This window comes from Ranitomeya variabilis, chromosome 5, assembly GCF_051348905.1.
Source record: "Ranitomeya variabilis isolate aRanVar5 chromosome 5, aRanVar5.hap1, whole genome shotgun sequence".
Classification (NCBI taxonomy): domain Eukaryota; kingdom Metazoa; phylum Chordata; class Amphibia; order Anura; family Dendrobatidae; genus Ranitomeya; species Ranitomeya variabilis.
In genome coordinates, this window is record NC_135236.1 from 90836172 (window position 1) to 91408704 (window position 572533).

General features: G+C 46.4%; 3 protein-coding genes and 1 long non-coding RNA gene across 13 annotated transcripts; 2 read left to right on the forward strand and 2 right to left on the reverse strand.

Moving 5' to 3' along the window:
* The first annotated feature begins 457 nt into the window (after positions 1–457).
* GPAT2 (glycerol-3-phosphate acyltransferase 2, mitochondrial) lies at positions 458–130227 on the forward strand. 6 transcript variants are annotated; one of them, XM_077262933.1, is made up of 22 exons: positions 458–602; positions 9032–9108; positions 11827–11940; positions 12017–12090; positions 13641–13751; positions 14114–14254; positions 15095–15194; positions 33828–33967; positions 55707–55788; positions 61821–62033; positions 62105–62212; positions 63863–63948; positions 66922–67022; positions 79924–79994; positions 92910–93171; positions 93630–93763; positions 94068–94145; positions 101790–101918; positions 102817–102943; positions 110029–110100; positions 126443–126498; positions 129971–130227. In XM_077262933.1, the coding sequence occupies exons 2-22, from the start codon at positions 9064–9066 to the stop codon at positions 130088–130090; spliced, it is 2364 nt and encodes a 787-aa protein (XP_077119048.1). In that variant the 5' UTR covers positions 458–602; positions 9032–9063; the 3' UTR covers positions 130091–130227. The 6 variants fall into 6 exon arrangements, with proteins under 6 accessions (XP_077119048.1, XP_077119053.1, XP_077119050.1 ...); XM_077262935.1 differs by lacking the exon at positions 458–602 and adding an exon at positions 603–687 and having other exon boundaries at positions 129971–130108; XM_077262934.1 differs by lacking the exon at positions 458–602 and adding an exon at positions 716–830 and having other exon boundaries at positions 129971–130108.
* Positions 129460–164187, reverse strand: LOC143775096 (oxaloacetate tautomerase fahd2, mitochondrial-like). 4 transcript variants are annotated; one of them, XM_077262941.1, is made up of 8 exons: positions 163956–164187; positions 157315–157566; positions 149253–149469; positions 140877–140936; positions 139537–139699; positions 133349–133457; positions 132356–132443; positions 129460–130487 (listed from the first exon to the last, which is right to left on the reverse strand). In XM_077262941.1, exons 2-8 carry the CDS (start codon positions 157560–157562, stop codon positions 130425–130427), a joined length of 948 nt encoding a protein of 315 aa, XP_077119056.1. In that variant the 5' UTR covers positions 157563–157566; positions 163956–164187; the 3' UTR covers positions 129460–130424. The 4 variants fall into 4 exon arrangements, with proteins under 4 accessions (XP_077119056.1, XP_077119054.1, XP_077119057.1 ...); XM_077262939.1 differs by having other exon boundaries at positions 163901–164037; XM_077262942.1 differs by having other exon boundaries at positions 163590–163985.
* Positions 164188–171023: 6836 nt separating this feature from the next.
* On the forward strand, positions 171024–188097 carry LOC143773371 (uncharacterized). Its single transcript, XR_013215156.1, has 3 exons — positions 171024–171094; positions 187265–187402; positions 187809–188097. It is a non-coding gene; the product is annotated as an uncharacterized LOC143773371 (long non-coding RNA).
* A 32796-nt stretch (positions 188098–220893) lies between these two features.
* KCNIP3 (potassium voltage-gated channel interacting protein 3) lies at positions 220894–459339 on the reverse strand. 2 transcript variants are annotated; one of them, XM_077262947.1, is made up of 9 exons: positions 459234–459339; positions 401066–401231; positions 255632–255756; positions 253140–253209; positions 241467–241537; positions 241028–241135; positions 225626–225730; positions 224961–225023; positions 220894–223242 (listed from the first exon to the last, which is right to left on the reverse strand). In XM_077262947.1, exons 1-9 carry the CDS (start codon positions 459237–459239, stop codon positions 223195–223197), a joined length of 762 nt encoding a protein of 253 aa, XP_077119062.1. In that variant the 5' UTR covers positions 459240–459339; the 3' UTR covers positions 220894–223194. The 2 variants fall into 2 exon arrangements, with proteins under 2 accessions (XP_077119062.1, XP_077119061.1); XM_077262946.1 differs by having other exon boundaries at positions 241467–241552.
* Between the last annotated feature and the right edge of the window lie 113194 nt (positions 459340–572533).

Below are 572533 nucleotides of genomic sequence, written 5' to 3' on the forward strand. Positions count from 1 at the left end.
TATGGTTTTGGGCTCTCATCCCCCAGGAGTCATGGATTGCCAAGGCAGCTGCACGCCCCTGAAGGCCTAACGTCGGCCATGTTGGTACTTCTGGCTGGGCTTTGTGGGAGACCACACGTTACACTGTATACTGCAGTACTACGGTATAGCAGCACACCAAGCAACTAAAAAAGGAAAAAAGGGGGGGTTAAAAATATCAAATCCAAATGTTTTATTATATCACCACACCAAAATATAAAAGTGCAAAGAAAAGAAAAACTTGCCTGGACCGGAAGGGGTTAAACAGCAGAATTTAGTAACCAGACATAATGCACGGTGTGGGCTCCCAAAAACTGAAACGAAGTAGTAGTAGTGCAAGCGCAGCAAACATAAGACCGTGAAGCGCTACAAAACTACACGTCCCAGCATGCCTTGCACTCACAGTCGGTTACTTGGCTCTGGGAGTTGTAGTTCTGCCACAGGCCGCAGTCATATACTGACCGACACACAGGACCCTGTGGAAGGCTAGGGGTGACGTCATCAGGCTCCTCCTGGGAGCGGCGCGGTGATCACTGCGCATGCGTCGTTCTAAGTCAGTGTGTCCCCTGGGTGAGCTGCGCGCGGTGAGTGTGGCCGGCGCCATAATTGTCGCACAGATGGTGACAGACTTGGTCGGTTTTGGGCTTGTTCAGACTTTGGCTGGTGCGGGTATGCAGGGAGCTCTGGTGCACACAGGACGGTTTATGTGTCACGGTTTGGCTCTCTCCCACGTGTCCCACTCACCTGTGTTATTTCCTCAGGCCATGAGGGCGCGCCGTGCAGAGCAGTTGTTGCGCAGGCCACCAGGACAGGCAAGGATTGGATCTGGCTCCTGCTGGTTGGGTCCTAGTTAACCCCTTAGTGCCCAGGCCGGTAATGGCCTTAAAGGGATTGTCGGTGACCCCAAAAGCACCATTTTAAATGTTATATTCCCGCAGTGTAAAATAAAACCTCATATTCTCCCTCCTCTTCGGCGCCAGCCGTCCCATGATGTTGGTATGCCACGTGAGCGCTGCAGCCAATTAGTGGTCGCTAATAGGCCGCAGTGCTCACATTTCTCCTTGACAAGCAAATAAAGTGCGAGGACTGCAACCGCTGATTGTCTGCAGCACTCACGTGGCGGTGCAGGAGGTAAGGAGCTACGATCTTTATTTTACACTGGAGAATATAGTCCCGGACTCCTCAAGATCAGCGATCATTCTCTCCCTGACTGGAGCGAGGTCTCTGCGGTACAGAACGCCGTCCATCAGGTGTCAGGAATGAGATGTGCTGTGGCTCCGCACCATCCCTGTCCCGCACCGTCCCTGTCCCGCACCGTCCTTGTCCCCGCACCGTCCTTGTCCCCGCACCGTCCTTGTCCCCGCACCGTCCTTGTCCCCGCACCGTCCTTGTCCCCGCGCCGTCTCTGTCCCCGCGCCGTCTCTGTCCCCGCGCCGTCCTTGTCCCCGCGCCGTCTCTGTCCCCGCGCCGTCCCTGTCCCGCGCCGTCTCTGTCCCCGCACCGTCTCTGTCCCCGCACCGTGCCTGTCCCGCGCTGTCCTTGTCCCCGCGCCGTCCTTGTCCCCGCACCGTCTCTGTCCCCGCACCGTCTCTGTCCATTTTGGTGGATCTAGGGCAAAAGTCGCTACAATTTTTCTCAACTCTGAGTTGCGCAAAAATGTTCAAAGACCGAAATTGCTTTGCTGAACCATGGCCGTAGTATTTAAGAAGGGATTCTCTAAGGATATGTGTCCACGGTCAGTTAACGCTGCGTGTTTGACGCTGCATGGGGCCGCAGCGTCAAACACGCAGCGTCCAGATGTTCCAGCATAGTGGAGGGGATTTTTTGAAATCCTGTCTCCACTATGCGTGGAAACACGCACGCGGCGGCCCTGCAACTCCGGACATGCTGCGCGTCTTTTCAGATCGCAGCATGTCCATGTTCCTTGCGGCGCCGCTAGGAATATCACAGGGCCCTATGCGAGGAGTGCGATGATCCCGGATGTGTACAGTTAACACATCCGGTATCATCGCGTCCCAGAAGGGGGCGGGGCTTAGCGCCGAGCGGCTTAGCTGCTCCGACGATGCCGCCGGCCATCCTGAACGTGGACACGCACCCTAAAAGTGGACAACCCTTTTAATCCTTTAGCAACATTCAATTTTGATCTCAAAGGGAATCTGTTGGGTAAAGCTGCTAACTTGCAGGTGTAGGGATAATCTGCAGGTTAGTAGCATTAGGAAGTTGCCTGACCGCTCAACTGAAAGTGCAGCACGTGGGAGAAATGAACTTTACCCCTCCCTGGAGCCACCGGCTTTCAGTCATAAAGGAGCAGTTGCAGTGATCGGTAACAGCACAGAGCGGCTGCTCTCAGCACACCCCAGCACTTTCACTGACAGCCAGCGCAGCAATACATCAGTGCTGTCAGTCACAGTGCCGGGGTGTGCTGCTGACATCCGCTCAGTACAGCAGTACATAAATGCAGAGGCGGCTGTCAGTCACAGTGTCAGGGTGTGCTGCTGACAGTCGTTCAGTACAGCAGTACATAAATGCAGAGCCGGCTGTCAGTCACAGTGCTGGGGTGTGCTGCTGACATCCGCACAGTACAGCAATACATAAATGCTGAGCCGGCTGTCAGTCACAGTGCCAGGGAGTGCTGCTGACAGCCGCTCAGTGCAGCAATACATAAATGCAGAGGTGGCTGTCAGTCACAGTGCCGGAGTGTGCTGCTGACATCCGCTCAGTACAGCAGTACATAAATGCAGTGGCGGCTGTCAGTCACAGTGTCAGGGTGTGCTGCTGACAGTCGTTCAGTACAGCAGTACATAAATGCAGAGCCGGCTGTCAGTCACAGTGCTGGGGTGTGCTGCTGACATCCGCACAGTACAGCAATACATAAATGCTGAGCCGGCTGTCAGTCACAGTGCCAGGGTGTGCTGCTGACATCCGCTCAGTACAGCAATACATAAATCCAGAGCCGGCTGTCCATCACAGTGCTGGGGTGTGCTGCTGACATCCGCTCAGTACAGCAGTACATAAATGCAGAGTCGGCTGTCAGTCACAGTGCCGGGGTGTGCTGCTGACATCCGCTCAGTACAGCAGTACATAAATGCAGAGCCGGCTGTCAGTCACAGTGCCGGGGTGTGCTGCTGACATCCGCTCAGTACAGCAATACATAAATCCAGAGCCGGCTGTCCATCACAGTGCTGGGGTGTGCTGCTGACATCCGCTCAGTACAGCAGTACATAAATGCAGAGCCGGCTGTTAATCACAGTGCCGGTGTGTGCTGCTGACATCCGCTCAGTACAGCAATACATAAATGCAGAGCCGGCTGTCAGTCACAGTGTCGGGGTGTGCTGCTGACATCCGCTCAGTACAGCGATACATAAATCCAGAGCCTGCTGTCCATCACAGTGTCGGGGTGTGCTGCTGACAGCCGCTCAGTACAGCAGTACATAAATGCAGAGCCGGCTGTCAGTCACAGTGCCGGAGTGTGCTGCTGACAGCCGCTCAGTACAGCAGTACATAAATGCAGAGCCGGCTGTCAGTCATAGTGTCGGGGTGTGCTGCTGACAGCCGCTCAGTACAGCAGTACATAAATGCAGAGCCGGCTGTCAGTCACAGTGCCGGAGTGTGCTGCTGACAGCCGCTCAGTGCAGCAGTACATAATTGCAGAGCCGGCTGTCGGTCACAGTGTCGGGGTGTGCTGCTGACAGCCGCTCAGTACAGCAGTACATAAATGCAGAGCCGGCTCAGTGTGGACTCGCAGTATACTGAGCAGTGACTGTAGCTGCGCTGGCACGCCTGTACGACGGAAGGCAGCAGCTGCACAGAGGAATATGGTTAATTTTCTGCTGGGTGCTGCACTTTCAGTACTGAGGTTGGTCACCTTCCTAGAACTTATTAGGCGTCATTAATTCGTCCGTGTTGCACATGTGTTCTGTCCATGTTTTTTACAGATACAAGATTTGTATATTCTAATCTATGGTGCTGTTCACATGTCCTTTTTTCTGGCAGCACTGATGACAAGGGCCAATACAAGTGTATGGGTCTGTTAAAAACATGTACAGGACATGGATGGTGTCAGTATGCAATCTGTGTGCTGTGCATGTTTAACATTGCAAAGTATAGGAGAGACTGTCGTTTATTTTTTCATCCATTCATGGTAAAAACGGATACACTGATGACACACTGATGGAATAAACGGATACACAGACCGTACACTGATGACACACTGATGGTATAAATGGATACACGGCCCATACAGTAATGATACACTGATGGTAAAAATGGACATACGGACAGTACACGGATGACACACTGATGGTAAAAATGGACATATGGACAGTACACGGATGACACACTGATGGTAAAAAGGGATACATGGACCGTACACTGATGGTGAACATGGATCGTACACTTATGGTAAAAAAAGGACACCCGGACCGTAAACTGATGGTAAAAATGGCCACACGGATGCACGACACTGGTAACACCGGTAATGCCATATTGCATTTGAAGAGCCCCCGACATGCCAAATCAACGGAAACCATACCCCTCGAGGAATTAATTTTGGGGTGTAGTGAGCATCTTGAACCCAGAGCTTAATTATGGAACTTTATAAGCCTTTGAGGTGAAAATGAATATTTTTTTTCCACTAATTCTTCTTTAGCCCCAAAATTTACATTTTCATAAGGGTTTATAGCGGAAAATGGACCCAGAAATGTGTAATGCATTTTCTCCTTAGTATGCAAATCCCCAGTATGTAGTCAGAACCTACTGTTAGGGCTCACTGCAAAGCTCAGGTGCAAATTTTGCTGGTATAGTTTATGGGCACCATGGCACTTTGTCAAAGCTCCTGAGGTATCAGAACCTCCCCAAAAGTAACCATATTTTAAAAAAAAAAACTATAACCCCCAATGAATTAATCTCTATGTACAGTGAAGCATGCTGACACCATTAGCGTGTCACAGAATTTTATACCATTGGGCCTAAAACAATGACATTTTCACCTGTTAAAGAAGCCCTCTTCCCATCAAAGTTTTTCATCTTAATATATTGCAGTCATCATATTATACAGCACTGTGTACTTACAATTGCTCATTTTGCCTTTCTACTCACAAAATTCTTATATTTTCTCTGCTCTATGCAGAAACAGGAAGTCTCTTGTCCCTGCAATTATCATTCCCCTTTTGAACTCCTGGCCACAGCTGCTTCGCTTTCCTCCCTGCCAGCGACTTTTGCAGTGACTCATGACTCATACAGGGAAAATTGACCTCCTGTTTCTACATAGAGTTAAAAAGGATTCAGCTAGTCCGTTTTCAATCACGTGTTATCATTGACCTATCTGGGTAGAAAGGCAAAATGAGCAATAGTAAGTACGCAGTGCTGTTTAATATGATGACTGCAATATATTAAGAGGATCAAAACTTTGATGGGAGGAGATGGAGGAGGGCTTCTTTAATTTAAATTTAATTTAAAGTTTCACAATTTCTTTCCAATGTGCCAGTGCCCCGTGTGTGGAAGTAAACTACTGTTTGGGCACATGGCAGGGAAGGAGCGCTGTTTAATGTTTGGAGAGGCGATTTTCCTGGAATGGTTTTGATACACCTTTTTGAAATTACACCCCTCATGGATGTAGTGACTATAGGTGTTGTCCAGAAATGAGCACACAGTTATAGGTTGGAAAATCCCTTGGGTCCATCAAGTTTGACCTTTCTCCACCACTTCTACACTCTATCGCTAGGTTATGCATATGATACAATCGTGGTTGGAGAGTGAAAATTGCAAATCTTTTCTATAGTGGCCAGTACATTGTGGCCAGCTTGTGATTCTGGAAACACGCACCCCATAAATTACGGTAAGTTGGGTGTCCTAGCTTCGGAAGGTTGGGGGATTTGGATTTGGGAGTACAGATTTCCCTACATTTTTTTTTTTTTTTGTGGAAGGAGGAGCCATGTCGCGTTTTCCAGCTTTTGTGACACCAGAAATGTGGAAACCTACTATATTTCTCTTTATTGATGAGGGATCTGATCAGAGACTTGTTTTTTTGTGGGTTGAGTTAAAGTTTATATTTCTAGCATTTGAGGTACGAAATATTCTGAATAATTTTTAGGCCTCATTCAGATGTCTGTTTTTCTCGTACGACGGCTAAACCTATTTTTCACGGATTGTACCGGTCATAGTCTGTGGGGTCATCCACATGTCCGTGATTTTTCACAGACCAAGCTGTCTGCGGAAAATTGTAGAGACTTGTTTGATTTTGATCTGAGGGTCAAATCAAACTTGGCAATGCAAGTACGGTGACATCGGTGTGCAGTCTGATTTTCACGGACTGTCAGAAAGGGGTAGAAGTAGAAACTTTTTTTATTCTTCGCCTACGAGAAAAAAAACCTGATGGCACTGAGATCTTACATTAAGCATCCTATTATTAGAATGCAATCCGCAATTTTTGTGCACATGTTGCGTTTTTTTCCGGGAAAAAAAAAAAACGCATCGCGGAAAAAAATGCAGCATGTTCATTAATTTTGCAGAAAACCTCCGGATTTGCCACTATATAATATAATAGTGGAAAGCTCCAGAAAAATCTGCATAAAAAAAGTGATAAAAACGCGAGCGGATTTATTGCAGAAAATGTCCGGTTTTGTTCAGGAAAATTCTGCAAAGAATCCTGACGTGTGCACATAGCCTAACATTGTTTTTGCTGTTTTTTTTTTTTATGATGTTCACTTTAGAGGCTAAATAATGTCACAGTCTTATAAGTCGTCGATACCAAATATTGTGCTTTTTTTGGTTTACGTTTTGTTTTTGCATACCAAATGTGTTTTAATTGTCAACATATTTTCTGAAATTTCATTCTTTATTTTTTCTATTCTTACAATTTATTTTTACGTTCTTTTGACCTATCCTCACTAAGGGACTTGAACATTTTATAGAATGATCACTGGCCAAATACTTGTACATTGCAGGGTATTAGACCTGTCAGTGTCACATTGACAGGAGGCTTGTTAGGCTATGTGCACACGGTGCAGATTGGCCACTGCGGATTCGCAGCAGTTTTCCATCAGGTTTACAGTACCATGTAAACCTATGGAAAACCAAATCCGCTGTGCACATGCTGCAGAAAATACCGCGCAGCATGTCAATTCTTTGTGCGAATTCCGCAGCGTTTTCCTCAATAGGATTCCACAGGTCTAAAACCGCAGGTGAAATGCCCACAAAAAACGCAGGAAATCTGCGGTAAATCTGCAGGTAAAACGCTGCGCGTTTTCAAAAACGGTGCAGAAAAATCTGCACACTAATCCGCAATGTGTGCACATAGCCTTAGACTCTTATTGCAGGATCTAATAGGCCACCATACCTGGCAGACCCACTGGTCAATCTTTGCCCAACCATTGGTACCATCGGTAGGGGTGAGAGAGGGAGAGGTAAAGCAGCAAGACCTTAGCTATAACTATGAAGTAATAATGCGACAACACCTTCCTGATCATGACGTACATGATCTCTGTCTCCTGCCATTGTGGCCACTGCTAGCTACATCTTGAAAGTGTGAACAACTTCAAAGAGGAGCCAGAGATTAGCATGAGCTGCACCAACAGTGAGTGCATGCCCGCAGGGCTCCTCCAGTGTCCGTGTGCAGGCCCGCAGGGCTCCTCCAGTGTCCATGTGCACGCCCGCAGGGCTCCTCCAGTGCGTGTGCACGCCCGCAGGGCTCCTCCAGCGTCCGTGTGCAGGCCCGCAGGGCTCCTCCAGCGTCCGTGTGCAGGCCCGCAGGCCTCCAGTGTCCGTGTGCAGGCCTGCAGGCCTCCTCCAGTGTCCGTGTGCACGCCCGCAGGGCTCCTCCAGTGTCCGTGTGCACGCCCGCAGGGCTCCTCCAGCGTCCGTGTGCACGCCCGCAGGGCTCCTCCAGCGTCCGTGTGCACGCCCGCAGGGCTCCTCCAGCGTCCGTGTGCACGCCCGCAGGGCTCCTCCAGCGTCCGTGTGCAGGCCCGCAGGGCTCCTCCAGCGTCCGTGTGCAGGCCCGCAGGCCTCCAGTGTCCGTGTGCAGGCCCGCAGGCCTCCTCCAGTGTCCGTGTGCACGCCTGCAGGGCTCCTCCAGTGTCCGTGTGCAGGCCTGCAGCTCTGTCTATATCAGGGACGGTGAAAGATATGCAAATCGAAGGGTGTAACGTTGCACCAGGATATTGACCACACCAAGGGTGCACTGAAGTGCTCTCATTGGTATATGAATTAAAAGTGAATTTAAATTGTATGTTACTGGTATGAATGATTTTTATAGGAACTAAATCCGATAAATAAATGTTGGCAGAGAATCTGTCTCCAGTTTTTTCTATGTTCTCAGAGCAGCATGATGTAGGGGCAGAGACCCTGATTCCAGTGGTGGATCACTTTCTTTCCTGCTTGGTGCAGTTTGGATAGAATGCTGAGCTGTGTATGACCTCACCCACATTCCTGATTGGCAACTCCCTGTGTACATTGTCAGAAGCTGACAATTGCATGGCGGCGGAGCTACACAGATTAGCCTGACTGAGCTGCACATGAGACCTAGTCCTCTAGTGATAATCTCCTGCTCATAAAACACTGATTGCATTGAAACTACAACACAGAGCCTAATAAGTGACACATTGTTGGAATCAGGCTGCCTCTACATCAGAATGAATAGTAAAAAACTGCTGACAGATTCCCTTTAGGTAACTGATTTTTGCAGTTTACGGGTGACACTCTCTGTAAATTCTGCTTATTTCATTATTTATTGCAAACAGCAGAACGTTTGTAAATTCTGTTAATGATCCTAATTAGTAATGGAGGGTTGAGTAACTTTAATTGCACCAGTATATTGTGGATCTGCATTTCTCAAAGTGAGCTAACAATTGGAAAACAAAATATTTTTAATGAAGATTTTTTATTTTTCTTTCTGCCATTACCTAAATTATAAAGTTTAAACCCGTATCTACCCTAAAATACTGACATTATTTAATTGGATTTACATGATAGATCTTAGATCTTCTGCATTTGTGTTTTGTAATTTTTCTCATAGGATTACAGACTTGAAAAAGTTGTAGTTGTAAGATGAGTTCGGAAGCATCGACACATCCTGCTAACGGGAAGACCACGGTGAGTGTTTTGTTAAAAATCTGCACTTTAGACATTGGTACAGAAATGTCAATTTACTGTGAAGCCCATCTGATGGCACAGATGATGCTGGTGGAGATCAGGATCTGGCATGACCCTTTGTTAGCCGCTAGTGGAGTCTGGCAATGGCAATGTTGGATGGAGCAAACACTCCTGTGTATGGGAGAGATGGCTGCAGGCTGAATAGTTTGCTATCCTTCAGCTGACAGCTATCGAGAGTGTATGGGTGGGACTAAAAGAGGACCTGTCATTGCCCCTGATTGATGGGTCACTTTACAAGTATTGATTTAAGTACTACATTTAAAATGCCTCCTTTATCCACAGCCTTGTCAGAAATAACCTGATTTGCATCCGATTTCTAGCGGTTATTCTCTTCTGTCTGCGGACCCAGGCTGGCAGATATTTTATTCAGCACCTTGCTGTGTTGGCAATGATGTAGCCTGTCGGATAATGTCATTTTAGGAGATCCCCCTCCCCTACCAATAAACACCTTTCACATTTGCTCCCACGATGGAGTTGTGAGCTATAGGAAAACATTGTTATTTTGTCACAAGTAACTTAAAGGGGTTGTCCTTTCAAAATCGATAAGTCTGCAGTCACTCTGTATGAAAGCAGACTTATGAACCTCCCCGGCGCACGCACTGTGCACTGCGAGGATTTTCCGGTATGCCTCATTCCTCAGTACCCTCCCTTAACTTCCCTGCGAGTGGCAGTTGTGTATCGCCCTCCGGACTCCTCCTGCCGTCAGTTTCTGGATCATTTTGCCACCTGGCTTCCAAAGTTTCTATACTGTGACATCCCCACTCTCATCATGGGGGACTTTAACATCCCCATTGGTGATCCCCTTTCCTTATCTTCTGCTCACCTTTTATCGCTAATTTCCTCCTTCGGCCTTTCACAGCTTACTAATTCTCCTACACATGAAGACGGGAATACTCTGGACCTGATCTTCTCCCGACTCTGCCCAGTGTATGACGTTACTAACTCCCCTCTTTCGCTCTCTGACCACAACCTACTTTCATTCTCTGTAAACTGAAACCCTGCTCAGGACATCCCCGCTGTATACACTTATAGAAATATACATGCCATTAATACCCAGAAACTTATGAAGAATTTGCAGTTATCATTGGCCCCAATCTCCCCACTTTCCTCTCCTCACTCGGCACTGAAACGTTATAATGAAACACTGCAAAGTGCCCTGGAGGAGGCTGTACCACCTACATTTAGAACACCTTGACACAGGTGGAGACAACCCTGGCACGCTCTGCAAACACGTTTTCTCCAGCGGTGCTCTAGGAGTGCCGAACATCTGTGAAAAAAATCCAGTATGGCCAAAGATTTCATCCATTATAAGTTTATGCTTAAAACATACAACTCTGCCCTTAACCTTTCCAAATGCCCTACTATCCTAAACATCTCTGACACTTTTCACTCTCCCCAATCTAACAGGAAAATGAAAAAATTTGAATCCCCCAAGTGCACAGTGCGTGCACTGGGGGGATTCATGAGTCTGCTGTGATACAGGGGGACTGCAGACTTTTCGCTTTGGACTGGACAACCTCTTTAATGGGGTTTTCCAGGCAGACTATATTTATGACCTATCTGAAGAGCTTGGCGCTCCGTTCTCTGGTCTCAGGTACTACAGCTCAGCTCCTATTGAAGTGAGTAAGAGCTGAGCTGCAGTACCCAGGAACAATAACTGCACAGTGTACAAAGCAAGCAGATTGGTGGGGTGTCATGCATTGGATCACCACCAATCTGTTATTGATGCCCTGTCCTAAAGGTACCGTTACACTAAACGACTTACCAACGATCACAACCAGCGATACGACCTGGCCGTGATCTTTGGTAAGTCGTTGTGTGGTCGCTGGGGAGCTGTCACACAGACAGCTCTCTCCAGCGACCAACGATCAGGGGAACGACTTCGGCATCGTTGAAACTGTCTTCAACGATGCCGAAGTCCCCCTGCAGCACTCGGGTAACCAGGGTAAACATTGGGTTACTAAGTGCAGGGCTGTGCTTAGTAACCCGATATTTACCCTGGTTACCATTGTAAAAGTGAAAAAAAAAAAAACACTACATACTCACATTCTGATGTCTGTCACGTCCCCCGGCGTCCACAGGGTTATGCGCTGCTGCTCAGAGCTTCCTGCACTGAATGTGTCAGGCCGGCAGTAAAGCAGAGCACAGCGGTGACGTCACCGCTGTGCTCTGCTTTACGGCCGGCGCTGACACAGTCCGTGCAGGAAGCTCTCGGCAGCAGCGCGTAGCCCTGTGGACGCCGGGGGACGTGACAGACATCAGAATGTGAGTATGTACTGTTTTTTTTTTTTTTAACTTTTACAATGGTAACCAGGGTAAATATCGGGTTACTAAGCGCGGCCCTGCTCTTAGTAACCCGATATTTACCCTGGTTACAAGTGAACACATCGCTGGATCGGCGTCACACACACCGATCCAGCGATGACAGCGGGTGATCAGCGACGAAATAAAGTTCTGGACTTCTAACTCCGACCAGCGATATCACAGCGGGATCCAGATCGCTGCTGCGTGTCAAACACAACGAGATCGCTATCCAGGACGCTGCAACGTCACGGATCGTCGTCGTTCTCGCTGCAAAGTCGCTTAGTGTGAAGGTACCTTAAGGATAAACCATCAAGCCTGGAAATACCTTTATCCTTCTTTCCAATTCCTTTTTAGAGTCGAATCTGTCCCTTTGGATTTGGGCAGAAGATAGAAACAATACGCCTTTTCCAAGGCCAGTATCGGCCATTTGTAGGGCAGCCATGTCAGTCCTGTAGTCCAAAAAGTATGGTAAGTGCTCAATCAGACTTCTGAACTTTTATATATTTTAAACAATTTACAACGTTGGCTTTACTTTTCCCCACAGGAGACCTTCTTCTATAAGAGACACACACAGATGGGATTTCATAATGCCATCAGTATAACGGAGGAGGACAGCCGGTGCAGTATATACTAATACTTAAGTTTGTGGAGAAGCTTAGATATGTCATATGCATGAAGAATTGTTTATGGCTTTCCAGGTGTTGGCATCGATGGCCTATCCTAAGCATAGGTCTTATGTATAGGAATATTGGGGACTATCAGAACAGTAAAGGACCGCAGTATTCGCTGGTGGACCCCAATCTCTTCTTCGTAGTTCCTACCACATTGCTGTGGTTTTATGAGGACACTCAAGCCCTTTATTCTAAACTCATACAATTCCTTAAAGGGATTGTCCATTACACAGACAACCCCTTGTCAATCACTTTTTTCCCCTTGTCAGTCACTCCGGCGCCGTTGCTCTCCCGAGGCTCACGTGACATTGACTGCAGGCCTTGCATGACATAAGAATCAGCGGCCGCTTCACTTTACCCACCTTCAAACAAATCAGACATCCAGAGAAAGTGAGAGGACAGCCGCAGCTCAGTTCCTCCAGATGTTGGTTGTGGCCAAACGAGGGGAGAGTTCAGTGGCTGCAGGGATGGCGTGACACAACAATGTCACATGAGCCCCTGGAGAGCCAGTGCCGATGCCGCTGGCACCAGTGGGGAGTATACATGGTATTATTTTACTAGGGGAAAACTTAGGAATTGAGAAGAGGTTATCTGAGTTGTGGACAACATCTTTAAGGATTTATGGGACTTGGCCAGGATTAGAAACTAAGGGCCCGATTCATGATGGAGTTTACATCAGATGTTTTTCCTAAAACACCTTAAAATATTGCAAAATTTTGTATCTTTTGACATCTTTTACATCATTTTCTGCCAGCTCTTCCAAAGTGGGTGAAGGTAGGACAGGGGGGTGTTGGAGCGTTGACAAAATTGTCCAAAGTTGTGGCGTAACATACGTCAGAAATATTACTCCAGTCCCCAACTATCTGGCAGAGAAGCGCACCGATTGTTGGATGTTCCTGTTCATTAAGTGGTGTGCGCCTCTTAATGAATGGGTGCCTCTTACTCCAGCACACTTATCATTAGACTGGTGAGCACAACCCCTGTCTTACTGAATCTGGCGCAGATAATTTGCGTTTTTTCCTAGGAGCAGCACTGTGTCTGTCCATGGCTGTTTGTGGTATTGCTCTTTAGTCCCACACACTCGTAATGCAATGAGCCGCAATATTAGACACAGCCCATGAATAGATATGCTGTGGTGTCCAGAGGTGGGGAAAAGGTTCTTTTTTTCTACTTTTCCTATCCTGGCCAACCTTTCTGGATGTGTTCCCACCCATAAATTGTGTCCTCCCGGCTGTATTGTACTCCTGGCATATTAGTACTGTAGAGTTTCAGAGTTACAGGAGCTGAGCCCCTATTTCTTCATTTTAATGTAGCTGGAAGATCTGCGGAGCCATAATTTTAGCATGTGCATATGGCGGGCCTTCTGTCATTCAGTGACCGGCAGGAGGATCCATTGCTATGCAGATAAATATAATTTAGGCGCTCTGTTAGGACACTTCTAACAATCACCTGCATCAAGTACTGCTATTTTTTCTTTAATCCTTTGGTAATGTGTAGGTATCGTGGCTGGTTAGTCAGAAGATTATGCCATGTTGTCTTTATATGGGAGAGGCCAGCAGATCAAAAAATCTCTTCAGAATGGTCAGAGAAGATTTGGAAACATCCCAGGTAGTCTCATTATAATTTCTTTGCCTTTTGAATGTTATTTCTGAACAAGGAAGGCTACTTTGAAGAACCTAGAATATAAGACATAATTTCATAATTTCAGTTGTTTTTTGTTAAGTATATAATTCCACATGTGCTAATTCATAGTTTTGATGCCTTCAGTGTGAATGTACAATTTTCATAGTCATGAAAATACAGAAAAATCTTTAAATGAGAAGGTGTGTCCAAACTTTTGGTCTGTACTGTATGCCAGGAGCTCCAAACATAGGGCTTAACGTGACGCCAGAGCCTTATATTTCTGTGAATCTTACCCCAATACGCTAACTGGTACATGTGCAATTCCCCATATGTCTCTCTCATCATAGGATCCAATCTGTCCTACAGAAAGAAGAAGCAAGTAATAATAAATCTACAGATTCAGCCAGTGCTCCAAGTAGTGAAGGTCACAAGGAGGTGCTACAGATTTTGGGGCATATTCAAAAGTCTCTTTCATCCAGTCTCATAAGGTAATGGAGAGATCAATAATATGTTTACTGATATATTTCATCCTTATCGGCAGACAAGCAGTTGTGGTTCATTAGTGTCCTAACCTCTACAAGTACATTTCACTCTCTGCCTAATGGCCCCCAAACCCAAACTATAACCCGAGGATCAGGTGTCATTTATACGGGATGCTGCCTTCTTTATCCTCATTGTATCTTCTAATGATTTTAGAGAGCAAAAATGCAGCTCTTTAACATTCCTCCAGGTCAGGAAGCCACATGATTTGTAAAAATTCTGAGTCTCCAGAATGTTATTTTATGGGCTGGCAGGCCTTGCTAATAATTTTATATATGTTTCTTATTTCAGCGTCACCATATCTTCATGTTTAAAATGGGGTTGATACAAAATGGTTTGTCAAATCTGGTGCCGAAGAAAATAATTGATCTGCACACACCTGACCTCAGCACAGTCTTTATAGTGTTTTCTAATAGCTCTGTATTTAATTGAAACAGCTTTTTCAAGGCAGAACTTACAAACCAAATCTGGACCCCGCATATCTAAGCCCCCCTGTGGCTGGCAGATGTGGAGCAGGTTGCTTTGTAAAAGTAACTTATGACATAACGGTCATTGGTCGTGTTCGTTGTACTCCCTCCCGGCACCCGATCGCTGACTGTATGGATTTTTTTCTCTGTTGCTGATCATATCATATCAATGGTCTGTCAACTTATGTCTTTATTGCATTAACACTTTGGCCTTTCAGTTTACGTAGTTTGATGGAAATATTTGCTCAGCTTTACTGTTAAAAGAACAAATGCTATAGAAATTGTTGTCCACTGTAACACATATCCATAATTTTCCCCTAGAATAACACGTTGGACACTCATCAAATTACTTAATCGATTATACATGAATCTTCAGCTCCAACGTGGACAAGTGGCCACTCTTGATGAAGTATCTACTGCGGTGAGACACCCATAGTCTACATGCAGCTTTTATAGGTCCAGTTAATGAGAGTTTTGCAGTAGATTTAGAGAATAACCTGGTAAAGAGGAAACATTGCAATTGATCTTTCACTTTAGGATGGCAAACGTTGTACTGTAAGGTAACACTTTTATTTTCCACTAATACAGAGGCTCATGTCGACATACTGCAGGCTAGGGGAAAAGGTTCTTGATTCTCCTATAGATTCCCTTTACCCGGTTTTAAGTTGTGCTACAAAATTCCCAACACTTTAATTGTTTCTTCAAAATTATTCATGCAGCAGTCCCCAATGGGGAAGAATTACTGTTAAGTAAAGATACAACTCCTCTAAGGCCAAAGGCCCCCATACACAGTAGAAAAAAGTGTCATGCACATTATGGGGAGACTAAGTGCAAAACAAGGGGAAGAGGAGGAGGAGGTCCAAACGCTAGGGAAAGGGGGAGTGGATACTCTTAGGCAGATCTAATAGCACCCTGCCTCCCCTATCATTCCTATATTGGTTCCACACCAATCGCCAAGCAGGAACCTAAGCCCTGTATATCCCTAGAGCTAGGCCCTGAATAGGGATGGGGGGGATGAGCACTGGTCAGTCCCCATTGAATACTAAAGATAAGAGAGCCAAACAAGGGGGAAGCAACTTTATCTTGAGGAGACTCAGTGAGGTAACACCAAACATCCTCCAACAGCACCAGAGAGGAAGTAAGCCGACTGCCATAGCTCCAAGCCTTCACAAGGGGAAAATGTGAATATCACCGGCGGCTCCCTGAAGCAGGCTGGGAGTCTATAAACACCCAGGTCCAGGTGTATCAATTAGAGCTGAAGGGAGGTTGTCACTGGGTCCAAAAGTCAGAAGGATTAAGAAGGCGTCTGCATTGCCAAACGCAGAGATTTTCTGACGACAGATGCAGAGCGACTGTCTGTAGCATCTGGCACACCCGTGACATATAATTTGTATTGGGCCATTCATACTCTGCCCTTTTGCCCTGACACATGATATGGAGGGGTGAGGTCCTGCTGTTGGAAATTCAGCAGCTGATCCTATAGTTCTCTCTGGAGATAAACTGAAGCCATAGGTGTCTGACAGTGGCCCTCTCACCGAGAACTCGGGCATGCTTGGCTGAGCTGGGCTATCCTGTATATGGGGGGTCGGGAGAGATAGCTGTGAGCTGTCTAACGTGTATGGCTGGCTTTACTCTCGGCTCCTGTAAAAGTTTTTCAGGCTCTTAGAAACTGTATGTTAACTTGATTGTTGGAGCACATGGATTTCCCAGGTATTATTATTATTATTATTTCTTTTTGGCGCACCATTTTATTGTGTTTTGCTTATATACTGCCATCATATTGTGCAGCGCTTTACAGGCATTATCTTTGCAGTCCCCATCTAGATTTTTGCTTTTGGAGTGTGGGAGGAAACTTGAGAATATATAAGAAACCCACGCAAACACAGGGAGAACATACAAACTCATTGCAGATGTTGTCCTAGGTGGGATTTGAACCCAGGACCCCAGTGCTAACCACTGAGCCACTATGCTGCCCAATGATTCCATGGTGCTGTACATGAGAAGGGGTTACATAGAAAAAAAAAGCTAACAGTGACAGACCGGTACAGAGGGGAGAGGCCTTGCCCTTGTGGGCTTACAGTCTATAGGTATCATTGATCTTTGTGAAGGAGTTTACCTCGGGTTATTGGGTTTTCTAGTCCATTTCATTGGGGGGCACAGATGATGACCTTGGGTATATAGTGGTAGCTTCTCCTATCAGCTACTCCCATTTTGCAGACACAGAGTTAAACCTGTTTTAGCTTGGTGTACTTAGCAGGGACATTTTTTTTTTCTATTTTCCTTTTAGGCTGGTAATACTGGGTTGACCAGATTTCTCTGATACCCTATTTGGGGGGTTGTATAGTGAGAGCTGACCCCACTGTTATCTGCGCTACCTGTTTTGAAGGAAAGGAGGCACAGTGGAGCACCACAGTCCCTGTGCCTTGCCAACAATCGGTTCACCCAAACGTCCAGCCAACTATTCTGCTCCTCAGGAGATGAAACATGGATGAGGTGACCCTGCAGGGAGTATACTTGGTATAGGTGCTTCTATTCCTTAGTTAGCTGTTGGGTGACCACTATCTCTCCAGGCTTCTCCATACACAGAAATGTCTGCATGTGTTTTCAGTGGAGCCGGTAGGGTAAACCACTGTTGGACTCCTGGCACTGGCTTATCCAATGGGAGAACAAAAATTGGGCATTTCAATGCTTGAGAAGCCATTTTAAATGATCAGCTTAGACTGTCCGGGAGTCTTATACCTGTAAGGAAAGTTTGATCATGTTTTATAGGAGCACAGTAGGGCAGCCGGTATATGAATATCCAGCAGCCAGTTGGCATATACCAGTTGTGCCGCTAAGAATGAGTTCCTCATGTCGGGAGCCACTAATCCATCTGAATCCCGTGAACCCAGCAATGGTGAGAACTTGACTCTCTGGGACCGACCCTGCTAATAGAAAGTACGTAGAATCTTAGTCTCTGAAGAAAGTAAGTAGAAGGGAGAAAGGGCCAGCATGAAACCAATACAGATATGGGAGTAGATCTATCATCTTAAAAATATTTATCATTCCCAATATAGAAAGTGGAAGGGGGTCCCTGTTTTAAGTTTCTCATTGACCTCAGTTAGAGGATCTATGTTCACCTGCTGATATTGTTCTAAGCCAGGGGAAATCTGTACACCTAAATAGTTGAGTTGGGGAGACGCAGACTAATCCACTAGGAAAGTTCTAGAGAAGTGGACTACGGCTGAGCGACTGAAAAGCACCGAACCTCTGTATCAAGTCCAATGGAGATGACCGGGAGGGGCCAGCATCTGCCAAATAAACGTAATAAATGTCTACAGACTAAGACACTTTTTCTACTATAACCTTTGTGGTAATTCACATGATTGATTTGGATTGACGAATGGCAGCAGCCGGAGGCTCTTTTTTTTTTTTTTTTTTTCAAATGGATTTTGATATGTCCATATTTATTAGGACCCTAGCTATTGGGGCATGTATAAAATTTTAAAGCGGTTATCCACCTTTGGAGATATTTTTTTTCTTGCTTAAATTCATTAAATTGGGGCTAAAAAAATCATTTTTCCAATTTGGTTACATTAAAAATTTTGCCCCATTTGCCTCCTATAGTCACTTAATTACACTGTCTGTTGCTGGTTGCAGAATGGGTTAACAGATTGGGCCACATCTTCATTTTATCACATGTGTTGGGGACATGATTCCGTGGCACTTACTATTATATCAGTATGACAGGTTCTCCTCCTCTAGTTACTGCAGCTTCCTCACAGACTGCACAGATCTCCACTCCATACTATGGCTGGACGCAAAAGAGTATACAGACAGGACGTTTTCCGGCACATGACAGCTGTTCTGATCAGCTGACATGTGCTGCTAACAACTGCGGGAGGAATCGCGATCCACCTGCGGCTGTTAATCTGTTAAATGCCACTGTCAAATGCTGACAGCGGCATTTAGCATGCATTTCCGGCAATCACACTGGAAATCCGCCCATCGGTGACACCCGTCACATGATCGCGGGCCACCAATGGGTTGGCATGACAACCAGAGGTCTCTTGGAGACCTCTATGGTTGTCACTGCCGATTGCTATGAGCCCCACCCGGTGGTCAGCGCTCATAGCAAGTGAGGTATTCTGCTACCTGCAGGCGATCTGATCATCGCCTGCATGTAGCAGAACAGATCGGGTTATGGCAGCTTCTAGTCTCCCATGGAGGCTATTGAAGCATGCCAAAAGTGAAAAAAAAATATTTTTAAAAATATAAAAGTATATACAGTACAGACCAAAAGTTTGGACACACCTTCTCATTTAAAGATTTTTCTGTATTTTCATGACTTTAAAAATTGTACATTCACACTGAAGGCATCAAAACTATGAATTAACCATGTGGAATTATATACTTAACAAAAAAGTGTGAAACAACTGAAATTATGTCTTATATTCTAGGTTCTTCAAAGTAGCCACCTTTTGCTTTGATGACTGCTTTGCACACTCTTGGCATTCTCTTGATGAGCTTCAAGAGGTTGTCACCGGGAATGGTTTTCACTTCACAGGTGTGCCCTGTCAGGTTTAATAAGTGGGATTTCTTGCCGTATAAATGGGGTTGGGACCATCAGTTGTGTTGTGCAGAAGTCTGGTGGATGCACAGCTGATAGTCCTACTGAATAGACTGTTAGCTGCTTTTTTCTTGCCATAATACAAATTCTAAATAAAGAAAAATGAGTGGCCATCATTACTTTAAGAAATGAAAGTCAGTCAGTCAGAAAAATTGGGAAAACTTTGAAAGTGTCCCTAAGTGCAGTGGCAAAAACCATCAAGCGCTACAAAGAAACTGGCTCACATGAGGCCCGCCGCAGGAAAGGAAGACCAAGAGTCACCTCTGCTTCTGAGGATAAGTTTATCCGAGTCACCAGCCTCAGAAATTGCAGGTTAACAGCAGCTCAGATTAGAGACCAGGTCAATGCCACACAGAGTTCTAGAAGCAGACACATCTCTACAACAACTGTTAAGAGGAGACTTTGTGCAGCAGGCCTTCATGGTAAAATAGCTGCTAGGAAACCACTGCTAAGGACAGGCAACAAGCAGAGGAGACTTGTTTGGGCTAAAGAACACAAGGAATGGACATTAGACCAGTGGAAATCTGTGCTTTGGTCTAATGAGTCCAAATTTGAGATCTTTGGTTCCAACCACCGTGTCTTTGTGCGACGCAGAAAAGGTGAACGGATGTACTCTACATGCCTGGTTCCCACCGTGAAGCATGGAGGAGGAGGTGTGATGGTGTGGGGGTGCTTTGCTGGTGACACTGTTGGGGATTTATTCAAAATTGAAGGCATACTGAACCAGCATGGCTACCACAGCATCTTGCAGCGGCATGCTATTCCATCCGGTTTGCGCTTAGTTGGACCATCATTTATTTTTCTCCTACGCCTCATTGGGGGACACAGGACCATGGGTGTTATGCTGCTTGCCACTAGGAGGACACTAAGTAAACACAAAGAGTTAACTCCTCCTCTGCAGTATACACCCCTTGACTGGCTAACTCCTATAAATATCCCTAATGTACTGCCATGAAGGGAACATATGATGCACCGAAAAAATCAACCCTCACATCAAAGCCATAAAGTAAAAAAATACAATCTTTATTAAATGCAATACAATATATATACATATTAAAATCAGATAATGGCGGGTGAAATACCCAAGACACAGGACAAAAGGTGGGTAACCCAGAGCAACAGTTCCATAAATAGCATTGTTAGTAAAGGCAGAATAAGCCAGCAAAGTGCCTATGTGCAATTACTCATGTATAGCACACATAACAAAGGTAAATAGTAGCATAAATAGCATTACTAATGAAGGCAAGATAAGCCGAAAAAGTGCCAGTGTGCAATTAATCACATATAGAGCAAATAATGGTGTATATATTTACCAGCTGGAGAGCTCCTGGGGACCCACCACACCCGACGCGCGTTTCGCACCAAAATGCTTCGTCTGGGGGTCACATAGGCACTTTGCTGGCTTATTCTGCCTTTACTAACAATGCTATTTATGGAACTGTTGCTCTGGGTTACCCACCTTTTGTCCTGTGTCTTGGGTATTTCACCCGCCATTATCTGATTTTAATATGTATATATATTGTATTCCCTTGACTGGCTAGTAACGATTCAGTTCTTGCTTAGTGTCTGTAGGAGGCACTTGGGTTTGTTCAGACCCCACCATTTATTATTTTATTTTTATTTTCTGTAAATTTTTATTTTTTATCTAATGGAGTGAAGGGGGCGACGGACTCTTTTCCAGGGTCCGCTCTCCCCCAAACCATCAACAGGCGAGCACGGCGAGTATACCTCCCCGTTTCTCTCCTGCGACGTATGGGGCACGCCTAACCTAACCCGGGGCGACGGTTCCTACTCGGTCCCAATCTCCCCCATTATAGGAGGGCGAGCACATAGAGTATAAAGGCCCCGTCTCACTAAGCGATTTACCAACGATCACGACCAGCGATATGACCTGGCCGTGATCGTTGGTAAGTCGCTGTGTGGTCGCTGGGGAGCTGTCACACAGACAGCTCTCCCCAGCGACCAACGATCAGGGGAACGACTTCGGCATCGTTGAAACTGTCTTCAACGATGCCGAAGTCCCCCTGCAGCACCCGGGTAACCAGGGTAAACATCGGGTTACTAAGCGCAGGGCCGCGCTTAGTAACCCGATGTTTACCCTGGTTACCAAAAAAAACAAACAGTACATACTCGCCTTTCGGTGTCCAGGTCCCTCGCCGTCTGCTTCCTGCTCTGACTGAGCCGCCGTACTGTGAGAGCAGAGCGCAGCGGTGACGTCACTGCTGTGCTCTCACTTCTCACTGTACGGCCGGGAGTCAGTGAGAGCAGGAAGCAGACGGCAAGGGACACCGAAAGGCGAGTATGTACTGTTTGTTTTTTTTGGTAACCAGGGTAAACATCGGGTTACTAAGCGCGGCCCTGCGCTTAGTAACCCGATGTTTACCCTGGTTACCAGTGAAGACATCGCTGGATCGGTGTCACACACACCGATTCAGCGATGTCAGCGGGGCCTCAACGACCAAAAAAAGGTCCAGGCCATTCCGACACGACCAGCGATCTCGCAGCAGGGGCCTAATCGCTGGTACGTGTCACACATAGCGAGATCGCTATGGAGGTCGCTGTTGCGTCACAAAACTTGTGACTCAGCAGCGATCTCGCTAGCGATCTCGCTATGTGAGACGGGGCCTTTAACTCTCATGTGCATCTCCCGGGCTCCACCGCACTCAAGCCCTCACCTCGGCGTCTTGTAGTCCCCACGGTAGCCGTAAGTCTCTTGCGGCAGGCACATCCGCACGGTGGCACAGCCATAAGTCCCCTGAGGCAGGCACATACGATGCTCTCATCCCCCGGCGCAGGGAGGACAGATTGAGCTGGAAGCCGCACTGAGGCTCTGTGAGTATTCCCCTCCTCACGCTGCGGCGTTGGAGGATGCGGTCCGGGTCCCTGGGGAGAGGTGCCGCTGTTGCCGCAGCGGCGATCGTTCGGCGCTACACCGCGCCCGCAGGCGCATGCCGCCAGCAGCCTGAGTAAATTTAGTCCCCGGCTTTTCAGCCGGCCTAGGCCGCGTTGTGTAATTCCCGCCCACCGCTGAAGCTCCGCCCACCGCTCAGGCGCTTCTCGTTCTGAACGAGAACAGCCCTGCAGATCTCGGCCGCCATATTGGGTCTCCCTCTCCTGCGTGGAACGCTGCAGAAAACGCTTTCTCTTCCTCCCTGGGGACACCGACACAGGACCGTGGGTAAGCTGCCCCTTCCTATAGGGAAATTCTTAACCCCTTCTCTGCAAAATCCCAGGCTAGTGCAGTATTTTGGAGGCAGACATACAGCTATGTCTCAGTCTAAGGAGGCAAAAAGGGGCAACAAAAAGCACACTGTCTTTTTTACCGTATGTGCCACTTGCAATTCCTCTTTGCCGCGGGCCCACAGTACTCCCTTGTGCCAGAACTGTGACCCGGCCTGTGCGCAGCCACCTTCTGCCGCTATCTCCAATGTCGCCACCGACCCCGCCGAGCCTAACCCTCCTGTGTGGGCCGCGTCCCTGTCACGTTCAATGGAATCCTTAGTCAAGGCATTGGACTCTTTCCGAGGGTCCTCCTTGAGCCAGAACTCACCTCCGTCGGCTGCGACGGACTCTGGTGACGGTGCGGGGCCGTCCGACCACAGGGGGCGTACCGTTCTACGGGACTCCCGGGGTTCCAGAAAAAGGACCCTTCCCTCATCTCCCATACATGCCCAAGCTTCAGCTTCTGCGAGCTCATCTTCTCGCTCTCCCTCCCCTGAGGGTCGCAGCGTACGGGACTTATTATATGAGTCGGAGGAATCTTTAACCCAAGACTCCTCTATTGGTCAGGAGACACTTGACTCCCTTATTGAGGCAGTCAACAAAACGTTAATGGTGGACGACGAATCTGCTTCCTCTTAGGAACACGTATCTTTTAAAAAGACTAAACGCGTCCAAAAGATACTTGCTAATCACCCTGAGTTTCAGGACATTATCCAAAAACACAGGGAGCACCCTGAGAAGCGCTTCACGGCTCAGAAAGCCACGGAAGCTAAATATCCTTTCTCTAAGGATCTGGTCAAGGAGTTGCTTTTCTCACCTTCTGTGAATCCGGCCGTATCGCGACTCGCATCCAAAACGGTCTTATCCCTATCAGACGGTTCATCAGTCAAAAATCCCTCTGACCGTCAAATTGATTATTTGGCTCGCTCAGTCTTTGAAGTCTCAGGAGCAGCTCTTCTTCCATCCTTTGCAGCTACCTGGGTAGCTAAGGCTATGGTGGCCTGGGCAGAGGTGTTAACCTCTTCCGTCCACGGCAGTACTCTTCCCCCAGAGGCGGCCAGACTAGCTAGCCAGATAGCTCAGGCCGGAGATTTCGTGGTTAACGCTTCCATAGATGCGGCGAATTGCGCTTCGCAAGCAGCGGCAAACGCAATTTCCATCAGGAGGGCCTTATGGCTCCGCGATTGGCGAGCAGATTCTGCTTCTAAGAAGTCGCTGACTTCTCTACCTTACCAAGCGGGTCGTTTATTCGGGGAGAAACTAGACCAAATCATTTCTGGCGCTACCGGAGGGAAGAGTAAATTTCTTCCCCAGCAAAAACCGGCCCGGCCTTTTCGGAATCAACAGCAGTTTCGATTCCGGTCCTTTCGTAACAACTCCAGTTGGTCCTCCTCTTCCCCTGGTTCGGGACGACGGGACAACAGAACTTCCCAGGTCTCATACAGACCAAACCATTCCTGGAAACCCAGCCCGAGACCGTCTGCCCCTAAGCCGTCCGCATCCCTTAAACCTTCCACACAATGACTCGTTGGCGTGTCCGACGGACACCGACAGAGTAGGCGGACGCCTTCTTTCGTTCCGTCAAAATTTGCTCTCGGTCGTTCACGACCAGTGGGTCAGAGAGCTTGTGTCCTTCGAATACAAAATCGAGTTTTCTTCCATCCCCCCCCTCCGCGTTTCTTCCAGTCATCCCCCCAAATCAAAGGCATCACATCTCTTTCAGGCCATACAGGCGCTTCAAAGGGACAGGGTCATCGCTCCGGTCCCTCGAGACCAAAGGTTCAAGGGGTTTTACTCCAACCTTTTTGTGGTCCCAAAGAAGGACGGGACTCTACGGCCCATACTGGACCTCAAACTGCTGAACAAGTTCGTACGGGTCCGACACTTCAGGATGGACTCGCTCCGTTCTGTTGTCGCGTCCCTGGAAAAAGGAGAGTTCCTTGCATCCATAGACATCAAGGATGCTTATCTACACATTCCAATTTTTCCTCATCAGCAGTTCCTGCGCTTCGCAGTCCAAGAAAAACACTTCCAGTTTGTGGCCTTGCCCTTCGGACTTGCCACCGCCCCCAGAGTCTTCACAAAGGTCATGGCGGCTGTCATGGCCATTCTTCATGCTCGGGGAGTGGTAGTCCTACCCTATCTAGATGACCTATTAATCAAAGGTCCGTCCCAGTCCGCCTGCGAGGAGTCTGTCAGCATCACCGTGGATTCTCTTTCTCGCCTGGGTTGGAAGATCAACTTCGAGAAATCATCCCCAGTGCCGGCTCAGCAAATCTGCTTCCTCGGCATGATTCTGGACTCTTCCCGCGGGTTGGTCATTCTCCCTCCAGAGAAGGTTTTATCCTTACAACAGAGAGCGCGCAAGCTCTCCCGCCCAGTCCCTCACTCCATTCGCTTCACGATGCGCATCCTGGGAAAAATGGTTGCGGCAATGGAAGCTGTTCCATTTGCGCAGTTCCATCTCCACCCTTTGCAACAGGCGCTCCTGTTAGCCTGGGACAGGAGCCCGAATTCCCTCGACCGTTGTTTTCGCCTGCCCCCGCCAGTCAGGCAGACCCTCAGGTGGTGGACGCTACAGTCCTCCCTGAACCAAGGGAAGTCCTTTCTTCCTGTGCGTTGGTTAGTGGTGACCACCGATGCCAGCCTCTTGGGCTGGGGCGCAGTTTTCAATCACCACACGGCACAGGGTCGTTGGTCCACAAGGGAGTCGTGTCTCCCAATCAATATCTTGGAAATTCGAGCGATCACTCTTGCCTTACGCAACTTTCACCACCTTCTCGCAGGCCATCCCATCAGAATACAATCCGACAACGCCACGGCCGTGGCGTACATCAACCGACAAGGGGGAACCCGCAGCAGAGCAGCCATGCTCGAAGTCTCCCACATCCTGCGCTGGGCCGAGACCAATCACTCGCTCATCTCGGCAATCCACATACCGGGCGTGGAGAATTGGGAAGCGGACTTCCTCAGTCGCCAAGGTCTTGCCTCGGGCGAGTGGTCCCTCCATCCGGAAGTCTTCCAGCAGATTTGCCTTCGCTGGGGGACGCCGGATGTGGATCTCATGGCCTCGAAGTTCAACAACCAGGTTCCCCAGTTCATTGCTCGTTCCCGCGATCCTTGCGCCGTCGGGGCAGATGCCCTGGTCCTGTCGTGGCATCGGTTCCAGCTGCCATACATATTTCCGCCTCTTCCTCTGCTTCCGAGAGTCATCAAGAAGATCAGAGCAGAGGGGAGACCGGCGATTCTCGTCGCGCCCGACTGGCCGCGCCGAGCATGGTACGCGGAACTCGGCCAAATGGTCACCGACACCCCCTGGCGCCTTCCAGATCGCACGGACCTTCTCTCACAGGGCCCGTTTTACCACCAGAACTCCGGGGCCCTGTCTTTGACGGCGTGGCCGTTGAATCCTGGATTTTAGCCCAAGCCGGATTCTCTCCAGTGGTTTCTTCTACCATGATTCGCGCTAGGAAACCCGTATCCATGCGCATTTATCATCGCACCTGGCGCATCTTCTTTTCATGGTGCCATACCCATGGACGTTCTCCCTTGGTCTTTTCCATTCCGTCCATTCTGGAGTTTCTCCAATCCGGTCTAGACTCAGGCCTTGCCATAAGCTCGCTCAAGGGGCAGGTGTCCGCGTTGTCCGTCCTTTTCCAACGGAAGATCGCTTCCAAACTGTCCGTTAAGACGTTCATCCAAGGAGTCTCCCGAGTGGTTCCTCCCTATAGAATGCCTTTGGCGTCATGGGATCTTAACTTGGTTCTCGGAGTTCTTCAGGAGGCCCCTTTCGAACCATTGCAGGACATTTCTCTCACCCTCCTTTCTTGGAAGGTGATCTTTCTCGTGGCGATTACGTCAATCAGGAGGGTTTCTGAGTTGGCGGCTCTCTCTTGCCGACCCCCCCTTCTTGATTTTTCACTCAGACAAGGTAGTTCTGAGAACCTCTCCTTCCTTCCTACCGAAGGTCGTCTGCTCCTTTCATCTAAATGAGGACATTGTCTTGCCGTCATTCTGTCCGGCACCAACCCATCGTATTGAGAAGGCTCTCCATACTCTGGATATGGTTAGAGCCCTTCGGCGGTACATCTCTCGCACGGCTCCCTTCCGTCGGTCGGATGTCCTGTTCGTGCTTCCGGAAGGACACAGGAAAGGTCTACCTGCCTCGAAGGCCACTCTAGCCAAATGGATTCGATCCACCATTCAGGAATCTTATCGCGTCAGGAACACTCCTGTCCCAGCAGGGATTACGGCGCATTCGACTCGGTCGGTTGGCGCTTCTTGGGCCATTCGGCACCAGGCGTCTGCACAACAGCTTTTTAAAGCTGCGACTTGGTCCAGTCTGCATACCTTCACGAAGCACTATCACATCCATACCCAGGCTTCGGCAGACGCTGCCCTCGGCAGGCGTATTCTGCAGACAGCGGTACCTCAGTAAGCCAGTGGTACATGGGGTTTTTAGCAGTGCAATTGCTCCCCACCCAGGGACTGCTTTAGGACGTCCCATGGTCCTGTGTCCCCCAATGAGGCGTAGGAGAAAAGGACATTTTTGTGTACTCACCGTAAAATCTTTTTGTCCGAGCCAATCATTGGGGGACACAGCACCCACCCTGTTAGCCTATTGGCTAGTTGTTGTTGGTATTTTGTTCCTTAGTTTTGGACATAGTTTGCATGTCTTGGTTTTACTCCTACTGCTTTACTACCGAACTGAGTCGTTACTGGCCAGTCAAGGGGTGTATACTGCAGAGGAGGAGTTAACTCTTTGTGTTTACTTAGTGTCCTCCTAGTGGCAAGCAGCATAACACCCATGGTCCTGTGTCCCCCAATGATTGGCTCGGAGAAAAAGATTTTACGGTGAGTACACAAAAATCTCCTTTTCAACAGGACAATAACCCCAAACACACATCCAGGCTGTGTGAGGGCTATTTGGCCAAGAAGGAGAGAGAGTGATGGGGTGCTACGCCAGATGACCTGGCCTCCACAGTCACCAGACCTGAACCCAATCGAGATGGTTTGGGGTGAGCTGGACCGCAGAGTGAAGGCAAAAGGGCCAATAAGTGCTAAGCATCTCTGGGAACTCCTTCAAGATTGTTGGAAGACCATTCCCGGTGACTACCTCTTGAAGCTCATCAAGAGAATGCCAAGAGTGTGCAAAGCAGTCATCAAAGCAAAAGGTGGCTACTTTGAAGAACCTAGAATATAAGACATAATTTCAGTTGTTTCACACTTTTTTGTTAAGTATGCAAATTGTCTCTTCAGAGAGGAAGAGGACCAGAACTCCAGTGCCACCTATTGGAAGTAGCAATCCTAACAGTCAATGTCGACCCTTTAACGAGCCTTGTCACATGACTTAGGATAATAGCCAAGCCAGAATCTCAATTTGCAGACACTGTGTTTCGGGGTACTGCCCCTCGTCAGTGCAAAGTGGAGATCTGGTTTGGCTGATTGAGAGGCGTCTGACCGGGATCCAAGAAGTATCGTTTTTCCTTGTGGAGAGTGACATGATAAGCATGTCGAGGTGAGGAGACTTAAAGCCACAATGCTCCTCTGGGAAATATGCAAATTGTCTCTTCAGAGAGGAAGAGGACCAGAACTCCACTGCCACCTATTGGAAGTAGCTCAACGTAGATGAACGCTCTGTGCAGGAGTGAATGGTAACCAGCAGCCCCCACAGTTTACAGATCAGTCACCATGACAACCAGAATAGTGGGGGGACAGAACAACTGCCATCACTGGGGCCGGTCTGCGGCTACACTGGAAATCACCCCTGCTCTACACAATGGTCTGTCCCAGCACTTTATCCTCCCCCATGGTCTTTACCTCCTCCACAGCCAGGACCTCTGCGACCAGAGCCGCCTGTCAGGTTCAAAGGGAACCTGTCAGCTGTTTTGGCCACTATAAGATGCGGCCACCGCCTTTCAGGGCTTATCTACAGCATTTTATAATGCTGTTAATAAGCCCCCGATCAGACCTGCAAGATAAGAGAAATAAGTTTTATTATACTCATCTGGGGGCAGTCTGGTCTGATGGGTTTCACAGGTCAGGGTCCGGCGCCTCCCATCTTCTTGCGATGCCGCCCTCCTGCTTGCTTCATCTTATAGCTGCCAAAATAGCTGACAGGTTCCCTTGAAACTGCGCTTGTGACCATCCTGCGCTGCCACTTACGTCATCACCAAAGCGGCCGTCTGAGCGCTGCGCCGCCATGTCTGTTGTGGGCAGCTGCATCACGTGACAAGATAGGTTAGTGGATTCCTGGGGCAGCTGGGAGGGGTCAACTGTCACAGCACCAGCTGAAAAGTTAATGACGTGTTTACTACCCACCAGTGTGAGGGGAATCCTGAGGTCAGCACTCAGGGGGTTAACGAGGTGTGACGTCAGCTGATCTCTGTTATAAGAGTGAGGGGGAAATGAGAGGCGTGAGGGGGAAATGAGAGGCATGAGGGGGGAAATGAGAGTTGTGAGGGGAAAATGAGAGGAATAAGGGAAAATGAGGTGAGAGGGGAAATGAGAGGAGTGTGGGGGGAAATGAGAGGAGTGTGGGGGAAAAATAGTGGAGTGATCGCAAAATGACAGGTGTGAGGTCAAAATGAGAGTCGTGATGGGAAAATGAGAGAAGTGAGGCCCTGCAGTATGAGGCTGTGTATAGAGAAGAGTAAGGCGCTGCAGATGGAGGCTGTGAATCTGTAGTATTGAATATATGATGTGAAATTTTTTTATGTGCAATGTAATCATTTTAATTTGTTATATCTAACCACAGTTAGTTGCTATGCCCGGGCAACAACGGGCTCTTCAGTTAGTTCAAAATAAAACAATTAAAAAAAAAATCAAACATACACATATTTGGTATCACCATGTTCAGGATCACCCAATCTATCAATAAAAAGGATTAACCTGATCGCTAAATGGCATAGCGAGAAAAAAAGTAAAAACGCCAGAATTACGTTTTTTTTTCGTCGCTGTACATTGCATTAAAATGCAATAACGGGGAATCAAAAGAACGTATCTGCACCAAATTGGTATTAAAAATGGCAGCTCGGCACACAAGAAATAAGCCCTCAATTGGCCCGAAATCACAAAAAAGGAGACGCTACAGGTATCGGAAAATGGCGCAATTTATTTATTTTTTTTAACAAAGTTTGGAATTTTTTTACCACTTAGATAATAAAGAACCTAGACATGTTTGGTGTCTATGAACTCGTAATGACCTGGAGAATCAAAATGGCAGGTCAGGTTTAGCATTTAGTGAACCTAGCAAAAAAGCCAAACAAAAAACAACTGTGGGATTGCACTTTTTTTTTCAATTTCACCGCACTTTGTATTTTTTTCCCGTTGTCCAGGACACGATATGTTAAAACCAATGGTGTCGTTCAAAAGTACAACTCGTCCCGCAAAAAACAAGCCCTCACATGGCCATATTGACGGAAAAGTAAAAAAGTTATGGCTCTGGGAATAAGGGGAGCAAAAAAACACAAAACCAAAAATACCTCCGGTCATGAAGGGGTTAAACATTATTTTACCTTATAGAAAGAATCAGCTGTGATCCTGTGCTGTAATGTCTGTACTCTCTTTTGCATCCTCCCCTGCCCAGGAGCTGTGGTATGATCAGACCATGTTCCTGCACGGTCAGGCACAGCCATAACACAGTACACAGCAGGGGCACATTTATAAGATTATCTCAGCACGGGAACATATTTTTAAACACATCAAATTGTGAAGTTCATTTTTATTCCAAGATCTGTTGATTAAAATATACTTTAGTTTGTGGCACAACCCGTTTTTAGATCCCTTAGCACTGACATGAGACACACTGGTTATTCCATGGAACTATTTCATGTTTCAACATATTTTTCCTCATCTCTATCTCCTTCATCCTGTTTATAAAAAGTTAATTGTGAAAAGTTTCCAGTGATCTCTTCATATTAGCTCTATTGAGCCTGGTAAACCAACACGGTCAGTATACTGATCAGCCCTCCCCGACAGTCGGTCTGCTGGCCGACCCTCCCCGACAGTCGGTCTGCTGGAAGGCTCTCTCCGACGGTCGGTCTGCTGGCTGGCCCTCCCCGACTGTCGGTCTGTTCGCCAGTCCTCCCCGACGGTCGGTCTGCCGGGCCGGCCCTCCCCGACGGTCGGTCTGCTGGCTGGCCCTCCCCGACTGTCGGTCTGCTGGCCGGCCCTCCCCGACTGTCGGTCTGCTGGCCGGCCCTCCCCGACTGTCGGTCTGCCGGGCCGGCCCTCCCCGACGGTCGGTCTGCTGGCCGGCCCTCCCCGACTGTCGGTCTGCTGGCCGGCCCTCCCCGACTGTCGGTCTGCTGGCCGGCCCTCCCCGACTGTCGGTCTGCTGGCCGGCCCTCCCCGACACTCGGTCTGCTGGCCGGCCCTCCCCGACTGTCGGTCTGTTCGCCAGCCCTCGCCGACGGTCGGTCTACTTGCTGGCACTCATGTTTCTCTCAGACAGTAGTTTTTTTCTATTCTTCATTTAATGATGTAATTGTTTAGCCCCTTTACTGACAGTACATTGTCTCAGTAGGTCATCCAGACTATGCTTAAAGGGATTGTGTTATCAGAAAATGCTCTATTGTTTAATCCTTTTTCTGTTGCATGTAGTTTAGTTGTTTGTTTTTGTTAATTGATAATGGATTTTTTCATCCCACAATCTTTATTCAAATAATAATTGTAATCTTGCAATTTTGATACTGCCCGCTCAGGCAATTTAGACTCCTACTTCCTGTCCTTTCAGGAAGAGTTTACAGCAGTTTCCTTATCACCGCAGGCAGGATTACAATGACAGGTACCACCTTGGTACACAGCTGAAAACACAGAATCCACCAATTACAGTAGGCAAAGTCACCACTGACCCTGATCCCCGCCCCTTCATAATGACCTTTACACCCTCAATAAATGCGTCAATACAAAGTATAAGGTCATAGTCTATTGCTGCTAATATACATGTGCATTTCCTAAAACAGGAAGTTGGAGTGTAAAAAAATCCATATGGCCGGTCTAAAAAATGGTAACATTTCTCATTTTTATTTTTCATACATATTGTAATATGGGAAAAAAAACTTTGCTGAAATGTAAAAAAAAAAATACATTTAGCACACAAACGTGATTTAGACAATAGGTCATCTTCTGATAACACCTTCTCTTTAAAGGGAACCTGTCACCATGAAATTGCAGTCTGATTCATGGGCAGCAGGTTATAGAGCAGGGTGAGCTGAATAGATTGAGATAAGGTTTTCAGGAAAATATTGAGTATAACTAGTGGTTTTATCATAGAAACCTCTGCTCCTTCTGGGGTTTTGAGTCCAGTGGGCGGTCCTATCAGTGACTGACAGCTGTCTCTGTGTCAGTGTGTATACTGGGATAGCTGTCAGATAAGAGGGAACCGACCAGTATGTTTAGGGCCAATAAACCACTAACATGTCGTTATGCAGCTGAGGTTTAGCGTTTCACATCTGCTTATGTCAGAACTGTCTGTTTCTCTGATGGGTAATAAAACGAGCTATGCCTAGCCCATCAGCATTGGACGCATTCACAGCTGTGCACGTAGTAAGGAAAGGTGTACTGTCCTCTGCTTTATCAATTCAAGGCACATGGACCCGCTGCTATTGAGCACAACTTCCAGAGTCGTCTTGGATCATTTATAAATCTTTGTAGACATGGGCATGTAAGGAACGCTAACCCTCGGCTATATTACCGCCTTTCAATGGTTATTCCAGGCTACACAGGTTATCACCTATCCACAGAGTTCCCCAACTCCAGTCCTCGAGCCACCAAAAGCTCGTATTCAGGATTCCCTAGGGCATGTTTCCACGGTCAGTAACCGGCAGCGCTTTGGACGCAGCACATGTCCGCTTTGTCCAAAGCGCTCATGGCTTTTGAATGCAGGAGATTCCGCATGTGTTCATTGAACCGTGCGGAATCACCGCACCCAATACATTGTACGGGTGACATTTATCTTGCGGAGACTGAGCGTCTCTGGAAGATAAATAGACATGCTGCGGTGTGGAAAGACGTGCCGCATGTCCGTCTCCACAGGTAAGCAGGAGGTGTCCGTGCACGCATAGTGGAGATGGGATTTCTTGAAAACCCATCCACTGTGCTGTAACATCTGGCCGCTGCGGGTTGGACGCTGCAGATGTACGCAGAGTCCAACCCACAGCGCTTACTGACTGTGGCAACATATCCTTAGTATTACACCGTTGATAATTCCTTCACCCGTACTAAAACAAGAGGGGATTATAGGGAGAGAAATGGGAAGCGCAGACTTCTGAGTGTAGTAGTTAGTTTCCAAAGGTGTGTACTCAGTGTGAATCCACTCACCTTTTTGGTGTCTTGATATACTGTGTATAGATCCAATCCATGGATCACTCCATTCCTCTTTCCGCTCAGTTTGCTGCAAAGATCTGGGAACTGATGAGCGCACTGAACAGTGCTTTCATAGGCGATAACTCTTTGTGAATGTTTTTCCCAGCAATATGCGCTCCTGAAGGATGATGATGGAACTCGATATTCTGATTCAAGGATGATTTTTATTTCAAACTAAAAATTGTGACATTATACCTGAGGAAGACTCCAAGAAGTCGAAACCGGTTGTATTTTAGTTTGAAATAAAAATCATCCTTGAATCAGAATATCGAGTTCCATCATCATCCTTCACCCGTACTAAGGAATTCCTGAGAATCTGATCTGTTGGTGGCTCTGGAGGACCGGAGTTGGGGAACACTGGCCTAGATAAATGGTAGTTGTGGGACTGCTGGCACTCCTTTACCACAGTGAATGAGCATGAGGGTCTAATGGTCGCACCTAGTACTACATTTTGCACCACTGCAGATCAGCATGAGGGTCTAATGGTCGCACCTAGTACTACATTTTGCACTACTGCAGATGAGCATGAGCGTGTAATGGTCACACCTAGTACTACATTTTGCACCACTGCAGATGAGCTTGAGGGTCTAATGGTCGCACCTAGTACTACATTTTGTACTACTGCAGATGAGCATGAGGGTCTAATGGTCGCACCTAGTACTACATTTTGTACTACTGCAGATGAGCATGAGGGTCTAATGGTCGCACCTAGTACTACATTTTGTACTACTGCAGATGAGCATGAGGGTCTAATGGTCGCACCTAGTACTACATTTTGCAGGGCCAACAATCAGTCATCTCAGAACTTTGCCTTTTCAGAGTCCTATAAATTTATTTCCTTTTTCTTTCTTCTAGTGCTCAAAAACACCGCTGGTCTTTCTCTCCACTCATCCATCATGGCTGGATTTATTTCTTATACCTTTCATCCTGTTTTCCCAAAATCTTCGAGTCCCTCGTGTCGTCTGGGACAAGACAGACTGTTCACCAGTAATCAGGTACAGATGCGATGCTCTGCGGCCCTTCACGCTTGTATAATCTAAGACCATGTTGGGAATTTGCTGTTTCCCTAATAAAATTCTTTGATTTCATCTCTTGATTCAGATTTCACCCACCTAAGCAAATCGTTAGCTTAGGTGTGAGTTGTAACAAGTGCTACTTTACAGTCCACTCTTCAGCCACGTTTTCTGTTGTATGTACAGTCGTCGCCCTGTGCTTCCACAAGATGGGCGTTGGTCAGAGTTTTGTTGTAAAACTCATTATTTATGGCTCGTTAAGGAAACTGTGAACTATGCTCGATACAGGTCAAATATTTTGATTGATCAGGTCCTCCTGTACTCTGTAGGTAAGGTTTGTGCTTGGGCTGTAATGTACAGTATGTACACTAGTAATAGAGAAAATTGTGTGCAGCTCGTCCTGACAGCTGCTGGCAAAAATGTGCCTCTAAAAACAAGCACTGCTTCTCTGGTCACAATTCAGATGTAGCATCTCTAAGCATGACTGACGAGGCAAGCGCCACAGCCGTTGTGCGAGTGTTGTATAGCGCCCTCCATACTATGCGGATTGCATATGAATGCTTGGAAAGTTTATGGTGTGCTGAGTGTAGGTTATAGGGACACTGTCAGCACAGAATGACTGTCCAAACCAAGCACAGGTGCTCAGTGCATCATGGCGTAGCTAAATATTTAACTACACCTTCCCGCACCTGCTTGTTTTCTCTGAGTCTGCACCCCTCAACTTTTTTGATTGACAGCTCTGGTTTCAACCAACCAGTAAAGGTGTGGAGATAGATGGAAAGCAAGCAGGTGGGGAGGTGTAAGTAAAAGATGGCCACGCCATGATGCACAGAGCGCCTGTGCTTGGTTTGAGCAGTCATTTTGTGCTAACAGTGTTTTTAAAGAATGCTCAATCTGTGACATGCGACGACTGTTCTTTTTCTTTGAACAGAAAAAAAAAATTGGGCTTTTTACCTTTGCCTCTATTGCTTGGTGAGCTAACACAGTATGCAGAAATAATCAACAGTGTACAACCTAAAAAAGAAACTTGGAAAAGAAAAGAATGTAAGTTGTCATTTTGGTCATACTATATCCTTGCAGTTCTTCAACCCCCATTTCTTGCCCCAGGAAGAGTTTACACATCTCATATATCCCTGATCTCAATAATGCATCTCCTAAGAACCAGGCATTTTTTTTTTCATTCTTGCTCTTTCACTTTTTGCTTACCTTTTTCCAAAAGCTATCAGTTTTTTAAATTAATTTTTTCCGTCCACCTAGCCTAATGAGGGTTTGTTGTAGTTTTGAATGAGACCATTAATTTTTCCCATACAATGTACTGAGTAACATGAAAATAAAAACGAGTGGGATGAATTGGCGAAAAAAAAATCCAATTCTGCCATTGTTTTTTTATTAGGGGGGGTATTACTTGTACCATATTCATTGTTCGGTAAAAATGATATGGTAACAGGACTCCCAGGCCAGTACTATTGTGGCGATATCAAATTTGCATAGATTTGTTTTTATTTAAGTGGAGAAAAAAAAAATCATACATTTTTTAAGAACAAATCAAATAAATCTTGCTCTGCATCAGCATTCTCCGAGGCCTATAATGTTTTTGTTTTTAAGTCGGTGGAGATGTGAGGGCTTGTTTTTTTACGTCCTGTGCTGACGGTTTTATTGATGCCAATTTGGAGTACTTCCTATTCACGCAGCGGCAATGATGTAATTTAAGCACCGCTCTCTGAGATTGACAGTGGCATGTAAAAAATGGTTAACAGCGGTGATGGTAGCTGAGCTCGACCACTTTTATTAGACCCAGATGCCGGCTGTGCAGTTAATCCACCGTCCACCACAGTATCCTGGAAATCTCGTGCTATCCACATCTGCTGCCAATCAGTGGCCTCCTCATCGTCGCTGAGGCCAGTGATTGCCTGCAGCCGTCACGTGTATACAGCACATGAGCACTGCAGTAATGTAAACCAGAGCCGGCGGGGAGCAGCGGGATGGGAATTGGGCCTACGTTCACATTTGCGTTGTGCGCTGCTGCGTCGGCGATGCAACGCACAACGCAAACAAAAACGCAACCAAACGCACGCTAAAACGCTGCGTTTTGCGACGCATGCGTCTTTTTTGGCCGAAAGTTGGACGCAAAAAAAATGCAACTTGCGTTCTCTGCGCCCAACGCTTGCGGCCAAAAAAACGCATGCGTCGCAAAACGCAGCACAACGCATGTCCATGCGCCCCCATGTTAAAGGGAACCTGTCACCCCGTTTTTTCGGTATGAGATAAAAATACTGTTAAATAGGGCCTGAGCTGAGCATTACAATAGTGTATTTTGTGTACCCCGATTCCCCACCTATGTTGCCGAAATACGTTACCAAAGTAGTCGTTTTCGCCTGTCAATCAGGCTGGTTTGGTCAAAAGGGCGTGGTGTCTTCCCCCAGATTTTGCGTAGTTTTCCGTTGGTGGCGTAGTGGTGTGCGCATGCCCAAGGTCCCGAATCCTCTGCCAGGGGATTTAAAAGAGCGCGCTGTTCGTTATTTCATTGGTGATCGGTGGGCGCGGCCATCTTCCTTTGGCCGCACGTGCGCAGAAGCGGCGCTCTGCTGGCCACGGCTTCAGGAAAATGGCCGCCGCGATATCCATCTGCGCACGCGCGGCATCCCGCGGCCATTTTCCTGAAGCCGCGGCCAGCAGAGCGCCGCTTCTGCGCACGCGTGGCCAAAGGAAGATGGCCGCGCCCACCGATCACCAATGAAATAACGAACAGCGCGCTCTTTTAAATCCCCTGGCAGAGGATTCGGGACCTTGGGCATGCGCACACCACTACGCCACCAACGGAAAACTACGCAAAATCTGGGGGAAGACAACACGCCCTTTTGACCAGACCAGCCTGATTGACAGGCGAAAACGGAGACTTTGCAAAGGTATTTCGGCAACTTAGGTGGGTAATAAACGCATAACAAACACACTAATGTAACGCCCACCTCTGCCCCTATTTAACGCTATTTTTATCCCATCTTCCAAAAACGTGGTGACAGGTTCCCTTTAAATATAGGGGCGCATGACGCATGCGGCGACGCTGCGGCGCCGAACGCTAATGTGAACGTAGACTTACGGGGTATCATCAGGTAAGTAATGGTTAGTTTGTTATATTAAGGCTGGCATATTCTGCTTTTAGAGACATTTTCTTTAATCGTAGAAAAGTGACAATTTAGGGTTAAAAATATTGGGTTAACATTACTGTAGTTTAATCTATGTTGTTCCTCCAATGTCTTATGTAAAGTTTATGTATTTAAATCGGATTTTAGTTCTTTGAGTTTGTATTTTCTTTTTTTAATCTGAGTTTAATAATAGTTTATTATTTGTATATTCAATGTAAAATCAATCAGCATAGAATTACGTTAAATGGAAGCCAAAAAAGTATTCTTCATTGACCACGTACCTTTTTGTAATGCCCTCGCACCTCACAGGAAGCATATTTAGAGCAATCAGCCAGTGGCAGGCCTGGGATCCTGCCATTATTGTCAAATGTCAATAGTTCCAAGTGTAGGTTTTGTTCGCATTACTATTGATCCCTGCCCATAAAAGCTGCCTCTGCTATGCGTAGTGTACAGTAGAATAAAGCTGAGTTAAGCTGGCATAGTCAGTGACTTTATAGTCTTTGTGTGTCTTGCTCCCATTTTGCGAAATATTAGTTCAGATGTAGTTCTCAGGCACCATCGATCCCTAGGAGGAAAGAGTTTCCATGGTCCCATGGGAGTAATTCATGGACTGTCAAGGTCTTCATGATGATAGACTACTGCTTTTAATAATCATTTTTCAACAGTAAGGTTAAAAATATATATTTCTTTGTAATTGTTTGGTATTGAAGAATAAGTATAATCTCCTCCGATTGCTCAAAGGAAAAGGTAGAAGTGTACAGCTTATCCTCCGTGCGCGACCTTATTGGCATACGGACCTATACACTTTCTATTGAGCTCATAACCCGTTTTGCTTTCAGTTATGCGTTTATTTTGATTTATGTTTTAGGGGCTCAACTGGGGAGGTGGGTTCTTTGAGCGGTAGGTCAGGATGAGCAGCACGGAATAGATCTATTAGAGGTCACCTGGTGAGGTGGTTTCTCTAAGCCATAGGTCAGGCTGAGCAGCACGGAATATATCTATTAGAGGTCACCTGGTGAGGTGGGTTCTCTAAGCCATAGGTCAGGATCAGCAGCACGGAATATATCTATTAGAGGTCACCTGGTGAGGTGGGTTCTCTAAGCCATGGTCAGGATCAGTATCACGGAATATATCTATTAGAGGTCACCTGGTGAGGTGGGTTCTCTAAGCCATGGTCAGGATCAGTATCACGGAATATATCTATTAGAGGTCACCTGGTGAGGTGGGTTCTCTAAGCCATAGGTCAGGATCAGCAGCACGGAATATATCTATTAGAGGTCACCTGATGAGGTGGGTTCTCTAAGCCATGGTCAGGATCAGTATCACGGAATATATCTATTAGAGGTCACCTGGTGAGGTGGGTTCTCTAAGCCATAGGTCAGGATCAGCAGCACGGAATATATCTATTAGAGGTCACCTGATGAGGTGGGTTCTCTAAGCCATGGTCAGTCAGGCTGAGCAGCACGGAATATATCTATTAGAGGTCACCTGGTGAGGTGGGTTCTCTAAGCCATAGGTCAGGATCAGTATCACGGAATATATCTATTAGAGGTCACCTGGTGAGGTGGGTTCTCTAAGCCATAGGTCAGGATCAGTATCACGGAATATATCTATTAGAGGTCACCTGGTGAGGTGGGTTCTCTAAGCCATAGGTCAGGATCAGCAGCACGGAATATATCTATTAGAGGTCACCTGGTGAGGTGGGTTCTCTAAGCCATAGGTCAGGATCAGTATCACGGAATATACAGGTCCTTCTCAAAAAATTAGCATATAGTGTTAAATTTCATTATTTACCATAATGTAATGATTACAATTAAACTTTCATATATTATAGATTCATTATCCACCAACTGAAATTTGTCAGGTCTTTTATTGTTTTAATACTGATGATTTTGGCATACAACTCCTGATAACCCAAAAAACCTGTCTCAATAAATTAGCATATTTCACCTGTCCAATCAAATAAAAGTGTTTTTTACTAACAAACAAAAAAACCATCAAATAATAATGTTCAGTTATGCACTCAATACTTGGTCGGGAATCCTTTGGCAGAAATGACTGCTTCAATGCGGCGTGGCATGGAGGCAATCAGCCTGTGACACTGCTGAGATGTTATGGAGGCCCAGGATGCTTCAATAGCGGCCTTAAGCTCATCCAGAGTGTTGGGTCTTGCGTCTCTCAACTTTCTCTTCACAATATCCCACAGATTCTCTATGGGGTTCAGGTCAGGAGAGTTGGCAGGCCAATTGAGCACAGTAATACCATGGTCAGTAAACCATTTACCAGTGGTTTTGGCACTGTGAGCAGGTGCCAGGTCGTGCTGAAAAATGAAATCTTCATCTCCATAAAGCATTTCAGCCGATGGAAGCATGAAGTGCTCCAAAATCTCCTGATAGCTAGCTGCATTGACCCTGCCCTTGATGAAACACAGTGGACCAACACCAGCAGCTGACATGGCACCCCACACCATCACTGACTGTGGGTACTTGACACTGGACTTCAGGCATTTTGGCATTTCCTTCTCCCCAGTCTTCCTCCAGACTCTGGCACCTTGATTTCCGAATGATATGCAAAATTTGCTTTCATCAGAAAAAAGTACTTGGGACCACTTAGCAACAGTCCAGTGCTGCTTCTCTGTAGCCCAGGTCAGGCGCTTCTGCCGCTGTTTATGGTTCAAAAGTGGCTTTACCTGGGGAATGCGGCACCTGTAGCCCATTTCCTGCACACGCCTGTGCACGGTGGCTCTGGATGTTTCCACACCAGACTCAGTCCACTGCTTCCTCAGGTTCCCCAAGGTCTGGAATCGGTCCTTCTCCACAATCTTCCTCAGGGTCCGGTCACCTCTTCTCGTTGTACAGCGTTTTCTGCCACATTGTTTCCTTCCAACAGACTTACCATTGAGGTCCCTTGATACAGCACTCTGGGAACAGCCTATTTGTTGAGAAATTTCTTTCTGGGTCTTACCCTCTTGCTTGAGGGTGTCAATGATGGCCTTCTTGACATCTGTCAGGTCGCTAGTCTTACCCATGATGGGGGTTTTGAGTAATGAACCAGGCAGGGGGTTTTTAAAAGCCTCAGGTATCTTTTGCATGTGTTTAGAGTTAATTAGTTGATTCAGAAGATTAGGGTAATAGGTCATTTAGAGAACCTTTTCTTGATATGCTAATTTATTGAGACAGGTTTTTTGGGTTATCAGGAGTTGTATGCCAAAATCATCAGTATTAAAACAATAAAAGACCTGACAAATTTCAGTTGGTGGATAATGAATCTATAATATATGAAAGTTTAATTGTAATCATTACATTATGGTAAATAATGAAATTTAACACTATATGCTAATTTTTTGAGAAGGACCTGTATCTATTAGAGGTCACCTGATGAGGTGGGTTCTCTAAGCCATAGGTCAGGATCAGTATCATGGAATATATCTATTAGAGGTAACCTGGTGAGGTGGGTTCTCTAAGCCATAGGTCAGGATCAGTATCACGGAATATATCTATTAGAGGTCACCTGGTGAGGTGGGTTCTCTAAGCCATAGGTCAGGATCAGTATCACGGAATATATCTATTAGAGGTCACCTGGTGAGGTGGGTTCTCTAAGCCATGGTCAGGATCAGCAGCACGGAATATATCTATTAGAGGTCACCTGGTGAGGTGGGTTCTCTAAGCCATAGGTCAGGATCAGTATCACGGAATATATCTATTAGAGGTCACCTGGTGAGGTGGGTTCTCTAAGCCATGGTCAGGATCAGCAGCACAGAATTATCCACGTGGTTGGGTATGATGAATATAAATACTTTATTCAATCATGCAACAATTAAAAACAGACATCACATAATTTTACAAGCAAACATCAACACAAACAGGGTATAAATATTAGAATTGAATAAGAAAACAAAATGACAAAATACGTCATAGAATTTTGTAAACTTGACATAAGAATGATATTGGGCGAAGCGCGCATCGGGGCAGGACGCTCATACCTGTGAGTGTCAGTAATTTGCTGCAAATTGTTTTTGTGCATTTGGCAGTATTTATGTACTTATCAAAAGAATTACTATAAGGGTACCGTCACACAGTGGCATTTTCATCGCTACGACGGCACGATTCGTGACGTTGTAGCGATATCGTTACGATCTCGCAGTGTCTGACACGCAGCAGCGATCAGGGATCCTGCTGAGAATCGTACGTCGTAGCAGATCGTTTGGAACTTTCTTTCGTCGCTGGATCTCCCGCTGTCATCGCTGGATCGTTGTGTGTGACAGCGATCCAGCGATGCGTTCGCTGGTAACCAGGGTAAACATCGGGTTACTAAGCGCAGGGCCGCGCTTAGTAACCCGATGTTTACCGTGGTTACCAGCGTAAAAGTAAAAAAAAACAAACCGTACATACTCACCATCTGATGTCCGTCAGGTCCCTTGCCGTCTGCTTCCCGCTCTGACTGTCTGCCGGCCGGAAAGTGAGAGCAGATCACAGCGGTGACGTCACCGCTGCGCTCTGCTCTCACTGTACGGCGGCACTCAGTCAGAGCGGGAAGCAGACGGCAAGGGACCTGACGGACATCAGATGGTGAGTATGTACGGTTTGTTTTTTTTTACTTTTACGCTGGTAACCACGGTAAACATCGGGTTACTAAGCGCGGCCCTGCGCTTAGTAACCCGATGTTTACCCTGGTTACCAGCGAACCTCGGCATCGTTGGTCGCTGGAGAGCGGTCTGTGTGACAGCTCCCCAGCGATCACACAACGACTTACCAACGATCACGGCCAGGTCGTATCGCAGGTCGTGATCGTTGGTAAATCGTTATGTGAGACGGTACCCTAAGTATAATAAAGTAAATAAATAAATTCTGCCAGATGCACAAAAATAATTTAGAGCAGATTTCTGACCCTCACACTGTGTGTCCTGCCCCAATGCGAGTTTTCCCGTCCGTTTATTATTCTTATGGTAAGTTTATAGAATTCTATTATATATTTAGTCACCTACACGTTTTAATTTGAATGCAATTCTTCCATTTTTAACCCATTTGTGTTGCCTTCTGTTTGTAAAATTGAATCTTTACCACAAAGTTGGTCAATTTGTTTGGTCGACTGTATGTCCAGGGATCCGGGGTAATGTTTTGGTTTTTCCAAAAAACACTGGAGGCATAGGTCTACCTGACTGTCGCCGATATTATCTAGCATCTACCCATTTGCGGATTCTCAATTTACTACATTCTTCTAGATCAAAGCTCTTGGGTCCACATGGCACATGATGTTTGCTCCATATCGGCTTTAACCTTGCCTTGGACCTTGCCCTGTATAACGCGGTACAATATTTCTGTATCGTATAGCATCAGGCAACCTCTCAAAACAAGGCGTACTGCAAGCGTAAGAGGCATTCTGTTTGACTCCTGTGGACCATTGATGCAAATAACTGATAATCCGAGGTTCAAACCAGGAGCCTCCTCAAATCTTTTTTCTCCTTCGCCTCATTGGGGGACACAGACCATGGGGTGTATGCTGCTGCTGCCACTAGGAGGCTGACACTAAGTAATACAAAGAAAGTTCTCTCCTCCCCTGCAGTATACCCCCTCCTGCTGGCTCCCAGCTAACCAGTTCTTGCTTAGTGTCCGTAGGAGGCACACGGACGGGTCTGCTATTCAGACCCAAAGAACTCTTTTTACTTTTACCTTTTTACCTTTTACAACGGACGAAGGGGGCGACGGATTCTTTCATGTTCCGATCTCCCCCGAACCAACAACAGGCGAGCACGGGAGTTTCACCTCTCCGTATCTTCTCCTGCGACGTGGGAAGCCACTGCCTGAGCTGATTCTAGGGGCGACGGGCCCTTTCATGGGACCGATCTCCCCCCTCCCTTATCAGACGAGCACTGGAGTGTCTCCTCCAGTATCCTCTTCTGCAGCCAGGCCTATTGCCGGACATCAGCCCTGCCCACCAGGTTTTACCCTCGGCTGTACAGAGGCGCTCTCCAGCGTGGCGTCCGAGCAGCCCCCACTGCACCACCACTATTATAGGCGGATGGTACAAGGAGGCGGACGGTTCCTCTCCTCCTCCCTGCTAAGGGGACGATGGATTGAGGACTCTTATTATTCCTGCACCGTCCAAACAGCAGCAACAGCACAGGATCTTTTTTCTACCTTCTGTCCTGCTGAACAAAGCTGCATACTGGGGTAAGTGCCGGGACTCGAGTGGTCGGAGGGCTCTGCGCATCCGGCGGCTTTTTCCCTCGTTCGGCGCCGGCTGGCTTCAAAATTTAGCCCCCGGCTTAAGGGTTTGTGTAGGCCTCAACCCGGAACTCTTCAGGCTCCGCCCCCCTATTCAGGCGCCTCTCATTCAGGACGAGAGATCTATCCTCGGCGGCCATCTTTATCCTCCTGCCATCTCCGGACACGAGCTCATCCGGAAGTGGCTGCTGCATCGCACCGCCGGTACTCAGCGCTGAAGACAGCGCTATTCCAGACGGGCGACTCAGAATCTCGGTAAGGAGAAAACTCCCTCTGCACCCCTCCCCCGCACGCACCTCGGCAGCATAAAGGGACTAGCGTTTCCTGTTTTTAATACTTAAGACCTGCAATCTCTGGTTGTCCAGCAGCCTCTGGTCTTAAAGGCACAGGTCTTAAGGGTACATGACCGCAGTCCCTGGTCTTAAAGACACATGCCCCTTATAGGTACATGTCCAGCTTTCCCTGGCTTTTTTAATAAACACATGACCAGCATTCCCTAGTCTTAAAGGTTCCCTTTTAAAAAAAAAAAAAAAAAAAAAGAGCACATTACCAGCATTCTCTGCTCTTTAAGTCATGACCAGCCAGGAGCCGGTCACCTTCCACAGAGTACTTAATTCAAATCAGGAGCCCTCCGCCGCCGCCGATCCCGGCTCTTCCCAGAGTACCTAGTTCCTCTCAAGGGGCTTCACCTCTGGCGTAATCCTTGAAAAATGCCCCGGTCTTAAAGGCACATGACCAGCATACCCAGGTCTTACGCACATGGCCAGTATTCCTGGTCTTAAAGGCACGTGAACAGTATTCCCTGGTCTTAAAGGCGCATGACCAGCATACCCTGGTCTTACACACACGGCCAGTATGCCCTGGTCTTACAGGCGCATTACCAGTATTCCTTGGTCTTAAGGGCACATGACCAGTATTACCTGGTCTTAAAGGCACATGACCAGTATGCCCTGGTCTTAAAGGCACGTGACCAGTATGCCCTGGTCTTAAAGGCACGTGACCAGTATGCCCTGGTCTTACGCACATGACCAGTATGACCTGGTTTTAAAGGCACATGACCAGTATGACCTGGTTTTAACCCCTTCATGACCCAGCCTATTTTGGCCTTAATGACCTTGCCGTTTTTTGCAATTCTGACCAGTGTCCCTTTATGAGGTAATAACTCGGGAACGCTTCAACGGATCCTAGCGATTCTGAGATTGTTTTTTCGTGACATATTGGGCTTCATGTTAGTGGTAAATTTAGGTCGATAATTTCTGCGTTTATTTGTGAAAAAAATGGAAATTTGGCGAAAATTTTGAAAATTTTGCAATTTTCACATTTTGAATTTTTATTCTGTTAAACCAGAGAGTTATGTGACACAAAATAGTTAATAAATAACATTTCCCACATGTCTACTTTACATCAGCACAATTTTGGAAACAACATTTTTTTTTGCTAGGAAGTTATAAGGGTTAAAATTTGACCAGTGATTTCTCATTTTTACAACAAAATTTACAAAACCATTTTTTTTAGGGACCACCTCACATTTGAAGTCAATTTGAGGGTTCTATATGGCTGAAAATACCCAAAAGTGACACCATTCTAAAAACTGCACCCCTCAAGGTGCTCAAAACCACATTCAAGAAGTTTATTAACCCTTCAGGTGTTTCACAGCAGCAGAAGCAACATGGAAGGAAAAAATGAACATTTAACTTTTTAGTCACAAAAATGGTCTTTTAGCAACAATTTTTTTATTTTCCCAAGGGTAAAAGGAGAAACTGGACCACGAAAGTTGTTGTCCAATTTGTTCTGAGTACGCTGATACCTCATATGTGGGGGTAAACCACTGTTTGGGCGCACGGCAGAACTCGGAAGGGAAGGAGCGCCATTTGACTTTTTGAATGAAAAATTGGCTCCAATCTTTAGCGGACACCATGTCGCGTTTGGAGAGCCCCCGTGTGCCTAAACATTGGAGCTCCCCCACAAGTGACCCCATTTTGGAAACTAGACGCCCCAAGGAACTTATCTAGATGCATAGTGAGCACTTTAAACCCCCAGGTGCTTCACAAATTGATCCGTAAAAATAAAAAAGTACTTTTTTTTTCACAAAAAAATTATTTTAGCCTCAATTTTTTAATTTTCACATGGGCAACAGGATAAAATGGATCCTAAAATTTGTTCGGCAATTTCTCCTGAGTACACTGATACCTCACATGTGGGGGTAAACCACTGTTTGGGCACATGGTAAGGCTCGGAAGGGAAGGAGCGCCATTTGACTTTTTGAATGAAAAATTATCTCCATCGTTAGCGGACACCATGTCGCGTTTGGAGAGCCCCTGTGTGCCTAAACATTGGAGCTCCCCCACAAGTGACCCCATTTTGGAAACTAGACCCCCCAAGGAACTTTTCTAGATGCATAGTGAGCACTTTAAACCAACAAGTGCTTCACAGAAGTTTATAACGCAGAGCCGTGAAAATAAAAAATAATTTTTCTTTCCTCAAAAATGATTTTTAGCCCAGAATTTTTTATTTTCCCAAGGGTAACAGGAGAAATTGGACCCCAAATGTTGTTTTCCAGTTTGTCCTGAGTACGATGATACCCCATATGTGGGGGTAAACCACTGTTTGGGTGCACGGCAGGGCTTGGAAGGGAAGGCACGCCATTTGGCTTTTTGAATGGAAAATTAGCTCCAATCATTAGCGGACACCATGTCGCGTTTGGAGAGCCCCTGTGTGCCTAAACATTGGAGCTTCCCCATAAGTGACCCCATTTTGGAAACTAGACCTCCCAAGGAACTAATCTAGATGTGTGGTGAGCACTTTGAACCCCCAAGTGCTTCACAGAAGTTTATAACGCAGAGCCGTGAAAATAATAAATACGTTTTCTTTCCTCAAAAATAATTTTTTAGCCCGCAATTGTTTATTTTCCCAAGGGTTACAGGAGAAATTGGACCCCAAAAGTTGTTGATCAGTTTCTCCTGAGTATGCTGGTACCCCATATGTGGGGGTAAAGCACTGTTTGGGCACACGTCGGGCCCGGCTCAGAAGGGAGAGAGCACCATTTTACTTTTTCAACGCAAGATTGGCTGGAATCAATGGTGGCGCCGTGTCGCGTTTGGAGACCCCCTGATGAGCCTAAAAAGTGGAAACCCCTCAATTCTAACTCCAACACTAACCCCAACACACCCCTAACTCTAATCCCAACCCTAACCACAACCCTAACCCCAACACACCCCTAACCCTAGTTTTACCCCTAATTCCAACCCTAAGGCTATGTGCTCACGTTGCGGATTTGTGTGGATTTTTCCGCAGTTTTTGAAAAATCTGCAGGTAAAACGCACTGCGCTTTAGCTGCGGATTTACCGCGGATTTCCAGTGTTTTTTGTGTGGATTTCACTTGCGGATTCCTATTATGGAGCAGGTGTAAAACGCTGCGGAATTGCACAAAGAATTGACATGCTGCGGAAAATACAACGCAGCGGATTTGGTTTTCCATAGGTTTACGTGGTACTGTAAACGTGATGGAAAACTGATACGAATCCGCAGCGACCAATCCGCTGTGGATCCGCAGCCAAATCCGCACTGTGTGCACATAGCCTAATTCTAACCCTAATTCCAACCCTAACCCTAATTCTAACCCTAATTCTAACCCTAGCCCTAAGTGCAACCCTAAGTGCAACCCTAAGTGCAACCCTAGCCCTAAGTGCAACCCTAAGTGCAACCCTAGCCCTAAGTGCAACCCTAAGTGCAACCCTAAGTGCAACCCTAGCCCTAAGTGCAACCCTAAGTGCAACCCTAGCCCTAAGTGCAACCCTAAGTGCAACCCTAAGTGCAACCCTAGCCCTAAGTGCAACCCTAAGTGCAACCCTACCCCTAACCCTAACCGTACCCCTAACCCTAACCCTAATGGAAAAACAATAAAAATAATTATATTTTCTATATTTTATTATGGGGGTGATAAAGGGGGTGATTTATTTACTATTTTTTTTATTTTGATCGCTGTGATAGAACTTATCACAGCGACCAAAATGTGCAGGAACTAATCTGCCGGCTGGCAGATTCGGCGGGCGCACTGCGCATGCACCCGCCATTTTCCAAGATGGCGGCGCCCATGAAGCAGACGGCCGGACACCGGGAGGGACATCGGAGCTAGGTAAGTATGGGGGGGTGGGACCGGAACACGGGGGGGGGGGGGGGGGGGGATCGGAGGACCTGGGGAGCGGACAGGAGGACCGGGGGGGCCGACAGGAGGGAGGAGGGGAGCGGAACGGAGATCGGGGCAAAAAGGACGACTGGGGAGGCGATCGGTGGGGTGGGGGCAGATCGGGGTCTCCAGCCATGGCAGATGCTATTGCAGCATCGGCCATGGCTGGATTGTAATATTTCACCGTTTTCATAGGTGAAATATTACAAATCGCTCTGATTGGCTGTTGAAAGTGAAACTGCCAATCAGAGCGATCGTAGCCACGGGGGGGTGAAGCCACCCCTCCGGGCTGAAGTACCACTCCCCCTGTCTCTGCAGATCGGGTAAAATGGGAGTTAACCCCTTCACCCGATCTGCAGGGACGCGATCATTCTGTGACACAGCATATGCGTCACAGGTTGGATTGGCACCGACTTTCATGACGCATACGCTGTGTCACAGGTCGGGAAGGGGTTAAGGGCACATGACCAGTATGCCCTGGTCTTAAAGGCACATGACCAGTATGCCCTGGTCTTAAAAGCACATGGCCAGTATGCCCTGGTCTTAAAGGCACATGACCAGTATGCCCCGGTCTTAAAGGCACATGACCAGTATGCCCCGGTCTTAAAGGCACATGACCAGTATGCCCCGGTCTTAAAGGCACATGACCAGTATGCCCCGGTCTTAAAGGCACATGACCAGTATGCCCCGGTCTTAAAGGCACATGACCAGTTTGTCCTGGTCTTAAAGGTACATGACAAGTAAAAGGCACATGACCAGTATGCCCTCCTCATAAAGGCACAAGACCAGTATTCCCTAGTCTTAAAGGCGCATGACCAGTATTTACTGATCTTAAGGGCACATCATGAATCCGAAGCTGGTCACCCTAACTGAGCTCTGGAGCCTTCCGCCACTCATCCCCTAACCGCAACCCATGGTTTTCTCGGACCAAGAGATTGAATCCCTCTGTGAACCCTCTGTGGCTCGGAGTGCTCGCAGGACCGATATACAGGGTCCCTCTCCTACATGGGAGCCGTCGGCTAGCAGGGGCCGCAAGGGTTCTAGAAAAACGTACAGGCATCTAGAAAAGGGAAGTTTTCATTTCCTGATCTCTCCCCTATGATTGGTTGAGAACAACGCTGAATATGGATCGCATATTGCCTTGGATTGCCAGAGCTTCAGAAAAGGAGAAACTCTCCTATTTATACCATCAACATTGACGAGCGATTCACTGGACAGAAGCCTCTAAGTAGGTTGCCATACCTGGTCTGATTTTTATGGGCGACGGGTCCTTTTTAAGGGCACCGATTCCCCCCACATCTTCAACAGACGAACACATGCAGCGTCGCCTCCATGTATCCTCTTCTGCATCCAGGCCTAATGCCAGACAACCTGCTCTGTCCACCCAGGGACCTCAACTCTGGGGATGTACAGAGGCACACATTTTTGGCGTCCGAGCACCCCCCTTTGTATCACCACTATTTAGCGGATGATGCAAGAAAGCGGACGATTCCTCTCCACGTCCCTGTTAAGAGGATGGTGGATCGAGGGTTCCTAATTTTCTACTCTGCACGACGATGGCAAGAGACCTGCTGGTTGCAGCCCCGCATTCTGCCACTTGGCAGACTAACCGGGTAGAATTTCTTATGGTATACCAACCAGTATCCCTGCCCGATGTATCATCAATTAAAATACCACAGACGGTCGGATAGCAAATCTGGTTCGTTCCGTCTTGTGGTTTCGGGTTCAGTGCTCTACCCTTCTTTAGCCGCCACATGATGTTGCTTGACCAATAGTCTCCTGGTCAGAGACCTTATCTACTTCGATTCAAATCAAATCTTCTGAGCGGGAGACTAAAGGCCCCGTCTCACATAGCGAGATCGCTAGCGAGATCGCTGCTGAGTCACAAGTTTTGTGACGCAACAGCGACCTCAGTAGCGATCTTGCTATGTGTGACACGTACCAGCGATCAGGCCCCTGCTGCGAGATCGCTGGTCGTGTCAGAATGGCCTGGACCTTTTTTTGGTCGTTGAGGTCCCGCTGACATCGCTGAATCGGTGTGTGTGACACCGATCCAGCGATGTCTTCACTGGTAACCAGGGTAAACATCGGGTTACTAAGCGCAGGGCCGCGCTTAGTAACCCGATGTTTACCCTGGTTACCAGCGTAAATGTAAAAAAAAACAAACAGTACATACTCACCATCTGATGTCCGTCAGGTCCCTTGGCGTCTGCTTCCTGCTCTGACTGCCGCCGTAAAGTGAGAGCGCAGCAGTGACGTCACCGCTGCGCTCTGCTCTCACTGTACGGCGGCTCAGTCAGAGCAGGAAGCAGACGCCAAGGGACCTGACGGGCAACAGATGGTGAGTATGTACTGTTTTTTTTTTTTTACATTTACGCTGGTAACCAGGGTAAACATCGGGTTACTAAGCGCAGCCCTACGCTTAGTAACCCGATGTTTACCCTGGTTACCCGGGTGCTGCAGGGGGACTTCGGCATCGTTGAAGACAGTTTCAACGATGCCGAAGTCGTTCCCCTGATCGTTGGTCGCTGGAGAGAGCTGTCTGTGTGACAGCTCCCCAGCGACGCTGCAGCGATCAGCATCGTTGTCTGTATCGCTGCAGCGTCGCTGTGTGAGACGGGGCCTTAACAAGGGATCGTATCTTTTCTACAGACCCAACCAGCAGTGGAAGCGTTGTCCAGGACAGTCTAGATCTAAGGGATCTTGGTTTCAAGAAGGAGGGAATGAAAAGTAAGACCATTCCTGGACCTCAAACTTCTAACAACCTTTGACAAGGTCCTCCTTTTTCAGATGGAGTTCCTCCGCTCAGCCATTACTTCAACAAAAAAAAAAAAAAAAGTGGAGTTTTCTAGCATCCATCGACATTCGGGATTCTTACCCTCACATGCCTATTTTTTCCCCTCTACAATAATCTCTTCGCCTTTCCATTCGCAAACAGCATTTTCAAGTCACGACCTTGCCCTTCAGCCTAGCTACCGCACCAGAGTGGTCGCATGGATCATAGCGGTTGTCATGTGCTTCTTGCACCCTAGAAGCATGGTCGTCCTGCCCTACTTGGTCGACTTTTTAGCCGCTCTTCAAGGACTACGCTAAGTAGTCTATATCACTTGCAATACCCTCTCACTTGGGCTAGCAGCTAAACTTAGACAAGCTTTTTCCTCATTCCCAGCCCAGCAGATCCTCTTTGACGATGATCCTGCACAAGAAGGGTGGTAATTCCCTCTCGAGTCAAGGTCGTGGCTCTTCAACAGGGAGCTTGTGCACTTGATCACTCATTCCCTCGGTTCATTCAATTCGCTAGGAGGGTTCTGAGGAAAGAAAAAAAAAAAAAAGACAATGGAAGAAGTTTTCTTTCGCTCCGCTCGTTTTCAGCAAGTCAATCAGGCTTTCAAAAGGTAGTCTCTAAGCTCCTTCCTCATCCAGAGCCTTCTTCTGGTCCAATGGTTATTAGGGAATACCAATGCCAGTCTTCTTCTCCCGATCATTTCTCTGGGGATCAGCTAATCCTACAGCAGGTCCACTGCCTTCAGGCGGGTCAACCATCCGTCTTCAATTGGATAATGCCACAGCTGTGCCATACGTCAATTATCTAGCAGGTACCCACAGTCAAGCGCCATGGCCGAGGTACCTCGCACTCTCTGATGGGCCGAGATCTATCATTCGGTGATCTCAACAGTACATATCCCTGGAGTAGAACACTGGGCGGCTGATCTATTCAGCCGTCAGGGTTTCTCCTCAAGTAAGTGGGAACTTCACTCGGAAGTCTTCCTTCAGATCTGCCGTCACTGGAGTACTCCAGATGTAGGTCGGATGGCGTCCAAGCTGAACGCCAATGTACTCCAGTTCATGGTTTGGCCTCGAGATGCAAGACCATCGCAGTGCATGCTCTGTTCTTCCATGGTACCAATTTCCGTAACCCCTCTTCCTCTACGTCTGAGATCTTTTTGGAAGCAGAAAGGGCCCCAGTGATCCCGGGAGACCCGCACTGACCATGTCAGGTTTTCTCGCTTGCGGTGCTAGTATTTTTCCGTCTTATTTTTTCAAAACTGAAAATATGGACTTTCTCGCAGGGAGCCTTCACCTGTAGTTCTTTCCTACCGCGTACCGTTAGATCTGTGGGACCTTAATGGTCCTTGGGATCTTACAGTAGACTCCTTTTTCGATCCAGAAAGACTTTACTATCAGGGAAGGTCACTCCCCTTTTTTTCTCTGCGTTCTTGTCATCCTGATGAGTCTTCAGAGCTTGCCGCTCTGTTTCTTTCAGTCTTTTTTCCTTATTACCATCAAAGCAAGGTTGCCCTCAAGCCATCCCCTTCCCTCGTTGCCAAGGTGGTTTTGTATTCCCACTGTTGCAGGGGCATCGTCCTCTCATCTCTTTCGGCTCCAGTCCACACAACGGAATGGCTTCTCCATAATCTGGAAGAAGCGAGTGCTTCGAGTGGGTACGTATCGAGGACGGCATCCTTCCGAAGGTTGGACACTTTGCTTGGGCTTCTCGATGGTAAGTAGGCTTCCTGACGGTCACAGGAAGGGTTTAGCCGTTTCATCGGCCATGTTAGCCTGGTGGATTCTTTTCACCATCCAGGAGTCCTTCCGTGCTAGATGTCAGCCTATCTCCCTGTCTGAGGGCTCTAGGCACCAGGCGTCGGCAAGCACGACCGCAAGCTTGCGAATTCCTCCAGTCCACATGCATTCTTGAAGCACTATAATACACACACTTCCACAGATGTGAGTCTGGGCAGGCGGACTTTGCAGGCCGCGGTGGCGTACTTGTAAGTAGCGGTTACACGGCCTGATCTGATGTTGTCCCCACCCAGGGACTGCTTTGGGACGTCCCATGGTCTGTGTCCCCCCAATGAGGCGAAGGAGAAATAAGGATTTTTGTGTACTCACCGTAAAATCCTTTTCTCCGAGCCATTCATTGGGGGACACAGCTCCCTCCCTATTATTAGTTGTACTTGTTTTTATCATTTGATATGTTATACTCTCATATATAATGTGACATGCTATACGCTTATATGTTGTTATTGATATCCTACTGCTTTTGCACCGAACTGGTTAGCTTGGAGCAGTGTATACTGCAGGGGAGGAGCTAACTTTCTTTGTATTACTTAGTGTCAGCCTCCTGGTGGCAGCAGCATACACCCCATGGTCTGTGTCCCCCAATGAATGGCTCGGAGAAAAGGATTTTACGGTGAGTACACAAAAATCCTTATTTTATTTTTTTAAAACATCTCAAAGAAAACTCCTTTTTGGGGTGGCCCAAGAGGGCGTGCTGTTAACACTCTGCTATTTTAGAGGGTCGTGCCCTAAAGATCCGCCATAATTATGAATATACTCAACTTCTGCACTTTTATCCTCCCTTGATAAACGGATGGAATTTGCACGATCTCTGTCTCCTTTTGAAAGGATGTGTTAAGCCCCCTCAGGTCCTCTGCATACCATCTCGGATATCTATAAATTATAATTTATATTGATAAGCTCTGATCTTGAGTCACTTCCATCTTCTGTAGGGCCTAGGAGACAACTTCAGAGGACATTTTCAAGAGAACAATGGAACAAATGTTTTCACTTGTCTCACAAATCTATAATAACCACTAAATCTCAGGAAACAAGCTATAAAATTGTTTCACTATGGTACCGAGTACCCCCTGCACAAATGGTTTCCGGAGATCTCTAATCTGTGTTGGCGTTGCGGAGCACACAAGGTTACGATGTCTCACATTGTGGTTATGTCTAGGTTTGGAGGCCTTTTGGAAGGAGGGAGCCACTCAGGAGATGACGGATAACAATCCCAATTGTCCTGAAGTTGCCTTGTTATATATGTTCCGTATGTCTAAATTAGATTCTAAAAAATCACTTTTAAGACACCTTCTGCAAGCAGCAAAGACAGTGATTCCTCGCCACCGGAAGTCAACGGACAATTCATCGTGTGGAAAGCATGACGGCTCAAACTCAAGCTGAAACTGCTACCAAATGGTTCCACTGGGAATCCTTTTGTCTTTCCCAACCTACCAAAATATTCTTCATTTAGGTAACTTAACCGAGTCTAAGGGTACCGTCACACAGTGCCATTTTGATCGCTACGACGGTACGATTCGTGACGTTCTAGCGATATCGTTACGATATCGCAGTGTCTGACACGCAGCAGCGATCAGGGACCCTGCTGAGAATCGTACGTCGTAGCAGATCGTTTGGAACTTTCTTTCGTCGCTTGATCACCCGCTGACATCGCTGGATCGTTGTGTGTGACACCGATCCAGCGATGTGTTCGCTTGTAACCAGGGTAAACATCGGGTAACTAAGCGCAGGGCCGCTCTTAGTAACCCGATGTTTACCGTGGTTACCAGCGTAAACGTAAAAAAAAAACAAACAGTACATACTCACATTCCGGTGTCTGTCCTCCGGCGTCTCAGCTTCTCTGCACTGTGAGCGCCTGCCGGCCGGAAAGCGAGCACAGCGGTGACGCGGTGACGTCACCGCTGTGCTTTCCGGCTATGGTGCTTACACAGTGGAGAGAAGCAGAACGCCGGGGGACAGACACCGGAATGTAAGTATGTACTGTTTGTTTTTTTTACGTTTACGCTGGTAACCACGGTAAACATCGGGTTACTAAGCGCGGCCCTGCGCTTAGTAACCCGATGTTTACCCTGGTTACCCGGGGACTTCGGCATCGCTCCAGCGCCGTGATTGCAAAGTGTGACCGCAGTCTACGACGCTGGAGCGATAATCATACGACGCTGCGACGTCACGGATCGTGCCGTCGTAGCGATAAAAATGGCATTGTGTGACGGTACCCTAAGTTCACCTCCATACCCCTGATAATCCATCCTGTTTGACTTAACTACTTAAGGGTCATTAGACTCATTACCCCTCCACAGTGGTATATATGCGTTTGTTGTCTAGTCTGGTTCTCAAGGTCTCTCTCAACCCTATAGTTCCTAGTTTCTTTCTTCCCTCCTGCTCTGTCTGTCACACTTCTAACCTATGATAGCAAATTACAAGCAAAATGTTCTGTGTTTCAGTTCTTTTGAGATCTACCTCAATCAATTACTTATCAGATATTATACAACTTACTGATTTCTATTTTATTATATCATAACCTCTTTAATCATAAAATCAGTAAAAAATTTGAATTGGAAAAATTGTATCTGCCCTGTTTTTTTTGTCATTGATATATGATTGAAGAAAGTCTTTATATTGATCACAGACTGCTGTGTACCTTTTTGTGAGTATATGCAGCTTATTTCCGTAGATACATGGCGTTGTGTGTACAATTGAGCTGTAAAATAAAAAAAAGTATTCGGGAATCCAAAGTGAAAATGATATCTCCCAGTGCATTCATCTGCATTTGATCCCTTACCATCCAGGAGCAACAGCCCAGCGAAGAAGTCTACGCGAAACACGCGTAGGGGCTGGCACTCCCTTGGTACGCTGCGATCATGACGGGTGAGAATCGATCTTTGACTAGCCAATTTACTTGTTGCACGTAAAGGTGCATAGACATGTTTACTTTGTGGTCTACTTGCTCAAAGAACCTGTATTCTCTGGTCGGATATATGCTGTTAGCGGTTTTCATGGAACTCTCTTTTACCCGTGTCCTTCAGTCTTTTTGATAGCTGGTCTAATCACCAGTAATCACCATGTTGTAATTATGACTAATAAATAGCTTCTGTTTATCTGATATCATTGTTTGACTCCAATTGTTCTAATTTGATATATGCAATTCACGTCTGGTGTCTGATGAAGGTCCAATTATAAGGGCAGAAACGTTACAGTTTTAGTTTGAATTGCCTCATGATAAAGCCTCAAAAACCTTTTTTGATTTTGGAGGGCCAAGTACTATATTTTTTATTACTGGATGTGGAATCCTTTTTGATCACTCCCACCTGAAAGGTCTGCCATATATCTTTTCCATTAACTTTATATCCATACACAGCTGAGCATTGTGTGTTTCTATATAAATAATTTGGTTTGGTAAAGTAATCTACACAAGGATAGATGGGACCTTGATGCTTCGTACAGAGGTACCAGTCCTTGTTTGTCCAGCTCCTGAGGATCTTTATCTGAGGCTTGGACAGTATTGTACCTAGCTGTACTGAAGCCAAAAGACTGTCTTTCTTCTAGATTTCTTCCATCTCTCACCTAATGATTTCATGGGCTCTTAGGTGGTTCCTGCAAAAACTGGGAGTTGTCTTTATTCCACCAAATGGATCAAGGAAATCCCTCAGCGAAGCTGTTGTTTCTGTGGTGAGCGATGAAGCCTTACAGAAAGTTTTTTATTTGACGCTCTTTGTCTGATGTCTGCCCTATTTATTTAATTTTCTATGATGTTTTCAGTTTTTAAATGGGCCTTTTCTCCTACGTATCATTGGGGGACACAGGACGAATGGTGTTATGCTGCTGCCACCAGGAGGACACTAAGTTAAACACACACAAAAGATTAACTCCTCCCCTGCAGTATACACCCACGGCTGGACAATCCGGAGCCAGTTCTTACTTAGTGTCTCAGGAGGCACTTGGGTCCTCAGGACCCCACCAATTTTTCTTTTTGATTTAACGGAGAGAAGGGAGCGACAGGCAAATTTTCAGCCCTGATCTCTCCCGCACCAACAACGGGCAAGTACACGGAGCGTTCCTCCTGTATCCTTTCCCGCGACGATGGATGCCAGCCCTGGCTCACCTTTCAGTGTGGCGACGGTTCCCTAGCGTTCCGATCTCCCTCCCTCCTTTTCAGGCGACCATGGGGACTAATCATCCACCTAAGTCTCCTGGAGCCAGGGCACAGCCGGACAGATTGACAGGGCGTCCGTGCAGCCGTCCACTGCATCACCACTGTATATAGCGGTTGACACATGGCGGCAGTAGCTCTCCACCCTCTCCCTATCAAGGTGAAGGTGGATGGAGCATCGGTCCCATCGCACAAGGTAAGTGCGGGGACCGACGAGCTGGCAGCAGGGGGGGCCCCCTTACTCTCTTCCAATGCGGCTCTGCAGCCGCGGGGCAGCGTGCGGCTCTGCAGCCGCGGGGCAGCGTGCGGCTCTGCAGCCGCGGGGCAGCGTGCGGCTCTGCAGCCGCGGGACAGCGTGAGGCTCTGCAACCGCGGGGCAGCGTGCGGCTCTGCAGCCGCGGGGCAGCGTTATTCCTCTGTGGGGGCTCGGCGGCGCCCAGGCCCGGGCCGGACTAGCGCCCGCCTACAAGCACGCCGCCGCCCGCCCACGACACGCCCCCTCCCTGGGCGCTTCCCGCTCCCGAGAAGCGCCCTTCTCACATCTCGGCGGCCATCTTGGATCAGGAAGTGCGCTGACGGCTCTGCAGCACCGCAGCGCACAGGAGGATCTCCCTGCCAGCCACCGCAGAACTTAGGTGAGACGCACCCAATAGGATTGTCTCCCCCCCTGCCAGTACGCTCATTTAATCAGAAACATGTCACAGTCTAGGCATAAACAGACTGGAAAGACCCACTCTGTTATTTTTGCTGTGTGCACCTCCTGCAAGATATCTCTGCCCCGAGGTCACACTACCCCGCTGTGCTCCGCCTGCGAAACGCCTGCGGCACAGGATACTCCGGCCTCTGACCCGGAATGTTCCGAGCCTAGTACCCCCGCATGGGCGTCCTCCCTCGCTCGCTCTGTGGCATCTTTGGAAAGGACGATACAGTCCCTCCGTGACCCGTCCCTTACTCAGGGAACTTCCACGGAGGTTGTAACGCGGTCTAAGAACCCTTCCCGGTCTAGAGGTCGTACTGTTTCTAGAAGCCCTCACTCATCCAAGAAAAGGTCCAGAGTAATGTCTCCGGTCCGTGATCAGCCCTCAAACTCAGAGAGCGATGTCTCTCGTCACTCTTCCCCGACTCATAGCAGGGAATCCCTCCTGGATGACGCATCCGACGCGTCCTGTTCTCCAGAGTATCGTCACGATCAAGAGACTCTAGATTCTCTTATAGATTCTGTTAGTCAGACGCTTCAGTTAGAGGATGAAATCCCGTCCAAGGCGGCTCATCCCGTGTCATTTGGGCGAGCCACAAAGGCTCATAAATTTTTTCCTACGCACCCTCAGTTCAAGGATATTGTAGATCAACATAGAGTCCGTCCGGATAAACGTTTCTCAGGTCAGAAGGCTATGCAATCAAAGTATCCGTTCGCTCAGGACCTAACTAAGGAGTGGTCTCAGTCACCCTCCGTGGACCCGCCAGTGTCGCGGCTAGCCACCAAGGCGGTTCTATCCTCCTCCGAGGGTGCGTCCATCAAGCATCCCACTGATAGACAAATTGACCAGATGGCTCGCTCGGCTTTTGAAGCCTCCTCGGCTTCTCTCTTTCCCTCTTTTGCCATCACGTGGGTCGCAAAAGCCATGTCCCATTGGGCAGAGTCTTTATCCTCTACGGCACTACGGGCCGACTTACCCCCAGAAATTTCACACCTGGCCACTCAGATCGCCAGAGCGGGGGACTTTGTAGTTTCCGCGTCCTTAGACGCGGCCAACTGTGCCTCACAGGCAGCGGCCAATGCTGTCACGATCCGCAGATCCCTTTGGCTCAGGGACTGGAAAGCGGACTCGGGATCCAAGAAATCCCTCACGTCTCTTCCATACCAGGGCGAACGTCTATTTGGGGATAAACTAGACAAAATAATCGCAGACTCCACAGGAGGAAAGAGCAAATTTCTTCCCCAGCAACGTACTTTTCGCCCCTTTCGCAATCAACAGGGCCGAGGCCGATATTTCCGTTTCGGCTCCAATTGGTCCAATCCCTCCTCCGCGCCACCTGGCGTCGGGAGAGGTCAGCGCAAGGACAGAGCCTCCCAGCCGTCTTACAAGCCTTCTCCCACTTGGAGAGGCAGACCCAGACAACAGGGATCCCGAGGGCCCAGACCTGGCAGGTCCCCACCTCAATGACTTTTGGCAAACACCGAAGGACACCGACAAAGTAGGCGGCCGCCTACTTTTCTTTCGGGACGCGTGGCTCTCGGTAGTTTCCGACCGATGGGTCCGCGACCTAGTGTCCTACGGTTACAGGATAGAGTTTGTCTCTCTTCCCCCGCCTCGTTTCTTCCAGTCCCCCCCTCCCAGGGCAAGGGTCGGTCAGTATTTCCAGGCTATAAGGTCGCTATGGGAAGATGGGGTCATCATCCCGGTACCTCAGAACGAGTGGTACCAAGGTTTTTATTCCAACCTTTTCATCGTACCAAAAAAGGACGGCTCAGTACGTCCAATACTAGACCTCAAACTTCTCAACAGGTACGTACGCGTACATCATTTCCGTATGGAGTCCCTCCGCTCGGTGATTGCCTCTCTGGAAGAGGGCGAGTTTCTTGCATCTCTAGATGTGCAGGACGCTTATCTGCACATCCCCATCCTACCGTCTCATCAGCGGTTCCTCCGCTTCGCGGTCCAGGGACACCATTTTCAGTTTGTCGCCCTACCCTTCGGGCTTGCCACTGCCCCTCGGGTATTCACCAAGGTCATGGCAGCTGCCGTGGCCATTCTCCATGCTCGAGGTATAGTGGTGTTGCCCTACTTGGACGACATTCTCATAAAGGGTCCCTCTTTTCGGTCCTGCTCAGAAGCAGTAGACGTCACGATAAATACCTTTTTGCGCCTGGGTTGGAAGATCAATTTCAAAAAATCTTCTCCAGTCCCGGCTCAAACCATATCCTACCTGGGGATGATCCTAGATTCCTCTCGGGGTCTAGTACTTCTACCTCCGGAAAAGGTATCCACTCTGCAGAGAGAAGTCCGAAAGCTTACCCAACCTCTCCCTCACTCCCTACGTTTCTCCATGAGGGTTCTCGGCAGGATGGTGGCGGCAATGGAGGCAGTGCCCTTTGCGGTATTTCACCTCCGTCCCCTACAGCACGCCCTTCTAGCAGTATGGGACAGGAATCCTGCCTCGCTAGACCGCCGTCTCCTGCTCTCTCGCTCAATCAGGCAGTCCCTCAGGTGGTGGACCAAGAGGTCCTCCCTGACTCGGGGGAAGTCCTTTCTTCCGGTGCACTGGTTGGTCGTCACAACGGACGCCAGTCTCTTCGGCTGGGGCGCTGTGTTCCGATGCCACTCGACTCAGGGTCGCTGGTCCCCGCAGGAATCCCAGCTGCCCATCAACATCCTAGAGATTCGGGCAATCCGACTGGCACTCCGCCAGTTTCAGCCGTTTCTTTCCGGCCGCGCGGTCAGAGTCCAGTCCGACAACGCCACTGCGGTAGCCTACATCAACCGGCAAGGGGGCACTCGCAGCAAGGCGGCCATGGTCGAGGTATCGCTCATTCTCCGCTGGGCCGAGACCAACCACTCCATACTATCAGCAGTTTACATCCCGGGCGTGGAAAACTGGGAAGCGGACTTTCTAAGTCGCCACAGCCTCGATCCCGGAGAGTGGTCTCTCCATCCCGCAGTCTTTCACCAGATATGCTCTCGTTGGGGGACTCCGGACGTGGACCTGATGGCATCTCGCCTCAATTGCCAGGTTCCCGTCTTCATGGCCAGGTCTCACGACCCCTCAGCCTTCGGAGCCGACGCTCTAGTCCTCTCATGGCAGGGTTTCAGACTCCCATACATTTTTCCCCCAATTCCTCTTCTGGCAAAGGTAATCAGGAAGATCAGGGCAGAACGGATTCCAGTAATTCTCATCGCCCCGGACTGGCCGCGCAGGACGTGGTACGCCGAGATGGTGCAACTGGTCTCAGACGTACCCTGGAGGCTGCCAAGTCGCGCAGACCTTCTGTCTCAAGGGCCCATTTACCACCCGAACTCAGAGGCCCTATCTTTAACGGCGTGGCCGTTGAGTCCTGGGTACTGAGGCAGAAGGGTTTGCCCCAGACGGTTATATCTACCATGCTCCGCGCACGCAAGCCTTCCTCCATGCGCATCTACCACCGCGCCTGGAAGGCTTACTTCGCCTGGTGCAGAGATCGGGGTCGGTCTCCCCTCCAATTTTCTATTCCTCACATTTTGGAATTCCTCCAATCAGGCGTAGACTTGGGCCTTGCTCTCAGCTCTCTTAAGGGCCAAATTTCTGCTCTCTCGGTTCTTTTCCAGAGAAGGATTGCAAACAAATTGCAAGTCAAGACTTTCATCCAGGGAGTTTCTCATATGGTTCCACCTTACAAGATGCCCTTGGAACCATGGGATCTGAATCTGGTCCTCTGTGCTCTTCAAGAGCCACCCTTTGAACCCTTGCAAGAAGTGTCCTTGCGGTTCTTATCGTGGAAGATTGCCTTTCTCGTGGCTGTCACGTCTATTAGACGTGTCTCTGAGCTAGCAGCCCTGTCTTGCCAACCTCCTTTCCTCGTGTTCCACCAGGACAAGGTAGTTCTACGGACATGTCCGACTTTTCTTCCGAAGGTCGTCTCCTCATTCCATCTTAATGAGGAGATTGTTCTTCCCTCACTGTGCCCTGCTCCTTCTCACCGCACGGAAAGGGCGCTCCACACTCTGGACCTAGTGAGGGGTCTCAGACGTTATGTCTCCAGAACTGCGTCTCTCCGTAGGTCAGACGCCTTGTTCGTTCTTCCGGAAGGGCCACGGAAGGGTCTACCCGCTTCCAAGGCCTCCATTGCCAAGTGGATTCGTTCCGCCATCCAAGAGTCCTACCGTGTCAAGGGTCACGCCGCACCTCCGGGGATCAAGGCTCATTCTACCCGGTCAGTCGGCGCGTCCTGGGCCATCCGGCATCAGGCATCGGCAGCACAGGTCTGTAAGGCTGCCACATGGTCCAGCCTACATACGTTCACGAAGCACTACCATGTGCACTCTCAGGCCTCGGCAGACGCGTCCGTCGGTAGGCGAATCCTACAGGCGGCAGTGTCTCATCTGTAGCTCGAAGGCACGCACAGCATTTATAACTTCTTGTTGCCCACCCAGGGACTGCTTTGGGACGTCCCATTCGTCCTGTGTCCCCCAATGATACGTAGGAGAAAAGGAGATTTTTGTGTACTCACCGTAAAATCTCTTTCTCCGAGTCAATCATTGGGGGACACAGCACCCTCCCTGTTAGCCTAGTTTGGCTTGGTTATTCTTTTCAGTCTGTGTTTTTGACTATAACATGTTTTCTGTTTTTAACTGGTTTACTCCTACTGCTTTGTTACCGAACTGGCTCCGGATTGTCCAGCCGTGGGTGTATACTGCAGGGGAGGAGTTAATCTTTTGTGTGTGTTTAACTTAGTGTCCTCCTGGTGGCAGCAGCATAACACCATTCGTCCTGTGTCCCCCAATGATTGACTCGGAGAAAGAGATTTTACGGTGAGTACACAAAAATCTCCTTTTTTTTCACTCTATACCAACAGTATATTGAGACACTGCTCGCAGAAGGACAACATCTGCTGGTGTTTTTGGAGTCCACCTCCTCTCCGACTTGTCACAAAGTGTCCCCTGCTGCTCATGAGTGGATCCGGCACATGATGTCCGCCGTGCAATCCGGAGCAGTTAAAGACATCCTTATTGCACCTGTTGGTATTTCCTATGATGTTACTCCAGAATCTGTCGGCACCGGTAGAGAGGTTAGTCTACAGCCACACGTGAGATGTTCCTATTGCCTCCATCGTTGTAACATCTGGCTTTGTCCTGTCAGCTGGCATCTCTTCTGGGATTGTGGTGGTTCGTCACGTCTTCCTTTTGTCCCTGGTCCCGCTCTCTGGGTTGTGCACGTGTGGACTTTGCTCAGCCGTTTTCAGTACAGGTTGGTTTCCTGCATAGTCATTATTCAGATTGTACACCGTGATCTGTATCCAGTGACACTTCGCCATGGAAGTCTTGAATTATGAACGATTTCTGAGAATGGAGAGAACATGCACTGTACGCGTGTGAATTGTCAGGAATCTCACTTCTTCTGTGTGTTTACAGCCCTGTTGCATTCACTGTTAAGTCATTTTCATTGTAGCCTAAAAGAGGGGTCTGACAGGAAGATAAATTTTGGAAGTGGCATGGATGTTTTACAACAATAGTCGCCCACTGTAACCCCTTTGGGTCCAGTTCAGGCTTACAGTCTTGTCGCTGACCATGAGTGAGCTTGCCACCCTTTATTGTTTTAAAAACATCCATGTTGTTTTCAAAAAAAAATTTTTTCACATATCGCAAAACCAATTTAATGGCTAGGACATGCCAATTGTCTCTTTTACCCCCTGTACTCACGGTTCCCACATATACATATGAATGTCAGGCAAGTCTGCTGCTGAAATCCACTGGTTCAGATGACACTTGTCACCTTTTTCTGGCCAAGTTAGCTGCTCTGGCGTTGATGGTCACCCTAAACTTCCATCTCTAGATGCTAGATTGCTCTAAAGCTGTTTTTTTTTCCCCAGAAAATACATTATTATATTTTTTAATATAATTAAGACTTTGATTATGAAGGATGTTTTTTGATTAATTGATTTTTCAAGTCAAAAAGATTTTATTCTCTGTTTGTTATTTTGAGGGCTTTTGGAGACGACCATAACAGTCTGAGTGCGATCCGACAAAACATGGATCGCACCCGGACCACTGTTGTGCTAGGAGGCTGCTGCATGCCCTAGTTTGATCCTATACTCATATCGCACTTCGACATACAAGTCTATTGGTGAATAGAAAACATGTCACTGCCCTCGGATGACATCTGAGTGCAGTCCGATTTCCGCGCACTGACGCAATGGAGAAGATGGATACATTTTATTCTCCATCTTGTCCTCACGGTGAATCGGATCACACTATGCTGATACTCGGATCAAACTCTGATCAGCGTTAGATCAGTGTCATTTCGTAGAATCTGCGACCGTCTGCAACTGCCCTACTAGTGTTACATGAGGCAGAATTACTTGGTCGATACAAACACATATCTAATCATCATCTCTGTTGAAGTCATTGTCTGAGTGATGGACTGATCCCGGCATAAACTTTTTCAAGCTGTTTCTACAACTTCAGAATAATATGGACATCAGAACGTGCCAGCACAGAACGATGCTGGCAGCAGTGTGGCCAGCCATTGCCATTGTGACTTTGTGGTCTGCTGTACCCCCCGCAATGCTGTTTTTGTGGTCTACTGCACTCCCAGCAATGCTGTTTTTGTGGTCTATTGTACACCCAGCAATGCCGTTTTTGTGGTCTACTGTACCCCCAGCAATGCTGTTTTTGTAGTCTGCTGTACCCCCAGCAATGCTGTTTTTGTGGTCTATTGTACCCCCAGCAATGCCGTTTTTGTGGTCTACTGTACCCCCAGCAAGGCTGTTTTTGTAGTCTGCTGTACCCCCAGCAATGCTGTTTTTGTGGTCTACTGTACCCCAGCAATGCTGTTTTTGATGATACGGCAAATGCACTATAACAATGGTCTAGATCATGGAATGCATTTCTGTTTCAGGAATACATAAACAACTACACTTGGAAATACTCATCATCTGTCCCTTGTTTGCGGGAGGCTCTCCTGCCTCGAGTTCTGGGTACAAGGTAATAAAAGTAATATTTCTGTACTGTACTTTGGAAGCTGGAAATATAAGAACGTCCTTAGCTGTACTGGTTAGTGGTTACAGGGGTATTGCTGTCTTAAAGCACCACTGCAGCGTTTTTTGTATTGCACCACTGCAGTGGTGCTTTCAATGTAAATCCCCTGTCTGATACTCGCTTCGCCTTCATCGTTTTCCAGCGTCACTCCCGTCGGTCTCTGGCAAAATGTGACCTGCTGACACGCTACAGTGTTTCAAGGGAGCTCCAAAGGTCACTTTTCAATACATCTCTAGAAGAGCCTCGTTCTGACCTCATAGACTTGCAGTGAGCTCTTGTGACGTAACTTGTGACTTCTGGCCAGTCAGAAGTTATGGGCACAAGATGGCACTGCGGGACCGGAGCAGCGTCTGTAAAACTGCCGGAACGTGAATATAAGAATGGGAGCAGAGGGCTTACATTTAAAGCGCCAATCCAGTGCTGAAAAAAAAAAAAACCGTTTGAGCGGTGCTTTAATAAAGTGCTTGGCATATGACTAGGATACGCTGTTGCTTTATGAAGTTTATGCTAGATTAGCATTTCTTTCTTTTTAGGTTAGATTCACACATTGCGTTTTTGATGCAGATTTTCCCCTTGCAGACATTCTGTAGCGTAATGCCGTCCCAGCTAAGTAACTGAGATATCATTAAATCTAATTTACATTTTGTTGAAAATGTATGAACGGAAATTGACGTGCTCTGCAGACTCATAGACTTGCAGCATGACCATTCTTTCTCCAGAGTTTATCTCAGATTTCACCCTCTACAGTGGAAAGGATGAAATCTGGATGAAAAATTCTGCTGTAGCATATTTGCTGCGGACAAATCTGCACCCGATATATAACGTGTGAACTTAGCCTTACTGTCCTCCTGGCACATCTTTGTCAGAGCCGCTGTTAGTTTTGTTGCGTGGACTCGCATTACAATGAGGAGCCGTAACGTGGGTTGCAAGCATGTGTATTTTGCATCGGGAAGGGGACTGCTGTGCAGGGAAGACTAAACCAGCGCTGTGGCCCCTTCATTTTCTCAGCATTGGTAGGGGGGCTGGAGTTCAGATCCCACAAATCAAAAAGTGATGGGATATCCTGGCGACATGCCATTATTTAGTAAGATGGGAATGATGATTGATGGGAATGATTAATATGTATTTAGGCAATGCGTAAACATACCAACCATATGTTGCCTAAATACATATCAATCGCCGAAGTATGTCTGTGTTTGGAGCACATCGATTTTTTTTTTGATTTTTTTATTTTTCATCAACATCCTTCTAATTGTAGGAAATGTGGTGAATGAATGCAATAAGATCACTAGTAAGATAAAAAGACATCATTTTTTTCTCTTGTCAGAGGGAGAACACTTAGTTCTAACTCCTCTATAAGTATTTATATTTCCTCACTTGGGATTACACTTCAGAGATACTGTCTAAAATAATGAAGAATATTATATCTTGGGTAAATAGCAACAGAGGAATTGTGTGGGTGTTGGTCTTTAGTTCTTAAATCATTTACAGCTCTTAAAGCAAAATCTTGTATTAACCCCAAGTCTTCCAGTATCCGTTCAGCAGAACATCGTGGATAACAATAACTGGATGTATCCACTGCTCACATTTTGGCTGGTCCTGCTGTCAGGGCAGCATGTCAACCTGTCATGGATTTAGGGGGAATAGACAATAGGTTATGCTTTTTATACATTCGAGTACTGACATAAAGTATGGTGAGGGGAGCCAAAGTCACCCATAAGAGGTTGTTTCTTTTAATCTTTTCCACCACTATTTCTTTGGTTAGTAATGGAAATACAGTATCAATGTATCTCATCTGTGTCATTGAGTGACACAGATGTAGACCTTATGTATATTGGCTACTATTAGAGCCCAGCATGAAAAGTGTTACCTCTTACCACCCAGACTATAATTTATATAAAGGTCAACTTGGCATTACCAGAAATGTGTCTCTGGGGGCATATGCTTCTTCCCCTGCATGGTGTTGAACAGTCATAAACAGGCAGCAACAAACGGGGAAAAAACTAACACACCCTTCTCTCCTCACTGATTTCTGCAGCTACTGTGTAGAGATATAACTGAGCTGAGTTGTGTTTCATTACCAACACTGCCATATCTCCTCTCACGGCAGTCAGTGTGGGGGAGGTTCAGTCCCTATCATCTCTACTTAGCTGCAGAGTTATGTATCATTGGACAAAGACTCACAAGGTACTGTTGTTTATTAATAAGTAGTTAATCTCCTCCCCCCCCAGGGCAGGATTAACAGATACACTGCTCATTACTGCTATATACTGTCCTCCATGCTGCTGCTGGTTCTAAACATGTTCTACATACACAGGAGAGAAGGAATCCCTTATATCGGTGTGTACTGTGAATGGGAGACATTATAGCTTATAGTCTCCACCAGCTCTGAGACAACACAAATTTAGAGCCTACGGAAGAAAAACCTGGAGACAAATGCAGGCTATAAGAGCCATGATTCCCTACAGCAAAAACTAGCATTTTTATTTTGGTTTTGCTGGTAAGAACTTGTGATCACTAGGGCTTACATTAGTAAGACTGCAGCAGTTAGCTGCTCGCTTGTGGTCCCAGTATCTCTCCAAATCAAAAATACTGCCCACCTCTATCATGGTAGGATAGATAAACTAGTAATGTTAAAGTGTTAGTCTCCAGCTACCCGTATCCATGGTCTGCAGCAGCATAGGAAGCAAAGACTGTTGAAACTGCTGCTAGACCACTGCAGCCTGTGATTGGCTGCAGCAGTCAGGTTGCAGCGATGCGGCGGCTGGCTGAATGGTGATGTCATTTCTGTATGTGTAGTTGTTGATAGGACATGGCTGTGGATGCACAGTTTATTGTGTTTCTTCTGCTCTGCTAATAAGTGGATGACGGGCTACTAATGGCGTCCCACTCATCTTTATGTCTTTGTTTCATGTACAGGAAAAGCATGCTTGATGAGACAGCGCTGGACCTGGATCTGGGACCCGCTGAGGAACCTACACAAGCCTTAGTGGATGGATTCCTGCTGCACTCACTGAGAGGTAGTGTGATTTTATTAGTCAGCCTACATGATACAGATGATACAAGTGATATACGATGGGCTGCATAGACACTGACCTCTCGGCCTATACGAGTACATGCCGCGTGTACAGGATCACAGCCCTGGGGGTGTACTGTGATTGGATAAGTGGTTACTTGGCTTAGATCCACTGGCCTAGGCCACCTCTGTGTAATGGAGTCCACTGATGAAAGTCCTGTCTCACTAACCTTTCTGCCTTACCATTAATTTCACCTACAAATAATTGTTGGATACTTTTAGGCTTAAAATGCCCCTGACCACATGTAACATCAAATGATACATTGATCCAAAGAAGCAAAATGGGGGCACCACGGTCAGTGGGACTCAAACCTAGGCCCAAGGACCATTGTAAAGCATATAGAAAAAGAAAAAAGTAGGCCTAACAAAGCGGGAGTCACCACCATATAAATAACAGGATAACAACTTTATTTCACACATATGCAAGAGACAGAACATTTAAAAACATTAAAAACAAAGGGATGTGACATATCCCTATATGAACAAAAAGGCCCATAATACGGCCACAGCACCGCACCACCCTCAAAAGGGTATTATTTACACATGCCCAAGATAATAAATAGCCTGTATAGAAAATAGTTTGATGGCTTGAAATAATGGCTGAAAATAACCGGCTCCCCCAATGCTCACCAACATCAAATTGCAGAGGTAAGGTACATGCCTAATGATGACATGCAATCTGGAAAGAGACAAAAATGCACATAATCCTAAGCTTTATATGTAACCAGACTTGGACAGCATACAATAAGCTGACATGGATGAAATACCCACCAGAGAATAAAGGACCATGACCTGGAGCACGAGGGTAAATAGAGCAGCCAAAAGATTCCACAGAATACTTACACGGGCATGTGCACCCTAAAGGAGGTTAAGTGCGGGCAGCAGACAGCCAAAAGATTCCACAGAATACTTACACGGGCATGTGCACCCTAAAGGAGGTTAAGTGCGGGCAGCAGACACCCAGTGTCTGCTGCCCGCACTTAACCTCCTTTAGGGTGCACATGCCCGTGTAAGTATTCTGTGGAATCTTTTGGCTGCTCTATTTACCCTCGTGCTCCAGGTCATGGTCCTTTATTCTCTGGTGGGTATTTCATCCATGTCAGCTTATTGTATGCTGTCCAAGTCTGGTTACATATAAAGCTTAGGATTATGTGCATTTTTGTCTCTTTCCAGATTGCATGTCATCATTAGGCATGTACCTTACCTCTGCAATTTGATGTTGGTGAGCATTGGGGGAGCCGGTTATTTTCAGCCATTATTTCAAGCCATCAAACTATTTTCTATACAGGCTATTTATTATCTTGGGCATGTGTAAATAATACCCTTTTGAGGGTGGTGCGGTGCTGTGGCCGTATTATGGGCCTTTTTGTTCATATAGGGATATGTCACATCCCTTTGTTTTTAATGTTTTTAAATGTTCTGTCTCTTGCATATGTGTGAAATAAAGTTGTTATCCTGTTATTTATATGGTGGTGACTCCCGCTTTGTTAGGCCTACTTTTTTCTTTTTCTATATGCTCATCAAATGATACATTGCTTACACCTAAACGAGGAGGTATTCAAGGAGTGAATCGGAGCTTTTACCTAATATATGCAGAGTATATATATATCCCTTATTGGATCATCCTTACCGTGTAACTTATATAGGGCTGATACCATGGTGTTGTCCCTTATCAGTCCACATAGTCACCTCCACAATTGGATCCAAGTGTGCACATGGTATGGCGGTCATTGCTCCAGGGGACGTGTTTAACCGCACAGCAAAAATCTGGAGATAAACCTCCACAAAGCCTTTATTTCATCCCTTCACTTGTACTTCTGGTGACTACTGAAAGGGGCTGGTGGGATCAGGGATAAGTCTTCTGGTTACTGGCCGACTGGGAAGAGGCGAATCGTGTCAGCAAGATTCCTGCTCCTTCTGTCAAGGCTAAGAGTATTCTACCCCTTCCTGCAGAAACCTCCATGGCAGTAGGACCATTTATGGTTCCACTAGTGATAGAAGTCCAGGGATCTCCCTCCCTCCATATTTTAACTATGCTATAGTCTATTATTGAGAATAGACCAGCTATACTGACATACTATTTACAAATTGTGGGGTCCGGGGTCATGTAGCAAAAAAACTGCCCTTCATATGGTGCCTGAATACTCTGATGACCTGAAAAATGCCCTCCAATGATACTGCTGGTAATGGCACCACCACAGTCATCTACAATTCTCCACGGACTGTCGCACACCTGCTTGCTACTCTTGTGTTACTGGTCTCCTCGGTGTTGTGTCCAGGGATGGGCTCTCCTGCTGCTGTAAGCACAAATCAAATAAATATTCTCCCTACAGACATTTAATAAAAGTCCAATAGATGCACATCTCACCTTTAGGACCTGCACACACGTCCAACCAATCATGGTGGTAACAGGTCGCCCTATCCATAGGGACCATGAATGGAGCCGGCTCTCACTTGTTTGTCAGCGGCCAGAGGTTGTACCGGCATCTGTGAGGCCATTTTGGGATATCTGATATCTTGTACATATGCCAAGACTGTCTGTGATGGTAAGGCAGGGTGAAGATGATCCGGAGTAGCAGCGCTTTGGAAGCAGTTCATGTTTGCTGCATCCAAAGCGCTGCCATCTATTGAACGTAGGTGAATCCGCATGTTAGCACTGGACCGTGCGGATTCACAGTGTTCAATACATTGTATGGGTGAATTGTATGGGCAAAATATCTCTTTCAGAGACTAGCGTTTCCGCAAGAGAAATTGACATGCTGCAGTCTGGAAAAACGTGCCGCATGTCTGTCTCTGCGGGTGATCGTGGGCATCTGTGAACATAGTGGGCATGGGATTTCTTGAAATCCCATCCACTATGCTGTAACATCTGGCCGCTGTGGGTTGGACACTGCACAAGTGCACAGTATCCAACCTGCAGCGATTACTGATCGTCTGCATATACCGTTAGACAGAGAGCAAAAGACTGACCGTCTCTTCCAAAAAAGACAAACGTGAACAGGTGCAAGCTAAGAATCCACTCTATATGTAACTAACAAATTAAAGCCGCACTCTGAAACGCTATAATATGTAAACATGGAATATAGGAAATTGGAACTGTATTACTGCTGGAGAAAGGAAGTTTATTATTTTCAATAGTACTAATCTAATTGCAATTTCCTATAGTCAATGTTTACACACTATAGCGTTTCAAAGTGCGGCTTTAATTTATTTGCGATGGTGAGACAGACGGTTGTCACTTTTTTTCTCTTACAAAGCAGCTTGAAAATAACAGCAATCATAGAGCAACATACTGACCATGAAAAAGCTTTAGTGGTCGTTATTTTCCTTCTAACTTCACCACATTAGTCATGTTAAAATGCATAAAAGTCCATGAAAGTCTCCAGTAGTTATTTACTACTGTATAATAGAAAGACCCTGGTGATTGTGAGAGTATTCAGCTGTAATGTTCAGTGATGCCAGCGTGAGGTAGGAGCAAGGCCTGCGACACGTCTGAGTCATTGAGAGCTCCTCCGCATGTTGTTACCTCGCTGTGCAGGAAGTACACGGAAGGCAATGAAATATTGCTGTCTGCCCCAGGTACTGTCTGTTAACACAGAAAATGCAGCACTGTCCTAAGCTTTACCTCCTCAACTATGAACCCATCATTGTGTACTGATGGCACATGACCTCATATTGAACACGTGACCTCCTACGACACACACGACCTCATACTACGCACACGACCTCATACTACGCCCACGACCTCATACTGCGCACATGACCTCATACTGCGCACATGACCTCATACTGCGCACATGACCTCATACTACGCACATGACCTCATACTGCGCCCATGACCTCATACTGCGCCCATGACCTCATACTGCGCACATAACCTCATACTACGCACATAACCTCATACTGCGCCCGTGACCTCATACTGCACCCGTGACCTCATACTGCGCCCGTGACCTCATACTGCGCCCGTGACCTCATACTGCGCCCGTGACCTCATACTGCGCCCGTGACCACATACTGCGCCCGTGACCACATACTGCGCCCGTGACCTCATACCGCGCCCGTGACCTCATACCGCGCCCGTGACCTCATACCGCGCCCGTGACCTCATACCGCGCCCGTGACCTCATACCGCGCCCGTGACCTCATACCGCGCCCGTGACCTCATACCGCGCCCGTGACCTCATACCGCGCCCGTGACCTCATACCGCGCCCGTGACCTCATACCGCGCCCGTGACCTCATACCGCGCCCGTGACCTCATACCGCGCCCGTGACCTCATACCGCGCCCGTGACCTCATACCGCGCACGTGACCTCATACCGCGCACGTGACCTCATACCGCCCTCATACCGCGCCCGTGACCTCATACTGCGCCCGTGACCTCATACCGCGCCCGTGACCTCATACCGCGCCCGTGACCTCATACCGCGCACGTGACCTCATACCGCGCACGTGACCTCATACCGCGCACGTGACCTCATACCGCGCACGTGACCTCATACCGCGCACGTGACCTCATACCGCGCACGTGACCTCATACCGCGCACGTGACCTCATACCGCGCACGTGACCTCATAGCAGGCACGTGACCTCATACTACGCACATGACCTCATACTACGCTCATGACCTCATACTACACACATGACCTCATACTTGTCCCATGACCTCATACTACGCACATGACCTCATACTACGCACATGACCTCATACTAGGCACATGACCTCATACTAGGCACATGACCTCATACTAGGCACATGACCTCATACTAGGCACATGACCTCATACTAGGCACATGACCTCATACTAGGCACATGACCTCATACTAGGCACATGACCTCATACTAGGCACATGACCTCATACTAGGCACATGACCTCATACTAGGCACATGACCTCATACTAGGCACATGACCTCATACTAGGCACATGACCTCATACTAGGCACATGACCTCATACTAGGCACATGACCTCATACTACGCACATGACCTCATACTAGGCACATGACCTCATACTACGCACATGACCTCATACTAGGCACATGCTTACTAATGTGATCCCAACACATAACTCCCCTCATAGTCTGAATGAAGTTTACCCCAAACCTATGATGACATCCTCTACATGTTGCCAGATCCTCCACATGACGGATGCCACTAGTGCCTATTGAACTCCATTGACTTACATCAGTTTGCTGGGAAAAATAGTGGTGCAGTTAGATGTGTATGATGGCATGGGGACAACCTGCGCCCCATTGTGTTTATGGGAGTAGCCTTACACTTTTATATTGAAGACACAGATATTTTGGTACCGATCTTCTTCCCAACCATGGTGTTTTGTCCTCCTGTCTTCTGTTCTGTTTTTAATAACTAGCTCAGCTAATATTAATGTTAAGGGGAATAGCGTGAAATGCCAGCAGTGGGCGTCACGTAGGACTCATCAGGGTACAGGGGCTTTTTTGGCAGAGCGAATAGAATAACCCATTGCTCTTTCTCAACCATCGCTGGAGAAGAAGACATTTTCCAATGTTACAAAGCACAAGACACTATAAAGAAACAAGTATTGGGATAGCTACACATTACACCCACAGGAGTTTGTGACACCCCACTCTAAGTCCAGAGGTATTCATATGGAGTTGGTCTTGTATCTACTTCCACTCTTTTAGGGAATCTACTAGGTTTTGGAGGTGTTTGTGGGGATTTTTGCCTGTTCATCCAAAAGAGCATTTGTGAGGTCAGACTTTGATGTTGGAGAAAGTATGGAGGAATGAAGTATTAAGATTTCTCTTCACTGGAACCAAGGGGCCAAGGCCAAGCCTTGAAAAACAACCCCATGATATCTCTCCTCCACCATGCTTTACAGCTGGCATGATGCATTTAGTTTGGTAACGTTCTCCTGGCGTTCACCAACCCCAGACTCGTCCACCAGATGCCAGATGGAGAAGTGTGGTGCGTCAGTGCACAAAAAACATTTCATTGCTCCTGAGTTCTGCGGCGGCTTTACACCACTCCATCCAATTTTGGGTTTTGTGCTAGGTGATATAAGGCTGGCTTGCATCTGGACACCCAGGGGAGATATGAATAGTGATGGGCGAACGTGCTCGGGTAAGGGGTTATCCAAGCATGGTCGAGTGTCTTCGGCGTGCTGGTCATAATTTCAGGTGATCACCAGTCAGCGTCTTGTAATGTTGAGTCCGTGCGTTGTTGTTCTCATGGACTCGGCACTTTGCTCTCAGTTACCACTCAGGTTGATTTTGGGGTCTTCACAACTCTTGTATTACAGTCATGGCCAAAAGTATTCACACCCCTGCAATTCTGTCAGAAAATTCTCAGTTTCTTCCTGAAAATGATTGCAAACACAAATTCTTTGGTATTATTATCTTCATTTAATTTGTCTTAAATGAAAAAACACAAAAGAGAATGAAGCAAAACATTGATCATTTCACACAAAACTCCAAAAATGGGCCAGACAAAAGTATTGGCACCCTCAGCCTAATACTTGGTTGCACAACCTTTAGCCAAAATACCTGCGACCAACCGCTTCCGGTAACCATCAATGAGTTTCTTACAATGCTCTGCTGGAATTTTAGACCATTCTTCTTTGGCAAACTGCTCCAGGTCCCTGATATTTGAAGGGTGCCTTCTCCAAACTGCTATTTTTAGATCTCTCCACAGGTGTTCTATGGGATTCAGGTCTGGACTCATTGTTGGCCACCTTAGAAGTCCCCAGTGCTTTCTCTCAAACCATTTTCTAGTGTTTTTTGAAGTGTGTTTGGGTCATTGTCCTGCTGGAAGACCCATGACCTCTGAGGGAGAAACAACTTTCTTTATCGCCTCTCATTGGGGGACACAGGAACCATGGGTGTATGCTGCTGCCACTAGGAGGCTGACACTATGCAAATAAAAAAGTTAGCTCCTCCTCTGCAGTGTACACCCCACCGACTGGCATTATACTCTTCAGTTTAGCTTAGTGTCAGTAGGAGGTGGACACGGGTCTTTCATTAGACCCTTATCTACCTCAATGTGCGTCGTTTCTTTTCAGATTTCCGGAGGGATACAGGGTGAACAGTCACACCTGTACTCCCACAATTCGGACTATGAGTACGGCGTGTACTGCCACCCCGTATCCTCATAGATCCTTCTGCAGGACCAAGAGCCTAGCACACCAGCGTGTTTAGAAGTCCGGTCCTGCATCCGTCCCCCACCCACTCGCCCACCAGAGCCTGTCGGTTGGAGGAGACGAGGACGTCCATCATGGCTCCGTGGACGTCTCATTTCCCCTCAGGTTAGTAACGGCGTGGGATGTTTAGGTGAGTATTTCCTCTCCAACCCCCCGGGATCTTCCTCGCAGTGTGGGGAAGTAGAAGTACCTTAATGCGGTGTTTCTTAGGGATCACACCTTAGCTGCACCCTTCATCGGGCTCTCCCTGCAGCCGCACGGCTCGGCGGCCACAATGTCCCCTCTTACAGCGTGACAGCCTGGCAGGGGACGTCTGGCTTTCCACTGCCGCGCCGCTCTACGGCCTCACCGCTCGGTTGAATACCTGGTCTCCGCCTCCCTGGATACCGCGTCTTGTGCGGCTCAGGCTTCCAGCAATGCTGTTGCCATCCGCCGGACCGTTTGGCTCAAGGCCTGGCAGGCGGACTTATCTCAAAGCCGGGGTTATCGTTCCCGTACCAGAAAAAGAACGTTTCACGGGTTTCTACTCGAACCTTTTTGTGGTACCGAAAAAGGACGGCAAGGTTCGTCCCATTCTGGACCTCAAATTGCTGAACAGGAGAGTTCATCTGAGACGCTTCAGGATGGAATCTCTTCGTTCAGTAATTGCTTCCATGGAGGCCCAGGAGTTTCTGTGCTCAATCGACATCCAGGACGCCTACCTACATGTCCCGATTTTTCCTGGACATCACCGTTTCCTGCGCTTTGCAGTGCTCCGGGAACATTTTCAGTTCGTTGCCCTGCCGTTCGGCCTAGCAACCGCGCCAAGGGTGTTCACAAAGATCATGGCAGCACTGATGGCCATCTTGAGGGTCAGAGGCCTGGTCCTTTTTCCTTACCTCGACGACATCCTCATCAAGGCTCCGTCCTTTGCTCAGGCCCACGAAAGCCTGTCTATTCTTATCGACACCTTAGTCCGTTTCGGGTGGCTGGTCAACCGGAAGAAGTCCTGCCTTATCCCTTCTCAGCGCATCATCTTTCTGGGCATGCTCTTCGACACTCGCCAGTCCAGAGTCTTTCTTCCCAAAGACAAGAAATCCACTCTTTGTCGGGACATACGCTTGCTCCAGGGTCGTCGGCCTCTCTCTCTCCGTTCGGCCATGAGGGCTCTGGGGAGGATGGTAGCAACATTGGAAGCGATTCCCTTCGCCCAATTTCACTCGCGGCCCCTCCAGCAAGCCATTCTGTCTCAATGGGACAGGTCTGTCTTCTCCCTGGATCGGCCAATCCGTCTCTCTTCTCGGGTCAAACAGTCTCTCAACTGGTGGCTGACGTCTCCTCTTGTCTCCCAGGGCAGGTCCTTCCTTCCAGTTCACTGGCAGGTGGTGACGACGGACGCCAGCCTGCTCGGCTGGGGTGCGGTGTTTCGCCACCTGACGGTCCAGGGCCGTTGGTCGTCGCAGGAGTCGTCTCTGCCAATCAATGTCCTCGAAATTCGGGCCATTTTTCTGTCCCTCCGCCACTGGGAAACTATTCTCAGGGGCCTGCCAGTCCGGGTCCAGACGGACAACGCCACGGCCGTGGCATATGTCAACCATCAGGGGGGGACCCGGAGCTCCCTAGCCCTTGCCGAGGTCTCCAGGATCCTCCTTTGGGCAGAGGCTACAGTTCCAGTGATATCGGCGGTGCATATCCCCGGCGTGGACAACTGGGCCGCCGACTTCCTCAGCCGCGAGGGCCTCGCGGCAGGGGAATGGTCCTTGCATCCGGAGGTCTTCCATCAGATTTGTCTTCGATGGGGGACTCCGGACGTGGACCTCACGGCGTCTCGAATGAACAGGAAGGTTCCGCAGTTCGTCTCCAGGTCTCGCGATCCTCTCGCAGTGGGCGTCGATGCTCTGGCCATCCCTTGGTCACAGTTCGGGCTGCCTTACCTGTTTCCACCCCTTCCACTTCTTCCCAAACTGTTGAAGAAGATCAAAGCGGAAGGAGTGCCGGTCATCCTGATCGCCCCGGATTGGCCCAGGAGAGCTTGGTTCGCAGAGCTCGTCAACCTCCTCGCGGACGCCCCCTGGCGCCTTCCAGACAGGCCCGATCTGCTGTCTCAGGGTCCGATCTGCCACCCGAATTCTCGGTCGCTCAGTTTAACGGCGTGGCTGTTGAGACCGCGGTTCTAAGAGCGTCCGGCCTTTCAGACCGGGTGATTCATACCATGATTCAGGCTCGGAAGCCTTCGTCTTCCAGGATCTACTACCGTACCTGGAAGGCTTACTTCCGTTGGTGCGAGTCCAACCGCGTTCCATCCATGACCTTTTCCCTGCCTTCTCTTTTGGCCTTCCTTCAGGCAGGACTGGATTCGGGCCTGGCTCTTAGCTCCCTGAAGGGCCAGGTTTCTGCGCTTTCCATCCTCTTTCAGAAGACTTTAGCTTCTCGGCCACAGGTTAAGACCTTCCTTCAAGGAGTGGCCCACACTGTCCCGCCGTACAGGGCCCCTGTGGATGCATGGGATTTGAACCTGGTACTGGACGTCCTGAGGTTTTCTCCCTTTGAGCCCCTTCGGGAGATTCCTCTATCAGTTTTATCTTGGAAGGTGTCCTTTCTTGTGGCCATCACGTCTATTCGCCGCGTTTCCGAGTTGGCGGCTCTGTCTTGCCGACCTCCGTTTTTGGTCATTCACCAGGATAAGGTGGTCTTCCGACCTCCACCTTCTTTTCTTCCTAAGGTGGTTTCAACCTTCCACCTCAACGAGGACATCATTTTACCTTCCTTTTGTCCAGCTCCGACTCATCCTCTGGAGCGCTCTCTGAACAAGCTGGACCTTGTCAGGGCTGTGAGGATCTACCTGGATAGAACCTCCACTTTTCGAAAGACTGATTCCTTTTTCGTCATTCCTGATGGCACGCGCAGAGGCCAACCGGCTTCTAAGGCGACTATTGCTCGCTGGATCAGAATGGCAATTTTGGAGGCTTACCGGGTCAAGAACAGAGTGCCCCCTCCTGGGATTAAGGCTCACTCTACCCGGGCAGTCGGCGCCTCCTGGGCGGTGCGCCACAGGGCTTCCGCCCTACAGCTTTGCAAAGCGGCAACTTGGTCTTCCATCCACACGTTCGCCAAATTTTACAAGGTCCATACCTACGCTTCGGCGGATGCCAGCCTAGGCAGAAGGATCTTGCAGGCGGCAGTGGTGAGTCCTCTGACCTGATGGAAGTCTTTTTTCCCGCCCTTGGGACTGCTTTGGGACGTCCCATGGTTCCTGTGTCCCCCAATGAGAGGCGATAAAGAAAACAGGATTTTTGGTTGCTTACCGTAAAATCTGTTTCTTGGAGCCTCCATTGGGGGACACAGCTCCCTCCCAATGTTTCTGTTATATGTTTTTATGACTGTTCTTAGGTTTACAATTCTCAAGTTTGTGGTTATGGTTTTTCAACCTTGTTACTTATCTCCTACTGCTTTCTCACTAACTGAAGAGTATAATGCCAGTCGGTGGGGTGTACACTGCAGAGGAGGAGCTAACTTTTTTATTTGCATAGTGTCAGCCTCCTAGTGGCAGCAGCATACACCCATGGTTCCTGTGTCCCCCAATGGAGGCTCCAAGAAACAGATTTTACGGTAAGCAACCAAAAATCCTGTTTTATCACACTGGGCCCTACATTATGCTGCAAAATTTGTTGGTAGTCTTCAGACTTCATAATGCCATGCACACGGTCAAGCAGTCCAGTGCCAGAGGCAGCAAAGCAACCCCAAAACATCAGGGAACCTCCGCCATGTTTGAATGTAGGGACCGTGTTCTTTTCTTTGAATGCCTCTTTGTTTCTCCTGTAAACTCAATGTTGATGCCTTTGCCCAAAAAGCTCTACTTTTGTCTCATCTGACCAGAGAACATTCTTCCAAAACGTTTTAGGCTTTTTCAGGTAAGTTTTGGCAAACTCCAGCCTGGATTTTTTATGTCTCGGGGTAAGATTGAGTTTACAGGAGAAAAAAAGAGGCATTCAAAGAAAAGAACACGGTCCCTACAGTCAAACATGGCGGAGGTTCCCTGATGTTTTGGGGTTGCTTTGCTGCCTCTGGCACTGGACTGCTTGACCGTGTGCATGGCATTATGAAGTCTGAAGACTACCAACAAATTTTGCAGCATAATGTAGGGCCCAGTGTGGGAAAGCAGGGTCTCCCTCAGAGGTCATGGGTCTTCCAGCAAGACAATGACCCAAAACACTCTCTCAAACCATTTTCTAGTGTTTTTTGAAGTAAGCACTGGAGACTTCTAAGGTGGCCAGCAATGAGTCCAGACCTGAATCCCATAGAACACCTGTGGAGAGATCTAAAAATAGCAATTTGGAGAAGGCACCCTTCAAATATTAGGGACCTGGAGCAGTTTGCCAAAGAAGAATGGTCTAAAATTCCAAGTATTAGGCTGAGGGTGTCAATAATTTTGTCTGGCCCATTTTTGGAGTTTTGTGTGAAATGATCAATGTTTTGCTTTTTGCTTCATTTTCTTTTGTGTTTTTTCATTTAAGACAAATTAAATGAAGATAATAATACCAAAGAATTTGTGTTTGCAATCATTTTCAGGAAGAAACTGAGAATTTTCTGACAGAATTGCAGGGGTGTGAATACTTTTGGCCATGACTGTATGTGCTGATAGGAGATAGATGATGGAGTGATGGCGTTAAGCTCCTTTAATTTCAGAGCTGCAGCCTCTCGCCCCCCATCATTCGCTCCTCCCTACATCATGTCGTAGGCGAGCTGCAGATGGGTTTATTCTCATTTCTTTCCTCTTCATTAATGTAAATTGCTCTATCTCCCTCAATCCTTTTGTCTTGGAGCCTTTTGAACACTTTGATATGTTGGTGATTTGCGCGTACAGCTGAAGTGATCCTTTATCAGATGACAGCGGCTCAGAACAATAAAGAGGGGGCTGCAGCAATATCGCAAAGAATGGCGCGGTTCTCCAGCAAATAGGTGACCTTGTACCAATGATACAACCTATGCCGCTTATTAAAACAGAGGATCGTGTCTGGGCTTTTGTGACATACTAGTAAACCCATAGTAATGATCTAAAGATCTTTATGAAGCCACATCCGTGGATGTGTCCCTTCTGCTTTCGTTCATCACCTTAGGTCGGGGAGTAGTTTTTGTTATGCCTGTTCCGTTTGTCTACTATTTTACCATGGCACAGCATAAACCTTCATCAATCACACAACTGATGTCCCAAAGCCCCCCAAACCGTCCTCATATCTTCATTCAACTCTTAATAAACTTTCACAACAACCGACCTCCTGTAGCCAGGAATAACTTAACCCTTTTAATGAATCCTTGGTACTTTTTCACCCCGTGTTATCCAGGAGAACTTCTGCACTAAAGTCTTATTAGGAGATCTTGATGTCTCTGGATCCGGTCCTAGCGAGGCCTCACACATGAATGTGTCATAGTCCTATGGGCCGTACTGGCGGAAAGGAAGGCTGCAATCTCGTGGCGTCTGTAGGAAGCTATAGGAGACTTTATTGGATCTTCCTTGTTTTTCCTTACACCGGTGTTAATATCTCTCCCTCATAGTAGGAGAGTGACAGGCTGTTATTGTGTATGCGGCTCGCTGAATAATCACTGTTTACATCTGTGATCACAACTATGAAACAATGGAAGCCTGTGCCGCACGCGCCATTTAACCCTCCACTTTCTGTCTTCCAGCTGCCGTGTCTTGTACAGCCATCATGTCTTCGCACATCATTTCAGCGCTTCTGCTCCATAAATACAGAGCTGTGAGTAGTCCCGTAGGAGTTGTGAGTTGTGGGTCCCATGGGAATTTTGGACAGGACTCGTGCCAGCAGTTAGAAGACTTATAATTATTAACTGGATTTATGTAATTGTTCTATAAAAAAAAAAAAGCAATTATAGAACACAACTGTTGTACAAAGCTGTAAGTGTCAGCTTTTTTGGGGGGGTTTATCGACTTTAGCAAAATGGTTCACGCTGCCTTGGTACAGCAACTGATCTGATCCTCCGTGGCAGTGAGACCAGGGCAGTCTTCACGTCTGCTGTCTGCCTCCTCGGCCTGGCCTCCTGGGTGCCTGCCTCCTCGGTCCCTGCCTCCTCGGCCTGGGTGCCTGCCTCCTCGGCCTGGCCTTCTGGGTGCCTGCCTCCTCGGCCTGGCCTTCTGGGTGCCTGCCTCCTCGGCCTGGCCTCCTGGGTGCCTGCCTCCTCGGCCTGGCCTCCTTGGGTGCCTGCCTCCTCAGCCTGGCCTCCTTGGGTGCCTGCCTCCTCTGCCTGGCCTTCTGGGTGCCTGCCTCCTCGGCCTGGCCTCCTGGGTGCCTGCCTCCTCGGCCTGGCCTCCTGGGTGCCTGCCTCCTCGGCTTGACATCTCGGGCTCCTCTGACCTTTACCAGGCACTGTTATGTCATGACATCTCGTGAGGCCTAGTACAAGAAGCGCCAAGGATGCCAGGCTAAGGATGCAGACAGCAGAAGTCAGCAATGGTTCAGCTCCCAAGGAGGACCAGAGTAGATGCCGGACAAGGGCACAAATCTTTTTGCTCTGTTTTTTTTTGTTTTGTTTCTGAAGTACCCTGAGAAAAGTTTTTAAAGTGATGGACAATTCCGTAAAGCCTTCAAACTAGCAGTAACAGGCAGGGCTGTGGAGTCGGAGCCCATTTTGGTGGAGTCGGTGTCATGGAAATTGAGGAGGCGGAGGTTTGGCTTACAGACTACACAGATCTGGTAACAGAATGTAATCAGATGTCAGCCTTGGAGGATGAATGTAAAGAATAAAAGACACATATTAAAGTGGTCGTCCACTACTCATACAATCCTTCTCCATCACTAGGTTACGTCCAAGTAAAATAATAACACCTGTGCTCACCTCCGGTGACAGCATTGTTCCAGTGGTTTCGTCACAAACTCTCCTGACGCTCACATGACAATATTACATCACGTGATCCCTGCGGCCAATCCGCGACCACCTCACAGCCCCCTCCTTCAGACAAATCAGACATCCACAGGAAGTGAGAGAGCACATGCAGCCCACTTCCTCCAGATGTCTTATTTGTCTGTTCGCATCTCGGCTTCAGGAAAATGGCCGCCGCGATCTCCATCTGCGCACGCGCAGCATGCCGCAGCCATTTTCCTGAAGCCCCGAGAAGCAGAGCACTCCATCTGCGCACGCGTGGCCTCAGGAAGATGGCCGCCCCCACTGATAAACCTCTGAATAACACAGATCACGCACTTTTTTTGCCATTGCGCAGTGCATTCGCCTGTTGCACATGCGCAAAACACTACGCCAACGCCGGGAAGATAAGCAAGAGGTGGGGGAGAAACAACCATTTCACCACTCCCTTTTGACCAGACCAGCGTGATTGACAGGCGAAAACGGCGACTTTTGTAAGGTATTTCAACAGCATAGGTGGGGAATCAGGGGACAAAAAATACACTATTGTAAAGCACAGCTCAGGCCCTATTTAACGGTATTTTTATCTCATACTGAAAAAACGGGGTGACAGGTTCCCTTTAAAACTCTATTTCTCCAGAACTAGACAGCAGCTATGAGGCATACAGATAAGACTATTTTTACCATTCTATTACCTGTATGCCCGTAGTAATAGCTTGAAAGTGCCAGTGGGTAACACATTTCCTTTTAGGCTATGTGCACACAGTGCGTTTTTGAATCATTTTTGCTGCATTTTTTCCTTGCGGAAATGGGCCAAAAACGCTATGGAATCCTTATTCAAGCTAATTCAATGACAATGCTGAAGTGTTGTGCACATCATCAGTAAACTTGCTTAAGTATTTGCAGTGAGTCTTTTTCTGAAGCATGTCCATTCTTTTTGCATTTCTGCAGCATTTCTGCACCCATTGACTTCAATTGAGTCAGTCAAATCCGCAGCAAAATACAGGTATAAAAATGTTTGCAGATTTGCTGTGGATTTGCTGAGTTTTTTTGCATTTTACTGGCTTTCTATGGTGTTTCCCACGCTGTCATCTGTGTGACAGCGTGGGAAACATCGGCGCGGTAGTTCTTATCGGCGGTAACTCTACCTCTCATAAGACCATCGGTTAGAGCGCTGCGGGATTATGCTGTCAGATGTCAGCGTGACATCGCAGCTGTGACTGTCACCCGCGGTAACGTTACGGCCGGTACTGTCGTTCAGAGCGTTGCAGGATTATGCTGTCAGATGTCAGTGTGATCTTGCAGCTGTAACGCTACCGCAGACTGTCGGTCAGAGTGCTGCGGGGTCATGCTGTCAGATGTCAACGTGACCCTGCAAGCGTGGGCTGATGAGACTACTGCTCTCATCGGGCTATGTCTGCTGTCACTGATAACAGTGATAGCAGGTGCTATTGATGGGAGACGTAGTCTCATCTGCCGGCACCAGTGCTCACAGTAAAAAAAAAAAAAAAAAAAAGTAAAATTACATACATATTCAAATAAAAGTAACAAAAAATTATACTCACCTAACACCAAACCCCAGGTGCCCTTGTCTCCTAGAAATAATGTAAAATAATAAACCAACATATACTCACCTGTCCGCCGAAGTCCACGTAATCCAGAGTGTCCCACGGCAATCTCACGTGTAGAACAGTCACATCGGGAGATGTGACTGCTCTACCTGGCTGCCGGCGATACACTGACAGGAGGTAATTGCTCCCGCAGTGTATCACTGAGGTGCCGTGAAAGAGTTCACCGGAGTTCGTCAGCTCCGATGCTCTTACTTACGGCACTGCTGCATGAGAACTTTCCCACACAGCAGTGGTGCCATAAGGGAGATCACCGGAGCTGATGAACTCCGGTGAACTCTCTCACGGCAGCTCAGTGATACACTGGGGGAGCAATTACCTCCTGTCAGTGTGTCACTGTCTGTCTTTGAGCGCAGTCACATCACGGAAGTGACTGCTCTCAAAGTGATCAGGATCGTCTTGGGACATTATGGATTATTATCTTCTCGGTGGACAGGTGAGGAATATTGTGGTTTATTATTTCTCCTACACCTCATTGGGGGACACAGGACCATGGTGTTATGCTGCTTGCCACTAGGAGGACACTAAGTAAACACAAAGAGTTAACTCCTCCTCTGCAGTATACACCCCTTGACTGGCCAGTAACGACTCAGTTCTTGCTTAGTGTCTGTAGGAGGCACTTGGGTATGTTTTCAGACCCCACCGTTTTTTTGTTTTATTTTTATTTTCTGTAAATTTTTATTTTTTAATTAACGGAGTGAAGGGGGCGACGGATTCCTCTCTAGGGTCCACTCTCTCCTGAACCATCAACAGGCGAGCACGGCGAGTATACCTCCCCGTACCTCTCCTGCGACGACTGGGGCACGCCTAAGCTACACCAGGGCGACGGTTCCTATACGGTTCCGATCTCCCCCCTGCAAGAGGGCGAGCACATAGAGTATATCTCTTATGTGCATCTCCCGGGCTCATTCAAATTAAGCCCTCACCTCGGCGTCACGTAGACCCCACAGTAGCCGTAAGTCCCCTGCAGCAGGCACAGCCGTAAGTCCCCTGCGGCAGGCACATCTGAAGACGCAAACACTCTCCATCCCCCGGCATAGGGAGGATCGATTGAGCTGCAGGCACCCTCCTTGGTGAGTACTACCCTTCCTCACACTGCCTGCGTGGGAAGGGGCGGTCCGGGTTCCTGGGGAGAGATACCGTTGGATAGATGCCAGTGGCGGTCATCTGGCGCGGCGTCGCGGCCGCCGGCGCGTTCCGCCGGCCGGCTCCATAAATTTAGTCCTCGGCTTCCACTGCCGGACTAGGCCGCAACTTAAAATTCCCGCCCACCGTTGCAGCCCCGCCCACTACTCAGGCGCTTCTCTGAACGAGAAGTGCCCTGCAAATCTCGGGCGCCATCTTGGGACTCTACTTCTGCAGGGAAAATTCAGCCGAAAATGCTGCCTTCCCTCTCTGCCTCCTTGGGGACACCAGCACAGGACCGTGGGTAAGCTGCTCCACTCCATAGGGAAAAGCTTAACCCCCTTCTCTACTCCCATAGCCCTGCTATCACAGTTTAATTGGAGTATAGACATACACTATGTCTCAATCTAAGGCAAAAAGGGGCAATAAAAAGCACACTGTGTTTTTTACTTCATGTGCCACTTGCAATTCTGCGTTGCCACGTGCCCACAATACCCCTTTGTGCCAGAACTGTGACCTGGCCTGTGCGCAGCTGCCTTCTTCCGCCACCTCCAATGTCTCCACCGACCCCGCCGAGCCTAACCCTCCTGAGTGGGCCGCGTCCTTGTCATGTTCAATGAAGTCCTTGGTCAAGGCATTGGACTCTTTCCGAGGGTCCTCCTTAAGCCAGAACTCACCACAGGGGGTGTACCGTACTACCGTACGTAAAGATATTTGCTAATCACCCTGAGTTTCAGGACATTATCCGAAAATAGAGGGAACACCTGGAGAAGCGTTTTACGGCTCAAAAAGCCACGGAAGCTAAATATCCTTTCTCCAAGGATCTGGTGAAGGAGTTGCTTCTCTCTCCTGTGGATCCTGCCGTATCGCGACTCGCATCCAAAACAGTCTTATCCCTGTCCGATGGTTCAACAGTCAAGAATCCTTCTGACCATCAAATTGACTACCTGGCTCGCTCAGTCTTTGAGGCCTCAGGAGCAGCTCTCCTTCCATCTTTTGCCGCTACCTGGGTGGCTAAGGCAATGGTGGCCTGGGCAGAGGTGTTAACCTCTACCGTCCATGATAGTAATCTTCCCCCAGAGGTGGCCAGACTAGCTAACCAGTTAGCTCAGGCCGGAGTAGTTAACGCTTCCATAGATGCGGCTAATTGCGCAGCGCAACTAGACCAAATCATTTCTGATGCTACCGGAGGGAAAAGTAAATTTCTTCCCCAGCAAAAACCTGCCCGGCCTTTTCGGAATCAACAGCAGTTTTGATTCCGGTTCTTTCCTAACAACTCCAGTTGGTCCTCCTCTTCCCCTGGTTCGTGACGGCGTGAAAACAGAAATTGCCAGGTCTCATACAGACCAAACCGTTCCTGGAAACCCAGGCCGAGACCTTCTGCCCCTAAGCCATCCGCATCCCTTAAACCTTCTACACAATGACTCGTCGACGTGTCCGGCGGACACCGACAAAGTAGGCGGACGCCTTCTTTCGCTCCGTTAAAATTGGCTCTCGGTCATTGACGACGAGTGGGTCAGAGAGCTCATGTCTTCTGGATACAAAATCGAGTTTTCTTCCATCCCCGCTCCGCGCTTCTTCCAGTCCTCCCAAATCAAGGGTGTCACATCTTCAGGCCATACAGGCGCTTCAAAGGGACGGTGTCATCGCTCCGGTCCCTCGAGACCAAAGGTTCAAGGGGTTTTACTCCAACCTTTTCGTTGTCCCAAAGAAGGACGGGACTCTATGGCCCATACTGGACCTCAAACTGCTGAACAAGTTTGTACGGGTCCGACACTTCAGGATGGACTCGCTCCGTTCCGTTGTCGCGTCCCTGGAAAAAGGAGAGTTCCTTGCATCCATAGACATCAAGGATGCTTATCTACATATTCCAATTTTTCCCTCTCATCATCAGTTCCTGCGCTTCGCAGTCCAAGAAGAACACTTCCAGTTTGTGGCCTTGCCCTTCGGACTCGCCACCGCCCCCAGAGTCTTCATGAAGGTCATGGCGGCCGTCATGGCCATTCTTCACCCTCGGGGAGTGGTAGTTCTGCCCTATCTGGATGACCTATTAATCAAGGGTCCGTCCCATTCTGCCTGCGAGGAGTCTGTAAGTATCACTGTGGTTTCTCTTTCTCGCCTGGGTTGGAAAATCAACTTCGAGAAATCATCTCCAGTGCCGACTCAGCAAATCTGCTTCCTGGGCATGATTTTGGACTCTTCCTGCGGGTTAGTCATTCTCCCTCCAGAGAAGGTCTGGTCCTTACAACAGGGAGCGCGCAAGCTCTCCCGCCCAGTCCCTCACTCCATTCGCTTCGCAATGCGCATCCTTGGGATAATTGTTGCGGCGATGGAAGCCGTTCCGTTTGCGCAGTTCCATCTCCGTCCCCTGCAACAGGCACTCCTGTTAGCCTAGGACAGGAGCCCGTTTTCCCTCGACCGTCGTTTCCGCCTGCCCCCCACAGGTCAGGCAGACCCTCAGGTGGTGGATGCTGCAGTCCTCCCTGAACCAAGGGAAGTCCTTTCTCCCAGTGCGCTGGTTAGTGGTGACCACCGATGCCAGCCTTTTGGGCTGGGGCGCAGTTTTCAATCACCACACGGCACAAGGTCGTTGGTCCACAAGAGAGTCGCGTCTTCCAATCAATATCTTGGAGATTCGAGCGATCACTCTTGCCTTATGCAACTTTCAACACCTTCTCGCAGGCCATCCCATCAGAATCCAATCTGACAACGCCACAGCCGTGGCGTATATCAACCGGCAAGGGGGAACCCGCAGCAGGGCAGCCATGCTCGAAGTCTCCCACATCCTGAACTGGGCCGAGACCAATCACTCGCTCATCTCGGCGATCCACATACCGGGTGTGGAGAACTGTGAAGCGGACTTCATCAGTCGCCAAGGTCTTGCCTCGGGCGAGTGGTCCCTCCATCCGGAAGTCTTCCAGCAGATTTGTCTTCGCTGGGGGACGCCGGATGTGGATCTCATGGCCTCGAGGCTCAACAACCAGGTTCCCCAGTTCATTGCTCGATCCCGCGATCCTTGCGCCATCGGGGCAGATGCTCTGGTCCTGTCGTGGCATCTGTGCCAGCTGTCATACATATTTCTGCCTCTTCCTCTGCTCCCGAGAGTCATCAAGAAGATCAGGGCAGAGGGGAGACCGGTGATTCTTGTCGCGCCGGACTGGCCACGTCGAGCATGGTACGCGGAATTCGTCCAAATGGTCGCCGACGTCCCCTGGCGGCTTCCAGATCGCACGGATCTTCTCTCACAGGGCCCGATTTGCCACCAGTACTCCAGGGCCCTGTCTTTGACAGCGCGGCCGTTGAATCCTGGATTTTAGCCCAAGCCGGATTCTCTCCAGGGGTTTCTTCTACCATGATTCGCGCTAGGAAACCCGTATCCATGCGCATTTATCATCGCACCTGGCAAATTTTCTTTTCGTGGTGCAATGCCCATGGACGTTCTCCTCTGTTTTTTCCATTCTGTCCATTCTGGAGTTTCTCCAATCAGGCTTAGTCAGGCCTTGCCCTAAGCTCGCTCAAGGGACATGTGTCCGTATTGTCTGTTCTATTCCAACGAAAGATCGCTTCCAGACTGCCGGTTAAGACGTTCATCGAAGGAGTCTCCCGGGTGGTCCCTCCCTATAGAATGCCTTTGGCTGCATGGGATCTTAACTTGGTTCTCAGAGTTCTTCAGGATGCCCCTTTCGAACCATTGCAGGACATTTCTCTCACCCTCTTTTCTTGGAAGGTGGTCTTTCTTGTGGCGATTACGTCAATCAGGAGAGTTTGAGTTGGCGGCTCTCTCTTGCCGACCCCCTTTCCTGATTTTTCACCCAGACAAGGTAGTATTGAGAATCTCTCCCTCTTTCCTACCTAAAGTCGTCTCCTCCTTTCATCTAAATGAGGACATTGTGTTGCTGTCATTCTGTCCGGCACCAATCGATCGTATCGAGATAGCTCTCCATACTCTCGATGTGGTTAGAGCTCTTCGGCGGTACATATCTCGCACGGCTCCCTTCCTTAAGTCGGATGTCCTGTTCGTGCTTCCGGAGGGACATAGGAAAGGTCTACCCGCCTCAAAGGCCACTCTAGCCAAGTGGATTGGCTCCACTATTCAGGAATCCTATCACGTCAGGAACACCCCTGTCCCAGCAGGGATTAAGGCGCATTCGACTCGGTCGGTCAGTGCTTCTTGGGCCATTCGGCACCAGGCTTCCACACAACAGCTTTGTAAAGCTGCAACTTAGTGCTTCGTGAAGGTATGCAGACTGGACCATCACGTTTATACCCAGGCTTTGGCAGACGCTGCCCTTGGCAGGCGCATTCTGCAGACAGCGGTACCTCAGTAAGCCAGTGGTACATGGGGTTTTAGCAGTGCAATTGCTCCCCACCCAGGGACTGCTTTGGGACGTACCATGGTCCTGTGTCCCCCAATGAGGTGTAGGAGAAAAGGAGATTTTTGTGTACTCACCGTAAAATCTTTTTCTCCAAGCCAATCATTGGGGGACACAGCACCCACCCTGTTAGCCTATGGCTGATTGTTGTTGTGGTTTGTTCCTCAGTTTTTTTACATAGTTTACTTGTCTTGGTCTTCTTATACTCCTACTGCTTTACTACCGAACTGAGTTGTTACTGGCCAGTCAAGGGGTGTATACAGCAGAGGAGGAGTTAACTCTTTGTGTTTACTTAGTGTCCTCCTAGTGGCAAGCAGCATAGCATCATGGTCCTGTGTCCCCCAATGATTGGCTCTGAGAAAAAGATTTTACGGTGAGTAACCAAAAATCTCCTTTTTATTTTTGTTGCAGGAGACGTTGGCGTCAGTGGATTAGGCATTTGGGGAGTATGGTTTAATTAAGATTATTAAAGGAGTCTGTCATTATTTCAAATAAAGGACTGTATTCTGGGTCTGTGTTTTTATACAATATCACTCTGGGGTTACTAATGATAGGTGTCTTATAGATGCTTCTCCATTACTAATCTGTGGGCTTGATGTCACCTGACAATACAAAGGTAACATCAACCCCACTTGCCACCGCTACAGGGCAAATGGGAAGTGCGAGGATAAGTACCAGATTTGGCGCATCTTATAGATGCGCCTTTTCTGGTGCGGCTGAGAGCTGATGTTTTTTGTCTGGGATGGGCCAATATCCATGACCCCTTCCTAGTCTATTAATATCAGACCGCAGCTGTCTGCCCAGCCTTTGCTGGTTAGATTTTATTTAGGAACCCTATGTCAATTTTTTTCAGGAGTCCCCCTGTAAGCTAGCCAGTAAAGTCTTAAGCAAACTGCTGAGACCTGATATTAATAGCCTGGGAACCTTTATGGCTATTGGCTCCTTCCCAGAATATTAACAGCCATCAGCCTTCCCTCCGCTGGTTACTAAAATGATGCAGGAGCCCACGCAATTTCTTTTCTCATTTTTTTACTTTAAAATTAACAGTTGCTGCCTGGTTACAGCCTATGTACGTTCATTCTGTTAACCCTTTCGCGACATGCGCCGTACATGTACTGCGCATGTCGGGTCCCCTGCTTTGATGTGCGCTCCGGCGGTGAGCGCACATCAAAGTCGCGACATGTCAGCTGTTTTGTACAGCTGACATGTGCGCGCAATAGCGGCGGGTGAAATCGCTATTCACCCGCCGCTATTAACCTGTTAAATGCCGCTGTCAAATGCAGACAGCGGCATTTAACTACCGCATCCGGCCGGGCGGCCGGAAATGACGTCATTGCCGACCCCCGTCACATGATCAGGGGTCGGCGATGCATCAGGAAGGTAACCATAGAGGTCCTTGAGACCTCTATGGTTACTGATGCCGGCCTGCTGTGAGCGCCCCCCTGTGGTCGGCGCTCACAGCACACCTGCATTTCTGCTGCATAGCAGCGATCTGATGATCGCTGTTATGTAGCAGAGCCGATCGGGCTGTGCCTGCTTCTAGCCTCCCATGGAGGCTATTGAAGCATGGCAAAAGTGAAAAAAAAAAGTTTTTAAAAATGTGAAAAAAATATTAAAAATATAAAAGTTTAAATCACCCCCCTTTCGCCCCATCCTAAATAAAACAATAAAAAAACAAACAAACCTACACATATTTGGTATCGCCGCGTTCAGAATCGCCCGATCTATCAATTAAAAAAAAGCATTAACCTGATTGCTAAACAGCGTAGCGAGAAAAAAATCTGAAACGCCAGAATTACGTTTTTTTGGTCGCCGCGACATTGCGTTAAAATGCAATAACGGGCGATCAAAAGAACGTATCTGCGCCGAAATGGTATCATTAAAAACGCCAGCTCGGCACGCAAAAAATAAGCCCTCACCCGACCCCAGATCACGAAAATTGGAGACGCTACGGGTATCGGAAAATGGCACTTTTTTTTTTTTTTTTTTTTTTAAGCAATGTTTGGAATTTTTTTTCACCACTTGGATAAAAAATAACCTAGACATATTAGGTGTCTATGAACTCGTAATGACCTAGAGAATCATAATGGCAGGTTAGTTTTAGCATTTAGTGAACCTAGCAAAAAAGCCAAACAAAAAACAAGTGTGGGATTGCACTTTTTTTGCAATTTCACCGCACTTGGAATTTTTTCCCCGTTTTCTAGTACATGACATGGTAAAACCAATGATGTCGTTTAAAAGTACAACTTGTCCCGCAAAAAATAAGCCCTCACATGGCCATATTGACGGAAAAATAAAAAAGTTATGGCTCTGGGAAGGAGGGGAGCGAAAAACGAAAACACAAAAACGAAAAAGGGCCGCGACTTGAAGGGGTTAACGCTCCTAGTTAGGCTGGTGACTGTGTGTGTTTGTGTTTACTTATTGCTTTAGTAATGAGGGTGTCTGGCTGACACATTTTGATTACTAAGCCTAGAGATAGGTGTCAATGACACCAAGCCCTAATCCCATTATCCTGATGCTACTGCATCAGCATGAAAAAGGTGGTGGTGAACCAAAAAATTACATCCCAAAACTTTTTTTAAAAATATTTAGCTAAAAAAAATCATTCATTGCCGTACAAAAACGCACCAAAAGTGTGTTTTTCCCACAGTGTTTTTTCTTGCCAAGAGATGCAGAAACCTTGCAGAAATGTCTGCAAGCAAATACTCAATGTGCGCACATAGTCTAAGGGAAAAAAGCCCAAATCTACAGCGCCTTTTGTGAAAAAGTGATTGCCCCACATCCTTAAAACATAAATTTAACTGTGGTTTATCACATCTTTGGGAAGCTGAGTTCAAATTCCCTATTCACACCCAGGCCTGTTTACTGCCACACCTGTTCTCAATCAGGAAATCACTTAAATAGGACCTTCCTGACAAAGTGAAGTAGACTGAAAGATCCTCAAAAGCTATACATCATTCCACGATCCAAAAAAAAATCTGGAACAAGTGAGAAACAAAGTCATTGAGATCTATCAGTCTAAAAAAGGTTATAAAGCCATTAAAAAACTTTGAGGCTCCAGCGAACAACAGTGAGAGCCATTATCCACAAATAGCGAAAACATGTAACAGTGGCGAACCTTCCCAGGAGTGGCTCGCCAACCAAAATTACCCGAAGAGCGCAGCAACGACTCATCCAATAGGTCACAAAAGACCCCACAACAACATCCAAAGAGCTGCAGGCCTCACTTGGCTCAGTTAAGGTCAAGGTTCATGACTCCACCATAAGAGACTGGGCAAAAATGGTCTGCATGGCAGAGTTGCAAGAAAAAAAACACTGCTGAGCAACAAGAACATAAAGGCTCATCTCATTTTTGCCAGAAAACATCTTGATCATCCCCAAGACTTCTGGGAGAATTCTCTTTTGACTGCCGGGACAAAAGCTGGTCTTTTTGGAAGATGTATGTCCCATTACATCTAGCGTAGAAGTAACACAGCATTTCAAAAATGGAACATCTTACCAACAGATAAATATGGTGGTGGTAGTGTGATGGTCTGGGACTGTTTTGCTGCTTCAGGATCTAGAAGACTTGTTGTGGTAAATGGAACAATGAATTCTGCTGCGTATTAATAAATCCTGAAGGATTTATAGATAATGTCCTTCCATCTGTTCTTGACCTCAAACTGAAGTCCACTTGGCTTATGCAGCAGGACAATGATCCAAAACACATCTGAATGACTAGGCCACTCCAAAGTCTTAATTTTGCTTTTCTTAAGCCAAAGTCCTGACCTTAATCCATTTGAGATATTGTGGCATGACCTTAAAGAGGCAGCTCATGCTCAGAAACCGTCCAATGTGGCTGAATTACAACAATTCTGCAAAGATGAGTGGCCCAAAATTCCTCCAGAGCGTTTTAAAGACTCGTTGCCAGTTATTACAAATTCTTGATTGCAGTTGTTGCCGCTAAGGATGGCCCAACCGGTTATTAGGTTCAGATTAGGCTCTGTATACTGTAGGGGTTGTACTCGGGTGTGACGGGAGGAAAACAGGAGGCATGTTCCTTTAAAAGTTCATGTGAGTTTATTGCTTCATAAACCCAGAAGCAAAAACAACGTAAACAGCCTTTAGATCAGGCAAAACAAAGTACAAATGTCCATAGCAGGGCTGTGCTGCGCCAAGCCTGTGGGCACACAGGCTGGAGTAATGTTCAGTACTCAGGCTCGGTCTGGAGCCGCACACAGAAGGCCATCTCCCTTCCAACACACAGACCCCGTGCCAAACAACAGCCTCCATTATATAGGCTGTAACCACACCCAGAAGTGAGGTATATGGGTAGCCAGACCCGCCCATCTCTCCTAGCTACCCGCAACCCGGACCCGCCCATCTCTCCTAGCTACCCGGACCCGCCCATCTCTCCTAGCTACCCGCTACCCAGACCCACCCATGTCTCCTATCTACCTGCAACCCAGATGCCACAAATGAACCTCTTAGTGCTTTCATGCTCTTCGTTACATCACAGAGACAAGCCATCTGTGACACATGCCTCCCATCGACTGCGACCATTGACACTCTACAATACTTACTATATGTTTATACAGTCGTCGACAGGATATGTATAACAACTTCTCATTTGATTGAACTCCTCATATATGAGTTGATTATGTGCATTTTAACCACTCTTTAATTCCAGGGTGTCTTCCTGACAAGACTTCTATCTGAACTCCCCGCGATAACAGAAGATATCCTTCTTCATGGGTTTGATGTTGGATTTTCTGGTCAGAGATGGGATATTCTCCGTCACAGCCTTTCCATCCTCCGTCGCTCTGTTTCCTTGTATTCCACTCCTTCAGATGATGTATATGTGCTTTGCAGAGAGTCACCGGGTAGTATAAGAGAGCTAACCCTACAGAGCTCTTCCCTACTGCCAGTCTTCTTGCATGAAGCTATAGGAGGTACATATATATGTCTGACATTTCATTCCCAATAAAACATGCCTGGAGCATCAGTTCTGGAACTTTGCATTGTGCCTTACCTCTGATATTCCTCCTGGAAGTGTATGACTGACTTCCAATGCTGGTATCCAGTGTGAAGGGACTTGCACCATTGATTAGGGCAGTGGTGTCCAGTTGTTAAAAATGCAGTGTGTGAATGTAGCCTAGCTATTCAGTCATGCCTTCTGCATTATGGAGACGCTCTATGCAGCAACATAACGTACCCCATAACCTAAATAGAAGAAATACTACATACTGTAGATAAGATATTGATGATCCATCCCTAGGATAGATCATCAGATCAGTGGGGGTCCGACTGCCAGCAACCCCTTTAAGAATCCAGCTGAACGTTCTGTGTGCTGATCCTTTTTGCACCTGACACCACCTATTTCTACTGATTGTTTTCCTATGTCTTGCAGCTTGTGCCATCCACGCGCTTCTGACTCAGCTTCCCAGCCTGTGTTTGGTGGAGATTCTATTTACCCAGGATGAGATGATTGAAATGATGCTGTGCCTCTGCTCCTTGCTGCCCAAAAATATTTTACTACAGCCGGTACTACACATACTGTAGTATAGTATGCAACACGCAAATGCACAATTCTGCATAAGAGCTGTACACGCCAAACGATTCTTAACTTCCTGCTATCCATTCATTAGACCAATAAGAAAACATTACTTAGAGCTGCATGTAGCCTTTATATTCAGGGCTGCCGCTACATCTGTGTATTCTTCACATTCCTCTCCCGTACCATATACATTGCACTGATTACATTGCATTTTTTTTTTTTATATTTTTTTGTTTAGTAATACATTTTATATTATACATTAATTTTATCATTGTTGTCGTTGTTTATCAGCCATGTCAGAACGTGAATCTTCTGTGCCAAGATATCCTGGACAAGCTGGTTCACTGCGGTCTTCTCTCTATGTATGAGGTGGGTTTATGAGAAGGGAGGCTGATTTACAAATCCTGTGACCAGGTGAAGTGCGCTCAGAGCGCCGCCTTCTCCACGGAGGAGGGGACACGACGACACAGCTGTTGACACTCATAGACATAGCCCACACTATATATAATCCAATGGGTGAGTGGTTAAGCTCCCGGCTTACAGAATAGAAAGCTTGAGTTCAAGCCCAGTGAAAGTAAGCCTCCTGACAAAATTGCAGAGGAGGCAAAACGCGCGTCGAGGTGTGGTTACAGACCATATAGCCCTTCCATCATGGCCACAGGTAATTGATTGTAAGATCTACTGACATGATTTTATTTTGACTGCATGTGCTAGCTTAGTGTGATCACTGTCATCATAGATATCTGTGCACATAGAGCTGTCACTGTGAGCCAGTCTATCCACCTATGAACACTTGCATCCGCAATAACATTAGACATTTATTGTTGATATAGACTATATATTTTCTATTATGACTTTATGCTAATATTCAGAATCATGGGGCTATCTGAGTATTTTTTCAGGATATTATGGTCTGATTTTCTAGTATTTCTGTCACTGTTTGTTTGTTCCATGTGTGACAGGGAATATAGTGCCCCTGTCGTTTCTTTCACTGTATTTTAACCTTTATCAGTATATTTAATAAAATTGGTACATTTTATCATTATTGATCGTATTGCTTTTTCTATATCGCTATGGGTATATGTTTTACAGTTCCTGTCTGACTTTTACACCTTTCAAACTTCAAGGAAATTTGTCAGCAATATCAACCCTCCTAAGCCATCTCTATGGGTATGTAGGTCATATGAAGCTGAATTAAATGATGCCTTGATATCTGCGATTTGATGTCTTATTCCAGAGAAATCTACATTTTTCTTATATGCAAATGAGCTGTTCCAGGCTATGGGCCAGACACTATTCTGCCTCCAGAGTTTATTTTGGGCCAGACACTAATCTGCCTCCAGAGTTTATTTTTAATAAAAGGAGGCTTTACCAGTGTGATATGTGATGACTGCTCTCCTGATCTTTGATTATACCTGACACATCTGCAGGTTTCTCTCAGCTTCCATCTCACAGGCAGACAGGGTTACAATATTCTAGCAATACAGCAGAGCTGTGAGAGCTGCAGCTGCTAACCTGATTGTAAGGAGACAAAGTTCTGCTCTACTGTTCTGTGTTAGTTACACGTCTCACGCTGGGAACTCATAAGGAAAACATTGATTTCTCCTTCGCCTCATTGGGGGACACGTGGGTGTATGCTGCTGCCACCAGGAGGCTGACACTAAGTAATACAAAGAAAGTTAGCTCCTCCCCTGCAGTATACGCCCTCCTGCTGGCTCTCAGCTAACCAGTTCTTGCTTAGTGTCCGTAGGAGGCACATGGACTGGTCTGCTATTCAGACCCAAAGAACTCTTTTTACTTTTACAACGGACGAAGAGGGCGACGGATTCTTTCATGTTCCGCTCTCCCCCGAACCAACAACAGGCGAGCACAGGAGTTTCACCTCTCCGTTTCCTCTCCTGCGACGTGGGAAGCCACTGCCTGAGCTGATTTTAGGGGCGACGGGCCCCTTCAAGGGCACCGATCTCCCCCCTCCCTTATCAGACAAGCACTGGAGTGGCACCTCCAGTATCCTCTTCTGCAGCCAGGCCCATTGCCGGACATTCAGCCCTGCCCACCGGGTTTTACCCTCGGCTGTTCAGAGGCACTTTCCAGCGTGGCGTCCGAGCAGCCCCCACTGCACCACCACTATTAAGAGCGGATGGTTCCTCTCCTCCTCCCTGCTAAAGGGATCATGGATTGAGGACTTTTCATATCCCTGCACCGTCCAAACAGCAGCAACAGCACAGGATCTTTTTTCTACCTTCTGACCTGCTGAACAAAGCTGCATACTGGGGTAAGTGCCGGGACTCGAGCGGTTGGAGGGCTCTGCGCATCCGGCGGCTTTTTCCCTCGTTCGGCGCCGGCTGGCTTCAAAATTTAGCCCCCGGCTTCGGTTTTGTGTAGGCCACAACCCGGAACTCTGCCCATGCTAGGCCGCACTTCAGGCTCCGCCCCCCTATTCAGGCGCCTTTCATTCAGGACGAGAGGTCTACTCTCGGCGGCCATCTTCATCCTCCTGCCATTTCCGGACACGAGCTCATCCGGAAGTGGCTGCTGCACGCACCGGCGGTACTCAGCGCTGAGGACAGCGCTATTCCAGATGGGGGACTCAGAATCTCGGTAAGGAGAATCCTCCCTCCGCACCCCCCCCCCCGCACGCACCCCGGCAGCATAAAGGGACTAGCGCTCCCTGTTTTTAATACTTAAGACCTGCAATCCCTGGTTGTCCAGCAGACTCTGGTCTTAAAGGCACAGGCCTTAAGGGTACATGACCGCATTCCCTGGTCTTAAAGACACATGCCCCTTATAGGTACATGTCCAGCTTTCCCTGGCTTTAACACATGACCAGCATTCCCTGGTCTTAAAGGTTCCCTAGTTTTAAAAAGGGGCACATTACCAGCATTCTCTGCTCTTCAAGTCATGACCAGCCAGGAGCCGGTCACCTTCCACAGAGTACTTAGTTCAAATGAGCTCAGGAGCCGCCGCCGATCCCGGCTCTTCCCAGAGTACCTAGTTCCCCTCAAGGGGCTTCACCTCTGGCGTAATCCTTGAAAAATGCCCCGGTCTTAAAGGCACATGACCAGCATGCCCTGGTCTTAAAGGCATATGACCAGCACGCCCTGGTCTTAAACGCACATGGCCAGTATTCCTGGTCTTAAAGGCGCATGACCAGTATTCCTGGTCTTAAAGGCACGTGACCAGTATTCCCTGGTCTTAAAGGCGCATGACCAGTATTCCTTGGTCTTAAGGGCGCATGACCAGTATTACCTGGTCTTAAAGGCACATGACCAGTATGCCCTGGTCGTAAAAGCACATGACCAGTATGCCCTGGTCTTAAACGCACATGACCAGTATGCCCTGGTCTTAAAGGCACATGACCAGTATGCCCCGGTCTTAAAGGCACATGACCAGTATGCCCTGGTCTTAAAGGCACATGACCAGTATGTCCTGGTCTTAAAGGCACATGACCAGTAGGCCCTGGTTCTTAAAGGCACATGACCAGTATGCCCTCCTAAAGGCACAAGACCAGTATTCCCTAGTCTTAAAGGCGCATGACCAGTATTTACTGGTCTTAAGGGCACATCATCAATCCAAAGCTGGTCATCCTAACTGAGCTCTGGAGCCTTCCGCCGCTCATCCCCTAACCACAACCCATGGTTTCTCTGACCAAGAGATTGAATCCATCTGTGAACCCTCTGTGGCTCGGAGTGCTCGCAGGACCGATATATATGGTCCCTCTCCTACATGGGAGCCGTCGGCTAGCAGGGGCCGCAAGTGTTCTAGAAAAACGTACAGGCGTCTAGAAAACGGAAGTTTTCATTTCCTGATCTCTCCCCTATGAATTGTTGAGAGCAACGCTGAATATGGATCGCATATTGCCTTGGATTGCCAGTGCTTCAGCAAAAGAGGGACTCTCCTATTTATACCATCAACAAATTGACGAGCGATTCACTGGATAGAAGCCTCTAAGTAGGTTGCCATACCTGGTCTGTTTTTTTATGGGCGACGGATCCTTTAAAGGGCACCGATTTCCCCCCCCCCCCCACATCTTCAGCAGGCGAACACATGCAGCGTCGCCTCCATGTATCCTCTTCTGCATCCAGGCCTAACGCCAGACAACCTGCCCTGTCCACCCGGGGACCTCAACTCTGAGGATGTACAGAGGCACATATTTTTGGCGTCCGAGCACCCCCCTTTGTATCACCACTATTTAGCGGATGATGCAAGAAAGCGGACGATTCCTCTCCACGTCCCTGTTAAGAGGATGGTGGATCGAGGGTTCCTAATTTTCTACTCTGCACAACGATGGCAAGAGACCTGCTGGAAGCAGCCCCGCATTCTGCCACTTGGCAGACTAACCGGGTAGAATTTCTTGTGGTATACCTACCAGTATCCCTGCCCGATGTATCATCAATTAAAATACCACAGACGGTCGGATAGCAAATCTGGTTCGTTCCGTCTTGTGGTTTCGGGTTCAGCGCTCTACCCTTCTTTAGCCGCCACATGGTTGCTTGTCCAATAGTCTCCTAGTCAGAGACCTTAACTACTTCGATTCAAATCAAATCTTCTGAGCGGGAGAATAACAAGGGATCGTATCTCTTCTACAGACCCATCCAGCAGTGGAAGCGTTGTCCAGGACAGTCTAGATCTAAGGAATCTTGGTTTCAAAAAGGAGGGAATGAAAAGTAAGATCATTCCTGGACCTCAAACTTCTAACAACCTTTCACAAGGTCCTCCTTTTCCAGATGGAGTTCCTCCGCTCAGCCATTACTTCAACAGAAAAAAGTGGAGTTTTCTGGCATCCATCGACATTCGGGGTTCTTACCCTCACATGCCTATTTTTTCCCCTCTACAATAATCTCTTCGCCTTTCCATTCGCGAACAGCATTTTCAAGTCACGACCTTGCCCTCCGGCCTGGCTACCACACCAGAGTGGTCGCAAGGGTCATAGCGGTTGTCATGTGCTTCTTGCACCCTAGAAGCATGGTCATCCTGCCCTTCTGGGTCGACTTTCTAGCCGCTCTTCAAGGACTACGCTGAGTCGTCTATATCACTTGCAATACTCTCTCACTTGGGCTAGCAGCTAAACTTAGACAAGTTTTTTCCTCATTCCCAGCCCAGCAGATCCTCTTTGAGGATGATCCTGCACAAGAAGGATGATAATTCTCTCTCGAGTCAAGGTCGTGGCCCTTCAACATGGAGCTTGTGCACTTGATCACTCATTCCCTCGATTCATTCAATTCGCTAGGAGGGTTCTGAGGAAAAAGTCGACAATGGAAGAAGTTTCTTTCGCTCCGCTCGTTTTCAGCAAGTGAATCAGACTTTCAAAGGTAGTCTCTAAGCTCCTTCCTCATCCAGAGCCTTCTCCTGGTCCAATGGTTATTAGGGAATACCAATGCCAGTCTTCTTCTCCCGATCATTTCTCTGGGGATCCAAACGGTACGGCTAATCCTACAGCAGGTCCACTGCCTTCAGGCGGGTCAACCATCCGTCTTCAATTGGATAATGCCACGGCTGTGCCATACGTCAATCATCTAGCAGGTACCCACAGTCAAGCGCCATGACCGAGGTACCTCGCACTCTCTGATGGGCCAAGATCTATCATTTGGTGATCTCAACAGTACATATCCCTGGAGCAGAACACTGGGCGGCTGACATATTCAGCCATCAGGGTTTCTCCTCAAGTGAGTGGGAACTTCACTCGGAAGTCTTCCTTCAGATCTGCCTTCACTGGAGTACTCCAGATGTAGGTCGGATGGCGTCCAAGCTGAACGCCAATGTACTCCAGTTCATGGTTTGGCCTCAAGATCCAAGACCATCTCAGTGCATGCTCTGTTCTTCCATGGTACCAATTTCCATAACCCCTCTTCCACTACGTCTGAGATCTTTTTGGAAGCAGAAAGGGCCCCAGTGATCCCGGGAGACCCTCTCTGACCATGTCAGGTTTTTCTCACTTGCGGTGCTAGTATTTTTCCGTCTTATTTCGACAAAACTGGAAATATGGTCTTTCTCGCAGGGAGCCTTCACCTGTAGTTCTTCCCTACCGCGTACCGTTACATCTGTGGGACCTTAATGGTCCTGGGGATCTTACAGTAGACTCCTTTTTTCTATCCAGAAAGACTTTACTATCAGGGAAGGTCACTCCCCCTTTTTTCTCTGCGTTCTTGTCATCCTGATGAGTCTTCAGAGCTCGCCGCTCTTTCAGTCTTTTTTCCTTATTACCATCAAAGCAAGGTTGCCCTCAAGCCATCCCCTTCCCTCGTTGCCAAGGTGGTTTTGTATTCCCACTGTTGCAGGGGCATCGTCCTCTCATCTCTTTCGGCTTCAGTCCACAAAACAGAAGGGGTTCTCCATAATCTGGAAGAAGTGAGTGCTCCGAGCGGGTACGTATCGAGGACGGCGTCCTTCCGAAGGTTGGACACTTTACTTGGGCTTCTCGATGGTAGGTAGGCTTCCTGACGGTCACAGGAAGGGTTTAGCCATTTCATCGGCCATGTTAACCTGGTGGATTCTTTTCACCATCCAGGAGTCCTTCCGTGCTAGATGTCAGCCTATCTCCCTGTCTGAGGGCTCTAGGCACAAGACGTCGGCAAGCACGACCGCAAGCTTACGAATTCCTCCAGTCCGCATGCATTCTTGAAGCACTATAATTCACACATTCCCATAGATGTGAGTCTGGGCAGGCGGACTTTGCAGGCAGCGGTGGCGCACTTGTCAGTAGCGGTTACACGACCTGATCTGATGTTGTCCCCACCCAGGGACTGCTTTGGGACGTCCCATGGTCTGTGTCCCCCAATGAGGCGAAGGAGAAATAGGGATTTTTGTGTACTCACCGTAAAATCCTTTTCTCCGAGCCATTCATTGGGGGACACAGCTCCCTCCCTATTATTAGTTTGTACTTGTTTTTATCATTTGATATGTTATACTCTCCTTTATAATGTGATATGCTATATGCTTATATGTTATAATTGATCTCCTACTGCTTTTGCACCGAACTGGTTAGCTGGGAGCCAGCAGGAGGGTGTATACTGCAGGGGAGGAGCTAACTTTCTTTGTATTACTTAGTGTCAGCCTCCTGGTGGCAGCAGCATACACCCATGGTCTGTGTCCCCCAATGAATGGCTCGGAGAAAAGGATTTTACGGTGAGTACACAAAAATCCCTATTTCTCTGGAATGAGACATCTGATCACAGATATCAAGGTATCATTTTATTCAGCTTCCTATGACCTACATGACCTACATAACCATATAGACAGCTTAGGAGGGTGGATCCTACTGACAGATTCCCTTTGAGCTGACCATTAGTGATGAGCGAATATACTCGCTACTCAAGATTTCCCGAGCACGCTCGGGGGTCCTCTGAGTATTTTTTAGTGCTCGGAGATTTAGTTTTTCTTGCCGCAACTGAATGATTTACATCTGTTAGCCAGCATAAGTACATGTGGGGGTTGCCTGGTTGCTAGGGAATCCCCACATGTAATCAAGCTGGCTAATAGATGTAAATCATTCAGCTATTAGCCAGCTTGATTACATGTGGGGATTCCCTAGCAACCAGGCAACCCCCACATGTACTTATGCTGGCTAACAGATGTAAATCATTCAGTTGCGGCAAGAAAAACTAAATCTCCGAGCACTAAAAAATACTCGGAGGACACCCGAGCGTGCTGGAGAAATATCGAGTAACGAGTACATTCCCTCATCACTACTGGCCATGCATGAGATGGAGATCTACAGACCTCCCAATATACATTGGCTCAGCAGTCATGTGTTTTCAACATGGAGAGAAGTGTCTGGCGGCCGCTTATCTCCACTGAAAATAAAACAATCAGGCTTTGAAATTCCACCTCTTTCCCTCCCCGACATCGCAATTCAGGCCATGCCGTCTTTCTGATGGATCACACCCCCTTGTCAAGCATGTCAAAAGATCTAATCTAAAACGCATAACTAAATAATAAATCCGGTGTAGATGATGCTGGAATTCTGGTGCATGTAGCTCAGTAAATCAGCGGAGTTTCTTTTATTTTTCTCAGGATCCCAGTGCTCCTTCAGCCTGTGACACTGGGAGACGGCGTTTCGTTGACAAACTAACGTGGAAAGACGACGACTTGTCAGATAGCGACAGTGACTGCATCGGAGAAACCGTGAAACGTCACTATAAGGTTACGGATCCTTATGGAGTGTTGGATCTGGTCTTTATGTCTGATGTTTTTTAGTGGGGAAAAAATGTCTGCTTTTTATTACCTTTTTATTTTAGTCAAAATATGGCCAACATTCAGTATTGAATCATTTCACATTATACCTTTATAGCGATGAGCGTATTAAAGGGAATCGGTCAGTAGATTTTTGCTATGTAGTCTTGGATCAGGCTGAGACCCTAATTCCAGTGTGTGACTTACTAAGCTTTGTGCCGCTGTTTAAAAAAAATCATTGTGTTATATCAGCAGGAGATTATCGCTACAGGACTAGGTGTCATGTGCCTCTCAGTCATCTGCTTTGTGTAACCCCGACCACATTACCGATTGGCAGCTTTCTGTCAATATACAGTGTAGACAGGAAGCTGCCAATCAGTGATGTGGGCGGTTTGTACAGGGGTCACCATTCTGAGATCAGCAGAGAAAACAGGGATTATATCAAAATGACATCAAGCAGCCCCAGAAGTGACACATCACTGGAATCGGGCTCTGCCTCTACATGATGCTGCTCTCAGATTACATAGCAAAAACCTGCTGGCCAATTCTATTTAAACGGCTGTATGTTATACTCCAGTTCACCTGCAGAGGCCACTGCAGGGAATATGGGCAGGCAAAGGCAAAATCAACTGATCGTCCCATGTGGCACCGAGAGGCTTATCAGTATTAGTCCAGCACAGTCCTGGTAACAGTTCATCCATGCCACCTCAGTGCCAGCGCTCCAGAGAAGACCAGAGATGACGAGCAAGAAAGGCATGTTATATTAGGTGTCTAACAAGGCTAATAAAGTAATTACAAATTTGAACTAAAAAAACCCCCCAAAAAAATAGGAAAAAGATCAGGCTAACTTGTGTTTTTCTTGCAATAGTTGGGACGATCTAGTCATCATGCGGACTACTTTGTCTTCCTGTGTCACCTCCTGAATCCAGTGCTGAAGACCTATGAGAGCGTGGCATTATTCCTGCAGGCGCATGGCAGCGGCATGTGTGAGCACGGTATGAAGGCATAGGAGTCTAAAAAGAACTTGTATCACAGATAAATGGCCACCAAAGTGCTCATCTCTGTCCTGTGGCTGCTATATTATCTGGTGCTAGCTCCGATCCCTATTTTACCACCTGGGTGCCCACGGGGGATATTAGGTTGCTCATGGCGCCCCCTTGTGATGCAATCGTGGATTGCTATTGGATTCACCATGACAATTGTGGTCAACTAAAAGCTCGCCCCTGTTTTCCACCATCTTCGTTCTCTTGTGAATCCCAGGGGCTGAGCTTCATAAGACTTAATTGACAATATGCTGTGATGCAAAAGTATTACAATACAGTGTACATGTGGTTTCTGGTTCAAGTGCCATTGGGAGACTAAAATATTAAAAAAATAAAGTTTCAAACATGTTTTAAAACTTTATTAAAAAGTTTTATTAAAGACCGCCCTTTTTCAATTAAGAAAAATAAAATAATGATAATTAAAAAAAAACAAAAACATTTTGGATATCGCTCTGTCTGCAAAATTGCAATCTATTAAAATATGAAACTGCATAGGAAAATAAATGAATATGGCCAAATTTGTGTTTTTCGGTCACCTTTCATCAGCAAAAAAAAAAAAAAGGGAAGAACAAGTGAACAACATTAACCCCTTCCTGACATCAGACGTACTATCCCGTCGAGGTGGGGTGGGCCCGTATGACCACCGACGGGATAGTACGTCATCACCGATCAGCGGCGCTCACGGGGGGAGCGCGGCCGGGTGTCAGCTGCATATCGCAGCTGACATCCGGCACTATGTGCCAGGAGCGGTCATGGACCGCCCCCGGCACATTAACCCCCGGCACACCGCGATCAAACATGATCGCAGTGTACCGGCGGTATAGGGAAGCATCGCGCAGGGAGGGGGCTCCCTGCGGGCTTCCCTGAGACCCCCGGAGCAACGCGATGTGATCGCGTTGCTGCGAGGGTCTCCTACCTCCTTCCTGGCTGCAGGTCCCGGATCCAAGATGGCCGCGGCATCCGGGTCCTGCAGGGAAGGAGGTGGCTTACCGAGTGTCTGCTCAGAGCAGACACTTGGTAAGCCTGCAGCCCTGCACAGCAGATCGTCGATCTGGCAGAGTGCTGTGCACACTGCCAGATCAATGATCTGTGATGTCCCCCCCCTGGGACAAAGTAAAAAAGTAAAAAAAAAATTTTTCCACATGTGTAAAAAAAAATTAAAAAAAATTCCTAAATAAATAATAATAAAAAAATATATATTATTCCCATAAATACATTTCTTTATCTAAATAAAAAAAACAAAACAATAAAAGTACACATATTTAGTATCGCCGCGTCCGTAACGACCCGACCTATAAAACTGCCCCACTAGTTAACCCCTTCAGTAAACACCGTAAGAAAAAAAAAAAAAAAACGAGGCAAAAAACAACGCTTTATTACCATACCGCCGAACAAAAAGTGGAATAACACGCGATCAAAAAGACTGATATAAATATCCATGGTACCGCTGAAAACGTCATCTTGTCCCGCAAAAAACAAGCCGCCATACAGCATCATCAGCAAAAAAATAAAAAAGTTATAGTCCTGAGAATAAAGCGATACCAAAATAATTATTTTTTCTATATTTTAGTTTTTATCGTATAAAAGCGCCAAAACATAAAAAAATGATATAAATGAGATATCGCTGTAATCGTACTGACCCGACGAATAAAACTGCTTTATCAATTTTACCAAACGCGGAACGGTATAAACGCCTCTCCCAAAAGAAATTCATGAATAGCAGGTTTTTGGTCATTCTGCCTCACAAAAATCGGAATAAAAAGCGATCAAAAACGGTCACGTGTCCGAAAATGTTACCAATAAAAACGTCAACTCGTCCCGCAAAAAACAAGACCTCACATGACTGTGGAGCAAAATGTGGAAAAATTATAGGTCTCAAAATGTGGAGACGCAAAAACTTTTTTGCTATAAAAAGCGTCGCTGGTTTCACACTTGCGTTTTTGTCTGCAGCGTTTTTTGCACAAAAAAACGCATGCGTTTTTTCCCTATATTTAACATTGAAAACGCATGCGGTTTTTTTGTACGCGTTTGGTCGCGTTTTCAAACGCATGCGTTTTTTTTCTGCATGCGTTCATTTTCAGAAATACAACCTGCAGTATTTTCTTGCGTTTTTAAGCACATGCGTTTGTTTGCGTTAAAAACGCATGCATTTTTATCGAAAAAAACCAGAAAACACACTGAAAAGCCACCCACCACCATCAAGGTGATAAAGGGATCCAAACCCTAACCCTAACTCTACCCCTAACCTCACCCCTAACCGTTTAATGAACATTTTCTGACAGTCATAGTGCCACGTATTTCAGTGCCACGTATTTCAGTGCCACGTATTTCAGTGCCACGTATTTCAGTGCCACGTATTTCAGTGCCACGTATCACGTATTTCAGTGCCACGTGTTTCAGTGCCACGTATTTCAGTGCCACGTATCACGTATTTCAGTGCCACATATTTTAGTACCACGTATTTCAGTGCCACGTATTTCAGTGCCACGTATTTCAGTGCCACGTATTTCAGTGCCACGTATCACGTATTTCAGTGCCACGTGTTTCAGTGCCACGTATTTAAGTGCCACGTATCACATATTTCAGTGCCACGTATTTCAGTGCCACGTATTTCAGTGCCACGTATTTCAGTGCCACGTATTTCAGTGCCACGTATTTCAGTGCCACGTATTTCAGTGCCACGTATCACATATTTCAGTGCCACGTATTTCAGTGCCACGTATTTCAGTGCCACGTATTTCAGTGCCACGTTTTTCAGTGCCACGTTTTTCAGTGCCACGTATTTCAGTGCCACGTATCACGTATTTCAGTGCCACGTGTTTCAGTGCCACGTATTTCAGTGCCACGTATTTCAGTCACGTTTAGGGTTAGGGTTAGGGCTAGGGTTAGGGCTAGGGTTGGAGGTAAAGTTAGGGTTGGGGCTAAAGTTAGGGTTGGGGCTAAAGTTAGGGTTGGGGCTAAAGTTAGGGTTAGGGTTTGGATTACATTTACGTTTGGATTAGGGTTGGGATTAGAATTATGGGTTGTGTCAGGGCTAGGGGTGTGGTTAGGGTTACCGTTGGGATTAGGGTTAGGGGTGTGTTTGGGTTAGGGTTTCAGGTAGAATTGGGGAGTTTCCACTGTCCAGGCACATCAGGGGCTCTCCAAGCGCGACATGGCGTCCAATCTCAATTCCAGCCAATTCTGCGTTGAAAAAGTAAAACAGTGCTCCTTCCCTTCCGAGCTCTCCCGTGCGCCCAAAAAGGGGTTTACCCCAACATATGTGTTATCAGCGTACTCGGGACAAATTGAACAACAACTTCTGGGGTCCAAGTTCTCTTGTTATCCTTAGGAAAATAAAAATTTGGGGGGCTAAAAATCATTTTTGTGGGAAAAAAAAGATGTTTTATTTTCACGGCTCTGCGTTATAAACTGTAGTGAAACACTTGGGGGTTCAAAGTTCTCACAACACATCTAGATAAGCTCCTTGGGAGGTCTAGTTTCCAATATGGGGTCACTTGTGGGGGGTTTGTACTGTTTGGGTACATCAGGGGCTCTGCAAATGCAACGTGACACCTGCAGACCAATCCATTTAAGGCTGCATTCCAAATGGCGCTCCTTCCCTTCCGAGCTCTGTCATGCACCCAAACAGTGGTTCCCCCCCACATATGGGGTATCAGCGTACTCAGGACAAATTGGACAACAACTTTTGGGGTCTAATTTATCCTGTTACCCTTGTGAAAATACAAAACTGGGGGCTAAAAAATCATTTTTGTGAAAAAAAAAAAAAGAATTTTTATTTTCACGGCTTTGCGCTATAAACTTTAGTGAAACACTTGGGGGTTCAAAGTTCTCAAAACACATTTAGATAAGTTCCTTGGGAGGTCTAGTTTCCAATATGGGGTAACTTGTGGGGGGTTTGTACTGTTTGGGTACATCAGGGGCTCTGCAAATGCAACGTGACGGCTGCTGACCAATCCATTTAAGTCTGCATTCCAAATGGCGCTCCTTCCCTTCCGAGCTCTGTCATGCGCCCAAACAGTGGTTCCCCCCCACATATGGGGTATCAGCGTACTCAGGACAAATTGGAAAACAAATTTTGGGGTCCAATTTATTCTGTTACCCTTGTAAAAATACAAAGCTGGGTGCTAAAAAATCATTTTTGAGAAAAAAAATAAAAATTATTTTCACGGCTCTGCGTTATAATCTGTAGTGAAACACTTGGGGGTTCAAAGCTCTCAAAACACATCTAGATAAGTTCCTTAGGGGGTCTACTTTCCAAAATGGTGTCACTTGTAGGGAGTTTCAATGTTTAGGCACATCAGGGGCTCTCCAAACGCAACATGGCGTCCCATCTCAATTCCAGTCAATTTTGCATTGAAAAGTCAAATGGCGCTCCTTCCCTTCCAAGCTCTGCCATGCGCCCAAACAATGGTTTACACCCACATATGGGGTATCAGCGTACTCAGGACAAATTGCACAACATTTTTTGGGGTCCAATTTCTTCTCTTACCCTTGGGAAAATAAAAAATTGGGGGCGAAAAGATCATTTTTGTGAAAAAATATGATTTTTTATTTTTACGGCTCTGCATTATAAACTTCTGTGAAGCACTTGGTGGGTCAAAGTGCTCACCACACATCAAGATAAGTTCCTTAGGGGGTCTACTTTCCAAAATGGTGTCACTTGTAGGGGGTTTCAGTGTTTAGGCACATCAGGGGCTCTCCAAACGCAACATGGCGTCCCATCTCAATTCCAGTCAATTTTGCATTGAAAAGTCAAATGGCGCTCCTTTCCTTCGGAGCTCTGCCATGTGCCCAAACAGTGGTTTACCCCCGCATATGGGGTATCAGCGTACTCAGGACAAATTGTACAACAACTTTGGGGGTCCATTTTCTCCTGTTACCCTTGGTAAAATAAAACAAATTGGAGCTGAAATAAATTTTGTGTGAAAAAAAGTTAAATGTTCATTTTTATTTAAACATTCCAAAAATTCCTGTGAAACACCTGAAGGGTTAATAAACTTCTTGAATGTGGTTTTGAGCACCTTGAGGGGTGCAGTTTTTAGAATGGTGTCACACTTGAGTATTTTCTATCATATAGACCCCTCAAAATGACTTCAAATGAGATGTGGTCCCTAAAAAAAAATGGTGTTGTAAAAATGAGAAATTGCTGGTCAACTTTTAACCCTTATAACTCCGTCACAAAAAAAAAATTTGGTTCCAAAATTGTACTGATGTAAAGTAGACATGTGGGAAATGTTACTTATTAAGTATTTTGCGTGACATATGTCTGTGATTTAAAGGCATAAAAATTCAAAGTTGGAAAATTGCAAAATTTTCAAAATTTTCGCCAAATTTCCATTTTTTTCACAAATAAACGCAAGTTATATCGAATAAGTTTTACCACTAACATGAAGTACAATATGTCACGAGAAAACAATGTCAGAATCGCCAAGATCCGTTGAAGCGTTCCAGAGTTATAGCCTCATAAAGGGACAGTGGTCAGAATTGTAAAAATTGGCCCGGTCATTAACGTGCAAACCACCCTTGGGGGTGAAGGGGTTAAATAGCCTAAAATGGTGCAATTAAAAACTGCAGCTGGCAAGAGTCACACCCTCACACGACTCCATCGAGAGAACTGTTGAAAAGAAGGTGCGAGTGTCAGGAAATGGTGACACGAGCCAAAGTTTTAAAAAGTGACCCCCAGGATAATGTTACCAGGTGACTTTTGCCGCAAATGTCATTATTTAGTATATTATTTGGTAAGGGAAATGGCACAATTCAAAACTACAGCTACAAAAAACAAGATCTTAAAACGCTATCTGGACGGTAAAATAAAGTTATGATTTAAAGGGAAAAAAATGAAAATAGGCTCAGATTGAAAGGGGTAAAAGAGCTTTAATGCACATAAAGTAGTGGCATATCGCTAGATCTGGTGGCAGTCCGACCTCTAGGCCCCTCACTGATCTGAGAATGTGGGGGTGCAGCAATGGTTAAATATTGTGGTCCTTCACAGCTTTTTTCTGCACAGTTACCTCATTAGAAAGGCGCTATTCTGTCCAGTGGGGGCAGGGGAAGACTAGAGGATTAGTACTGCACCCCTTCATTGTCAGGTCCCAGGGGTCGTACCCCCACTCATCACATTGCGAGTAGCATCCGATGAGTCTCTCATGTGAGAGAATGGGATACTATATACAAATGACCGTGAGGTCAAACTCTGCTGCGAGCGGGATCCAAGTGTCATTTATCCGCGATCCCTTTCTCTCGCATGCGAGAATCGGATCACACGGAGAAGATGGAGACTTTAATTTCTCCCTGTCGGCGTATGTCAGGCGGCACTGGGATGACATCCGAGTGCAAGCCAATGTTTTGCACGAGCCATAGACTTGTAAGTGTGCGCGTGGTCCGATGTACGCTGCCAGCTGCAGCATGCAGACTCTGCACACGAGTATAAATGCTAGTCGGCACTGCCCCATAGTGTAACACTGCAGCGAGTGCCATCCGATGAAACTTGTCCCAGTTATACGCTGGCTACATGCAAGTGTGATACCAAATCCTAATAATATGACATCATGTTACAAGATGGGGATAGTCATTTAACCCTGGGGTCCATGGTCACTTATAGTGTTGAAAAAGGCATTAAATGGCTTCTGTAAGTTGTATATGTGTTTTGCTGATGTTGGCTTAACGTCAAACGTGACAAGTTTTAGCTCTTAGTTTATTCTCCCTGCAACCTGAATGTTCTGCCTTTTTTTTTCTTCCTAAATCTACATTATGGTTCCAAAGATATGGCCTTTATGGTCTTTTCCAATGGGGCGTGGCTCTGCAAAATTCCACTATGAGCCACACCCCCTCGGAAAGACCATAAATATGATCACTAAAGCCCATTTCTTAGCAATGTCGCCCTATAGGAATCGTTACACATATTGTAATACTTGTTACTTTGGCATTGTTGAGGATTTTCATGGCGGTACGTAGCTATACTATTGCTGCAGCTCTGTAGGGGGCAGGTTCCATCGTTACATGGGTAAGAGAACTTACGGATGCTTTACTCACAGAGCTGGAGACGGACTATGTCACCCGGGTGCACCAGAACCTGCTGCAGGCGGCTACCGAGGACCACTCAAATGGTGAGTTCACATTTGCTAATTTATAAAATATTTGCAGATCTGCACTTCTGATTGCTATATCCTTTAGCTCTAGAAATCCACAAGCGTCTTCATAAATGCCGTAGTCCCATTTTTAGCACATGGAAGGGGATAATGACAAATTTAAAGGGGCGCTGGTCTCTGCAGGTAAATGCTGTGTAAAACATGTGCAGGTGTCTTAACTGGATGAAAATGATGTCACCTGCTGCCAATCATCGGAGCGGTGCTGGGGCGGGGAGCAGTCAGCACTCACTACTCAAGGATCAGGCCCAAATCTGCAGATTAACACTATGGCTGCACATAAATACATTTTTTTCTTTTTCAGGAGCTGACGGGTTCTCGTTAAAGTGTGTTTCTATCTCCCTCCTCCCCCTGTACCCTATAGTGGCACCTTTGCTAATAATAATATCAGCAGGTACCCATCATCTAAAGATCCAGCAATGCATCTCTGCTGCCGATTAGGGGAATGTTTACCAGCTGAAGCGGTGACGGTCTGTTAACAGCGCTGCAGCCGATCACTGACTTGATGCAATCAGTAGGAACGATGAGCACCGGCTGATTTTTGTATTTTTTAAATATGCTATGGCGTGCTGAAAGCTGAAGTTGGAAAACTTATTTAATACATTCAACCTACCCCATACCTGCTGGGGAATATGGCTATTTCCTTATGTGTAGTAGGTGGCTATGCTCTCTATAGGAAGGCATGGGGCTGACCGAGTCTGCAGCGTTTCTTGTAAGCATGGAGCTGTGCCGTTCCTGAGTAACATGCAACACTTGGTGTAATGTGCCGTCTTCAGGTGGAGTTAAAGGAACCCTTCAGGTTAACTTTATTACTGAAGCTATGGCTGTATGGTGATCTGAAGTGCCTGCATTGAGCATTCAAGCTTCAAAGCCACATGCAAATTGGCCTGGAGGTGCATTGGGGGCCTGCAATATACCCTGCTGTCTTAAGGTTCAAAGCCATTCCTTCTGCCCGATGTCTATAAGGGGCAATGTCCACCAGATGGACCAAATACCAGCCCCAGTGCGCCTTCAGCCACAGGTACGCAGGGATTTGGCATTCTTCAGGGAAAGTTCTTTATGCCTTAAAGTGGCAAGTCATTTCAACAGATACCTACCTCGCAGAAAGGGAAGTGGATTTTGGCTTTCACACGGCGCACAACACTACTAGAAAGAGATATGTGTCATGACAGATCAACCTTCTGTAGCTAAAGGGCATTTTCCCTCTACTTCAAGGTTATTTGGTCAGGTGTCCCTAAGGCTGCCGTCACACGATCAGTATTTGGTCAGTATTTTACATCAGTATTTGTAAGCCAAAACCAGGAGTGGGTGATAATTGCAGAAGTGGTGCATATGTTTCTATTATACTTTTCCTCTAATTGTTCCACTCCTGGTTTTGGCTTACAAATACTGAGGTAAAATACTGACCAAATACTGCTGGTGTGTCGGCAGCCTAAGTCTGCATGCCGGAGTAGACAATTTGGCTGTGGACTTTCTCAGTCAAGTGAGACTCTAACCAGGTGAATAGTTTCTTCATCTACATAAAAGAAAAAGTAGTGCAGCACAACCAATAATAGTTTCTTCAGCTAGTAGACTTCTCCAGATCTGTCAGAGAAGGCCACTCCAGACAAGTACCTTTTGTGGTCCATCTAAATCAGAGGGTTCCAGTTTACATGGACAGATCGAGACCCATTTGTTCTCACAGTGGCCAACTTCGTCACTCCATAGGAAGGGTTCCACCTTCTTAACCCTCTTTTGCCTTTCCTAAGCTACATTCTGGCCTCATATGGTCAGATATGTTGATTTGATCAACTTTTTCAGACATACCTTGGCCTCTTCATCGATGGCCAAGGTCGGCTTTGCATTGTACTTTAGCTTCAGCTGCATGTAATTGTGCTTTAGTTGAAGCCGCCTTCCAAGATCACGGGGTCTTTTTGAATGTCATCCCGAATGACCTCAAAGCGTGGAAATATCGTTGCAAGGGGAAGGTCAATTTTCTCTGGGGTGAGCATTGTAGTATCTATTTATTGTTATGTTTCAGTCCTCGGAATCTGTCTTCTCTCCTGCCAAATTTTGAGCAGGGTCTGGGTCTAGCTTACTTTAAAAGGTCAAATCTCAGTCCTTTCAATTGTCTCACTGCATACTCCAGCATTTCATTCTCCGGTAAAGAACCCTGGAATCGTAAACGAGTTGTCCGCAGGCATTGTGTAACTGCAGACTGATGAATTGTGTGGGTGGGCGTCTTCTGACTGCATGTATGTGATTTCCTTACTCTCGGTCACATGAAAACTAGACTCGCCCGGCTTCTATCAATCGAAGAGAGATAGGAAAAGCATATAAAAGAATGTAGATTGCATACATGTGGTTGAGCGACTGCTACCTGGCACACGGCATAGAGGGGGGAGTCATGACATTTTCTATTAATAAATGTATCGCCTAATATTGAGCAGAATTAGGTATTCACCAATATACAGTATGAGCACACACACAGCCCCCTATATACAGTTAGGTCCAGAAATATTTGAATAGTGACAGGTTTTGGCATTTTAGCTGTTTAAGCCCATATTTATTATATAACTGTATCTTGAATATGTTTTGGTAAAGTGCAGACCCTCAGGTTTATTTGAGGGTGTTCGCATCTATTAACTAGTTAAATCCTGCTGTCAAACTCTTTGACAGCAGCATTTAACAAGCGCTTCCGGCTATCCGGCCGGAAATGCGTGTGGCCCCCATCACGTAATCGGAAGTCATCTGCATGTTGGCATGACAACCAGAGGTCTCCTTGAGACCTCTATGGTTGTTGATGCCGGATTGCTGTGAGCGCCACCCTGTGGTCGGCGCTCACAGCAATCCTGTAATTCTGCTACATAGAGGCAATCTGTTGCAGAGCTAGTCAAGTTGTGCCAGCTTCTAGCCTCCCATGGAGGCTATTGAAGCATGGCAAAAGTAAAACAAAAAGGTTTTTAACCCTCCGTCAGGGGCAATATGTTTCATAACGAGTTTAGGGGCTAGAAAATTGGCTATATTTTCCTTTTTAAAAAATTTCAATGCTCTAAAAGTGATCAGTTACCTTAATAGGAATGTAATAAATGAGAATACATATAATCAGGTGGAAAAAAAATGTTTAATAACCAGAAAAGTAATATGTTTCTATGTCTTGAGCATCCTCCTCACTCTCTCCATCTTGATCTGTATCAGACACATCTGGACATTCTTCCACATCATCTTATGAATCAATGTCACTTTCTTCCCATAAATCCTCTTACTGTAAGGGGTCTGTCTCATCATCAAGCAGTATATTTTGCACTTGCTCAACATGAAGGGCATTTGACAAGTCAAATATTCTCCTCGCCATTTCAGAAGAAAAGCTGAAGCAAGAGAGAGAATGTGTTAGGGCGCAATGTGCCTGAGAAGCACACTCTTATTTCTAACAAAACCTTCTATGACAAATCCACAAATTTAGCACTAGCTATTCATAAAACAAGCTAAAAAAACAATTGGGATGAATAAAATTAGCAAATTCTAACCGTCAAAGGTGTGACGCATTCAGGAGCAATGAGCCGGAGAAGCCAAAACACTGATATCTGATCTCCTGCAGTTCTGCAGCACAAGAGGCTTCTCAGGTTTCACACAGCTTTTAGGGTATGTGCACACGTTGCGGATTTCTTGCAGAAATTTCCTGAAGAAAACCGGAAATTTTCTGCAAGAAATCCGCATTTTTTTTTTTGCGGTTTTTTTCCGTTTTTTTTGCGTTTTTTTAGCATTCTGCAAGCGTAATTAGCTTGCAGAATGCTAAAGTTTTCCAAGCGATCTGTAGCATCGCTTGGAAAACTGACTGACAAGTTGGTCACACTTGTCAAACATAGCGTTTGACAAGTGTGACCAACTTGTTACTATAGATGCTGCTTTTGCAGCATCTATAGTAAAAGATAGAACGTTTAAAAATAATAAAAAAAATAAAAAAAAATGCTTATACTCACCCGCAGACATCAGATCTCCTCACCGGCGTCCATTCCTATAGCTGATGTGTGCGCGCAGGGCCTTCCATGACGTCACGGTCACGTGAGCGGTCTCGGCCAATCACAGGACAGTGACGTCATTCGGCAAGGTCCTTCACCGCACACCAGCTACAGGAACCGAAGCCAGCGTGCAGCACAGAGGCGGGAACACTTCGGGGGCCATCAGAGGGTGAGTATAGGACTATTTTTTATTTTAATTCTTATTTTTTTACCAATTATATGGTGCCCAGTGCGTGGAGGAGAGTCTCCTCTCCTCCACCCTGGGTACCAACCGCACATAATCTGCTTACTTCCCGCATCGTGGGCACAGCCCCGTGCGGGAAGTAAGCAGATCAATGGACCCCTAGGTGTGCGGAATCCCCTGCAATTCCGCATTTTAATGAACATGTTGCTTTTTTTTCCGCGATGCGATTTTTTCGCGGAAAAAAAGGCTACATTTGCACAAAAAATGCGGAATACACTGAAAATAATGGGAGGCATATGTTAGCGTTTTTTTCGCGTTTTTATCACGTTTTTATAGCGAAAAAAACGCGAAAAATACTGAACGTGTGCACATGGCCTTAAAGTTAGGAAGGTACTGGGAGGATGGTGTTTCCCAGACAAACCACTGAAAATAGAGAAATGAAACTAAGTGAGCTGCGCCTGTCAAATCAGTTGCCCCTGACGGAGGGTTAAAAATATGGAAAAAATAAAAAAATATATAAAAGTTTAAATCACCTACCTTTCGCCCCATTCAAAATAAAACTATAAAAATAAAATCAAACCTACACATATTTGGTATCGCTGCATTCAGAATCTCCCGATTTTTTGGTCCCTGCGACATTGCATTAAAATGCAATAATGGGAGATCATAAGAACGTATCTGCATCAAAATGGTATCATTAAAAACATCAGCTCGGCACACAAAAAATAAGCCCTCACTCAACCCGAGATCCCGAAAAATAGAGACGCTACGGGCAAATTTTTTTTTTTTTTGCAAAGTTTGGAATTTTTTTTCAAAACATAGATTAAAAAAAACCTAGACATGTTTGGCGTCTATGAACTCGTAATGACCTGGAGAAGCATAATGGCAGGTCAGTTTTAGTATTTAGTGAACCTAGCAAAAAAGCCAAACAAAAAACAAGTCTGGGATTACACTTTTTACTCTGTCGCCTCATTGGGGGACACAGGACCATGGGTGTTATGCTGCTGTCCACTAGGAGGCGACACTATGCATAATCTGAAAAAGATTAACTGTGGCTCCTCCTGTTTAGTATACACCCCTGGACGGCATCAGCCTTCTCCAGTTTTTGCTTAGTGTCGCATAGTAGGCACACCTAAAAGATTTTTACTCCGTTTTTTCCGACGGGATTACAGATGAAGTAAAGAGGGTCTCCTGTGAGACTCCCAGCATGGCTCCTTCCTCGGCCCCCTATTATGGGGTGCCCAGTTGAAGGAGAGATGGCTATTCCCCATGTTGCTCCTTCCCCAGTCCCTCGGGTGCTGGTTCGAAGTCGAGACCCCCCTCCTTCCCTAATTCCTTTTGGTTTCTGGGTTGAGGTCGAGGTGAGGATAAAGGCCCCTGAAGGTGACAACAGCACCCTCCCTAATCCCCCTCTGGGGGCATTAGGTTGAGACGCCTCAGGTAGGGCCTGTGGCATTAGGTTGAGACGCCTCAGGTAGGGCCTGTACAGGCAGCATTCAACAGCTCCCAGCAATGGGCCAGCACACTGCGCCTGTATCCAGGGACCCCAGCCCAGCTGCGGGCTCCTGTCGGGGCCGGGGGGAGTGCAGGCAGGCATGGCACAGACAGACACAGGGCTCCCTGCACCCCTGTCTCTGCGGCAGCACCAGCTCTATACTGCCTCAGGGAGACCCCAAACGGGCTCCCCCTTCCGCTCATAGCCCCACCGCCATCCTGCCTTTAAATCCGGGGGGGTCCGGTTCAGATCCGACCCCCTCCCGGACTTTTGCGCCGGCCTGGAGCCCTTCTGGGCCTCAGGCATCTAATTTAGGCCCCGGCTTCGGCCTAGCTGAAGCCACCGCCTCCTCTCCGCCCCCGGATGACAAATATGACACTCTACAGTGTCATAAAGGGGGTGGATCGAGACAGAAAGGGCGCGTTTTTACACAGCCTTGCCGCCTTTTTCCAGCTCTCCGCCCCCTTCCTCTCCTTCTCAGCAGCCATTTTTCTGCTGCAGATTAACCCTGCATCTCCCGGTCACCAGGACCAGGCTGCCAGTCTCCGGGGGGCACAGGACTGTGGATCTTCGGCGCTGGACCTAGGGGCACACTGGTGGCGTCAGATCACAGCTGGGTTGTTTTACTCGGCTGTGAATCCATATTACCTATAAGGCTCCCCCTGTAAGGTCCTCTGCCGGCAGCCCTTCTGCACTCTGTGCACTATGCCGGGCTCAAGGTCCAAGAGAACCAGGCAGAACTGCTATTATGCATTCTGCACAGCCTGCGGGACCGCTCTCCCCAGTGGCAGCACGTACCCGCATTGCCAGAACTGTATACAAACTAATGTGTCAGAGCCCCAAGAAGCCCCTGCCAATGCTTCGGTGTCTAATACCACGCCGGAATGGGCTACTCAGATATCGCAATCTATGACGCAGTCTATAGATAACCTAACCTCCACATTGCTTCAGGCTCTGCAGGGTCATGCCTCGGCTATGACCATTACCCAGCAAAGGGAGAGTTTGACTCAGGAACAAGATGACCCTGGCACATCCACGTCTAGGTCAGGACGCAAGCGGACCCATAGATCAAGTCCATCTTCGTCATCCCATAGCACACGGTCATCCCCCTCTAGGGGGAGAGACCGTAGCTCCAGGTCATCTAGACCGTCCCATTCCAGGGACAGACAATGCAGATCTCCGCAATCCCCGACCAGAGAAGGCCTCCTCCCCGGCTCACCCAGCAGGGGACGCCTCAGTGATACACAGGATTTGGAAGGCATCTGCGACTCTGACTCAGACAGGGAAACGGAGGGGTCCCTGATCCCAATCCCTCCTAGCAATACAGCGCTAGTTGAGGACATAATCTCTTCCATCCATCGGGTGCTGGACATTACTGATCCGCCACCAGAGGCCCCAGAACATAAGATTTCTTTTGAAGGACCTCTGAAGCCGCCTAAGGTTTTCTCTAACCACCCAGAGTTTAAGGCGATCCTTAAAAAGCAGCTCTCACAGCCTGAGAAAAAATTCGCTAATCGCAAATATCTGGAGGCGAGGTACCCCTTCCCACAGAAGGACACCAAGGAATGGACAGATCCAACCTTAAGTGGACCCCCAGTCTCTAGGCTAGCAGCACAGACCCTCCTTTCACTGCCAGATAGCTCAACCCTCAGGGACGCAGCAGACCGGCAGGTAGAACGCATGGCTCGTTCAATTTTCGAGGCAGCAGGGGCATCCCTGGCTCCCGCGTTCACCTCAGTTTGGGCTGCCAAGGCCATTCTGGCCTGGGCAAAGAATTTACAAGCTCTCCAAGCATCCGCTCCTGAGCTGTCGGACCAAGCGGTTCAAATAGCAGTTGTAGCAGACTACATGCTTCATGCAGCTCTGGATTCAGCAAGGGGAGTAGCGGGGATAGCATCAAACGCCATCACAATTCGGCGTATCCTCTGGCTGCGGGAATGGAAAGCGGACGCAGCCTCAAAGAAGTCCCTCACGCAGCTCCCCTACCTCAGTGGGAGACTTTTCGGTGAACAGTTGGACACTATGATATCCTATGATAACGCTACCGGGGGTAAGAGTACTTCTCTTCCCCAACTCAGACCTAAACGCACTTACAAGAAGCGTAACCAAACTCTATTCCGATCCTTTCAGAATTCCTCGGGCTGGTCCGTCTCGCGTCCAGCACAAAATCGTAACCGTTCCCCACGCAGGGACAACTCACGTTCGACGCAAAGGTCGGACAAGACCTGGCAGTCAAAAGCAGGCCAGCCTAAGCCCAGAGGAGAAAAATCTCAGACTTTCTCCTCATCATGACTCACGGACTCCAGAAGACACCACACCAGTAGGCGGCCAACTTTTGCTCGTTCATCAAGTCTGGCTGCCTATTACAGAAGACAGGTGGGTCAGGGAACTAGTGTCTTCCGGATACAAAATAGACTTCACCTCCAACCCACCGGACCGATTCTTCCTCTCTGTCCCCCCAAAACCGCCAGCCAAGGCTCGTGCCTACCACCGAGCAGTCTCCTCGCTTTTTCTAGCAGGAGTCATAGTACCGGTCCCCACGACCAACCGCTTCCGAGGGTTCTACTCCAATCTGTTCGTAGTTCCCAAGAAAGGAGGCAGCATACGGCCCATACTAGACCTAAAACAGCTCAACAAATATGTACGGGTCAGTCACTTCCGCATGGAGTCCCTTCGGTCCATCATTGCGTCCATGGAGAAGGGAGAATATCTCGCCTCCATAGACATACAAGACGCATACCTGCATATACCCATTGCACCTGCCCATCAGAGGTTTCTCAGGTTCGCAATAGGCCAGGACCACTATCAATTCGTGGCTCTCCCTTTCGGACTCGCCACGGCTCCCAGAGTGTTCACCAAAGTCATGGCAGCCACCATGGACGTCCTGCACTCCAGAGGCATAGTAGTCGTTCCATACCTGGACGATCTACTCATCAAGGCTCCCACCTTCAAGGACTGCGAGCTCAGCGTCTCAATCACAACCGATACTCTCAGTCGCATGGGCTGGTTAATCAACCTACAAAAGTCATCACCAACCCTGAGTCAGTCCCTGACCTTCCTGGGAATGCTATTCAACACCTCCAGGGGTCTAGTGCTCCTTCCCAAGGACAAGGCACTGGCTCTCCGCCTAGGAGTTCGCACCCTCCTCCGCAAACCCCCTCGATCTCTCCGGTTTGCCATGAAAGTCCTCGGCAAGATGGGGGCAGCAATAGAAGCGGTCCCATTTGCCCAGTTTCACCTCAGGCCTCTCCAACTAGCCATTCTGAAGTCCTGGGACAGGAATCCCTTTTCTCTCGACAGGGAGTTCCGGCTAACGTCATCAACCAGGAGGTCCCTGCACTGATGGCTCAAACCAACCTCGCTAGCAAAGGGGAAATCCCTTCTCACAGGTCAATGGAAGGTTCTGACCACCGACGCGAGCCTGACGGGTTGGGGTGCGGTGCACCTACACCACAGGGCAGTTGGTCCCCAGTGGAAGCAACCATGCCCATCAACATCCTGGAAATTCGTGCCATTCTCCTGGCATTGATGGCCTTCCATCATTTACTGGCAGCCTCTCACATCAGAATACAGTCGGACAATGCCACGGCCGTGGCATATGTGAATCACCAAGGGGGGACCCGCAGTACCCAGGCGATGCGAGAAGTGTCACACATCCTCCGCTGGGCGGAGGACACAGGGTCGGTTCTTTCGGCGGTCCACATTCTGGGTGTGGACAACTGGGAAGCAGACTTCCTCAGCCGACAAGGAATAGACTCGGGAGAGTGGTCTCTCCATCCCGAAATTTTTCAACAGATCTGTCTCCGCTGGGGGACCCCGGATGTGGACCTAATGGCATCCCACTTCAATGCCAAGGTCTCCAACTTCATGGTCAGAACACACGATCCGTGGTTGCTCGGAGCAGACGCTCTGGTTCAGGACTGGACTCAGTTCCAACTTCTGTATATTTTTCCACCTCTCCCCCTGATATCCAGAGTGGTGAGGAAGATCAAACAAGAGGGAGTTCCAACCTTCCTAATTGCACCAGACTGGCCCAGACGTACATGGTACGCCGACATCGTACAACTTACAGCAGACGCCCCTTGGCGTCTCCCCGACCGCCCGGATCTTCTATCACAAGGCCCGTTCTACCACCAGAACTCAGGGGCTCTCAATTTGACGGCGTGGCCCTTGAGACCTGGGTTCTAACCCAGGCAGGGCTCTCGCCGGACGTCATTGGAACCATGATCAGGGCACGGAAGCAAGCCTCTGCCAAGATTTATTACCGTACCTGGAAAGCTTTCTTTACCTGGCGCGAATCTCGTGGCCAGATCCCACTCCCTTATTCCCTACCCAAAGTACTTCGTATTCTCCAATCCGGTCTGGAAGCCAGGCTGTCGTTGGGCTCGCTTAAGAGCCAGGTGTCAGCCCTCTCAGTGCTTTTTCAAAGGCGCATTGCTACCAAGCCGCAAGTAAGGACTTTCCTTCAGGGGGTTTCCCAATTGGTTCCCCCCTACAGATGACCACTAGAAATGTGGGACCTCAACCTGGTCCTGACAGCATTGCAGGAACCACCCTTCGAACCCCTTAGGAGGTCCCGCTCTGCCTTCTCTCCCAGAAGGTGGTTTTCCCGGTGGCAATCACCTCGCTACGCAGGGTGTCTGAACTGACAGCTCTCTCCTGCAGACGGCCCTTCCTGGCTTTTCACCAGGACAAGGTATCTCTTTCGTACGGTACCATCCTTCCTTCCGAAGGTTGTGTCCAACTTCCACCTCAATGAGGAAATTTCACTACCATCCCTTTGTCCGGTTCCGGTACATAGAGTGGAGAATGCTCTGCATACGCTTGACCTCGTCAGGGCATTGCGTATATACGTGTCTAGGACTGCGTCCTTCCGGAAGGCGGCCACAAGGGTCTCCCAGCTTCCAAATCTACCCTTGCCAGGTGGATCAAATCCACCATACAAGAGGCCTACCGCCTTAAGAATTCTCCTCTTCCACCCGGTATTACGGCACACTCTACACGGGCGGTAGGGGCCTCCTGGGCCATTCGGCACCAGGCTTCGGCACAACAAGTGTGTAAGGCGGCCACTTGGACTAGCCTACACACGTTTACTAAACACTACAGGGTTCATACCCAGTCCTCAGCGGACGCGAGCCTGGGTAGATGTGTCCTGCAGGCGGCGGTGCCCTAAGTATAGGGGCCTGTCTGCACAATATTCGTCCATTGCTTCCCACCCAGGGACTGCTTTAGGATGTCCCATGGTCCTGTGTCCCCCAATGAGGCGACAGTAAAGGAGATTTTTGTGTACTCACCGTAAAATCTTTCTCTTAGCCTCTAATTGGGGGACACAGCTCCCACCCTGTTGCCCTTTTTCGGGCTGTTGTTACTGTTGAGTTCTCATATTGTTCTTTGAGCTCGTACATAGTGGCCTTCTTATAGGCATGTCTATGTTATTCATGTTACGTTCCTCCTACTGCTTTTGCACAAAACTGGAGAAGGCTGACGCCGTCCAGGGGTGTATACTGCAGAGGAGGAGCCACGGTTAATCTTTTTCAGATTATGCATAGTGTCGCCTCCTAGTGGACAGCATCATAACACCCATGGTGCTGTGTCCCCCAATTAGAGGCTAAGAGAAAGAGATTTTACGGTGAGTACACAAAAATCTCCTTTTTGCAATTTCACCGCACTTGGATTTTTTTCCCCGTTTTCTAGTACACGACATGGTAAAACCAATGGTGTCGTTCAAAAGTACAACTCATCCTGCAAAAAATAAACCCTCACATGGCCATATTGACGGTAAAATAAAAAAAGTTATGGCTCTGGGAAGGAGGGGGGTGAAAACGCTAAACCAAAAAAAGCTCCAGGGGTTAATAGGTTGCATGGACTATGCCCTAGTTAATTCATCATTAATTAAGCAGTAAAAAGGTCTGGAGCTAATTCCAGGTGTGACATTTGCGTTTTTGGTGTAAACCCACAACATATGTTCAATGGAGCTCTCAACAGAAGAGAAACAGCCCATCATAAGGCTGAAAAAGAAGAAATCCATCAGAGATAGCAGAGATGTTATTTGTGGCCAAATCATCAGTTAGGTACATTTTGCAAGAAAAATAGCACACTAGTGAGCTTAGGCATTTAAAAAGGCCTGGACATCCATGGAAATAGTGATGGATGATCACAGAATCCTTTCTATGGTGATGAAAAACCCCTTCACTACATCAACCCAAATGAAAACCCCTCCCCAGTAAGTTGGTGTTTGAGTATCTAAGGGTACCGTCACACAGTACCATTTTAATCGCTACGACGGCACGATCCGTGACGTCGCAGCGATCGTATGATTATCGCTCCAGCGTCGTAGACTGCGGTCACACGTTGCAATCACGGCGCTGGAGCGATGCCGAAGTCCCCGGTAACCAGGGTAAACATCGGGTAACTAAGCACAGGGCCGCGCTTAGTAACCCGATGTTTACCCTGGTTACCAGCGTAAACGTAAAAAAAAAAAACAGTACATACTTACATTCCGGTGTCTGTCCCCGGCGTTCTGCTTCTCTCCACTGTGTAAGCGCCATAGCCGGAAAGCACAGCGGTGACGTCAGACGTCACCGCTGTGCTCGCTTTCCGGCTGGCAGACGCTCACACAGTGGAGAGAAGCTGAGACGCCGGGGACAGACACCGGAATGTAAGTATGTACTGTTTGTTTTTTTTACGTTTACGCTGGTAACCACGGTAAACATCGGGTTACTAAGCGCGGCCCTGCGCTTAGTTACCCGATGTTTACCCTGGTTACAAGCGAACACATCGCTGGATCGCTGTCACACACAACGATCCAGCGATGTCAGCGGGTGATCAAGCGACGAAAGAAAGTTCCATACGATCTGCTACGACGTACGATTCTCAGCAGGATCCCTGATCGCTGCTGCGTGTCAGACACTGCGATATCGTAACGATATCGCTAGAACGTCACGAATCGTACCGTCGTAGCGATCAAAATGGTACTGTGTGACGGTACCCTTAGTCTACCATAAAGAGAAGACTTCATGAGAGCAAATACAGAGCGTTCACCACAAGGTGCAAACCATTAATCAGCCTTAAAAATAGGCCGGATTAGACTTTGCAAAAAAACATCTAAAGGAGTCAGCCCAGTTCTGGAAAAGTATTCTTTGGGCAGAAGAATCTAAGATCAAACTGTATCAGAATGATGGGAAGAAGAAAGTATGGAGAAGGCTTGGAACGGCTCATGGAATGAAGCACAGCACCTCCTCTAACACATGGAGGCAGTGTGATGGCAGGCATGGCTTCCAGTGGCACTTGGGCACTAGTATTTATTGATGATGTGATTAGAGACCGAAGCAGCCGAATGATTTCTGAGCTGTACAGGGCGATACACTCTGCTCAGATTCATCCAAACGCCAATTCCCCACCTATGCTGCCAAAATATGTTACCAAAGTAGTCGTTTTCGCCTGTCAATCAGGCTGGTCTGGTCAAAAGGGCGTGGTGTCTTCCCCCAGATCTTGCTTAGTTTTCCGTTGGTGGCGTAGTGGTTTGCGCATGCCCAAGGTCCCGAATCCACTGCACAGGGGAGTGAAAACAGCGCGATGTGTGCTATTTCATTGGTGATCGGTGGGGGCGGCCATCTTCCTTTGGCCGCGCGTGCGCAGAAGCGGCGCTCTGCTGGCCGCGGCTTCAGGAAAATGGCCGCGGGATGCCGCGCGTGCGCAGATGGAGATCGCGGCGGCCATTTTCCTGAAGCCGAGATGCGAATTCTGCTTCAGGAAAATAGCCGCCGCGATCTCCATCTGCGCACGCGCGGCATCCCGCGGCCATTTTCCTGAAGCCGCGGGCAGCAGAGCGCTCCATCTGCGCACGCGCGGCCAAAGGAAGATGGCCGCCCCCACCGATCAACAGGGAAATAACGCACATCGCGCTCTTTTCACTCCCCTGTGCAGTGGATTCGGGACCTTGGGCATGCGCAAACCACTACGCCACCAACGGAAAACTAAGCAAGATCTGGGGGAAGACACCACGCCCTTTTGACCAGACCAGCCTGATTGACAGGCAAAAACGACTACTTTGGTAACGTATTTTGGCAGCATAGGTGGGGAATCGGGGTCCACAAAATACACTGTTGTAATGCACAGCTCAGGCCCTATTTAACAGTATTTTTATCTCATACGGAAAAAACGAGGTGACAGGTGCCCTTTAAGGCAGAAAGACCCACAAACAAGCAACAACTAGTCTGTTATAGTTGAGGTCTGGCAAAGCGTCACAAAGAAGGGAAGCCAGCGTTTAGTGACGTTATCTCAGTTGTTACATGTTAAATCCAAAACAATGGCATGCAGTACCCAAATCACAAAATTTCAGGCACTGTCCAAATATTTCTGGACCTAACTATATACAGTGTGAGTCCCCACACAGCCCCCTACATACAGTATGTACCCCAACATAGCCCCTCTATCTACAGTATACGCCCCCATTTAACCCCTACATAAAGTATGATCCTCCACATAGCCCCTCTATCTACAGTATTAGCCCCCATTTAACCCCTACATAAAGTATGATCCTCCACATGGCCCCTCTATCTACAGTATTAGCCCCCATTTTAACCCCAACATACAGTATGATCCCCATATAGCCCCTCTATCTACAGTATAAGCCCCCAGTTAACACTGGCAGTGGAGGGCATAGTGTGGCCGGTGGGCCACTGTTTTCTAGTCTTCGGCTGTCTTGGTCCGGACTAGAACAGGCAGAGGGCCTGATGTGGCCCATGGGCCGCACTTTGCCCAGGTATGTGCTATGTTCATCAATGAGTCCAACAAGAAAAGGATCTTACAGTAAGTAGAAAAATGCTATTTTTTTTGCGTCATATTATAGAAAACTATTGTCGGACTAGACACACAGAGAAATAGCTGAATTTATTCTGAGATATCTGAATAGCTCACTATGAAGTCACAGCACAACTGCTTGGCTACAACCGCACCCGCGGCGGCCGTCATGCAGCTAGCCTCCGCAGATGACACTGAGAAGCAACACTAGAAAATCAGGCACGGAGTCGGCCTTGTTTTTCCAGTAATGGTTCAGTACACATGAATGGCTGCTTTACCTAACCAAAAGTGCAAAAGTCACTAAGTGTTTACAGCACAGAGTAATCTTAGTAATCGTGCGCTGTTGACCTAGTGCTGATGATTGTACTTGTACAGGAACTGTATGTTCAGAGCAAACATAAGAGTCCATGTATGTGTCTTTCTTCTTTGTTACTGAACAACCAGTTTGATAAGAAATTAATGAAATTTGCTTAACCAGATTTTTGGTTAGTGGAGGTCCTGCTGTTTTCATCAAAGTATTCTGAAAATGAAATGCCCTAAGATTGTTCTTTATTTGCATGCATAAAGTAATTATACCTGGATGCGCTTTGTCAAAAATTTCAATATTTAAAGAGGACTCATCACCCGAGTGACCAGTTTACACTTCATTTTATTCCTGTTGCTCCCGAGCATTAATTTTTTTTTTTAAGCCACCATACAGTTCCAGAGATATTGGCCTTTTTATGGTATTTATCAAGGAGGCGGGGCTCACAGGGTAATTATGCAGAGCAGCCTAAAGACACGCCCCAGAGGTTCCTGTGAGCCACACCCCCTTGTAAAGACCATAAAAAGTAGCCCTAAATAAACAGGCACGGTGGCTCAGTGGTTAGCACATCAGCCTTGCAGAGCTGGAGTCCTGGGTTCAAATCCCATCAGGGACAACATCTGCAAGGAGTTTGTATGTTCTCCCCGTGTTTGTGTGGGTTTCCTCCAGGTTCTCCGGTTTCCTCCCACATTCTAAAGACATACTGATAGGGAATTTAGATTGAGTCCCATCGGGGACAGCGATGATAATAATGTGTGCAAACTGTAAAGCGCTGCGGAATATGTTAGCGCTATATAAAAATAAAGATTATTATCATTTAACAGGCTGATATCTCTGGAACCGCACAGGGATTTTTATAAAACTGAAAATGATTACTCAGAGGAGCAGCGAGAAGAAATAAGGGTAAACTGGCCACTTCTGATCTATTCATCATTAATAATCTAGTAAGCAAAAGAGCTGCGTTCAGATGCGGCACCTGGGCGAGTCACACTTTGGGCATGTGGTGCTTACTGAAAGATGACTTCGGGGGAAACAAGTGTGTATTGTGTAACATGCGGCACCTCCGGACTGTTCATTTACACTTCTGTGAACTCTTTAAACTTCGTTTATCAAAAGTGTCTAAAAAGAAAATTTGGCTTGGATGCTCATAGCAACCAATCACAGTGCAGCTTTCATTTCATTAACTACTGTGGTACCAATCACGCTGTGCTGTGATTGGTTGTCATGGGTAACAGTTTTCGTTTTAGACCCTTTGTGATAAATCTGCCCCTTTTGTTTTCAGCTTTTGCAGATTTTGGAGAAAAACTCAAAAGCACAATAAGTGCTGCGTTATCTGGTAGGTGATGCGTTTGTCACCTTGTCTCAGTGTGAACTGGGCCCTAGCGCTCTACTGCTCACGTAGTCGCCTGCACTGACAATATCACACTGATGAGGAGGAGCGCGGGTCCCCAGAGCACAGATTAGGTGCCTTGATAAGTAGCAGTAAATGCTGGGTACTTAGCGCTGTCTGTTCCCTCTAGAGTGTGCGGAGCGTTCCCTGGTCGCCTGCGCTGTCAGAACATTCATCGATCTCGGAGTAAGTATCCACATCGGCTCTTGTTTATCGCCTCCTCCTCCGCTTAGACTAGTTCTACCATCTGCAGTAATTGATCACAATGTTATTGTCGGGGCTCGGTTCTCCATCAGTGCAGCCGCAGCTCCTGGCGTACACAGCACAGTGGGACCTGCGAGGGTTACTGCCGTTAGTTATCTAGGTCTCCTGCCACCTCTGCAATCATGAAGGCTACAGACATTTGCTTCTATATAACTATGTCCCTGAAGCCTTGGAATTGTGTAGGAAGGAGAACGGAGGGTCGGGATGGGAGGTTTCTCTTAGGCTGGGGTCACACATGCGAGTTTTACGGACGTAAGAGCGCAGAAACTACGTCCGTAAAACTCGCATTACATACGGCACAATTATTCTCAATGGGGCTGCTCCTATTAGCCGTATATTACGGTTCAGTATTATACGGCTTTCTACGGCCGTACAAAATCGCAGCATGCTGCGTTTGTCAGCGTACTGCGCAAATAATACGCCAATGAAAGTCTATGGGGGCGCGAAAAATACGGATTCCACACGGACCTGCAGTGTGACTTGCGAGAAATACGCAGCGCTGTTAGTGAAAAGTCGGTAATTCAATTGCCGGCTTTTCATTTCTCCTGCACAAACCCGACAGGATATGAGACATGGTTTTCATACAGTAAACCATCTCATATCCCCTTTTTTGTTGCATATTCCACACTACTAATGTTAGTAGTGTGTATGTGCAAAATTTCAGCGCTGTAGCTGCTGAAATAAAGGGTTAAATGGCGGAAAAAATTGGCGTGGGCTCCCGCGCAATTTTCTCCGCCAGAGCGGTAAAGCCAGTGACTGAGGGCAGATATTAATAGCCAGGAGAGGGTCCATGGTTATTGGCCCCCCCGTGGCTAAAAACATCTGCCCCCAGCCACCCCAGAAAAGGCACATCTGGAAGATGCGCCTATTCTGGCACTTGGCCACTCTCTTCCCACTCCCTGTAGCGGTGGGATATGGGGTAATGAAGGGTTAATGCCACCTTGCTATTGGAAGGTGACATTAAGCCAGATTAATAATGGAGAGGCGTCAATTATGACACCTATCCATTATTAATCCAATTGTAGGAAAGGGTTAAAAAACACACACACATGATTACAAAGTAGTTTAATGAAATAAACACAGCGGTTGTTGTAATAATTTATTGTTCTCCCATTCCATTTCCAGGACCTCGCTTGGCAACATAATAAACGCACAAGATACATACCTTCTGCTGTCAGATCTCGTCCCACGAAGTAATCCATCTGAAGGGGTTAACTAATATTACAGGCAGGAGCCCTGCAAATGCAGCTGTGCTCCGTGCTTGTAATCCCCAGCGAATGAATGAAATGTAGGTCATTGACCTACATTTCCTTCAGTCGCGGTGATGCGCCCCTGCTGGATGTTCTCATGAACTGCAGCCTGGGAACTTTTTCCCACGCTCCAGGTCATATGAGGACATCCACCAGGGGGCGCATCACCGCGACTGAAGGAAATGTAGGTCAATGACCTACATTTCATTCATTCCCCGGGGATTACAAGCACGGAGCACAGCTGCATTTGCAGGGCTCCTGCCTGTAATATTAGTTAACCCCTTCAGATGGATTACTTCGTGGGACGAGATCTGACAGCAGAAGGTATGTATCTTGTGCGTTTATTATGTTGCCAAGCGAGGTCCTGGAAATGGAATGGGAGAACAATAAATTATTACAACAACCGCTGTGTTTATTTCATTAAACTACTTTGTAATCATGTGTGTGTGTGTTTTTTAACCCTTTCCTACAATTGGATTAATAATGGATAGGTGTCATAATTGACGCCTCTCCATTATTAATCTGGCTTAATGTCACCTTCCAATAGCAAGGTGGCATTAACCCTTCATTACCCCATATCCCACCGCTACAGGGAGTGGGAAGAGAGTGGCCAAGTGCCAGAATAGGCGCATCTTCCAGATGTGCCTTTTCTGGGGTGGCTGGGGGCAGATGTTTTTAGCCACGGGGGGGCCAATAACCATGGACCCTCTCCTGGCTATTATTATCTGCCCTCAGTCACTGGCTTTACCGCTCTGGCGGAGAAAATTGCGCGGGAGCCCACGCCAATTTTTTCCGCCATTTAACCCTTTATTTCAGCAGCTACAGCGCTGAAATTTTGCACATACACACTACTAACATTAGTAATGTGGAATATGCAAAAAAAAAGGGGATATGAGATGGTTTACTGTATGTAAACCATGTCTCATATCCTGTCGGGTTTGTGCAGGAGAAATGAAAAGCCGGCAATTGAATTAGCGGCTGTTCACAGATATCGCGCTGAATGAAATCTAAATACAGAATATATATATATGTGTCTCAATGACATATATATATATATATACTGTATATATGTTTTCCCTAACATTTGAGCACATAAATCCATTAGATGTCGGTTTTGCAAGCCTGCGCGAAAATCTCGCAGTACGGATGCCATACGGATTACATACGGAGGATGCCATGCGCAAAATACGCTGAAACACCCTGACTACGGATCAATATTTTGGGGACATTTCTCCGTATTACGGCCGTAGTACGGACGTATAATACGTGGCGTATTTTCTTACGCCATGTGTGACCCCAGCCTTACATTGGGAGGTTGGCACCAATCTGCTATAATACAGCCACCACTGAACGTCACCACCGTGCAGAATTCTCCCCCGCAGACAGCACCTAGAGGGCTGAGAAAGCGGGGCTGTGGTATATGGCTGCACCGCTGGAACCAACTGGGCGCTCTCCAGCAGCTTTACCTCTGCTGGGGCACTGAAGACGGGCAGAACAGGACAGCTTCACAACAGTGCTTCAGCCTGCAGGGGCTAAAGCAAAGAGCTTGACAAGAAAACCAGCCTAATCACCTCTAGAAGTGGCCGGTAACCTAAGATACAAGCAGTAATATATACAATTAAGAATCCCTTCATCCTTGGGAATTGATATTATTTTTAATAAGAAGTAAATTGCAATAGTTTTTTGTTAAACACACAATTTTCAATCTTACAAGATAAGAATAACCGTTTAATAATATTGTGTGGAAAACCCTTGTATAATGTGAAAACTGGATATGACCCCTTTAATGACTCCCCCAAATAATTCCCTGCTCCCTCCTGGTGGCATCAAGTTCCATTTTTGGCACCAAATGTGCAACCTTTAATGTGAATAAGCCTGTGTGCATTTGGGCCAGTAATGGGAGCCCAGACCGGCATAGTCCAGATCTTAAAGGCGTTGTTCATTGCAGACCACTCCGCCTATTCCTGCAGATTGGCTCCTAGCACTGCCCCCCATCCCACACCCCATTGTAGGATCAGGACCATTTCTCCTAAAAGTAGGATGGTGAATTGGCCCTGGTGCCCAAGAGATTTATTTTGCTGCCTTAGAGCCCGACCATTTCTCTGTTAGTAATTCGCCATCTTAGTTGATGTGTTGATTTCCAGGTATTTGAGTGTTCGTCGAGCCCTCACGGATCCATTCTCCACCTCTCCGAGACCTTTCTTGTAGAAGAAAACTGCAAGAAGCTGACGTCATTCATCCAGCAGTTTATATACAGATGCTGAGAAGCAAAGCCCGATCCTGCGAGACCATGACTGACATTTCATCTGCATCACCATGAAGCAAAAGCCACCGCAGAAATCAGTCTTGGAAGGCACATTTCCTTTTCTTTTAGTAAAACATTGTTTCAGTGTGAACGTTACATTGTATTTAGGTTGATTAGTTTCTTGCTTGAATTATTTGTGCTTGATTTAAAAACTACAAATTGGAGCAGCCGCTTTGCTCTGAGTTCTGAGTCGCAGCAGGAATGTGTTTCGTTGCTGTACATGTGATTTGCCCATTATTAAACCTGAGTGCTGAGCACGGCGGCATCCATCCTCTGTTGTAAAGTACAGATCTTCACACCACAGGGTTACTAATCGCTCCCAGCTCATCAATTTCACATTCAACCACGTCTCCTGCCTGGAAAATAAAGTCAAAGCAACCGAGTGTTAAAAAGACACCGTTATGACAGTGCAGGAATAGGGACGATGGCCAGATCATACACAGATGTGAGCTATATCCTGAAATGGACGGCACAAGATGTTCAACAAGCGTGAAAAACACATATGTCAGAGGAATAGGCTCCATGAGAAAACCATGTCTATCTGCAGGTGGACACAATGCTAGGACCCATATATCCTTTATCGGATACTGAGGTTGTATGTGTCATGTAAGTGAATAACACACTAACTAGAAATGCATTGGTGGAAATCCACTGGTTTCTCCTTCAAGGATAAAGTTGTCAGACTTAAAGGGAATCTGTCAACAGGTTTTTGCTATATAATCTAAGAGCAGTGTAATATTTAGCAAGAGAGCCTGATTCCAGGGATGTGTCACTTACTGCGCTGCTTGGTGTAGTCTTCATAGGATACCTGTTTTGTCTAATGTAGATGTAGCAGATCTAAGTGTTCTGCTCTGTGTAACCCCGCCCACATCGCTGACTTGCAGCTTCCTGTATACACTGTGCATTGTCAGCAAGCAGCCAATCAGTGGTGGGGGCGGAGTTACACAGATTAGCCTGACTGCTGGTCCCCTGAGCTGTAGTCCTCTAGTGATAATCTCCTGCTGATAAAACTGTTTGCATTGAAACTACAAAACTGCCTAATAAGTGACATCCCTGGAATCAGAGTCTCATGCCCAGATTAACCTGAAGAGTATGAAATAATAAATGAAGCATATTCTCCAGGTTGAACCCCAGTCACACCAGAGCTGCCTGTACTGCAGCAACAGGGTTTCAACATGGGAACTATGCCTCATTTGTTATTTTATGCTATTCACTGGCTTCAGAGGAATCCCATACAGCGACATTAGTGGTTATCACTTGAAAGAAATGGCCATCATAAAGAATAAAATAGAAGTAATGGCTGGATTAAATCTAGATTAAAAGGGGTTTTTATGAGATTACAGATTTGTCATTCCTCACAGCGAGGATTCTCCGGAAATGAGTGGTCATGTGACTGCAAGTATACAATTTGCATACTTCCGGCCACATTCCAACTAGACATATCTGGCCTTGTTAAGTACACTTGCATTAAGGCTAGGTTCACATTAGCTTATTTGTGTGCAGCGCATCATCTGCATGTGCAAACGCATGTCAAAACGCATGTTTACGCATGATGCAAAAAAAACCAAAACGCTGCGTGTGCATGCTGTTTTTGCCTGCGTTTGCGTTTTTTATGCGCATGCGTTTCATATTTCCAGGAGGGCGTGTCTTAATCAGTTCCTGGACATGCGCCGTCTGAAGTACGCAAGCGCATCGAACAAATGTGTACGCAAGGACATGGCACATGTCAGGGGTTCAAAACAGCTGACATGTGCTGGAAAAGATGTGGGCTCAGGGAGGGAGTCCAACATTGGCGTACTATTATGCCCGATGTCGGAAAGGGGTTAAAGTGAACCTGTCTGCACATTTGATTTATGGCGATAGTGGTATGTCTGTATACGTGCTTGTCGCTCAATTAACCTTTTTGTATAAATCCAGTTCGCCAGTCATGAAATCTACCCTGGAAGATGTATGCAAATTAGGCTGCAAGTGCATCGGGGGCGTGTCTTTGGAAGAAGTGCACTGCATAGACACACCCCCAGTGCACTTCCAGCCTGATTTCCATACGGCCACTAGATTCCCCATGACTTATGCATCAGCTCATGACATAAAAGTTATAACTTTGATTCAGGTACTAGCGTTATTCAGCCATGTGCTGATTGGCATCATCATCATCAATGTTACATGAAACCCATCTTCATATACCGAAAACAAAACGGTGTATTAGCAGTTCTGTATCTCTCACCTTAAGGAATACTGGCGGCTTCCTGAATACACCAACTCCAGGGGGCGTCCCAGTGAGAAATACGTCTCCCGGATTTAATGTGACAAACCTGAGAATGATACAAAGCAGAGTCCGAACATTCAGTGAATGCTGTGCAGCGCATTAATAGTATCACTCTTCATTAATGTGTGCAGTACGGCTAGAGTCACACGTGTATGTGGTGTAATGTGGACGTACAGTACATAGAAGTGGATGAGTTCCACCTTAGCCTCATCCGTGTGCTGCTATTTTTTGTGTGCAGGAATTGGCTTTTGTTGCACTTTTTAAATTCAGAGCGAGTCAACTTCTGTTGCAGAAATTCCCTGAAATCCGCAGGTTGAACTTCTGTCTGGGTATTGTTTTGTTGCCTTTTTATGGAGGGCTGTTTCCGCACATATTCAAACATAACAAAGTGCAAAAAATATCTGCAGATTTTAATTGTAAAACGCTGTGGAGTTCAGTTTACAAAGTCACCAAATATACAACATGTGGACCAGCGCTCGTGATTAATACGACTACTGTATACTTGAGAAATAGGCATTCACACATTTATGTAAAACCACGATAGACCTGTTTAATGTGTGTGCTGCCATAAGCTAGAGACCAAATATTATGTGCCCGTCCATAGTGCAGATCTGCCTGATGCCTTCTGAACAATGGGCATGTTGGTTGTGCCGTTTTCTCAGCTGTTTTTAGAAATGTGCCCTTGTGTTGGCACTTCTCTCTGCTTCTGCGTCATCTGTATACAACATGTCCTTGCCGTATAACAAAGGAGCAATATTGAAAAAAAGCAACTCTCAGCGTGCTATGATTCATCCATCATGAGCAGAGACATGCAGAATGCCACGTCCGGCCGGGCATCCGCTAGGCTTCTCATGGCTCAATGTACAGACACAGGGCAGAGGTGAAGAGGCAGTAACTTAAAGCACAGAGAGTTTTCTACATTTGGCCAATGGTTTATGAGTAAATCCTCACTTGGAGACCCAGGCAATCAGAGCTTCCGTCTTGAAAACCATCTGCTTTGTGTTACTATTCTGGACGAGGTTCCCATTCACACGGCAGCGGATTCCAAGGCCATGAGGGTCTGGGAAGGAGAAGAACGAGGTTAATCCTACTGTAATATTTTTAAAGGGACTTGCAAACCTGACAACCCTCTATACACAAAGATGACTATATGATTATTATGCATCCAGAGCAAATATATAACCTATAAAAATGACAACTAATTCTTGCAAACTGTATCAAACTTTAGTAAGTAAAATAAAAAAACAATAAGACAAATGGAAATGACTACACATAAAAAGGCCAAGGTAAAAGGATACATATAATATCACAAGTTGCATACAAGTGAGAATTCATATACAGTTGTGTGTTAATTCTTTTGCATATTTAGGACACCAAAATGTGTCAAATCACCAAACAAATATTAGACAAAACATAACACAAGTAAACACAACATGCAGTTTTTACATGTTAATTGTTATTAAGGGAAAAAGAAATCAAAACCTACATGGCCCTGTGTGAAAAAGTGATTGCCCCCTCTTAAAACATAAATTAACTGTGGTTTATCACATCTTTGGGAAACTGAGTTCACATTCCCTAGCCACGCCGAGGTCTGATTACTGTCACACTTGTTCTCAATCAAGAAAACACTTAAATAGGACCTGCCTAACAAAGTGAAGTATACCAAAAAGTCCTCAAAAGCTACACACCATGCTGCGATACAAAGAAATGATGGAACAAATGAGAAACAGTTAGGGTATGTTTCCACGTTCAGTTTTGCTTCAGGCTTTGGTCAGGATTTTATGCAGGTAAAATCCTGACCAAAACTGCACCTGAGGTCACTGGCAGGTCACCTGCGGTGTACCTGTGTGTTTTGCTCATAGTAGCAACATGCTGCGTTTCGAAAAAACGCACCACGCATGCGTTTTCGCTGCAAAAACGCATGCGTTTTTTAACGCATAGTGGAGTCTGGATTTCATGAAATCCCATCCACTATGCTGTAACATCTGGACGCTGCGTTTTTGACGCTGCGGAAAAACGCAGCGTTTCCTGAACGTGGAAACATACCCTAAGGGTATGTTTCCACGTTCAGGATGGCCGGCGGTATCGCCGCAGCGGCGCAGCCGCTCGCCGCTAAGCCCCGCCCCCTTTCTGGGACGCAATCATGCCGGCTGTGTTAACTCTTCACATCCGGGATGATCGCTCTCTCCCATAGCGCCCTGTGATATGCCTTGCGGGGACGCTGCGTCCCCGCAAGGTGTACGGACATGCTGCGATCTGAAAAGACGCGCAGCATGTCCGTAGTCGCAGGGCCGCCGCGTGCGTGTTTCCACGCATAGTGGAGACGGGATTTCATAAAATCCCCTCCACTATGCTGGAACATCTGGACGCTGCTTGTTTGACGCTGCAGCTCTGCGCAGCGTCAAACAAGCAGCGTTTCCTGACCGTGGAAACATACCCTAATTGAGATATCAGTCTGGAAAAGGTTATAAGGACATTTCTAAGGCTTTGTGACTCCAGTGAACCACAAATGGCGAAAACATGAACACTGGTGAACCTTCCCAGGAGTGGCCAAATGACCAAAATTGCCCCAAGAAAGCAGCAAGGACTCATCCAAGAGGTCACAAAACACCCCACAACAACATCCAAAGAACTGCAGCATGGTGGCTCAGTGGTTAGCACTGCAGCCTTGCAGTGCTGGAGTCCTGGGTTCAAATCCCACCAAGGACAGCATCTGCAAGGAGTTTGTATGTTCTCCCTGTGTTTGCGTGGGTTTCCTCCGGGTTCTCTGGTTTCCTCCCACACTCCAAAGATATACTGATAGGGAATTTAGATTGTGAGTCCCATCGGGGACAGCGATGATAATAATGTGTGCAAACTGTAAAGCGCTGCGGAATATGTTAGCGCTATATAAAAATAAAGATTATTATCATTTAACAGGCTGATATCTCTGGAACCGTACAGGGATTTTTATAAAACTGAAAATGATTACTCAGAGGAGCAGCGAGAAGAAATAAGGGTAAACTGGTCACTTCCGATCTATTCATCATTAATAATCCAGTATCCAGACAAAAGTTGAACTTTTTGGAAGTTGTATGTCCCATTACATCTAGCGTAGAAGTAGCACGGAATTTCAGAAAAGGAACAACATACCACCAGTAAAATATGGTGGTGGTAGTGTGATGGTCTAGGTCTGTTTTACAGCTTTAGGACCTGGAAGACTTGTGGTAAATGGAACCATGAATTCTGCTGCCTACCAAAAAATCCTGAAGGAGAATGTCCGGCCACATGTTCTTTTTCCCCTTAATAAAAACCTTCATTTAAAAACTGCATTTTGTGCTTACTTGTGTTATCTTTGTCCAATATTTACATTTGTTTGAGGATCTGAAACATTTAAATGTGAAAAACATACAAAAGAACTGCACAACTGCACATATAGATCATAATGCCACTGAAGTTACATGACACTGTGTGTATGTATATATGTATACATTAACATATATATGAACAGTATGAGCCAAATGGAAATATTATATGGTGTGAAAAGCACATGTAAAAGTGAAGTAGCAAACTGTGAGACTATAATATGCAGTGAGTGGAATAAAGGCACCTCCGAAGAATGTTAGCCATGTGCAAAATTGCAAAAAGTGACTTATGCCTTATAATAAAATAAGAAAAAATCCATAGCCAGATCTCATAGTAAAGTAAATGTAAAACAGATAACTGGGCCTGTGAGCAAAAATGCTGGAAAATGACATGTGCCCTGAAATTAAATGTATATATTGGTCATATTAGACCAGGGGTCTCAAACTCGGCTGGGTATATGAGCACATAAAAAAAAATGAATTTGGGGCCTGTATTTATGTATTTTTTTTTTAGGACAAAGTGACCTTTTTAGTGATAATTTTTTCTGTACACCTTTTTGATCACTTTTTTTTTAAACATTTTTTGCAGTGTTTTAGATTTTACAATGCATTCATGGTATGGGTTATGGTAGTTTTATAGCTTGGGTCATTATGGAGGTAGCGATAACAAATGTGTACTTTTTGTTTACTTGTTTAGCTTATATATAAAACAGTATTTTTAATGGCAAAATATTTATTTTCATGCTTTGACTTTTTTTTTTTTTTTACAATTTTGTTTTTCCCAATTGGCCACATAGAATAATATTATCTTACGATTAGCCCCATACACAGTTGTAGGTAGAAGTTTCCATATACTATATAAAGACACATCTGCATGTTTTTCTCAATATCTGACATGAAATCAGAATAAACATTTCCCGTCACATAATCTTCATTTCTCATGAAAATGAACAATGGGTCTTTGAAATGGACAATGACCCGAAGCATACTGCCAAAATGGTAACAACGTGGCTTATGGATAGTCAATGTTTTGGTGCGGCCATCACAAAGCCCTGATCTGAATCCTATTGTAAATTCAAGGCGACCTACAAACCTGGATCAGTTACACCAGTTTTGTCAGGAGGAATGGGCCCAAATTCTGACCAACTATTGTGAGAAGCTTGAAGGATATCCCAAACGTTTCACCCAAGTCATTCAGTTTAAGGGCAATGGTACCAAATACTAATGAAATGTATGTAAACTTTTGACTTCTCAGTAAGTAATAAAAACGCCTTAAAACATTCTCTCTCTCTCATTATTCTGGCATTTGGCAAATATTAATAATTACGGTAATCCTAACTGACCTAAAACGGGAAAGGTTTATTCTGATTTCATGTAAGATATTGAGATATTGAGAAAAACATGCAGATGTGTCTTTTTTATATAGTGTACGTACACTTCTGTTTTCAACTGTAGTAATTCTAGCAAAAATCTTAGTAATGTCCCCCACCCTGGTCTGCATTTTGTAATAATGCCTCATCTTGGTGTAATGTCTCCATACTGGTCCTCTTCTTGTGGTAATGTCCCCATACTGTTGCCCATCTTGTAGTTATGTGCCCATCCTGGTCCCATTCTTGTACTAATGTCCCACGCCCATTCCCTTATTGTACTAATGCCTCATCCTGGTTCCCTTCTTGTAGCAATGCAAAATCCTCTTCCCTATCTTGTATCAATGTTCCCATCCAGGAGTAATGTCACCATCAAGTTCTCAATCCAGGAGTAATATCCCCATCCAGGAGTAATGTCACCATCAAGTTCTCAATCCAGCAGTAATGTCCCCATCCAGGAGTAATGTCACCATCAAGTTCTCAATCCAGGAGTAATATCCCCATCCAGGAGTAATGTCACCATCAAGTTCTCAATCCAGGAGTAATATCCCCATCCAGGAGTAATGTCACCATCAAGTTCTCAATCCAGGAGTAATATCCCCATCCAGGAGTAATATCACCATCAAGTTCTCAATCCAGGAGTAATATCCCCATCCAGGAGTAATATCACCATCAAGTTCTCAATCCAGCAGTAATGTCCCCATCCAGGAGTAATGTCACCATCAAGTTCTCAATCCAGGAGTAATATCCCCATCCAGGAGTAATATCACCATCAAGTTCTCAATCCAGGAGTAATATCCCCATCCAGGAGTAATATCACCATCAAGTTCTCAATCCAGGAGTAATATCCCCATCCAGGAGTAATATCACCATCAAGTTCTCAATCCAGGAGTAATATCCCCATCCAGGAGTAATATCACCATCAAGTTCTCAATCCAGCAGTAATGTCCCCATCCAGGAGTTCTCAATCCAGGAGTAATATCCCCATCCAGGAGTAATGTCACCATCAAGTTCTCAATCCAGGAGTAATGTCCCCATCCAGGAGTAATGTCACCATCAAGTTCTCAATCCAGGAGTAATATCCCCATCCAGGAGTAATGTCACCATCAAGTTCTCAATCCAGCAGTAATGTCCCCATCCAGGAGTAATGTCACCATCAAGTTCTCAATCCAGGAGTAATATCCCCATCCAGGAGTAATGTCACCATCAAGTTCTCAATCCAGGAGTAATATCCCCATCCAGGAGTAATATCACCATCAAGTTCTCAATCCAGGAGTAATATCCCCATCCAGGAGTAATATCACCATCAAGTTCTCAATCCAGGAGTAATATCCCCATCCAGGAGTAATATCACCATCAAGTTCTCAATCCAGCAGTAATGTCCCCATCCAGGAGTAATGTCACCATCAAGTTCTCAATCCAGGAGTAATATCCCCATCCAGGAGTAATGTCACCATCAAGTTCTCAATCCAGGAGTAATGTCCCCATCCAGGAGTAATGTCACCATCAAGTTCTCAATCCAGGAGTAATATCCCCATCCAGGAGTAATGTCACCATCAAGTTCTCAATCCAGGAGTAATGTCACCATCAAGTTCTCAATCCAGCAGTAACGTCCCCATCCAGGACCTATGTCCCCATCCAGTTCTTCATCCAGGAGAAATGTCCCCATCCAGTAGTAATAGCCTCTATTGTGCACTGAAAAGAAAAATTATAGACATTTTCACCTGTCCTCTGTTCCCTCTGCATCTTTTCTGCACATGCAGCCCCACAGGCACTGCAGACCCTTGACTAATGTGGTTCCGTCCAGTGGGCCACAGACGGCAGCCTTTTATTTCAACTGAATGTGCGTCCTTGGTATTGCTGTGCACAGAACTTGTCTCTGTGCAGTAATACATGGTAATTGAGTGTACGTCCAGGAACGCTCATTCAGTTGAAATAAAGCGCTGTCATTGACGGCCCCCTGTACCGGGCTGCATGAAACAGACTCGGGGGCTACGTGTTTTTGAGACCCCCTGTATTAGATTATAGCATTACTATAAGGCATGAAGTTTAATGTACAGATCTAGAATATTTCCACATATTTGTATACATGGTAAGTAAATGGACATGTACCAAATCCTTAGAGCCAGGACGCAACGCCGTCTCGCCAATGGCTTTGAAGAGGTAATGTTATAGTCTGATATGACCAATATATACCGGACATTTAATTTAACCTTATTTCTGCAAAATTGGAAGGTGTATATAAAAACACTCCAATGGCGGCAATGGAGCATATTTACGCAAAAATTGTGACCTTTCAATTACCTTTCAATTGTGACCTTAAACATTTTGAAAAAACTCTTGTGTGAACATAGTGTAGGCACAATCCCAAGTTGTCATTAAAATGGGATGAAGAATATATATTCAGGAATCATTGTGACTTAAGTACCTGAAATAGCGTCTTTAGTAACAAGTGCTGGGCCCAATGGACAGAAAGTGTCAAAGGTTTTACCCAGCAACCACTGCTTTCCATTCTTTTCCATCTGCCAGTCACGAGCGCTCACGTCATGAGCCACAGTATATCCGGCCACGTGCTCCATGGCGTCCTGCTCCTGTGTACACAATGGACATGTGTCTGTAAGAGCAGAGGCCTGGTGCCCTCATGGTCTCTGCAGCAGATGCCTCAGATTGTGTAACAAGTCCTAAATCCTCCTGACAGAGGAGGGAACCAAAGACTAGTAAGTTTGTATTCCTAAACCCGGCCATGTTTTTGTCATTTGAAGTTGCCTTTTAATATGACTTGGAGAAATGGAGAGCAAGGATGAGGTCTCATCGCCGCACCATTACAGACACAACATCAAGCTCAGCTTGTTATTTAAATGTCCATTTTTCATGCTTTGCCTCAGTTTTTGGTTTATAGATTTGTGTTTCTTCAGATACTTTTATACCATGCTCCTTGAAGAGACCTAAGAAGTCCCGAAAGCTTGCTTTGTAACATTTTATTTTTTATTTACCCATTAAAAAGGTATCATAACTGCAAGACTATTATTTTGTTTTCCCACTGAGAGCAATCTTTTTTTTTTAGCTGGCTAACACAAGAAAAACCACAAAAAGAGGACTAGGAATCCTCCAAAAATTCAATAATATTTGCACTTCATTTTTCAGGGTGCAGCCAGGCGCATTAATTTTGGCCTTGTAAATTAGGGGTCCTGTCCTCATGGGATGCATCTGGATAGCGCTGGGCAGCCTGCCTGATCCAATAGTATGGGTGTCATTAATAGGCTGTAAACCAGACACTGTGCGTTACCAGCGCCCTATACAAGCCACTTTTGTCACTTATACTAAGCAATCCCCCCCATGAACTGGTAGGCTGTGAGTGGCTGTCTCATCAGCATTTTGCACCTGTATTGCTGCCATCTTTATCGCATGGGCTTGCTGCATCCTGGGAGTGCATTAGTTCAGACACCTGGACAGGTAAGCACTGCAGATCCTTTATACAGTATTAACTAACACAGTACCAAACCTTTTTTTCTTTCAACTAAGTTAGGTAAAGGAGTCGCTTCTTCAAAGACAGAGTGGAGGGAGTGCCACCTCATAGGGTTAAATGGTTTTCCATACTGACATCACTGAGAAGCTGCAGCTGCACCTCCCTCCTCCTCTTCAGTGTTTTATACTGGTGACTGAAGACATCGTGTTTCAAAACTTCAGTTTGAACAGACTTCATTTTTATATAACTCTGCTTGAAGTTCACAGCTGAAAAAAGAATTGTGCCTTTCTTTTCAGTTTTACCTTGATATTTTTTCCCTTTTTTCCTATGACGAAAGCAAGTTCAGCTTCCCAGTCCACTTCCTGCAAACAAGACTGAGAACATTACTGCTAGATAACATACAAAACTGCTAAGCAATGCAATAGTGCCATCTAGTGGAGAAAACAGGGACAACTTGTATATGTGATGGCCCCTATTAAACTATTTTATGTTATCACTATACTGGATGTAACAAATAACTATGTATGTTCCAGTCGGTGATGTTGCCACTAAACTCTCGGACATACTCACAGGTAGCAAAAATTTCTGCAACAAATCTGCCGCATGTGAATACCCTATTTTTCATGTTCAACTGGACCCACGATGCAATATTGCCTGCAAAGTGGAATATAATTTCTTTTATCTTTTAATTTTGCCTCTGTTGCGGAGATATCAGAAAAGTATTTGACACATAATGCATTAACACCCACTTGGACTTAACTTTTTTTTTTTTTTCAGGCAGACTTCACTGGGGGTATATACTTCTTCTCCCTGTATGATGTGGACCAATCATAAGCAGGCAGCAACATACTTGAAAAAACCGCCCCCATCACAGCTTGGAGCGGATTTCTCACCGTGTGAATGGACTGCTACAGCTCTGAGCTGTGCATGAGTCAGTGTGGGGGAGGATCAGTGCTGCTGAGTTTAGTGGAGTCATATTACAAACCCTTCTATCAGTTCTCCTAATTACAGAGTATCAGTAATCACACTTATGTCCATGGTGCTCAAGCTACTTGTGATCAGGGCTTTTGTTACATCCCCCAGAGGAGTAACCTGCCCATTCTGGACTACCCCTGTGTGAGATGTAATGAGATCCTGCTGCGATCTCACTGCTGAGTGACTATAAGGGTACCGTCACACAGTGGCATTTTCATCGCTACGACGGCACGATTCGTGACGTTCTAGCGATATAGTTACGATCTCGCAGTGTCCGACACGCAGCAGCGATCAGGGACCCTGCTGAGAATCGTACGTCGTAGCAGATCGTTTGAAACTTTCTTTCGTCGCTGGATCTCCCGCTGACATCGCTGGATCATTGTGTGTGACACCGATCCAGCGATGCGTTCGCTGGTAACCAGGGTAAACATCGGGTTACTAAGCGCAGGGCCGCGCTTAGTAACCCGATGTTTACCGTGGTTACCAGCGTAAAAGGAAAAAAAAAAAAAACGTACATACTCACCATCTGATGTCCGTCAGGTCCCTTGCCGTCTGCTTCCCGCTCTGACTGACTGCCGGCCGGAAAGTGAGAGCAGATTACAGCGGTGACGTCACCGCTGCGCTCTGCTCTCACTGTACGGTTGCACTCAGTCAGAGCGGGAAGCAGACGGCAAGGGACCTGACGGACATCAGATGGTGAGTATGTACGGTTTTTTTTTTTTTCCTTTTACGCTGGTAACCACGGTAAACATCGGGTTACTAAGCGTGGCCCTGCGCTTAGTAACCCGATGTTTACCCTGGTTACCAGCGAACCTCGGCATCGTTGGTCGCTGGAGAGCGGTCTGTGTGACAGCTCCCCAGCGACCACACGACTTACCAACGATCACGGCCAGGTCGTATCGCTGGTCGTGATCGTTGGTAAATCGTATAGTGAGACGGTACCCTAAGTTGAGCAACAAGGCGCAGTCAGACGGCCGTATAACATGGACGACAATTGCATCGCAATGATTGGACCGAGCTCTGCTGACTCGAGCGTGACAGCTCCATAGAAATAAATGCTCAAGTCAGGAGAGCCACAGGCGAGTCCACGCGAGTAATATGGCCGTCTGACTGCGCCCTAGGTGTGATGCTGACATCTCTAAAGAGGCAGTATGGGGAGAAGTGCAGTATAGCGGAGGCGATAGTGCTAGGAGAGCTGATAGAAGCATTCGTAATGTGACACATGGGGATGGGGGACATATATACCAGGTTCGGGGATATACAGTGGGGAAAATAAGTATCTACACTGCCGATTTTGCAAGTTTTCCCACCTATAAAGAATGGAGAGGTCTGTAATTTTTATAGGTACAGAATCTAAAAATAAAAAAACAAACTCACATTGTATGATTTTTACATAATTTGCATTTTATTGCATGAAATAAGTATCTGATACCATAGAAACACCTAACTTAATATTTGGTACAGAAACCTTTGTTTGCAATTATAGAGGTCGGACGTTTCCTGTAGTTCTTGACCAAATTTGCACACACTATTGCAGAAGGGATTTTGGCCCACTCCTCCATACAGATTTTCTCCACATCTTTCAGGTTTTGGGACTCTGGCTGGGCAACATGGAGTTTCAGCTCCCTCCAAAGATTTTCTACTGGGTTCAGGTCTAGAGACTGGTTAGGCCACTCCAAGACCTTGAAATGCTTCTTACGGAGCTACTTCTTAGTTGCCCTGGCTGTGTGTTTCAGGTCATTATCATGCTGGAAGACCCAGCCACGACCCATCTTTAACCCCTTCATGACCCAGCCTATTTTGGCCTTAATGACCTTGCCGTTTTTTGCAATTCTGACCAGTGTCCCTTTATGAGGTAATAACTCAGGAACGCTTCAACGGATCCTAGCGATTCTGAGATTGTTTTTTCGTGACATATTGGGCTTCATGTTAGTGGTAAATTTAGGTCGATAATTTCTGAGTTTATTTGTGAAAAAAACGGAAATTTGGCAAAAATTTTGAAAATTTCGCAATTTTCACATTTTGAATTTTTATTCTGTTAAACCAGAGAGTTATGTGACACAAAATAGTTAATAAATAACATTTCCCACATGTCTACTTTACATCAGCACAATTTTGGAAACAAATTTTTTTTTTGCTAGGAAGTTATAAGGGTTAAAATTTGACCAGTGATTTCTCATTTTTACAACAAAATTTACAAAACCATTTTTTTTAGGGACCACCTCACATTTGAAGTCAATTTGAGGGTTCTATATGGCTGAAAATACCCAAAAGTGACACCATTCTAAAAACTGCACCCCTCAAGGTGCTCAAAACCACATTCAAGAAGTTTATTAACCCTTCAGGTGTTTCACAGCAGCAGAAGCAACATGGAAGTAAAAAATGAACATTTAACTTTTTAGTCACAAAAATGATCTTTTAGCAACAATTTTTTATTTTCCCAAGGGTAAAAGGAGAAACTGGACCACGGATGTTGTTGTCCAATTTGTCCTGAGTACGCTGATACCTCATATGTGGGGGTAAACCACTGTTTGGGCGCACGGCAGGGCTCGGAAGGGAAGGAGCGCCATTTGACTTTTTCAATGAAAAATTGGCTCCACTCTTTAGCGGACACCATGTCGCGTTTGGAAAGCCCCTGTGTGCCTAAACATTGGAGCGCCTCCACAAGTGACCCCATTTTGGAAACTAGACCCCCCAAGGAACTTATCTAGAGGCATAGTGAGCACTTTAAACCCTCAGGTGCTTCACAAATTGATCCGCAAAAATGAAAAAGTACTTTTTTTTCACACAAAATTTCTTTTAGCCTCAATTCTTTCATTTTCACATGGGCAACAGGATAAAATGGATCCTAAAATTTGTTGGGCAATTTCTCCTGAGTACGCCGATACCTCATATGTGGGGGTAAACCACTGTTTGGGTGCACGGCAAGGCTCGGAAGGGGAGGCGTGCCATTTGACTTTTTGAATGGAAAATTAGCTCCAATCGTTAGCGGACACCATGTCGCGTTTGGAGAGCTCCTGTGTGCCTAAACATTGGAGCTCCCCTACAAGTGACCCCATTTTGGAATCTAGACCTCCCAAGGAACTAATCTAGATGTGTGGTGAGCACTTTGAACCCCCAAGTGCTTCACAGAAGTTTATAACGCAGAGCCGTGAAAATAATAAATGTGTTTCCTTTCCTCAAAAATATTTTTTTAGCCCAGAATTTTTTATTTTTGCAAGGGTAACAGGAGAAATTTGACCCCAAAAGTTGTTGTCCAGTTTCTCCTGAGTACGCTGATACCCCATATGTGGGGGTAAACACCTGTTTGGGCACATGCCGGGGCTCGGAAGGGAAGTAGTGACGTTTTGGAATGCAGACTTTGATGGAATGGTCTGCGGGCATCATGCTACGTTTGCAGAGCCCCTGATATGCCTAAACAGTAGAAACCCCCCAAAAGTGACCCCATTTTGGAAACTAGACCCCCCAAGGAACTTATCTAGATGTGTGGTGAGCACGTTCAACCCCCAAGAGCTTCACAGAAGTTTACAACGCAGAGCCGTGAAAATAAAAAATCATTTTTCTTTCCTCAAAAAAGATGTTTTAGCAAGCAATTTTTTATTTTCACAAGGGTAACAGGAGAAATTGGACCACAATATTTGTTGCCCAGTTTGTTGTGAGTACGCTGATACCCCATATGTGGGGGTAAACTACTGTTTGGGCGCACGTCAGGGCTCGGAAGGGAAGTAGTGACATTTGAAATGCAGACTTTGATGGAATGATCTGCGGGCATCACGTTGCATTTGCAGAGCCCCTGATGTGCCTAAATAGAAGAAACACCCCACAAGTGACCCCATTTTGGAAACTAGACCCCCGAAGGAACTTATCTAGATGTGTGGTGAGCACTTTCAACCCCCAAGTGCTTCACAGAAGTTAATAACGCAGAGCCGTGAAAATAAAAAATAATTGTTCTTTCCTCAAAAATTATGTTTTAGCAAGTAATTTTTTATTTTTGCAAGGGTAACAGGAGAAATTGGACCCCAACAGTTGTTGCCCAGTTTGTCCTGAGTACGCTGGTACCTCAAATGTGGGGGTACACCACTTTTTGGGCGCACGTCGGGGCTTAGAAGGGAGGGAGCACCATTTGACTTTTTGAACGCAAGATTGGCTGGAATCAATGGTGGCGCCATGTTGCGTTTGGAGACCCCTGATGTGCCTAAACAGTGGAAACCCCTCAATTCTAACTTGAACACTAACCCCAACACACCCCTAATCCTAATCCCAACTGTAGCCATAACCCTAATCACAACCCTAACCCCAACACACCCGTAACCCTAATTCCAACCCTAACCCTAATCCCAACCCTAACCACAACTGTAACCCCAACACACCCCTAACCCTATCCGTAACCCTAACCACAAGCCTAATCTTAACCCTATTTCCAACCCTAGCCCTAATTCCAACCCTAACTCTAATTCCAACCCTAACCCTAAGGCTATGTGCCCACGTTGCGGATTCGTGTGAGATTTTTCCGCGAGATTTTTGAAAAATCTGCAGGTAAAAGGCACTGCGTTTTACCTGCGGATTTACAGCGGATTTCCAGTGTTTTTTTGTGCGGATTTCACCTGCGGATACCTATTGAGGAACAGGTGTAAAACGCTGCGGAATCCGCACAAAGAATTGACATGCTGCGGAAAATACAACGCAGTGTTTCTGCACGGAATTTTCCGCACCATGGGCACAGCGGATTTGGTTTTCCATAGGTGTACATGGTACTGTAAACCTGATGGAAAACTGCTACGAATTCGCAGCGTCCAATCCGCTGCAGATCCGCTGCGGATCCGCGGCCGATCCGCTGCGGATCCGCGGCCGATCCGCTGCGGATCCGCGGCCGATCCGCTGCGGATCCGCGGCCGATCCGCTGCGGATCCGCGGCCAAATCCGCACTGTGTGCACATGCCATAACCCTAACCCTACCCCTAACCCTAACCCTACCCCTAGTTCTAGTTCTAACCCTAGTTCTAACCCTAACCCTAGTGGAAAAAAATATATATATATATTTTCTTTATTTTATTATTGTCCCTACCTATGGGGGTGATAAAGGGGGGGGGGTTTATTTATTATTTCTTTATTTTGATCGCTGTGATAGAACCTACCACAGCGATCAAAATGTACTTTGCCGGCCGGCAGATGCGGCGGGCGCACTGTGCATGCGCCCGCCATTTTGGAAGATGGCGGCGCACAGGGAGAAGACGGACCGACTTCGGGAGGCTCGGTAAGTATGAGGGGGTGGTGGGGGGGTGGATCGGAGCACGGGGGGGGGGGGGGGGACCGGGGGAGCGGACAGGAGCACGGGGGAGCGGACAGGAGCACGGGGGAGCGGACAGGGGGACGGAGGGGGGTACCGGAGAGAACGGAGGACTGGGGAGGAGATCGGGGGCGGTGGGGGGGGGGCAGAACATGATTTCCAGCCATGGCAGATGCTTTTGCAGCATCGGCCATGGCTGGATTGCAATATTTCACCATTTTCATAGGTGAAATATTGCAAATTGCTCTGATTGGCTGTTGCACTTTCAACCTGGGCTGAAGTACAACTCCCCCTCTCCCTGCAGATCGGGTAAAATAGGAGTTAACCCTTTCACCCGATCTGCAGGGATGCGATCATTCCATGACGCCACATAGGCGTCATGGGTCGGATTGGCACCGACTTTCATGACGCCTACGTGGCGTCAAAGGTCGGGAAGGGGTTAATGCTCTTACTGAGGGAAGGACGTTGTTAGCCAAAATCTCATGACACATGACCCCAGACATCCTCTCTTCAACATGCTGCAGTTGTCCTGTCCCTTTTGCAGAAAATCACCCTCACAGTATGAAGTTTCCCCCACCATGCTTCACGATTGGGACGGTGTTCTTGGGTTTGCACTCATCCTTTTTCTTCCTATACGGCAAGTGGAGTTGATACCATAGAATTCTATTTTGGTCTCATCTGACCACATGACCTGCTCCCATTTCTCCTCTGGATCATGTAGATGGTGCTTGGCGAACTTCAAACGGGGCTGGACATGTGCTAGCATCAGCAGGGGGACCTTGCGTGCCTGCAGGATTTTAATCCATGACAGCGTAGTGTGTTACTAATGGTAATGTTTGAGACTGTGGTCCCAGCTCTCTTCAGGTCACTGACCAGGTCCTCCCATGAAATTCTGGGTTGATTCCTGACCTTTCTCAGAATCATCCATACACCACGAGTCGAGATCTTGCATGGAGCCCCAGACCAATGAATATTGACAGTCATCTTCTGTTTCTTTCATTTTCTAATAACTGTGCCAACAGTTGTTCCCTTCTCAGCAAGCTGCTTGCCTATTGTCCCAGCATTGTGCGGGTCTACAATTGTGTCTCTGGTGTCCTTAGACAGCTCTTTAGTCTCGGCCATGGTGGAGAGGTTGGAGTGTGATTAATTGTGTGGACAGGTGTCATTTATACAGGTAATGAGGACAGAGTAGGAGGGCTTCTTAAAGAAAAACTTACAGGCCTGTGAGAGCCAGAATTCTTGCTGGCTGGTAGTTGATCAAATACTTATTTCATGTAATAAAATGCAACTTAATTATTTAAAAATCATACAATGTGATTTTCTGGTTTTTATTTTTAGAGTCTGTCTCTCACAGTTGAAGTGTACCTACGGTAAAAATTACAGATCTCTCCATTCTTTCTATGTAGGAAAAGTTGCAAAATGGGAAGTGTATCAAATACTTATTTTCCCCAATTTATATACCAGGATGGGAAACATATACACCAGGATAAGGGACATACACCAGGATGGAGGTTATATATACTAGGATGTGTACTGGATGGGGAACATGTATACCAGGAAGGAGCCCAAAATGGGGGGCATTACTACATAATGGGGGAGGGGGTGCAAATCTTATGTCCTTATGATTTAGAATGCTACAAGATCCCTTACATCTGACCAGCATTCAGGAAATGGAAATAAGCTTATACAACTTCATAAATCTGCCACTGACACCTAAGAAATGTATACCACCCGCATTTTACATACTGTTATGTTAGAAAGTGTGCTGCTCTGAACCTTCCTGTACAGTGCACTCTAATACCTAAAGCACTATATGCCATGAGAGTGCCCTCCCATTACACCGACTGTTTGCCAAAAGCACGGTGTGAGCCTTGTATGAGAGTTTTTACATGGAATACAAATAGCCTCCTAGGAATGTATTAAAAGTAGAAAAATACAGCTCCAAATTTTTCAGGTTTGCAGTCAGCAAAATGTTACTTTAAGACTCTGTTCATATTGCATCATGAACCTGCAGCAGATAGGAATTTGTGACCCAAGTGAATACAGCCTAAAATGAATTACCTGATGTACAGGAGAAGCAGAGCAGCACATTCCTTGAATCTGTTGGCACAGAAGGACTGTTCAAACCAAGCACAGATGCTTAATACACCCTTGGTGAGGACAAACAGTTCAGTGCACCTTCCCACCTCATCTGGATTCTGTAAAGCTAGAGCTGTCCAACAAGTAGGTGGGACGGTGCACTGGACTGTTTGGCAGAGCCAAGGGTGCAGCAGGCATCTGTGCTTGGGTCCAACAGTGATTTTGTACTGACAAACTCCCTTTAAGGCTCTGTACACACTAGATGTAAATCATCTTTAGTAAACTCTCATGGCGACATGTGTATTGCTGCTCCCCCTCTAAAAATCACCACACGCACCTGACTTTCCGCAGGAAGGACAATAGAGTCATATGGACCAACGATGGAGCTGGGGAACTTGTTGAAGATGATGGGTTCTTTTGGAACAGGGACATTTTGCTCTAGGCAGTGGTCAACATAGTTCATCCCAATACAAATAACCTTCTCAGGGTTGGTGATGGGAGCCAAGATTGAGAGCTGAGAGCGACTCAGGGTGTTCTGATGAGAAGCCAGGGCCCTAAAAAGGAAGAAATGTCACCAAGATGAAGCTGGTGTCTGATGCCCTCTATTAGAGGCAGCTACCTTATAATTCTCCTATTAACAGCTAAAAGCTTATTAAATGGTCAGACATTGACCTACGAGGGCAGGAACTACCCATCCTGCTTTCTCCTGGAGATCTCATTTGCATATAATTTCCCCAGGGCACATTGCCTGGCATGTAAATTTCCCTACCACAGGTCTCTATATGACAAAAGTCTTCCCAGACTAGTAAGAAAATAAGTAATTGCCAACAAAACAGACCCTGTAATGTCTAATATACACTGATTATGGTTGGGGCAGATGTCTTAAAAAAAGGGACTTGAGAAAATATTTTTTTTTTATATATAGAATAGTTATATTTTTCCTTTATTTGACCCATTACTCACTACCGTGGTATTGCTATGGAGGAGGCAGGAGTCCTCAGAGGGTCTGCACTGTACGGTTACAGGGCTATGATTGTAAGGGGACTATCACTGTGTCCATATGATCTGCAGCGGGACCCTGGCTCTAATGCACAGTGGGCTTCTGTGATAACTGTTAGGATCCGAAGCAACAGAAGACTGAAGGAGTACCAAGATAAGAAGAGACGACTGGAAGAGCACTGAACTAACAGAAGAGAAGACAGAAGGAGTACCGAGGTAACAGAAAAGAAGACAGAAGGAGCACCGAGGTAACAGAAAAGAAGACAGAAGGAGCACCGAGGTAACAGAAAAGAAGACAGAAGGAGCACCGAGGTAACAGAAAAGAAGACAGAAGGAGCACCGAGGTAACAGAAAAGAAGACAGAAGGAGCACCGAGGTAACAGAAGAGAAAACAGCTGGAGCACCAAGGTAACAGAAGAGAAAACAGCTGGAGCACCAAGGTAACAAGAGACGACCGAAAGAGCACTGAACTAGTTGCCTGGTTGCTAGGCAACCCCCCACATGTAATCAAGCTGGCTAATAGCTGTAAATCATTCAGCTGAGGCGATGAAAACTAAATCTCCGAGCACTAAAAAATACTCAGAGATCACCCGAGCGTGCTCGGGAAAACCCGAGTAACAAATACACTCGCTCGTCACTAGTAGTGACTTCTCATCCATGGAGGGGGTTCAGTCACAATTTTGAAGAACTGGCATGAATAAACAATCGGATGTAAACATCTTCCAAGAGAAACTTCTCCCAACCATCCAGGAGAAATAGGGATTTTTGTGTGTACTCACCGTAAAATCCTTTTCTCCGAGCCACTCATTGGGGGACACAGGACCATGGGTTATGCTGCTGTCACTAGGAGGCTGACACTAAGCTGAGACAAAAAAAGGTTAGCTCCTCCCCTGCAGTATACACCCTCGTACTGGCTTCCAGACACCCAGTTCAGTGCAAAAGCAGTAGGATAGAAACAATATAACCAGTAACATTAGAATATAACATGTCAAACAAACAGTCAAGATCAAAAAACAAGATCACGAGCCGAAAAAGGCTACCAGGGTGGGTGCTGTGTCCCCCAATGAGTGGCTCGGAGAAAAGGATTTTACGGTGAGTACACACAAAAATCCCTATTTCTCCTTCGCCTCATTGGGGGACACAGGACCATGGGACGTCCCAAAGCAGTCCCTGGGAGGGAAACAATACAACCAAATACCTCCATGTACCAACTGACTACAGGTGCGCAACGGCCGCTTGCAGGATACGCCTGCCAAGGGCCGCGTCCGCAGAGGAGTGGATGTGGACATTGTAATGCTTTGTGAAGGTATGCAGGCTAGACCACGTTGCGGCCTTGCAAACCTGCTCTGCTGTTGCCTGGTGCCGGATGGCCCAGGAAGCACCCATCGACCGAGTGGAATGAGCTCTAATCCCCGCCGGGATAGGACTGCCTCTGACTCGATAGGATTCCTGGATAGCAGATCGAATCCATCTGGCTATCGTGGATTTAGACGCAGCCAAACCCTTTCTGTGACCCTCCGGGAGCACGAAAAGGGCGTCCGATTTTCTGAAGTGAGCCGTTCTGGAGATGTACCTCCTGAGGGCCCTAACCACGTCCAGAGTATGGAGAGCCTTCTCGACTCTATGTTTGGGCTGTGGGCAAAAGGAGGGAAGAATGATGTCCTCATTGAGGTGAAAAGAAGAGACCACCTTTGGAAGAAACGCCGGAGAAGGACGAAGGACTACCTTGTCCTGATGAAAGGCAAGGAAAGGAGCCCGGCAGGATAAAGCGGCGAGCTCTGAAACCCTTCTGATGGACGTCACCGCTACCAGGAAGGCAACCTTCCAAGAGAGGACCGAGAGCGGAACGTCTTGCAGGGGTTCGAACGGAGGTTCCTGAAGGACCCCTAGGACCAAGTTGAGATCCCAGGTCTCCAGCGGCATCCTGTAGGGAGGAACCACATGGGAGACTCCCTGGATGAAAGTCTTGACCTGAAGGTTGGTGGCGATCCTACGCTGGAAAAGCACGGATAACGCTGAGATCTGACCTTTGAGGGAACTCAGGGCCAAACCGGAGTCCAGACCAGCCTGAAGGAAATTCAAGATGCAAGGGATAGAGAAAACGAGAGGAGGGAGACCCCGGAGCCTACACCATGAGAAGAAGGATTTCCAGACGCGGTGGTAGATGGAGGCGGAAGACGCCTTGCGAGCACTTAACATGGTGGGGATGACCTGCTGAGAGAAACCGGCACGAGTTAGAACCCAGGTTTCAACAGCCACGCCGTTAAACGTAGGGCCCCTGAGCTCTGATGGTAAATCGGTCCTTGGCGAAGGAGGTCTGGGCGGTCTGGCAACCGCAAGGGAACGTCGGCTACGAGCTGAACGAGCTCCGCGTACCAAGCGCGACGAGGCCAATCTGGGGCGACCAGAATGACTGGAACTCCCTCCATCTTGATCTTTCGGATCACCTTCGGCAGTAAGGGAAGGGGAGGGAACACGTATGGGAGCTGAAAATGATGCCACGGAGAAATCAGCGCGTCCACTCCTATGGCCTGGGGATCCCGAGATCGAGCAATGAAGTTGTGGACCTTGGCGTTCAATCTGGACGCCATCAGATCCACGTCCGGGGTCCCCCAGCGAAGACAGATCTGGTGAAAAACCTCTGGGTGGAGTTCCCACTCCCCCGAGGCAAGGCCCTGGCGGCTCAGGAAGTCCGCCGCCCAATTCTCGACTCCCGGAATGTACACCGCAGAGATAATGGAATGGTTGGTTTCGGCCCAACGAAGGATGAGGGAGACTTCCTGCATCGCGGCCCTGCTGCGGGTACCCCCCTGGTGGTTGATGTAAGCCACCGCCGTGACGTTGTCGGATTGGACTCGTACAGGATGACCTGCGAGCAGGGTGTGAAAGCGACTCAGAGCAAGTCTGATAGCACGAATCTCCAGGATGTTGATGGGAAGTTTGGATTCCCGAACTGTCCAGAGGCCCTGGGCTGAGTGGTGGAGGAACACCGCCCCCCAGCCAAGAAGACTGGCGTCGGTAGTCACCACCAACCAGCGGATCGGGAGGAAGGACTTCCCCCGGAGGAGAGATGGGCCCAGGGTCCACCATACGAGAGATTGTCTGACCCGCGGGGACAGGGGACAAGGGCGGTCGAGAGAAGAGATGCTCCTGTCCCAGTTGTCCAGCAAAGCCTGTTGCAAGGGACGGAGATGGAGTTGAGCAAAAGGAACTGCTTCGATTGCTGCAACCATCTTTCCCAGGATCTTCATGGCGAACCGAATGGTTCGCGGGCGAGGATGACAGAGCGTTTGGGCTCCTTGCTGAAGTGCTTGGGCCTTGGACCGAGGAAGCAAGACCAGCCCCCTCGAAGTGTCCAGGATCATTCCCAGAAAGGAGATCCGACGGGCAGGAACGGGAGAGGACTTGTCCCAGTTGATCAACCAACCTAGGCGCGAAAGAGAATCCAGGGTAATGTGGACGCTTGACTCGCAGGCCTGAAAAGACGGGCCCTTTATGAGGAGATCGTCTAAGTAAGGTAACACGACGACTCCTCGAGAATGAAGGATGGCCATGACAGCCGCCATGACCTTGGTAAATACCCTGGGCGCCGTGGCGAGACCGAAGGGTAAGGCCGTGAACTGGAAGTGATCTTCCAGAATGGCAAAGCGGAGGAACCTCTGATGAGACGGGAAAATCGGGATGTGAAGATAGGCATCCTTGATGTCTATCGAGGCCAGAAATTCCCCTCTTTCCATCGAAGAGATGACCGATCTGAGCGATTCCATCCTGAAGTGCCGGACTCTTACGCACTTGTTCAGGAGCTTCAGATCCAGAATGGGCCGCACTTTTCCGTCTTTCTTTGGCACGACGAAGAGGTTTGAGTAGAAACCTTTGAACCTCTCGTGTTCCGGGACCGGGACAATTACCCCGCTCTGGCGGAGGGTGTGAATGGCGCAAAGAAGGGCGCGAGACTGAGTAGCCGAACTGGGAAGACGAGAGGGGAAAAACCGAGTTGGAGGAGGAGAGGAGAACTCTATCTTGTAGCCGGACGATACCAGATCCCTGACCCATTCGTCGTGCACGACGGAGAGCCAGGCTTGCTGAAAAAAGAGTAGGCGTCCGCCTATTCTGATGGTATCGACTGGCACCGTTCCCGAGTCATTGAGACGGGAATCTGGGAGGTCTGGAACCTCGGGTTCTGGGCTGCCTTGGTTTCCCGCGCCAGGAAGGATTCGGCCTGAAGGAGGGACGAGAGTCTCTGTCATTGCGAGAGGAACGGTCTGATCTGGAAAGCCCGGAGGGATTGGACCAGGCTGGGCTGGTACGAAAAGGCCGAAAACGAAAGAAAGGCTGGCGCTGGAAAACCGCCTTGGGCCTCTGTTGGGGAAGGAACTTGCTCTTTCCCCCTGTGGCGTCGGAAATAAGCTGGTCAAGCTTTTCGCCGAAAAGACGCCCGCTTTGAAAAGGGAGGGAGATCAGAGATTTCTTAGAGGAGGAGTCTGCGCGCCACTCCCTGAGCCAAAGAGCCCTTCTGATAGCAATGGCGTTGGAAGCCGCCGATGCTGCGCAATTCGCCGCGTCGAGGGAAGCGAACATCACGTAATCGCTAGCCATGGCTAACTGCTTGGCTAGGTCTGCCATCTCAGACGGGAGGTCCTGTTCATTAATGGATTTCGCTAGAGCATCCGCCCAGGAAACCATAGCCTTGGTCACCCAAGCCGCGGCGAAGGAGGGGGCCAGGGAAGAGCCAGAGGCTTCATACACTGAACGAGCTAGAGAGTCTAGCTGGCGTTCAGTGGGACTCTTAATTGAAGCGCCCTCCGGAACTGAAAGAAGCGTTTTAGAAGCTAGGCGTGAGACCGGCGGATCTACTAAAGGGGGATCCGTCCAGTCCTTCACGAGATCCGCTGAAAAGGGATACTTAGATGCCAGGTCCTTCTTACCCGTGAAACGCTTATCTGGATGCTCCCTGTGACGCCTGACTATATCCAGAAAAGCTGGATGAGAGGCAAAAGATTTGTGGGAACGTTTGGATCTGGTAAAAGAGACCGCGTGTTCCGGAGCGGAATTAGCGTCATCATCCACCTTAAGAGTGTGATTGACAGCTACAATGAGGGAGTCAACCGTAGCCCTGAACTCCGGAGCCTCCGGGTCCAATGATACCTCGGACTCATGTTCAGAGTCGTGAACGCTGTGAGCCCCCAAAGAGGGTGAGCGAGAGGTGGAGCTGGCAGAGTCTGAGCGGCGAGGAGAGCGCTCAGGAGAGGTAGTGCCGATCCGTTTTCTGGATGACCGAGCCTCTTTAAGTGGAGAGCGGCCCCTGCTGGCCGACGATTCCCCTGCTATGAAGGGATCTCTTAACGCCTGAAGCGGATTACCCTGAACCCCGGGAGGATTTTGAATGGATTTGATGGCGTTGGCTAAAAAATCCACGGACTGTGTGAGTGAAGCGACCCACGGGGGGGGACTAGGTACGCCAGAGTCGGTGGCGGTGGAGGGCTCCTGGGCACATGGGGCATCGCAGGCTGAGCAGAGGGGAGAACTTTGAGGCTTAGGAAGTGGGGCCTGGCAGGTGGTACATGCAGAAAAAAAGGTCGTATGTACTTTAGGTAGTTTTTTAGACCTTGACTGCGACATGATTCTAATGCAGAAAGAGGCCACAGGGACTATAAACTGGACTGGGAAGCAGAGGGAGACGCTGCAGGGGAGAAACTGACGATGTCTCCTTACCCCGGTCCTGTGTCCCGCTGTCCTGGGAAGCTGAGAAGCCTGAGAGGAAACTGGCTGCACGTGGGCGCAGTGACACCGAGGTGCGTCCGAGCAGGAGCTGCGGCATGTGGAGTGAAGATGGCCGCCGAGATCAGGAAGGAGATCTCGACGGCTGTGAGAAGCGCCAGGAACCAGGGGCGGCGCCGCCGATGATGTGCAGGAGTGGGCGGAGCCTATCGGCAGCGACCAGCGGCTGGGCCGAAGCCGGGGGCTAAATTTGCGGCCTGGGCCCGGCGCGCGGCCGCAAAGTGCCGACGTTACAGCGCTACAGCCCCTAATGTGCCCTGATTAAGGAGGAGCCCTCCGGACCGCCGGCGACCCCCCCCATCCCCCACGAGACACTTACCCGAGGAGGTGAGAGGAGCCTAATGATGGCTGGGACGGTGCAGGGGATGGGAAGCCTCCATCCACCAGCCCCAGAGGGGAGTGGAGAGGAACCGTCCACCACCTGAGTCACACAGAGCATTGGTGATGCAGTGTGGTCTGCACGGACGCCACGGGAATAGGGGGCCACTGTACAGCCGAGGGTAAAACCTGGTGGACAGGGCAAATGTCCAGCAATAAAAAGGCCTGGCTGCAGAGGAGGATACTGGAGGAAAACACCAGTGCTCCTCTGTACAACATGGGGAGATCGGCGTCCCTTTTAGGGAAAAAACCGTCGCCCAAAAATGGTCAGCTCAGGCAGTGGCTCCCACGTTGCAGGAGAGGATACGGAGAGGTGAAACTCCCGTGCTCGCCTGTTGTTGGTTCGGGGGAGATCGGACCACTAAAGAATCCGTCGCCCCCTTCGTCCGGAATGGATTAAAAAGAAAAAATCCGTGAAAATAAAAATCAGTGTGCCTCCTACGGACACTAAGCTTGAACTGGGTGTCTGGAAGCCAGTACGAGGGTGTATACTGCAGGGGAGGAGCTAACCTTTTTTTGTCTCAGCTTAGTGTCAGCCTCCTAGTGACAGCAGCATAACCCATGGTCCTGTGTCCCCCAATGAGGCGAAGGAGAAATTTGGGTATAATCAATGTTTTCACCAACATGATGGAGGCCATATCACAGAGCAAAAGTGACACTACATGGCCCAGTAGAGAAAACATTGACAATTTGGTTCATGGCCAATCCCATTTAGAACCTATGGTCAATCCTCAAAAAGAGGGTGGATAAACAAAAACATAACAAATTGTGATAAATTCCAAGCACTCATTAGACAAGAATGGGGGTCACCAGTCAGGATTTGACCCAGAGACTGAAATCCAGCTGTCAGAGCGAAGGACAGAAGTCTGGAAAAATGAGAGTCAACGCTATAAATATTAAGTCTTTGTATAAACTTAATGCAATTGTCAATAAAAGTGTAAAAACTTATGACATGTTGATAATTGTACTTCAGTAATTATAGAAACATCCAACTAAGATCCAAAATGCTGAAGCAGGAAACATTTTAAAAGCCAAAATACGAGTCAGTCTCTAAACCTTGGGCCACGACGGTTTACCGTATAGTGCCGCCCGACACCCTACATACATGCCCACTGACCGAGAGAATGGCATTTCTTTTCATTTTGGCTGAGAACTTGGCTACAATTTTAGAGTAAAACTCATACACAACTACTTTGTATATGACGAGTCAGTAAGGGAGTGCCCAGTAGAGATTTGGTGTGTACCTCTTAGCTATCTGCAATGTTACATCTCCCCCTTCCAGAAATTCTCTCATCCCACATGGAAGTGATGAATCAAAGGCATTTAGGTCAATGACTCTGTCTCCATCCAGTTCTAATCCGATCCTCCGGCCGGTAGAAGTTGGGCTCTGAAACTGTATAAGCCTCATCCTTAGTGGAGGGAAGTAGGAGATGCCTCTACGGACAGAGTTACGCTGGACTGCTCGCAGGAGACCGTGGACAGACCACAACATCAACCTATCAAGAGAGAGAAGGTTGGTAACATTAGCAAATGACAGTAGAAACATTGGTTTATATAAGGATACGGGGGTCTGTCAGCTGTCCATTGTCAGAAAAACATTCACTTTTGTATTTTTGAGGACACATGCTTTGGGGACATTTATTTCAATTTTTACACAAAATGAATGTATTTTAGGCTGAAAATATATTTTGCACTGGAGTTTCAGTAAAAAAAAAAAAAAGTGTTCCATTTGCATTTTACAGGCTTTGTTACAAAACGTATGACATTTTCAATGAAAACCTATTGCAAAAATAGTTTTTAGACCAGAAAAGGAGTCCAAAACTCTATTAACGTGACACCAGAGCTGATGGGGTGCAGGGCTCGAGTAACATAACAACCTCACGTGAGTCCCGGGAACACCGCTGAAACGGCGCCAGTATGGGGGGTGAGTATAGTATGTTTTATTTTCACAGGGGCAAACATTCAGATAGAGAAGGGGTTGTACTAGTAGTGGACAAACCCTTTAAAATCTGGTTTCATTAGCCACTCATCCAAATGTAAATGAACCATATACGGTACTTGTTGCTAAAACCAGTAAGGTATGGGAGCTGCGTCGACTGGCCCGTACGGGAGGTGCGCTGACTGGCCGGTACGGGAGGTGCGCCGACTGGCCGGTACGGGAGGTGGGCCGACTGGCCGGTACGGGAGGTGTGCCGACTGGCAGGTACGATGAGGTGCCTTGACTGGCCGGTACGATGAGGTGCGCCGACTGGCAGGTACGATGAGGTGCGCCGACTGGCCGGTACGATGAGGTGCGCCGACTGGCCGGTACGATGAGGTGCGCCGACTGGCCGGTACGATGAGGTGCGCCGACTGGCCGGTACGATGAGGTGCGCCGACTGGCCGGTACGGGAGGTGCGCCGACTGGCCGGTACGGGAGGTGTGCCGACTGGCAGGTACGATGAGGTGCGCCGACTGGCCGTTACGATGAGGTGCGCCGACTGGCCGTTACGATGAGGTGCGCCGACTGGCCGGTACGATGAGGTGCGTTGACTGGCCGGTAAGATGAGGTGCGCCGACTGGCCGTTACGATGAGGTGCGCCGACTGGCCGGTACGATGAGGTGCGCCGACTGGCCGGTACGATGAGGTGCGCCGACTGGCCGGTACGATGAGGTGCGCCGACTGGCCGGTACGATGAGGTGCGCCGACTGGCCGGTACGATGAGGTGCGTTGACTGGCCGGTACGATGAGGTGCGCTGATTGGCACTTTGACAATGTAAACTAGAAGATTTAATAAAGGGACAAGTGTTTTACTACATGTGGCTAGTTATCTGGATGAAAGGAAACCACCAGCTGGTGATTGACATTGTTCTGTGATGCTCTGCTGGGAGGAATGGTGAGATCTGTCCTATTCATAGTATAGATGCAACTTTTCTCATCTGCAAACATCACATACAATCATAACAGGAACACAGGCAGAAATGAACAGATTTTCACACATGCTGACCTAAAATGTGTTATTAAGGCTAGGTGCATGCATAAGCTGGGAAAAACTCTGGGAGTGTATTTTGTTTCCACAAGCCTCCATTAACAATCACATATACCCATGTGGCATCTATAGAACATTTAACTATATAGGAAGTGCTGCAGACGGTTATTCCCTATACAGAGGGTCACGTGTGATATACATTTCTTGCAATGGGTCCCTATGGGGTACAGATGCACGGCATCCACCCAGTCTGTGGCGGCCATCAGTGCATAAGTTATGAGCATGTATGCCTGACAGTAGAGAGTAGTAAAGAGCACCTGTCAGCAGGGCACAAATAGACAGATTTTGCCCTTATTTTATACCCACTGCTCCTCTGAGTTTTCTTTTTTTTTTTTTTAATCCACCATGGTGTTCTAGATATATGGGCCTTTTCATTTATTACTTATGTCTATGGTCTTTACTAAGGGGGTGCGACTCACAGGATTCCTTGGGGGAGTATCTTTAGGTGTCTCTGCAATACAATCCAGTGAGCAACGCCCTTTTGGAAAAACCCACAAAAATCACAAAATAAAAAGGGCCGTATTTATGGATCCGTAGGTCAGATTAAAAAAATAACAACAAGTGAAATACTCCGGGGAGCAGCAGCAATAAAATAAGAGCAAATACTGGTCACTTCTGATCTGATGACAGGCCCTATTTAAGTCTTATTCACATGCCATTCGTTTGTGTGCTGTAGTTCCTATTGTATCTGTTCCACGTGTCGGAGAGTTCATTCATTGTGTTGCAGCCAGTGTAAGGGTAGGTGCCCACGATCAGTAGACACTGCATACTTGGGCAGGGTCCAGATGTTACAGCATAGGGGATGGGATTTCAAGAAATCCCATGTCCACTATGCGTCCAGAGACACTTGCAAATCACCCGGGGAGAAGGACATGCGGCGCGTCTCTCCAGACCGCAGCATGTCAATTTCTGTTGCAGAGACGCGAGTCTCCGCAGCGAAATTTCACCCATAGAATGTATTGAATCCGCACGGTTCAGTGATCACATACGGATTCACCTGCGTTCAATAGACGGCAGCGCTTTGGAGTAAGCGAACATGTGCTGCCTCCAAAGCGCTGTTAGTTCTGGATCGTGGGCACATACAAGTCATAAATAACAGTCACACACGTCTATTATGTGCCACGTTAGTGATGTTACCATAGATGTATGAAGCTGGAATTATTTGCGACAGCCTTACATGTAGAATAATTCAGGGGATTTAATAGCTAAAAACATGCTGAAGCTAATGGTCAGAAAAGAAAAATTCGGTCCCTGGCAGCTTGTAAAGTAGGTTTTTCTCTAAAACACTGCAGCATTTCATAGTCAAACGTATCTGGGGGAGATCATAAATGCTGCCCATGGACTATCTGCCAGGTTCACTTTGAGCCCAAACACGCCCTGGCAGGAAGCCGGTCGGACTATTGTTTCCCTCTCCAATATTAGGTGCAGCACGTAGGAGAAGTGAAGGGTTCCATTTATCCTCCTCTTACCTAATCCAATCTGAATATTGCGCCCCACCAGCTCCTGCACCGGCTGTGTGAATGTGGCCCTATGTACAGTCCCCGCTGGTTCCTAGCTTGGCTACGGTCCGTCCAGGTCTGCAGTGAGGTGCATTATTCCCAACGTTCCCGCTGACACATTACACATCAGCAAATTCTTGTACAAACCTTGTAGTTACTTATTAACATTAAGAAGCCACTTTTCTACTCATAACCATTGAGTTTTTAAGACTTTCTTTTTTTTTAGGCAAGCCATCAATCTTAGGGTATGTGTCCACGTTCAGGAAACGCTTTGTTTTTGACGCAGCGCTGAGCCGCAGCGTCAAAAACACAGCGTCCAGATGTTACAGCATAGTGGATGGGGATTTAATGAAATCCCGTCTCCACTGTGCATTAAAAAACGCATGCGTTTTTCCCGCAAAAACGCACATGCGTTGCGTTATTTCAGAACGCAGCATGTTGCTACAATGAGCAAAACACGCAGGAACACCACAGGTGACCTGCCAGTGACCTCAGGTGCATTTTTGGTCAGGATTTTACCTGCATAAAATCCTGACCAAAGCCTGAAGCAAACCTGAACGTGGACACATACCCTAAGGGTATGTGTCCACGTTCAGGATTGCATCAGGATTTGGTCAGGATTTTCCATCAGTATTTGTAAGCCAAAACCAGGAGTGGAACAATTAGAGGAAAAGTATAATAGAAACATATGCACCACTTCTGCATTTATCACCCACTCCTGGTTTTGGCTTACAAATACTGATGGAAAATCCTGACCAAATCCTGATGCAATCCTGAACGTGGACACATACCCTAAGATCACTGTGGGTCTAACTCCCATCACCCCCCACAATCAGCTGATTAAAGGGGCCACAGAGGCCACGAGCACCAAAGCCAGAGCGCCGTCCATTTTGTAGCGGCTATGGTTGGTATTGCAGCTAATATTGTAAAGTAACTTGGCACACACGTGATCAATTGCTTGTGAGATTTAATAAAGAGCGTACATACAGACGTTTCGGTCAAAGACCTTCTTCAATGTACTAAAAAATGATAAAGTGGATACAATAAATAAAGTATATACAATAAATAAGTGGCGATCAGATACAGAGAACAAGATGGTAGTGACAACTGCTAGCACTATGCTCCCATTCAAGTCTATGGCTGCACAAACAAAAGAATCAGATGCCATATGGGTCGTCCGTACTGCGTCCACGTTTTGCAGATACATTGTGATTCTTAACACACAGACCTGGATTTGATCATGGACATTTTAAACCATTGATGTAGGAATAAAAAAAAAGAAAATAAGGGGGCATCCACAAAAGTCCGGTCTATTAAAATATAAACTGAATTAAAAGGAGTTGTCTAGGCTGGAAGATCAGGTCTGCAGTCACCATGTGAACATTACCAGCCATATTCTATCTGTATACGCGCGGTCACATATCGACTAGACATGCCTGGCCTCGCTCAGTACAAGTGTATTCAGCAAAGCTGGACAAGTCTAGTCGGAACGTGTGCAAATCGCATATACAGCGGTCATATACACAGCGGCGGAGAAGGCAGTGTGAAGACTTAGGGTATGTGTCCACGGTCAGGAAACGCTGCGTGTTTGACGCTGCGTGGGGCCGCAGCGTCAAACACGCAGCGTCCAGATGTTCCAGCATAGTGGAGGGGATTTTTTGAAATCCTGTCTCCACTATGCGTGGAAACACGCATGCGGCGGCCCTGCGACTCCGGACATGCTGCGCGTCTTTTCAGATCGCAGCATGTCCGTGTTCCTTGCGGCGACGCTGCGTCGCCGCAAGGAATAACACAGGGCCCTATGGCGAGGGGTGCGATGATCCCGGATGTGTACAATGAACACATCCGGCATCATCGTGTCACAGAAGGTGACGGCTTTGTCGCTCCGACGATACCGCTGGCCATCCTGAACGTGGACACATACCCTTAGGGTATGTGTCCACGTTCAGGATTTGGTCAGGATTTTATGCAGGTAAAATCCTGACCAAATCTGCACCTGAGGTCACTGGCAGGTCACCTGCGTTGCCCTTGAGTTTTTTCTGCAATGTAAGGACATGCTGCGTTCTTAAAAGACGCGCCGCATGTGAGTTTTCTCGGGTGTGCCGCATGCGTCTTTTACTGCATAGTGGAGACAGGATTTCATGAAATCCCCTCCACTATGCTGTAACATCTGGACGCAGTGTTTCCTGAACGTGGACACATACCCTAAGGGTATGTTTCCACGGTCAGGATGGCCGGCGGTATCGCCGCAGCGGCTAAGCCCCGCCCCCTTTCTGGTGGATACCGTGACACCACAGGACACAGGCTTTGTCCCTACCCTAAGTGGAAACCCTCGTTCCATAGTTACATCCATGCTACTAGGCTTCCATAGCCGTCCTCCTTACCACACATCCCTCTGTACGTTACTGATGAAGGCCCCGTGTAGGGACCGAAACGTCTAATCACGCATTGGGATCAATAAATTCTATAGTTTCTCACCGATAAGTTGAGTGCTGGGTTTTGTTGAATTGATTTCTACGGTTTGGGAACCTACCCATGCACCTTCTAGTTGCTGTGCACACGCTTTTCTGTTACCCGCCCCCTTTCTGGGGCGCGATGATGTCGGATGTGTTAACTCTTCACATCCGGGATCATCGCTCTCTCCCATAGGGCCCTGTGATATGCCTTGCGGGGACGCTGCGTCCCCGCAAGGTGTACGGACATGCTGCGATCTGAAAAGACGCGCAGCATGTCCGGAGTCGCAGGGAAGACTGATGCGGGTTTCCACGCATAGTGGAGACGGGATTTCATAAAATCCCCTCCACTATGCTGGAACATCTGGACGCTGCTTGTTTGACGCTGCAGCTCTGCGCAGCGTCAAACAAGCAGCATTTCCTGACCGTGGAAACATACCCTAACAAGTCTGCAGTCACATCGAGAAATCAGTAACAAGGAGAAAAGAAAAAAAAGGGGGATCAAAACATCAGCAGTGTGCTTTTTCTGTCACCTCACCTTCGTAAAAAAAAAAAACACACACAAGATCTCTCGGCAACAAATCATTGTTATTTTACAGAGCGCTGAACTTTTTGTTTCCAGAAAGGGGGGGGGTGTGAGAGCTAAAGTACAAAAATGAAAAATCGCCTGGGGGTCAGTGTCAGCCATTCATGTGTTCTACAGGTGAATGATGGAAGCCGCCCAGCAGCTCCGCTCCATAGTCCCCGCATCCCGCGCACAGGCCCAGACAGGAGAAGACCCCAAACATCTGCACCAACATATGCTGGGGTCGCCATAGCTGTCCCGCCGCATCTCTCCACAGCGCCCACCGGGACACACACAGCAGCCCCCCGGAGCCACACGTCATCTATAGCGGACAGAAACCTGTTTCCAAGTCGACAGCCTGAGCCGTGTGCCGGTGTTTCCGGTGCAGACCAGCAGCGCTCGATCTCGTGACACTTGTCCTAGAGCTTCATCTCCCGGCGTGCACTGCGCGCTTTCAACCTAAGCTTTAGCTAAGGAAAAAGACATGGCAGCCTCGTTATGTGTCAGTATCTGGGGAGGACGGGTGACTGAGAGCGGCTCGTTCCAATCCTCACAGAGACGTGACCTCTGTGCGGTATAGCGGCTCTGTACCAGTACAGCCGTGATATACTCCATTATGCCTTATGGGGCACTGTGTCTGTAGCGCCACCTGCAGGCGTCACTGGCTGTCGGTGGCGGAGCTTTGGTTGCTCATGGGAAACACACTGGCGCTGGTGGGAGGCACTGTGACGCGTGGAGTCACTGTGGCTGTGGAGGCACTGCGTCTGGCGTGGAGGCACTGGTGTGGAGGCACTGGTGTGGAGGCACTGTGGCTGTGGAGGCACTGTGGCTGGTGTGGAAGCACTGCGGCTGGTGTGGAGGCTCTGTGGCTGGTGTGGAGGCTCTGTGGCTGGTGCTGGTGTGGAGGCACTGTGGCTGGTGCTGGTGGGAGGCACTGCGGCTGGCGTGGAGGCACTGCGGCTGGTGTGGAGGCTCTGTGGCTGGTGCTGGTGTGGAGGCACTGCAGCTGGCGTGGAAGCACTGTGGCTGGCGCTGGTGTGGAGGCACTGGCTGGCGTTGAGGCAGTGCGGCTGGTGTGGAGGCACTGGTGCTGGTGTGGAGGCACTGTGGCTGGTGTGGAGGCACTGTGGCTGGTGTGGAGGCACTGTGGCTGGTGTGGAGGCACTGTGGCTGGTGTGGAGGCACTGTGGCTGGTGTGGAAGCACTGCGGCTGGTGTGGAGGCACTGGTGCTGGTGTGGAGGCACTGTGGCTGGTGCTGGTGGGAGGCACTGCGGCTGGCGTGGAGGCACTGCGGCTGGCGTGGAAGCACTGCGGCTGGTGTGGAGGCTCTGTGGCTGGTGTGGAGGCACTGTGGCTGGCGCTGGTGTGGAGGCACTGCGGCTGGTGTGGAGGCTCTGGCTGGCGCTGGTGTGGAGGCACTGGCTGGCGTTGAGGCAGTGCGGCTGGTGTGGAGGCACTGTGGCTGGTGCTGGTGTGGAGGCACTGTGGCTGGTGCTGGTGTGGAGGCACTGTGGCTGGTGTGGAAGCACTGCAGCTGACGTGGAAGCACTATGGTGCTGGTGTGGAGGCACTGTGGCTGGCGCTGGTGTGGAGGCACTACGGCTGGTGTGGAGGCTCTGTGGCTGGTGTGGAGGCACTGTGGCTGGCGCTGGTGTGGAGGCTCTGTGGCTGGTGTGGAGGCACTGTGGCTGGCGCTGGTGTGGAGGCACTGTGGCTGGCGCTGGTGTGGAGGCACTGTGGCTGGCGCTGGTGTGGAGGCACTGTGGCTGGCGCTGGTGTGCAGGCACTGTGGCTGGCGCTGGTGTGGAGGCAGTGTGGCTGGCGCTGGTGTGGAGGCAGTGTGGCTGGCGCTGGTGTGGAGGCAGTGTGGCTGGCGCTGGTGTGGAGGCACTGTGGCTGGCAATCTTACAAGTGGCTTATTGATTTGAGATCTGAATTCACAGGATCCCAACTGGCAAACAAAACTGACAGAGCTTGGATGGATTGTTCCTCTAAACGGCCTCCATATTGGCAGTGGGTGAACATCAGTATACCTAATTTGGACGTGTCCGTGCACAATGAGTCATCCACAGTAACTTAGGTATCCATAGTTACTACCACTAGCAGCTAACTGCCTGGGCGTAACCATGGATACCTAAGAAGAGGAGCTCTTCCTGGTGGCAAGTTAAGGCATAAGCCTTTTTTGCAACACTGAGGCATCTGTGTGAGGCAACATTGCAAATATGGATCAAATTGAGCGCACTGCTGAACGTAGAGAAGCGAATCGCATACTGATGCGTAACCTGCGTCTTAAACAGAAGACGAACAAAATTGTAGAAGAACTGCTGATTCAGCCTGACAGAGGGGCCAGAGCAAGAGAAGCGAATGAAGTAACTGAATCACGTAGAGCATCTAATGCTGCACGACAACGAGCAACATGCAATGCACAAAGTGATACACATATTTAACAAAAAAGAGAACAAGATAGAATACATGTCCAAAATGCAAGAGCCATTCAACAAAGGCAAGTTACATTTGGTGCTAGAGGACTTCTCAATCAAATTGATGAGACACGTATTGAAGAGCACTATGCTGGAGAACTGACATTTCGATGTCAGTTCTGCCAATCTTAAAATTTCAAAGACGAAATGGCGCAGGACAAAACATTCCCTTCCTTCTGCAAGAGAGGGTGCAGCCAATTTCGTCCCATTCGTATGGATGATCAATTAGTCAAGTTGATGAAAAGAGCATCAGCACTCCAATAACCTTATGGCTAATATAAGGCAATACAACAGCTCGCTTGCTTTGGCATCAATGGCAGCACAAGTCGCGCCACCTCCTGGGCATGGTCCATACTGTTTTCGAATTCATGGACAAATTTACCACAGAACTGCCCCATTGCATCCCGCTGTGGGTAGTACTCCCAAGTTTACCCAGATATATATCTTGGACAGTGAAGAAGCATTAAGTACAAGAAGTCAAGCAAATAAAAAGTGCCTCCCAGCACTGCTATCATCTCTTGGAGAGAAAATGAAAGCAATTGACCCACTCGCAAGAGCCTTCACAATGATGAGGGAATTTGAAATAGAGGAAGAGAGGATTGCTGAATTAGAAAATTGTGATCTACTCGAAATAAGAATGTCAATTATAAATGACTACAATGATGACCAGAGGCGCTGCAATGCACCAAGGTGCAATGAAGTAGCTATAATTTATCAAAATGCAGTGGGTGAACCCCCATTTAACCCCTTAGTGACAGAGCCAATTTTGTACTTAATGACAGAGCCACTTTTTACAATTCTGACCACTGTCACTTTATGAGGTTATAACTCTGAAATGCTTTAACGGATCCCTCTGATTCTGAGAATGTTTTTTCGTGACATATTGTTCTTCATGTTAGTGGTAACATTTCTTCGATATTACAAGAAGAAAAAGAAGACATGCACAAAAGCAGGGATCAACATATCAAGTCACGAATTTTTATTAATGTCAATTAACCACACACTACAAAAATTAAAACCATTTAAAAACACACAGTGATATGAGCATATTGCACCCAAAAAGATTCTTTTGGAGAGAGATACAAAAACATGGGTCCGGTTCACCACCTAGGACCTCCCAAACGAATTCCCCCAATCATTATGAGATGCTTATCAAATAGACATTACCACGAGCAGTCCATCTAGGAGAAAAGTGTAACACCTTAATCCCAGACACCAGATGATTGGTACCCAATGTAAATATAGTTAGAGATGAGCAGTGGCGTAACTACAAAGTTATGGGCCCCGGTGCGAACTTCCAAATGGGGCCCCCCCCCCTACCCCCCCACCTTCCCCCGCCCCCGCAACCCCCCCACCTTCCCCCGCCCCGCTTCCCCTAGATACGCCTCGGACTGTTGCAGGAATCTCCTGCACTGCAACATGGTGTTGGGTGCCAGCACAGCCCGCACAGTGGTATATCCAGCACAGCCCGCACAGTGGTATATCCAGCACAGCCCGCACAGTGGTATATCCAGCACAGCCCGCACAGTGGTATATCCAGCACAGCCCGCACAGTGGTATATCCAGCACAGACCGCACAGTGGTATATCCAGCACAGACCGCACAGTGGTATATCCAGCACAGCCCTCACAGTGGTATATCCAGCACAGCCCGCACAGGGGTATATACAGCACAGCCCGCACAGGGGTATATACAGCACAGCCCGCACAGGGGTATATACAGCACAGCCAGCACAGGGGGTATATAGAGCACAGCCCTCACAGTGGTATATCCAGCACAGACCGCACAGTGGTATATCCAGCACAGACCGCACAGTGGTATATCCAGCACAGACCGCACAGTGGTATATCCAGCACAGCCCTCACAGTGGTATATCCAGCACAGACCGCACAGTGGTATATCCAGCACAGACCGCACAGTGGTATATCCAGCACAGACCGCACAGTGGTATATCCAGCACAGACCGCACAGTGGTATATCCAGCACAGACCGCACAGTGGTATATCCAGCACAGACCGCACAGTGGTATATCCAGCACACACCGCACAGTGGTATATCCAGCACAGACCGCACAGTGGTATATCCAGCACAGCCCTCACAGTGGTATATCCAGCACAGACCGCACAGTGGTATATCCAGCACAGACCGCACAGTGGTATATCCAGCACAGCCCGCACAGTGGTATATCCAGCACAGACCGCACAGTGGTATATACAGCACAGCCCGCACAGTGTTATATACAGCAGAGCCCGCACAGTGGTATATAGAGCACAGCCCGCACAGTGTTATCTACAGCAGAGCCCGCACAGTGGTATATACAGCAGAGCCCGCACAGTGGTATATACAGCAGAGCCCGCACAGTGGTATATACAGCAGAGCCCGCACAGTGGTATATACAGCAGAGCCCGCACAGGGATATATACAGCAGAGCCCGCACAGGGATATATACAGCACAGCCCGCACAGGGATATATACAGCACAGCCCCCACAGGGGTATATAGAGCACAGCCCGCATCTCATCCCCCCCCCCCCCCCCCCCGATAATGGCCCCACAGTCCGGTTAAAAAGAAAAAAAAAAAAAAACTCTCCTCACCTTTCCTTTTGCCCGCGCTGCTCCTGGCGGCTGCAGTCTGCCCAGGACACTGCAGGTGCGCGATGATATGACGTCATCGCGCACCCGCAGTGTACTGTCAGAGGCAGAGCGGGGAATGATGGGAGAGGAAGCGTCAGGTGACGCTCTCTCCTCCCATCATTGCATTGAACTATACCGGTGTCATAGACGCCGGTATAGTTAAATGCGGCGGCGGCGGCGGCACTGGGGGGGTTCCAGGGGAGGAACAGTGCAGCGGCCCACTACTGGCATCGGCTCTTCTGGCATTTGCCAGAAGTGCCCGATGGCCAGCCTGGCCCTGCTCAGACCTGCCGGCCCGGGGCCCCTGACCTGCGGGGCCCGGTCGCAATGGCGACCGCTGCGACCGCGGTAGTTACGCCCCTGGAGATGAGTATACCAAGGGGAAGCCTATAACAACCCAGGTATCTTAGATACAACACCAATAAAAGATCAATGCCTTAGTAATACACATATCTAATAAACATAAGTAAGCTTAACAGGCAGATTAATCATTTTCCTCAACATTCATTCAGAGTACCTAATGGACATGCTCACGAAATACACTCGCAAGTGTTTGTTGGGAGAAACAGGATCAAGAGCTGGCACCCATGCAACCCACCCAACGCGTATCGTCACCTCAGTGACTTCATCAGGGGAAAATGGCATGGTTAAATTGACCACTATCACATTATGTATACACTCACAGATTCCAAGATTTATCACAGCTGGTCAGCAGACCACGCCAAGCATCATGGCATCCTCCGTGCCCAGTCACCGGAAGTGTCTATTGCGCATGGGCATAATTCACCATGGAGATGGAGTGGCGTATATTATACTGCGCACGCGTGAAAAACATCACATTGCACAATGAGATCTCCCTGAGGGGGAGCTCGTTAGAAGCTAAACACAACCCAGCAATAGCGCATGCGCCATTGATCAATGCTCATCACATTACACAACAAGATCTCCTTGAATGGGAGATCGTGTGTTGTTAGAAAGTTAGCGCATGCGCAACCGCTGGGTTGTGCTATCAGTCAGCGCTCCTCAGCTCATAGAGCTTTTTCTGCCACAGCAAAGGAAATTATATACAAAACCCTGATATAATTGGACAAGTAGATGGAGAAGCGGGATGTAGAATCCATAAGCCACCACTGATTTTACCGATTTCACATTCAATGAGTTTTTGCTATGTTTTAACCCATTTTATTATTACCCCCAACAGTTATCACATAAAGCATATTATAAATGTTGACATAAAATTAAAAAGTTACAAATTTACACTGATTTGAGTTAACATGCTGGGGGTCGACTAAGACCACCTTTTTATATTGGGTACCAATCAATTACTAAAGGTAATAATATACCATTAGTTTACATGTCTTTTCTCTTTGGACACAAATAAATATACCCCCATCATTTGTCAAACCCTATACCAATTCCATAGCCACAAGAGTATATAATCCCTCCAAGTTAATCACAAACATTGGAAGCCCATATAATATATAGTTTTGCCTCCGATATAGTGTATAGTTTTGCCTCCATATAAATATGTAGTTCTATTGATTATCAAAATATACCCAACCATACAGAGGTTAACTGCCTCGTACATTATTAATGCCCTCATATAGCCATTGAACACAGTGTTCAAAAGGAGGTATGTATCTCCAAATGGTCAAACATGACCACTTCTTCATATTGGGTACCAATCAACTTTCCTATTGGTGTGTATAATCTAATCAAAAACCACAAATTCAAGAGTACACAATCCAGACCCCATAAAAAAAGGGGGGATCCCATATTGAGGGTTAAGTGTCCTAAATACACCAAAAATATAAATTGCTGATGACATAATGGAAAATTACAATGGTTATGTCTCAAGTCTAGTCCAAGATGGAGAGGAGGGATAACTTCCAAAAGGGAGGTGATGTTAAAGTTGCTTGTAGTAACCTGTGAACAGAAGTTCTTCATTCAAACCCACAGGTGCAAGACTCCGTAACTCATATATCCATTTGGATTCGCACCTCAATAATTGATTCGTGATATTGCCACCCCTAATGTTAACGTTGATGCCTTCGAGTCCCATAATTCTTAAGCCCTTAGTGCTACTTCTATGCATCTCCAAAAAGTGTGCCACTTAAGTTATTGTCTTTCCTTTCTCCTGATCTTGCTTCGATGTTGAGATGTTGGAAATATGTTGTTGACTTCTCCTTAACTCTTGAGTTGTTTGGCCCACATATAATTTTGAACAGTCACATAAAATCGCATAAACAAGATTCCTTGACCTGCAATTAAAGTAAGATTTTGATTTTATCAGAAAAAGTACTGTGGCAATGGAGACCCCGTCCCGTTCGATCATAAATTGGCAAACATTGCAGCCCCCACAGGGGTAAGTACCAAGGATCTTGTTACCAGCCTTAAGTTTCATTTTTGGACGTTGATAATGGCTGTGGCAGAGTTGGTCCTTCAAATTACATTCTCTCCTAGCCACTATTTTAGGGGTTGATGAAATATGTAAAGAAAGTCTTGGTTCACACAATAGAAAATTCCAATTTTTTTGTCAAGATTTTATAAATGTCTGACCACTGATTGTTATAGGTAGTAATAAGGGACAGAGGACGATTTTGTTCACGAACCTGTTTTCTGAGAAGGCTCGGTCTGTCCATCTGTTTAGCCTCTTGGAATGCCCTTGATACTGTCTTCCGTGGGTATTGTCTGTTGACAAAATGAGTGGTTAAATCTTTAGCCATTGTCTGGAAATCCTCTGAACTGCAATTTCAGCGTAGTCTAAAGAACTGACTTTTCGGTATCCCGTTTCTTAGATGTGCTGGATGATAACTGGAATAGTGTAGCAGATTGTTGCTGTAGATTTGCGGTACAAACATGAAGAAACGTGGTTCTCTTTAATAGATATCTTGATATCCAAGAAGTCAACAGATGTCTCAGAGATAGTGGAGGTAAGACTGATATTGAAGGAATGCCGATTAAGCTCCTCAATGAAGTTCCCGCATTCTTCCAGGGATCCTGTCCACAAAAAGAGAATGTCGTCTATATAACGTTGCCAGGTGAGAACCTTCATAGAAAACAAATCATGTTTGTATACCACAGTCTCCTCCCACCATCCTAAAAAGAAATTTGCATATGAGGGCGCACACCGCGCCCACATAGCAGTCCCAGAGATCTGCCTGTAAAATTTCCAGTCAAAGATAAAATAATTTTTGTCAAGGATGAAGTGGAGGAGTTCCAACAAAAGGAAATTATGCTCACCATCCTCTTGTTGCTTTTCCAAAAAATGTGAGACCGCCTGGATTCCCTGGTCATGTGCAATACTGGTATAAAGTGCTTCTACATCGAGGCTGACCAGGATCGTGTCCTCCGGGATAAATAGATCTCCAAGATGCGTCATCAGGTGTACTGAGTCTCTCACCTAGGAAGCTAGAGAAAAAGCTATTGGTTGAAGAAAATGATCTAAATACAAACATGGACGTTCCATGATACCCCCTATACCTGACACTATCGGACAACCAGGAGGCTCCATAAGTGACATGCACTTTTGGCAAAATATAGAAAGTTGGAACTACAGGATGAGTGAAAAGAAAGTCTGCTTCCTTCTTATTCAAGATGCCCTCATATAGTGCTCTTTTTTATCAGGAAGTCCAGTTTGTCTTTAAAGGGAAGGTGCCACCAGTTTTCTTGTAGTTTGTTTTTTTGTGAAATTAAGCTTAAAATAGTAAATAAAATGTATTAATGCAATGTTTGCACTGCTTGCAAACATTTCTATATGAAAAATATTATATATTTTCTTACAAATATATATATTGACCACTAGGGGGAGCATTTTCCGTTTTAGACCTCAAGCAGCTATAGTGAGACTTACCAGCTTTATTGTTAGCTGGAAAATCTGGGCAGTAACTGCTGACATCACCATTTCCCTCCCCTTTTGGGTGGTCTAATATCCCTGGGGCAGAATGAAGAGCAGCATCACAGGGCAGAGCCATTTTGTGTGTGACTGCCCTGTGATCTGCTATCACCAGCAGTTACTGCATCAGAAGCACAGTTAGTTTATGTGGTGTGTATGGAGCAGCATTGTCTGTGCAGAGCTGTCTGTGACTCATCCCTCAGTAAGATAAGAAGGAGCTCCAGGTCTGCAGTGAATGGCTGGCATTGTGGAGGGAGAGGAGAGATACATTATATGGCTGAGAGGTGTCAGGTGTCACCTCTCTCTGCAGGCTGTGAATGCAGCTTAATGGAGTGAATGGAGCTCCTGTGATAGAGAGTAAGTGGAGCTGGGCAGAGAGCACTGGGCTATAATACAATGGCTGCTAGTCACACCTACAGCAGTGAGTTGCACAGCCCACAGAGGCGTGCCCAGCTCTCTGCTAATGCAGCTACAATGTTATAGATAGGGTCCTCGCCGGTCTATTATCTCCTATGTCCATGGGGTGCTGTAAAATGACACTGTTAGTGTTGTGAACTGCTGTGAAACCAAGATGTCAGCCCCCAGTTCCTTCTTTAAACACATATAACACACGAAATCTGTTTCACATGCATTTAAAACTTGGTTATAGCAGCATGTTATGCTACATTACAGTGATTTATTAATAATCTACAAACGCGGTACCTTACCTTTAAGCTTGCGATTATTTATGAAAAAAACAAATATGGCGAACATTTTTAAAATTTAGCAATTTTCAAACTTTGAATTTTTATGCCCTTAAATCAGATATTTCACACAAAATAGTTAATAAACAACGTTTCCCACATGTCTACTTTACATCAGCACAATTTTGGAAACAACATTTTTTTTGTTAGGAAGTTATAAGGGTTTAAAAGTTGACCAGCGATTTCTCATTTTTACAACAAAATTTACAAAACCATTGTTTTTAGGGACCATCTCACATTTAAAGTCACTTTGAGGGGTGTACATGACAGAAAATACCCAAACTTGACACCATTCTAAAAACTGCACCCCTCAAGGTGCTCAAAACCACATTCAAGAAGTTTATTAACCCTTTACGTGCTTCACAGTAACTGAAACAATGTGGAAGGAAAAAATGAACATTTAACTTTTTTTTGCAAACATTTTACTTCAGAGCCAATTTTGTTTTATTTTCACAAGTGTAAAAACAGAAAATGAACCACAAAATTTGTTGTGCAATTTCTCCTGAACACGCCAATACCCCATATGTGGGGGTAAACCACTGTTTGTCGCGTTTGGGAGCCCGTGTGTGCCTAAACATTGGAGCTCCCCCACAAGTGACCTTATTTCAGAAACTAGACCCCCCAAGGAACTTATCTAGATGCATAGTGAGCACTTTGAACCCCCAGGTGCTTCACAAACTGATCCATAAAAATGAAAAAGTAAAGTACTTTTTTTTTTTTGACAAAGATTTTATTTTAGCTAAATTTTTTTTCATTTTCACATGGGCATCAGGATAAAATGGATGGTAAAATGTGTTGGGCGATTCTCCTGAGTACACCGATACCTCATATGTGGGGGTAAACCACTGGGCGAACGGCAAGGCTCGGAAGAGAAGGAGCGCCATTTGACGCAGAATTGGCTGGAATTGAGATCGGACGCCATGTCGCGTTTGGAGAGCCCCTGATGTGCCTAAACAGTGGAAACCCCTCACAAGTAACACCATTTTGGAAGCTAGACCGTTTAAGGAACCTTTCTAGATGTGTGGTGAGCACTTTAAACCCCCAGGTGCGTCACAGAAGTTTATAACGTAGAGCCGTGAAAATAAAAAAAATCAAATTTCTTCTACAAAAATGATCTTTTTGCCCCCAAATTTTTATTTTCACAAGGGTAACAGGAGAAATTAGACCACGGAAATTGTTATGCAATTTGCCCTGAGTATGCCGATATCCCATATGTGGGGGTAAACGGTTAATTACCAGCAATCGCAACTCAGAGGGCAGTAAAAACCGACCCGTATCATGTTCTCTGGGGTCTCGGTAACCCCCGCAACCGAGACCCCAGAGAAAATTTGACTCTGGGGGGCAATATACACTTTTTCCACAGCGCCGTTAATTAAGTTTAAGTACCCTTATCTGCCGCTGTTAAAAGGCGTATTGGCAATCGTTAATAGGGACATCAGCGTTCACTTCAAAAGTGAAAACCAAACTGTTCAAATCAGCTTTCTTCACAGAAAGTGTGATGCAATCACATCCACTTCTATTCCCATATGGGGACAGTGGATGGACAATAAATTTGACAACTCCAATTGCCCTAAGTGTGCAACATCAAGGAATTGGTGACATTCATCTTCCATCCATACCAGTGGATCAAGATCAACAAGAAAAAAATCACCCTGTTGCAGTACTATGCATACAGGCTTGCCATTCGTGATGAGTTCAATCCCCTTTTAAATGCTGGGAAGTTGACGCAACAATTTATCGTTGACAGTTACAGCAAAATTTAATCCGACAGGATCGAATATATAAAACAAAATCAAAAGGCATTACGCGTCAACAGTTATGCCAGCTTTATGGATCACATCCATAATGCTGCATTACACCAAGGGCTAAAAGTTGGGACACCAGTAATTTTACCGTCCACTTTCAATGGAAGCTAATCAATGTTGAGATATGTTCTTCAATAAAGAAAAGTGTTAAATATCTTTTCAAATATGTATACAAAGGACATGAATGTGCCAATATCAAGTTTGATACATTAAACTGGAATGAACCAGCCATGTACCTAGATTCTCGGCATATAAGCGCCCCTGAGGGAATGTGGAGAATCAGAAAAAATAAAATGCATGATGCTTCACATACCATTAAAAGGCTTGCTGTTCACCTTGAAAACATGCAGCAAGTGTTTTTTGAAGATGGTAATGTGGATATGGTTATTTCAGACTCAAAAGCCTCTACTCTGCAGGCTGATTTTGAGCTAAACAGAGTTGACGCTACCACCCATCAGTATTTGTACAGTTAAATCCCTGAACACTATATGTCTGGGATACAAAAGCTGTAACAGAAGGATGGAAGAAATGACGGGCTCAATTTGGGAAAACAATTGCCCAAATGTATACAGTCTCTTTAACAGATGGTGAGCTATGTTACCTAAGACTCCTTTTACTTCACGTAAGAGGAGTAAAGTCTTATACTGACTTAAGGACTGTCAATGGAGTCGTACATGACATGTATAAAAATGCGTGCATTGATCTTCCTCTTTTGGAAGACGATTCCCAATGGGAAGACGGCACGGATGCAATCGCTTTCCAAATGCCCTACCAACTTCGTGAATTATTTGCTATAATTTGTGTATATGGGGAACCAGATAAACCATTGGCATTATGGCAAAAATATAAAACCAAATTTATGGAGGATTACACCAGGCAGTATACTCCAGAAATTGCTAAGCAACTGGCTCTTCGTGATATTAATGAAGTGCTCTTGAGCAATAAAAAGTCCTGTGCTGACTACGGATTGCCAACTCCAGTAAATGTTCCAGATGAAATCCTGGACCAACTGAATTATGCTGTAATAAAGCAGGAAGCTGAGCAATTGAAAGCTATGCTTAATGAAGCTCAGAAATCAGCTTTCGATGCAATTATGCAAGCAGTCAATGCTGCATCACACCCAGACGACACTAGCTCACACTTTTTTTTCTGGACTTCTCAGGAGGCAGTGGGAAGACATTTTTGTACAACTGCTTTCACAAGACACTACAAGCAGAAAAGTCTCCACTGGATTGGTGACTACATTACTACAAAACGGTAGCACCTACCATTCCATGTCTGGCCTTGGAATTACAACAAATGAGACCACAGTTTCAAAAATTAAGCCAACCTCACTTCAAGCAAAGGAGCTTAGGGAGTCATCTATCGTTATTTAGGACGAAGTAACAATGACTTCCTGTTTTAGTATGAACGCTGTGGATAATTTGTTCCAAGACATATGTGGGAAAAAAAGATGATTTGGTGGAAAAGTTTTCATAAACGGTGGTGACTTTGGTCAAACCCTACCAATAGTGGAAGGTGGAAAAAGAGCCCAAATTGTACAGTCCACCATTAAATACTCAAAATCCTGGAATCAGTTTTCACGGTTATAGTTACAACAGAATATGAGAACGTCTCAGGACGAAGTTGAGTACAACTCACGGTTACTGAAACTTGGCAATGGAGAGTTGTCAAATGTATATGATCTACCAAAAGACAAAATTGAAATCCCGAATTCTTTTATTGAAGAGGGTGATTTAATTACAGCTATTTTTGGCGACTCAATTGAGATTACCGATGCAACGGTAGAAGCAATTGCCAATAAAGCAATTCTTACGCCATTGAATGATGACGTTCACACCTTGAATGACAAAATTCTTAGTCAAGTTCAAGGTGAACACTCAACATATCGCTCCGTTGACAATTGCGGAAGAGGAGGGTGTGATTCTCACAGATTACCCTGTAGAGTTTCTTAACTCTTTGAATCCCACTGGGATGCCTCCTCATGAACTAAAGCTGAAACCAGGAGCTGTAATTATGCTCCTGCGTAAGGAAATGAAATGAAATGAAAATGTCGCAATTAACGTCGTGCAACGGGTCCGTTAGCACACCCATTGACAGCAATGTTATTTCTGCCTGAAGCGCATCGCTAGCACGTGCCTTTTTCGGCTCGCGCTAGCGATGTGCTGTTCTTTTGTGGCGCGATCTGCGAGAGCGGGGACGTTAACGCGACCCCTACAAATACATTGTGTTATCTCAATTTGCTAGCGCTAAACGGATTGCCCTAATGCAATGTGAACCTAGCCTAATCTTAACAGAAAGCATGGCCTTTATAATGGCACAAGGCTTTATGTGAAAAGCTTAAAAGCAAATGTTATTCATGCCGTTGCTTTAAATGGAAAAGCAAAGGGTCAGACAGTTCTTATTCCAAGAATTGACCTGATTACCAAAGATAAGTGCAGCGCCCCAGAGTCCTGGTCGTTGCAGTACTGATGCTCCGCCGCTATGGGGAGCTATGGTACGTCTGATGGCACTGAAGGAGTTCTGACCAGGTATCGCAGTCACCAATACACTTCACAGTCTGGCCTCCAGGGGGAGCTAAGGGTGCTATGTATTAGGCCACTCCTCACAATCTGGTAAAACTGGGGGTTAGGCAGAAAGTTAGGGAGAAGCTGACTGGGTTGGAACCAGGCAACACCTTGTGGCAGAGGGTGTTGTAGGGGGAAGATTCAGAGGGGTCCCTGTCAGGGGTGGGATCCTGACAGAGGCCTAGCACACAGAGAGAAAGTTACGGGACCGCGCCTGCACGAGATAGCGGCGGTGCCCCAAGAAAGGACAAGAAGCGAGGTTCATTGTGCTGAGTGAGAAATGAGATCAACGCAACAAGGAGAATACCAGTAGGAGTCGTGCTGTAAGACGAGGCAACATCCTATTGAGGCGCATAACCGGTGGCCGGAACGCCGAGGAAGTATAGAGCTCCAGGCCAAACTTCAAACATACGGCAGGACAGTCAGTTATAGGCGGGCTGTCTCACCCAATTGACCCAGGAAGACACAGGGGGGGTAACAACAGGTGTGGGGAGACGCTAGAGTCCCGGAAGAGCTCCGAGCCTCCCCGTCATACGGGTGCATCCTAACCATAAGATCTGGGGGACGTGGAAGAACATCAGAATCGAGTTGTGAGGGAACACGAGAAACACACAACAGTTGTGGGGACTATCCCGTAAGCACAGCAGGGGAGGACCACAACACACAAGCGCTAGAAGGTAGGCACAGATTTCCACCTGCAAAGGGAACTCTGGAGGTGCCATCGGACCGGCCGGACTTGCGCAGCCTGGTTAACCGTATTCCGGACTGAGGATCCTGAAGCCTTCAGTAAAGAGGTAAAGAGACTGCAACCTGGTGTCCTCGTTATTTTCTGCGACCGGCACTGCACCGCACCATCACAGTATCATCACCATTCCCTCCACCTTTATTGTACGCCCCTCAGCAGGGTCACGGACCGGGTCTAGCCACCGTGACAACCCCAGAGCAGAGACTTAGAGGCCCGGTACCGGGTACCCCTCGGCCCTGCGGCAGTGGGGGGCGCTGCAAACTTGGCGTCACGAACAGGATCTACTTAAGCCTGAAGAATCGGGTCATGTGTGCCTTGGAACTGTGATTTATTATACTTGGACTGTGACTTATTGCAAAGACCGTGTATTGACACTTGCCGCCAAAAGTTCCCGCCAAGATCCGCCGCCATTGCAGTACCACAGGGAGCGCAGAGGAAGAAGAGGGGCGTGCCATGGGAGGAGACCACCAAAGCGGCGCCAAAAGTAGCGACCGTCCCCTCTGACTTCTGCTGCGAGATGACGACCTGCCCAGCAGCCGAGGAGAACCGCCCCCTGATTTGCAACGGCGGGAACGAGCCAAAGAAGGAGCTCGACCTAGGAGAAATGGCGGAGCCAGTTGCATGCGTTGCCGCCGAATGCCAGGCAGCGACGATGAGCAGCAAGTGCCTGTGCGACGGCGAAGTGATCCCGGCTTGCCCTCACCCACTAGAGGCGGACTCGCGTCCACCGCCGGTGAAGGATCTGAACTCCTTGAAGCCACCGACGGAGGAGCCATGGAGGGCGGAGCCACATCAAGAGGCCATCTCGGAGGAGCCGCGGTCCGGGCTGCAGCCGATTCCAGTGTCCTTGTCAGCGGAACGGATCGACACCGGTGGAATCACATCAGGCGCAGGTATGGAAAGCGCCCCTGCTCCCCCGACCGATCCGGCTCCCCTGACCGATCCCGCTCCCGTGACCGCTCCTCACCCCAGCAATAACTGTTTCCTCTCGGTGGAGCGGGTGATCCTTACCCCCGACACGATGGGGAAGCTGGTACCTCCACTACCGACCACGATGGGGGAACCCATAGATGTGAGCCCAGAAGGGGTGATCCTCCAGTGGGACACCCCCTGGACCGGGCCAGAAGGAGCTCGGGAGGAAGGCTTCACCCTTGCTGTGCTCACCTGGGAACAATATAAACAATGTCTGATCCTACATTGGAAAAACCGAAAAGAGACCGGACAGACTGATCCACTAACCGTACGGCGCCCAAAGCCTGCGCACGGCAGACAGGATGCGGTAAAGCGGGGAACTGTGTTGGCCTTTCACCCAAAGCGGGGTTGGGGCTCCATACAGGAACCGGGACTACCGACTGACATCTTTGTTACCAGTTATAACGTGAAGACTCCCTGCCGCAATCAATATGGAGACCCACTATTGCAATGGGGGGACCAGGTGACCTACACCCGCCACCGGAGTGCGCAAGGAGGGTGCGCTCGGAACATCCAGCGATGTGGGCCTGAGGGGGTGTCACCTGTTGTCCCGACCCTGACTGATCCGGACCTGACAGATCTTGTTACTATTGCTACTGTACGCCTTGTTGCGGCTACCGAGCTTGCAGCCAGGGTTAGCCTTCGAATCCAGACACCGGGTGACCTGACTGCACCCGAGAGACCAACCCTTGAAACTGATACCACCTCAGCCGCAGGAAGGAGACCGCCCCCTGCGCAGCCAGAAACTGAGTAAGCAAGAATGCTTCATAATGTAAATAGTTGACTGTTTGTCCTTCTGATGTTTTGCTGCTTTGGACCCGACTAGGGTTATTCTTAAAGGGATCCCTTTGTTTACCCGGGATCCCTATTGCTTTCTATTTTTTTTTGTTTTCTACCTGTTTGCACAAGTTATCAAGAACTGCTGAATCATGAACAATGCATGATTACAAACTTTTTGTACATAGTTTGCACCTTTTTAAAGGTGCCCTCTACTGGTTTTATAACAGAAAGGACTCTTTGCGAAGAAACTGTTCCTGGAAGCAGTACCGGAGTCCTTGCTGCGAACAGACTTGCAGCTTGACAAGTTGCACTACTTCTTAGAGACTAAAGGTACCTTCACACGAAACGACTTTGTAACGATAACGATAGCGATCCGTGACGTTGCAGCGTCCTGGCTAGCGATATCGTTTAGTTTGACACGCAGCAGCGATCAGGATCCTGCTGTGATGTCGCTGGTCGCTGAATAAAGTTCAGAACTTTATTTGGTCGTCCGATCGCCGTGTATCGTTGTGTTTGACACCAAAAGCAACGATACCAGCGATATTTTACACTGGTAACCAGGGTAAACATCGGGTTACTAAGCGCAGGGCCGCGCTTAGTAACCCGATGTTTACCCTGGTTACCAGCGTAAAATGTAAAAAAAAAAAACCGTACATACTTACATGCGTCCCCCGGCGTCCGCTTCCCACACTGACTAAGCGCCGCAAAGTGAAAGCACAGCACAGCGGTGACGTCACCGCTGTGCCCTGCTACTGCCGGCGCTCAGTCAGTGCAGGAAGCGGACGCCGGGGGACGCATGTAAGTATGTACTGTTTGTTTTTTTTACATTTTACGCTGGTAACCAGGGTAAACATCGGGTTACTAAGCTCGGCCCTGCGCTTAGCAACCCGATGTTTACCCTGGTTACCCGGGGACCCCAGCATCGTTGGTCGCTGGAGAGCTGTCTGTGTGACAGCTCTCCAGCGACCAAACAGCGACGCTGCAGCGATCGGCATCGTTGTCGCTATCGCTGCAGCGTCGTTTCGTGTGAAGGTACCTTTAGTCCCTTCTTAAAGGGGATGTTCATCAAAAGCACTTAAAGAATGATGATGTTTTGAAAGAAAGTACTAATAATGCTGATATGTAAAAGTTATATGTAGCTAACTAGTTGATTGTGAGAAATGTTTAATGATGTTGATAGAAGAATGAGGACAGAAAGTGAACCCGTACGGGGTTAGTCAGTGAGTCCTCCTAGGAGCCATACAGAGATGGCTCAGTAATCCTGAACCGAAAGATGGATGATAAGTTCTATACCGTGTATAGTAGTGGAAAGGCAGTAGGCCCGGGCAGAAAGGGGCGGTCCTGTAACAGAAAGGAGAGGCAGTAGGCCTGGAGCAGATAGGACAGGCGGTCCTGCAGATGTAAAGAAGGAGAATGCAGAAAAGTTGATTAGCCTTATAATGTTTTATAAGAGGGTCTTTAGTGGATTCAGCGAGTACGTCCTTAAAGGCAATGTTAAATTATCGTTCAAAAATTTTGCACTTAGTAGAATACCCGGTTGGGTAAGAAAAGTTATTTATAGTATGTTATTTAAAGTATTTAACCAAGTTTGTAACGTTCAAGTGTCCCATAAAGGGAAGCTCTGTTAAAAAGTTTACTTGTACTTGCATTTTCAAAATTGTATGTCTTTTTGCTGACATGTATTGTTGTTTTCTTCCCAGTCCAGGAGTACTGGATTTAACCGGGGGGAGTGCAGCGCCCCAGAGTCCTGGTCGTTGCAGTACTGATGCTCCGCCGCTATGGGGAGCTATGGTACGTCTGATGGCACTGAAGGAGTTCTGACCAGGTATCACAGTCACCAATACACTTCACAGTCTGGCCTCCAGGGGGAGCTAAGGGTGCTATGTATTAGGCCACTCCTCACAATCTGGTAAAACTGGGGGTTAGGCAGAAAGTTAGGGAGAAGCTGACTGGGTTGGAACCAGGCAACACCTTGTGGCAGAGGGTGTTGTAGGGGGAAGATTCAGAGGGGTCCCTGTCAGGGGTGGGATCCTGACAGAGGCCTAGCACACAGAGAGAAAGTTACGGGACCGCGCCTGCACGAGATAGCGGCGGTGCCCCAAGAAAGGACAAGAAGCGAGGTTCATTGTGCTGAGTGAGAAATGAGATCAACGCAACAAGGAGAATACCAGTAGGAGTCGTGCTGTAAGACGAGGCAACATCCTATTGAGGCGCATAACCGGTGGCTGGAACGCCGAGGAAGTATAGAGCTCCAGGCCAAACTTCAAACCTACGGCAGGACAGTCAGTTATAGGCGGGCTGTCTCACCCAATTGACCCAGGAAGACACAGGGGGGTAACAACAGGAGTGGGGCGACGCTAGAGTCCCGGAAGAGCCCTGAGCCTCCCCGTCATACGGGTGCATCCTAACCATAAGATCTGGGGGACGTGGAAGAACATCAGAATCGAGTTGTGAGGGAACACGAGAAACACACAACAGTTGTGGGGACTATCCCGTAAGCACAGCAGGGGAGGACCACAACACACAAGCGCTAGAAGGTAGGCACAGATTTCCACCTGCAAAGGGAACTCTGGAGGTGCCATCGGACCGGCCGGACTTGCGCAGCCTGGTTAACCGTATTCCGGACTGAGGATCCTGAAGCCTTCAGTAAAGAGGTAGAGACTGCAACCTGGTGTCCTCGTTATTTTCTGCGACCGGCACTGCACCGCACCATCACAGTATCATCACCATTCCCTCCACCTTTATTGTACGCCCCTCAGCAGGGTCACGGACCGGGTCTAGCCACCGTGACAACCCCAGAGAAGAGACTTAGAGGCCCGGTACCGGGTACCCTTCGGCCCTGCGGCAGTGGGGGGCTCTACATAAAAACTTGCCAGTCCAGATGCGACGTCGTCAGTTTCCTGTTATGTTGACTTTTGCAATGACCATCAATAAATCTCAGGGACAGTCCTTGAATATTATAGGAATTTATTTGCCTCTCCCAGTGTTTTCACACAGGCAGTTATGTGGCTTTCTCCAGGGGAAGGAAAAGCCAACAAATAAGGGTCAAAATATTTGAGACACAGAAGCAAGGTAAACTTATTCCTAACATTGACAAATGGTTTACTGTCAACGGACCAAACATTGGGCATGGGCAGGGCCTTGGAGACAGATCCCAAGTGCACTCAACCATGTGAAATAGCTAGTGCTATTCCTCAATCGGATAGCTCTACCTGTTCAATTCCTTTAGGAATAGGGCTATGGGATAGCTCTACCCGTTCACTTTCTTCATGGATAGCGCTATCGGATAGCTCTATCCGAACAGTATTAACTACAGAGCTTTTTCATACACAAGGTAGGAGTAGCAAGAGAGGTACACCAGGTATTTATGTTTGCTATTAGTCTGCACATACGCCAGTCTGGTGCATGGGTACACCCCATTGCGAGGTCAGTCTGCTGCGTGGTTACACCCCATTGCGTGGTTCGTAATCACAGCGCATGCCCGAAGGGCCCGCAATCACTCGTTTCCTTCTATTGTAAATCTTGAATCTTACAAGGACCTTAAGCATAAAAAGGACCTATAAAAACAGGAGAAACGAGCAAAGGTCTAAGGTAGAAAAGCCCACATGCCTGGTGCCAGGGCCATAAAGGGCCTAATAGACTCTCTCTGCTACATGAAAAGACACCAGTATTACTCATACATGATATTGTGTCTGCGCTCAGGAACTTCATGTTCTACCTTTGTATGTTATATACCTTTCTATGCCATTCAGTAATCCAGAATATTTTGTAATCTAAGGCATATCGGATTTTATCACTTATAGGCAGCACGGTGGCTCAGTGGTTAGCACTGTTTCTTGCCTGCATTGGGGTCCTGGGTTCAAATCCCACCATGGACAACATCTGTGTTCGCGTGGGTTTCCTCCCATACTCTAAACACTGATAGTGAATTTTGATTGTGAGCACCAGTGGGGACAGCAATGACGATGCGGAATATGATGGTGCTATATAAGAAATGCATAATATATAATAGTATCACTTCCATAAGCCTTGTACAGTCATGGCCAAAAGTGTTCGAACAATTGAAATTTTTTTTCCAGAAAATAAAGTATTACTGCCAGAAAATTATTCCAATGACGCATGTTTTGTTGTTCACATGTTTATTTTTTGTGTGTGTATTGGAACAACACAAAAAAAATACTGAACTAAAAAAAGCAAATTGGACATAATTTCACACACAACCTCAAAAAAGAGCCTGACAAAATTGTTGGCACTTTTCCAAAATTGTGGCTAAATAACTTTGTTTCAAGCATGTGATGCTCGTTCAACCTCACCTATGGCAAGTAACAGGTGTGGGCAATATGAAAAATGCACCAGAAACCAGATAAAAAAGGGGAGAAGTTTACTTAATCCATGCATTGTTTGTCCCGCAATAACATAACCAAAAAGAAAGTTGGTCAAAAGTAAATTGCACTTGCCATCATAACAGGGATCCCAAAAAGAAAACGGAACTAAGGAGCCAACTAGTGCATATGGTAAAAAAAAACAACAAATTTTATTGAAAAAAATAATTTAATACACAGTGGAAAATAATGAGGAGAAGAGTCATGGAGTGTCACATGGCTAGGAACACATGGGGTCTACAGGCAACAGGTATATATATGTGCATATGACAATGATAGAATAATAATATGGTGGTACATTATCGGTGCTCAAATCACAAGAAAACAATCTTAAATTAAGTAAAGACACTGTAGCTCAGTCACCCATCAGTTCACTCTATACAAAACACTGTTAAACCCCTGAATAGATAGAGATTAAATCAATCATGTCATACAAGCAGTCCATAGGCCGCAAAGGTAAAATGCACAGTTAACAGCCGATAGATAAATGAAGGCAAAGTGCCTGAGTGTATTACCTGACAATGAGGTGTGGCAACCCCAACGTGCGTTTTGCGTTGGCTTCTTTGGGGGTTATGATAACGGGTTTATTAAGTGTTTTGTACAGAGTGAACTGATGGGTGACTGAGCTACAGTGCCTTTACTTTATTTAAGATTGTTTTCTTGTGATTGGAGCACTGATAATTTTTCATTTTTTCACATCCTTATAATCCAGCTTGGGTGATTTGTGGTCACCAGTACTACAGCATTACTTGCCCCATTACATATAACAGATGAACTAGGTTCTATCTGTTTGAGACCATGGTCTTTTTTCAATACATACACATCAGTCACCTTATTCTGCGACTGTCCTTTTTGATGAGAGTAAACTTTTATATTAAATCCATACTTGGCATTGATTTAAATATTCTTGTACCTTCTAACCCCTACTCATTCAATGGACAGGTGGCTTCTCTTTCTCTCTATAGCTTGTGTGCAACATTGAGGCTGAGCTACCGATAGCTCGTGAAGTCTCCTCACCCATGACATTATATGTCATTGATCGGGCACTCTGTGCTATGGCACTTTTAGCACTGATGCATCTTGCTAGGGGTGGCGCTGATATCTTACTTTGCTCTGTACGACAGCTCTACTGCACTGTGCCTCCGTGCACTAGTTCGCTCCTTCCGTTTTCATTTGGGGATCCCCGTGTTCCACACTAAGTTTGGAGGACAGAAAGGGAAGAGAACTGTCTGAGGACTTGAGAAGCAAAATTGTTGAACAATATCAACAATCTCAAGGTTACAAGTCAATCTCCAGAGATCTTGATGTTCCCTTGTCCACAGTGCACTACATAATCAAGAAGTTTAGAAGCCATGGCACTGTAGCTAATCTCCCTGGATGTGGACGGCAGTGAAAAATTGATGAAATATGGCAACGCAGGATAATTTGGATGGTGGATAATCAGCCCCAATCAAGTTCCAAAGAAATTCAAGCTATCCTGCAGACTCAGGGTGCTTCAGTGTCAAGCAAATTCTCGATGTTTGAATGAAATGAAACGCTATGGCAGAAGACCCAGGACGACTCCACTGCTGACACAGAGACATAAAAAAGCTAGACTGCAGTTTACTAAAACGCACGTGAGTAAGCCAAACTCCTTCTGGGAAAGCGTCTTGTGGACAGATGAGACCAAGATGGATCTTTTTGGTAAACCATATAACTGTTTACCAAAAAAAAAGAAAATGAGGCCTACATAGAAAAGAACACAGTTCCTACAGTCAAATATGATGGGGGGTTCAAAGATGTTTTCGGGTTATTTTTCTGCCTCTGGCACAAGAGGCCTTGACTGTGTGCAAGGGATCATGAAATCTAAATATTACCAAAGGATTTTGGGTCGCAATGTAGAGCCCAGTGTCAGAAAGCTGGATTTGTGTCCTAGGTTATGGGTCTTCCAGCAGGACAATGACCCACAAACATACTTCAAGAAGCACCTAGAAATGGTTGGAAGTAAAGCGCTGGAGAATTCTGAAGTGGCCAGCTATGAGTCTGGATCTAAATCCCATTGGATTTTATGATCACCTGTGGAGATCATAAAATTGCTGTTGGGAAAAAGCGCCTTCAAATATGAGCGACCTGGAGCAGTTTGCAAAAGAAGAGTGGTCTAGAATTCCAATTTAGAAGTGTAAGAAGCTTGTTGATGGTTATATGAAGTGATTGATTGCAGTTATTTATTACAAAGAGTGTGCAACCAAATATTAAGTTGATGATGTCAACAATTTTGTCTTGCCTTTTTGTGGGAAATGAAGTCAAAATTGCTTTTTTTCCGTTTTTTTTTTTTTGTATTATTCCAATACACACTAATGAAATAAACGTGTACAACAAAACATGTTTAATTGCAAAAATTTTTGGGGGAGAAATACTTCATTTTCTGGAACAATTTCAAGGGTGTCAACACTTTCATCCATGACTGTAAGTTGGACATCGTATAAGAAGACTATATGGATTGTTGCTGATGTGAGTATAATATAAGAGGGAGTATTTGGGTTGCAGTCACAGTACATAATGACAAGGTGATTCCTCCAATATTGTTTATTTCCATAATCCTGGTTCAAAGCCATGAAGAAACCCTAAAAATAACCCTAAAATTTCAATGTGATTTTTATTTTACAGGTCAACTCCTCAAACACCAGATTTCTGCTATAGGATGAGCAGGTCCTGATCATACACATCCCACAAATTCCATTATTTTTGACCGTTAATGATTTTTGCTGCACGTTCAAACCATTTACATTACCTGATTGTGAAAAGGTAAAATGTGTTGTATAGGATGATCCCTAATTATAGTAATAAAGGCATCCACCTCTCATGACTTTGAGATAGTTATTGTAAGCTGATCGCTATGTTTGGATTGAATCGATTTTATTAGTAGTTCTCTAAGGTAAAATGTATCTTAAAAAAGTGGGACCTTGTGCTGCTGTTATTCTCGCACTGGCAGATCAAACACTTACTAAAAAAAATGTAATGAACTTGTGCAAAGAGGCAAAAAGATGGCTGAAATCAGGCAATCATGCTATATGTATGAAGTCTGCCATAGTTTGCGTAATGTTTGCGAATTATTTGGGGTTGAAAAAGGTCAAATGTGACTATTTCAGATTACTTTTATACTATGAGTATGGGTATTATGAGGGATCCTTCCTCTTTCTGTCTTCACCAGAGACCCCTGCAAGAAAGTTTGGATTCAACATGTCAGATCCAGAGATTGTGGGCTCAGAATAGTCAACAACTAGTAGCAAGACACCTCAGCAATGAATCACAGAAGATTTGTCAAACATAAGCTGTAGGTCAGAACAAGGTGGTCAGCAAGATGATAATCAAACCTAGGAACATAGATGCCAACAGAACCGAGCGTGCAAGCAGAAGTCAAGCCAGAAAGGTGTACAAAGCGGAAATCGAGAATTTGGTAAAATGCTGGGTCAGTGCAAAGGAAGGCAGAAATCCACTAGCTGAAGGCTTCATAAGAGCTTCTGATCTTCATCCAAGGGTCAGGAAGGCTCATTTAAATAGACCATCAGCATCTTTTTCAACCAGATTATTATTTTTTTCAATAAATGGGTGAAAGAGGGAAATTGTTGGGGAGTGATTTTTTTTACAAATGACTTTTCTGTGTGCGTCTATTTCTTTTGACTATGGGGTTAGTAATGGGAGTGTCTGACAGTCACCTACCCCCACAAACCCATTTGCCTGATTGCCAACACACCAGGGCAATCGGGAAGAGATGAGGCTAAGCACCGCAATTGGCTCATCTAATGCGTGTCATTTCTTGGGTGGCTGAAGGCTGCTTATATTAGACTGGGAAGGGGCAAATATCCATAGACCTTCCCAGCCTATTAATATCAGCACAAGGCTGTCTGCTTAGCTTTTGCTGGTTATTATAAATAGGAGGGACCACACATAATTTTTTTAAGGGTCCCCCTTTTTTAATAACCAGGAAAGCTAATTAGACAACTGTGAGCTGATATTAATAGGCTGGGAAGCTCCATTGTTATCGAGTCATTCCAAGTATGATAATATAGGCACACAGCGGTCTGCTTTCCCTTAGCTGGTTGTTAACCCCTTCACCCCCAAGGGTGGTTTGCACGTTAATGACCAGGCCAATTTTTACAATTCTGACCACTGTCCCTTTATGAGGTTATAACTCTGGAACGCTTCAACGGATCTTGGCGATTCTGACATTGTTTTCTCGTGACATATTGTACTTCATGATAGTGGTAAAATTTCTTTGATATAACTTGCATTTATTTGTGAAAAAAACGGATATTTGGCGAAAATTTTGAAAATTTCGCAAATTTCCAACTTTGAATTTTTATGCCCTTAAATCACAGACATATGTCACGCAAAATACTTAATAAGTAACATTTCCCACATGTCTACTTTACATCAGCACAATTTTGGAACCAAATTTTTTTTTGTTAGGGAGTTATAAGGGTTAAAAGTTGACCAGAAATTTCTCATTTTTACAACACCATTTTTTTTTAGGGACCACATCTCATTTGAAGTCATTTTGAGGGGTCTATATGACAGAAAATACCCAAGTGTGACACCATTCTAAAAATTGCACCCCTCAAGGTGCTCAAAACCACATTCAAGAAATTTATTAACCCTTCAGGTGTTTCACAGGAATTTTTGGAATGTTTAAATAAAAATGAACATTTAACTTTTTTCACACAAAATTTATTTCAGCTACAATTTGTTTTATTTTACCAAGGGTAACAGGAGAAAATGGACCCCAAAAGTTGTTGTACAATTTGTCCTGAGTACGCTGATACCCCATATGTGGGGGTAAACCACTGTTTGGGCGCATGGCAGAGCTCGGAAGGAAAGGAGCGCCATTTGACTTTTCAATGCAAAATTGACTGGAATTGACATGGGACGCCATGTTGCGTTTGGAGAGCCCCTGATGTGCCTAAACATTGAAACCCCCCACAAGTGACACCATTTTGGAAAGTAGACCCCCTAAGGAACTTATCTAGATGTGTGGTGAGCACTTTGACCCAACAAGTGCTTCACAGAAGTTTATAATGCAGAGCCGTAAAAATAAAAAATCATATTTTTTCACAAAAATGATCTTTTCGCCCCCATTTTTTAATTTTCCCAAGGGTAAGAGAAGAAATTAGACCACAAAAGTTGTTGTGCAATTTGTCCTGAGTACGACGATACCCCATATGTGGGTGTAAACCATTGTTTGGGCGCAGGGCAGAGCTCGGAAGGGAAGGAGCGCCATTTGACTTTTCAATGCAAAATTGACTGGAATTGAGATGGGACGCCATGTTGCGTTTGGAGAGCCCCTGATGTGCCTAAACATTAAAAACCCCCACAAGTGACACCATTTTGGAAAGTAGACCCCCTAAGGAACTTAACTAGATGTGTTGTGAGAACTTTGAACCCCCAAGTGTTTCACTACAGTTTATAACGCAGAGCCGTGAAAATAAAAATTCCTCTTTTTTTTCACAGAAATGATTTTTTAGCCCCCAGCTTTGTATTTTTACAAGGGTAACATAATAAATTGGACCCCAAAAGTTGTTGTCCAATTTGTCCTGAGTACGCTGATACCCCATATGTGGGGGGGAACCACTGTTTGGGCGCATGACAGAGCTCGGAATGGAAGGAGCGCCGTTTGGAATGCAGACTTAGATGGAATGGTCTGCAGGCGTCACGTTGCATTTGCAGAGCCCCTGATGTACCTAAACAGTAGAAACCCCCCACAAGTGACCCCATATTGGAAATTAGACCCCCCAAGGAACTTATCTAGATGTGTTGTGAAAACTTTGAAGCCCCAAGTGTTTCACTACAGTTTACAACGCAGAGCCGTGAAAATAAAAAATCCTTTTTTTTCCCACAAAACTTATTTTTTAGCCCCCAGTTTTGTATTTTCCCAAGGGTAACAGGAGAAATTGGACCCCAAAAGATGTTGTCCAATTTGTCCTGAGTACGCTGATACCCCATATGTTGGGGTAAACCCCTGTTTGGGCACACGGGAGAGCTCTGAAGGGAAGTAGCACTGTTTTACTTTTTCAACGCAGAATTGTCTGGAATTGAGATCGGATGCCCTGTCCCATTTGGAGAGCCCCTGTTGTGCCTAAACAGTGGAAACCCCCCAATTATAACTGAAACCCTAATCCAAACACACCCCTTACCCTAATCCCAACGGTAACCCTAACCACACCCCTAACCCTGACACACCCCGAACCCTAATCCCAACCCTATTCCCAACCGTAAATGTAATCCAACCCCTAACCCTAACTTTAGCCCCAACCCTAACTGTAGCCTTAACCCTAGCCCCAACCCTAGCCCTAACCCTAACCCTAGCCCTAACCCTAGCAATAACCCTAGCCCTAACCCTAGCCCTACATTTTTTTTATTTTTCCCTAACTAAGGGGGTGATGAAGGGGGGTTTGATTTACTTTTATAGCGGGTTATTTAGTGGATTTTTATGATTGGCAGCCGTCACACACTGAAAGACGCTTTTTATTGCAAAAAATATTTTTTGCGTTACCACATTTTGAGAGCTATAATTTTTCCATATTTGAGTCCACAGAGTCATGTGAGGTCTTGTTTTTTGCGGGACAAGTTGACGTTTTTATTGGTAACATTTTCGGGCACATGACATTTTTTGATCGCTTTTTATTCCGATTTTTGTGAGGCAGAATGATCAAAAACCAGCTATTCATGAATTTCTTTTGGGGGAGGCGTTTATACCGTTCCCCCTTTGGTAAAATTGATAAAGCAATTTTATTCTTCGGGTCAGTACGATTACAGCGATACCTCATTTATATCATTTTTTTATGTTTTGGCGCTTTTATACGATAAAAGCTATTTTATAGAAAAAATAATTATTTTGGTATCGCTTTATTCTCAGGACTATAACTTTTTTATTTTTTTGCTGATGATGCTGTATGGCGGCTCGTTTTTTGCGGGACAAGATGACGTTTTCAGCGGTACCATGGTTATTTATATCTGTCTTTTTGATCGCGTGTTATTCCACTTTTTGTTCGGCGGTATGGTAATAAAGCGTTGTTTTTTGCCTCGTTTTTTTTTTTTTTCTTACGGTGTTTACTGAAGGGGTTAGCTAGTGGGGCAGTTTTATAGGTTGGGTCGTTACGGACGCGGCGATACTAAATATGTGTACTTTTATTGTTTTTTTTTTTTATTTAGATAAAGAAATGTATTTATGGGAATAATATATATATATTTTTTCTTTATTTAGGAATTTATTTTTTATTTATTTTTTTACACATGTGGAAAAAATTTTTTTTTACTTTGTCCCAGGGGGGGACATTACAGATCGGTGATCTGACAGTGTGCACAGCACTCTGTCAGATCACCGATCTCACTTAGAGTGCAGCAGGCTTACCAGCGCCTGCTCTGAGCAGGCACTCGGTAAGCCACCTCCCTCCCTGCAGGACCCGGATGCCGTGGCCATCTTGGATCCGGGACCTGCGGCGAGGAGGGAGGTAGGAGACCCTCGGAGCAACGCGATCACATCGCGTTGCTGCGGGGGTCTCAGGGAAGCACGCAGGGAGCCCCCTCCCTGCGCGATGCTTCCCTATACCGCCGGTACACCGCATGTTTGATCGCGGTGTGCTGGGGGTTAATGTGCCGGGGGCGGTCCGTGATCGCTCCTGGCACATAGTGCTGGATGTCAGCTGCGATATGCAGCTGACACCTGGCCGCGATCGGCCGCGCTCCCCCCGTGAGCGCGGCCGATCGCGTATGACGTACGTCAGATGTCAGAAAGGGGTTAAAAATAGGGGGACCTCGTCATTTTTTTTAATATAAATAATGTATTTTTTTAATAGGTTAAAAAAAGCTAAACAGCCTTTAGTGCCACATGAAAGGGTGCTAGTTTATTTTATGTAGGGGGCTTTACATTTTTGAAAAGGAAAATTGGAACCAGCTCACCACATCCTGCGTTATGTAGTCCAGTATGCACGGAATGACGTTCTGACCAAAACGTGAAGCACAGAGACAAGTAAAAAAAATTCCAGCTTCTGGCAGCAATCCATAAAATCAAGGCCTTGAGGAAGAACGCTGTTTGCGTTCGAAACGCGTCACCATGTTGTTTCCTGTTCCCCGCAGTGTGACATGACATTTTTGGAATTTTAAAGTGTCTTCAATAAAGGATTTTCATATTTTTATTGATTCTTCCAGAATCTAAAATTCTTTTTCTACTTGGCTTTACATTTCTACATAACATCTATCTATCTCTTTATTCTGATGGTTCTGGCTGTGAATTTACTGTACTTGGCTGATGCTTGCCGTGATTTTTTTTTTCTAAGTTCGATCTGAGCTGAGAAAAAACTCGCAAATGAGCACTGATTCATTATTTACATTGGTCAGAGTTCAATCTGATGCTTCCTTCCATTGCACTTCTTCGTATTATATGCCAGTGTGAGCAAGCCCTAATGCAAACACTGTCTTAGTAACTTTAACCCCTTAACAACCGCCGATACGCCTTTTAACGGCGGCCGCTAAGGGTACTTAAACCACAGCGCCGTTAATTAACGGCGCTGTGGAAAAAGTGAATAGCACCCCCCAGAGTCGGATTTTCTCTGGGGTCTCGGTTGCCGAGGGTAGCCGAGACCCCAGAGAACATGATTCGGGGGGGTTTTACCGACCCCCGAGTTGCGATCGCCGGTAATTAACCGTTTACCGGCTGTCGCAACAAAAAAAAAAAAAACGCGATTTGCCTTTTAATTTCTCTGTCCTCCGATGTGATCGCACATCGGAGGACAGAGAAATGTGGTCCCCAATGGCCCCCAATAGCCCCCCGATACTTACCTACCTCCCCTGGTGCTCCTCGTGGCTCCCGATGGGCGCCGCCATCTTTTTTCCGGGAAAAAATGGCGGGCGCACGCGCAGTACGCCCGCCGCCCGGCACCCGTTAGATCTTTGGGGTCTCGGCTGCCGGGGGTAGCCGAGACCCCAAAGAACATGATCGGGGTCGGTTTGCACCGACCCCTGCTTTGCGATCGCCGGTAATTAACAGTTTACCGGCGACCGCAAAAAAAAAAAAAAAGCGATCAGTTATTTCTCTGTCCTCTGATGTGATCGCACATCAGAGGACAGAGAAATAGGGGGATTCGGGGACCCTAACATACTCACCTGGTGTCCCTGGGTCCTCCTGTGTCTCCTCTTGCTGGACGGCTTCTTCGTCGGGAAAGAAAATGGCGGGCGCATGCGCAGTGCGCCCGCCATCTGCTGCCATCTGCCGGCCGGCAGGAGAAGACGAGTTGGGGCTAAAATTAGGGTTAGGGTTAGGGTTAGGGTTAGAGTTAGGGTTAGAGTTAGGGTTAGGGTTAGGGTTAGAGTTAGGGTTAGGGTTAGAGTTAGGGTTAGGGTTAGAGTTAGGGTTAGGGTTAGGGTTAGAGTTAGGGTTAGGGTTGGGGCTAAATTTAGGGTTAGGGTTAGGGCTAGGGTTAGGGTTAGGCTACTTTCACACTAGCGTTTTTTGGCTTCCGTCGCAATGCGTCGTTGGAGAAAAAACGCATCCTGCAAAAGTGCTTGCAGGATGCGTCTTTCTCCATTGGCTTGCATTAGCGACGCATTGCGACGGATTGCCACATGTCGCATCCGTCGTGCGACGGATGCGTCGTGCTTTGGCGGACCATCGACACAAAAAAAAATACATGTAACTTTTTTGTGCGACGTGTCCGCCATTTCCGACCGCGCATGCGTGGCCGGAACTCCGCCCCCGCCTCCCCGCACCTCACAATGGGGCAGCGGATGCGTTGAAAAAACAGCATCCGCTGCACCCGTTGTGCGGCGCTTAGAACGCTAGCGTCGGTACGTCGGCCCGACACACTGCGATGGGCCGAGTACGACGCTAGTGTGAAAGTAGCCTTAGGCTTCTTTCACACTTGCGTCGGTACGGGGCGGTCGCAATGCGTCGGCCCGACGTACCGACGCACGTTGTGAAAATTGTGCACAACGTGGGCAGCGGATGCAGTTTTTCAACGCATCCGCTGCCCAGTCTATGTCCTGGGGAGGAGGGGGCAGAGTTACGGCCACGCATGCGCGGAAATGGCGGATGCGACGTACAAAAAAAAGGTTACATTGAACTTTTTTTGTGACGACGGGGGCTAAAGTTATGGTTAGGGTTGGGGCTAAAGTTAGGGTTGGGGCTAAAGTTAGGGTTAGAGTTGGGATTAGGGTTTGGATTAGGGTTGGGATTAGTGTTACGTTTGGGATTAGGGTTGGGATTAGGGTTAGGGTTGGGATTAGGGTTAGGGGTGTGTTGGATTTAGGGTTTTGATTAGGGTTATGGTTAGGGTTGAGATTAGGGCTGTTTTGGGGTTAGGGTTGTGATTATCGTTAGGGTTGTCATTAGGATTATGGATCGGGTTGAGATTAGGGTTAGGGGTGTGTTGGAGTTAGGGTTGGAGTTATAATTTGGGGGTTTCCACTGTTTAGGTACATCAGGGGGTCTCCAAACACGACAGCCAATTTTGCGCTAAAAAAGTCAAATGGTACTCCCTCCCTTCTGAGCTCTGCCGTGCGCCCAAACAGTGGTTTACCCCCACATATGGGGCATCAGCGTACTCGGGATAAATTGGACAACAACTTTTGGGGTCCAATTTCTCCTGTTACCCTTGTGAAAATAAAAACTTGGGGGCCAAAAATCTTTTTTGTTGGAAAAAAAAATATTTTTTTATTTTCACTACTCTGCATTATAAACTTCTGTGAAGCACTTGAGCTTTCAAAGTTCTCACCACATATCTAGATAAGTTCCTTAGGGGGTCTAGTTTCCAAAATTTGGTCACTTGTGGGGGTTTCTACTGTTTAGGTACATCAGGGGCTCTGCAAACGCAACATAACACCCACAGACAATTCTATCAAAGTCTGAATTCCAAAATGGCCCTCCTTCTCTTCCGAGCTCTGCCGTGTGCCAAAACAGTGGTTTACCCCCACATATGGGGTACCAGAATACTCAGGACAAATTGGAGAACAAATATTGGCATCCAATTTCTCTTGTTACCTTTGTGAAAATAAAAATTTGGAGGCTAAAAAAATCTTTTTTGTGGGAAAAAAAATATTTTTTATTTTCACTACTCTGCATTATAAACTTCTGTGAAGCACTTGGGCATTCAAAGTTCTCACCACATATCTAGATAAGTTCCTTGGGGGGTCTATTTTCCAAAATGGGGTCAGTTGTTGGGGGTTTCTACTGTTTAGGTACATTAGGGGTCTGCAAACGCAACATAACGCCCGCACACAATTCTATCAAAGTCTGCATTCCAAAATGCCGCTCCTTCCCTTCCGAGCTCTGCCGTGCGCCCAAACAGTGGTTTACCCCCACATATTGGGTACCAGCATACTCAGGACAAATTGGACAACAACTTTTGGGGTCCAATTTCTCTTGTTACCCTTGTGAAAATAAAAACTTGGGGGCTAAAAAATCTTTATTGTTAAAAAATATATATTTTTTATTTTCACGACTCTGCATTATAAACTTCTGTGATGCACTTGGGCATTCAAAGTTCTCACTACACATCTAGATAAGTTCCATGGGGGGTCTAGTTTCCAAAATGGGGTCACTTTTGGGGGGTTTCTACTGTTTAGGCACATCAGGGGCTCTCCAAACGCGACATGGCGTCCGATCTCAATTCCAGTCAATTTTGCATTGAAAAGTCAAATGGCGCTCCTTTGCTTCCGAGCTCAGCCATGCGCCCAAACAGTGGTTTACCCCCACATATGGGGTGTCGGCGTACTCAAGACAAATTGTACAACAACTTCTGGGGTCCATTTTGTCCTGTTACCCTTGGTAAAATTTGGAGGCAAAAAGATCATTTTTGTAGAAAAAATGCGATTTTTTTATTTTCACGGCTCTACGTTATAAACTTCTGTGAAGCACCTGGGGGTTTAAAGTGCTCACCACACATCTAGATAAGTTCCTTAAGGGGTCTAGTTTCCAAAATGGTGTCATATGTGGGGGGTCTCTACTGTTTAGGCACATCAGCGGCTCTCCAAACGTGACATGGCGTCCGATCTCAATTCCAGCCAATTCTACATTGAAAAAGTAAAACGACACTCCTTCTCTTCCAAGCTCTGCGGTGCGCCCAAACAGTGGTTTACCCCCATATATGGGGTATCGACGTACTCAGGAGAAATTGCACAACAACTTTTGTGGTCTAATTTCTCCTGTTACCCTTGTGAAAATAAGAATTTGTGGGCGAAAAAATCATTTTTGTGAAAACAAATGCGATTTTTTATTTTCACGGCTCTACGTTATAAACTTCTGTGAAGCACTTGGGGGTTCAATGTGCTCACCACACATCTAGATAAGTTCCTTGGGGGGTCTAGTTTCCAAAATGGTGTCACTTGTGGGGGGTTTCCACTGTTTAGGCACATTAGGGGCTCTCCAAACGCGACATGGCGTCCGATCTCAATTCCAGCCAATTCTGCATTGAAACAGTCAAACGGTGCTCCTTCACTTCCAAGCTCTGCGGTGCGCCCAAACAGTGGTTTACCTCCACATATGGGGTATCGGCGTACTCAGGAAAAATTGCACAACAAAATTTGTGGTTAAATTTCTGTTTTTACACTTGTGAAAATTAAAAAAAATGGTTCTGAAGTAAAATGTTTGCAAAAAAAAGTTAAATGTTCATTTTTTTCTTCCACATTGTTTTAGTTCCTGTGAAGTACGTAAAGGGTTAATAAACTTCTTGAATGTGGTTTTGAGCAGCTTGAGGGGTGCAGTTTTTAGAATGGTGTCACACTTGGTTATTTTCTATCATATAGACCCCTCAAAATCACTTCAAAGGTGATGTGGTCCCTAAAAAAAACATGGTGTTGTAAAAATGAGAAATTGCTGGTCAACTTTTAACCCTTATAACTCCCTAACAAAAAAAAAAATTGTTTCCAAAATTGTGCTGATTTAAAGTAGACATGTGAGAAATGTTATTTATTAACTATTTTTTGTGACATATCTCTCTGATTTAAGGGCATAAAAATACAAAGTTTGAAAATTGCAAAATTTTAAAAATTTTCGCCATATTTCCATTTTTTTCATAAATAATTGCAAGTAATATCGAAGAAATGTTACCACTAACTTGAAGTACAACATGTCACAAAAAAACAATCTCAGAATCAGCGGGATCCGATAAAGCGTTCCAGAGTTATAACCTCTTAAAGTGACAGTGGTCAGAATTGTAAAAATTGGCTCGGTCATTAAGTACCAAATTGGCTCTGTCACTAAGGGGTTAAAGTGAACTCACCATAGAAACAGATGGTAACCCAATTTTAACCAACAGCCCATTTAATAACATTGACTGACTTTTGATGTATTTTAAAAAAAAAAATGTGCAAAGCTTATACCAAGTCATGTGTGATCAGTAGTGTTGAGCGATACCTTCCGATATCGGAAAGTATCGGTATCGGAAAGTATCGGCCGATACCGTCAAAGTATCGGATCTAATCCGATACCGATACCCGATCCCAATGCAAGTCAATGGGACGAAAATATCGGAATTAAAATAAACCCTTTCTTTCCTTGTAGGTTAATTCTACATGAAGGAAAACAACTAAGAATAATGTAGGATGTATTGGGGGAGGTGGCGGAGACATTAAAGGCACAGAGGTTTAGCCCAATCAAATAGAATAGCAGGATTTTTATTTTTTTTTATGACGTTCGGCGTTAGAAAGATTTTGACTATGTTATTTTTTTTTTTGTCAGATATTGATGTTTCACTACTTCCACGCCCTTCACCTTCTTTTTAACTTCTCCCACACTTTCTTCTTCATTATCCTCATCATCAGCTTCTTTGACATCAACTTCTTCACCTTATTCATCTTCTTCTTCATCTTCTACCTATTATTTTTTTTGTTACATTGTTCATATTCTTTTTATTTTACTATTATCTTCTTCATATTCAACTTCTTCATCATATTCTTATTTGTGACAGGCATTCCCGTAGTTGTTATCTATAAAAGTTTGAAGATTACACCTTCCGTTCTGCCTGTCACAAAACAGTTACATTTGTCCGCGTTCAGTTTGGCCTGCAGCATCAGGCTTTATCCAGGGGCACCACGAGGAGGAACGGACTCACCCCCATACACTGCTTAGTCTTCTTCTGCTTATAATTTAGATAATATCTTTTGCTCTGATATTTAATCTTATGCTTAATGCTCTTCTGCTCTTTGTTCTGCAGCCTCTTGTTCTTCTGCTTCTCGGTCTTCCAGGTCGTCGTCGTCTCCAGGGTCGTCGTCTCCGGGGTCGTCGTCATCGGGGTGGTCTTCAGGGTCATCGTCTCCAGGGTCGTCGTCATCTCAGTGGTTGTCGTCTCTGGTGTCGTCGTCATCTTAGGGGTGGTCTTCCGGGTCATCGTCTTTAGGGTCTTGAACTTGGAAATGTAGCAGAAGGTACAAGTAGGCTGAGAAAATGCCGAGAAACAGCTGATGGAACTGGAACTCGGATGGCTACCCGAAGGTCCAAGAGCCAATGGAACTACCGAGGACCAGCTGACGTTACTGGAACCCGGTTACTAAGCAGGAAGTACCCGTGCTGAAAGCACTACCAAGGACCACCTGACGTTGGTGAAACTCAGATACCCAGAGGGAGGCACCTAAGCCAAAGGCTCTGCCCGGAACCAGCTGACGGTACTGGAACCAGGATGGGGAGCAGAAGGTACAAGAGCAAAAGACACTGCCGAGAACCAGCTGACGGTACTGGAACCCGGATGGGTAGCCGAAGGTCCAAGAGCCAATGGAACTACTGAGGACCAGCTGACGTTACTGGATCCCGGTTACTAAGCAGGAGGTATCCGTGCTAAAAGCACTACCAAGGACCACCTGACGTTGGTGGAACTCAGATACCCAGAGGGAGGCACCTAAGCCAAAGGCTCTGCCCGGAACCAGCTGACGGTACTGGAACCAGGATGGGGAGCAGAAGGTACAAGAGCAAAAGACACTGCCGAGAACCAGCTGACGGTACTGGAACCCGGATGGGTAGCCGAAGGTCAAAGAGCCAATGGAACTACCGAGGACCAGCTGACGTTACTGGAACCCGGTTACTAAGCAGGAGGTACCCGTGCCTGAAAGCACTACCAAGGACCACCTGACGTTGGTGGAACTCGGATACCCAGAAGGAGGCACCTAAGCCAAAGGCTCTGCCCGGAACCAGCTGACGGTGCTGGAACCAGGATGGGGACCTATTCAAGCTTGTCTTCCTAGAGCCCCAACTAGCGGTGTTGGAGCAAAGGGTCAGCAGGGGGAGCAGAGTGTAGGCCGAAGCCTGCACTGGAGGCATTTGTAGGTCTGTTGTGTCTGCATGGCATTTGCAGGACACGTTGCCGGCTACACAGCAGGGGAACAGCTGGCGGTGCTGAACCCCACTGACACATTGGCTGGTGTTTTTCTCTGTGCAGCTAGCAGTACCAACTGGCGGTGTTAGAGCCCAGGATCTGCAGGGGGAGCAGAGTGTAGGCCGAAGCCTAATTGAACCAATTTTAAAGGTAACCTTTAACCCCCCCTCAGGGGTTACAAACTAGAAGAGCCACGCCTTATGCAGCAGTAGTGCTGCACAAGTCAAAGGTTGCTCTTTTAATTTTTCTCCTTGCACACGCTGAATGAAACACGTATAACATTTAGCCCTTTATACAGTCAAACTGTGTTGGAGGCGAGAGTTCCCTTCGTAATGAGACGCAGCACAGATGTCAAAAATCCCACCTTGGTGCTGGGCGCGGCTTCCTGAGCGTTGTTATTTGCTGTACAGGAGTCTGCGCTGTCGTGTTATCCCTTGGCCTTGCGCTGTTAGCGCTGCCCATCTTCTGACATAATTTAATGTCGGCCGTTGCGGTTCGCGATGACCATGAATCCCAGCCCCGCAGTGTCTTTACATAGTTAAAACACTGCGGGGCTGGGATTCATGGCCTGGCGCAGTACATAGGTTCGCCTCTCGCTCGTGTCCTTACACCTGCTACAGACTGTGCGGCGTCAGCTGATTCCTTATCGCATGCCACGGCCATGAAGCCGCACAGTCTGAAGAAGGCGGAAGGAGATGAGGGACAGGCGAACATATGCACTGCTCATGCCCATCAATCACACCCTCGCAGTCAAAATAAATAAGACACCGAGGGGCATTGTGTGGGTCAGGGCGGCCGCAGAGGCACAGCCAGCCAAATAATGATGCCAGAAGACGGGCAGCGCTACCAAGGGGGTTGCAGCGTGTCATTACAAAGGAAAGTCACACCTCCGGGACGGTTAAATGGTCACAGAGGACACATTTTTGACGTGTTCAGTTCCACATGTGCAAGGAGAATAAGTTTATGAGCCACCTTGCACACATGCAGCATTACCGCTGTACAAGGTGGCTGTAAAACATACAAACGCCTGGGGGAGGGGGGACAGGTTCCCTTCAATTTCAGTTCTTGTGTCTGCGTGGCTGTTGCAGGACACGTTGCCGGCAGGGGAACAGCTGGCGGTGCTGAACCCCACTGACACATTGGCTGGTGTTTTTCTCTGTGCAGCTAGCAGTACCGGGCGCCAACTGGCTGTGTTAGAGTCCAGGGTCAGCAGGAGGAGGAGAGGGAGCAGAGTGTAGGCCGAAGCCTGCACTGGCGGCAGCTTTGTGTCTGCGTGGCTGTTGCAGGACACGTTGCCGGCTACACAGCAGGGGAACAGCTGGCGGTGCTGAACCCCACTGACACATTGGCTGGTGTTTTTCTCTGTGCAGCTAGCATTACCGGGCACCAACTGGCGGTGTTAGAGCCCAGGGTCAGCAGGAGGAGAGGGAGCAGAGTGTAGGCCGAAGCCTGCACTGGCGGCAGCTTTGTGTCTGCGTGGCTGTTGCAGGACACGTTGCCGGCTACACAGCAGGGGAACAGCTGGCGGTGCTGAACCCCACTGACACATTGGCGAGGTGTTTTTCTCTGTGCAGCCAGCACTTCGGGGCACCAACTGGCGGTGTTAGAGCCCAGGATCTGCAGGGGGAGCAGAGTGTAGGCCGAAGCCTAATTGAACCAATTTTAAAGGTAACCTTTAACCCCCCCTCAGGTGTTACACACTAGAAGAGCCACGCCTTATGCAGCAGTAGTGCTGCAGAAGTGAAAGGTTGCTCTTTTAATTTTGTTCCTTGCACATGCTGAATGAAACACGTACAACATTTTGGCCCTTATACAGTCAATCTGTCTTGGAGGCAGGAGTTCCCTTCGTAATGAGACGCAGCACAGCTGGCAAAAATACCACCTTGGTGCTTGGCGCGGCCTCCTGAGCATCGCATTTTGATGTACAGGAGTCTGCGTTGTTGCGTTATCCCTTGGCCATGCGCTGCCCGTCTTCTGACATCATTTCATGTCGGCTGGTGCGGTTCGCGATGCCCATGAATCCCAGCCCCGCAGTGTCTTTACAGTGTTTCACACTGCGGGGCTGGGATTCATGGCCTGGCGCAGTACATATGTTCGCCTCTCGCTCGGGTCCTTACACCTGCTTCAGACTGTGCGGCGCCAGCTGATCCCTTATGGCATGCCACGGCCATGAGGCCGCACAGTGTGAAGAAGGCGGAAGGAGATAAGTGCCAGGCGAAGATATGCACTGCTCATGCCCGTCAATCACACCCTCGCAGTTAAAATAAATAAGTGTTGTGAAATTGGATTTTGGGCTCCCCCGGTGGCCACTGGTGGAATTGAACTTGTGTGCATCATCCCCTCTGTTCACCTGTTCCCATCAGGATGTGGGAGTCGCTATTTAACCTTGCTCCTCTGTCACTTCCATGCCGGTCAACATTGTAATCAGAAGCCTTTCTGTGCATGTTCCTGCTACCAGACAACTTCCAGCTAAGTCGGACTTTTGTCCTTGTTTGTTTTTTGCATTTTGTTCCAGTTCACAGCTGCAGTTTCGTTTCTGTGTCTGGAAAGCTCTTGTGATCTGAAATTGCCACTCTGATGTTATGAGTTAATACTAGAGTCTTAAAGTAATTTCAGGATGGTGTATTGATAGGGTTTTCAGCTGACCATGAAAGTACCCTTTCTGTCTTCCTGCTATCTAGTAAGCGGACCTCGATTTTGCTAAACCTATTTTCATACTACGTTTGTCATTTTCATCTTAAATCACCGCCAATATATGTGGGGGCCTCTGTCTGCCTTTCGGGGAAATTCCTCTAGAGGTGAGCCAGGACTATATTTTCCTCTGCCAGGATTAGTTAGTCCTCCGGCCGGCGCTGGGCGTCTAGGGATAAAACGCAGGCTACGCTACCCGGCTACTGTTAGTTGTGCGGCAGGTTTAGTTCATGGTCAGTTTAAGTTTCCATCCTTCCAAGAGCTAGTTCCTATGTATGCTGGGCTATGTTCTCTTGCCATTGAGAACCATAACAGTTTGACCGGCCCACAAAGGGTTAAATTAATTGGCAGAGAAAGGAGAGAAAAAAGAAGTCTGCTGAAAAATTTTTTTTTTTTTTTTTTTTCCCTTCAGTTCTGAGTGTGCTTTCAATTGAATCACTTGCAAGTCTGCCTATATTGCAGCCTTCCTCTCTCTCTCTCCTTCTAATCCTGGAATGGCTCTGTGTTCACCTGTTTAAAATGGATATTCAGAGTTTAGCTGCAGGTTTGAATAATCTCACCACGAAAATTCAAAATTTACAAGATTTTGTTGTTCATGTTCCTATATCTGAACCTAGAATTCCTTTGCCTGAATTTTTCTCGGGGAATAGATCTTGCTTTCAAAATTTCAAAAATAATTGCAAGTTGTTTTTGTCCCTGAAATCTCGCTCTGCTGGAGATCCTGCTCAGCAGGTCAGGATTGTGATTTCCTTGCTCCGGGGCGACCCTCAAGATTGGGCTTTTGCATTGGCTCCAGGGGATCCTGCGTTGCTCAATGTGGATGCGTTTTTTCTGGCCTTGGGGTTGCTTTATGAGGAACCTCATTTAGAGCTTCAGGCGGAAAAAGCCTTGATGTCCCTATCTCAGGGGCAAGATGAAGTTGAAATATACTGCCAAAAATTCCGTAAATGGTCTGTGCTTACTCAGTGGAATGAGTGCGCCCTGGCGGCGAATTTCAGAGAGGGTCTCTCTGATGCCGTTAAGGATGTTATGGTGGGGTTCCCTGTGCCTGCGGGTCTGAATGAGTCCATGACAATGGCTATCCAGATCGATAGACGTCTGCGGGAGCGCAAACCTGTGCACCATTTGGCGGTGTCTACTGAGAAGACGCCAGAGAATATGCAATGTGATAGAATTCTGTCCAGAAGCGAACGGCAGAATTTTAGACGAAAAAATGGGTTGTGCTTTTATTGTGGTGATTCAACTCATGTTATATCAGCATGCTCTAAGCGTACTAAGAAGCTTGATAAGTCAGTTTCAATTGGCACTTTTCAGTCTAAGTTTATTCTATCTGTGACCCTGATTTGTTCTTTATCATCTATTACCGCGGATGCCTATGTCGACTCTGGCGCCGCTTTGAGTCTTATGGATTGGTCCTTTGCCAAACGCTGTGGGTATGATTTAGAGCCTCTTGAAACTCCTATACCTCTGAAGGGGATTGACTCCACCCCATTGGCTAGTAATAAACCACAATACTGGACACAAGTAACTATGCGAATTAATCCGGATCATCAGGAGATTATTCGCTTTCTTGTGCTGTATAATCTACATGATGTGTTGGTGCTTGGATTGCCATGGCTGCAATCTCATAACCCAGTCCTCGACTGGAACGCTATGTCTGTGTTAAGCTGGGGATGTAAGGGGATGCATGGGGACGTACCTTTGGTTTCCATTTCGTCATCTATTCCCTCTGAGATTCCTGAATTCTTGTCTGACTATCGTGACGTTTTTGAAGAACCTAAGCTTGGTTCATTACCTCCGCACCGGGAGTGCGATTGTGCCATAGATTTGATTCCGGGTAGTAAATACCCTAAGGGTCGTTTATTTAATCTGTCTGTGCCTGAACATGCTGCTATGCGAGAATATATAAAGGAGTCCTTGGAAAAGGGACATATTCGTCCTTCGTCATCTCCCTTAGGAGCCGGTTTTTTCTTTGTGTCTAAGAAAGATGGCTCTTTGAGGCCGTGTATTGATTATCGGCTTTTGAATAAAATCACGGTTAAATATCAATATCCGTTGCCACTGCTGACTGATTTGTTTGCTCGCATAAAGGGGGCCAAGTGGTTCTCTAAGATAGATCTCCGTGGGGCGTATAATTTGGTGCGAATTAAGCAGGGGGATGAGTGGAAAACCGCATTTAATACGCCCGAGGGCCACTTTGAGTATTTGGTGATGCCTTTTGGCCTTTCAAATGCCCCTTCAGTCTTTCAGTCCTTTATGCATGACATTTTCCGTGATTATTTGGATAAATTTATGATCGTGTATCTGGATGATATTCTGATTTTTTCGGATGACTGGGACTCTCATGTCCAGCAGGTCAGGAGGGTTTTTCAGGTTTTGCGGTCTAATTCCTTGTGTGTGAAGGGTTCTAAGTGCGTTTTTGGGGTTCAAAAGATTTCCTTCTTGGGATACATTTTTTCCCCCTCTTCCATCGAGATGGATCCTGTCAAGGTTCGGGCTATTTGTGATTGGACGCAACCCTCTTCTCTTAAGAGTCTTCAGAAATTTTTGGGCTTTGCTAACTTTTATCGTCGATTTATTGCTGGTTTTTCTGATGTTGTTAAACCATTGACTGATTTGACTAAGAAGGGTGCTGATGTTGCTGATTGGTCCCCTGCTGCTGTGGAGGCCTTTCGGGAGCTTAAGTGCCGCTTTTCTTCCGCCCCTGTGTTGCGTCAGCCTGATGTTGCTCTTCCTTTTCAGGTTGAGGTCGACGCTTCTGAAATCGGAGCTGGGGCGGTTTTGTCGCAAAGAAGTTCCGACTGCTCCGTGATGAAACCTTGTGCTTTTTTTTCTCGTAAATTTTCGCCCGCCGAGCGGAATTATGATATTGGGAATCGGGAGCTTTTGGCCATGAAGTGGGCTTTTGAGGAGTGGCGTCATTGGCTTGAGGGGGCTAGACATCAGGTGGTGGTATTGACCGACCACAAAAATTTAATTTATCTTGAGTCCGCCAGACGCCTGAATCCTAGACAGGCGCGCTGGTCGTTGTTTTTCTCTCGGTTTAATTTTGTGGTGTCATACCTACCGGGTTCTAAGAATGTTAAGGCGGATGCCCTTTCTAGGAGTTTTGAGCCTGACTCCCCTGGTAATTCTGAACCTACAGGTATCCTTAAGGATGGAGTGATATTGTCTGCCGTTTCTCCAGACCTGCGGCGGGCCTTGCAGGATTTTCAGGCGGATAGACCTGATCGTTGCCCACCTGGTAGACTGTTTGTTCCTGATGATTGGACCAGTAAAGTCATTTCTGAGGTTCATTCTTCTGCGTTGGCAGGTCATCCTGGAATCTTTGGTACCAGGGATTTGGTGGCAAGGTCCTTCTGGTGGCCTTCCCTGTCACGAGATGTACGAGGCTTTGTGCAGTCTTGTGACGTTTGTGCTCGGGCCAAGCCTTGTTGTTCTCGGGCTAGTGGATTGTTGTTGCCCTTGCCTATCCCGAAGAGGCCTTGGACGCACATCTCGATGGATTTTATTTCGGATCTTCCTGTTTCTCAGAAGATGTCTGTCATCTGGGTGGTGTGTGACCGTTTCTCTAAGATGGTCCATTTGGTTCCCCTGCCTAAGTTGCCTTCTTCTTCCGAGTTGGTTCCTCTGTTTTTTCAAAATGTGGTTCGTTTGCATGGTATTCCGGAGAATATCGTTTCTGACAGAGGAACCCAATTCGTGTCTAGATTTTGGCGGGCATTCTGTGCTAGGATGGGCATAGATTTGTCTTTCTCGTCTGCTTTCCATCCTCAGACTAATGGCCAGACCGAGCGGACGAATCAGACTTTGGAGACATATTTGAGGTGTTTTGTGTCTGCAGATCAGGATGATTGGGTTGCTTTTTTGCCTTTAGCGGAGTTTGCCCTCAATAATCGGGCCAGCTCTGCCACCTTGGTGTCTCCTTTTTTCTGTAATTCGGGGTTTCATCCTCGATTTTCCTCCAGTCAGGTGGAATCTTCGGATTGTCCTGGAGTGGATGCTGTGGTGGAGAGGTTGCATCAGATTTGGGGGCAGGTGGTGGACAATTTGAAGTTGTCCCAGGAGAAGACTCAGCTTTTTGCCAACCGCCGGCGTCGGGTTGGTCCTCGGCTTTGTGTCGGGGACTTGGTGTGGTTGTCTTCTCGTTTTGTCCCTATGAGGGTTTCTTCTCCTAAGTTTAAGCCTCGGTTCATCGGCCCGTACAAGATATTGGAGATTCTTAACCCTGTGTCCTTCCGTTTGGACCTCCCTGCATCTTTTTCTATTCATAATGTTTTTCATCGGTCATTGTTGCGCAGGTATGAGGTACCGGTTGTGCCTTCCGTTGAGCCTCCTGCTCCGGTGTTGGTTGAGGGCGAGTTGGAGTACGTTGTGGAAAAAATCTTGGACTCCCGTGTTTCCAGACGGAAACTCCAGTATCTGGTCAAATGGAAGGGATACGGTCAGGAGGATAATTCTTGGGTGACTGCCTCTGATGTTCATGCCTCCGATCTGGTCCGTGCCTTTCATAGGGCTCATCCTGATCGCCCTGGTGGTTCTGGTGAGGGTTCGGTGCCCCCTCCTTGAGGGGGGGGTACTGTTGTGAAATTGGATTTTGGGCTCCCCCGGTGGCCACTGGTGGAATTGAACTTGTGTGCATCATCCCCTCTGTTCACCTGTTCCCATCAGGATGTGGGAGTCGCTATTTAACCTTGCTCCTCTGTCACTTCCATGCCGGTCAACATTGTAATCAGAAGCCTTTCTGTGCATGTTCCTGCTACCAGACAACTTCCAGCTAAGTCGGACTTTTGTCCTTGTTTGTTTTTTGCATTTTGTTCCAGTTCACAGCTGCAGTTTTGTTTCTGTGTCTGGAAAGCTCTTGTGATCTGAAATTGCCACTCTGATGTTATGAGTTAATACTAGAGTCTTAAAGTAATTTCAGGATGGTGTATTGATAGGGTTTTCAGCTGACCATGAAAGTACCCTTTCTGTCTTCCTGCTATCTAGTAAGCGGACCTCGATTTTGCTAAACCTATTTTCATACTACGTTTGTCATTTTCATCTTAAATCACCGCCAATATATGTGGGGGCCTCTGTCTGCCTTTCGGGGAAATTTCTCTAGAGGTGAGCCAGGACTATATTTTCCTCTGCCAGGATTAGTTAGTCCTCCGGCCGGCGCTGGGCGTCTAGGGATAAAACGCAGGCTACGCTACCCGGCTACTGTTAGTTGTGCGGCAGGTTTAGTTCATGGTCAGTTTAAGTTTCCATCCTTCCAAGAGCTAGTTCCTATGTATGCTGGGCTATGTTCTCTTGCCATTGAGAACCATAACAAATAAGACACCGAGGGGCGTTGTGTCGGGCAGGGCGGCCGCAGAGGCGCAGCCAGCCAAACAATGATGTCAGAAAAAGGGCTGTGCTACCAAGGGGGTCGTTGCGTGTCATTACAAAGGAAAATCACACCTCAGGGACGTTTTAATGGTCTCAGGGGACACATTGTAGACGTGTTCTGTTCCACGGGTGCAAGGAGAATAAGTGTATGAGCCACCTTGCACACATGCAGCATTACTGCTGTACAAGGTGGCTGTAAAACATACAAACACCTGGGGGTGGGGCGACAGGATCCCTTCAATTTCAGTTCTTGTGTCTGCGTGGCTTTTGCAGGACACGATGCCGGCTACACAGCAGGGGAACAGCTGGCGGTGCTGAACCCTACTGACACATTGGCTGGTGTATTTCTCTGTGCAGCTAGCAGTACCGGGCACCAACTGGCGTTGTTAGAGCCCAGGGTCAGCAGGAGGAGAGGGAGCAGAGTGTAGGCCGAAGCCTGCACTGGCGGCAGCTTTGGGTCTGTTGTGTCTGCGTGGCTGTTGCAGGACACGTTGCGGGCTACACAGCAGGGGAACAGCTGGCGGTGCTGAACCCCACTGACACATTGGCGAGGTGTTTTTCTCTGTGCAGCCAGCACTTCCGGATAGCAACTAGCGGTGTTGGAGCCCGGGCTCTGCAGGTGGAGCAGAGTGTAGGCCGCAGCCTGCACTGGAGCAAGTTGAAAGGGAACCTTTAACCCCCCCCCAGGCGTTTGTAGCTGAAAGAGCCATCTTGTACAGCACTAATGCTGGAAAAGGTAAACTTAGCTCTTTTAATTATGGTCCTTGCACATGCTGAACCTAACACTTTTGAAATGTGTCCCCTCACATGGTTAAACCGTCCGGTCGGTGGAACTTTCCTTTGTCATGTGACGCAGCACAGCCGTCATTCTTACCCCCTTGGCGCCGTGCGCCTCCTCCTCAGCGTTGTTTGAATCTGTCCCGGAGTCTGCCCTGTTATGTTATCCCTTGGCCAGGCACACTTAGCGCTGCCCGTCTTCTGACATCATTTGGTGTCAGGATGGCTGCGCCTGTGCGGCCGCGCTGGACGAGATCCCGCCTCGCTGTGTCATCTAATGTAATCACTCTGCGGACCTGTGATCCATGGGCATGAGCAGTGCATATCCTCGCCTCTCACTCTTCAGACTGTGCGGCGTCACGGCCGTGGCATGCTATTAGGGATCAGCTGACAGCGCACAGTCTGAAGAAGGCGTAGGGAGATGAGTGAGAGGCGGAGGTTCAGATATGCACTGCTAATGTCCATGGATCACAGGTCCGCTGTGGGATTAAATCAGAAGACACTACGAGGCGGGATCACGTCCAGCGCGGCCGCACAGGCGCAGCCATCCTGACACCAAATGATGTCAGAAGACGGGCAGCGCTAAGTGTGCCTGGCCAAGGGATAACATAACAGCGCAGACTCCGGGACAGATTCAAACAACGCTGAGGAGGAGGCGCCCGGCGCCAAGGGGGTAAGAATGACGGCTGTGCTGCGTCACATGACAAAGGAAAGTTCCACCGACCGGACGGTTTAACCGTGTGAGGGGACACATTTTAAAAGTGTTAGGTTCAGCATGTGCAAGGAGCACCACGAAAAGAGGCACTTTTTCCCTTTGCATCATTACTGCTGCACAAGGGGTCTCCTTCAGTAACAAACGCCTGGGGGGGGGGACAGGTTCCCTTAAATTTAACTTGTTGTGCCTGCATGGCGGTCGCAGGACACGTTGCCGTATACACAGCAGGGGAGCAGCAGGCATTACTGAACCCCACTAACACATTGGCAAGGTGTTTGGCTCTGTGCAGACAGCACTTCTGGACGGCAACTAGCGGTGTTGGAGCCCAGGGACAGGAGGAGGAGGAGGTGGAGGAGATAGGAGGGATTGCCACACACACAGCTGGGGAACAGCTGACGTTACTGAACCCCAATAACAGAGGAGGGACTGTTGGGACTGTGCGGGCAGCATTTCTGGACGGCAACTAGCGGTGTTGGAGCCCAGGGACAGGAGGAGGAGGAGGTGGAGGAGATAGGAGGGATTGCCACACACACAGCTGGGGAACAGCTGACGTTACTGAACCCCAAAAACAGAGGAGGGACTGTTGGGACTGTGCGGGCAGCACTTCTGGACGGCAACTAGCGGTGTTGGAGCCCAGGGACAGGAGGAGGAGGAGGTGGAGGAGATAGGAGGGATTGCCACACACAACTGGGGAACAGCTGACGTTACTGAACCCCAATAACAGAGGAGGGACTGTTGGGACTGTGCGGGCAGCACTTCTGGATGGCAACTAGCGGTGTTGGAGCCCAGGGACAGGAGGAGGAGGAGGTGGAGGAGATAGGAGGGATTGCCACACACACAGCTGGGGAACAGCTGATGTTACTGAACCCCAATAACAGAGGAGGGACTGTTGGGACTGTGTGGGCAGCACTTCTGGACGGCAACTAGCGGTGTTGGAGCCCAGGGACAGGAGGAGGTGGAGGTGGAGGAGATAGGAGGGATTGCCACACACACAGCTTGGGAACAGCTGACGTTACTGAACCCCAATAACAGAGGAGGGACTGTTGGGACTGTGCGGGCAGCACTTCTGGACGGCAACTAGCGGTGTTGGAGCCCAGGGACAGGAGGAGGAGGAGGTGGAGGAGATAGGAGGGATTGCCACACACACAGCTGGGGAACAGCTGACGTTACTGAACCCCAATAACAGAGGAGCGACTGTTGACTGTGCGTACAGCACTACCAGGCAACAACTAGCGGTGTTGGAGCCCAGGGACAGCAGGAGAAGCAGAGGAACACAATGTAGGCCGAAGCCTGATTGGAGAAAGTCGAAAGGGAACCTTTAACCCCCCCCCCCCCAAGGCGTTTGTAGCTGAAAGATCCAGCTTGTGCAGCACAAAAGATGCAAAAGGAAAAGGTGGCTCTTTTCATTATGCTCCTTGCAAACACAGAACTAAACACTTATAAAATGTGTCCCCTGAAACCGTGAGACCGTCCCGGAGGTCGGACTTTCCTTCGTAATATGACGCAGCACAGCCGTCATTCTTACCCCCCCCGGCGCCGTGCCCCGGCTCCTCAGCGTTGTTTGATTCCGTCCCGGAGCCTGCGCTGTTATGTTATCCCTTGGCCAGGCACACTTAGCGCTGCCCATCTTCTGACATCATTTGGTGTCAGGCTGGCTGCGCCTGTGCGGCCGCGCTGGCCGAGAGCCCGCCTAGCAGTGTCGTCTAATGTAATCCCACCGCGGGCCTGGGATCCGTGGCCATGCGCAGTGCATATCCTCGCCTCTCACTCCCCTCCCTATGGCTTCTTCAGACTGTGCGGCGTCACGGCCGTGGCATGCTATTAGGGATCAGCTGACGGCGCACAGTCTGAAGAAGGCGTAGGGAGATGAGTGAGAGGCGGAGGTTCAGATATGCACTGCGCATGTCCATGGATCTCAGGCCCCCAGTGGGATTAAATCAGAAGACAATGCGAGGCGGGCTCTCGGCCAGCGCGGCCGCACAGGCGCAGCCAGCCTGACACCAAATGATGTCAGAAGATGGGCAGCGCTAAGTGTGCCTGGCCAAGGGATAACATAACAGCGCAGGCTCCGGGACGGAATCAAACAACGCTGAGGAGCCGGGGCACGGTGCCAAGGGGGTAGGAATGACAGCTGTGCTGCGTCATATTACAAAGGAAAGTCCCACCACCGGGACGGTGTTACGGTATCAGTGGACACATTTTATAAGTGTTAAGTTCTGCGTGTGCAAGGAGCTAAACAAAAATAGCTACCTTTTCCTTGTGCAGCATTACTGCTGCACAAGGTGGCTCTTTCAGTAACAAACGCCTTGGGGGGGGGGGGACAGGTTCCCTTACATTTCAGTTGTTGTGTCAGCGTGGCGGTCGCAGGACACATTGCCGGCTACACAGCTGGGGATCAGCTGACGTTACTGAAACCCAATAACACTGGGTCGTATGTTTTGACTGTGCAGACAGCACTTCAGAGCCTCAACTGGCGGTGTTGGAGCCCAGGAATTTAAGTTCAGGTGGTAGAAAGATGAACACAACAGGAGACCTGGATAACGTAGACAGTCACCTAATTATTTAATCAGGAAGAGGAGTGGCAAATTCCTGCGAGATCCAGGCCTTGTTCATTTTCAGGAAAGTAAGCCGGTCAACGTTATCGGAGGATAGTCGCATGCGACGGTCAGTTAGTACACCACCTGCAGCAATAAAGACGCGTTCCGATAATACACTAGCCGCAGGGCAAGCCAGCACCTCCAATGCATACTGGCTTAGCTCTGGCCATGTATCCAGCTTTGAGACCCAAAACTTGAAAGGTGAAGAGTAGTGTTGAGCAATACCGTCCGATACTTGAAAGTATCGGTATCGGAAAGTATCGGCCGATACCGGCAAAGTATCGGATCTAATCCGATACCGATACCCGATACCAATACAAGTCAATGGGACTCAAGTATCGGACGGTATCCTGTATGGTTCCCAGGGTCTGAAGGAGAGGAAACTCTCCTTCAGGCCCTGGGATCCATATTAATGTGTAAAATAAAGAATTAAAATAAAAAATATTGCTATACTCACCTCTCCGACGCAGCCTGGACCTCACCGAGGGAACCGGCAGCGTTGTTTGCTTAAAATGCGCGCTTTTACTTCCTTCCGTGACGTCACGGCTTGTGATTGGTCGCGTGCCGCCCATGTGGCCGCGACGCGACCAATCACAGCAAGCCGTGACGTAATTTTCAGGTCCTCAATGCCTAATTCTAGGCATTCATGATTTTAAAATTACGTTCTGGCTTGTGATTGGTCGCGTCGCGGTCACATGGGCGACGCGACCAATCACAAGCCGTGACGTCACGGGAGGCAGGAGACGCGCGCATTTTTAAAATTACGTCACGGCTTGTGATTGGTTGCGTGCCGCCCATGTGACCGCGACGCGACCAATCACAGCTAGCCGTGACATAATTTCAGGTCCTGAATGCAGAAATAGGCATCAGGACCTGAAATTACGTCACGGCTTGCTGTGATTGGTCGCGTCGCGGTCACATGGGCGGCACGCAACCAATCACAAGCCGTGACGTAATTTTAAAAATGCGCGCGTCTCCTGCCTCCCGTGACGTCACGGCTTGTGATTGGTCGCGTCGCCCATGTGACCGCGACGCGACCAATCACAAGCCGGAACGTAATTTTAAAATCATGAATGCCTAGAATTAGGCATTGAGGACCTGAAAATTACGTCACGGCTTGCTGTGATTGGTCGCGTCGCGGTCACATGGGCGGCACGCGACCAATCACAAGCCGTGACGTCACGGAAGGAAGTAAACGCGCGCATTTTAAGCAAACAACGCTGCCGGTTCCCTCGGTGAGGTCCAGGCTGCGTCGGAGAGGTGAGTATAGCAATATTTTTTATTTTAATTCTTTATTTTACACATTAATGTTGTTTCGATACCGATACCCGATACCACAAAAGTATCGGATCTCGGTATCGGAATTCCGATACCCGCAAGTATCGGCCGATACCCGATACTTGCGGTATCGGAATGCTCAACACCAGTGAAGAGCCGTCTGGGAGTACAGCAAGAGGGCAAGACATGTAGTCTGTCACCATCTGACGGAACCGTTGCCTCCTGCTGACTGGAGCCGTCTGTGATGGTGTAGACTTTTGTGGCGGGCACAGAAAACTGTGCCACAGTTGGGCCATACTGGTCTTGCCTTGGGCAGAGGCACTGCTTCTGCTCCCTCTTTGTGCAGAGCCTCCACCACTGCCTGGATGCACTGAGCTGCTTTGTAATGCACTAGCAGCACTTCTCTCAGTTGGAATGGAGAAGATGATGGAATTCACCAGTGTGTCTTGGTACTCCCGCATTTTTCGCTCCCGGTTCAACGGTGTGATGAGGCTTTCTACGTTGTCCCGGTAGCGAGGATCGAGGAGGGTGAACACCCAATAATCAGACATGTTGAGAATGTGGGCGATGCGACGGTCGTTTCTCAGGCACTGCAGCATGTAATCCACCATGTGCTGCAGACTGCCAACTGCCCAAGAAACGCTGTCCCCTGCTGGAGGCGTGATCTCTGCCCGCTCGTCATCACCCCACCCTCGCTGTACACACTGACTACTGGACAATTGTGTAACTCCCTCCTCTGGACGGATGTCTTCCTCCTCCATTGACTCCTCCTCATCCTCCTCACAAACTGTCCCCTGCCTACGGGTTTGTGAGGAACCACGTGGCGCTGACTGTCCAGAAGATGATGGAAATGGTGAATCCTCATCCTCCACCTCTTCCACAACATCATCCCTTAGCGCTTGCAGTGATTTTTCAAGCAGGCAGATAAGGGGGACAGTCATGCTGACTAGTGCATCATCTGCACTCGCCATCCGCGTGGAATAATCGTAGGGATGCAAAACCTGGCAGACGTCATTCATAGTGGCCCACTCTGTGGTTGTGAAGTCTGAACGGCGCTGAGTGCGACTTCTTTGCGCCTGAAGCAGCTGGTACTCCATTACAGCTTGCTGCTGCTCACACAACCGCTCCAACATATGTAACGTGGAATTCCACCTGGTAGGTAGGTCACATATGATGCGATGTTCCGGCAGGCGGTGTCAGCGCTGCAGAGCCGCAATGCGCGCTTTTGCCGTGCTGGAACGCCGCAAGTGAGCACACTCTAGGCGGACCTTGTGCAGCAGTGCATCAAGATCCGGATAGTCCCTCAAAAAACTCTGCACGACCAAATTGAGCACATGTGCCAGACATGGGATGTGAGTGAGGTTGCCGAGGCCCAGAGCTGCCACCAGATTTCGGCCATTATCACACACTACCATGCCTGGCTGGAGATTCGCTGGCACAAACCACACATCGCTCTCCTGCTTGATGGCATTCCAGAGCTCCTGCGCTGTGTGGCTTCGATTCTCCAAAGAAATTAATTTCAAGACGGCCTGTTGACGTTTGGCCACGGCTGTGCTCATGTCGGTCGTAACAGGTAAACGTTCATCACGGGTCCATGTGGAGGTGGATTGTGACGGCTCCTGCAGCGATGATTCTGAGGAACTGGTGTAAGAGGAGGAGTCAATGCGTACAGAATGGATTCCTGCAATCCTTGGAGTGGGCAGGACACGTCCTGCGCCACTCGCACGATCTGTACCCGGCTCAACGACATTAACCCAATGGGCAGTGAGGGAAAGGTATCGCCCCTGTCCATGTTGACTGGTCCACGCATCGGTGGTGAGGTGGACCTTGCTACTGACGGCGTTCAGTAGCGCGTGTTTTATGTGTCCCTCCACATGCTTGTGCAGGGCAGGGACGGCTTGCCTGCTGAAGTAAAAGCGGCTGGGCACATTGTACTGTGGGACTGCCAATGACATCAAGTCACGGAAGCTGTCAGTCTCCACCAGCCTGAATGACAGCATTTCCAGTGACAGAAGTTTGGCAATGCCTGCAGTCAGAGCCTGTGCTCGTGGGTGGTTTGACGAGAAAGGCCGCCTTTTCTCCCATGCCTGTACTACCGATGGCTGTAGACTGGGCTGGGAGTGTGTGGATGACTGGGAAAGTGGTGCTGCGGGTGGAATTACAGCGGGTCTCTGGACAACAGGGCCAGAGGTTCTTCCACGGCGATCCTGGGAGGAAGCCGAACCAGCTGCGTGTGAGCTGGAGGAAGAGGCAACACGAGCTGAAGAGGTGGTAGCTGCCGCTGTTGGTTGGCCTAGCTCTTCAGTGTGTCTTTCTAACTCCGCCGCGTGCCTGGTGCGCACATGTTTCCACATGTTGGAGGTATTGAGGTTGCTGACATTTTGACCTCTTTTGACTTTGTGATGACACACCTTGCATTTGACATAGCAAATGTCATCTGAAACTGTGTCAAAAAAGGACCAGGCACTGCAAGTCTTGGGAGCGCCCTTTTTGGCTTTTGGAAGAGACATGCTCCTAACGGGTGCCAAAGCGGAGGCTGCAGGATCCGCAGTCTTCCCCCTCCCTCTCCCTCTTTGGGCCGTACGGGGAATCTCTTCCTCAGAGCTGCTCCCACCACCTTCCTGTCCCTCACGCCAAGATGTGTCAAGGACCTCATCATCTACACTACCCTCTGCCCCCAACTGCTCCTCCTGGGTAGTCTCAGCAGCAGAGCACGCACCAGAAAGTGGCACCTGAGTGTCATCAGCGGATGCGTCCTGCGATGTGGTGACCGGAGCCACTGGCCCACCCGCCTCTTCAGAGGAAGAGAGAAAAAGCTGTTGGGCATCACTGCACCCTTCCTCTTCTTCCATTTCTCCAATGCTGCTTGGCTGGCCCCCTGTTTCCAAGCCAAGAGATTCAGAGAACAGAAGTAGAGACGGCTCCTGTCCTGGGCTCTCTGTCTGCCTGGGCAATTTGGCAGGTGGTGAAGAGACAGATGGCTGCTCTCCAGAGCTCTGTGTCTGAGAGGATGTGGCACTAATTGAAGTTGATGCATTAGCTGCCATCCATCCGACAACGGCTTCAATTTGTTCTTCACGCAGCAGCGGTGTACGGCGCTCTGCGACAAAGCTGCGCATGAAGGACTGTTCCCTGGTGAAAGTGGGTGCTGATGAGTCACCGGTGCCCGCAGCAGGCACAGAATCCCCACGTCCTCTCCCTGCTCCGCGCCCACGCCCACGTGCCTTACTCACTGCCTTCTTCATCTTGGTTGACTGATAAAGATAAGCAGAAAAGTACTAACGGCTTTGTGTGCTTATTCCTGAACAACTAACAGGTATAAGAAACACTAATTTTCTAAAGTGTGGACTAGACTTTAATATGAGCTAATGTGGCCTACACAAATGTAAAGTGGTGTCACTGGTGTGTTTGGTGAACTTTATTATTTATTTATTTTTTGGGGGCTGAACTGACAACAGAGAGAGCTGCAGTCACACGGAGACCGTGCAGACAGCCGTAAACGGCGCTGCAAGGCCCAAAAACCCTCCTCTACGTTATCCTATGTAGTGTTTTTCCACAAGTTAGCTGGAGACGGGTGGAAAGACACTAATAGGAATTTTTTTAAAAAATGTGCAGCAGCCTGCACTACTTAAAACAAAAGGAAAATTGATTTTACGGTATGACGCAGTGAAGAACCCTGAGCTGGAGACAACCAGGCTATGGCTGCTCACAGACTACAGGGCGAGCTGCAGTCACACGGAGACCGTGCAGACAGCCGTAAACGGCGCTGCAAGGCCCAAAAACCCTCCTCTACGTTATCCTATGTAGTGTTTTTCCACAAGTTAGCTGGAGACGGGTGGAAAGACAGTAATAGGAATTTTTTGAAAAAATGTGCAGCAGCCTGCACTACTTAAAACAAAAGGAAAATTGATTTTACGGTATGACGCAGTGAAGAACCCTGAGCTGGAGACAACCAGGCTATGGCTGCTCACAGACTACAGGGCGAGCTGCAGTCACACGGAGACCGTGCAGACAGCCGTAAACGGCGCTGCAAGGCCCAAAAACCCTCCTCTACGTTATCCTATGTAGTGTTTTTCCACAAGTTAGATGGAGACGGGTGGAAAGACACTAATAGGAATTTTTTTAAAAAAATGAGCAGCAGACTACACTACTTGAAAAAAAAAAAAAAGAACAGTATGAGGCAATGAACCACCCTCCCTGAACTGAATACAACCAGCTATGGATGGCCTATGTGGCTGCACTCAGACTAGAGAGTGGGCTGCACTCACACACACACACACACACACACAGACCTTGCAGATCGCTGTGAAAACAGCGCTACAAGGCAAAAGCAAGGTGAATAGTAGGTGAACACAGCGGTTGCTAAATTAGCCTTTGGAAAGCACAAAGAAGCAAATCGCTATCTCTAAACTGGCCCTCAGTCAGCAAACAGCGTCCTGTCACTAACTGAATTCACAGCAGAGTGAGCGCAAAATGGCGCCAGCGACTTTTAAACTGCATCATGACATCATTTCAGCAGCCAATCACAGCCTTGCCAGTAGTTTCAGGCCCTCCATGCTGAACAGGATGTGCCCACACTTGGAATCATTCTCATTGGCTGATTTCGTACAAATTTGTGCAGTTTGAATCCTGGGAACTTCCGATTCCGGTATCCGATACGCGGCAAGTATCGGATCTCGGTATCGGAATTCCAATACCGCTAAGTATCGGCCGATACCCGATACTTGCGGTATCGGAATGCTCAACACTAGTGATCAGGCAGACCTATCTGTGCAGATTCAAACTGATGGTTTCACTCTCAGATGTAACATTATCCTGCTGTGATTCAGGTGAGTCATGTAACATATACAAGTGCTTCTCACTAAATTAGCATATTATCAAAAACTTAATTTATTTCAGTTCTTCAATACAAAAAGTGAAACTCTTATTATATAGAGTCATTACAAACAGAGTGATCTATTTCAAGGGTTTATTTCTGTTAATGTTGATGATTATGGCTTACAGCCAATGAAAACCCAAATGTCATTATCTCAGTAAATTGGAATACTTTATAACACCAGCTTAAAAAATTATTCTAAGATCTGAAATGTTGGCCTACTGAAATATATGTTCAGTAAATGCACTCAATACTTGATCGAGGTTCCTTCTGCATTAATTACTGCATCAATGCGGCGTGGCATGGAGGCGATCAGCCTGTGGCACTGCTGAGGGGTTATGGAAGCCCAGGTTGCTTTGATAGCAGCCTTCAGCTCATCTGCATTGTTGTCTCTGGTGTCTCTCATCTTCCTCTTAACAATACCCCATAGATTCTCTATGAGGTTAAGGTCAGGCAAGTTTGCTGCCAATCAAGCACAGTGATATTGTTGTTTTTACACCAGGTACTGGTACTTTTGTCAGTGTGGACAGGTGCCAAGTCCTGCTGGAGAATGAAATTTCAATCTCCAAAAAAGCTTGTCTGCAGAGGGAAGCATGAAGTGCTGTATAATTTCCTGGTAGACAGCTGCGCTGATTTTGGTCTTGATAAAACACAAAGGACCTACAGCATCAGATGACATGGCTCCCCAAACATCACTGATTGTGGAAACTTCACACTGTACCTCAAGCAGCTTGGATTGTGGTTTCTCCACTCTTCCTCCAGAGTCTGGGACCTTGATTTCCAAATGAAAAGCAAAATTTACTTTAATCTGAAAATAACACCTTGGACCACTGAGCAACAGTCCAGTTCTTTTTCCCCTTGGCCCAGGTAAGACGCTTCTGGCGTTGTCTATTGGTCATGAGTGGCTTGACACAAGAAATATGACACTTGTAGCCCATGTCCTGGATACATCTGTGTGTGGTGGCTCATGAAGCAATGACTCCAGCAGCAGTCCACTCCTTGTGAATCTCCCCCAAATTTTGGAATGACCTTTTCTTAACAATCCTTTCGAGGCTGTGGTTATCCTGGTTGCTTGTACACCTTTTTCTACCCCACTTCTTCCTTCCACTCAACTTTCCATTAATATGCTTGGATACAGCACTCTGTGAACAGCCAGCTTCCTTAGCAATAACCTTTTGTTGCTTACCCTCCTTGTGGAGTGTGTCAATGACTGCCTTCTGGACATCTGTCAAGTCACCAGTCTTCCCCATGATTGTGGATCTACTGAAACAGACTAAGAGACCTTTTTAAAGGCTTAGGAAGCCTTTGCAGGTGTTTTTTGTTAATTATTCTAATTTACTGAGATAATGACTTTGACTTTTGGGTTTTCATTCGCTGTAAGTCATAATCATCAACATTAACAGAAATAAACACTTGAATTAGATCACTCTGTCACAACTCTATATGAGTTTCACTTTTTGTATTGAAGAACTTAAATAAATTAACTTTTTGATGATATTCTAATTTCGTGAGACACACTTGTATTCCGATTCTACCTCACTACTATGCACCTTATTAGTAAAAAGGCAGATTGTGGCCAACGTTTGGTAATACTGTTTGTGGTTGTGTTTCTGCTACTGATAGCGGCTTTCATATTCTTATCCGTGGACAGGGATCATTGCCACATTTTCCTTTACCATACATTTTGTGCTATGCTATAGTTAACTTTTATATGCCCTGTATGAATGCCCTGAAAAAAAAAAATAGGATTTTTCCAAAACATGATAGTGTTCTGCCTGGCTTCCTCCAGCCCACTGAACTGTTGAGCCAGTGATGTCACATACCGGATCCAGGAAGATGTGTGCGGTTTCTAGGAACGCCACTGGTCAGGGCTTCCTGGTTCTACACCATAGCGCATGCTTGTGTTAGACGTGATCTCTGTGAACCGTCCCATTTTCTCAATCACCTACCTGCATACAATGAATATCAGCATCTGATACCCCTCACAGTTGGAGCCAGGATTTACCTTCATCCATAGGTAAGCCCAGATCTCAACTCTCCATGCATCAGTTCCATTTTGGGCATTTGTATGTGCGTTTTACCACTTATTCATGCTACATAGTATATTTTACAGTTAGCTTGTTTTCAACTTTTTGCTCTGTAAAATCTATTGTGCTGTTTTGCTTCAGCTTTCTAGTGCATTAAAAACTAAGAAACAAAAAGGTGTAATTGTACATAAATACAGCAGGACATGACGAATACACTGTATGACTGATCAATCACACTGAGTCTGGCACTGCTGCTACTACTCTTATCTCCAGTACTGCAGTTGTACGAGACTTTACTGTCTGGAGTATTTGTCCAGTGTTTTAGGGCTTTCTCTTCCTGACAAACTCTTAATATCCTAAAATCATCCTCCGATGTCTGCTACGTTCATTGCTTAGTACTTTATACAGACTATGATAGGCAGTCCTAATTAGCTATGTGGTAGCTGAAAAGCATTAATAGGAAGCTAACGAGGTTGCACCTGAGGTCATGTGAGCCTTGTGTGTCTGGTGCATATCTTCCGCAATGTGTAAAAAGGTGCTGGGCTTTTTTTTTTGTTAAATCACATGAATCAAATTACACATTTGACACATAAGCAAACTGAAACCAAGTGCAATTTTTCCATTTATTTTATTAAAATAATCAGTGATTAGCCACTAGGTGCTGCCATACACAGACACATTGTGTAGTAGTGAGGTGAGTGCATATAAGAGAGAAGACTCCCCTTTTAACATGCATTCATTCTTATACATGCCTCTGTGGTCTAGTGCAAATTTTCAGTAATTCCAGGGGAAAGGAAGATTCCTGGAGCCTGCCAGGGGAGCAGATGCCATGAACGCAAGGGTGTGAAATCATATGGTTCTCATTTCCGGGGCGATGAGAAGATTCTTACACACTACACAAATTCTTAGGAAGAGCGATAAAATAGGAATAACGGAAGAGGACGGATATAGAATAACCATGGCGTCAGTGTAAGTAAACAACGCAAAGGAATAGTTATATGTGGACTCACATTTGGTAGAACCAATTTTAGGAATGGGAGTGCACAAAGGATGAAGCTTCTGCCCCACAGCTCTGTTAGAGGCTTATCTTGTGGGAGAAATGAAGGATCAACAGTTGAAGGTTATCTCATATATTTGATCTTAATGGTGGCTAAACCATTGGTCCTAAATAGCATGGCTATAGGAGCAATGAATCTTTAGAGGTGGTCACACGGTGAGGTGGGAATGTATAGAGGGGATCCATTCCAGATTGGGGTTCGTCCTGTATACGGTGGGGAAAATAAGTATTTGATGCACTGCCAATTTTGCAAGTTTTCCCACCTACAAAGAATGGAGAGGTCCGTAATTTTTATCGTAAGTACACTTCAACTGTGAGAATCTAAAACTTAAAATCATATACAGTCCATGTGAGTGTAGTACATATATTATGCATGTATAAAAACCCAAATGTGATATTTAAAGAGCTATTTCCTGCAATTATCCCTTATCCATAGGAATGAGAATAACTTACTAAAAACCGGTCTGATCGCCTGAATTAAGTGAGCATGCGATCCCATAAATGGGGGCTTAGGGGCCAAGAGAACGGGGCTCCACAGTGCCCTATCAGGAATGGAGCCTTCCATTCATTGTCTATTGGAGTACTTATCTTTCTTTGGCAATCCAATAGTCAATGTATAGAACGGCGGGTTAGCATGCTCTATTCATGACGGGGCTCTCCAGACCCCCATTCTCAGGATCTGAATCTCAGTAGTTATACCCCAGCAAATCAGCAATGGATAAGGGTTAACTTGCAAACTTGGGAATAATCCTTTATGGGGCACAGTTTTATTTAGAAGCAAATATAGAAGTAATTCTTTCTATAGAGCAAAAGGGAAAAAGATATTTAACGAGAGAAAAAAAGAGCAAATGTAAAGGCCTTTAGTAACGAATATGTAGACGCATGTGATATCTGAAGCAGGCTCCATCGTACCTTCCACTCTCTCAGGATGCCCCATGCCTTTATCAAGAATTGTGCTTTCTTTCGAGAGGTGGATGACGGTAACCCTCAGCTTATTATTCATTGATGCTACATTTCAGGTCATGTGTATACACCAAGAGGTACAAATAAAACTTCAATTCAAGAAAAGTAAGGTTACAGCGTAAGGAAAGTGGCTGCATGTTCTTTACTAGACCTCCGAATTTCAGCTCCCTAAAGAAGGTGTTATAGAGGTTGTCAGAAGGCTCGGTTAGGATTCCCGCTTGGGATCTAGTAGAGAACATGTACTTTAAATATATGTTCATTTTCCTCAATCAAAAAAAAAAAGATGAAAAAAGGAAATGGAAGGCTTAAGCATAAAACCGTGATATCTCTACCTGGTCTAAACCCTTCTAGAGCCGGTAGGATACAGCGCCTTCCACCGGCAGAGGAAGAGGCCATCATATTTCTATCGGCCAACATAGCGTCAAGGGGATGGGGGAATTTGGCAGATTTTCAGGAAGCACATAACGCAGATCTCTGCGTACAATCAATTGTTTTGTTCTTAAAACCATCAAATATATCTCTTTACATTTTTGTGACAGGGAAGGGGGCGAGTTCATATGTTTCCACATCTGACACAGGCAAGAGCGGCTTTCTGTAAAAATCCCTGATTTAAGAATCCTGGCTCTTGCAGAAATAAATGTGCTTTTTTTCCTAGAATAATATAAAACAGTCCTTAGAAAGGTGAGCTTGTTATGGTGATGAGTAGGAAGGGATCAGTGCAAACAGGCAGGCAGTAAGAAGGATTGTCTGTTCCCTGGGAGAGAGATTACACCATCCATGGACTGTTGGTGACGCAAGGACGAAGAGTGGTGGGTGTGATCCAGTCTTGGGCATACTCCGTCGGATTTGTCCTTTCGAGTGCTGGCATGGGTGGAATGCAATGTCTTCTTCTAGATAACATTTTCAAAGAGTTGCATGGATCTCATAATGTTTTCATCCTGAAGAAAGAAGAAGAAACTTCATGATATTTCCCTTTAAAATAAGAAAAAACATATCTGGAGTTGTCCAACTTATTCTCTTTGATTTATGGCGGGTTTTCAGCTGGGTGGAGAAGAAGACATTCTGGTCCTGCTCTATGGCCAGGAATTTGGGGCCCCTTGTTCTTGTCAATAGTGGAGGTCAAACCCACACTTGTTTACTACCCTTCATTAGCCTATGCTCATCACCGTAGGTTGGAACATAGCAGATAAGATTGGGTATTCTGGTTACAAGCAAGCTAAGTAGCAGTACTCAATGTCATGGAGCAGCTGTGAAAGCAAAGAAGATATTAGGTTGTATAAAAAGAGACATTACCTGTAATCATCTCAATGTAATATTGCCCTCCTGCATTATAAAGCCACATTTTGTAGATGGGATTCTGTTTTGGTTTCCATATAGTTAAAGGGGTTGTCCAGGACTTTTTTTTTTACTATGGGCTATATAATGAAGAAGTTAACAGAGGCAACTACCTGCCTGTCCTACCAAGCACTGGCTAAGAGTGGTCACCGATCGCTCCTGCTGGTGATTCATCTGCTCCTCCTCCACAAAGCAGATCTCTTTCTTCTGGGCTGCTCTGTTGATGGGGCATGACTGCAGGTGTCATGCTGATTGACAGTCAAATCCTCGCAGTTAGTCACCGTTTTATCAGTAGGAGATTATCACCAGAGGACTAGTAAACCTGCTGTCATGGAGTCCTCCATATTCATGAATTCTGTATAACCCCGTCCAACCACTGATTAGCAGCTTTCTGCCTATACACAGTGTATACAGAAAGCTGCCAATCAGTGGTGTGGGTGGGATTATAAAGAGCTCAGCATTCAGAGAACTGCTAGATTAGCAGCAGATAAAACATGGATTCTATTAAGATGAATCAAGCAGCCCAGTAAGTGACACATCGCTGGAATCAGAGTGTCTGCCTCTACTATATGCTGCTCTCAAATGGGGGTAACAACATCTGGTGACGCATTCCCTTTAAGATGAAGAAATGATCACAGAGGCTTTGATTTTCAGGACTTCCTATCAAATTCCTTTGGGGAACACACAGGCTACAGATCTACATGCCAACATGAGCGGTGTGACATGAACATTACAATGTTGTATTATGGCATTTCTTCTAATTGGAACCATTGCAGAAATCCAAACCTGTTAATTTTAGAGTCACAAGTCACATCCAATTTTGTAAGTCACGTGTGACTGCAAATCTCATGCAACATACAAATATCCATGCCTTACTCTGAAATGAGGGTCGTTTCGAACCTGGGATTGACTTGACTACGAGAACCAGTCATGGGGCAGGTCCTTGCTGGCTTCTCCCCGCCCCGGCTTAGTGTGACGGACAGATCTCTACCACTTGTGTCTATAACACGTCCCCTGTGACTAGTCCTCATTGTCACCTCGCTTTTGATTCCTTTTTAGAGCATGTCTTCTCTGCAATGACGCCTTACTTAAGAGTAAAACCTAGATATTTGTTATTCATGAGCCCCTCGTCTCTGATTTATTTTGTCAATGAGTCAGCCAGCATGAATCCTCTGACCATGTTCTCTTTAATAACCTATGTTCACACTTGTCGGATTTGCGTTAAGATAATCTGCAGCTTTTCTATGTGAAATCCTTATCAACAATGAGTACACTATGGATTATAAAATCTGCTTTCTTTCTTTCTTTATAATCAAGTTACCTTTTGACAAGTCTCCAAAAATTCATCAATGGTTACTACTCCATCATGATTTCGGTCCATCTTCTGTAAAACAGATGAAACTATATTACCTCTAGCATGAAGTGTCCAGTAGGAATAGCATTTACTAATGTAATGAGAATTCTAAGGGGTATTAGAATAAACTATTTTATTTAGTGAGATGGCATGGAAATAATAAAGATGTACTTACTTTTTCTATCTGTTGTCATTCTACTGCTCTAGAGGTTTTTATCTTACATAGTGCAGAGCTTGTTTCAAGGAGCTGAGCCACCAGAGCTTGACCAAGTATGCAATGTAGTTACATTCCAGGAGAGGAGTTAACTCTTAACATTCCAATTATCTCTCCCCAGACCATTCATTTCTATACAGTTGGCTGCTTAGCTCCCTCCCCTTCACTCTTAGGTTCTGAGCTGTTATCAGACCTGTAAAATTACTGGTCCCAAACCTCCGCTATTGACAGCTTTCGGAACAGTTCTCCTAATCATGACTCTCACTTTCCTGAGCCGTGTGCTTGTTCAAATATTCTGTTATCTCTATAAGTATAATCAGAACTGTCATTCAAGAAGGAGTGCCCATCCCACCACACCAACCCAAGCACCCAGTAATTAAGGAAGCTGCAGAACTTGAGGCTTCTTCTTTAATATTACCTGGAAGAACCTCTCCACGTGCTCGATGGGGGCATCATCTCTTAGCATGGGGTATGTGTAACGTCCCATCATGTCGTAGATGGATTTCATTATTGCCAGCATCTCCTAAACATAGAGTTAATAGTTTACCTTAAAACATCCACACACTTATTTAAAGGGAATGCACTTTTAGAAAATGACCTATTGTTTATATCAAGTTCTTATATTAAATGCATTTTTAAACATTTTTGATGGTTTTTATTTTTTTATATCACTATATTAAAAAAAAAAAATCACACATTGGCACAAGGCCAAAAATTAGATTCCTACTTCCTGTTGTGCATATGGACATTATCAGCAATAGACTGAATCAAACCCTACTGAATTGTATTGAAGGACATTTCACCACATTTTTAATGTTGAACTGGAAACACAATGTCATAGTAGCTGCAGCACGAAATAAAACTTTTTTTTTTATTTTGCCTCTCCGTTGTGAGTTAATGAGTTCATTTTTGCTAATTCCAGGTGGGTGTTATCAGAGAGTTTTCACTGAGGTGTAGTACTTCTTTCCCTTCTATGATGATGCCCAATCACACGCAGGCAGTAACACTCAGTGAAAAAAAGATCAACAGCTTGGAAAAGGTTTCTTAGTGTATGGGATGTATAATGGCGGCCTGATCTCCTGGTATAACCGGCTGCATGATTAGAAAGTGCTAGGAGTGGAGCACAGGTGACTCATACCTGTCAGCTAAGGTCCTGGCAGTCAGTGCGGGGGAGGAGCAGCACAGCTGAGTCTAGCTGTGCTATATTACAAACCCTTCTATCAGCTCTCCTTTTGTAATAGCACTGTTATCTCAGTTGTACTCCTCCACTGGAGACCACACTGCCTGTACAGAGATGAGAACTCAAATGTGTCAGTAATCACACAGGTGCTTCTCAAAAAATTGGAATACATTCAAAAAGTTAATTTATTTCAGTTCTTCAATAAAAAAAGTGAAACTCTTATATAGAGTCATTACAAGCAGTGATCTATTTCAAATGTTTATTTCTGTTAATGTTGATGATTATGGCTTACAGCCAATGAAAGCCCAGAAGTCATCATCTCAGTAAATTAGAATAATTAACAAAAAAAAACACCTGCAAAGGCTTCCTAAGCTTTAAAAAGGTCCCTTAGGCTGTTTCAGTAGGCTCCACAATCATGGGGAAGACTGCTGACTTGACAGAAAGAAGTCAATGACACACTCCACAAGGAGGGTAAGCCACAAAAGGTCATTGCTAAAGAAGCTGGCTCTTCACAGAGTGCTGTATCCAAGCATAACAATGGAAAGTTGAGTGGAAGGAACAAGTGTGGTAGAAAAGGTGCACAAGCAGCCTTGAAAGGACTGGACTGTTGCTCAATGGTCCAATGTGTTGTTTTCAGGTTAAAGTAAATGTTGCATTTAATTTGGAAATCAAGGTCCCAGAGTCTGGAGGAAGAGTGGAGAGGCCACAATCCAAGCTGCTTGAGGCCTAGTGTGAGGTTTCCACAATCAGTGATGGTTTCGGGAGCCATGTCATCTGCTGGTGTAGGTCCACTGTGTTTTATCAAGACCAAAGTCAGCGCAGCCGTCTACCAGGAAATTTTAGAGCACTTCATGCTTCCCTCTGCAGACAAGCTTTTTGGAGATGGAAATTTCATTCTCCAGCAGGACTTGGCACCTGTCCACACTGCCAAAATACCAATACCTGGTTTAAAAACAACAGTATCACTGTGCTTGATTGGCCAGCAAACTCGCCTGACCTTAACCCCGTAGAGAATCTATGGGGTATTGTCAAGAGGAAGATGAGAGACACCAGACCCAACAATGCAGACGAGCTGAAGGCTGCTATTAAAGCAACCTGGGCTTCCATGACACCTCAGCAGTGCCACATACTGATCGCCTCCGTGCCACGCCACATTGATGCAGTAATTGATGCAAAAGGAGCCAGACCAAGTATTGAGTGCATTTACTGAATATACATTTCAGTAGGCCAACACTTCGGACTTTAAAATCATTTTTCAAGCTGGTGTTATAAAGTATTCTAATTTACTGAGATAATGACTTTTGGGTTTTAATTGGCAGTAAGCCATAATCATCAACATTAACAGAAATAAACACTTGAAATAGATCACTCTGTTTGTTATGACTCTATATAATATATGAGTTTCACTGAAATAAATGAACTTTTTGATGATATTCTAATTTTGTGAAAAGTACATGTATACCTGTTTTACTGACAGCAAATTGTAATTGTTGTGAAGTTAGAGCACTGCAGGCTATTATTACAGCTCACACAGGCCCAAATCAAGATTGTGTGAGACATGTAATGACAGCCTACTCTGATCTCTTTGCAGAGGGAATACAAGTTGCCCTGAAAATTCAGGCATAAGCATAATTATGGCACCTATGAGCCGCCTGTTTCAGACAGGCAGTAAGAAGGGAGGGGCAGTACAGCAGAGGTGAAAGTTCTATGAGATGAGTAGAGCTAACAGAAGGGTTGTCATTTGGACATAAAGAGAACCTGTCATGTAAAATAATACTACTAACCTGCAAATATGGGGTTAATCTGCAGGTTAATAGCATTCTGACACCATGTGGTGCCGGGACTGAGAGCCCCACTGCCGGGTGTAAATTAACTTTATCTCCCCCGGCTGTATTCAGCTTCCAAGTATAGGAAAAATCAGCCGCACTCAATTGGTTGAAAGTTCAGCAAACTGTGTAGTTTCTTTATTAACATATACAATAAACATCACCAGGTGCTTTTTTAGGAGGTAAATGGGTGGCGGACTATTCAATTCGGGTAACGTTTCGACCCCAGCGGGTCTTTATCAAAACCTCACTTGTGCCAAAGAGGTAGAGGAGAGGAGAAAGAGCCGAGTTCCCATAGGGCAGCTCTGGTGGAGTTGTGTGGAAGCGCGTCCGCCTGGTGGGTGATGTAGATCACCCACCAGGCGGACGCGCTTCCACACAACTCCACCAGAGCTGCCCTATGGGAACTCGGCTCTTTCTCCTCTCCTCTACCTCTTTGGCACAAGTGAGGTTTTGATAAAGACCCGCTGGGGTCGAAACGTTACCCGAATTGAATAGTCCGCCACCCATTTACCTCCTAAAAAAGCACCTGGTGATGTTTATTGTATATGTTAATAAAGTAACTACACAGTTTGCTGAACTTTCAACCAATTGAGTGCGGCTGATTTTTCCTATACTTGGACTATTTTTGTTCATGCCTGCACCAACCCAGTGACAGTGTGCACATCTTTTTCCTGGATTTGTATTCAGCTTCCAGTCATAGGGGTGCGCCGACACGGTTTCAGTCACCACTCTATGTATAGAAAGCGGTGACTGTAACCTTGCCCACGGCTCTGACTGACAGCCAAATCTAATGCTGAGTCTGCTGTCAGTCAGTGCCGGGGGCACGGTTACCGCCGCCACTCTTTATACACTGAGTGGTGACTGAAACTGTGCCAGCACCTTACCTATGACTGTAAGCCGTACTCTGCTGGAGAAAAGGTTTACTTCCTCTCAGCAGCATGGCTTTCAGTGCCATTGTAATGTGGCATGGGGTGGTAGCTGTGGGTGAGGCACTTGTCTCCAGCACCCCAGTAGGTTACATGAAAGTGGAGGTCCTGGCTGGGTGTTTGGAGTTGTGCTGTGAGGGCATGACACCCATGCAGGGCGCATGTAACCGTTTTCGCTGATTTGCCAGGACCAGATGTTTCACACTTCAGTGAGAGAGGCCACCATTCAAAAAATAAACTCTTTACTGAACGTCAACTTGATAAGGGTTATATACGAGGGATAAGTGGGTACAGAATCTTATGGATGTTTCGTTTACAACTTGATGCATTTTTCACACAGTATCCTTCCTCTGTTGTACACTCCAGGGTTCTTTCTGACCACTGTTTTGCCCTACTTCACCACAACCCAGCTTTAACACTACAGTCCTGATCAACAAGTGTCCTTTACTTGTTCTACTGTTCTTCATCCTCTTTCCACTTGCAATTGGAACTCCGGCTCGGGACCCTTCACTGGTCCCAGTAGCTCAGTCCTGTTTAAGCCCATTACCTTCCAGCGGTTTCATGCATATGTGTCCTCTTCTAGGACCCGGTGCTTATGCTCAGGATCTCGCTGTCCTTCCTTTTCGGTCTCCTCTCATTTAGGGTCACCCTTGAATGAGACACTGTTCACTTTGGACCTTTCAGTCCTCTCACTATGCACTCCAGACCCTATCTGTCTTAATAATAGGAAACAGCAACTTTCCCTTCCACTAGCCCCTTCCACTGTGGGCTGCTTACAACTCCTAACCCTTAACTATCTCGTTAGTGAACTACACACATTACCGACATCATTAAAGGGAATCTGTCATCACTTTTTGGGGATATCATACAAAAATATTCAATTTAGTGTCACCTATGCATTATACCACTACTTTTGATACCCCTCGACTCCCCACCTATGATCCATAAATACCATTTAGATTCCTCCTGCGGTGTATGTAAATCTGCTCGGTCCAGTCCGATGGGCGGGGCTTATTGTCCGGTGTCCCCTGGCTTGCTCTACGCATTTCTTTTGGGTAATTACCCCGCTTGCGCATTTCAAATGTCCTCTCGCGTGTGCACAGTATGCTTTGCCCAACTGTGGGCAAAGCATAAAATCAGTATTGTGCATGCTCTGGCGTACGCCATTACGTTCTATGGCCCGGTGTAATGTGCAGGGCTTTTGACAGGTTTCCGGCGTGAGGGAACACACAATTTGCATTGCAATACTTCCGGGCCACAGAACGTAATGGCGTATGCCAGCGCATGCACAATACTGATTTTATGCTTTGCACACAGTTGGGCAAAGAATACTGCGCGCCCGCGAGAGGCCATTTGAATGCATTCGTTCGGTAAATCTAAATTCACAGAAAATAATACATACAGCAAGCCGAGGGGGTGGTGGAAACGGACAATAAGCCCCGCCTATCGGACCGGAACAAGCAGATTTACATACACCGCGGGAGGAATATAAACGGTATTTATGGATCATAGGTGGGGAGTCAAGGGGTATCAAAAGTACTGGTATAATACATAGGTGTCACTAAATTGAATGATATTTTTACATGATATCCCAAAAAAGTAGTGACAGGTTCCCTTTAACATATACAACACATTACACTATTCACATCACAATATCATATTATAATACGATTCACATTACATATTAACAATTGTCACACAACAAAGTATTTACAAAAGACGCAGGACACAATTAAATGACATTATAAGAACCCTTTTCAACAATAAAACTTGTTTCTTCAAGGCGGAAATATCAGCAGCATGTTCATACCCCTACACCGGCGCCACATGGTGTCAGAATGCTATTAACCTACAGATTAACCCCATGTTTGCAAGCTGATAGCATTATTTTACATGATGGGTTCCTGTTAACAAAAAAATAACTCATTAGATGGCAAATACTTTGAAATGCTAATATCTCGCAATTTAAAAAAAAAAATGTATTCTTCAACTCTGCAGCCACTACTAGGGTTGAGCGAAACGGATCGGACATTTTCAAAAATCGCTGACTTTCGGCAAAGTCGGGTTTCGTGAAACCCGACCCGATCCCAGTGTGGCATTGGCCATGCTGTCGGCGATCTTCGTGCCAAAGTCGCGTTTCGTATGACGCGTTCAGCGCCATTTCTCAGCCAATGAAGGTGGACGCAGAGTGTGGGCAGCGTGATGACATAGTCTCGGTCCCCACCATCTTAGAGAAGGGCATTACAGTGATTGGCTTGCTTTCTGCGGCGTCACAGGGGCTATAAAGGGGCGTGCACGCCGACCGCCATCTTACTGCTGCCGATCTGAGCATAGGGAGAGGTTGCTGCAGCTTCGTCAGAAGCAGGGATAGCGTTAGGGAGGGAAGATTAACCCCCAAACCGCTTGTGCTGTAGCGATTTCCACTGTCCAACACCACCTTTTCTTTGCAGGGACAGTGGAGGCTAGATTTCTCTTCATCAGCTCTGTAGCTTATAAGGCTGCCTGATAGCTGCATTGCTGTTTGTACGCCGCTGTGCAAACCAACTGCTTTTTTAAAAGAAAAAGTCCTGTTGCTCCTTTCTGCACAGTTCTATTGTTTATTTGTCCACACTTTTGTGTGCAGCAGTCCTTTTTATTGCTGGCTGCCATACTTGTCCTGAGATCATTGTAGGGAGATTGCTATTGTAGTACAGTCCCTTTATATATATATATATATATATATATATATATATATATATATATATATATATCTTCCAGCCACTTTCTGCCACTTATACTGTGTAGTGTAATACAGTGGGCCTGAATTTTGCAGCAGTCTCCCACACATAAAAAGGGAGATTTATATTGCCACTAAGTGCATCTGCGTCCGTTCTGTTTGGCGTATATCTGTCAGCCACTTTCTGCCACGTACACTGTGTAGTGTAATACAGTGGGCCTGATTTTTGCAGCAGTCTCCCACACATATAGAAAGGGAGATTTAAATTCACTACAAGTTTACATACACCTTCTACCTTGTTTTACAGTACCATATAACGGTTGTTAGTTTGGTTACATTTTCCCAAGAATGAGGTCGTGCCCGTGGGCGGTCATTGCCAGCTGGTAATGATGGTGGTGGTGGTGCTGGTGGAGCATCTGGTGGTAGTGGGAAAAGCAAAATAGCACCTAAGTCTTGAGGTGTTGAGCCAGCGTCATCGTCTGGCTACACAAGGCCTCGAACGCTCCCTTTTCTGGGAGTAGGAAAACCGCTTTTAAACCTGGAGCAGCAGGAAAAAGTTTTGGCTTTCCTTGCTGACTCTGCCTCTAGCTCTTTCGCCTCCTCTTCGGAAAGTTCCAAATATAAAAGCAGCGAGTCATCAGTGGATGCTCCCGGTCAGGAACAAGTCGCTTCCTTGTGTCCTTCACCCAGAACAACAGTGAAGGATGCGTCAGGCGACACAACAGGTTACTCCATGGAGCTCTTTACACATACTGTGCCTGGGTTAGAAAGGGAAATTGTTAACAGGCCATTACAAGATGAATCGGACATGGAGTGCACAGATGCACAGCCACAGCTAGATTATTATGCTGTTCCATTGACTCAAATCACAACATTGCCCTCGCAGTGTACTGAGCCAGAACCTGACCCTGATGAGACTACGGTGCCCCGTCCCGAACGCTATAGCACCTTACACGGTGACACAGAGGAAGGTGCACAGGACATTGAAGAGGAGGTGATAGATGATACTGTTGTTGACCCCGATTGGCAGCCATTGGGGGAACAGGGTGCCGCTGGCAGTAGCTCTGAAGCGGAGGAGTATGAGCCACAGCAGGCATCAACATCGCAACAGCTTTCATCTGGCAGGCCCGTATCTGGCCAAAACCGTGTGTCAAAACCAAAAACAGTTTTAGGACAGCGTGGCCATCCGGTGAAAGTAGCACAGCGTGCAATGCCTGAAAAGGTATTCGATAGTAGGAAGAGTGCAGTCTGGCAATTTTTTAACCAAGATCCGAATGATCAGTCAAAAGTTATCTGTAAGAAATGCTCAAGGACCTTTAGCAGAGGGCAGAATGTCAAAAATTTAAATACAACGTGCATGCGTAGACATTTAACCAGCATGCACTTGCAAGCCTGGACTAACTACCGAACGTCCCGTAACGTCGGTGCACCCGCTCTGCTTGAAGCTAGTCAGCAACGCTACATTGCTTCCCTCACTGTAAGCCCACCATTTAGGACACCACCTGCAGCAAATGTGGAGGTATCATCGCAAGGCCAAAGCAGTCAGGGAATCACCAGGTTGTTGGTAGGAAACACTGTATGTAGGCCAACAGCAAGAATACCCTCACCAACCCTCTCTCAATCTGCCATGTCCACCACTACCCCCGCTAGTTCCACCATATGCAGCTCTCCAGTCCAGCTCACCCTACAAGAGACTCTCGTTAGGAAAAGGAAGTACTCATCCTCTCATCCGCGTACACAGGGTTTGAACGCCCACATTGCTAGACTAATCTCGTTAGAGATGATGCCCTACCGGTTGGTTGAAAGCGAAGCTTTCAAAGCCCTGATGGCCTACGCAGTACCACGCTATGACTTACCCAGTCGATACTTCTTTGCGAGAAAACCCATCCCAGCCCTCCACCAGCATGTCAAAGACTGCATTGTCCATGCACTCAGGCAATCAGTCAGTAGAAAGGTGCACCTCACAACAGATGCATGGACCAGTAGGCATGGCAAGGGGCGTTACGTGTCCATCACGGCACACTGGGTTAATGTGGTGGATGCAGGGTCCACAGGGGACAGCCATAGTGGGACAGTTCTGCCTAGCCCACGGTCTAGGAAACAGTTGGCTGTAGGCATTCGCCACCCCTCCTCCTCCTCCAGCAGAAGTGAAAGCTCGTCCACAGAGCGCAGTCACACGACCACTCCATCCGCAGCTGCCAGTGTTGCACATGAGGTGTCCCATTATGGAACAGCTAGTGGTAAGCGTCAGCAGGCTGTGTTGGAAATGAAGTGTTTGGGCGACAACAGACACACTGCGGAAGTTCTGGCCGAGTTCTTGCAGCAAGAAACTCATTCATGGCTGGGCAGTGTACATCTTGAGGCAGGCAAGGTAGTCAGTGATAACGGAAGGAATTTTATGGCTGCCATAGCCCTTTCAGAACTGAAACACATACCTTGCCTGGCTCACACCTTGAACCTGGTGGTGCAGTGCTTCCTGAAAAGTTATCCGGGGTTACCAGCCCTGCTCCTGAAGGTGCAAAGACTGCTCGCACATCCGCCGGTCGCCCGTACACTCCAGCCATATGCAAAACCATCAGCGATCGTTGAAGCTTCCCCAGCACCGCCTAATAATCGACGTTGCAACAAGGTGGAACTCCACACTGCACATGCTTCAGAGGCTGTGCGAACAGAGGCGTGCTGTAATGAATTTGTGGGAGGATACACATACACGGGCAGGCAGTTGGATGGCAGACATGGAGTTGTCAGGTGTGCAGTGGTCAAAGCTACAAGACCTCTGTCAAGTCCTTCAGTGTTTTGAGGAATGCACACAGGTGGTAAGTGCAGATGACGCCATCCTAAGCATGAGCATCCCACTAATGCGTCTGCTGATGCAAAGTTTGACGCACATTAAGGAGCAGGCGTCTGCAGCCGAGGAGGAGGGAAGCCTTGATGACAGTCAGCCATTGTCTGCTCAGGGAACTCTCCTGGACGAGGTGGCAGACGAAGAGGAGGAGGATGATGGGGATGAATATTTATGGGAGGAGGAAGCTTCTCAGGGGGCAATAGAAACTGGTGGTGTTGCAAGGTCAGGTACAGGGTTTTTGCGGGAGACAAGTGATGTTGATTTGCCAGAAAGTGCTCCTCAACCCATTTGACACCTGGAACATTGGCCCACATGGCTGATTATGCCTTGCGTATCCTAAAAAGGGACCCCCGCATTATCAAAATGATGACCGATGACGATTACTGGTTGGCCTGCCTCCTGGATCCACGCTATAAAGGGAAATTGCAAAATATCATGCCACATGAGAACCTTGAGCAAATATTGGCTACCAAACAAGCAACTCTTGTAGACCGTTTGGTTCAGGCATTCCCAGCACACAGCGGCGGTGATGGTTCTCACACGAGCTGCGGGGGGCAACATGGCAGAGGTGTTAGAGGTGCACAAATCAAAAGTGGCGTTGGACAGAGGGGTTTTATGACCAGGTTGTGGAGTGATTTCGCAATGACCGCAGACACGACAGGTACAACAGTATCAATTCAAAGTGACAGGAGACAACATTTGTCCAGTATGGTTACGAACTATTTTTCCTCTCTTATCAATGTTCTCCCTCACACGTCATTCCCCTTTGATTACTGGGCATCTAAAATAGACACCTGGCCTGAATTGGCAGAATATGCATTACAGGAGCTCGCTTGCCCAGCTGCTAGTGTGCTATCAGAAAGAGTATTCAGTGCTGCTGGTTCAATATTGACTAGTGTTGAGCATTCCGATACTGCAAGTATCGGGTATCGGCCGATATTTGCTGTATCGGAATTTCCGATACCGAGATCCGATACTTTTGTGGTATCGGGTATCGGGTATCGCAACAACATTAATGTAAAAGAGAGAATTAAAATAAAAAATATTGCTATACTCACCTCTCCGACGCAGCCTGGACCTCAGCGAGGGAACCGGCAGCGTTGTTTGTTTAAATTTCGCGCTTTTACTTGGTTACGTGAAGTCCCGGCTTGTGATTGGTCAGGGCGGCCATGTTGCCGGGACGCGGACCAATCACAGCAAGCCGTGACGAAATTACGTCACGGCTTGCTGTGATTGGTTCGCGTCCCGGCAACATGGCCGCCATTAACCAATCACAAGCCGTGACGTCACGGGAGGCTGGACATGCGCGTATTTTAAAAAGCGCGCGTGTCCAGCCTCCCGTGACGTCACGGCTTGTGATTGGTTAATGGCGGCCATGTTGCCGGGACGCGGACCAATCACAGCAAGCCGTGACGTAATTTCGTCACGGCTTGCTGTGATTGGTCCGCGTCCCGGCAACATGGCCGCCCTGACCAATCACAAGCCGGGACTTCACGTAACCAAGTAAAAGCGCGAATTTTAAACAAACAACGCTGCCGGTTCCCTCGCTGAGGTCCAGGCTGCGTCGGACAGGTGAGTATAGCAATATTTTTTATTTTAATTCTTTATTTTACACATTTATATGGATCCCAGGGTCTGAAGGAGAGTTTCCTCTCCTTCAGACCCTGGGAACCATCAGGAATACCGTCCGATACTTGAGTCCCATTGACTTGTATTGGTATCGGGTATCGGTATCGGATTGGATCCGATACTTTGCCGGTATCGGCCGATACTTTCCGATACCGATACTTTCAAGTATCGGACGGTATCGCTCAACACTAATATTGACCGAAAAAAGGACTCGTCTGGCTACCCAAAATGTTGATGATCTAACCTTCATTAAAATGAACCAATCATGGATTTCAAATTATTTTGCCCCACCTTCCCCTGCTGACACGTAGCTTTCCTGTAAAAAGGTCTTGCTTTTGGCCTCCTCTTACTGACTGCTCCAATTCCTCCATTTGCAGCTGCTGAATGTCCACCATAGGCCATTTTTACACCTCCCTAAATGGGCTGACTCTGCCCATGGGGCCATGGTCACCACTTGGCGCAAGCACCCTTGAGAGTGCCGTTTGCCTGGACAGGTGGGTGTGCCCACTTTTGGCCGACGGCACTGGCACAGGGTCCCTCATAGTACAGTGAAGTGGCGGTGGTGGTGCACACCCAACGTCAGACACACCGTCGTAATATGAGGGGCCCTGGGCCAGTACCGCCGCCCACAAGAGACTGTCCCCCCCCCCAGCTCAAACAGTGCTCTACCACTTGCAAAACTTACCTCTCACTGCTCCACAACTGTTTAGTCTGTGCTGTTAAATCCTTCAATGGCACTGCCAATACAAATTTGTTGAAATGATAGATGATAGTAAAAATATACAGGGGCCCTGCCGCCATTTAGACCTGTGAATACTGTGCGCGAACTACCACTGTCTGCTACTCAGCAGAGGAACCCACCCCTGTACCTAGCTTTGCCACCTGTTTATTTAGGAACATTTTTTTTGCAGACATTTAGCCCACTTAACTATTTTGCCCAACTTACTGTGTCAGCCACTTCTTTCAGTTGTCCTCCACCGAACAAAGCAGTGCCGCCAGTTTACTCCTGTTACCAGTTTAGAACTGCATTGAGCCTACTTTTTTATTTTAGGCCTACTAAGTCTCTCTGCGCCACTCCTTGCAATCGTCCTCCGCTGACCAAACCAATGCTGCCTGTGTACCCCTGTATCCTATTTTAAACTGCATAGAGCCTACTTTTTTATTTTAGGCCTAGTAAGTCTGCGCCACTCCTTGCAATCGTCCTCCGCTGACCAAACCAATGCTGCCTGTGTACCCCTGTAACCTATTTTAAACTGCATTGAGCCTACTTTTTTATTTTAGGCCTACTAATTCTGTCTGCGCCACTCCTTGCAATCGTCCTCCGCTCACCAAACCAATGCTGCCTGTGTACCCCTGTAACCAATTTTAAACTGCATAGAGCCTACTTTTTTATTTTAGGTCTAGTCAGTCTGCGCCACTCCTTGCAATCATCCTCCGCTGACCAAACCAATGCTGCCTGTGTTCCCCTGTAACCTATTTTAAACTGCTTTGAGCCTACTTTTTTATTTTAGGCCTAGTAAGTCTGCGCCACTCCTTGCAATCGTCCTCCGCTGACCAAACCAATGCTGCCTGTGTATCCCTGTAACCTATTTTAAACTGCATAGAGCCTACTTTTCTATTTTAGGCCTAGTAAGTCTGCGCCACTCCTTGCAGTCGTCCTCCGCTGACCAAACCAATGCTGCCTGTATACCCCTGTAACCTATTTTAAACTGCATTGAGCCTACTTTTTTATTTTAGGCCTACTACCTGTGTCTGTCTGCGCCACTCAATACAGCTGTCCTCCACTGAACAAAGCTGAGCTTCAATCTACAGGCTTTCGGCCTATATTTTGAATATGAAATTGCATTTGGCCTACTAGTTTGGTTGGCCCCTACTAACGGTGTCTGCCACTCCTTGCTTTTCTCCTCCACTGAACAAAGCTGAGCTTCAATTTTCAGGCTTTCAGCCTATATCAGATATTTAACTGCATTTGGCATACTTGTTTGGTTGGGCCTACTAACGGTGTCTGCCGCTGCTTGTTGTTCTCCTCCACTGAACAAAGCTGAGCTTCAATTTTCAGGCTTTCAGCCTATATCAGATATTTAACTGCATTTGGCCTACTTGTTTGGTTGGGCCTACTAACGGTGTCTGCCGCTGCTTGTTGTTCTCCACTGAACAAAGCAGTGCCGCCTGTTTACTCCTGTTACCAATTTTGAACTGCATTTGGCCCACTTTATTATTTGGCCCTACTAACTGTGCCTGCCACTCATTACAGTTGTCTTCCACTGAACAAAGCAATGCCGCCTGTTTAGTCCTGTTACCACATTTGAACTGCATTTAGCCTACTTTATTATTTGGGCCTACTAACTGTGTTTCCTTCTCATCCTGCTCATTGCCCAGCCACTGCTAGATGAGTGTGCTGGTACATTGACCCAGACCACTACATTCCCCTTTCACTCTACACAGCCAGAATCTGACCCTGCTGAAAGTCAGGGTCCCCTTCCCGCATACTATACCACCTTACACTGGGACAAAGAGGAAGGTGCAGATGAAAGTGCAGGTTCCTTCATCAGGTGGGGGGGGCATACTCGTTGGCGATGTCACTGGCACAGGGCCCGTCATAGTACGCAAAAGTGTCTCTGCCGGTGGGAGGCGCCCCCGCCATCCAACACACCGCCGTACTTTGAGGGGCCCTGTGCCAGTGCCAATGCGAATGAGTGTGCCCCCCCTGCTTGCTCAGGATCACAGCACTTGCAAAGTTGAAATACTTACCTCTCCCTGCTCCACCGCCATGACGTAGTCCGCGTTTCCTGGGCCCACGGAAAACTTGAGCCAGCCCTACCCCCCCACAACTTTAGCCAAATGACCCCCAATTTTCAATGCCTAACTATTATTATAAGGCAAATTAAGATTGACAAGCTTAAGTAACAAGAATTGATGTTTTTGGCATTAAAATGGGCACTGTAGGTGTTTTCCTGTCCTCCACGCACTGCCGACTTTGCTTCCCCATTGACTTGCATTGGGTTTCGTGTTTCAGTCGGATCCCCGACTTTTCGCAATAATCGCCCGATTTCACCCGACCCGACTTTTGACAAAGTCGGGTTTTGCGAATCCCGACTCGATCCTAAAAAAGTAAAAGTCGCTCAACTCTAGCCACTACTACATCATGTGTCCACTTTAGCATGAAAAAATGGAGAAAGGTTTTCTTTATAGAGCGTGACTATATCAGTGCAACGGTCAATATAAAGGGAAGGGAAGCATGGGGAGCCTGTGATATCACTTATTGTGAATGGTGGATCCTGTCTTATTTACTGTATATAGAGCTTTTAACAGTCATCAACATGTTAGGCTGCAGGTTGAACTTGGTGGACTTATGTCTACCTTGAACCTAAGAAAATATTAAACTATGAATTTTAATGATGTCTGTTAGAAAATTGCAACATTATATATATATATATATATATATATATATATATATATATATATATATATATATATATATATATATATATATACAGTAATAGGGAAATAATAATGAATGGATTCCTGAGCCAGATTTATGTTATGTTGATGTATAGCGGATGTGCTGCGAAACAACAAATCTGCAAATAATCTGCTACAGCAAATCTTCACAAAATTATCTTCATTTTGGTGGAATTTTCAGAATGTAAAATTTAAGAAAAATAAAGAAAAAAAAAGCAAAACACAGCACTTTGCTTAACTCCCTTAGGGCTTCTGTGGTTCTCCTGCCTTTTTATAAACAACCCTGCCTCTCCAGGAAAAATCCACTATAAATCCACTTCCAATTTACATCAGAAATTGATATTTTGCAGATGTCAAAATCAGAATCATCAATCAGAAAAGCGTGGATGGTATTTTCTTTGCTATGAATTAATTTACTGCACACTTCCCCTAAAAAATCCAGATCATCTGTAAGCGAACCCTTAAAGTCTAGTCCTAGTAGATAGGCATCTCCAGGAGATCGCGTATCCAGCCTAGAAACCCATATAATCAAACATAAGAAAAAAGGAGCAAAAAAGGCCAATCATATAAAAAGGTATAAATTTATTAATAACAAAATTACCAAATTGCAATCAGCATATCACAATAACAGACTAGAATCAGGTAATAAGGCTAAACAATGTCCTGACTCTAACACTCTAAAGAAGCGAAACGCGCGTCGGTGGCGGTGAGGCACATGTCCTGGCTTTGTACGTTATGAGTAAGCATGTATAGCAGTATGGGGATTCGGTTTCCAACGATATAGCGCACATTTATGATAATCGTTGGTTGTTACTGATCCTTACTCCCCTCAATTCCCTCTATTTGGGTGGTTTTTCTGGCACTTGAGCACTTTACCCATATATAAAATGACAGCTGTTAGAGTCAGGACATTGTTTAGCCTTATTACCTGATCCTAGTCTGTTATTGTGATATGCTGATTGCAATTTGGTAATTTTGTTAATAATAAATTTATACCTTTTTATATGATTGGACTTTTTTGCTCCCTTTTTCTTATGTTTGATATCATGTTCAGGAGTGTCCTATAAGGTGTACCTTGGAGACAGCCACAAAGGGCCTGGGTCTCTTTGGCACCTTTATACTAATGTTGCCCTGTATGGTTTACGTTTTCTAGAAACCCATATAATCAAGACCAATTTGTGAAGGATGGGTCGTTTTTTCAAATTTGCATTACCCATAAGGACTCCATCTTACCTCCTTGGTAATGTATCCATCTTTATTTATATCGTACAGGTTAAAAGCCCATTTTAATTTTTCATGGACACTTCCCCGTAGTAGAATAGACAGTCCGACCACAAAATCCTGTGAAGTAGAGGGGGGAATGTAGGACGTTACAAATTCTCTGCCTGGCGAAAGCTCCATAATCATTCTGTACAGAGCTGTGCACAGGGTGACGTATAGCTTTGTCTTATAATACAAGAAGCACATCACATAATATGATAAAGAGTCCCAATATTTCTAAAAAAAAATTGACATTTTATTAAGGTGTCAGAAGCATTGAGCTCCAGGATTCGGGACTGAGTCCGCCACTGATCACAAATTGCTGATCGAAACAGTATAATCTAATAGATCCTGGAGACCTCTTCAATATTTTTTCAAATCTTTTAGGTTTTTTTTTATGCAAGTGTCTTACCTCAAACCGGATGGCGCCACTTCTGTCCAAGTCAAAGGCGTTGAATAGAAAGTGAGCATACATCGTGGCGTCTGCAAAGATCGGAGCTAAAATCATTGTTACAGAATTAATCATTCCTATTACCATGGGAAAAGATTCACATGTCTAAAGATGTTTTTATCCCCTTAAGGACCGATCCTATTTTCATGTTAAAGGGATGGTCTGAAATCAAAGTTGTATTTCATCCCAAATTTCTATTTAATTCAATAATCTAATCACTTTTATTACATAACTCAATTAAATATTCCCTACCGTTCCCTCTCTACTCTGTCTTCTCGCTTTTCTTCTTTTTTTTTTACTTCCATTTCGGTGATGTTTCAATTCTCAGTGCATGCTGGGATACTCAAACAGCATTTCATTGGGGGGCCGGGGCTGTGGTCACTGGTGTAGCTGCTTTCCCTACCCTAAAACAAAGCGTCATCAGTGACGTCCATTTTCTTTTTTTCAGCACCACCATTTCAGGATACATGCTGTATAAATGATTAACTGTTAATCAGTGGCTCAGGGGCCCCATTACAAAAGCTCCAACGGGGCCCCCAATTTTGCACGTTTTTAATTGTTTTGGTCTTTTTATGTATGTCAAAGGGAATTTTTGGGCCCCCTAGGCTCTAGGGCATGGGTGCGATTGCTTCCCCTGCACCTATTGAAGTTACGCCCCTGCTGTTAACAACTCTTTCTGAAGACGAAAGGAAGAAAACATTTTCATCTTTGTTTTTTTTTAAACTTATTAAGTTTTGCTCTGTTACAAGCTGTTTTTTAATACGATCTTAGAGATGATATGTTGTTTTATCAGTCTGTATTCTGTTAGTTAACCCCTTAGTGACAGAGCCAATTTGGTACTTAATGACCGAGCCAATTTTTACAATTCTGACCACTGTCACTTTATGAGGTTATAACTCTGGAACGCTTTAACGGATCTCACTGATTCTGAGAAAGTTTTTTCGTGACATATTGTACTTCATGTTAGTGGTAACATTTCTGCGATATTACTTGCAATTATTTGTGAAAAAAAAACAGAAATATGGCGAAAATTTTTAAAATTTTGCAATTTTCGAACTTTAAATGTTTATGCCCTTAAATCACAAAGATATGTCACACAAAATAGTTAATAAATTACATTTCCCACATGTGTATTTTACATCAGCACAATTTTGGAAGCAACATTTTTTTTGTTAGGAAGTTATAAGGGTTAAAAGTTGGCCAGCGATTTCTCATTTTTACAACAAAATTTACAAAACCATTTTGTTTAGGGACCACCTCACATTTAAAGTCACTTTGAGGGGAGTACATGACAGAAAATACCCAAACTTGACACCATTCTAAAAACTGCACCCCTCAAGGTGCTCAAAACCACATTCAAGAAGTTTATTAACCCTTTACGTGCTTCACAGGAACTTAAACAATGTGGAAGGAAAAAAATGAACATTTAACTTTTTTTGCAAACATTTTACTTCAGAACCAATCTTTTTTATTTTCACAAGTGTAAAAAGAGAAAATGAACAACAAAATTTGTTGTGCAATTTCTCCTGAATACGCCGATACCCCATATGTGGGGGTAAACCACTGTTTGGGTGCACGGCAGGGCTTGGAAGAGAAGGAGTTCCGTTTGACTTTTTCAATGCAGAATTGGCTGGAATTGAGATTGGACGCCATGTCGCGTTTGGAGAGCCCCTGATGTGCCTAAACAGTGGAAACCCCCATAAGTGACTCCATTTCGGAAACTAGACCCATTAAGGAACTTATCTAGATGTGTGGTGAGCACTTTAAACCCCCATGTACTTCACAGAAGTTTATAATGCAGAGTCGTGAAAATAAAAAATATTTTTTTTCCACAAAAATGATTGTTTTAGCCCCCAATTTTTTATTTTTCCAAGGGTAACAGGAGAAATTGGACCCCAAATGTTGTTGTTCAATTTGTTCTGAGTATGCTGATACCCCATGTGTGTGGGGGACCACTGTTTGGGCACACATCGGGGCTCAGAAGGGAAGTAGTGACGTTTTAAAATGCAGACTTTGATGGAATGGTCTGCTGGCGTCATGTTACATTTTCAGAGCCCCTGATGTACCTAACCAGTAGAAACCCCCCACAAGTGACCCCATTTTGAAAACTAGACCCCCAAGGAACTTATCTAAATATGTGGTGAGCATTTTGAATGCCCAAGTGCTTCACAGAAGTTTGTCCCAGAGCTGTGAAAATAAAAAATCATTTTTTTTTCCACAAAAATGATTTTTTAGCCCCCAATTTTTTTATTTTTGCAAGGGTAACAGGAGAAACTGGACCCCAAAAGTTGTTGTTTTATTAGTCCTGAGTACGCTGATACCACTGTTTGGGTGCATGGCAGAGCTCAGAAGGGAGGGAGCACCATTTGACTTTTTGAGAGCAAAATTGGCTGTCGCGTTTAGAGACCCCCGATGTACCTAAACAGTGGAAACCCCAAATTCTAACTCCAACCCTAACCCCAACAAATCCCTAACCCTAATCCCAACCTGATCCATAATCCTAATCACAACCCTAACCATAACCCTAATCACAACCATAACCCCAAAACACCCCAACCCTAATCCCAACCCTAGCCATAACCCTAATCAAAACCCTAAACCCAACATACCCCTAATCCTAATCTCAACTCTAACCTCAAACCTAACCCTAATCCCAACCCTAAACCCAATACACCCCTAACCCTAATCCCAACCCTAATCTTAACCCTAATCCCAAACCTAACCCTAATCCCAAACGTAACCCTAATGCCAACCCTAACCCTAATCCCAGCCCTAACCCTAATCCAAATCTAACCCTATCTTTAGCCTCAACCCTAGCCCTAACTTTAGCCCCAACCCTAACTTTAGCTCCAACCCTAACCTTAACTTTAGCCCAACCCTAACCTTAACTTTAGCCCCAACCCTAACCCTAACTTTAGCCCCAACCCTAATCCTAGCCCCAACCCTAACCCTAGCCCCAACCCTAACCCTAATTGAAAAATGGAAATACATACATTTGTTATTATTTTATTATTTTTTCCTAACTATCTAATATTTACTATTTTTTTTATTTTGATCACTGTGATAGGATCTATCACAGAAGAGGAATCTTCCTCTGCCTTCCAGCAGATCACGGCGGGCGCACTGCGCATGCGCCCGCCATTTTCTTACCGGAGGAAGAAGCCGGCAACCAGGAGAGGAAGCAGGAGGACCCAGGGACACCGGTAAGTATGACAGGGTCCCCGATCCCCCTATTTCTCTCTCCTCTGATGTGCGATCACATCAGAGGACAGAGAATGACACACTGCATTTTTTTTTTGCGGTCGCCAGTAAACGGTTAATTACCGGCTATCGTAAAACAGGGGTCGGAAAAAACTGACCCCGATCACGTTCTTTGGGGTCTCGGCTACCCCCGGCAGCCGAGACCCCAAAGATCTGCCAGGTACCAGCCGGTGGACGCACTGCGCATGCGCCCGCCATTTTTTTGCCAGGAGATGGCGGCGCCCATGGGGAACCACGACGAGCACTGGGGGAGACGAGTGAGTATCGGGGGGCGATCGGGGATCTCATTTCTCTGTCCTCTGATGTGCGATCACGATCAATTAAATGGCAAATCGCATTTGTTTTTTTTTGCGGCCGCCGGTAAACGGTTAATTTACCAGCGATCACAACCCGGGGGTCGGTAAAAACCAACTTGAATCATGTTCTCTGGGGTTTCAGCTGCCACCGGCAACCGAGACCCCAGAGAAAATCAGACTCTGGGGGGTGGTATACACTTTTTCCACAGCGGCGTTAATTAACGGTGCTGTAATTTAAGTACCCTTGACTACCACCGTTAAAAGGCGTATCGGCGGTCGTTAAAGGGTTAATTTTGTGGGAATCAATATACAGAAAAACAACTTTTATAATATTTGCTGTTTTTTTCTTCTTTTTTTTTTCTCCAGCATCACTACACAGGATAAATAACATGCCAGTTTTATAGCATTTTTTAAAATGTTAAAAAGGTGATTTTTTTGTGTGCGTTTTCTACTTTTATTTTGATTTTTCAACATCTTTGTATGGTGTCGAAATTGTGGTTTGTGAATATGTAGAAGAAAGACAAAGGTGATCAATATCCTTATGTCTCAGTTCACATGAGCGTATAAAATTAAAACAAATGGTTGTATTTTCATTTTTATACAACAGCAATTTATAAGACCAAATACAGTTTCCTATGTTAACAAATTACAATCTATCCTCAAAAATCCGATGCTCTTTGGATGATCTGTATGGGATCCAATATTTTTCACATACCCATAGACCTGAAAAGGTGAGTCTCATCTGAAATATGGAAGGGCGTAATACATGCTGCTAATTTTTTTTTCACACGGACATTTGAACAGCCGCTTTGAAAAACATCGGTTGACATGCGGTCATATGGCTGGCATAGCACAATCACTTTTGTAAAGGTAATCTGTCAACAGGTTTTTGCTATTTAATCTAAGAGTAGCATAATGTAGGGTATGAGAGCCTAAGGCCGGGGTCAGACTAGCGTATGGCATCCAATATCCGAGTGATATGTGTTGTCTCACTCGCACCCATAGGCTTATATGGTGCGAGTGAGCCGAGACTTGGTCAAGTGTTGATGACAATCATGGCATGCTGCGATTTCACTCGCGCATTGAAAACGGCCAAGAAAAAAAACGCTGATGTCATCTGCCCCACAGATGAATACTGGTCTGAGTGCTTTGCGATGTTTTATCGCATAGCACTCGTCTGTATTCATCGCTAGTGTGACCCCGGCCTTATTCCGAGGATGTGTCACTTATTAGGTGGTGTGCTGTAGTTTCAATACAATCAGTGCTTTATTAGCAGGAGATCATCACTGCAGGACTAGGTCTTGCGTGCAGGGCAGTCCAGCTGATCTGTGTAACCCCACCCCCACCAATGAATAAAAGCATGCTGACACTGCTGTAAAACAAACCTACTACTCATCTCTCATATCCTCCCTGTCTCACGACCCTAAACAGGTATTAAACACTTTCAATTCTCTCCTCCATCTCCCAGCACCTCTTCCCTCTCATCTCAACTGAAGACTTTGCCTCATTCTTCAAGCAGATGATTTACAACATCAGATGAAACTTCAGCCTATAGTCCGCACAGCCCTTCATCATAACTACTCTTATTCCTAAGCCAGCTTCTCTGCCAGTACAGAAAATAAGCTTTCCTCTCTACTCTCCAGATCACATCTCACCACCTGTGCACCTGATCCCACATCATCCCTCACCACAGTCTTCATCCCAACTCTAACCTATTTCTTCAACCTATCACTAACAAGTGGTGTCTTCCCCTCATGTTTTAAAAATGCCTCAATCACACCTATCCTCAAAAAGCCCTCCCTTGACCCATCCTCTCAGTTTAGCTATCACCCAATATCACTTCTCCCCTATGCTTCAAAACTACTGGAACAGCATGTCCATCATGAACTGTCCTCTCACTTCTCCTCCTGCTCCTTCTTTGACCAGTTGCAATCTGGTTTCTGACTGCATCATTCAACCGAAACTGCCCTAACAAAAGTCACAAGTGGTCCTATGCGCCGTTTGGACACATTTTTAATTTTAACTCTAAGCCTTTGACAACAGGAGGTAGTTGTCCACCAAACTAGGCAGCTAAGACCAGGTTCAAGGTGTCGAGCACCAGTGGTTTTGATACTAAAGTCACCAATGACCTACTAACCCACCAAAGCCAATTGACATTACTCTGTGCTCCTCCTCCTGGACCTGTCCTCTGCCATTGACACTGGGGACCATTCCCTATTACTACAGATTCTTTCATCTGGTGGCATCACAGACTTGACTCTATCTTAGATCTCTAAATACATAACAGACCAAACATTCAGTTTCTCCCACTCACACACCAACTCTTCATCTTGCCCCCTGTTTGTCAGTGTTCCCCAAGGTTCAGTTCTAGAAACCCTGCTCCTCTCCATCTACACTTTTAGCCTGGGACAGCTAAAAGAGTCCCATGGCTTTCAATATCATCTCTACACTGATGACACACAGATTTACCTCTCTGCACCCAATAACACCTCCTCACTAACCAGAATCCCACAATGTCTGTCTGCTATTTTATCCTTTCTCTCTGGTCGAGTTCTAAAACTTAACATGGACAAAACAGAATTCAGCATTTTTACTCCATCTCACTCCCCCCCCCCCCCCAACAGACCTATCCATCAAAGTCAATTGCTGCTCATTCTCCCCAGTTCCACAAGCTCACTGCCTCGGGTAACCTTTCACTTTGTGCTCTCCTTCAAACCACATATCCAAGTCCTTTCCACATCCTGCTGGCTCCAACTCAAAGATATCTCTCAGATCTGCACATTTCTTAATCAAGAATCTGCAAAAACACTAGTCCATGCCCTCATCATCTCCTGCCTTTACTGCTGCAACCTCCTTCTCTGTGGCCTCCCCTCTATCACTCTCGCACCCCTGCAATCTCTTAAACTTTGCTGCTTGACTAATCCACCTGTCCCCTCGCTATTCCCCAGCCTCTTCTCTCTGTCAATCGCTTCACAGGCTCCCCATTGCCCAATTGCCCAGAGACTTCAGTTCAAAACCCTAATTATGGCATATAAAGCCATCCACATACATCTGTGACCTAGTCTCCTGGTACTTACCTGCACGCAACCTCCGATCCTCACAAGATCTCCTTCTCTACTCCCCTCTTATCTCCTCTCCCCACAATCGCATACAAGCTATCTCCCGCGTATTACCCCTACTCTGGAACTCTCTACCCCAACACATCAGACTCTCACCTACCATGGAAACCTTCAAAAGGAACCTGAAGAGCCACCTCTTCCAGCAAGCCTACAGTAACCCTTGTTTCACCAAACCACTGCACAAGCAGCTCTACCCTCCTCTACTGTATCCTCACCCATCCCTTGTAGACTGTGAGCCATCGCGGGCAGGGTCCTCTCTACTGCTGACAGATTCCCCTTAGCTTTAGGTCCTTCCGTGTCACACTAGTGCCCTTGTGCCTCAGAGAAGTCGACCAAACACATGCAGGCTATTTTACAATTTACCAGTCTTAGGTCATTGTTATACATGAAAGTGTTCTTCATCTTCTAATTCTCCGACAGGAAAACATTCAGAGAAAACATAATTAGTTTCATAGAGGTCAGGAGCTAAATCCCACAAGTACATTAAATGAATCTTTTACTAAAATACCGTTCTTTCTAGATGCATTGGTCCACAATGTCCTGCTTCACGCATCTCGCTTTATTGATCTGTTCTTGAAATTACAAAGTAAAGAGCTTTTTTTTTTCTTGCTTTTTTTTTTACAAAGCCAAGTAATATTCCTTGTTCTTTTTAATTTTCCAAAGAAAGGTTAGAAGTCAGAAGTTAATGTAAAAGGCTTCTTTTGTTACGTACGGTGATGACATACAAGAACTTACGCATTTTAGCTTTTTTTTTTTTTTGCAAACATGTTAAGCCATTTTGCTTTGTAAGGTTTTAACTATAGACTATATACATTAATTAAAATTCTGAATCTGGAATTCAAAGCACCTGAGAGACTTGTGACAGGGACGTCATTATTAAAGGAGCATCAAAAAGAAAAACCCTACGTAATAAATGGTCTCTGGGTCGCCCAGATAAAGTGCAAATTAAATAAAGGCGCACCTGGTTACTGGTACCTCTAAAGGAAAACAAAAAAAGGGTTTATGTAATCCATGCCTCAAAGCAAAGAAAATGTGAAATTTGTGTTGTAGAAATGCATGGATCTGCAAATGCTTTTCTAAGCATCTAGGTGCATCAAACACTGTTAGGGATCATTCACACAATCGTATTTTCGGTCCGAGTGCTATCTATGAAAAAAAACAAATGACACCCTGTTATTCAATGGGGCAGAGCAGATGAGCGATTTCTTTCACTGATCTAATCTGCATGTAAAAAAAACTCTAAGCAAGCACTAGTTTCTTCTGTAAATTGGATGAGACTCCCCCAATCAAGTCTATAGAAGCATAAAAAAAATCAGATGCCATGCGGAGCCACAGTATAGATTTTTATGGATAGTCCACATGATTAATAGCTGCTGTAAAAAAAACGGACTACACTCCCACACTCCCCCGGTCTAGCGCTGAGTCTCCACTGCCGTTCTCGGTGTCTGCTATTGTCTACAGAGCTGACGTCACATCGGTAGCACTGCAGCCAATAACAAAGCTCAACGGCTAAGCCCAAAATGCTCAGAGACGCTGAGCTCACTCATTGGGTGCAGCACTGTGAGCACTGAGGAGAATAACAGACACTGGGTTCAGCTTCTGAGACTCAGCGCTGGGCACAGAGATGGTGAATAAAACAGAGGTTTTTTTTTAATTTACTTTAAGAGCACAATCCTAAAAGAGGTGAGAAAAAACCCAAGAATAACAGCAGAAGACTTAGTGAAGACTCTGCAAAGTGCAAAAAAACTGTTCATGTGTCCATTATTAGAATGGTATTCATAAAAGAACATCCTAAAGGATCCACTAGGGTACAAAAAGTAAGTTTAACTGAGGACAACTGGACAAATCAGAATGCTTCTGGGAAAATGAAATAAAAGTGGAACTTTATAACACAAACGCCCAGCTCTGTGGTTAGAGGAAAGAACATTGTACACCACCACCAAAACCAGATCCCAACTGTGAAGCATGGTGGAGGATACAACATACTTTGCTGCTCATTTGTAATCATTGAAGAATAAGTTAAAACGTGTATTAGAAGGTTTTACAGAAGAATGTAAGAACAGCCACCCATAACCTCAAGATGGACAGATGTTGGGTGATACATCATGACAGTAACCCAGTGCATAGAAATAAATCAACAGAAGAATGGTTTAAAAACACGATTTGTGTTTTGGAATGGCCAAGTCAGAGTCTTGACTTTAACCTTATGGAGATTTGTCTGCTGTTGATGAACTGAAAGACATTTTGCAGGGAAGAGTTGCTTGTATATCTGTTTAATTAGATTGTGTTTTCCATCAGATTGACCTTGACATCAATCTGTATACAATTTATTTAGTAGTCAATGTAGAAAGAAAATAAATTATAAGGGTTTGCTAACGTATCTTCTTGCAACTGAGTATGCTAAAAAGTGGTTTTATGTAAATAAAGTATAAATAAAAATGTCTCTACCTTTCTATCACACTACATGTTTCAATTTCTCACCCTTCCCAAATGGTTAGTGTCAGTAAACTGTCAGTGAAGAAAAACACTAATGTCTACATTCACAGACTGCAATTGTGTACATGCATAGTCCTGCGAAGGGAAGGACAAGAAGAATCCAGCTTCCAGGATCATCCAACAACATCCAAAACTGCAATGATCAAAGATTCTGTCTGAAACCCGTTTGCCCTCCTTCTCTGCGGTGTTTTAGCTGGGACAGTTTTTATATATATTTTTTCTACAATAAAGTTTTGGATGTTATCGGATGATCCTGGAAGCTGGACTCTGCTTGTCCATCCCTTCTTATGACCTCTCGTTGAACTACAAGCTCCTGTGCCTCTGGAGACTCTAGTGGATGAGCTGACTTTCTTCCGTTGTATAATTTACATAGCCCAGCGTTACATCGGGAATAGGTTCGGTTTTCTGTTCTACCTTAAAGGGAACCTGTCACCACGTTTTTGGAAGATGGGATAAAAATAGCGTTAAATAGGGGCAGAGGTGGGCGTTACATTAGTGTGTGTGTTATGTGTTTATTACCCACCTAAGTTGCCGAAATAACTTTGCAAAGTCTCCGTTTTCGCCTGTCAATCAGGCTGGTCAGGTCACATGGGCGTGGTGTCTTCACCCAGATTTGGCGTAGTTTTCCGTTGGTGGCGTAGTGGTGTGCGCATGCCCAAAGTCCGGAATCCTCTTCCAGGGGATTTAAAATAGCGCGGTGTTCGTTATTGCATTGGTGATCGGTGGGCGCGGCCATCTTCCTTTGGCCGCGCGTGCGCAGAAGCGGCGCTCTGCTGGCCGCGGCTTCAGGAAAATGGCCGCGGGATGCCGCGCGTGCGCAGATGGATATCGCGGCGGCCATTTTCCTGAAGCCACGGCCAGCAGAGCGCCGCTTCTGCGCACGCGTGGCCAAAGGAAGATGGCCGCGCCCACCGATCACCAATGCAATAACGAACACCGCGCTATTTTAAATCCCCTGGAAGAGGATTCCGGACTTTGGGCATGCGCACACCACTACGCCACCAACGGAAAACTACGCCAAATCTGGGGGAAGACAACGCCCATGCGACCTGACCAGCCTGATTGACAGGCGAAAACGGAGACTTTGCAAAGTTATTTCGGCAACTTAGGTGGGTAATAAACGCATAACACACACACTAATGTAACGCCCACCTCTGCCCCTATTTAACGCTATTTTTATCCCATCTTCCAAAAACGTGGTGACAGGTTCCCTTTAAAGTAAGTTCACATGGCTGCAGAATTTATCAGACCAGTCACGTCCGCAAATTGCAAATGTGACCGATTCCATGCTTTTACGTGGGCAGGAGTAGAGTTGAGCAAATTTTTCAAAATTCTGTTCCGATTACGATATTTTTTTGCATTATTCGACGAACACAGCTGAACGTCATTTGAGTCAATGGGAGCAGAAATTACTGAATATGTTCAGAACTGATCATCAAACGTAAATTCGGCACAATTAGGGTACCAATATGGCAAATTCAGATTCGGCGACCGATTCCGAACATATTCGCTCAAATCTAGACAGGAGCTCCATGCGGTTATGTGGACAGGAGCTGCCTGCTATTAATATGCACTAGTAGGGTTCATAAATCTGACCAGGCTAGAGCATGCTGACATTTTTTTCACACGGACTTCAGGTGTTAGCACATACACCAATGGCAAAAATTAAGAGACCACTGCGAAATGTTCAGTTTGTCTAATTTTTCTCTTTATAAGTATATTTTTGAGTAAAATGTAAATTGTTCATTTATTCTATAAACTTCTGACAACATGTCTCCGAATTTCCAATCAATAATTTTTGTATTTTTTTCTGACAAAGAAAAACGGTCAAAATTAAAAAAATAAACAAACAGTGCTTTCAGACCTCAAATAACGCAAAGAAAACAAGTTCATAATCATTTAGAAACAACAATACTAATGTTTTAACTCAGGAAGAGTTCAGAAATCAATATTTTGTGGAATAACCATGATTTATAATCACAGCTTTCATGTGTCTTGGCATGCTTTCCACCGGTCTTTCACACTGCTTCTGGCGCAAAAATGTAAGCAGTTCTTCTTTGTTTGATGGCTTGTGACTATCCATCATCCTCATGATTACATTACAGAGGTTTTCGATGGGGTTCAGGTTTGGAGATTGGGCTGCCCATGACAGGGTTTTGATGTGGTGGTCTTTTAATTTTTGCCAGAGCTGTAGGACATAACATCAGTCTTAATGCTGTCCGGTGGAACTTGTTTTGTTTTTTTACATGGACAGCACTCCGATTGAAAATACATTCTTGTGAACGTACCCTTAGAAATAGAAAAACAGAATTTAAGCTGTGGTTGATCCGGCACCTGAAGGCACCTAATGTTCCTGCTTATGCTGTAATTAAAGTAGTTCACTGTATCTCCCACAGCTTGTAGCACCAGTGTTACATTGCTTTGTCTATGGGTTGGAAGGAAGAGATAGAGAATAAACTCACCTCCTTGAGGGAAGAACTGTGAGTAGATAAGCTTGAAGGTTTCCTCATCCACCAATCCGCTAGGACACTCCTGAAAAGAAGATAGACATGGATGATGTTCATTACTAGACCTGCACAATGGTTGGGTTATGCCTTCAACAAAAATATACTGCCCCGAATTCCAAACCAGATGTTGCCACCAAATAGTAGAATGGACCAAAGTTTTGCTCTGCTTGAAAATAACATCAGCGATTGCCGGTGAATCGCCGCCTCTCCGCTGAGTCAGTCTTTGTCGACATGGTGGCATTGGAGAAGCCCCATCTACGGCACGTGACCACAGTAAAGAGCCGATGCTGGAGCTGATTCAGTTATTTTAAAGCATCATGTCTTTGAGCAATTTTACTGTGAAATCCGACAACCTGTAAACTGACTTCATTGGACAGTTTCTAGGATCAATTTCACAAAATGTCACGAGTAGGAAAAACTTTGCTACTAGATTGACCAATGATAAACCAGTCCGAATCACCAAGTCCCTCTAAATAGTTAGGGGTCAAAGGTGACCACAAAAAAAAAAGGTAGTATAGAGAAAATTACTTGACAATTTTTATTATTGCAAAATATTACACACAAAAAATATATGATAAAAATGTTGCCTCTAATGCGAGGGACGCATCAGGCTAGGGACCCTGTTAAACATCTATGGCTGAGATAATCATGATCAATTTAGACAATAAAGTGCATTATAAAGAAATAGAGGTATAAGCATTGATTGCAAATACTCATGAATAACCATCTCAAAAAAGAAAAATAATGAGTTTATTAATTATAAAGTGCGTGTGCAGATGAGGGTATATTCAATGAATATAGGCAAACAATTTACTAATAAATAATCTTGATGTATAGTTTAGGAGCTAAATACTTATTACCCCTTGTGAAGTATGGCACCCTATTTAGCATAAGATGAACTTTATCAGGGAGTGAAAGGTGCTCAGACTAGTGATGAGTGAATATACTCGTTGCTCGGGTTTTCCCGAGCACGCTCGGGTGGTCTCCGAGTATTTTTTAGTGTTCGGAGATTTAGTTTTCATCTTGGCAGCTGAATGATTTACAGCTACTAGCCAGGCTGAGTACATGTGGGAGTTGCCTGGTTGCTAGGGAACCTCCACATGTAATCAAGCTATCTAGTAGCTGTAAATCATTCAGCTGCGGCGATGAAAACTAAATCTCCGAGCACTTATACTCAGAGGTCACCTGAGCGTGCTCTGGAAAACCTGAGCAAAGAGTATATTCGCTCATCACTAGTCTGAGCACCTTTCACTCCCTGATAAAGTTCATCTTATGCCAAATCACTAGCTCAGGCCAAAGCTAACTGCAGTCTGTGATAAGCATGGGCAAGTGCCCTTGATATGTAACTTACTCAGGTGAAATGCAGGGTTTGTGCGATGTCCCTCAACCCCGACGCGTGTTTCGCCCACACTTCTTCAGGAGGTGTATGTTTTTATCATTTTTTTGTATGCAATATTTTTTAACAATAAAGATTGTCAAGTAATTTTCTCTATACTACCGTTTTTTTGTGCTTTCTCTGATCACCTTTGACCCCTTCCCTATTTGGAGGGACTTGGTGATTTGGACTGGTTCATTGTGTATTTATAGCACAACTTTACATGGATCGTATTCCTTATTGATTTAATTAGATTGACAAATGAACTGACAATAACTGAGTTTTATGACACTTAAAAAAAAAAACTTTTGAGAAATTATCTCTAAAAATGATGTCCTTACAGTTGACACCTCTAAGTCGAGGTTAGCAAACACTTCTAAATTAAGACTATCCCCACCAGGGAACATTTTACGTTCTACTGCCATTGATACAAAACTCATCCATGTCCTTCCTGCTCTGGAGAGAGTGTACACCAACTAGTATAATTGGAGACAAATTTAAAAAAAAAGTATATACAAATTAGCGCTCCTGCAGAAAGAAGAAAACCAGATATAATGTACATCGAGGTTTAAGAATAGGCAAGAACTTCAGAACAGCTGTCCACAGATGGGTAGCTTCAAAGTAAAAGGCAGTTTTCTTCCTACTGATGGAGAGCCAGTTTACATATTGTTTCCCCATGGAACATTGCCTGTATTCTCTGTACACCAGGTGGATCTTCAATATGAGAACAGTACACTCAGAGCTCCGTCAACTGCATCTCATCCAGGGAACCGTCATGTGTAAACTCACCCTTAGACCATGTTCACATAAGCATTTTTTCAACATTTTTTTTCTGCATTTTTCTGCAAATTAAAAGCTGCACTTATTAAGCACCCATAAATGCAGGTTTTAATTTGCAGAAAAATACAGAAAAAAATGCTTCAAAAACGTTCATGTGAACATGGTCTTACGGTGAGTTTACACCTGCTGGTTGGCTGAAAAGCTATGGGATTTCAGAAATCTCATGCACACGCTTGTTTTTTTTTCCTGACAGACAACATGTGAAAGACATCATTACGGACGACATGCTCACATTTTTAAATCCTCTGTATAAAGACTGTAGCTCCTTCTTTGTGAATTTGGTGACAGCCTGAAGCTGCTCCAGTCCCTCTGGCTGGTGTCGCACTGTCGATAGCTCCAACTCACTGTCACTGCTATCTGCAAAACAGGATCACAGTGTCACACCCTAAACAGAGTACCTGCCATATTGAAGGGGCAGTCCACTACTAGGAAAACCCCTTCTGAATTCCCTATTTTTATCCCCAGTAAAATATTACAATCCCATATTCATCTCCGGTGCTGGCGTCGTTTCAGCTGTAGCTGACCAATCAGCACTGGCTTTATTATCCTCTCCTAAGGATGCAGTTGACATCCGAAGGAAATGAGAGAACAGCAGAAGATCTCACTTCCTCTGCATTTCTTGATTTGTCGAAAGAAGGGAAGAGTGAAGCCAATTCTGATTGGCCACAAGGATCGCATGACATAACAATGTCACGCAAGCCCTGGGATAGCCAGTGCCAACACAGCTGGAATGGCGCAGGCACCGGAGGTCATAAATGATTGCCGATTAACGTGAACCTGTCAGTTGCCAGTCATGCTGCCCAATCGGTGAAAAAAATCTGACAATGATAACTTTTTTTAGATAATTGACAAGACTGCTTGCATTCCCCCCCCCCCCCCAGAAGGTAATATTACAATTTTTTTCATACAATTAATTGTTTTCACTTTGAAGAGCATAAATATAAGTCATGAGGAAAAAACGATGGTCCCTCATCATCGAGCGGCAATAAACTGAAATTGTTGTATACAGTACAGTATATAGCAATTCATAAACGTATGGAAAATCATAACAGAAGTCCAACAATATGATTTTATTGAAAAAGACCAAAATTGTTTTTGCCCTTGAGGGGGCACTACTGTCACCATAAACATCAACTCACCAAAAAGGACTAAAAATAAAAAAAGCATCACAAAAAAAAGGCATCATTACTTACCAATACCAGATCCCAATGTTAATTCTCTACAGGATGTAGAAGGTCTCTATGATTTAGGCGGAGGCAGCACAAGTGCAAAATACTGATGAAACAACCAATCACACTGACCATTCATGGTGGGGTGGCTGCTTAGCATTATGAAGGCATAAATGGAAGAGATAAATGTGTCTGGCTTACAGCATATCCGTCACTTCCATACTATTAGATCAGGCAAGCTGCATCATAGACATACAGTAGCTCCTAACCATCTCAAGTCAAGCAGGTTGGTCCCACCAAATTGGAGATAATGTCCTGCTGTCCCAGGAGGTCAAGACAATGCCCCGACTTCTACTTTGTGTCTTCAAAGACTCCTGGCCTTGTAGGCTTACTGCCTGCGGTACTATCACCGAATAGTGCTCAAATCATATAACACATAACCTTTAATGAATCTCAATGTAAAAATCTCAATAAAAAATACACAATTTTTTCAGTCAACACCCCAAAAAAATGATATGGGTCTGCTATTTGGCACAAAAGGGAAGGAATATTTCACCCTAGTAGGTTACTATAATAACCCTTCCTACAAGCGGAGGTTGGCACCCTAGACCTGCGCATTGGCGCCCCCGCTCGCCGTTGACTCTCCCTCCCTTTCCCTAAACAACCCTATCCAGATAGGGTGCACAGAAAAAAAATCATAGTACCATATGCAGTAGAGTTAGTACCCAACTTGTGATATACCATATGGTACGTGCAATATATCAGAGAGGGAGAGGAGATTGGCCAATGGCAAAACACCAAAGTCAAATAGAGTTTAGAAAAATAGGCAGATATTATACAGTTAGGTCCATATATATTTGGACAGAGACAACCTTTTTCTAATTTTGGTTATAGACATTACCACAATGAATTTTAAACAAAACAATTCAGATGCAGTTGAAGTTCAGACTTTCAGCTTTCATTTGAGGGTATCCACATTAAAATTGGATGAAGGGTTTAGGAGCTTCCGCTCCTTAACATGTGCCACCCTGTTTTTAAAGGGACCAAAAGTAATTGGACAATTGACTCCAAGGCTATTTCATGGACAGGTGTGGGCAATCCCTTCATTATGTCATTCTGAATTAAGCAGATAAAAGGCCTGGAGGTGATTTGAGGTGTGGTGCTTGCATTTGGAAGGTTTTGCTGTGAAGTAAACATGCGGTCAAAGGAGCTCTCCATGCAGGTGAAACAAGTCATCCTTAAGCTGCGAAAACAGAAAAAAACCATCTGAAAAATTGCTACAATATTAGGAGTGGCAAAATCTACAGTTTGGTACATCCTGAGAAAGAAAGAAAGCACTGGTGATCTCATCAATGCAAAAAGACCTGGGGCCCACGGAAGACAACAGTGGTGGATGATTGCAGAATAATCTCCATGGTGAAGAGAAACCCCTTCACAACAGCCAACCAAGTGACCAACACTCTCCAGGAGGTCGGCGTATCAATATCCAAATCTACCATAAAGAGAAGACTGCATGAAAGTAAATACAGAGGGTTCACTGCACGGTGCAAGCCACTCATAAGCATCAATAATAAAAAGGCTAAACTGGACTTTGCTAAAAAACATCTAAAAAAGCCAGCACAGTTCTGGAAGAACATTCTTTGGACAGATGAAACCAAGATCAACCTCTACCAGAATGATGGAAAGAGAAAAGTATGGCGAAGGCGTGGTACAGGTCATGATCCAAAGTATACCACATCATCTGTAAAACACTGCAGAGGCAATGTGATGGCTTGGGCATGCATGGCTGCCAGTGGCACTGGGTCACTAGTGTTTATTGATGATGTGACACAGGACAGAAGCAGCCGAATGAATTCTGAAGTATTCAGAGCCATACTGTGTGCTCAGATCCAGCCAAATGCAGCCAAACTGATTGGTCGTCGTTTCATACTACAGATGGACAATGATCCAAAACATAAAGCCAAAGCAACTCATGAGTTTATTAAAGCAAAGAAGTGGAATATTCTAGAATGGCCAAGTCAGTCACCTGATCTCAACCCAATTGAGCATGCATTTCACTTGTTATAGACTAAACTTCAGACAGAAAGGCCCATAAACAAACAGCAACTGAAAACCACCGCAGTGAAGGCCTGGCAGAGCATCAAAAAGGAGGAAACACAGCCTCTGGTGATGTCCATGAGTTCAAGACTACAGGCAGTCATTGCCAACAAAGGATTTTCAACCAAGTACTAGAAATGAACATTTTATTTACAATTATTTAATCTGTCCAATTACTTTTGGTCCCTTTAAAAACAGGGTGGCACATATTAAGGAGCTGAAACTCCTAAACCCTTCATCCAATTTTAATGTGGATACCCTCAAATGAAAGCTGAAAGTCTGAACTTCAACTGCATCTGAATTGTTTTGTTTAAAATTTATTGTGGTAATGTCTAGAACCAAAATTAGAATAATGTTGTCTCTGTCCAAATATATATGGACCTAACTGTAGTTGTAATATATCTTCCCTTTAAAAATTTGTGCTGGAAACAGTGTCCTAGAGACTGCATCATAGATCATCAGCATGCAGACACTTTTCCGATAATATCCATTATTGCACTATAGTCAGATTTCATATACCATATTTTTTGGCATATAAGACGCACTTTTTCCCCCCCAAAAAAGGGGGGAAAATGGGGGGTGCGTCTTATATTCGCAATGCAGGCTTACCGTGGACCGTGGCGGCAGAGGTGCGGCGGCAGAGGTGTGGAGATGAGGAGGCGCAGTGAGCGGGGTCCCTTTCCCCGGTGAGGTGATGCAGCAGCCCCGGTAATGCAGCAGGGCCGGGTGAATCCTGTTATCGGTGCGCGCGGCCATCTTCCTGAGGCCGCGCGTTCGCAGATGGAGCTCTGCTGCCCGGGGCTTCAGGAAAATGGCCGCGGGATGCCGCGCATGCGCAGATGGGGATCGCAGCGGCCATTTTCCTGAAGCCCCGGGCAGCAGAGCTCCATCTGCAAACGCGCGGCCTCAGGAAGATGGCCGCGCGCACCGATAACAACAGGATTCACCCGGCCCTGCTGCATTACCGGGGCTGCTGCATCACCTCACCGGGGAAAGGGACCCCGCTCACTGCGCCTCCTCATCTCCACACCTCTGCCACCACGGTAACAACAGGATTCACCCGGCTCTGCTGCATTACCGGGGCTGCTGCATCACCTCACCAGGGAAAGGGACCCCGCTCACTGCGCCTCCTCGTCTCCACACCTCTGCCACCGCGGTAACAACAGGATTCACCCGGCTCTGCTGCATTACCGGGCTGCTGCATCACCTCACCGGGGAAAGGGACCCCTCTAACGCCATACCTCTCACTGTGCCTCCTCATCCCAACACCTCTGCCGGTAACCACTGCTGCCACCCTCCCATGGACACCAGGCCGTGGCGTCGCCCACCTAAGCAGGAAGGGACCCTGCTCAGGTGCACGCCGTACCGCCTCACCCCACCTCTGCCGACACCATGCCTCCTGTGACCCTGCTCTGCCACCACCAGCCCACAGGTAAGATATTGTAAATTTGGACAATAAGACGGACCCCCATCTTATAAAAAATCTTTTTTTCTGCAATTTTCACCCCAAATTTGGGGCGCGTCTTATGGTCCGGTGCGTCTTATAGTCCGCGAAATACGGTAGGTGTCAAAATAGATAATATCCCAACATATGCATCATAGGCAATCATTGTGTCATATCTCAGTGGATATTACATTTATATTGCTCATTGCCCATGGAAAAGGAACATATATCAAAAACAAGTTCCCATAACACATATAGTAAGGGAAAACAAAATCCCAAGGTGCTATTAATTGCACTCCTCAGAGGGATGAGATAGTCAATTTAGACCCTCTGTTCATTATAGTCATTCAGAAAGGTTTTATACCCCATATAGACCAACACCAACAAATGGCCAGTATGCATAGTTCTCGACGCGTTTCCCCAAGGGTTGGTTCTTCAGGAGAAAATACTGGTATAGATATCCCATAAAAAGGGGGACTTATCTTGTCTATAGATCAGGGCGACAACTTGGTAATAATGCCATACTCGCGTGTCAGGAGCCGATATCCGCCATCTTACTGCCTGTGGTATTAAGAAGAGGATGCTGAAGTAATTATTCAGTTCCTCCTCTGACTCGAAGGCTGGCGCCTTTCTGTGCTTTGTACATACATGCATACATACACACACACATACATTTAGTAAACTAATTAATTCTTCACATTCTAAAAATGTGGAATTGAGGAAGAGGAGGATTTTCTCTGCTTCAATATGTAAGAAGTAGTCTTCTTCTTTACAGGCACATGGTACTAGTACATAGAGGTACTGTGGGTACGGAAAGTATTCAGACCCCAATACATTTTTCACTCTTTGTTTCCTTGCAGCCATTTGGTAAATTCAAGAAAGTTCATTTTTTTCACATTAATGTACACTCTGCACCCCATCTTGACTAAAAAAAAACCAAACAAACAGAAATGTAGATGCAGCGCCCCAGAGTCCTGGTCGTTGCAGTACTGTGGCTCCGCCGCTAAGGGGGGCTATGGTACGTCTGATGGCACTGAAGGAGTTCATCTGACCAGGTATCACAGACACCAATACATTTCACAGTCTGGCCTCCAGGGGGAGCTAAGGGCATTATTCATTAGGCCACTCCTCACAGTCTGGTAAAACTGGGGGTTAGGCAGGAAGTTAGAGAGAACGCTGACTGGGTTGGGACCAGGCAACACCTTGTGGCAGAGGGTGTTGTAGGGGAAGATTCGGTAGGGTCCCTGTCAGGGGTGGGATCCTGACAGAGGCCTGGCAATCAGAGAGAAAGCTACGGGACCGCGCCTGCACTTCATAGCGGCGGTGCCCTAAGAAAGGACAAGAAGCAAGATTTATTGTGCTGAGTGAGAAACGAGATCAATGCAACAGGGAGAAATACCAGTAGGAGTCGTGCTGTTAGACCGAGGCAACATCCTACTGAGGCGTAAATAACCGGTGGCCGGAACGCCGAGGAAGTACAGAGCTCTAGGCATTACTTCAAACCAACGGCAGGACAGAGAGCTATAGGCTGGCTGTCTCACCTACATCACCTACGCAGACATAGGGGGCAGCCTTTGGAGAGGGGCGACTCTAGGGTCCCGGAAGAGCTCCGAGCCTTCCCGCCATACGGGTGCATCCTACCATAAGATCTGGTGGACGAGAATAATAAGAACATCAGAATTGAGTTGTTGTGAGGGAACACGAGGAACAGACACAACAGTTGTGGGGACTATCCCGTAAGCACAGCAGGGGAGGACCACAACACACAAGCGCTAGAAGGAAGGCACAGATTTCCACCTGCAACGGGAACTCTGGAGGTGCCATCGGACCGGCCGGACTTGCACAGCCCGGTTAACCGTACTCCGGACTGAGGACCCAGAAGCCTTCAGTAAAGAGGTAAAGAGACTGCAACATTGTGTCCTCGTTATTAACTGCGACCGGCACTACACCGCACCACTACCACCATCCACATCTATTACTGTACGCCCCTCAGCAGGGTCACGGACCTGGTCTAGCCACCGTGACAACCCCAGAGCAGAGACTCAGAGGCCCGGTACCGGGTACCCCTGCGGCAGTGGGGGCGCTACAACTTGGCGTCACGAACAGGATCTACTTAAGCCTGAAGAATCAGGTCATGTGTGCCTTGGAACTGTGATTTATTGTACTTGGACTATGATTTATTGCAAAGACTGTGCCGCGCCACTTGCCGCCAAAATCCGCCATTACAGCACTGAGGAGAGTGCAGGAGAAGAAGAGAGGCGTGGAGTGGGCGTAGACAAGCTGGAGAGCGCGAACGACCATGGCCGCCCAGTCTAAATATTTCTGTGTCCTGAGGACGTGTCCGTCAGCAGCCGAGGTCCGCCTCCTCATTCTCTTTGGAGGATGGAGACCATGGAGACGGGGCCGCCCACGAAAGAGACCGCGGGAAGAGGACACCAGAGAGGAAGCAAAAATGGCGACGCCGGAAGCACCGCGTGCGAATGACCCAACTCAGCACGAGGTTGCACAACCCGACACAGCCCCGGACATGCCATCGTTGCGGGAACTGACCCTTGCGGAGCTACCGATAGGCCGACCCCCATGGCCGATGTCCGAGGAGTGTGTGGCTGCAGCCGAAGCCTGGCAGGTAGCCTACCGCCTGGAAGCCGATGCCCGTGTGATCGCTCGGCTGGGCCAACCTACGGAGGTCCGCCTGTCTCCGGTGTCCCCCGCTTCTTTTATCCCGGCCGCGGCGGAGTGTGAGCTGCAGGCACAGGGCCTGAGGATCCTGCCGGAGCCGGAGCACCTGCAGCGCCTGATGACAGCGTGGCGGAACAGGCCCCAACCGGCAGCCCAGGTCGATCTGAGGAGCGTTGAGGAGGTTCCACCGTCACACTGGGGTGTAGTAATATCCTTTAACTCCCGGAAAGGAAGGGGAGTTATCCAGGAGATCGGGGAGCCACTGCAGGTCCGTGTGGATCGGGAAGAAGTGGAGCCCTGCAGGGGAAGGTACGATTCCGATCTGGAGCCTGGCAATGCAGTGACCTACACCCGGTGGAGGAGGGAAGCTGGCGAAGCTGGCTGGATAGCTCGAGGCGTCCAGCGGTGCGTCGCCCTCCAGGCTGCTGCCAGAACGCCGGAGGACGAGCCTTCTGCAGGGAAGGTGCCGGAGCCCGTCCCCGCAGAACCTCAGGAGGTCTGGGTCCACCGCGTGCCTCTGGGTCGCGCTCGCCCACAAGCAAGGAGGGCATCCCGCAGAGGGGTCCTGTCGCTGCTGGAACCAGGACCGGCCCTTGCTACACCAAGGCGACCCGTTGGCCGGGTGAGGCCTGGAAGAAGACCACCCCCTGCACAGCCACCATCAGAGTAAGAAAAAATGCTTTAATGATTGTAAATAGTTCATTGTTTTTCTCTGCTATTTTGCTGCTAAAACCCGTACGGGGTTAGTTAGTGAGTCCTCCTAGGAGCCATATAGAGATGGCTCAGTGATCTTAAACTGAAAGAAAAATGATATGTTCTATACTGTGTATAGTAGTGGAAGGACAGTAGGCCCGGGCGGAAAGGGGCGGTCCTGTAACAGAAAGGAGAGGCAGTAGGTCTGGAGCGGTTAGGACAGGCGGTCCTGCAGACTTAAAGTAGGAGAATGTAAAAATGTTCCGTAACCTTATAATGTGATTATAAGAAGGTCTTTAGTGGATTCAGCAGGTACGTCCTTAAAGGCAAAGTTGGAATAGTGTTCAAAATTTTGCACTTAGTAGAATACCCGGTTGGGTAAGAAAAGTTATTTATAGTAAAGTTATTTAAAAGTATTTAACCATGTTTGTAACGTTCAAGTGTCCTCACCTCCCATAAAGGGAAGCTCTGTTAAAAAAAAAAAAAAAAAAAGTTGACTTGTACTTGCATTTTCAAAATTGTATGTCTTTTTGCTGACATGTATTGTTGTTTTCTTCCCAGTCCAGGAGTACTGGATTTAACTGGGGGGGAGTGCAGCGCCCCAGAGTCCTGGTCGTTGCAGTACTGTGGCTCCTCCGCTAAGGGGGGCTATGGTACGTCTGATGGCACTGAAGGAGTTCATCTGACCAGGTATCACAGACACCAATACATTTCACAGTCTGGCCTTCAGGGGGAGCTAAGGGTATTATTTATTAGGCCACTCCTCACAGTCTGGTAAAACTGGGGGTTAGGCAGGAAGTTAGAGAGAACGCTGACTGGGTTGGAACCAGGCAACACCTTGTGGCAGAGGGTGTTGTAGGGGAAGATTCGGTAGGGTCCCTGTCAGGGGTGGGATCCTGACAGAGGCCTGGCAATCAGAGAGAAAGCTACGGGACCGCGCCTGCACTTCATAGCGGCGGTGCCCTAAGAAAGGACAAGAAGCGAGATTTATTGTGCTGAGTGAGAAACGAGATCAACGCAACAGGGAGAAATACCAGTAGGAGTCGTGCTGTTAGACCGAGGCAACATCCTACTGAGGCGTAAATAACCGGTGGCCGGAACGCCGAGGAAGTACAGAGCTCTAGGCATTACTTCAAACCAACGGCAGGACAGAGAGCTATAGGCTGGCTGTCTCACCTACATCACCTACGCAGACATAGGGGGCAACCTTTGGAGAGGGGCGACTCTAGGGTCCCGGAAGAGCTCCGAGCCTTCCTGTCATACGGGTGCGTCCTACTATAAGATCTGGGGGACGAGAATAATAAGAACATCAGAATTGAGTTGTTGTGAGGGAACACGAGGAACAGACACAACAGTTGTGGGGACTATCCCGTAAGCACAGCAGGGGAGGACCACAACACACAAGCACTAGAAGGAAGGCACAGATTTTCACCTGCAACGGGAACTCTGGAGGCGCCATCGGACCGGCTGGACTTGCGCAGCCCGGTTAACCGTACTCCGGACTGAGGACCCAGAAGCCTTCAGTAAAGAGGTAAAGAGACTGCAACCTTGTGTCCTCGTTAGGGTTGAGCGAAACGGGTCGGCAATTTTCAGAAGTCGCCGACTTTTGGCAAAGTCGGGTTTCATGAAACCCGACCCGACCCCTGTGTGGGGTCGGCCATGAAGTCGGCGATCTTCTGAATCTGGAATCGGAATTCCGATACCGATTCCCGATATGTTTAAGATATCGGGAATTGGTATCGGAATTCAGATTTAAGTGTAAAATAAAGAATTAAAATAAAAAATATCGCTATACTTACCCTCTGATGCGCCCTGGTACTAACCGGGAACCTTCCTTCCTTAGAATCAGCCTTCCAAGACCTGCGGTGACGTCGCGGTGACGTCGCGGCTTGTGATTGGTCGCGCGGCCCCCATGTGACCGCTCGCGCGACCAATCACAAGCCGCGACGTCACCGTGATGTCACCGAAGGCCCTGGAAGGGCTGATTCTTAGGAAGGAAGGCTGTCGGAAAGAAGCAGGGCATGTCCGAGGGTGAGTATATACCTAATAGGAATATACTCACCCTCGGCTTCGTTCCGGCAGCCTTCCTTCCTAAGAATCAGCCCTTCCAGGACCCTCGGTGACGTCACGGTGACGTCGCGGCTTGTGATTGGTCGCGCGAGCGGTCACATGGGGGCCGCGCGACCAATCACAAGCCGCGACGTCACCGCGACGTCACCGCAGGTCTTGGAAGGCTGATTCTAAGGAAGGAAGGTTCCCGGTTAGTACCAGGGCCCGTCAGATGGTAAGTATAGCGATATTTTTTATTTTAATTCTTTATTTTACACTTAAATATGGATCCCAGGGCCTGAAGGAGAGTTTCCGCTCCTTCAGACCCTGGGAACCATTGGAAACCCAATGCACTGCATTGGGTTTCGAGTTTCGGCCGACCCCGACTTTTTTATAGGATCGGCCGATTTCACTCGACCCGACTTTTGAAAAAGTCGGGTTTTGTGAAACCCAACCCGATCCTATAAAAGTAAAGGTCGCTCAACCCTAGTCCTCGTTATTAACTGCGACCGGCACTACATCGCACCACTACCACCATCCACATCTATTACTGTACGCCCCTCAGCAGGGTCACGGACCGGGTCTAGCCCCGTGACAACCCCAGAGCAGAGACTCAGAGGCCCGGTACCGGGTACCCCTCGGCCCTGAGAAGTGGGGGCGCTACATAGAAATGTTTGCAAATTTAATAAAAAAAGAAAAACTGAAATATCACATAAGTATTCAGACCCTGTGCTCAGACACTCATATTTAAGTCACATGCTGTCCATTTCCTTGTGATCCTCCTTGAGATGTTTCTACTCCTTCATTGGAATCCAGCTGGGTTTAATTATAGGTGATGATATGTATGATATAGGTTATGATAGGACTTGATTTGGAAAGGCACACACCTGTCTATATAAGACCTCACAGCTCACAGTGCATGTCAGACCAAACGAGAATCATGAGGTCAAAGGAACTGGCCAAGGAGCTCAGAGACAGAATTGTAGCAAGGCACAGATCTGGCCAAGGTTACAACAGAATTTCTGCAGTACTCAAGGATCTTAAGAGCACAGTGGCCTCCATAATCCTTAAATGGAAGAAGTTTGGGTCCACCAGAAGTCTTCCTAGACCTGGCCATCCAGCCAAACTGAGCAATCATGGGAGAAGAGCCTTGGTGAGAAAGGTAAAGAAGGACCCCAAGATCACTATGGCTGAGTTCCACAGATGCAGTAGGGAGACGGTAGAAAGTTCCACAAAGTCAACTATCACTGCAGCCCTCCACCAGTCGGGTCTTTATGGCAGAGTGGGTCGATGGAAGCCTCTCCTCAGCGCAAGGAAAAGGCTGCATAGAGTTTGCAAAAAAAAAACACATGAAAGACTCCCAGACTATGAGAAATAAGATTCTCTGGTTGGATGAGACAAGATAGACCTTTTTGGTGATAATTCTAAGCGGTATGTGTGGTTAAAACCAGGCACTGCTCATCACCTGCCCAATACAAATGAAAAATGGTGGTGGCAGCATCATGCTATGGGGGTGTTTTTCAGCTGCAGGGACAGGACAAGACCTGAAAATGGCTGTCCACAAATGTTCACCATCCAACCTCATGGAACTGCAGAGGATCTGAAAGGAAGAATGGCAGAGGATCCCCAAATCCAGGTGTGAAATACTTGTTGCATCATTCCCAAGAAGACTCATGGCTGTACTAGCTCAAAAGGTGCTTCTACTCGATACTGAGCAAAGGGTGTGAATACTTATGACCATGGTATATTTTAGTCTTTCTTTTTTAATAAATTTGCAAAAATTTCTACATTTCTGTTTTTTTCAGTCAAGATGGGATGCAGAGTGTACATTAATGAGAAAAAAAAGATTTTTTGAATTTACCAAATGGCTGCAATGAAACAAAGAGTGAAAACTTTAAAGGGGTCTGAATATTTTCTTTACCCACTGTTCATCTCTATATAGCAGTACATAACTGTATATTTGGGGTAAATTAAAAGTCAGGGATGTTTTTTTCTTAAGAACATTTATAGTAATGACATTTCTTAATGCACTTTAAAAATAAATAAATATCACAAATCAGCAAAAAAAATGGACCTATTTGGCATCCTTAGGATTGTAACAACCAATACAACACAGTCAACGGGTTATTTACAGTGATCGGTAAATGGAGTAAAAAAAAACTAATGAATATTTAAGAAAATTCTAACAAATAAGATTTTCATCCATCTTTGGTCTTTGTCCATTTTTTACCATCAGTGTAAGATCCATTCTCTTAAGAGCAGATTATGGGTTGGAAATGTATTGGCCAAGTGCTATCTTTTTTAGCTTTGTTCTGTATATGTTTTTAATAAAGATATAATAAATTGGATGTTACCCATGAATACCCTCTCCTTGTACAGTAATTAGTAAACTCCAGTTTAAGGGTTCAATTTTAAGGCTACGCAGGAAGGGTTCCACTGGTATCACGGATATCCGTCTCACATGTTGTAGGCGTAGCTAATACTCATGTTCACCCCAAAACAAGCCATGTTGGATATGGTTCTTGGTTTAAATCCGCCATGCGGTTCCAAAGATATGGTCTTTTTTATTTACTGCCAATTCTTATGGTAGTTAATAAGGAGGCGTGGCTCACAGAGTACTTATGCAGAGCAGCCTTAGACACCGCCCACAAGGATCCTGTGAGCCATGCCCCCTTGATGAGAACCAAACAAAGCAGCCAAGTAGCCATAAATAAAAAGGCCCGTATATCTGTAACCGTATGGCGAACTGTAAAAAAAAGGGATTACTCAAGCTACAGTAATCTAATCTAAAATAATATAAAATTGGCAACTCTCAAGATAACAAAGAATTTGTGAAGGTGTTCAGCAGAACAAGGATTGGTACTGATCCGATAATGCAGTTTTTTATGTCTTTACCTCTCAATGTTCTATTTTTGCTGGTTATTGACTTATAAAAGCCCTCTGTATAGGGCGCCCTACGATGCATAAAATTACCCACATACCAACGCTGACTCATCTTGACGGCCCTATAATCTTTCCATTTCAGGGTATCCAATTTATTACCAACATAACACATGTTTATCTCAGCTTCATTTAGTTTCTTTGTTTCCATCACATCTGTGTGTAGTTTGGTCCTGGAAGACTTGTCTATAGACTGATATGATGTTATACACTGCTCAAAAAGATAAAGGGAACACTTAAACAACAGAATATAACTCCAAGTAAATCAAACTTCTGTGAAATCAAACTGTCCACTTAGGAAGCAGCACTGACAATCAATTTCACATGCTGTGCAAATGGAATAGACAACAGATGGAAATTATTGGCAATTATCAAGACACACCCAATAAAGGAGTGGTTCTGCAGGTGGGGACCACAGACCACATCTCAGTACCAATGCTTTCTGGCTGATGTTTTGGTCACTTTTGAATGTTGGTTGTGCTTTCACACTCATGGTAGCATGATACGGACTCTACAACCCACACAAGTGGCTCAGGTAGTGCAGCTCATCCAGGATGGCACATCAATGCGAGCTGTGGCAAGAAGGTTTGCTGTGTCTGTTAGCGTAGTGTCCAGAGGCTGGAGGCGCTACCAGGAGACAGGCCAGTACACCAGGAGAAATGGAGGGAGCCGTAGGAAGGCACCAACCTAGCAGCAGGACCGCTACCTCAGCCTTTGTGCAAGGAGGAACAGGAGGAGCACTGCCAGAGCCCTGCAAAATGACCACCAGCAGCCAACAAATGTGCATGTGTCTGCACAAACGGTTAGAAACCGACTCCATGAGGATGGTCTGAGTGCCCGATGTCCACAGATGGGGGTTGTGCACACAGCCCAACACCGTGCAGGACGCTTGGCATTTGCCACAAAACACCAGGATTGGCAAATTCGCCACTGGCACCCTGTACTCTTCACAGATGAAAGCAGGTTCACACTGAGCACATGTGACAGACGTGAAAAAGTCTGGAGATGCCGAGAAGAGCGATCTGCTGCCTGCAACATCCTTCAGCATGACCAGTTTGGCAGTGGGTCAGTAATTGTGTGGGGTGGCATTTCTTTGGAGGGCCGCACAGCCCTCCATGTGCTCACCAGATGTAACCTGACTGACATTAGGTACAGAGATGAGATCCTGAGACCCCTTGTGAGACCATATGCTGGTGCGGTTGGCCCTGGGTTCCTCCTAATGCAGGACAATACCAGACCTCATGTGGCTGGAGTGTGTCAGCAGTTCCTGCAAGATGAAGGCATTGAAGCTATAGACTGGCCCGCCTGTTTCCCCAGACCTGAATCCGCCGCCTCATCAGGAACATGCCCAGGCATTGTAGGGAGGTCTTACAGGCATGTGGAGGCCACACACTACTGAGCATCATTTCCTTGTCTTGAGGCATTTCCACTGAAGTTGGATCAGCCTGTAATTTGATTTTCCACTTTGATTTTGAGCATCATTCCAAATTCAGTGGTATAGAAGATGTTCATCACAGCCTAAGAGGGGAGGTGCACAGTCATAGGTTCCCAAACCTTGATATATAGAATACAGACAACTAGCACACTCCAATAGATTGTGATGCAAAAAAGGGGGGGTTATTTACATACAGTAGTCACAAACGTTTCGGTCTGTACTGGACCTTCATCAGTGTGCTAAGTATAGTGGTACGCTTGGTAGGACCCCGGTGGTAGTTACTTATATTGCATCCATGTAAAGCGAACTTAACTTGGAAATGTATATGTCAGTACTGGGCAAAAGAGCAATCGACTTGCTGGAGGGAAGGAAGTCTAGACGTTACGCGGTGTCCACCGCTGGTAAAGTCTTTACTAGCTGTGGACACCGCGTAACGTCTAGACTGATGAAGGTCCAGTACAGACCGAAACGTTTGTGACTACTGTATGTAAATAAACCCCCCACTTTTTTGCATCACAATCTATTGGAGTGTGCTAGTTGTCTATATTCTTCATTCCAAATTCAGACCTCCATGGGATATTATGATTTACATTGATCATTTTTATGTTTTCTTCTCAACGCATTCCACTATGTAATGAATAAAAATTTGCAACTGGAATATTTAATTCAGTGATATCTAGAATGTGGGATTTTAGTGTTCCCTTTATTTTTTTGAGCCGTGTATATACACAGGATTTAAAGTAAACCTCAACTTTAACTTTAGGCAAAATATACCAATATAAAGGCCTATCATCATGTCTAGTTAGTAGCAGAAAGAAAACAGGGCACGCTGGGTGCTGGATCCTGCACCCCCAGTGCGGTGAACTAAGCAACGGTGATGAGAGCAATTTTACCATTAGGTGCCAAATGAAGTACCCGGATATCAGCGCTGGGGTACCCAAGTGTGAAGGGATCTCTGGAGCTGCGCTCCCTTTACAAGTGTTAGATGCCAGCTGTGTAACACACCCTGCTTCTGTCTGGCTGGAGCTGAGCTCTGGTTGCTGCTATTAACCATTTATATGCCATTGGCAACCTTTGACAGAAGTCCTAAAGTGGAGCAGTTGTCAGTGCACATGCATCAACTCCCATAGGCCCCCACAAAATGAATGACGAGCACCACTGGTGTCCCCTGATCGCTTAATGAAGGCCCCCTTCCCTGTCATCATGGTACTCCTCTGAAGCTCAGCCTGCAGTAGTCTGCATTTTACACTGTATACTGGGTGGTGTTGCAGTTTACAGTATAAGCGATTGGACGACTGGAGGATCAAGCCCTTAAAAAGACTACAAAATAAAAGAAAAAATTGAATTTTTTTTAAGAATATATAAAAATAATAAAAAAAATTAATATTTGAAACACTTCTTTTCCCCCATTAAAAGTAAATAAACTAAAAAAATAAAGACATCAGGTATTATTGTATGCATAAAAATCAGGTCTATGAAAATCAAAAATTAATTACCCCACATGATAGACACCGTAAGGACAAAATAAAAAAAAATGACAGAATTGTGGTTTTACTGTTACTCCTCTTCACTACAAATTCTGCAATCAAAATATCATATGTACCTGAAATTGGAATCAACAAAATCAGCCACACAAAAATTAAAATTGGTCCTGGAAAGCAGTAAAATAAACTAAACATCTTTCAGTCACAAAATTCTTCATTTTTTTCAACACTGAAATGAAAAAAAAAAGTATGCTAGTTTGGTTTCGCTGGGTCCAAGAAAAACGGTCGGATTATTCTGATCAGACTCTAATCAGAGTTTAATCAGAAGTTAATCAGAGTGGTACCAATTTTTCTCTGATGTGGAGAGAGAAAAAATACAGTTTTCTACTTTCTCTATTCTGTCAAGTCTGTGAAAATCGGGCCACACTCAGATGTCATCAAAATGGGACATACCAATGATTTATTTCTGATAGACACTCAGTCCAATGGACAAATTCAGACATGCACACGGCCCCAAAGAATAATACAAGGGCTATCTGTGAAAACCACTTGTACGAGAAAATCGGTCATATGCAAGAGACCTAATAATACTGACCTTCAAAAATCAGAATAATTTTTATTATACAATGGATACTATAAAAACTGGGCCGCCATCAGGGCATTACTGCCCTTACTGGTGTTTGCGGCCCGGCGAGCAAAGGGGGCCCGCAGTGGGCCCCTTCTTCTGTGCTCAACGGGCCCCAGCAGCAGGATGTTGGCAGCTCAGTAACTGATTGTGTGTCCACAGGCGCGTTTAGTTAAAATCTTTTGATGTGCGGTAGATTCCTCCAGCACGGCAACAGTTAACAGCCACCAGCCAATCACAGGCCGGCAGCTGATGTCAGCGCGCACATCGGCGGTGTATGACGTCACTGTCATATGCCGGAATGAAGGTCCGTGCCTCAGATGAATGAAATCGACACCGCTGAACCTCGGGCAGGTAAGGAGAATTTTATTTTTTTAAAGCCACAGTATGGGGGTGACTTATACTACCATGGGGGGTGCATTATACTCCTATGGGGGTGTATTGTACTACTATGAGGGTGCATTATACTAGTATGGGGTGCATTATACTACCACGGGGGACAATCACACTATTATGGGGGAGGATTATACTACTATGGGGTGCATTATACTGTACTACTATGGTGGTGTATTATACTGCTATGGGGGTGCGTTATACTGCTATGAGGGTGTATTGTTATGGGGTGCATTATACTGTTATGGGCGCATTATACTACTATCGGAGTGCATTATACTGCTATGCGGGTGCATTATACTACTGTGGGGGTGCATTATACTGCTATATATGACTATTGGGATGCAATATACTACTGTGGGGGTGCATTATATTGTTATGGGGGCGCATTATACTACTATGGGGGTGCATTATACTGTTATGTGGATGCATTATAATACTATGGGGGTGCATTATACAGCTATATATGGCTACGGGGGTGCATTATACTGCCTTGGGGGGGTACATTATACTAATATGGAAGTGCATTACACTACTTTATATGACTATGGGGGTGCATTATACTACTATGGGAGTGCATTATACTGCTATGGGGTACATTATACTACTACGGGGTGCATTATACTGCTATATATGGCTATTGGGATGCATTATACTATTGTGGGGGTGCATTATACTGTTATGGGGGAGCATTATACTGGTGTAATAGCAAGGTAGAGCAGTAATTAAATAAAAAATAACTTTTAAATCAATCCATTAAAAAAGCCCTCAGGCTCAAAAAACAAAAATAATATCAAACAACATAACCCACAATGTGCAAATACTGCAAAGACTCTCCAACGAGCGCTACAAAACTCTAGAATGGTGAACAACCATACACCTTTCCTCATGGAAGCTCAAACCATGAATAACAATACCTTTAGGTATTTTTTCTACTTTCCACAGCCTGCATTCACCATGAGCTTTACAAGCAGGCCAGAAAAGGAACCGATAACAATTACTGCTTAAAAACAGGAACGATCTCACCCGAGATATGCGTTCTTTACTTCACAGCATGTAGTGGAATGCCGATGCCCGTGTATATGAGGAGGCCCTCTGCGTGTCCATTCACAGCCTCATTCCTCCGGGTTTCATCCCGACAGCAGTCATATCCTCCCTTATTATAAATTCTCCCGACGCGTTTCCTGTGGCCCGATCATCAGGGGAGAGGCCACTTCATAAAATAAGGTGTGTGCCGTCCATCCAGCGACACTCAGGAGGGAGAATTTATAATAAGGGAGGATATGACTGCTGTCGGGATGAAACCCAGAGGAATGAGGAAAGTAGAAAAAATACCTAAAGGTATTGTTATTCATGGTTTGAGCTTCCATGAGGAAAGGTGTATGGTTGTTCACCATTCTAGAGTTTTGTAGCGCTCGTTGGAGCGTCTTTGCAGTATTTGCACATTGTGGGTTATGTTGTTTGATATTATGTTTGTTTTTTGAGCCTGAGGGCTTTTTTAATGGATTGAATTAAAAGTTATTTTTTATTTAACTACTAGATTGTGGTCCGATTCTAATGCATCGGGTATTCTAGAATATGCATGTCCCTGTAGTATATGGACAATTATGATTCCAGAATTCGCGGCAGACTGTGCCCGTCGCTGATTGGTCGAGGCAACCTTTATGACATCATCGTCGCCATGGCAACCATTATGACATCTACGTCGATACTGTGCCCGTCGCTGATTGGTCGAGGCGAATTCGCGGCAGACTGTGCCCGTCGCTGATTGGTCAAGGCAACCTTTATGACATCATCGTCGCCATGCTGTGCCCGTTGCTGATTGGTCGAGGCCGATTCTAATGCATCGGGTATTCTAGAATATGCATGTCCCCGTAGTGTATGGACAATGATGATTCCAAAATTCGCGGCAGACTGTGCCCGTCGCTGATTGGTCGAGGCAACCTTTATGACATCATCGTCGCCATGGCAACCGTTATGACATCTAGGTCAATACTGTGCCCGTCGCTGATTGGTCGAGGCCTGGCGGCCTCGACCAATCAGAGATGCGGGATTTCCATTATGACATCATCGTCGCCATGCTGTGCCCGTCGCTGATTGGTCGAGGCCTGGCGACCTCGACCAATCAGAGACGCGGGATTTCCAGGACAGACAGACAGACAGACGGAAAAACCCTTAGACAATTATATATATAGACTGCTCTACCTTGCTATTACACTTGTAAAACTGATTGGTGGTACTAGATTATTGGGAGCATTATACTGCTATAGGGTTGCATTATACTGCTATGGGGCTGCATTATACTACTGTGGGGGAGCATTATACCTCTATATATAGCTACTAGACTGTGGCCCGATTCTAACGCATCGGGTATTCTAGAATATGCATGTCCCCGTAGTATATGGACAATGATGATTCCAGAATTCGCGGCAGACTGTGCCCGTCGCTGATTGGTCGAGGCAACCTTTATGACATCATCGTCGCCATGGCAACCATTATGACACCTACGTCGATACTGTGCCCGTCGCTGATTGGTCGAGGCCTGGCGGCCTCGACCAATCAGAGACGCGGGTTTTCCATTATGACATCATCGTCGCCATGCTGTGCCCGTCTCTGATTGGTTGAGGCCTGGCGGCCTCGACCAGAGACGCGGGATTTCCAGGACAGACAGACAGACAGACAGACAGAAAGACAGACAGACAGACAGACGGAAAAACCCTTAGACAATTATATATATAGATGGGGTGCATTATACTGCCTTGGGGGTGCATTATACTGCTATGGGGTGCATTATAATGCCAAAGGGTTGCATTATACTGCTATAGGCTGCATTATACTGCTTTTGGGGTGCATTATACTGCTATGGGGGTGCAATATATTATATATAAGATTATGGGGTGCATTATACTACTATGCTGCTGCATTATACTGCTATGGGGTGCATTATACTACTATAGGGCTACATTATACTATACATGACTATGGGATGTATTATATTTTTATGGATGACTATGGGGGCAATATGGAGAGACATGGGGGCAGTATGGAGAGACATGAGACAGAATGGTAGGACACGTGGGATCCAGAATGGGAGGACATGTGGGGTCCAAAATGTGAGATATTATTACTGTAGGAGCTAATTAAAGGATTTTTTTTAGGATACTGTTTTCAGTGTTGGGGAGTAGTGGTCCTGTTACTGTGCAGGGCGACAAGGTTGCTTTTTTCTCTATCTGATGTAGTGTAGAGCAGAGGTGTCAAACTGCATTCCTCGAGGGCCGCCAACAGGTCATGTTTTCAGGATTTCCTTAGCATTCCACAAGGTGCTGGAATCATTCTGTGCAGGTGATTAAATTATCACCTGTGCAATACACGGAAATCCTGAAAACATGACCTGTTGGCGGCCCTCGAGGAATGCAGTTTGACACCTCTGGTGTAGAGGTTGGGGAAAAATTAGGGAATGTGCTCTAGATAACTGTGTTGTTTTCTGCAGAGAGGAGTCCTTGCTGGAAGAAGTGATAGTGGTTAGTTTTTTGCTACATGTCAGTGACTCTGTCTAATGTGTTTTTAAGCCTGCACGTCCAGTCAGAGAACAAAGTAATGCAGATTACCTCATTAGAGTCATTGGCCATGTCGGGTTATGTCTGAATAACATTTTTCAGGCCTTCGGTCAGAAGGCTCAATGGTGCCACTGATGTGTGACCTAAACGCAGTGTGAACTGTGTTGTTATTTAGTTATCTTTCTGGTGTTGTCCAGTCATAGCTGAGAATATCTGACTATATAGGGGCACACGTTTTTGACAAAGTGAGCAGTAACACTCACCTATCCATATATTAATGAATATGAATGATAAGACTAAAACTTTTTCTCCACTCATGGTTAGTGGTTGGGTGAAGCCATTTATTGTCAAACTACTGAGGTTTCTCTTTTAAAATCATAATGACAACCTAAAACCTCCAAATGACCATGATCAAAAGTTCACATACCCTGGTGATTTTGGCCTGATAACATGCACAGAAGTTGACACAAATGGGTTTGAATGGCTACTAAAGGTAACATCCTCATCTGTGACCTGTTTGCTTGTAATCATTGTGTGTGCATAAAAGCTGAGTGAGTTTCTGGGATCAATACAGACTCTTGCATCTTCATCTTTCAGCCACTGACGTTTCTGGATTGTGAGCCATGGGGAAAGCAAAAGAATTGTCAATGAATCTACAGAAAAAGGTAGTTGAACTGTATAAAACAGGAAAGGGATACAAAAAGATATCAAGGAATTGATAATGCCAGTCAGCAGTGTTCAGACTGTGATTAACAAGCGGAAAATCAGGGGCACTCTAAAAACAAAACCACGGTCAGGTAGACCAACAAAAATGTGGTCCAGAAATGTCAGGAAAATTGTTCAGGATGCAAAGAAAAACCCACAAACAACATCAGCTGAAATACAGGACTCTGAAAACTAGTGGTGTTGCAGTTTCAAGATGCACAATAAGGAGGCACTTGAAGAAAAATGGGCTGCATGGTTGAGTCGCCAGAAGAAAGTAATTACTGCGCAAATGCCACAAAGTATATTGCCTACAATACGCAAAACAGCACAAAGACAATCCTCAAAACGTGTGGAACAAGGTAATTTGGAGTGATGAGACCAAAATTGAACTTTTTGGCGATAACCATAAACATTACATTTGGAGAGAGGTCAACAAGGCCTATGATGAAAGGAACACCACTCCTACTGTAAAGCACGGAGGTGGATCGCTGATGTTTTGGGGATGTGCGCCGCCCTGCCAGGGCCGTGGGGTACTTGATACTGGGTCCGGCGTTTCACAGGGGGATATCACGGTGGTGACCCGGTTCGTGGCCCTGGGCACCCATTGTAAAAGGGGGAAAGTCTTTAAAGGGAATAAAGTTTATGTTCGTGATGCCACGTGTGGTATTCAGTCAGCAGGGACCGACGCTGCTTTAAGGGGTCCTCTGGGATGATGTTATGGCAGCTAGATGTATAACTTCCCACAGGTGAAGTATATCCCCAGGGCTCCCGGTGTGTAGATGGAAGATGGTGAATGGCGCAGTAAAGAATGAGGACGCAGGTTTGCAGTCTCTTTACCTTGTTAACTGAAGACTTCAGGCAGCCACAGTCCAGGGCACCAGATCACATGACAGGCAGAGTCCGACCAGCTTGGAAGCGAATCCAGAATCCCCTTTACCAAGTGGAGTTAAAAGCCTTCCTCTAGCGCGGTGGTGTTGGAGTCCCTTACTGCCTACGGCTTCAGATAAGGTCCTCACAGATGTTCTCTCTCTGTCCCCGTATAGGATAGGACATAACATGTATAACTGGTGACTTGAGCCTGTTTATAGGGACTAGCATGCCCCGGGCTCTATGGGTGTCATCGTGCCTTTAGGTGTGTGTGGAGACAGATGACTTGCAATTCAGCTGTCCTGCCGGTTTCTGCTGTAAGTCTTAGAGTCCTTACAACCTCGGTGGTCCAGGCTACCGGTTATCTGCTCTTCAGAGGGAGGCAGCCTGATCTTAGCTGGTCTCATCTGATGTTACTCTCCTGTGCTTCATTCTCCTGCACACTCACTGAACAATGTTCGGCTTTCTGTATGTCTCTTCCTCATGGGGCTGCAGTACTTCAGACTACACGCCCCTTCAAACCTACTGACACTCTATGTCGGTGTGCTCTCTTCTGTGTCTCTCACTTTCTGAACTGAAACTGAATTCTATTTCCCTCCAGAACAGAATGTCTTTCTAGGGGAGTTCACCTTAAACAGATTTAGAGCTCCCCCTTCTGGCCTGGAGTGTGAACATGTTGTATGCATTGTGGTTACCTGATAAAAGATCTCCTTCATTGCTTTCAAAAGTAACATCACTCTCCCCGTGAGGAAAGCAATGTCACTGTGACAACCAGGACCCTGGGGAGTCACAGATGTGTGAGCTGCAAAGGCACAGGAAACTTGGTCAAAGTTGAAGGAAAGATTAATGCAGCACGTTATCAGCAAATACTGGTGGCAAATTTGCACTCATCAGCCCGGAAGCTACGCATGGGATGTACTTGGGCGATCCAACATGACAATGATCCAAAACACATGGCCAAGTCGACCTGTTATTGGCTGCAGCAGAACAAAGTGAAGGTTCTGGAGCGGCCATCTCAGTCTCCTGACCTCAATATCATTAAGCCACTCTGGGGAGATCTCAAGAGCGCAGTTGATGCTAGACAGCCCAGGAATTTACAGGAACTGGAGTCTTTTTGCCAAGGAGAGTGGGCAGCTTTACCATCTGAGAAAATAAAGGACCTCATCCACAACTACCACAAAAGACTTCAAGCTGTCATTGAAGTTAGAGATACACGGTATTAAGAAATGGGGTATGTGAACTTTTGATCAGGGTCATTTGAATGCTTTGGGTTGTCATTATGATGTAAAAAGAGAAAACACAAGATTTGGTGTTATCATTCATAGTCTCTGCCGAGAAAACAAAAATTCTGCTGGGGTATGCTGGGGTATGTAAACTTTTGAGCACAAGTGTACAGGTCCTTCTCAAAAAATTAGCATATAGTGTTAAATTTCATTATTTACCATAATGTAATGATTACAATTAAACTTTCATATATTATAGATTCATTATCCACCAACTGAAATTTGTCAGGTCTTTTATTGTTTTAATACTGATGATTTTGGCCTACAACTCCTGATAACCCAAAAAACCTGTCTCAATAAATTAGCATATTTCACCCGTCCAATCAAATAAAAGTGTTTTTTAATAACAAACAAAAAAACCATCAAATAATAATGTTCAGTTATGCACTCAATACTTGGTCGGGAATCCTTTGGCAGAAATGACTGCTTCAATGCGGCGTGGCATGGAGGCAATCAGCCTGTGACACTGCTGAGATGTTATGGAGGCCCAGGATGCTTCAATAGCGGCCTTAAGCTCATCCAGAGTGTTGGGTCTTGCGTCTCTCAACTTTCTCTTCACAATATCCCACAGATTCTCTATGGGGTTCAGGTCAGGAGAGTTGGCAGGCCAATTGAGCACAGTAATACCATGGTCAGTAAACCATTTACCAGTGGTTTTGGCACTGTGAGCAGGTGCCAGGTCGTGCTGAAAAATGAAATCTTCATCTCCATAAAGCATTTCAGCCGATGGAAGTATGAAGTGCTCCAAAATCTCCTGATAGCTAGCTGCATTGACCCTGCCCTTGATGAAACACAGTGGACCAACACCAGCAGCTGACATGGCACCCCACACCATCACTGACTGTGGGTACTTGACACTGGACTTCAGGCATTTTGGCATTTCCTTCTCCCCAGTCTTCCTCCAGACTCTGGCACCTTGATTTCCGAATGACATGCAAAATTTGCTTTCATCAGAAAAAAGTACCAGGTCAGGCGCTTCTGCCGCTGTTTATGGTTCAAAAGTGGCTTTACCTGGGGAATGCGGCACCTGTAGCCCATTTCCTGCACACGCCTGTGCACGGTGGCTCTGGATGTTTCCACACCAGACTCAGTCCACTGCTTCCTCAGGTTCCCCAAGGTCTGGAATCGGTCCTTCTCCACAATCTTCCTCAGGGTCCGGTCACCTCTTCTCGTTGTACAGCGTTTTCTGCCACATTGTTTCCTTCCAACAGACTTACCATTGAGGTGCCTTGATACAGCACTCTGGGAACAGCCTATTTGTTGAGAAATTTCTTTCTGGGTCTTACCCTCTTGCTTGAGGGTGTCAATGATGGCCTTCTTGACATCTGTCAGGTCGCTAGTCTTACCCATGATGGGGGTTTTGAGTAATGAACCAGGCAGGGAGTTTTTAAAAGCCTCAGGTATCTTTTGCATGTGTTTAGAGTTAATTAGTTGATTCAGAAGATTAGAGTAATAGGTTGTTTAGAGAACCTTTTCTTGATATGCTAATTTATTGAGACAGGTTTTTTGGGTTATCAGGAGTTGCAGGCCAAAATCATCAGTATTAAAACAATAAAAGACCTGACAAATTTCAGTTGGTGGATAATGAATCTATAATATATGAAAGTTTAATTGTAATCATTACATTATGGTAAATAATTAAATTTAACACTATATGCTAATTTTTTGAGAAGGACCTGTATATATTACAATGCCAAGTTTAGCTTCAGCATAATGAATGAATAAATATCAGTCTCACATTCAGTTCTGTGACACTTTTGTGGTAGTTCAATACAAAAATGATTTTGCTTTCATCAAACCATTCTGCTGGATATAACATCTTACTGGAATAATGAAGCAGGATTCGTGGGTTTAATATCCAACGACCAATATCTTCTATTATGTGACTGCAGCCGGCGACATAAATTATGTAACTAATACATCTCTAATAGCTGCACGTGCACTCCATTATTCCCCTTTATAGAAATGTGCACAGATCAGGACATATCCAAAAATTATTTCATCACTTTCATAGAAATCATGGAGCTCCATAGCAGAAATTCTAATTGCCCGCCCTAAAAAAAAAAAATATTCGGAGGGTTCACAGAAGAGTATATGTCACAACTTTGCAACCTTTCCAAAGTAATTTTCCTCCTACTGAAGTCCTAGATTCACTGTAGGATATCTGCACAGCGAATTTCTCCACAGTACAGCACTATCCATCCAAACAGTATTATCACCCCCACACAGCCCTCAACACAATATGACCCCACACAAACCTTCACACTGTATGACTGCTTGGGTACAGTATAATCAACCCCACAAAGCCCTCGATAAAGTATAAAGGCTTCAACATAGCCCTTCACATCTTATAATAGCCCCACATAAACCTCTATAAAGTATAAAGGTTTCCATATAGCTCTCCAGATATAATAATGACCCCCACATAGCCTTCTAAATATTATAATGGCCCCCATATAGCCCTCCATATATTATAATGGACCTTGCAAAGCTCTCCATATAGTATGATGCACCACATAGTTCCCATACAGTATACTGCACTCCCCATAGTCCTCCATACAGTATTCTACCTCTCCATATTCATCCATACAGTATATTGCACTCTCCATAGTCCTCCATACAGTCTACTGCACTCCCCATAGTCCTCCATACAGTATACTACCTCCCTATATTCATCCATACAGTATATTCCACTCTCCATAGTCCTCCATACAGTCTACTGCACTCCCCATAGTCCTCCATACAGTATATTGTATTCCACATACTCCTCCATACAGTATTCTATGCTCCCCATAGTCCTCCATACAGTATACTGCACTCCCCTTAGTCTTCCATACAGTATATTGCACTCCACATAGTCCTGCATACAGTATATTGCACTCCACATAGTCCTCCATACAGTATTCTATGCTCCCCATAGTACTCCATACAGTATACTGCCTCCCCATAGTCCTCCATACAGTATACTGTACTCCCCAAAGTCATAAATAGTCATAAAAACAGTATACTGCACTTCCGATAGTCCACATCTCAGAAAAGTGGGTGACATGTAGTGACATTATCATGCGGAGGAACAATAATGGAGGAGGAAGCATTAGCTGACACACCCTTTTTCAACATTCCTTTCCATGATTCTGATACAGTTGAAGGTGTGATAAGCGGTGGAGGGGCTCAGTGTCGGTGCTGGCACTGGGGCCCCCTGATTCACGAGCCCCATAGCGGCCATGTGGCCTGCTGCCATTGGCAGTATGCCATTGGTGCTATACATGATAAGGGATTATATATAAGATACAATATAAATTACAGGACCCTGCCCTTGCGGGCTTACAATCTGCAGTATAATGGGGAAGGAGACAGTAGGTGGAGGGTCGCAGCAGCTCTGGTGCTGGTGAGGTGGCAGTGGTGTCATTGCAGGCTATAAGCTTTCTTGAAGAGATGCTCTTTAGGATCCATCTGAAAGCTCCAAATGTGTGGATAATCAGACGTGTTGGTGCACAGAATTCAAGAGGATTGGAGATACTCAGAAGTTTTGGAGGTGATTGGGTCAAGAATATAAGTGTGGAGGAGAGAGGGAGGTCTTGCGAGAACAGAAGATTATGTGTTGGAAGATATCGGGAAATTTATTTGGAGATATACAGAGGAAACAGATTATGGACAGCTTTGTCAGTTTGAACTGGATACATTGTGTATGTTTTTGACCGATCTCAGACACCAAGCACATCACATCTTTCTCGATCCACTATAACATCTCACTCACAGTCCAGCAGTTTGTCGTGTTCACCCTACTCTGCCCTCTCTCAGCACAGCAGCCAGCCCTCGGTCCTACAGTTGGGGTCATTAGTGATGAGCGAGTGTTCTCGTTACTCTAGATTTCTGAGATCTAAGGGGTAAGGTTTCTCCTTGTGGAGAGTGACATACCAGTTCTGGCTTGTCAAGGTAAGGAGGCTTATTCACCGTGCAATGCTCCTCTGGGAAATGTAATATGTAAATTGCCTCTTCAGAGAAAAAGAGGACTTAAACTCTATAGCACCACCTATTGGAGGTAGCGCAAATTGAGATACTGATTTGGCTCTTATCCTAAGTCATCGTGCAAGACTCTTTAAAGGGTTGATTGTGACTTGTAGGATCGCTACTTCCAATAGGTGGCGCTATAGAGTTGAAGTCCTCTTTTTCTCTGAAGAGGCAATTTGCATATCTAGATTTCTAAGCATACTCGGGTGTTCTCTGAGTATTTTGGGCGTGCTCGGAGATTATGCTTGAGTCACCGCAGCTGCATGATTTGCAGCTGCTAGACAGCCTGAATACATGTGGGGATTGACTGTTTGTTAGGGAATCCCCACATGTGTTCAGGCTGTCTGGCATCCACAAATCATGCAGCTGTGGTGACTCAAACATAATCTCCGAGCATGCCCAAAATACTAGGAGAACACCCGATCATGCTTGGAAATCTCGAGTAATGAGAACACCCGCTCATCACTAGTGGTCATGTAAAAAATTGTTTCCTCCTACACATGCCAAAGCTAAGAGCTTGAACTTCACCATCTCCAATCTGTTGGCCACAGAAATGCTGCTTTTCAGCCTGCTGTATAGAGACAGTTTCTGATGGCCCAAGTACCAGTTGACCAGTCACCATTTGTTCTCTAAGAAAGATATGCCTGCGCTATACCAGCTTGTCACAGACAACATTACCCCTTCCTTGAAAACATCTGTCTGTCTGGGGGCATTTCACCACTGACACCTGGACGAGCAAGCATGGCCTGGTGTGTTACATCTTGGTGACTGGGCACTGGGTGACTCTGGTGGCTGTCGGGGCAGGCAGGGAAGGGTCTGCTCCACAAGTCTTGTAATCCCCAAGGCTTGCAGGGCGCTTGTGGATGGAGAACCAAACCATTACACACCAGAGAATGTAGAACTAAACTACTAGACAACAGGGGTTGGAGAACTAAACTACTAAACAAGTAGGATTGGAAAACAAAACCACTACATACCAAGGCATAGTGAACTAAACCACTAGACACCAAGGTGTCACTAGACACCAAGGCATGGAATCCCCAAGGCTTGCAGGAAAAACCTCCGTATCTAATACTTCTTCCACTGCTTCTGCCTCCTTCACCTCCTCTAGGGCCTCCACCTGTGCCCACAAACTCTCCCTTAATGAGACACACGTTTCAACAGTGCCTTGCATGGCTCACATCCTCAACCTGGTGGTACAGCAATTTCTCGGTCACTATCCTGGCCTGGATGCATTGCTGCAGAAAGCACAGTCGCTGTGAGCTCACTTTCACTGTGAGCACCCCACGGGTCATTGACTTACATCACTACAGAGGTCTTTCGGCCTACCGATTAATCAGTTAATATGCGATGTGCCGACAAGGTGCAATTTCACTCTGCACACGTTGCAGCGACTGTGGCAGCAGGGACGAGCCCTGATGCATTATGTTATTTTGTATAGCCTGAGCCAATGCAGTACAGGCGTGGTGCAAATCACATTTGTGAAGTGGGCACAGATGAAGGACTTCGGCACCCTTCTGCATAGTTTTTAAATGGCTACTAAGATGGTTAGCGTTAACGATGCTGTCATTAGCATTGCTATTCCGGTCATCTACATGCTGAAGCACACTTTGAATAGTCTGCGGGAAGAGGAGGTGGTCCCAGAGGAAGAGGAGGAAGCAGAGGAAGATGCAGAAGGGATAACAACATCTCTACGTTCAGGACAAGTAGGTGCCATAGGAGGGTGGATTACAGAGATCGAGGGGAGCTCATTGTACCAGACAAATTGTTAGTGAAGGTGCAGGAGCCGAGGAACAAGAGGAGGAGGACGAGGAGGCAGAGGAAATGGGTGCAACAGTCAGGAGATGAAGAGGATAATGATCCCCTCTCTGTTGTCCGTGGTTGGCAGGAGAAGGCGGAGGAAGCAAGCTTGAGTGTTACCCCGCCACCAACACACCATGGACTTGGACCTCATGGAAGAGCTCGACACATGAGCGCCTTCTTGCTGCACTATATTCAACATGATGCCCATATTATTAGGATTAAAAATAGTGCTAACTACTGGTTTGCCACTCTGTTAGATCCATGGCACAAGAGTACATTTTGCCAGATGCTTCCCCCCTTCAAAAGGGAAGCGCGCATGCTGGAGTATTGAAACACGGCTATAGACAATGTTAAGAGTGGTTTTCCCCAAGACAGCAGTGAGGCAGACCGTGTGCATTGCAGTTATAGACGTACATCCTGGGGAATGTTGATTCGTCAATGCAAAAACATTAGCAGAAGAAGCAGTGTAAGTGGCAGAAGCAATTTCTGTGAGTCACTTCATACATTTTTTAGACCAGCCTGTACACCAGCAGAACAGAGAACAAGTCTGACACATAGTGAACGACTGGAGATGATGGTGCAGGAGCATCTCAAGCTCAATATCAATGCTATCAGGGGGGTTTGGACCCTTTTGCATTTTAGTCTTCAAAAATGAAAGTGTGGCCTGAGCTTGCCTGTCACGCCTTGGAGGTTTTTGTCAGGCCAGACAGCAATTGTTCTCTCGGAACATGTCTTCAACGCTGCTGGTGGTGTCCTGACAGATATGCGCATCTGGCTGTACCCTGAAAGTGTAGACCACCTAACTTTCATCAAGATGAACATGTCATGGATCTCCAATGACTTTTGTACCCCAATTGCAGATTGGGCAGACTAGGTGATGATGTAGTTTTTAGTGTGCTGCATTGATCTCTCATTATTGCAGTCTGTGACTTCTTTGTCATGGCTTCTGTAACTGCTGTTGCTACTGCTGCTCATGTTACTAACATTTTTTTTGAAATGTGGAGACTCCACGTTGTGTTTCCATCTGGTGGATTGCCTGTAGTGGAAGGGGTGTCAGAGCCCCATTATACTATTTCTACTATGGGGAAATTGATGCCACTTTAGTGGTGTGTGCCCCTAATTTTTTTAAATGATTGGACTTCAAGTTGGGTCTCCTTCATGTGTGGTGCCTGTAGCAGCAGGGCTCGCAGACCAGCAGGTCTGCACATACTTTCAGTCAACTACCTGTGTTACTATCCCGAAGAGGGATCAGCCATCTTCAGGAAAAAGCTGCAAGTCAGACAGCGAGAAAGATATTGGAGATCAAGATTACATTTTCACAGATGCGGTTGAGGAGAGAAGGCCATCCTTTCCTAACCAGTGTTAAGGAGAGAATGTATGGCATATGAAGATATACTGAAATCAAACTTATATGGACGCTTTGCTTAATATTACATTCATGTCACTTTAAGGTTTTCTGATCCACTGTTATAAGACTTAATTCTGTTTATTATTCCATCCCAGGATGTGCCAAGATATGCCAATGTCTAGATGGACTTTGTAATTCCCCTAGTGTTATCAAGAGAAAATGTGCAGCGCCCCAGAGTCCTGGTGGTTGCAGTAATGTCGCTCTGCCACTAAGGGGAGTGATGTTACGTCTGATTGCACTAAAGGAGTTCACCTGACCAGGTATCACAGTCACACATTACACTTCACACTCCAGCCACCAGGGGGAGCAAAGGGTTCTATGTATTAGGCCACTCCTCACACTCTGGTAAAACTGGGGGTTGGATAGGAAGTTAGGAAGAAGCTGACTGGGTTTTGCCCAGGCAACATCCTGTGAGAGAGGGAGTTACTGGGAGGATTCAGGGGGGTCTCTGTCAGGGGTGAGATCCTGACAGTGGCCTAGCGAAAAGGACAGATCGTTACGGAGCCGCGCCTGCACTTCATTGCGGCGGCATCTTAAGAAAGGACACGAAGCGAAGTATATTGTGGAGAAGTGAGAAACGAGATCACAGCACAAAGGCGATAGAACCAGTAGGAGTCGTGCCCCTGAGATCGTGGCAACATCCTACTGAGGTGCGTGGCCAGTGGCCGGAACGCCGAGGAAGTATTGGGCTCCATGCATTACTTCAAACCAACGGCAGGGCAGTTAACTATAGGTTGGCTGCCTCACCTTTTACACCTAATGAAGACAACGGAAGCAATTGTGGGAGAGGGGCGTCTTTAGGGTCCCTATAAAATAACTCCAGGCCTACCTCGTCATACGGGTGCGTCCTATCCATATCATCTGGGGGACGGAGAGAGAAAGAACAGAAGCATACATGACAGTTGGGAGGACTATCCCGTGGTGCTCAGCAGGGAAGTACTACAACACCCAGGCGCTAGTAGGTAGGCACTGATTTCCACTTGCAAAGGGAACTCTGGATGTGCCTTCGGACCGGCAGGTCTCAGCCAGCCCGGTTAGCAGTGCTCTGGATTGCGGATCCCGAAGCCTTCAGTAAAGAGGTAAAGAGACTGCAACCCTGTCTCCTCGTTATTAATCGCGCCTTGCACCACACACCATCACCTTTAATTGGACTCCCCTTAGCAGGGTCACGGACCGGGTCTAGCTACCATGACAACCCCAGGACTGAGACAGAGAGGCCCAGTACCGAGTACCCCGCGGCCCTGCGTCTGGGGGCACTCCAAACTCACCTGTACGTAGGGAGATCAATTCCCAATAAACTGAAGATCAGTAGAATACGTGCATAGACAGATGCCAACCTGACCTAGAACAGGTCATTAGGGTGATAACGGTACAGAATAATCAACAAACAATATAATCAATCAAAATGACTTGTGATAATTATTAAGTTGGAAAGACCTATGATGTAATGTACCGAGACAGCCCGATTTCTCTTATAAAAAGAGCGGTCCGACCAATAAAGAGCAGGAATCTTTTGAGAGACAATTGCTTGCATTTGTGTCCTGATTTCTCCGGCCGTAAAACCTCATATCCAATTTGGCAGCAGACAATTAAGACGGGTCGCACCCTAGTGTGACAGAACTAACATTTGGCGTCCGAAACGTGGGGCTAGGATGAAAGTTCGAACCTGACCAGCCGCAAAGAAGACCCCCAATCTTGGACCGGACCACTTGAGGGTGGAGAAGTGCACCTCCTACTAGGTAAGAAAATCATTCATCTTACCTATAACCCTCCAGTGTTTCCGTGCTGACATAAAGGTCAGTCGGCTGTCAGACTCGGACATAGTGACTGTTCTGACAAGTCCTAGCACCAAAAACCCACCCTGGTCACGATTTCCTTAATTGTCTGCCTTATCTGCTTTGCTGTTTTGTTTGTTTGCATATGTGGTACTAACTCAGCCAGCCTGAAAAAGATGGGGAGACGTACTGAGCAATTTCACTGTCACTCTGGTTCCGGTCCTGCTCTCGGCTTGACCGATGGTCGCAGAAGTCTGAACTGTGTCTCTCCCAGTGAACTAGTGGGAGTGGGAGTAGCGGCTTAATTACTCTGAGTGATTTTACAACCTTTTAATGGTTGGTGACTTCTTGCGGATGCCCACCGGAGATCACCTGGCTATGGTGATGATGTTTTGGCTGCAGCACAAGTTCATCGGTTTTATTCTATAAGGGTGGAGGGGTAATTACAATTAAAGACGTCAATGATCTTATCAGAGACCTTCGTCTTTCCAAATCCAATGTTGAGCTTCTGACATCCAGGCTCAAGCAGTGGAACTTGTTGAATGAAAGCGTGCAAGTCACAGATCAAAGAAATTTTCACCAAACATTTTCCAACTTCTTCAGTCGAGAAGATGGGTTGTGCTTCTGCAACAATGTGGCCGGTCTCTTTGAGGATATAGGTATCACCTGTAACCTGAGTGAATGGCGCCTATTCATAGACAGCTCATCCCAGAGCCTCAAAGCCATGCTGCTTCACAATGGATCAGCCGTGACACTAAGGTGCACTATCACAGAAAGGACTGGCCACAGTGGATCGAGTTCTCTGTGGGGAAGAGCAATATCAAGTGGGAGCCACTGATAGAACCTCTGAAGGTGCTGATGGAGCGCCCCCACACCGCCGCAGGGCCGAGGGGTACCCGGAGCCGGGCCTCTGAGTCTCAGTTCTGGGGTTGTCACGGTGGCTAGACCCGGTCCGTGGCCCTGTCTGTCAGTGGGGGACGTCCGGTGCAATAAGGGGTGTTGTAACGGTGCAGTTGTGGGGTGCAGGTCGCGGTAAATAATGAGGACACCAGGTTGCAGTCTCTTTACCTCTTTACTGAAGATCTCTGGGTCCTCAATCCAGAATACGGCTCACCAGGCTGCGCAAGTCCGGCCGGTCCAATGACACTTCCAGAGTTCTCTTCACAGGAGGAAATCTGTGCCTTCCCCTAGCGCTATGTGTTGTAGTCCTTCCCTGCTGTGCTTACGGAAAGTACCCCACAACTGTTGTGTCTGTTTCTGATGTTCCCTCACAACTCGACTAGATGATGTTCTGCTAATCCTCCGTCCCTCCCTGAGGTTCGGGTAGGAACGGCACCCGTTTGACGGGTAGGCCTGGAGTTCTTCCGGGACCCTAGAGACGCCCCTCTCCCACAATTGCCTCCCAAGACTTCATAGGTGATTTGAGTTAGACAGCCCGCCTGAGACTGACTGTCCTGCCGCTGTTTGGAGTATTGCTTGAAGCTGAATGTTATTCTACTCCCTCGGCGTTCCGGCCACCGGTAGTGCGCCTCAGTAGGATGTTGCTTCGGTCTTACAGCACGACTCCTACTGGTATTTCTCCTTTGCGTGATCCCGTTTCTCACTCAGCACAATCTATCTCTCTTCTAATCCTTTCTTGGGCACCGCCGCTACCCGGAGCAGGCACGGTCCCGTTACGTTCGTTCTCGTTGCCAAGCCTCTGTCAGGATCCCACCCCTGACAGAGACCCTACTGTATCTTCCCCTACAACACCCTCTGCCACAAGGTGTTGCCTGGTTCCAACCCAGTCAGCTTTCTGATCTAACTTCCTGCCTGACCCCCAGTTTACCCACTATGGTGGGGAGTGGCCTAATGAATAGCACCCTTAGCTCCCCCCGGAGGCCCGGCTGTGAAATGTATTGGTGTCTGTGATACCTGATCAGATGAACTCCTTCAGTGCCATCGGACGCACCATAGCTCCCCATAGTGGCGGAGCCACAGTACTGCAACGACCAGGACTCTGGGGCGCTGCACTCCCCCCTGGTTAAACACAGTACTCCGGGACTGAGAAGAAAACAACAATACAAGTTTAGCAAAAAGACATACAATTTTTGTTGAGTGCAAATAACAATACGTATACTTGAACAAGCTTCCCTTTATGGGAGGTGAGAATACTTGAACGTTACAAAACATGGTTAAACATTAAACATTATAAATTACAGGCTATAAATAACTCCTGTTACCCAACCGGGTATTCTACTAAGTGCAAAAATTGCTGAACAATACTTTAACATTGCCTTTAAGGACATACACTCTGTATCCACCAAAGACCTTCCTATAATCACATTATAAGGTAAATTAACTTTTTTCATTCTCCTTCTTTGAATCTGCAGGACCGCCTGTCCTATCGGCACCAGACCTACTGCCTCTCCTTTCTGTTACAGGACCGCCCCGTTCAGCCAGGGCCTACTGCCTTTTCAACTTCTATACACAGTATAGATCATAACATTACTTTCAGTTTTAGAAGCACTGAGCCGTCTACGTATGGCTCCTAGGAGGACTCACTACCCAACCCCTACGGGTTCACTTTCTGTCTTCTGTAACACATTATTAACTCTTTCTTTACAATAACTAACTTACTATGGAGGACTCAGGGTTTACCTTCTATCCCTAGTTTCTTATCAACATTCTCAACTATCCCCTTATAACATCAATCTTCATTACTATTTTCTTTCTGGAAACATCATCTGCATTTCTCTACATTTAACCAATCAAATACATATAACTTTTACATGTAAGAATTATCATCACTTTCGCTCATCAAGACATTATTGCTATCCATCAATCTTAAAGCAATACGATTCTTCAAATATACACGTGGATGTCCCCTTTAAGAAGGGACCAAATCTTCAGGAGGTAGCATTTGTTCTCTAGCTACCAGTCCATACTCAGCAAAGGCTCCGGTGCGGTATCTTCGCAAAGAGTCTCTTTCTAAGTAAAACCAGTAGGAAACACCCTTAAGAAGGTGTGAACTATGTACAAGAAGTTTGTATCATGCACTGTTCATGATTGCGGCAGTTTTTTAAGACTTGTGCAAAAACTTAGAAAAAATAAACAAAACAACAAGGATCCCGGGTCAACAAAGGGATCCATAAGGAATTAACCCTGAACGGGTTTAGCAGCAAAAACAGGGAAACAAACAGTTAACTATTTACATGTTCAGGTTTCCGAGGTTTAGTTGGACGGCTTCCAGGGCTGCGCCTGGCACTTAACTCTTCTTGGCCTGGGAAAAGTGAAGTCCAGGGTTACACCCAGTGCTGGACAAACGCCGTTAATCCGTCTTTCATGTACGGTGAAATCATGCGCAGCGATGGAGGTCTGCGCAGCTTGAGTATGGGCATTTGCTGCAGCAGAGGTAGCGGCTGCTGCAAGGTTAGTCACTGGAATGGAGTCAGCAATTGTGGCACTAGCAGTCACTGGAGTGGTGTCAGTTGTCAGGGCAGGGTCGTCCTTCATACCTGCTTCAGACGTGGTCCCTCCGGTGCCGGTCTGCTCCGTTTCCGCTGGGGTCTGGAACGCTGGTTGCGGGGCCTTGTGCTGCGACGTTGTCATCTCTGCTCGCAGCATCTCGCTTTTTGGCAGGGCCTTGCTTTCCAGCTTCGGAGCGCTGGGACTTCTTTCCTGCTCCGGACCAGATGAGGCTGCCGACAGATGTCTGGTGAGGCTCCTGATGATGGCCTTCTTCCACCCGGCCTCAGTGCTCAGCTGCGTCCGCCGGGGTTGGTCGCTGAGCTCGTCCACTCCGGCCTGCAGGAATTCAGCATCAGCGGTGGAGGCCTGGTTGCGGTGCCCCTCCGGGTGGCTGGGGGAGTCCTCTGCTCCGACCCCACGCTCCGGCTCCGGGCGGCTCGCCATGGCGTCCTCCATGTCGCTCACTTCTTCTTCCTGGTCCTTTTCCCGCTCTCTCCTTCGTGGGCGGTTTCGTTTTCTTTGTCTCTGCCCACCATTGAGGATCAGGAGGCGGACCTCGGCTGCTGACGGACACGTCCTCAAGGGGCAGAAATACTTAGACTGGGCGGCCATTGTCTTTCGCGCTCTTCAGCTTGTTTACGCCCACTTCCATGCCCTTCTTCTTCTCCTGCGCTCTCCTTAGTGCTATAATGGCGGCGGTTTTGGCGGGAACTTCTGGCGGCAAGTGGCAACACACAGTCCTTGTAATAAAGCACAGTCCAAGCACAACAAATCACAGTTCCAAGGCACACATGACCTGATTCTTCAGGCTTTAAGTAGATCCTGTTCGTGACGCCAAGTTGGAGCGCCCCCACACCGCCGCAGGGCCGAGGGGTACCCGGAGCCGGGCCTCTGAGTCTCAGTTCTGGGGTTGTCACGGTGGCTAGACCCGGTCCGTGGCCCTGCCTGTCAGTGGGGGACGTCCGGTGCAATAAGGGGTGTTGTAACGGTGCAGTTGTGGGGTGCAGGTCGCGGTAAATAATGAGGACACCAGGTTGCAGTCTCTTTACCTCTTTACTGAAGATCTCTGGGTCCTCAATCCAGAATACGGCTCACCAGGCTGCGCAAGTCCGGCCGGTCCAATGACACTTCCAGAGTTCTCTTCACAGGAGGAAATCTGTGCCTTCCCCTAGCGCTATGTGTTGTAGTCCTTCCCTGCTGTGCTTACGGAAAGTACCCCACAACTGTTGTGTCTGTTTCTGATGTTCCCTCACAACTCGACTAGATGATGTTCTGCTAATCCTCCGTCCCTCCCTGAGGTTCGGGTAGGAACGGCACCCGTTTGACGGGTAGGCCTGGAGTTCTTCCGGGACCCTAGAGACGCCCCTCTCCCACAATTGCCTCCCAAGACTTCATAGGTGATTTGAGTTAGACAGCCCGCCTGAGACTGACTGTCCTGCCGCTGTTTGGAGTATTGCTTGAAGCTGAATGTTATTCTACTCCCTCGGCGTTCCGGCCACCGGTAGTGCGCCTCAGTAGGATGTTGCTTCGGTCTTACAGCACGACTCCTACTGGTATTTCTCCTTTGCGTGATCCCGTTTCTCACTCAGCACAATCTATCTCTCTTCTAATCCTTTCTTGGGCACCGCCGCTACCCGGAGCAGGCACGGTCCCGTTACGTTCGTTCTCGTTGCCAAGCCTCTGTCAGGATCCCACCCCTGACAGAGACCCTACTGTATCTTCCCCTACAACACCCTCTGCCACAAGGTGTTGCCTGGTTCCAACCCAGTCAGCTTTCTGATCTAACTTCCTGCCTGACCCCCAGTTTACCCACTATGGTGGGGAGTGGCCTAATGAATAGCACCCTTAGCTCCCCCCGGAGGCCCGGCTGTGAAATGTATTGGTGTCTGTGATACCTGATCAGATGAACTCCTTCAGTGCCATCGGACGCACCATAGCTCCCCATAGTGGCGGAGCCACAGTACTGCAACGACCAGGACTCTGGGGCGCTGCACTCCCCCCTGGTTAAACACAGTACTCCGGGACTGAGAAGAAAACAACAATACAAGTTTAGCAAAAAGACATACAATTTTTGTTGAGTGCAAATAACAATACGTATACTTGAACAAGCTTCCCTTTATGGGAGGTGAGAATACTTGAACGTTACAAAACATGGTTAAACATTAAACATTATAAATTACAGGCTATAAATAACTCCTGTTACCCAACCGGGTATTCTACTAAGTGCAAAAATTGCTGAACAATACTTTAACATTGCCTTTAAGGACATACACTCTGTATCCACCAAAGACCTTCCTATAATCACATTATAAGGTAAATTAACTTTTTTCATTCTCCTTCTTTGAATCTGCAGGACCGCCTGTCCTATCGGCACCAGACCTACTGCCTCTCCTTTCTGTTACAGGACCGCCCCGTTCAGCCAGGGCCTACTGCCTTTTCAACTTCTATACACAGTATAGATCATAACATTACTTTCAGTTTTAGAAGCACTGAGCCGTCTACGTATGGCTCCTAGGAGGACTCACTACCCAACCCCTACGGGTTCACTTTCTGTCTTCTGTAACACATTATTAACTCTTTCTTTACAATAACTAACTTACTATGGAGGACTCAGGGTTTACCTTCTATCCCTAGTTTCTTATCAACATTCTCAACTATCCCCTTATAACATCAATCTTCATTACTATTTTCTTTCTGGAAACATCATCTGCATTTCTCTACATTTAACCAATCAAATACATATAACTTTTACATGTAAGAATTATCATCACTTTCGCTCATCAAGACATTATTGCTATCCATCAATCTTAAAGCAATACGATTCTTCAAATATACACGTGGATGTCCCCTTTAAGAAGGGACCAAATCTTCAGGAGGTAGCATTTGTTCTCTAGCTACCAGTCCATACTCAGCAAAGGCTCCGGTGCGGTATCTTCGCAAAGAGTCTCTTTCTAAGTAAAACCAGTAGGAAACACCCTTAAGAAGGTGTGAACTATGTACAAGAAGTTTGTATCATGCACTGTTCATGATTGCGGCAGTTTTTTAAGACTTGTGCAAAAACTTAGAAAAAATAAACAAAACAACAAGGATCCCGGGTCAACAAAGGGATCCATAAGGAATTAACCCTGAACGGGTTTAGCAGCAAAAACAGGGAAACAAACAGTTAACTATTTACATGTTCAGGTTTCCGAGGTTTAGTTGGACGGCTTCCAGGGCTGCGCCTGGCACTTAACCCTTCTTGGCCTGGGAAAAGTGAAGTCCAGGGTTACACCCAGTGCTGGACAAACGCCGTTAATCCGTCTTTCATGTACGGTGAAATCATGCGCAGCGATGGAGGTCTGCGCAGCTTGAGTATGGGCATTTGCTGCAGCAGAGGTAGCGGCTGCTGCAAGGTTAGTCACTGGAATGGAGTCAGCAATTGTGGCACTAGCAGTCACTGGAGTGGTGTCAGTTGTCAGGGCAGGGTCGTCCTTCATACCTGCTTCAGACGTGGTCCCTCCGGTGCCGGTCTGCTCCGTTTCCGCTGGGGTCTGGAACGCTGGTTGCGGGGCCTTGTGCTGCGACGTTGTCATCTCTGCTCGCAGCATCTCGCTTTTCGGCAGGGCCTTGCTTTCCAGCTTCGGAGAGCTGGGACTTCTTTCCTGCTCCGGACCAGATGAGGCTGCCGACAGATGTCTGGTGAGGCTCCTGATGATGGCCTTCTTCCACCCGGCCTCAGTGCTCAGCTGCGTCCGCCGGGGTCGGTCGCTGAGCTCGTCCACTCCGGCCTGCAGGAATTCAGCATCAGCGGTGGAGGCCTGGTTGCGGTGCCCCTCCGGGTGGCTGGGGGAGTCCTCTGCTCCGACCCCACGCTCCGGCTCCGGGCGGCTCGCCATGGCGTCCTCCATGTCGCTCACTTCTTCTTCCTGGTCCTTTTCCCGCTCTCTCCTTCGTGGGCGGTTTCGTTTTCTTTGTCTCTGCCCACCATTGAGGATCAGGAGGCGGACCTCGGCTGCTGACGGACACGTCCTCAAGGGGCAGAAATACTTAGACTGGGCGGCCATTGTCTTTCGCGCTCTTCAGCTTGTTTACGCCCACTTCCATGCCCTTCTTCTTCTCCTGCGCTCTCCTTAGTGCTATAATGGCGGCGGTTTTGGAGGGAACTTCTGGCGGCAAGTGGCAACACACAGTCCTTGTAATAAAGCACAGTCCAAGCACAACAAATCACAGTTCCAAGGCACACATGACCTGATTCTTCAGGCTTTAAGTAGATCCTGTTCGTGACGTCAAGTTGGAGCGCCCCCACACCGCCGCAGGGCCGAGGGGTACCCGGAGCCGGGCCTCTGAGTCTCAGTTCTGGGGTTGTCACGGTGGCTAGACCCGGTCCGTGGCCCTGCCTGTCAGTGGGGGACGTCCGGTGCAATAAGGGGTGTTGTAACGGTGCAGTTGTGGGGTGCAGGTCGCGGTAAATAATGAGGACACCAGGTTGCAGTCTCTTTACCTCTTTACTGAAGATCTCTGGGTCCTCAATCCAGAATACGGCTCACCAGGCTGCGCAAGTCCGGCCGGTCCAATGACACTTCCAGAGTTCTCTTCACAGGAGGAAATCTGTGCCTTCCCCTAGCGCTATGTGTTGTAGTCCTTCCCTGCTGTGCTTACGGAAAGTACCCCACAACTGTTGTGTCTGTTTCTGATGTTCCCTCACAACTCGACTAGATGATGTTCTGCTAATCCTCCGTCCCTCCCTGAGGTTCGGGTAGGAACGGCACCCGTTTGACGGGTAGGCCTGGAGTTCTTCCGGGACCCTAGAGACGCCCCTCTCCCACAATTGCCTCCCAAGACTTCATAGGTGATTTGAGTTAGACAGCCCGCCTGAGACTGACTGTCCTGCCGCTGTTTGGAGTATTGCTTGAAGCTGAATGTTATTCTACTCCCTCGGCGTTCCGGCCACCGGTAGTGCGCCTCAGTAGGATGTTGCTTCGGTCTTACAGCACGACTCCTACTGGTATTTCTCCTTTGCGTGATCCCGTTTCTCACTCAGCACAATCTATCTCTCTTCTAATCCTTTCTTGGGCACCGCCGCTACCCGGAGCAGGCACGGTCCCGTTACGTTCGTTCTCGTTGCCAAGCCTCTGTCAGGATCCCACCCCTGACAGAGACCCTACTGTATCTTCCCCTACAACACCCTCTGCCACAAGGTGTTGCCTGGTTCCAACCCAGTCAGCTTTCTGATCTAACTTCCTGCCTGACCCCCAGTTTACCCACTATGGTGGGGAGTGGCCTAATGAATAGCACCCTTAGCTCCCCCCGGAGGCCCGGCTGTGAAATGTATTGGTGTCTGTGATACCTGATCAGATGAACTCCTTCAGTGCCATCGGACGCACCATAGCTCCCCATAGTGGCGGAGCCACAGTACTGCAACGACCAGGACTCTGGGGCGCTGCACTCCCCCCTGGTTAAACACAGTACTCCGGGACTGAGAAGAAAACAACAATACAAGTTTAGCAAAAAGACATACAATTTTTGTTGAGTGCAAATAACAATACGTATACTTGAACAAGCTTCCCTTTATGGGAGGTGAGAATACTTGAACGTTACAAAACATGGTTAAACATTAAACATTATAAATTACAGGCTATAAATAACTCCTGTTACCCAACCGGGTATTCTACTAAGTGCAAAAATTGCTGAACAATACTTTAACATTGCCTTTAAGGACATACACTCTGTATCCACCAAAGACCTTCCTATAATCACATTATAAGGTAAATTAACTTTTTTCATTCTCCTTCTTTGAATCTGCAGGACCGCCTGTCCTATCGGCACCAGACCTACTGCCTCTCCTTTCTGTTACAGGACCGCCCCGTTCAGCCAGGGCCTACTGCCTTTTCAACTTCTATACACAGTATAGATCATAACATTACTTTCAGTTTTAGAAGCACTGAGCCGTCTACGTATGGCTCCTAGGAGGACTCACTACCCAACCCCTACGGGTTCACTTTCTGTCTTCTGTAACACATTATTAACTCTTTCTTTACAATAACTAACTTACTATGGAGGACTCAGGGTTTACCTTCTATCCCTAGTTTCTTATCAACATTCTCAACTATCCCCTTATAACATCAATCTTCATTACTATTTTCTTTCTGGAAACATCATCTGCATTTCTCTACATTTAACCAATCAAATACATATAACTTTTACATGTAAGAATTATCATCACTTTCGCTCATCAAGACATTATTGCTATCCATCAATCTTAAAGCAATACGATTCTTCAAATATACACGTGGATGTCCCCTTTAAGAAGGGACCAAATCTTCAGGAGGTAGCATTTGTTCTCTAGCTACCAGTCCATACTCAGCAAAGGCTCCGGTGCGGTATCTTCGCAAAGAGTCTCTTTCTAAGTAAAACCAGTAGGAAACACCCTTAAGAAGGTGTGAACTATGTACAAGAAGTTTGTATCATGCACTGTTCATGATTGCGGCAGTTTTTTAAGACTTGTGCAAAAACTTAGAAAAAATAAACAAAACAACAAGGATCCCGGGTCAACAAAGGGATCCATAAGGAATTAACCCTGAACGGGTTTAGCAGCAAAAACAGGGAAACAAACAGTTAACTATTTACATGTTCAGGTTTCCGAGGTTTAGTTGGACGGCTTCCAGGGCTGCGCCTGGCACTTAACCCTTCTTGGCCTGGGAAAAGTGAAGTCCAGGGTTACACCCAGTGCTGGACAAACGCCGTTAATCCGTCTTTCATGTACGGTGAAATCATGCGCAGCGATGGAGGTCTGCGCAGCTTGAGTATGGGCATTTGCTGCAGCAGAGGTAGCGGCTGCTGCAAGGTTAGTCACTGGAATGGAGTCAGCAATTGTGGCACTAGCAGTCACTGGAGTGGTGTCAGTTGTCAGGGCAGGGTCGTCCTTCATACCTGCTTCAGACGTGGTCCCTCCGGTGCCGGTCTGCTCCGTTTCCGCTGGGGTCTGGAACGCTGGTTGCGGGGCCTTGTGCTGCGACGTTGTCATCTCTGCTCGCAGCATCTCGCTTTTCGGCAGGGCCTTGCTTTCCAACTTCGGAGAGCTGGGACTTCTTTCCTGCTCCGGACCAGATGAGGCTGCCGACAGATGTCTGGTGAGGCTCCTGATGATGGCCTTCTTCCACCCGGCCTCAGTGCTCAGCTGCGTCCGCCGGGGTCGGTCGCTGAGCTCGTCCACTCCGGCCTGCAGGAATTCAGCATCAGCGGTGGAGGCCTGGTTGCGGTGCCCCTCCGGGTGGCTGGGGGAGTCCTCTGCTCCGACCCCACGCTCCGGCTCCGGGCGGCTCGCCATGGCGTCCTCCATGTCGCTCACTTCTTCTTCCTGGTCCTTTTCCCGCTCTCTCCTTCGTGGGCGGTTTCGTTTTCTTTGTCTCTGCCCACCATTGAGGATCAGGAGGCGGACCTCGGCTGCTGACGGACACGTCCTCAAGGGGCAGAAATACTTAGACTGGGCGGCCATTGTCTTTCGCGCTCTTCAGCTTGTTTACGCCCACTTCCATGCCCTTCTTCTTCTCCTGCGCTCTCCTTAGTGCTATAATGGCGGCGGTTTTGGAGGGAACTTCTGGCGGCAAGTGGCAACACACAGTCCTTGTAATAAAGCACAGTCCAAGCACAACAAATCACAGTTCCAAGGCACACATGACCTGATTCTTCAGGCTTTAAGTAGATCCTGTTCGTGACGTCAAGTTGGAGCGCCCCCACACCGCCGCAGGGCCGAGGGGTACCCGGAGCCGGGCCTCTGAGTCTCAGTTCTGGGGTTGTCACGGTGGCTAGACCCGGTCCGTGGCCCTGCCTGTCAGTGGGGGACGTCCGGTGCAATAAGGGGTGTTGTAACGGTGCAGTTGTGGGGTGCAGGTCGCGGTAAATAATGAGGACACCAGGTTGCAGTCTCTTTACCTCTTTACTGAAGATCTCTGGGTCCTCAATCCAGAATACGGCTCACCAGGCTGCGCAAGTCCGGCCGGTCCAATGACACTTCCAGAGTTCTCTTCACAGGAGGAAATCTGTGCCTTCCCCTAGCGCTATGTGTTGTAGTCCTTCCCTGCTGTGCTTACGGAAAGTACCCCACAACTGTTGTGTCTGTTTCTGATGTTCCCTCACAACTCGACTAGATGATGTTCTGCTAATCCTCCGTCCCTCCCTGAGGTTCGGGTAGGAACGGCACCCGTTTGACGGGTAGGCCTGGAGTTCTTCCGGGACCCTAGAGACGCCCCTCTCCCACAATTGCCTCCCAAGACTTCATAGGTGATTTGAGTTAGACAGCCCGCCTGAGACTGACTGTCCTGCCGCTGTTTGGAGTATTGCTTGAAGCTGAATGTTATTCTACTCCCTCGGCGTTCCGGCCACCGGTAGTGCGCCTCAGTAGGATGTTGCTTCGGTCTTACAGCACGACTCCTACTGGTATTTCTCCTTTGCGTGATCCCGTTTCTCACTCAGCACAATCTATCTCTCTTCTAATCCTTTCTTGGGCACCGCCGCTACCCGGAGCAGGCACGGTCCCGTTACGTTCGTTCTCGTTGCCAAGCCTCTGTCAGGATCCCACCCCTGACAGAGACCCTACTGTATCTTCCCCTACAACACCCTCTGCCACAAGGTGTTGCCTGGTTCCAACCCAGTCAGCTTTCTGATCTAACTTCCTGCCTGACCCCCAGTTTACCCACTATGGTGGGGAGTGGCCTAATGAATAGCACCCTTAGCTCCCCCCGGAGGCCCGGCTGTGAAATGTATTGGTGTCTGTGATACCTGATCAGATGAACTCCTTCAGTGCCATCGGACGCACCATAGCTCCCCATAGTGGCGGAGCCACAGTACTGCAACGACCAGGACTCTGGGGCGCTGCACTCCCCCCTGGTTAAACACAGTACTCCGGGACTGAGAAGAAAACAACAATACAAGTTTAGCAAAAAGACATACAATTTTTGTTGAGTGCAAATAACAATACGTATACTTGAACAAGCTTCCCTTTATGGGAGGTGAGAATACTTGAACGTTACAAAACATGGTTAAACATTAAACATTATAAATTACAGGCTATAAATAACTCCTGTTACCCAACCGGGTATTCTACTAAGTGCAAAAATTGCTGAACAATACTTTAACATTGCCTTTAAGGACATACACTCTGTATCCACCAAAGACCTTCCTATAATCACATTATAAGGTAAATTAACTTTTTTCATTCTCCTTCTTTGAATCTGCAGGACCGCCTGTCCTATCGGCACCAGACCTACTGCCTCTCCTTTCTGTTACAGGACCGCCCCGTTCAGCCAGGGCCTACTGCCTTTTCAACTTCTATACACAGTATAGATCATAACATTACTTTCAGTTTTAGAAGCACTGAGCCGTCTACGTATGGCTCCTAGGAGGACTCACTACCCAACCCCTACGGGTTCACTTTCTGTCTTCTGTAACACATTATTAACTCTTTCTTTACAATAACTAACTTACTATGGAGGACTCAGGGTTTACCTTCTATCCCTAGTTTCTTATCAACATTCTCAACTATCCCCTTATAACATCAATCTTCATTACTATTTTCTTTCTGGAAACATCATCTGCATTTCTCTACATTTAACCAATCAAATACATATAACTTTTACATGTAAGAATTATCATCACTTTCGCTCATCAAGACATTATTGCTATCCATCAATCTTAAAGCAATACGATTCTTCAAATATACACGTGGATGTCCCCTTTAAGAAGGGACCAAATCTTCAGGAGGTAGCATTTGTTCTCTAGCTACCAGTCCATACTCAGCAAAGGCTCCGGTGCGGTATCTTCGCAAAGAGTCTCTTTCTAAGTAAAACCAGTAGGAAACACCCTTAAGAAGGTGTGAACTATGTACAAGAAGTTTGTATCATGCACTGTTCATGATTGCGGCAGTTTTTTAAGACTTGTGCAAAAACTTAGAAAAAATAAACAAAACAACAAGGATCCCGGGTCAACAAAGGGATCCATAAGGAATTAACCCTGAACGGGTTTAGCAGCAAAAACAGGGAAACAAACAGTTAACTATTTACATGTTCAGGTTTCCGAGGTTTAGTTGGACGGCTTCCAGGGCTGCGCCTGGCACTTAACCCTTCTTGGCCTGGGAAAAGTGAAGTCCAGGGTTACACCCAGTGCTGGACAAACGCCGTTAATCCGTCTTTCATGTACGGTGAAATCATGCGCAGCGATGGAGGTCTGCGCAGCTTGAGTATGGGCATTTGCTGCAGCAGAGGTAGCGGCTGCTGCAAGGTTAGTCACTGGAATGGAGTCAGCAATTGTGGCACTAGCAGTCACTGGAGTGGTGTCAGTTGTCAGGGCAGGGTCGTCCTTCATACCTGCTTCAGACGTGGTCCCTCCGGTGCCGGTCTGCTCCGTTTCCGCTGGGGTCTGGAACGCTGGTTGCGGGGCCTTGTGCTGCGACGTTGTCATCTCTGCTCGCAGCATCTCGCTTTTCGGCAGGGCCTTGCTTTCCAGCTTCGGAGCGCTGGGACTTCTTTCCTGCTCCGGACCAGATGAGGCTGCCGACAGATGTCTGGTGAGGCTCCTGATGATGGCCTTCTTCCACCCGGCCTCAGTGCTCAGCTGCGTCCGCCGGGGTCGGTCGCTGAGCTCGTCCACTCCGGCCTGCAGGAATTCAGCATCAGCGGTGGAGGCCTGGTTGCGGTGCCCCTCCGGGTGGCTGGGGGAGTCCTCTGCTCCGACCCCACGCTCCGGCTCCGGGCGGCTCGCCATGGCGTCCTCCATGTCGCTCACTTCTTCTTCCTGGTCCTTTTCCCGCTCTCTCCTTCGTGGGCGGTTTCGTTTTCTTTGTCTCTGCCCACCATTGAGGATCAGGAGGCGGACCTCGGCTGCTGACGGACACGTCCTCAAGGGGCAGAAATACTTAGACTGGGCGGCCATTGTCTTTCGCGCTCTTCAGCTTGTTTACGCCCACTTCCATGCCCTTCTTCTTCTCCTGCGCTCTCCTTAGCGCTATAATGGCGGCGGTTTTGGCGGGAACTTCTGGCGGCAAGTGGCAACACACAGTCCTTGTAATAAAGCACAGTCCAAGCACAACAAATCACAGTTCCAAGGCACACATGACCTGATTCTTCAGGCTTTAAGTAGATCCTGTTCGTGACGCCAAGTTGGAGCGCCCCCACACCGCCGCAGGGCCGAGGGGTACCCGGAGCCGGGCCTCTGAGTCTCAGTTCTGGGGTTGTCACGGTGGCTAGACCCGGTCCGTGGCCCTGCCTGTCAGTGGGGGACGTCCGGTGCAATAATGGGTGTTGTAACGGTGCAGTTGTGGGGTGCAGGTCGCGGTAAATAATGAGGACACCAGGTTGCAGTATCTTTACCTCTTTACTGAAGATCTCTGGGTCCTCAATCCAGAATACGGCTCACCAGGCTGCGCAAGTCCGGCCGGTCCAATGACACTTCCAGAGTTCTCTTCACAGGAGGAAATCTGTGCCTTCCCCTAGCGCTATGTGTTGTAGTCCTTCCCTGCTGTGCTTACGGAAAGTACCCCACAACTGTTGTGTCTGTTTCTGATGTTCCCTCACAACTCGACTAGATGATGTTCTGCTAATCCTCCGTCCCTCCCTGAGGTTCGGGTAGGAACGGCACCCGTTTGACGGGTAGGCCTGGAGTTCTTCCGGGACCCTAGAGACGCCCCTCTCCCACAATTGCCTCCCAAGACTTCATAGGTGATTTGAGTTAGACAGCCCGCCTGAGACTGACTGTCCTGCCGCTGTTTGGAGTATTGCTTGAAGCTGAATGTTATTCTACTCCCTCGGCGTTCCGGCCACCGGTAGTGCGCCTCAGTAGGATGTTGCTTCGGTCTTACAGCACGACTCCTACTGGTATTTCTCCTTTGCGTGATCCCGTTTCTCACTCAGCACAATCTATCTCTCTTCTAATCCTTTCTTGGGCACCGCCGCTACCCGGAGCAGGCACGGTCCCGTTACATTCGTTCTCGTTGCCAAGCCTCTGTCAGGATCCCACCCTTGACAGAGACCCTACTGTATCTTCCCCTACAACACCCTCTGCCACAAGGTGTTGCCTGGTTCCAACCCAGTCAGCTTTCTGATCTAACTTCCTGCCTGACCCCCAGTTTACCCACTATGGTGGGGAGTGGCCTAATGAATAGCACCCTTAGCTCCCCCCGGAGGCCCGGCTGTGAAATGTATTGGTGTTTGTGATACCTGATCAGATGAACTCCTTCAGTGCCATCGGACGCACCATAGCTCCCCATAGTGGCGGAGCCACAGTACTGCAACGACCAGGACTCTGGGGCGCTGCACTGATGCCACCACTGTACATCAAGTTAGGCCACATCAAGCAATTTTTCATAGCTCTTGACAAGGAGTCAGCAGCTTTCAAGTACCTCCAAGATCTCTTTCCAAAGTTGTCTGAGGCAAAGGTCAAGGCTGGTATCTTCGTCGGACCGCAGATCAAGAAGATTATAGAATGTGACGAGTTCACCAAGCTGCTGAACAGGACGGAGAAAGTAGCTTGGAACGGTTTCGTTGCAGTGGTTCATGGCTTCCTGGGTAATCACAAGGCTGAAAACTATGTGCAGTTAGTTCAGACTCTCATAAAGAATTATGCCATAACGAGATGCAGAATGTTTCTCAAAGTCCATATCCTTGACGCTCATCTTGACAAGTTCAAGGAGAACATGGGAGCTTACTCAGAGAAGCAAGGCGAGCACTTTGATAAAAATATATTGGACTTTGAAAGTCGTTACCAATGACAGTATAATGGAAACATGTTGGGGGACTACATTTGGGGGCTTCTTCGAGAAAGTGATTTGCAGTACACTCACAAATCTAGAAAAACTACTCATTTCTGAACCTTTCTGAGTGAATTTTTACTGTCTTTGTCTATTTACCATGCAAGTGTTGTTTTTTTTATCAGACTGCATGAACGAAAATAAAATATTTTCCTTTTTTGACACAACAAATACAAACTTCTTCTGGCCTGTGAATGTAGTCATTTTTCCATAGTCTTTAAACATAGGCAGTTGAAATATTACACTTGGAAGCCAGGAACAAAAATTGTGTTACATAGTGTAATAGAAGTCTATGAAGCTGATATTTGTGCCACCTGAGTGTGACTGAGCAGAAAAGCAGTTTGAGCTGTTGCATGACGTATCAGGGCTCCCAGCACAGCAGGCCTACACCGGTCCCTCACCCACCTCTTAATTTGAACTTAAATTCAAAGCTGTAAAATGCTGGCTAAGATTGTGGCTCATAAATGTCCCATGCCTGACTGCTGCTGTGCCATTATAAAATTTCTACAGTGCGTCAATTGATGCAACTTTTCCTGGTGTCTGCCTCTAATTTTTGGAAATGTTTGGACTCCAACTTGGGTCTCCTTCATCTTTGTTGCCTGAATTTGGCAGGGCTCTCAGAGCACCAGGCCTATGCCTGTACCTAATCCACCTGTTACTGATCAATGTATTATACTATTTGTACTCTGGGTCATTTGGGCGGTTAGAAAGTTGTAACATGGTGGTGGGTGAGGGGGGGCAAGGGTAATTGGGGTGCCACCTCTGAGGACAGTAACTGTGTGTGATGTTAAAGTGGAGGAAGAGGAGGAGAGGCCACTTGATGCATCGCTTGCTATCCACTGCAGCACATGCTCTTTCTGGCCCTCATCTACAAAGCGTATCGCTGTGCGGCTGTCAAAGAAAGGGAGTCAAGTTGTCTTTGGATAGGACGAGGCAGTGTTTTGTTCAGTAGAGCTTTCAGCAACATTACCACCTACCCCATATATACCTCGAACACCAAGCCTACTCCCCCTTCCTTCTTTTTCCCCACTCATGTTAGATTTACCCTTCCCCTCTGATAAACAGCTGTTTCAGAGTCCTAGGCCCACACCTGTCAGTTACCTGTCAGTAAATAAACAATCAGTATTTATTTGCTTAGATAGTGTGGCTGGACCACAGAATTAGCACAAAAGATTTGGGATGCTGAAATGTGGACTCCTGGATGGACAGCACAACTATCGCAAATGATTTAGATGCTGATATGTATACTGCTGGCTGCACCACACAATTTGTACAAATGATTTAGATTCTGAAATGTGGACTCCTGGCTGGACCACATTATTAGCAGAAAGGGTTTAGATTCAGAAATGTGGCCAGCTCAACAAAAATACATAGTAATCAGCACTACACTATCTGAACATGTCCTCTGCTCAGACAAATTTAAAGGGGTTTTCTCATGAACAAAGTTGATTTTATTCAACATTTTAATCAATACATCTCTGAATAATTCCACAATTTGATGTTTTTAAATAAACTGTTCCTATGCTGGGATAATCTTATAAATGTCCCTCTGCTGTGTACTGTTAAATGGCTATGTCAGATCATGCAGCTCGTGGGCAGGGGACCTTGTTCGTGGGAAAGCTCCTTTAAGCCTACTTTCACACTAGCGTCGTTTGGAATAAGTCGCAATGCGTCGTTTAGGAGAAAAACGTATCCTGCAAAGTTGTCTGCAGGATGCGTTTTTTCCCCATAGACTTACATTAGCGATGCATTGCGACGTATGGCCACACGTCGCATCCGTCATTGGTGGTACCTAGTTTCATAGTGACTTGATGGTTTGGGTACCTAGTCTCAGCACCACTCTGTAGCTGTGCACACGGTGTTTGTTTTCTATGTGTTTTGGCGAACCGTCGGCACAAAAAAAGTTCCATGTAACTTTTTTTGTGTGTCGAGTCCGCCATTTTCGACCGCGCATGCACGGCCGAAACTCCGCCCCCTCCTCCCCGCTCATCACACTGGGCAGCAGATGCGTCGTAAGACTGCATCCGCTGCCCACGTTGTGATTAATTAGCACACTGTCCGTTGGTACGTCGGGCCGACGGTTTGCGACGGCCCGTACCGACGGACTAGTGTGAAAGTAGCCTAAGCTATTCATAAACCATAAATGGCGACATGTAATACAACATTTGCACCACAGTGACCACTACAGATAAAATGTATTGTTGATGCATGGCAAATTTCTATAGCAATACCAGATGTTTGCTAGGAGTGGAGGAAAAATAAGTTATTTTAAGAGTAGTTCACACGACCGATTTCTCGACATCTGAAAAAATGGTCAAATTATTCAGATCAGACTTTAATCAGAGTTTGATCTGAGTGTCATCATTTTTTTCAAACGAGGAAAGGAAAAAAAAAAGGTTCTCCACCTTGTCCATCCTGTCGGTCCATAAAGATGGGACCACACTGTCATCTGAGTGCACTTCAATTTTGTTAATGGACTCAGACTTGCATTGCTGATTTTGAGCTAACGCTTGGATCAAAATCGGATGTCTCCAATTTTCTCTGCCGAACACTTAAAAAAAAAACCAGACATGCGCATAGCCCAGTAGAATATAAAAGGAACGAGTGCTATCTGTGTAAACCATGGATAAGAAAATTGGTTGTGTCATGAGCCCCAAGACCTGTAAAAGTAATCTGTCAACACAAAATAACTATTCCAACCAAGCACATGTGCACCGTTCACCTTTCACGTGGCAGAGAAATTCAGTGTACCTTCCCGCCTACTTGTTTTGCATCTATTCTTCCCTCACTCAACTCTTCTTAGAGAAACAGCTCTGAATTTTAAGAAATCGGAATAGAGCAGAAATAGAAGAAAACAATAAAAAATTAGGTGGGACAGTGCCTTGAGCTTTTTGTCTAAGCAAATGGTGCATCGCGCACATGTGTTTGGTTTGACAGTCATTTTGAACTGATGGACTCCAATGAAGCTTAATAAAGGGTGGCCTTGGTGAAGGTGTAGTGTCCAAGGGGTCATTTTGTCACCCATGATGTTGGAGCTAAAACAACTGTTCTCAGATTTTGTTGAGTCAGTTAAGTCCCCATTAACGTGTCTCTTGGAACAAAATAGTGACCGAAATCACAAACTCATGATAAAGACCAATATACATTGGTAACTTAAGGGTCAGATGCCTCCTGTGTAGCAGAAACATTTATGGTGCCTTTGTCTAGTATGGTCATCCCCAGTTCTCCTAACATTGTGCCACTAGATGGCTTCTGAAGAACAGTGCACCATGTAACAGATTCTTACATTTATCCCTTACCTTAGATCTTACTTTAGAGTTTAGCGAAATCCCTGCTCTCTGATTCTACGGTGGACATTTTTACTCATAAGATATTCATAACCAACGGAGGAGAACATGTTCGTCAAGTATTGGGATAGCCTATGAACTGCATAACAGGCATAACCTAACTGCAGTGTCATCTTTCAATGCTCTGTCCTTCTGAAATCTCAACCATCTAACCCCCCCACTCCTAAATATAGACCCAGCTGCAGACAGGGAATTGAAATGTGCAGCACACACACGAGCCAGGGATAGAGTTTCCTGAGTGGAATGACGCATTGTCAGGGGAGGCGTTTATGGAGAGGGATACCCTATAGTGTTTAACTGAATCCTTGCCATACAGTACATCACTCTTTCCGATGGCTTCGTAGCATATGGCACTGTCTATGGTGGTCCGAGGAGAAATATGATTCTCAGCCCTCCATTTACACTTGTATAACAGAGGAAAGGATTTAGCACGCTTTAGGCTGTAATCACACCTGCAGTTTTTAGTGCAGTTTAAGATTAAAACCTGAGTCAAAGCCAGTATTGGATCCAGCACTAAAAAGTATAAAGCCGTCTTTATATTTCCCATTCCTTTTTAATCTATCCTTAGCATCAAAAACTAGCACACAAAACTGCACATGAGAACCTTTGTGAAGGTTTTTTTCAGTTATACTTTTTTTTACTCTAGAAGGAAGAGTTAATTAATTTATAGATGGTGTACCCTCTGTCAAGAACAGTGTTTCCCAAATTCCCTTCCTCAGGGCCCTTAACAGGTCATGTTGTCAAGAATTCACTAGTATTGCACAGGTGATGGAAGTATCATCAAGGCATCAGGAATAGTGATGAGCGAGCACTAAAATGCTCGGGTGCTCGTTACTCGAGTCAAGCAAATCGTAACGCTCGGGTACTCGACCCCAGTAACAAGTATAATGGAAGTCAATGGGAAACTCAAGCATTTTTTTGGTGCCTAAAAATTGCTCAGATCGATGGAAACAGCGATGAAATAGCATGGGAACAGAATGGGCAAGACTCCTAGAAGCATCTCTGAATCCCAGGTCACTGGTGAGAACAGTGTCGTCAGAATATTACACCAATAAAGCATACAAAACCAAAGAAAAAATGGATTTGACTGGAAAAAATGTCAAGAAACAATATTTCCACTATAATGACTTGCTTATAAAGTAAAATATATAAGAGAAGAAAAAATGCTCCTCCACACCTTGGGCTATGGTCACATGTAATGTTTTTGCACGTTTCGATTGCTTTCAATGGTGAAAAAAAACCATTCACCAGGAAATGTAATTCTAACATTTTATCATTTTGCATCTTATCTGGCGTGTGAGACATGATCAGTTACATCCAAGATGCTTTCCCAGAAGGATTTTTGCTTACTCACGTACATTTTGGCAAACTGCAGTCTAGCTTTTTTATCTCTTTGTCAGCAGTGGGGTTCTCCTGGGTCTCCTGTCATAGCATTTCATTTCATTCCAATGACAACGGATAGTTTGCGGTGACACTGATGCAGAGCAGCTTGAATTTCTTTGGAACTTGGGAGATTAGCTACAGTTTCATGGCATGTAAACTTCTTGATTATATTGCACACCAATGACAAAGGAACATCAAGATTTCTGTAGATGGACTTGTTACCATGATGTTGAAATTTTTCAACAATTTTGGTTTTCAGGTGCTCATACAGTTCTTGTCGCTTTCTGTTCTCTATGCTTAGTGTGGCACACACAGACACACAATGCAAAGATTGAGTCAACTTCTCCCCTTTTTATTTCGTTTCAGGTGTGATTTTCATATTGCCCACACCTGTTACTTGCCACAGGGGAGTTTGTTTCAAGCATTTGATGCTTGTTCAAAGTTGTTTATCCACAATTTTGGAAATGTGCTGACAATTTTGTCCTGCCCATTTTTGGGGTTGTGTGTGAAATTATGTCCAATTTGCCTTTTTTTCTTCATTTTTTTTTTGTTTTCTTCCAATACACACAAAGAAAATAAACATGTCTATAGCAAAACATGTTTTCTAGAACTATTTCAAGGGTGCCAACACTTTCGGCCATGACTGTATGACTGTATATCATGCTGGTCGGCATAGTCATAATGTTTAAAAGTAAAAGGCCTAAATCTACAGATCCCAGAAACTGGAGCTCCTGAGTCATGACTGGGTATAAATAAAGGAAGTCTGGATCCATATGTTTAACAGAAGTCAACACATGGCTGAATGCAGAATGTAAGGGTCGTTGATTAAAATCTATAGAGTATGTTAGACTTATTGCCAATGCATTATGTGCATTATGATTTGATACCTACCTATGGTTTATGATAACCTAGGATCTTAGTATTACTAGTATTTTGTGCTGACTATCATGACGTAATTCTCTGCTGCATCATGCTGGCGGTGTATCAGGGGCTGCCCTGTTCGGCCCAGTTTTAGGCGTCTAAGTGTTGTGGGTTCTCATTTTCCCATAGGTGGTGCTAAACATCTCAGATACAGGAGCACAAACAATTATCGTACATGACACGGCATCCCATTCACTAGGTCAGTAATGTGCACTAGTGGTCTTATGAATGGATTCTATATGGTTCGGCTGACATCTGCATTGTGGCTTCTGTCGGTACTGAAAGCCACAACATTTTGCAGGATCCACCACACGATGAAGCACGAGCAGTGTCCAATGGACCCCACTTAGGTAATATGGATGGTGGAAATAGCACTATTTCTACCTGAAAGGAATATGTGATGGAGACCTCTGATGCAGAAAGTATCATTCAAAACCTAACTTGTAGTGGCCTAGTGTTAGTCGGTGGGAGGGTCGTAATTATAATAGGGGCAGGGGTGGTAATCGCACCCGGGCACTGGAGACTAGTTGGTGCCAAAGGTCCCTTTGCCCCATATGAAAAGACTATTCCTATTAAACACTTGTGTTAGTGTTTTTGGAGGAGATTATGCATTGGGGACCACAAGCTGTAAGTTACGCCACTGGTCAAGGGAATAGCTACGAAACAATATGACAGAAATAGGTTCTGGTACCAGAGGAGGCCCAAAGCCCCCCTGTTTAGCCCCCTATTACATATAACACATGGTATTTAGTCCCCAATACAAACTCTGCATTGGGGCCAATGGCTTTCACGTTACACTTCTGACGTTAGGCCTGCGACCACAAAGACCTGGCCATATAGCAATGTAAATCATCTGTGATACCCTGCGTCACTGTAACCTAAGATTAATGGAAAAGTGCTGTCTCTGCAATTAACCACAGTAACTCACATACTATTAGACTTTTTGTGAAATGTTAAGGAGAACAATGGTTCCTTACAGTAACATAGAAGAACTAGGCCTCATTTATTTATATTTAACAGTTGCTCATAGCAACCAATCACAGTCCAGCTTTCATTTTTTAGAGCAGCTTAAGAAATTAAAGCTTTGCACTGATTGGTTGCTATGGGGAACACAGTATCCCTGTTAGGCCCCCTTCACACGTCCATATAATACCAGTCCCGGAAAAAATGGTACCGGTGTCAACAGTGTTTTGGATCAATGAGCCATGAGTGTGTCATCTGTTTGCCATCCGTATTACATCTGGGTTTTTTTCCGGAATGGCTTAATAATAATAATAATAATAATAATAATAATAAATTCCAAACCTTCTCCTATACTTTGCAATGTTAATTATGTACATTATACAGACGAGACATGGATGACACACAGATTCCAACCGTGTGCTCTACGTGTTATACACGGACCCATAAACTTGTATTTCCCCTTGTCATCCATGCTGCTGTTAAAGAAGGACATATCTCCACATGGTTTGTGTCGACACAAGGTCTGTGCAAACACACGGACATGTGTGCAGCACCATAGATTATAATGGGTACATGTGGTATCCATGAAAAAAACGGGTGCCGCCCATATTGGAAGCACCGACGTGAAGTAGGCCTTAAAGACACTTGCATTAAGGAAACAGTGAAATTAGTGCAAAGGAAATTGGATGTAACTTATGCAGCATGTTAGACTAATGTACATATTCCATAATATTTGCAACTAAAAGAATTTTCCCAAAATTTGCTGCATTTTATGACACTTCATATGCCAATTCCACACGTTACGTCCGACACTCACGGTCTGAGTATAGACCACGATGTCAGGACTCACTGCTGATCTCTGTTGTGGTGTGAGACGTAGCACAGCCATGAGAAGAGGTGCGCAAGTAGGTTCCCAGGCCAAGTTTTATTTGTATATCTCACTGCTGAGCTCTGTCCTGACCTGAACTCAAAAGTCACATATATGCCTATGAGGATAAGGCTGTTAAGTTCAGGGCAGTAGACCCACCACCGGTATGGACATCATGGTCCATACTTGGATCACGAATGTTGGATATGTAAAACTGGCCTTAGACCCCAAACCCTTTCAAAGCCAACGACGCAAGTGCTTCAGTCTGTTAAAAATGGGCCTAGCAGTTTTTTTTGTTTTTTTTTGAAGTTTCGATAACAATTGGTTAATGTACAATTAGAGTTACTTTTCAGACCTCCATTATGGATCCACTTCACGCTTGTGTAAATCACTCTTAAACAAGCATAGGCATATAGAAAAAAAAACTCGTCCAAACGTTTTCAGTTGCCCATTCCTTTTTTGTCTTTCAAAAACAGATTTTTGTAAAACTTTTTCTTTTTAAAAAATATTCACATCTTTTATGCAGATTACAGGCAACTTTATGTAAAGTTATAGTAGCAGTGGGAAATGTCAACCACCCCACATTGGCGATACCCAAATATTTTACCTTTTATTATTGAAATGGCTTTCTTTAAAAGGAAACAATTGTTTCAAGATGATATATGTTTTACTTGGCCATTGATGAGATATGTTTATTTCCATGAAAGCTCGATGACACGTAAGGGCACTGCCATTACAGCCTCCCAAATGGTGGTCATCTGGGCTCCTGAAAGTCAAATCTACCTAGTTGTACAGTGCTACATTCCCTACCACCAAAATGTTGCATAACCAAGCAGATTTACCATTGAGAACTCTAGAAAAGTTGGATGACAACCCTTGTGGTAGCTATTAGTGATGAGCGAACGTGCTTGGATAAGGTGTTATTCGAGCATGCTTGGGTGTCCACCAAGTGTCTCCGGCGTGCTCAAATAAATATGCCCGAGTTCCCACAGCTGCATATGTTGTGGCTGTTCTTCGAGACATGCAGCCACGTGGACCCGAGCATGGTTGGATAATACCTTTTCTGAGCATGTTCGCTTATCACTAGTAGCTATGATAAAGACCATCATGGTCGTTATCCAGCTTTGACAGTATCGGTTAAACCCATAACCCTAAAGCACCAGGATATAATGTTTAATAAAGGTATTTTATGATTTTAGGTGGAGATGGTCAGGTTTCCTAAAAACATTTCGTAAGGAGTGGGTTGTTATTTAGGGTTCCCTAAAACTGTAGCCCATGTGCCACTTTGGAGCAGACCTTCTGGTATTAGAAAATTGATTTACTGAAGGACCACACTCTCAGTAGAGGTTTGCAGCCCTGTGGCTTTTCTCTCCATCAGCTGCTGATTCATATCTCTCATCCTTGCAGATTGATTTCTATAAAAGCTGTATCACGGATGCCAGTTCCCAGTGTTTCCTCCCTGTTCCATGCAGGAGTTGTTATTATCTAAGTGCATTGGAGAATATAAGTTCATATTCTAGAATTCCTGCAAGTATTAATGGCCAAGACCTCACAAATCTTTACCATTGCAATCCTACCTACCTCTGTTCAGAAAACTTCAGGTATCCTCCTTGTCTGCTTTGCACTTATGTCAATTACTTTGTAAAGGTGGAGGTTAGTAATACAAATGTAACAGAGCTGAATTTTAAACAGGACTGCAGGTAAATTTTCTATATTACCTCAATTCATATACAGTTGAGCCCATGGAGTAAAACAACAAATGCAGCTCATCCATCCCGGTAAAGAGGATTAAAATTCATCTGCAAGGACCCAACATATTTTATACAAGGAGACATAGAATTGATGATTAATTACCTTCCATAGACATAGGTTCCGTTATTCCAAATTGCTTTAGGACAGCTATGAACAGTAAAATAACCACAGCAATTGCACACAGTTCCATTCCATGGAGCTCCATGACAGGCCAGTTTTACCCAACTCGGGGTCGGTAGGACCAAGCATAAAAATCAACCTGGCCTCCAGGTTTTCTCGGTTCTGATTTAGAATCCCTCAAGAGACATCTGAAATCATACTTCCAGATATGACCAATGAAAAATATCCCGGTGAAATAAAAAGGCTCCAGGATGGGTAACAGGACCCTAAAAACACCTAGATGGTAATCGAAAGATGCCACAATACAAGCTTAGAACTTGATAAAGTGCAATGATGGCTTCATGTCAGCATTTTGTTAGGTGGAACAACTTGCAGCATCTAGAGAAGCTTCTCAAGTGACCAAAAGTGGTCTCTTGTGTTGGGCCCCAAAGAAGCAGCGGGTCATCTCTGCCTATTATGTTGTTGTGTAGTAGGTGTCAGCCCAATAACGTCCCATTAGAAGCTGAGAAACTAGCCGGCTCATATCAACTTCCCCCCTCCCTTCCCTAACCATCCTCTCTCCAGTATGGGATGGGGAGGAGCGTGAGAGGAGTACCACTCTCTCCTTACATACATTGATTGAGATAAAGGTTTCCATAGAGACAACAGAGTGATGGTCTTCAGAAAGAAAAAGACTTACCTCAGCAAGCCCGCGGTTTTGAAAAGTGAGCTGCAGGATTTTTTCAGCTATGCACGTGAAGTAATGTGTATGAGTAGAGGTGACACAGGAGAAAGCGAGAGAGAAGGAGGGTGGAAAGGAAGGATAAAGCCGAGCTGCTTCTGAATCCCCTGTAAGGTCAATCGTAAACAGTGATGCAACCTACACATCATATTATTGCTCATTTTCCAATATCCAACATGTCCCTTGGTCTTATTCCATTCTTATGTTCTATGCTATTAGTGCATTGTGAGTCAATAAATGAGGAGCTTTTTTCAGGGTCCTCATCTCTTGGTTAAAGTGGTGAATGGCTAGAAAGAGTTTCCTTGTCTCGGGAGGACCAGCCCTGCCCTGGATCACATCACACAGACAACATGAATGGACACTACTGTGTAGTGCTGAATCTCTCCCGTGGTGACGTTTTAAGGATAATGAAACATTTATTGCATAATTCCAACCACAGGTGTCAGCTGATGAGGGATTCTTTGTGAAGAGCTTAAAGCGAATCTGTCACCAGGTTTTTGCCACTTAATCTGAGAGCAGCAAAATGTAGAGACAGAAACCCAGATTCCCACAATGTATCACTTACCAGGCTGCGTGCCAGTTTTGATTCCTTAATACTTCTATCATTAGGAGATTTTCACTAGAAGACTGCTGTCATGTATTCCTCCATATTCAGGAGCTCTGTCTAAACCTGCCCCCACCACCGATTAGTAGCTTTCTGCCTACGCACAGAAAGCTGCCAATCACTGGTGTGGGCGGGGTTATACAGAGCTCAGCATTCAGAGAACTGCTAGATATACAGCAAATAAAACAATTATTTTATCGGCAAACGCCCAATAAGTGATACATTCCATGTATCAGGATACCTGTCTCTGCATTATGCTGTTCTCAGATGGGGTAGTAAAAACCTGGTGACAGATTCCTTTTAGGCTCCCATACCCTTTATTTAGCAGCTATGGTACCCATGCCCACTTGGCATGTCCATGTATTATCAATTAAATAAGGGTACTGAGTCTATGACAGACACTTCTGGAGCAAAGGATTGGATATATTGAATTTCATCTCATAAACTATTCAATCACCTTGAGGAAACATGCCGCCACACCTGGGTTTAAGGATTTTCAGGGTGGTAGAGGGTGAGGTAAAGTCCTTCTTTTTAGAAATGTAGTATTTTGCATGTAGGCTATTGAAATAAAAGGGTCACTATGTAATACATACAGTGGGTAAGGAAAGTATTCAGACCCCTTTAAATTTTTCACTCTGTTTCATTGCAGCCATTTGGCAAATTCAAAAAGTTCATTTTTTTCTCCTTAATGTACACTCTGCACCCCATCTTGACTGAAAAAAACCCAGAAATGTAGAAACTTTTGCAAATTTTATAAAAAAGATAAACTGAAATATCACATGGTCATAAGTATTCAGACCCTTTGCTCAGACACTCATATTTAAGCCACATGCTGTCCATTTCCTTGTCATCCTCCTTGAGATGGTTCTACTCCTTCATTGGAGTCCAGCTGTGGTTAATTAAGCAGATAGGACTTGATTTGGAAAGGCACACACCTGTCTATATAAGACCTCACAGTGCATGTCAGACCAAATGAGAATTATGAGGTCAAAGGAACTGGCCATGGAGCTCAGAGACAGAATTGTGGCAAGGCACAGATATGGCCAAGGTTACAAAAGAATTTCTGCAGTACTCAAGGTATCTTAGAGCACAGTGGCCTCCATAATCCTTAAATGGAAGAAGTTTGGGACCACCAGAAGTCTTCGTAGACCTGGCCGTCCAGCCAAACTGAGCAATCGTGGGTGAAGAGCCTTGCTGAGAGAGGTGTTATGGTTCTCAATGGCAAGAGAACATAGCCCAGCATACATAGGAACTAGCTCTTGGAAGGATGGAAACTTAAACTGACCATGAACTAAACCTGCCGCACAACTAACAGTAGCCGGGTAGCGTAGCCTGCGTTTTATCCCTAGACGCCCAGCGCCGGCCGGAGGACTAACTAATCCTGGCAGAGGAAAATATAGTCCTGGCTCACCTCTAGAGAAATTTCCCCGAAAGGCAGACAGAGGCCCCCACATATATTGGCGGTGATTTAAGATGAAAATGACAAACGTAGTATGAAAATAGGTTTAGCAAAATCGAGGTCCGCTTACTAGATAGCAGGAAGACAGAAAGGGTACTTTCATGGTCAGCTGAAAACCCTATCAATACACCATCCTGAAATTACTTTAAGACTCTAGTATTAACTCATAACATCAGAGTGGCAATTTCAGATCACAAGAGCTTTCCAGACACAGAAACGAAACTGCAGCTGTGAACTGGAACAAAATGCAAAAAACAAACAAGGACAAAAGTCCGACTTAGCTGGAAGTTGTCTGGTAGCAGGAACATGCACAGAAAGGCTTCTGATTACAATGTTGACCGGCATGGAAGTGACAGAGGAGCAAGGTTAAATAGCGACTCCCATATCCTGATGGGAACAGGTGAACAGAGGGGATGATGCACACAAGTTCAATTCCACCAGTGGCCACCGGGGGAGCCCAAAATCCAATTTCACAACAGTACCCCCCCCTCAAGGAGGGGGCACCGAACCCTCACCAGAACCACCAGGGCGATCAGGATGAGCCCTATGAAAGGCACGGACCAGATCGGAGGCATGAACATCAGAGGCAGTCACCCAAGAATTATCCTCCTGACCGTATCCCTTCCATTTGACCAGATACTGGAGTTTCCGTCTGGAAACACGGGAGTCCAAGATTTTTTCCACAACGTACTCCAACTCGCCCTCAACCAACACCGGAGCAGGAGGCTCAACGGAAGGCACAACCGGTACCTCATACCTGCGCAACAATGACCGATGAAAAACATTATGAATAGAAAAAGATGCAGGGAGGTCCAAACGGAAGGACACAGGGTTAAGAATCTCCAATATCTTGTACGGGCCGATGAACCGAGGCTTAAACTTAGGAGAAGAAACCCTCATAGGGACAAAACGAGAAGACAACCACACCAAGTCCCCGACACAAAGCCGAGGACCAACCCGACGCCGGCGGTTGGCAAAAAGCTGAGTCTTCTCCTGGGACAACTTCAAATTGTCCACCACCTGCCCCCAAATCTGATGCAACCTCTCCACCACAGCATCCACTCCAGGACAATCCGAAGATTCCACCTGACCGGAGGAAAATCGAGGATGAAACCCCGAATTACAGAAAAAAGGAGACACCAAGGTGGCAGAGCTGGCCCGATTATTGAGGGCAAACTCCGCTAAAGGCAAAAAAGCAACCCAATCATCCTGATCTGCAGACACAAAACACCTCAAATATGTCTCCAAAGTCTGATTCGTCCGCTCGGTCTGGCCATTAGTCTGAGGATGGAAAGCAGACGAGAAAGACAAATCTATGCCCATCCTAGCACAGAATGCCCGCCAAAATCTAGACACGAATTGGGTTCCTCTGTCAGAAACGATATTCTCCGGAATACCATGCAAACGAACCACATTTTGAAAAAACAGAGGAACCAACTCGGAAGAAGAAGGCAACTTAGGCAGGGGAACCAAATGGACCATCTTAGAGAAACGGTCACACACCACCCAGATGACAGACATCTTCTGAGAAACAGGAAGATCCGAAATAAAATCCATCGAGATGTGCGTCCAAGGCCTCTTCGGGATAGGCAAGGGCAACAACAATCCACTAGCCCGAGAACAACAAGGCTTGGCCCGAGCACAAACGTCACAAGACTGCACAAAGCCTCGTACATCTCGTGACAGGGAAGGCCACCAGAAGGACCTTGCCACCAAATCCCTGGTACCAAAGATTCCAGGATGACCTGCTAACGCAGAAGAATGAACCTCAGAAATGACTTTACTGGTCCAATCATCAGGAACAAACAGTCTACCAGGTGGGCAACGATCAGGTCTATCCGCCTGAAAATCCTGCAAGGCCCGCCGCAGGTCTGGAGAAACGGCAGACAATATCACTCCATCCTTAAGGATACCTGTAGGTTCAGAATTACCAGGGGAGTCAGGCTCAAAACTCCTAGAAAGGGCATCTGCCTTAACATTCTTAGAACCCGGTAGGTATGACACCACAAAATTAAACCGAGAGAAAAACAACGACCAGCGCGCCTGTCTAGGATTCAGGCGTCTGGCGGACTCAAGATAAATTAAATTTTTGTGGTCGGTCAATACCACCACCTGATGTCTAGCCCCCTCAAGCCAATGACGCCACTCCTCAAAAGCCCACTTCATGGCCAAAAGCTCCCGATTCCCAATATCATAATTCCGCTCGGCGGGCGAAAATTTACGAGAAAAAAAAGCACAAGGTTTCATCACGGAGCAGTCGGAACTTCTTTGCGACAAAACCGCCCCAGCTCCGATTTCAGAAGCGTCGACCTCAACCTGAAAAGGAAGAGCAACATCAGGCTGACGCAACACAGGGGCGGAAGAAAAGCGGCGCTTAAGCTCCCGAAAGGCCTCCACAGCAGCAGGGGACCAATCAGCAACATCAGCACCCTTCTTAGTCAAATCAGTCAATGGTTTAACAACATCAGAAAAACCAGCAATAAATCGACGATAAAAGTTAGCAAAGCCCAAAAATTTCTGAAGACTCTTAAGAGAAGAGGGTTGCGTCCAATCACAAATAGCCCGAACCTTGACAGGATCCATCTCGATGGAAGAGGGGGAAAAAATGTATCCCAAGAAGGAAATCTTTTGAACCCCAAAAACGCACTTAGAACCCTTCACACACAAGGAATTAGACCGCAAAACCTGAAAAACCCTCCTGACCTGCTGGACATGAGAGTCCCAGTCATCCGAAAAAATCAGAATATCATCCAGATACACGATCATAAATTTATCCAAATAATCACGGAAAATGTCATGCATAAAGGACTGAAAGACTGAAGGGGCATTTGAAAGGCCAAAAGGCATCACCAAATACTCAAAGTGGCCCTCGGGCGTATTAAATGCGGTTTTTCACTCATCCCTCTGCTTAATTCGCACCGAATTATACGCCCCACGGAGATCTATCTTAGAGAACCACTTGGCCCCCTTTATGCGAGCAAACAAATCAGTCAGCAGTGGCAACGGATATTGATATTTAACCGTGATTTTATTCAAAAGCCGATAATCAATACACGGCCTCAAAGAGCCATCTTTCTTAGACACAAAGAAAAAACCGGCTCCTAAGGGAGATGACGAAGGACGAATATGTCCCTTTTCCAAGGACTCCTTTATATATTCTCGCATAGCAGCATGTTCAGGCACAGACAGATTAAATAAACGACCCTTAGGGTATTTACTACCCGGAATCAAATCTATGGCACAATCGCACTCCCGGTGCGGAGGTAATGAACCAAGCTTAGGTTCTTCAAAAACGTCACGATAGTCAGACAAGAATTCAGGAATCTCAGAGGGAATAGATGACGAAATGGAAACCAAAGGTACGTCCCCATGCATCCCCTTACATCCCCAGCTTAACACAGACATAGCGTTCCAGTCGAGGACTGGGTTATGAGATTGCAGCCATGGCAATCCAAGCACCAACACATCATGTAGATTATACAGCACAAGAAAGCGAACAATCTCCTGATGATCCGGATTAATTCGCATAGTTACTTGTGTCCAGTATTGTGGTTTATTACTAGCCAATGGGGTGGAGTCAATCCCCTTCAGAGGTATAGGAGTTTCAAGAGGCTCTAAATCATACCCACAGCGTTTGGCAAAGGACCAATCCATAAGACTCAAAGCGGCGCCAGAGTCGACATAGGCATCCGCGGTAATAGATGATAAAGAACAAATCAGGGTCACAGATAGAATAAACTTAGACTGAAAAGTGCCAATTGAAACTGACTTATCAAGCTTCTTAGTACGCTTAGAGCATGCTGATATAACATGAGTTGAATCACCACAATAAAAGCACAACCCATTTTTTCGTCTAAAATTCTGCCGTTCGCTTCTGGACAGAATTCTATCACATTGCATATTCTCTGGCGTCTTCTCAGTAGACACCGCCAAATGGTGCACAGGTTTGCGCTCCCGCAGACGTCTATCGATCTGGATAGCCATTGTCATGGACTCATTCAGACCCGCAGGCACAGGGAACCCCACCATAACATCCTTAACGGCATCAGAGAGACCCTCTCTGAAATTCGCCGCCAGGGCGCACTCATTCCACTGAGTAAGCACAGACCATTTACGGAATTTTTGGCAGTATATTTCAACTTCATCTTGCCCCTGAGATAGGGACATCAAGGCTTTTTCCGCCTGAAGCTCTAAATGAGGTTCCTCATAAAGCAACCCCAAGGCCAGAAAAAACGCATCCACATTGAGCAACGCAGGATCCCCTGGAGCCAATGCAAAAGCCCAATCTTGAGGGTCGCCCCGGAGCAAGGAAATCACAATCCTGACCTGCTGAGCAGGATCTCCAGCAGAGCGAGATTTCAGGGACAAAAACAACTTGCAATTATTTTTGAAATTTTGAAAGCAAGATCTATTCCCCGAGAAAAATTCAGGCAAAGGAATTCTAGGTTCAGATATAGGCACATGAACAACAAAATCTTGTAAATTTTGAACTTTCGTGGTGAGATTATTCAAACCTGCAGCTAAACTCTGAATATCCATTTTAAACAGGTGAACACAGAGCCATTCCAGGATTAGAAGGAGAGAGAGAGAGGAAGGCTGCAATATAGGCAGACTTGCAAGTGATTCAATTGAAAGCACACTCAGAACTGAAGGAAAAAAAAAAAAAAAAAAACTTCAGACTTCTTTTTTCTCTCCTTTCTCTGCCAATTAATTTAACCCTTTGCGGGCCGGTCAAACTGTTATGGTTCTCAATGGCAAGAGAACATAGCCCAGCATACATAGGAACTAGCTCTTGGAAGGATGGAAACTTAAACTGACCATGAACTAAACCTGCCGCACAACTAACAGTAGCCGGGTAGCGTAGCCTGCGTTTTATCCCTAGACGCCCAGCGCCGGCCGGAGGACTAACTAATCCTGGCAGAGGAAAATATAGTCCTGGCTCACCTCTAGAGAAATTTCCCCGAAAGGCAGACAGAGGCCCCCACATATATTGGCGGTGATTTAAGATGAAAATGACAAACGTAGTATGAAAATAGGTTTAGCAAAATCGAGGTCCACTTACTAGATAGCAGGAAGACAGAAAGGGTACTTTCATGGTCAGCTGAAAACCCTATCAATACACCATCCTGAAATTACTTTAAGACTCTAGTATTAACTCATAACATCAGAGTGGCAATTTCAGATCACAAGAGCTTTCCAGACACAGAAACGAAACTGCAGCTGTGAACTGGAACAAAATGCAAAAAACAAACAAGGACAAAAGTCCGACTTAGCTGGAAGTTGTCTGGTAGCAGGAACATGCACAGAAAGGCTTCTGATTACAATGTTGACCGGCATGGAAGTGACAGAGGAGCAAGGTTAAATAGCGACTCCCATATCCTGATGGGAACAGGTGAACAGAGGGGATGATGCACACAAGTTCAATTCCACCAGTGGCCACCGGGGGAGCCCAAAATCCAATTTCACAACAGAGAGGTAAAGAAGGACCCTAAGATCACTGTGGCCAGAGATGCAGTAGGGAGATGGGAATCCGGCACCTGTGTAGTGAGGATCTCTGGAGAAAGAGGTGGAGGGAGATGGGGACAGGCGCAGAGATTCTGACTGCGCAGGCACCAGATTCCCAGCCCCACAGTGTGAATACATCATATCTGCGGGCGAGATCTGGGGCCTCTGCTACATGCAGACGCGATATCCTTACATCACCTGATGTAAGTTCCCAGGCAGCGTGCACAGCGCATGCCCAAGAACTAATTGCAGAGCGCAGGCGCCGATGACATCACGAGAGGACAGAGTTGTAAAACTCATTATTTCAGCGATCCTAGGGGTAATAAACATAAGAGCCACATTCACAGAATGCAGCCTTAGTGCTCCTATCTTACTTTATTAGGCCCTGGGGGGGTGAAAGATTAACTATAACTTTATTTTTCCACATACCCATTAAAGATCAGAACTGTGCAACCCAAAGTCAGTATTTTAGAAAGCTACAATTTGATACAACGGCAGCAGTCTATCAATGTTTTTTACAAACCTGAAAGAGGTCCATGTCTCCTACAACTCTAGGTCAGAAAGAACTTTAACATTTCCTGACTCTTCCACTTTTGAGATTTTGCCCAGACCAGGCCTCGTGATTTTCTGGCCCTAATAATAAAAACAGGGGACTTTGCTGATTCATATCACCAACTTCCAGTTTGTCTCCAAATGATCTGTGGTTATACTCCTCCCATTCCAGGTGGTAAGGAAGGCTCATGGGCTCTCTGAAGACTATTACACTTCCATTACTTGCTACCTGTATGGTGTTTATTAAGAGCTGCAGTCCCTAATGGACTTATACCACCCATGAAGATGAGGTATGAGGCTTAGATGAGTTGAGTTGAGCTACCCAACATGGCCTTGAGCGTCTACTAAGATTACAGTTAAAGGGGTTGTGCAGGACTAGAAAACAGAGACAGCGCCACTCCTGTTCACTGGTTGTGTCTGGTATTGCATCTTAATCTTGACTGAAGAGAATAGGGCTGAGCTGCAATACTACACACAATTTATAGAAAGCAAACTTGAAATCCCCCTTTTATTCAAAATCGCATATTATAAAATAGAATTATACAGAAATTAGGGTAATGTAGACTTTTTTTCCACTCATTTGCTGTCTGTTCAATATAATCTGTACTATCCCATCTTCTGTTTATTTTCTTAGTATTTGAAGAAGTTCTCGGGCTCACCCCTATGTCCCCCCTCCCCATCAGGCCTATCATGTACAGTATTTGCCTCCTCTGATTCTCCCTCTCAGCATTTCTGCCAGTGCTGTTATTTGAGCCCCAGAATGAGAGCTAAGATACAGCGGAGATTGATTCCTCTTTCTTTCAATGTAAAATATTAAAGATGTTTAAATGGATAAAAGCTCTAGACAGTGGAATCTATTCTGCATTATACAAATAGGATCCCTGCTCCATTAAAAGCAAGACCTTTATGTCTAAATGCTGAGAAAGGGAAATAGTTTGTAGGGGACACTCCTATTTAAACATTACGCAGCATGATAACTCCAGTGATTTATCTGAGAAAGCAGAAAGGAAATGGAAGAGTGGTAGCAACTTAGGACAGCAAAAGTACAGATAGAAGTATGGGTAAGATACCGTGCTGAGATTTATGGCAGAAGTAATGATCCTAGAAACTGGAGAGAACATCGAAGAGGGTGATCTGTCTATATGTGTGTCGTTCAAAGAGGAGCCACATAATGTTTGCGCAATGGAGTGGTCATCAGGAACCGTCGATAGGCCTTCTGTACATATCACCTAAAATATATTATCCATGTTGTGTGACGTTCTTGAGCCAGAGAGCAACAAGTTGCCATATAGTCCTAGCCTGGCTCCAAAGCATCACCAATTCTGTCTCCTTCACCTACAGACCTACGACAATCATTGTGACCTTTCCATAAATCTAACCCTGCCACGTTCATAGACAGCTGACAGCGCATTCCTCCTTCAGGCCATTCCTTCACTTCTGCTCCTGGCTTCCTTAACCAGGCATCCAGGACACCACTGGCACTTACTGGGTCCCCCTACATTATGACGTTACTTTACATTGTGTAGGAGACCAGGATGCATGGCCAAGAATGCCGGTCAAAAAAAAGTGTAGACCAGCTGCCAAAGAGGACCAGCTGGACACCAGACTAGGGCAGAGCAAGTCAAATTGCTCATCTCTATAATTTATACATTTGGGCAACTGAATTTTTTTTATTAAAAGGGTTTTCTACTACTAGGCCATTGATGTCCTGTGCCCAGAATATTGCCGGATAGGTCATCAATAAAGATCGATGGATTTGCAACACCAGCACCCTCACAAAACAGTTGTTACGAACTAAGATGTAAACACACAGGAGAACACCACCGCTCCATCACACTGTCTGGCGGCTGTTTCCGGGTGCTGTAGATTAGCTCATCTTGAATTTGGACATCACTATTTATCTTGGTATTGAGTTTCAGTGTAATTATTATATAAAATAGTTATCTGGGTACTGAGATACTACTATTATTTTTCATTTAATTCAAGTATAACCCTTAATACCTACTGAGTGTAGATTTCTGACCCTTTCCCTCTAGATCAGACGTAAGTTTTACAACATGCACAAGAAGATAGGAAACTTGTATCTGGAGATGACTCCTTGACGTCTATGGGAGAGTGTAGTGGGCATGCTCTGCAATCCATGCAGAGGTCATTGTGCAGGGAGGAGGAAGCGAAGAGTTGTAATTTTCATCAATTGTCAATTGTGTCCATCTGTGTTAGCTACATCTGCCTGTAAGGGTCCGATTACACTGACCAAGTAGTCACTCAACGTCTAGTGGCACAATATGACTGCCAATTGGTAGTCATTAAGCAGCCTGTTTACACAGGTAGACTAAGGGTACTGTCACCCAGTGGCACTTTGATCGCTCCGACGGCACGATCCGTGACATTGCAGCGTCGCTTGATTATCGCTCCAGCGTCGTAGACTGCGGTCACACTTTGCAATGCACGGCGCTGGAGCGATAATTTCATGACGTAATTGCGATGTAGAAGTCATACGGGACATTGGGAATATCATGCACACCTTTGTTACACGCAGCGGGACACTTGACGACGAAATAAAGTTTCAAACGATCTGCTACGACGTACGATTCTCAGCGGGGTCCCTGATCGCAGTAGCGTGTCAGACACAGCGATATTGTAACTATATCGCTGGAACGTCACGGATCGTGCCGTTGTAGCGACCAAAGTGCCACTGTGTGACAGTACCCTAAAGTAGACACTGCACACCGCGTGATCTGTTATCAATCGGTCAGTGCGCATAGGCTGCCATGGTTCTCAGCAGTGCATTGTCCAGTGTAAACAGAACTTGAGCTATGCAAAAAGATCATTTCACCTGATGAACAAACGCTATGTTTGTTCATCGGGTGATCAGCAGCCTCTTTACACCAAATAATTGTGAAATAAGCTTTTTGAAGAATCCTCGTTCACAATTATCTTTTGGTGTAAATGCAGCTTTACTATGTATGATGATCCTGTCTTTGAAATGATGACTTTGAAATGAGATGACTTCTAAAAAGTGGTTTCTACAGAACACAAGTTTACACCGTGTGCAGAATTATTAGGCAAGTTGTATTTTAAAGGATTATTTTTATTATTGATCAACAACTATGTTCTCAATCAACATAAAAGACTCATAAATATGAAAGCTTAATATTTTTGGAAGTTGGAGTGTTTTTTTTTTTTAGATTTGGCTATCTTAGGAGGATATCTGTTTTTGCAGGTAATTATTACTGTGCAGAATTATTAGGCAACTTAATAAAAACCAAATATATTCCCATCTCACTTGTTTATTTTCACCAGGTTAGCCAATATAACTGCACACAATTTAGAAATAAACATTTCTGACATGCAGAAACAAAACTCCAAAAATTAGTGACCAATATAGCCCCCTTTCTTTATGATGACACTCAACAGCCTTCCATCCATAGATTCTGTCAGTTGCTTGATCTGTTTACGACCAACATTGCGTGTAGCAGCCACCACAGCCTGCCAGACACTGTTCCGAGAGGTGGACTGTTCTCCCTCCCTGTAGATCTCACATTTTATGAGGGACCACAGGTTCTCTATGGGGTTCAGATCAGGTGAACAAGGGGGCCATGTCATTATTTTTTCTTCTTTGAGACCTTTACTGGCCAGCCACGCTGTGGAGTAGTTGGAGGCATGTGATGGAGCATTGTCCTGCATGAAAATCATGTTTTTCAAAATATTGATTTCTGAACTCTTCCTGAGTTAAAACATTGGTATTGTTGTTTCTAAATGATTATGAACTGTGCTGTGATTTTACACGCATGTAGAATACGCCCGAGAAAAAATACGCTGATGTGAGCTGCCTCATAGATTAACACTGGTCCAAGTGCTATGCAATGTTTTCTCGCATAGCACTCATCCGTATTCTACGGTACTGTGACGCAGGCCTAAGAGTTTTTGCAGAGTCAAAAGTAAGAAAGGGTCGAATTCTAGAAATGTTTTTGAGGTGCAGATAAAAAGAGCGAGCCAGTGATCGGATGTGGGGTGTGAATGAAAGCTCTGAATCCTGCCAATTGTGCAGTAAAACATGCTAATATCAGGGTGTAATATAAGGTAGTACACGTCTCAATTATGCATCAGGGGTTGGGGTAGAATATAAAGTAGCCAACTCATAGAATATAAAATAGTCCCCTCATAGGGTACAATGCAGCCCCCTCATAGTATATAAAGTAGCCCCCTCATATAGTATAATGTAGCACCCTCATAGAATATAATGCTGCCCCCCATAGAATATAATGTACCCCCATAGAATATAATGCAACCAGCCTCATAAAGTATAATGCAACCCCCTCATAAGGTATAATGCTGCCCCCCCATAGAAAATAATGCTGCCCCCCCTCATAGGGTATAATGCTGCCCCCACATAGGGTATAATGCGACCATAGGGAATAATGCTGCCCCCCTCATAGGGTATAATGCTGCCCCCCTCATAGGGAATAATGCTGCTCCCCTCATAGGGAATAATGCTGCTCCCCTCATAGGGAATAATGCTGCTCCCCTCATTGGGTATAATGCTGCCACCATAGTGAATAATGCTGCTCCCCTCATAGGGAACTATGCTGCCCCCTCATAGGGTATAATGCTGCCCTCATAGGGAATAATGGGTCCTCCTGGCTTATGGCCCCATAGTGGCCGCATGAGCTGGAGGCCCCTGAGTGAGAGGGGCAGGAGACCTGGTCTGCGGGCACTGATAGCTGGCAGTGTTAGCTGCAGCATGCGGCAAACGCTGTCCGCTGTTATAGTGAAATGAATTCACTCCTCTCTACGCCCATGGGGGTGTGGGGAAGCATGAATATTAATTTCACTTTAGCAGCGGCAACAGGCATAGGCTTCCTGTCACCCGCTGCTGTTCCGCTGGCACCGGGGCCCCATAGTAGCTGCGTGGTGTGCCGTTATTGGCGACACCCCACTGGCTGGGGGCCCCAGGAGCAACGGGGGCTTTGGCAGCTGCTGGCCCTGTATGCCAGCAAGTGTCGGGGCCTGGGCCCACCAGAGAATCCTCCGGTTCTCCGGGGGCTCAGTCCGACCCTGGAATCAAGTATGACCCCAAGACAGTGGGAGTGTTGCTGGGGAGTAATGGTAGAACCACCCACGGAAATGGCAATGTCGGGCATAGGTAGGTTAGTAGGGGGAGGAAACGCAAGGAATTCAGTTTTTGACAGGCTGGCTTTCAGATAGAGGGAGGACATGATGTTGGAGACAGCGGTAAGACAATCACTGGTGTTTTCTAAAAAGTGTTTTACTTGTTCTAAAAAGGCAGGCGTGATGTCAAGAGGAAGAAGTGTATAATTAAGTGTCATCAGCATAGAGATGGTACTGGAAACCAAATCTACTGATTATTTGTCCAATAGGGGCAGTATACAAAGAGAAGAGGAGGGGTGCCTAGGACTGATCCTTGAGGAACCCCAACAGTAAGGGAAAGATGAGAGGAGGAGGAGCCAGCAAAACATACAGTGACGGAGCGGTCAGAGAGGTAGGAGGAGAACAGGAGAGAACAGTGTCCTTGAGGCCGATGGTGCGGAGCACAGTGAGAGGAGGAGGAGCCAGCAAAACATACAGTGACGGAGCGGTCAGAGAGGTAGGAGGAGAACAGGAGAGAACAGTGTCCTTGAGGCCGATGGTGCGGAGCACAGTGAGGAGGAGCTGATGATCCACCGTGTCGAATACTGCAGAGAGATCCAGGAGAATTAGCATGGGGTAGTGACCATTAGATTTAGCTGTTAGTAGATCATTAGAGACTTTAGTGAGGGCAGTTTCAGTAGAGTCTAAAGAGCGGTAACCGGATTGAAGAGCAGCCATGAAGAAATTACCATCTCTCCATTCTATCCCTTCTCACATTGTCATACTGAACCCCCCATGATCTCACCTCTTCATACTATCCTCCCACACTGCTCTTTTTTATACTGTGTCCCTCTAACACTTCCGCCCCCCACTATTCCATACTGTGCACTCACACTAGCACCCCACCCCACCCCACCCCATCCACAAATAAAGTCCCTACCATTTTTGGATCCATAGAAGACGTGCCTTCCCCGCTCTCTTCATTGCCTCAGGGGCACTTTGGTGACAGAAGTAGTGTGATGAAGTCAGCAGTGTGATATACGTCAGGGCAGGGTGCTGACAAACACTCCTCCACCTCTGTCCCAGTGCTCATGTGTCCAAATTGAATACAGGAAGAAGGGAACTAAGGTCTACCGATAATCTGTTGGCCACTATGTTGTGTAGGGCTGGTCCATGGGATGGCAGAAACAACCAATCACTTCTCGTACCCTAAATGGATGCACAGTAATGTAGTGATGAGGAACGCAGGGTAAGGAACCCCTGTTTTAGATATAAGTGGGGGTCTCAGTGGTGGTTAATCCAGTAATCAGATATTTATCACTTATCCTGGGGGCAGGTGATAGAAGCCCATTGTGTGAACACCTGGGTTGCCTCTGGTCGGCTGAAGACCATGGGTTTATAATCTCAATTAGTCTTTTATTTGAGCCGCAACTCCATATGTTTGTGCAAGTTATGTTTACCTCCGCTTAACTGACCTGAAAATCCATGCCATGCCCCCAACACCCTTTTTTGCAAAGTCGTTAAAACACATGCCCTCTTTTCTAATTATACAACCTTTTCTTCTGGACTTCTCCTCTTGAATATAATCTCTGCTCCTTCCCTTGTCCTCAGAAAGCAATATGATCCAGTTCTTTAGCCCCGTGCTGCTAGAGTGAGAGTATAGAAACCGCAGTTTGAGGTCATTTAGCCAATGATTTATATAGTTATTTTGGGACTGCTAAGTGATGGGTGTCCCTTCAAAGATTCTGAATCATTGAGTGATACGCGTGGCATGGCTATGCAGAGCAGATTGGACCACAGATCAATGACAATGGATGGATAATTAGGGTTGGCGAAGAGGGAGGAGGCTGATGTCCATTAATAAAGTGCGACGCACTTGTGAAATGGCCTATCGCAGACAGATTTCTGGATCAGGGAGTAGAAATACTACAGAAGGAATCCCCCACTTTTTTTTTTTTATATCCTAAATAATTAATGAAGTTAATAAGTCTCATATATAACATTACATTCATATTACAGATGATGTAAGTTGAATATGATGATACGTGTTCATGGGTTTTTTGCTTTTCAATGACTAAATCTTTATTCTTGGAGGATGGTCAATGATGGCTTGTTAAAGGGTTGATATTAACTTTTAATATTGCTACTTCCAATTGCTAGAGTTCTATCCTCTATGAAAAGACAATGTGCATATTTAATTTTCCAGAAGAGCATTGCAAGGCTTATAAGCCTCCTTACACCGACATACCAGGCTTGGCATATCACTCTTCACAAGGAGAAATGTTACCCCTTTGTTGTTACGCTCACGCTAGGGTGTCTAGTGCGAGTGTGGATCATGGAGAACACTGTGCCACGGACCAGACTTACCCCAGAGAGGCATGACCAAGCAGCTATCTCGGTGTTCGCTGGAGCCTATGGTGGTGAGGGCAGGCTTGTGTGGCAGGTAGCTACCAGGTACCACTCCAGGGCGGCATCTGGCAGTAGCAGCTGACCTCAAAAGGGACAGGAAACTGAAATGACAGACGCTGGCAGGAGCAGCAGGGATACTGGGGGCACGGCTGACACACAGTTGCTGGTGGGCACGGCTGACACACAGTCACAGGTAGTGCCCAGTTCAGACTGGATGAACAGGAACAGTTTCAGGAAGAACTAGGTCACTGGCAGGTACGACTGGGATAAAGGAACTGATAGGACCCAATTCAGACTGGACAGACAGGAACAGCTTCAGGAAGAATTGGGTCACTGCCAGGTACGAATGAAATGCAGGAACGGGTAGGACACAGTTCAGACAGGACAGACAAGGAACTGCAAATGTGGAAAAGTAGGGAACAGCAGATGCGGACAAGCAGGGCACCGCAAATGTGGACAATTAGGGAACATTAGATGCGGACAAGTAGGGAACCACAAATGTGGTCAAGTGTGGGGCACCAGGATCCTGGTTGTCGCAGTGATATTGCTTTCCTCTCGGGGAGAGTGATGCTACGTTTGGAGGCAAAGAAGGATAACTGCATCCCGGTATCACAAACATGCAACACATATCACACTCCAGGCCAACAGGGGGAACTTCTGCTCCTATTTATTAGGTCACTCCCCACATTGGTAAAACTGGTCGCCTGTAGGGAAAGTTAGTTAGTTGCTGGCTGAGCTCTGCTCGGTGAGTTGGTCCCTGACAGGGGTGGGATCCTGTCAGAGTACGAAGGAGAAGGACACGGAGCTGTGCATGCCCTCAGAGCTGCAGCTCCTAGGAAGAGACACACAGAAGGCAGAACTGTACTGCAGCGAGCATGCAAGGTAGTCGTAGCTAAGGAGTGGATACCAGAAGGGGACCAGCCCTACACAGGCTGCCTCCTTCTGAGGCGCAGAATCCCGGTAGCCGAAACACCAAGAAAGTAACGACCTTTATGCCTTGCTCCAGAGACCAGCAGGACAGCTAATTTCACGTTACCTGTCCGCCCTACACCCAGGAGGCACGGTGGCACCCCTTAGAGACTGGGGCATGATAGAGTCCCTATAAACTGCCTCAAGCCACCAGTCATACTGATTTGTCCTATCCTATATGGGGGACAGAGAGAAAGACATTACATCTTTGAGGACCTTATGTGAAGCCTTAGGCAGTAAGGGACTACAACACCACGGCGCTAGAGGAAGGCTACTGATTTCCACCTGGATAAGGGGACTCTGGACTTGCCTCCAAACCGGCTGGACTCTGCCTGCCCTGTGATCTGGTGCTCTGGACTGTGGATGCTGAAGCCTTCAGTAAAGGTAAAGAGACTGCAACCTCGTGTCCTCGTTCTTCTCTGCGCTTCTCATCATCCTACCATCTGCACACTGGGAAGCCCTGGGGACATACTTCACCTGTGGGAAGGTATACCATCTAGCTGCCATAACATCACCCCAGCGGACCCCTGAATCAGCGTCGGTCACCCTGACCGAATACCACAGGTGGCGTCACTAACATTCCCCTTAAAGACCTTTCCCTTTTACACGGACGTCCCAGGGCCACGGACCGGGTCAGCCACCGTGACATCCCCCTGTGAACCGAAGGACCCGGTACCAAGTACCCCACGGCCCCATGGGGGCGTTCCACAAGTAGGGAACCACAGATGCACACAAGCACAGTACCGCAGATGCAGACAAGTAGGGAACCACAAATGTGGACAAGTAGTGAACTGCAGATGTGGACAAGTACAGAATCGTAGATGCGGACAAGCATGGAGCCGCAGGTTCCCACAGGAGAGACGAGAATCAGTTTACATGAAACAGATAGGGTCAGGTTAGCGCAGAACAATAACAAGGATAAATACACACAGGACAGAGAGGACCAAGTTCACACCAGACCAATACAAGGACAGGTACACACAGGACAGACAGGGCCAAGATTACACAGGGTGCTTACAATGAAGTAAGAAGAGTACACATTAATCACTAATGTTGCATCACGACAGATTAGAGGCAGGTACTGATTCCAACACAAATTTCTTAGGAAAGGTACAGTTCTAACAGCAGGAATAAGAAAAGGTACAGAGACAGAGCAGATTAGTAAAGGGAGCTGCTACAGCAGGTATACTAGGGACTAATTCAGACAACAGGTTTGGAGGAAGGAACTGAATCAGACACAGCTGGTGTGGAAACAGGTGCTGATTCAGAGGCAGAAGAATACAGAGACAGGTTCAGATATTGACAAAACAGATACAGGGAAAAATACAGCCTAGGACACAGGTTCAGAGAAGAACAGATACAGGTACAGGTTCAGAGTACAGGCTTGAGCACAGACATCAAGGGACACAGGTTCAGACAAGAACAGATAGGCTATGTTCACATTTGCGTTGTTGGGCGCAGCGTCGGCGACGCGACGCAACCAACAACGCATGTACACAATGCAGCGTTTTGCGACGCATGCGTTGTCATAAGATCCTACAGATCTGGACTTTCGGCGCAGGGAAAACGCTACAAGTAGCGTCCCCTGCGCCCTGTCTTGTGCGTCTATGTGACGCATGCATCGTAAAACGCAGTACAACGCATACCGGCGCATGTCCATGCGCCCCCCATGTTAAAGATAGGGGCGCATGACGCATGCGTCGGTATGCGTCGACGACGCTGCGCCCAACAACGCAAATGTGAACATAGCCATACAGGTTGTCATGATTCTCAATGGCGAGAGAACATAGCCCAGCATATATGAGAACTAGCTCTTGGAAGATGGAAACTATACTGACCATGAACTAAACCTGCCGCACAACTAGAAGTGGCCGGGTAGCATGCCTACGTTTTTTTATCCCTAGATGCCCAGCGCCAGCCGGAGAACTACCTAATCCTAGCAGAGGAAAAGACAGTCCTGGCTCACCTCTAGAGAAATTTTCCCAAAAGGCAGACAGAGGCCCCCACATATATTGGCGGTGATTTTAGATGAAATGACAAACGTAGTATGAAAATAGGTTTAGCAAAATCGAGGTCCGCTTACTAGATAGCATGAAGACAGAAAGGGCACTTTCATGGTCAGCAGAAAATCCTATCAAAACACCATCCAGAAATTACTTTAAGACTCTAGCATTAACTCATAACACCAGAGTGGCAATTTCCGCTCACAAGAGCTTTCCAGACACAGTAACGAAACAGCAGCTGTGAACAGGAGCAAAATGCAAAAACACACAAGGACAAAAGTCCAACTTAGCTGGGAGTTGTCTAGTAGCAGGAACATGCACAGAAAGGCTACTGATTACATTGTTGACCGGCATGAAACTGACAGAGGAGCAAGGTTATATAGCGACTCCCACATCCTGATAGGAGCAGGTGAACAGAGGGGATGATGCACACAAGTTAAATTCCACAAGTGGCCACCGGGGGAGCCCAGAATCCAATTTCACAACAGTACCCCCCCCTCAAGGAGGGGGCACCGAACCCTCACCAGAACCACCAGGGCGATCAGGATGAGCCCTATGAAAGGCACGGACAAGATCGGAGGCATGAACATCAGAGGCAGTGACCCAAGAATTATCCTCCTGACCGTATCCCTTCCATTTGACCAGATACTGGAGTTTCCGTCTGGAAACACGAGAGTCCAAGATCTTTTCCACAACGTACTCCAACTCACCCTCAACCAACACCGGAGCAGGAGGCTCAACGGAAGGCACAGCTGGTACCTCATACCTGCGCAACAATGACCGATGAAAAACATTATGAATAGAAAAGGATGCAGGGAGGTCCAAACGGAAGGACACAGGGTTAAGAATCTCCAATATCTTGTACGGGCCGATGAACCGAGGCTTAAACTTAGGAGAAGAAACCCTCATAGGGACAAAACGAGAAGACAACCACACCAAGTCCCCAACACAAAGCCGAGGACCAACACGACGACGGCGGTTGGCAAAAAGCTGAGTCTTCTCCTGGGACAACTTCAAATTGTCCACCACCTGCCCCCAAATCTGATGCAACCTCTCCACCACAGCATCCACTCCAGGACAATCCGAAGATTCCACTTGACCGGAGGAAAATCGAGGATGAAACCCCGAATTACAGAAAAACGGGGACACCAAGGTGGCAGAGCTGGCCCGATTATTGAGGGCGAACTCCGCCAAAGGCAAAAAAGCAACCCAATCATCCTGATCCGCAGACACAAAACACCTCAAATATGTCTCCAAGGTCTGATTAGTCCGCTCGGTCTGGCCATTAGTCTGAGGATGGAAAGCAGACGAAAAAGACAAATCTATGCCCATCCTAGCACAGAATGCCCGCCAAAATCTAGACACGAATTGGGTCCCTCTGTCAGAAACGATATTCTCCGGAATACCATGCAAACGAACAACATTTTGAAAAAACAGAGGAACCAACTCGGAAGAAGAAGGCAACTTAGGCAAGGGAACCAGATGGACCATCTTAGAGAAACGGTCACACACCACCCAGATGACAGACATCTTCTGAGAAACAGGCAGATCCGAAATAAAATCCATCGAGATGTGCGTCCAAGGCCTCTTCGGGATAGGCAAGGGTAACAACAATCCACTAGCCCGAGAACAACAAGGCTTGGCCCGAGCACAAACATCACAAGACTGCACAAAGCCTCGCACATCTCGTGACAGGGAAGGCCACCAGAAGGACCTTGCCACCAAATCCCTGGTACCAAAGATTCCAGGATGACCTGCCAACGCAGAAGAATGAACCTCAGAGATGACTCTACTGGTCCAATCATCAGGAACAAACAGTCTACCAGGTGGGCAACGATCAGGTCTATCCGCCTGAAACTCCTGCAAGGCCCGCCGCAGGTCTGGAGAAACGGCAGACAATATCACTCCATCTTTAAGGATACCTGTGGGCTCAGAATTACCAGGGGAGTCAGGCTCAAAACTCCTAGAAAGGGCATCCGCCTTAACATTCTTAGAACCCGGTAGGTAAGACACCACAAAATTAAACCGAGAGAAAAACAACGACCAGCGCGCTTGTCTAGGATTCAGGCGCCTGGCAGACTCAAGGTAAATTAAATTTTTGTGGTCAGTCAATACCACCACCTGATGTCTGGCCCCCTCAAGCCAGTGACGCCACTCCTCAAAAGCCCACTTCATGGCCAAAAGCTCCCGATTCCCAATATCATAATTCCGCTCGGCGGGCGAAAATTTACGGGAAAAAAAAGCACAAGGTCTCATCACGGAGCAGTCGGAACTTCTCTGCGACAACACCGCCCCAGCTCCGATTTCAGAAGCGTCGACCTCAACCTGAAAAGGAAGAGCAACATCAGGCTGACGCAACACTGGGGCGGAAGAAAAGCGGCGCTTGAGCTCCCGAAAGGCCTCCACAGCATCAGGGGACCAATCAGCAACATCAGCACCCTTCTTAGTCAAATCAGTCAATGGTTTTACAACATCAGAAAAACCAGCAATAAATCGACGATAAAAGTTAGCAAAGCCCAAAAATTTCTGAAGACTCTTAAGAGAAGAGGGTTGCGTCCAATCACCAATAGCCTGAACCTTGACAGGATCCATCTCGATGGAAGAGGGGGAAAAAATGTATCCCAAGAAGGAAATCTTCTGAACCCCAAAAACACACTTAGAACCCTTCACACACAAGGAATTAGACCGCAAAACCTGAAAAACCCTCCTGACCTGCTGGACATGAGAGTCCCAGTCATCCGAAAAAATCAGAATATCATCCAGATACACAATCATAAATTTATCCAAATAATCGCGGAAAATGTCATGCATAAAGGACTGGAAGACTGAAGGGGCATTTGAAAGACCAAAAGGCATCACCAAATACTCAAAATGGCCCTCGGGCGTATTAAATGCGGTTTTCCACTCATCCCCCTGCTTGATTCGCACCAAATTATACGCCCCACGGAGATCAATCTTAGAGAACCACTTGGCCCCCTTTATACGAGCAAACAAATCAGTAAGCAGTGGTAACGGATATTGATATTTAACCGTGATTTTATTCAAAAGTCGATAATCAATACACGGCCTCAAAGAGCCGTCTTTCTTAGACACAAAGAAAAAACCGGCTCCTAAGGGAGATGACGAAGGACGAATATGTCCCTTTTCCAAGGACTCCTTTATATATTCTCGCATAGCAGCGTGTTCAGGCACAGACAGATTAAATAAACGACCCTTAGGGTATTTACTACCCGGGATCAAGTCTATGGCACAATCGCACTCCCGGTGCGGAGGTAGTGAACCAACCTTGGGTTCTTCAAAAACGTCACGAAAGTCAGACAAGAATTCAGGAATCTCAGAGGGAATAGATGATGAAATGGAAACCAAAGGTACGTCCCCATGAGTTCCTTTACATCCCCAGCTTAACACAGACATAGCTCTCCAGTCGAGGACTGGGTTATGAGATTGCAGCCATGGCAATCCCAGCACCAAAACATCATGTAGATTATACAGCACCAGAAAGCGAATAACCTCCTGGTGATCCGGATTAACACGCATAGTCACTTGTGTCCAGTATTGTGGTTTATTACTAGCCAATAGGGTGGAGTCAATCCCTTTCAGAGGTATCGGAGCCTCCAATGGCTCCAAATCATACCCACAGCGTTTGGCAAAGGACCAATCCATAAGACTCAAAGCAGCGCCAGAGTCGACATAGGCGTCCGCGGTAATAGATGACAAAGAACAAATCAGGGTCACAGATAGAATAAACTTAGACTGTAAAGTGCTAATTGAAACAGACTTGTCAGGCTTCTTAGTACGCTTAAAGCATGCTGATATAACATGAGTTGAATCACCACAATAGAAGCACAACCCATTTTTTCGTCTAAAATTCTGCCGCTCGCTTCTGGACAGAATTCTATCACATTGCATATTTTCTGGCGTTTTCTCAGTAGACACCGCCAAATGGTGCACAGGTTTGCGCTCCCGCAGACGCCTATCGATCTGAATAGCCATCGTCATGGACTCATTCAGACTCGCAGGCACAGGGAACCCCACCATAACATCCTTAATGGCATCAGAGAGACCTTCTCTGAAAATCGCCGCCAGGGCGCACTCATTCCACTGAGTAAGCACAGACCATTTGCGGAATTTTTGGCAGTATATTTCAGCTTCATCTTGCCCCTGAGACAAGGACATCAAGGCCTTTTCCGCCTGAAGCTCTAAATGAGGTTCCTCATAAAGCAACCCCAAGGCCAGAAAAAACGCATCCACATTGAGCAACGCAGGATCCCCTGGTGCCAATGCAAAAGCCCAGTCTTGAGGGTCGCCCCGGAGCAAGGAAATTACAATCCTGACCTGCTGTGCAGGGTCTCCGGCAGAGCGAGACTTCAGGGACAAAAACAATTTGCAATTATTTTTAAAATTTTGAAAGTGAGATCTATTCCCCGAGAAGAATTCAGGCAAAGGAATTCTAGGCTCAGACATAGGTGCATGAACAACAAAATCTTGCAAATTTTGTACCTTTGTGGCGAGATTATTCAAACCTGTAGCTACACTCTGAAGATCCATTTGAAACAGGTGAACACAGAGCCATTCAAGGATTAGAAGGAGAGGAAGAGAGGAAGGCTGCAGTATAGGCAGACTAGCAAGTGATTCAATTAAGAGCACACTCAGAACTAGAGGGAAAAAAAAAAAAAAAAAAAAAATTGTAGCAGACTTCTTTTTTCTCTCCTTTCTCAGCCAGTAATTTAACCCTTTTTTTGGGCCGGTCAAACTGTCATGATTCTCAATGGCGAGAGAACATAGCCCAGCATATATGAGAACTAGCTCTTGGAAGATGGAAACTATACTGACCATGAACTAAACCTGCCGCACAACTAGAAGTGGCCGGGTAGCATGCCTACGTTTTTTTATCCCTAGATGCCCAGCGCCAGCCGGAGAACTACCTAATCCTAGCAGAGGAAAAGACAGTCCTGGCTCACCTCTAGAGAAATTTTCCCAAAAGGCAGACAGAGGCCCCCACATATATTGGCGGTGATTTTAGATGAAATGACAAACGTAGTATGAAAATAGGTTTAGCAAAATCGAGGTCCGCTTACTAGATAGCATGAAGACAGAAAGGGCACTTTCATGGTCAGCAGAAAATCCTATCAAAACACCATCCAGAAATTACTTTAAGACTCTAGCATTAACTCATAACACCAGAGTGGCAATTTCCGCTCACAAGAGCTTTCCAGACACAGTAACGAAACAGCAGCTGTGAACAGGAACAAAATGCAAAAACACACAAGGACAAAAGTCCAACTTAGCTGGGAGTTGTCTAGTAGCAGGAACATGCACAGAAAGGCTTCTGATTACATTGTTGACCGGCATGAAACTGACAGAGGAGCAAGGTTATATAGCGACTCCCACATCCTGATAGGAGCAGGTGAACAGAGGGGATGATGCACACAAGTTAAATTCCACAAGTGGCCACCGGGGGAGCCCAGAATCCAATTTCACAACACAGGTACAGGTTCAGAGTACAGGCCTGTGCATACAGACCAAGGGACACAGGTTCAGACAAGAACAGATACAGGTACAGGTGCAGAGTACAGGCCTGGGCATACAGACCAAGGGACACTATTCTGTCCCCGGGGCCTGTGGCTGCAAATATGGCTCTGTGAGATGCTGAATCTCTTCACCCTACTTACAATTGGAGACGGTCGCAGATAGCATAACTCAGCTGCAGGCACACATGTTATGAAGAATCCAGAAGAGACTTTGATTTCTTTAAGAATTCTTGTTGAATGTATACAAACAGCAGCAGGTAAAAAAGACTTTCTTGAGACAAGCTGAAAGCACACGTGCCTCTAATGAAGCCAAGATGGAGACTGAGACACAGGGAGAAGAAGAAGGAAGTGACATGACACCCAGCAGAGGGACAGGGAGACAGAAGGGACAAACTTCAGGGAAAGGAAGGATATCAGCGATGCAAAACACAGGAACACATAGCAACAATAAACAATATGAGAACTGCAATACAACATGTAAAATGTACAGGACAGTCTGTAAATGTCTCATTCATGGGACATAACAGACACAGGTTCAGAAAAGAACAGTTACAGGTTCTGAGTACAGGCCTGGGCATAGAGACCAAGGGACACAGGTTCAGACAAGAACAGATACAGGTACAGGTTCAGGGTATGAGCACACGTTGCGGATTTGGCTGCGGATCCGCAGTGGATTTGACGCTGCGGATTTGCAGCAGTTTTCCATGTGGTGTACAGTACCATGTAAACCTATGGAAAGCCAAAATCTGCAGTGCACATGCTGCGGAAAATTTCGTGAGGAAACGCTGCGGTTTATTTTCCGCAGCATGGCAATTCTTTGTACGGATTCCACAGCGTTTTACACCTGTTCCTTAATAGGAATCCACAGGTGTAAAAACGCAGGTGAAATTCGCTCAAAAACCGCAGTAAATCCGAAGGAAATCCAAAAGTAAAACGCAGGGCAGACCAAGGGACACAGGCCCAGACAAGAACAGATAAAGGTACAGTTACGGGTTCAGGTGGCAGGCCTAGGCATGCAGACCAAGAGACACAGGTTCAGATAAGAACAGTTACAGGTACATGACACAAGCCTGGGCATACAGACCCAGGTAAACTGGTTCGGCAAGGAGTGGAAATGACAACGGACTTCGCAGCTTACAGACAAGCTAGACATTAAAGTCCATGATGTTGAACAGGCACCTCCGAATGGGGGAAGGTGCCTTCAGTATCAGATGACTCCCAGGTATTGGCTGAGGATATCTTAGGAGCACAATACACAGTCTCTTTAAGAACTAGGGAGTTCTCACGCGTGTGCCCTAAGCATGCTGCCAGGAAACATGAACAGCAACCAGACAAGAAGCTTACAGCACGGCCAGAAGTGGTAAGTACGCCAGCATCCCTGCCAAGAGCAGGCACACAGGGGTGCTGGCATTAGAGTTATTATGCTATTTTCAGGAAATTATACTTCAAATTGAATGAGCCTTAAAAATGACTGGTCGCTTTCCATTAACATGGTATATTTATAATATTTATAATTACCTCCATTCTCCTTAATCAGATGTGGTATTTCCTTTCTCGCTCCTCTCCATTCCTGAGATATGTTCGATAATTCCTTGAATATAAATCTAGTTTAGTTTTGTTTGTCACGTAGGCGTGTTCATCAGCTCTTTTCTATGGAAGTTGTTTTGAGGCCACGCCCAGTTGAGTAAAAAGACTATGTTTATAAGCAGAGAATAAGGGGCTATACCTCAGGATTGTAGAGGTGCAGGAACAAAAGATTAGCAACGTCAGATTCAGGAGACCAGCGGCATTTACGCCAGGTTAAAAAACAAATAAATATATATATATATATCTACAGCAAATGATTGGTCTTCTTTAAAGAGGTAGTCTAGACACAAACGTTTCTCAGTTAGCTACTTGGATTACATTTTAGTCCTACCCTTCTTCCTGAGGCCACTGTTCTTACGAACAATGATGGTCCTAGTGGTTAGACCCCCAAGATTCTAGTAATCATTACCTAACTAGTGCATAGGTGATACATGCTTGATGTTGGAATACCCCTTTAGCCCCTTCATGACCTTGGGATTTTCCGTTTTTCCGTGTTCGTTTTTCGCTCCCCTCCTTCCCAGAGCCATAACTTTTTTATTTTTCCGTCAATATGGCCATATGAGGGCTTATTTTTTGCAAAACAAGTTGTACTTTTGAACGGCATCATTGGTTTTAGCATGTATTGTACTACAAAGTGGGAAAAAAATTCCAAGTGCGGTGAAATTGCAAAAAAAGTGCAAGCCCACACTTGTTTTTTGTTTGGCTATGCTAGGTAAACTAAATGCTAAAACTGACCTGCAATTATGATTCTCCAGGTCATTACGAGTTCATAGACATCTAACATGTCTAGGTTATTTTTTATGTAAGTGGTGAAAAAAAATTCCAAACTTTGCTAAAAAAAAAAAAAAAAAAAAAAAAAAAAAAAATTGTGCCATTTTCCGATACCCGTAGCGTCTCCATTTTTCATGATCTGGGGTCAGGTAAGGGCTTATTTTTTGCGTTCCGAGCTGGCGTTTTTAATGATACCATTTCGGTGCAGATACGTTCTTTTGATCTCCCGTTATTGCATTTTAATGCAATGTCGCGGCGACCAAAAAAACGTAATTCTGGCGTTTCTAATTTTTTTCTCGTTACGCTGTTTAGCAATCAGGTTAATGCTTTTTTTATTGATTGGGCGATTCTGAACGCGGCGATACCAAATATGTGTAGGTTTGATTTTTTTTTTATTGATTTATTTTGAATGGGGCGAAAGGGGGGGTGATTTAAACTTTTATATTTTTTTTAATTTTTTCACATTTTTTTTACTTTTTTTTATCTTTTGCCATGCTTCAATAGCCTCCATGGGAGGCTAGAAGCTGGCACCACTCGATCGGCTCTGCTCCATAGCAGCGATCATCAGATCGCTGCTATGCAGCAGAAATGCAGGTGTGCTATGAGCGCCGACCACAGGGTGGCGCTCACAGCTACCAGCGATCAGTAACCATAGAGGTCTCAAGGACCTCTATGGTTACTCTGCAGATCATGTGACGGGGGTTAGCGATGTGCTCATTTCCGGCGGCCCGGCCGGAAGCGCCGGTTAAATGCCGCTGTCAGCGTTTGACAGTGGCATTTAACTAGTTAATAGCGGTGGGTGAATCGCGAATTCACCCGCCGCTATTGCGGGCACATGTCAGCTGTTTTGAACAGCTGACATGTGCCCGCAATAGCGTTGAAAACAGCTGACATGTCCCGGCTTTGATGCGGGCTCACCGCGGAGCCCGGCATCAAAGAGGGGGATCTGACCTCGGACGTACTATCCCGTCCGAGGTCAGAAAAGGGTTAAGGATGCGTACAGATGTAATTTAAAAAGGCTGGCAGAACCTCTAATAAATATTTCAAGAGCATCTATTTTGATTCAGGTCCACAGGTGAAATTTAGGATCACAGTGATAGGTATATGATGTTATTAGAATAGGCGCATCACGGTGGCTCAGTGGTTAGCACAGTGGCTCAGTGGTTAGCACAGTGGCTCAGTGGTTAGCACTGTTGCTTTGCAGCACTGGGGTCCTGATTTCAAATCCTACCAAGGACAATATCTGCAGGAGTTTATATGTTCTCCCTGTGTTTGTGTGGGATTCCCCAGGTATGTCCTACCCCTCAAAGACATATTGATAGAAAACTTGGATTGTAAACCGCAGTGAGGTCAGTGGTTATAATGTCTGTGGAATATGATGGTGTGACATAACCAAGTACAGCAAGTAATACCCATCATGTCATGAAGAATATGTCTATTATATTTACCGTATGACATTTTAAACTAAGAGCCTATGCTAGTCTTTCTCTTCGTATAGGCCTGGACCTTCACTGCAGAGGATCTACAACATGGACACTAGGGGAGGTAGTGAGGCTCGGATCTGGAGCCGGAGGGTAGGAAAGACAATCTGCCTGCTTTGCCATTTCAAATTCTGTATTTTAAGACAATTAGTGCTGTGAATTATTAAAGACAAAAAAGGGCTGCCTGTAATAAACTATGAGTAAGCAAGTGCCTTATCGCTGTGGTAAGCAGTAGCCAAATCAATAAATCCACCTGATTTAGGCCTCATTTTAATGGCTGTAAATATTTTCATTTTATTGTTGTGTATTTGCCTCTATCACTGGGCCGGGGCCAGCTGTGTACTTAGCAATGATCGATAATCATGGAAGCACGGAAAGGGGAAGTCACGTAGAACAGCAACATGTAAACACAGGATCCTCATCTATCTATTAGCTATTGTATCTATCCTTCTATCTATCTATCTATCTATCTATTTATCTATCCCATATCTATCTATCTATTATCTATCTATCCTATATCTATCTTCTATTATCTATCTATCTATCATCTATCTAATTCCTTCTATCTATTTATTATCTATCTATCCATCTATCTATTATATATTTATCTATTTATTATCTATTATCTATCCCATATCTATCTATCTTATATCTATCTCTCTAATATCTTCCATTTAGCTCCGCCTACGTCGGCATGCATCCTGTGTACTTATCTTTAACATTGGGTACGCAGGCCATACAAATGTATGTAGATGCCTCTGCATGCGACGTTTAGACGCTGCACCGAACTGTATAGAACACAACATGTTGCATTTTGTTGCGGTCGCCACAGTGTCAAAAAGACGCATGCGGAGGCATCCATTTATATCTGCATTGCCTGCGTACCCAATGTTAAAGATTGGTACGCAGAACGCATTCAGATGTAGGCGGAGTTGAATGGAAAAGGTGTGGCAGTGTGCATGGCTTAACAGAAAAACTACGTAGCCCTCCGCAGCTCTGCCCAACGCAAGTGTGAAACCAGCATAACTGCTTTATTTTGTTGCCAATTGCTGTTTGATGATTCTAGGTTTGAGAAGTGATGAGCTAGCAAGAGAGCTCACTGTCAGTGTGCATTGTAAGGAGATAATCTGGCATGCAGGAAAATCATAAACCAGCCCCGCACCTGCAAGTGAATTCATCTCATAAGAGTCGGCGAGGGAGTGCACTGTCACTGTGCAATAAAAAGAATATTGCTGAGTGACAAAATCTGTATTGAGGAGAGGGCTGTGTCCTTGAGGCCTCTGGACTCTGCTCTGCTCTATAGGCCTCAAGGACACAGCCCTCTCCTGGTTCTCCTCCTACCTCTCTGACCTCTCCTTCACTGTACCTTTTGCCGGCTCCTCTTCCTCTCCTTGTCCCCTTACTATCGGGGTTCCGCAGGGCTCAGTCCAGGTCCCCCTCCTTTTCTCTCTATACACTGCCCCTATTGGACAAACAATCAGCAGATTTGGGTCCCAGTATCATCTCTATGCTGATGACACCCAATTATACACTTCTTCCCCCGACATCACCCCTACCCTAATTCAAAATACCAAGGATTGTCTGTCTGCTGTCTCTAACATCATGTTCTCCCTCTACCTGAAACTAAATCTCTCCAAAACGGAACTTCTTGTGTTTCTCCCTTCTACTAACCTCACTCTTCCCAACATCGAAATTACCCTGGAGGGTTCAACCATAACTCCCAAGCAGCATGCCCGCTGTCTTGGGGTCATATTCGACTCCGAACTTTCCTTTACTCCCTATATCCGATCACTCACTTGCTCTTGTCACCTGCATCTTAAAAACATCTCCAGAATCTGACCTTTTCTCACCGTTGAAACTGCTAAGACTCTTACTGTCGCTCTTATTCATTCTCGTCTGGACTACTGCAACTCTCTTCTGATCGGTCTCCGTCTTCCCAAACTTTCTCCTCTCCAATCCATCTTGAATGCAGCAGCCAGGGTCATATTTCTGTCCAGCCGCTTCACTGATGCCTCCATCTTGTGCCAGTCATTACACTGGCTACTTATTCGCTACAGGGTCCAGTATAAACTCATCTCTCTCACCCACAAAGCTCTCCACAGTTCTGCACCGCCTTGTATCTCCTCTCTCATCTTTGTATATCGCCCTACACGTGCCCTCCGTTCTACAAATGACCTAAGACTAACATCCCCCGTAATCCGAACCTCGCACCTCCGTCTCCAAGACTTCTCTCGTGCTGCGCCAGCTCTCTGGAATGCACTTCCCCAGACGATCAGACTGATACCTAGCCCCGACCTATTCAAGCGCGCTTTAAAAACCCATCTCTTCAAACAAGCCTACCACATCAACTACTCAGTAAACTAACTTTGCCCTGTTCCCTCCTTCCAAATATTACTCTGAATCTGCACCCTACTATTCATCTGTCTCCACACCCTCCATGCACATGATAACTGCACTTGATACTTGACTATTGCACTTAAACACACGGGCTGATGACCGGATCATGCAGCTTTGTATGAAAATCCCTATTTATTATAATTGCCAGACCTGAAATAACAAGCACTTTTCACCTATTGTGTCCCCCCATTTCCTTGTAGATTGTAAGCTCGCGAGCAGGGACCTCACCCCTAATGTCACTGTTTAAATTGTCTTAACTTGTATTGAGTTTATTGTCTGTACATGTCCCCGCTAATTGTAAAGTGCTGTGGAATATGTTGGTGCTATATAAATAAAAATTATTAATTATTATTATTGAGCATACGTTGAAATTGACAGCCGATGGATGCTCATTGGAGCAGAGATTAACTCAGCCCCTAAAGTGGAGGTCACTGATGATGACGCATTGTTTCAGGGAGGGGGCAGTGGCAGTGACCGCAGCCTCTGTCCTCTGATGATGTTTCGCCTGAGTATACCCGCATGCACTGGACATTCTTAAAAGAAGTGTCATCAAACAAAAAGTAGATAAAAAAACCCCATAAAGCAGTTAGCGTAGAATGGGAACGAAAGGGAATTTTTAATTAAAGTATATTTGAAAATAAATTAAACTTTATTACAAAGTCAGGATGGCTGACAGCTGCTCTTTAAGCTCTATTGGCAAATGTGGTGTGAATGAAGCCATTTCCTAAGCACCTGCATCCGTATTAGAAACACATAAGTGACGTAACATTGCTTAGAAGTTTAAAACGTGCAAAAACACTGGCAATAAATAAGAATCAGGACTAATCAGATTTTCTCAGTTCATCAACACACATTGATCTCAGTCATAAAGCAACATCATCATCATCGTCAAAAGGGTGACCTCAGTGGAACCAAGCTAAGTTTTCATTTGGTCGTCTTTTATGGTCACGTTATAAGAATGCACGGTAGTGGATGAACAGCCATACATGCACAGATACGAAGACATAAAATAAATATGCAATGATTGTCACCTGCAGCATGTTGCCCCTTTTGTGATAGACCTCTCTGCATCTTCTCATTTACCCTTCTCTGGATCTTCATGAAGCTCATTGCTGCTCCCATTGATACCATGCAACCTGTGCAGTTGTGAGATGTGTGTGTAGCAGTCTCTATTACTGGCCAGTTCTTCAAGGGGGTCTCACATTTATAGATTCCATCCTTTGATATCACTAACACCCTTCGCCTTCACACAGAGATCTGAAAACACCTTTGTCTTCACGTTCTGTCTTAGATCATCAAAGACAGGAGGACTTCAAACACCGGCCGGATCACATGGACTGACCAGTGCTCGGTGCTTTCAATATTAGCATTCTTATTAACACGGTCTATGGGAGGCAGAGGCTACTGCGCATTTACTAGGAAAATTAGGCTGTAGGAAAATTGTATTGACTGGCTCTTTTACAAGCATTCTCAAAGGCGTACATAGGGGTCGTAGGCTCTGAGCCCTGCTGCGGCAGTTTTTCCCCACCATGGCCCTTTTACTCACAGGGTTGTGTGGCAATTATTGGCAAGGTTGAGACTTGAGAAGTGAAGTTCAAGCTTTAAAGTTGTGCCAGTGGTGCTAAAACAAGCAACCTGGGTTTTGGGGGTCTTCTGTGGCTGCTTCAACCTTCTCTATATGCAATTATAGTGTAGTTGAGATCATGGGCAGCATGTCCCACCCATAAATAAAGACTTTTCACGTTTTGTAGTAAACCACAATGCTCTACAACAACTTGTTTTTGAACCCTGTGAGGTTTGTATTTTTCGTTTTTGTGCTTTCTTCATCCCTCCATTCCATACTTTTATTTCCACAAAGACATATAAGGTTAAGTTCTCACAATGAGTTCTTGGGGAGTCTTTGACGCTGAGTATTTTTGCTGCATAAAGAACACAGCATCTTACAATTTCAGCAGATTGGGTGGGATTTATAGAGATCTTCTGCCCATTGTGTTTTTTTCTGACACTGCGTAAACTGCTGTGCTGTGCTATGCGTGCTTCATATCTGCAACATTTCAACTTCTCTTGCGGGTACGCTGAGTTTTATGTGCTGATTTTTCCCATAGAATTGCATTAGACACGGAAAATCTGCAGATAAATAACGAACGTGCGTTTAGTGTGTTTCCACTGAAGAAATACTCTAAAAACACATATAATGCGCATATGACTATATCAATAAAGTTTTGTGAAAGCCAAATGCCAGGAAACACGATAAAGACGCATGTAAGAAATGCACCCAAAAACTCAATTAAAAAAACGCAAGTAACCTGAAAATCTTCAACATCAAAAACTAAGGTTAAGTTCCCATGATGAGTATTTGGTGAGTTTATGATGTTGCAAATTTTCTGCAGCATTTCTGCACCTATGGGGTATACTAGATTACTTGCATTTTGTTCATTGAGTTTTTGTGTGCTTTATTTTCAAATGCATTTCATCATGTTTTTGATGCTGCGTTTTTTGGCTCTTTTTGGCATGTCATGTAATAAATAAAGCTGCTTTGTTTTTAATACTTCCTAGGATTACATGTGTTTTCAGTGTGTTTCTACAGCGGAAACCCATTTTATATGTGTTGCCTATTTATGGTGCTATGGTGATCAGTTATTAAGGTTATATCTACAGTATATCATACCAGATGGATGAGCCATGTGCTACAGTGCTCAGTATGACATTGACAGTGGTAAAGGTCACCCATTATACACCTCTTCTTCTGACATTACCCCTACCTTAACACAAAATACCAGGGACTGCCTGTCCGTTCTCGCTACCACATGACCTCACTGTAGCTGAAACTGAATCTCTCCAAAACTGATCTTCTTGTGTTTCCGCTCTCTAGTAACCGACTTATACCTGATATCGCACTTCCCTTGGGTGGTTTAACCGTAACTCCCAAGCAACACGCCTGCTGTCTTGGGGTTATATTTGACACAAAACTTTCCTTTATTCCCTATATCCAATCACTCACCTGTTTCTTAAAACCATGTCCAGAATCTGAACTTTCCTCACCTTTGAAACTGCAAAAACTCTCACTGCCGCTCTTATTCCTTCTCGTCTGGACTACTGCAACTCTGTACTGATCGGTCTCCCTCTAAGGGCTGTCCCACAAGTCCAGATAATTCCGGTACCGGAAAAAATCGGTACCGGAGTTATCCGTGTCCGTGTGCCCGTGAGCTCACGTAGGCCATACGTGCGGCACACGTGTGCCGCCCGTGTGCCGAGTGGGTACCACACGGAGCGTGTGGTACCCACGCGTGTGGTACACTGCATCGTGCTGAAGCCGCGATTCATATCTTCTGTGCAGCAGCGTTTGCTGCATAGAAGATATGAATAATAGTGTTTAAAAGAAAGATCTATGTGTCCGCCGCCCTCCCACCCCCTGTGCGCCCCCCCGCTGTTCTGAAAATACTCACCCGCTTCCCTTGTTGGCTGTCGATGCTTCCTGGTCTGACCGCGCCTTCTACTGTATGCGGTCACGTGGGGCCGCTCATTTACAGTCATGAATAGGCAGCTCCACCCCTATGGGAGGTGGAGCCACCTATTCATGACTCTAATCGGCGGCCCCACATGACCGCATACAGTAGAAGGGGCGGCCAAGACAGGACACTGCGAGGGAGGCGGGTGAGTATTTTCAGAACAGCGGGGGAGCGCACAGGGGGTGGGAGGGCGTCAGACACATAGATCTTTCTTTTAAACACTATTATTCATATCTTCTATGCAGCAAACGCTGCTGCAGAGAAGATATGAATGGCGGCTTCAGCACCATGTGGGGGGGACAGCGCTTACTGTAGCGCTGTCTCCTGCACGCCACACGGACTGCACATGGAGAAGGTCCGTGTGTGGTCCGTGTTTTACACGGACCCATTGACTTTAATGGGTCCGTGTAATACGTGCGCTCCCACGAACACTGACATGTCTCCGTGTTTGGCACACGGAGACACGGTCCACAAAAAATCAATGACATCTGCACAGATGCATTGATTTTAATGGGTCTACGTGTGTCAGTGGCTCCGGTACGTGAGGAAACTGTCACCTCACGTACCGGAGCCACTGACGTGTGAAACCGGCCTAACCAAACTTTATCTTCTCCAATCCATCCTGAATGCGGCAGCCTGGGTCGTATTTCTGTCCAACCGGTACACCGATGCCTCTGCCCTGTGCCAGTCATTGCACTGGTTGCCCATCAGTTACAGATAACAATTTAAATTAATTTCTCTTACCCACAAAGCCCTCCACAGTTCTACACCACCCTATATCTCATCCCTCACCTGTCTATCACTTTACCAGTTGCCTCTGCTCTGCATTGATCTAAGACTAACATCTAACATCCTCCATAATCCAACCCTCCCAATTCCATCTTTAAGACTTACCTCATGCTGCGCCAGTTTTCTGGAATGCACCACCCTGGATGATCTGATTAATATCTAGCCCCCATGTTTTTAAGCATGCTTTCAAAACACATCTCTTTAGACAGACCTATCACCTCACCTCACAAATCTAACTCTCCCCCTTTCCCTTTTTCTAAATTTTCCCCACAATCTGTTCTTCCTATTCATCTTTCTCACATCCTCCATGCCCTCAATAGCATTTGACAACTGCACTTAGACACTAGCTGATGACCAAATCATGCAGCTTTGTCATGATCTCCATGGCCAGAGAACTAGCATAAGCCTCTATAGGAACAAGCTCTTGGAAGATGTAACTATACTGACCATGAACTAAACCTACCGCATCATCTAGAAGTAGCCAGGTAGCATGTCCTACTTTTTATCCCTATATGCCCAGCGCCGGCCGGAGAACTAAATAATGCTAGCAGAGGGAAATATAAGACCTGACTCACCTCTAGAGAAATGCCCAAAAAAAGGAGACAGAAGCCCCCCACATATATTGGCGGTGATATGAGATGAAACAACAAACGCAGCAGGAAAATAGTTTTAGCAAATTTGAGGTCCGCTTTCTAGATAGCAGAAGACAGAAAGCATACTTTCATGGTCAGTAGAAAACCCTAACAAAACACATCCAGAAATTACTTTAGGACTCTGGCATTAACTCATAATACCAGAGTGGCAATTCCTGATCAACAAGAGCTTTCCAGACACAGTAACGAAACTGCAGCTGTGAACTGGAACCAAAATACAAAAACAAAACATGGACGAATGTCCAACTTATCTAGTAGATGTCTGGGAGCAGGAACAAGCACAGAGAGGCTTCTGATAACATTGTTGACCGGCAGGCATCTAACAGAGAAGCCAGGTTATATAGCGACACCCAGATCTAATCAGAACAGGTGAACAGGGAAGATGATGTCACAAGTTCAATTCCACCAGTAGCCACCGGGGGAGCCCAGAATCCAAATTCACAACAGTACCCCCCCCTCAAGGAGGGGGCACCGAACCCTCACCAGAACCACCAGGGCGATCAGGATGGGCCCTATGAAAGGCACGAACCAGATCAGAGGCATGAACATCAGATGCAGTGACCCAAGAATTATCCTCCTGGCCATATCCCTTCCACTTGACCAGATACTGGAGTCTCCGTCTGGAAACACGGGAGTCTAGGATTTTTTCCACAACGTACTCCAACTCACCCTCAACCAACACCGGAGCAGGAGGCTCAACGGAAGGCACAACCGGTGCCTCATACCTGCGCAATAACGACCGATGAAAAACGTTATGAATAGAAAAGGATGCAGGGAGGTCCAAACGGAAGGAAACAGGGTTAAGAATCTCCAATATTTTATACGGACCGATGAACCGAGGCTTAAACTTAGGAGATGAGACCCTCATAGGGACAAAACGAGAAGACAACCACACCAAATCTCCAACACAAAGCCGAGGACCAACACGACGGTGACGGTTGGCAAAAAGCTGAGTCTTCTCCTGGGACAACTTTAAATTGTCCATCACCTGCCCCCAGATATGATGCAATCTCTCCACCACCGCATCCACTCCAGGACAATCCGAGGATTCCATCTGACCGGAGGAAAATCGAGGATGGAACCCCGAATTACAGAAAAACGGGGAAACCAAGGTGGCAGAGCTGGCCCGATTATTGAGGGCGAACTCCGCCAATGGCAAAAAAGCAACCCAATCATCCTGGTCAGCAGACACAAAACACCTCAGATATGTCTCCAGGGTCTGATTAGTCCGCTCGGTCTGGCCATTAGTCTGAGGGTGAAAAGCAGACGAAAAAGACAAATCTATGCCCATCCTAGCACAAAATGCCCGCCAAAATCTAGACACAAATTGGGTTCCTCTGTCAGAAACGATATTCTCAGGAATACCATGCAAACGAACAACATTTTGAAAAAACAGGGGCACCAACTCGGAAGAAGAAGGCAATTTGGGCAGGGGAACCAAATGAACCATCTTAGAAAAACGGTCACACACCACCCAGATGACAGACATCTTCTGAGAAACAGGCAGATCTGAAATAAAATCCATCGAGATGTGTGTCCAAGGCCTCTTAGGAATAGGCAAGGGCAACAATAATCCACTAGCCCGAGAACAACAAGGCTTGGCCCGAGCACAAACGTCACAAGACTGCACAAAGCCTCGCACATCTCGTGACAGGGAAGGCCACCAGAAGGATCTTGCCACCAAATCCCTGGTACCAAAAATTCCAGGATGACCTGCCAACGCAGAAGAATGCACCTCAGAGATGACTTTACTGGTCCAATCATCAGGAACAAACAGCCTATCAGGCGGACAACGATCCGGTCTATCCGCCTGAAACTCCTGCAAGGCCCGCCGCAGGTCTGGAGAAACGGCTGACAAGATAACTCCCTCCTTAAGAATACCTGTGGGGTCAGAGTTGCCAGGTGAATCAGGCTCAAAACTCCTAGAAAGGGCATCCGCCTTAACATTCTTAGAACCTGGTAGGTACGATACCACAAAATTAAACCGAGAAAAAAATAATGACCAGCGCGCCTGTCTAGGATTCAGGCGCCTGGCGGTCTCAAGATAAATCAAATTTTTGTGGTCAGTCAATACCACCACCTGATGTCTGGCCCCCTCGAGCCAATGGCGCCACTCCTCAAACGCCCACTTCATGGCCAAAAGCTCCCGATTCCCAACATCATAATTCCGCTCAGCGGGCGAAAATTTACGGGAAAAGAAGGCACAAGGCCTCATCACGGCGCAGTCAGAACTTTTCTGCGACAACACTGCCCCAGCTCCGATCTCAGAAGCGTCGACCTCAACCTGAAAAGGAAGAGTCACATCAGGCTGACGCAACACAGGGGCAGAAGAAAAACAGCGCTTAAGCTCCTGAAAGGCCTCCACAGCATCAGGGGACCAATTAGCAACATCAGCACCCTGTCTAGTCAAATCGGTCAATGGCTTAACGACATCCGAAAAACCAGAAATAAATCGACGATAAAAGTTGGCAAAGCCCAAAAATTTCTGAAGACTTTTAAGAGAAGAGGGCTGCGTCCAATCACAAATAGCTTGAACCTTGACAGGATCCATCTCAATGGAAGAGGGAGAAAAAATATATCCCAAAAAGGAAATTCTCTGAACCCCAAAAACGCACTTAGAACCCTTGACACACAGAGAATTAGACCGCAAAACCTGAAAAACCCTCTTAACTTGCCGGACATGAGAGTCCCAGTCATCCGAAAAAATCAGAATATCATCCAGATACACTATCATAAATTTATCCAAAAAATCGCGGAAAATATCATGCATAAAGGACTGGAAGACTGAAGGGGCATTAGAAAGACCAAAAGGCATCACCAAATACTCAAAGTGGCCCTCGGGCGTATTAAATGCGGTTTTCCACTCATCCCCCTGCCTGATCCGCACCAAATTATACGCCCCACGGAGATCAATCTTAGAGAACCACTTGGCCCCCTTTATGCGAGCAAACAAATCAGTCAGCAACGGCAATGGGTATTGATATTTAACCGTGATTTTATTCAAAAGCCGATAATCAATACATGGTCTCAAAGAGCCGTCTTTTTTTGACACAAAGAAAAAACCGGCTCCTAAGGGAGATGACGATGGACGAATATGTCCCTTTTCCAAGGACTCCTTTATATATTCTCGCATAGCAGTATGTTCAGGCACAGACAGATTAAATAAACGACCCTTTGGGTATTTACTACCCGGAATTAAATCTATAGCACAATCGCACTCACGGTGCGGAGGTAGTGAACCAAGCTTGGGTTCTTCAAAGACGTCACGATAGTCAGACAGGAACTCAGGGATTTCAGAGGGGATAGATGATGAAATGGACACCAAAGGTACGTCCCCATGAGTCCCCTTACATCCCCAGCTCAACACAGACATAGCTCTCCAGTCAAGGACTGGGTTGTGAGACTGCAGCCATGGCAATCCCAGCACCAAATCCTCATGTAGATTATACAGCACTAGAAAACGAATAGTCTCCTGGTGATCCGGATTAATACACATAGTCACTTGTGTCCAGTATTGTGGTTTATTATTAGCCAATGGGGTGGAGTCAATCCCCTTCAGAGGAATAAGAGTTTCCAAAGGCTCTAAATCATACCCACAACGATTGGCAAAGGACCAATCCATAAGACTCAAAGCGGCGCCAGAGTCGATATAGGCGTCAGTAGTAATAGATGACAAAGAGCAAATCAGGGTCACAGACAAAATAAATTTAGACTGTAAAGTGCCAATGGAAACAGATTTATCAAGCTTTTTAGTACGTTTAGAGCATGCTGATATAACATGAGTAGAATCCCCACAATAGAAACACAACCCATTTTTCCGTCTAAAATTCTGCCGCTCGCTTCTGGACAGAATTCTATCACACTGCATGCTTTCTGGCGTCTTCTCAGTGGACACCGCCAGATGGTGCACTGGTTTGCGCTCCCGCAGACGCCTATCGATCTGAATGGCCATTGTCATGGACTCATTCAGACCCGCAGGCACAGGGAACCCCACCATAACATCCTTAATGGCATCAGAGAGACCCTCTCTGAAAGTAGCCGCCAAGGCACACTCATTCCACTGAGTAAGCACAGACCATTTACGGAATCTTTGGCAGTAAATTTCAGCTTCATCTTGCCCCTGCGATAGGGACATCAAAGTTTTTTCTGCCTGAAGTTCCAAATGAGGTTCCTCATACAGCAAGCCCAAGGCCAAAAAAAACGCATCCACATTGCGCAACGCAGGATCCCCTGGTGCCAATGCAAAAGCCCAGTCTTGAGGGTCGCCGCGGAGCAAGGAAATCACAATCCCAACCTGCTGTGCAGGGTCTCCAGCAGAACGAGATTTCAGGGACAAAAATAGCTTACAATTATTTCTAAAATTCTGAAAGCTAGATCTATTCCCTGAGAAGAATTCCGGCAAAGGAATTCTCGGCTCAGATACCGGAGCATGAATAATAAAATCTTGCAAATTTTGTACTTTCGTGGTGAGATTATTCAAACCTGCAGTTACACTCTGAAGATCCATTATTAACAGGTGAACACAAAGCCATTCAAAGATTATAAGGAGAGAGAAAAAAAAGAAAGACTGCAGCATAGACAGACTGGCAAGTGATCCAATTAAGAGCACAGAAAAAAAAAAAAAAAAAAAAAAAAACTCTCAGCAGACTTCTTATTTCTCTCCTTTCTCAGCCAAGGATTTTAACCCTTTAGTAGGCCGGTCAAACTGTCATGATCTCCATGGCCAGAGAACTAGCATAAGCCTCTATAGGAACAAGCTCTTGGAAGATGTAACTATACTGACCATGAACTAAACCTACCGCATCATCTAGAAGTAGCCAGGTAGCATGTCCTACTTTTTATCCCTATATGCCCAGCGCCGGCCGGAGAACTAAATAATGCTAGCAGAGGGAAATATAAGACCTGACTCACCTCTAGAGAAATGCCCAAAAAAAGGAGACAGAAGCCCCCCACATATATTGGCGGTGATATGAGATGAAACAACAAACGCAGCAGGAAAATAGTTTTAGCAAATTTGAGGTCCGCTTTCTAGATAGCAGAAGACAGAAAGCATACTTTCATGGTCAGTAGAAAACCCTAACAAAACACATCCAGAAATTACTTTAGGACTCTGGCATTAACTCATAATACCAGAGTGGCAATTCCTGATCAACAAGAGCTTTCCAGACACAGTAACGAAACTGCAGCTGTGAACTGGAACCAAAATACAAAAACAAAACATGGACGAATGTCCAACTTATCTAGTAGATGTCTGGGAGCAGGAACAAGCACAGAGAGGCTTCTGATAACATTGTTGACCGGCAGGCATCTAACAGAGAAGCCAGGTTATATAGCGACACCCAGATCTAATCAGAACAGGTGAACAGGGAAGATGATGTCACAAGTTCAATTCCACCAGTAGCCACCGGGGGAGCCCAGAATCCAAATTCACAACACAGCTTTATATGAAAATCCCTATTTATTATAATGATAGTTGGACCAGACATAACAGCATGTCCTACCTATTGTGTCCCCCATCTCCTTATAGATAGTCAGCTTGTGAGCAGGACCCTCACTCCTCCTGTAACTGGTGAGCTAGGTGTAACTCTGTATTGTCTTTATTGTCTGTACACTTCATTGTAAAGTGCTGCAGAATATATTGGTGTTATATACTTGTAAATAATTTTTTTTTAATTATGTTTACCCCTCCTCACATGTAAAGCGCCATGGAATAAATGGCGCTATAATAATAAATAATAATAATAAAATAATTATTTGCATTATTATTATTAAGGTATAATAGTTGATGATGTTATATCTTAATAATAAATAATAATAATGCAAATAATAATTTTGAAGAGTGTAAGCCTGGAACAAATGTGCCCCATATGTCATCCATATTCTGCAGGAAGATAAGTCTAGGAATCCTAAAATGGAACTGATTGCAGAGTATAAAAAAGGGCTAAATCGCTGTGCGGCAGAGTGTTTGTATTATCTGCCAATAAAACTAATGTCATCCTCACGTCCTGTGAAACAGCAACATTTTTTCTTAGTAATTGGGCAAAGTTCTGTCACTTGGCAAACACTAGTCCCTCACTCCCTACAGCTATAACTGTAGGCCATGCCACAAGGCCAACCTCTTTAACATTACACCGAACGCTATCATTTATTTAACATGCTGCTAACGCTTAACTTTCTAGCCCATCTGATCACACAGAGGAGAGGCAATAAAGCGTGCCGTCTCCAGACCGCTCTCACCCGCTAGACATGGCTCTGTTACATCAGTTACCCAGCAGCATCATGTTTCACTCTAGCAAGCAACATCGGCAATATATTTATACAGTACCGTGCCAAAGTTTTAGGCAGGTGTTGAAAAAAAAGGGTAGAACTGTTAACAGTTTATTTTTATTATGAACAAAATGCAAAGTAAATGGACAAAAAATAAATCTAAATCAAATCAATATCTGCTGTGACCGCCCTTTGCCTTTAAAACAGCATAAAAGCTTCAATTCTTTTAGGTACACCTGCACAAAGTGAGGGATAGTGGAGGATTATAGGCAGGTGGATAAGTTAACTGTTATACTAAACAGGTGATAATGATCGTTTTCATACTTAGGTTAAAAAATTGTCATTAACTGAAACAGAAAAGCTGTGTAGGAGGCTTAAAACTGGGGGAGGAACAGCCAAACTCTGCTATAAAGGTGAGGTTGTGGAAGACAATTTCGTAATAATGATCATTTTTATTTCTATAGCACCAACATATCCCACAGTACTTTACATTTCAGAGGGTACTTGTACAGACAATAATGACATACAGTAAGGGTATGTGCACACGTCAGGATTTCTTGCAGAAATTTCCTGAAGAAAACCGGAAATTTTCTGCAAGAAATCCACATTTTTTTTTTTGCGTTTTTTTCCCGTTTTTTTCGCGTTTTTTTAAGCATTTTGCAAGCATAATTAGCTTGCAGAATGCTAAAGTTTTTCAAGCGATCTGTAGCATCGCTTGGAAAACTGACTGACAGGTTGGTCACACTTGTCAAACATAGTGTTTGACAAGTGTGACCAACTTTTTACTATAGATGCTGCTTATGCAGCATCTATAGTAAAAGATAGAATGTTTAAAAATAATAAAAAAAATAAAAAAATGGTTATACTCACCCTCTGCAGACAGCCGATATCCTCAGCGGCGTCCGTTCCTATAGATGGTGTGGTTCAGGACCTTCGATGACGTCGCGGTCACGTGAGCGGTCACATGACCGGTCTCGCGACCAATCACAAGACAGCGACGTCATCGCAGGTCCTGAACCACACCATCTTTAGGAACCGAAGCGGCAGCATGCAGCGGTGAGAGGCGGGAACACTCCGGGGGCCATCGAAGGTGAGTATATGACTATTTTTTATTTTAATTCTTTTTTTTTGACCAATTATATGGTGCCCAGTCCGTGGAGGAGAGTCTCCTCTCCTCCACCCTGGGTACCAACCGCATATAATCTGCTTACTTCCCGCATGGTGTGCACAGCCCCGTGGGGGAAGTAAGAAGATCAATGCACTCCTAGGTGTGCGGAATCCCCGCAATTCCACATTTTTAATGAACATGTTGCTTTTTTTTCCGCGATGCGATTTTTTCGCGGAAAAAAAAGCAACATTTGCACAAAAAATGCGGAATACACTGTAAATAATAGGAGGCATATGTTAGCGTTTTTTTCGCATTTTTATCACGTTTTTATAGCGAAAAAACGCGAAAAAAACGCGAAAAATACTGAACGTGTGCACATGGCCTAACAGAGCAAACACATAAGTCAACAGAGACCAAGAGGAGCGAGGGCCCTGCTCACAAGCTTACAATCTATCTATGTTACAGTGCCTTCGAAAGTATTCGGCCCCCTGGAACTTTTCAACCTTCTCCCACATATCATGCTTCAAACATAAAGATACCAAATGTACATTTTTGGTGAAGAATCAACAACAAGTGGAACACAATTGTCAAGTTGAAATTTATTGCTTATTTTAAATTTTTGTGGAAATTCAAATACTGAAAAGTGGGGCGTGCAATATTATTCGGCCCCTTTACTTTCAGTGCAGTAAACTCACTCCAGAAGTTCATTGTGGATCTCTGAATGATCCAATGTTGTCCTAAATGCCTATTGATAAATATAATCCACCTGTGTGTAATCAAGTCTCCGTATAAATGCACCTGCTCTGTGATAGTCTCAGGGTTCTGTTTGAAGCACAGAGAGCATCATGAAGACCAAGGAACACAACAGGCAGGTCCGTGATACTGTTGTAGAGAAGTTTAAAGCTGGATTTGAATACAAAATGATTTCCAAAACTTTAAACATCCCAAGGAGCACTGTGCAAGCGATCATATTGAAATGGAAGGAGTATCATACCACTGCAAATCTACCAAGACCCGGCCGTCCCTCTAAACTTTCATCTCAACCAAGGAGAAGACTGATCAGAGATGCAGCCAAGAGGCCCATGATCACTCTGGATGAACTGCAGAGATCTACAGCTGAGGTGGGACAGTCTGTCCACAGGACAACAATCAGTCATACACTGCACAAATCTGGACTTTATGGAAGAGTGGCAAGAAGAAAGCCATTTCTCAAAGATATCCATAAAAAGTGTTCTTTAAAGTTTGCAACAAGCCACCTGGGAGACACACCAAACATGTGGAAGAAGGTGCTCTGGTCAGATGAATCCAAAATAGAACTTTTAGGCAACAATGCCAAACGATATGTTTGGCGTAAAGGCAACACAGCTCATCACCCTTTCCCACTGTCAAACATGGTGGTGGCAGCATCATGGTTTGGGCCTGCTTTTCTTCAGCAAGGACAGTGAAGATGGTTAAAATTGATGGGAAGTGTTGTGAATTCCGTCTGGGCTCCCTCTGGTGGCCTTTAGCGATACTGCGGGTCTGGAGATGGGCTCAGCTGCATCATTTCCTGCTTTGCTGGTTCCTATTTAACTCCACCTGCACCTTTGTTTTTTGCCTGCTGTCGCTGTATTCAGTACTGGTTCTGATCTCTCTGGACTTCCTTGTGACCTGTCTCCATCCGGAGAAGCTAAGTCTTGCTAGTTCATGTTTGCTAATTTTTCTCTTGAAAATATGTTTCATTATATGATGAGTTCAGTCCAGCTTGCTTATATGTGATTTTTTGCTTGCTGGAAGTTCTGGGGTGCAGAGTGCGCCCCTCACATCGTGAGTCGGTGTGGGGGTTCTTGTATTTTCTGCGTGGATAGTTTTTGATAGTTTTTGTACTGACCGCACAGATCCCTTGCTATCTTCAGTCTATTTAGCGTTAGCGGGCCTCATTTGCTTAAACCTGTTTTTCATTACTACGCTTGTATTTTCCCCTTAACTCACCGTTATGATTTGTGGGGGCTGTCTAAACTTTGGGGTCATTTCTCTGAGGCAAGTGAGGCTTGGCTTTCTCTCTAGGGGTAGTTAGTTCCTCAGGCTGTGACGAGGCGTCTAGGTTTTTAGGTAACGCTCCACGGCTGCCTTTAGTGTGTTTTGGATAGGTTCAGTGTTGCGGTCAGTATAGTTTCCACATCCCCAGAGCTCGTCCTAATATTCTGGTTTACCTATCAGGTCAGTTTGGTGATCCTACCACCGGATCATAACAGTACAGCAGGCCAGTAAAGAGTTAATGCATCGCAAAAGAGGGATAAGAGAAATCCTGAGTTCATTTATTTATTTTTTTTCTCTCTGCAGTGTGTCTTGCCTCTCTCCTCCCCTTAATCTCTGGGTGGTTCAGAATTCAGCTGCAGCTATGGACCTTCAGAGTCTGTCTTCTAGTGTGGATCATCTCACTGCTAGAGTACAAGGCATTCAGGATTATGTAGTTCGCAGTCCTATGTCAGAGCCTAAGATACCTATTCCTGAGTTGTTCTCCGGAGACAGATCTAGGTTTTTGAACTTTAAAAATAATTGCAAATTATTTCTTTCTCTGAGACCTCGTTCCTCTGGTGATCCGGTTCAGCAAGTTAAAATTGTTATTTCTTTGTTGCGTGGCGACCCTCAAGACTGGGCATTCGCCCTGCTACCAGGAGATCCTGCATTGCGTAATGTAGATGCGTTTTTTCTGGCGCTGGGTTTGATTTATGATGAACCTAATTCTGTGGATCAGGCAGAGAAAATCTTGCTGGCTTTGTGTCAGGGTCAGGATGAAGCAGAGGTTTACTGTCAGAAGTTTAGGAAATGGTCTGTGCTCACTCAATGGAATGAGTGTGCCCTGGCAGCGATTTTCAGAAAGGGTCTTTCTGAAGCCATTAAGGATGTTATGGTGGGGTTCCCCACGCCTGCGGGTCTGAGTGAGTCAATGTCTTTGGCCATTCAGATTGATCGGCGTTTGCGGGAGCGCAAACCAGTGCACCATCTGGCTGTATTTTCTGAGCAGAAGCCTGAGTCTATGCAATGTGACAGGATTCTGACCAGAATTGAACGGCAAAATCACAGATGTCAGAATGGGTTGTGCTTTTACTGTGGTGATTCTGCTCATGTTATCTCAGATTGTTCTAAGCGCACAAAAAACTTCGCTAGGTCTGTCACCATTGGTACTGTACAACCTAAATTAATTTTGTCTGTTACTTTAATTTGCTCTCTGTCATCCTACTCAGTTATGGCTTTTGTGGATTCAGGTGCCGCCCTGAATTTGATGGATTTGTCTTTTGCCAGGCGCTGTGGTTTTGTCTTGGAGCCTTTACAATTCCCTATTCCACTAAAGGGAATTGATGCCACGCCATTGGCCAAGAATAAACCTCAGTACTGGGCTCAAATGACTATGTGCATGACTGCTGCACATCAGGAGGTGATTTGCTTTCTTGTGTTACATAATTTGCATGATGTTGTCGTGTTGGGTCTGCCATGGCTGCAGGCTCATAATCCAGTCCTGGATTGGAAAGCAATGTCTGTGTCAAGTTGGGGTTGCCAGGGGATTCATGGCGATGCTCCTTTGGTGTCAATTGCTTCTTCTACTCCTTCTGAAGTCCCTGAATTTTTGTCGGACTACCAGGATGTATTTGATGAGCCCAAGTCCAGTGCCCTACCTCCTCATAGGGATTGTGATTGCGCCATAAATTTGATTCCTGGTAGTAAGTTCCCTAAGGGACGACTTTTTAATTTGTCTGTACCAGAACATGCCGCTATGCGGAGTTATATCAAGGAGTCTTTGGAGAAGGGGCATATTCGCCCGTCCTTGTCCCCTTTGGGTGCGGGGTTCTTTTTTGTGGCCAAGAAGGATGGTTCTCTAAGACCCTGTATAGATTATCGTCTTCTAAATAACATCACGGTCAAATTTCAGTATCCTTTGCCACTGTTGTCCGATCTGTTTGCTCGGATTAGGGGGGCCAGTTGGTTCACCAAGATAGATCTTCCTGGAGCGTATAATCTTGTGCGTATAAAGCAGGGCGATGAATGGAAAACAGCATTTAATACGCCCGAAGGCCATTTTGAGTACTTGGTGATGCCTTTTGGGCTTTCTAATGCCGCTTCTGTGTTCCAGTCCTTCATGCACGACATCTTCCGAGAGTATCTGGATAGGTTTATGATAGTGTACCTGGATGATATTTTGGTCTTTTCTGATGATTGGGAATCTCATGTGAAGCAGGTCAGGATGGTATTTCGGGTCTTGCGAGCCAATGCCTTGTTTGTGAAGGGCTCTAAATGTCTCTTCGGAGTCCAGAAGGTTTCCTTTTTGGGCTTTATTTTTTCTCCTTCTACCATTGAGATGGATCCAGTCAAGGTCCAGGCTATTCATGACTGGACTCAACCTACATCGGTATAAAGTCTTCAGAAGTTCTTGGGTTTTGCTAATTTTTACCGTCGCTTCATCACTAATTTTTCCAGTGTGGTTAAGCCTTTGACGGATTTGACTAAGAAGGGTTCTGATATGACGAATTGGTCTCCTGCGGCCGTGGAGGCCTTTCAGGAGCTCAAACGTTGGTTCTCTTCGGCTCCTGTCTTGCGTCAGCCAGATGTCTCTCTACCATTCCAGGTCGAGGTTGATGCTTCTGAGATTGGAGCAGGGGCTGTCTTGTCACAGAGAAACTCTGATTGCTCTGTGATGAGGCCATGTGCTTTCTTTTCAAGAAAGTTTTCGCCTGCCGAGCGGAATTATGATGTTGGTAATCGGGAGTTGTTGGCAATGAAGTGGGCATTTGAGGAGTGGCGACATTGGCTTGAGGGAGCCAAACATCGTGTGGTGGTCTTGACTGATCACAAGAATTTGACTTATCTCGAGTCTGCTAAACGGCTAAATCCTAGACAGGCTCGATGGTCGCTGTTTTTCTCCCGTTTCAAGTTCGTGGTTTCATACCTTCCGGGTTCGAAGAACGTGAAGGCTGATGCTCTTTCTAGAAGCTTTGTGCCTGACTCTCCGGGAGTTTCTGAACCGGCTGGTGTCCTCAGAGAAGGGGTGATTTTGTCTGCCATCTCCCCTGATTTACGACGGGTACTGCAGGAATTTCAGGCCAATAGACCTGATCGTTGTCCACCGGAGAGACTGTTTGTCCCGGATAGATGGACCAGTAGAGTCATTTCCGAGGTTCATTCTTCGGTGTTGGCAGGTCACCCTGGGATTTTTGGTACCAGGGATTTGGTGGCTAGGTCCTTTTGGTGGCCTTCCTTGTCGCGGGATGTGCGTTCCTTTGTGCAGTCCTGTGGGATTTGTGCTCGGGCCAAGCCTTGTTGTTCTCGTGCCAGTGGTTTGCTTTTGCCTTTGCCTGTCCCGAAGAGGCCCTGGACGCATATTTCCATGGATTTTATTTCGGATCTTCCAGTCTCTCAGAAGATGTCTGTTATCTGGGTGGTTTGTGATCGTTTTTCTAAAATGGTCCATTTGGTGCCCTTGCCTAAGCTGCCTTCCTCCTCTGATTTGGTTCCACTGTTTTTTCAGAATGTGGTTCGTTTGCATGGTATTCCTGAGAATATTGTGTCTGATAGAGGATCCCAGTTTGTGTCCAGATTTTGGCGGTCCTTTTGTGCTAAGATGGGCATTGAATTATCTTTTTCATCGGCCTTCCATCCTCAGACAAATGGCCAAACCGAACGTACTAATCAGACCTTGGAGACTTATCTGAGATGTTTTGTTTCTGCTGATCAGGATGACTGGGTGACTTTTTTGCCATTGGCTGAGTTCGCCCTCAATAATCGGGCTAGTTCTGCTACTTTGGTTTCGCCTTTTTTTTGCAATTCTGGTTTTCATCCTCGTTTTTCCTCAGGTCAGGTTGAGCCTTCTGACTGTCCTGGGGTGGATTCTGTGGTGGATAGGTTGCAGCAGATTTGGAACCACGTGGTGGACAATTTGACGTTGTCACAAGAGAAGGCTCAGCGCTTTGCTAACCGCCGTCGCTGTGTGGGTCCCCGACTTCGTGTGGGGGATTTGGTGAGGTTGTCTTCTCGTTATGTTCCGATGAAGGTTTCCTCTCCTAAGTTCAAGCCTCGTTTCATCGATCCTTATAAGATTTTGGAAATCCTCAACCCTGTGTCATTTCGTTTGGACCTCTCAGCATCATTTGCCATTCACAATGTGTTTCATAGGTCATTGTTGCAGAGATATGTGGTGCCTGTGGTTCCTTCTGTTGATCCTCCTGCTCCGGTCTTGGTCGAGGGAGAATTGGAGTATGTGGTGGAGAAGATCTTGGATTCTCGTGTTTCGAGACGAAGGCTTCAGTACTTAGTTAAATGGAAGGGCTATGGTCAGGAGGATAATTCCTGGGTTGTCGCCTCTGATGTTCATGCGGCCGATTTGGTTCGTGCCTTTCATTCGGCTCATCCTGATCGGCCTGGGGGCTCTGGTGAGGGTTCGGTGACCCCTCCTCAAGGGGGGGTACTGTTGTGAATTCCGTCTGGGCTCCCTCTGGTGGCCTTTAGCGATACTGAAGGTCTGGAGATGGGCTCAGCTGCATCATTTCCTGCTTTGCTGGTTCCTATTTAACTCCACCTGCACCTTTGTTTGTTGCCTGCTGTCGTATTCAGTACTGGTTCTGATCTCTCTGGACTTCCTTGTGACCTGTCTCCATCCGGAGAAGCTAAGTCTTGCTAGTTCATGTTTGCTCATTTTTCTCTTGAAAATATGTTTCATTATATGATGAGTTCAGTCCAGCTTGCTTATATGTGATTTTTTGCTTGCTGGAAGTTCTGGGGTGCAGAGTGCGCCCCTCACATCGTGAGTCGGTGTGGGGGTTCTTGTATTTTCTGTGTGGATAGTTTTTGATAGTTTTTGTACTGACCGCACAGATCCCTTGCTATCTTCAGTCTATTTAGCGTTAGCGGGCCTCATTTGCTTAAACCTGTTTTTCATTACTACGCTTGTATTTTCCCCTTAACTCACCGTTATTATTTGTGGGGGCTGTCTAAACTTTGGGGTCATTTCTCTGAGGCAAGTGAGGCTTGGCTTTCTCTCTAGGGGTAGTTAGTTCCTCAGGCTGTGACGAGGCGTCTAGGTTTTTAGGTAACGCTCCACGGCTGCCTTTAGTGTGTTTTGGATAGGTTCAGTGTTGCGGTCAGTATAGTTTCCACATCCCCAGAGCTCGTCCTAATATTCTGGTTTACCTATCAGGTCAGTTTGGTGATCCTACCACCGGATCATAACAGGGAAGATGGATGGAGCCAAATACAGGACCATTCTTGAAGAAAACCTGTTGGAGTCTGCAAAAGACCTGAGACTGGGAGGGAGATTTGTCTTCCAACAAGACAATGATCCCAAACATGAAGCAAAATCTACAATGGAATGGTTCACAAGTAAATGTATCCAGGTGTTAGAATGGCCAAGTCAGAATCCAGACCTCAATCCAATCGAGAATCTATAGAAAGAGCTGAAAACTGCTGTTCACAAACGATCTCCATCAAACCTCACTGAGCTCGAGCTGTTTGCCAAGGAAGAATGGGCAAGAATTTCAGTCTCTCGATGTACAAAACTGATAGAGACATACCCCAAATGACTTGCAGCTGTAATCGCAGCAAAAGGTGGCGCAACAAAGTATTAAGTTAAAGGGGCCGAATAATATTGCACACCCCACTTTTCAGTTTTTGAATTTCCACAAAAATTTAAAATAACCAATAAATTTCATTCAACTTCACAATTGTGTCCCACTTGTTGTTGATTCTTTACGCAAAAATGTACATTTGGTATCTTTATGTTTGAAGCATGATATGTGGGAAAAGGTTGAAAAGTTCCAGGAGGCCGAATACTTTCGCAAGGCACTGTATAGGTCAGACACAATGGAAAGAATGAGCACAGCAACAAGACACAAGGTAGTTATACTGCATCAGCAAGTAGTTTATTTTCATCAATGAAAATGTAACGTGTATGAAGAAAGAAAAATCTAAATAAAAATTTCATGTAACCATGATTTGCCTTCAAGAAATCATCAAAGCATCAATTCTTCTAGTCACACTTGCACACAGTTTCTGAAGGACCTCAGCAGAGAGGTTCTTCCGAATATCATGGAGAACTAACCACATATATTTCGTGGTTGTAAACATGTGCAAATCCTTCTTTCTCTTCATGTAATTCCAGACAGACTCAGTGATGTTGAGATGACCCCTCTGTGAGGACAATATCATAATTTCCAGGACTCCTTGTTCTTCTGTACACTGAAGATAGCTTTTAATGACAATGACTGAATGTTTGGGGTCATTTCTCCACTGCAGATTAAATGTGGAGCCAGTCAGGCGCCTTCCTGATAATATTGTTGGATGGAGAAGTGTTTGTATTTCTCAGCATTGAGGAATCAAGAACTAGGCAACGTTCGCCATAGAATCAATGGTAAGCCAAGGAAACTTAGTTCCCCAGGTGAAAGATGCATCATGTTACTTCCCTTTGAAATTGAAATATATCCTTCAGTACCATCAGCTCAGAAGTAGCAGCAGATAGTGGGACTCAGCAAAACCCATCTACTGTTCAAAGTTCTTTGTGAAGAGGTCTTCATGGAAGAATTGTGGCCAAAAACCTCATATTTGACATAGAAACAAGGCCAACAGATGCAATTATGCATGAAAACTGAGGAACTGGGGTGCAAAAATATGGCAGCTGGTGCACTGATGAGTCAATGTGACATATTTAGCTAAAGGCAGTTTGTTCATTGAAGGGCTGGAGAGTGGTACTATAGTCAGTATCTGAAGGAACATTGAAGCACAGTGGAGGCTCCTTTAAAGTTTGTGGCTGCATTTCAGCAAATGGAGTTGGGGATGTGGCCAAAACTAATGGTGTCCTCACTGCAGAGAAATACAGGCAGATACTTATCTGGATCGCCCCCATGGGGCCATGGGGTACTCTGTACCCGGTCCTGCGGTTCACAGGGGGATGTCACGGTGGCTGATCCGGTCCGTGGCCCTGGGACGTCCATGTAAAAGGGAAAGGTCTTTAAAGGGATAAAGTTTGTGTTCGTGACGCCACCTGTGGTATTCGGTCAGGGTGACCGACGCTGCTTTAAGGGGTCCGCTGGGGTGATGTTATGGCAGCTAGATGGTATACCTTCCCACAGGTGAAGTGTATCCCAAGGGCTTCCCAGTGTGTAGATGGTGGATGGTGAGAGGCGCAGAGAAGAACGAGGACACAAGGTTTCAGTCTCTTTACCTTTACTGAAGACTTCAGCATCCACAGTCCAGGGCACCAGATCACAGGACAGGCAGAGTCCGGCCGGTTTTGAGGCAAGTCCAGAGTCCCCTTGTCCAGTTGGAAATAAAAGCCTTCCTCTAGCGCCGTGGTGTTGTAGTCCCTTACTCCTAAGCCTCTCATAAGGTCCTCACAACTGTTGCAGATGTTCTGTCTTTCTCTGTCCCCCAGATAGGATAGGACAAACCCGTATGACTGGTGGCTTGAGGCGGTTTATAGGGACTCTAGCATGCCCCAGCCTCTGAGGGGTGCCACCGTGCCTCCTGGGTGTAGGGGCGGACAGGTAACTTGCAATTAGCTGTCCTGCCAGTCTCTGGAGCAAAGAATAAAGTTCCTTATTCCTTCATTGTTCCGGATACCGGGATCCTGCACCTCAGAAGGAGGCAGCCTGTGCAGGGCTGGTCCCCTTCTGGTATCCTCTCCTTTGCTTCCTCTCCTTTACATGCTCACTGCAATACAATTCTGCCTTCAATGTCTCTTTCTGGGAGCTGCAGCTCTGAGGGCATGCACAGCTCCTATAACCTTCCATCCTCCTCAGACTCAGGTCTGGAACGTTCTGCCAAAACTCCTGTCTGGAACTAACTAACTTTCCCTACAGACAACAAGTTATATATATATGGGGAGTGACCTAATAAATAGGAGCAGAAGCTCCCCCTGGTGGCCTGGAGTGTGAATGTGTTGCATGTTTGTGATACCTGGATGCAGTTATCCTTCTTTGCCTCCAAATGTAGCATCACTCTCCCCGAAAGGAAAGCAATACCACTGCGATGACCAGGACCCTGGGGTGCCGCATATCCATCATGTAATACCATAAGGGAGATGTCTGATTTGGTTCCAAATTTAATTTGCAGCATAACAACAATTTCAAACATACAGCCAATGTCAACAAGAAGAACAAGGAGTCCTGGAAGTGATGATACGTCCACACGTAGCCCTGATCTAAACACCATAGAGTCTGTGTAGGATTTGTGGTTAGCTCTCACAGTTGTTAGAAACCATCTTCTTGCCGAGTTCCTGCAAAAACTGAATGCAAGTGTTTCTAGGAGAATTGATGCTTTCATGCTGTTTTGAAGGCAAAGAGTGGTGACACCAAATATTGATTAACTTTACATTTTTCTTTTCTTCATTAACTTTACATGTTTGCTAGTATATAAAAGTAAACTATTGTCACTTCTACTTTTAGAACGATCTAACCACCCATAAATAGTTAGGCTGCAGTCACACTAGCAGTATTTGGTCAGTATTTCTCATCAGTATTTATAAGCCAAAACCAGGAGTGGGTGATAAATACAGAAGTGGTGACGTGTCTCTATTATACTTCTCCTCTGATTGTTCCACTCCTGGTTTTGGCTTACAGATACTGAGATAAAATACTGACCAAATACTGAATGTGTGACCGCAGCCTTATACTGGATACAAAAAGTCTACACAACCTGTTAAAATGCCAGGTTTTTCATTAATCAGGTAAAAAAAAAATATAACAAGCAGAATCATTTCAGAACTTTATCTGCTTAAATGTCACCCATAATCTATGCAAATCTATTGATAAACAAACTAAAATCCTTTTGAGGGGGAAAATTAAGAATAACACAATTAAAATAATCTGGTTGCATAAGGGTATGTGCACACGTTGCGGAATCCATTGTGGATTTTTCTGCGCGGATTCTGCAGAATCCATAGGTAAAACGCCCTGCGTATTACCTGCGGATTATCTGTGGATTTTGTGCTGATTTTGTGCGGATTTTGTGTGGAATAGGTGTAAAACACTCCCCACAAAGAATTGACATGCTCCGGAAAATAAACCGCAACGTTTCCGCCCGTAATTTTCCGCAGCATGTGCACTGCGGATTTGGTTTTCCATAGGTTTACATGGTACTGTACAACGCATGGAAAACTGCTGCGGATCCGCAGGGCCAAATCCGCAACATGTGCACATACCCTTAGTGTGAACATCCTAATATAATTGGGGATGTGATTGAGTTCAGAATTAACCAATCACATCTAAACTCATGTTAAAAAGTAGTCAGTACACAACTGCCATCATTTATAGTGATTCTGATGAACCCCATATAAAGTTTGGCATTTCTAGTTGGATTTTCTTGACATTTTCTTAGTTGCATTTTACATCAAAAGCCATGATCCATAAACAGCTTACAGCACAGCAAAGGGATATCACTGTTGACAGCTTTCAGTCAGAAGAGTCCAAAATAATTTCCACAGCAATAAATATACAATGGAACACTGTGCAAGAAGAACACTCAGCAAGAAGTGACTTAAATTTGACACAAAAGTGATTTAACTTAGAACTGGATGTCCCGCAATAGGTAATGAAAAGACAAGGAGAATATTGTTTCGGGAGGCTGTCAAGAGACCTAGAGCAACATTAAAAGAGCTGCAGGAATGTCTGGCAAGTATTGGTTGTGTACTGCATGTGACAACAGCATTCCATATTCTTCATATGTATGGCAAGACAGAAGATATTTCTTATGAAGAAAAACATACAAGCCCGGTTATGTTTTGCAAAAAACCTGCAACAAGTCTGCTAAAAGCTTGTAGGAAAACGTGTTATGGTCTGATAAGACCAAGGTTGAACTTTTTGGCAAAGCCAACAATGTGCATCAAGAAAAAGTACATCATACCCACAGTGGAGCATGATGGAGGCAGCATTGTACTTTGGGGCTGTTTTCTGGCAGCTGGAACTGGGACTTTGGTAAAGGTGGAGGGAATTATGAACAGTTCCAAATATCAGTGAATCTTTCATCAACACCTTAATTTGCCTGATAAAAAGTTGAAGATGAAGAGGAATTTCACTTTCCAGCACAAAAATGACCCAAAGCATATCTCCAAATCAACAAAATAATATCTAGAAGGTCAGAAGAAGATCAAAGAGAAAGACCAAGCCAGAGCTCAGACCAGAATCCTATTGAAAATCAGAAGTTAACCTGAAGGGGGCGCTGCACACAGGAGATGCCTTCGCAATCTGACAGATTTGGAGCTACTGCAAGGAACAGTGGGTTTGCCAATTCTAGATGTATCAGTTCTTAGGCCTATAACAAAAAAATAAAGAAGTCCTGGATAGTCCCTTTAAGCAAGGAAGGACTACATAAGGGTATCTCCTGTAATGTGGACAGTCATGTATGATATGGTCTACTATTCATATTTGTAAAGGGGAGCCCCAAGCAAAGTGTAGGTATGTGGCTATGTGGACATTCTTTCTGCTTGTTTCTGCCCCCCATGATAAATAGTTCTAGTCACACTGTATAAATATGTTTGCACCCCTTCCTTTACCTTTGTGGTACTGTAATACAACCTGTAGAATAGGAAAAGGTGCTTCATCCCTCACACCAACATAAGTTTTCGTCCCCAGGTTTGAAAGTGATTCATGGTGTTTCTCCACCATCTAGTGGTCATAGTGTAAATTACCTCTGTAAATCAGGTTCCTATTCTAGAATGGAGCTTTATTGGAAAAACTTACATGCGAATGTTGGTGGCAATTACTACATTGCTCTCATTGGACTTATATTTGCCACCTAACCTCATACAGAAGCAGTCGATGACTTCTGCCTGTCATGGTAGGATGCTTCCTTCACCCATGTATCCTGCTCACTGTACACATACATACAACATTGCTACAGAATTAAAATTATTAAATAAAATGACTTTTTTCATTCACTTGTATTATTTCAGATTTGTAAGGTTGACTTTGTAATTTCTCAATTTATTTTCCATCCTTTACATGGATAGTTAACCCTTTCGAGAGCCAGATAGTTTTTGACCATCAAGACTTATTTATTTATTTATTTCTTTTTACTTTTTTGCCCGAAGTCAATAGGACTTGAGCTGTAGTACCTGAGCATGGCCACTACACAGTGCATGGAGCTGTACTGTTCTGGGCTTGTGCATCAACCCCTGCACAACCGCTGACGGTAAATAAATGTCGGCCCTTGCTGTACTTTGTGGAGTTACATGGGGGCAGATAGCTGTGGTCCCGGGTGCACTGCTGGAGAGCACAACGAGTTCCTGAGTCTGATGGATTCAGCGGGGTTGGGGGTCATCCAGAATGAACGTGGGCAGAACAGAAGAGGAGTTGTACTAAGGAGGAAGGAAGTCTGAATTGCTGTGGCCTATCCCCCCCCTGTATCCACCTGATTAACCTGGACTGTTTAGTAAAAGTTTGACTGTTGCAAAGAACCTGGTGTCTCATGCATTGTGAGTAGTGATGAGCGAATATACTCGTTACTCGAGATTTCCCGAGCACGCTCGGGGGTCCTCCGAGTATTTTTTAGTGCTCAGAGATTTAGTTTTCCTTACCTCAGCTGAATAATTTACAGCTATTAGCCAGCTTGATTACATGTGGGGATTCCCTAGCAACCAGGCAACCCCCACATGTACTTATGCTGGCTAACAGATGTAAATCATTCAGCTGCGGCGATGAAAACTAAATCTCCGAACACTAAAAAATACTCGGAGGACACCCGAGAGTGCTCGAGAAATCTCGAGTAACGAGTATATTCGCTCATCACTAATTGTGAGCGGTGGCCTGGGGCAGCGGAGGCCTGCGTCCTGCATGTGAGTGTAGTGCGCCCCACACTTTACAGCACACCGGGACTGGGATATTGTCTGTAAAGTGCCAGAGCGCAACCAGACAGCAGCTTGGTCGCGACTACCGCTCTGGAGCACTTTGCATTCCCACTGTACCATAATCCGTTAAGTGCTTTAGATGGGAATATTCACCATTAGGCCACGTTCACACTCTCAGTATTTGGTCAGTATTTTACCTCAGTATTTGTAAGCCAAAACCAGGAGTGGAACAATTAGAGGAAAAGTATAATAGAAACATATGTACCACTTCTGTATTTATCACCCACTCCTGGTTCTGGCTTACAAATACTGAGGTAAAATACTGACCAAATACTGAACGTGTGATCGTGGCCTTAGAAGAAGGATAGCTGTAACATAGTATCTGATGGGGGTCTCCTGCAAGTTTTCTTTATTCTCTTTCATATGTTTCCATAAGAAATTAGAGACATACAGTAAGGTCACCCCACCTATGTAGATGTTCGATTGCGGGTCTGTACAAAAAGTAATCAGATAGTATACAAGAAGCCTTAAGCAGCAATAAAAATAATATAAAAGGACAAATCCCCAGTCCATTATGCTGAAATCCAAAAATGGAAAATGCTGCAAATGTGTGGAAATGTCTGCTCTGCCATATGTACAATACGTGCTATTCTGCTGGATGCCTGTGTAAGGCTGGTTTCACATTTGCGGTTTTGTCGGCAGCGTTTGTGCTGCAATTTTCCGTATGCGTCGTGTATTCCTATCTTTAACATTAGGGACGCAGGTGTCTGCGATCGGTTGCGTATTGCCGCGTTTGACGACGCATGCGTCGTTTTGTCGTCTGCGGTTTGGAGCGGTAAACGGTACATGTAGTAATTTTAGAGGCGTCAATTTGCCGCCTAGAAATGTTTGCGGTTGTTACCGGAAGGAATGCGGCATTACAGTCTATGTGAACGCATGTGTTCGCAAGCACATGCGTTTGCTTGCGTTTGTGAACGCATGCGTTGCACCACAGGAAAACATGTCTAGACACTAATTAGCCACCCCCCACATACAAACTGATAAAAGGAGGGAGTGGGCATTTGCAGTTCACAACTCAACAGACTGGGAAAAAGAGCAGACAGTCGCAGGAACCTGGGATGAATCTACACTCTGAACAATGTGAGTATCAAAGCCAATGTTTTTATTTTCTATTTTTTGTCTCTATATGTCCTAATTTCTGCCATTTTTTTCTTTCTGCATGCATCAGAATGTCATCTTCTTCTTCTGAGGAGCAACGGCTTAGGCCTGCACAAGGGGAAAATATCAGTGAAGTGAGTACTCACCTCTTCAGATTGGTAAGTATTCTACACATGTGACAAATTTTTTTTAAATTTTTTTTAGAGCAGTTCTTCCACTGCAGCAGAGGCTGAGCGGGAGCAGCGCGGACACGGTCGGGTGGCAAGGCGGCAGCGTGTACGTATACCTGGCTGACTGTTTATTGTATCCTGACTTTACAATTCTTGAATGTTCATTTCTTTACTTTCCTCTTTCTATACCTTTTTCTTCTTGACTCCTTTTTTTTCTTGACTTTCAATATTCATGCCAGTTTTCTGTCTCTGCTTTCTTTCTTTTCCTTATGTTAATGTCTCCAACATTAATGTCTTTATTTATTTTTTAGGTTCCAGAACGGAATGAGGACCTCATTGAAAATGACCTCCTAACTAATCTCCCTGGTCCATGGGATGGCTGGAACAACGCCCCGACTCGGGTCCGAAATGCATTTTGTAAGTATTGCAATGCGATGTGCTACAGCAGTGACCTTGACCGGGATCACACAACTGTGTGTGATGAGAGAAACTCTCAGGAGTTTCTCTCATCGCACACAGTTGTGTGATCACACTCAAAAGTGCATTGTCTAACCATTATTTATATTTTTCAACAGTGCTCAAAGTCAAAACACGTTGGCGTTCGATGAAGGATCGCTTCAACTAGGACCTTCGTTAAGAGAGCCAGGTTCCTAGCGGTTCTGGAGCAAGGATCCACAAATACAAATATCACCGCATCCTTGCATTTTTGAGACCGGTCCTTGCCCATAGAACGTAAGTATTTTTTGTGGTGTAATGGGTTGCGTTGGATTGCATAACCTGTATTCAACAGGAGTTGGCGCTTTACTATTGTAAATGTTTTGTATTAATGTATATTTTTCTTCTTTTTTCACAGCACATGGAGCAGCACTCTTGACCCTGGTTCTGGAGCGGTCCTTCATCAAACAGCTGCGGACCCGTCCCAGCCTTCCAGCAGCGCTGCAGCAAGTGGGCCTCCCACAGAGACTGGAGTCCAGGAAGCTGGTCCATCAGGTGTTCTCCTGTCCCAGTCCTCTGCCTCTTTCTTTTTGGGCTACTCCCGGCAGCGGCAGAGGGCCTCGACAGGTCACTCATGCTCGAGTCTTTCATGATGGACTCAAGGCGATGGGTGACTGACTGGATAGTGCCATAAACCATATGAATACACTTATCCAGGAGGTCACCAAAAGCCTTGACTAAGTGAAAGCTGACCTCCAGAGGCCAGCACATCATTTTTTCAATCAAATAGAGAAGGGCATGTCGGAACACCTTACTTCTGATCTCCAGCTTAGTGTCATGCAGGCCTGCAATGCTGCTTACGTGCAGGCTATGCAGCAGAGTTGGTATTTTCAGCAGACAGTGGCGGCATATTCACCTGTGCCAACACTGTCACCTCAATGCTGAGCTCTGCTGCATACCACGGCACGGCCACCTCCATTCCAAGCACTGCCAGACACCACTACAGCACCACCACCATGCTGAGTGCTGTTGGACAGTCCACCGCCACCACCATGACAACTGCTGCTCCAGCTTGGACCTCCTTCACTGCCACCACCATGCAGCAGCAGGACCCTGGCATGGCCTTCCGCTCCACCACCACGATGCAGCAGGACCCTGGCATGGCCTTCCGCTCCAGTACCACCACGATGCAGCAGGACTCTGGCACGGCCTTTCGCTCTACGAGCACAATGAACTCTGGCATGGCTGTACGCTCTACGAGCACAATGGACTCTGGCATGACTGTACGCTTTATGAGCACAATGGACTCTGGCATGGCTGCAGGGGTGGATTAAGGGTAGCCAGGGCCCCGAGCTGTTCAGACACTGTGGGCCCCCCCGGTCATGTGACGGGGTCATGTGATGGGGTCATGTGACGGGGTCATGTGACAGATTTTGTAAGCCGCCACCATAACACGGTAGACACTTTTGGCCAGGCCCTTCTCTACTGTAACCTATTAAATATTTGTTAAAATATGCAATACAATTTATGTATATTTTGATTTATTTTTCAATTTTTAAAATGACCAATAATATCACATACAAGGAACAAATACCACCGCACCATGACCAGACCACAAATTACAACCACAGTGATCGAATAATATCACATACAAGGAACAGATACCGCTACACCATGTCAAGACCACATATTACCACCACTTGGTGACCAAATAGCACATACAAGGGACAAATACCGCAACACCATTTCCAGACCACATATTACCACTACATAGTGACTGAATACTACAATACTGATCAGTGATAAAAAAAACAAAAAAACACAATACTATCACCATAAGTGCCAGTATTCACAGGAGATCTGTACTTAGTATGCAGTGTCTGTGTAGAGGTTATACAGTGATTACCGGTTACATTATACACAGGACCTCTGTATATACAGTAGTATACAGTGTATAGTGTCAGTGTATAGGTAACACTGACTCACCAGTGACGTCTCTAGGTGAAGTCCTTCATCTTTCATCCAGCACAGACCGCCATCATTTCTTCCAGCCAGGGCTCGTTTCTGCAGGAAATAACACAGTTATCTAGAGCTCCGCTTGCAGAACACATTACTTAATTTTTCCCAACTTCTACATTATACCACATGAAGAAAAAAAGGCGATATAGTGTCACTCTGCACAGTAACAGGACCTCCCCTACATTTAAGACAATATACTCAAAAAATAAAATAAATACATCACTGCAGTAATAATATCCCTTAATTAGACCCTATGGTAATAATATTCCCCATCCTGCCCCGTGTATCTCATTCCTGGCTCCAGCCATATGTTCTCGCATCCTGCCCTCACGAGTATCCATTCTACCCCATATGATCTCCCCATCCTGCCCCATCTGTCTCCATCGTATCCATCCTGCCCCATGATCCTATCCTGCCCCATGTCTTTCATTCTGCCCCATGTCTCCAATCATGCCCCGTATCTACATTCTGCCCATGCCTCCAGTCCTGCCCCCAGTGTGTCCAGCATATTGCCCCCAGTCTGCCAAGCAATCTGCCCCAGTGTGTCCAGCAATCTGCCCCAGTGTGTCCAGCATATTGTCCCCAGTGTGTCCAGCATATTTCCCCCAGTGTGTCCAGCAATCTGCCCCAGTGTCTCCAGCATATTGCCCCAGTGTCTCCAATATTGCCCCCAGTTTGTCCAGCAATCTGCCCCAGTGTGTCCAGCATTCTGCCCCAGTGTCTCCAGCATTTTGCCCCCAGTGTCTCCAGCATTCTGCCCCAGTGTCTCCAGCATTCTGCCCCAGTGTCTCCAGTATTCTGCCCCAGTATGTCCAGCATTCTGCCTGTTATGATCCGGTGACCTTGAAGCCACATGAGAGACTTTCTCAGGAGTAGGTGGTACCTGTACTGACCGCAAACCTAAACTAACACCACAACTAGAAGTAGCCGTGGGATGTACCTAACACGTCCTAGACACCTCGACACAGCCGGAGGACTAAATACCCCTAGAGATGGAAATGGGAATTCTATCTTGCCTCAGAGCAGAACCCCAAAGGATAGGCAGCCCCCCACAAATATTGACTGTGAGTATAAGAGGAAAGACAAACACAGGCAGATAATACAGGATTTAGCAAAAGAGGCACTTCTAGCTAAATAGAAAGGATAGGACAGAATTCTAAGCAGTCAGTATTAAAATCCTAAAAATATCCACAGCAGATGATACAAATATTCTACATCTAACTAAAGACATAGAAAGTATATCTGCATCTCCTGAGAATCCAGCATGACTGAAAAATCCAAACAAAGTCTAAGCTGGACAAAAACACAATGAATTGCACTGAATTGCAAAAGCACACAGCATGTGTGCACAGAGACAAAAAACAGACACTTAACTTAGATGAATTGGCAGCAGGGCATGAGGATCCAGAGAGAGATGCAATCCCTCCAAGAACAATGGACAACTGGCCAGGAGTAATGGATCCTACACACCCAAATACCTAGCAGAGCTGCAATCAGCAGAAACACCTGCCCAGATTACAACCCCAAGACAACTGCACTACCACCAACAACCACCGGAGGGAGCCCAAGAGCAGAATTCACAACAGTACCCCCCCCTTGAAGAGGGGTCACCGAACCCTCACCAGAGCCCCCAGGCCGATCAGGACGAGCCAGATGAAAGGCACGGACCAAATCAGCAGCATGGACATCAGAGGCAAAAACCCAAGAATTATCCTCCATAACCCTTCCATTTGACAAGGTACTGAAGCCTCCGCCTTGAAAGGCAAGAATCCAAAATCTTCTCAACCACATACTCCAACTCCCCATCAACCAACACAGGAGCAGGAGGATCAACAGAGGGAACAACGGGCACCACATATTTCCGCAATAAAGATCTATGGAAAACATTATGGATGGCAAAAGAGGCCGGAAGGGCCAAACGAAAAGACACCGGATTGATAATCTCAGAAATCCTATAAGGACCAATAAACCGAGGCTTAAACTTAGGGGAAGAAACCTTCATAGGAACATGACGGGAAGACAACCAGACCAAATCCCCAACCCGAAGCCGGGAACCAACACACCGATGACGGTTAGCAAAACGCTGAGCCTCCTCCTGAGACAACACCAAATTGTCCACCACATGAGCCCAAATCTGCTGCAACCTGTCAACCACAGAATCCACACCAGGACAATCAGAAGGCTCCACTTGCCCCGAAGAAAAACGGGGATGAAAACCAAAATTACAAAAGAAGGGCGAAACCAAGGTAGCCGAACTAGCCCGATTATTAAGGGCGAACTCGGCCAATGGCAAGAAAGCCACCCAATCATCCTGATCAGCAGACACAAAGCATCTCAAATAAGTTTCCAAAGTCTGATTAGTTCGCTTGGTCTGGCCATTTGTCTGCGGATGAAATGCGGAAGAAAAAGGCAAATCAATGCCCAGCCTAGCACAAAAGGCCCGCCAAAACCTAGAAACAAACTGGGAACCTCTGTCGGACACAATATTCTCCGGAATACCATGCAAACGAACCACATGCTGAAAAAACAACGGAACCAAATCAGAAGAGGAAGGCAATTTAGGCAAAGGCACCAAATGAACCATCTTAGAGAACCGGTCACAAACCACCCAGATAACCGACATTCTCTGGGAAACCGGAAGATCTGAAATAAAATCCATAGAAATATGCGTCCAGGGCCTCTCAGGGACTGGCAAAGGCAAAAGCAACCCGCTAGCATGGGAACAACAAGGCTTGGCCCGCGCACAAGTCCCACAGGACTGCACAAAAGAACGCACATCACGCGACAAAGAAGGCCACCAAAAGGACCTACCAACCAAATCTCTGGTACCAAAAATACCAGGATGGCCTGCCAACACAGAACAATGCACCTCCGAAATCACTCTATTAGTCCATCTGTCAGGAACAAACAGTTTGCCCACTGGACAGTGGTCAGGTTTGTCAGCCTGAAATTCCTGCAGAACCCGTCGCAAATCAGGGGAAATGGCCGAAAGGACCACCCCTTCCTTCAGAATGCCGACCGGTTCCAGTACCTCAGGAGAATCAGGCAAAAAACTCCTAGAGAGGGCATCAGCCTTAATGTTCTTAGAACCCGGAAGATACGAGACCACGAAATCAAAACGGGAGAAAAACAAGGACCATCGAGCCTGTCTAGGATTCAGCCGTTTGGCAGACTCGAGGTAAATCAGATTTTTATGATCGGTCAAGACCACAATACGATGCTTGGCTCCCTCAAGCCAATGTCGCCATTCCTCAAACGCCCACTTCATAGCCAACAACTCCCGATTGCCGACATCATAATTGCGTTCAGCAGGTGAAAACTTACCGGAAAAGAAGGCACACGGTTTCATCAAGGAACCATCAGAATTCCTCTGAGACAAAACGGCCCCTGCCCCAATCTCAGAAGCGTCAACCTCAACCTGAAACGGAAGAGAAACATCTGGCTGACGCAACACCGGGGCAGAAGTAAATCGGCGTTTAAGCTCCTGAAAGGCAGAGACAGCTGCAGAGGACCAATTCGTTACATCAGCGCCTTTCTTAGTCAAATCGGTCAGGGGTTTAACCACACTGGAGAAGTTAGCAATGAAACGGCGATAAAAATTAGCAAAGCCCAAAAATTTCTGATGGCTCTTCACGGATGTGGGTTGAATCCAATCATGAATGGCCTGAACCTTAACCGGATCCATCTCTATAGATGAGGGAGAAAAAATGAAGCCCAAAAAAGAAACCTTCTGCACTCCAAAGAGACACTTAGACCCCTTCACAAATAAAGCATTATCACGCAGGATCTGAAATACCATCCTGACCTGACTCACATGAGACTCCCAATCATCGGAAAAAATTAAGATGTCATCCAAATATACAATCATGAATTTATCAAGATAATTCCGGAAGATATCATGCATGAAGGACTGAAAAACAGATGGAGCATTAGAGAGCCCGAATGGCATCACAAGGTATTCAAAATGGCCTTCGGGCGAATTAAACGCAGTTTTCCATTCGTCACCCTGCTTAATATGAACAAGATTATATGCCCCCCGAAGGTCAATCTTAGTAAACCAACTAGCCCCCTTAATCCTGGCAAACAAATCGGAAAGCAAAGGTAAAGGGTATTGAAACTTGACCGTGATCTTATTCAAGAGGCGATAATCAATACAGGGTCTCAAGGAGCCATCCTTCTTAGCAACAAAAAAAAATCCCGCTCCCAACGGTGAAGAAGATGGCCGAATATGCCCTTTCTCCAAAGATTCCTTAACATAATTCTGCATAGCGGTATGTTCAAGCACAGACAGGTTTAAAAGTCGGCCCTTAGGAAACTTACAGCCTGGAATCAAGTCAATAGCACAATCACAGTCCCTATGCGGTGGAAGGGAACTGGACTTGGGCTCATCAAATACATCCTGAAAATCAGACAAAAACTCTGGAACTTCAGAAGAGGAGGAAGAGGAGATTGACATCAAAGGAACATCATTATGAACCCCCTGACAACCCCAACTAGTCACAGACATAGACTTCCAATCCAACACAGGATTATGTATCTGCAACCATGGAAAACCCAGCACAATAGCATCATGCAAATTATGCAACACCAGAAAACGACAATCTTCCTGATGGGCTGGCGCCATACACATGGTCACCTGTGTCCAAAACTGGGGTTTATTTTTTGCCAAAGGTGTAGCATCAATGTGGCGCGCCCACCACTGCCGCAGGGCCGAGGGGTACTCGGTACCGGGCCTCTGAGTCTCTGCTCTGGGGTTGTCACGGTGGCTAGACCCGGTCCGTGGCCTTGCCGGTCAGTGGGGGACGTCCGGTGCAATGGGTGATGCAGGTCGCGGTTAAATAACGAGGACACCAGGTTGCAGTCTCTTTACCTCTTTACTGAAGATCTCTGGGTCCTCAGTCCAGAACACGGTTCACCAGGCTGCGCAAGTCCAGCCGGTCCAATGGCACCTCCAGAGTTCTCTTCACAGGTGGAAATCTGTGCCTTCCTTCTAGCGCTATGTGTTGCGGTCCTTCCCTGCTGTGCTTACGGAAAGTCCCCACAACTGTTGTGTCTGTTTCTTAAGTTCCCTCACAACTCGATTAGATGATGTTCTGCTAATCCTCCGTCCCTCCCTGATGTTCTGGTTGGAACGGCACCCGTTTGACGGGTAGGCTCGGAGCTCTTCCGGGACCCTAGAGTCGCCCCTCTCCACAAGTTGCCCCCCAAGACTGCATAGGTGATTTAAGTTAGACAGCCCGCCTTAGACTGACTGTCCTGCCGCTGTTTAGAGTATTGCTTGAAGCTAGATATTATGATACTCCCTCGGCGTTCCGGCCACCGGTAGTGCGCCTCAGTAGGGTGTTGCTTCGGTCTTACAGCACGACCCCTACTGGTATTCTCCTATTGCTTGATCTCGTTTCTCACTCAGCACAATCTATCTCGCTTCTGATCCTTTCTTGGGCACCGCCGCTATCCTGAGCAGGCACGGTCCCGTTACGTTCTTTCAAGTTGCCAAGCCACTGCCAGGATCCCACCCCTGGCAGAGACCCTACTGTATCTTCCCCCACAACACCCTCTGCCACAAGGTGTTGCCTGGTTCCAACCCAGTCAGCTTTCTGATCTAACTTCCTGCCTCACCCCCAGTTTACCCACTATGGTGGGGAGTGGCCTAGTGAATAGAACCCTTAGCTCCCCCCGGAGGCCCGACTGTGAAATGTATTGGTGTCTGTGATACCTGATCAGATGAACTCCTTCAGTGCCATCAGACGTACCATAGCTCCCCTTAGTGGCGGAGCCACAGTACTGCAACGACCAGGACTCTGGGGCGCCGCAAATGCCCCTTAAAGGAATAGGGTTCTGCAAAGACTGCAAGGGGAAACCACAACGCCTGGCAAATTCAAAGTCCATTAAATTCAAAGCGGCGCCTGAATCCACAAACGCCATGACAGAAGATGACGACAATGCAGATCAAGGTCACAGACAACAGAAATTTAGGTTGTACAGTTCTGATGGTAACTGACCTAGCGATTCTCTTTGTACGCTTTGGGCAGACTGAAATGACATGAGAAGCATCACCATTCACCACAATAAAAACACAACCTATTCTGACGTCTGAATCCTTGTTGTTCCGTTCTAGACAGAATCCTATCACACTGCATAGGCTCAGGCATCTGCTCCGAGGACAACGCCCCAGCGCACACAGTTCTGCGCTCCCGCAAGCGTCGATCAATCTGAATGGCCAGAGACATAGAATCACTCAGACCAACATGCGTGGGAAACCCCACCATAACATCTTTAACTGATTCAGAAAGACCCTTTCTGAAAATTGCCCCCAAAGCATCCTCATTCCATTTAGTCAGCACAGACCATTTTCTAAATTTCTGACAATACAATGCTGCCTGTCATGATCTCAATGGCAAGAGAACATAGCATAAGCATATATAGGAACTAGCTCTTGGAAGATGGGAACTGAGCTGACCATGAACTAAACCTAACGCACAACTAGCAGTGGCCGGGTAGCATGCCTACGTTGATTCTAGATGCCCAGCACCAGCCGGAGGACTAAATAAAGCTAGCAGAGGAAAATATTAGTCCTAGCTCACCTCTAGAGAAATACCCCGAAAGGAGACAGAGGCCCCCCACATGTATTGGCGGTGAGTTGAGATGAAATAACAAACGTAGTATGAAAATAGGTTTAGCAAATTTGAGGTCCACTTACTACATAGCAGAAGACAGAAAGGACACTTTCATGGTCAGCTGAAAACCCTATCAAAAACACCATCCAGAAATTACTTTAAAACTCTGGCATTAACTCATAACACCAGAGTGGCAATTCCTGTTCACAAGAGCTTTCCAGACACAGTAACGAAACTACAGCTGTGAACTGGAACAAAAATGCAAAAACAAACATGGACAAGAGTCCAACTTATCTAGTAGTTGTCTAGGAGCAGGAACAAGCACAGAGAGGCTTCTGATAACATTGTTGACCGGCAAGCAACTAACAGAGCAGCAAGGTTATATAGCGACTCCCACATCTTGATGGGAACAGGTGAACAGAGAAGATGAAGACACCAGTTCAATTCCACCAGTAGCCACCGGGGGAGCCCAGAATCCAAATTCACAACAGTACCCCCCCCTCAAGGAGGGGGCACCGAACCCTCACCAGAACCACCAGGGCGATCAGGATGGGCCCTATGAAAGGCACGAACCAGATCGGAGGCATGAACATCAGATGCATTCACCCAAGAATTATCCTCCTGGCCGTATCCCTTCCACTTGACCAGATACTGGAGTCTCCGTCTGGAAACACGAGAGTCTAAGATTTTCTCCACAACGTACTCCAACTCACCCTCAACCAACACCGGAGCAGGAGGCTCAACGGAAGGCACAACCGGTACCTCATACCTGCGCAATAATGACCGATGAAAAACGTTATGAATAGAAAAGGATGCAGGGAGGTCCAAACGGAAGGAAACAGGGTTAAGAATCTCCAATATCTTATACGGGCCGATAAACCGAGGCTTAAACTTAGGAGAAGAGACCCTCATAGGGACAAAACGAGAAGACAACCACACCAAATCCCCAACAGAAAGCCGAGGACCAACACGACGGTGGCGGTTGGCAAAAAGCTGAGTCTTCTCCTGGGACAACCTCAAATTGTCCACCACCTGCCCCCAGATCTGATGCAATCTCTCCACCACAGCATCCACTCCAGGACAATCCGAAGATTCCACCTGACCAGAGGAAAATCGAGGATGAAACCCCGAATTACAGAAAAACGGGGACACCAAAGTGGCAGAGCTGGCCCGATTATTGAGAGCGAACTCCGCCAATGGCAAAAAAGCAACCCAATCATCCTGGTCAGCAGACACAAAACACCTCAGATATGTCTCCAGGGTCTGATTAATCCGCTCGGTCTGGCCATTCGTCTGAGGATGGAAAGCGGACGAAAAAGATAAATCTATGCCCATCCTAGCACAGAATGCCCGCCAAAGTCTAGACACGAATTGGGTCCCTCTGTCAGAAACGATATTCTCAGGAATACCATGCAAACGAACAACATTTTGAAAAAACAGAGGAACCAACTCGGAAGAAGAAGGTAACTTGGGCAGAGGAACCAAATGGACCATCTTAGAAAAACGGTCACACACCACCCAGATGACAGACATCTTCTGAGAAACAGGCAGATCTGAAATAAAATCCATCGAGATGTGCGTCCAAGGCCTCTTAGGAATAGGCAAGGGCAACAATAATCCACTAGCCCGAGAACAACAAGGCTTGGCCCGAGCACAAACGTCACAAGACTGCACAAAGCCTCGCACATCTCGTGACAGGGAAGGCCACCAGAAGGACCTTGCCACCAAATCCCTGGTACCAAAAATGCCAGGATGACCTGCCAACGCAGAAGAATGAACCTCAGAGATGACTCTACTGGTCCAATCATCAGGAACAAACAGTTTATCAGGTGGGCAACGATCAGGTCTATCCGCCTGAAACTCCTGCAAGGCCCGCCGCAGGTCTGGAGAAACGGCTGACAATACCACTCCATCCTTAAGGATACCTGTGGGCTCAGAGTTACCAGGCGAGTCAGGCTCAAAACTCCTAGAAAGGGCATCCGCCTTAACATTCTTAGAACCCGGTAGGTATGACACCACAAAATTAAACCGAGAGAAAAATAATGACCAGCGCGCCTGTCTAGGATTCAGGCGCCTGGCGGTCTCAAGATAAATCAAATTTTTGTGGTCAGTCAATACCACCACCTGATGTCTGGCCCCCTCAAGCCAATGGCGCCACTCCTCAAAAGCCCACTTCATGGCCAAAAGCTCCCGATTCCCAACATCATAATTCCGCTCAGCGGGCGAAAATTTACGGGAAAAGAAGGCACAAGGCCTCATCACGGAGCAGTCAGAACTTTTCTGCGACAACACTGCCCCAGCTCCGATCTCAGAAGCGTCGACCTCAACCTGAAAAGGTAGAGCAACATCAGGCTGACGCAACACAGGGGCAGAGGAAAAACGGCGCTTAAGCTCCAGAAAGGCCTCCACAGCATCAGGGGACCAATCGGCAACATCAGCACCCTTCTTAGTCAAATCGGTCAATGGCTTAGCAATATCCGAAAAACCAGCAATAAATCGACGATAAAAGTTAGCAAAGCCCAAAAATTTCTGAAGACTCTTAAGAGAAGAGGGCTGCGTCCAATCACAAATAGCTTGAACCTTGACAGGATCCATTTCAATGGAAGAGGGGGAAAAAATATATCCCAAAAAGGAAATCCTCTGTACCCCAAAAACACACTTAGAACCCTTCACACACAAAGAATTAGACCGCAAAACCTGAAAAACCCTCCTGACTTGCTGGACATGAGAGTCCCAGTCATCCGAAAAAATCAGAATATCATCCAGATACACAATCATAAATTTATCCAAATAATCGCGAAAAATATCATGCATAAAGGACTGGAAAACTGACGGAGCATTAGAAAGACCAAAAGGCATCACTAAATACTCAAAGTGGCCCTCGGGCGTATTAAATGCGGTTTTCCACTCATCCCCCTGCCTGATTCGCACCAAATTATACGCCCCACGAAGGTCAATCTTAGAGAACCACTTGGCCCCCTTTATGCGAGCAAACAAATCAGTCAGCAACGGCAATGGGTATTGATATTTAACAGTGATTTTATTCAAAAGCCGATAATCAATACATGGTCTCAAAGAGCCGTCTTTTTTTGACACAAAGAAAAAACCGGCTCCTAAGGGAGATGACGATGGACGAATATGTCCCTTTTCCAAGGACTCCTTTATATATTCTCGCATAGCAGCATGTTCAGGCACAGACAGATTAAATAAACGACCCTTTGGGTATTTACTACCCGGAATTAAATCTATGGCACAATCGCACTCTCGGTGCGGAGGTAACGAACCAAGCTTGGATTCTTCAAAGACGTCACGATAGTCAGACAGGAACTCAGGAATTTCAGAGGGAATGGATGATGAAATGGAAACCACAGGTACATCCCCATGAGCCCCCTTACATCCCCAGCTTAACACAGACATAGCTCTCCAGTCGAGGACTGGGTTGTGAGATTGCAGCCAAGGCAATCCTAGCACCAAATCATCATGTAGATTATACAGCACCAGAAAGCGAATAATCTCCTGGTGATCCGGATTAATACGCATAGTTACTTGTGTCCAGTATTGTGGTTTATTATTAGCCAATGGGGTGGAGTCAATCCCCTTCAGAGGAATAGGAGTCTCCAAAGGCTCTAAATCATACCCACAGCGTTTGGCAAAGGACCAATCCATAAGACTCAAAGCGGCGCCAGAGTCGACATAGGCGTCCGTGGTAATAGATGACAAAGAGCAAATCAGGGTCACAGATAGAATAAATTTAGACGGTAAGGTGCAAATGGAAACAGATTTACCAAGCTTTTTAGTGCGCTTAGAGCATGCTGATATAACATGAGTAGAATCACCACAATAGAAACACAACCCATTTTTCCGTCTAAAATTCTGCCGCTCGCTTCGGGACAGAATTCTATCACACTGCATACTCTCTGGCGACTTCTCAGTGGACACCGCCAGATGGTGCACTGGTTTGCGCTCCCGCAAACGCCTATCGATCTGAATAGCCATTGTCATGGACTCATTCAGACCCGCAGGCACAGGGAACCCCACCATAACATCCTTAATGGCATCAGAGAGACCCTCTCTGAAAGTCGCCGCCAGGGCGCACTCATTCCACTGAGTAAGCACAGACCATTTACGGAATCTTTGGCAGTAAATTTCCGCTTCATCTTGCCCCTGAGATAGGGACATCAAAGTTTTTTCTGCCTGAAGCTCCAAATGAGGTTCGTCATAAAGCAACCCCAAGGCCAGAAAAAACGCATCCACATTGAGCAACGCAGGATCCCCTGGTGTCAATGAAAAAGCCCAGTCTTGAGGGTCGCCCCGGAGCAAGGAAATCACAATCCTGACCTGCTGTGCAGGGTCTCCGGCAGAGCGAGATTTCAGGGACAAAAATAATTTGCAATTATTTCGAAAATTCTGAAACCCGGATCTATTCCCCGAGAAAAATTCCGGCAAAGGAATTCTCGGCTCAGATACAGGTGCATGACAAACAAAATCTTGCAAATTTTGTACCTTCGTGGCGAGATTATTCAAACCTGCAGTTACACTCTGAAGATCCATTACAAACAGGTGGACACAGAGCCATTCAAGGGTTAAGAGGAGGTAAGAAGCAGCTAGACAGCAATTAAGGGCTAGGCAGCAAAACTCTGAGGGGAAAAAAAAAAAAAAATTTCCCTTCAACACTTCTTTTTCTCCTGCTTCAGCCCAAACAATTAACACTTTGGGGGCCGGTCAAACTGTCATGATCTCAATGGCAAGAGAACATAGCATAAGCATATATAGGAACTAGCTCTTGGAAGATGGGAACTGAGCTGACCATGAACTAAACCTAACGCACAACTAGCAGTGGCCGGGTAGCATGCCTACGTTGATTCTAGATGCCCAGCACCAGCCGGAGGACTAAATAAAGCTAGCAGAGGAAAATATTAGTCCTAGCTCACCTCTAGAGAAATACCCCGAAAGGAGACAGAGGCCCCCCACATGTATTGGCGGTGAGTTGAGATGAAATAACAAACGTAGTATGAAAATAGGTTTAGCAAATTTGAGGTCCACTTACTACATAGCAGAAGACAGAAAGGACACTTTCATGGTCAGCTGAAAACCCTATCAAAAACACCATCCAGAAATTACTTTAAAACTCTGGCATTAACTCATAACACCAGAGTGGCAATTCCTGTTCACAAGAGCTTTCCAGACACAGTAACGAAACTACAGCTGTGAACTGGAACAAAAATGCAAAAACAAACATGGACAAGAGTCCAACTTATCTAGTAGTTGTCTAGGAGCAGGAACAAGCACAGAGAGGCTTCTGATAACATTGTTGACCGGCAAGCAACTAACAGAGCAGCAAGGTTATATAGCGACTCCCACATCTTGATGGGAACAGGTGAACAGAGAAGATGAAGACACCAGTTCAATTCCACCAGTAGCCACCGGGGGAGCCCAGAATCCAAATTCACAACAGCTGCCGCTTCTTGACCCTGAGACAGGGCCGACAAGGTCTTCTCCGCTTGATCCACAGAATTTGGTTCATCATCATATAATAATCCTAGAGCCTGAAAAAAGGCATCTACATTAAGCAAGGCCGGATCCCCAGATTCCAGGGAAAATGCCCAATCCTGAGGGTCACAACGTAGCAGGGAGATGACAATTTTAACCTGCTAAACGGGGTCACCAGAGGAGCGAGGCTTCAGAGCAAAAAACAGTTTACAGTTGTTTTTTAAACTCAAAAATTTGGACCTGTCCCCAAAAAACAAATCAGGGGTAGGAATCCTAGGCTCTAAAAGCGGAGTCTGAACAATATAATCAGAAATACCCTGTACCCTAGCAGCAAGCTGGTCTACACGAGAAACTAATCCCTGAACATCCATGCTAGCACAAGACTCCTCAGTCACCCAGAGGAAAAGAGGGAAGGAAAGACAAAACAGACTACAGAAAAAAAAATGGCTCAAGACCTTTCTTCCCTTCTTCTGAGATGCATTTAACTCATTGTTGGCCAGTTGTACTGTTATGATCCGGTGACCTTGAAGCCACATGAGAGACTTTCTCAGGAGTAGGTGGTACCTGTACTGACCGCAAACCTAAACTAACACCACAACTAGAAGTAGCAGTGGGATGTACCTAACACGTCCTAGACACCTCGACACAGCCGGAGGACTAAATACCCCTAGAGATGGAAATGGGAATTCTATCTTGCCTCAGAGCAGAACCCCAAAGGATAGGCAGCCCCCCACAAATATTGACTGTGAGTATAAGAGGAAAGACAAACGCAGGCAGATAATACAGGATTTAGCAAAAGAGGCACTTCTAGCTAAATAGAAAGGATAGGACAGAATTCTAAGCGGTCAGTATTAAAATCCTAAAAATATCCACAGCAGATGATACAAATATTCTACATCTAACTAAAGACATAGAAAGTATATCTGCATCTCCTGAGAATCCAGCATGACTGAAAAATCCAAACAAAGTCTAAGCTGGACAAAAACACAATGAATTGCACTGAATTGCAAAAGCACACAGCATGTGTGCACAGAGACAAAAAACAGACACTTAACTTAGATGAATTGGCAGCAGGGCATGAGGATCGAGAGAGATGCAATCCCTCCAAGAACAATGGACAACTGGCCAGGAGTAATGGATCCTACACACCCAAATACCTAGCAGAGCTGCAATCAGCAGAAACACCTGCCCGGATTACAACCCCAAGACAACTGCACTACCACCAACAACCACCGGAGGGAGCTCCAAGAGCAGAATTTACAACATCTGCCCCAGTGTGTCCAGCATATTGCCCCCAGTGTGTCCAGCATATTGCCCCCAGTGTGTCCAGCATATTTCCCCCAGTGTGTCCAGCATTCTGCCCCAGTGTCTCCAATATTGTCCCCAGTCCGTCCAGCAATCTGCCCCAGTGTCTACTCTCCAGCATTGCCCCCAGTGTGTCCAGCAATCTGCCTTAGTGTGTCCAGCATTCTGCCCCAGTGTGTTCAGCAATCTGCCCCAGTGTCTCCAGCATTCTGCCCCAGTGTGTCCAGAATTCTGCCCCAGTGTCTCCAATATTGCCCCCAGTCTGTCCAGCAATCTGCCCCAGTGTGTCCAGCATTCTGCTCCTGTGTCTCCATCATATTTCCCCCAGTGTGTCCAGCATTCTGCCCCAGTGTGTTCAGCATTCTGCCCCAGTCTGTCCAGCATATTGCCCCCAGTGTGTCCAGCATATTGCCCCCAGTGTGTCCAGCAATCTGCCCCAGTGTCGCCATCATATTGCCCCCAGCGTGTCCAGCATATTGCCCCCAGTGTGTCCAGCATATTGCCCCCAGTGTGTCCAGCAATCTGCCCCAGTGTGTCCAGCATTCTGCCCCAGTGTGTCCAGCATTCTGCCCCAGTCTGTCCAGCAATCTGCCCCAGTGTGTCCAGCAATCTGCCCCAGTGTCTCCAACATATTGCCCCCAGTCTGTCCAGCATATTGCCCAAAGTGCATGATCCAGCAATCTGCCCCAGTGTCTCCAATATTGCCCCCAGTCTGTCCAGCAATCTGTTATGCATTATGCACAGTGCGGGGCTAGGATTCCTGGGCATGCGCACTGCGTGTGTCAGACGCTCCCCCAGGTCCCCCGCCTTCCAGCCCCGCACTGTGCATAATGCATAACACACTGTGGGGCTGGGATTCCCAAGGTTGGTGGCCGCACTGCCCGCGCAGGCGCAGTCTGCAAGCCTGGCTGGGACGTCAGACGGCCAGAGCTTACTGCGCCTGCGCAGCACAGTAGTACACAGCGCAGGCGCCGGTTTTGAAGCGTAAACAGCGCTGAGGGGGCGGCGCAGAAAGCGACTGAAGATTGGAGTGACGGCAGAGTAGCGGTTGCAGCTCGGGAGTGAGGACCCACCTACCTGTCTAAAGACAGGTATTTTGACTAAGTTACAAAACGCTTTATTTTCGGAATACTTGAACCAAAAACTAAGAGAGCCACCTTGTTAGAATGCAGCATTACTGCTGCACAAGGTGGCTCTTTTAGTTTATAACGGCTGGAGGGGGGTGACAGTGGCCCTTTAAGTACAACACTGCAGCTTTGTGTGTTTGGTATAGAGCTATGAGGTGGCAAAAAAAATATAACTTTTATTTTCTCCATAATCTCTTCAGTCTGATTAATCTGTGTCACAGACTGAAGAGAAAATGGCGGTAATACAAAGCAGAACTATACTCAACAGGTCATGTGTCATAAATAGTGAGTTCATGATGCACAAAACTCTGCGTCTTGAACTCATTGCTTATGACACCTGACCTGGTGAGTAGAGAACTGCCTTGTATAACCTCCATTTTTTCTTCAGTGTACGTAATCTATTTCACACAAACTGAAGAGATGATGGAGGTCATACAAGGCATATCTATACTCACCTGGACATGTGTCAGAAATAGTGAATTCATGAGGCTGTTATTTGTGCATCATGAATTCATTATTTGACACCTGACTTGATGAGTGTAGATCTGCTTTGTATTATACCTCCATCGTCTCTTCAGTCTGCGTCCAATAGATACTGCAGAACAGAATCAGGACGTAATGACGTCAACTACCTTAACACTAGCAACCTAAGTGGTTTTAGAGGAAATACATGGGAGACTCGGTCAAGATATCAAAACAAAGTTTATTAACAAAAAATATTAGTAACATTTAAAACATAACTGGTACAGACCCAAACCCAACAGGACATTTTACACAATATTGTCTTGCCATGCCACACGTCCAATATCAGAGTCAAAATAGGCAGCAAATTGGTCCCGCAGCGGGTGATGCATGTAATCTGGCAATGAGTTTGCAACTGGTTCATCCAGTTCAATGTTGGGTCGCTCCTTAGCCATTATGTAATTGTGGAGAACCACATAGGCTTTGACCACCTCATCGACTGTCTTCATTTTTATATTAATGCTGTCCCAAGAATACGCCATTTTGAAACTAGAATCCCAAAGGTACACCCTACTGTTCTTCGGGCCCTGGTCAGTCTGTAGTTATAAATCCTTTTAGTGTGGTTCAAGTCCCGAATGGAATATGGCTTCAGTAGGTTTTCACACATCTGAAAGGCCTCATCCCCAACCATAACAAATGGCATCGGTGGACCTTGAGTGTTGGGGAGAGGTCGTGGCAGTGGAAAATTAAAATTTTTGCCACACGTTACACACGTTGGCCCATATCAGAGTTCTTGAAAGTCTGTGAGTCATTGCCACGGCCAAAAGCTCCAATGTCCACTGCGATGAAGCAACAGTCCGCATCTGCTATTGCCATGAGCACAACAGAAAAATATTTTTTGTAGTTGAAGTGTGCTTTCCATCCAACACTCCCAAACAATTGGGGAAATCACAAACACTCCAGAATATTTCTGCAATGTCCATCCACATGTCCTCCGTGGGTAGGGGTATAAAGTGGAGGGATGATAAGCTCTCTCCGGTTGTCAGAAATCTGAAATAAGAATAAAAAAATAAATTTACAATCAATTCCATTTATGGTGGTGTTTAGCTAAAGACATAAAGGAAAATACAAATAATACATGGCAGACCAACAATAATTATGCCAGCCATTTGTTTAGAATTATTACGTACCTTAACGTAACCAGGAGACGTTCCTCTGCAGGAATCGCTCTACAGAGCTGGGTGTCCTGTCTCCGGATGGCTCTTTGGACACGACCAAGCAAATCCCGGAAAGAGTCTTGAGACATCCTGGTGTATTCCGGGAATTTATCCGGGTTGGCATTAAGCTCGCCATATAGCGTGTGGTATGCTCCACGGCTCTCCCGGAGTTCAATAATGGGGTGTCTCCAAAAACGCCTACGCTGAGTCCTTCTCTGTCGTTCTCTATTTCTTTGTTGCTCCCAAGCAAACACACAGACAAGAAACAGCTTGATGCTTAAATCCAGGTTGAAATAAAAGCTCTCCATGTGAAGATCCATCATGACACAGGATACAGTAGCAAACTGTTAAGATTTCAGCATTCCAAGGGTCTATATATAGATATCCCATAATACACGCCCACTGTAGTCCCATTGGCGGTGTCTGTTTATCTAGATTTTTCTCCTGTTAAATTTTCCACCATGCGCACAGAAAACGCAAACGCATGCAAAACGCATATAAAAGCGTGTAAATGCTGCGTTTTTTTAACCGCATGTGCAGCGCCCCAGAGTCCTGGTCGTTGCAGTACTGTTGCTCCGCCACTAAGGGGGGCTATGGTACGTCTGATGGCACTGAAGGAGTTCATCTGACCAGGTATCACATACACCAATACATTTCACAGTCTGGTCACCAGGGGGAGCTAAGGGTACTATTCATTAGGCCACTCCTCACATACTGGTAAAACTGGGGGTCAGGCAGGAAGTTAGGAAGAAAGCTGACTGGGTTGGAACCAGGCAACACCTTGTGCCAGAGGGTGTTGTGAGGGAAGATTCGGTAGGGTCCCTGTCAGGTTTGGGACCCTGACAGAGGCCTAGCAACGAGAGAGAATGTCACGGGACCGTGCCTGCTCAGCATAGCGGCGGTGCCCTAAGAAAGGATCAGAAGCGAGATATATTGTGCTGAGTGAGAAACGAGATCAAAGCAAGAAGGAGAATACCAGTAGGAGTCGTGCTGTAAGACCGAGGCAACATCCTACTGAGGCGCACAACCGGCGGCCGGAACGCCGAGGAAGTATTTCTATATATAGCTTCAGGCAATACTTCAAACCAACGGCAGGACAGTCAGTCACAGCCGGGCTGTCTCACCTAAATCACCTAAGAAGACATAGGGGGCAACTTGTGGAGAGGGGCGACTCTAGGGTCCCGGAAGAGCTCCGAGCCTACCCGTCATACGGGTGCGTCCCAACCATAACACCGGGAGGGACGGATTAGCAGAACATCATCTAATCGAGTTGTGAGGGAATACGATAAACAGACACAACAGTTGTGGGGACTTTCCGTAAGCACAGCAGGGGAGGACCACAACACATAGCGCTAGCAGGAAGGCACAGATTTCCACCTGCAAAGGGAACTCTGGAGGTGCCATCGGACCGGCCGGACTTGCGCAGCCTGGTGAACCGTATTCCGGACTGAGGACTCAGAGACCTTCAGTAAAGAGGTAAAGAGACTGCAACCTGGTGTCCTCGTTATTTACTGCACCGCACCACCACCACTATCCACATCTATTACTGTACGCCCCTCAGCAGGGTCACGGACCAGGTCTAGCCACCGTGACAACCCCAGAGCAGAGACTCAGAGGCCCGGTACCGGGTACCCCTCGGCCCTGCGGCAGTGGGGGCGCTACAACTTGGCGTCACGAACAGGATCTACTTAAGCCTGAAGAATCAGGTCATGTGTGCCTTGAAACTGTGATTTATTATACTTGGACTGTGACTTATTGCAAAGACTGTGCTGTGCCACTTGCCGCCAAAATCCGCCGCCATTACAGCACTGAGGAGAGCGCAGGAGAAGAAGAAGGGCGTGGAGTGGGCGTAGACAAGCTGGAGAGCGCGAACGACAATGGCCGCCCAGTATAAATATTTCTGCACTGTGAGGACATGTCCGTCAGCAGCCGAGATCCGCCTCCTAATCCTCAATGGAGGGCGGAGACAATGAAAACGAAACCGCCCACGAAGGAGAGAGCGGGAAAAGGACCAGGAAGAAGGAGTCAGCGACATGGAGGACGCCATGGCGAGCCACCCGGAGTCGGAGCGTGGGGAAGGAGCAGAGGACTCCCCCAGCTACCCGGAGGGGCACCGCAGCCAGACCTCCACAGTTGACGCTGACCTCCTGCAGACCGGAGCGGACGAGCTGATTCACCAACTCCTGCAGACGCAGCTGAGCACTGAGGCCGGGTGGAAGAAGACCATCAACGGGAGCCTCACCAGACATCTGTCGGCAGCCTCGTCTGGTCCGGAGCAAGAAAGAAGTTCCAGCGCTCTGAAGCCAGAAAGCAAGGCCCTGCCGGAAAGCGAGATGCTGCAAATGGAGATGACAGCGCTGCAGCGCAAGGCCCCGCAACCAGCGTTCCAGATCCCAGCGGAGACGGAGCAGATCGGCACCGGAGGGACCACATCTGAAGCAGGTATGAAGAACGACCCTACCCCGCCAGCAGAGGACCTGCTGGTAGGCCCCGTCGCGGCACCCCCTCTCCCTGGGACCTATAGACTCCAGCGCCTTACACCCTGGGATCAGGCCCCGGGTATGGAGCACTTCTTAAAGGCCCCGATCTCGCCGATCACCTTGCCGAGCGAGGTCTATGCGGAGCTACAGCCGCCAGAGCGAGAGTAAACCTCGATGCCATGGATATGTAAATAGTTAACTGTTTGTTTCCCTGCTTTTTGCTGCTTTATACCCGTCTAGGGTTAACTCTTAAAGGGATCCCTTTGTTGACCCGGGATCCCTATTGTTTTTGTTTGTTTTCTACGTGTTGCACAAGTTATCAAAGAACTGCTGAATCATGAACAATGCATGATACAAACTCCTTGTATATAGTTTGCACCTTCTTAAAGGTGCTCTCTACTGGTTTTACATAAAAGACGGACTCTTTGCGAAGATACGGTTCTTGGAACCTGCACTGGAGTCCTTGCTGCATACGGACTTGCAGCTTGAAAAGTTGCACTACCTCATAGAGACTTGGTCCCCTCTTAAAGGGGATGTTCACATCTTGCACTTATGAACAGTGTTGCCTTAAGATGGTTAGATGGCAATAATGTTTTGAAAGAAAAAGTAATGATGCTAATATGAAGAAGTTATATGTAGCCAACTAGTTGATTGTAAGAAATGTTTGATAATGTGATAGAAGAATGAGGACAGAAAGTGAACCCGTATGGGGTTAGTTGGTGAGTCCTCCTAGGAGACATACAGGGATGCTCAGTGATCTTAAACTGAAAGAAAAATGATATGTTCTATACTGTGTATAGTTGTGGAAGGACAGTAGGCCCGGGCGGAAAGGGGCGGTCCTGTAACAGAAAGGAGAGGCAGTAGGCCTGGAGCGGTTAGGACAGGCGGTCCTGCAGACTTAAAGTGGGAGAATGCAAAAATGTTTAGTAACCTTATAATGTGATTATAAGAAGGTCTTTAGTGGAATCAGCAAGTACGTCCTTAAAGGCAAAGTTGAATTATTGTTTAGAAATGTTGCACTAGTAGAATACCCGGTTGGGTAAGAAAGAGTTATTTATAGTAAAGTTATTTAAAAGTATTTAACCATGTTTGTAACGTTCAAGTGTCCTCACCTCCCATAAAGGGAAGCTCTGTTAAAAAGTTGACTTGTACTTGCATTTTCAAAATTGTATGTCTTTTTGCTGACATGTATTGTTGTTTTCTTCCCAGTCCAGGAGTACTGGATTTAACCGGGGGGGAGTGCAGCGCCCCAGAGTCCTGGTCGTTGCAGTACTGTTGCTCCACCACTAAGGGGGGCTATGGTACGTCTGATGGCACTGAAGGAGTTCATCTGACCAGGTATCACATACACCAATACATTTCACAGTCTGGCCACCAGGGGGAGCTAAGGGTACTATTCATTAGGCCACTCCTCACATACTGGTAAAACTGGGGGTCAGGCAGGAAGTTAGGAAGAAAGCTGACTGGGTTGGAACCAGGCAACACCTTGTGGCAGAGGGTGTTGTGGGGGAAGATTCGGTAGGGTCCCTGTCAGGTTTGGGACCCTGACAGAGGCCTGGCAACGAGAGAGAACGTCACGGGACCGTGCCTGCTCAGCATAGCGGCGGTGCCCTAAGAAAGGATCAGAAGCGAGATATATTGTGCTGAGTGAGAAACGATATCAAAGCAAGAAGGAGAATACCAGTAGGAGTCATGCTGTAAGACCGAGGCAACATCCTACTGAGGCGCACAACCGGCGGCCGGAACGCCGAGGAAGTATTTCTATATATAGCTTCAGGCAATACTTCAAACCAACGACAGGACAGTCAGTCACAGGCGGGCTGTCTCACCTAAATCACCTAAGAAGACATAGGGGGCAACCTGTGGAGAGGGGCGACTCTAGGGTCCCGGAAGAGCTCCGAGCCTACCCGTCATACGGGTGCGTCCCAACCATAACACCGGGAGGGACGGATTAGCAGAACATCATCTAATCGAGTTGTGAGGGAATACGAGAAACAGACACAACAGTTGTGGGGACTTTCCGTAAGCACAGCAGGGGAGGACCACAACACATAGCGCTAGCAGGAAGGCACAGATTTCCACCTGCAAAGGGAACTCTGGAGGTGCCATCGGACCGGCCGGACTTGCGCAGCCTGGTGAACCGTATTCCGGACTGAGGACCCAGAGACCTTCAGTAAAGAGGTAAGGAGACTGCAACCTGGTGTCCTCGTTATTTATTGCACCGCACCACCACCACTATCCACATCTATTACTGTACGCCCCTCAGCAGGGTCACGGACCGGGTCTAGCCACCGTGACAACCCCAGAGCAGAGACTCAGAGGCCCGGTACCGGGTACCCCTCGGCCCTGCGGCAGTGGGGGCGCTACACATGCGTTACCTTATGCGTCTAAAAAACACTGAGTTTGTACGCGTTTGCATGCGGTTTTTCGTGGGTTTTAGGTTGCGGATTGTAACGCAAATGTGAAACTAGCCTAATACATTTCAAAGTTGTAACCTCTGTGCTCACTACCTTTTATAGTCTTTGGCCATTATACGACCAGCATTTTCAGTACTCGCATCTTAACTCCTCAGGGAAGTTATCCTATGACTTTGACACATGACATAATGATGTCAGGTGGAAAAATAAATTAGTCCCACGTACAATAAGTAACAGTGGGGCTTCTAGAGCTTCTCTTAAAGGGAGCCTGTCAGCAGGATTGTGCACAGTAACCTACACACAGTGTCAGTGACAGGTTCCCTTTAATTAAGTCATTAGGATGTTGAAAGACAAAGGAAAGCATCACTAGTCATAAGTGTTCTGGGAGGGAAGACAGAATCCATTACTTAATATCTTGCAAAAGAATGTGCAGGTTACTGTAAGCAACCTGACTGTTTTGTCTGTGGACATCTTTTGCAAGAAGGCATCATGTGGTTGTGGCCATAACACACAGGAAAATTTACTACATGGCACCATCATTAGCATAAAGTGCACTATTTCAAACATCACACCAATGTATGTTTAAGGCACTGTGCAGCAGGTACAAGTCAACACAATATGGGCAGATTTTCTAGACCGGCATAAGTATAGTTATTACAATCGTCATATTTGTCAGGTTTGAAATACAATCCTAATAAAACTGGGAAGAATCTAAGCACAAAGGGTCTTATCCAATGACAATAGGGTGTCAGGAAAAAAGATACACTCACCTTGCTGAGTTGCTTAGGCTTCTTTCACACTTCAGTTGTTTGGCGTCAGTCACCTCCGACATAGTGACGGATCCGTCACAATTGTTGAGAAAACGGTTCTAACGGATCCGTTTTTTTGACGGATCCGTTACTTGGGGGTTGTCTAGGAAAAGTATTTACTTTTTGGAGCATGCGCAATTGAAAAAGCGGATTGGGGCGACGGATCCGCCAAAATGACGGTCGCAACGGATCCGTCACCCATAGGCGGCCATTCTATGGAATGGCGACGCGACGGATCCGTCGCAAACCGCCATTTCAGCGCAGACAAAAAACGTTATAATGTCCGTCTATGTCTAGATGACGTCCGCCAAATCTCGACGGATCCGTCGCATAGCGGATAGAACGGACGACCATCCGCCACAATCTGTCGCTAATGCATGTCAATGGGAAAATAGCGGATCCGCAAAAAAAAAAAAAGGCGGATCCGCTATTTGACAAAAATGGCGGTTTCAAACTGACGCCAAACAACTGAAGTGTGAAAGAAGCCTTAATGGCAACACATGAACGGCATGTAACAGTTGCTGCTCAGATACCGGTCGAGAGGACGACCACTGGTATGAGGACAACGACGAGAGGTATCACTTATGCGCTGCTGAGATGAAATTCTTAAAATCAAATCATTTATTGGAATAGGTTTATAAGTCAACACGTTGAATGAAGAGAAAAGATCAGCACCGTTGTAGTGCACTTACCCCACGGTGTGGAAATTGTCCTTATCGTTGAGACTCCATTGACTCACAAAAACGGCCTCTTAAGGGTGCTGCATCCGGAGAAGTCATGCAATGTAGAACCAAAGAAGAAAATGGTGCGCACTCCTGGGTCCGTTAAAAAACTTGCTTTATTGGGACATCTATACACTGACAGACGGGCGGGAGAAAACGTGCGGCGAGAACAGGACTACAGCTGTTTCGTGCAGACCGCGCTTCTACAGGTCCCGGTGGCCACCGGGACCTGTAGAAGCGCGGTCTGCGCGAAACAGCTGTAGTCCTGTTCTCTCCGCACGTTTTCTCCCGCCCGTCTGTCAGTGTATAGATGTCCCAATAAAGCAAGTTTTTTAACGGACCCAGGAGTGCGCACCATTTTCTTCTTTGGTTCTACATTATAAGTCAACACGTTTCGAGGTCACAAAGGACTTCTTCATCAGGACAAACCACGTTGACTTATAAACCTGTTCCAATAAATGATTTGATTTTAAGGATTTAATCTCAGCAGCGCATAAGTGATACCTCCTGTCGTTTTCCTCAGGTTTGAAATAGTCATATTACAAACTGTAGGTACTAAGAAAAAACTCGGTTACAGGTGCACTGAAGGAGACTCAAACACCAGGTAAAGTTTAACCACAACACGTCTCGACGGAAACACCATCTTCCTCAGGTGGGAGTTTATTGATAGAAAACAGGAAGGCGGTATTTAAATGATAAACAGCCAATCACAGCGCTGTTGATAGATTACAAATTTAAGAGACACTCACATAACAAGGCAGATGCAAGTAAAATTAATTGCAGATAATGCGGTTAGAACAAACAAAACATGAAGATGATAAAAAAAATATTTATACATTTTTGTAAGAAAGCATATATGTATAAAAATAAAAATATAAAATTATAAACCAACACCCAAACAGACCAAAGGGCAAGTTATTCAATGATTGCTACTCTTATCTGGCTACTTTCTCAATCATTAGGTTCAATCCCTCAGGGGTTAGTGTGCCCAGTTTAAAAATCCAAAAACTCTCTCTATTCACAAGGCTACTAAAGCGATCCGCCACAGTATAAGGTATGTGGTCAATAATGGTTAATTTTAACGTTTTTAAATCCTTATGGTGCACCGTTAGGAAATGTTTTGAGAGGCTATGTAAAAGGAAGCCGTTACAGATGTTTTGGCGATGTTTATTAAGCCTAGCGTGCATTGCTTGTATGGTTTGGCCTACATATTGCAGACTGCACTCACATTCTAGCAGATAAACCACATAAGTAGATTGACATAAAAATTAATTTTATAAGAAGTGCCTGTGACATTGGATTTAAAATTGGTTACCCCGTTTGAAATGGAGGGGCAGCAAAGACATTTCGGGGGTTCTACATGAAAAACACCCCGGACTATGGGATACTGGAAGTGAGGAAGAGGGACCCGGCTTTAAGGTAATATTACTAGGTGCAATAAGATTCCGCAGTGTACGATTCCTGCGGAATATCGTTCTGGGATGTGAGGGAATATATCTAGATAAAAGTGGGTCTCCTTTGAGGATAAACCAGTATTTGGAAAGGAGCCTTTTGATCACTCCATAAGACTGGTTATAGGTGGTAATCAAGCTCCATCTACTAAATGCAACCTCATGTGAGGGTGAGGCTGCGTTCTCATTAATTCTGTTGATACAATCTGTTTGGGTAAGGGTTTTGGCCCTCAAAAATGCATCACGAACCAATTTCTTAAGATATCCTTTCTGCTGGAACCTCTGATCCAAGATCTTGACCCCTTTAAAAAAATCAGAGTCCTGTGTGCAGTTCTTACGTATTCGCCAATACTGCCCATATGGAATGTTCTGGATCCACCTGTGAAGATGGCCGCTGTTAAAGTTATATAGCTATTCACGTCCACTTCCTTGAAGTGTGTCGTGGTAGAAAAACGACCAAACTCATCAACGAGTACCATGAGATCCAAGAATTGAATGGATGTATTGGAAATGTTGGCTGTGAAGCTTAAACCCCAGGAATTGTTATTAAGATCACAAATAAAATCAAGTGCCTCCCCCTCCGTGCTGGTCCATATGATGAAGAGATCATCAATAAAGTGTTGATAGAACGCTAGTTTGCCACGGGCCAGCAGGGACTGCGCGATGAATATGGACTCGAACGCCCCCATGAATAAATTAGCATAACTGGGGACGGATCTCGTCCCCATCACGCAGCCCCTGACCTGGCGATAAAAGACGTGTTAGAAGGAAAAGACATTATAATAAAGTACAAATCGAATAGCAGTTAATATAAAATCCTTTTGGAGAGAATGCAATAAGGGGTCACCTACAAGAAATTGATGTACTGCCTCCATACCCCTATCATGGGGGATGTTTGTATAGAGGGCTTGAACGTCCATTGTAATTAAGAAACAATTAAGGGTGAGCGGTAACTTAAGAAGGGAGTCTATAAGGTGAGATGAGTCTTTGAGATACGAGTCCAAACTCATAACATATTTCTGGAGAAAAAGATCTACATAGTGAGAGAGGTTGCTAGTGATTGAACCAATACCGGAGATGATAGGGCGATCAGGGGGTTAAGTGGATCTTTATGAATTTTTGGTAAAAAATGGGGTTCTGTAACCTGAAATATTGATAAATTTGTACTCTTTTTGTTCAAAATGCCTGAAGAATGGGCTACCTTAATCAGCGCAGTATATTCGGTGAATATATTAATGGAGCTGTCCTGTTCCAATCCAGAGTAAAATTCAGAATCACCTAGGAGTCTGAGGGCTTCCTGAATACCTGAATATACGATCCCCTATTCATTATGACCACCCCACCCCCTTTATCAGCATTTTTTATTATAATCCCCGTATTTTCCCATAAAGATTTGATTGCTGCTATTTCACCACTACTCAAATTCGTACTCAATTTTTTAGTGAAAGGTAAAGATCTAATTTCCTTAAATATGAGTTGTTGAAACGTTTCTTTGTGTGACCCTTTGTGGTGAACGGGGTAAAATCGGCTATTTAGTGTTCTTAGGAGCAACATGTAAAAAAGAGTCGGGTTCAGCGGGAGAGGCAGTTGCTGTAGGGTTGGCAACAGCTTTACCATTCTCAATCAAAAAATGTCGTTGCACCGTGAGCCTGTGTATAAAATCATTTAAATCAAGGTACAGGTTGAATACATTTAATGGGGAATCAGGGCAGAATGACAGGCCACGTTCGAGGAGCGCTCTCTCATCACTACTCAAGTTGTGATCCGATAGATTAAAAATGCTGGAACCCATATTAGAGTTATCTAAATCCATACTATTTCCTACCCTAGCGGATTTACCGGTGGCCCGAATACTTTTTTTGTTGTTCTTGCCTTTACCCCTGGATCCTCTTGTTCCCTTTTTCTTTTTATCTTTGATTGGTGGCCCGATACCACCTGAAAAAAATGGGTAATTTTTGAGTTTTGTGGGTCAATCTTAAGGGGAGATGATAAAGTGAAAGACTCTTGATACAGTGGTGCAACCATTTCATTCCTCCCCACTATGCTCGACTCTACAGTGTCAACAACCGGTAGTACAGTGGGGGCGCTCAACCTAATGGTAGGGGAAGCTTGTAGTGAAAGTTGAATAAGGGGTTGGGAAATAGGGGATGTCTCATGAATCGTGAATTGAGAAAGGCCTTCAAAAGTTTCAGACTTATTTAGAATAGGGTGGATCTCATTTATGGGTGGTTGCTCCAGGGCATTTGCCAAATTGGAAGTCGCCTGAGGCAAACTCTCCAAAGGAGGGTGCAGTTCAACAATATTATGTCTACTAACTGAGGGAGAGGTAGAAACTTTAGAAATTGAAAACATATTAGTACTACCTTTCAGACTATCTCTATGCTGTTTATAGCATTTCTTCTGTTGTCTATTACACAGAGCTAACAGAGAGCTATTAGAGTCATCCTCTGGAGGGGGTGACGGATCAGTTATGAGATCTTCATTAGTCAAAGGCAGAGCTGGAATATTAGTTTCCATAGGGGTAGTATTACAAACTGTGACCCATTAAAGCAGCATTGTGGTTGAGTGTGGGTACCTGGGCCTTGAGGTGATGTGCTGGACAGTATCCATTTAACCAGACAACATTTCATTAGGGTTCTGCGGGTCAAGCGAGGCTTCTGCCACTTCACCCCATCCTTCTTCTCAGGAGAAGTTTGGTCAGGGTCATCAAATAGACTTCCATCGTTCTCCTTGACGTCATCCTGAAAAGCAATGAAAATAGTATTGAGCTGACATAAGAGTACGTTTTACATTAATTATTATTTATTACTATAGCACCATTCATTCCATGGCACTTTACATGTGAGGAGGGGTATCAATAATAATAATAAAAAAAAAAAGTACAATAATCATGAACAATACAAGTCACCGATTGGTAAAGGAAGATAGCGGACCCTGCCCCCGATGGCTCAGTTTCCAAGGGATGTGTGAGGATACAGTACGTGAGGGTAGAGCTGATTGTGCAGTGATGTAGTGGAGCGAGGGTTACTGCAGGTTGTAGGTGTCAGTGCCATCATTTTATTTAAAGGGGTTGTCCAGTACTTTTATATTGATGACTTATCCTTGACAAGTCATCAATATCAGATCGGAGATCTGTGGTGATCCAAATTCCCACCGATCAGCTAGCCAGATGTAAGCCATTTATGGTGCTGACCATCACAGTTCTGTCCATGCTCCTGTATACTGCAGATTAGCTCCGGTGTTCAGCTCTGTACTCTGTATACATCTGACCAACGCCAGACGTAATAGCAGATCACAGAATTTGTTGGGCGTTAGACCACCACCGGTCTAACGTTGATGACCTTTTACAAGAATAGGTAATTAATATTGAAGTAGTGGACAACTCCTTTACATTTTAAGATCTGTTAGAATTTGTGCACAACTATAGACAACTGCTAAAGGGATTAGAACTTAAGAGGCTCCGATATGTCACCAAAAATATGATGGCAAATTTCTGGTATTAAGCAATGGGAATAGAAAACCCATGATATATGACACTGTTATCCATGCTCTGATTGATTCCTCAGCACAATGTATGGCCTATAGACTTTTTTCTCTCCTACAACTCCCTACTGGCTCACTAGCAGAACATACATTCTTAATTTTGCTCATGCATCAAAATATCCCAAGACGAGTGGAGAGAGGTAACCAGTTATTTATATATAAAAAAAAAAAACATGATGATTTTGAGATGTTTATGCTATACTAGATGGTAACTAGATACCCTAACGCATCGGGTATTCTAGAATATGTATGTAGTTTATTTATAAAGTTTTCAGAATAATGCAATTTATACACAGGATTCTGCCTGTCGCTGATTGTTCGCGGCCGGGTGTTACCAATCAGTGAAGCCAGGGCCGGCTCCAGGTTTTTGAGGGCCCTGGGCGAAAGAGTCTCAGTGGGCCCCCCTCTTTAACACATACCACGATTCATGATGCACAGATACAGCAGAGAAATATAGCACAGCCAAGTAGCGTATAACACAGCCCACGTAGTATATAACACAGCCCACGTAGTATATAACACAGCCCACGTAGTATATAGCACAGCCACGTAGTATATAGCACAGCCACGCAGTATATTGCCCAGCCACGCACGTAGTATATTGCCCAGCCACGTAGTATATAGCACAGCCCACATAGTAAATAGCAGACACGTAGTATATTGCCGAGCCACGTAGTATATTGCCCAGCCACATAGTATATAGCACAGACACGTAGTATATTGCCCAGCCACGTAGTATATAGCACAGACACGTAGTATATTGCCCAGCCATGTAGTATATTGCCGAGCCACGTAGTATATTGCCCAGCCACGTAGCATATTGCCCAGCCACGTAGTATATAGCACAGACACGTAGCATATTGCCCAGCCACGTAATATATTGCCCAGCCACAAAATATATTCCACAGCCACGTAGTATATAGCACAGCTCACATAGTATATAGCACAGAGATGTAGTATATAACACAGCCCACGCAGTATATAACACAGCCCACGTAGTATATAGCAATGTGGGCACCATATTCCTGTTAAAAAAAGAATTACAATAAAAAATAGTTATATACTCACCCTCCGTCGGCCCCCCGGATCCAGGTGAGGCATTTACCGATGCTCCTCGCGACGCTCCGGTCCCAAGAGTGCATTGCGGTCTCGCGAGATGATGACGTAGCGGTCTTGCGAGACCGCTACGTCATCATCTCGCGAGACCGAAATGCATGGACCTGTCACCGGAGCGTCGCGAGGAGCAGGAAAGGTGCCGGAAAGTGAGTATATAATTATTTTTTTTAATTATTATTATTTTTAACATTATATCTTTTTACTATTGATGCTGCATAGGCAGCATCAATAGTAAAAAGTTGGTCACGCAAGGTTAATAGCAGCATTAACGGAGTGCGTTACACCGCGGCATAACGTGGTCCGTTAACGCTGCCATTAACCCTGTGTGAGCGCTGACTGGAGGGGAGTATGGAGGGGGCACTGACTGTGGGGAGTAAGGAGCGGCCATTTCGCCGCCGGACTGTGCCCGTCACTGATTGGTCGTGGCCGTTTTGCTGCGACCAATCAGCGACTTGGGATTTCCGTGACAGACAGAAAGACAGACAGACAGAAAGACAGACAGACAGAAAGACGGAAGTGACCCTTAGACAATTATATAGTAGATGTTTCTATATGTAACCACACAACGGTTGTTAGGGCTCATACTCGCGAGAAATTCGGATGAGTCTCGAACGGCAATACCCGGTGCTGCTGCCGCCACTCAGATTGGAGCGTGCAGCCGCCTAGGAATACATGCAGCCACACGCTCCGCTACTCTGTGCCAGGAGCACTTCCGGGTATTGCTGTGCGAGACTCATCCGAGTTTCTCACAAGTGAGTATGAGCCCTTATGTTGATTGCACCTGTCATGTCGGACACTGTCCAGACCAGGTCGTCTGACAGACAGCGGTAATTCCGCGTTTGACCACTGTTTGCTCATTGGCATCGGCTAGTTTTCGTCTGGCTGCTCCGGGGTTAATTTATCTGATCCTCGGATTGGAAGCTGGGCCATGCCCATTTCCTTTAAATGGTTCTCCTGATCTTTGGGCGTCGCCGATTATAGCTTCTGTCTTATCCGTAGTTATCTCGGTCCGGAGTGGAGAGCTGGTTGTTGGAGAATCGTTGCTGGTGGTGTATTTTCCTTTGTCTTATTTACTCCTTCCTATATTTGTATTTATTTTGCCCTGCACCTTTATAGTGTATTCCTGATTGACTGCGGCGTGGTGTATATTTTCCTTTATCCTTGTTTGTTATAACTGTGGGTATTGGTCTATTGCATTCACTGGGTGGTGGGCGGTGGTGTTCAGTCTAGGGCTGAATCAGGAGTCAGGGTGAGGGTGGAGGCCTGAACATGCACACCTTCAGTGTCAACTTCAGGTAGAGGGTCAGACAGGGTTTCCATAGTCTGAGGGAAATTGCAGGGGCCCGGGTTATTAGCTCTCGCCCTCCTTGTATCCTCGTGACATTATAATCGGCCTAACAAAAAAAAAAAAAAGAAAGGGGTTCCCCTTTTTTTTTTTTTCTCTTCTCTGTGTTTTGTCATGGATCCCATGACTTCCATAACCCGCCAGTTGGAGGTGCTGTCCCTACAGATCACTGAGTTGAAGGGAGCAGTGCAGCAACAGGGACTAGCAGTATCTAATATACAGGCTGGAGCGACAGGAGGAGTTAATGAGCCCAAGTTTCCTTTGCCTGAAAAATTTGCTGGGGTACGCAGTAAATTTGTTTCTTTTCGTGAAGCTTGCAATCTGTATTTCCGTATGCGCCCCATCTCCTCTGGTAATGAGGCTCAACGTGTGGGCCTGGTGTTGTCATTATTGAGCGGGGATCCCCAAGCTTGGGCATTTTCGTTGCCGTCTGATTCTGTTGCATTTACCTCAGTGGAGAGTTTCTTTTCTGGTCTAGGACACATTTAGGACGATCCAGACAGAATGGCTCTAGCAGAATCTAAGTTACGCACTATTTGCCAGGGGGAGCGTGTTGCAGAGGATTACTGTTCTGAATTTCGCCGCTGGGCGGTTGACACTCAGTGGAATGAGCCAGCATTGCGGAGTCACTTTATTCATGGAGTTTCTAATAGGGTTAAAAAAGCCCTCCTGATGTACGAGACTCCTGCTTCACTAGATTCCGCTATGAGTCTTGTTGTCCGCATTGATCGCCGTTTGCATCAGGGGAATCATGAGACGCCGCCTGTGGGTGAAGGTTTAGGTTCACGTGAGGTTGCTGCAGGTGAGCCCATGGAATCTATGCAAATCGCAGGGGTGTCACATGTTAAGAATCGTACCCCTGTACTCAGGAAGCAGGGAGCCTGTTTTTTCTGCAGTAAAACTGGTCATTTTATTAATATCTGTCCTCTGCTGTTAAAGAATAACGCAACGGTGGAAAACTTCTGAGCTCAAAGGGTGTGGAGGAGTCCAATCTGAGCTTATGTATATCCTCCATGATGATTTCTCAGTGCATGCTCCCTGCCAAAGTTGTTGTCGCTGGCAGAGAGATACCAATCACTATTTTTGTGGATAGTGGTTCCGCCACAAATCTCATTGATGAGGAGTTTGCGCGCACTGCTGGTTTTAAGATTGAAAAACTGCCTCATCCTATCCGTGTGGTCACCATCAATTCTGCTCCTCTTCCACAGGGGGAGATAACTGAGTTCGTGGCTGAGGTTAAACTCCACATTGGGGTTCTTCATTTCGAGCAGGTCACATGTAAGGTGCTCAAGAGTCTTCCGGCACAATTGGTTCTGGGTTTTCCATGGTTGTCTACACACAACCCGGTGATTGACTGGAAAACTCAGGACATAATCCAGTGGAGTGATTTCTGTCAGGAGAATTGCCTGGCCACATGTGTGTCCGCTGTGACTTCAAGCGTTCCTGAGTCACTTCAGGATTATGCGGATGTGTTCTCTGAGAAGGGTTGTTCAGAGTTGCCGCCACACCGCTCCTATGACTGTACTATCAGGTTTAAACCAGGGGCCAAGTTGCCTAAAGCAAGGATGTTCAACATCTCCGGTCCAGAGAGACAAGCGCTCAAGGATTACATTTCTGAAAGTTTGAGCAAAGGGCACATCAGGCCGTCATCCTCGCCGGTGGCAGCAGGGTTCTTCTTCGTGAAGAAGAAAGATGGCGGATTACGCCCGTGTTTGGATTTCAGGGAGTTGAACCAGATTACGGTTCGTGATCCATACCCTATGCCACTGATACCTGACTTGTTCAACCAGGTGGCAGGTGCTAAGTGGTTTACCAAGCTTGACCTCAGGGGGGCATACAACCTCATAAGAGTCCGTCAAGGTGATGAGTGGAAGACGGCTTTTAATACCCCTGAGGGTCATTTTGAAAATTTGGTGATGCCTTTTGGGTTAACTAACGCACCTGCAGTGTTCCAACATTTCATCAATGATGTGTTCTCGCATGTTTTGGGGAAATTCGTTATCGTGTACCTAGATGACATCCTCATATATTCTTGCGACCATGATGCTCATTTAGATCATGTCAGGCAGGTGTTACAGCTTCTCAGAGAGAATAAGCTGTATGCTAAACTTGAGAAATGTGTATTTTTTGCTCAAGAGTTGCCGTTCTTGGGTTATATTGTGTCTGCTTCTGGTTTTAAAATGGACGCCGCTAAGGTGCAAGCGGTGCTGCATTGGGAACGTCCTGATAACCTGAAAGGACTTCAGCGGTTCCTTGGGTTTTCTAACTACTATAGGAAATTTATCAAGGATTTTTCTATCATTGCTAAACCGCTAACTGACATGACTAAAAAGGGTACCAATTTATCCGTTTGGCCTGAGGCTGCTGTTCGTGCATTTGAATTTCTCAAGAACAGTTTTGTTTCAGCCCCCATTCTTGTGCAGCCAGACGTATCTAAACCCTTTGTCGTGGAAGTCGATGCGTCTGAGGTTGGTGTGGGGGCGGTACTATCTCAAGGCTCATCCTTGAGTGGTTTGCGTCCGTGTGCCTATTTCTCAAAAAAACTGTCGTCCGCTGAACGTAACTACGATATCGGCAACAGGGAGTTGTTGGCTATTAAGTTGGCCTTTGAGGAATGGCGACACTTCTTGGAGGGGTCGGTACATCAGGTCACTGTTATTACCGACCATAAGAATCTGCTGTATTTGGAGTCTGCCAAGCGTCTGTCTCCCAGGCAGGCTCGCTGGGCATTGTTTTTCACGCGGTTCAACTTTGTTGTCACTTACAGACCAGGTGTAAACATATGACCCAAACCCATCTCACCAAGCCAAGGGATGGGCTACACTCCAATCACCTGTTGAACATAAAGATCCATAGAGCAACTATTAAGGTGCATATTGAATCAAGAAGTGTTAGGCTTTTAAAACGTTATAACTTTATTGATATACAAAAACTACACACAATAAAACACAAAGTAAAACAATGCCTCATCAACTTGAAAAAAATTTTTTGAAAAATTATTAGTTAAAATGTTGTGGCAGAAAAAGGCAGAAAAATGCAGAAAAGTTCAAAGGCTAGAGGAGCAGATGGTAATAATGAAATTTCTATAGTTAAATTTGATCTGGCTCAATAGTTCAATACAGGACAGCTGCAGTTACTCAATTTTGTAACAAAAAATGAACTAACACAGTAAATGTGCTCAGCAGCACAGTATTAAGTCAGAGCACTGTTCATAGATTTCAGCAGTAGGTTTCTGAAAAACAAATGCAGACAAGCCGGCCTTTAAGTCACACAATGCAATACAATCTACATGTGCACCTGTAAGGCAGCAGCTAAATTCCTTTAGTATATATCATAACAACAACGATCACCAATGAATTCAAGGCGTCACTTAGCCAATATAAAATAAGTCTTGTAAAGACAAGATCCGCTGCTAATCAATGCATAGCATATGAGAATGGAGAAGATAAGCAAAAACTACAAAAATACATATTACCTGGCAGTATAATGCGATGCTATGCTTCCTGCTGCCAGCCACGTAAGGCACACCAGTCTCTGCCTAACCCCGACACGTGTTTCGCACCAGCTTCCCCCAAGAGGAAGCTGGTGCGAAACACGTGTCGGGGTTAGGCAGAGACTGGTGTACCTTATGTGGCTGGCAGCAGGAAGCATAGCATCGCATTATACTGCCAGGTAATATGTATTTTTGTAGTTTTTGCTTATCTTCTCCATTCTCATATGCTATGCATTGATTAGCAGCGGATCTTGTCTTTACAAGACTTATTTTATATTGGCTAAGTGACGCCTTGAATTCATTGGTGATCGTTGTTGTTATGATATATACTAAAGGAATTTAGCTGCTGCCTTACAGGTGCACATGTAGATTGTATTGCATTGTGTGACTTAAAGGCCGGCTTGTCTGCATTTGTTTTTCAGAAACCTACTGCTGAAATCAATGCAGTGCTCTGACTTAATACTGTGCTGCTGAGCACATTTACTGTGTTAGTTCATTTTTTGTTACAAAATTGAGTAACTGCAGCTGTCCTGTATTGAACTATTGAGCCAGATCAAATTTAACTATAGAAATTTCATTATTACCATCTGCTCCTCTAGCCTTTGAACTTTTCTGCATTTTTCTGCCTTTTTCTGCCACAACATTTTAACTAATAATTTTTCAAAAAAATTTTTTCAAGTTGATGAGGCATTGTTTTACTTTGTGTTTTATTGTGTGTAGTTTTTGTATATCAATAAAGTTATAACGTTTTAAAAGCCTAACACTTCTTGATTCAATATGCACCTTAATAGTTGCTCTATGGATCTTTATGTTCAACTTACAGACCAGGGTCTAAAAACACTAAGGCGGATGCTCTGTCCAGGTGTTTTCCGGGGGGAGAACCGCGGGAAGATCCAGTACCCATCCTCCAAAAGGGTGTTGTGGTTTCGGCTCTCACTACCGAGGTTGAGGCTGAGATTGTCGAGGCTCAGGAGGAGGTACCATCTGAGCTTCCCATCAACAAATCTTTTGTACCGCTTCATCTCTGCCTAAAGGTGTTGGCGGAGCATCATGATACTGTCCTGGATGGCCACCCAGGGGTTAGAGGTACTTTGGAGTTGGTGTCACGTCGGGTTTGGTGGCCCAAAATCCGACAGGACGTGGTCTCATATGTGTCAGCTTGCACGACGTGCGCTAGGGCGAAGACGCCCCGCTCCCGTCCTGTTGGCACACTACTTCCTCTGGAGGTACCTAGTAAGCCATGGACGGAAATCTCCATGGATTTCATCACTGATTTGCCTCCCTCAGCTGGGAACACGGTCATTTTGGTGATTGTCGATCGGTTTTAAAAAATGTTGCACTTTGTGTCTTTGCCTTCTTTACCTAACGCTAAGACTCTTGCTCAGATGTTTGTGCAGGAGGTGGTCAGGCTTCACGGAGTTCCGTCTGACATCGTGTCAGATAGGGGTACTCAGTTTGTAGCAAAATTTTGGAAAGCATTTTGCTCACGGCTGGGGATCAAGTTGTCTCATTCGTCGGCGTTTCATCCCCAGTCAAATGGTCAGACCGAGCGTAAGAACCAAAATTTGGAGCAGTACTTGCGCTGCTTTGTCTCTGATAACCAGGAGGAGTGGTCTACCTTTCTTCCTTTGGCTGAGTTTGCCATCAATAATCACCGCCAGGAGTCATCTGGGGAGTCTCCTTTTTTTGTGTTTACGGGCTACATCTTCAGTTTTGTACGTTGAGTCAGAGAGGCTCTTCCGGCGTTCCAGAGGAAGACCAGTTAGGAACACAATTGTCATCAGTCTGGAGGAGAGTGAAACAGCGCCTGTTGAGTGTGGGTGCTAGGTACAAACGTGTGGCTGACAGTAGGCGTGTGCCAGGTCCGGACCTGAGTGTGGATGACTGGGTGTGGTTATCCACAAAAAACATAAAACTCAAGATACCATCCCTTAAATTGGGTCCACGGTTTATTGGTCCATTTAGGGTCACCGCCGTCATTAACCCAGTAGCGTACCGACTGGAGCTCCCTACGGTGTATAAAATACACAACGTGTTCCACAGGTCTCTTCTTAAGAAGGTGGTGGGTTCTGTGGACGCGGCGCCTATGCCACCTCCAGTCTTGGTGGATGGTAACCTAGAATTTGAAGTCTCCAGGGTGGTTGACTCTCGTGTGGTGCGCCGCACTTTAAAATATTTGGTACACTGGCGTGGTAATGGGCCTGAGGAGAAGTCCTGGGTACCAGCCTCGGACATTCATGCGGATCGGCTGGTCAGGTGTTTTCATCGTCGCCATCTGGACAAGCCGGGTCCTATAAGCTGTGAGGGTCCTGGGGTCCCTCGTAGAAGGTGGGGTACTGTCATGTCGGACACTGTCCAGACCAGGTCGTCTGACAGACAGCGGTAATTCCGCGTTTGACCACTGTTTGCCCATTGGCGTCGGCTAGTTTTTGTCTGGCTGCTCCGGGGTTAATTTATCTGATCCTCGGATTGGAAGCTGGGCCATGCCCATTTCCTTTAAATGGTTCTCCTGATCTTTGGGCGTCGCCGATTATAGCTTCTGTCTTATCCGTAGTTATCTCGGTCAGGAGTGGAGAGCTGGTTGTTGGAGAATCGTTTCTGGTGGTGTATTTTCCTTTGTCTTATTTACTCCTTCCTATATTTGTATTTATTTTGCCCTGCACCTTTATAGTGTATTCCTGATTGACTGCGGCGTGGTGTATATTTTCCTTTATCCTTGTTTGTTATAACTGTGGGTATTGGTCTATTGCATTCACTGGGTGTTGGGCGGTGGTGTTCAGTCTAGGGCTGAATCAGGAGTCAGGGTGAGGGTGGAGGCCTGAACATGCACACCTTCAGTGTCAACTTCAGGTAGAGGGTCAGACAGGGTTTCCCTAGTCTGAGGGAAATTGCAGGGGCCCGGGTTATTAGCTCTCGCCCTCCTTGTATCCTCGTGACAGCACCCTGTTGATGGATGTGGTGGCTTGTCATGATAATGCATTAAATTTCTTTTTGTTGGGAGATTGGAGTCCTTAATAAAATTATTTTAACATTAGCAACTTAGCAGCTGTAGTAGTTACTAATGTTAATAATTGTAAGTTCAGTTTTGTTTTGTTTTTTAGCAGAGAACAGATTTTTTCAATTGTTTTTCGTGTTTTACTTTTCTTAATAGCTTGAAGGTTAATACGTTGAAACATAACCCTTACTTTACTATTTATTTAGGCTGCCGTTATGATGTAGTAACATATGCCCTAACATCTGGCATGATCAGACAGCCCAAGGGCATCACAGGGGGGACTCAGGTTCATCAACTTTAGATATCAAAAGTTTCTTTGATCTCTACTATTGGTGGGAAAGTTCTGATGTTATGTGCCAGAAGAAATTCCTCCTCGTACCAGGATGAAAATACTGTATGCTCAGCTGGAAATCAGTTCTACCTATATGCCCAGAGGACATGATTCGATAAAGGGCTTCTTTCATCTTAACAATTCCCTTTTTCCATTGAAGCCCCTGACAAACAACCAATATTGCTTAAAAAGCTGATTGTGATTGATGGAGGCAAAATGTCTAAAATCCAACACAGTCAGTTGAATGAATGGTCAGGGTACACTAAAAACATGCTGTTAGTTCAAAGTATTCTGCTCCTGGTAAAAAAGGGGAATCAAAGTAAAACAAAACCCTAAACGTACCGTACATTACACCCTGATGTATTAATAGGATTAGGATGAGGAGTAATGATAACATGGGCTCCTCCACAAGTAGCTTTGCAATCACAGTAATATCCTGGCATAATGCAATTTCAATGTGTCCTGTGAAGTCACGTGATAATAGCATGAAGTCTATAGTAAGTATAGTATAGTAATTTTTCATGTTTTTTTTTCTCATAGGGAATCACAATTTATACCCGCAAGTTGCAGGAAAGTGATTTTATGTGTCACCCTATTATACTTAGGAGCCTGCGCCCAAAGAATATTTTTGTCCAAAACGCGTAATACATTTGTACTACTTTTGACATCATCTGTCCCTTTATTATTTTGCACGTGATTTTTCTATTATAGACCACAACTTCTACTTGTTATCACTTCCATCATCAAGCAATTATCACAGTATTCAATAAAACACAGACATCTCAGATTAGATAAATTTGGCCACAGAAACAATTTAATAACAGAAATAGAAAAATAGGCATAAGTTACATTTATGGGATCAAATAGCTAAAAATATGCACATGCCAATGCATTCACCACTTTTGCTGTGAAGCCCTTAAACATTTCTGGTGCAAACAATTACCTTAATAAGTCACATGCTTAGTGAAAGTATGTCCACTTGTGTGCAACCTAAGTGTCACGTGTCTGTCAATATATACACTTTACCTTTTCTGAAAGGCCACAGAGGCTGCAACACCACCAAGCAAAAGGCACCACTAGCCAAACCACACCATGAAGATGAAGGAGATCTCCAAATAAGTCAGGGGCAAAGTTGTTGAGAAGTAGAAGTCATGGTTGGGTTGTAAAAAAAATCCCAATCTCTGATGATCCCCTGGATCACTATCAAATCCATTATCATCAAATGGAAAGAATATGGTACCACAACAAACTTGCCAAGATAGGGTCGCCCACCAAAACTCTCAGTTCGGGCAAGGAGGGCATTAATTAGAGAGGCAGCACAGAGACCAAAGGTAACCCCGAAGGAGCTGCAGAGTTCCCAAGCAGAGACTGGAGTATTTGTCCATATGACCACAATAAGGCATACAGTCCATAGAGGTGGCCTTTATAGTAGAGTGGGCAGAAAAAAGCCTTTACTTACACACAAAAATTGTAAGGCTTGCTTTGAGTTAGCCAAAGACATGTGGGAAAGTCCCCAAATGTATGGAGGAAGGTGCTCTAGTCAGATGAGACCAAAATTAAATTTTTTGGCCACCAAGGTAAATGCTAAACCAACACAGCTCATCATCCCCAAAACACAATCCCAACAGTGAAACATGGTGGTGGCAGCATCATGCCGTGGGGATGTTTTTCAGGACTAGTTACAAGGAAAATGGTCTAAGTCAAGGGGAAGGTGATTGGTGTGAAATACAGGGATATTCTTTAGCAAAACCTGTTTCAGTATGTCAGTGATTTGAGACTTGGTCGGAGGTTCGCCTTGCAACAAGACAATGACCCAATGCATAATGCTAAAGCAACGCACAACTGGTTTAAGGGGAAACGTCAATATTTTGGAGTGAATATTTTGAGAACCTGTGGTCAGACTTGAAGATTGCTTTTCACCAGAGGAAACCATCTAACTTGATGGAGCTGGAGCAGTTTAGCCTTGCGGAATGGGCAAAAATTCAAATGGAAATATGTGGACAGCTCATAGATACTAATCCGAAGTGATCTGTAGCTGTAATTGCACCAAAAGGAGGCTCTACAAAGTACTGTTTTTTTGGGGGTAAATAGTTATGATCACTGAAGTTTTCAGTTATTTTGTCCTATTTGCTTGCTTCACAGTAAAAAGGAAAACAAATGTTCACAGTTGTAGGCATGTTCTTTACATGAACTTATGCAAACCCTAAAAAAAACCCAAAGAAATTCCAGGTTTTGAAGCAGCAAAACATGAAAATGGCAAGAGAGGTGAATTATTTTGCAAACCACTGTACAAGCTCTAATGATCTCAAAATAACCCATAGGACCATAATTAACCTCAGTCAGGATCGCTCCCTGGCTGAGTAATACCATAACATCTATGATTTACTTGTCATTAACCAACTCCTAGGGACACCACACCCTTTTGCCAAGAGCCTCAAAACTTTCCAGTCTAACTAGGAATGGTTATTCACAAACTGAAAGAACCATACCCATGATGAGTCCCCTAAACCAAATTATTGCCAACTTCAAGGACCCCGCCGACCATCTAGTGTCCCATGAGTGGGAATGGCAAGCCACTCGCTAAATGTTTATTTTTATATACCCCATAGCCAGCCCTGCCACACCTCCTCTCCCCCAATGTTACCACTAGGGATGAGCAAACATGATACTTGGTTATCACTCGAGTATTTGAATGCTTGGACGTGCTTTAACCAGTACTTGATTTCTAACTCAAATCTCTGCCACGCATGTTTGGCACCTATTACACAGCCAATAAGCATGTGGAGATTGCCTGTGCGTCACTGTAATGCCATAGCCATCTTGGTAATGGCATTATTGTGATTGGCTGGCCGTGTGACATCATCAGGCGTTATAAAAGGAAAGTCACCACCAAGCTCGGCATACTGACACCATTGCACCACTCTGTGACGGTTGTTATTGGAGGGAGAGAGCGCTTGTCCAGGTGTGTGTGTGCACAGTTTCATGAACCAGAGTCCTATAGTGTTTGTACTGATGCTGAAGCTGAACCAACATACTAAGAGTCCTTGTAAGGGGAAATTTTGTGCTTTGCTGTTTGTATCAGATACAATCTGCAATTAGCCTAGGGAGGGAGAGAGAGTTGCAGGGGCAGGGAGAGTGGCTGAATACAGTCTTTAAGCAGGCATTAGGGCTTTGCAGTCTGATGCTAAATACTTAGCTGTGACAATAATGTTCAATATATCAAGAAGAAAGCCAATGTCATGTTAAACTGTGCACAATAGCAAGCTTAATATCCAAATTAAAACAGCTACCAGCCGTATCTAGTTAATCCCACACACTGTACTGCAAACTACTCATATACAGTACTTGCCTCTAAATGATGAGCAAACAACTCCAATGAATGCATTCACATCACAAGAAATCTATATAAGCCGTGCACACAAACTTGTGTACTGCGATAAATATCAAGGCTAATGGCAGTGCAATGCGTTACAAATGGCTTGTGACAGGGCCAGGCAACAAAAAAGACCTTGTACAACTAAATCAACAGCAGAAGACCGATCACCTGTTGGAGGGGAAAAAAAAATGCAGCTACAGCGGTGCCTGACCTGCTGAGTACCTGTTCCCTCCACGCCAATTCCTGCGAAAAACTTCAATACCCCAAAAAGACAAACCCTTGAGGGATTGGTTGTGGGATTCTTTGAAATGCCTAGATAGCGGATGGCCTAAAAAACCTTTTTTAATATTATTCAGATGTTCGCCTATTCTTTCCATTAATTTTCTAATTGTTCTACCAACATACCTTTCTACTTGTTATATTGAACATTATTGTTATAGTTAAATTATTGATTAGGCATTATTCAAGGTTATATATTCATTAGGTGACCATTATAAGGATTAGCGCGGCAAAACATTTGATTTTAGTATTTAGTATTTTGCATGAGATTTTTCACACAGGATCCTGAGTTTTGCCAGCAGCTGTATATCCTATTTGTTTTAATCAAAATCATTTTTAAGGTTTCCCTTGTCATTGAGGGAGATGGTGTAATTCATATATTCAATTTAAATATATAGCTATGGCAGTTGACCATATTTTTATTTTTTTATTCTTTGGACAAAAATATTGACTATATTGTCATCTATTGAGTATTAGGTGCTTCGTGGAACATTTCTGTGTATATAACACTCCCAAAATGCCTTGAAACATCTTTCTGTATTCAAATACTCATACATATACTGTTACATGCTCTGTGGTACATTTTGGTGTTATATAACACTCCAAAAAAGCATTGCAATTTTTTTCTGGATTCAATTACTCATCCATAGAGTATTACGTGATTTGTGGTACATTTTTTTTTTAATTAAAAAAAATTTGGTTTCAAAAGACCTAGCAATTAGAAAATGTGTAAGGCGTGCGGTAAGGGGTGGGGAAGTGGTAGTGATGATGATGGTGCACACAGACGCAGAGGACGTGGGACAGATGTGACTATGCCTGTTGATGGAGTACAAGAAACATGACTATCCACGACACATAGGTTCCTGTCCCACTTTTCAGGGAGGCACGGTACATCCCTTCAGAAGCCAGAGCTGTGTGAACAGGTGGTTGGTTGGATAGCAGATAATGCTTCCGTCGTGCTTGGCAGCCCCACCCAGTCTTCCGCATGGTCCAGTCTCACAAGCCAATAGTCTGGATAACTTAATCATCACCCTGATCTTACCTCCTCCCATTATGTTGAGCCCCCAGAGACTAGTGACACTCCGAGGAACTCTTTACAACATCACTTCTGATTGTGGATTCTCACCCTGCATGTTCCAAGAGGGACAGGAGAAGATGCTGTTTAGTGATGCACAAAACTTAGAGTAGCCACAGCCACAAGAAAATGAGGAAGAAGAGGATGAGACACAGTTGCTGACAAGTCAGGTTGTTGTTAAGTCTGCAAGTCAGGAGGACCATGGTGTGGCGGTGGAAGACAAGGTGATGTTTGACAATGTCACCGACCTAACCTTGAAATCTGGCATGCAGAGTGAGGACAGCAGTGCTGAGGGGAGGGAATGGCAGCACCAAAACAGACAGGAAGAGGCAGTGGGGTGACCAGAGGGAGAATGAAAGTAACTGTTCCTCAGAGCAATGACACTCCTGAATTTCTCTGCCAAAGATTTAGGTGTTGTCCAGTTTGGGACTTTTTAAAGAGAGTTACGAGACAAAAAAATCTGGTAATTTGCAACCTGTGCCATGACAAGATCAGCAGGGACGTGACCACTGAGAGCCTAACCACCACCAGCATGACCAAGCACATGTCATCTAAGCACCCGACTCGGTGGGCCGAACACCTGGGTCCATGATTGGCGCCATCACTGCCAGCGCATGATACCACTGCCTCTTCCTCTGTGCTAGGTGCTTCCCAGTCTCCTGTCCATGACACTGCACAGATGCCTTCCACCCTGCATCTGTCCATGCACATTCTGATGCATCATCATCAGGCATTTTGAAATCCTTGTTCCAGCACAATGTTTAGCTGCCCCTGCCCCATGCCCTGTAACGAAAGAGAAATTTTCCAGCCACCCACCCACAGGGCCAAAGGCTAAATGGACACATTTCCAGGCTTCTTGCCGTGGGAATATTGGCATGTAGGTTTGTTGAAAAGGAGGATTTCAGCCGACTCATGGTGGCAGCAGTCTTGGTGCTCGATCCCCAGTCACCACTTTTTCTCCTGGTGTGGAGTCCCCACCTTGTACCAGCATATAGAGACATATCTAAGGAGGGCAGGCAGAGGATCTGCCTTGGGCATAGTCGGGTCGCCTAATGCTGAGGTCTGAAGGAAGTGACTGCCACAGCCGCTACATTTTGCCGCCCTCCACACTGGGATTTGGCTGTTCTCTGAGATGACTCCAAAAAAGAGTTTAAATTTTTTTCTCTAAGTCATCCATAGAGCATTAGGTGCTTTCATTGACATATTGGTATATAAGACTCCAAAAAAGTTGAAAAATTTGAAAAATTTGTATGCATTCAATTAGTCATCCATATAGTATTTTCTGATTTCTGTGACATTCCGGTAGTATATAATACTCAAAAAAGGCGTTGAAAAATTGGTCTGGATTCGAATAGTCATCCATATAGTATTAGGAGCTTTCTGTTAAATTTTGGTGGTATATAAGACTCCAAAAAAGAGTTGAAAAATTTGTCAGTATTCAATTACTCATTCATACAGTATTCTGTGCTCTGGGGTACATTATGGTGGTATGTAAAATTCAAATAAAGCATTAAAAATGTATCTGCATTCAATTACTCATCCATACAGTATTATTTGCTTTTTGTTATACTTCAGTGATAAATAACCCTTCAAAAAAGTGTTCTAAAAAATTTCAGTTTTCAACTACTCATCCATAGGGTATTATGTGCTCTTGGGTGGTACATAACAGTCCAAAAAACTGTTCAAAATATTTCCTGGATTGAATTAGTAATCCATACAAAGATGGTAGAATCCCATATGACTCCCAAGGGAGCGACCAGAGGAATATTGGAGCCTGACCAAGCTGGTGTGACAGCGGAAGTGGCAGTAGCTTGTGATCCGGAAATGTCCACTTCCCCAGAACCACCAAGACCCGAACCCAGGATGCAGCCTTCACTGCTGGGGTTCTTATGGACAGCAGGTGGGAGAGCCAGGATCCAACAACTAGTGAGCAGACTGCAGAGTCTAGGCTGGTCGAAGGAGGGAGGGAAGCAAGCCAGGACCAGTGCTGTTGAAATGCTAGTGAGCCAACTAGCCACAAGGTACTGACAGTTTGCATCCCCAGGGGAGGTTATTACGTACGATCAGCAGAGGAGATGGAGTTCATAGAAGAGTTTGGGACCCGTCATCACATCCCACTCAACCAGCAAGCAGTAGAAAAGAAACTCTTGCTTCAAAAGCTGCAAAAGTTGAAGGCTGGAACTAAGGTCACATTCCTCAAAATTGAGAATCAATATCGCTGATATGGGGTGTGACCCAAAAAGGAAGGGAGCAGAATGAACCCTTTTTGAGAAATGAATGGGCTTGAGAGAGGCTCCCCGAGGCGGCTTGAGACAGGGCTACCACCCCTGAGAGATTGTACTGTCCTTGGGGTTCCCCATCTCCTATGCGGGAGCAGGCAATGGTACAGGTGACAGATGGGGCTGTCGCACATTTCTACTTGTCGGGGGCTCCAGCAGTACCCGAATTCAGGTCACTTACAGCCCACGATACCTGGGAATCAGACTCCAGAAAGCAGGTGGAGGATGTCCCTCCCAGCCTCCCGATGAAGGAGAATAGGAAGCGGACAACTGAAGAGGATTACTATATTATCGCCTTATAATTTTTCCTGTCTTTGCACTTTCTGCAAAGCAATTATGAGTGTAGTAGTACATCAACTACACTTTCCAAATATTTTTTTTCAGTTTTATTTCTGGATTCAGCTAGTCATCCATACAGTTTAAGGTGTTTAAAATTCTTAAAAAGCACTTGGTCTGGTACACTTCACAAAATATTTTTGTTCCAAAAATTGACTATTGTCATATTTACTGTAGAGCCTGCTTTGTGTGAAATTTAATTAATTTAAAATATAAATAAAAAATGGCCTGCTATAGGTGTAGAAATTTGATTGTTCAAAAATTGACTATTGTCAAATATACTCTAGAACTTGATTTGTATGAAATTCCATTGCTTTGAAATAAATAAAAAATTGTTCTGCTATAGGTATACAAATTTGGTCCCTTGGTACTTAGTCCCCAGCTGCCACTATTTCTCCCTTTCTCCCATTGTGGCATTCCGCGTTGTACAGCTTGTGTCCAGGAATATCACCCATCTCTGGGAACTCCTTCAAAATTGTTGGAAGACCATTTCCGGTGACTACCTCTTGAAGCTCATCAAGAGAATGCCAAGAATGTGCAAAGCAGTCATCAAAGCAAATGGTGGCTACTTTGAAGAACCTAGAATATAAGACATATTTTCAGTTGTTTCACACTTTTTTGTTATGTATCTAATTCCACATGTGTTAATTCATAGCTTTGATGCCTTCAGTGTGAATGTACAATTTTCATAGTCATGAAAATAGAGAAAAATCTTTAAATGAGAAGGTGTGTTCAAACTTTTGGTCTGTACTGTATATTTTGTTTATATGTGTTTTGAAGATTATTTGGTTTTAAAATGATGTGTACAGTTGTATTTTACAATGTGAGCTTTTACATACAGAGAACTGCTGTATGCAAAACCTCATGCTAAAATTGCATTGCATATGGATTGCATATGCAAGTCAAATGGATGTTCCGTGATGAAAAAAAAAAAAATCGCACGGAAATCGCATTACACTCGCATGACACTGACCATTTTTTCTTGCCAAATGGGTATGTGCCCTTAGAAATTGTTCGGATCGATTAACGCGCATCTGAGCACTTTAGTGCTCGCTCATCTCTAGTTACCACCCATCATTGTGTCAACCTCAGCCCACTACTTGCGCTACGGCTCCGAACTTCACTTTTCATACAAAATTGGGGAACAACCAATATGGCTGCCATTTTAGGTTTTCACATGGACTGTCATTTGGCATTGCTGAAGTACCGAATGACAAATTGAACTAAATAGGCTAGAGAGGTGGATGCGTCATTAGGCAGATTTGAATTATAGCCTCTGACGGAATGCAAGCCATATTAATAATTAGTCAACTTATCCAAAAACAGATATACAGTACTGTACCACAGTTTAGGTAGATACGGGAAAAAATGCTGCAAAGTAAGAATGCTTTTTAAAATAAAAGTGTTGATAGTTCTTTTTTTTTATAAATTAACAAAATGCAAATTGAATGAGCCAATCTAAATCTAAATCAAATGAAAATTTGGTGTAACCACAATTTAGCTTCAAAGTAATCATGCCAAACAGGTGATAAGCAGGGGCGTAACTACCGCGGTCGCAGCGGTCACCATTGCGACCGGGCCCCGCAGGTCAGGGGCCCCGGGCCGGCAGGTCTGAGCAGGGCCAGGCTGGCCATCGGGCACTTCTGGCAAATGCCAGAAGAGCCGATGCCAGTAGTGGGCCGCTGCACTGTTCCTCCCCCGGAACCCCCCCCAGTGCCGCCGCCGCCTCCGCATTTAACTATACCGGCGTCTATGACACCGGTATAGTTCAATGCAATGATGGGAGGAGAGAGCGTCATCTGACGCTTCCTCTCCCATCATTCCCCGCTCTGCCTCTGACAGTACACTGCGGGTGCGCGATGACGTCATATCATCGCGCACCTGCAGTGTCCTGGGCAGACTGCAGCCGCCAGGAGCAGCGCGGGCAAAAGGAAAGGTGAGGAGAGTTTTTTTTTTTTTTCTTTTTAACCGGACTGTGGGGCCATTATCGGGGGGGGGGGAGATGAGATGAGATGAGATGTGGGCTGTGCTCTATATATCCCTGTGCGGGCTCTGCTGTATATATCCCTGTGCGGGCTCTGCTGTATATCCCACTGTGCGGGCTCTGCTGTATATACCACTGTGCGGGCTCTGCTGTATATACCACTGTGCGGGCTGTGCTCTATATACCACTGTGCGGGCTCTGCTGTATATAACACTGTGCGGGCTGTGCTGTATATACCACTGTGCGGGCTGTGCTGTATATAACACTGTGCGGGCTGTGCTCTATATACCACTGTGCGGGCTGTGCTCTATATACCACTGTGCGGGCTGTGCTCTATATACCACTGCGGGCTGTGCTGTATATACCACTGTGCGGGCTGTGCTGTATATACCACTGTGCGGGCTGTGCTGTATATACCACTGTGCGGGCTGTGCTGTATATACCACTGTGCGGACTGTGCTCTATATACCACTGTGCGGGCTCTGCTGTATATACCACTGTGCGGACTCTGCTGTATATACCACTGTGCGGGCTCTGCTGTATATACCACTGTGCGGGCTCTGCTGTATATACCACTGTGCGGGCTGTGCTGGATATACCACTGTGCGGGCTGTGCTGTATATACCCCTGTGCGGGCTGTGCTGTATATACCCCTGTGCGGGCTGTGCTGTATATACCCCTGTGCGGGCTGTGCTGTATATACCCCTGTGCGGGCTGTGCTGGATATACCACTGTGAGGGCTGTGCTGGATATACCACTGTGCGGTCTGTGCTGGATATACCACTGTGCGGTCTGTGCTGGATATACCACTGTGCGGTCTGTGCTGGATATACCACTGTGCGGGCTCTGCTGTATATACCACTGTGCGGGCTGTGCTCTATATACCACTGTGCGGGCTCTGCTGTATATAACACTGTGCGGGCTGTGCTGGATATACCACTGTGCGAGCTGTGCTCTATATACCACTGTGCGGGCTGTGCTGGATATACCACTGTGCGGGCTGTGCTCTATATACCACTGTGCGGGCTGTGCTGGCACCCAACACCATGTTGCAGTGCAGGAGATTCCTGCAACAGTCCGAGGCGTATCTAGGGGAAGCGGGGCGGGGGAAGGTGGGGGGGTTGCGGAGGCGGGGGAAGGTGGGGGGGGTATGGGGGGTAGGGGGGGGTAGGGGGGGGGCCCCATTTGGAAGTTCGCACCGGGGCCCATAACTTTGTAGTTACGCCACTGGTGATAAGGATCATCTTTTTCATATGTAGGTTGAAACAAAATTCATTAACTGAAAAATAAACAGCTGTGTAGCTTAAAACTGGGTGAGTAACAGCCAAACTCTACTAGGTGAAGTTTTGGAAGAAAGTTTTATATCACAGGTTATACACCATGGAAAAACTAAGCATAGCAACAGTATACAAGGTAGTTATACTGCATCAGCAAGGTATCTCCCAGGCAAATATTTCAAAATAGACTGGGAATTCAAGTTCTCTTGAAAAAGCACCACAATTTAGCAATGTTGTGGACCACAGACGCAGTGGTTGGTCAAGAAAAATAGGTACAGCTCATGAAAGACACATCGCACTTAATTCTCTTCAAAATCTTTTGCCATCAGGTCACAACTGGCAACAACCAGTGGGACCTTAATACACCCATCTACTATTCGGAGAATTCTGGCTAGAAGTGGTTTTCTTGAAAGAATTGTAGCCAAAAAGACATCCCTTCGACATGGAAACAGGGCAAAGCGACTCAAATATTTGCTGCACAATTGAGACTAAAACTTCTGAGATGACACAAAGTTTGCTGCTTCAGTGTATTCAGATATTTTATTCAGTTGTTACTGTGGTCACTGAAATACAATTAGAAGCATGCCATTCTTTTTTTAACCCCTTAGTGACAGAGCCAATTTGCCGCTTAATAACCAAGCCAATTTTAATAATTCTGACCACTGTCACTTTATGTGGTTATAACTCTGGAATGCTTCAATAAATCCCGCTAGTTCAGAGAGTGTTTTTTCGTGACATATTGTACTTCATATTAGCAGTAAAATTTCTTCTATATGACTTGCGTTTATTTATGAAAAAAAGGAAATTTAGCAAAAATGTAGAAAATTTTGCATTTTTCAAACTTTAAATTTTTATGTCCTTAAATCAGAGAGATACTGTATGTCACACAAAATAGTTAATAAATAACATTTCCAACATGTCTACTTTACATCAGCACAATTTTGAAAGCAAAATTTTGTTTTGTTAGGAAGTTATAAGGCTAGTTTCACATTTGCGTGTAAAAACGCAGCGTTTAAAACACAAACGCAGGTGTTGAAAAAACGTATGTAAACGCGTGCAAACGCTGTGTTTTTTAGACGCATGCGTTTTTCTCATGCGGTAAAAAAATGCGGCATTTTGACGCGTTTACATGCGTTTTTCCTGCGTTTGCGTTTTTGAAACGCATGCTGAGAAGTGTGTGACAGCTGCCAATCATCAAAATCATCTAGAAAACCCAATATAAATAGAAAAAGCTATATTTACTTCAGCGCGATATATGTGAAAAGCCGGTAATTCAATTGCCGGCTTTTCATTTCTCCTGCACAAACCCGACATGATATGAGACATGGTTTACATACAGTAAACCATGTCATATCCCCCTTTTTTTTGCATATTCCACACTACTAATGTTAGTAGTGTGTATGTGCAAAATTTCGGCGCTGTAGCTATTAAATTTAAGGGTTAAATCGCAGAAAAAATTGGCGTGGGCTCCCGCGCAATTTTCTCCGCCAGAGTGGTAAAGCCAGTGACTGAGGGCAGTTATTAATAGCCTAGAGAGGGTCCACGGTTATTGGCCCCCCCTGGCTAAAAACATCTGCCCCCAGCCACCCCAGAAAAGGCACATCTGGAAGATGCGCCTATTCTGGCACTTGGCCACTCTCTTCCCACTCCCGTGTAGCGGTGGGATATGGGGTAATGAAGGGTTAATGTCACGTTGCTATTGTAAGGTGACATTAAGCCAGATTAATAATGGAGAGGCGTCAAGGTGGCCAAGTGCCAGAATAGGCGCATCTTCCAGATGTGCCTTTTCTGGGGTGGCTGGGGGCAGATGTTTGTAGCCGGGGGGGGGGGCAATAACCGTGGACCCTCTCTAGGCTATTAATATCTGCCCTCAGTCACTGCCTTTACCACTCTGGCGGAGAAAATTGCGCGGGAGCCCACACCAATTTTTTCCGCCATTTAACCCTTTATTTTACAAGCTACAGCACCCAAATTTTGCACATACACACTACTAACATTAGTAGTGTGGAATATGCAAAAAAAAAGGGGATATGAGATGGTTGACTGTATGTAAACCATGTCTCATATCATGTCGGGTTTAGGTAGGAGAAATGAAAAGCCGGCAATTGAATTACCGGCTTTAGGGTTAGGGGTAGGGTTAGGGTTTGGATCCCTTTATCACCTTGATGGTGGGGGGTGGCTTATCAGTGTGTAGTCTTGTTTTTTTCTATAAAAACGCATGTGTTTTTAACGCAAACAAACGCATGTGCTTAAAAACGCATGCGTTTACATAGACAGCAATACGTTTTTTTGCGGCAAAAAAACGCCTCTAGAAATTACTACATGTTGCATTTTCGCAACAAAACGCAAGCATGGAAAAAACGCATGCGTTGTCAAACGCGGCAAAACGCATGCAAAAAAACCGCATGCGTTTTTAATGTTAAGTATAGGAAAAAAACGCAAATGTGAAACCAGCCTAAGGGTTAAAAGTTGACCAGCAATTTCTCATTTCTCACAAAATTTACAAAACCATTTTTTTAGGGACCACATCACATTTGAAATCACTTTGAGGGGTGTACATGACAGGATGAAACCAAAAGTGACACCATTCTAAAAACTGCACCCCTGAATGTGCTCAAAACCACTCACAAGAAGTTTATTAACCCTTTGTGCTTCACAGGAACTGAAGCAATGTGGAAGAAAAAAATTGTTTTTTTTATTTAAACATTTTATTTCAGAACCAATTTTTTTTTTATTTTCACAGTGTTAAAAGAGAAAATTAACCACAAAAGTTGTTGTGAAATTTCCCCTGAATACGCCGATACCTTATGTGTGATGGTAAACCACTGTTTGGGCGCATGACAGAGCTCGGAAGGGAAGGAGCGCCGTTTGACTTTTTCAACGCAGAATTGGCTGAAATTGAGATCGGACACCATGTCGCGTTTGGAGAGCCCCTGATGTGCCTAAACAGTGAAAAAAACCCAGAAATGACACCATTTTGGAAACTAGACCCCCAAAGGAACTTATTTAGATGTGTGGTGAGCACTTTGAACCCCCAAGTACTTCACAGAAGCTTATAACGTAGAGCTGTGAAAATAAAAAATATTTTTATATCTACCGTATTTTCTGCTGTATAAGATGACTGGGCGTATAAGACGACCCCCAACTTTTCCATATAAAATATGGAATTTGGGATATACTCGCCGTATAAGAAGGGGGTCATCTTATACGCCGAGAGTTGTCTTATACGGCATGTGCGGTGCGTATGCTTCCTAGGGTCTGGAGGAGAGGAGACTCTCCTTCAGGCCCTGGGATCCATATTCATGTAAGAAAAAGAATAAAAAATAAAAAATATGGATATACTCACCCTCCGACGGCCCCTGGCTCTCAGCGGTGCAAGCGGCAGCCTCCGTTCCTAAGAAGGCTTTGAGCGTAACACCTGCGATGACGTCGCAGTCGCGTGACCGGTCACGTGAATCATGTTCTCTGGGGTCTCAGCTGCCTCCGGTAGCCAAGACCCCATAGAAATTCCGACCCTGGGGGGCGCTGTACACTTAAACCTCTGTGCAGTTAAAAAGCGGTGCTGTGCTTTAAGTACCCTTAACTGCCGCTGTTAAAAGGTGTATCGGTGGTCGTTAAGGGGTTAAACTGCCATTTAGAAACTACATCAAGTTTTTGCAAAGACTCAAAATTGTGTGTGACCTCAACATCAGTCTGTCTGAGATTTCATGAAGAGACAGAAGGATTTGCGCAAATCTACATCCACAGAAGATCTGTGGTTAGTTCTCCAAGAAGTTTGGAACGACCTGACTGCCGAGTTCATTCAAAAAGTATGTGGAAGTGTTCCTAAGGGAATTGATACTCTTTTGCATGCAAAAGGTGGGCACAACAAGTACTAATCTGAAATTTATTTTTTGCTCATTCACTTTACATTTTTTTAATTGATAAAAATAAACTATTAACACTGTTTTAAAAACAGTTTTTTTAAACACGTGTCTAAAACTTTTGCACAGTACTGTAGTTAAGAAACTTTTTAAAAATGTTACCAACTAAACAGGACAAATCAAGGGCATGATATATATATATATTTTTGGTAAACTTGTAAAGTCTACATAGACAAGGGATGTGGAGCAAGGGAAATGTGGGTCATAAAGACCCAGAAAAAACGACCAAAAACCCAATGTATAAAAATATAAATTTTATTGCACAAAAGTATAAATGTAAAACATACCACATATAAGAAAAACAGGTGAGGCTCGGTACCGCAGGGTGCGCATGGACACCACTAAAGGAGCATATAAGGGGCGCACGGAACCGGGATCAGATTTTAACCCATAATAATAGATGGTGGACCATAAAGCCCATACTGCTAACTAAATACAAGCCCCAACACACATAACCAGACCAAAGGCCCAAGTACAACAGTGTAATAAGGTATAATAACTGCATACACATTACCTCAGAGGGGCAGGCGGGTAAACCGGATCCAGGGTCAGTGCGTCCTCCCCAACGCACGTTTCGGTAATAAAACCTTCCTCAGGGGGAATATACAGAATGGTCAAGTGTGTGTTCTTATATCAGCCCAAACCGGAAATAGACAGACGCCGCAACCGGAAGTAGAACAGGGTTACTAGGGATACCAATACACAAATAATGTGGTGGTCCCAATAACAGACAGTAATATCCTGCTATATCTAATAACGGCGGGTGCGCTGCAGCACGCCGCACACCCAAAACAAAATAAGCCCAAACCGACATCAGCCCAAACCGGAAGTAGAAAAACGCCGCTACCGGAAGTAGAACACAGTTACTAGGGATACCAGTAAAAAAATATTGCGGTAGTCCCAGCAAAATAGCGGTAGTGTCCGGCTGCATCTGACACCAGCGGGTGAGCCGCACAACGCCGCACACCGGGCAGGCACAGGGCCCTGTGTCCCCCAGCGGCGAGCGCGTAGCGGCGCAGCCGCAGTGCAAGACACAGTGGGAAAAGAACCGCGCATGCGCAAAGGCATACTGAAGGAGAGAAACTCCATGTGGAATAAGGAAACAAGAAAACTGGGGCCAAAGTGACAAAATGTAAATAATATGACGAAAATAAACAGACACAAATAAAGGTATGTAGCCCATACAACTGAATACATTAATACTAAAAGGACAGACAATTACTCATACAAAAAAACGTCAGATCAAGTTACAGACATGTGGCCATATGCAATCAACACTTGTATTGGTCCATACATAATACAAAGAACAGATAAGAAGTAACAACTTATAATCATATCGTACATCATGGTATTCAGCCCTAATGTCCTTCACACTAAGAGGGGGCCATTGGTGATGACGTCCATACATCTTCAAAAAATGGCTATCAGTGTGGTAAAAGTCCAAAACCTCATCCACATGTCCGTATCAGCGAATCACAACCCCAGTAGAGAAAAAGAGAAACACAACAAGACCTAAATGAGAATAAAATACACAAATATTAATAAAATCAGAAAAACAATGACTAAAAACAAAAACAAAACCAAACTAAAGCAATGTCCTGCACTAATGTGCAGCAGGAGGAAATCACAGAAAGGATGAGAAATTAAAGTGCTCATTAAGACCCCGCGGATGGACTGTGCTAAGGGTCCAGATCCATCTAGATTCTAATTGTGAGAGGCGCTGAGAGATATTACCGCCCCGAATACCCAGATCAATGGAGTCAATGCCCTTTACACGAAGTCCCCTGCTGTTACACCCATGATATAACTTAAAATGTTTGGGAATTGTTTTCAGGAGTGATATATCATCCTGCTCACTGGCCGCGTCAATGCCACGCACGTGCTCCCTGACTCGCACCTTAAGCTGGCGTGTTGTGAGGCCAACATAAATCAGGGAGCACGGACACGTGGCATAATAGATGACATTTCTTGTATCACATGTAATCGACTTATCAATTCCAAATCTCTTATGCCCGGAAGAGTCCACAAAAAAATCACTGCACTCGATATTAGTACAGGCGACACAGCGCCCACAAGGCCTACAGCCTCTCCTAACCGGGATGTCATCAAGAAATGTTCGAGGAGACACATTCATGTAGTGACTCCGTACAAGCCGATCCCGCAGGTTTTTCGCGCGGCGAAATGTAATAGCAGGCTTTTTTGGAATAATTTTAGCGATGGTATTATCAGTCATCAAGATGGGCCAGGCTTTTGTAAGGGTATTCTGTCTGCTGCAGTAGATGGTGAAGTGATTACTAAAGAGTTGGCCACAGCATTGGTGGTCAAAGAACCGTCTATTTCTACGTTCTATCTCCTCCCCAAAGTACACAAAAATACCTGTGTTCCCCCTGGACGCCCAATTGTGTCTGGTCGGGGGAATTTCCTGGAGAATGTCAATAAATGGATTGACTCAATCTTACAACCTTTGGTGGTGGGTCTTCCTTCCTTCCTCAAGGATACGACACAGCTGCTCCGGACCATTGATGGTTTATCCCTCGATCCGGACACCCTTTTAGCAACAGCTGATGTCGAATCCCTGTACACGAATATTCGACATCATGACGGATTACGGGCCGTCAAATTCTTTTTGGAAACATCCGACTACTCCCCCGGGTTCATGGCTTTTGTGTTGAATTTGCTTGAGTTTACCCTTACTCATAATTTTTTTACTTTTAAGGGGTCCCTCTACCTTCAGCTCCAGGGTACTGCTATGGGGGCGGCTTTTGCCCCCTCATACGCTAACCTCTTTCTGGGGCTGTGGGAGAGGGACCTCTTCCTGTCAGATGAGTGGCCGTCGTCGGTGGACTGCGTCCTGCATTGGGCGCGGTACATCGACGATGTCTTTCTCATCTGGCAGGGCACCTCTTCATCTCTGGATTTATTTTTTGAGGGAGTCAACAATAATGATTTAAATATTCGTCTTACCATTAACCAAAATTGAGATACAATTGAATTCTTAGATGTATCCTTGCGTAGGGAGTCTGACGGAAAAATTGGTACTAACATATACCGTAAGCCCACATCCACCAATATGCTGCTGCATGCCTCCTCCTCGCATCCTGGACATATGGTCCGCGCTGTACCTGTGGGTCAATTTTTGAGACTTCGGCGGATTTGCTCCACACAAGCGGTGTTTGAGGTGGAGGCAGAGAAACTTAGTCAGCGTTTTTTTGAAAGGGGATACAGCCGCAGGGCCATTAAGAGGGCCTATCACAGGGCTAAATGGTCTAATAGGGATTCTCTTTTGTACCGTACCCCCATTGACACTAAAAAAGATAATGTGATGAGGTTCGTCACTAATTTTAGTACTCAATCCGAGTCTGTACGTGCTGCCCTTACAAAAGCCTGGCCCATCTTGATGACTGATAATACCATCGCTAAAATTATTCCAAAAAAGCCTGCTATTACATTTCGCCGCGCAAAAAACCTGCGGGATCGGCTTGTACGGAGTCACTACATGAATGTGTCTCCTCGAACATTTCTTGATGACATCCCGGTTAGGAGAGGCTGTAGGCCTTGTGGGCGCTGTGTCGCCTGTACTAATATCGAGTGCAGTGATTTTTTTGTGGACTCTTCCGGGCATAAGAGATTTGGAATTGATAAGTCGATTACATGTGAAACAAGAAATGTCATCTATTATGCCACGTGTCCGTGCTCCCTGATTTATGTTGGCCTCACAACACGCCAGCTTAAGGTGGGAGTCAGGGAGCACGTGCGTGGCATTGACGCGGCCAGTGAGCAGGATGATATATCACTCCTGAAAACAATTCCCAAACATTTTAAGTTATATCATAGGTGTAACAGCAGGGGACTTCGTGTAAAGGGCATTGACTCCATTGATCTGGGTATTCGGGGCGGTAATATCTCTCAGCGCCTCTCACAATTAGAATCTAGATGGATCTGGACCCTTAGCACAGTCCATCCGCGGGGTCTTAATGAGCACTTTAATTTCTCATCCTTTCTGTGATTTCCTCCTGCTGCACATTAGTGCAGGACATTGCTTTAGTTTGGTTTTGTTTTTGTTTTTAGTCATTGTTTTTCTGATTTTATTAATATTTGTGTATTTTATTCTCATTTAGGTCTTGTTGTGTTTCTCTTTTTCTCTACTGGGGTTGTGATTCGCTGATACGGACATGTGGATGAGGTTTTGGACTTTTACCACACTGATAGCCATTTTTTGAAGATGTATGGACGTCATCACCAATGGCCCCCTCTTAGTGTGAAGGACATTAGGGCTGAATACCATGATGTACGATATGATTATAAGTTGTTACTTCTTATCTGTTCTTTGTATTATGTATGGACCAATACAAGTGTTGATTGCATATGGCCACATGTCTGTAACTTGATCTAACGTTTTTTTGTATGAGTAATTGTCTGTCCTTTTAGTATTAATGTATTCAGTTGTATGGGCTACATACCTTTATTTGTGTCTGTTTATTTTCGTCATATTATTTACATTTTGTCACTTTGGCCCCAGTTTTCTTGTTTCCTTATTCCACATGGAGTTTCTCTCCTTCAGTATGCCTTTGCGCATGCGCGGTTCTTTTCCCACTGTGTCTTGCACTGCGGCTGCGCCGCTACGCGCTCGCCGCTGGGGGACACAGGGCCCTGTGCCTGCCCGGTGTGCGGCGTTGTGCGGCTCACCCGCTGGTGTCAGATGCAGCCGGACACTACCGCTATTTTGCTGGGACTTCCGCAATATTTGTTTACTGGTATCCCTAGTAACTGTGTTCTACTTCCGGTAGCGGCGTTTTTCTACTTCCGGTTTGGGCTGATGTCGGTTTGGGCTTATTTTGTTTTGGGTGTGCGGCGTGCTGCAGCGCACCCGCCGTTATTAGATATAGCAGGATATTACTGTCTGTTATTGGGACCACCACATTATTTGTGTATTGGTATCCCTAGTAACCCTGTTCTACTTCCGGTTGCGGCGTCTGTCTATTTCCGGTTTGGGCTGATATAAGAACACACACTTGACCATTCTGTATATTCCCCCTGAGGAAGGTTTTATTACCGAAACGTGCGTTGGGGAGGACGCACTGACCCTGGATCCGGTTTACCCGCCTGCCCCTCTGAGGTAATGTGTATGCAGTTATTATACCTTATTACACTGTTGTACTTGGGCCTTTGGTCTGGTTATGTGTGTTGGGGCTTGTATTTAGTTAGCAGTATGGGCTTTATGGTCCACCATCTATTATTATGGGTTAAAATCTGATCCCGGCTCCGTGCGCCCCTTATATGCTCCTTTAGTGGTGTCCATGCGCACCCTGCGGTACCGAGCCTCACCTGTTTTTCTTATATGTGGTATGTTTTACATTTATACTTTTGTGCAATAAAATTTATATTTTTATACATTGGGTTTTTGGTCGTTTTTTCTGGGTCTTTATGACCCACATTTCCCTTGCTTTATATTTCATAGCGACTTACCCGCATTTATGCATTAGTCCTCTTGGCGTAGCATTTTGTTCTGGATCATTTGAATTATAAATATCATCTTCTGCTATGCATATTTTTGTTTTGTGTTCTGTTACTTATAGACAAGGGATGTGAAGAGTCTTCTTTCTTTCTGCTCAGTGAGGTGTAAATTTTTCTATCTGAAAAATGGCCAGACTTGTCCCTGCTGTCAGTGCGCATTACCAGTCTTCTAATCAGTAAACGAGAAACAGCATTTATAAAGAACAAGCCTCTTATCCCTCAAGTGGAAAGAGTTAATTTTTCATCAAGCTTTCGGTATGAATATTTCAAGTAGTTTAGCTTAAGACATGATTGTCTTGGTCCCTTAGCTACAGCTGCGTGCATATGGGAAGTGGGAGCCATAACTTTAGATCTTTTAGAGGCTGCCTTATTAAGGCGTTAAAGAGGATTCACAAAGTCTTTGGCAAATACAGCCCTATTCTGATACACTTTTAAAGGAAAAGGCCCCTTGAAGAACCAAATTTTGTAATAATGTAAGGAATACGCAAAGAAAAAAAGGAAGCATATACAGTGTTAATAAAAAAAAATATTTGTTTCTCCATGGTAACAGACAACAAACAAACCCTTTGTGTAGTCTGATCTAACTTACATTTAAAGTTCCCCTTACAGGTTAGACTAAAGTCATGATGTTTCTCCAAATGTTTAATTGGTTTTAATGATGTAATTAATACTACAGCAAAGATTGATTATTTGTATTACATTTTGTTTGTGGTAGTCATTTTTATAGCTTTATTTAACGAGACTGAACTCAGCAAAATACGCCGTCAATAGCAGGATCAGCCAACAGTCTAATGTGTATGGAGCCTCCTGACTCTCCTCTGACAGTGGACAGGGAGTGAAATATCCGGTATGTTGGATTTCCAATGGCCAATGCTTTCGTTCTCTGGAAGATAATCAGCCACTAGAGTTCCTGAGTGTGGAGGAGATAGGAGAGATAGTTGTCAATGTCTAATGTGTAAGATGGCCTTAAAAAGCAATTGATAGATGGAAGATTATTTGACTGCAGGATCAGACTACACTGGTTGTAGTCTGTTACCATGGAGACATATAAGTCTCTATAGGAGATACAAAATTTATAGAAGATTTTAAAGGGGTTAAAATTCTCAAAATGTTATAAAATAATAAGTAGTAATATTCAGCTTACCAATCCCTTCCTGTTCCATTCACTTCTTGGGTATCCCATTGGTCTCTATACTAACTAATCTGTCTAGATCAAGTTGGATGAACACGTAGGTGGGTTGAGATGGAGTGAATCAATTCTTCAGAAATGATGAGGAAAAGGCTTTTTACTCACAATGTGTTGTAACGCCGTACTGGTGACTTTTCCAAGCAAAGAAAAACACTTTTTACTTGAAAAAGATGCCGGTATGGCGTTGAAACGTGTTGTGAATAAAAAGGCTTTTACTCATCATTTCTGAAGAATTGATTCACTCCATCAGCACAGCCCACTTACATGTTCATCCATCCGGATCCAATATCTCCTGGAGGATTCATCCACCGGCCATGGGGCGCAGCAGCTATTTTTCTTCATGCCTACATAGGAGTTGTGCCTGTCATATCAGGTGAGTGTAACCAGCACTCTCCTACTCTCACGCCATAGTGTATCACCGTATTATGTGCCCTGTTTCCTACTTCTAGATATACACATCTAATCTATCTGGACAGACATGTGAGTGTAGCAGTCAATCACTTTTTTCAGCAGTAATGCGTGTATGCACAGCACAAGACTGCTGAGGTTAGTGATTGGCTGCAGTGGTCATGTGGGGAGATGGCATGTGGTCAGCTGTAGAAAAGTATACACAGATATGTAGGGAAAGGGGAATTGTAGTGGTGCAGATTTTAAAAAGTATTCTTTTTAATTGAAAAAAGTGTCATCTTTTAGAGCTATAATTACAGTACTAATGGCTTCGGAGCCGAAATCTTTCAGCATTTCTTGACATTTGAATTTGCACTCTTTTGTATATAACTGTCAGGAGCACATGTCACTTAGCGCCGAATATATGCGTCATGATAATCGCACAGTACAGATTTTGTGTGGTTGCAACCAGCTGCAAGACTCAATAGTGGCACATGAGTATTTTGACAAAAGGAGAGCTCTCCTGTTGGCGAATAGGCTCCCCTGCAACTCTATTGTGGGGTGCCAGTGACGTGCTATGTCCACAGGAGGCCAAACAATGGCCTCTGGGTTTGCTAAGTACGTCAGCCTATAAGATACCACTGGAAGCGGTTTGATAAGCTAGGTAATTCACAGTGTATCAATTATGCGATCATTGGATATAAAAAAAAGTTTTAAAAATTAAGGAAACCCGCCAACATTCTAGTTTCCACAATAAGATGTTTAATCTGGGAAAAAAACAACCACCCAAAAAGGCACATATTTGGGATTGTTATACAAACTTTATGGATGCCAAATGGAAAATGCAGCAAAAAAACTAAAAACAAGCAAAAAGAAAGGAAAATAATTCCAGAAAAAAAAGTTACAAAGTGATCAAAATTCATGTGTTTCCCAAAATCGCACCAATAAAAGCGAAAGTTTCCCACATAAAAAATAAGCCCTTATAGAAAGCTATAAACAAAACAGAACATGATGAAAAAACATAAACTGTACGTATGATTGATTTTATTGTGCAAAAGTAAAGAAAAAAAGATATAATGATATAAACCCCTACTATAAAACTAAATCATTATATATTCTGCATGGTGAATGCTGTAAGAAAAAAAATTACGAAACAGCACTGGAATTGCTATTTTTTGTTGATTCAGCAACATAAAAAAATGATAATAAATAATTGTTCACACAACTCTGTCCATAAAGAAACAAAAATGTGATTTTATATACTATATATACTGTATATATATATATATATATATATATATATATATATATATATATATACATATATATACATATATACACTCACTGGCCACTTTATTAGGTACACCTGTCCAACTTCTTGTTAACACTTAATTTCTAATCAGCCAATCGCATGGCGGCAACTCAGTGCATTTAGGCATGTAGACATGGTCAAGACAATCTCCTGCAGTTCAAACCGAGCATCAGTATGGGGAAGAAAGGTGATTTGAGTGCCTTTGAACGTGGCATGGTTGTTGGTGCCAGAAGGGCTGGTCTGAGTATTTCAGAAACTGCTGATCTACTGGGATTTTCACGCACAACCATCTCTAGGGTTTACAGAGAATGGTCCGAAAAAGAAAAAAAATCCAGTGAGCGGCAGTTCTGTGGGCGGAAATGCCTTGTTGATGCCAGAGGTCAGAGGAGAATGGGCAGACTGGTTCGAGCTGATAGAAAGGCAACAGTGACTCAAATCGCCACCCGTTACAACCAAGGTAGGCCTAAGAGCATCTCTGAACGCACAGTGCGTCGAACTTTGAGGCAGATGGGCTACAGCAGCAGAAGACCACACCGGGTACCACTCCTTTCAGCTAAGAACAGGAAACTGAGGCTACAATTTGTACAAGCTCATCGAAATTGGACAGTAGAAGATTGGAAAAACGTTGCTTGGTCTGATGAGTCTCGATTTCTGCTGCGACATTCGGATGGTAGGGTCAGAATTTGGCGTAAACAACATGAAAGCATGGATCCATCCTGCCTTGTATGGAGCATCTTTGGGATGTGCAGCCGACAAATCTGCGGCAACTGTGTGATGCCATCATGTCAATATGGACCAAAATCTCTGAGGAATGCTTCCAGCACCTTGTTGAATCTATGCCACGAAGAATTGAGGCAGTTCTGAAGGCAAAAGGGGGTCCAACCCGTTACTAGCATGGTGTACCTAATAAAGTGGCCGGTGAGTGTATATATATATATATATATATATATATATATATATATATATATATATATATATACACACACACACACACACACACACACACACACACACAGGTGCTTCTCACAAAGTTAGAATATCATCAAAAAGTTAATTTATATAAAGTCATTACCAACAGAGTGATCTATTTCAAGTGTTTATTTCTGTTAATGTTGATGATTATGGCTTACAGTCAATGAAAACCCAAAAGTCATTATCTCAGTATATTAGAATACTTTATAACACCAGCTTGAAAAATTATTTTAAAATTCAAAATGTTGGCCTACTGAAATGTATGTTTAGTAAATGCACTGAATACTTGTTCGGGGCTCTTCTAGCACTTAGCCTCTCTATTCCCACTGCCCTGTGGCATTGGCATATGGGTTAATAAGGGGTTAATGTCACCTTGCTATTGTAAGGTGACATTAGGTGTATGACATCACATGATTAAAAACTGACTATCTGAATCCTTTTTAGCTCTATGTAGAAACAGGAGGTCAATTTTCCATGTGTGACTCATCAGTCACTGGAAATGTCCCTGGCAATTGGGAGGAGGGAGCAGCTGGTTCAGAAGTTGAAGAGTGGGATGAGAAACGCAGGGACGAGAGACTTCCTGTTTCTGCATAGAGCAGAGAAAGGAGAATAAATAACTGCGTAGAAAGACAAAATGAGCAATTGTAAGCACACCGTGCTCAAGGCACAGGCACCTAACTAGCGCTATTAACCTGCAGGTTAAGTCTAAATCTACAGGATAGTGTTATACGACCTGACAGATGCCCTTTAAGGAGTTAATTTTAATGTGCTACTCCATTGTATAGTCAGTAAATGTAAAACTCCAGAAATTGGAGCCAGTGCACTTTCAGTCTTTCAGCAGAACTATAGGTGACACCATACGCCGGTCACATGTGCTGCCTTTACCATAAGTCACATCAAGCAGTGCTGATTTGGCCTTGAGATAAATAATAGATAGACTTCTTTGTATCGCTTTGTAAGCTCGATTTAATTATTTACAGGAAACATAATTAAAACAGATAATTGAACCAGGTTGTACTCATGTGTTCAGTCTAATTGTATGGTGAGGAGCATTGTTAAAGAGTTAAAGGGGATATCTGCTAGTAAATAATACAGATAGTAGCGCAGCTTTATATTAGCAGAACCAGCTGTATACAAAGTTGTATATTAAGCCTAAGTGAAGAAGAAGTCAAGGAGGAAAAAGATAGGACTTTATAGGGGCATTCTCAAGTTACGTTACCCCCCTTTAACTCAAGATAAGCCTTCGAGGCAGATTCTCGGGGAGATCTATGTCCAACCCATAGATCTTAACAGATCATTTACATATAACAAAAACGTGCATTTCTCTGGAATAAGGCATCAGATGGCAGATATCAAGGTATCATGTTATTCAGCTTCCTGTGACCTACATGCCCATAGAGATGCCTTAGGAGGGTTGATCCTACTGACAGATTTCCTTTTAAAGGGTGGATATTGACTTTTAGGATTTGCTGCATCCAATAGGTGGCACTAGAGTTCACCTGCTCTCTGAAGAGGCTTTGTGCAGTATTATTGGTTATATTGATCTTTCTTGTCCATTGACACATGTTTAATAAAAGTAGATTTATTTTTTTTTACAATTCCTTTAGCTTTTTGCATGATTTTTTTTAGACTTCACTTCTGTCTGAAATGTACAACGTTCCATTCACATTTTGGAGCGTGATCTGTTAGAATTATATTTTGAGCATAGTCAGGTATGGACAGCTGATCGGAGAGGGTTGTTGAAAGTGAGACCCCAGCAATCTAATATTAACCCCTTCACTACAGATGACGTAAGTTTACAGTACATCATATGCCGGCTCCCTGACTTTGATACAGGCTCGCATGCCAAGCTCACATCTATCCCTGCACATGATGGCTGATTTAAACATCATCTGCCTCTAACAGCCGTGGGTGGATCGGAGCTCCGCTCGCTGCTGTCAACCTATTAACACACGTCATCGGGGGGGCGGGTCATTCTATGCTCCCGTCAGCACACCTGTGATGTGATCGCGGGGCGCTGATGGGTTGTCATGGCAGTCATGATGGTCTGCTGAAGACCCCTTGTGCCAGTCATTACAATCCTTCTGTGAATGCCAGCCCGTGGCTGGCATTTATAGGAGATGGTGATTTTGACTATACACAGCAATGCTTATACACTGCTACTGTATGTACTGCACAAGCGATCGGATGATCGCAGCTTCATGTCCCCTAAAGGGACTATTAAATCCAGTAAAAAAGTGAAAAATAAGTTTTTAAAAATATGAAGAAAACCCCCCCACAAAAGCTCAAATCACCCACCTTTTGCCCCATTAAAAATAGTATGTTACTATTAATACTGTTTTTTCCCCCACAAATACGTATATCAATAGAAACATGTTTATATTATTCTATCCAGGGGCGTAACTACCGCGGTCGCAGGGGTCGCAATTGCGACGGGGCCCCAGTGCTTAGGGGCCCCTAAGAACTCTGAGCTACAAAATGGGCCGCCGGCCCTTTAAATAAATCTTCTTTACAGGCCCTGGTGCGCGTGCACTCTCTCAGTGCATGCGCGATCACGGGTGGGACTGCACTTGTCCCGCAGCAGAGCCCCTCCACCGCAGAGAGCCGCACACCACTACTATGGCTGCAGCTGCTCTGTGCGCACAGGACCTGTGATGAGGTCACAGGAGGGGAGGAGTCGGAGTCACATGATTAAGGGCTTCCGTGTAGTGCAGGACAGTAGTGCAGTGCTGGTCGTCATCGTGCTGGAGGAGGTAAGCTTTTGTGTGAGGTCAGGAGGGGTTTGTGTGGATGTAGCAGAGCCGTGTGTGTATGAGGTGTACAGAGTGGAACCGTGTGTGTATGAGGTGTACGGAGCGGAGCCGTGTGTGTATGAGGTGTACAGAGTGGAACCGTGTGTGTATGAGGTGTACGGAGCGGAGCCGTGTGTGTATGAGGAGTACGGAGCGGAGCCGTGTGTGTATGAGGTGTACGGAGCGGAGCCGTGTGTGTATGAGGTGTACGGAGCGGAGCCGTGTGTGTATGAGGTGTACAGAGCGGAGCTGGGTGTGTACGAGGTGTACGGAGCGGAGCTGGGTGTGTATGAGGTGTACGGAGCGGAGCCGTGTGTGTATGAGGTGTACGGAGCGGAGCTGGGTGTGTACGAGGTGTACGGAGCGGAGCTGGGTGTGTACGAGGTGTACGGAGCGGAGCTGGGTGTGTACGAGGTGTACGGAGCGGAGCTGGGTGTGTACGAGGTGTACGGAGCGGAGCTGGGTGTGTACGAGGTGTACGGAGCGGAGCTGGGTGTGTACGAGGTGTACGGAGCGGAGCTGGGTGTGTACGAGGTGTACGGAGCGGAGCTGGGTGTGTACGAGGTGTACGGAGCGGAGCTGGGTGTGTACGAGGTGTACGGAGCGGAGCTGGGTGTGTACGAGGTGTACGGAGCGGAGCTGGGTGTGTACGAGGTGTACGGAGCGGAGCTGGGTGTGTACGAGGTGTACGGAGCGGAGCTGGGTGTGTACGAGGTGTACGGAGCGGAGCTGGGTGTGTACGAGGTGTACGGAGCGGAGCTGGGTGTGTACGAGGTGTACGGAGCGGAGCTGGGTGTGTACGAGGTGTACGGAGCGGAGCCGGAGGTGTACGGAGCGGAGCCGGGTGTGTACGCGGTGTATGGAGCGGAGCCGGAGGTGTACGGAGCGGAGCCGGGTGTGTACGCGGTGTATGGAGCGGAGCCGTGTGTGTACGAGGTGTACGGAGCGGAGCCGTGTGTGTACGAGGTGTACGGAGCGGAGCCGGGTGTGTACGAGGTGTACGGAGCGGAGCCGGGTGTGTACGAGGTGTACGGAGCGGAGCCGGGTGTGTACGAGGTGTACGGAGCGGAGCCGGGTGTGTACGCGGTGTATGGAGCGGAGCCGTGTGTGTATGAGGTGTATGGTGCGGAGCCGTGTGTGTACGAGGTGTACAAGGCGGAGCCGGGTGTGTACGAGGTGTACGGAGCGGAGCCAAGTGTGTACGAGGTGTACGGAGCGGAGCCGGGTGTGTACGAGGTGTACGGAGCGGAGCCGGGTGTGTACGAGGTGTACGGAGCGGAGCCGGGTGTGTACGAGGTGTACGGAGCGGAGCCGGGTGTGTACGAGGTGTACGGAGCGGAGCCGGGTGTGTACGAGGTGTACGGAGCGGAGCCGGGTGTGTACGAGGTGTACGGAGCGGAGCCGGGTGTGTACGAGGTGTACGGTGCGGAGCCGTGTGTGTACGAGGTGTATGGTGCGGAGCCGTGTGTGTACGAGGTGTACAAGGCGGAGCCGGGTGTGTACGAGGTGTACGGAGCGGAGCCGGGTGTGTACGAGGTGTACGGAGCGGAGCCGCATGTGCAATGTGTACAGAGCTCAGCCGCGTGTGTAGGAGTAACTGTGTGTGGCCATTATACTGTAGGCAATATCATGTGTGGCCATTGTACAGTATAGAGCACTATGTGTGGCCATTGTACAGTGTGGACAGGGGCGTAACTACCGCGGTTGCAGCGGTCGCCATTGCGACCGGGCCCGGCAGGTCAGGGGGCCGGCAGGTCAGAGCAGGGCCGGACTGGCCATCGGGCACTTCTGGCAAATGCCAGAAGAGCCGGTGCCAGTCATGGGCCGCTCGATCCACCTCCCCCCGCCGCCGCCGACTCACCCCCCCCTGCCGTCGCATTCAACTATACCGGCGTCATAGGTACAGTTGAATGCAATGACGGAGGAGAGAGCGTCTACAGGGGGGGGGGCGAGAGATGCGGGCTGTGCTGTATATGCCACTGTGCGGGCTGTGCTGGATAGACCACTGTGCGGGCTGTGCTGGATAGACCACTGTGCGGGCTGTGCTGGATAGACCACTGTGCGGGCTGTGGTGGATAGACCACTGTGCGGGCTGTGGTGGATAGACCACTGTGCGGGCTGTGGTGGATAGACCACTGTGCGGGCTGTGGTGGATAGACCACTGTGCGGGCTGTGGTGGATAGACCACTGTGCGGGCTGTGGTGGATAGACCACTGTGCGGGCTGTGGTGGATAGACCACTGTGCGGGCTGTGGTGGATAGACCACTGTGCGGGCTGTGGTGGATAGACCACTGTGCGGGCTGTGGTGGATAGACCACTGTGCGGGCTGTGGTGGATAGACCACTGTGCGGGCTGTGGTGGATAGACCACTGTGCGGGCTGTGCTGGATAGACCACTGTGCGGGCTGTGCTGGATAGACCACTGTGCGGGCTGTGCTGGATAGACCACTGTGCGGGCTGTGCTGGATAGACCACTGTGCGGGCTGTGCTGGCACCCAACACCATGTTGCAGTGCAGGAGATTCCTCCTGCACGGCAACAGTCCGAGGCGTATCTAGGGGAAGGGTGCAGCCGGGGCACGTGAGAGACAGGAAGCAGCTCCAGTCATCACGATGAGACAGCTTCTCAGTCTGTATTTTTCCCCCCTCATACATCTCATGTACGTCTGAATGAGATCGTATTTAAGAGAAAGCCAAAATAACCCCGGGATAGAAGGCGAGAGCAGGGGGGAGGTGCGGGACAGAGCCGCTTTAGTCAGGAGAAGCTGAGGAGCTGCAGCCGGTTTACATCAGCCACCCCTGTACCAGAGAGGAGATTGTGAGTTGTGTATATGAGCTGGTATCTCTGGTGTGTGTGTGTGTGTGTGTGTGTGTGTGTGATATCTGTAGTATGTCTGTGTGTGATATCTGTAGTGTGTGTGTAATATGATGTGTGTGTGTGATATCTGTAGTGTGTAATATGATGTGTGTGTGTGTGTGATATCTGTAGTATGTGTGTGTGATATCTGTAGTGTGTGTGTGTGTGTGTGTGTGTGATAACTGATGTGTGTGTGATATCTGTAGTATGATGTGTGTGTGTGTGTGTGTGTGTGTGTGATATCTGTAGTGTGTGTGATATCTGTAGTATGTGTGTGTGTGTGTGTGAGGCAGCGGCGTAACTACCACGGTCGCAGCTGTAAGCGGCTCTGGCAGGTCAGGGGGCCGTGTGTCCCCTTGAGCCTGTCTCCCTTATGCTTGTGTCCCCATGTGCCAGTCTCCCTTGCCCATTAGTCCCTGTGTGTCCCCATGTGCCTGTCTCCTTTGTCCCCTTGTGCTTGTGTCAGTCTCCTTTGCCCACTAATCCCTGTCAGTCTCCCTTTCCCACTTGTCCCTGTGTGTCCCCTTGTGCTTGTATCCCTTGTCCCCTTGTGTCAGTCTCTTGCCCACTAGTCCCTGTGTGTCCCCTTGTACCTGTCTCCCTTGTCCCCTTGTGCTTGTCCCCGTGTGTCCCCTTGTGTCAGTCTCCATTGCCCACTAGTCCCCTTGTATCAGTCTCCTTTGCCCACTATTCCCCGTGTGTCAGTCTCCCTTGCCCACTAGTCCCTGTGTCCCCATGTGCCAGTCTCCCTTGTCCACTAGTCCCCGTGTGCCCTTTGTGTCAGTCTCCCTTGCCCACTTGTCCCCGTGTGCCCCTTGTCAGTCTCCATTGTCCCCTTGTGTCCGTCTCCCCTGCCCACTAGTCCCCTTGTGACCTTCTCCCCTGCCTCCTAGCCCCCATGTGTCCCCTTGTGCCTGTCTTCCTTGCCCCCTTGTGCCCTCTCCCCTGCCCCCTCATCACCATTTGCTCGTGTCTTTCTCACTGCCCCTGTATGGAGGGGCTGTATTATACTATGAGGGGGGCTGCATTGTATTCTATGGGGGTTACATTGAATTTTATGGCGGGGGGGGGCCCATTTGGAAGTTCGCACCGGGGCCCATAACTTTGTAGTTACGCCACTGATTCTATCTAATTATTCGACTACTTCTTCAACGTGGCAAGTTTCCTTTAATTACTGTGGTAATCATAACTAAGCAATAACTATGATTAATATACAGAAAATAGTTGGGTGTGACCGTATTATGTGGAAATAGTTTAATATATTGCATACTCATGAGTTTACTGGGAATTAGTCTATTCAGTGCAGCCTTCATATTTCTTAACCCCTGCATGACCTTGCCCTTTTCCGTTTTGCGTTCTCGTTTTTCGCTCCCCTCCTTCCCAGAGCCATAACTTTTTTTATTTTTCCATTAATATGGCCATGTGAGGGCTTGTCTTTTGAGGGACAAGTTGCACTTTTCAACTACATCATTGGTTTTACCATGTCTTGTACTAGAAAATGGGAATAAAATTCCAAGTGCGGTGAAATTGCAAAAAAAGGGCAATCCCAGACTTGGTTTTTTTTTGCCTTTTTTGCTAGGTTGACTAAATGCTAAAGCTGACTTGCCATTTTGATTCTCCAGGTCATTACGAGTTTATAGACACCAAACATGTCTAGGTTACGTTTTATCTAAGTGGTAAAAATCCAAACTTTGCTAAGAAAAAAAAAAAAAAAAAAGACCAATTTTCCGATACCCGTAGCGTCTCCATTTTTCATGATCTGGGGTCGGGTGAGGGCTTATTTTTTTGCATGCCGAGCTGGTGTTTTTAATGATACCATTTTGGTGCAGATACGTTCTTTTATTCGCCCGTTATTTGTTCGTGGCGACCAAAAAAACGTAATTCTGGCGTTTTGAATTTTTTCTCTTGCTAGGTTAATCTTTTTTTTTATTGATAGATCGGGCGATTCTGAACACGGCGATACCAAATATGTGATCGCTGCTATGTAGCTGAATTGCAGGCTTGCTATGAGCGCCGACCACAGGGTGGCGCTCACAACAGGCCGGCATCAGTAACCATAGAGGTCTCAAGGACTTCTATGGTTATTATCCTGACACATCACTGCCCCCCGATCATGTGACGGGGGTCGGCGATGCGATCATTTCCGGCCGCACGGCCGGAAGCGCCGGTTTAATGCCGCTGTCAGCGTTTGCATGATACCCCCACAGTGAATTCACACCATAGTTCCCACTCACACAAATTATGATGACACCACAGTGTTACCTCCGGTCACTGAGGCTCTGTTCCCAGCCGAGCTGAACTGTCGTGACCTCGGTGACATCCCTGCTAGCATCGTGAGAGCTTTTCTCCGAGGTCACGGTAGTTCAGCCTGTCTGGGAACGGAGCCTCAGTGACCGGAGGTAACCTCGATGATATCACTCCCAGTCACTGAGGCTTCGCTCACAGGAGTTCAGCAGTTCCGCTCACAGCAGCTCAGCCTGGATGGTCGAATCTTGGCACCGTCCAGGTTGAAAACAATTTTTCCTCCAGACATGGATTATGGTGTGGGACAGAACGACATAGATGTGAGGGATATTTTTGTTTTATTACAGGAGAACGAGGGCTTCAGTGGAATAGGTGTTTGATAAGTATAAATGTGTTTATTATTTTTAAATAAAAAAGGAAAACTGTTTTATTTCTAATAAAGGACTTTATTCTGGCTGTGTCTTTATTTACCATATACAGTCATATGAAAAAGTTTGGGCACCCCTATTAATCTTAAGCTTAATGTTTTATAAAAATTGTTTTTTTTGCAACAGCTATTTCAGTTTCATATATCTAATAACTGTTGGACACAGTAATGTTTCTGCCTTGAAATGAGGTTTATTGTACTAACAGAAAATGTGCAATCTGCATTCAAACAAAATTTGACAGGTGCATAAGTATGGGCACCCTTATCATTTTCTTGTTTTAAATACTCCTACCTACTTTTTACTGACTTACTAAAGCATTTTTTTTGGTTTTGTAACCTCATTGAGCTTTGAACTTCATAGCTAGGTGTATGCAATCATGAGAAAAGCTACTTAAAGTGGCCACTTGCAAGTTGTTCTCCTGTTTGAATCTCCTCTGAAGAGTGGCATCATGAGCTCCTCAATACAACTGTCAAATGATCTGAAAACAAAGATTATTCAACATAGTTGTTCAGGGGAAGGATACAAAAAGCTGTCTCAGAGGTTTAACCTGTCAATTTCCACTGTGAGGAACATAGTAAGGAAATGGAAGAACACAGGTACAGTTCTTGTTAAGGCCAGAAGTGGCAGGCCAAGAAAAACATCAGAAAGACAGAGAAGAAGAATGGTGAGATCAGTCAAGGACAATCCTCAGGCCACCTCCAGAGATCTGCAGCATCAACTTGCTGCAGATGGTGTCACTGTGCATCGGTCAACTATACAACGCACTTTGCATAAGGAGATGCTGTATGGGAGAGTGATGCGAAAGAAGCCGTTTCTGCAAGCACGCCATAAACAGAGTCAGCTGAGGTATGCAAAAGCACATTTGGAGAAGCCAATTTCTTTTTGGAAGAAGGTCCTGTGGACTCATGAAACCAAGATTGAGTTGTTTGGTCATACAAAAAGGTGTTATGTATGGCGGCAAAAAACAGTGCGTTGTATACTTGACTGATGCACAGTGACACCATCTGCAGCAAGTTGATGCTGCAGCTCTCTGGAGGTGGTCTGAGGATTGTCCTTGACTGATCTCACCATTCTTCTTCTCTGCCTTTCTGATGTTTTTCTTGGCCTGCCACTTCTGACCTTTACAAGAACTGTACCTGTGTTCTTCCATTTCCTTACTATGTTCCTCACTGTGGAAATTGACAGGTTAAATCTCTGAGACAGCTTTGTGTATCCTTCCCCTGAACAACTATGTTGAATAATCTTTGTTTTCAGATCATTTGACAGTTGTTTTGAGGAGCCCATGATGCCACTCTTCAGAGGAGATTCAAACAGGAGAACAACTTGCAAGTGGCCACTTTAAGTAGCTCTTCTCATGATTGCATACACCTAGCTATGAAGTTCAAAGCTCAATGAGGTCACAAAACCAAAAGAAGTGCTTTAGTAAGTCAGTAAAAAGTAGGTAGGAGTATTTAAAGCAAGAAAATGATAAGGGTGCCCATACTTATGCACCTGTCAAATTTTGTTTGAATGCAGATTGCACATTTTCTGTTAGTACAATAAACCTCATTTAAAGGCAGAAACATTACTGTGTCCAACAGTTATTAGATATATGAAACTGAAATAGCTGTTGCAAAAAAAAACAATTTTTATAAAACATTAAGCTTAAGATTAATAGGGGTGCCCAAACTTTTTCATATGACTGTAACTTGTTATGACCTGGTGGTTAAGAAGCAACATGGGACAAGCTCTGAGGAGGTGGTATCTGTACTGACCACAGTTCCTAATCCTAACACCAACAATAGAAGTAGCCGTGGGATGTTCCTGTCACTCCCTAGACACCTCGTCACAGCCTGAGAACTAACTACCCCTAAAGATGGAAACAGAAAGCTATCTTGCCTCAGAGAAAACCCCCAAAGGAAAGATAGCCCCCCACAAATATTGACTGTGAGTGGAGAGGGAAATGACATACACAGAATGAAAACAGGATTTAGCAAAGGAGGCCAAAACTACCTAAATAGACAGAACAGAAAAGGATACTGTGCGGTGAGTATTAAAAGCTAAAAAATCCACGCAGAGTTTACAAAAATAATCTCCACACCGACTCACGGTGTGGAGGGCAAATCTGCTTCCTCAGAGCTTCCAGCTAAGTTGAATATATCATACTGAAAAGCTGGACAAGAAAAAACAGAACATGAGCAGAGCGATTAACTCCACAGCAGGTGGACAACAAAAGAACAAGCAAGGACTTATCTTTTGCTGAAATGGACAGGCAATCAGAGAAATCCAAGGAGAGATCTGAATCCAACCAAGAAACATTGACAGCTGGCACTGGCTGAAGCCCAGAGCCAGGTTAAATAGCAGAGCCAGGAGATACGATCAGTGGAAGCAGCTGCTAATGCTAAACCCAAGGAGCAGCAGTTCCACTCAAAACCACCAGAGGGAGCCCAAGGACAGAATTCACAAAAGTGCCATTTACAACCACCGGAGGGAGCCCAAGAACAGAATTCACAACAATAGCTATAGGATTAGTAATGGATATGTTTCTTACAGATGTTCCTCCATTACTAAGCCATGGGCTTGATGTCACCTGACAATACAAAGGTGACATCAACCCCACAAATATTAACCCCACTTGCCCCCACTACATAACAAGTGGGAAGAGCCGGGTAAAGCGCCAGAATTGGCGCATCTAATACTGTAGATGTGCCTGTTCTGGGCAGCTGCGGGCCGCTATTTTTAGGCTGGGGGGGCAATATCCATGGCCCCTTATCAGCCTGAGAATACTAGCCCCCAGCTGTCTGCTTTAACAAGGCTGGTTGTCAAAAATGGGGGGACCCCACGCCATTTAAAATTATTTATTTAAAAAATTAAAAAATACGGTGTAGGGACCCCTCTATTCTTGATAACTTGTCTTGCTGAAGCTGACAGCTGAGGATTGCAGCCCCAGCTGTGAGTTTTTCCTGGCTGGTTAACAAAAATACAGGGGAACCAATGCCAATTTTTGTAAAAAAATATTTACAGCGCAGGAGCCGGCAAATGAATACTATCATCAGCCACTCCTGCTCTCGCTGTTATTATCGGCAGCAGGTGTTGAATGATGGGAGCAGTTGTCCCATCAGCTGACACCAGTGACCTGAGGTAAATGTTATACTAACAATCACAGCTGAGCACTCACGCTGTCTTTTGACAGCGTGGGAACTGCAGCCCTCTGACCAGTGGGGATATTTTCACCACCGATCAGAAGCGGTGTTTGCCGCGCTGTCATGCACATGACAGCACAGCAAACACTGGATGTTTGGACGCCCCATTCAAGTGAATGGGGTCTGGGTTCGTGTACGGGTACTGTTCTGGTACCTGAACCCAAACGTTTTATATCTGTTTGGCCGGATCCGAACATCCAGGTGTCCACCCATCTCTACCTAACAGATCTCACATTCAGAGTGATGATCCCTATTTACAACATAACTTCACCCACAGCCCCTACACACTATGAGAGCCTACACACACAATATGATGGCTCCCGCAAGCCACTAGCCAGTTTCATAGCAATGACAGACACCTCTATGCAAGCATTACCCATCATCACTGGCATGGCCATCCACCAAGCAACATTTGTGACTGGAGTTGGGCAGTTTTGGGGGGTGGGATTATACTACCCAGTTTGTGGTTGAGAAGGTGTAAAGCAGGTGTCTAGATACAATGCACAGAGGCACAAGGTGGAAACAGTCAGGGATGATTATAGTTCTATTTATATACAGTGACTTCAAGTAACTGAAGAATTAGTGTTAGTAACTAGACTGATTAACATTCAAACTAAGATAACAATTAACTTGGAAAAGCAAAGGAAGTCTTACTCTAGCTACCGTTAATGTTCTGTTCCCTGCTACTCCCAGTCATGGGAGCCTCTATGTAAGTTCTCTCTCTGCAAGTCTGGCCCTAGCAGGGTCACCGGGGTTTCCCGCTAGGCCACAAGTCTTTCTTTGACTTAGTCTATCAAAGTCTATTGAGCTTCCCATGTTCCAACCTGCACCCTCCCAACTTGAGACCCTAATCCCAGCTGACCTTGGAACCATAGATGATAGCTGGGAGTGACGGCCTGTCCCTCTGCAGTTGCAGGCAAACCTCACCTGTTGCAGTCTCCTCATGGATCTTTTTGGGCTGTCCGCTGACAGAAGACTCTTAGGATTGAATTGGAGTGGACTAGGCCCCTGCTCTTGACAGGCAAAGTCGGTTCTCTTGGGCTTTACTGGCGTGGGGCACGGATCTTGGTCCTGACTAGTGCAGACAAAATTCAGAGTCCTCCTGAGCGTATTCCGAGCCCTGTCACTTTGATGGTGTCGACTGGCCTCATCAATATCCCTGGATTTTGTCTGGCTAGGAGATGGCAGTCTCTCCTCATCCCGCAAGGGCTCTTCAGGGATATCACCGCTTCTTATTACGAAGGAGCGATACCTGGGTAGTGGCAAAGATACTCGTAGGATGGCTGTCTTTGCTCTCTTTCTTTGTCTTGGCCCTGTCCTGTGCTCTTCCATGTTACCTAAAACCAAGAGCTGGAAATTCAGTTTCTCTCTCCTTATTTCAAAAATGCCTATTGTAAAAAGTGGCTTCCCTTAAAGGCCTCCCATGTCATAAGTTTATCAGGTGTAAACCTGTAGTGTATTTAGGGAGTTGTCTAGACTAAAACCACAGTTGAGTAGTGTGGTGTTTAGTGTTGACTCTACTGCTGATGATACACCTAGGGCTAGGTTCCTCCAGAATGTAGGAGATCAATTACGAACAGATGATCAACTGGCAAATTAGGGAGACAGATTGTTCTTTTTTTTACAGTGCCAAATTTGGCCAATCATTTAGCTGACAATCATAAAAACATCCTACCTGACAGATAACATATCTGGGAGACAATATTCTTGTGTAGTTTAAAATGATGAAAATTGTCAATTTTTGCAAGCTTTTATGTTTCTGGGCATTTAAACACCATCTATTGTACATATGAATGTCTGTACTTTGTTTGTATGGGTTTTTCAAAATTGGTGCTCCCAACATTGAAAGTGATGCCATATTTCTAGGAAACGCCATCACCACATTGCTTCCCTCTGTATTTCTTTTTTTTGTTTTGATAATCTGACTTACGGTTCCAGAGATATGGGCCTTTCATTTAGTGGTAATTTTTATAGTCCTTACCAGGAGAGCATTGCTCACAGGATTCTCCGAGGATGTGTCTTTAGGCTGCTCTACCAGTCATGACGTTATTGCACTATCCATAATATTTTAGGAAGATGAAATACTTCTTTAAAGGAGTTTTCCGACTTCATAAAATGTTGGTATATTACAAAAATATGCTATTACTTTATGATTGGTGAAGGTCCAGCTCTCGTACTCTAGTGCCCTGCAAAGCAGATGGCCAGGAGGGGCATTGTTCAGTGGAGAACTTGAAGTGGCTGCATAACTAAACCTACTTTCTGGCCTAATTAGTCTCAGGATCCATGGGTTTACTGGTTGTCAGTCTGGCTTAGCAAAATGCTACCACTTTTTGAAGTCAGAAAAGTTAAGGAGCTTAAGCTTATTTTTTTAACTAGTAGTTGATTACAAAGGAACATATTGCTCAAGTGATTGCTTATTAGTTATGGAGTAGCTTACAATGAGGGTTCATCTCAGTGGGTCCTGTGTAACCCAGCTCCAAGTGGTGGTTACTCCATGACTTGGTAGTAAATTAAGGCATTTGCACACATTATTTGCTGTGTATTTGTGGGGGTTGTTTTTCCATGCAGTTTTGTCTGAAAAATTGAGGCATTTCCTAACCATGCCATTAAACGAACGCTGTTTCGCTGGCATGTAGCCGATAAGCATTCTTTTAACAGCTGAATTCAACATATGTAAACTTAGCACTTGGTCAACTCAGCAAATCATGGGGTACTATCATAGCCAGTATAGAAGATGAGGGCCGACCAAGCATAGCCATTTTAGTATTTTTCAGTCTAGTGATAGGACTTCAGAGCGCACAGCTCATTCCACATAGAGATAGAAAAGGGAATACTAAGTGATCGAAAGATTCAAGTGAAATGGGGAGGTGCTGGACCTGCATAGTTGTGTAACATATATAACTATGAATTAATTGATCTGTGATATACTGCAGTTACAGCACCATAATAGCATTTCTTTAAAAATCTTTCCATTACACAACTATTTTCATGACAATTTGAGGTTGTGCAATATTGAGATTCACAGTGAATTTATTAACCGGCGAAGCCGGTGAGTTCAAACTTCAAAAGATTGGTTCACCTCTAGAATCCCCATGATATTAGTCAATCTGATACAGAAACTAACTACATATTTGTTTATTATAAGGTACACTTCAAGAACAAGCATATTGTATTATAAGTGCCTGACTGAATCTGCACAACTGACCATTCACTCTTTCGAATTGCCCTGAACAGCAATACAAGACAAAGCCCGTTGGGCAAGAGTGGCACTGATCCCAGGGAAAAAAAAATATATAAAATTTTGTTTCCTATTCATATGCAACCACTTTATAAGAAGGTTTGATCTTACTTAAATGGGGCACGAACTCGCTGATATGCAATGTCCCACTCAACAAAAGACACAAAGAGAAGAAATGGAGCGAGCATGCACGAGAGATTGAGAGAATTGGGTCTATTCATCAAAGGTTTTAATTTATCTCTCGCAGGATAAATACGACTTATTATCTTATTCTATGCAGCTTACTCATCAAAGCCTTTAAAATAACTTCCCTCTTCATGCAAGATAAAAAAATAACCTTTGATGAACAATGAGAAAAGGAAGAAAGTGAGAGAGTAAGCCATGGAGGAAGATAAACACTGGCAAATGAGGTCAACTTGGGGATTCAAAGAAGGGTAAATGAGAGCGAGGGGGTGGCGGAGGCTCGGAGACTACACAAATGATTTCCATGCACTTTTGGTCAGAGCAATATGGTGAGAGGTAGACTGTAATTTTCCATTTATGAGGTTACTTCTGGGCCAAGTTGTAAATTACAAACCTACTGGCAAAAATGCTAAATATACTTTATTCTACTTTCTGAGTGCTTTTAGTGTAGATTTTATGCATGGTGACATGATTCTCTGTAGCTCCCAAATATAAAAAAAATTCCACTTTGGCCAGTTTCAGACGAGAGCATTATGGAGCCATTTGTGAGCCTGTATTATAGATGCAAGTACCAGACCAAATGAGGGTTAAAGAACTTCAGCTGACAGCTTCATAGATCCCTAGATCCCTGAACGGGTTGGGCTTTGCATCCATAATTCAGGCAGCCAAATGCTACTGTAATATGCTTGTCTGAACTTGGCCATAGAATAAGTAAATTTAGATGCTACATTTTCTGGAGCTGAGTAATAAAGTCATGGGTTAAGATTAGCATTTGGTGTTGAATTTTGTACAATTTTCTCAGATGTACTTTGTCCTGAAGCCATAGGACCATTTCCCAGAGGTGCAGGAACTACAGCTATACCATAGGCATTTCCCAATAGACACCACTAAGGTAGGAATACATTATCTTAAATAATATGGCCTCTGAGTTCTCCCTTTGAAAGCTTGGGTGCATGCGCAGTGTCTAGCATATGTCACCCAGCTGTGATGAACTTAAAGGGGTTTTATGGGACTATCTAATTTTTTTTTACTATGGACCTAACTAACAGGCAAGTAGTTGTTAACTACCTGCCTGTTCCACCCAGTTCCAGCTTTGAACGGTTATGGACTGCTTCTACCGGTGACGTCAACAGAGCAGCTCTTCCTCTTACATTTTCTGTCGATGGGGGTATAACTGATGGCATAATACTCATTGACAGCTGGCTTACGGCAGTTCAGCAGTGGGGAGCTCACTGTGAATCAGCATTACAATGATAGTTATGCCCTGTCCACAGAGAAGAGCAGAAAAGAAGCAGCTGATTTGTTGGCGTGATGTCAGCAGAATCCATAGAACTGTCGGCAGAAGCAGTCTGAGACCGCTCTGAACTGACAGAGATCGGCGGTGGGCAGAACAGGTAGGTAGTTAGCAACCACCTGCCAGTTAGTTCTTAGGCTCATAGTAAAAAAAATAATATGGTCCCAGATAAAACTTTAAAGAGGTTTTCCCAAGAACAAAGTACATTTTAATTAATAGATATTGGAATAAAAATAAGTTCCCCTATTGGACGTGTTAAAAAAAATGTTCCTGTGCTGAGATAGTCTTATTAATGTGTCCCTGATGTTTACCGTGTAATGGCCATGTCTGATGTACAGGGACATGGTCTGATCATCCCACAGGTCCTGGGTAGGGAAGGAAGCAAAAGAGAGTACACAGACAGGACAGCACAGGATAACAGCTGATTTCTTTTTGTGAGGTAAAACATTTCACTGCCTGTTTTTAAGCAATGTTTTACCTCAAAGAAAGAATCAGCTGCGATCTCCTGCTGTCCTGTCTGTGTACTCTCTTTTGCTTCCTTCCCTGCCCAGGAGATGTGGTAAATCAGTGGCACACTTATTATCAGCACAGAAACAATGTTTTTCAAACACATTCAATTGTGGAATTGATTAATATTCCAGTATCTATGGTTTAAAATGTTGACTAAAATAAACTTTGTTCGTGAGAAACAAATAGGTATTGATTATGTCCTGTCCATCAGTGACCACTGAGCCCAGCGATTGTTGGATGAGCTGTCAACACTAAGTATGTGTGCGGGAATAAATGGAGTGGCTGCATTGCAGCAACAGGGTATACAGAGGGGAAATAATGCAGTTTTTTACAGTTTAAAACAGGGGTGGTGTCACGATAGGACTGGTGAGTGACCTGGGACCAGGGGCTTCTTTCCTGACCCTAGCACTAGGGGGTCCCCTAACTCACCCTGTTCCCCGGGATACTCCAGATGGTGAAGACGCCGGGGCCTCCGCACTTGCCTTATCTCCTAGATTCACTCTACATCTGTCCCCTTCCCCCACCCAGGGAAGAGGGGGTGCTACTGTGCACCGCAGTACACCAACCCGACCGACAGGGTAACAGAGACAAGGATAGACTGAAAACTTCACACACACTAAAATATACACTCACATATACAGAGGTATTCACCAAGGTGTGTAGAAAGTGGTAAGAAAGCAAAACAGGGAAGGATAAGGAATTACCAAGCGTACAAACCAGAAAACAGTCGCTAATAAACTCCTCCAGCACTGCTTCTCAAAACCAACTTCTCCCACTCCTATGTCTTTGCAGCAATTGCTACCTCAGACGAGGACTTGGTTATTGAGCCAAGATTTTATAGAGAAAAAGGAGTGGCTAACCGAGTACAGCTGAACGCAGGAATTTCCAACATGGCCGATTAACCCCTGTTCTGCTGGAAGAAATAAACCCGTTTAATACACTGGAGAAATACTTCTTCTCAGCAGCGGAGTAGGAGCCACCAGAGGCTGCGGTCTTCTGGCTCTTGTCTGTCGCTGTAACCCCGTGACAGGTGGGCTACTAATTTTGTACATTTTTCCCAACTGAACGACAAAGACTGTTGTGGAGGACCGAACAAACAGGCCAAACTTAATTCTGATTATTATTATTATTGTTTTACATTTTTATCACTTAAAGAGAACCTGTTATGTAAAATTAGGCTATAAGCCTGCATGTATGGGGTTAATCTGCAGGCTAATAGCATTCTGACACCTCACGGCGCCCCCCCATGAGAGCCGCATTGCTTGGAGGAAATATACTTTATTCCTCCCGGCAGGCTCGCTCTTTTACTCACAGGGGTGGCACTAGCATGGTTTTAGTCACCACTCTCTGTGTATAGAGAACAGTGGCCAGTGGCTGTAACGTGCCTCCGCACTGAATGACAGCTGGCCAGCATTAGAGTATTGAGCAGAATTAAGTCCGCAGACTTGCTGCTGATAATACATGTTATAATAGGGACTACTGTGACAGGCATTGTATTCTTACCTGTAGCAAACAATATGATGCTCCCACGGTATAATTTTCCCATACAGCCCCTTAAAAATTATGATGACTCTACATAGCCCCCAATGATGTGCCCACAGAACATCCCAAACAGTATAATGTTCCCCCACACAGTATGATGTCCCCATAAAGTATGATTTCTGCCACTTGCTTACCTTTAGCAATACAATATGATGCCCCCACAGTACCCCCATATGGTATGATGTCCTCAAACAGCTCCCCACATAGTATAATGTCCCAATACAGACCCTCAAACAGTGTGATGTGTATCGACAAAACCTCTTCACATATAATGATGTCTCGTCAAAACTCCTCATAGAGTACGATGTCTCCATACATTATGATGTACCCATAAATTCTCTCATAGAGTATGATGATTGCCACACAGTATAATGTCCCCACAGAGCTCCAACAAAGTATGCTGTCCCCACCAGGCTCCTTATACAGTATGAAGTCCCTAAATAGCCCCCTCATGCGGTATAATGTCTCCACATATCCCCCATGCAGTGTGATATCCCCACACAGCCTCTTATGCAGTATGATGTTTCCAAAAAGTCCCCCATTCAGTATGATGTCCCCACATAGCTTCCCACACACTATGATGTGCTTAGAAAGCGCATCATGCAGTAAGATGTCTCCACATAACCCCCATGCAGAATGATATCGGCACACAGCCCCCTTCACAGTATGAGGTCCCCAAATAGTCCCCCACTAAGTATGATAGCCCTCCATGCTGTATGATGTTCCCACATGGTCCGTCATGCAGTATGATGTCCTTACACAGCCCCCCATATTATATGATGTCCCTGCAAAGCCTATCACATATTATGATGTCCCCACACAGTCCGATATCCCCACAAAGCCCTCCACATAGTATGATGTTCCCACAATTAGAATAAAACTACTCGCCTAACCCCATTCCCCCATGTGCTGCTCTTATGTGTAGTGTACTGAGGCTCTGCACATCTGTCATGATGAAGTGATGTGATCGTGCCTGCTGTGTTCTCTGAAGCACAAGCTGAATGGTGGATGATGGAACTGATGGCTCCCTGCTCCATCCTTGCATTGACCAGTGTCCGGTATCTGATTTGGAACAATCCCTGTTCCTTTGCAACTCGTGAAAAATCACTTATTATCCTCCAATGATAAGAGCACAAATTCTAGTTTATATGGCACTATACCATTTTCTTGAATATCAAATTTTCATTGACTTATTACAAAACAATCTACAGAACAAGAACACAATAGTCAAATACAAATATATACGAAGTAAAATAAAAAGATAGATTTTTACTTTTAAAGTCAGTGACGAAGTGAATGGAAATAGAAATTCCGTGCAGAGCACACAGAATCTGTCTCCTAAATCTACCAGATTGCTTGTTAGAAATTGTCCCTGTCACTTATGTGTCGTGGATGCCACCTTTAGGCTACGGCTACACAACGACATGTGTGATATGACAGCAATTGTTTCCATTCTTTTATCATTTACATATCATTAAAGGGAACTTGTCACCAGGTTTTTGCTATGTAATCTTAGAGCAGCATGATGTAGGCCCAGAGACCCTGATTCCCAGTGATGTGTTACTTACCGAGCTGCCTGCTGTCATTTTGATAAAATCCATGTTTTCTCTGATGCAAATCTACCAGTTCTCTGATGCTGAGCTCTGTATAACCCCGCCCACAACACTAATTGGCAGCTTTCTGTGTACACTGTGCATAGGCAGAAAAACTGCCAATCAGTTGTCACGCAGAGCTGCCAATCAGTGGTCACACGGAGTATGTGGACTACATGGCAGGAGACAACTAGTCCTCTAGTGATATCTCTTGCTGATAAAACAGTGATTTTTTTTTAAACTGCAGCATCCAGTAAAGTAAGGGTCAGATAGCTAGAATCAGGGTATCTGTCCCTACATTCTGCTGCTCTCAGATTACCTAGCAAAATCCTGGTGACAGATTCTCTTTAACATATCTATTGATCCTGTCATGTCTATAACTCAATTACCTTTTCTTCTTAGTGTTACAATTTCAATTTTGTGGAATATGTATTATATATATATATTTAAAGAAGAAAGAGCGATCACACTCCAAACATAGCCAAAAGCGTAATAAAAAATGAATTGAGAAACGCTCACACCTTGAGCTGAAATGTTGCGTACCTTTGGCATGGAATACATTTACTGGTATTTCATGTTTTTTGCTGTTTTTGGAGTCTCTTTCTCCCATAATTTATCATTATCCATTTGCCCGTGGATTTGGAGGACCGCACCCACATTTTGTAAGACTGGTGCAACTCCACTTTCTTTTTTTCATTTACATATATACAGTATTTAGTATGAAGAAACAATATAGTATTATAGTCTAGCGTACGTATGATAGATACATACTGAGATACCCATAGAAGTGGAAGTCTGCCAGGTGATCCGTTAGTGTTGATGGTGATAATGGTGGGGGGGCTTTCGGACAGACATTTCCCCTGCAGTGGTCAGAAATGTAGCGTCACATGGCAGCCACTCAGAAAGAATGGTCTGAAGGATGGGTTGGGTACAAGATAGAAAGTTTTGTTCTCAGTTAAAGGGAATGTGTCAGCAGATTTTTGCTATATAATCTCAGAGAAGCATAATATAGTGATTCCAGTGATTTATCACTTACTAGGCTGCTTGGTGCAGTTTTGATAGTATCCTTGTTTGCCTGATGTAGATGTAGCAGAGTAAACACTACATGCTCTCTATAACCCCGCCCACAGCCCTGATTGGCAGCTCCCTGTGTACACTATGAATTGTCAGTGAGCTGCCAATCAGTGGTGGGGGCGGGGCTACACAGATTAGCCTGACTGGGCTGCACAAGACATGTAGTGATAATCTTCTGCTGATAAAATACTGATTGTATTGACACTACAACACATAGCCTAATAAGTGACACATCCCTGCAATCAGGCTCTCATGCCCTATATTATATTGCTCACAGATTAAATAGCAAAGATTTAATGAAAGATTCCCTTTAAGTGACAGTTTTGATATTCAGATGTGTGTTTAATTCACCAAAATAAATCTGTAATAACATTTACATTGAGTAACATGTATCATTTAAGAAACCCTCCCCTGCCTGTAGTGATCAAACACCTGGAGGAACAAACATAGAAAGGCTCCTGTTTGCCATTGTTTGTAACTGTTCTTATAATTTTAGGTAGCATATAGCACCAAAATAATAGTGCCACACACGGCGGACACATAAAGAGCACACAGAATACTACCACATTGTTCCTACATCATACTGCAAATAGATTCCCAATAATACCATCACAGTCTGCTAAATAACACTGAGTGATTTTAGTTTGCTCTTGAGGTTTCTATCCTTAGGGGCCCCTAGTAAATAGAAGCCTTGAGCAAGTGCCCAGGTTGGCAGCCCTTAAATCAAGCTTTACTCACCACCTGACAAAGATTGTCATCACTCACAATCTCAGTTTTTATTGAGGCTCATTATCTAATTTCTAAATGATTAAATCATGACTTATTCTGTCCAAAGACCCTACTAAGGACCAGGGGGTGCTAATTACGGGTGGAAGAAAGGCCATTCCGGAAGCTAAATAGGAAAGGGTTCTTTACAGTTAGAGCAGTCAGACTGTGGAATGCCGACCACAAGAGGAAGTAATAGCAGACACTATGACAGCTTTTATACAAGGGCCGGAGGATTTCCTCAATACACAGAACATTGTGAGTTATAGATAATTTTACTGACAAAATGTATAAATGGTAGAGAAAGGTTGAACTTGATGGACCTAGGTCTGTTTTTAACCTGATTAAAAACTTTATATATTATTAAATATATTAATAATTATTATAAATTAATAATTAATGTACTGGTCGCTCAGAATCTCCATAAAGCAGCTATATTTTTAATCATGTACCAATATATCATGCACACAGCGCTGTGCACAAATGCCTCCTACAATCTCATGTTATAATACAGTAGAAGAAACATACTCTAGAATACATTTCAGAGGAAGCAAGTAAATCTATCACTTTTTGTGAAGTATACGCTAAGAGGGAGAACCCAGGAGCCTAGTGTTACAGGTGAGAAATGCTTAACCACTGAACCTCCGAGCTGCTCTGCTATCTGCCCAATGGACAGCTGTATGTCTAGATTATGTATTATTATTATACTTTTGCTACATTAATTATTATTGGCATTTTTTTTCATTCATTTTTGGCCAATCAGAATCTCCATAAAACACCTCTATACCTTACAAAGCACCAATATATTCTGCAGCGCTGTACAGAGATAACACACAATCTCCTTCTACAATACAAGGAAATATATCCTAGGATAAATATCATAGGAAGACCATTAACCTATCAGTATTTTTTTGGAGTATAAGCAAACAGGGAAAACTCAGGATCCCAGATTTGAATGGTAGAAACACTTAACCACTGAGCCTCCATGCTGAACATGTCTTGACCAGTATCCTTCATCTATGTCCCATGAGGAACAGGTGAACTTTTAATACTAATGAATAGTGATTATTAGTGATGAGTGAGTGTACTCGTTGCACGGGTTTTTCTGAGCACGCTCTGGTGTCCTCCGAGTATTTATGACTGCTCGGAGATTTAGTTTTCATCGCGGCAGATGGATGATTTGCGGCTGTTAGCCAGCTTGATTACATGTGGGGATTCCCTAGCAACGAGGCAACCCCCACATGTACTCAGCCTGGCTAGTAGCTGTAAATCATTCAGCTGCCACGACGAAAACGAAATCTCCGAGCAGTCATAAATACTCGGAGATCACCCAAGCGTGCTCACCCAAGCGTGCTCGGGAAATCACGAGTATATTCGCTCATCACTAATAATGAAGTCTCTCATCCAAGAAAAAACTGGTTCTGAACATACAATTAACGCTGTTCCTAGCCCACTATGGAGAAACCCTAAAGAAAACTCAAGCAGCAAGTTCATAACTTGTAAGGATTGAAGAGAGCAATTGATGAGATGGTTTTTTATAGTGGTGGTTGGACAATATTGTAAAAACACTAACTGGTGGGTGGGCAGCATCCATGCCTGGTGGCGACGGGGTCCTCTGAAACCAATTGTCAGACGTTGTGATGTTTATGCTCCTTGTTGGAGCACAAGTTGCAGAAATCTAAGTCCATGACTAATCGTACAACATAGGATCAGAATTTTGCATTACTATATCACAACCCGGCCGGATTTCGATGTAATGATGTTCCCCATTATTAGTTACGACTGTCAGCAGAATATTTTCTAATGGCATGTCATGCAGCCACGAGTCGGCGTGTAGTCGTAGCCTAATTCACAAATACACAAGATCATACATTATTTTTTATAGAGCGACAAAGTACAAAAAAGGCAGCAGAAGTGAATTTTGTGGTGCGCTCCGCACTCTGTATAATTGGATATAATTAGCGCAATCCTATAAAACCCACTAATAAAACATTGGGACATCGGCGCTCAGCTCCGCTCCGTCTGTGGGTGCTGGAAGGGCGAGTAACAAGTACAACAGCTGGAGACAATCTGCATCTCTCTGATCTTCACCGCATGGATTCAATAGAAAGTCATCCCATTAATCGATCCCCCCGGACGAGGAACCGAGTGTGCACCACATGTATCTTTCATTAGAATGTGAAAATATATATAGGAAACCGGGAATGAATGGAAAAAGGAAGACAAGAAATGAGCAGAGAGCAACCTGTCGGCACAACCGTCAATGAGATAAAGGTAGAGGTAGACGTACACAGGACCCTACAGTGGTCCGCATCTTACCTGCATGGTCACCAGAGATGGAGTAGAGGACAGACGAACAGTGCGAGCCTGTAATTGTGTGACAATGGGAACACTGTGCGCTGCCTCCTCTCTTCTCAGGCTCTTATCCCAGTCTCCAAGGGAAAAAAAAAAGCCTCTTTTTTTATTAACCGTTTCTTACCACATTCCTTGAAGCACTTCAGCTGATCTTGCTCCTTTTTTATCCTCTGAGCACAATTTCCCGCAAAGATTGAACAGATATTTTTTTATTCTCTGATGCCTATTATCTAATAGATGGTAATAATAATGATCCAAATTATACCCAGCACAGACTCTACATAAATATTCTCAATTTCAAGGAAAGTGAGAATGTTCGCAAATATAGGTGACCCACAGGAGGCATGGTCTACACTATATAGCGCGAATACATAATTACTAGTTATATCAATTTTCTGCTCTGCAGATTAACGTAGATTGCATATACGTTTAGTAATTGAAGAGGGTTAGCGCCTCATTGTGTGGATCCATTATTTAATGCATTAAAAGCACCAAGTACCGCACAATTCTAGAATAAATCACAAATGGAGGGTTATTATGTGCAACTGTGCAAATTAATAAATGGTGCTAGTGATTTGTTAGCAGAGCTGAGGTGCGGAGAACTGAGGATAAAACTAGTAGTAGATGATATGCCTAATCTTATGATCAAGCATTGGGGGCAGTTTTCCTGGGGGCTTGATAGGTCTGAGCAATTCTGAGATTCCTCACCGATTTAGTAAAACGGTAAGACCAGAATGTTAAGGCAGAACCACTGACACATAATGTTTTCCAGCAATGCCACAATTCTCTAAAGCTGTCCAAACACATTACCTTCACTGATAACTGTCCTGAATTTTTCAAAATTGTCCTAAATTATGAAACACAACCCTGGTAAATTTAGAACAAAATGGTTTTAATATACCCCACCTCAAAGTGAGCATTTAATGGTTTGCCACGAGTCATTAATGTGAGGGTTGGGGGAATGACTTCTACCTCCCTACACCAACAGAAGTGTTTGGAAGTAGTGATGAGCGAGTATACTCGTTGCTCGGGTGGTCTCCAAGTATTTGTTAGTGCTCGGAGATTTAGTTTTCGTCGCCTCAGCGGCATGATTTACGGCTGCTGGACAGCCTGAGTACATGTGGGAATTCCCTAACAAACAGGCATTCCTCATATCTGTATTCAGCCTGTCTAGCAGCCGTTAATCATGCAGCTGCAGTGACAAAATCTAAATCTCCGAACACTAACAAATACTCGGAGACCACCCGAGTGTGCTCGGGAAAACCCGAGCAACAAGTATACTCACTCATCACTATTTGTAAGTATGCATTAGATTCATGTTGGCCTGCCCTTGGATTTATACACACAAGACGATCATCTAATGTACATGAAAGTGTCCAGATGATTGAAGATGTTAAATCTTCATTCCCGATCACTTTGAGCGAAAAGAGATGTCTAGCAGCAGCTTACTCCCCATTCTCTATTAAGGCCCGTCCAAGCCAAGCATGCACAGTGTTTAAGAGAGTCAAGAGCAGGGGTGTCAAACTGCATTCCTCAAGGGCTGCAAACAGGTCATGTTTTCAGGATTTCCTTGTATTGCACAGGTGATCATTTAATCACCTGCACAGAATGATTCCAGCACCTTGTGCAATGAGAAGGAAATCTTGAAAACACGCATGGTTTGAGGTCCTCGAGGAATGCAGTTTGACACCCCTGGTCAAGAGGAAAAATTCCAATATCCACGATGGTGTGCAAAATTAAAACATAATTTTTAATTGTTGAGAAGTTGGGGAAACTGGGAGGGAAGGGAAAAAAGAAAAGGACACGGGCCTACGCGTTTGGAGCTAAATGCTCTTACTCGTGATACTGATGCTGGAATATAAAGTTTGCCCAGTTGTCAGTCCGGAATCCGTGCACCGCATTTTGTTGATATAGGCTTGTAGCGCCCCCACTGCCGCAGGGCCGAGGGGTACCCGGTACCGGGCCTCTGAGTCTCTGCTCTGGGGTTGTCACGGTGGCTAGACCCGGTCCGTGACCCTGCTGCTGAGGGGCGTACAGTAATAGATGTGGATGGTGGTGGTGGTGCGGTGCAGTTGTGGGGTGCAGGTCGCGGTAAATAACGAGGACACCAGGTTGCAGTCTCTTTACCTCTTTACTGAAGATCTCTGAGTCCTCAGTCCAGAATACGGTTCACCAGGCTGCGCAAGTCCGGCCGGTCCAATGGCACCTCCAGAGTTCTCTTCACAGGAGGAAATCTGTGCCTTCCCCCTCGCGCTATGTGTTGTAGTCCTTCCCTGCTGTGCTTACGGAAAGTACCCCACAACTGTTGTGTCTGTTTCTGATGTTCCCTCACAACTCGATTAGATGATGTTCTGCTAATCTTCCGTCCCTTCCTGATGTTACAGTTAGAACGGCACCCGTTTGTCGGATAGGCCTGGAGTTCTTCCGGGACCCTAGAGACGCCCCTCTCCCGCAATTGCCTCCCAAGACTTCATAGGTGATTTGAGTTAGACAGCCCGCCTGAGACTGACTGCCCTGCCGCTGTTTGGAGTATTGCTTGAAGCTGAATGTTATTCTACTCCCTCGGCGTTCCGGCCACCGGTAGTGCGCCTCAGTAGGATGTTGCTTCGATCTTACAGCACGACTCCTACTGGTATTTCTCCTTTTTGCGTGATCCCGTTTCTCACTCAGCACAATCTATCTCGCTTCTAGTCCTTTCTTGGGTCCCGCCGCTTCCCGGAGCTGGCGCGGACCCGTTACGTTCTTTTCAATGCCAAGCCTCTGTCAGGATCCCACCCCTGACAGAGACCCTACTGTCTCTTCCTCCACAACACCCTCTGCCACTAGGTGTTGCTTCGTCCAATCCAGTCAGCTTTCTGATCTAACTTCCTGCCTGACCCCCAGTTTACCCACTATGGTGGGGAGTGGCCTAATGAATAGCACCCTTAGCTCCCCCCAGAGGCCCGGCTGTGAAATGTATTGGTGTCTGTGATACCTGGTCAGATGAACTCCTTCAGTGCCATCGGACGCACCATAGCTCCCCATAGTGGCGGAGCCACAGTACTGCAACGACCAGGACTCTGGGGCGCTGCAGGCTCCCTTTTCCACACTTGGTGAGCTGAATATTCCCTTATCCCTTTTCCCCTTTGTATATTTAATAGTTATCAGATGCCAGTTATTAAAGGTGTCTGGGCACCTAAAGACACTTGGGGGCCAAATCATTTAGACTGGTATTCCATATGTCAGTCATAATGAACCGACCGGGGCTCTATGGAATTTGATGCATCAAATTTATTAAGAGGCGCGCCATTTAATTAATTAGGGGCATCTCTTAACTGGAGTGCGATATTGCCTGAAATGTATCCAGTCTGTGACGGTAACACTAATCTGAAGTAAATGACGTAACTTTTCATGAATTTGACAGGCATACATAGCCACGTTGTGTCCTGCCCATATTGACATAACTGCCTGGAAATGGTGGTGAAAACGCCAAAAGTCGCAATATCTTTGTGCTATTTCTGATTTGCACGAGAATACTGTGACTTAGATGTTTTACATTAGAGTTTTGGAGTAAACGCTTCAATGATATGATCCTTTGGTCATGGAGAGAATTTTTTTTCTACTAACTACCTTAAATTAAAGTTTTCTGGTGAAAACTACTTATTACCCCTCCACTGGATAGGTGATAACTTGTTAATCAGTGGTGGTCCAAGGAATCCCATCAGCAGAATGGGGATGTTTTATCCCTGCGTGCAAATGCTTTTTTACCTATTGTGTACCCCATAATTCCTTATGGATTGCCAGCTTATGAGCAGGACCCTCACTCCTGTAACTGGTGAACTACAGTATGTGTTACTCTGTAATGTCTTTATTGGCTGTACATGTCCTCGCTTCATTGACCTGCAGCTCCATTTTGTGATGGGGTAAAAAAGACCCATCGGGGATAAAAATGTCCTATTCTCCTTATCAGTGCAAGTCCACCAATTAGTAAATTATCACTTATTATCACCGGACAACATGCCTAACGCCAATTTAGAAGAGCCGATAATCGGAAACGAACAATCATTAGAACTCTCATCCACTGATCGGCTTGTGTAGCCGGCGATCACCCAACAAACAAGTAAAATTCTCCTTTGTCGAGTGATCGGTTGTTCATGCTTGCATTAAAATCGTCGTTCTGGATGGCAGGTCCAAATGGGACTTTAAACATCCGCCGATAAGCTGGAATGTAACCGATCGGTGGTTGTGGGTTAAATTTACAGCCTGATAACCACTGTTGATAAAGTCATCTGTGCTACTTGGTTATATGGAGATAACTACATAGCTACACAGACAGTACACAGACCAACACACTGGAAAGTAATGCGGATAATCCGCAGCATCCTACACCCACCCTCACATCTCCATGGTAACCGAACCCAAGTTCCAAGACACACATCAAGAGTGGGGGCCCTAATGTGAAAAATGCCTTATTAACCCAAACCCATCCATGTATTCACGCCGAAGAACGGGTGCAGGCTCCGCTCGCTGGGAGCTATTTATAAGGCAGAGACTAAAATAGATCAGGTTCTGTTCGCAGAGTAACGCTATTCACACAGTCAGAGAGGAGACCATTGTTAGTAGGCTTTATTCCCCAGAACTTGGGCAGCGCAGAGGACAGATAGACAGTAGCACGGAAACGAGAGGATTCAGCTGGGGAATTGTATTTCACATAGAAGTGTCTCAGTAAAACGGCTGTGCTCTGTAAAATATGAAGAGATGGAAGAATATGACTGGCAAGGGCAAGAATCCTTCATAGAAGAGAGACGGGGGATCCTTGTCCGTCAGTATATTATGCACATTGTACATATCATAGTGCACGACTTGTGCAAGGTAGAAAGAAGCTTACGCGGGGAACGGAACATGACCTTAAAAAAAAGTTAACGGGGAAGAATGATTAATACTGTCTGAAAGGGTTTTTCCACTACTTTTATATTGATGACCTTTATAGCAGGTCATCAACATCAGATCACTGGGGGGCCTACACTTGGCAGCCCTTCCGATCAGTTGTTCTCAGTGCCGCTACTAGCTAGATGTTGGCAGTCGCAAAGCTGAAGAGTAGAGCTCCATCATTCGAATATGTGCCATTCTGCAGTATCCGGCAGCGGCCGCTACAGTTGACAGAACTCTGCAACTGCCAACATTCAGCCACCACTGACATCGGGGACAGTCGATTGAGGGGTGCCGGATGTTGGACCCCCACTGACTAAGTTTACCAGGCATTCCAAAATTCCCGGACAGTCCATAATGGAACTGTTTTACCTCGTTCTTGAAATTAATATGATGTGTATGTGATTGCTTTTTTTTATCTGGAGAAGATTGTATGGATTTTTATAACTGTAATAATTAATTTACAGTCCCCAGTGAATGCTGCGGATGTGTTTACATCACTATTATGGTCTGTAGACTTTATTATGCTTTTACAATGTGTCTGTAAACATGCTGCCTGTCCTTGATTTTTGGTTAGATATATTGTCCAGAAAAAGTTTTTAAAATTAAGTTGGCAAACAAGCCACAGGTCTGATATTGATGTCCTATCTTAGGCCGGTTTTCACACGTCGGGAAAAATCGGTACAGGAGATATCCATGTGTCCGTGTGCTCACATAGTACATCCGTGTGGCACACGTGCGGGAGCCGTGTGCCACCCGTGTGCCGCATCAGGACCACACGGATGGCTGCAGGAGAAACAGCGCTACAGTAAGCGCTGTTCCCCTGCTTGTGGTGCTGAAGGCGCCTGTCATCCATTCTCCCCTGCTCGGCTGAAATCTATTAGATGCGCCAATTCTGGAGCTTTGCCCGGTTCTGTGGCATTGGCATATGGGGTGATAAGGGGTTAATGTCATCTTGCTAAGTGTGTGTGTTTTATTAACTCTTTCACAACTGTGGGATTAGTAACGGATAGGTGTCTTATTGACACCTCTCCATTACTAAGCCTGCTTAATGTCACCTTATAATAGCAAGGTGACCCCTTATTACCCCATATGCCAATGCCACAGGGCAGTGGGAAGAACCAGGCAAAGCTCCAGAATTGGTGCATCTAATAGATGCGCCTTTTCTGGGCAGCTGCGGGCTGCTGTTTTAAGGCTGGTGGGGCCCATAGCCATGGCCCCTTACCAGCCTGAGAATAGCAGCCCGCATCTGTGAGTTTCACCGGGTTGGTTGGAAAATATAGGGGGGGACCGCACGTCGGATTTTGTTTGATCCCTTCTCCCCTGCTCGCTCTGCTTTCAGCCAAGCAGGGAAGAATGGATGACAGCCAGCTTCAGCACCACAAGCAGAGGAACAGCACTTACACTAGCGTTGTTTCTCCCGCGGTCGTCCGTGCTCACTGTTTCGCACTGTTTTGTCTCCGTGTTTTGCACACGAACACACGGTCCGTGAAAACTGGCTGACATGTGTATAGACCCATTCATTTGAATGGGTCTAAGTGTGTCAGTGTCTCCGGTACGTGAGAAAACTGTCACTACACGTACCGGAGGCACTGACGTGTGAAACCGGCCTTAAAGAAAATTGATCAAAATAAAAGTAGTGGAGCTACTGCTTAGGTTCTTTTATCCAAGGTTATAATTGATGGAGGGAATGTCTGTGATCATTGGCTAGTGTATGTCTGCTAGGAATCATCTGCAGAGCTGCCATGGCATCTTTTATGCCGGCTTGAACATTTTCTTTGGTCAGCAGTACATTCCCTCTTATGTGCTGCTGACAATGATATACTGTAAAATGTAAGACACATCGGCAGGAAATAATGAGAATCGCAAACACTGAAGAAATACCTCATATATATCCCTCTCCTTTACCACACCTTGCCAAAATTGGCCCCATGGATTAAGTAGGATGGCCACAGCTTTAGGTAACAAATATAAACCAATTACATTACATGCCGGCTACCGATATTCTTAAACTTGATGCAGCTGTCTCCTCCACAAGGCCAAACTATGGGCACAAGTGGTCCCTGTGGTGTAAAACCCTACCTCCATGCTTGGAAGAACTCTCTAGAGTTGTGAGAATTGAAATAATCACATATATATATGAGCAAAAAACAACCTTCAAGGGAAAGGAGGTCTGGTGAGTGTTGCTCTTGTCGCTCAAAATGACAGGTGTGCCTCCTACATATAACCACTTCTTGAAACCACCTACTGCCCACGTTAAAAATTGAGTTTTGGTAACCCCTAATTTAATGTCCTTTGCAGTCCAAGGCCCAATCTTTAGGACTCAATTCAGATGTTCATTTTTTTTTAACTTACCAGATAAAGAGGTTTCAGCAGTGTTTTTGATAGAAATTTCAGCTGAGTTTGAGCAGTATGTCATCAGAGTTTAGTCCAAGTTTCATGAGCTTTTCTCATTGAGGGAAAAAAAAAAAGTTTCTCATATCTATCCATCCATGATGGCATCCAATGCTATCCAAATTTTTCAGGTGACAGCAGTTTTATTTAACTGATGCATTACTGTCTGCGATTTGATAGGCACTACAGCAATATGAGACTCTGACCCCTCTGCAATGCCAGGGATATTTGGGGAAATTAAGTCTGCATTGAGGAAACCATGTCAAAGGGAAGTAACTAATATGTCAACCAACCAATAAATTTCATATTGACTAAAACAGGTACAGTCAAGGTATACTCTAATTATTCTTTTATAGCCTATGCTGCACTATAAACTCAGTTTTTTCTGCTTTAGTGTTGCTTTAGTTGAAAGCATTACAGTTGCTCTCTTATGCAACCACTTTTTATATAAACCATAAAGAGTTTTTAATTATACATTAAAGCTTGTCAAACGTCTATATAAAAAGTGAGAATGATGAATTATTTGTACCTTACCGAATCACAAAGATGCAGAAATTGGAGCACTTCTTTTGCTCAGACATGTAGCTTAAAGTTTCAGATCCTCAAATCAAAATAAGAAACTGTGCCACAAAATTATGGCATGCTACTGACAGTACTAGTGAGAAAGTGACAATTAGGCCTTCTCAAGAACCAGGGCCTGTAACTATTGATCCCTATTTAGTTAAGCATCTGTCATATGCAGCTTTTAGAGAGGCCAATAATTGTGAAACACACATTCCTATCAGGGCCGACAACAGGGAATTACTGCCCTTACTGCTGCATGGGGCCCAGTGAACAGCAATACAGAGGGGTTCCCAGAGATCGAGGGTGCCAATCTTGTGCTTCTGCTCACCGGGCCCCATCCATCTTGCACTAAAGTGCTGTGCGTTTCAGCACAAATGTCGGTGCTGGGAGCTTTCTTGGAGCTCCATGACTGTCTAACCTTGATGACTGTGCAGCTCCCACTCCCTCCGCCTTCTTTGGATTTCCGGTCAGGTGACAGCACATATGGGATGATGTCAGTACGCGCCAACATGTACGAGGACGCTAGAAGCAGAGCTGCGCCTGCAGGGGATCATCAATGAGGTAAGTATGAAAAATGTTTTTGTTTTTCTTCATAAAATGAATTAAATTGGTCAGGGGAGGAGAGGGACTGCAAACGATGAAGTGGTGGGGAGGGGGACTGCAAATGATGAAGTGGTGGGGACTGCACAAGATGAAGTGGGGGAGGGGGACTGCAAATGATGAAGTGGTGGGGACTGCACAAGATGAAGTAGGGGAGGGGGACTGCAAATGATAATTGAAGGGGGACTGCAAGTGATGAAGTGAGGTGGGAGGGGGACTGCACATGATGAAGTGGGGGAGGGGTACTGCACATGAAGAAGTGGGGGAGGGAGGACTGCAAATGATGAAGTGTGTTTGAGGGGGGACTGCAAATGATGAAGTGAGGGGGATGGGGGACTGCAAATGATGAAGTAGGGGGAGGGGGACTGCAAATGATGAAGTGAGGGGGATGGTGACTGCAAATGATGAAGTCGGGAGAGGGGGACTGCAAATAATGAAGTGGGGGAGTAGGACGGAGGACTCCAAATGATGAAGTGGGGGGTGAAGGGGACAGGAAATTATAAAGTGAGGTGGGATGGGGACTGCAAATGATGAAGTGATAAGGACTGCAAATGATGAAGCGGGGGTGAGGGGGACTGGAAATTATGAAGTGAGGTGCGATGGGGGACTGCAAATGATGAAGTGAGGAGGACTACAAATTATGAAGTGAGGGTGGATGGGGGACTGCACATGATGAAGAGAGGGGGAGGTGGACTGCAAATTATGAAGTGAGGGGGCAGGGGGACTGCACATGATGAAGTAAGGGGGAGATGGACTGCAAATGATGAAGTGAGGGGGGACTGCATATTATGAAGTGAGGGTGAGGGACAGGGGAAGACATGACAATGAATTGGAGTGGAAGGGTCATGTAAATATAATGAATCAGGGAAGCGGGAGGTACAGAGTGGGCGGCGTTGAGGATGCAGTTGAAGCGATGGCCGGGGGACCACCATGGTGCAGGAAGACTACCGTACACAAGATGAGGTGGAAGCAACAAAGGGTAGATTTATTGGAAGGCAAGGAATGAAGTGAATGAGGAAGATGAAAACGGGTATGCAATGGCAAAAGATAATTTACAAGAGTTATATTCTTTATATTCTTTAGCAAATGCAAACAATAAACAGCTAATGATGCTACTCTACGTATAACCTCCCTGTCCTTTACTAAGCAGGCCACACGGCTCCCATGTGCTGACTATTGAAGCCTACACTAGGCCCTGACATGTGCACAAAACAGGAACAAACTCACAGCGATGTTGGGGACTCAGATCCAGTCCCGGGGGGCCCCCAGCAGTCTAGTATGGTGGTGCGCACTGCTTTCTGCCAGCTCCGTGAAATGTGGTCTTCTCCTTGCTTCTGGGTCCGGGAGGTGCTCCTGGAAACTGTAAACCCCTTTCTCGGTATCTTCGTGGCTTCTCAAACTCACACAGGACAGCCACTCTTGCTGCACCCGGAAAAGTCTGTCAAATTTCACAAGTCCACTCCGTTACAGGCTGTGGGTCCTCTCTTGCAGCAAACAGCACAAAGTTCTCTCTGCAGCAGCTTCAGTTCTCACACGCTGTCCAGGCTCCACTCCCACCCTCTGCTCAGTCCAGTTCATTCACACAGTCTATTGCAGGGGAGAAGCAGAACATTCCATCACGCCAGACAAGGGGGTGCAGTCTCTTAAAGTAACAGCGTGTTCCTTACTGTCCATAACAGCACCACCCTCTTACACAGTGACTGGTAATGAATTGGGGGAAAGTACAGGTGCTCATTAATACATATTTTTAGTTGGGGAAAGTGTCTATTTATAGTTGGTGGGGACGCAGTGGTGAATTATCTATATATATAATTGTCTAAGGGTTTTTCCGTCTGTCTGTCTGTCTGTCCTGGAAATCCCGTGTCTCTGATTGGTCGAGACCGCCAGGCCTCGACCAATCAGCGACGGGCACAGTATCGACGTAGATGTCATAATGGTTGCCATGGCGATGATGATGTCATAAAGGTTGCCTCGACCAATCAGCAACGGGCACAGTCTGCCGCGAATTCTGGAATCATCATTGTCCATATACTACGGGGACATGCATATTCTAGAATGCCCGATGCGTTAGAATCGGGCCACAATCTAGTCTATATATAATTGTCTAAGGGTTTTTCTGTCTGTCTGTCCTGGAAATCCCGCGTCTCTGATTGGTCGAGGCCACCAGGCCTCGACCAATCAGCGACGGGCACAGCATGGCGACGATGATGTCATAAAGGTTGCTGTCATGATTCTCAATGGCGAGAGAACATAGCCCAGCATATATGAGAACTAGCTCTTGGAAGATGGAAACTATACTGACCATGAACTAAACCTGCCGCACAACTAGAAGTGGCCGGGTAGCATGCCTACGTTTTTTTATCCCTAGATGCCCAGCGCCAGCCGGAGAACTACCTAATCCTAGCAGAGGAAAAGACAGTCCTGGCTCACCTCTAGAGAAATTTTCCCAAAAGGCAGACAGAGGCCCCCACATATATTGGCGGTGATTTTAGATGAAATGACAAACGTAGTATGAAAATAGGTTTAGCAAAAATCGAGGTCCGCTTACTAGATAGCAAGAAGACAGAAAGGGCACTTTCATGGTCAGCAGAAAACCCTATCAAAACACCATCCAGAAATTACTTTAAGACTCTAGCATTAACTCATAACACCAGAGTGGCAATTTCCGCTCACAAGAGCTTTCCAGACACAGTAACGAAACAGCAGCTGTGAACAGGAACAAAATGCAAAAACACACAAGGACAAAAGTCCAACTTAGCTGGGAGTTGTCTAGTAGCAGGAACATGCACAGAAAGGCTTCTGATTACATTGTTGACCGGCATGAAACTGACAGAGGAGCAAGGTTATATAGCGACTCCCACATCCTGATAGGAGCAGGTGAACAGAGGGGATGATGCACACAAGTACAATTCCACAAGTGGCCACCGGGGGAGCCCAGAATCCAATTTCACAACAGGTTGCCTCGACCAATCAGCGACGGGCACAGTCTGCCGCGAATTCTGGAATCATCATTGTCCATATACTACGGGGACATGCATATTCTAGAATACCCGATGCATTAGAATCGGGCCACAGGCTAGTAATTTATATTTGGAATGGTGGGTTGCATAATAACTAATTATATAGTAATGATGGGTGCACATCTGTATTCAGATGTGTAGTGTAGAAGAAAGGGAAAAAGTGGGGAATGTGCTTTGGAAGTGGTGCTATATATAACTGTGTTATTTTATGCAGAGACGAGTCCTGGCTGGAAAAAGTGATGGCGGTCTGCGCTGCATGAAAAAGAAAAGCAAAGATGAAGGACTTTAGCTAGAGACATAACTGGTGAGTCAGTGTGTTATCGGTACACTGACACTATACACTGTATATTATATACAGAGCACCTGTGTATAATGTCACTGGTGATCACTGTATTACCTGTACACGGACATTACATACAGAGCTCCTGTGTATAATGTCACAGGTGGTCACTGTATTACCTATACACTGATACTATATACAGAGCTCCTGTGTATAATGTCACTGGTGATCACTGTATTATCTGTACATCTATGTACAGAGCTCCTGTATATAATGTCACTGGTGATAACTGTATTATCTGTACACTATATACAGAGCTCCTGTGTATAATGTCAGTGGTGATCCCTGTATTACCTGTACACTGACACTGAATATAGAGCTTCTGTGTATAATGTCACTGGTGATCACTGTATTACCTGTACACTGACACTATATACAGGGCTCCTGTGTATAATGTCACTGGTGATCACTGTATTACCTGTACACTGACACTATATACATAGCTTCTGTGTATAATGTCACCAGTGATCCCTGTATTACCTGTACACTGACACTGAATACAGAGCACCTGTGTATACTGTTACCAGAGATCACTGTATTACCTGTACACTGACACTATATACAGGGCTCCTGTGTATAATGTCACTGGTGATCACTGGATAACCTGTACACTGACAGTAAATACAGAGCTCCTGTGTATAATGGCACTTAGTATTGTTTTTTTAAATTAATGATCAGTATTGTAATATTCAGTCACTATGTGGTGGGAATATGTGGTCTGGTCATGGTGTGATGGTATTTGCCCCTTGTATGTGGTATTAATGATCATTTAAAAAAATGTATGTGACTCATTCCCTTAAAGAAAAACACATACAAATATACCTAAAAAGAGTATTGATATGTGACATGCAGAAATAGTGCTAACTGCTGTTGCTTCAAAAGCATGCAGCAAATAGAGGGGTTTACACAGTCACAGGAGACAGGGAGTGGTTAGCAGAGCCCCAGGGGGATTGTGAGAAACTTGTTTACCACTCTGGCAGCAGCCAAAGGAATGAGTGGTGTGATTCTGTGATCTCTCTCACCAAAGTTCAGGCAAGTGAACTATAGGAATACTGGATTCATGTACAGTGGAGTGGAGTTGAGTTGGACTAACCCTATACTGCTAGTTGAGGAAGTCTAACAGGAGCGGAAAGATAAGGACTGGAAGAAGTTGTGTACAGGGATAATATCCCACAGCAACCCTCCCTCCTCCTCCAATATACTGTGCTAGAAGGAATGATGTATACTCATGTGCTTTTGTAGAGTCTTGATCTGTGCTGAACTGTGCCATTCAAAGAGACTGTTAGTCAATGTGTTTCTAAGGCCTCTTTCACACTTCCGTCTTTTAGCTCCCGTCACAATCCATTGATTTTTGAGAATGCAGGATCCTGCAAAAAAATTTGCAGGATCCTGCATTTTCTCATAGACTTGTATTAGCAACGGATTGTGACTGATGGCCATCTGTTTCATCTGTCGTGCACTGGTTCAGAGGAACGTTTTTTCTGCACGTCGGAAAATCGGTCAGCGACGCATCCTGCCCGTCACTGGCTACAATGGAAGCCTATGGGCGCAGGATGCGTCGCTGACTGTGAAAAGCAGGAATCCAGCGACGGGTCCCATCTTTTCAAACTGAGCATGCGTGGAAGAATTTCCCGTCAGGGAAATTCTCTCTCGTTCTCTTTCTTTCTCTTTTTACTATTGATGCTGCCTATGCAGCATCAATAGTAACAAGATATAATGTTAAAAATAATTAAAAAAATAAAAAATCGCAATATTCTCACCTACCAATGTCCCGCGAAGCGCCACCGATGCTCCTGGCAGCTAGCGTTCCTAGTAATACATTGTGAAATCTCACGAGAAGTTGGATGGCAGTTGAAAGGAGCTCCCCATAAAGGCCGGGGTTTACAATGGCAGTTGGGGGCTTGCTGCTTGCTGAAAGCTCCATTTCTGCCAAAATTGTGCTTGTGTGAATCCCATGCCATTATTTACACTATATAAAGCAATACTGTGGTACCGTGGTATTGCAGTATATAAAACAAGCAATGAAAGGATCACAGGTTTTCTCTTAAGAGCACTAAGAGAATTAAATAAAAGATACATATTTTTAAGTATAAAAAAATCTCAATTTGAATCACTCCGCTTTTCTCAGTTTAAAAATTAATGAATAAAAAAACATATCTGATATTGCTACATCCATGAACGTTTGGTCTATCAAGTATAAAAGTAATCAACCCGTATTGTAAACACCACAGTGCACAGAGATAAAAAAGAAACACCAGAATTACTGCTTTTCGGTCGTTGCAGTCTCTGATGTTGTATGTACCCAAAAATGGTAGCAAAAGAAACATCAGCTCACCAAGATAAAAACAAACTCTCAGGCAGGCCAATTGTTTGAAAAAAAAGTAACGGGTTTCAGATAACGGAGGCTGTATTTTTTGCACCATTGCATCTCACTTGGAATTTTTTTCCTATTTTTCAGTGCATTGTATGTTAAAATCAAGCCCTTGGAGCAGCTAGGTTGATAGAAAAAGATAAAAGTTATAGCTCTTGGAAAAAGTGGAAAGTGCAAAAATGAAAAATTGTCTGATCCTTATGGGATTAAACAGCCACCAATCACATTGAATGTAACCGAACGGCTGTGGATTGCTGAACATAGTGTGAACCAAGCCTTAGCTGCCGGCCTGTATAGATAACAACCCCCCCATGGCTTAACACACTGCCTCCCTATTAGTCTAAGGCTATGTGCCCACGTTGCGGATTCGTGTGCAGATTTTTCCGCCCCATTTTTGAAAAATCTGCAGGTAGAACTCACTGATTTCCTGCGTTTTTTGTGCGGATTTCACCTGCGGTTTTACACCTGGGGATTCCTATTGAGGAGCAGATGTAAAACGCTGCGGAATCAGCACAAAGAATTGACATGCTGCGGAAAAAACAACACAGCATTTCTGCGCGGTATTTTCCGCACCATGGGCACAGCGGATTTAGTTTTCCATAGCTTTACATGGTACTGTAAACGTGATGGAAAACTGCTGCGAATCCGCAGCGGCCAATCCGCAACTATTTTATAGTAAGTAATTACCTAAACACAAATGTCTGGGCCTCTGGGATTTCCTAATTAAGAGATTGCTTCTTCCATCCAACACCATCCTTAATTACAGCAATTCAGACGCCTTTCTGCATCAACATCCCCCTCTCACCCCTTAATGGTGTCTGTCGAGGGCAATGCTGTCCTGAGGAGTTTGGTGCTATCTGTAGACGCCTGCCTCCGTGGCACCATGCTGTGTGGATACTTGCTCCAGATGAGAAAAATGTAAATGTATGAAATCTCAAGGGATGAAAGAAATAAGCCAGAGAATAGCGATGAAATATTTTACATTAATAGCGATTGTAATTAAAAATACAAATGTCTTATCTGTGTGTTTTAGCATAAAAGAGCCCTATGATGAGCTGAGCAGTCAGAAATCCCCAATGATTATAGACTAAATATATGAGCCTATGGCTATGGATTAGCGGGTGCTAATAAATCAATGTGCTTATTGCTGCAAAAACCTAAAAATGTGCACTTTGCTATGTGGTCAAGTACTACCGTAGAGGTGGTACGTCAACCGGTGAGAGGTGTCATCCGGGACAAACTGCTTCTGCATAAGGACTGCAGATGGATTCGCCGTCTGTGCTCCTTATAACTGTTGGATTTAAAATAATCTTGTTCTTGCTTTATTTAGGACTAGGACTAGACTGGCCAAACGCATTAGATTTGACCAATCGTTTGGTCGACCACCATCTCAGCCGTTGATCCTATACACAGGTGCACTGGTTCAGCCTAAATCTCCTCTGTTCTCTTTGTGAAAGCCGCTAGCTGACACATCAGATCTCAGGGTCAACAATGTGATCAGCAATTCGAAATCAGATGTGAGCAGGTTGCGAGATGCAGTGACAGACAGGAGGCAGAGCAAGGGTTAACAAGTTTACTTAACGGGATACTCCACGCAGGGAGGAAAGCAGTTAAATGGGGAAATAAACTGTTAAATGGATAACAAAAACAGTTCAAGTTGCAAAGGATATGGAGAGTTAAGAGGCAGTGAATCAGGTAAGGACAGTTCTTGTGAATCACTTAACTTGGCAGTAATGCCTCAGGCTATGAAGTCAATAGCGCCAACAGCGGCTGGCGCGGTGCTTATCCAGGAAGGTCCTGTAGGCAACCAGGATCTGTCTTCTGGTGGCAGCGGTCAGTCTCCGGTACCTTCCGCTGCCCCTAGTCCATATGCGGCAGTGGCTGACAAGGTGCGGGCCACAGCACTATATGAGCCCAACGTGGCTCAGTAAATATAAACTGGCAAGTGTCAGTCCCGTACCCGGTCCCTCTAATGTGACACGTGCGCTGTACTCATGGGCCCAAAGCATTTGGCACCTTGTTCTCTGTAGTCACTGGCACACTGCACCTCTTTTTGTCTCTAATCCCCGCTGTCGGCGGTGGCGAACACACAGGCGCTGGCCTGCACACTGACGGTGCTCCCATGACAGAGCACTTCTTTCTCTGGACTACTGCAGAACGCCCGGCTTCCCTCAGCGCAGCGGTCCCTTTGCAGATGGCGGGGGACCATCTCAATGCGGCCTGTCGTGGTGCCGGTACTCTGTCTGGGGTAAGGGGCGCGCCGCTCACCTGACTGCGTGCTGCACCTGACTGGGCCAAAGACCTCACTGCTGCGTGCGCTTTTCCTCTTATAGAACCCCACCTCCCCAGGTCAAGAGGTAGGTCCAGCTTCTCACTTCTTCCCAGGCAACAGGGGATGCATCCTTAACAGTTCCGGACCCGGCACGCAGGTACCAGTGGTTTGGTCGTCCCCCTTACACAGACACCAACAGATAAAATAAGGCTCCACACAAGATCAAATAACGATAAAAAATACATTTATTTTCAAAACATGATAAAACAAGACCAAAAAGGTCATAAAAAGTCAGTATAAATTACAGGTGAGACTCACATAAACACAGAAAAACAGGTGGACAAACCTGGAAAAATAAAGACAAACAATCCAAATACATGTGTATATATCAGGTAATGAATGCTAAATAACATATAACAAATCAAGAGTGGCACATTTAACTCAATACAATAGCAGAGAACATATCCTACATAGTGGGACATACCCATAAAGTAAGCCTAAGTGTACGTAATGATATTATAAAGGTACACACAATTTTGAAAAGAGTAATCAAACATAAGACCAATGGGGGATCCAGCACATTTTACTCAGCCATTCTGTGAACATGTCTAATATAATAGAAATACAAACATTCATTACCAGAAGAGGTAGAGGGAGTCCAGGCGTCCACCACACCCGACGCGCGTTTCGCAATGAAATGCTTCCAAATGCTTTTATCCCACTTACATAGACATATCTGTTCTACATTACATCTCCCCCGACTATTATAAGTACCAAACAATTTCAATGGGTTCCTCTGACATTAGTCTAATGTGTATGGGGTTACGAGAGTAGAAGAAATATAAGTATCACTCACCACTGGCACATTAGTTTGTGCTTTTTAATTCCAAAGTCATATGGGAATAAATATTTAGGACACACAGACTTAAATGTTTTGCGTCTAATTATGCTTCATCTGACCCACACCACCACATCTGATGTTCTCTTTTAACAAGCTTTGCACACTCCAGCAGTATATACTTGCAACAGTGCCAGTCTGCCGATCTTTTTCAATGGATGTCCAATGTGTATGGGCTTTTAAACTTTCCTTCAATAAAGATTTGTGATTCCTTCAACTTCTGCTAAATCCTGCTATGTCCTTCACAAAGATTTTGAGCCTTCTTCCCCAGGGAGTTTCGGCAAACCATCCAGGCCATCGAGCTCTTACCCATAAATATGTGGATATTTTGATACATATTATATGTTCTTGCTTTTATATCTTTCAGATTTGACATTGTAAATTGAGATATTCATTTCATCTTAGTTTATTATCATCTTTGATTATTTACTGTTGCAATAATTTCAGAAGTTTTGCATCATGTACTTTATCATCACTTATTAAGCATTTATTAAGTGTACATAATGCTCTCTTATATACATTTAATATTCCCCCAACCCCGCAAAATGGGATTCGGTCGTATGCACCGATGGGGCCATGACCTATAATCGTGTCAACTCAGTCACCGTGTGCTCTGACATGCATCGTATACACCTACTGGAGGCAGAAACCTAGACGTAGTAGACTGCATTTATGTGTGCATGGAGCGCCCCCACACCGCCGCAGGGCCTAGGGGTACCCGGCACCGGGCCTCTGGGTCTCAGTCCTGGGGTTGTCACGGTGGCTAGACCCGGTCCGTGGCCCTGTGTGTCGGTGAGGGACGTCCGGTAGAATAAGTGGTGGTGTAGCGGTGCAGTTGTGGGATGCAGGTCGCGGTAAATAACGAGGACACCAGGTTGCAGTCTCTTTACCTCTTTACTGAAGGTTTTGGAGACCTCAGTCCAGAGCGCTGTTAACTGGGTTGTCAGAGACCGGCCGGTCCAAAGGCACATCAGAAGTTCTCTTTACAGGTGGGAATCAGTGTCTACCTTCTAGCGCTGGGTGTTGTAGTTCTTCCCTGCTGAGCTCCCGGGATAGTCCTCACAACTGTTTCTGTCTGTCTCTATTTGTTCGTTCTCTTCGTCCTCCAGGTGATATGGTAGGACGCACCCGTATGATGGGGTAGGCCTGGAGTTCTTCCGGGACCCTAGAGTCGCCCCTCTCCCACAGCTGCCTCCGTTGTCTGCTTAGGTGTTAAGTAAGACAGCCAACCTGCAATTAGCTGTCCGGCCGTGGTTTGCAGTAGTACTTAAAGTCTCTTACTTGCTCGGCGTTCCGGCCACCGACTGTTTGCGCCTCAGAAGGATGTTGCCTCGGTCTAACAGCACGACTCCTTCTGGTCCCAATACTTCTTTACTGTATTCCCGTTGTGCACTGGTTAGTTCTGCTCTGAGGAGTCTGCCAGGATCCCATCCCTGACAGGTCCTCTCACTAGCTCTTCCCAGCTACTTCTCTCCGTCTTCCTGTCCAACCCCCAGTTTTACCAGAGTGTGAGGAGTGGCCTAGTAGATAGGACCACCCCCCCTGGTGGCCGGAGTGTGAAGTGTAGTGAGGTGTTACCTGGTCAGAGAAACTCCTTTAGTGCAATCAGACGTACCATAGCTCCCCATAGTGGCGGAGCCACAGTACTGCAACGACCAGGACTCTGGGGCGCTGCACTCCCCCCCGGTTAAATCCAGTACTCCGGGACTGGGAAAAACAAGAACAACAATACATGTTAACAGGAAACACACAACATTTTGAAATAGCATAACAATTGAACATAACAGAGCTTCCCTTTATGGGAGGTGAGAATTCTTGAACGTTGCGAAAGTTAGGTCATGCACAGTTTATGACTCTCAGTTCAGTGGTTAAAACAGCGGGGACCCCGGGTAAACAAAGGGGCCCCCCTTTTTGAAAGTTTTTGAGCAATTCACCGTCCATTACCCTATTGTCCATTTTAAAACCTGTAACAAAAGATATATACAAGAAAAACATTTTCAACTAAAGAGCAGCCCTTATTAATACCTCCAAGTTTTGTAGCGGAGGGGAGTTTGATTTTGAGTGCTGCATGTGGACCTTCGCAGCGCAGGGGTTGCTATTGGCCTAACAGGGCCCGCTATGCTTGCTACCGCTGGTGTAGTGTACTGTCTTCTAGCTACACTTCTAGTGAGTCTGGGTAGCACTGGCAGGTTGGGGCTCTCAGAGCTGCTGCTATCAACAGTGGGTACAGCAGATTCACTGATAGCAGAGGGAGGATTTGCCGGTTCAACGGTTGGCATGGCTTCATCAGGTAAGGCCTGTTGAGGTAGCGGGGCCGGATGATCTGGTATCACCATTGTTTCTGGTGGGTCCGGCTGTTGAAACATTAGAACAGGCGCCACGATGGCTTGGTTTATCTGAGTCCAGGACTGGGGAAAGTCACCAAGGACGGTGTGGAACATCTTCTCCTTTTCTACCGGCGGGGAGATTTCTGGGGCCGTGCCCCTCTCTTTCAACTTATCGGGGCAGACCTTAAGGTGATCCCTGGATACCGCTGTCGAGGTCTCCCCTCTGTCTTTGCTGATGAGACAGACTTTTGTGTTGTCGAAGTCGGATGGCAGGATGGTGTACGGTTCCGCTTCCCATTGGTCATCGAGCTTGTGTAATCTCCTCTTTCGTTTAAGTACTTGCTCGCCAGGTGACAGGGGAATCGCAGGAGCGTGTTGGTTGTAATCTCTTTCCTGTTTCTGCCTAGCCTGGGCGAGACTTCTTTCTACACACTCCTGTACTTCGCGGTACCTTCGCTGCCTTTCTGCATCCCAATCTGCATCCGGCGAGGTATCTTCGGGTACTAGGACCCCCATGTCCAGATCAACGGGTAACCGACTAGATCTTCCTCGCATCAGGTACGCTGGAGTACAGTTGGTGGAACTTACTGGGATGTGATTGTACATATCCACCAGGTCAGGCAACTTTGTCGGCCACAGGTTCCGTTCCTCCACGGGTAAGGTCTTCAATAAATCAATTACCACTTGGTTCATCTTCTTGCACATCCCGTTGGTTTGAGGATGGTACGGTGTGGTTCTGATCTTCTTACACCCGTACAGTTGGCAGAATTCTTGGAACACTTCCGCTTCGAATGCAGGTCCCTGATCGGTCAGTACCTTCTCTGGGTAGCCATGGGGCCTACAAAAGTGCTGCTGGAAGGCCCTGGCGGCAGTCCTGGCCGTTAGATCCTTGACAGGCACAACCACCAAAAACCTGGAGTAGTGGTCCACGATGGTAAGGGCGTAGATATAGCCTGACCGGCTAGGTGTCAGCTTCACATGATCCAGCGCAACCAGTTCAAGCGGCCGTTTGGTGATGATAGGCCGCAGGGGAGCCCGTTGACTGTCACGGTCCTTCCTGCGCAGGCTACATGGACCACACTCCCGACACCACTTCTCAATGGTTCTCTTCATGCCAATCCCATAGAACCTCCCTCGGAGCAGCTTCTCTAGCTTCCTCCATCCGAAGTGTCCGGCTCCATCATGGTAGGCTCCCAGAACCATGGGCGCATCTCGCCTTGGCACCACTATCTGCCACACCAATTCATGAGTACGTGGGTCGATGCTCCTCCTGCACAACTTGCCATCATGGATAAACAGTTTGCTTCTCCCCTTCCACAGCTGTTGGGTTTCTTGTGGATCATCTGGGCCAGGGTGCAACCCAGCCTGCGTCAAGAGCTCCTTCACCTGACGGACCGCGGGGTCACTATCCTGGGTTTCTGCCCATCCGTGGTGGGGCAGGGGATTGAGCGTGGCATCCGGTTGGTTCTTGTGCCTATTCTTCACCTGATGAGAGTTTTGGGTGGCTTTGGGGTGATGGAATGTAGGCAGCTCCACCTCTTCAAGTGCCTCCGGGTCTTCTCCCGCTTCTGGCAAATTGGGCATTCGGGACAAGGCATCGGCATTCTTGTGTCCTGCCCGGTACTTGATGGTGAAATTGTAGTTGGATAGCCGGGCCATCCACCGCTGCTCCAAGGCCCCGAGTTTGGCATTATCCAGATGCGTTAGCGGATTGTTGTCCGTGAAGACGGTGAATTTCGCGGAGGCCAGGTAGTGTTTGAACCTCTCTGTCACTGCCCAGACAATGGCAAGGAATTCCAGCTTAAAGGAACTGTAGTTGTCAGGGTTCCTTTCCGTGGGACGGAGTTTCCGGCTGGCGTAAGCGATCACCCTCTCTTTGCCTTTCTGGACCTGGGACAGCACGGCTCCTAATCCCACATTGCTGGCATCTGTGTACAGCACAAACGGTTGGTCGTATTCGGGGTAGGCCAGTACCTCTTCTCCCGTCAGTGCCGACTTCAAACAGGTGAAGGATTCCTCCAGCTCTTCGTTCCAATCAAAGGGGGTGTTCCTCCCCTTGGTCTTCTTTGGTTGGCCCACCAACAGGTTTTGCAAGGGTGCGGCCTTCTTGGTGAAGTCCTTAATGAACCACCGGTAATAGCCTACCAGCCCGAGGAACTGCCGGACTTCGTGGAGGTCACTGGGCTTTGGCCAGTCCTTAATCACTGTGACCTTGTCGGGGTCTGGGGCCACTCCTTCAGCGCTCACCACATGGCCCAGGTACTGCACTTTAGGTTTCAGCAGATGACACTTGGATGGTTTCACCTTTAAGCCAAAGTTGGATAGGGCTTCAAACACCTCGGCCAGGTGCTTCAGGTGGTCTTCGTAGGTCTTAGAGAAGACAATGACATCATCCAAATATAACAGCACGGTTTCAAAGTTCAGGTGTCCCAAGCAGCACTCCATCATCCTCTGGAACGTTCCGGGAGCATTGCACAATCCGAAGGGCATGTAGTTGAACTCACAGAGACCCATTGGCGTCGTGAAGGTCGTCTTCTCTTTGTCCGCCTCCGCTACAGGAACCTGCCAGTACCCACTGGTGAGATCTAAGGTAGAGAAGTAGTTAGCAGATTTTAAGGCAGCCAGAGACTCCTCTATCCTGGGCAGTGGGTATGCGTCCTTATGTGTAATGCGATTCAACTGCCTGTAATCAACACACATCCTCATTGTACCATCTTTCTTTTTAACAAGGACTAACGGAGCTGCCCAGGGGCTACAGCTGTCTCTCACCACCCCAGCCTCCTTCATTTCCCGCAACATGTCCTTGGCACACTGGTAATGAGCTGGGGGTACAGGGCGATATCTCTCTTTTATGGGTCGGTGATCTCCCGTGGGGATGTGATGTTGGATCCCTTTCACCTGCCCAAAATCTGAGGGGTGTTTGCTGAATACCTGCTCGTACTCGTGTACCACCCTGTAGGCCCCCTGTTTTTGATGGGATGGGGTAGAGTCAGTGCCCACATGCAATTCCCGACACCAGTCTTTCGAGGGCTCTGCAGAACCTTTGTTCTCCGCCAAGTTTGACGGGACCAAGGGTTCAGGTGTCTGTATCACATTATTGTTGACAGTGAACAGTTTGGCGAGCGTGGTATACTTGGTGAGGTGAACCTCTTCCTCCCCACAATTGAGGACACGTACGGGCACTCTCCCCTGGCGGACGTCGGCCACCCCCCGGGCTGTCAGAACAGTAGGCCTATTGTCTGAATATACGGGTTCTACCAAGGCCTGGTAGTCCTTACCCCTGAGGCCTATGGCTGCCCGACACCATATTAACATCTCACTCCTGGGGGATATCGCGATGGGGTTTGAATCACTCACAGTGACACGACCAATCTCACCACCAGTCAGCTCTACCTGCTGTCTCTGCATCAGAGCTCTGATTTCTTTCTGCAGGGCACGTTGCTTACTGTGGCCAGCGGTTTCTGCCACCTGTTGCAGCAAAACAATAACTTCTGCAAGACAATTTTCTATAACATTAGTACCAAGAGTCATCATGGGATTACATTCTCGACGATCAATATCAACAATCACAATCCCTTGGGCTTTCAATTCCACCCGCCCCACCTTGATGGTGACCTCCTTATACCCCACTTGTGGCAACGGCTGACCATTACTGGCAATTATGGTGAAATCATCGTCAGGGCCACGGGTAATATCAGTGTCCTCCCAATACCGTTTGTAAAGCACGTAAGGTATAGTCTTCACCTGAGAACCAGTGTCCAGCAAAGCGTTCAAGGGGATCCCATCAACCACTACAGGGAGAACTGGCCGTCCTCCAATGTACTTGGTTCTCCAATGCTGCGGGCCGGATCGTCCTACTCCTGGGGGTTGGCCCTTTTGCCCCAGGGGTTGCTCGTTTAAAGGACAGTACCTTGCAAGGTGGCCCACCTGGTGACAGCGGCGGCAGATGGGTCGTCCATCCTGGTGAAAGCGATCGTCGGGCCGGCTTCTGGTCGGCGGAGTCCTCCTCTGTCGCATCCAAGGGACATCCTCCGGGCTGGAAGCCAACTGGATCTTCCCTTTGGGGGCCTCCTGTAGGGACTGCACCGCCCGGGCAGCAACGCTCTTGGTTAGCTCTTGCATCTGGAGGCGGAGTCCTGCAGGGGAGTCATCCTCGAAGCTCTGGGCGTCGGCCTCCGCGGCAACTGGGGTGTCCGATGCCACCTCCTGGTGGTATGTGAGAGCAGGGCGCCTGGGTGGTATTGTGCGGCTGGGCTGACGCTCCTGCAATGCCTGGATAGCTTTATCTTCGAATTGCGCAAAAGTCAAATCAGGATTTTGCATGGCCAGGAAGTGCAATTGGCCTCGTTGGTGACTGCACAGGAGCCCCTCAATGAACCGCTCCTTCAGAAGTTTATCCTCATCCTGCATGCTGCCGGGGTCACTCTGCTTAATGGCCCGCATTGCCTCCTGAAGATTAAGGGCATAGTCCCGTAAGCTGTCCTGCGGTCTCTGTTTGCATCCATAGAAAGTCAATTTAATTTCTGTAGCAGTGCGAGTATCGAAGGTGGCCTTAAGCTTTGCAAAAATCTGTTGCGCAGTTCCCTTATCTTCGGCGGGCCAGGACTTCAATTCTCTCAGAGCCGCCCCAAAGAGTTGACCGGTTATCATATGAACCTTCTGAGGCTCCGTCAGGGGATAGAACTCGAGCAGGCTGCAGAGCCCTTCCTTAAAGTCAGTGAATGTATGCGACTCCCCAGAGTATCGTGGGAGCCAGGCCGCTCCGGGCAGGTACGGCATAGAGAAGGGCATTATGGCTTTTGTGTTAGCGGCAGCGTCCGGCTGGCTGGGGGGAACAGCGGGTTCTGCGGCTACCGGTGGTGGTATTAGGGCCGCGGCTTCGTCCGCTGCGGGGACCGGAGCTGCCCCTGCGTCTGCGGCTGCGACCGCCACCTCCTCTCCTCCCGACTCGGACATGATGGTCCCTTCCTCTCACTAACCTGCTGGAGGTCGGAGTTCCTCTTCCGGGATTGGCGCCTTACCGCGCTTTCCGTTCCGCGCTTCTTTTGGCTGGTCCCGCCCGCGTAGCTAGGGCTCCTCCCTCCGTGCGCGGCAATGGCGAATTTTGGCGGTAAATGGCACAGCACACAGTCTTTTCAATAAAGTACAGTCCAAGCACAATAAATCACAGTTCCAAGGCACACATGACCTGATTCTTCAGGCTTAAGTAGATCCTGTTCGTGATGCCAAAATGGAGCGCCCCCACACCGCCGCAGGGCCTAGGGGTACCCGGCACCGGGCCTCTGGGTCTCAGTCCTGGGGTTGTCACGGTGGCTAGACCCGGTCCGTGGCCCTGTGTGTAGGTGAGGGACGTCCGGTAGAATAAGTGGTGGTGTAGCGGTGCAGTTGTGGGGTGCAGGTCGCGGTAAATAACGAGGACACCAGGTTGCAGTCTCTTTACCTCTTTACTGAAGGTTTTGGAGACCTCAGTCCAGAGCGCTGTTAACTGGGTTGTCAGAGACCGGCCGGTCCAAAGGCACATCAGAAGTTCTCTTTACAGGTGGGAATCAGTGTCTACCTTCTAGCGCTGGGTGTTGTAGTTCTTCCCTGCTGAGCTCCCGGGATAGTCCTCACAACTGTTTCTGTCTGTCTCTATTTGTTCGTTCTCTTCGTCCTCCAGGTGATATGGTAGGACGCACCCGTATGACGGGGTAGGCCTGTAGTTCTTCCGGGACCCTAGAGTCGCCCCTCTCCCACAGCTGCCTCCGTTGTCTGCTTAGGTGTTAAGTGAGACAGCCAACCTGCAATTAGCTGTCCGGCCGTGGTTTGCAGTGTACTTAAAGTCTCTTACTTGCTCGGCGTTCCGGCCACCGACTGTTTGCGCCTCAGAAGGATGTTGCCTCGGTCTAACAGCACGACTCCTTCTGGTCCCAATACTTCTTTACTGTATTCCCGTTGTGCACTGGTTAGTTCTGCTCTGAGGAGTCTGCCAGGATCCCATCCCTGACAGGTCCTCTCACTAGCTCTTCCCAGCTACTTCTCTCCGTCTTCCTGTCCAACCCCCAGTTTTACCAGAGTGTGAGGAGTGGCCTAGTAGATAGGACCACCCCCCCTGGTGGCCGGAGTGTGAAGTGTAGTGAGGTGTTACCTGGTCAGAGAAACTCCTTTAGTGCAATCAGACGTACCATAGCTTCCCATAGTGGCGGAGCCACAGTACTGCAACGACCAGGACTCTGGGGCGCTGCATGCACCTATAATAGGTTTATACGCCCAAAAATGATTCACGACAGAGCAGACAGTGACTCCATCGGCATCATTATAGTCAATGGCCCTGTTGGCGCATACATCGGAATCGTGTTTTGCGGGGGAGATTTAAAGTAAGCCTCGACGAGACTTCTGAATGCGGGACAAGCGGCAGTGTGAAATGGCCATTACCGAGGCTTTTTTATTAGGATTTAAGGTACCAGCTGTATGCTGTGACCTGTGGTATTTTAGGGAAACCAAAGCATTAAACGGCGCCCTGAGAATTCATTGACTGTGCAGGTCATATTCTCCCACTAGTAAATCTGGGCCCTGACTCATCAATGCATGTCCTCAGTGAGTGATCCAATTTAATAACTCAGAATTCCCATTGCATGGTAATGGGGGGGGATGTGGCACCTTCCCCTGACGAAGCCCTCTTGAGAAGGGCGACACGCGTTGGGCGGTCTTTCGTTTTGGCACATACTTCGTCTGCGTCTGGAGCTGGCGTGCCTGCCTTCTCCACCTTGGGTATGTTCAGCCCACCCATCTTATTAGAGATATGGGATTTACTGGGACTGCATAAGTTATCATAGGTATCACTGAATTTGGGTGGTCTTGCCCCGCACGTTGGGCGTCCACACTTCAGCAGTTTTCCCAGGTTGGAGGATAGTTTCTTTTGGCTGTTCATAAAGGTGGTGCACTTGTCTGGTCATTCATTATCAGCTCCATGAGCCAGAGGGTTACTCCTGCTATTTACATGCTGGTTTTTGCAGACTTGCACTCTGTATTTTGCACACGTTATCTATCTATGTGCCAATTGTACTTTGCATTGTTTTTAATTATGTTTTATATGTATTGAAGTTGCTGTGTGTCAATAAAAATCCCTTGTTTATATTATACATATATATATCTTTGTTTTATTTTCTGTGGTGTGCATCCTTTGGAGCAGCGTCTTTTCCTTGTGTATTTGGGATGTGGCATATTTGCTTGGCATTTCTCATATTTCCCTCTATAATTATTGGTAGAATATATTTTTACCATAGACCTGGCTGCCCTTGTACTCTTAGGCTGCCGTCACACTATTAGTATTTGGTCAGTGTTTTACATCAGTATTTATAAGCCAAAACCAGGAGTGGAACAATTAGAGGAAAAGTATAATAGAAACATATGCACCACTTCTGCATTTATCACCCACTCCTGGTTTTGGCTTACAAATACTGATGTAAAATACTGACCAAATACTGATAGTGTGACGGCAGCCTTATCTGCTCCAGTTTGAAATAAAGAAATCTATTCTACAAGAATTATTTTGAAAGTAGCTGCACAGCCTGATTGCTCCTGCTCTTACATCAGATGTTTTTTGCTGGATCCAGAAACATTAATTTTTCAGATGCATCCTGCAATTTATTAACAGAAAAGAGGATCAGGACACATTTAGGTTGCCAGATGCTAGAAATGTTATATCCTCAAAAGAATAATATTGCCTGCTTTCAGTCTGCCTTAGGCAGGCTTCACACTAGCGTTCGGCAGGGCTGTGGACTTCAGTGTCCGCACGTGACACATGTGTACGTGTTCAAAGGAGGGGAGGCACTTTACGAACCTGGTCACCCCTTTTCAGAAGGCCCAGGATGACGCAAAAAAGATGAAATCCAGAATGTTTACTGATGTTTGGGTTGGAAGGGGTACATGGAAATAGACCAGAAAACCCCCCCACTGGATTTGAGTTAATGTTCCGCTACTGTTATCCAATGGTCTTGAGAAGTCTGGGCCATCCAGCCCTTGTTCATTTTGATAAAAGTCAGCCTGTCAGCGCTTTCAGTTGACAGGTGGATGTGCCTATCAGTTATAATATCCCCAGCTATAAAACCCACTCTGACAAAAAGCTAGCAGCAGGGCAGGCCAGGACCTCCAAGGTATAGAGAAAGAGTTCATGCCACATGTCTAGCTTGGATACCCAATAGTTGTAAGGCACAGAGGAATAACGGAGGATGCTGGTACTGTCAGCAAGGTACTCCTTCAGCATTCTCTAAAATGTTTCTCTCCTTGTCAGAGTATCCCGCGCATCAGGGCCTGAGTGTCTGAGAAAACTGTCCCAGAGCTTTGAGAGTGTCCCCCCTGCCTGTACTGCATCATCTGTGTGTGTCTCCCTGATCTCTATGCTTTGGTTGTCCAAGGAACTGTGACTTTTGCTGCCAGCATTGTCAGATGGGAATTTTTTAAACAATTCTTCAATTAGAGCATTCATTCCTCAAAGGCCAATTTGACAGCAAGTAACTCCTGATTCCTAACATTCCTAACCTACTTTCTCTATGTCTGAGAAAATTGTTTAGAAAAAAAAAGCATATAGACGCAGGTTAGTCAGAGTTTTGGGCCCATGTGATAAAACTGCCCCCACCATCAGGGTGTTCCATCCCCTCTCCCTCAGAGTGTCAGTCATATACCAGCCCCCAGGCTCACTCACCCACTTCCTTGACCACATTTACGCATTGCTGCCGCACTTCATGTCCTCTGTTCTGTCCTCACTAAATGAGGCAGGCTCATGTAGCTATACAGGCAGCTAAACCACTATACCGGAGTCCAATAAGGAGACTGTGGTTGAGTCTGTGCTTTTATTGAATGTGATAGTATATTGGCGCGGTGAAACTGTAAACAATCCTATAAATACAATCAGTGCATGGTACAGCAGAAATACATACTACACATGTTGTGCATTATACATGAACATTTACAAGGCTAATAACTGAACTAGGAGTACAACTGACTAAGGTAGGCTAATATTAGAGCAGAAATTACCTACAAAAAGCATAAAGACATACCGGCACTGCAATCGCAAGAGGGATCAAGTGAAAGCATCTTTCCTTGAAAGCAGTAGTGATGTGTCGTTCGCGAACGATCTTACACAAAGAGCCGGCTCCCTGCTGTGAAAGATGGGAGCCGGCACCCCAGTGAGAGCCACAAAAATCCCTGAATGGCTCTCACTGAGCGTACAATCCAGGACTTTGGTAACTCCGCCCACCTGAGCAAAACTCCACCCACTCTTCAATTTAATTGGTTACCATCTAGTGGGCGGAGTTTCTGCTGTAGGTGGGCGGGGTTTTAGACACCTGATCAGGTATTCAATAGGGATCCATTTAGGATCCAAAAAGATCCGGATCTTTTTGGTGAACGGAGCAATGAGAGCTGGATCACCAAAAAGAGACGGACTGCCCATCACTAGAAAGCAGAATGAAGGAAATGGAAGAAAACGGAGGGAGATGGAGGCTGAGCTACCATAATGCATTGCAAAAAGGGGAGGAGAATCAGACACGGAAAATAGAAAAACAGAAAATAGGACTGTGAACATGACTCTGACCGCTAGAGGGAGCCAAAACAATACAGACAAATAAAGATATGAATATATGAGTTCCTGTATACTCATACTACTGAGAGAACTGCAAATTCTGCAAACAGATAATCAGAGGTAACAAATTAGATGGCGGAGACAGAACATCCTCAGAATTGACAACCCTTATCCTGGGAGATTTCAACAGCCCCACCTCCCCAACTGCATCCCAGCTTCTATCTCTAGCCAATTCTTGTGGCCTCTCACAACTTTTAAACTCTGAGACACACAAAGATGGTAACACCTCTAATCTGGACTTTGTGCAGCTCAGTTCCATCTCCTATCTAGATGACTCACCTCTTACCCTTTGTCCCCCATGAAATTAGGAGTATAACCACAACTTAGATATTTTTAGGTGCTCCCTAAAAGCACATCTGTTTAGGCCGGCCTATCATGTTCCCTAATCAAAGTCATTTTAATATATATGGCTTTTTCTCTACTTCTATGAACATAATTCGGCATCAAACTCAACCGTGCCCAAAAGGCTCATGTAGCCTTTATCTACCCCCGATTTCCTCAATATGGTTGTACCATCATCTATATATATATAAAAGCTGAGTGTATGTATGTGTGTATGTATCAAGCCACGCCCACTCAACATAGCCCCGCCCACACCACGTGGCCACATTCACTACACACGCAAAGCCCTGTCCACATGGCCCACTATGTTAGCCTACACGGACGGAGACACATTCACCTTGAAAGCCACCCTGCAAAACTCACCAGCTGCTAAGTCCCAGCCACTGCGAGCTAAAATCAGGGCCACCGCCTTCAGAGTATTAGTGCGCGGCAGGCACAGGCCACATCCAGCTCCCTCGTGTCTAGAATGGAGTTACTCCTCTGAGGCATGATGTCAAGGGAAAGGGAGGAGCCTCATTCATTACACCACTGTGCTTATAACAGGAAGTTGCTGTGCACGTGTGAGGGGAAGAGAGGAGTCAGGTTAAAATGAGAGGACTGAGGGGAAAATAGTGGAGTGAGGGGAAAATGAGAGGAATGAGGGGAAAATGTGAGGAGTGAGGGGAAAATAGTGGAGTGAGGGGAAAATGAGAGGAATGAGGGGAAAATGTGAGGAGTGAGGGGAAAATAGTGGAGTGAGGGGAAAATGAGAGATGTGAGGTAAAAATGAAGAGGTGTGAGTGGAAAATGAGAGGAGTGAGAGGAAAACAGTGGAGTGATCGGAAAATGATAGGTGTGAAGTCAAAATGACAGGTGTGAGGGGGAAAATGAGAGAAGTGAGGTGCTGCTGCAGTATGAGGCTGTGTATAGAGAAGAGTGAGGCGCTGCAGGTGGAGGCTGTGTATAAGGCCACATTTACACATTCAGCATTTGGTCAGTATTTTACCTCAATATTTATAAGCCAAAACCATAAGTGGGAGAAAAATACAGAAGGGGTGACATGTTTCTAATATACTTTTCCTCTGATTGTTTTACTCCAAGTTTTAGCTTACAAATACTGAGGCAAAAATACTGAGCAAATAACATGTGAACGAGGTCTGAAGGAGAAAAGTGTGGTGCTGCAGAAGAAGTAGGTAAGCTTTATTGCAATTAGTGCAATTTCTCTCGGGATCAAGTGTTTCCAATTGCATATGGAAGAGGAGTGTGAGGTGCTGCCGGAGGAGGCGACTATAAAGGAGAAAAGCTGTGCTGCAGAAAAATGCTGTGTATAAAGGAGGATCGTGAGGTGCAGGAGGAGGCTGTGTAAAAAGAAGGAGTATGAAGTACAGGAGGAATAAGGCCCCTTAACTGCCGCCGTTAAAAGTTGTATCGGCAGTCGTTAAGGGATTAATATTGTGTTAAAAAATTTTTTTGCTTCAACAGAGAGTTTTTATGTGCAATATAATCATTATAATTTGTTATAACTAACCACAGTTAGTTACTGTGCCCGGGCAAGGCTGGGCTCTTCAGCTAGTTGTAAATAAGCACCTGTAATTTGTGTCACCCCCACCTCATTGTAGATTGTAAGATTTGAAGAGCAGGGTCGTCATTATTTGTGCTTTAAGGCCATGTGCACACGTTCAGGATTTTTTGCGTTTTTTTTGCGTTTTTTCCCTATAAAAACGTGATAAAAACGCGAAAAAAACGCTAACCTATGCCTCCTATTATTTACAGTGTATTCCGCATTTTTTGTGCAAATGTTGCGATTTTTTCCGTGAAAAAATCGCATCGCGGAAAAAAAAGCAACATGTTGGGGATTCCGCACACCTAGGAGTCCATTGATCTGCTTACTTCCCGCACAGGGCTGTGCACACCATGCGGGAAGTAAGCAGATTATGTGCGGTTGGTACCCAGGGTGGAGGAGAGGAGACTCTCCTCCACGCACTGGGCACCATATAATTGGCCAAAAATAAAAGAATTAAAATAAAAAATAGTGATATACTCACCTTCGATGTCTTCCCGCCTCTCAGGTGCATGCTGCCGCTTCGGTTCCTGTAGCTGGTGTGCGGTGAAGGACCTGCGATGACGTCACGGTCCTGTGATTGGTTGAGACCGGTCATGTGACCGCTCACGTGACCGCTCACGTGACCGCGATGTCATGGAAGGTCCTGCGCGCACACACCATCTATACGGAACGGACGCCGCTGAGGTCTGCAGGTGAGTATAAGCATTTTTTTTATTTTTTTTATTATTTTTAAACACTCTATCTTTTACTATAGATGCTGCATAAGCAGCATCTATAGTAAAAAGTTGGTCACACTTGTCAAACAGTATGTTTGACAAGTGTGACCAACCTGTCAGTCAGTTTTCCAAGCGATGCTACAGATCGCTTGGAAAACTTTAGCATTCTGCAAGCTAATTACGCTTGCAGAATGCTAAAAAAAACGCGAAAAAACCGGAAAAAAAACGCAAAAAAAAAAATGCGGATTTCTTGCAGAAAATTTCCGGTTTTCTTCAGGAAATTTCTGCAAGAAATCCGGACGTGTGCACATACCCTAACTGTTTGATTATCTTAAACTTGCTAACTTTTGACTGCTTTATATGAACTTCTGACTTGTAAAGCTAAGCGGAATGTGTTTACGATACATAAATAAAGTGTGATGACACCAATGGTGTCACTGGTGCTGCCTAGGGGGCACAATCAGGGGGCAAGAGAATAAGCGCAGGGAGTGCAGGAACAAGGTACGTTGTGCGCAAGGACCTGACACTAAGCAGTGAGCACAGGACCTGGCACTGAGCAGTCACATGAACAGGGGTGGAGTCACCGCATGTGAGTGCAGGGAAGGTAACTGAGTGCAAGGCACAGACAGTAAAATGTAGTCAAGGATAGCCAAGGGTCAAAAGCTAAACGAGAGCATAGTACCTAGGGATAAGACAAAGAGTAAACGGAGACAAGCCAAGGCGTCAGATACCTGGAATAAACAGAGCAGTACAAAGCAGGATACAGAGGCAAGAGTCAGGGAACCAACCAGGTCATACACAGCAAAGCTCACAAGCACACAGGAACAACATTTACGGACGAGTAACCTGGGTCAGCCACCACAAACCGAGAATACGGAAGTATCACCGACACCGTATCCAGGAACTGCAAACATTAAATAGCGGCCCCAAAACCAAAGCGAAGTGAACTAAAACTAACCCTGACCTGACCAGGATAGACGCGGAACCATCCTGTCCCGAATTATGACAGTACTCCCCGCTCAACGGGGGGCCATCGGACCCCCAGGTTTCCTAGGAAACCAGGCATGAAAGGAGCGCACCAGACGATCGGCATGAACCTACCGGGCAGGAACCCAGGATCAGTCTTCAGGACCATACCCCTTCCAGTGCACAAGATACTCTAGGGAACATAGGACCAACCAGGAATCCATGATGCGCTCCACCTTGTACTCCTCCTGACTATCCACCAATACAGGCAGCGAGGGACCCATTGATGCTTCTTCAACAGCCCCCAATGGTTTCAGCAGGGCCCTATGGAATACATTGAGGATCTTAAAAGATGCTGGAAGATGCAAACGCCACTGAGTTAACCACCTCCATGATCTCATAAGGGCCAATAAACTTAGGTCCCAATTTTGCCGAAGGAACCTTAAGCTTAATGTTCCTGGTAGACAGCAACACTTTATCCCCAACCCGAAGGGTGGGTCCCACAGTCTGTCTTCTGTCACCAAAAAGCTTAAATTTCCTCTGAGCCTCCCCAATATTCTTTTGGGTCTCCTGCCATAAATTTCTTAACTGTTTTACAGCAACATCAGCCCCTGGGCAACCGTAATCCAGGCGAGAAAACTCCCCAAAGTGTGGATTAAACCCATAATTACAGAAAAAAGGGAAGGTACCTGTAGAGTGGTTAACACGGTTATTGAACGCAAACTCTGCTAAAGGCAAGACATCGGACCGTTTGGTCTGACCATTGGTCTGCGGATGGTAGGTTGACAAAAAGGACAACTCAATACCCAACCTTTTACAAAACACCCTCCAAAACCTGGACACAAACTGCATACCATGGTCAGACACCACATTCAAGGGCACACTGTAACAACTCTGCTGGCTGTTGTGAATTCCGTTCTCGGGCTCCCTCCTGTGGTCATAAGTGGTACTGTGTGAGTTTGTTCTTGGGCTCCCTCTGGTGGCCTTTAGCGATATGGCTGGGCTCAGCTGCTTCATTTCCTTCTATGCTGGGCCTATTTAACTCACCTGGACCTTCATTTGTTGCCTGCTGTCGGTGTATTCAGTCCTGATTCTCAGCTCTCCTGAATATTCCTTGTGACCAGTCTCCTGCTGGAGAAGCTAAGTTTGCTTGTTCATTTTGCTCATTATTTCCTTGAAAAAGTTTCTCAGTATATGATGAGTTCAGTCCAGCTTGCTTTTATGTGATTTTTTGCTTGCTGGTTAGTTCTGGGGTGCAGAGTGCGCCCCTCACATCGTGCGTCGGTGTGGGGGTTCTTGTATTCTCTGCGTGGTTTATTTTTGATAGTTTTTGTACTGACCGCACAGATTCCTATCTATTTTCTGTCTATCTAGTGTTAGCGGGCCTCATTTGCTAAACCTGTTTCATTTCTACGTTTGTATTTTCCCCTTAACTCACCGTTATTATTTGTGGGGGGCTGTCTATAACTTTGGGGTTATTTCTCTGAGGCAAGTGAGGTCTTTGCTTTCTCTCTAGGGGCAGTCAGTTTCTCAGGCTGTGAAGAGGCGTCTAGGTTTTTAGGTAACGCTCCACGGCTGCCTTTAGTGTGTTGGATAGGATCAGGATTGCGGTCAGTATAGCTTCCACATCCCCAGAACTTGTCCTAACATTCTGGTTATATGTATCAGGTCAGTTTTGAGATCCTACCACCGGATCATAACAGCTGGCATCACGGCATGGCCTCTCATCTCTCACACTATCTTACCCACTGCTCCAGGTCATGTTGTGTTTCTGTTTCTCGCCAGCTTCATATTCTGCGCCTCTGCTCCCTGCATGCTTCCTGGCTGTGTGCATAGGGGCCAGCGCCTGAACTCTCTGGTTCTTATAGGAATCAGGTGCACCTGTCTAATCTGTTCCTGACCAATCACCAAGAGGCCTCCAGTATTTAGGGCAGCTCCACCCAGTGGACTGGGACTGTGCAATATGTTAACTCAGTTTGTGTTTTGCTTCTGAGCTGCCAGGCCTTGCTTTGTGTCTTGCCTTCTCTGAAGGCTGTTCTCCTTGCTTTGCCTTGTATCTTGTTTGTCTGCCCTCCAGGAGGCTGAATATCCCGGTCCCTGTGTCTTTGTTCTTGTACCTTGTCTTGTTCCATTACCTAGTCTGAACTTTGTCCTATCTCTGTCTCCTTGTCTGTGGTTTCTTTCCCTGCAGTGCCTCTCTGCTCTGCTCTCGGCTCCGCACTCTGCAACCTTGCTTTGCTCTTGTCTCTGCACTCTGCGCCTTTGCTTTGCACTTGGCTCTGGGCTCTGCACTCTGTGCCTTCACTCTGCTCTTGGCTCTGCACTCTGTGCCTTCACTCTTCTCTTGGCTCTGCACTTTGTGGTTCTACGCTTGTCTCTCTTGCAGCTTTACCTCTGCTCCGCACTCCTGCAGTTCTGCTCTTTCTACTCTGCTCCGCTCCTGTTGCTGCTGTAATCTTTTGCTGCAGCTCCTCTCCGCATTCCTTGTGGTTCCGCTCTGCTTAGCTTCTGTTGCTGCACTATCTCTTGCTGCTCTACCGCTCCTAACTGCAGCCTTGTGGTTCTCTTCCTGTGTGAACAGGTTCCAACCTGTTCCTTCATACTCTTTCCTTCCGGCTTGTTTCCATACCTGCATCTCCTGTGTGAACAGGTCCCAACCTGTTCCTTCATACTTCATTCCTTCCTGCTTGTTTCCTTACCTTCACCTCCTGTGTGAACAGGTCCCAACCTGTTCCTTCATACATCATATCCATACCTGCACCGCCTGTGTGAACAGGTCCCTACCTGTTCCTTCATACACCACACCAACCTGCCCTGTGTCTCTGCCGTACCTGCCAGCCCTTTATCTCTGCCGTACCTGCCAGCCCTGTGTCACAGCCGTACCTGCCAGCCATGTGTCTCTCCCGTACCTGCCAGCCCTGTGTCTCTGCCGTACCTGCCAGCCCTGTGTCTCTACCGTGCCTGCCAGCCCTGTGTCTCTGCCGTGCCTGCCAGCCCTGTGTCTCTGCCAGCCCTGTGTCTCAGCCGTACCTGCCAGCCCTGTGTCTCTGCCGTGCCTGCCAGCCCTGTGTCTCTGCCGTGCCTGCCAGCCCTGTGTCTCTGCCGTGCCTGCCAGCCCTGTGTCTCTGCCAGCCATGTGTCTCAGCCGTACCTGCCAGCCCTGTGTCTCTGCCGTGCCTGCCAGCCCTGTGTCTCTGCCGTGCCTGCCAGCCCTGTGTCTCTGCCAGCTCTGTGTCTCAGCCGTGCCAGCCTACTCGTCTGAGTTTCAACCGTGCTCATCTGCTAGTCCTGCCTGATGCCTGCACCAATCCTGGTGTTCCTGTTTCCCAAGTGGGATCAGCAGCCAAAGCCAGACACCACCCTGGAGTATCACCTGGCAGCTGCCTGCCGCACAAGCCTGACCTTACCATCAGAGGCTCCAGTGAAGGTCTAGGCAGCTGTCATAGTTACGCCCCTTCCAGGGTCTGGTTTGTGACACAGTGGGGCCACAAACCCCCCAAGCTCACGCCCACCAGTCAGGGCATGAGCGTGACACACCATGCAAACGAACCACATGTTGAATGAACAACCTAGACAAGGTCTCAGCAGAGGGTAGTTACAGTAAGGGTACAAAGTGTGCTTGCTTCATAAACCTGTCTACCACCACCCAGATGATAGTATTACCCTTGGAGGAAGGAATATTTTAGATAAAGTCCATGGACAAATGTGTCCATGGTCTATCAGGAACTGGCAAAGGCACCAATTCCCCGGCCGGCCGATTATGAGAGCTCTTAGCGCGGGCACATACTTCACAGACAGACACAAACTTGCTCACATCATATGTAAGCGAGGCCCACCAAAAAACCCTCACGATGGCCCCATGAGTAGCCAAAATCTCCAGATGTCTACACTGCGCCAAATCATGGAACTCCTGGAGGACTCTGAGTCGAAGTTGAACCGGAAGAAACAATTTTCCCACTGGCTTGGATGAGGGAGCCTGAGATTGGGCTTCCCAAATTTCCCGTTCCAAACCTGCAGACACATTAGCCACCACCACCCCGGGTTGAAGAATGGAGGATGGAGGCTCAGGGGGAGAAACTGGGTCCAGACTTCGAGACAAGGCATCGACCTTTACATTCTTGAATCCCAAACAAAATGTGATCGAGAACTGGAACCGGGAAATGAAAAGTACCAACTGGCTAGTCTGGGGTCAACCTTTTAGCAGACTCAATATACGCCAGATTCTTGTGGTCCGTAACTACAATAATGGGATGAACCGCCCCCTCCAAATAATGCCTCCATTCTTCAAAGGCCAAATTAACTGCAAGAAGTTCCCAATTACCCAAGTCATAATTTCTTTCCACCGGGGAGAACTTCTTGGAGAAGAAGGCGCATGGTCTCAAATTGGCCAAGGTAGTGGGCCCCTGGGACAACACCGCCCCTATCCCCACCTCCGAGGCATCAACCTCCACCACAAAAGGTTCAGATGGATCATGTTGAAGCAGAACCGGGGCAGTCATAAAACATTATTTCAGAGTGAGAAATGCTGAGGCAGACTAGTTCTTGACATCAGCCCCCTTCTGTGTCAAGTCAGTGAGGGGCTTGACCACCTTAAAGAACCCCTTAATAAACCTCCAGTAGTAATTGGTGAATCCCAAGAAGCACTGAAGGCCCTTCAGGTCCCGGGGTTCAACCCAATCTACAATGGCCTGAACCTTTTTGGGATCCATACGAAACCCCTCACTAGAGACAATGAACCCCAAGAAAGGCAGCTCCTGGATGAAAAACGAGCATTTCGCTAGTTTAGCGAAAAGTTGGTTCTCCCTATTTCTCTGAAGAACCGTCTGAAGGTGACAGATATGTGTCTGCTTATCAAGTGAATAAACTAGAATGTCATCCAAGGATATAACCGCAAACCACCTAATAAAATCAGAAAACACATGATGAAGTTTTGGAGTACCGCGGGGGCATTGGGTAGACAAAACGGCATAACTAAATTTTCAAATAGCCCTTCTGAGGTGAGAAACGCGGATTTCCACTCGTCCCCCTCCCGCACCTGGGTGAGGTTATATGCCCCCCGCAAGTCTAATTTTGAAAGCAATTTGGACCGGATAGTTGGTTGGTTACACAAATCGGGAATGAGTGGGAGGGGATATTTGTTTCTTACAGTAATCTTATTCAGTTCCCAAAAGTCAAGGCATGGGCGGAGACCACTATCTTTTTTTTTACAAAAAAAACCCTGCAGCAACAGGAGACACAGAAGGGCAAATATACCCCTTACGGAGACTCTCAGATATGTACACCTTCATGGAGACCCTCTCGGGACCAGAAAGGTTAAACAATTGGGCCTTAGGCAATTTAGCCCCAGGAACCAGGGCAATGGCACAATCAAAAGGGTGGTACGGTGGTACCCCTCTGCCTGACTTTCGGAGAACACGTCCTAGAAGTCCTTCAGGTACTCTGTAATACCCTCCAGACCGAAGGATGACACAGACACAGCATTCAGAAATTTGTCTTCACAGTTGGATCCCCATTTAACAATCTCCCAGTCCTCCGAGTCAATAACTGGATTATGATATTGCAGCCAAGGAAACCCCAAAACCAAAGCAGCAGGGAGGTTGTCCAGAACAAAACAGGCTATATGCTCCAGATGAACAGACCCTACCTTCAGGAAGAATTCTTTAGTAACAGAGCGAATCCCATACTTGGTGAACAGGGTTGAGTCAATAGCCACCAATGTCATGGGTTTGTCCAGCCTGACTGTCCCTATCTCACAGTGAGCCACCAACCTCGAGTCAATCAAGTTCACTGAAGACCCGCAATCCACAAAAGCAGAAGAGAGGAAAAAGCAACTGTTCACTCCAACTTCTACTTTTAACAACAGTTTGAAGGCTGAGCAAAAAAGTACCTGTGGGTCTGAGTAACCTCCTCGGCAGTTACCCAGACCTAGTCGTTTCCCGAGACCTTGGAATCCGGGGGCAGAAGGGCCAGTCCTTTATCCAATGTCCCGGCTCTCCACATTAGAAGCAGATTTTTTTCTCTCTGCGACATCTCCTCTGCTTTTCCTTCATGGAGACAGCCCCCACCTCCATGGGCTCAACCGATGACGAAGGCTCCAGTTTCACTGGCAACAGAGAAGCAATTTGTTGCACAACACCTCACTCTCAGCCTAAGGTCCATACAGATGGCCTGGTTCATGGCCTCCTCCAGAGAGTTGTGCAGTGGGTTTAGGGCCAAGGCCTCCTTTAAATGCTCAGAGAGACCCTATCAGAACAGCCCCCTGAGTACCGAGTTGTTCCAGGAAACCTCGGATGCCCACTGCATGTAATCGGAACAGTACCACTCAGCTGAGCGCTTTCCCTGGGTCAAACTCATAATCGTGACAGAAAGACGTGTGCACAGCAACTTAGTGGTGCCTGGGTAGGTTCCCAAACCATAGTAATCAATTAAGCATAACACGGCACTCAACTTTAGGGTGAAATATTGAAAGAATTTATTGATCCCAAAGTGTAACAAAGACGTTTTGGTCCCAACCCGGGGCCTTCATCAGTAACGTACAGAGGGATGTGTGGTAAAGAGGATGGCTATGGAAGCCAGTAATGGGAATGAAGTGATGAGGAAAACATTTTCAATTATAGTAGGGACATATCCTGTGCCGCGGCATCCACAGGACACAGGCTATGTCCCTACCATAATTGGAAATTTTTTCCTCATCACTTCATTCCCATTACTGGCTTCCATAGCCGTCCTCTTTACCACACATCCCTATGGACGTTACTGATGAAGGCCCCGGGTTGGGACCGAAATGCCTTTGTTACACATTGGGATCAATAAATTCTTTCAATATTTCACCGCAAAGTTGAGTGCCAGGTTAAACTCATAATCACGTCCTCTGCCAATCTCACCCGATCAGGTTCATCGCAAATAAGACCCAAGGCCTTGAAGAACCGATCAACAGACATTCTCTCAGGGGAGGTAGGAGATAGGGAGAAAGCCCAGGATTGCGGCCCTTCACATAACAGGGAAATAGCTATCCCCACCCTCTGACTCTCATCACCTGAGGACTGAGGACGCAGGGAAAAAAGTAATTTACAACTCCTTTGAATACCCGGAATTTTTCTTATCCCCAGAAAAGGTATTCGGAAGTTTAACAGAAGGTTCAGGAGAGGATAAGGAACCATCAGACACAGTACCTTCTCCATTGCCAGACGAGGAAGATGCACCCCAAACAGCATTAACTGTATCTTCCAACTCCCTCTGTACCTGTTGATGAGAAGCCACCAACGCTCTTTGCTCTACAGATTGGTTCTGCATCATCTTGGTCAGATTAGATACCTGATCTGACAGTGCACGCAGCGGGTCCATAACCAGAACACACACAAAACCCCCCTGAATAATTGTATTGGTTGGTGATAATGTTATGACACCAATGGTGTCACTGGTGCTGCCTGGGGGCGCTATCAAAGGGCAAGGGAATGAGCGCAGGGAGTGAAGGAGCAAGGCACGCTCTGCGCAAGGACCTGACACTAGGCAGTGAGCACAGGACCTGGCACTGAGAAGTCACATGACCAGGGGGCGGTGTCACTACACGTGAATGCAGGGAAGGTAACTGACTGCACGGGGTGCAAGGCACTGACAGGAAAATGTGGCCAAGGAAAGCCAAGGGTCAAAAGCCATATGAGCGCATTGTACCTAGGGATAAGACAAAGAGTAAATGGAGGCAAGCCAAGGGGTCAGATAACCCGAAAGGACAGAGCAGTACAAAGTAGGATACAGAGGCAAGAGTCAGGGGACAAACTGGGTCATACACAGCAAAGCACACAAGCACAGAGGAACAACGTTTACGGATGAGTAACCTGGGTCAGCAACCACAAACCGAGAATACGGAAGTATCACCGACACCAAATCCAGGAACTGCCAACATTAAATAGCTCCCCAGAACCAAAGAGAGGCGAACTAAAATTAACCCTAACCTGACCAGGATGGAGGCAGAACCATCCTGTCCAGAGTCATGACATAAAGGTTATTATTAGTAGATTGAAGATGATGAAGTTCAAGCTGTTAGTGTTGCCATTTGTAGGAGGAAAGAATCTTTTACATGAGCACAACTGGACAAACGAGGGTTTGCTGCTGTGCTGACACAAGGTGGAGTAGGGTTAACACGACAAGCTACTGGACTATGAGAGAGGTGCAAGCGGAGATGATACAGTGGATTGAGAAAGATGGGGTGTGCTTGGTATGTAAGATCAGTCAAAAACAGCAGGCATGCCCAATACCATATCAGCTGATAGGCTCTCAGTTGGGGTGACTGTAGAGGTAAACAAGTGGAGGTTCTTTGTATGACAAAACATGGCACGATGAGGGAGGAAGAATCAGAAAATGTGGTTGATGGGGTGGACGGAGGTTAGTGAGGCCTGCTAGTCTGCATTTTAGCACAGTGACATTCCCAGATTAACTCATGTTGATTGCGCATGTGCCAGTTCATGCATGTAGTACTGAAATGATTTTATTTTATTTACTCTACTAGATCTTTTTTTAAAAACTTGACAGTTAATGTGATTTTTTAGATTTTTGCCGGTCTGAAAAAAAAGACCCAAGATAGGCAACTGAAGAACTGCACACGCGGCTGTCCACAGCCAGAGTTGGTGCTCAGGATGCATTGGTTATCGTGGTTGCTTAACTCTGTGTCTACTTAACCTCCTCATCTTCCTCCTTCTTCTCCTCTGCTGGGCTACTCAGCTGCATGCCTCTGGATTTACACCAAGTGTGATCTACTACCTCATCATCATCCTCTATGTTCTCCAACTCCTCGCCCTGAGAGTCACCCTCCTCTTCCGGCCTTGACAGCACAGTACAGTTCGCGGGTGCCTCAAGTATCTGTCTCATTACGAATGGTTCACCCAATGGGGTTAACGTCTGTTGACGAGGGTTTGGTTTATGCTCGGACCAAACTTCATCTTGCCATGGATCAAAATGAGAAAAAATTTGGTCATCGGTGCAGATGATTTCCTCATCTTGTCTCTGTGAATCTTTAGAGTACACTTCCTATGCCTATGGCATACAGTGTGTTAAGAGATCTGCAGAGTCAGCCATCTGTGGTTCCCAACAATCAGATGGGCGTTTGGAGAGCTGTGATGTGGGGGAAAAAAGGGTAATTGGGGTGGCATCATTGAGGACTGTACTGTGTGTGATGCTAAGGTGGAGAAAGAGGTGCAGAGGCCACTTGATGCAGCGCTTGCCCTCTACTGGAGCACATGTTCTTTCTGGCCCTCATCTACAAAGCATACCGCTGTATGGCTGCCGAAGAAAGGGAGCACATGCAGTAACAGAAGTTGCAAAAATGCTGCGCAATTGCTCACTGCAGAAAAACAAACTGGCTTCTCATCCCTCATATCATACCTGTCTCACAACCCTAAACAGCTCTTCAGTACTTTCAATTCTCTCTTGTGTCCACCAGCTCCATCGCCCTCTCCTCTCATCTTAGCTGAAGACTTTGCCTCACCACCTGTGAACTTGACACAATAACAGCCCACCTCATCCCAAATTTTACTACAGTCTTCATCACAAGCCTAACAACTGGTGTCTTCCATCTTAATTGAAACAAACCTCGATCACACTCATCTGCAAAAAGCCCACCCTTGACCCATCCTCTTTGTCTAGCTATCGCCCCATATAATTTCTCCCCATGCCTCCAAACTACTGGAACAACACGTCCATTTTGAACTGTTCTCCCACCTCTCCTCTTGCACCCTCTTTGACCACTAACAATATGGCTTTAGACCGCACTATTCCACCCCTGGATGGAAAGTTACAACAAAATTGAACCTAGTAAAAAACAGGGACCATTAGCTTGCCTACGGTTGAGACGTTTTACTGATTGAAGATATGAGTGGTTCTTATGGTCAGTGATAATAGTAATAGGATGAACAACCCTCTCCAACCAATGTCGCCATTCTTCAAATGCCAATGTAATTGCCAAAAGCTCCCTATTACCCACGTCCTAATTTCTCTCAGCTAAAGACAATTTTTTAAGAAAATTAGAAATTTCCGTAAACATTAGTAAAGCCCAGAAAACATTAAGCCTTCAGGTTCTCGGGACGGTCCCAATCAAGGACAGCACGGACCTTCTCAGGATCCATCCAAAAACCCTAAAATGACAATGGATACTCCAAAAACTGCACCTCCTCATTTCCGGAGTAGTGAGGACGAAGCTTAAAACACAGTTTACAAGCTACCTTGAAAACAAAAACCTTGTCCCTACCTCTGGAAAACTTGTCCGTGAGGGCAACCTTGTGTGCCAGATGGACCAGTCTACCTGCAGAGACCCCAACATTAGTGACCTGGAGCCGCTGTTGCTGCTGCAGTACCTCATAGCGGAGGTCAGTCACCTCCAGAGACAGACAGCATAGCTACTCTGCCAGCCCTGCAACCGGATCCATAACCAAGAAAGAAAAAAAAACATGCCCGTGGAAAAAACATACACAAATAAAACCACATGTCAGTTTTTTTTTTTTATAAATATGCACGGCCGGTGATAATGTTGCGCACAATGTGGGAAGACTAAGTGCGACATGAAGGGATGAGGGGAAGCAAGTCTAGACACTAAGGAAAGGGTGAATAGAGACTCCTAGGCAGATCTGGAAATATCTTACCTACCATACCGTCCCTAAATTGGTCCCTCACAAATCGCCAAGCAGGAACCTAAGCTCTGTATCTCCATAGACCTAGGCCCTGGATAAGGAGGGGGTGGGGGATGAGCACTGGTCAATCCCCAGTGTAAACTAAAGTCAAAAAGGTAGACAGACAGGGAGAATGAACTTAGATTGAGCAGACTCAGAGAGGTAACACCAGACATCCTTTATCAGCTCCAGAGAGGAAGTTAGCCGACTGCTATAGCTTCAAACCTTCACAAGGGAAAAATGTTAATATCACCGCCAACACTCTGCTGCAGACTGGGGATATATAAACCCCCAGGTCCAGGTGTGTCAACTACGGCTGGAAGGAAGTTGCCTCTGGGTCCAAGAATCAGAAGGATTAAGGAGGCGTGTGCAATGCCAAATGCAGAGACACACCCATGACAGTGCAACTGAAAATTGCCAGATCCCTCTTCCCATCTAGTTAAAGTTAGTTCCTTATCCTTTCCCTGTCCATGTATTCCCATATTGTGTGAACGTTATCCTGAAGCCGCTCCGGCGGTACCTGAGCCCAAAAGCCGGTACAACAGTACCCGAACTCTGGAACCGCTCTGGTGGTACCTGAACTCTGTGGCTGCTCTGGCAGTACCTAGTCTCTGTAGCCACACTGGTGGTACCTGGACTCTATAGCTGTATTGGCCTGACCCTGAACCTAAAGCTGCTCGTGAATCCTGAAGCCTCACCTGCCTGAACAGCCTCCAAATTCAGCCTTGTGCGTGACTCCAAGTCCAGTGCGTTACAGCGTACCTACACCTTTGCGTCACTCAAACCTGACTCCACCATCAGAAGCTCCAGTGAAAACCAGGTAGCTGCTTAGCTTCACTCCTCCTAGGCAAACCCGGCCCTTTGGCAGTGGGTCCACACACCACTTGCGCACTTGCAAGCGTGACACATTCCCATTTCTATAAGCAGCTTATTCCCCATTTTCCCTTAAAAAAGTACTAAATACTCATGTTCAAGGTGGTCAGAAGAAATATCCTAAGGCCAGCTGAGTAGAAATTCACAACACAGGTATATAGTGTAGAAAGCATTCAGCCATCCCTTTAATCTGATACCTTACTATCTCAATCAGCTCCACCGAGACAACATAAAATGGGCTTCTTCTTCTGCTGCTTGATATGTCATAGATAAAGTACTTGTGAAGACAGCTATGTCTAAAACACATAAATCTGCCCCTAGCAAGCACTGATAATGATGCTACAAATGAATCTAATCACCCATCTCTGGAGATGCATGAACTTATTCATTAATGTGCTATTAATGTGGATTGGGGGATCTGTTAATATAAAAGCTGATAATTATAGTAACGAGCTATTCTTTATGGCTATATTTCATGCCATTTTAAAGTCATCTGCATAAACCGCATGCTTCTTATTTTCCAGCAAAGGTGCAGAGATGAGTGACAACCTGTCGGAGAGCGAGTGCTGACAGGGTTAATGCTCATTAGCAGTTGTCAAAGGCAACTTGAAATAGAATCAGTATGTCACGCAATATGACACGGCTTTATATACATACTGCATATGCTCATTGCACCTAGAACAATGAATACATTATCTCCAACAGACAGCTTAGGAACATGGCGACAACTTCAAAGCGTCTTCACTTATCCAGAGCTGAGGATTTGCTTCAAATAGTTTGAGCAGCTTTATGACTTCATATTTGCCAGTTTAGAATAAGATGGCACCTGTAAAAATATTGGAAATATTACATTCTATTATATACAATGGAGCATAAGATCTACGGGGAGTTGAATCAGGGCCAAACATTTCTGGGCCCTAATGCAAAATCTTAAATAGGGCCCACACCTACCATGTGCCATACATTACACTCGTATCTTCTTATGTGACAGAGGGACATATTTTGCGTCCCCTTAGACAGACACTGAGCTTTGAGTATGACTGCCAGGGTTGCCAACAGTCCGGAAATTCCTGGACGGTCTGAAAAAATAGGACACTCTTTCCGCTGTCCATAAAAAAATGATACTTTTATGACTTTTTAAAGTTGGAGAAACTTATACAGATTATTTTGACTGTAATTATCACTCTTTTGAAGTTTGCAGTGAATGCAGCTGGTGTCTTCATATTTATGGGCTGTAGACATGTATGAATTCCAATTGTATTATGTATTATGGACTTCTTACGTGCTGTGAGGGGGAGGTGGCTGTCAGACACCTAGTGGTTGGGAGATAAACTTGAAGTAATGCTTTAGTACATATAGGAAAATGCTCCAGCACACTAAGTGCTGAGAGGGGTTAATTTACATTTTCTGGTGACATGGTTTATGAGGACTGCAAAAAAACTGCCAGACTTTACATAGAAATGGTTCCTGTGTCTGCCTCATTAAGAAACCGAGTGAGTCAGCCACCACATTTGGTGTTAGAAGTGCGGGCAACATTCCCAAGGAACACATGTGACTGCTGCAAAAGTGCTGCATGTCTTGGGTGAAGGCGGCTATAGGCTAGGAATCAGCATCAGACAGCATGGAGGACCTGATTAAACACCTAGTGCAAGCACAGCAGCAGCAACAACAGCTACATACAGTAGCAACAGCTGGCACTAGAGAAGACAAGTAAGCTGTCTATGCAACAGCTCCAGTAGCAGCAGTATCACCAGCAACAGCACCGACAACAGCAGCAGCAAAAGCACCGACAGCAGCAGCAGAAGATCAATTTACTTATAGAAGAGGTTTGTGGCATGGCGGACGCTCCAACTCCAAGGTCCTGAGAATCTCATGTCTAATGGTAGAAGGTGCCAAGGCCATGGCTTTAGGCAGAGAGGGTGGTATGTAGGGTGGCTGTCTGACATCTAGTGGGTTGGAGATAAGCTTGAAGTAATCCTTTAGTACAGATAGGAAAATGCTCCAGCACACTAAATGCTGAGGGGGTTTATCAGCCATGACAGATTGATTGTGAGCAGCTGATGAGTTGGGGAGACTGCTTTTCATCATATCTCCACCCCAGGGTCTCATTTAGGCTGCTTTCACACTAGCGTCGTATGACGCACGTCGCAATGCGTCATTTTGGAGAAAAAACGCATCCTGCAAAATTGCCTGCAGGATGCATTTTTTCTCCATACACTTGCATTAGCGATGCATTGCGACGGATTGCCACACGTTGCATCCGTCATGCGACGGATGCGTCGTGTTGTGGCGGACCGTCGGCACAAAAAAAGTTACATGTAACTTTTCTTGTGCGTCGTGTCCGCCATTTCCGACCGCGCATGCGCGGCCGGACCTCCGCCCCCTCCTCCTCCGACATCACAATGGGGCAGCGGATGCATTGTAAAACTGCATCCGCTGCCCCCATTGTGTTTTTTATTAACAGTATGCGTCGGTACGTCGGCATGTCGCATTGCGACGTGCGTCGTACGACGCTAGTGTGAAAGTAGCCTAACTTAATAAAATTGAAAGCAGTTTTGTCTCACAGGGGCCTGTGTGTGTTGAGGTTGCAGATCTCCTGGATTGAATGCCTTTGCTAAAATGACTAAGTAGGTGGACTCTAAGCCAGGTGGACTAACCAGCACTATTGTATGGATTTTTGTTTTACCTTTTGTCGGACAAAGGCTGTATTTACATTTTCTGGTAACTTAGTTTAAGAGGACTGCAATAAACCAGCTGGACTTTAAATAGAAATGGTTCCTGTGTCTACCTCTTTAAGAAGCCGAGTGAGTCAACCTACCACAGTGCCAATAACAAATGTTGATGGTGATGTTTTTTAAAACTATACATGAAAAATAAAAAAAACAAGTTAGCAACCCTGGTGATTTCGAGACTGTTACATCATCACGGGTTATTGCCACAAGGCATTACTAGGAACGGAGCGTCGCGAGGAGCATCGCTAAAAGCCTGGGCTGGATCCGGGGGCCGCCGGAAGGTGAGTATATAAATATTTTTTATTTTAATTCTTTTTTAATAGCGATATTGTGCCCACATTGCTATATACTACGTGGGCTGTGTTATATACTACGTGGGCTGTGTTACATACTGCGTGGGCTCTGCTATATACTACGTGGCTGTGCAATATACTATGTGGCTGTGCTACATACTACGTGGCTGTGTTATATAGTACATTGCTGTGTTATATACTGCATGGGCTGTGCTATATACCACGTGGGCTGTGTTATATACTATGTGGGCTGTGTTATATACTGCATGGGCTGTGCTATATACTATGTGGGCTGTGCTATATACTACATGGGCTGTGTTATATACTGCGTGGGCTGTGTTATATACTATGTGGGCTGTGCTATATACTGCATGGGCTGTGCTATATACTATGTGGCTCTGAAATATACTATGTGGCTGTGTTATATACTACGTAGCTGTGCTATATACTACGTGCCTGTGCTATATACTATGTGGCTGTGCTATATACTGCGTGACTGTGTTATATTCTGCGTAGGCTGTGCTATATATTACGTGCCTGTGCTATATACTACGTGGCTGGGCTATATACTACGTGGCTGCTATATACTACATGGCTGTGCTATATACTACATGGCTGTGCTATATACTATGTGGCTGTGATATATACTACATGGCTGTGCTATATACTATGTGGCTGTGCTATATACTATGTGGCTGTGCTATATACTACTTGGCTGTGCTATATACTACATGAGCTGTGCTATATACTACATGGGCTGTGCTATATACTAAGTGGGGTGTGTTATATACTGCATGAGCTGTGTTATATACTGTGTGGGCTGTGCTTTATACTACGTGGGTTGTGCTATATACTGCATGGGCTGTGCTATATACTAAGTGGCTCTGCAATATACTATGTGGCTGTGATATATACTACGTGGCTGTCTTATATACTACGTAGCTGTGCTATATACTATGTGGCTGTGCAAGATACTACGTGGCTGTGCTATATACTACATGGCTGTGTTATATACTACGTAGCTGTGCTATATACTATGTGCTTGTGCTATATATTATGTGGCTGTGCTATATACTACGTGGCTGTGTTATATACTGTGAGGGCTGTGCTGTATACAACGTGGCTGGGCTATATACTATGTGGCTGCTATATACTACGTGGCTGTGTTATATACTATGTGGCTGTGCTATATACTACGTGGCTGTGCTATATACTATGTGGCTGTGCTATATACTACGTGGCTGTGCTATATACTACGTGGGCTGTGCTATATACTATGTGGGCTGTGTTATATACTATGTGCGCTGTAATATATACTGCGTGGGCTGTGCTATATACTACGTGGCTGTGTTATATCCTACGTGGGCTATATACTACATGGCTATGCTATATGCTACGTAGTCTGTGAGACTCTTTCGCCCGGGGCCCTCAAAAACCTGCAGCTGGCCCTGGCTTCACTGATTGGTCGCGGCCGGCCACGAATAATCAGCGACAGGCGCAGTCCGGCTAATTGGTCGCGCCCAGCCTGCCGAATCCTGTGTATTCATTGCATTATTCTGAAATCTTCATAAATACATTACATACATATTCTAGAATACCCGATGCATTAGAATCGGGCCACCATCTAGTTGGACATAATTCACACAAAACCCCCAAAATGGTCCGGACAAAATTGCTGGCACCTTTCCAAAATTGTGGGTAAACTACTTTGCTTCAATTGTTCAAACTCACCTGTCGCAAATACTGTAACAGGTGTGGGCAACATGAAAATCACACCAGAAACCAAATAAAAAAGGGACAAGTTAACTCAATCTTTGCATTGTGTTTCTGTGTGTGCCACGCTAAGTATGTTAAACAGTAAGAGCAGAAGAGAACTGTCTGAGGACTTGAAAGAAAAAATTGTTGAAAAATATCAACAATCTCAAGGTTACAAGTCCATCTCCATCTCTTTAAGAGGATAAGAGGATGTATCACCAGCTCAGGGGCACTGCGATGGGGTGCCGTTGTGCCCTCACGTACGCAAATTCGTTCCTGGGCTGGAGGGAGGAGACTCGTGTCTTTGGCAGTGAAACGGAGAGCGTCAGAGGTATCGATTTTTGGATTCATTATATTGACGACATCCTGGTGATATGGAGTGATGGGGTGAAAAACTTTACATCATTTGTAGATACTCTGAATAAAAATGATCTGGGCCTCTTCTTTACATCAGTGATGAATTCATCTTCACTGCCATTCCTTGACATCCTGATCAGAAAGGAGGAAGGCACACTGACCACGTGCACATATAAAAAACCGACCGCAACAAACTCATTACTCAGATGGGAGAGGAGTCATCCAACGCATCTGAAAAGAGGGATACCCAAAAGCCAGTACCTCAGGATCCGCAGGAACTGTTCTACTGAAGAAGCTTTTGAAATACAGGCACAGGAGCTTCGTTGCAAGTTTACTGAGAGGGGTTATCCTCCTGATGTCCTGAAGAGGGCATATAAGGAGGTTAAACAGAAAAGAGGTCAGATTTACTCAGACCGGTTCGTAAGACAAATAAGGATGGACAAATGAGAATAATCACCACGTTTGATAATGGAGCACATGATGTACGCAAAATCCTGACTAAACACTGGTCCATTCTGCTGATGGATCCAGATATTAGCAAGGAATTAACGGAACGTCCACTGATCACTTATAGGAGAGGGTGCTCATTGAAAGACAGATTTGTTAAGAGCCATTTTAAGAGCCCTATTGCTGGTACATGGTTGACAAGTAATACCAAGGGGTGCTTCAGGTGCGGACATTGTGTTGCCTGTTCCCACATTAATACAGGAGATAATTTCACTAGCAGTGTGACTGGGAGACAGTACATGATTAGGGAGTTTATCAACTGTAGCAGCAAGGGAGTGATCTATAGAGCCACCTGTGCATGCGGTAAAGAATACGTGGGTAAAACCATCAGAGAATTCAAACGAAGGATAGGGGAGCATATTGGGGACATTGTCCATTAGAGAGTGACCCCCACTGCTCGCCATGTGAATATTTGTCAAGGGGGTAACATAGACTCCATTAAATTTATGGGTATCGAGAAAGTGGCAAAGCCTGTGAGAGGTGGCAATTGGGACAAAAAAAACTACAAAAAGAAACCAGGTGGATTTTCCATCTGAATACAGTGGCCCCAAGAGGGCTTAACGAGCAATTAAATTATAGCTGCTTTGTTTAAATCTATGAATGAGTGTCTGCTAGTGTTGAGTAGTGTTGAGCATTCCGATACCGCAAGTATCGGGTATCGGCCGATACTTGCGGTATCGGAATTCCGATACCGGGATTCCGATACTTGCCGCGTATCGGATACCGGAATCGGAAGTTCCAAGATTCAAAATGCAGAAATTCAGCCAATGAGAATGATTCCAAGTGTGGGCACATCCTGTTTAGCATGGAGGGCATGAAACTACTGGCAAGGCTGTGATTGGCTGCTGAAATGATGTCATGATGCAGTTTAAAAGTCGCTGGCGCCATTTTGCGATCACTCTGCTGTGAATTCAGTTAGTGACAGGACGCTGTTTGCTGACTGAGGGACAGTTTAGAGATAGCGATTTGCTTCTTTGTGCTTTCCAAAGGCTAATTTAGCAACCGCTGTGTTCACCTACTATTCACCTTGCTTTTGCCTTGTAGCGCTGTTTTCACAGCGATCTGCAAGGTCTGTGTGTGTGTGTGTGTGAGTGCAGCCCACTCTCTAGTCTGAGTGCAGCCACATAGGCCATCCATAGCTGGTTGTATTCAGTTCAGGGAGGGTGGTTCATTGCCTCATACTGTTCTTTTTTTTTTTTTTTTTTTCAAGTAGTGTAGTCTGCTGCTAATTTATTCAAAAAAATCCTATTAGTGTCTTTCCACCCGTCTCCAGCTAATTTGTGGAAAAACACTACATAGGATAACGTAGAGGAGGGTTTTTGGGCCTTGCAGCGCCGTTTACGGCTGTCTGCACGGTCTCCGTGTGACTGCAGCTCGCCCTGTAGTCTGTGAGCAGCCATAGCCTGGTTGTCTCCAGCTCAGGGTTGTTCACTGCGTCATACCGCCAAATCAATTTTCATTTAGTTTTAACCCCTTAGTGACAGAGCCAATTTGGTACTTAATGACCGAGCCAATTTTTACAATTCTGACCAGTGTCACTTTATGAGGTTATAACTCTGGAACGCTTTATCGGATCCCGCTGATTCTGAGATTGTTTTTTCATGACATGTTGTACTTCAAGTTAGTGGTAACATTTCTTCGATATTACTTGCGATTATTTATGAAAAAAATGGAAATATGGCGAAAATTTTTAAAATTTTGCAATTTTCAAACTTTGTATTTTTATGCCCTTAAATCAGAGAGATATGTCACAAAAAATAGTTAATAAATAACATTTCTCACATGTCTACTTTACATCAGCACAATTTTGGAAACAATTTTTTTTTTTGTTAGGGAGTTATAAGGGTTAAAAGTTGACCAGCAATTTCTCATTTTTACAACACCATGTTTTTTTTAGGGACCACATCACCTTTGAAGTGATTTTGAGGGGTCTATATGATAGAAAATAACCAAGTGTGACACCATTCTAAAAACTGCACCCCTCAAGCTGCTCAAAACCACATTCAAGAAGTTTATTAACCCTTTACGTACTTCACAGGAACTAAAACAATGTGGAAGAAAAAAATTAACATTTTACTTTTTTTTGCAAACATTTTACTTCAGAACCATTTTTTTTAATTTTCACAAGTGTAAAAACAGAAATTTAACCACAAATTTTGTTGTGCAATTTTTCCTGAGTACGCCGATACCCCATATGTGGAGGTAAACCACTGTTTGGGCGCACCGCAGAGCTTGGAAGTGAAGGAGCACCGTTTGACTGTTTCAATGCAGAATTGGCTGGAATTGAGATCGGACGCCATGTCGCGTTTGGAGAGCCCCTAATGTGCCTAAACAGTGGAAACCCCCCACAAGTGACACCATTTTGGAAACTAGACCCCCCAAGGAACTTATCTAGATGTGTGGTGAGCACTTTGAACCCCCAAGTGCTTCACAGAAGTTTATAACGTAGAGCCGTGAAAATAAAAAATCGCATTTGTTTTCACAAAAATGATTTTTTCGCCCACAAATTCTTATTTTCACAAGGGTAACAGGAGAAATTAGACCACAAAAGTTGTTGTGCAATTTCTCCTGAGTACGTCGATACCCCATATATGGGGGTAAACCACTGTTTGGGCGCACCGCAGAGCTTGGAAGAGAAGGAGTGTCGTTTTACTTTTTCAATGTAGAATTGGCTGGAATTGAGATCGGACGCCATGTCACGTTTGGAGAGCCGCTGATGTGCCTAAACAGTAGAGACCCCCCACATATGACACCATTTTGGAAACTAGACCCCTTAAGGAACTTATCTAGATGTGTGGTGAGCACTTTAAACCCCCAGGTGCTTCACAGAAGTTTATAACGTAGAGCCGTGAAAATAAAAAAATCGCATTTTTTCTACAAAAATGATCTTTTTGCCTCCAAATTTTTATTTTACCAAGGGTAACAGGAGAAAATGGACCCCAGAAGCTGTTGTACAATTTGTCTTGAGTACGCCGACACCCCATATGTGGGGGTAAACCACTGTTTGGGCGCATGGCTGAGCTCGGAAGCAAAGGAGCGCCATTTGACTTTTCAATGCAAAATTGACTGGAATTGAGATCGGACGCCATGTCGCGTTTGGAGAGCCCCTGATGTGCCTAAACAGCAGAAACCCCCCAAAAGTGACCCCATTTTGGAAACTAGACCCCCCATGGAACTTATTAATCCCATAGTCCTATATATAGTGTGGCTGGGGTCACTTCATCATAGAATTCAAACACATTTCCAACATGGTAATTACCATCCGAAAAAAAGAAGTGAGGAAAAGGTGGTAATAAAAACAATACATTTATTAATGAAATTTATTCTAAAAAGTATATAGACATAGCATAATGAACAATGTTTTTAGACAGAAAAACGGGGAACGGAAACCCTCCAAGTACCAAGGGAGGCTTATCCAGCACTATGCCACATCTCATTAAATTTAATAAACAAACAACTCAAGGCACGGGATACACAGAACTGCACGTGTACTCAAATGTTCAGTATATATTTGTGCATAACACATGTACCCCAAAAGCTGGACGTAATAGCGGACAACTCGGAAAATTAAATGCAAAAAACAGAGAACAAACAACCGATCTGATGCCCATATAATCAATAAATAGAGTTTATTAAGGAAAGGTAATACTACATAAATTGGTAGGGGGGGGAAAAAGAAACCAAAAAATGGGGCACACAGAGGAGACACAGCAGCATACAAAGCACAGTCCCAAAATATTACGGTACTAACATGATATAAATAAATAAATAAATAAATAAATATATATATATCATTGAATATCGGACTGATAAATGTTAATATTACTCTGTTTAAACCAGCATAGAGTGCCAAGAAAATATATATGTGGCCAAAGTGCAAAAATGAGTGCAAATATAAAGTGCACAAGTGCAAAAAATCGGCCGCTGGAATAACTAATTAGAGCAGGTAACTGCTGTAAGGTATGGTGGGCACTGACACAGGTATGGTTAATAGTACTATCAATAAATAGTTAAATATTGTAGGTATAATAAAAGGAAAGTGCCCAGAGCAGGATTTACCTGAATTGCTACTGTCTCCTGGATGTGCCAGTCCCCAACGCACGTTTCGGCGTGAGCCTTCGTCAGGGGGTGGCAACATCCAGCAGAGAGGAGGTATATAAAGGAGGAGCACCCAATGAACAGCAGGCACGAATGTGATGCGACGCGCAACGCTATTGGACTAGATCCCGGCGAACACCGCCGCCGGTTCATGTGATCCCCAGGGCCGCGTGCATGTGACGCAGCGCTGGGGGACATGAAACCGGCAGGCAGAGAAGCCAGGAGTCCAACAGCGATGCGCGTACCATCCGGTCCGCCGTCATTGGTCGATGTGGGACATGTGATCTAAGGTCCTGGAAGGTAAAAAGAAAACGAATAGAAACAACCATCATTGGTTGATGTGGGACATGTGATCTAAGGTCCTGGAAGGTAAAAAGAAAACGAATAGAAACAACCATCATTGGTTGATGTGGGACATGTGATCTAAGGTCCTGGAAGGTAAAAAGAAAACGAATAGAAACAACCATCATTGGTTGATATGAGACATGTGATCTAAGGTCCTGGAAGGAAAAAGAAAAAGAATAGAACCACACGATTCTAGTGATAATATATCAAAAACCAAAAGAAAATTAATATGGATATATGGATATGAAAAAACATATACACATATATGCACCGAAGGCCTAAACAAGGAGAAAATACATAATGTGTCCTAAACGATATATGGGTGGATAAATATTCAAAGGAGACAAGAGAAAAGAAAAGAAAGAAAAAGTATGTGTGTGAACAAATACTAAAATAAAGTAATAATATAGATCCAATATGTAGGAACTAAAAAATGGTGTAAGTGAAAATCCATGCTACTGGAAATAAATATGAAAATAAAAATAAATATAAAAATAATAATATATATAAAAATAATAACTACACATATATATATATATATATATATATATATATATAAGAAAAATGCAAAAAATGCGTAGAGTCTAATAAACATATAAGTGAGCTATAACAAATATAAGTGCTTGATATGCGTATATACATACGAAAAATGTCTGATGATACAGACTAATGTGAACTAGCTACGTGAAATATTGTTGTACCAATACACCAATAACAATACACAAAATAAAGAAAATAAAATTAAAAATAAAAATAAAAATAAAAAGAGATGAACAATAATGAAATAAAAATAAATATAAATAATAAATACTGATAATGAAAAATAATACAGTATAATGATAAACTAATAAATAATTTCAAAATGTCCATTATTTAATATATGTCTCTCCATTTCTCTTCATCATAGGAATCTTCAACCGAATGTCCATCAGTACGGTGCAATGGGGATCAAAGGAGTGAATCAGTAAACAGACAGTGGCGTGACTTCAGTGACATAATCCCCAAACGAATGGGGCCCCCCATCAATGGAACACCAGGTAAGTAAAGACTAGAAAAAACTGAAAATACGGATAAAGTGAATAAAATGCAATAAAGGTATATAACAATAGGACCCTATCATTAGAAAAGCATATATATAGGAACAATCGTGTACATAAACATGTGCAAATGTATACACATGTATACACACCACAAGGGGTGCCCACTACATAATAAAAACAATTAAAAACCAATTTTAATAAGAAATAATAACTTAAGACACTAATAAAAACATACCTAAATACATTATAACCTCAACACTGGATAACAAGGTGGAACAGGACATTAATAAAAAAATATTTATAAAAGAATTTATAAAAATGGAACAAAGCTAATACTTTCATTTAGACCTCGGGGTTGTATTGTATTGAGTAACCAGATCCATCTAGATTCCATTTGTGCCAATTTTTGGCTGATATTGCCTCCACGGATCGATGGATTAATTTTATCGATACCTCTGATCTTGAGACATGATGGGTCACAGTTGTGGAACAGTTTAAAGTGCTTTGGAATAGTTTTTAAGGTACACACATCAATTTCATCGTTCTGTGCGGCAATTATGCCGTTGACGTGTTCACGTACGCGCACCTTAAATTGACGAGTAGTGAGGCCAACGTAAATTTTGGGGCAAGGACATGTGGCGTAGTAAATAACCGCCTTAGTTTCACAATTGATAAAATGTTTAATAAAAAATTGTTTTGACTGAGAAGAATCACAAAATGTATTAGTTCGTTCAACATTGGGGCATGCCTTGCAATGGCCACACTGAAAGGATCCTCTCTTCTGTTGAATCTGAGACAGGAAAGTTTTGGGGCAATTTTCATAATGGCTTTTAACCAGCATATCCCGAATGTTCCTTGATCTACGAAATGTAACACTGGGTTGTTCGTTAAGATATTTGGAAAGTGTCTCATCTGCAAGTAAAATAGGCCATGCTTTCTCGAGCACTTGTCTCATTTTCTGATTCTGGGAGTGGTAATCAGTAATGAAACGCACATTCATTGTGTTAGATGGTCTAGAAGTTGAGTATAGTAAGTCATTCCTAGATGAATGCCTAGCTCTGTTATATGCCCGTTTTAAACTACGATGGCTGTATCCACGGTTCAGGAATCTGGATTTCAGTTCTTGTGCACGTATTTCAAAATCTTCATCAGTGGAACACAGACGTCTAAGTCTCAAAAATTGACCAACCGGAATTGATTTAATTAGAGATTTTGGATGAGCAGATGAGGCATGCAGCACTGAGTTAGTTGAGGTCTTTTTGCGGAATATATCGGTTTGTAGGATGTTGTTGCTGTCTCGTTTAACCGTAACATCCAAAAATTCAATTTGAGACTTGTGGTGATGGTATGTCAACCGAATATTTAAATTGTTATCATTAAGATGGGAAATAAATAAGTCCAACAATTCAGTACTGCCTTGCCAAATGAAAAAAATGTCATCAATGTACCGTGTCCAAAATAGGACACGGCACATGTATTGATGACTGTCTGACATGAATAGGTCCCTCTCCCACAGCCCCAGGAAAAGATTGGCATACGCGGGCGCATATGATGCGCCCATTGCGGTGCCCTGGAGCTGTAGGTAGAGGGACTCGTTAAAAATGAAAAAATTGTGTGTCAGACTAAATTCTAAGACTTCAATAATGAAGTCAATCATAGACACCGGGTAATCAGATGTAGTGAGAAACCATCTTGTTGCACATATACCATCTGTGTGTTTTATGCTGGTATATAACGATTCGACGTCACAAGTGACTAGAATCGTATCATCCTCGATATGTAAGCCATCAATCTTCTTCAGAAAATCCCCTGTATCCCGAGTAAAAGAGGGAAGACATTCAACAAGAGGTTGGAGTTTACAGTCAATGAACTTACCAACATTTTCCACATAGTTACGATTACCGGAGACAATCGGTCTACCGGGTGGTGACACAGGGTCCTTGTGTACCTTTGGTAAAAGGTACAGCGTTGGTATACATGGTTCTTTGATGACCAGAGCCTGACAGAGTTCCTTAGATATAATACCTTCACTATTGGCCCTATTCAAAATATTGTCCAACTCAGATGTGAATGCTGATAACGGATTAAAAGTAAGCTTTTTATAGCATGTTTTGTTTTTCAATTGTTTAAAAACTTCAGCTTCATACATTGTAGATGGCCAGATGACAATATTGCCCCCTTTATCCGCGGGCTTGATTACGACCCCAGGTAAACTCCTCAGTCTCTGGAGGCTTTTTCGTTCCTCGAAGTTCAAGTTACCATTAATAATATGGCGGGGAATCTTTTTAAATTCTTCACTGACTATTTGAACGAACAAATCAATGTTTGAACAAGTAGAAAAAGGAGGGAATTTCTTTGAACGTGGTGCAATGCATGATGGAATCTTACCTCCTTCTGGTATTGAATTCTCTCGGGCCAATTCATTTAAGACTTGTAATGCCGTTTGTTCCGATTCTGTTGGGAATAATTCATAGGTGGCTTCATCATGAAAATATTTTTTAAACATAAGGGATCTCGCAAATATATGCAAGTCCTTAATTGCAGAAAAAGGATCAAATTGAGAATCAGGACAAAATGAAAGACCTTTATGTAATACCTTCAAATCAATCTGGGACAAAGAATGAGTGCTGAGGTTAATTACCTTTAGATGATTGTCATCGGAATGGTCAAAATTACGTCTGTAGGGTGTATTACGCAGATGTCTTTTCCGCTTGGATGTGTCCTTATATGATGTTGATGAGGAAGCTGAGGCGTCAGAGTATTCACTCAATGACGGCGTAGATGATACAGAGGTGACCCTAGTGCGGGGAGGATCAATGGTAGATAGTCTTTTCCATCTATACACTCTGTTCATTTGGACATCTTTCATGTCACGTGATAATTTATTGGCATGATTGTCCTGAATTTCTTTCACCCAGACGTCTAACTCTTTTTCCATTGCCATGTTAATTGATTGAAAGTCTTCCACAGATAATTGGGTTTTAGCCAGTGTGTATGTATTATCCAATTGTTGGTCAATAGTCTCTATGCTCTTGGCATTAAGATTAATCAATAGTTCCATAAATTTTTTTGATGTATTGTTACAAATATCTTCCCAACTTTTTACAAATTCATCATCTTCTATGAGGAACGAAGGTATCACTTTGACCCTTAAACCCCTTGGAATCAGGTCTTTAGTAATATAGTTCTGCAAAAACGCTTTGTTCCACCACAAACGAGTACGTTTGTGTAACAATTTTTTAATTGTGGTATTAAAATCAGTAAATCCTAGGCCACCAGGGCCATTGGAATCAGACCCACCACTACCAAATAGTTGATTAATGCGGCCAAGCCAGGATTGTTCCTTAGCTTTGAAGTCCATAGCCAGAGAGAGAAACCTGTGCGAAACACAGCAAGCAAAATTTAATAAACAAACAACTCAAGGCACGGGATACACAGAACTGCACGTGTACTCAAATGTTCAGTATATATTTGTGCATAACACATGTACCCCAAAAGCTGGACGTAATAGCGGACAACTCGGAAAATTAAATGCAAAAAACAGAGAACAAACAACCGATCTGATGCCCATATAATCAATAAATAGAGTTTATTAAGGAAAGGTAATACTACATAAATTGGTAGGGGGGGGAAAAAGAAACCAAAAAATGGGGCACACAGAGGAGACACAGCAGCATACAAAGCACAGTCCCAAAATATTACGGTACTAACATGATATAAATAAATAAATAAATAAATATATATATATCATTGAATATCGGACTGATAAATGTTAATATTACTCTGTTTAAACCAGCATAGAGTGCCAAGAAAATATATATGTGGCCAAAGTGCAAAAATGAGTGCAAATATAAAGTGCACAAGTGCAAAAAATCGGCCGCTGGAATAACTAATTAGAGCAGGTAACTGCTGTAAGGTATGGTGGGCACTGACACAGGTATGGTTAATAGTACTATCAATAAATAGTTAAATATTGTAGGTATAATAAAAGGAAAGTGCCCAGAGCAGGATTTACCTGAATTGCTACTGTCTCCTGGATGTGCCAGTCCCCAACGCACGTTTCGGCGTGCATATATGTGTATATGTTTTTTCATATCCATATATCCATATTAATTTTCTTTTGGTTTTTGATATATTATCACTAGAATCGTGTGGTTCTATTCTTTTTCTTTTTCCTTCCAGGACCTTAGATCACATGTCTCATATCAACCAATGATGGTTGTTTCTATTCGTTTTCTTTTTACCTTCCAGGACCTTAGATCACATGTCCCACATCAACCAATGATGGTTGTTTCTATTCGTTTTCTTTTTACCTTCCAGGACCTTAGATCACATGTCCCACATCGACCAATGACGGCGGACCGGATGGTACGCGCATCGCTGTTGGACTCCTGGCTTCTCTGCCTGCCGGTTTCATGTCCCCCAGCGCTGCGTCACATGCACGCGGCCCTGGGGATCACATGAACCGGCGGCGGTGTTCGCCGGGATCTAGTCCAATAGCGTTGCGCGTCGCATCACATTCGTGCCTGCTGTTCATTGGGTGCTCCTCCTTTATATACCTCCTCTCTGCTGGATGTTGCCACCCCCTGACGAAGGCTCACGCCGAAACGTGCGTTGGGGACTGGCACATCCAGGAGACAGTAGCAATTCAGGTAAATCCTGCTCTGGGCACTTTCCTTTTATTATACCTACAATATTTAACTATTTATTGATAGTACTATTAACCATACCTGTGTCAGTGCCCACCATACCTTACAGCAGTTACCTGCTCTAATTAGTTATTCCAGCGGCCGATTTTTTGCACTTGTGCACTTTATATTTGCACTCATTTTTGCACTTTGGCCACATATATATTTTCTTGGCACTCTATGCTGGTTTAAACAGAGTAATATTAACATTTATCAGTCCGATATTCAATGATATATATATATTTATTTATTTATTTATTTATATCATGTTAGTACCGTAATATTTTGGGACTGTGCTTTGTATGCTGCTGTGTCTCCTCTGTGTGCCCCATTTTTTGGTTTCTTTTTCCCCCCCCTACCAATTTATGTAGTATTACCTTTCCTTAATAAACTCTATTTATTGATTATATGGGCATCAGATCGGTTGTTTGTTCTCTGTTTTTCACATCTCATTAAAGCACAATAGTGTGCGGTGCGCCAAGAAGACTACCACTGTTGCGGTGTATATGTTATGGGGAGAAAGTATATATATCTCCTGCCAGACCGGATGTATCCAGGGAAGTGGCAGCAATTTGTCCTAAACCCTGGAGAGTGACAAAGGCACTATATATACCGGTAGAAGTGTGGCGGTCAAAATTACCATAAGATCAATTACCTGCAATGTGAGTCTTTGTTCTGTGCGCTCCGGTCTTAGTGCTGTGAGGGCCTCCCGCGCCCAAGGAGGAGCCCCAACAAGTGACCCCATTTTGGAAAATAGACCCCCCAAGGAACTTATCTAGATATGTGGTGAGAACTTTGAATGCCCAAGTGCTTCACAGAAGTTTATAATGCAGAGTAGTGAAAATAAAAAATATTTTTTTTCCCACAAAAAAGATTTTTTTAGCCCCCAAATTTTTATTTTCACAAGGGTAACAAGAGAAATTGGACCCCAAAAGTTGTTGTCCAATTTGTCCTGAGTATGCTGGTACCCCATATGTGGGGGTAAACCACTGTTTGGGCGCACGGCAGAGCTCGGAAGGGAAGGAGCGCCATTTTGCAATGCAGACTTTGATAGAATTGTCTGCGGGCGTTATGTTGCGTTTGCAGACCCCTAATGTACCTAAACAGTAGAAACCCCCACAAGTGACCAAATTTTGGAAACTAGACCCCCTAAGGAACTTATCTAGATATGTGGTGAGAACTTTGAAAGCTCAAGTGCTTCACAGAAATTTATAATGCAGAGTAGTGAAAATAAAAAAATATATTTTTTTCCAACAAAAAAGATTTTTAGCCCCCAAGTTTTTATTTTCACAAGGGTAACAGGAGAAATTGGACCCCAAAAGTTGTTGTCCAATTTATCCCGAGTACGCTGATGCCCCATATGTGGGGGTAAACCACTGTTTGGGCGCACGGCAGAGCTCAGAAGGGAGGGAGTACCATTTGACTTTTTTAGCGCAAAATTGGCTGTCGTGTTTGGAGACCCCCTGATGTACCTAAACAGTGGAAACCCCCCAATTCTAACTCCAACCCTAACCCCAACACAGCCCTAACCCTAATCTCAACCCGATCCATAATCCTAATCACAACCCTAACGATAATCACAACCCTAACCCCAAAACAGCCCTAATCTCAACCCTAACCATAACCCTAATCAAAACCCTAAATCCAACACACCCCTAACCCTAATCCCAACCCTAATCCCAACCCTAATCCCAAACGTAACACTAATCCCAACCCTAATCCAAACCCTAACCCTAATCCCAACTCTAACCCTAACTTTAGCCCCAACCCTAACTTTAGCCCCAACCCTAACCATAACTTTAGCCCCCGTCGTCACAAAAAAAGTTCAATGTAACCTTTTTTTTGTACGTCGCGTCCGCCATTTCCGCGGATGCGTGGCCGTAACTCTGCCCCCTCCTCCCCAGGACATAGACTGGGCAGCGGATGCGTTGAAAAACTGCATCCGCTGCCCACGTTGTGCACAATTTTCACAACGTGCGTCGGTACATCGGGCCGACGCATTGCGACCGCCCCGTACCGACGCAAGTGTGAAAGAAGCCTTAGGCTACTTTCAGACATACCGCATTTTTGAGCGCTATTTTGCGGGCGCTTTTCAAAAATGCGCAATGTCATTTTCGTCTGCCGGCAAAGTGAATGAGAAATTCACTTTGCCGTTCAGACACACCGCAAAAAAATGCGGCGCTTTTGTCTGCAAACACGCCGGCGTAAAAAGAATTGACATGTCAATTCTTTACGCAGCGGCGTGTCTGCGTATCCCCCTAGGGCCCCATATTACCTTCCACACACAGCGCCTTTGTCCTGGGTGTCGGCGTCTTTGTACGGAGGGGTTGACACCCAGGACCGGACGTGACGTCGGACAGGAAGAGGGAAGCCCCCGCCCCCCAGTGAAGCAGCATGGAGTCCTTCTGTGTGTGTGCGTGTGTGTGCGTGTGTGTGCGTGTGTGTGCGTGTGTGTGTCCCCATGCGACGCTAGTGCCACCATTGTGCTAAGTCGCCGTATGGGACTACTACTCCCATCCGGTATTAGGATGGGAGAGTTGTCCCTGTGTCCGGCGACTTAGCACAATTGTAAAGTTACACAAAACACCTACACACAATACACATACATGACACACAGTACATACAACATATAACACAGAGTATATACTCACCAACAGCACACTTGTAGGCGAAGCCCTCGATCCTCCAGGAAAAAATCCAAAAATAATAAACCAAATTCATACTCCCTGTCCGCAGAATCCATAAAACGAGTGTCCCACGCCGATCGGCTGCTCTCCGGCGATACACTGCCAGGAGCGAAGCTCCTAGCAGTGTATCGCGTACTGTTCCGGAGTTCAATGACTCCGGCGTCTCGGTTAACAGCAGTACAGCTGCGTTGAACTTTCCCACGCAGCACTGCCGTTAAGCGAGAGTGCCGGGGTCAATGACCGCCGGTAAACTCGCTCGCGCATGCGCAGTGACACACCGACAGGAACTATGGCTCCTGTCAGTGTGTTGCTGCAGCCGTGGAGAGCAGACATATCTCTGGATGTGTCTGTTCTCCATGGAAAATCTTGATACGTGGCACTTAAATATGTGGCAATTAAATACGTGACACGTGGCACTTATACGTGATACGTGTCACTTAAATACGTGGCACTGAAATACGTGATACGTGGCACTTTGATACGTGGCACGTGGCACTGAAATATGTGGCACGTGGCACTTTGATACGTGGCACGTGTCTCTTAAATACGTGGCACGTGGCACTGAAAGATGTGGCACGTGGCACTTTGATACGTGGCACGTGGCACTTTGATACGTGGCACTGAAATATGTGGCACGTGGCACTTTGATACGTGGCACTTTGATACGTGGCACGTGGCACTGAAATATGTGGCACGTGGCACTTTGATACGTGGCACGTGGCACTTTGATACGTGGCACGTGGCACTTTGATACGTGGCACGTGGCACTTTGATACGTGGCACTGAAATATGTGGCACGTGGCACTTTGATACGTGGCACGTGTCACTTAAATACGTGGCACGTGGCACTGAAATATGTGGGACACGTCGCACAAAAAAGTTACATGTAGTTTTTTTTGTGTCGACGGTCCGCCGAAGCACGACGCATCCGTCGCACGACGGATGCGACATGTGGCAATCCGTCGCAATGCGTCGCTAATGCAAGCCAATGGAGAAAAAACGCATCCTGCAAGCACTTTTGCAGGATGAGTTTTTTCTCCAACGACGCATTGCGACGGAAGCCAAAAAACGCTAGTGTGAAAGTAGCCTAACCCTAACCCTAGCCCTAACCCTAAATTTAGCCCCAACCCTAACCCTAACTCTAACCCTAACTCTAACCCTAACCCTAACTCTAACCCTAACCCTAACTCTAACCCTAACACTAACCCTAACCCTAACCCTAATTTTAGCCCCAACTTGTCTTCTCCTGCCGGCCGGCAGATGGCAGCAGATGGCGGGCGCACTGCGCATGCGCCCGCCATGATGAAAAAGCCGGCTGGCAGGAGAAGACAGAAGAGGACCCAGGGACCCCGGGTGAGTATGATAGGGTCCCCGAATCCCCCTATTTCTCTGTCCTCTGATGTGCGATCACATCAGAGGACAGAGAAATAACTGATCGCTTTTTTTTTTTTTTTTTTTTTGCGGTCGCCGGTAAACTGTTAATTACCGGCGATCGCAAAGCAGGGGTCGGTGCAAATCGACCCCGATCATGTTCTTTGGGGTCTCGGCTACCCCCGGCAGCCGAGACCCCAAAGAACATCCGGGTGCCGGGCGGCGGGCGCACTGCGCGTGCGCCCGCCATTTTTTCCCGGAAAAAAGATGGCGGCGCCCATGGGGAGACACGAGGAGCACCGGGGGAGGTAGGTAAGTATTGGGGGGCTATTGGGGGCCATCGGGGACCACATTTCTCTGTCCTCCGATGTGCGATCACATCGGAGGACAGAGAAATTAAACGGCAAATCGCGGTTTTTTTTTTTTTGTTGCGACCGCCGGTAAACGGTTAATTACCGGCGATCGCAACTCGGGGGTCGGTAAAAACCCCCCGAATCATGTTCTCTGGGGTCTCGGCTACCCTCGGCAACCGAGACCCCAGAGAAAATCCGACTCTGGGGGGCGCTATTCACTTTTTCCACAGCGCCGTTAATTAACGGCGCTGTGGTTTAAGTACCCTTAGCGGCCGCCGTTAAAAGGCGTATCGGCGGTCGTTAAGGGGTTAAGTAGTGCAGGCTGCTGCACATTTTTTCCAAAAATTCCTATTAGTGTCTTTCCACCCGTCTCCAGCTAACTTGTGGAAAAACACTACATAGGATAACGTAGAGGAGGGTTTTTGGGCCTTGCAGCGCCGTTTACGGCTGTCTGCACGGTCTCCGTGTGACTGCAGCTCGCCCTGTAGTCTGTGAGCAGCCATAGCCTGGTTGTCTCCAGCTCAGGTTTGTTCACTGCGTCATACCGCCAAATCAATTTTCATTTAGTTTTAAGTAGTGCAGGCTGCTGCACATTTTTTCCAAAAATTCCTATTAGTGTCTTTCCACCCGTCTCCAGCTAATTTGTGGAAAAACACTACATAGGATAACGTAGAGGAGGGTTTTTGGGCCTTGCAGCGCCGTTTACGGCTGTCTGCACGGTCTCCGTGTGACTGCAGCTCGCCCTGTAGTCTGTGAGCAGCCATAGCCTGGTTGTCTCCAGCTCAGGGTTGTTCACTGCGTCATACCGCCAAATCAATTTTCATTTAGTTTTAAGTAGTGCAGGCTGCTGCACATTTTTTCAAAAAAATCCTATTAGTGTCTTTCCACCCGTCTCCAGCTAACTTGTGGAAAAACACTACATAGGATAACGTAGAGGAGGGTTTTTGGGCCTTGCAGCGCCGTTTACGTCTGTCTGCACGGTCTCCGTGTGACTGCAGCTCTATCCGTTGTCAGTTCAGCCCCCAAAAAATAAATAAATAATAAAGTTCACCAAACACACCAGTTACACCACTTTACATTTGTGTAGGCCACATTAGCTCATATTAAAGTCTAGTCCACACTTTAGAAAATTAGTGTTTCTTATACCTGTTAGGAGGAGTTGCTCAGGAATAAGCACACAAAGCCGTTAGTACTTTTCTGCTTATCTTTATCAGTCAACCAAGATGAAGAAGGCAGTGAGTAAGGCACGTGGGCGTGGGCGCGGAGCAGGGAGGGGACGTGGGGATTCTGTGCCTGCTGCGGGCACCGGTGACTCATCAGCACCCACTTTCACCAGGCAACAGTCGTTCATGCGCAGCTTTGTGTCAGAGCGCCGTACACCGCTGCTGCGTGAAGACCAAATTGAAGCCGTTGTCGGATGGATGGCAGCTAATGCATCAACTTCAATTAGTGCCACATCCTCTCAGACACAGAGCACTGGAGAGCAGCCATCTGTCTCTTCACCACCTGCCAAATTGCCCAGGCAGACAGAGAGCCCAGGACAGGAGCCGTCTCTACTTCTGTTCTCTGAATCTCTTGGCTTGGAAACAGGGGGCCAGCCAAGCAGCATTGGAGAAATGGAAGAAGAGGCAGGGTGCAGTGATGCCCAACAGCTTTTTCTCTCTTCCTCTGAAGAGGCGGGTGGGCCAGTGGCTCCGGTCACCACATCGCAGGCCACATCAGCTGATGATGACACTCAGGTGCCACTTACTGGTGCGTGCTCTGCTGCTGAGACTACCCAGGAGGAGCAGTTGGGGGCAGAGGGTAGTGTAGATGATGAGGTCCTTGACCCATCTTGGCGTGAGGGACAGGAAGGTGGTGGGAGCAGCTCTGAGGAAGAGATTCCCCGTACGGCCCAAAGAGGGAGAGGGAGGGGGAAGACTGCGGATCCTGCAGCCTCCGCTTTGGCACCCGTTAGGAGCATGTCTCTTCCAAAAGCCAAAAAGGGCGCTCCCAAGACTTGCAGTGCCTGGTCCTTTTTTGACACAGTTGCAGATGACATTTGCTATGTCAGATGCAAGGTGTGTCATCAAAAAGTCAAAAGAGGTCGAAATGTCAGCAACCTCAATACCTCCAACATGTGGAAACATGTGCGCAACAGGCACCCGGCGGAGTTAGAAAAACACACTGAAGAGCTAGGCCAACCAACAGCGGCAGCTACCACCTCTTCAGCTCGTGTTGCCTCTTCCTCTAGCTCACACGCAGCTGGTTCGGCTTCCTCCCAGGATCGCCGTGGAAGAACCTCTGGCCCTGTTGTCCAGAGACCCGCTGTAATTCCACCCGCAGCACCACTTTCCCAGTCATCCACACACTCCCAGCCCAGTCTACAGCCATCGGTAGTACAGGCATGGGAGAAAAGGCGGCCTTTCTCGTCAAACCACCCACGAGCACAGGCTCTGACTGCAGGCATTGCCAAACTTCTGTCACTGGAAATGCTGTCATTCAGGCTGGTGGAGACTGACAGCTTCCGTGACTTGATGTCATTGGCAGTCCCACAGTACAATGTGCCTAGCCGCTTTTACTTCAGCAGGCAAGCCGTCCCTGCCCTGCACAAGCATGTGGAGGGACACATAAAACACGCGCTACTGAACGCCGTCAGTAGCAAGGTCCACCTCACCACCGATGCGTGGACCAGTCACCATGGACAGGGGCGATACCTTTCCCTCACTGCCCATTGGGTTAATGTCGTTGAGCCGGGTACAGACCGTGCGAGTGGCGCAGGACGTGTCCTGCCCACTCCAAGGATTGCAGGAATCCATTCTGTACGCATTGACTCCTCCTCTTACACCAGTTCCTCAGAATCATCGCTGCAGGAGCCGTCACAGTCCACCTCCACATGGACCCGTGATGAACGTGTACCTGTTACGACCGACATGAGCACAGCCGTGGCCAAACGTCAACAGGCCGTCTTGAAATTAATTTTTTGGGGGAATCGTAGCCACACAGCGCAGGAGCTCTGGAATGCCATCAAGCAGGAGAGCGATGTGTGGTTTGTGCCAGCGAATCTCCAGCCAGGCATGGTAGTGTGTGATAATGGCCGAAATCTGGTGGCAGCTCTGGGCCTCGGCAACCTCACTCACATCCCATGTCTGGCACATGTGCTCAATTTGGTCGTGCAGAGCTTTTTGAGGGACTATCCGGATCTTGATGCACTGCTGCACAAGGTCCGCCTAGAGTGTGCTCACTTGCGGCGTTCCAGCACGGCAAAAGCGCGCATTGCGGCTCTGCAGCGCCGACACCGCCTGCCGGAACATCGCATCATATGTGACCTACCTACCAGGTGGAATTCCACGTTACATATGTTGGAGCGGTTGTGTGAGCAGCAGCAAGCTGTAATGGAGTACCAGCTGCTTCAGGCGCAAAGAAGTCGCACTCAGCGCCGTACAGACTTCACAACCACAGAGTGGGCCACTATGAATGACGTCTGCCAGGTTTTGCGTCCCTTTGATTATTCCACGCGGATGGCGAGTGCAGATGATGCACTAGTCAGCATGACTGTCCCCCTTATCTGCCTGCTTGAAAAATCACTGCAAGCGCTAAGGGATGATGTTGTGGAAGAGGTGGAGGATGAGGATTCACCATTTCCATCATCTTCTGGACAGTCAGCGCCACGTGGTTCCTCACAAACGCGTAGGCAGGGGACAGTTTGTGAGGAGGATGAGGAGGAGTCAATGGAGGAGGAAGACATCCGTCCAGAGGAGGGAGTTACCGAATTGTCCAGTACTCAGTGTGTACAGCGAGGGTGGGGTGATGACGAGCGGGCAGATATCACGCCTCCAGCAGGGGACAGCGTTTCTTGGGCAGTTGGCAGTCTGCAGCACATGGTGGATTACATGCTGCAGTGCCTGAGAAACGACCGCCGCATCGCCCACATTCTCAACATGTCTGATTATTGGGTGTTCACCCTCCTCGATCCTCGCTACCGGGACAACGTAGAAAGCCTCATCACACCGTTGAACCGGGAGCGAAAAATGCGGGAGTACCAAGACACACTGGTCAATTCCATCATCTTCTCCATTCCAACTGAGAGAAGTGCTGCTAGTGCATTCCAAAGCAGCTCAGTGCGTCCAGGCAGTGGTGGAGGCTCTGCACAAAGAGGGAGCAGAAGCAGTGCCTCTGCCCAAGGCAAGACCAGTATGGCCCAACTGTGGCACAGTTTTCTGTGCCCCCCACAAAAGTCTACACCATCACAGACGGCTCCAGTCAGCAGGAGGCAACGGTTCCGTCAGATGGTGACAGACTACATGTCTTGCCCTCTTGCTGTACTCCCAGACGGCTCTTCCCCTTTCAAGTTTTGGGTCTCAAAGCTGGATACATGGCCAGAGCTAAGCCAGTATGCATTGGAGGTGCTGGCTTGCCCTGCGGCCAGTGTATTATCGGAACGTGTCTTTAGTGCTGCAGGTGGTGTACTAACTGACCGTCGCATGCGACTATCCTCCGATAACGTTGACCGGCTTACTTTCCTGAAAATGAACAAGGCCTGGATCTCGCAGGAATTTGCCACTCCTCCTCCTGATTAAATAATTAGGTCACTGTATACGTTATCCAGGTCTCCTGTTGTGTTCATCTTTCTACCACCTGAACTTAAATTCCTGGGCTCCAACACCGCCAGTTGAGGCTCAGAAGTGCCGTCTGCACAGTCAAAACATACGACCCAGTGTTATTGGGTTTCAGTAACGTCAGCTGATCCCCAGCTGTGTAGCCGGCAATGTGTCATGCGACCGCCACGCTGACACAACAACTGAAATGTAAGGGAATCTGTCCCCCCCCCCCCCAAGGCGTTTGTTACTGAAAGAGCCTCCTTGTGCAGCAGTAATGCTGCACAAGGAAAAGGTAGCTATTTTGGTTTAGCTCCTTGCACACGCAGAACTTAACACTTATAAAATGTGTCCACTGATACCGTAAAACCGTCCCGGAGGTGGGACTTTCCTTCGTAATATGACGCAGCACAGCCGTCATTCCTCCCCCCCCGGCGCCGCGCCCCTGCTCCTCAGCGTTGTTTGATTCCGTCCCGGAGCCTGCGCTGTTATGTTATCCCGTGGCCAGGCACACTTAGCGCTGCCCGTCTTCTGGCATCATTTGGTGTCAGGATGGCTGCGCCTGTGCGGCCGCGCTGGCCGAGAGCCCGCCTCGCAGTGTCTTCTGATTTAATCCCACTGGGGGCCTGGGATCTATGGACATGCGCAGTGCATATCTGAACCTCCACCTCTCACTCATCTCCCTATGGCTTCTTCAGACTGTTCGGTGTCAGCTGGTCCCTAATAGCATGCCACGGCCGTGACACCGCACAGTCTGAAGAAGCTGTAGGGAGGGGAGTGAGAGGCGAGGATATGCACTGCGCATGGCCACGGAACCCAGGCCCGCGGTGGGATTACATTAGACGACACTGCGAGGCGGGCTCTCGGCCAGTGCGGCCGCACAGGCGCAGCCAGCCTGACACCAAATGATGTCAGAAGATGGGCAGCGCTAAGTGTGCCTGGCCAAGGGATAACATAACAGCGCAGGCTCCGGGACGGAATCAAACTACGCTGAGGAGCCGGGGCGCGGCGCCCGGGGGGGGAGGAATGACGGCTGTGCTGCGTCATATTACGAAGGAAAGTCCCACCTCCGGGACGGTTTCAGGGGACACATTTTATAAGTGTTTAGTTCTGTGTTTGCAAGGAGCATGATGAAAAGAGCCACCTTTTCCTTTTGCATCTTTTGTGCTGCACAAGCTGGCTCTTTCAGCTACAAACGCCTTGGGGGGGGGGGGGTTAAAGGTTCCCTTTCGACTTTCTCAGGCTTCGGCCTACATTGTGTTACTCTGCTTTTCCACCTGTCCCTGGGCTCCAACACCGCCAGTTGCCGTCCAGAAGTGCTGTCCGCACAGTCCCAACAGTCCCTCCTCTGTTATTGGGGTTCAGTAACGTCAGCTGTTCCCCTGCTGTGTGTGTGGCAATCCCTCCTACCTCCTCCTACCTCCTCCTCCTCCACCTGTCCCTGGGCTCCAACACCGCCAGTTGCCGTCCAGAAGTGCTGTACGCACAGTCAACAGTCCCTCCTCTGTTATTGGGGTTCAGTAACGTCAGCTGTTCCCCTGCTGTATGTGTGGCAATCCCTCCTACCTCCTCCTACCTCCTCCTCCTCCACCTGTCCCTGGGCTCCAACACCGCCAGTTGCCGTCCAGAAGTGCTGTACGCACAGTCAACAGTCCCTCCTCTGTTATTGGGGTTCAGTAACGTCAGCTGTTCCCCTGCTGTGTGTGTGGCAATCCCTCCTACCTCCTCCTACCTCCTCCTCCTCCACCTGTCCCTGGGCTCCAACACCGCCAGTTGCCGTCCAGAAGTGCTGTACGCACAGTCAACAGTCCCTCCTCTGTTATTGGGGTTCAGTAACGTCAGCTGTTCCCCTGCTGTGTGTGTGGCAATCCCTCCTACCTCCTCCTACCTCCTCCTCCTCCACCTGTCCCTGGGCTCCAACACCGCCAGTTGCCGTCCAGAAGTGCTGTACGCACAGTCAACAGTCCCTCCTCTGTTATTGGGGTTCAGTAACGTCAGCTGTTCCCCTGCTGTGTGTGTGGCAATCCCTCCTACCTCCTCCTACCACCTCCTCCTCCTCCACCTGTCCCTGGGCTCCAACACCGCCAGTTGCCGTCCAGAAGTGCTGTACGCACAGTCAACAGTCCCTCCTCTGTTATTGGGGTTCAGTAACGTCAGCTGTTCCCCTGCTGTGTGTGTGGCAATCCCTCCTACCTCCTCCTACCTCCTCCTCCTCCACCTGTCCCTGGGCTCCAACACCGCCAGTTGCCGTCCAGAAGTGCTGTACGCACAGTCAACAGTCCCTCCTCTGTTATTGGGGTTCAGTAACGTCAGCTGTTCCCCTGCTGTGTGTGGCAATCCCTCCTATCTCCTCCACCTCCTCCTCCTCCACCTGTCCCTGGGCTCCAACACCGCCAGTTGCCGTCCAGAAGTGCTGTACGCACAGTCAACAGTCCCTCCTCTGTTATTGGGGTTCAGTAACGTCAGCTGTTCCCCTGCTGTGTGTGTGGCAATCCCTCCTACCTCCTCCTACCTCCTCCTCCTCCACCTGTCCCTGGGCTCCAACACCGCCAGTTGCCGTCCAGAAGTGCTGTACGCACAGTCAACAGTCCCTCCTCTGTTATTGGGGTTCAGTAACGTCAGCTGTTCCCCTGCTGTGAGTGGCAATCCCTCCTACCTCCTCCTACCTCCTCCTCCTCCACCTGTCCCTGGGCTCCAACACCGCCAGTTGCCGTCCAGAAGTGCTGTACGCACAGTCAACAGTCCCTCCTCTGTTATTGGGGTTCAGTAACGTCAGCTGTTCCCCTGCTGTGTGTGTGGCAATCCCTCCTACCTCCTCCTACCTCCTCCTCCTCCACCTGTCCCTGGGCTCCAACACCGCCAGTTGCCGTCCAGAAGTGCTGTACGCACAGTCAACAGTCCCTCCTCTGTTATTGGGGTTCAGTAACGTCAGCTGTTCCCCTGCTGTGTGTGTGGCAATCCCTCCTACCTCCTCCTACCTCCTCCTCCTCCACCTGTCCCTGGGCTCCAACACCGCCAGTTGCCATCCAGAAATGCTGTACGCACAGTCAACAGTCCCTCCTCTGTTATTGGGGTTCAGTAACGTCAGCTGTTCCCCTGCTGTGTGTGTGGCAATCCCTCCTACCTCCTCCTCCTCCACCTGTCCCTGGGCTCCAACACCGCCAGTTGCCGTCCAGAAGTGCTGTACGCACAGTCAACAGTCCCTCCTCTGTTATTGGGGTTCAGTAACGTCAGCTGTTCCCCTGCTGTGTGTGTGGCAATCCCTCCTATCTCCTCCACCTCCTCCTCCTCCACCTGTCCCTGGGCTCCAACACCGCTAGTTGCCGTCCAGAAGTGCTGTCCGCACAGAGCCAAACACCTCGCCAATGTGTTAGTGGGGTTCAGCACCGCCAGCTGTTCCCCTGCTGTGCAGCCGGCAACGTGTACTGCGACCGCCACGCAGGCACAACAAGTTAAATTTAAGGGAACCTGCCCCCCCCCCCAGGCGTTTGTTACTGAAGGAGCCACCTTGTGCAGCAGTAATGATGCAAAGGGACAAAAGTGCCTCTTTTCGTGGTGCTCCTTGCACATGCTGATCCAAACACTTATGAAAAGTGCCCCCTCCTACCGTGATACCGTACGGTTGGTGGAACTTTCCTTTGTGATGTGACGCAGCACAGCCGTCATTCTTACCCCCTTGGAGCCGTGCGCCGCCTCCTCAGCGTTGTTTGAATCAGTCCCGGAGCCTGCGCTGTTAGGTTAGCCCTTGGCCATGCACACATTTTGCGCTGCCCGTCTTCTGACATCATTTGGTGTCAGGCTGGCTGCGCCTGTGCGGCCGCGCTGGCCGAGAGCCCGCCTCGTACTGTCTTCTGATTTAATCCCACTGGGGGCCTGAGATCCATGGACATGCGCAGTGCATATCTGAACCTCCACCTCTCACTCATCTCCCTATGGCTTCTTCAGACTGTTCGGTGTCAGCTGGTCCCTAATAGCATGCCACGGCCGTGACACCGCACAGTCTGAAGAAGCCATAGGGAGGGGAGTGAGAGGCGAGGATATGCACTGCGCATGGCCACGGATCTCAGGCCCCCAGTGGGATGAAATCAGAAGACAGTACGAGGCGGGATCTCGGCCAGCGCGGCCGCACAGGCGCAGCCAGCCTGACACCAAATGATGTCAGAAGACGGGCAGCGCAAAATGTGTGCATGGCCAAGGGCTAACCTAACAGCGCAGGCTCCGGGACTGATTCAAACAACGCTGAGGAGGCGGCGCACGGCGCCAAGGGGGTAAGAATGACGGCTGTGCTGCGTCACATCACAAAGGAAAGTTCCACCTACCGGACGGTATCACGGTAGGAGGGGACACTTTTCATAAGTGTTAGGTTCAGCATGTGCAAGGACCATAATTAAAAGAGCTAAGTTTACCTTATCCAGCATTAGTGCTGTACACGATGGCTCTTTCAGCTACAAACGCCTGGGGGGGGGTTAAAGTTTCCCTTTCAACTTGCTCCAGTGCAGGCTTCGGCCTACACTCTGCTCCCTCTCCTCCTCCTGCTGACCCTGGGCTCCAACACCGCCAGTTAGGGCCCGGTACTGCTAGCTGCACAGAGAAAAACACCAGCCAATGTGTCAGTGGGGTTCAGCACCGCCAGCTGTTCCCCTGCTGTGTAGCCGGCATCGTGTCCTGCAAAAGCCACGCAGACACAAGAACTGAAATTGAAGGGAACCTGTCCCCCCTCCCCCAGGCATTTGTACGTTTTACAGCCACCTCGTACAGCGGTAATGCTGCATGTGTGCAAGGTGGCTCATAAACGTATTCTCCTCGCACATGTGGAACTGAAAACACATCTAAAATGTGTCCTCTGTGTGACCATTTAACCGTCCCGGTGGTGTGACTTTCCTTTGTAATGACATGCTGCAACCCCCTTGGTAGCGCTGCCCGTCTTCTGGCATCATTCTTTGGCTGCCTGCGCCTCTGCGGCCGCCCTGACCCACACAACGCCCCTCGGTGTCTTATTTCTTGGGACTGCGAGGGTGTGATTGATGGGCAGGAGCGGTGCATATCTTCGCCTGTCCCTCATCTCCTTCCGCCTTCTTCAGACTGTGCGGCTTCATGGCCGCGGCATGCGATAAGGGATCAGCTGACGCCGCACAGTCTGAAGCGGGTGTAAGGACCCGAGTGTCAGAGGCGAACATATGTGCTGCGCCAGGCCATGAATCCCAGCCCCGCAGTGTTTTAACAATGTTAAGACACTGCGGGGCTGGGATTCATGGTCATCGCGAACCGCACCGGCCGACATTACATGAGGTCAGAAGATGGGCAGCGCTAACAGCGCTAGGCCGGGGGATAACACGACAGCGCAGACTCCTGTACAGCAAATAACAACGCTCAGGAGGCTGCACCCAGCACCAAGGTGGGATTCTTGACATCTGTGCTGCGTCTCATTACGAAGGGAACTCGCGCCTCCAACACAGTTTGACTGTATAAAGGGCTAAATGTTATACGTGTTTCATTCGGCGTGTGCAAGGAGAAAAATTAAAAGAGCAACCTTTGACTTGTGCGGCACTACTGCTGCCTAAGCTGTGGCTCTTCTAGTTTGAAACCCCTGAGGGGGGGTTAAAGGTTACCTTTGAAATCGGTTCAATTAGGCTTCGGCCTACACTCTGCTCCACCGGCAGAGCCCGGGCTCCAACAACGCTAGTTGCTGTCCGGAAGTGCTGGCTGCACAGAGCCAAACACCTCGCCAATGTGTCAGTGGGGTCCAGCACCGCCAGCTGTTCCCCTGCTGTGTAGCCGGCAACGTGTCCTGCGACCGCCACGCAGGCACAACAGACCCAAAGCTGCCGCCACTGCAGGCTTCGGCCTACACTCCCCTCCCCCCTGCTCCTCCTCCTGCTCCTCCTCCTGCTGACCCCGGGCTCTAACACCGCCAGTTGGGGCCCGGTACTGCTAGCTGCACAGAGAAAAACACCAGCCAATGTGTCAGTGGGGTCCAGCACCGCCAGCTGTTCCCCTGCTGTGTAGCCGGCAACGTGTCCTGCAAAAGCCACGCAGACACAAGAACTGAAATTGAAGGGAACCTGTCCCCCCTCCCCCAGGCATTTGTATGTTTTACAGCCACCTCGTACAGCGGTAATGCTGCATGTGTGCAAGGTGGCTCATAAACGTATTCTCCTCGCACATGTGGAACTGAAAACACGTCTAAAATGTGTCCTCTGTGTGACCATTTAACCGTCCCGGTGGTGTGACTTTCCTTTGTAATGACACGCTGCAACCCCCTTGGTAGCGCTGCCCGTCTTCTGGCATCATTCTTTGGCTGCCTGCGCCTCTGCGGCCGCCCTGACCCACACAACGCCCCTCGGTGTCTTATTTCTTGGGACTGCGAGGGTGTGATTGATGGGCAGGAGCGGTGCATATCTTCGCCTGTCCCTCATCTCCTTCCGCCTTCTTCAGACTGTGCGGCTTCATGGCCGCGGCATGCGATAAGGGATCAGCTGACGCCGCACAGTCTGAAGCGGGTGTAAGGACCCGAGTGTCAGAGGCGAACATATGTGCTGCGCCAGGCCATGAATCCCAGCCCCGCAGTGTTTTAACAATGTTAAGACACTGCGGGGCTGGGATTCATGGTCATCGCGAACCGCACCGGCCGACATTACATGAGGTCAGAAGATGGGCAGCGCTAACAGCGCTAGGCCGGGGGATAACACGACAGCGCAGACTCCTGTACAGCAAATAACAACGCTCAGGAGGCTGCACCCAGCACCAAGGTGGGATTCTTGACATCTGTGCTGCGTCTCATTACGAAGGGAACTCGCGCCTCCAACACAGTTTGACTGTATAAAGGGCTAAATGTTATACGTGTTTCATTCGGCGTGTGCAAGGAGAAAAATTAAAAGAGCAACCTTTGACTTGTGCGGCACTACTGCTGCCTAAGCTGTGGCTCTTCTAGTTTGTAACCCCTGAGGGGTGGTTAAAGGTTACCTTTGAAATCGGTTCAATTAGGCTTCGGCCTACACTCTGCTCCACCGGCAGAGCCCGGGCTCCAACAACGCTAGTTGCTGTCCGGAAGTGCTGGCTGCACAGAGCCAAACACCTCGCCAATGTGTCAGTGGGGTCCAGCACCGCCAGCTGTTCCCCTGCTGTGTAGCCGGCAACGTGTCCTGCGACCGCCACGCAGGCACAACAGACCCAAAGCTGCCGCCACTGCAGGCTTCGGCCTACACTCCCCTCCCCCTTGCTCCTCCTCCTGCTCCTCCTCCTGCTGACCCCGGGCTCTAACACCGCCAGTTGGGGCCCGGTACTGCTAGCTGCACAGAGAAAAACACCAGCCAATGTGTCAGTGGGGTCCAGCACCGCCAGCTGTTCCCCTGCTGTGTAGCCGGCAACGTGTCCTGCAAAAGCCACGCAGACACAAGAACTGAAATTGAAGGGAACCTGTCCCCCCTCCCCCAGGCAATTGTACGTTTTACAGCCACCTCGTACAGCGGTAATGCTGCATGTGTGCAAGGTGGCTCATAAACGTATTCTCCTCGCACATGTGGAACTGAAAACACGTCTAAAATGTGTCCTCTGTGTGACCATTTAACCGTCCCGGTGGTGTGACTTTCCTTTGTAATGACACGCTGCAACCCCCTTGGTAGCGCTGCCCGTCTTCTGGCATCATTCTTTGGCTGCCTGCGCCTCTGCGGCCGCCCTGACCCACACAACGCCCCTCGGTGTCTTATTTCTTGGGACTGCGAGGGTGTGATTGATGGGCAGGAGCGGTGCATATCTTCGCCTGTCCCTCATCTCCTTCTGCCTTCTTCAGACTGTGCGGCTTCATGGCCGCGGCATGCGAAAAGGGATCAGCTGACGCCGCACAGTCTGAAGCGGGTGTAAGGACCCGAGTGTCAGAGGCGAACATATGTGCTGCGCCAGGCCATGAATCCCAGCCCCGCAGTGTTTTAACAATGTTAAGACACTGCGGGGCTGGGATTCATGGTCATCGCGAACCGCACCGGCCGACATTACATGAGGTCAGAAGATGGGCAGCGCTAGCAGCGCTAGGCCGGGGGATAACACGACAGCGCAGACTCCTGTACAGCAAATAACAACGCTCAGGAGGCTGCACCCAGCACCAAGGTGGGATTCTTGACATCTGTGCTGCGTCTCATTACGAAGGGAACTCGCGCCTCCAACACAGTTTGACTGTATAAAGGGCTAAATGTTATACGTGTTTCATTCGGCGTGTGCAAGGAGAAAAATTAAAAGAGCAACCTTTGACTTGTGCGGCACTACTGCTGCCTAAGCTGTGGCTCTTCTAGTTTGTAACCCCTGAGGGGTGGTTAAAGGTTACCTTTGAAATCGGTTCAATTAGGCTTCGGCCTACACTCTGCTCCACCGGCAGAGCCCGGGCTCCAACAACGCTAGTTGCTGTCCGGAAGTGCTGGCTGCACAGAGCCAAACACCTCGCCAATGTGTCAGTGGGGTCCAGCACCGCCAGCTGTTCCCCTGCTGTGTAGCCGGCAACGTGTCCTGCGACCGCCACGCAGGCACAACAGACCCAAAGCTGCCGCCACTGCAGGCTTCGGCCTACACTCCCCTCCCCCTTGCTCCTCCTCCTGCTCCTCCTCCTGCTGACCCCGGGCTCTAACACCTCCAGTTGGGGCCCGGTACTGCTAGCTGCACAGAGAAAAACACCAGCCAATGTGTCAGTGGGGTCCAGCACCGCCAGCTGTTCCCCTGCTGTGTAGCCGGCAACGTGTCCTGCAAAAGCCACGCAGACACAAGAACTGAAATTGAAGGGAACCTGTCCCCCCTCCCCCAGGCATTTGTACGTTTTACAGCCACCTCGTACAGCGGTAATGCTGCATGTGTGCAAGGTGGCTCATAAACGTATTCTCCTCGCACATGTGGAACTGAAAACACGTCTAAAATGTGTCCTCTGTGTGACCATTTAACCGTCCCGGTGGTGTGACTTTCCTTTGTAATGACACGCTGCAACCCCCTTGGTAGCGCTGCCCGTCTTCTGGCATCATTCTTTGGCTGCCTGCGCCTCTGCGGCCGCCCTGACCCACACAACGCCCCTCGGTGTCTTATTTCTTGGGACTGCGAGGGTGTGATTGATGGGCAGGAGCGGTGCATATCTTCGCCTGTCCCTCATCTCCTTCCGCCTTCTTCAGACTGTGCGGCTTCATGGCCGCGGCATGCGATAAGGGATCAGCTGACGCCGCACAGTCTGAAGCGGGTGTAAGGACCCGAGTGTCAGAGGCGAACATATGTGCTGCGCCAGGCCATGAATCCCAGCCCCGCAGTGTTTTAACAATGTTAAGACACTGCGGGGCTGGGATTCATGGTCATCGCGAACCGCACCGGCCGACATTACATGAGGTCAGAAGATGGGCAGCGCTAACAGCGCTAGGCCGGGGGATAACACGACAGCGCAGACTCCTGTACAGCAAATAACAACGCTCAGGAGGCTGCACCCAGCACCAAGGTGGGATTCTTGACATCTGTGCTGCGTCTCATTACGAAGGGAACTCGCGCCTCCAACACAGTTTGACTGTATAAAGGGCTAAATGTTATACGTATTTCATTCGGCGTGTGCAAGGAGAAAAATTAAAAGAGCAACCTTTGACTTGTGCGGCACTACTGCTGCCTAAGCTGTGGCTCTTCTAGTTTGTAACCCCTGAGGGGTGGTTAAAGGTTACCTTTGAAATCGGTTCAATTAGGCTTCGGCCTACACTCTGCTCCACCGGCAGAGCCCGGGCTCCAACAACGCTAGTTGCTGTCCGGAAGTGCTGGCTGCACAGAGCCAAACACCTCGCCAATGTGTCAGTGGGGTCCAGCACCGCCAGCTGTTCCCCTGCTGTGTAGCCGGCAACGTGTCCTGCGACCGCCACGCAGGCACAACAGACCCAAAGCTGCCGCCACTGCAGGCTTCGGCCTACACTCCGCTCCCCCTTGCTCCTCCTCCTGCTCCTCCTCCTGCTGACCCCGGGCTCTAACACCGCCAGTTGGGGCCCGGTACTGCTAGCTGCACAGAGAAAAACACCAGCCAATGTGTCAGTGGGGTCCAGCACCGCCAGCTGTTCCCCTGCTGTGCAGCCGGCATCGTGTCCTGCAAAAGCCACGCAGACACTTGCTCTTGTACCTTCTGCTCCCCATCCTGGTTCCAGTACCGTCAGCTGGTTCTGGGCAGAGCCTTTGGCTTAGGTGCCTCCCTCTGGGTATCCGAGTTCCACCAACGTCAGGTGGTCCTTGGTAGTGCTTTCAGGCACGGGTACCTCCTGCTTAGTAACCGGGTTCCAGTAACGTCAGCTGGTCCTCGGTAGTTCCATTGGCTCTTGGACCTTCGGCTACCCATCCGGGTTCCAGCACCGTCAGCTGGTTCTTGGCAGTGTCTTTTGCTCTTGTACCTTCTGCTCCCCATCCTGGTTCCAGTACCGTCAGCTGGTTCCGGGCAGAGCCTTTGGCTTAGGTGCCTCCCTCTGGGTATCCGAGTTCCACCAACGTCAGGTGGTCCTTGGTAGTGCTTTCAGGCACGGGTACCTCCTGCTTAGTAACCGGGTTCCAGTAACGTCAGCTGGTCCTCGGTAGTTCCATTGGCTCTTGGACCTTCGGGTAGCCATCCGAGTTCCAGTTCCATCAGCTGGTTCTCGGCATTTTCTCAGCCTTCTTGTACCTTCTGCTACATTTCCAAGTTCAAGAGACTAAACACGATGACCCGGAAGACCACCCCTAAGATGACGACGACACCAGAGACGACAACCACCGTGATGACGACGACCCTGGAGACGATGACCCTGAAGACCACCCCGATGACGACGACCCAGGAGACGAAGACCCTGGAGACGACGACGACCTGGAAGACCGAGAAGCAGAAGAACAAGAGGCTGCAGAACAAAGAGCAGAAGAACATTAAGCATAACACTAAATATCAGAGCAAAAAATATTATCTAAATTATAAGCAGAAGAAGACTAAGCAGTGTATGGGGGTGAGTCCGTTCCTCCTCGTGGTGCCCCTGGATAAAGCCTGATGCTGCAGGCCAAACTGAACGCGGACAAATGTAACTCTTTTGTGACAGGCAGAACGGAAGGTGTAATCTTCAAACTTTTATAGATAACAACTACGGGAATGCCTGTCACAAATAAGAATATGATGAAGAAGTTGAATATGAAGAAGATAATAGTTAAATAAAAAGAATATGAACAATGTAAAAAAAAAAAATTAGAGGTAGAATAAGATGAATAAGGTGAAGATAGTTGATGTCAAAGAAGCTGATGATGAGGATAATGAAGAAGAAAGTGTGGGAGAAGTAAAAAAGAAGGGGAAGGGCGTGGAAGTAGTGAAACATCAATATCTGACAAAATAAAAAAAAAATTAACATAGTCAAAATCTTTCTACCGCCGAACGTCATAAAAAAAAACAAAATCCTGCTATTCTATTACATTGGGCTAAACCTCTGTGCCTTTAATGTCTCCGGCACGTCCCCCAATACATCCTACATTATTCTTAGTTGTTTTCCTTCATGTAGAATGAACCTACAAGTTTATAAAGGGTTTTTTTTAATTCCGATATTTTCGTCCCATTGACTTGCATTGGGATCGGGTATCGGTATCGGATTAGATCCGATATTTTGACGGTATCGGCCGATACTTTCCGATACCGATACTTTCCGATATCGGAAAGTATCGCTCAACACTAGTGTTGAGCATTCCGATACCGCAAGTATCGGGTATCGGCCGATACTTGCGGTATCGGAATTCCGATACCGGGATTCCGATACTTGCCGCGTATCGGATACCGGAATCGGAAGTTCCAAGATTCAAAATGCAGAAATTCAGCCAATGAGAATGATTCCAAGTGTGGGCACATCCTGTTTAGCATGGAGGGCATGAAACTACTGGCAAGGCTGTGATTGGCTGGTGTAATGATGTCATGATGCAGTTTAAAAGTCGCTGGCGCCATTTTGCGATCACTCTGCTGTGAATTCAGTTAGTGACAGGACGCTGTTTGCTGACTGAGGGACAGTTTAGAGATAGCGATTTGCTTCTTTGTGCTTTCCAAAGGCTAATTTAGCAACCGCTGTGTTCACCTACTATTCACCTTGCTTTTGCCTTGTAGCGCTGTTTTCACAGCGATCTGCAAGGTCTGTGTGTGTGTGTGTGTGAGTGCAGCCCACTCTCTAGTCTGAGTGCAGCCACATAGGCCATCCATAGCTGGTTGTATTCAGTTCAGGGAGGGTGGTTCATTGCCTCATACTGTTTTTTTTTTTTTTTTTCAAGTAGTGTAGTCTGCTGCTAATTTATTCAAAAAAATCCTATTAGTGTCTTTCCACCCGTCTCCAGCTAATTTGTGGAAAAACACTACATAGGATAACGTAGAGGAGGGTTTTTGGGCCTTGCAGCGCCGTTTACGGCTGTCTGCACGGTCTCCGTGTGACTGCAGCTCGCCCTGTAGTCTGTGAGCAGCCATAGCCTGGTTGTCTCCAGCTCAGGGTTGTTCACTGCGTCATACCGCCAAATCAATTTTCATTTAGTTTTAAGTAGTGCAGGCTGCTGCACATTTTTTCCAAAAATTCCTATTAGTGTCTTTCCACCCGTCTCCAGCTAACTTGTGGAAAAACACTACATAGGATAACGTAGAGGAGGGTTTTTGGGCCTTGCAGCGCCGTTTACGGCTGTCTGCACGGTCTCCGTGTGACTGCAGCTCGCCCTGTAGTCTGTGAGCAGCCATAGCCTGGTTGTCTCCAGCTCAGGGTTGTTCACTGCGTCATACCGCCAAATCAATTTTCATTTAGTTTTAAGTAGTGCAGGCTGCTGCACATTTTTTCCAAAAATTCCTATTAGTGTCTTTCCACCCGTCTCCAGCTAACTTGTGGAAAAACACTACATAGGATAACGTAGAGGAGGGTTTTTGGGCCTTGCAGCGCCGTTTACGTCTGTCTGCACGGTCTCTGTGTGACTGCAGCTCTATCCGTTGTCAGTTCAGCCCCCAAAAAATAAATAAATAATAAAGTTCACCAAACACACCAGTTACACCACTTTACATTTGTGTAGGCCACATTAGCTCATATTAAAGTCTAGTCCACACTTTAGAAAATTAGTGTTTCTTATACCTGTTAGGAGGAGTTGCTCAGGAATAAGCACACAAAGCCGTTAGTACTTTTCTGCTTATCTTTATCAGTCAACCAAGATGAAGAAGGCAGTGAGTAAGGCACGTGGGCGCGGAGCAGGGAGGGGACGTGGGGATTCTGTGCCTGCTGCGGGCACCGGTGACTCATCAGCACCCACTTTCACCAGGCAACAGTCGTTCATGCGCAGCTTTGTGTCAGAGCGCCGTACACCGCTGCTGCGTGAAGACCAAATTGAAGCCGTTGTCGGATGGATGGCAGCTAATGCATCAACTTCAATTAGTGCCACATCCTCTCAGACACAGAGCACTGGAGAGCAGCCATCTGTCTCTTCACCACCTGCCAAATTGCCCAGGCAGACAGAGAGCCCAGGACAGGAGCCGTCTCTACTTCTGTTCTCTGAATCTCTTGGCTTGGAAACAGGGGGCCAGCCAAGCAGCATTGGAGAAATGGAAGAAGAGGCAGGGTGCAGTGATGCCCAACAGCTTTTTCTCTCTTCCTCTGAAGAGGCGGGTGGGCCAGTGGCTCCGGTCACCACATCGCAGGCCGCATCAGCTGATGATGACACTCAGGTGCCACTTACTGGTGCGTGCTCTGCTGCTGAGACTACCCAGGAGGAGCAGTTGGGGGCAGAGGGTAGTGTAGATGATGAGGTCCTTGACCCATCTTGGCGTGAGGGACAGGAAGGTGGTGGGAGCAGCTCTGAGGAAGAGATTCCCCGTACGGCCCAAAGAGGGAGAGGGAGGGGGAAGACTGCGGATCCTGCAGCCTCCGCTTTGGCACCCGTTAGGAGCATGTCTCTTCCAAAAGCCAAAAAGGGCGCTCCCAAGACTTGCAGTGCCTGGTCCTTTTTTGACACAGTTGCAGATGACATTTGCTATGTCAGATGCAAGGTGTGTCATCAAAAAGTCAAAAGAGGTCGAAATGTCAGCAACCTCAATACCTCCAACATGTGGAAACATGTGCGCAACAGGCACCCGGCGGAGTTAGAAAAACACACTGAAGAGCTAGGCCAACCAACAGCGGCAGCTACCACCTCTTCAGCTCGTGTTGCCTCTTCCTCTAGCTCACACGCAGCTGGTTCGGCTTCCTCCCAGGATCGCCGTGGAAGAACCTCTGGCCCTGTTGTCCAGAGACCCGCTGTAATTCCACCCGCAGCACCACTTTCCCAGTCATCCACACACTCCCAGCCCAGTCTACAGCCATCGGTAGTACAGGCATGGGAGAAAAGGCGGCCTTTCTCGTCAAACCACCCACGAGCACAGGCTCTGACTGCAGGCATTGCCAAACTTCTGTCACTGGAAATGCTGTCATTCAGGCTGGTGGAGACTGACAGCTTCCGTGACTTGATGTCATTGGCAGTCCCACAGTACAATGTGCCTAGCCGCTTTTACTTCAGCAGGCAAGCTGTCCCTGCCCTGCACAAGCATGTGGAGGGACACATAAAACACGCGCTACTGAACGCCGTCAGTAGCAAGGTCCACCTCACCACCGATGCGTGGACCAGTCACCATGGAAAGGGGCGATACCTTTCCCTCACTGCCCATTGGGTTAATGTCGTTGAGCCGGGTACAGACGTGTCCTGCCCACTCCAAGGATTGCAGGAATCCATTCTGTACGCATTGACTCCTCCTCTTACACCAGTTCCTCAGAATCATCGCTGCAGGAGCCGTCACAGTCCACCTCCACATGGACCCGTGATGAACGTGTACCTGTTACGACCGACATGAGCACAGCCGTGGCCAAACGTCAACAGGCCGTCTTGAAATTAATTTTTGGGGGGAATCGTAGCCACACAGCGCAGGAGCTCTGGAATGCCATCAAGCAGGAGAGCGATGTGTGGTTTGTGCCAGCGAATCTCCAGCCAGGCATGGTAGTGTGTGATAATGGCCAAAATCTGGTGGCAGCTCTGGACCTCGGCAACCTCACTCACATCCCATGTCTGGCACATGTGCTCAATTTGGTCGTGCAGAGCTTTTTGAGGGACTATCCGGATCTTGATGCACTGCTGCACAAGGTCCGCCTAGAGTGTGCTCACTTGCGGCGTTCCAGCACGGCAAAAGCGCGCATTGCGGCTCTGCAGCGCCGACACCGCCTGCCGGAACATCGCATCATATGTGACCTACCTACCAGGTGGAATTCCACGTTACATATGTTGGAGCGGTTGTGTGAGCAGCAGCAAGCTGTAATGGAGTACCAGCTGCTTCAGGCGCAAAGAAGTCGCACTCAGCGCCGTACAGACTTCACAACCACAGAGTGGGCCACTATGAATGACGTCTGCCAGGTTTTGCGTCCCTTTGATTATTCCACGCGGATGGCGAGTGCAGATGATGCACTAGTCAGCATGACTGTCCCCCTTATCTGCCTGCTTGAAAAATCACTGCAAGAGCTAAGGGATGATGTTGTGGAAGAGGTGGAGGATGAGGATTCACCATTTCCATCATCTTCTGGACAGTCAGCGCCACGTGGTTCCTCACAAACGCGTAGGCAGGGGACAGTTTGTGAGGAGGATGAGGAGGAGTCAATGGAGGAGGAAGACATCCGTCCAGAGGAGGGAGTTACCGAATTGTCCAGTACTCAGTGTGTACAGCGAGGGTGGGGTGATGACGAGCGGGCAGATATCACGCCTCCAGCAGGGGACAGCGTTTCTTGGGCAGTTGGCAGTCTGCAGCACATGGTGGATTACATGCTGCAGTGCCTGAGAAACGACCGCCGCATCGCCCACATTCTCAACATGTCTGATTATTGGGTGTTCACCCTCCTCGATCCTCGCTACCGGGACAACGTAGAAAGCCTCATCACACCGTTGAACCGGGAGCGAAAAATGCGGGAGTACCAAGACACACTGGTCAATTCCATCATCTTCTCCATTCCAACTGAGAGAAGTGCTGCTAGTGCATTCCAAAGCAGCTCAGTGCGTCCAGGCAGTGGTGGAGGCTCTGCACAAAGAGGGAGCAGAAGCGGTGCCTCTGCCCAAGGCAAGACCAGTATGGCCCAACTGTGGCACAGTTTTCTGTGCCCCCCACAAAAGTCTACACCATCACAGACGGCTCCAGTCAGCAGGAGGCAACGGTTCCGTCAGATGGTGACAGACTACATGTCTTGCCCTCTTGCTGTACTCCCAGACGGCTCTTCCCCTTTCAAGTTTTGGGTCTCAAAGCTGGATACATGGCCAGAGCTAAGCCAGTATGCATTGGAGGTGCTGGCTTGCCCTGCGGCCAGTGTATTATCGGAACGTGTCTTTAGTGCTGCAGGTGGTGTACTAACTGACCGTCGCATGCGACTATCCTCCGATAACGTTGACCGGCTTACTTTCCTGAAAATGAACAAGGCCTGGATCTCGCAGGAATTTGCCACTCCTCCTCCTGATTAAATAATTAGGTCACTGTATACGTTATCCAGGTCTCCTGTTGTGTTCATCTTTCTACCACCTGAACTTAAATTCCTGGGCTCCAACACCGCCAGTTGAGGCTCAGAAGTGCCGTCTGCACAGTCAAAACATACGACCCAGTGTTATTGGGTTTCAGTAACGTCAGCTGATCCCCAGATGTGTAGCCGGCAATGTGTCATGCGACCGCCACGCTGACACAACAACTGAAATGTAAGGGAATCTGTCCCCCCCCCCAAGGCGTTTGTTACTGAAAGAGCCTCCTTGTGCAGCAGTAATGCTGCACAAGGAAAAGGTGGCTATTTTGGTTTAGCTCCTTGCACACGCAGAACTTAACACTTATAAAATGTGTCCACTGATACCGTAAAACCGTCCCGGAGGTGGGACTTTCCTTCGTAATATGACGCAGCACAGCCGTCATTCCTCCCCCCCCGGCGCCGCGCCCCTGCTCCTCAGCGTTGTTTGATTCCGTCCCGGAGCCTGCGCTGTTATGTTATCCCGTGGCCAGGCACACTTAGCGCTGCCCGTCTTCTGGCATCATTTGGTGTCAGGATGGCTGCGCCTGTGCGGCCGCGCTGGCCGAGAGCCCGCCTCGCAGTGTCTTCTGATTTAATCCCACTGGGGGCCTGGGATCCATGGACATGCGCAGTGCATATCTGAACCTCCACTTCTCACTCATCTCCCTATGGCTTCTTCAGACTGTTCGGTGTCAGCTGGTCCCTAATAGCATGCCACGGCCGTGACACCGCACAGTCTGAAGAAGCCGTAGGGAGGGGAGTGAGAGGCGAGGATATGCACTGCGCATGGCCACGGATCCCAGGCCCGCGGTGGGATTACATTAGACGACACTGCGAGGCGGGCTCTCGGCCAGTGCGGCCGCACAGGCGCAGCCAGCCTGACACCAAATGATGTCAGAAGATGGGCAGCGCTAAGTGTGCCTGGCCAAGGGATAACATAACAGCGCAGGCTCCGGGACGGAATCAAACTACGCTGAGGAGCCGGGGCGCGGCGCCCGGGGGGGGAGGAATGACCGCTGTGCTGTGTCATATTACGAAGGAAAGTCCCACCTCCGGGACGGTTTCACGGTTTCAGGGGACACATTTTATAAGTGTTTAGTTCTGTGTTTGCAAGGAGCATGATGAAAAGAGCCACCTTTTCCTTTTGCATCTTTTGTGCTGCACAAGCTGGCTCTTTCAGCTACAAACGCCTTGGGGGGGGGGGGTTAAAGGTTCCCTTTCGACTTTCTCAGGCTTCGGCCTACATTGTGTTACTCTGCTTTTCCACCTGTCCCTGGGCTCCAACACCGCCAGTTGCCGTCCAGAAGTGCTGTCCGCACAGTCCCAACAGTCCCTCCTCTGTTATTGGGGTTCAGTAACGTCAGCTGTTCCCCTGCTGTGTGTGTGGCAATCCCTCCTACCTCCTCCTACCTCCTCCTCCTCCACCTGTCCCTGGGCTCCAACACCGCCAGTTGCCGTCCAGAAGTGCTGTCCGCACAGTCCCAACAGTCCCTCCTCTGTTATTGGGGTTCAGTAACGTCAGCTGTTCCCCTGCTGTGTGTGTGGCAATCCCTCCTACCTCCTCCTACCTCCTCCTCCTCCACCTGTCCCTGGGCTCCAACACCGCCAGTTGCCGTCCAGAAGTGCTGTACGCACAGTCAACAGTCCCTCCTCTGTTATTGGGGTTCAGTAACGTCAGCTGTTCCCCTGCTGTGTGTGTGGCAATCCCTCCTACCTCCTCCTACCTCCTCCTCCTCCACCTGTCCCTGGGCTCCAACACCGCCAGTTGCCGTCCAGAAGTGCTGTACGCACAGTCAACAGTCCCTCCTCTGTTATTGGGGTTCAGTAACGTCAGCTGTTCCCCTGCTGTGTGTGTGGCAATCCCTCCTACCTCCTCCTACCTCCTCCTCCTCCACCTGTCCCTGGGCTCCAACACCGCCAGTTGCCGTCCAGAAGTGCTGTACGCACAGTCAACAGTCCCTCCTCTGTTATTGGGGTTCAGTAACGTCAGCTGTTCCCCTGCTGTGTGTGTGGCAATCCCTCCTACCTCCTCCTACCTCCTCCTCCTCCACCTGTCCCTGGGCTCCAACACCACCAGTTGCCGTCCAGAAGTGCTGTACGCACAGTCAACAGTCCCTCCTCTGTTATTGGGGTTCAGTAACGTCAGCTGTTCCCCTGCTGTGTGTGTGTGGCAATCCCTCCTACCTCCTCCTACCTCCTCCTCCTCCACCTGTCCCTGGGCTCCAACACCGCCAGTTGCCGTCCAGAAGTGCTGTACGCACAGTCAACAGTCCCTCCTCTGTTATTGGGGTTCAGTAACGTCAGCTGTTCCCCTGCTGTGTGTGTGGCAATCCCTCCTATCTCCTCCACCTCCTCCTCCTCCACCTGTCCCTGGGCTCCAACACGGCCAGTTGCCGTCCAGAAGTGCTGTCCGCACAGTCCCAACAGTCCCTCCTCTGTTATTGGGGTTCAGTAACGTCAGCTGTTCCCCTGCTGTGTGTGTGGCAATCCCTCCTACCTCCTCCTCCTCCACCTGTCCCTGGGCTCCAACACCGCCAGTTGCCGTCCAGAAGTGCTGTACGCACAGTCAACAGTCCCTCCTCTGTTATTGGGGTTCAGTAACGTCAGCTGTTCCCCTGCTGTGTGTGTGGCAATCCCTCCTACCTCCTCCTACCTCCTCCTCCTCCACCTGTCCCTGGGCTCCAACACCGCCAGTTGCCGTCCAGAAGTGCTGTACGCACAGTCAACAGTCCCTCCTCTGTTATTGGGGTTCAGTAACGTCAGCTGTTCCCCTGCTGTGTGTGTGGCAATCCCTCCTACCTCCTCCTACCTCCTCCTCCTCCACCTGTCCCTGGGCTCCAACACCGCCAGTTGCCGTCCAGAAGTGCTGTACGCACAGTCAACAGTCCCTCCTCTGTTATTGGGGTTCAGTAACGTCAGCTGTTCCCCTGCTGTGTGTGTGGCAATCCCTCCTACCTCCTCCTACCTCCTCCTCCTCCACCTGTCCCTGGGCTCCAACACCGCCAGTTGCCGTCCAGAAGTGCTGTACGCACAGTCAACAGTCCCTCCTCTGTTATTGGGGTTCAGTAACGTCAGCTGTTCCCCTGCTGTGTGTGTGGCAATCCCTCCTATCTCCTCCACCTCCTCCTCCTCCACCTGTCCCTGGGCTCCAACACCGCTAGTTGCCGTCCAGAAGTGCTGTCCGCACAGAGCCAAACACCTCGCCAATGTGTTAGTGGGGTTCAGCACCGCCAGCTGTTCCCCTGCTGTGCAGCCGGCAACGTGTACTGCGACCGCCACGCAGGCACAACAAGTTAAATTTAAGGGAACCTGCCCCCCCCCCCCCAGGCGTTTGTTACTGAAGGAGCCACCTTGTGCAGCAGTAATGATGCAAAGGGACAAAAGTGCCTCTTTTCGTGGTGCTCCTTGCACATGCTGATCCAAACACTTATGAAAAGTGCCCCCTCCTACCGTGATACCGTACGGTTGGTGGAACTTTCCTTTGTGATGTGACGCAGCACAGCCGTCATTCTTACCCCCTTGGAGCCGTGCGCCGCCTCCTCAGCGTTGTTTGAATCAGTCCCGGAGCCTGCGCTGTTAGGTTAGCCCTTGGCCATGCACACATTTTGCGCTGCCCGTCTTCTGACATCATTTGGTGTCAGGTTGGCTGCGCCTGTGCGGCCGCGCTGGCCGAGAGCCCGCCTCGTACTGTCTTCTGATTTAATCCCACTGGGGGCCTGAGATCCATGGACATGCGCAGTGCATATCTGAACCTCCACCTCTCACTCATCTCCCTATGGCTTCTTCAGACTGTTCGGTGTCAGCTGGTCCCTAATAGCATGCCACGGCCGTGACACCGCACAGTCTGAAGAAGCCATAGGGAGGGGAGTGAGAGGCGAGGATATGCACTGCGCATGGCCACGGATCTCAGGCCCCCAGTGGGATGAAATCAGAAGACAGTACGAGGCGGGATCTCGGCCAGCGCGGCCGCACAGGCGCAGCCAGCCTGACACCAAATGATGTCAGAAGACGGGCAGCGCAAAATGTGTGCATGGCCAAGGGCTAACCTTACAGCGCAGGCTCCGGGACTGATTCAAACAACGCTGAGGAGGCGGCGCACGGCGCCAAGGGGGTAAGAATGACGGCTGTGCTGCGTCACATCACAAAGGAAAGTTCCACCTACCGGACGGTATCACGGTAGGAGGGGACACTTTTCATAAGTGTTAGGTTCAGCATGTGCAAGGACCATAATTAAAAGAGCTAAGTTTACCTTTTCCAGCATTAGTGCTGTACACGATGGCTCTTTCAGCTACAAACGCCTGGGGGGGGGGTTAAAGTTTCCCTTTCAACTTGCTCCAGTGCAGGCTTCGGCCTACACTCTGCTCCCTCTCCTCCTCCTGCTGACCCTGGGCTCCAACACCGCCAGTTAGGGCCCGGTACTGCTAGCTGCACAGAGAAAAACACCAGCCAATGTGTCAGTGGGGTTCAGCACCGCCAGCTGTTCCCCTGCTGTGTAGCCGGCATCGTGTCCTGCAAAAGCCACGCAGACACAAGAACTGAAATTGAAGGGAACCTGTCCCCCCTCCCCCAGGCATTTGTACGTTTTACAGCCACCTCGTACAGCGGTAATGCTGCATGTGTGCAAGGTGGCTCATAAACGTATTCTCCTCGCACATGTGGAACTGAAAACACGTCTAAAATGTGTCCTCTGTGTGACCATTTAACCGTCCCGGTGGTGTGACTTTCCTTTGTAATGACATGCTGCAACCCCCTTGGTAGCGCTGCCCGTCTTCTGGCATCATTCTTTGGCTGCCTGCGCCTCTGCGGCCGCCCTGACCCACACAACGCCCCTCGGTGTCTTATTTCTTGGGACTGCGAGGGTGTGATTGATGGGCAGGAGCGGTGCATATCTTCGCCTGTCCCTCATCTCCTTCCGCCTTCTTCAGACTGTGCGGCTTCATGGCCGCAGCATGCGATAAGGGATCAGCTGACGCCGCACAGTCTGAAGTGGGTGTAAGGACCCGAGTGTCAGAGGCGAACATATGTGCTGCGCCAGGCCATGAATCCCAGCCCCGCAGTGTTTTAACAATGTTAAGACACTGCGGGGCTGGGATTCATGGTCATCGCGAACCGCACCGGCCGACATTACATGAGGTCAGAAGATGGGCAGCGCTAACAGCGCTAGGCCGGGGGATAACACGACAGCGCAGACTCCTGTACAGCAAATAACAACGCTCAGGAGGCTGCACCCAGCACCAAGGTGGGATTCTTGACATCTGTGCTGCATCTCATTACGAAGGGAACTCGCGCCTCCAACACAGTTTGACTGTATAAAGGGCTAAATGTTATACGTGTTTCATTCGGCGTGTGCAAGGAGAAAAATTAAAAGAGCAACCTTTGACTTGTGCGGCACTACTGCTGCCTAAGCTGTGGCTCTTCTAGTTTGTAACCCCTGAGGGGGGGTTAAAGGTTACCTTTGAAATCGGTTCAATTAGGCTTCGGCCTACACTCTGCTCCACCGGCAGAGCCCGGGCTCCAACAACGCTAGTTGCTGTCCGGAAGTGCTGGCTGCACAGAGCCAAACACCTCGCCAATGTGTCAGTGGGGTCCAGCACCGCCAGCTGTTCCCCTGCTGTGTAGCCGGCAACGTGTCCTGCGACCGCCACGCAGGCACAACAGACCCAAAGCTGCCGCCACTGCAGGCTTCGGCCTACACTCCCCTCCCCCTTGCTCCTCCTCCTGCTCCTCCTCCTGCTGACCCCGGGCTCTAACACCGCCAGTTGGGGCCCGGTACTGCTAGCTGCACAGAGAAAAACACCAGCCAATGTGTCAGTGGGGTCCAGCACCGCCAGCTGTTCCCCTGCTGTGTAGCCGGCAACGTGTCCTGCAAAAGCCACGCAGACACAAGAACTGAAATTGAAGGGAACCTGTCCCCCCTCCCCCAGGCATTTGTACGTTTTACAGCCACCTCGTACAGCGGTAATGCTGCATGTGTGCAAGGTGGCTCATAAACGTATTCTCCTCGCACATGTGGAACTGAAAACACGTCTAAAATGTGTCCTCTGTGTGACCATTTAACCGTCCCGGTGGTGTGACTTTCCTTTGTAATGACACGCTGCAACCCCCTTGGTAGCGCTGCCCGTCTTCTGGCATCATTCTTTGGCTGCCTGCGCCTCTGCGGCCGCCCTGACCCACACAACGCCCCTCGGTGTCTTATTTCTTGGGACTGCGAGGGTGTGATTGATGGGCAGGAGCGGTGCATATCTTCGCCTGTCCCTCATCTCCTTCCGCCTTCTTCAGACTGTGCGGCTTCATGGCCGCAGCATGCGATAAGGGATCAGCTGACGCCGCACAGTCTGAAGTGGGTGTAAGGACCCGAGTGTCAGAGGCGAACATATGTGCTGCGCCAGGCCATGAATCCCAGCCCCGCAGTGTTTTAACAATGTTAAGACACTGCGGGGCTGGGATTCATGGTCATCGCGAACCGCACCGGCCGACATTACATGAGGTCAGAAGATGGGCAGCGCTAACAGCGCTAGGCCGGGGGATAACACGACAGCGCAGACTCCTGTACAGCAAATAACAACGCTCAGGAGGCTGCACCCAGCACCAAGGTGGGATTCTTGACATCTGTGCTGCGTCTCATTACGAAGGGAACTCGCGCCTCCAACACAGTTTGACTGTATAAAGGGCTAAATGTTATACGTGTTTCATTCGGCGTGTGCAAGGAGAAAAATTAAAAGAGCAACCTTTGACTTGTGCGGCACTACTGCTGCCTAAGCTGTGGCTCTTCTAGTTTGTAACCCCTGAGGGGGGGTTAAAGGTTACCTTTGAAATCGGTTCAATTAGGCTTCGGCCTACACTCTGCTCCACCGGCAGAGCCCGGGCTCCAACAACGCTAGTTGCTGTCCGGAAGTGCTGGCTGCACAGAGCCAAACACCTCGCCAATGTGTCAGTGGGGTCCAGCACCGCCAGCTGTTCCCCTGCTGTGTAGCCGGCAACGTGTCCTGCGACCGCCACGCAGGCACAACAGACCCAAAGCTGCCGCCACTGCAGGCTTCGGCCTACACTCCCCTCCCCCTTGCTCCTCCTCCTGCTCCTCCTCCTGCTGACCCCGGGCTCTAACACCGCCAGTTGGGGCCCGGTACTGCTAGCTGCACAGAGAAAAACACCAGCCAATGTGTCAGTGGGGTCCAGCACCGCCAGCTGTTCCCCTGCTGTGTAGCCGGCAACGTGTCCTGCAAAAGCCACGCAGACACAAGAACTGAAATTGAAGGGAACCTGTCCCCCCTCCCCCAGGCATTTGTACGTTTTACAGCCACCTCGTACAGCGGTAATGCTGCATGTGTGCAAGGTGGCTCATAAACGTATTCTCCTCGCACATGTGGAACTGAAAACACGTCTAAAATGTGTCCTCTGTGTGACCATTTAACCGTCCCGGTGGTGTGACTTTCCTTTGTAATGACACGCTGCAACCCCCTTGGTAGCGCTGCCCGTCTTCTGGCATCATTCTTTGGCTGCCTGCGCCTCTGCGGCCGCCCTGACCCACACAACGCCCCTCGGTGTCTTATTTCTTGGGACTGCGAGGGTGTGATTGATGGGCAGGAGCGGTGCATATCTTCGCCTGTCCCTCATCTCCTTCCGCCTTCTTCAGACTGTGCGGCTTCATGGCCGCGGCATGCGATAAGGGATCAGCTGACGCCGCACAGTCTGAAGCGGGTGTAAGGACCCGAGTGTCAGAGGCGAACATATGTGCTGCGCCAGGCCATGAATCCCAGCCCCGCAGTGTTTTAACAATGTTAAGACACTGCGGGGCTGGGATTCATGGTCATCGCGAACCGCACCGGCCGACATTACATGAGGTCAGAAGATGGGCAGCGCTAACAGCGCTAGGCCGGGGGATAACACGACAGCGCAGACTCCTGTACAGCAAATAACAACGCTCAGGAGGCTGCACCCAGCACCAAGGTGGGATTCTTGACATCTGTGCTGCGTCTCATTACGAAGGGAACTCGCGCCTCCAACACAGTTTGACTGTATAAAGGGCTAAATGTTATACGTGTTTCATTCGGCGTGTGCAAGGAGAAAAATTAAAAGAGCAACCTTTGACTTGTGCGGCACTACTGCTGCCTAAGCTGTGGCTCTTCTAGTTTGTAACCCCTGAGGGGTGGTTAAAGGTTACCTTTGAAATCGGTTCAATTAGGCTTCGGCCTACACTCTGCTCCCCCGGCAGAGCCCGGGCTCCAACAACGCTAGTTGCTGTCCGGAAGTGCTGGCTGCACAGAGCCAAACACCTCGCCAATGTGTCAGTGGGGTCCAGCACCGCCAGCTGTTCCCATGCTGTGTAGCCGGCAACGTGTCCTGCGACCGCCACGCAGGCACAACAGACCCAAAGCTGCCGCCACTGCAGGCTTCGGCCTACACTCCGCTCCCCCTTGCTCCTCCTCCTGCTCCTCCTCCTGCTGACCCCGGGCTCTAACACCGCCAGTTGGGGCCCGGTACTGCTAGCTGCACAGAGAAAAACACCAGCCAATGTGTCAGTGGGGTCCAGCACCGCCAGCTGTTCCCCTGCTGTGCAGCCGGCATCGTGTCCTGCAAAAGCCACGCAGACACTTGCTCTTGTACCTTCTGCTCCCCATCCTGGTTCCAGTACCGTCAGCTGGTTCTGGGCAGAGCCTTTGGCTTAGGTGCCTCCCTCTGGGTATCCGAGTTCCACCAACGTCAGGTGGTCCTTGGTAGTGCTTTCAGGCACGGGTACCTCCTGCTTAGTAACCGGGTTCCAGTAACGTCAGCTGGTCCTCGGTAGTTCCATTGGCTCTTGGACCTTCGGCTACCCATCCGGGTTCCAGCACCGTCAGCTGGTTCTCGGCAGTGTCTTTTGCTCTTGTACCTTCTGCTCCCCATCCTGGTTCCAGTACCGTCAGCTGGTTCCGGGCAGAGCCTTTGGCTTAGGTGCCTGTTATGACCCCAATGGCGAGGGTTTCAGAGGTACATGGAAGTCTGCAGAATACAAAAATCCAGCTCATAGGGCAGTGGTAACTGGGTTGACCATATATCTACTCCTAACGCCAACACTAGAAGTAGCCGGGGATCATTCCTACGTTGATTCTAGATGACACGCTCCAGCCGGAGAATCTAGCTACCCCTAGTAGAGGAAAACAAAAGACCTTTCTTGCCTCCAGAGAAGGGAACCCCAAAGCTGGATAGAAGCCCCCCACAAATAATAACGGTGAGGTAAGAGGAAATGACAAACACAGAAATGAACCAGGTTTAGCACAGAGAGGCCCGCTTACTGATAGCAGAATAAAGAAAGGTAACTTATATGGTCAACAAAAACCCTATCAAAATCCACACTGGAAATTCAAGAACCCCCGAACCGTCTAACGGTCCGGGGGGAGAACACCAGCCCCTGTTGTGAATTTGGATTCTGGGCTCCCCCGGTGGCTACTGGTGGAATTGAACTGGTGTTTTCATCTTCTCTGTTCACCTGTTCCCATCAAGATGTGGGAGTCGCTATATAACCTTGCTGCTCTGTTAGTTGCTTGCCGGTCAACAATGTTATCAGAAGCCTCTCTGTGCTTGTTCCTGCTCCTAGACAACTACTAGATAAGTTGGACTCTTGTCCATGTTTGTTTTTGCATTTTTGTTCCAGTTCACAGCTGTAGTTTCGTTACTGTGTCTGGAAAGCTCTTGTGAACAGGAATTGCCACTCTGGTGTTATGAGTTAATGCCAGAGTTTTAAAGTAATTTCTGGATGGTATTTTGATAGGGTTTTTAGCTGACCATGAAAGTGTCCTTTCTGTCTTCTGCTATGTAGTAAGTGGACCTCAAATTTGCTAAACCTATTTTCATACTACGTTTGTTATTTCATCTTAATTCACCGCCAATACATGTGGGGGGCCTCTGTCTCCTTTCGGGGTATTTCTCTAGAGGTGAGCTAGGACTAATATTTTCCTCTGCTAGCATTATTTAGTCCTCCGGCTGGTGCTGGGCATCTAGAATCAACGTAGGCATGCTACCCGGCCACTGCTAGTTGTGCGTTAGGTTTAGTTCATGGTCAGCTCAGTTCCCATCTTCCAAGAGCTAGTTCCTATATATGCTGATGCTATGTTCTCTTGCCATTGAGAACATGACAGTTTGACCGGCCCACAAAGTGTTAATTGTTTGGGCTGAAGCAGGAGAAAAAGAAGTGTTTAAGGGAATTTTTTTTTTTTTTTTTTTCCCCTCAGAGTTTTGCTGCCTAGCCCTTAATTGCTGTCTAGCTGCTTCTTACCTCCTCTTAACCCTTGAATGGCTCTGTGTCCACCTGTTTGTAATGGATCTTCAGAGTGTAACTGCAGGTTTGAATAATCTCGCCACGAAGGTACAAAATTTGCAAGACCTTGTTTGTCATGCACCTGTATCTGAGCCGAGAATTCCTTGGCCGGAATTTTTCTCGGGGAATAGATCTGGGTTTCAGAATTTTCGAAATAATTGCAAATTATTTTTGTCCCTGAAATTTCGCTCTGCCGGAGACCCTGCACAGCAGGTCAGGATTGTGATTTCCTTGCTCCGGGGCGACCCTCAAGACTGGGCTTTTTCATTGACACCAGGGGATCCTGCGTTGCTCAATGTGGATGCGTTTTTTCTGGCCTTGGGGTTGCTTTATGACGAACCTCATTTGGAGCTTCAGGCAGAAAAAACTTTGATGTCCCTATCTCAGGGGCAAGATGAAGCGGAAATTTACTGTCAAAGATTCCGTAAATGGTCTGTGCTTACTCAGTGGAATGAGTGCGCCCTGGCGGCGACTTTCAGAGAGGGTCTCTCTGATGCCATTAAGGATGTTATGGTGGGGTTCCCTGTGCCTGCGGGTCTGAATGAGTCCATGACAATGGCTATTCAGATCGATAGGCGTTTGCGGGAGCGCAAACCAGTGCACCATCTGGCGGTGTCCACTGAGAAGTCGCCAGAGAGTATGCAGTGTGATAGAATTCTGTCCCGAAGCGAGCGGCAGAATTTTAGACGGAAAAATGGGTTGTGTTTCTATTGTGGTGATTCTACTCATGTTATATCAGCATGCTCTAAGCGCACTAAAAAGCTTGATAAATCTGTTTCCATTTGCACCTTACCGTCTAAGTTTATTCTATCTGTGACCTTGATTTGCTCTTTGTCATCTATTACCACGGACGCCTATGTCGACTCTGGCGCCGCTTTGAGTCTTATGGATTGGTCCTTTGCCAAACGCTGTGGGTATGATTTAGAGCCTTTGGAGACTCTTATTCCTCTGAAGGGGATTGACTCCACCCCATTGGCTAATAATAAACCACAATACTGGACACAAGTAACTATGCGTATTAATCCGGATCACCAGGAGATTATTCGCTTTCTGGTGCTGTATAATCTACATGATGATTTGGTGCTAGGATTGCCTTGGCTGCAATCTCACAACCCAGTCCTCGACTGGAGAGCTATGTCTGTGTTGAGCTGGGGATGTAAGGGGGCTCATGGGGATGTACCTGTGGTTTCCATTTCATCATCTATTCCCTCTGAAATTCCTGAGTTCCTGTCTGACTATCGTGACGTCTTTGAAGAATCCAAGCTTGGTTCATTACCTCCGCACCGAGAGTGCGATTGTGCCATAGATTTAATCCCGGGTAGTAAATACCCAAAGGGTCGTTTATTTAATCTGTCTGTGCCTGAACATGCTGCTATGCGAGAATATATAAAGGAGTCCTTGGAAAAGGGACATATTCGTCCATCGTCATCTCCCTTAGGAGCCGGTTTTTTCTTTGTGTCAAAAAAAGACGGCTCTTTGAGACCATGTATCGATTATCGGCTTTTGAATAAAATCACTGTAAAATATCAATACCCATTGCCGTTGCTGACTGATTTGTTTGCTCGCATAAAGGGGGCCAAGTGGTTCTCTAAGATTGACCTTCGTGGGGCGTATAATTTGGTGCGAATCAGACAGGGGGATGAGTGGAAAACCGCATTTAATACGCCCGAGGGCCACTTTGAGTATTTAGTGATGCCTTTTGGTCTTTCAAATGCTCCGTCAGTTTTCCAGTCCTTTATGCATGATATTTTTCGCGATTATTTGGATAAATTTATGATTGTGTATCTGGATGATATTCTGATTTTTTCGGATGACTGGGACTCTCATGTCCAGCAAGTCAGGAGGGTTTTCCAGGTTTTGCGGTCTAATTCTTTGTGTGTGAAGGGTTCTAAGTGTGTTTTTGGGGTACAGAGGATTTCCTTTTTGGGATATATTTTTTCTCCCTCTTCCATTGAAATGGATCCTGTCAAGGTTCAAGCTATTTGTGATTGGACGCAGCCCTCTTCTCTTAAGAGTCTTCAGAAATTTTTGGGCTTTGCTAACTTTTATCGTCGATTTATTGCTGGTTTTTCGGATATTGCTAAGCCATTGACCGATTTGACTAAGAAGGGTGCTGATGTTGCTGATTGGTCCCCTGACGCTGTGGAGGCCTTTCGGGAGCTTAAGCGCCGTTTTTCCTCTGCCCCTGTGTTGCGTCAGCCTGATGTTGCTCTACCTTTTCAGGTTGAGGTCGACGCTTCTGAGATCGGAGCTGGGGCAGTGTTGTCGCAGAAAAGTTCTGACTGCTCCGTGATGAGGCCTTGTGCCTTCTTTTCCCGTAAATTTTCGCCCGCTGAGCGGAATTATGATGTTGGGAATCGGGAGCTTTTGGCCATGAAGTGGGCTTTTGAGGAGTGGCGCCATTGGCTTGAGGGGGCCAGACATCAGGTGGTGGTATTGACTGACCACAAAAACTTGATTTATCTTGAGACCGCCAGGCGCCTGAATCCTAGACAGGCGCGCTGGTCATTATTTTTCTCTCGGTTTAATTTTGTGGTGTCATACCTACCGGGTTCTAAGAATGTTAAGGCGGATGCCCTTTCTAGGAGTTTTGAGCCTGACTCGCCTGGTAACTCTGAGCCCACAGGTATCCTTAAGGATGGAGTGGTATTGTCAGCCGTTTCTCCAGACCTGCGGCGGGCCTTGCAGGAGTTTCAGGCGGATAGACCGGATCGTTGCCCACCTGATAAACTGTTTGTTCCTGATGATTGGACCAGTAGAGTCATCTCTGAGGTTCATTCTTCTGCATTGGCAGGTCATCCTGGCATTTTTGGTACCAGGGATTTGGTGGCAAGGTCCTTCTGGTGGCCTTCCCTTGTGCAGTCTTGTGACGTTTGTGCTCGGGCCAAGCCTTGTTGCTCTCGGGCTAGTGGATTATTGTTGCCCTTGCCCATTCCTAAGAGGCCTTGGACGCACATCTCGATGGATTTTATTTCAGATCTGCCTGTTTCTCGGAAGATGTCTGTCATCTGGGTGGTGTGTGACCGTTTCTCTAAGATGGTCCATTTGGTTCCTCTGCCCAAGTTGCCTTCTTCTTCCGAGTTGGTTCCTTTGTTTTTTCAAAATGTTGTTCGTTTGCATGGTATTCCTGAGAATATCATTTCTGACAGAGGGACCCAATTCGTGTCTAGATTTTGGCGGGCATTCTGTGCTAGGATGGGCATAGATTTATCTTTTTCGTCCGCTTTCCATCCTCAGACGAATGGCCAGACCGAGCGGACTAATCAGACCCTGGAGACATATCTGAGGTGTTTTGTGTCTGCTGACCAGGATGATTGGGTTGCTTTTTTGCCATTGGCAGAGTTCGCTCTCAATAATCGGGCCAGCTCTGCCACTTTGGTGTCCCCGTTTTTCTGTAATTCGGGGTTTCATCCTCGATTTTCCTCTGGTCAGGTGGAATCTTCGGGTTGTCCTGGAGTGGATGCTGTGGTGGAGAGATTGCATCAGATCTGGGGGCAGGTGGTGGACAATTTGAGGTTGTCCCAGGAGAAGACTCAGCTTTTTGCCAACCGCCACCGTCGTGTTGGTCCTCGGCTTTGTGTTGGGGATTTGGTGTGGTTGTCTTCTCGTTTTGTCCCTATGAGGGTCTCTTCTCCTAAGTTTAAGCCTCGGTTCATCGGCCCGTATAAGATATTGGAGATTCTTAACCCTGTTTCCTTCCGTTTGGACCTCCCTGCATCCTTCTCTATTCATAACGTTTTTCATCGGTCATTATTGCGCAGGTATGAGGTACCGGTTGTGCCTTCCGTTGAGCCTCCTGCTCCGGTGTTGGTTGAGGGTGAGTTGGAGTACGTTGTGGAGAAAATCTTAGACTCTCGTGTTTCCAGACGGAGACTCCAGTATCTGGTCAAGTGGAAGGGATACGGCCAGGAGGATAATTCTTGGGTGAATGCATCTGATGTTCATGCCTCTGATCTGGTTCGTGCCTTTCATAGGGCCCATCCTGATCGCCCTGGTGGTTCTGGTGAGGGTTCGGTGCCCCCTCCTTGAGGGGGGGGTACTGTTGTGAATTTGGATTCTGGGCTCCCCCGGTGGCTACTGGTGGAATTGAACTGGTGTTTTCATCTTCTCTGTTCACCTGTTCCCATCAAGATGTGGGAGTCGCTATATAACCTTGCTGCTCTGTTAGTTGCTTGCCGGTCAACAATGTTATCAGAAGCCTCTCTGTGCTTGTTCCTGCTCCTAGACAACTACTAGATAAGTTGGACTCTTGTCCATGTTTGTTTTTGCATTTTTGTTCCAGTTCACAGCTGTAGTTTCGTTACTGTGTCTGGAAAGCTCTTGTGAACAGGAATTGCCACTCTGGTGTTATGAGTTAATGCCAGAGTTTTAAAGTAATTTCTGGATGGTATTTTGATAGGGTTTTTAGCTGACCATGAAAGTGTCCTTTCTGTCTTCTGCTATGTAGTAAGTGGACCTCAAATTTGCTAAACCTATTTTCATACTACGTTTGTTATTTCATCTTAATTCACCGCCAATACATGTGGGGGGCCTCTGTCTCCTTTCGGGGTATTTCTCTAGAGGTGAGCTAGGACTAATATTTTCCTCTGCTAGCATTATTTAGTCCTCCGGCTGGTGCTGGGCATCTAGAATCAACGTAGGCATGCTACCCGGCCACTGCTAGTTGTGCGTTAGGTTTAGTTCATGGTCAGCTCAGTTCCCATCTTCCAAGAGCTAGTTCCTATATATGCTGATGCTATGTTCTCTTGCCATTGAGAACATGACAAGCCCCCTAGAGCTTCCAGCAAAGGTCAGGATATAGATTTGGAACAAGCTGGACAAAAATACAAAACCAAAACAAATAGCAAAAAGCAAAAGGCAGACTTAGCTGATATAACTGGAACCAGGATCAGTAGACAAGAGCACAGCAGACTAGCTCTGATAACTACGTTGCCAGGCATTGAACTGAAGGTCTAGGGAGCTTATATAGCAACACCCCTAACTAACGACCCAGGTGCGGATAAAAGGAATGACAGAAAAACCAGAGTCAAAAAACTAGTAACCACTAGAGGGAGCAAAAAGCAAATTCACAACAGTACCCCCCCCTTAGTGAGGGGTCACCGAACCCTCACCACGACCACCAGGGCGATCAGGATGAGCGGCATGAAAGGCACGAACTAAATCGGCCGCATGAACATCAGAGGCGACCACCCAGGAATTATCCTCCTGACCATAGCCCTTCCACTTGACCAGGTACTGAAGCCTCCGCCTGGAGAGGCGAGAATCCAAGATCTTCTCCACCACGTACTCCAACTCGCCCTCAACCAACACCGGAGCAGGAGGCTCAGCAGAAGGAACTACAGGCACAATGTACCGCCGCAACAAGGACCTATGAAATACATTGTGAATAGCAAACGACACAGGAAGATCCAGACGAAAAGATACAGGATTAAGAATTTCCAATATCTTGTAAGGCCCAATAAAACGAGGTTTAAATTTGGGAGAGGAGACCTTCATAGGAACAAAGCGGGAAGAAAGCCATACCAAATCCCCAACGCGTAGTCGGGGACCCACACCGCGGCGGCGGTTGGCAAAGCGCTGAGCCCTCTCCTGTGACAACTTCAAGTTGTCCACCACATGATTCCAGATCCGCTGCAACCTATCCACCACAGAATCCACCCCAGGACAGTCAGAAGGCTCCACATGACCCGAAGAAAAGCGAGGATGGAAACCAGAGTTGCAGAAAAAAGGCGAAACCAAGGTGGCGGAACTAGCCCGATTATTAAGGGCAAACTCAGCCAACGGCAAGAATGTCACCCAATCGTCCTGATCAGCAGAGACAAAACACCTCAAATAAGCCTCCAAAGTCTGATTGGTTCGCTCCGTCTGTCCATTAGTCTGAGGATGGAAAGCAGACGAAAACGACAAATCAATGCCCATCCTACTACAAAAGGATCGCCAGAACCTAGAAACGAACTGGGATCCTCTGTCTGACACAATATTCTCAGGGATGCCGTGCAAACGAACCACGTTCTGGAAAAACACAGGAACCAGATCGGAAGAGGAAGGCAGCTTAGGCAAAGGAACCAAATGGACCATCTTGGAGAAGCGATCACATATCACCCAGATAACGGACATGCCCTGAGATAGCGGAAGATCAGAAATGAAATCCATGGAGATATGTGTCCAAGGTCTCTTCGGGACAGGCAAGGGCAAGAGCAAACCGCTGGCACGAGAACAGCAAGGCTTAGCTCGAGCACAAGTCCCACAGGACTGCACAAATGACCGCACATCCCTTGACAAGGAAGGCCACCAAAAGGACCTGGCCACCAGATCTCTGGTGCCAAAAATTCCCGGGTGACCTGCCAACACCGAGGAATGAACCTCGGAAATGACTCTGCTGGTCCATTTATCCGGGACAAACAGTCTGTCAGGTGGACAAGACTCAGGCCTATCAGCCTGAAATCTCTGCAACACACGTCGCAGATCCGGAGAAATAGCTGACAAGATAACTCCATCTTTAAGAATACCAACAGGATCAGCGACTCCAGGAGCATCAGGCACAAAGCTCCTAGAAAGAGCATCGGCCTTCACATTCTTTGAACCTGGTAAATACGAGACAACAAAATCAAAGCGGGAGAAAAACAATGACCAGCGGGCCTGTCTCGGATTAAGGCGTTTAGCAGACTCGAGATACATCAGATTTTTGTGATCAGTCAAGACCACCACACGATGCTTAGCACCCTCGAGCCAATGACGCCACTCCTCAAATGCCCATTTCATGGCCAACAACTCCCGATTGCCCACATCATAATTTCGCTCGGCAGGCGAAAACTTCCTGGAGAAAAAGGCACAAGGTTTCATAACAGAGCAACCAGGGCCTCTCTGCGACAAAACGGCCCCTGCTCCAATCTCTGAAGCATCCACCTCAACCTGAAAGGGAAGTGAGACATCGGGCTGGCACAAAACAGGCGCCGAAGTAAACCGGCGCTTCAACTCCTGGAAAGCCTCCATGGCAGCAGGAGCCCAGTTAGCTACATCGGAGCCCTTCTTGGTCATATCCGTCAACGGTTTCACAATGCTAGAAAAATTAGCGATAAAACGACGGTAGAAGTTAGCGAAACCCAAGAACTTCTGAAGACTCTTAACCGACGAGGGCTGAGTCCAATCAAGAATAGCTCGGACCTTGACTGGGTCCATCTCCACAGCAGAAGGGGAAAAAATGAACCCCAAAAAGGGAACCTTCTGTACACCAAAGAGACACTTTGAGCCCTTGACAAACAAAGAATTTTCACGCAAAATTTTAAAGACCAACCTGACCTGCTCCACATGCGAATCCCAATCATCAGAAAAAACCAAAATATCATCCAGATAAACAATCAAAAATTTATCCAGATACTTCCGGAAAATGTCATGCATAAAGGACTGAAAAACTGAAGGCGCATTGGAGAGCCCAAAAGGCATCACCAAGTACTCAAAATGACCTTCGGGCGTATTGAATGCGGTTTTCCATTCATCACCTTGCTTAATGCGCACAAGGTTGTACGCACCACGAAGGTCTATCTTGGTGAACCACTTGGCACCTTTAATCCGGGCAAACAAGTCAGACAACAGCGGTAAAGGATACTGAAATTTGACAGTGATCTTATTTAAAAGCCGATAATCAATACAAGGTCTCAAAGATCCGTCCTTTTTTGCCACAAAAAAGAATCCCGCACCAAGAGGGGAAGAAGACGGACGAATATGTCCTTTCTCCAGAGACTCCCTGATATATGAACGCATAGCGGTATGTTCAGGTACCGACAGATTAAACAGTCTTCCCTTAGGAAACTTACTGCCTGGGATCAAATCTATAGCACAGTCACAGTCCCTATGAGGAGGCAGTGCACTGGACTCAGACTCACTGAAGACATCCTGATAATCAGACAAATACTCCGGAACTTCCGAAGGCGTAGAAGAAGCAATAGACACAGGCAGGGAATCCCCATGAATACCACGACAGCCCCAACTTGAGACTGACATAGCCTTCCAGTCCAGGACTGGATTATGGGTCTGTAACCATGGCAGCCCTAAAACAACCAAATCATGCATTTTATGTAAAACCAGGAAACGTATCACCTCGCGGTGTTCAGGAGTCATGCACATGATAACCTGTGTCCAATACTGCGGTTTATTTGCTGCCAATGGCGTAGCATCAATACCCCTAAGAGGAATAGGATTTTCTAATGGTTCAAGAGTAAAACCACAGTGCTTAGCAAATGACAGATCCATAAGACTCAGGGCAGCACCTGAATCTACAAACGCCATGACAGGATAAGACGACAGTGAGCAAATCAAAGTTACAGACAGAATAAATTTAGGTTGCAAATTACCAACGGTGACAGGACTAACAACCTTAGCTATACGTTTAGAGCATGCTGAGATAACATGTGTAGAATCACCACAGTAGTAGCACAAGCCATTCCGGCGTCTATGAATTTTCCGCTCATTTCTAGTCAGGATTCTATCACATTGCATTAAATCAGGTGTCTGTTCAGACAACACCATGAGGGAATTTGCGGTTTTGCGCTCCCGCAACCGCCGGTCAATTTGAATAGCCAGTGCCATAGTATCATTGAGACCTGTGGGAATGGGAAAACCCACCATAACATTCTTAATGGCTTCAGATAGGCCATTTCTAAAATTAGCGGCCAGTGCACACTCGTTCCAATGTGTCAGCACGGACCATTTCCGAAATTTTTGGCAATACACTTCAGCCTCGTCCTGCCCCTGAGACATAGCCAGCAAGGCCTTTTCTGCCTGAATCTCAAGATTGGGTTCCTCATAAAGTAAACCGAGCGCCAGAAAAAACGCATCAATATCAGCCAATGCCGGATCTCCTGGCGCCAGCGAAAAAGCCCAATCCTGAGGGTCGCCCCGTAAGAACGAAATAACTATTTTTACTTGCTGAGCAGAGTCTCCAGATGAACAGGGTCTCAGGGACAAAAACAATTTACAATTATTCACAAAATTCCTAAACTTAAACCTGTCTCCGGAAAACAGTTCAGGAATCGGTATTTTAGGTTCTGACCTAGGATTTCTGATAACATAGTCTTGTATGCCCTGCACACGAGTAGCCAGCTGGTCCACACTTGTAATCAAGGTCTGGACATTCATGTCTGCAGCAAGCATAGCCACTCTGAGGTAAAGGGGAAGAAGAAAGAAAAAAAAAAAAAACTCAGAATCTTCTTTCTTAAAATCCCTCTTCTGCAACGCATTAAACATTTAATACTGGCCTGGCAAACTGTTATGACCCCAATGGCGAGGGTCTCAGAGGTACGTGGAAGTCTGCAGAATACAAAAATCCAGGTCATAGGGCAGTGGTAACTGGGTTGACCATATATCTACTCCTAACGCCAACACTAGAAGTAGCCGGGGATCATTCCTACGTTGATTCTAGATGACACGCTCCAGCCGGAGAATCTAGCTACCCCTAGTAGAGGAAAACAAAAGACCTTTCTTGCCTCCAGAGAAGGGAACCCCAAAGCTGGATAGAAGCCCCCCACAAATAATAACGGTGAGGTAAGAGGAAATGACAAACACAGAAATGAACCAGGTTTAGCACAGAGAGGCCCGCTTACTGATAGCAGAATAAAGAAAGGTAACTTATATGGTCAACAAAAACCCTATCAAAATCCACACTGGAAATTCAAGAACCCCCGAACCGTCTAACGGTCCGGGGGGAGAACACCAGCCCCCTAGAGCTTCCAGCAAAGGTCAGGATATAGATTTGGAACAAGCTGGACAAAAATACAAAACCAAAACAAATAGCAAAAAGCAAAAGGCAGACTTAGCTGATATAACTGGAACCAGGATCAGTAGACAAGAGCACAGCAGACTAGCTCTGATAACTACGTTGCCAGGCATTGAACTGAAGGTCTAGGGAGCTTATATAGCAACACCCCTAACTAACGACCCAGGTGCGGATAAAAGGAATGACAGAAAAACCAGAGTCAAAAAACTAGTAACCACTAGAGGGAGCAAAAAGCAAATTCACAACAGGTGCCTCCCTCTGGGTATCCGAGTTCCACCAACGTCAGGTGGTCCTTGGTAGTGCTTTCAGGCACGGGTACCTCCTGCTTAGTAACCGGGTTCCAGTAACGTCAGCTGGTCCTCGGTAGTTCCATTGGCTCTTGGACCTTCGGGTAGCCATCCGAGTTCCAGTTCCATCAGCTGGTTCTCGGCATTTTCTCAGCCTTCTTGTACCTTCTGCTACATTTCCAAGTTCAAGAGACTAAACACGATGACCCGGAAGACCACCCCTAAGATGACGACGACACCAGAGACGACAACCACCGTGATGACGACGACCCTGGAGACGATGACCCTGAAGACCACCCCGATGACTACGACCCAGGAGACGACGACCCTGGAGACGACGACGACCTGGAAGACCGAGAAGCAGAAGAACAAGAGGCTGCAGAACAAAGAGCAGAAGAACATTAAGCATAACACTAAATATCAGAGCAAAAAATATTATCTAAATTATAAGCAGAAGAAGACTAAGCAGTGTATGGGGGTGAGTCCGTTCCTCCTCGTGGTGCCCCTGGATAAAGCCTGATGCTGCAGGCCAAACTGAACGCGGACAAATGTAACTCTTTTGTGACAGGCAGAACGGAAGGTGTAATCTTCAAACTTTTATAGATAACAACTACGGGAATGCCTGTCACAAATAAGAATATGATGAAGAAGTTGAATATGAAGAAGATAATAGTTAAATAAAAAGAATATGAACAATGCAAAAAAAAAAAATTAGAGGTAGAATAAGATGAATAAGGTGAAGATAGTTGATGTCAAAGAAGCTGATGATGAGGATAATGAAGAAGAAAGTGTGGGAGAAGTAAAAAAGAAGGTGAAGGGCGTGGAAGTAGTGAAACATCAATATCTGACAAAATAAAAAAAAAATTAACATAGTCAAAATCTTTCTACCGCCGAACGTCATAAAAAAAAACAAAATCCTGCTATTCTATTACATTGGGCTAAACCTCTGTGCCTTTAATGTCTCCGCCACGTCCCCCAATACATCCTACATTATTCTTAGTTGTTTTCCTTCATGTAGAATGAACCTACAAGTTTATAAAGGGTTTTTTTTAATTCCGATATTTTCGTCCCATTGACTTGCATTGGGATCGGGTATCGGTATCGGATTAGATCCGATATTTTGACGGTATCGGCCGATACTTTCCGATACCGATACTTTCCGATATCGGAAAGTATCGCTCAACACTAGTGTCTGCTTCTAACAGAAAAAACTATTAAACTGTCAATACTGTACTTGAATAGAATGAACTACCTGACAGCGCCAGTTCTGGGGATAAAATCCCATTAATAGAGGATTGATAGTGATGGGGTAAAACACAGATTAGCACCTAGATTGATGGGCCTCCTTGAGGAGGTATAAAAGCATCATAGTTTCCTATCTAGTGCTGTGATCCACGGTTTTATTGTGGTTCCAGTATATGTAAGATTACTGTAATTTGATGGTATAAATAGGTAACATTCCAATAGGTTGCTATATATGTAGAAACTCTACTCTGTGTAACTCTATCTCGTTATTCCTTTAGATACATTACGGTCTCATATGTAAATGCAGATAATTATTCCGCCCTTTTTTTTTTTTATTTACCGCAAGCAGGAATGTGGCATGATAAAGACGTTACTACTATTGGCCACTAGCGAATTCCCTTGTGGAACGTATTATGCGTCTCAGAACAGACTTCCAGATGGTACAACGGAAGTCGAACGGCCACCATTGGATCCACAGTCCACAAGAGTGCGGCAAAGGGTAACCATGGCGAGCCGTAGACGCTATTATTAGAACGGGCCGGAAGCTAAGTGGCCATTCTTAGATACATGCGGTAACTATGGTGAGCCGCGGACGCTATTGTTAGAGCTTCCGGGTTGTGAACCGAGAGCTAAGCGGCCATCTTTTGATACACGTGCAGCGTGACAGCGGGCGTGTATCGGTGGTGGAATCCTAATGGGTGAGTCATTTTGATTGGAGAATTCCTCCACAATTTTTTCTGACCTGATGAGTTAACCTATATAGGCAACTGACGCGGGCGGGGGGACGTGACCATTGATAGCCCGAGAGTCAGAGAGAGAGAACCCCCGTTTCTTCTAGAAATAGCTATGTACCCTAACAGAGTGTGGACTTCCCCTGATGATTCTAAGAATTGATGAAACGCGTTGGGACACACAGGGACAAGTAGGGCTGATGTTGTAAGGGTCAGCTGTGGACTGCCCTTGTAAGGGCGGGAGTTATTGGGGACAGGGCTGTATTAGCCTTTACAGGGCATAACAGGTTGAGCGTGCCCCACTCCTATGGAAACCGGCTGTTGAGAAAATAACGACGGTACCTGAACTGCTGATGGGTGAGATCGTTCCTAATTATTTTGTTTGATAAACACTGTGGAATTTGATATATTTACCCAAGCAAGTATGTCCACATGGAGACCGTGATAAGTACTTTATGGACTAAGCATTGGATTCTTTTGATCTAATTTCACGGTCTATGGATTTATGTGATCTGGTATCCAATCTAGATGTTGACCAGAATTGGAACTGATTATTTTTGTATGATATAGGGTGTCTTCTAAAAGGGACATTGGTATACCTATATTATTTGGTCCAGCTGGACATATAGTGGATAAGTGAATTTTTTATACTGCACCTGCACTTGATCACTAATTCTATATAAGGTAGTTTTTAATGATATAATTAAAAGTTATATTTCAAATTTATTCTCGATGCTGTATTATATTTAAAGGAGAGAGAAATTTGGGCCTTGACCCTATATTACGGTGCTGCTGCTTCTTCCCTAAATAGTTCTTGCAAAATATAAAAAAAAGTGCAATTCTGCAAATATTTTTTGAGATTTTGAAAAAAATTATAACATTTCGCTTGCGTCACCGTTTTCCGAGACCCTAAATGTTTTCTGTCGATGAGGCTGTGTATGGGCTTGTTTTTTTTTATCCTGAGCCAATATTTTTATTGATACCATTCATTGGTACATACAATGTTTTGATAACCTCTTATTGATAGCCCAAAAATCATAATTCTGACCTTTTGATCTCACTTTTCATCACTTACTTTTACAAATGAAGTGAATTTTTTATTTTTCATTTTTTAATCGGGGGAAATGGGCTGTTTTGAACTTTTATATATTTCGTTATTTTTTCCATATTTGTAAAAATTTTAAAAAAAAACAAAAAAAACTTTATATTGTATTTGTTAGTTCCTTTAGGGGACTGGAACCTCCGATCATCCGATCTCAGGTGCTATATATATGGCAATACTACAATAGTGCTGTATATATAGAAAAAATCACATACTCCTAAGAATGGCACCTGGCTTTCACAGGTCTACTATCTTCAGCAGACTCACAGCTGTCATTACAACCAATTGGCGACCCGTGATCGTATAGAAGAAGCACCGATGAGGGGTTAAAACAGTGCCCCCACCCCTGGAATGAGCGTGACAAATGCCGCTGACACAGATTGTCAAGCTAGACAGCTACGCTGTATGCTTGGCTGTTTGATGCAGATGATGGCTGAATAATACAGCCATCATCTGTCAGCAAAGATATTGAGTTCCTGGGCCCACATCATAGGTAACTGTGCATCATATGTTGATAAGGAGCTAATAATAATATACAGTGGGGCAAAAAAGTATTTAGTCAGTCAGCAATAGTGCAAGTTCCACCACTTAAAAAGATGAGAGGCGTCTGTAATTTACATCATAGGTAGACCTCAACTATGGGAGACAAACTGAGAAAAAAAAATCCAGAAAATCACATTTTCTGTTTTTTTATCATTTTATTTGCATATTATGGTGGAAAATAAGTATTTGGTCAGAAACAAAATTTCATCTCAATACTTTGTAATATATCCTTTGTTGGCAATGACAGAGGTCAAACGTTTTCTGTAAGTCTTCACAAGGTTGCCACACACTGTTGTTGGTATGTTGGCCCATTCCTCCATGCAGATCTCCTCTAGAGCAGTGATGTTTTTGGCTTTTCGCTTGGCAACACGGACTTTCAACTCCCTCCAAAGGTTTTCTATAGGGTTGAGATCTGGAGACTGGCTAGGCCACTCCAGGACCTTGAAATGCTTCTTACGAAGCCACTCCTTCGTTGCCCTGGCGGTGTGCTTTGGATCATTGTCATGTTGAAAGACCCAGCCACGTTTCATCTTCAATGCCCTTGCTGATGGAACGAGGTTTGCACTCAAAATCTCACGATACATGGCCCCATTCATTCTTTCATGTACCCGGATCATTCGTCCTGGCCCCTTTGCAGAGAAACAGCCCCAAAGCATGATGTTTCCACCACCATGCTTTACAGTAGGTATGGTGTTGGATGGATGCAACTCAGTATTCTTTTTCCTCCAAACACGACAAGTTGTGTTTCTACCAAACAGTTCCAGTTTGGTTTCATCAGACCATAGGACATTCTCCCAAAACTCCTCTGGATCATCCAAATGCTCTCTAGCAAACTTCAGACGGGCCCGGACATGTACTGGCTTAAGCAGTGGGACACGTCTGGCACTGCAGGATCTGAGTCCATGGTGGCATAGTGTGTTACTTATGGTAGGCCTTGTTACATTGGTCCCAGCTCTCTGCAGTTCATTCACTAGGTCCCCCCGCGTGGTTCTGGGATTTTTGCTCACCGTTCTTGTGATCATTCTGACCCCACGGGGTGGAATTTTGCGTGGAGCCCCAGATCGAGGGAGATTATCAGCAGTCTTGAATGTCTTCCATTTTCTAATTATTGCTCCCACTGTTGATTTCTTCACTCCAAGCTGGTTGGCTATTGCAGATTCAGTCTTCCCAGCCTGGTGCAGGGCTACAATTTTGTTTCTGGTGTCCTTTGACAGCTCTTTGGTCTTCACCATAGTGGAGTTTGGAGTCAGACTGTTTGAGGGTGTGCACAGGTGTCTTTTTATACTGATAACAAGTTTAAACAGGTGCCATTACTACAGGTAATGAGTGGAGGAAAGAGGAGACTCTTAAAGAAGAAGTTACAGGTCTGTGAGAGCCAGAAATCTTGATTGTTTTTTTCTGACCAAATACTTATTTTCCACCATAATATGCAAATAAAATGATAAAAAAACAGAAAATGTGATTTTCTGGATTTTTTTTTCTCAGTTTGTCTCCCATAGTTGAGGTCTACCTATGATGTAAATTACAGACGCCTCTCATCTTTCTAAGTGGTGGAACTTGCACTATTGCTGACTGACTAAATACTTTTTTGCCCCACTGTATGCAGTTAATATTATGAAATCTGGTGACAGATCTGCTTTAAATATCTATTGTGTAATCTTTAGATACTGTACCTGGGAGATTATTTGTGTGCTGGCTGGGTCAATAGTATTTGCTTGTGGTCAGGAGATAATTAGCGTGTGGTGTTCTCATTAGAAGGAAGATGAATCCATGTGCTTATGAGATTGTGTTAACGTTCATATAAATTGACTAATTGTCCACCTTCATTTTGAAATTGATAGTGACATGAAATCATAGTATATATCTATATATATATATATATACTGCTGCTAACATAGTGATATAGTTAATCATGGCAATTAAAGCTGCAGGTAATCAATCGAATTACTGTGAAATCATGGGGCTTTCACATTTAGGATCCCACGTAGTGATCACCACATTCCCGGCATGTGGCTGAAATGTCAAAAATGTGACTCTGTAATAAAATTTGCAGCTACTTACAAATTGGTTATTAGAAATATACAATAAATAGTGTTTTTTTTTAATTTTTTTTGCATAAGTGTGCTGCCAATAACAATAAGCAATCAATTTACCCCCTTTTTTTTGCTAATAATACATTTCAATGCCTTTGCTGTGACCTCACCCTAAAGACCAGCCTTCCACACTCCCCTGTTAAACTGCCAGGTTTTTAAAAAATCATACCAAGAAGAATCATTACAGAAAGGTTCCTACCTTTCATATCACCAATATTCTGTACAATCCAATTGAAAATTAAACAAAAAATGTAGGGGTGGAAAAAAAATCTAAAGAAGTACAATAATGTGGTTACATAAATAAGCACATTCGCAAACTAATACTTTGTTGGAGTCCCCTTTCAATTTTGACAGCATTCAGTCTTTTGGGTAGGAGTCTGCAGTTCGGCACATCAAGAATTGGAAATCTTCTTCCTTGCTCCAGATCTGACAGATTGCAGGACATCTCCTGTGTTCAGCGACCTTTTTAGGTCAATCCACAGATTATTATTATTATTTATTATTATAGCGCCATTTTTTCCATAGCGCTTTACATGTGAGAAGGGGTATACATAATAAAAACAAGTACAATATTCTTAATCAATACAAGTCACGACTGGTACAGGAGGAGAGAGGACCCTTCCTGCGAGGGCTCAAAATCTACAAGGGATGGGTGAGAATACAGTAGGCGAGGGTAGAGCTGGTCATGCAGTGGTTTGGTCTATCGGTGGTTACTGCAGGCTGTAGGCTTGTCGGAAGAGGTGGGTCTTCAGGTTCTTTTTGAAGGTTTCTACAGTAGGCAAGAGTCTGATATGTTGGGGTAGAGAGTTCCAGAGTAGGGGTGATACGCTGGAGAAATCTTGTATGCGATTGTGGGAAGAGGAGAAAAGAGGGGAATATAGAAGAAGATCTTGTGAGGGTTGGAAGTTGCGTGCAGGTAAGTACCAGGAAATGAGGTCACAGATGTATGGAGAAGACAGGTTGTGGATGGCTTTGTATGCCATGGTTAGGGTTTTCAACTGGAGTCTCTGGGTAATGGGGAGCCAGTGCAGGGATTGACAGAGGGGAGAGGCTGGGGAATAGCGGGGGGACAGGTGGATTAGTCGAGCAGCAGAGTTTAGAATAGATTGGAGGGGTGCGAGAGTGTTAGAGGGGAGGCCACAGAGCAGGAGGTAGCAGTAGTCAAGGCGGGAGATGATGAGGACATGGACTAGGGTTTTTGCAGTTTCTTGGATGAGGAATGTACGGATCTGGGAAATATTTTTGAGTTGACATTGGCAGGAAGTGGAAGGGGCTTGGATATGTGGTTTGAAGGAGAGATCAGTGTCAAGGATTACACCGAGGCAGCGAGCTTGTGGGACTGGGGAGAGTGGGCAGCTGCTTACTGTAATGGATAGGCCTGTTGGGGGAGTCAAGTGAGATGGGGGAAAGATGATGAATTCTGTTTTGTCCATATTAAGTTTTAGAAATCTAGCAGAGAAGAAGGATGAAATAGCAGA

Bases quoted from the DNA above. Each gene is read 5' to 3' on its own strand.
- GPAT2 (XM_077262933.1), top strand. From the start codon at position 9,064: ATGAGTTCGGAAGCATCGACACATCCTGCTAACGGGAAGACCACG. The intron at 11,941-12,016 runs GTAAGTGCTCAA...TTTTCCCCACAG, and splicing joins CCTGTAGTCCAAAAAGTATG to GAGACCTTCTTCTATAAGAG. The intron at 14,255-15,094 runs GTAATGGAGAGA...ATTTTCCCCTAG, and splicing joins CTTTCATCCAGTCTCATAAG to AATAACACGTTGGACACTCA.
- KCNIP3 (XM_077262946.1), bottom strand. The intron at 241,553-253,139 runs GTGAGTTTATTC...CAATGATTTTAG, and splicing joins ACAGTTCTTCCCTCAAGGAG to CTCCGATCTTTGCAGACGCC. The intron at 225,731-241,027 runs GTAAGATGGAGT...CTCTATGTTTAG, and splicing joins ATGGATACATTACCAAGGAG to GAGATGCTGGCAATAATGAA.
- LOC143775096 (XM_077262939.1), bottom strand. From the start codon at position 163,938: ATGACGTGTGGCTCCGGGGGGCTGCTGTGTGTGTCCCG. The intron at 139,700-140,876 runs GTAAAACTGAAA...TTGTGTACACAG, and splicing joins AAAAGGGAAAAAATATCAAG to GAGCAGGACGCCATGGAGCA. The intron at 130,488-132,355 runs GTGAGAGATACA...TTTATTTTCCAG, and splicing joins AGCCGCCAGTATTCCTTAAG to GCAGGAGACGTGGTTGAATG.